General features: G+C 36.3%; 5 protein-coding genes and 3 long non-coding RNA genes across 9 annotated transcripts; 6 read left to right on the forward strand and 2 right to left on the reverse strand.

Annotated features, from left to right (window-relative positions):
• Positions 1–3,498: 3,498 nt before the first annotated feature.
• On the forward strand, positions 3,499–4,072 carry LOC129751735 (uncharacterized). The gene is made up of 3 exons (XR_008738786.1): positions 3,499–3,604; positions 3,667–3,831; positions 3,946–4,072. It is a non-coding gene; the product is annotated as an uncharacterized LOC129751735 (long non-coding RNA).
• Positions 4,073–9,286: 5,214 nt separating this feature from the next.
• Positions 9,287–439,413, forward strand: LOC129750886 (neuropeptide SIFamide receptor-like). The gene is made up of 8 exons (XM_055746036.1): positions 9,287–9,823; positions 41,695–41,971; positions 194,876–194,975; positions 435,877–436,159; positions 436,228–436,562; positions 436,631–436,911; positions 437,263–437,586; positions 437,947–439,413. Exons 1-8 carry the CDS (start codon positions 9,629–9,631, stop codon positions 438,186–438,188), a joined length of 2,037 nt encoding a protein of 678 aa, XP_055602011.1. The 5' UTR covers positions 9,287–9,628; the 3' UTR covers positions 438,189–439,413.
• On the reverse strand, positions 78,063–78,834 carry LOC129750890 (uncharacterized). Its single transcript, XR_008738521.1, has 4 exons — positions 78,693–78,834; positions 78,556–78,626; positions 78,430–78,499; positions 78,063–78,373 (listed from the first exon to the last, which is right to left on the reverse strand). It is a non-coding gene; the product is annotated as an uncharacterized LOC129750890 (long non-coding RNA).
• LOC129750889 (uncharacterized protein DDB_G0272718-like) lies at positions 338,830–370,826 on the reverse strand. Its single transcript, XM_055746039.1, has 3 exons — positions 370,722–370,826; positions 339,144–339,220; positions 338,830–339,047 (listed from the first exon to the last, which is right to left on the reverse strand). Exons 1-3 carry the CDS (start codon positions 370,731–370,733, stop codon positions 338,876–338,878), a joined length of 261 nt encoding a protein of 86 aa, XP_055602014.1. The 5' UTR covers positions 370,734–370,826; the 3' UTR covers positions 338,830–338,875.
• Positions 398,696–399,795, forward strand: LOC129750888 (larval cuticle protein F1-like). Its single transcript, XM_055746038.1, has 3 exons — positions 398,696–398,839; positions 399,018–399,148; positions 399,221–399,795. The coding sequence occupies exons 1-3, from the start codon at positions 398,828–398,830 to the stop codon at positions 399,486–399,488; spliced, it is 411 nt and encodes a 136-aa protein (XP_055602013.1). The 5' UTR covers positions 398,696–398,827; the 3' UTR covers positions 399,489–399,795.
• On the forward strand, positions 403,668–404,919 carry LOC129750887 (uncharacterized). The gene is made up of 2 exons (XM_055746037.1): positions 403,668–403,785; positions 403,849–404,919. The coding sequence occupies exons 1-2, from the start codon at positions 403,724–403,726 to the stop codon at positions 404,738–404,740; spliced, it is 954 nt and encodes a 317-aa protein (XP_055602012.1). The 5' UTR covers positions 403,668–403,723; the 3' UTR covers positions 404,741–404,919.
• On the forward strand, positions 416,100–416,830 carry LOC129750891 (uncharacterized). Its single transcript, XR_008738522.1, has 3 exons — positions 416,100–416,180; positions 416,330–416,436; positions 416,500–416,830. It is a non-coding gene; the product is annotated as an uncharacterized LOC129750891 (long non-coding RNA).
• Positions 439,414–485,913: 46,500 nt separating the features above from the next.
• Positions 485,914–498,972, forward strand: LOC129757305 (tetratricopeptide repeat protein 1). 2 transcript variants are annotated; one of them, XM_055754484.1, is made up of 2 exons: positions 485,914–486,708; positions 498,487–498,972. In XM_055754484.1, the coding sequence occupies exons 1-2, from the start codon at positions 486,053–486,055 to the stop codon at positions 498,791–498,793; spliced, it is 963 nt and encodes a 320-aa protein (XP_055610459.1). In that variant the 5' UTR covers positions 485,914–486,052; the 3' UTR covers positions 498,794–498,972. The 2 variants fall into 2 exon arrangements, with proteins under 2 accessions (XP_055610459.1, XP_055610460.1); XM_055754485.1 differs by having other exon boundaries at positions 498,508–498,972.
• Positions 498,973–513,424: the final 14,452 nt, after the last annotated feature.

Genomic DNA, 513,424 nt, shown 5'->3' on the forward strand with positions numbered 1-513,424 from the left:
CGACACTGTAATTAAAAAATTGTAACAAACACTAACATATAAATGTAAACGAAAATCAAAACAAAATGTTCCGAATCAAACTAGTATAGACGAAGGCCAGTAGTTTGTATGATTTTAAATATTGTAATTTTAGATAAAAAATCATTGTTTAAAATATAATTTTAGTGTCCACTGAAGAGGAGCGAAAGCCATAGTAGCTCGAAACGTCTGGACAACTGGTAATAACGTTTTTGATTCTAAAATCCGTCGAAAAACGTCGATGATTTAAATCAAATTATTTAGTATTCGCCACACCTAGTGCTAGTTTTAAAAGACTCTTTTCCGGTAATTGGTGGCGTTGATAGGATCTAAATATAATTGTAACAATAATCAACTTGCTCCTGGCAATATACTTCTCATCAATACTCACAAATTGTCACAAGCGGTTTCAATATATGATTTGCAGATAACTTCCTATCTTAACGACAACTTTTAATACCGATGTTACTTTCAGGTCTAGAATAATGTTTTGCTCGTACTTACAAATTTGTCGATTTTCTCGTTAATTTTCTATTAACCTTGTAGGTAGCCGATAAGTTTAACGAGCCCTTCTACGTAGAGTATATCTAACCTATAAAACGTTTGATTACTTAAAGTGTTTTCTTTTTCTACATTGTAAAGTTACATACCAATGTAAATTTCCGTAAATATTTGTAGGTTTGAATTTTACTCTTTCACGAAACTTTGACTATCTTTTTAGAACAAAGTAACACTATAAATTAGTTAAATTTAAAAGCTCAGAATTTTTAGTAACATGTGTGTCGTCCACGTTAACTGAAAATCTGCCTATCTTCTCATTTTTGCCTGATCATCAATTTTTGACATTCCCGTGATTTGTTAGAACTACAATAATGTATGTCCCTGAATGACGAAACCTAAGGCATGTCAACACCGGCCTTACGCAATAAAACTAAACTGTCACAATTTTTCTCAATGTAATTGAGACCTTTGACTCTGATCCTTATATGGCGACCGTCAAACATAGGTCCAAGAGTTCCAACGGTTCCAACGAAGTCAATCGTTTGGCAGACTGCGATTGAAGTTGCATTAAAGCACAGACAAATATATGACAATATATGATTATTTATACAACGAAACACATCTTACCTGTCGGCAACTTATGGGATTCGAACCCAAAAGTTTTTTTTTCTTGCCGATACCGGGAATCGGGTTGTGTAAAATCTACACAAATTTACATAAATTTATAAAAGATATGCTTCGAGAATCCTGTACGCTTTGCACAGGGTAACAAACTTTGAACTATGCTCCATGCAGGACACAGGGGGGCACTTCTAGGAAGCTGGGACACTTCTAGGAAACTTCACGATGTATGTTGTGTTCCGAATAATTTGCCGTGTCAACCTCCGATAGTCGTACTCCAAGAATCAACTTGGGTATGTTGGATTCACAGGCTGGATTCATATCTTCTGAAAGAATTTTGCATCTGATCAGACTCTCAGGTTTAAATTACTACTAAGATATTACCTGCCTTTTTGCCTAGAAAACTACTGTTTCTTTCCATCAGCTTCTGCAATCCATGATCGATCTTAGCTTTCCGCCATGTAGAATCACTATCCAGGCACCATCAAAAGTTCCAATAGCCGGATATTGCCATTGTGAAAAACTTGTATTTAGCACTGCAGGGAATCTATGGTTACCATATAAACGTACGCTAGATCACTTGTTAAGTAACTGCCGGAAACGCTCGCTACTGACGCTGGCTACTGACCGTTGGAACTGGCTGACGAAGACTGCTGACGACTGGCGAGGCGCAACCGAGGGGTACGACGGTATGCGTGAGCAAGTGGTATAAAACTGTCCGAAACTTACAACGATTGAACGAGGGCTGATCGGATGTGATTGTGGAAGGATCAATGAAATATATCATATCCATTAATCACAGCCATTTAAGTTACAAAAGAGTTTAGAATTCCTATCCACTTTTTTTGCAGTTCACTAGGTTTCGGGTGGTCAAAGTAAACAAACAAAACCGCAAGCCCCTTTTTCATCATGGTAGCCCTACCATGATGAAAAATTATGATTTCTCTTTAATTGAAGCAGCGCTACCTGGTGGCGCATTGCCTAGCTCAGAAGTTGTTTTGCGAAGAATGAAAATAGAGTGTCCTGCCTGTTTGTCTGTGATTAAAGGTTCCTACCTACCTACCTAAGGGTCCAGCGCCGATTGATCGGCGCATAGGGCTGAGATAAAAGATCTCCACTGCTGGCGATCCGGAGCCAGCGTCTTCACTTGCTGCCAGCCAAGGTTCTCGTCAACTGTGCGGATTTCAGCGGCTAGACTACGCCACCACGAGCTTTTGGGCCTGCCTCTTCTTCGATGCCCTTCTGGATTCCAGTCTAGCGCCTCTCTGCAAATCTCGTTTTCATCTCTTCGCAGCGTGTGCCCAATCCATCTCCACTTACGTTCCCGAATCTCGATTTCTAGCGCCTTTTGATGACACCGGCGATGTAGTTCCTCATTCGAGGTCCAGTTGCCAGGCCACCAAGTGCGGATGATGTTCCGCAGGCAGCGATTCACAAAAACTTGCAGTTTTCGCGCCATCACCGCATATGTGCACCAAGTTTCACACCTGTACAGCAATACGGGTTTAACGTTTGAGTTTAAGATTCGGATCTTAGTTCGTAGAGAGATCTGGCGTGAGCGCCAGATGTTTCGGAGACTCGCAAACGCAAATCGGGCTTTTCTGATCCGGGTTTCGATGTCCTTCTTTCTTGGTACCACCATCAGGCGTAATCTGGCTACCAAGATACTGGAAGCACTCCACTGTCTCAACCTGTTGTCCAGCTACCACGAAATTGGAACGATTTTCTGTATTGATTTCCATCGAATTCGTCTTTCCGACATTGATTTTGAGACCTACTGCCTTGGAGCTTTCGGTGAGGTCGTCGAGTTTGCTCTGCATGTCTTGTTGTGTTTTGGCGAGCAAAACAATATCGTCTGCCAGGTCAAGGTCGTTCAGTTGCTCCATTGTTGAAGGATTCCACGGCAATCCTCCCCAGCCAACATAAAATCGTAAAAGAAATCATCGTCAAACTCTTATATGGGTGTAACTCAAATCGGAGTCGTAAATGTTTTCACTTAACATTCGACCATATCGCATATTCATCGTAGAAGATGTTAAAACCAAATGAAATGCGATTTAGTAACGATATGTTGAATGAAGTCGTATTTAATACGACCGATGTCAGTTGAAATCTTACAATAATCGTGTAAGATTTCTAAGTTACATTTTATTCGTTCATAAATTCCTTTGGTATCGAAACCGTGCTTGATTACAGATATAATCGTAAAGAATCTCACATAAGCTTCGTTTATCATCACTTTTGTGTATTGCAAACGATCATCACATAAAGGGACAAATCAATGTCGTTAAGTGTCACATAATGAGTAGTAGCATTTGAGCGTGCAATCATCATCGCACAAAGTGATTTGTTTATATTCGACTTTTTCTGTCGGTTGTTCAGGTTCGGGGAAGGATGATTTGCACCGATTTGCAAATCATTTCCATCCGAAAGATACCATCAAGCTTTGTAGGACTGCTGACAGGTAATTTGGTAGAAGATTTAAGGGCATTTAATAAAAAGTAAATAACAGGATTTTCATTCCAGCACTTGTTATAAGCAAGCAAGATTTTACACCGGCATCCGATCAACCGATCAGCTCTTAACTATTGCTATCTGCTTCCATCCGACAGCTGCTTGGTTTATCGGTGGTCCGGTTGCACGAAAATAAATGCGTCAGATGATATTGTCGGGAAGCATCCGGAATTGAAGGTAACAAAAAGAAACTTATATTGAAAACTATTGTGGATGTGGTGTGCTGTCAAATTTGAATTAAGTATTATACATATTTTCATCGTTTCTTCCATTCCTTTATTTACAAAACAGATCTCGATTTCGTTGCTGTGGAAGTTTTCGACCAAAGTATATGAGTGCGTTCGCGAATACCGCTACCCGAATCCATCAGTTCATGGCCAACCGGCCGCAATACAGCTACCAGATGTGCCGCCCGGGAATCGCCTCGGTCCGCAAGAAGAAAATCCGTGATAGATTGGGCGACTCAATGAAATAAAAATGAATAAATAATTTGATTCATTTGCATTTATTGTTTTTTAATTAAAAATCGAAAAAATACAGTCATTTGAAATATTGGTGAGCATCGTATTTTAATCACAATACTACACATAACATGCTACATACAGAGGTTCGCAAAATCGTTTTAGGCTCCACATCGCACAAGATTAAATCACACCTCGTATAAACTGTCTCTTAAACAATCAATCAAATGTCAAATTAGTTCATATCGTACAAGAGTACAGAACACTTCCTATAGAGTGTAACTTAAGTTGTCAATCGATGCTCAAATCTCTGAACATCGTACACACTAAGATTGCATTTATTCCGCTCGGGACCATGATTCTCCGAATCACAGGAAAAGTGCTCAAATGTCGCGAAATTCGAACGAAAACTCTCCCGAATCTCGTGACATTCCTTATTTCCAGAAATCCAGGATGAAGTGTTACCGAGGTCACAGATATTCGAACAATCGTCCTGAACTTAGGACAGTTTTCGTCTGTATCACGGTAGGTTCATCTGGTTTCGCGCCTTTTGAAAATGTGTGCGAGTAAACAAACTGTTTTGTATCCCTTTCTATCGTGTGACAACCGCAATGGTGATTTTATTTAAGGTTAGTTTCAATATTTATGAGAGTGTTGTATTCGAAAGAAGGCGTCCAGTCCAACTCAACTAGTTTACTTTAAACCATTAGCACAGCAAATCAATCAAAGCAAACAGCTACAGCAGGCTTCGGGGAAGTGGAATAAATTCAGTGCCGGGTTACAAGTTTGCTTAAACCGTTTAAAAAAAAATATTTTCTTCAAAAAGTTCAATATTATAAACGGTGCGAGGCTTAATTGTAGCACTCAATACTGCAGCAAAGTATCAACGGGAGGCGCAAACTGAACAAAGGTAAATATTCGAAAATAAAAATTGTAACATGTTGTAACAACAACTGTTGTGCTCTCCAGCAGGAAATTTTGGATATTTAAATCACCATATCACAAATTATTATAATCAAGCCGGCCAATCTGGTAAAGAAGGTAGATCACCCAAACAACAAAGAGTAATGAAAGTTGATTTATTGTTTTGCTCAGACAGCCATAAATGTTGGAACTTTGTGTCTCCCCGGATGCCCCAAAGTAAGAAGCCTCCCTAGGTTGACAACCTACTTCAAGAAGATCATTACCCAGGAATATTCATTCATCAGCAGCAAGAAGGAAGTCGATAAGGATGCCGGTCAAAAGTTTCGAGTAAGTTTTTACAGGAATAATGCCGAATTGTTATTTTATGTATTTAATTTTACTTAGGCTAAATTTTCGGCGTTCGTCAGAAGATGTCAACTGCAAGAAATTGAAGACGAGTGAAATATTTTTGAGATGGAAACCGAAAGAACAGAAGGATGGAGCAGCATGCAGGGGACAGAAGGTTACATTTAGAATTCCAATCAATAAAATAAACAGCTTCACAAGGAACAGGTTCCGCTAAGCTAAGCACCACCTCCTGGCCAAATAGAACAGGAACGAAGCATAAATCATGATTCCAACCCGGATATTCATCAGCTGGCTCAACTCAAACAATGTAAGTGATTCCGTGTATCAGTACACGTACAATGCGTTCTTTGAAAACAAATATTAGAAAATAAATAGTTTATTTTCGAAAAAGAAATTTTTTATTCCAAACAATACAACAATAAAATTTTGAATAGATTTTTAAAAGGGGTACCAAGAAATCAATTTCAGAATTTCCTACAAATTTCGGAAAAACCCTGTCTTGAAAGCTCAGAAGTATTTCAAAACAACCTGTAAATCTCGGGAGAAAACTGTTTCGATACTACAGGTGAGATTGACAGTTGTTTTCCTGAGCTATTTTTCTGTCCTGAAATCGTCCTGTAATTTCAGCTGTTGAAAATACAGGACGAAATTGTCCCGGTCACAGGAGAAAAGATTAAGTGTGTATAAGACTGTAAAACACTTCTCTTAAAGGGTGACTTAAATCGTCAATTTATCATCAGATCGCTTCAAGTCGTCAAAGGGTAAAACACACATCGCATAAAGTGTGATTGGAACTGCCAATCGTCCCATCATCGTAAATGTGAATGAATCGATTCCGATAATGTAACGTACAACATGCCGCCAGTGCGACATAAAGTACCAAAGTATTTCTGACATCGTAGTAACATCATACATGATGTTGTCGAAGTCGTAAATCTGAAAATAACGAAAGCATGTATGTATATCGCCTCCACTTTTGGTAGGTATATGCTTTTTTCTAACGTAATATACGATGATTATTGTCGACATAGATGTACGTATATCTTTTGATATACCTACCAAATTGTTGGCTGGGTCGGTTTGGTCTACAGTCAATCGATCCAGTCAAGATCTAATCCATTACGATGAGAAAAAGCAGCGGTGACAAAATACATCCTTGTCTCACTCCAGCAGTTACCGGGATTGGTTCGGACAAGACACCGTCGTGCAAGACCTTGCACGAAAATGCCTCGTACTGTGCTTCGATGAGATGGACTAGTTTCTCTGGGACCCCTAGTCGTCTAAGAGCAGCCCAGATGTTTTCGTGGTTCAGTCGGTCAAATGATTTTTCGAAATCAACGAACACCAGCAGAAGAGAGTCCTGGAATTCGTTGATTTGTTCCAGTATTATTCGTAGCGTTGTGATGTGGTCCACACATGATCGTCCGGATCGGAATCCAGCTTGTTGCCATCGGAGTGTAGCGTCGATTTTCTCCTGGATCCTGTTCAGGATCACTTTGCAGAGTACTTTAAGGGTTGTACAGATCAAAGTTATGCCACGCCAGTTACCGCACTCTGTTAGGTCTCCTTTCTTTGGGACCTTTACGAGGATACCCTGCATTCAGTCGGCCGGGAATGTTGCAGTATCCCAAATGTCAGCGAAAAGAACATTTGTGCAACATTTGTGCTGACAAGGCAGGGTCGGCTTTGAGCATTTCAGCAGGAATGCAATCGATTCCAGGCGCTTTGTTGGATTTCATGTCCTTGATTGCCGCTTCTATTTCAGCCAGCGAGGGCGCTTCCGAGTTGACGACTGCGGGCTTAACAGGAAACCAACTCCTCGTTCCCGAGTAGCATGTTCTCCTCGTATGCCAGAGTAAAGCAGTACTTGCCCGGACTGCGTCTTGTGTTCTCCAGTGTTAGGCCAACGGACTTCGCTCAGTCCCAATATCTCTAGCTTGAGGCGGCTAGCTTCTCTAGCAAGTTGAGCCAGCTTTCCTGGCTGGGCAAGGGTCAAAACATTCCAAGTTCCAATTCTAGTCCGTGTTTTCATGCTAAAAGTCGTTGCCAAAGTTCCAATTCGGTTATTTCTTCTCTCAGTTTCTGTAACAATACAAGGTATCAGGAGCAGTAGGTTGTTAGCCTAAAGTCCCTATCCCGCGATGGGGCTGCCATCTTGGACTTAGCTGGCGGGAGCCGCATTTCATAAATTCAGCCGCTTGCTGCAAGACAGACGCTGTTTGAGCCGCCCCTGACCTGGAGAACAGACGCTCGGTTGTTGTTGCACGCCGCCCCTGACCTGGGGAACAGACGGGTACGGCTACTCGCACCCCAGTCGGCACCACGGGGAGGTAGAGATAGGAGTTGTGAATAAGAGTTGATATGACCACTATGGGGTCTCGTGTTGCACATTATCCACCGTTTACCAGCCAAAGGTTTTAAAGGTTCGGCTGAAAAAAAACCGACAGCAGACCGACAGCAACCGAATGCAAGACAGCCCAAGAAGCAAGTTTTTTCTTCGCGAGGAGCAGCAGCGGCAATTTAAATTTCCATCACCCGCCCGTATCGTCTTCGTCTTCGTGTTGAGAAAGTGAGATCGAAACGGAGAGTCGTCTCGTCTTGCCTATCCCGTTTAGTGGAAAATGCATGACGACTCGGCGGGCCGTGCCGTGCATCGTTTAGATGGAGGCTTTTCCCGAAACCATTCGGCTGACGGATGACGATGATTTTGATGATCGGATTCTTCGGGGTTTTTCGGTCGAGCGGTCGTGCTTTTCGAAGAAGGAAGCAGGAAGTCCTGTCGTCAGTCGTTTGGTTTGGTCGGTCGTTCGGTGGTAAGAGAGAAAGTGAGTGTGAGCGTGAGTTTTCCGCCAGCAGCTTGCATTTTCGAATTGGGTTTTCGGGAAGAGTGGGTGGGAGGGAGTTGTGCCGATTCAAAACTCGGGAGAGCGGGAAAAAATGGTTCTGGTGTCCAGACGGTTTAATTTCGCTTGCAGAATCTGGTTTTATTTTAGTTTGGCAACGTTATCGGAATGATGAACAACACAGCTGGACGCAACGGGATAGTGGTCCTGCTGATCTACTACTTCCTGGTGGCATAAGCAGGGAAGTGCTGCCGTTGGTTTTGCTGAACTGCCTGGACCAAATAGGAAGGAAAAATAAAAACCGTGGCCCCCGAAGTTGGAAGCCACGGAAGTTTTGCTGAAGGCGTCGATATTGTTGAATTTTTCACACTGTTGTTGATTTTTGACCAAAGGAATACTGTTAGGAAGTGGCAAGTGGAAACCGTTCCAGGATTTTTTCGGTTTTTGGTGGTGGAAATGCTCAGCACAAATTGTAGTTTTAAGCTTGGTCCGCGAGGATAAGAAATCCTTTTTAGCAAATATAGTGAAATAAAAGTGTAGTTTCAACGGAAAAATTCGGTGCATTTCGTGCAGTTAGAAGCAAATATTAATAGAAAATTTGAAGCGCAAAGTTAGTCTTAGGGAAAATTGGTAGTTTTTAAGGAACCAATTTGGAATAAATTTGTGGGAAGCTCGAAATGGGTCAACCGAGGCCCGATGCAATGCTCGACTAAAAGGTGTCTGTTGGAAATTTTTTGTACCGTCTAAGTGATAAACTGCAGATTTTACCAGTTCGCATCGATTTGGGAGAAGTCATTAAAATAAATTAGTAATAACAAACATTCATCATTAAATAAGTTTTAAATGAACTGTTGTTGTGAATACTTCGAAAAAGAAGAAAACCGAGGGCCATTTGCTCGTATCGGCTAAGCTGTGGCAGTTTCGTCTCAGACCAAACCGAATAAATAGGTCATTGCAATTGCCAGAGTGCTGCATTCTCTCCGTGTCGTCGAAGAGCGAAAACAACAACAATACCTAGAAGAAGCGTAAGAAGAAGAATTTGTGGCAGAAGCCTTTCCCATAGGCAGGTGGGCATAAAGGGGACCCACGAGTGTGCGTTTTACCCTCACATCTCCCCCCATAATTCAAGAATGTGTACTTGTATGCTGCATATGCATATTAAAAAGTGTACGTGTGTCTTTAGTGCGATCCTCATGTGAAAAGTTGTGCATTTATAATAGTTACAGAGAGAAGAAAAAAAAAATAATCGAAATTGGGTTTCATACCTGTTCTGAATACCTGCTCTTTTTTCTGCCCACCTTCAACCCACCACCCACAACAAAAAGAACCACCTTTGGTGGTTAAGTGTGTAATTTAGTAACGAGTTCAATCCTAAAAATACGAAAAAATAAAGCAGCAATGATGGATTTGGGCAGTGAAGTGTTTACGATGGGGCTGGCGCTCAAGCTGCAAAAGATGCCCCCGGGAGGGACTCAGATTGGCAGTGGAGTTGGTGTGCCGGAATTTGGTGAGCTGCTGTTCCGTCGGGATGGAAACGGGAATAATCATTCCAATACGGCCGCTGCCTACACCAGTGATTGGGACAATTATCAGGTAAGAAAAAAGTGAGCGGGGTAAGACAGGAAACTAATTGATCTGATAGGGGGGGTTGAATAGAAACATCATCATCATTGATCGAACCCAACAATGTTGGTTCGGAATTTATTGATTTTGGATGCATCTACTACTTGTTCCTGGGAAGTGGGTTTGTGTGTGATTTCAGCCCGGAGGAAATGATAAACGACATAGTTTTATTGATTGATAGAGGAAGGAAAACATCTTGATTAGTTATGCTTTTCAAGGTTTACAGTAGGTACCTTGTAAGGAAATTAGCTTGAAATTATCATGTGAAACCAAACTCACAACAAAAGTGAGAGTACTCTTCGTTTAACTCAGAAAAACTGTTTTGTTCATTTTCTAGTTATTTCATAGACAAAGTGTATGTACATAGATTTAAAAAGAGTATTTTTAACACAATGCAAATCAATCCTCATATTTTACCCCTCTACAATATGATTTTTTTAAAACTAAGACACAAAAGTTTATTAAAAGATTTCACAGACATCACAGAATTTTGATAAATTTTATGTGAAGTAATGAATTGAATGTTTGTCATATACGGTTCTGTAGATCCGGATTTTTGTTTTGGTTATTAAATCAAAACTTGAGTTTGGATGTTTATGGTCTTCAGAAAACGACTTTAAGCCAAAAAATGTTCAAAAAATTGTTGGTTTGCATCAAGGATGGCTCATTTTTTTTTAAGTCGCGTTGAAAAACTCTTGATTGATATGTATTCAAATAGATTGAGAGCTCGTTTTGAAATCTTTAAAGTGCTTGATTACACAGCTGGTTATTTGAAAAGTTCATAAATTTGTTTTCATATATTTTACAACTAAATTTTCATGAGGATCAAGAGATGTTGATAGGAAAATTGCCGGTCTGTTCAATTTCATTGAATACCAATCGATAGTGATGAACTAATGATAAACTAACTAATAGGGTGACCAATTCTAGTATTAAATCTTAGAATTTCAACATATTGAGCACCAAATCTGAGGTATACCGACTTTTAATTTAGCTTCTTGGGACTCTGAGTAAAACAAGTCCAAAATATAATGCCTTATTACATAAGACGAGTCGAGTAACTCGACTTATGGTTAAAACATCCCAAAAAAGAAATTTAGTTAGTTTCCATTGGTTTAGATATATCTGTATGTATGTATGTTAAACCCACCAGTGGCTGATAGGTCTTTCGACCCGAGTCGGTACGGGAAGTCTCGATCGCACATTCAAATATAGTTCATGCTTAACTCATCAACAATAATTGCAGCACAACCAAGGAGTCCGTTACCACTGGCTTGGGACAGGTTTGACTCATCTCACTCCCTTCCAACTGTTCGAAACAAATTAAAATCCTGAATAGGTACCTGAGTAATCTACTCAAGATTTCAAATTTACCGAGATACTCCGGCTGGCTTGAATCCACAATCCATTGTATATCAGTTTTCCGCTCGTTTGATGCCCTGTCCTACCCCCCATTAATCCCCAATAGAGTTAAGCTATTTTACTTTATAATCAATCATAAATACAAAATGTCTACATATGTTTTACATATTGTTACCACCTGCAATTCACCACCTGTTATCAAAGAAATATTGAAAATCTTTCCATTGCCACCTTATTTTTAAGTCTAAACAAGTATGATTATCTCTATACGAGAAAAAATTAAAACATAATGAAAAAAATTTAAGCACAGAAATCAAGAATGTCTTACTACATGTGTTGATCGCAATTCTTTTAAAATTAAATTGAATGTAAAAAATGAAGAAGCATTCTAACCCTTTTACGGGAGGATTAAACAACCACACTGCACATAATTTAAAAAGTAGTTAAGGTCGCAGCAAGCGTAGCACTACCAGACTGCAGTTTGACCAAAGCATGGAAAAGAAAAAAAACCACCCAATACCGGCGATCGCAGTTATTTACCTGTTTCCAATTTAAAATTTCTATCATATCTTTTATCACTTTGATACAAAATGTTATATTATTCAGTTCATAATCTCCTCTTAACACAGATTCATTTGATAATAGAATTGCAAATGGTAACTAAGAATAATGCAAGGAACGAGCTCACCAAATTCTAAGCAGCAAAATCCGCATCAGCTAGCAAACACTCCCAGAAGGTATCTTCCCACGATTTGAAAGAGATCAGATAAAGATCTTACAGAGGAACTTTCACCAAACATCCTGTGCTCATCTTCCTTGAATCTTCCCAATAAATGTTCTAAGCACTGAAGTTTTTCTTCATTTTGGAATTACCGCATGCATCGCACTTTTCCATTCCGTTCATTATTAAATTGTTGAAATTAATGAATGATTCTTGAATAGCAGCACTTTAATCATATTCAACTTTGGAACAAACGATTTCACTACCTTATCAACATAAATTTAATCGAATTGGATAAATCCATGAAATTTCTGTAAATTTTTGGAAAATATTTAAAGCCGAAAAAAAACGCGTGCTCAGTTTCCATTGGTTTAGATATATCTGTATATTAAATAATTTATCGGTCCCGTTTTATAAATAAAAGCTTAATTTTCAGAAAATACACTGTTTTTTCAAGAAGAAAATGTATGGTTTTTCATTAATGATTATACCTATACAGCATTTCATGTTCAATGATTTAAGGTGGATATGAGTAGACAACCAAGCTAAGCTAAGCTAAGAAAATGTATGATTTTTCATTTTTTCTTATATTTCCATTCATAACATCCCTAGCTACCAAAAGTCCCATAAAACAGGTACAAAAAAGCTTACTCAGCCCCATCATTGATATGAAGTACATTCAAGCAGCTCAAAATTTAAGTTCTTATTGAAACTTTCAAGTTCCAAAACAAGTCTTAATGATCTTCTATTCAGCTTCCACTGGCCTTTTAATTCAGCTTTCAAAAAATCGTAAAATGGGCAAAAAATTCTCTCTCTATCTCAATTCCACCCTTGGTATCAGTTCATATCACTTTCTTCTGATTATTTGCTATGTTCAGTATTTGGTGCCGCCATGATGCCACGCGCCGGACTCCAAACTTGAAATATTGTTCAATTGCTACTTTCCTACATTTTCTACATATATCGCATTAGAATGGTCACTCAAGTAGCAAATAACTTATAGAAAAAAAACTTGTCCGGCTTGGGGATCGAATCCCGACCTTCGTGGTGAGAATCGAACACGTTACCACATGACCACGCCTTGATTTAGTTTTTTTTTTAGTCGTTCTTTATTTGAAACGGCTCATACAATTAAGTTTAAAGGAGCCAAACTCGCTTTTTTGTTTTTACAACCGTATTCTTAGCTTAGCACTTTTTTTTTAAGAAAAAAGAAGATAGAAAGGGAAATAAAATAGAATTATAGACTAAGGCTGATGTCATGCTGAAGCAACTAGCAACGCGACCTACAACGCAACGTTCACACGACTAACCAGCTCTCATTTGATCTCCATGGAAATCGCGCAGACCTGTCATACTGGTCGCTTGGTGTAGCGCGACCAATCTGATGCCAATGTGTTTAGTAGCGCGACTAGTAGGAAATCCAATAGGAATATTGTTTTTTCTCGATTTGAAGCATTGATTCCGGGTTTTAAGCACAATAGTACGAAGATCTGTCCGAACTTGTGATAATAAACTAAAAAATATCTTAATCGGCGAGAAAATTTTCATGAATTCTTAGTTCCGGCAAAAAGAAAACAAGGAATTTTGTCGGTTCAAATTTTGGCATTCTTGCAATCCGGGTCGTGATTTGATGAGTTTTTGATGGCTCCCGAAAGAAAGGAGACGATTCAAAGCATTATCAGATGTAGAGAAGTGATGATTTGTAGGGAATTTCAAAGTCACAGGTCGCGCCAGCATGACATACCAATGCATTACAACGCAATCTTATTGGACCGTTGCGTTGCGTTGCGTTGCTAATTGCTTCAGCATGACATCAGCCTAAGATCGATAGCTTTTAGTAAAAGGTAGATTTCAAACATGTAGTCCAAATCTAGTACATCTCTCATTGAAACGTCAAGTGGTGTTCCTCGGGCCCGAAAGGAGTCTATTAAATTCGTTCTGGCGATTGATTTAGTTCTAACTGAAACTAAATACCGAAGTGGTGATATGATTATAAAGGTACCTCAATGCGCTTTTTTGGACTTAGTAAATCTCGTTTTGAGCACTTTTATGCTTTTTATGTGACTTAAGTCCCTTACAACGTACACATTAATCACTTTTGCTACTTTCAAGTTCAATAATGAGTACATATAGTTCACTAATGATATTGGACAAAGTAAATCACATACAACGTACATATTAATCACTTTTTCAACTTTCCAGTTCATTAATAAGTACATTAAGTTTACTCAAGGGAATCGGGCAGTTAATTCTTTTTGTCAGGCAAACAGTGCTGCAAATTTTATGAAAGCACGAATGATATTGACTGTGATTTTCTATCAGTGTAAAAAGCTCAAACTGAAATGAATGGAATAGAAAAGTCAACAAATATAAAAGCGGATCGGTCATCCTCGTGCTTTGGCAGGCTGTGTGTCTATAAGTCAGAAGAAAGCTTACTCGTAAACCCGTACTAACTTGTTTCACTCGACTGCTACGAAAGCGTCTTTCGCTTAGGACACATTCCACCGTGACGTGAAATCACTTTTCCGGACTTTTCTGCACTGTTATCATTCTAGAAGTCAACCAATTTACTTGAAAATGAAAAAAAATGTAGCAAACGGACGCAAATTGAATTTCCTTCAAAATGAATAAAACTTGGTCATTTTAAAATTTAAGTTGTTTTTGTTGTGATCGAATACTTTTGTGACGTGAATTCACGCTAGAATTAACCATTTCGGACTTTAGTACATACATTTTTGATTTCCTGTTCTCTCTGTGGAGATAGAATATTGGTGTCTTCAAATGAGTTGTAAAGAAAACAATTACCCACAATTTGATGTACGGTTGTAGTTGTGACGTGAATTCACTCAGTTCAAACAGAACAGAGTAGTTGACTGAATTCACGTCACGAAATATAAAGTTATACTGTGGTTATACTGAACCATTCTTTGGAGCCTTCAAATTTTATGTACACTTTCAAAAACGATATTTTGTTGTTCTGACTTTTATAATCATAAATTTTCAGTATCTGCACCTAACTTTTTCCTTATTTTGATTGGCACTTGAATAGCAACATATTGAGGGATCATATGTTAAAATTACTACTGTCTTCATTTAAAGATTCACCAAAAAAAATATTTTTTTTTTCAATCTTTTTGTATTTTATTTCAAAATAATGAACTTATTAAAAAAATCAACTAAATTATGCTCGATTTGTAAAAATCCGACCATCTGGAAGGTCAAAACAGCTTTCAGAGCACATTTTTCATATAAATTTTAATAAAAAATCAAATTTTGTGACGTGAATTCACTCATTCGCGCTGTTGTAACTCAGCTAGATTCCAACCGATTTTTATAAATTTGTACGGTTTTGTATGTGTTTCGAAATTCAAATTTAGATAAAAATAATAACAATACCAAAAATAATAAAAAATTGAAAAGGAAAGGGTTTTCTTACAACGTTTGTCACTCATGTTCAACACACAAACTTAAAAAAATGACTGATAAACAAAATTTTGGAAACATGTTACAATGAATGTTTCAAATTTTCGATATGTCAAGAAAGTAATAAATAAATTAGTTTCAGAAGAATTTCTTAGCAAATGTGAAATAAAAATAAATAAATAAAATGTGAATTACCGATTACTGAATAAGAAATGAATTTTGAACAGAATTTATTCAATGTTCAATGGTTTAATTTAACTTGATAAAAAAGAAGAATATATTAACAATTATTTTAAAAGTGCCAGTTATATAAGCCAGACATAAAACTTTTAATAAAGTAAAATTCTCCAGTTATCAAAATTTCATTTTTGAAGCTTAAATAATAACTTCATGTTCAACTACACTGACAAAGAAATGTTAGAAAATGAGTAATTACTTGAATGATAAAAACTGATGAAAAATTAAAAATAATGAGTTCAAAACTTTTGTTATTAATATTGAAAGCACAAATCAAATACAAAGTTAGTTAACACTGCGTATTAAAATTAGAGATGTACCGAATTTTCGGTCGGCCGAATATTCGGCGCCGAATGTCGCCAAAAAACCGTTAAGCCGAATGTTCGGCTCACCGAATAGGCCGAATATCTACTACAGACTTGTAAATTTTTCAAATAATTTTGAATAATTTATAAAATTTATAAAATATCCAAAAGTTATATTGTAAAAGCTACACAATCATTAAAAACTTATGGTTTCAGCAGAACATCTAAGGTGTATCCCCGTATATTTCACTGTAGATCGTACAGGAGAATGCTGAACGGTATCGCTTTATACTTTGATTATAGTTTATTCCAGATTTTCTGAATATATTCTGGCTTGCCCAGAGATCCAGTAAAGAATCCATTTTATTTTAATTTTAACAAAAATCGCTCTGGTTGCTTGACCGTCTGGATACGTGTGGTTGAAAGTATAGTATGCTTAAGGTTAAAAATAGTCTATCTCTTTAGCAACTATTTTAAAAATATTTTGCTCAAATCTGACCTTCATCTAATTCAATATCAGAGAAGCAATTTCAAATAGCTTGACACCTGTTTCGACATTTTCTATCCCAGATTTTACAGGAACGTAACTTTGGTGATAAACGTCCTCGAAGCGACTAGTCATCTGATGTCTTTTCAGTTATTGTTTACATTTAAAAATCAGAAAAAACAGCTACTTAAAAAATATCTTGTAATACATCATCCGATCATATCATCTGCTTGAAAATAATCGACTTAAAACATGAGGGGCATTAATATGGAAGAAATTGAAAGCATTAAATTAATCGCTTAAGGATTATTCATTGACAATTCAATAGAATATTCGATCGAATATTCGGCCGAATATTCGTTTGGCCGAATAATTGAAAAGGTCAATATTCGGTATTCGGCCGTTCGCCGAATACCACTATTCGGTACATCTCTAATTAAAATTAATTTTTAAAGTTGCTACTTAGAACAATTTTTTAAACCTTTCAGATTAATTTAAAAATCATGATCGATCCAAAAAACATGATTTCATATAAAAAATATTAATAAAAAGTTTTTAAATTTTCAATCGCAGGTTTTTAAGCTTTGAATTACAAGCTCTGAGTATTTCGTCTCTTTTGATTAAAGTATTGGGTCCTGAAAGAGTAGAAGGTTGAAATTATGTTTTATTATTAAAAAGTTGGAGTTAAAGGCTTATGGTTGAAGAACACGAAAATTCAGAATTTAAAAACATGGAAACAATTGATAAAAATATGTCTTAAAAATTTAAAAAGTTTGATTGAAGAAAATCCGGCAAGTTGATTAGAAAATTGAAAAAAAACTATACAGTAAAATTCGGTAAATTTATTTGAAAATTGAAAAAACAATATGGAAATAATATATTAGTTTTTAAAAACATTTCAGGAAGAGTTTTTTCAATAAACATGTTTCACCATAACCATTTTGGTGCTTATTTTTTTAAATTAATGATTTGGTAAATAGTGTCCTCAACAAGAAATTTCGTCAAATTCGGCCGAACACATTTAGTTTTGGTGATAAAGAGTTTATTACTAGTAAAATTGATAGATAACTGATTATGGAAAAATGTCATTACAAGTATTTTTGACATCACAACAGAAAGTGTAAAAAACTTGATTCTATTTAAAGTTCATTAATTCATATTAAACTTTTATTTCTAAATAATATGTTTTTGATTTGAGTTTTTGTAAAAAAAAGTGCAGAAACTTCCCTAAAGATTTTTTATTATTTTCAAAGTCATTTCAATAACAAAAGCTGATAGAAATATTGCATACATATTTAGATTCGGGAAACCCAAATAAGTTGAAATTACCGTTTAAATTCATTGCACCTAAGAAAAATGTAAATTTTGTGGCCTTGTGCAAATTTTTAAAACCCTTTTTTTAAGTATTTAGAAGAACAAAAAACACGAAATAAAATTGAGTACGAATTTGTTTTTTTTAAGAATATTTCATATCAACATAACATTTGTTATGACATAAAAGATTTTTTAATATAAAAATGGTTCGTTTCAATCTCAATCTTAGTTACACTTCTTAATAAAAACCCATTCTAAAGGCGAGATAGGGTTTTTGTATATCAAGTTTTGAGTTCCAATATAAAAGGTTGATTGAACTAAAAATAAAAATCTACAATCAAAGTTAGTTTCAATTCATGAACGTCAAATAATGTCGTAGATCGAAATGTCTCAAGCCCAGGGTGATTCTTGCCGAAATTCCGCCGGAGGCGAAAAAAAATTTCTGACTGACTGATCAAGTAATTTACCGTTACTACCGTCAATATTAACACGCGCAATTCAAATTACTCTTTCATTGGTTTATTATCGGTGAAAAAAGTGACTTCTAGTGATAAAAGTGACCATTTTTCGGAAAATAGTGATTTTAGTGACCAAATGATGAAAAAAGTGACTTTTTAGTGACTGACCCAAAAAAAGTGACCAAGTCACTAAAAAGTGACTCGCTACCAGCCCTGCCATTGCCAAAATTGAGAATTGGGTTTCAAAAAGAAAACACGATTTGAAACCGCTTAGACTTTACGATTATTCAGAGGGGGCGGGAAGAGAGATGAATACAAACTTATGGATGACGACATGACGAATATCTGACCAATATGACTTTTTTTTTCTTTTTTTTTTTTTATTTGGTTGGATTTTAACTTCTTGAAGTCATTCATCCCTCACACAAATAGGACAAAAAATTGACAATTGTGGTCAGAAAGTGACAAAACTTGATCAAATGTAATAAATCTGGTGAATTCATGACAAAATTATTACAATATTTAGTATGACCCAAATCTGACAGATATGAAAAAAAAAATGTTGAAGGTGCCCTGGCCGAACCCTGCGGACTGTGTAGGGAGAGGAAAGGGTATATTAGTCGCTTTAACCCTTCGTTTCATAAAGTAACAAATTTGCAACAATTAATGTATGGAAAAATGAAAAAATCGTATTTTATTTTAATTTTTTTTTTCGATGTACTCATCATTTTCAACTGTTTAAAATTATTTTTAAGGAAAAATAAAAAATCATGAAACGAAGGGTTAAGTGACTCACGTTTACTTAACGGTAGATGCAGAGATCTCTACGATCCACCTATAAACGTGGGGAAGTTTAAGAAAGATAAAGTTGGGGAAGTCGAACCCTGGGAGATGCTTGGCCAGCATTACGGGTGATGAATTTGTCCTACACCTCCTATGCTCTTAAAGTTTCCTACTGAAACTCCTAGCTCTAATGAAAAATATTGAAAAATATAAATGGTCAAACTTTAAAAAACATAGATATATAAAAAAATGAAGACTTTTGAAAACAAAATTAAAATAGGACTCATTTTTTATTGATCCTCCTATACTTCCTGACAGTTACGCAGTGAGTTGACTGACAGTGAGGCTTATGGACAACAATCTCGAGATTTGAATATAAATTAGAGTTAAATTTTGTGAAACGCATAACTATTTTAATTGATATGAAGTAAGGAAACATTGATGAAACCTTCGAGAAAAAAAACCAAAAAGCTACCTGTATCGATTTTTTTCATTTGCTTACTGTTCTTTGATATTTATAAATTTTCGAACTAAGTATTATGTTTTACTTCAATGAAACATTTTGATACATATTTATTACAAATCAGATTCTTTAAAATGTGCTTAAACAAAATTGTAACAAATATGATCTTTGAAATTCCTACTTGTTTTCAAAATTTATAGTAGCATTTCTAACTAGCCTCAATTATATTATTTATTCTTACCCATAAATAAAAAATAACATATTTTACTATCTCAAAATAAAAATAAGACAAAAAGATTAATAAAATGAGTTTTTATCAAAATCTTTGATGTTCCAATAATAATTTTACTGTTTTGAAAAGAATATTTGATAAAGAAGAGAAATTGCAACAAATGTCGAGGCAAATTTCCAATCAATGAACCTTTTCATTTTGCAGAAACTAACATTAAAAAATAAGTTGAATTCTAACTAAGAAAAAAATTCACGTCCTATCAACAAAGAAATTCTTTTAAATAGTTAAGATGTGAAAGTAGATTTTGAATACTTAGCACATCGGTTGATCCATTTCAATCCCATTATCGGAATAATAACGATGAAAAACACTTTCTTTCTATCAGTTTTTGTTTTTTATCAAATTCACTGAAGAAAATTTGGACCAGCAAAAAACACGTCATTTTCCTGTCGTTGACTACTTAGATCTCAATTAACAATTAAATGGCAGCAATCTATAAAATATGACAAAAAATAACCTAAAAACGACAAAAAAAAAATTACCTATAAAATGACAAAACATAACAAAAATCTGACATATGAGACAAAAGTTTGACAAATGTGCTAAAAATATGAAAAATATTTCAAAAATATAGCAAAATTTTGATGAGACAATAACAAAACATGACAAAAATCTGACAAATATGTCTAAATTAAGACAAAATTATGAAATTGATTTAACGATAGAATGACAAAAATTCGATCAACCTTAAGAAAAAATATGACAAAAAATGTTAAAAATAAGACAAAATTATGATATAAATCTGATAAATACGACAAAATTATAACAAAAAAAAAACAATAAAATGAAAAAAAAAACATGGCCAACTTATGACGAAGGGCTGAAAAATTACAACAATCTGAAAGATATGACATTTGTAACGTTTTTATCACTTTGTCATAATTTTACTTTTTGTCATAACTTTGTTATATTTTTGTCGTTATTTTGTCATAGTTTTGTCCCCCACGCTCTCTCGTCTTTATTTTTTTTCGAAAACCCGATCACTTATTTATCAACCTTCCTTCCTGGCTTTCGGGTATTGAGCTTTTTGTTCATTATCGGATGAATTCAGACGGAAATGAACTGAGCGTAGGGGAGAGGCAGGCTATATGCGCATATTAAGGAAAGCACTCATTTTCTACCATATTTCAATAGATAGGAGTCTGAAAACTATATACACATGAGCGGACATCTGTTTTATATACGCTTGAGCAATTTTTCTGTTAAAATCTTTTACAGTTTTTGTGAAAATAATTTTATAATAAAAGAAGTCAAAATAGCCGATTTCCGAAACTGGCGGGCTAAATGCGCATATTTATGTTTTTAGCTATATTTCATTAACACTTGCAATATTTTGATATTATTTTATTGAAAATGGTAGAAACGGATGTTAAGCATACGTCAAGGCTGAAATTTTGGTGAAATTTTTTACATCACTAGTTTTTTTTGCATGAAACATAGTCAGGTATGCCATATGGCCATATTTCATGGTAAAATTTTGTTCATATCGTATTTTTATCGGATCAGTATTAAGTTCTTCTTTTTTCGCTGTAAGATCGTGATTTGAGCGTAGATTTAATGTTTAAATTATAAAAAGTAAAAAAATTATAAGACTAATCTATTTTTCTTGATATAGGCATTTAACCTGCCTTCATATGGGCATTCAGAACCTATCTCTTATTCCAATATCTTATCATTTACAACTTTGCCAAAAGCTTCAATTTGTTGAATTTCCGGTTTCCAGATGAATAAGAAAGAAAAATCATTAAAAAATTTTTTCACAGAATCTGTACGCACGATAATTAAAGTTCAATATATTACAACATAACTGACAAAAATCTTGTTTGAATTTTTAAATTTTTTTGGCTTTATATAACCATCAAATTTCTTCATGCCAAGTTTCAATAGCGTATTACCCTCAAACTACACTGATTAGATACGTTGAATCTCCAGCCATATCGTCAATCGGCTGTATGCGCATATTACCCAACATGCGCATTTAGGAACACTTCCCCCCACCCTGCAATAAATTCAATTGAATATTGCAAGCTGTCACTGATTATTTGCAGCACTGCAGGCAATATGTAACTTTCAAAGCCTTCATTCAAGTAAATATGTGACTTTTGATTGCATGACATCAAAAACCAAAAACTATTTTTTGCTTTTAATGAATTTTAAATCAGCCAAAGTTCGGCAGACATAGTGAAATTTCATTATTTCAACCGAGGTCACAGTCTTTGTTCAAAAATAGCCATCTTTTTTGACCATTTTGTCTTTTGGCTCAATTTTCAGACTCCAACAAAATTAGGTATACATTTTTTTCTTCATAGATAGATAGTGAACATGCAGACCATAGGTGGCCAACATTTTCAACAGGCTGGTCAAATTTCCGAAAAAATATTTGCCTAGGTAACATCAAGTATAAATTCATCTTAATAAATCATTTATGTTACTTGCATCTTTTTACAAATTTTGTTCCATTTGAAAAGTAGTAGAAATGTAACGTAATACCAAACGAATTATCCCTCCCAACAATACATAAATACAACGTCAATCTTTTCAAAGGATTTAAAACCTCCTTGGTTTATCCATCCTGGATATGTCAAATCGTGTGACTACAAGTTAACAAGAAAAAAGTTAACTGTTGAAAAAAGTAGCATTCACAAGCTTTTGACATTTATTGAGAAGACTATTCAACGAAATTTAGTTATAGGTATCAAACATAATATTGATTTTTCAAATTACGAACTTCAAACTCATCTCAATCCAGCTTTTTTCAATTTTTTCAGTATCTCGATTTGACAAGTGTATTGGGAAAGCCTTCTTGAAATTTGATTCTTTTTAATCAACCTTTTTTATGCAAAAATTTTGTAAAAAAATCGTTCAAGCCTTAAGGCAGAAACACAATACAGCGTCGGTCGTCGCGTCACGTCAGCGGTCAACGCTGTCGATAAGTACTAAAACGCGGACGCGACGCACCCGACGATTTTTGCATCACAATTCAGCGTCAAGAGACGTCTAAGGTGAAAAACAAACAAAAAAAAAACAAACAATTGGAATAGAATTGGAAACTTCTATGGGGAAAATTTTAAATGTTGCCGCATATTTGCCTTTTCAATGCAGCGGTGAACAGAAATTTTTTTTGAAGGGAGATTTACAAAAACTCAGCAGAAATAAATCTAAATTTTGTTTTATTATTGGTGACTTTACCGATCTTGGAATAATATTTCATAAAATTCTAATGGGAATATTTTATTTAATGACTGCTCTGCAGGTTATTATACTGTTGAATATCCTAATAGGCATACTTGTTTTTCTTCAATTAGAAATCCTTCCACAATTGATTTGGTTCTAACGGATTTAGGCGAGCATTGTAGTCAATTAGTTACTCATGCGGATCTCGATTCAGACCACCTTCCAGTAACATTTTCTTTATCCCAAAGTCCCATTGAAAACCCTTTAAAATCAACTTTTTACTTTCAAAAAGCCGACTGGGCGCGATATAGGAATTTTATTGAACGTAATTTAGACGTTCCACTGAATTCAATTGAAGATGTTGATTTGGCTGTAGAAAATTTGAAAACTTCAATAGTCAATGCTTAAGCCGCTTTAATACCTAAAGTGAAAAATAAATTTAATCAACTTTTGATCGATGATGATCTTCAGTTTTTGATACGACTGAAAAACATTCGTCGACGCCAATATCAACGAACTAGGAATCCTTATTTGAAATTTATTTATTGCGACCTTCAAAAAGAGATCAAACGTCGTTTAAATTTCATCCGTAATGAAAATTTTGCATAAGCAGTAGAGGACATAAAACCCTACTCAAAGCCATTTTGGAAATTAACAAAAAATCTGAAAAACCCCCAGAAGCGAATTCCTACTTTGAAAGATGGATAAACTTTTTTTTAACTAACGCAGAAAAAGCTCAGAAATTAGCTCAATAGTTTGAGTCTGCTCATGATTTTAATTTAAACGTTGTTAGGCCAATTGATGCTCGAATTTCCCAAGAATATGATGATATCAACAAAATGTGTTTGAAAGTTCTTGTGATACAAATATTGATGAACTTAAATTGATTTTCGAAAAATTTAAAAATATGAAAGCTCCGGGGGAAGATGGGATTTTCTATATTCTTATCAAAAAGTTGCCTGAAAGCACTTCAAATTATCTAGTTAAAATCTTCAATAAATGTTTTTGCTTGGCTTACTTTCCAAATAAATGAAAAAATGCCAAAGTAACTCCAATTTTGAAACCTGGAAAAAGCGCTTCAGAGTTTTCAAGTTATCGACCAATTAGTTTGCTTCCTTCTTTAAGTAAACTATTTGAGAGAGTTATTTTGAATAGAATGATGATTCACATTAATCAGAATTCTATTTTTCCTGATGAAAAATTTGGTTTTCGTCATGGACATTCTACTACACATCAACTTTTGAGTGTAACTAATATGATTAACGCTAGCAAATCTGAAGGTTATTCAACAGATATGACATAAAAGAATAACCGTAGAACAAAACAAAAACACAAAACACAGATAATTTCATGTAGTTGAATAGAGACATTTAGCTCCTTGTACCTACATAGTTTAGTAAACCTACACGCATAACAGTCCCATATGAATTTTCGTCATTTTTAAATCTAACCTGGAAGTTCGTCATTTTGAACATTGGACTTCAATATAAAACAATAAAAAAAGATACTTTGTTCTAGAAATGACGAAAAAATATCTACTAGTGACTGTCTCATATGAAATATACCTACCCGCATAACAATCCCATATGTGAAATTCCATGTTAACATATCTTTCAGAAAAATGTGTTTTTAAATGGTGTCGCTGTAAATGTTTTTTGTTCGTGTTCTATCCACTTCGGTAGAAAATGCATAAAAATAACGAATTTAGTAAAAATCTCATGCGAGTGTTCACTTTCAGTCAATAAATCTTACATCAAACCCCGTACATACCAGTTGCATGTCGCAAAGTGCATTTCCTAATTACAGCTAGCACACTCGTAAAATTTACGATCAAGGTCAAGCCGGGAAAGAGCGTGAATCTCGTGAAGTCGTATTCTTCATTGCCATCGCCATTGTGTTCGTTTCGTCATATTCCTTCTAAGACCCGTTTCGGTTAACTCCTCCGACTTTCGTCCACCAGCACGCCCTCACATCCCAGTATAGAGCTCAGCGTTTAAGGATGTTCCATCTTTGCTATTTATTCGACATCAAAAACGGAAACCCGTCCATCTAGGGGGCAGGAGATCAGTACGGAGCACCGGACCCCGGATCGCGTGGATGGAATGGAACGGAATGAAGAACCGGAAAGGCATCTTCAAATTTTATACCACGACCGAGACGCTGGTCCTTAGTCTTTCATGTCTTCCGGAAGCAGCTCCGTGTTGCCATCTCGTCCTAACAATGAACAATCGAGGGGGAAGAACTCGCTGCTAGCTTTAGCTAGAACCCATATATCTAGTGTCTTCAAAAAAAAGGGGGAATATTCTCTGTTCCCGGTTAGTGTCTGTTGGGTTGTGTTGTATTTATTCTTTGATGGAGCAACCTTTTCCAGGAAGCAGACGATCCGCTAATGGGAAAAAGGGGCAGGAAGAAAAGAACTCCAGGATTCGTTCGTTTCGTTCTTTTCGTTAGCCTAGGTATAGGAAACGAAGAAAAGTTGTGCTCCGGAGAGCTTGGAAAAATAGTTCTTTAAAACGAATGCACACACTTTTGATCGTTTTAAGGCGAGACCCGCGCGCTACGGTCTCATCCTTTGCCCGTGAAAGGTCAGAGGTGCCCAGGAAATGGTTCTGGAGTTATGCGGAAATGAAAATCTCTAAATACACTGGTTTATCCTGTTTCATATAATCATATCAGTATTAATGGAAAACTTACAGTAATCAAATGTTTTACATTTATGAACTGCTTGAAACTTTATCTTAAAATTACCCAAAACAAGTGCTATGTAACAGAATCAAGACATGATTTAGAAAATGCAATACGATACCCAGATAACCAGAAATCGTAAAGTAGTGTTCATTATAGATTGTAAAAGCATCCAATTTAGATTGGAATTGTAGCATGTTATAGCTAAACCAAGTTATATTTTATCGTTTATGGTTTGTAAAGTTCATTATATACGATAATATTTTGTTAATCGTATAGAAAGATCAATAAAGTTGTTTTGAATCGTAGTAGAATTGTGTAAAGCTCAATATTTAATCCCACTGTACAATTAAGCAATCTTTCATGCGTGCGATCTATGATGACATATTATTTCCATGAAAGGTCGTACAGAAATTGTGAGAACATCGTAGAATGGAATTAAAAAAATCTATTTGTACTTGTCATTCAAAGTCGCTTATTGAGATAAACTTAATCGGTAAGTAATTGTTAATAAGGTAATTGCTGTGCTAAGTAATATCGTAATCGTTTAACAGTGCAGTAAATAGCTATCTAAGATCGCACAGCGCTGAATACTATTATTGATTGTAATAGAATCGTCTTTAAGATAGGTTAAAGTTGTATATAAAAAACGGCATCTATAAATAGATTTCAAGTCCTCCGAAATGATGCAGTCAGTGGTATTCTATACGAGCAACTGATTTTTAAACGGAACTCTCAACTGTACATGAACAAATTTGCTTGTTTGGTTAAACATGTTCAAAAATAAATAATAAATTGTTTCTCGAAATATCTTTAACAAAATAGCGATAACAAAATATTGTTTATTTATTGACTGTACATTTGAAAAAATAACGGTCCTCTTCTTTTGCTGTTCAATCTTAAATGCTCGATATGTGTAGGATCATTTTACATGTTGAAATTGCGAGTCTACATACGCGCACTTTGCCATGTCGGTTCTATTTCGTTAAGCTCAAACTGAAATGATGCTATCGGTAAATTTAACTCGTAAAGCATCAGTAAGTGAGCTTCGGATAAACTCGGTCGAGTTTACTGCAATCAAAGGAAACATCAGCAAAACGAACACACAATTCTGCGAATTTAGCTTAGCTTATCTTAGCTTTATTGACTACTCATATCCACCTTAAATCATTGAACTCGAAATGCTTAATTTTTGGGGTTTTTTTTTCTATTAAAATAGATTCTAGAAGAACTTCGTTTTTTTTTCCTACTCCGTGATTAATCGAGGCCATCAATTTTGCATAAAGTCCAAAAGAATGGTGCTTGGGATCATTCTCATTGTACTGATGCTCTCCCTCTTTTATATGATTAATAACGGCGCCGGCCACGTCCTAGTAATCTATGGGGAAAAGGGAAGAATTGTTAGTAAGATACTCTTTAAGTTCAACTAGCAACCTCTCGTTCTTGCATAATCAAAAAAAAATTTTTTTTTAATTGTCAGAACCAAAGACAAGCTAGTCTATACGTCTGAGAATCCATATTCAAGTATCCTAGGAAGGAATTGTGTTAGTTTGTGAAAAGTCCATTTTGGTAAATGGTGCGATCATGATTTTCCTACACCTCCTATGCTCCTGGACATTTCCTAAGGAAACTCCTATACCTATGAGGCATTCGTTAAATGTCCAATGAAAATGGATCGAGTTAAATATTGAAGGCTATTCAATACCATTCAAATTTCTCACTTGATAAACTAGCTCTTTTTCCTAACCGTGATCCCTGTTGAAGCAAAAGTTTGCAAAAGGGCTTAAATGGTTGAAGACGGAATGTTATTCAAAATAAAAATGAAATATAACATAATATTTAAACACAATTTTTTCCAAATAGCTTTTCTATGATTATTGCTTTTTTGAAAACTCTTTGATTCTTTGCTCTTCTTTGCCTCACATTTATAAAATCTTTAGAGTTTCATTGCTCAATGAGCACTAAGTAATGTGTTGAATAATCAATACTTTTCAATACATTTTCGATTTTTCCGCCAATTCGAGTAATATATTCAGCTTTTTAATTTATTTAAAAAATTGAACAGTCAAACTCAAAGTTATTAGAATTTGTTCTGCTTTACCTACAGCTTTGAAAATAATAAATTTTAGAATTTTCAGATAGTTATATAGAAATAAATAAATAAAAAAGTTAGTTGAAAACTGCAAAACGATTAGACTTATGGCTTAAGAAACATCGAAGATTTAATTGGGTCAAAATTTCTTAAAAATTTAATTGCAAAATTGAAAAAAATAAACAATAAAAAAAACTTCTTTTTTTTCTTTCAGAAATCAAAATTACTCGCGACCTTGGGGAAGTTGATCCTTGGATTAAAACCTTTAATTTCCGAATCTTTGACATCTTCTACAGTTTTACGAAAAAACTGCACTAGTTGATTAAATGAATTTTTCCCCATTTTCCAAAGTTATTTTGGAATAGCTGCTTCAAAACAACTGATTGCAAATTAGTCTCTATTCAGTTCTTGAGTTCTTTGCACCTCGGAAAAATGTAAAATTTGTTGCCTTGTGTTGTCGATTTTCTCACATCATATGAAGTACCTAAGTAAATCATCATATGAAGTAAGTTAAAGCTAAAAACACCCGCTTGGAATATTTTGCAATTTCAAAGTTTTATTCCCTATCAACGATAACTAGTTATTTTAATAACTAATAGGTTAAGTTTTTTACGATTTTTATCAATATAACATGGCCGTTTAAGAGCTGTGAACTGTATTTTATGAATTTTTAGACTAAAAATTAAAATGAGGACTGTAATGAGGATTCATCTATGATAGCTTTTTGTTTCTCTGAATTGTTTTTTAAAAAGGCAATTCTGAAAAAGGGGTTTCCAAAATGGGAAATAAATTTGCACTCCAAATTGCAACAATATACCGAAAAAAATGCGATGAAAAGTTAACCTTTATTAATATGCAATTTTATAAGGATGTTGAAACTGTTAACCTAATGTTATGAGGTTGACAACTGTTAAAATCTGGCAGAATATTGATTAAGTTTGATCTTTGATATGTCAAAATATGTTGATTTCATCTCCATTATGATTTACTACAAATTTCAAGCTGACTCATCATTGTATCGAACACCATATAACTGTTCGATTAAAGTTATAAATGGACAGTTTCTTTTAATTTCCTGTTCAAATTGATATATTAATAGATAAAAGAGAATACTTAGCTTGGATATTTTCCACTGTGGAATCAAGGATCCTCTACTGGAATCAGCAATCAGACCAAATTTTTCTTTGAGTTGAAAGAATCCGGACCCTTTTCTGCATTATTGATCATTCACTTGATACACATTACTTGATTTTCCAATACTTCATTTCCCACAAACTCGAAAGCGCTAATATATTTGATTGTTTTTCAATACTCTTGAAAACTTTTGAAAAAATATAGAAAATATTCGAAAAATTTTAGAAGCTTGAAAATTTTACGTCAGTTGTTCGCGCCGACTACTTTGATCCGAACACACAATTCTGCGAATTTAAAATTCAAACTCATGTTCCTTCCAGCAGCCGAACACATTCAATAGGACAACGCAGCGGGGCGTGGCCAAAAGTGGTAGGGACAATGGAACGGAAAATGAGCGAGAGGGTGGTGCAAGCAAGGTACTGTTCGCTCGATCGGTAACGAACGTTCATGTCGTGCGCATTTTGTGATCGGTTAACCAAGGTGTGTATATATTGAGGAGGTGTTACCGAATATCGAATTCCCGATTCAGCCATTTTGGCTATGTAGGCTTTGCAACTATACGGAACTCATGAAGTTTGTTTACCAACAAACCACCGAAAAGCTGAGCAAAAAATAAACAAACTCATTGAGAGCCCCGCTCACTCCTCGCCTACTTACTGTGAAAGTCGGAGAACCTAGTGTATCAAAAGACCTTGCGGTTAACCATCCTATCTACAGGGTGACAAAACAGTCCGGTCACACAGAAAAATCTCAATATTTCAAAGAATAAGAAGAAAATCAGAATCTGACTTTCATAGCTTTATTCAGTAACTCATAAAGATACTTTACAGACGATATCTCCGAATAACTCCACCTTTCTTTGGTCGAACCAGCTTCAGACGTCTCGGAAAGTCGTCGCAAGCGGCGCGCACGTCCGGTCTCGTATAATCTTTTTCAGCCTTGGAGTTCTCACAGACCTTGGTCGTCCAGATTGTGCCTTGTCCTCGGTGCCTCCGGTCTCTAGGTTATTCGATTTATGGTCTGGTACACGAATTTCCGGTTGATTCCGAGCGGTTTTAGGTGTTTGAATATGTTGAATATGTGTTTGGGTTTTTACCCTCTCACATATTCAGCGATAACTGCTGCTCTCAACTCTGCCATGACTCACAATTTAATGTACACAAACTGCACAGAAACGAAACTCTGCCACTTTGGGCAACAAAGTTAGCCCTTTCATTCGACATATAGATGGCACCAGAGAGATGCAACGTATAGGCTACAGGCGACCCCAAAAAAGTGTGACCGGACTTTTTTGTCACCCTGTTATGTACACATCTACAATACAAGAAGAGCCCAAGATTTCAGACTTCCAAATGCGGGAAGCATTTTCTTTCAAGTATTTTTGAAAAATCTGGAAGGTCTCTCGAAAATCAGGACAAATCTTAAAAAATCAGGACAGCTGGCACCTTTGCTTCAGGTGCTGGTACACGTTTTTTGCGTCATCTCACGAAAAAATTACATATGCTCAGTTTTCTCTTAACTCACAATTAAAAAACTACCAAACGTTGTGATCATCAAGATCTTGGCGAGAGCTTTCCAAAAAATATCACTTTTTAGAAATTGGTCTTGCCGTTTTTGAGATGCACCTGCACTAATAGTTCCGTCGTCACGTAACGTTTTCAAAAAACCACTCCCAAAATAATCTGCACTTAGCGGCTTCATAATTTCTATCCAATAAATTTTCACGTAGATGCTACGAAATAAAGGGTGATACGCTCAAAATTTACGCTCAAAATCAAGTTTAATTAGTATAAAATTCAGGAAAATGTTCAGTTAGGCTTCCGCTTTTCCAAATCCGAATTGCCGGGCCTTACGCTTAACCCCTGCCATCAGATTTTGTACAGCCACCTTGTCCACCTTCTTCGCCACAGAAAGCCAGTTTGCCTTGAACTGCTGCTCGTCCTTAGCAGTTCTTCTGGTCTTCTTTAGGTTCCGCTTGACAACCGCCCACTATTTCTCAGTTGGGTGGAGCTCTGGCGTGTTGGGAGGGTTCTTGTCCTTGGGAACCACCTGCACGTTGTTGGCTGCGTACCACTCCATGCCTTTTTACCGCCATGCCAAATCCGGCCAAAACAGTACGGAATAACCGTGTTTCTTCAGGAAAGGCAGCAGACGTTTCTTCAAACACTCTTTCACGTAAATTTCTGGGTTGACAGTCCCGGAAGCTATGAAAATGCTGCTTTTCAAGCCACAGGTACAGATGGCTTGCCAAACCAGATATTTCTTCGCGAACTTTGACAGTTTCATGTGCTTGAAAATATCTGCTACCTTTCCCCTTCCTTTTGCCGTATAAAACTCCTGTCCCGGAAGCTGCTTGTCGTCGGCTTTGACGTAGGTTTCGTCGTCCATTACCACGCAGTCAAACTTCGTCAGCATCGTCGTGTACAGCCTCCGGGATCGCGCTTTGGCCGTCGTATTTTGTTTATCATCGCGATTTGGAGTCACTACTTTCTTGTAAGTCGATAGTCCGGCTCGTTTTTTGGCTCGATGCACGGTTGTAGACGATACACCCAGCTTATTTGCGACATCTCGGAGAGAGAGGTTAGGCTTTCCCTTGAAACTACCGGCAACTCTCTTTGTCGTCTCAGCGGCTTCCGGTTTTCGGTTTCCCCCCGATCTAGACTTCCTGGCTGTCGGCAAATGTTCCTCAAACACTTTAATTACATTTGTAACGGTTGATTTGACAACTTTTAGCGATTTTGCCAGCTTTGCGTGCGAGCAGCTTGGATTTTCGCGATGCGCGAGCAAAATTTTGATACGCTGCTCTTCTTCCTTGGACGGCATTTCGACAACTGAAAAGTGAATTCCAAAATCAAAATAGTAGCAACATTCTACATACACATACCTTCAAAATGAGGGGTGTTCAGGTTTTTTAAATGCAAAATTGAAAAAAAAACGTCAAGTTGAAATTGACCAAATTTTGACCGTATCACCCTTTAAATATGTAAACGCGCCCCTATAAGAATCGATACAGAATGAACATCAACTAAAATTTACGTGATTTATAGTGAATTCGACATGATGTTATGATGAAAGATTCGTGAAATTCGTTTAGTTTTGAAATTTAATTTAGATGAATTTGCTCTTTGTTTTTTTTTAAGTTTTGATTAAAGAACCAAATTTCTTATTAAAGAAAGTTTATTTAAAACTTTGTTTTGCGCAACACAAACAGAACTTCAACACTTTGTCACAAAAAAAGTCTGCAACAATCCGCCTGTTTTTATTGGGCCACCTGTGGAAATATAAAAAAAGTTGAATTAATAAAAATGAATTTTCTGATAGTAAAAAAGTTAACTTTCTCGGATCATTCTCGTTTCCTTTGAATCTCTGGAAGACACTCGGATTTACTAGAATCGTCAGGATGTCCGGAAACCTAACACTGTGGCCTGAAAAAAATAAAATATTTTTTTGGTCAGAAATTTGGTTCTGTCTAAATCAACGTCGAAACCCAAATACTGTGACTACTCACCTTCCAAATATTCCTGAGGCAACTGACAGAAATCGCAGTTTTTGGTGTAGTCCTAGCGGAATCTAAACACAACTTTCTCAAATTTTCCTCATAAGAATTCTCGAAACCGACTTAGACCATCCACTTAGATTTTTCGTGAAATTCATGTGGCAATTATGTGAAGGTAAAGTAAATAGTTACTTTTTGGGCGCACTGTAGTTACTACAAGATTCGCGTATAATCGATATGATGCAACAAAATTTCAGTTTACGTTTAAAATCCCATAAAAACAATTTCGATATTATTTTGCGTGTAGTTGTATATACAATGCACACTGGTACAAAACATCAATCTAGCGAAACTAAATTAATCGCGCCCACTGATAAGCCTTTAGTTGTGCTGATTTCCGACCAAATGAAACAAGTAAACTTTAGGTCTTCAGTTTCTTCTACAAAGTTGTTTATTTCAACAAAATACATGTTAAAATTCAACAATTTCATCCTAAGAAGATACGGCAGGATAAAAAAAATGTCCTTGAAAAACTGTTTTCTCAATCTGAAACGTTGCTGGCAAGACAAAACGATTAGCAATCTTCAAGACAAAGTTGAAACGAACCAAGATCTTAAATTGTCTAGTAAATAATTATGTGTTTTAAAATTGCTGGAGTGCTTTAGAAAGCATTAAGTGTATCGATCATGGTATCAATTTGTATCGATATTTTCATCCATTAATTTTATTTTTACTTTATGTTGTTTTCTTTAAATAATATCTGTCCATACGGAAAAATTTAAAAAAAAGTTGATGATGATATCAACTTTAGGCATGCAGTCTACGATGGGCTCTCCCGGATAACGACTGCCTTGCAAAGGAGTTGCCAAACTATTTTAAGAACCACTGTCCTGCCTTTGACAGCCGGTACTTTCCCAACCCTTTCACAGCCATTTTAATTCCTAAATTGTGTTACGCTGGGAAAACTTTGTTGCAACGCTCAGTCAGACCCACAGACGACGATATCCACTTTATATTCTACCAACTCAAGTGTCTTGTTTATAGGGTACCTATTCTTTATATCTAACTATTTATACCCTGGCGGAACGATAAACTGGCTGTTTCCAGGAGAAAATTCTGACGGCAAAAGCGCCACCGATGGTTGACAAGGGAAAGGAAACAAAAGTGCATTATTCCGCAGGACTAAGCTGTCAATTGTATGCACTTTGCTGCGCCCGATATAGGTATTGCAACGGAAATATTAGACCCAAAAATAAACACAATTTTGTCCCGGGCAGATGGATCATGCAAATGGTTCAAACTTCACCGGAAGAGAATTCCAAGAGTGGATTCAGGAATGTAGTTGTATAGCAGAGAAGATTAATTGACACATATTCATGGGGATGTCTAGGATTGAGACATCAGAATTTTAAATTCGCCATATTGAAGTTAAGTCCCTGATTTTCAGTTCTATAAACCATCGATAGAAATGGACTTCAGAAACTAAATTTTATTTTATCCCATCCAGTGAACTAAATGAAATGCAGTCACAACAATTGCTCACAAAGCATCCAATTTAACTTTTTCAAACCGATTATGGTGGAAAACCAAATAACTTATAGTTCAGCTCAGCAGTGGATGAAATCGACTGTTGCTTTCGAGAGCTCCACCAATGGTAAATTGAATTTTTCCCTAGCGCCGAGTTCGAGTTCCACCGGGCATGAAGTGGACACAGTCTGTGGACAAGTTGGTCCGGAAAATCTGTTCAGATAGAATCAATCCAACTGCAGCAGCTCGGCCACCAACCAACATATAACTACTGGGCTGCAGAGATGGAAATTGAAGTTAAATCAGGTTAATGGAAATGGCAGATCGCAGAAAATATCCGCCTTCCTTCAGACGGGAACTCCGTATTCCGGAACTAATCATGGCGTGGCAGCTGAGTACTCGGCCATCGAATGGACATGGCCGTCGTCGTCTGGTCACCAAATGGTCTGGTCCAGTCCTTCTCTTAGCTATCAAAACGGAAGCCATTCCATTTCGCGTAGATTGTTTGTCGGGTTGGGTGGTGTTCGTTTATCAAATTAACGGTTATGGCGATTCAATTGAAACACTCAATTAAATGGTGAAATTTTCTAATCGGTTTTCCCTTTTGGCGGAGCTGGTTTGACAATGGACACAAACAAAATCGTTTGTTTTAATGTGACGTGATTTAGATTTCGATTATTTTGAGGTTAACAGATAGGAAACAATGACGAATAAAGTTTTATGGTATATGTAACGACAGATATAGACCCCCCTTTCTAAGGAATTAGGTACTTTAAAATAAATTTTCACGAGGAACAATTTTTTAGTTCCTGTAGTATTAATATTTCAGCAAAAAGACTTTACAGAAATATTAAAAAAAAAAACCAACTAGGTTCTCAAGTGACGAAAATATTATAATTTTCGAGCACCGGAAGATAAGCTCTTATGATCGTTAATAGAATAGAATAGATGTAGAAATTTCTGCTCAGTTTTCACCATCATTAAATTTTTGATTTTTTACTATACTCAATTTTAATACGCGTTTTAACTTTAACTTGTTGACTCGGGGCAAACAGAGCACCATTGATCAGGGCACGATGAGTATTTTCTGCCGTAGAATCGAGCAGCGAATTCAACTCGATGAAGTCAACTCAATTATAGAGCTACAGCTTGACTAGTTACATCTGACGATTTAGCCTAGGGGTTAGGTGTCGAAGAGGTAATCAGAAGATTCTAATTCGATTCCTGGTTGGGATTTTTTTTTTCATTTATCATTCATGACCGATTATTTTGATCGTTGCATTATACGGCTAGTAGCATCATTCGCCAAATAAAGCACCAGAAACATAATGTATGAGTATGTGTGAATTGTTTGTATTCTACAAACTGTTTGATGGATCTTTGACTCACCGTTAAATGCAAAATGCATCGATCATGAATGGTTAGTAAAAAAAATGCCCCAACCAGGAGTCGAACTCGAGTGCTCTGATTATCTCTTTGAGACCTTACCAATATACCAAATCGTCAGATGAAACAAGTCAAGCTGTAGCTTTATAATTCAGTTGACTTCATCGAGTTCAATTCGCTGCTAGATTCTACAGCAGAAAACGCCCATCGTGCCCCAACTAATGGTGCTTGTACTGCCCAATGGGGGTTCTCATTATGCCACTACAGTGACTGATTTTCAGATTTCGGCAAACTTTTAAAATGCATATTTTTATGTTTTTATTTACTCTGTCAAGTTTCAGCCAATAGACTTTCTTGGTGTCTGAACAGTGATATAACTCATATATTATAGCTGTTTTCTATGGTTAAATAAGCGTCCTCCTTAAGGTGGCCATTATGCCCTTATCTATCCTACCAAACAAGATAAAAACAGATCAATCTGTTTTAAGATAGGAAGAATACTTTTTAATCATCTTACAAGAGCAGATAAAAAAATTTCAAAATTAAACAAATTTCTGTAGTTTTTTGTTTTTTTTCACAGATTGCGCAAGGAAAAGCAAGAATTGACAATATGTTTGTTTGCTAACACAATTTATCCTAAAGTTGACGGCCCAATGACGCCTGAAGTTAATTTGCTTTTCAAAAAATGGTTAACTATTAAAAAAGGATTACAAACCGGACCAATTGGTAGGCTGGCATTTTTGATAATAATCTGCTAATCAATGTTAAACTCGTTAACATTTTTTTAATGATACATCGAAGCAATCATGAAAACGTAAAGTTTTCGAGGCAATCCATGACTTTGTCATCAAGCACATGGAGTGAAAATTTAATCAGTTCAATGTAAGTTTTCATAAAAATCAGTTGAATAAAAGTAACTTTCAGACGTTACATCAACGAAAAAGTCAACGTACTGGAAACATGAAATATTTTTACCTCGGTTAACTGTCAATTTAGGAAAAACTTTCTCTTTAATAGTTAACAGAGATTATTTGAATTGTGTAAGTTGAGAAGGTAGAAAATGATAAAAATTATTTACAACCAGGGACGTTTGAAGAACCGGGCATGGAGGGGGAGGAGGGGGGTTTGGTGACATTTTGTTTCTATATTTTTTGGCTTGAACAATGCCTGGATAAAGAATAATAAAAAAATGTAGGTTCTATATAATTATTCAGGTTTGAGTTACTTTTCATTTATTGTTAGTGTTTTTATATTTTGAGTCCTAACTTTCTAGAATAAACCAATTTTTATATGGAATTTTAAAAATAAAGGATCTTGAAGGTATCATTTTAAAGAAAACTTTTTGTATAATTGAATAAGCAAGTAATAAGTTAATTCTTTCTAAACAATAAGATGACCATTTTAAGCATTTATCCAATATTTACGAATAAAAGTGATAGATTAAGTTCGTGGTTCAAATAAGATTTATTTTCTACTCTTATAAACTCGGAACTCTTTCTACTCTTGTAAACTGGAAACTTTGTATTTAAAGAATTTGCAATATAAATGATGTTAAACAAGAAACAAATAAAATATATTTTCAGTTCAATTTCCACTTGAAGTTTAAGTACAAGTTCTGTGACCAACAAAAATTTAACACTTATAATTGAATTCATAATTAGTATCCTGTAATTTTTTTTTAAATTTAAATCTATATTTTTCTAAAAGCAAAATCTTTAAATTAATCCAATTTTTGTGATTTATTCTGGTTTGTGTTTTCAAACTGACTCTGATTGAATATTATAAACTACGATCTCCTGCGATTTGAATCCTTTGTGAAAATCTTACATTGCTTTTTTTATCTTGATTGAAAAACTCGACATCGAGCTGAACCTGAATGGAATTTTTTAATTTTAATTCCTAATCTGGATCCCGTCTAAGGTCGGGCTTCAGGTTAAAATTTGAATTCCGAATTTGAAAACTGATTTTCAAATCTTAGTTCCAGCTAAGAATTCCTATTGATATGAACCAAAATGCGAAATTTGTATCAGAACCCAGAAATTTCTTATTTGATTTATGTATTTGTGGCTTTCAATATGAATTCGTTATTCAGTTATTAATTCAAAACTCGACTTGTGAAGCTAAATGAAAATTTTTATGAAACTTTCTAAATTTCAGATTCTGCATAAGAATTGAAAGTAAAAATTTCAAATTAATATCTTAAAAATGGTTTGATATTTGAAATATTCACTATTAATATCCCGAAATTATGAGTTTCGAATATTAAATATGCAATAAGTTTAAGTTTGAAAAGCAAAACAAAAATCGGAATTGGGGTTCTGTGCAAATGATGATCCAAACTGATATTCAAGAACCATAAATTGAATACAGAATCCGAAATCTGATCACAAACATTGAATTTCAATGTTTAAGTAATTTGGAACAACAAAATCCGGAATGATTCTGACCTAAACTTTCCAAATTTTTTCATCATCATCCTTAATATCCGCCAATATTCAAATTATTCGATTAAAATTTCTAGAAAGACAATTGAAATATTGTTTTTTTTTATCGAAACAGATCAGTCAACCATATTTCAAACTCCCAAAAAAACGTCCATTTTAATATTGATAAAATTCTCACAACAAATTGAGCGTAAAATATATGATTCCAAAGCTCAATTGTTTTTAAAAATTTTGATTGGCATTTCAGTCAAAAGATACCAAATTTAAAATTTATAATTTATCCGAATTTTAGGCCTTTGGTCTTGGCCTTCATCAAGGCGTGTCTGAATATTTTTAAAATAAGGTTGCAAATTTTTGTATGATTTTGCAAAAAGTTGATAAAATCGGGCAAAATCTGGGCAATCTGAGAAGCTAATTCTAATGACTGTTATTGAAATTTTATATTCGGGACTAAATTTCAATAAGGGAAAAAATAAAAAATAAACTGTAGTAGAATTGTGAACCTCGGATAATATTTTGAGATTTTGGCTTTAGTTCTAAGTCAAGATTGTCACTCTAGAACAGTGGTTTTCAAACTCTTTTCCCTCATCGCCCCCTTTTGCTAAATTTTCGAACTCCACGCCCCCCTGAGCTAATTTAAAAAATAAAATCTTTTTTTTAAAGGCTATCGAGAACGCTGAAACCCCGTAAGTTCTTGACATTGTATTGCTTCAATCCTCGAGAAAGAAATTGAGAAAATATAAAACTTACAGGACAAATTCTGAAATTTGAAAAATGGGGAGAAGGGTGATTAACCTCAAAACCCTACTATATGCACTTTTTACTGAACTGACTTTGATAGACCGTTTTAAACTTTTTCTAATCCATTTTATTCAAAACAATTATTATTATAATATGCAATAGTTTAACATTTAAGTGTGTAAACATGGAGTTCGGAATCCTTGGAGTCTATTATGCTGAGTTTTCAAACAAAATTAAGCTACGAAAAGTTTGGTTCAAATTTGTGTTTTCGAAATATCAAAAGTAAGGTTGGGAACATGTTCATGTGAATTCGGATGACTTCTTATAAATTTCAAAACCTAACCAAATAAAACCTTATAAGATGTGAAGAATTTGACATTTTCTGAATTTCTAAACGCCTGAGGTGAGTTTTGGTCAAAATTAACGAATAAGTTTTTGCAGAATATAAAGATACTTGGGTAATGATTGCAATTTTTGTGGGAAGAAAATACAATTTTTTCGTAGGAAGTCATTTTTTCAGTACAAATTCATAGAAGAGCTTAAAATGTCTAGAAAATCGAGCAAAGTTAACTTTTATCACTTTCTACGCTCGATTTTTTCAAATATTACCTAACTGAATCAATGGCAAGTTGCAACGATCGTTTTTACTTATTTTCCATCATGATATTGAGAATTTTTTGTGACTTACGCACTTTCGAGTACTGACAGTGTATTAAGGCTTTTTTACATGGGTTGGTTTTGCTCGGTTTTCCTAACACGTCTTTTCTAAATATTTTTGCAATTTCAAAAAAAATGTTTTATTTTTTCGGCAGAAATTGCTGAGTAAGGTTAATAAACTTATATCCTAAATGTTGTTCTCTTAACGGAATCATACTCAATAAATAAGACAGTTATTATTAATCATAGTTGAAATATATTTTTTTGAATGTTAATTTATTTCGTTGCAGTTCTTTAATTCCTGAAAAATGTTGTTCATTAGAAGCTGGAAGGTGTTCGATATTAATTGAGTCTACATGTTATAGTAAAATCTAATTTAATAAAATTTAATGAATCTGTAGAAACAACAGCGAATTTCGAAAACAACTTTTGGTTTGCATTTTTTCTGCATATCTTCTTAATTTTCTCTTCTACAAGTGAAGAAAAACTGAAACACAAATACCATGGGTCAGTTTTCTAGACAAAAAAAATGATTCTTAACTGAATTATTTATCAAAAAACACAAGAAAAATCGTTTTCCTAGCTGAGTTTTTACCCTCATTTAAATTAAGTTTTGTAATTTTTGGACATTTAGATCTACTCATCGGGTTCGGGAATTCCCAGGATTTTTAAATTGTTTCTCGAAATGTTTTGTTTCGCGGGTATTCCCGACTAAGAATGGACACTAGGGTGGCGAATTTTAAAAATCATTTCGAAGATAAGCATTTTCAAGTCATTTGGCATCAAAATAAAATTTCGATTTTTCCGATTTCCTTTAGTGCCCCCTCAGGTAAAAAAATGGAAACTTGGAGCGCTTTTACTTCCCCCTTATCCGATTGAGCTGAAATTTTGTCAGGTCTGATTTTAAGGCAAGAATTCCCGGGAAACAAAACATTTCGGGAAACGTTTTAAAAATCTTTGAGAATCTATCTTTTTCCTGAAAAAGTTTACACTTCTTGTCATTCGCAACAAGGAATTAATATTTTATAATTTAATATTTTGTAGTTTTTTAAAGAAATTCTTTTCTATAATTTTTAGTTAATACTAATCCCGAAAATAGACAAAAAGTTTGTTTTGGTGAACGGTATACCGTTTCCATTGATTTTTTTTTTCTTTTTACTTGATTGGATTATTTGGACTATTTATTACAACTGAGATTAGAACAGGTTTAAAAATAAGAAACTAGCATTTGCTTTGCTAAAAAACACTAAAGTAATAAAATAATGGTATAATTTGAAAGCATTTCACGGTGTTTTTTGGTCTATTAAGAAGGAAAATTCGGCATCTCTGAAAATTTTCCACACTATAGAGTAGATTCTCTCCTATCCTACTTTTTTTTGAAAACTTGCGATCAAAAAACACGAGCAAATTGTTAAAATTTTTACTGATAATTATTTCTAAGATCAATTTATAACTTCAAAAATTTTGATAAAAAAGATTTTCAACCAAAAATTTTGACATAAAGTAAAAATTTCCAAGAAAATTTTAAAATTGTAAACAAATACTTCCTAGAATTAGCTGTAAAAATAACTGACAACACTGTTTGAAATTTACAAAAATACTGGTAGAAAGGTGTAATTTTCATGATCATTTCTATTGAAGATAAAATGCCGTTTTAAGTTGTTTGATTATTCTCACCTCCTTTTTTCTGGTCCGAATTGTGCATACTGACAGATTTCTAAAAATTGTTTTGGCCCTGAAATACATAAAGTGCGCTTAAAATTCGAAAATCGTATAGAAAATAGAATACAAAGGAATGTTTGAAGGTTTTTAAATGTTTATCACATACGATGTGACAACTTTCGATAATTTATATTAATAAATAGTATGCTTGGAACATTATTTATTAATAATGGAAATTTACTATTATCTTGGCGATATACTCCTGAAAAGTGGCTTAAGAATCTTATTCGCTTTGCTAAGGTGTATCAAACTGGCAAACGAGCAATCACATGTTAGCGATACTAAATCATGACCAACGTTGTAAGCATGTTAAAGTTTTGATGTAAATGCTTAATATGAAATTTTGAAATGTTATATTTAGAGCAATATTTTTTATTTTGTAGCACTGGGAAACAGTACCTAATCAATAGTCTAATTTTTTTTATCAATTTTATAAGACAGAGACATCGAAGTAAGAAAACTGTTTTGCAACGGAGACTCTAACATTGCGATCCGAGAATGTTTAAATAAGTAATAGGTACATATGTAGTTAATTGAAATCTCTGGAACATTTTGCGCATGCATCCGCTTTACAGTTTCCAAAAAAAATTGTTAGTAAACTTCAATCCTTGCTGGCACATAAGTTTTATTTATTCTGCAGTTCAAAATGATTAATGTTTTTGAAAATTTTCACTTTGAATGGTCTTGGAATGTCGCCGTAGAACTATGCGAATCAGCTTAAGCTTTTTCTGTATTGTTTTGTCATTGATTGCATCAAGATTGAAGGTGAAAGGTTGGTTTCAAGAAAGTTGGAAAATAATGGTCACACTAGTTGACAGGCCCAAAAAAAAATTCATTACAAACTAATGTTTTTCAATTATTTTCTACAATTGCTGTACTGTAATCTAAATTAATAAAAGGTACTTAAAAATTTCTAATTTTTTTTTCTTTCATCCCAGACGTCCCACGTGGAGCCGCCACTGAACGACACCGGACCGTACGAGGAATACGAGCTGTTCTACCGGCATTCGTCCACCATGACGGCCGTCTATTGCGTGGCCTACTTCGTTGTCTTCATCGTTGGTCTGATCGGCAACAGTTTTGTCATCGCGGTGGTCTTTCGGGCACCCCGAATGCGAACCGTAACAAATTTCTTCATCGTCAATCTGGCCGTGGCCGATGTCCTGGTGATTGTCTTTTGCCTGCCGGCGACGCTCATGAGCAACATCTTCGTGCGTAAGTACATCCACCTTGATACATAGACATAGGAATATGGCATCATTAATGCTGCAGGACCCATAGAAAAGTCCTCGCTAGCAGCGTAACTGCTGGTGCTGGTCTTCCGGCAAGCCATTCTACTTCCTGGTAGCGCTTTCGTTCGTTTCGCTCCCCGGATGGAAAGCGGGAGCTGACGAAGAAGCAGCAAGACTAATTGATCTTATTACGGGATGCGGTAGTACATAAGCTGTTTTCCAAACATTTGCACTTTATCAAGATGAAGAATATAATGAACATGGCGAGAAAGATGGAAAACTTTAAAATAACCGTGAAACTTTTTTATTGGGAAGGTGCTTCCTTTCCCTCTGTAGCAAGTATGTATCAGGTTGTGTTGGTGTTTTTAACCATGAAAAGTTAATTTTAATTTTAAAACTCCGACCCAGAGATGGGTATTGACTCCAAAATTCAGTCAGCGAAACTTTTTTTGTAGGGAAATGAATCCAACTGTGTTAGATGAAATTTCAGGGACTATATAGATAAGATGAAAATCGATGTCGAAAAACATGCGAAAAAAAATCGCCTTGTCTCCCGGTAGGACTTGAACCCACATCCTACGCCTTTCCGGGGCCCATGTATTAACATTCTACTACAGGAGACAACCCGGCGTATGAATATTATACTGGTTGAGTGTCGATGTCTATCGGAATAGAGGGAATTGTTCTCCCATGTGATCATCATCATTTTTGGTAGTCTATTTCTATTCCCATTATTTCATCTTACGATAGTTTGACTCATGTTTTGAACATAATTACGGATTTTTTTTGAGGGAGCACTTCCGGTGGTCACAGGAAGTTGCCTGGTACTACAGATTGTGTATTTTGTGATTCCCCAGGGAGGTTTTTAATTAATTTCTTATTTTATGTTTTTTTACAGTTTAAACAAGAAATTTTTCCGTTAAATACACGGGACAATATAAAAACTCAACATGATAACCTTTTGATACAATCCGCGTGCTCGAGCTGAGCTGGGCCAGTATTTCGGTATTCTGTCTCGAGCAGCGATGACGAAAAGTCGGGTCGGAAAAGTCACATGGCAAATCAATCCCGGGATCCTGTCTGACAACAACCACTAGAAAAGCGGACGGAAAAAAGAATGTTAAATCACAGACGAAAGATAGCACCCGGACGACATGAATCCCAACAAAAAGCTTGAACTCCTACAGGGAAAGAAAAATAAAAAGACCGGAAAGCTTTCGCAGACGTGATACACTTTGTGGATGAATCCATCGTTCCACAATGCTCGCCCGGATTCGATTCGGGGAACAGCAAGCAGCATCACGATGGTTGTTGTCGTTGCTGTAACGGATCGGATTCGTGAGCGAGCAGTTGTTGTTGTTGTTGTCGTTGTTGCTGGAAAGCGTCCCGGTCCTCCGTCCGGGTTGATGTCGTTGTCGTCTGTTCGCTCTACGTGATGAATTGCGCTAGGTTTCCATTTCGCTGGCTCTCGCTCCATTCCGGAAAGATGCCCACTCCATCGGAAACAATTTAAATTTTGTGTATACACATTTATCTGCAGCAACAGTACCCCGGGAAAGAAGGAAAATTGAATTATTATTCCTGGGGACTGGTAGATCAAAAGGTAACTCGAGGAGCATCTTAGGAATAATCAATGCACCTAGTGAAGTTCATTATTGAGCCTTAAATAAACAGTTGGTATTGTTGTATTTTTAATATTGAGTACAAGGTAAAACGTAAATTTGGCAAATATTCATTTAGAACCAAATAAATCAAAACAAAACGAAGGATACTTACTTACAACACTTTTCGTCAACTCGTTCTAGACTGTTCATGCATGAATTAATTTTTTAAATGACTGGGGGAGATAAGGGCATAACGAGCACCCGAGGCATTTCTACAAAAGTAAGCATTTTCTTAAATCATTTTTCATGATGATTAGTTTCGTACATCTTAAATATTATTTTTTCAGCAAAATAAAAAGATCTTCTTATCATCTCAACAGAAATTTTCAATAAAAACCAACTAGGTTCTGACAAAAATATAATAATTTTCGAGCACCGGAAAATAAACTCTTATGATCGTTAAATCATCTTGACCCATGGCCGTAGGAACAAGGGGGGGGGGGGTTGCAAACCCCCCTTGCATGAGGCGGTGCTTCCTACGACCTTCGCGTTTTTCTGAACAAAATGTCCTAAAATCTCATTCTAACTTTAGGCTCGTTGAGCGACCCCTTTTCGTGATCCGATCTGGCCCAAATTTGAGATGAAACCTTGTACTAGGCCTTGGACTAATTTGAGCCTGCAGCGCATAACTTTTTCAAATGTCGATTCATTTGGGGCACTCTAATGCAGATGTAACCTCGGTCCTAATGCACAAAATAGATCTTTTATCCCTATCTCTTTTTTCCAATCTATACATTGACCATTAGGACGTGGCCGGCGCCTTTATTGACGTTCAAAGAGAGCATCAGTTGTTTGTTTTATAATGTTTTGAAACAATTTGACCACTAAAATATTAAAAAATGAAATTTTCCTCGACGGAGTGAAAATAATATCTACGCGTTCGTTGCCAACGAATCATGGCCTTCTCTTCTTACTTAGAGTATTTTAGGGTCTATATGGCCCGAACTGTACTTTCTCGACGCGATACAACAGTTAAAGCTAGATACATGAAATTTTCTGACTTTTCCTAAAATGAGAAGCTCTAAAATTTAGCTCTCTCAGCAAAAAAAGTACAATTAGCCGGTAAGGGTCTTATAGACCCGGTTTTTTGTTTTGGTTACAAAATCAAAACTACAGAACCGATTTTCATAAACTATACCATTTTGAAATTGCCTAAATATCTGCTATCAGATAGCTCTTAAAATTTGAGTTTTGATTTTTATACTTTTCAAAAAACGACAATCAAGCCAAAGAGTCCATAAAATGGGTATTTTGCATCAAAGATAAGTCATTTTGTTGAAGTCGTATTGAAAAACTTTATATTAGAGCAAGGTGGGGTAAAAGTACGAGTCGGGTAAAAGTACGTTTTGAGATTATCACAAACCGAGAACAGTCAAATTCAAAACTCTGGTGTGGATTGGTAGACTGCCTACATCCAGACATAATTTTTATTTGGAACAATTGAAAATACTGCGAAAGATTATGTTCGTTCGTACTTTTAGGATTAAAAACTCCGCTGTCAGGATGAATGCTAACTTTCCCGTAAACAAATTTTCTCATTTCATCCGCAAGAACCTTCAAGGGCAAGCGAAGGAAAAACTAATAAACCATTTATCTGATCAGCGGTAAATCGATTTTCACTCACATCCGGGGCAGGACCGCAAATAAACTCGTTATCTGAATGTGAATGTTTCCGCTCGGTTTGGTTTCTGCAGCTCGAAGAAGCTCGTCGTCCATCTTTCGTCAAGCAAACAGCTGGGAAACTGGGAAAATTTTGCTTCCTCACGTTCGTGTTTCTTAAATATTCCGCTGCTCGTCGAAAGTATCGAAGGGTTTCGTCGTCGAAACAAAAATTGAATACCGGCGCAGCAAGCAGCAATACAAATGAATGCGAATCATTCCCAGTTATTCTCTCAACCGTTGAAAGGATCATATGTTTACACAATTGACAAACATATTGCATTCTGTCACGTCTTCGTCGTACCATCGCATCATACCCATATATTTTGACGAATGTCTCCATGCAGCATCCATGGCAAATAAACGATCACACCAAACGAAACGAAACGTTTCACCCGCCCCCTTTAGGATTGCGATTGGATGCGATGAAATCCTGACATGGCGCATCGGATCCTGACTGGAGTTTGATTCCGCTCACCTCGCCCTTTCGGTCGCTTTGTTATTCATATTGGAACCCAATCGAACTCTTTCGGATTAGCATATGTCTCGTGTAGGTACCGCTCTAGATGCGTCGTCTTATCCATGTGCTTTCTGCTTTTGCTTGTCGCTACAACATGCAGAAACTATGTGAAATTGAAAAATAGTACCGGATGCATTTAAAGTTGTCGGAACACCACGACGTAAACCAAAGTGAATTTAAAAGAGTTGTATAACAGGATGCTAAAAGATATGTAGGTATAAATATTGGAGATTATATCTGTTCAATGTATTACAATTAGTCGGAAACAAATATCAATTTCTTCTTTTGTCTCCCCCCTCGCCTCCTTCGATTTTTCCGAAAATCCTGAAGGGGAAAAAATAATCCTTAACAACACTGAAATTTAATACCTTTAATATTACCTACATGACGTCGAACGCGATTTATTAATGTAAATTTACAGGATAAAAAAATGTTGAATTCTTAAAAGCAATCAATTCTAATGACACAAATATAACGTAACGCGATTATTTTTTTGTAAATGTACATCACATATGATGTAAATGAAATGAAGCGTCCCATAAAGGGTGGTGATTCGTTCAAAATTTGGTCAAGGGAAAACGCGTGTAAATCGGTGAAATCGTTTATTTAAAAAATCAAATTAAATTTCTTTTTCAGGTTTAATTAGTATAAAATTCAGGAACAATATTCAGCTAGGCTTCCGCTTTCCAAATCCGAATTGCTGGGTTTTACGGTAAACCCCTGCCATCAGATTTTTTACAGCCACCTTGCCACTGTGGTCCGAAAGGGCCAAAACTGGAACTTTGTAACCAGTAGGTTACAAAATTTAAATTTATTTTTTTGAATCGGCACATTGATTATCGACCATTCACTTCTTCACAATTAAAACCGCAGTTTTGAACACACCTGGGCTACTGGGTGCACTCTGCGAACACGTACCGCGTACCAAGCAGCATGGCTGCTCACGTGGGAGCAACTACGCATGGAAGGAGCAGGACGCATGAGCGGGGAAAAGCGGGAAAATTTGAATAGGGCTGGATTCTTAAAGATAAGCCCAACAATCGATCAGTGGTGCGCCATCGATCATTAGTTGTTTGAACAGGCAAGTGTGTGCATCTTTGTGGAGTGTGAAGTGTACCCACCGTTAGGGACACTTCAAATAATTGAAAATTTTCTTGTCGTCGGTTACGATCGTTCGACCGCACACGCCCGGCCTAGGTGGCCCCAGGAATTCACCTACGTCTGACCGTAAAAGACCAGCGTTTTGTCCTCTGGGGTGCGCCCCATAACCATCAAGGAGGACGTCTCGGGTCATAGATTGACTCTAAATATAAAGGAGACCTTACCCTTCTCGGGCTGGCAACTACCGGTACCGTCCGGAGGCAACCGATATCACCAACGAAGGAAGTGCCTGTAATCTTCACTCCACGCAGCTCGGAATCGCCTTTTTCCGAGCTGTTAAGCCAAGAAACCCAGGACTTACCCCGCCATTTTGTTCTGCTGCGTCCAGCCGAGGTCCGCTCACCAGACGAGCTCTGCCTTCATCTTGGCCAATCCTGGTGGCCTGGTGAAGGTCGTCATCACCGGAAAACATCACCGAGAAAACCATCGATAGTATGTACCCAGAATAGCCCAAATAAAACGTACACACTACACACCCACACCCAATTAATTGTAACATTAAAACCCATCAGAACAAATCAAGTCTTTTTACTGACAGATAGGAAAGTGTCTTGGTAAAGTGAAAGGTTGGTCCGCCCTTTTCCCGCGAAGCCCCTCCAGTTTGCCCAGTAGCGCGCCGACTCTGAGACCCAGGTCAAAGAGTCTCGTGTTACTGAGTTTTGTCGGATAAACTCGTAAGTTTCAATTGGCTCCCAGCCACAAATCGCGAAAGGTAAACGGAGGATTCGATTAGAATAAAAACTATTTAAATTTTTGAACCACTTGGGAGGAGAGTACACAATCCTAGATTGTGTAAGATCCGGTTCATTATCGGACCAGTGACCGTTTTGTTTGATATCGTAAAGTGCAGAAACTTGCACATAAAACGATTGAAAATTGATTACATCGATATTGAAAATTCAACGAGAATCGGGTCATTTTGATATATGCAACATAGAAATAGAGTTTCATCACCTTGAATTTGAAACGGTTTCGAATAAGTTAGAAAATATTTGCGATCCGTTGGAAAATGGAAAGGTCAAGAAGTCTGAGTTACCACCATTCAAGTCTTGATTGATTCACTTGTTTTCCGCTTGGTTAGATTACGAGATTCAATGAAGTTCAATACTCGTGGACTAGAAAAAACGGTTGAACAACTTTTGGCCGATTACTTCTCAGAAGGGGCACCAGAAGCTGTAGAAGCAAAAGTTCCAGATGAGGAAAATTTAGGTAGCGATGACGAAAAGTCACCGAATGAAAGCGAATCTGAAAGAAATCACATAGTAGGGAAAGCAAAAGGATCGGCGGTAGCGATATCCAAACTCGGGTTGAAAAAGAAATGGCCAAGCGTGAAAACTGATAGAATGTTCAAACAAATTCTCGCGTTAGTAGACCAGTGCGTTGAAAAACGTATGAGCGCTTTAAATTTAAACCAGAAGGTTCCAGACAGTAAAGTCAACAAGCCAGGTGCAAGCAATCCAACACCGGTAGAACATTCAGGGCCTAATGCACCACAAGTAAACCAACGAAAGAGGAAGCAATCCAGGCTCGTGGAGTCGTCAGAGTCTGAGGATCAAGAGTTAAATAGCCAGGAATGGTCAATTAGTTCATCCGAAGAGGAATACCACCTCAATAGGAATGAGGATCGTAACAGGGTAGGTCGGGTTAGAACAGTTTCACCACGCAGACCACGCAGACCACGCCCGGTTGCAGACTGGAAAATCAAATATGATGGCAAGGACGAAGGGAAACGTTTGAACAAATTCTTAACTGAAGTAGTGTTTCTCGCGGAAGCTGAAAACATCAGCAAACGAACCCTGTTCAATGAAGCAATTCATCTCTTTTCGGGCGACGTTAGGACATGGTACATGGAAGGCAAAAGAAACGGAGACTTCGGGAAATGGAAACAATTGGTCAAGGAGCTGAAACAGGAGTATCAGCCTCCAGATTTTGATTTCCATTACGAACAACTAGCCGCGCAGAGAAGACAAAAACGGTCGGAAAAGTTCACTGATTATTATAACGCGATCAAGGAAATTTTCAGCTACATGTCGAATCCACCCTCAGAGAAACGAAAGTTTGAAATTGTTTTCCGTAACTTACGATCCGATTACAAAAACTCACTAGTTGTTAGGGACGTTAAAACGTTGCGTTCTCTCCAAATTTGGGGTCGGAAATTGGATTCAGCTAACTGGTACTTGTATCGGAACAGAGATAACGAAGGGAACAATAGATCGAGTTATCAAGCCAACGAAGTAACGGAAAACAGTTCATACAAAAGTTCTAGGTCTCAAAATAGGGATAGACAACCGCGAAAACATAATTCCGAGGTCAGGAAGTAACAGGATTTAAAGCCCAAGAGTTTGGAAAAAAGTCAGCCGAAACACCAGCGTTACAATGACACGCCGCAGGAAGGCAACAGCAGGAACTTGTTAGAGAAAAGGGTGGCGGAATATCGTGTCCCAGACAAGTCGATTTGTTTCAATTGAGCTGGTAAATACCATCATTTTAATGATTGTCGTAAGGAAAGGGAAAGGTTTTGTTAAAATTGCGGTTTTCACGACTTCACGGTTGATAACTGTCCATATTGTGCAAAAAACGGACGCAAGTCGGCGTAGGAGGACGTCGATGTCGACCACAAAAACCTCCAACAGTATTCGTCCCCAGCCAGTCCAACGTAGAGGAGCTCATTCTTCAAATAGAACATGATAATTGTCCGTTCGTAGGTGTCGAAGTCATGGGTGTAAAGATTGTAGGTTTGCTTGATAGCGGGGCACAGGTGTCGATTCTTGGTTTAGGTAGCAGAGCATTGTTGAAGAAACTCAGGTTGCAAGTCCTCAAATCGGAGACTAGGTTGTCTACTGCAGGGGGAGCTAAGTTAGAAGTTGAAGAATACGTTCACCTGCCCGTCACGTTCAATGGAATGACTCGTCTTTTGGTCACACTCATCGCTCCGACACTACAACGGAAGTTGCTGTTAGGAATGACCTTTTGGAATACATTTGGCATCGAACCCCAGATCCTCGAGACAGAAAATTTCACCGTCGGAGAAGTCGAAGCGAATCCTGAAGAGTTTGTACTAAGCACCGAGCAGCGAAGGCAGTTGGAGGAAGTAAAGAAGGAGTTCAAAGTCTTCGAAGAAGGTACTTTCCTCGAAACATCCCACTTGCTTTTACACAAAATAGAGCTGGAGGATGAATTTCGGTCAGCGCCACCAGTTAGGTTGAACCCATACCCCTGGTCACCAGAAGTCCAGAAGCACGTGAATGAAGAGTTAGACAAATGGATTGAAGCTGGAGTCGTCGAACGTTCTACAAGTGATTGGGCCATGCTGATCGTTCCCGTTTTGAAGAAGGCAACTGATGAAGATGGCATAGAAAGAGTGAAGCTGAGAATGTGTTTAGACGCACGAAAGCTAAACGAACGGACCAGAAGGGACGCGTATCCGCTTCCGCATCAGGACCGAATCTTAGGTCGCTTAGGCTCCGCTAGGTTCCTCTCAACAATCGATTTGTCAAAGGCCTTTTGGCAGATCGGATTAGCTCCTGAATCCAGAAAGTACACCGCGTTTCGAGTATTTGGTCGTGGTCTGTTTCAATTCACGCGTTTGGCTTCTGGATTGGTAAACTCGAGTGCAGTCCTGGCGAATTTGATGGATCAGATTCTAGGGTATGGTGAGTTAGAACCGGGAGTATTTGTGTACTTGGATGATATTAACATCGCAAGTAACACATTTGAAGAGCATCTGGCAAGTCTGAATGAAGTGGCTCGTAGACTGCGTGAGGCTAATCTATCCATCAACATGGGGAAGTCGAAGTTTTGTGTTCCGGAGCTACCCTGCCTTGGTTACATATTGTCGAGCGAAGGAATTCGTCCTAACCCAGAGAAAGTAGAAGTGATTGTGAACTTCGAACGCCCTTCATCCGTTAGATCCCTCAGAAGATTTCTAGGGATGGTAAATTATTACAGGAGGTTTATTGAGGGCTTCAGTGAAGTTACTGCACCGTTGACTGATCTATTGAAAGGGAAGCCGAAGTTGGTCAGATTAAACGATCTGGCAGAAGCAGCATTTATTTCCTTAAAGGAACGGATGATTTCAGCTCCGATCCTAGTCAATCCTAACTTTGAGCTTCCTTTCACAGTGCAGACCAACGCTAGCGACAGTGCGATAGCAGGAATCCTTACTCAGGAACATGATGGGAGAGAACACGTGATAGCTTATTTTTCGAAGAAATTAACCACGCCTCAAAGATCTTGGCATGCTGCAGAGAAGGAGGGGTTGGCGGCATTGGAAGCAATCGAGAAAAGAGAACGGAGAACTTTTAAAATAAAACCTTTATAACTCTGCTCTGAAAAGAGATAGAGTTTTAATGTTTTCAACAAAGTTTCATAATTTCACATACTCAACAACTTTGTAGTATAACGTGAAGCTCTATCTATTGAAATAAAAAAGTTAAAATTTTCAATTTTTTTTATAGTGGATTTTGACTTATTATTGATACTTTAAAGTTATGGAGCATGTTTGAAGAAACAAATGTTCTGAAGACATTTAAGAGATTAGATGAAAGACAGAGGCGCTAGGAAAAAAGTTCCACTTTTAGGCCTTTCGGACCACTGTGCCTTGTCCACCTTCTTCGCCGCAGAATGCCAATTTGCCTTGAACTGCTGCTCGTCCTTAGCAGTTTTTTGGTCTTCTTTAGGTTCCGCTTGACAATAGCCCAGTATTTCTCAATTGGGAGGGTTCTTGTCCTTGGGAACCACCTGCACGTTGTTGGCAGCGTACCACACCATGGCCTTTTTATCGTAATGGCAATATGCCAAATCCGGCCAAAACAGTACGGAACAACCGTGTTTCTTCAGAAAAGGCAGCAGACGTTTATTCAAACACTCTTTCACGTAAATTTCTTGGTTGACAGTCCCGGAAGCTATGAAAATGCTGCTTTTCAAGCCACGGGTACATATGGCTTGCCAAACCAGATATTTCTTCACGAACTTTTACAGTTTCATGTGCTTGAAAATATCTGCTACCTTTCCCCTTCCTTTTGCCGTATAAAACTCCTGTCCCGGAAGCTGCTTGTAGGCGGCTTTGATGTAGGTTTCGTCGTCCATTACCACGCAGTCAAACTTCGTCAGCATCGTCGTATACAGCCTCCGGGATCGCGCTTTGGCCGTCGTATTTTGTTTATCATCGCGATTTGGAGTCACTACCTTCTTGTAAGTCGATAGTCCGGCTCGTTTTTTGGCTCGATGCACGGTTGTAGACGATACACCCAGCTTATTTGCGGCATCTCGGAGAGAAAGGTTAGGGTTTCGCTTGAAACTACCGGAAACTCTCATTGTCGTCTCAGCAGCTTTCGGTTTTCGATTTCCCTCCGATCCACACTTTAATAACATTTGTAACGGTTGATTTGGCAACTTTTAGTGATTTTGCCAGCTTTGCGTGCGAGTAGCTCGGATTTTCGCGATGCGCGAGAAAAATTTTGATACGCTGCTCTTCCTCCATGGGCGGCATTTTAACAACTGAAGAGTGAATTCCAAAATCAAAATAGGAGCAACATTCTACACACACACCTTCAAAATGAGGAGTGTTTAGGTTTTTTAAATGCAAAATTGAAAGAAATACGTCAAGTTGATATTGACCAAATTTTGACCGTATCACCCTTTATAACCTTGAAATAGCTACATATGATATAAACTTAACAGACAAGACAAACGGCACTCGAAATCTCTTGTTGTGTATAAGTTGCTTAGAGAATTTATTGTGTGTTATTTTTTGTGGTTTTCGTTTCCAGTCCAGCAGCAGTCCACTCTATTTTTAGAATAAGTTTCTGGAGCCATCAAGCAGCGTGATTTATGTTTATTAATTTTGCTTTTATGTAACTAGGATAGCAATACCAAGCTGCAGTTTATTGATGTTGATTTCAAAACATCGGCCTTTTGTTCTGTCATTTATGTCAACTTATCTTACACAAATTTTGTTAAGCTGAAGAAAAATAGAGATCAAGTTAGTACGTAGCACTGAAAATTTTAATATACTCAATCTTCCACCCAATAAGAAGTAGTAATTCATCTTCAACTTCCACTTCCTACCGTTTGTTTGGTGATGATGATGATGATGATGTTGATGGCTTGACGCTTTTTCTGCAGCAGTTATGAAGTGCACGACGAAGACGAGTTAAGGGCTCATTCAATTATAAACTCATTCAATCGAAATATCATTATGTCCGCTTGGTGCAATTCGCCTGCATCAATACCGAATGTAAGAAGAAGGCAGGTAGTATGTTCAATAATATTCCATCGCATCTCTCCCTCGCTCGTAACGCAAAGGCTTCAGGCTCTGTTCTGGGCTGAGCTGGGTTGGCAGACTCCCAGAATGTTCAAAACATCCTACTGTACATCTCATATATGAGGGAATGGAACGTTTTTGCAGCCGGCTCAGCTTGGATTGAAATGGATGCTCCATAACTATCGTCTCATCGCGCTTCATCGTAGAAGTTGGTACGGATATTGGGCAGCACAATACTTTGAGCAATTCCCTGGCGAGGATGTCGATTCAAGTACTGTATGCTTCAATTCCCCGAGTGCAGATACTCTCACTTATATCGGATTCGAGGACCTGTGTCTCTTTTCCGGTTTTCTGCATCCAGGCAGCATTACCACCAGCAAGGAAAGACCGGTCGTCAATCTGCCGGAAAATGGTACAAAATCATTCGAGTGATAAATTTTGCCATTTTTTAGTATTTTTTGCCTTCTTTCATTTTCGTCAGTTGATGACCGGAACAATTCGGACGTCCGTCTGGGCAGCTTCCATCGGGCTCTCAGGAGAGGTGAATGTTCGTCCATGAAGAGTTATTACCAAGGCAACAAAGCTTTGGACCAGAAACTGATGCAACGTCCCGTAAGGATTCAATAGAAACCTCACAAAGCCATTGATTGGTTAATGAAACCTGAAACTTTTCTTCCATGTATGCTTCTATCATTGAAAGGTTGCATTTGGACATCTTATCCTTCCATGATCGTAAGTGAAAAGTTTCATCTTTCTTAGATTCGACAAAAAAAACTAGGCAACCATACAAAAAAAGAAATATTTTCTAAAACAGTTTAAATCTTTTCAATTTGAGTTCAAGTGAATGTTTTGTGCCAACTTCAACTGACAATCAGTTACAATTCGAGCCAGTCAAGGGGTCACGTGAATATCGCGAGCTACAAAACAGCATCACATACAAACATATAAACAGAAAGCATGGAAAAGAGAAAATTTTATTTCAACTTGTTGTGTGTCAACCGACCGTGTTTGATTGAACTTTTCATTCTGCTGTAACGAAAATGATGGTAGCAGGAAAGCGCAGCAAAAATGATTGCCACTCGCCATGGTATGGTTGAGCAGGTTTGATCTAGGTGAAAAGCAATTTTGCAGGAAAGGAGCAGGGAGCAGTTATTCATGAGTGGAGTTTTATTATTGTTACGGCAGTAAGGTTTAACATTTCTGGAGATTTCCGGTGAACAATCGAATGCATCACTCAGAGATGAGTTGTTCCATGTCACCAGTGAAAATTTTGAATTCATATTTTGAGCTAAGGCAACCAGGTCACATGCTAAGTAGGAATATTAAAATAAAAAATTTATAACTGAAGTGAATTTAAAAAAATATGACTCTTATGGGGTAAAATCAAACGAAAGCAATGGATTAGTACCCCAACTTGGATGAGCTACGGAATGGATATGGAACTATTTTAACCAATATTTACGGTCGCCATGGAACGAGGAAATTTATTGAAACGAACTCGAACCTAGCTAATAATATCCTTTTTTAAACCGGTTTGTTCAAACTTTTATTTTACTTATCAGCAGTGTGTTTTGTAGAAGGACTTAAAGAATATAAATACAATATCACTAATTTTTGCATGGGCAGAAAGTAGAGCTCTGCCAAGTCTCTTAGTTTTATTTTCAATATATTTATATTGAACTGGTTACTCAATAATCTCATCAAAAAAAAAATCAAAATAAGTTTTTTAAATTTATTTAAATAACGTTTGTTTAAAACTAATATTCGGGTTTACAATAATTTACATTTTGCATAAACTGGGTTTCGGTCACCGTTCCTTTTATCTTCTCGATTTTCGGTTGATTTTTCTCGGTGATTTTAAAAATAACTTCCATTTAGTTTACGTTTCGGTTTACTTTATTTAAAATTTTCAACCATCTTCAGAACTGTTTAAATAACGGAAAAAAAAAATAAAAAATTAACTTATCAATTAAAAATTTAAAAAATATCTTCTTACACTAAAGCTATTATACGCCTGCTGGGGCAATCAAATTTTAATTTTCGCAGTCACTGTTGTTGCTGCTGCTGCCGCTAACTGTCGACGCTACTACTGTTTTCCGCCTGACTTCCGCGTCGTCTTTTTCTCGTAGCTTTTTCCACAGACCGTTGTAGACACTTGAGATACCTTTGGTATCCTGTTGGATGTTTACCGCTCGATTCTCTCGCATTTTGATGTGTAATTTTTCGGCTATCCGTCGGTGGGTCGTGTTGGTAATTCTCTCCAATATTCTCGTTTTAGAGAAACCAAAAACATGGCCAGGACCGTTGTCTAAAGCGTGTTGCGCCAACCCCGTGGATTTTTGTTTTAGGCGTACGTTATTCTCGTGCTGCTTGATGCGTTTGAACAATGTTTGAGAAGTTTGTCCAATGTACTCGTTACCGCAAGAGCATGAGATGGCGTACACGACATTCGTTTGCTGCATTAACGGTATTGGGTCCTTGAGCTTCGTGAAGATGTTCGACTTAATTTTATCACACGGCTTGGGAGCAGCAACCAGATTGTATCTCCGCAAGATTTTGGCAACTTTTTCAGTCAAACGTGGTATGTACGGGAGCGATACGAAGCGACTGCCGTCCGGTTTATGTTCTTTGTTTTCCAAAGTGTTGAACATCAGATGTACTCTTTTTTGTATTATGTTGTCGACCATATTTTGCGGATAGTTGTTTTTCATGAGAATTGACTTTACTGTTACTATGCTGTTTTTTCTGTTTTTAGCATCGGACAGTTTTAACGCACGATCAATAAGCGCAAATGCTGTATTGGATTTGTGCGTATATGGGCTTTCAGAAAAGAAATCTAAATAGCGCCCATCCGGTTGCTTAGGGAACCAAGACTTTTCAATCTTCTCCCCTGTTCTGTGCAAAGTCATATCAAGAAAGCGAATTTTCGCATCATTCTCCCTCTCGATGGTGAATTTCAGGCTCGTGTGTGCGGAGTTAAATGTGCGAAAATTCGCTTTCTTGATATGACTTTGCACAGAACAGGGGAGAAGATTGAAAAGTCTTGGTTCCCTAAGCAACCGGATGGGCGCTATTTAGATTTCTTTTCTGAAAGCCCATATACGCACAAATCCAATACAGCATTTGCGCTTATTGATCGTGCGTTAAAACTGTCCGATGCTAAAAACAGAAAAAACAGCATAGTAACAGTAAAGTCAATTCTCATGAAAAACAACTATCCGCAAAATATGGTCGACAACATAATACAAAAAAGAGTACATCTGATGTTCAACACTTTGGAAAACAAAGAACATAAACCGGACGGCAGTCGCTTCGTATCGCTCCCGTACATACCACGTTTGACTGAAAAAGTTGCCAAAATCTTGCGGAGATACAATCTGGTTGCTGCTCCCAAGCCGTGTGATAAAATTAAGTCGAACATCTTCACGAAGCTCAAGGACCCAATACCGTTAATGCAGCAAACGAATGTCGTGTACGCCATCTCATGCTCTTGCGGTAACGAGTACATTGGACAAACTTCTCAAACATTGTTCAAACGCATCAAGCAGCACGAGAATAACGTACGCCTAAAACAAAAATCCACGGGGTTGGCGCAACACGCTTTAGACAACGGTCCTGGCCATGTTTTTGGTTTCTCTAAAACGAGAATATTGGAGAGAATTACCAACACGACCCACCGACGGATAGCCGAAAAATTACACATCAAAATGCGAGAGAATCGAGCGGTAAACATCCAACAGGATACCAAAGGTATCTCAAGTGTCTACAACGGTCTGTGGAAAAAGCTACGAGAAAAAGACGACGCGGAAGTCAGGCGGAAAACAGTAGTAGCGTCGACAGTTAGCGGCAGCAGCAGCAACAACAGTGACTGCGAAAATTAAAATTTGATTGCCCCAGCAGGCGTATAATAGCTTTAGTGTAAGAAGATATTTTTTAAATTTTTAATTGATAAGTTAATTTTTTATTTTTTTTTTCCGTTATTTAAACAGTTCTGAAGATGGTTGAAAATTTTAAATAAAGTAAACCGAAACGTAAACTAAATGGAAGTTATTTTTAAAATCACCGAGAAAAATCAACCGAAAATCGAGAAGAAAAATAATTTACATTTTGTGTCTTGTTATGTTTCTTCTTACAGCATTTACAACACAAGTCATAAAGGATTTTTTCAACAAATATTCAACTCATTAACGAATTCTCTACTAAACTATTTCACTTTGTTCCATCTCATTTCTTTAATTTCTTTTTTTTTTAAATATACAAATCAGGTTCTTTTACCCTCAAATTGAAAGATATCGCTTTGGTCACTAACCATAATGAAGCCATAGATTTTTTTGGCTTCCTTGAAATTGGCCTAATCAAAATCTCTTCAATATCATGACATCTTATTTTGTAACGTTCTTTTAATTATTGAAGTACACAAATTCCAGATCATTTTCGACTTTGGACAAACTTTAATTTTATGCTGATTTGTATCTACTATATTACATTTTTCACAACAGTACTTGATAAATTACTGATATTATATTGTTTCAATTTATTTTTGTTTGGAATCAAATTATTTACAAACGTAAAAATTATTGCACGGTCTTTTAAGAGAAATTATTTTATCATTTATGTTTTCCCATAATATATTCCAAAAAAACTTGTATTCTGTTTTCTATCTCGGGCTTAAAACTTTGCTCTTTTATGAAGTAATCATACATAGATTTAGTGGTTGTCAAACAGAAATCATTATCAAAAAATTTACCAATATTTATCCATTCTCTTGCATTTCGTGTTAGTCTTTGATTCGAATTATAGTCTATTAAATACTTATCTTTCGCGAATGTACCGTCATCATTTAAATTATAAAAAATGTTTTTCAAAAGCAAAACCTTAGCTTTGGATTCTGGATCTATCAAACGTAAACCACCTTTTGACAGTCATCAAAAAAATTTCAAAATTAGTTCAAACTTGTTACAGAGCCTACAAAGAAAATTGCCTTCAAAATATCTTCTAAACCTAAATTTAAAAATCGGCTTGCAAATCCTGTCAGCAGTCTGAGAAGGTTAAATTATCTGAAATTATTAGAATTATTTGGAATGATATGAATTCAAATTTTTATACTTCTCCTGAGTAAAATGTCTTAAAATCCCATCCGCACTTCAGATTCGATGCAAATCGCTACAGCAGTTCAATCTATCTTAAATTTTGCATTTTACTTTGCTTTGATACAATGATCACTATACAGTACCGTTTATAATTGTATAGAAAGTGGAAGCACGCGCACTGTCACTTCGATTTTGAACTTCCAGAACTTTTTACTCTGATGATATTTTTTGATCAAATTTTCTGTGTTAGATAGATGAACCAAAGATACAGTAATGCTACGAAAATCGGACTTTTTGGACTTTTCTCATTCAAACTGCAATATCTCAGAAACTACGCTACATTTTTTGTTGAAATTTTGCAGAGTGATTGTTGAAATGTAAAGCTATCATGTCTGAAGTTTTTGAAAAGTTTTATCGATGGGATCAAAAGTTACGCGAGGTACAATATTTCAGGCATGAACCTAGAAATGCGATTTCTATAGAATTATGGACGAATGTTTTCATAGGAAAGTCCTATTTTATGTTTGAAAGCCAGTAAATCTATTTCAACCAAAAAAATCAAAACAATATCGCGAGATTCTGATTTTATAAGACAAAGAGATCTTTAATTCCATTTTTTCTTTTCTTCATTGCTTTTGCCAGAACTTTTTTGACTGATTTGTGGATGAAAACGATTTTGTTCTCATGAATCGTCCATAATTCTATAGAAATCGCATTTCTAGGTTCATGCCTGAAATATTGTACCTCGCATAACTTTTGATCCCATCTATAAAACTTTTCAAAAACTTCAGACATGATAGCTTTACATTTCAACAATCTCTCTGCATAATTTCATCAAAAAATGTAGTGTAGTTTCTGAGATATTGGAGTTTGAATGAGAAAAGACCAAAAAGTCCGATTTTCGTAGAATTACTGAATCTCAGGCCACACAAACTCCAGAAAGCTCAAATTTTTTGATATACTAGTGTGATTGTTGATCTATCTAACGCAGAAAATTTGATCGAAAAATATCGTCAGAGTAAAAAGTCATGGAAGTATAAAGTAGAAGTGACAGTGCGCGTGCTTCCAATTTCTATACAATTATGAACGGTACTGTAAGTCTGAAGTTTCATTAAACGTTTTATTTTTAATATTTTCTTACCCAATTTAAGTAACCCTGCTGTACACTGTGGTTCTTCCATTTTTATTGAAAGAGCTAGCAATACAGTTGATAAGGCTATGATCATTTAGTATCCGGGCACTTTATTTCGGTGATAGCTACGTTAATAGAGCTCGGACATGCAAAACTTTAGTAGCGTTGTGTTGGTTATGAATTGGACTATCTTGCCTATTTTTGATAGATTTTAAAGTGTGTTTGAGATATTTACGATGCAAAAAGACATGGTAAAAATAATTTTGCACAAATTTGCTCCTTTTACGCATTTTGCGCCTCGAAAATTCTTCATTGTTGACTTGAAAGCTCATGAACTGTTGATTTTTCTGATTTTTTATCGAACCAAATGGTTAAAAAGTATAAGGAGCCACTCAAGGATCCACAAGAAGTTCAAACCAACCATCGGAGTGCAATCCTTGATCTTAAATATGGTAAAAAGTCTATGGTTATTGAGGATAACTGAATGCAGACTCCTCAAATAATGCAAAAAATCCATTTCCGGCAGGCAAAAAGTGTAGCTTGACTAGTAGACACCAAGTAAATAACTAATAATGATCAGTTCCAAAGATCGCAATCTGTGCATCCGGTTTTTACGCAATATGCCAGATGTGTTCTGATGGACAAAAAAATTTGTGTTAAAACAGGATTTAAGATATCAAATTCTTCGAGATGCCTACTCATGAAAAGGTTCCAACCAGATTCCATTTGCTTTTTCTAGATGAGTTTGTGTAAAATATCATGATTTTGCAAAGGTTTTGCTTCTGTGGTAAAAAAAAAAACAATACATGACTGAAAAAAGTGTGCAAAGATAAAAAAAGAGATTTCATGAAAAAGTTAGAGTACATATTTCTTAATATCATTAATAATTTTTTTTATATATTTTTACATTAAATGTCATATTAACACCTTAATTTTCTCCATAGAAAGTTTTTCGATCAAATGAATAGTTTTTAAAATACACACGTTTGTAACTGCCCGGATACTAAATGATCATAGCCTTAAACAAAATTTAGTTCCATGTTTAGTTTACGATCAATATTGTCCATATAAATGAAATTTTTAGAAACGTCGCTGGTGAACTGGCAGCAAAACACAGGCCTCCGACAATTTAGTAATTCACTTTTCATTGTTGGAAGTAAGTTCGGAAGTCGGAAGTCAGACTTCCGGAGTGAAATTTGGTACTGGCGCGATAATATTTTGTCTTATGGTAACCAATCCACTTCCTGAGTAGGAAATAAACAAAATGCTCGATTTGATGCTGATTATTCGTGTTTATGTTAATATTGTAACGCTCCATGATTTAGCTTAGCTAGATTAGAGTTCCACATCCCTAATGGTTGCTCCTCCGTGATTGACCGAGGCCATCAAATTTGTTGAGAGGTGAAATGAGTGGTGCCTAGGATCAAGGATGCCGAAGTCGCAGATAAACCTATAATTTCACAGAATTTTAAGCAAATTTTCATATCAGATTCTGTGTCACAGAACACAATATTTCATAAATATTCACAGATTTCACGGATTTCTTTTAATTTGTTCGTGTTTTGATAATCATAACTTTTCTATCATAATAAATTTTGAATTTTTAAATTTGTTATGAAAAATATGATAAGATTGGTAATATTTATTGATTTTTCTTAAGTAAAATTTAAAAATGACTCATTTTCATCACAGAAATCCAACACAGTATTTTTGGGATAAATCATAAATAGTCAGATTTTTTTTCTAAAGAACACAAAATTTTTCGGCAACCTCGCACTGCATTAAATTTATAATCTCTCTTTAAACGCCAAAAACGGCGCTGGCCACGTCCTAATAGGCAAAGGATAGTTCGGAAGAAATAGAAAGAGATGAGAGATCTATTTTGTGCTTTAGGGCCGAGGTTACCATCTAGCAAAATAATTTTGGTTGGGAAAGGGGTAAAAAAATTGGGAAACACTTTTGACACTGATCACACTTTTAACTAGTGTTAAGTGAATCATTAACATTATTTTCCTAACTCCTTTTAGTTCCTATTGAAGCTTTCCATTCATAAGCAGGCACGAGTAGGTCAAGTTTAGAGGCGCAAAACATAAGTACTATCGACAATTTCCTCTTAACATTCCTAGTATCCTATCCCAACATAAATTTGTTAAAATTAATTCTTTCATACAGTCGAATAATCCAGTGGCTTATCAAGTTGACGATTAACCCATTTTTTATTTGAGCGCTCTATATGAAAAACCTATCTTGAATTGCAATTAGCGATGATAAATAAACATTGGTAACAAATCGAAAAACCGTTTAATGCGATGATATTGGCAAAACATCCCACACCAAAAGTTTCTCAGTTCTAAATGATTATCTTTAAACGATAATGATAAAAATTATGTACCTATTCAAAGTTAATCTTATAGTCACTAGGTGACACATTTTTAAATACAAGTTTTTTTTTTGGTCTTTTTTAATACATCGAATTTCATATTCTTTTATCTCAATTGCCAATTTTATTCGATATTGTGAAAAGAAAAAGTGGAAAAACATTCATTTTTAAAACGATTTAAAACACCTAAATGCTATCTTTTTTTTCAAATCCCAGTAACTTTTTTCACATACGAAATATCAACTCGAAGTATTCTATTAAATTGTAGTATTTTGAATAAACTAACGAATGGTGAAAAAATTAAAAAAAAAAAACTGCATATGCTTAAATGTGAATAAGCAAAATTTCAGTCGAAGTCTATTTTCTCAACAAAAAATGTACGCACTCTTGATAACTTCAACAGATAGTTATTTCCCTGCTTAGAAAATTGTTCCGCATTCTTATAAGTCAAACAGAATTCATTTCCCTGTTAAATCAGCCGAAATTTAGAGTTTTATTTTTTGTGAAAATGGTGAAAAAACAAGTTCTCGTAGAAAATCCTAAACTTCAAACTAGAAACCGTTCGGTAGGTTTTTTTCAAAGAAAAATTCCTTGAAAATACGTTTCATATTAACCAGCCACACGAATTATAATCAAAGGTTTTGAAACCGTAACGAGTTAACACCAAAAAGAAAACAAGCGAAAGTCTACAATCAGAAATAACCGTTAAACTTCTCAAGAAGTGGATTAACATCCTTTTGCTACTCCAAGTATTTGTTCTAATTCTTTTTAAAAATGCTGATGTAAGAATTGGCTGTTATTAATAAATAATTCTTTTTAAGATTATAGATGTCCGGAAGAAGCAAAGCACCACTGCTCTTTGTGTGCTTGAACGTATTTTGGTTCTTATTTGCCCGAACGTTTCTCCCCAGAAGTCGCCCGAACTCGTGCTCGATTTTTGAGGTCTAGAGTTAAGAGTTTTATGAATCATATCTATAGCAAACTTCAGGTGTTTGAGACGTCTGATTTAAATATCAGCCGAAATTGTATGCTGAATGCCAAGTAATCAAATCTTTCCACATATCAAACCAATGCAATGGTCTTCGTTGTTATGGAATCGTCCAGATGGTAAAGGCATAGGCGCTAAGACTCAGATTTTTCCAAGTCAATACAGAAAGATACAGATATAGATTTTTATACAGATTTTCATACCCTCATACAGATTTTTAGAGATTTTTCAAAAATAAAGTTCAGCCTGGTTAAGTTAGAACTGGATAAGCGAAAAACCACATAAGTAGGAGGAATCAGCATATCCCAAGCTATTTACAGCATAAAACCTCGAGAATCCTTTTCCTGGCTAGACTAAGCAAATTAGAGGAAATCCCATTACTGTACTGAAGTTTTGGTAGCAAAATGACATTGCACCAAAAAGAAACCTCGCGTAAGCTTTCATTACGTCGTATGAAACATCTTAAGAGTTCACAGAAAACTGCTGTAAAAGTTATCAAAACAGCTTTAAAATTTGTATTTCACATACAGAATATGTTTTCCATCATCAGAGTAATTGATTTCCGAAGAATATCCTTTGTTCCATAACGAAAGTAAATCGAGAAAACTTCGGATTGTTGTATCTTTCTAACAAATCAGTGGATTTTAATCAAATACACACGCTTTTCTGTATCACATTAATGAATTTATGAATTTCTGACTTTCTCTAAAAGAGAACTTGGATAAGTGATGTAGTGACTCCGTGTGGTGGAACATCTTTAAGCGAGAAAAAAAAGTTCAGGACTCTCGTTTATCCAGATCTGACTGAAATCTTTAAAAGCGCATTTCAACAATTAAAATAATTTGAAATAAGGTTTTTGACTAAATTTATAAAGAGCTCATATTCTAATACGGCCCAAAAGACAATCATTTTAAACAAGAAATGATAACCACCCTTCGCAAAATTAGCAAAATACCGCATAAACCTCGATAAGCCAAATAATATGAAATCTCTTTTATTGAAACTTTTCATCTAGGCCAGGATGTTCTTTAAATTGTTCACTGATAGAAATTTTATGATGAAAACAGCTAGAAAATCAGATCAAAAACTCAAATTAAAAATTTTTGAAACATTTTTTTCAAAATAAATTAAATTTCCGTCGTCAAACTATCAGTACAAAATTTTGCATATTTTTTTACCATACAAAATTATAACTAAAAGTAGATTTCAAATTGTCTTATAAAGTGAAACGAAGATAAAAGTTTTAAAATTTTGAAATGAGTTCAACAAGTTCATACTTATGAAAAAATATTAAAAAAAACTTGAAATATCTAACCTTAATATCATTCAGATAGAAAAAAAGATTTTTCTTCACAGTTCAAGGTGGCTCAGGTTCTAATTTGAAATTAGTTCGTAAAGGAAATTTCATCGGTATAACCTGATATTCGACATGTTATATCTTGGCAACAACTGTACCAAATTTTGAAAATATTATTTTTGATTTATAAATGTGTTATGGTTGATTTTAAGAATATTCTTTTATTGTTAAAGATTAGAAATTTAAAGGTTTTATTCGAATTCAAATTCCAAGTTAGTCTCGATTCTCGATAATCAATTTATATGGAGATCATGGTTTATCCAAAATGAAAATTTTACATGAGCGAATTAGAATCATATTTCGTAATTATGATAAAATATTAAGATAATATATAATTTTGTATTTAAAATTAGATTTAGAACTTTAAATCAGATGCTAAACTAATTAAAAAAATTCTCAACTTAATCTTATATCTTTAGAGTCCATAAACGAGATATTAGATATTTCTCTTTCCACTTTCGATACTTAGAAAAAAAAATTGAAAGTTTAAATTTCAGAATGTCTTAACGTTCTACAAAATGACAATGCTAAACAATAACAAACTTGTGAAATTTGGTCTAAAGTTGTCGAAACATAAACGTTCAATTTAAAATTTTCTTCGATTGAATTCCCAGGATGTGTGACTGATAATTTTGAAATCTGGCCCATTTGAAACACATTAAAATTGTGAATGCAAGAATGACTTGCCGATTATGATTCCAAATAAATATAAACTTAAGCATTTTATCAATAAACAATTCTGCCTAGAAAATCTAATTTTTATTGGTATTTCGCAAACTAAGAAAAAACCTTCAATATGTAAAATTTCTTTTTTATATGAAATTGCAAAATACAAGCTTAACAATGACTATAATTTTTCGAAAGCTTGATACACATTTTCAGATAAAAAAAAGCTTATTTTCTCTTAAAACTAACATAAAATTAATAAATGTATCAATCTAGATTCGATCTATTCATTAATTCATTCAGCTTAGCTTAGCTTAGCTTAGCTTAGTTGAATCGATCTATTCATTAATTCATTCATCAATTTAAATGAGTTTTTTTTGGAAATTTGAAAATATAAAGTGGAAAACCATAAAAAAAAATTCAAAAATTTTGAATAACGTCTATCCTAGGTTACTCTGCCACTGGTATGTCATTTTTTTTTGTTTCGATTATAGTCGTTTTACCATCTCTATGGCATTCGCAACTTTATCAACTATGCAGTTGGCGAAAAACTTATCCGGTAAAACTGTGATCGATGTTTACTCTTGGTCTCGAACTCATGGACATCGGCTTAGGAAGCAACTAACTTGCCAACTGAGCTATATCACAAGCTCTGAAACTGATAATAAGTTCAAGTTTTGTTAACAATATTGAAAGCACAATCATTTTTAGAACTTTTCATAGATTAATTAAAAATTATGATGGGTTCCAATTATATTATTTAAAAAAATAAAAATAAGTGAAACTTTTATAAAATTTCAAGCGCACTAATTGTTTGAAATGTCAAGCTCTGAATATTATGTCTTATTAAAAAATTTCATTTATTTTCTTCCAAGAAGATTATATTTGCAGACCACAAAAATTTGAAGCTGAAAAACAAAGACAAACTTTTGAAAGATATTTCCTCGATAATTTTTAAGTTCGACTACAAAATTCGTTTGATTTATTTGAAAATTTAAAAAAAAATAGTAAATGTGTTTAATTTATCAGCCTTATTGGTTAAAGTAATGCTCTTTTTGTAAGAATATTTCAAGATTATGAAAATGGTTCTTTTTTCATTAAGAACCCCGAGCAGACTTTTATGGCAAAATTATACCTAATTTTGCTATCATGCCTTGAAAGTAAATTCAGGTATCATTTTGCCCGAATAAAGGTGGTACAATGCCAAAATTTGGGTCTCACTTTCCATATATGGATACCTCAATCATGTCAAGTGTAGGTTTCACTGAAACCTTAATGATACCTTGTTTAGCCAACGGTTCAAAACGAGTTTTGAAGGCATAATGATGCCACTTTTAGGTATAATCTACAGCCAAAATTTGGCATCGTTGTGATATCAAATCCTTTTTAAAAACGCTGCCAAACGAGGAATCATTAAGCTTCAAATATTTAAAACATAAATTTGGCATCATTGTGCTATCCGCATATGCAAATTAGACCCAAATTTTGGCACTGCAGCATTTTTTTTTCATTCAAAAACTATGTACCAAATTTAAGCAAGGCATGATAGCATAAATTCTTTTCTATAATGTTGTCTTTAAATCTACACGTGAATGTTAATTATATTCATGAAGGATAGTGAATATCGTCTTCACGTATGCAATGATGCTTTGCGGTGTTCGTAATATCACTTTTACTTACCCGAGCACATATTAGAATTGGAACCATTCCATCCAGATAAACGCCTGAATTTATATGCCAATGCCAAATACCAAAATGGGAGAAAAATATTTTTCCATATCATGTAATATCTGTGAAAAGTCTCTCCAAAATGTTAAATGCACCAACCCACATAATAGACTTTGAAGAATTTAATTTGTTTAATTTAATTTAACATGAAAACAAATTTTTCCTTTAGTACATGTGTATCCGGATCATCTGTATCTATATTGGAATATTAAAGTTTTGCCAAGGGATCCAATTTAGATAATGAAGTCTTATTACTAATTAATTGACTGTTGAAATATTAATTGAATTGAAAGCTGCATCTTAAGTTATTGTCAAGATCCATTCTAAATGAGACCCTCAGGGTCGAAGAAATCTAATTGCATGAAAACTAGGCTTCAAGTTTTAGTGTTGGGGTATTCTTCATATATTTTTTAAAGTTAATTTTATTGTTTAGAATGAATTAAGAGTAATAATTTATAAAACTGTACAAATTAAATATTTCATCAGATTTATAATTAAGTATGAGAATTGTTTAGGCCTACTTAACTCGGAATTGAGTTTGTATCTTTTTTGACAAATGTTTCAAATGTTCAGATATTCCATTGGTAATGTTCAAATAATAATTTGACAATCAAAAAATATCATCGTAAATTTTTTTTTATGTTCATAAGTTCTTCTCGAGTTTAACTATCGATACAAAAAAAATCTATTTAGAATCAAATAACGTTAACGCTTTAAATGTTATTGTTATTTTCTGCTTTGCCTTTGTGCACGCAACGCATTCGATTGAGATGTTGCAAGAAAAAAAATGTTATAAACGAAAATGCGTATTCAGTCTACACAAAGGCGTTTAATTTGTGTAACTGAACAAATTCTGTTCTTGGGATGCATTAATATTCACGAGTCCATCAAATTCCGAAAAAAAAATTATTTACACCATATACTGAATGAAATTAAGTTTTTTTTAACATTCAAAATTCGTGAATTCGCTTTGGGCTTTCCCACTGAAATGAATATCGAATCAATAATTATTAAAATGAATACAAAAAAATCCGAATGGTACATTGAAAATATCAGTTCTGACATATTCAATTTAATCTATGAATTGTAAATTAATTAACGATACCCTGGTTTGTCTTTTCAAACGCCTTTTACGTATGTGTAAAAAAAAATGCAATAATGCACAAAAAAAAGTTCAATTCAGAGATGTAGCCAATTGGATTTGTTCTGGATTAGAAAATTAGGAATTCTTCTTATGTCGAGTAAATTGTATTACATGAAATTGTTCAAAATAAGATTATTTGAAAAGAGAATCCAGTGTATATAAATGCATTCCTTGCATTTTCAAGAGCAGAATTTGTCTAATGAAAGTGCATAATTAAAACGCCTTTGTGTAGGCAATTAATACTTTTTTTTTCATATGTACCTAACACCTTTTGTTTTCCAAGAAACTTTAGACTAAGCATTGTTGCAGGAATTTCATTAAATTTATCAAGGTAGTTTTCATTCAATAGAAAAAAGAGTTACAAATTTGAAATTTGGAAATCATATCGGCATTGTAGTTAAAAATTAGATATAAATCAAAATTGTACCCTTTTTCACATTAGTTGAATATTTTAGCTTAAAATTAAAAAAAATAGTATAACTACTGAATGAATAGAAAGCATTAAAGCTACCTTAGATAGGAAAAGAATTTCAACTATTTTTCTCGATAGTATTGGTCTGAATAAAAATGAGAACAAGCAATCGATAATTGTAAAAAAATTTAATTGTTGTTTACATAACTGCAACAAACTACTGGGAATATTAACTGATAAAACCAGAATGATCAGAAGAAGAAACTGGTAATGAAGTTATCCTTAGATTAACCAAACTAAAGCTAATTACTATCGGAAAACAACACCTGTTCTTTTAGACATCTATTCGAAGGTTGTGCTATATTGGCTGCTGCAATAAGTCGCAGCTTTTACAAGTTGCTTAGGAAGCTTAGAACATGTCTAGTCTTTAGAGCAAAGTGGGAGGTATGCTACTAGCTGCAGCAACCAAACAAAAGAAACACTTTTCTAGTGTGAGCTAGGTTTGAGCGACAAAAGTTTGAATAATTGCTATGTTGGTCATACCTTTTAGATTTGTTAACCGGTCTGCTGCTGCTGGCCTATGGACTTTCAGCGGCATTTGCCCTCGTTTTTCACGGTGGACTGTTCGAATGTGAAACAGTAGTTGATCCGTCCGTATCCATACAGCGTAGCCGAGCAGGTTTCCGGAAGGCCTTCTCTCCGATGAAAGTTTTTGCACAGCTTTTCTCTTGGGGCCTCAACAAAATAATTTTCGTAGTGGATTTCCTTCAGCGTACGGAACTGGCATATCCAAAGTTTCGGGACGGAGGATGCTTCTTAACCCTCCTGCTTCGATCCTAACTTGATTTTCGAAACGATTTGATACTGCTAATGTCGGATAAGCATTAAAATTCATCACACTGAACAGGTAAATACGCGACAAACCGGCAAACCGTGGTAAACATAAACAAAACAAATGGATCGGTAGCAAAGAGCATATACCCATTGCTAAAAACGTACATCTTTAAATAATGTTATTAAATTATATTATTTAATTGATATTCGCATTTATATTTATTAACGAGCAAAACATTATGCCTTAAATATTTTAAAAATTTATAGACTAAAATTACAGGAGGACAAAAAAGAAATTGGTAATGAAAAATAATTTTTTTCCCTTTTTAACAAAACCAGCCAAAATCAATCCATTATCAACTTTTTTAAACTAAATGTCCTATGCTGGTTTTTTCACCAACACCTTCAATTTTGATAAAATCAACTTCAAAAACGACCATGTTTGTTGATCGGCTGTCCGTTTTTTGAACCGATAGTTTTTTATGTTAATTGTCCCGATTCATATGTATACGCTCAGCAAGTGTGCGTGAGAAATGTCAAAAACAACTTTAAAACCCAGCTTTTTTTTTTCAATTATCTTTCTCAATCTTGTTTGCCATAGCAAATTTAACTTTGAAGAAGCATTTATCCATCTGCACTTCTGAGATGACGCTATTTTGACCAAAATCAGTATTTTGAAAATATCACCTAGTTTACTTGCGTGATGTTTCTGGGTATTGTGGGACATGTGAGTGATTTCAAAGTTTTATATGATTGAAAACAAATTTAATTACCATCTACATTTTGAATGGCTTCCATCATATTACATTTTGTAGGCCTTGGACTTGAAGTTGTTATTTAAAATGCCAGAATCGTGACAAAAATATTATAACAGTAAGTAAGACTTTTATGAACTGGTATAAGTTGTCATAGTCATACAAAAAAGTTTACAATTTGAAGCAGTTATTTCTACTTATTATGAATGAGTCATTTGAATGCATGATTATTATCGCATGATTTGTTTGGTTTTGGCAGAAAGCCCTCTTCCTCAGCACTTCAACAGCGTTCGTATGAAAGTAATAAGGTATGTTTTTTTACTGGTTATTCAAAATTGAATAATTTTTATTCCTTTTGTTTTTGAGTCATGTGTCAAAATATATAAGAAAATTTAAAACGTTTTAATTCATTTATTGCAAAGCTCCTCTTGATAAATTTTAAGACCTTTGATCGAAAATTTTACAAAAATGCACACAATGAGTGCTAAAAGTGCTGAAATGTACGTTTCTCAATACTAAGTAAGTATATTTGCCAAACTCGATTTTATAATCACTCGTAATTATCATACTCGCAAGCAGAATAAATCTACGACTCGTGCTGAAAAAATAATGACACCTTAATGATGCCTATAGTTGTACTAAACAAAGAAATCAACACAAAATAATGCCCACATTATGCTAGTAACGACTCAATTCATTGAATTTCGTTATGCGCCGTATGGAATTCCGTAACAGATTTCAGATTTCAATACCATTTTCTCAAAATAATGATACCTTAATGATGCCTATTTTTGCAATCAATGAAACATCACCACTTAATATGTGCGCACTATGCCCATAACGAAAACATTTGCTGTTTGTGTCCAGTTCGATTTAATTTCGAACACTTAAATAAATCTGATTTTTCATCACAAAAAATGGAATACCAAATCATGCTATCATATGATCTTACTTTTCTGCTCTATCGTAATAAATGATACCTTAATTTTGCCTCGTTTTGTTATCATGGAAAAACCAAAACCAAATAGAGCTATCATTTTGGTCTCAATGCCTTATTCAGGTATTGATTCGGTATCACATTACGACATAGTAATGCTTCAATGAAACCAAATTTTGCTATCGGGAAAAATGCGATACTAAATAATGCTATCATTTTGGCATTGATAGCTCATTTTGGTTACTGTTTGCTATCGATTCAGGCATCAAAGTCTGCTCGGGACTAATTGAGAACATGTGATTAAAATGCTTCTAATAAAATTTTACTCGCTCAATTTCAATATCTATTTTCTTCTTCTAACTTTGAATCCGCCTATTATGTCATAATTTTGAAATGTTCCAAGAACGTAACGTGCACAGGTCGGGTCGATGAATTAAATTAAAAAACAAAATCACTGTGATTCAACTCTTCATAAATTTATATATAATATGAAGATTGAAAAGATAAATTTTTAACATCTATGATTTTCTTAAAAATAACGTTTGACCATTTCAAAAACTTATTTAAAGAATTTAATTGATAACTCAAGAGACTGCATTTTTATGCCTATGTTTTAATGATTGATTTAGTAGATATTGGTGTCCTGACCTCCAACCTTTTGTAATATTTTGTCTATCACCTTGGAGTTTAAAAGTTTAAAATAGAATCAGTTTTGAGTAAAATCAATCATTGATAGCTGATGAGCTGACAAATCCACATGAAAGATAAAAACTGATTCTGAATTTGTTTATTATACTTTATTTAATAAAGGAATTATTAAGGAAAAATATTTAGATGGTGATGTTCATAAATATTGATTTCGAAAATTGATTCTATAGTTTTTTTTTAAATTAAGAAAGACAACTTTTTCTAACACGACTCAAGAAATTATCTAAAAACAAAAGTTTAACTTCATTCAACAGATTTCTTGAAATATGCTAAACGATTTGATTTTTTTTTCCAAAATTTCTGAAATATAATGTAGTTAATACTTCTTTGAAAATCCGTCAAAAATCTATTATTTTACAAAATTGGGAAAATTAAACAAATATAAAACTTCTATAACTTTTTCCGCAGTCAAAATTACGTGCGGTCTTCGAGAAAGTTGATTAGAACCTTTATTTCAAATATTTTTCCAAAAATTTTATCAGGATGAATGCAGAATTTTCTTAAATAATTTTCAACGTATTTAAAAAAAATTTCAGAGCACAAAAATAATTCAAAATTAACACTTGAATTCATTTCACCTCAAAAAACTTTAAATTTTGTGACCTTGTGTAATTTATCAAAAATCCTTTTGAATTTGGAGTTTAGGATTTAGAAAAACAAGAAACACGAAATAAAATTGAGGCTGAAATTGTTTTCGTGAAGAATATTTCATATCAGCATTAACTATTTGTAATGAAATAAACGATTTTTTTTTCTAAGAAATCGGTGATAAATTTATGAATGAACTTGCTTAGATACATTTCTAAATAAACGCCAATTTTTAAGACGAGGTAGGTTTAATGAAACACAGATTTGAGTATTCATACAAAAGGTTTATTAAAATGCAAATTGAAATTGAGAATTAAAAATTCGTTTCAATTCGTGACTTCATAGACTATCTTTGAATGAATATCTCAGGTCTGGAGTATTATAGTACTAAATGCCGCTGGAGGTGGAATAATTTTTCGACATGTCTGCTTACAATAATTTTGAAACACCTTTTCATTTCTTGGAAAAATCCTCCATGGGAGGGGGCTTAAACACCTAACCCCCCTCCCATTGCAATGCCTCATTTCCGTTTACAAAAAAATCTCAACGGATTATTCGTCCATGAAGTTGAGGGTTAATAACGTGTTTTATTAGTTTGGATTTAGGATGTTCATAAAAAAATACAATTATCTTATTTATAAAAAATCAAGAAACAATACAGACCTCGTCCGTTTTTGGCAACACGCCCGTTTCTTTTATGTTGCCAAAATCTAATGTTGCCAACATCGAACGGGTTTTTATGTCACTTTTTTTATTTTTATTTCAAATTAATCAAAATTGATGTAAAACATAATATTAGCTTAATTTTGTTTTGTATTTGGCTTATTTATACATATTAGTTTTAAGCAGTAAAACATGGAAAAAATCATGTTTCCACTGTTTAAAACTTATATAATTAGGCCAAATTTAAAAAAAAAATCATGCTAATATTACGTTCTACATTAATTTAGATTAATTTAAAATGAAAATTAAAAATAAGAAAAAAATCTTCTTTTTGGATGTTGCCAAAATCGAATGTCGCCCAAATCGAACGGAGTCTGGAAAACCATAAAAATATTTTTTCTCAAATTTTGAATAACGTATACCCTAAGTTGTTCTGCCACGAGTATCTCATTCAAGGAACCATTTTCAAAAACTTTAAAATCGAATTTTGGATGACTTCCAACGGCTAAAGTAACACCTGGAAATGTGTTTGCGAACTCTCATCCACCTCCATCTCGCTTTCAATGCCACGTGTCGTTGCCGCGCCAATGCCGGTAAAAGTTGGTTGTTCCGTTCCGATGTGCCTATATTTTTCCGGTCCCAGGATGCAATCGGGATCAAAATAGCATTGCAGGAGTCGGCAGGAGCAAAAATAATGTTATGGTGTCACAACATGTCGTTTCGAATTTCGGCTGCCGGGCTGAAGTATTCCTAGACGGGATATTTGCCGGGAGATTTCCCGAAACATTTCACTGGAGCACTCTATCGCCCATAAAAAATATATATGAAAAAAATAAAATGAAAACCTGGAGGCTGTTCCAATGCATCAGAGGGCAACTTTTTCCGGCGCAAGTTTGCACCTGGAAGGTAATTGGAATTCGAGTTTCCCTGTAATGTGGAAAGGCTTTCGGGGCGGAAAAGAATGATCGAAAAAGTTAAAGAACAGCTTGGCAATTTCACTAGCTTTGTATTACGTTTTGAGAGTTTTGAAATCATATATTTTCTGACTGTTGACTGTTTTTTTTAAACACTCTTACATTCTTAGACTTTTTTCAGAAGACTTTTATTCGACAGTGATAAAAGCCGTTGCTCAAATCTATCAAATTGATCTTCAGACACGCTGTCGCCGAATGCGCTTCCAAATACCTTCTTCTTCCCACAAACTGCAAAACGAAAACCCGGAAGAATTAGTACCTTCTCGGTAGCTACTTTTCTACCCTCGTGTTTTAGAGCAACATAACCTTCAAATGATTACTACCTTGCTATAATTTGTGCAGCAGTGCAGCCATCCATCCTTCGAAATGAACAGAACGATGACGACGGCAAGGAAAGCGATTTATCGATCCATCGTTCCGTTTTATACGACTGCCGGCGGTTTTTCACTTCTAAACTACTAGAGAACTTTCAGGACTAGCAATGGAGGTGGTGGTGTGGGTCTTAAATAAATTCCCTTTAAAGAATCAAAATGGCCGAAAATCGTAAATCATGTCGTTGCTTTGCGATAGCACTTAGTTTAACATCTGATATGGATCACAACTTGTAGTAAGAAGAATATTGTAAAATTGGTCAAACATGATAAAATTTATATAGATTAATCTTGAAATTTGTCGAAAACACTTGGGGACAGCATTTTTGGTATCTATGTTTGAATAACTGATAGATTTTGACGTCCTGAATCAATTCAAATCATTCATTAGATTTTGTCTATCACATCTCTGATGGAAATTTTTGAGATGTGCTTTGAGTGAAAACGATATTTGATAACTGATAATCTTAGATCCGAAGTTATAACTAAAAACTGATTTTGAATCTATTAATATCTCCATTCAATCGAGGACTCAAAACAAAGGTGGCCGATTTTTTTTTTGTTTTTTTTAGAGAAAAAAGAATTGTGATTTCTGTGATTTTACCCAAAAATTCTGTTATGGATTTCTGTGATGCTATTTCTTTGAATTTCATTGAAAATTCATGATAAATTAGGTTTTTTTTTACATTTTAGTTTGGAAAAATCAATCAACATAACCAATCTTATCATACTTTTCTAAATCAAAGTAAAAAATCAAAACCTTATATTGGCTAAAAATATAATAATTTTGGAAATCCTTTCAAAATTCAAAAAATCTGTGAAATCTGCCAAAATTTCAAAATTCTGTGTTCTGTGACACAGATTCTATGTAGAAAATTTGCTCAAAATTTTGTGAAGTTTCAAATTTTTTCTGTGATTTCGGCAACCTTGCTCAAAACTTGCCTAAATATTTTAGTTTCAGAAATACAACGCTCTAGAAAATTTAAATTTTACAATTTATAGAAATTTGGATATATAAGATTGCAACTTTTCCTGACATCATAATAGAATGTGTATGAGTTTTCGAAATTGAAAATTTAAATCAATCATCAATTTTGTTTAAAACTGCAAAACGATTTGACTTGTGGATTTTAAAATATCGAAGATCATTTGGTTTAAGTCTTCCTTAAATTTCCGTCAAAATTCTCATACCTTTCAGAAATAAATTTTTTTTATTGTTCTGCAGTTTTGCCAAAAAAGTGCACAAATTTATTAAACAAATTTTTAACTATTTTCATAGTGCACTATTTTCAGTTGAACTTTGCTTCATAAGTTAGCTGGAGCTGATAGATTAAAATTAAATGCATAATTCGAAACTGCGTCCTCAAATTATTCAAAACAAACGAATCAATTCTTTGCACCTCAGAAAAATATTATTTTTGTTGCCTTGGGTAATGGTGGAGGACCTCTTAAAATGGAATATTTTGGGCGATCTTTTTTTATTTGAATTATTTTAGATACATCAATGATTTGAAATACATTTTGCCTGTTAGCAGAGTTAAGAGTTTATAAAAATTTGTTATTGATTTTATTTTATGCGCTAGTAACCAAAAGGCAAAAAAGAAGCTAAACAGTAGAATTCAAAGTTAACATTTATCTGAAAAAAAAGGGTACTCGAGAGAACTGAAAACCTCCTCTTTGAACTTATTCCGAGCTCTATAAAACCATTTGTTTTGAACCACTAGTTTTGAAATTTAAAAGTTCGAAACAAGTGGGTCAGGAACGTTTGTGCGTTTTATGAGTCTTTATCAAACTGGAGGTTGATGTACATTTCAAAGAACCGTTATTCAACTTCCAAGTTCCATACGGATTCATTTTGGAACTTCTATGCACCTTTGGTGATATGATTTCTTATGAAGTGTTTACAATCTTTAAGACTCCTGTTTTGAAACATCTACGCGAATTGAGTTTGTTCAAAAACTATTCATAATTTTTTTCACATTCTTTTCCGAACTTTTCCAAGGATGGTCATATTTTTTTATCAGTATTTGTTTGATGGAAGGTGCATTTACTAAAAATAGTAGATGGGTTCATTTTACTAGTGTCCTCGGCAATAAGGAAAAAGACTTGGGAAAGGAAATGTTCAATTAAAACATGCAGTTGAATTTGAATATAATTTAAATTGTCTGCTTTGCTCTGTTTCTTGAAAGTTCCAGTTTCCAGGCTCCTTACCAGAGTTTTTTCAGATCCTATGAAATAAGAGTATCAAAGCTTTGAGCAAAAAAAGACGATTTATCTGATTTCAAATAAATCAATTATTCCAATTAAAATCAACAGCTGGAATAAAGCTGAAAATTGTGTATGAACATTTTATTAACAATTAATTAATTATTAACAGGCTGAAAACCATGCCTTTTATTGATAAGTTGGTACCGATTCTTAAGGTTCGTTTCCTTTATTTTCTTTTCGGAGAGCTAGCTCTCAAAGCATCAGTAACAGCAAAACCACGCATTTAGAAGCTAGTGTAACAATCGATCCATGAATTTTGATCTATCTCTATCTCTAGTTTTCTTTCAAAACAACCATGATCTAAATAGAAATAGCTTATAATTGTGTTAAGTGAACACTTTTTGAAAAGAGTTGCAATCGTATAGGAAAAAACTCGTGCCGGAACCAAAAAAATTAACTAAACTTTAATTTTAAGGAAAAGGCATGCTCAGTTTGGTGCTTTCTTAAAGACTTAAAAATAAGTTTCTATAATGATCCTTCTAAGGAAATAAATTTTGATACCTGCTCACTGCTCGGTGATTTAATCAGACCAATTTGACATTTAAGCGTTTTTAAATTATTTTTTTTTATTTCCAGCTCGAGGGCTAAACAAACAAAACATCTTTTCTTGAGAGCAGATGTGCAGATTTTTCAGGCTGTTGCTGCTGATTTTTAGTTTTGATTTTACATTCCGATGGAAAATGAAGGATTGGTTCAGGAAGCGCAGATTTTTTAAGCTGCTGCTTTTGATTATTTGTTATGATTTTACCTTCCGGTGGAAAAAGACGGATTGGCTTAGTAAGCGCAGGTTTTTAAGGCAGCCTGTACTGTTTTTTTTTATTTGGCCTTTCGGTTGAAAAATACGGCATTGGCTTAGGAAGCACAGACTTTTAAAGCTGATGCAGCTGATTGTTTGTTCTGATTTGGCTGGTGAAAAAAAAAACGGATTGGCACAGGGAGCGCAGATTTTTAAGGCTGTTGCTACGCGAAAAAAAAATGTTCCTGATTGGCACCACCCACCCCCCTGTCCCCTGAAAAAAAAAATGATTGGCTGAGGAAGTACGGTTTGTTAAGGCTGTTGCTGCTGATTGTTTGTTTTGATTTGGCCTTTCGGGGGAAAAAAAATGGATTGGCTTAGAAAGCGCAGATTTTGAAGACTGATGCAGCTGATTGATTGTCTTGATTTGGCCTTGCGATGAAAAAAACGGATTGGCTTAGGAAGCACAGATTTGTAAGGTTGCTGCTACGAAAAAAAAAGTTTCTGATTCTGCCTCCAGTAGAAACACGAACTGGCACAGGGAACTCAGATTTTTAAAGCTGCTGCTACAATAAAAATGTTTCTGATTCGGTCCCCATGAAAAAGACTGATTGGCTTAGGAAGCGCAGATTTTTAGGCTGTGGCTGCTGCTTGTTTGTTTTAGTTTGGCCTTTCGGTTGAAAATGAAGGAATAGCTCAGGGAGCGTAGATTTTTAAAGCTTGATGATTTGCTATGATTTGCCTTCCGGTGGAAAAATACGCATTGGCTTAAAAAGCGCAGATTTTTTTGGCAGCTTCCGTTGTTTTTTTTATTAGTCCTTCTAGTCGAAAAATAATGCATTGGCCTAGGAAGCGCAGATTTTTAAAACTGCTGCTGCTGAGTGCTATGATTTGGCCTTCTGGTGGAAAATGACGGATTGTCTTTGGAAGCCCAGATTATGAAGCACAGATAATTAAAATGGTTTTTGATTCTGCTTCGGTAGAAAGACAGATTGGCACAAGGAGCGTCATTTTTTAAGTCTGCTGCTACAGAAAAATTGTTTCTGTAGCAGCAGACTTAAAAAATGACGCCTTCTGAAATAGACTGATTGGCTTAGGAAGCACAGATTTTTAAGGCTGCTGCTGCGATATAAATTGTTTCTGATTCTGCCTTCTGTAGAAACACGGATTGGCACAGGGAACGCAGATTTTTAAAGGCTGTTAATGCAGATTGTATGTTTTGATTTGGCTTTCCGGTGGAAAATGAAAGGTTGACTCAATGAGCGCAGATTTTTAGGCTGCTGCTGTTGATTGTTAGTTATGATTTGGCCTTCCGGTGAAAATATACGGTGTTCGGAAAGGAATGAGTGGTTCTTTGTAGCAGTGCTGATGTGTGCAGCTCAAAGCTGAAAAATTGTATTATTATAATTTTTTGTTTTTTATAACCATTTGATACACTTACATTTTGTATCCGCCTCAACCAATCAAACAATCTACTTTCCACTTCCTGCTCAAATCTACTTATCTGAAAACTAATAATTGTTTTAAGTTTCTATGTGATTCTCATAGGTCTAACCTATAATAATACCTTGCAAGATCCAGCTCTATGTTGTTAATCTGAAACGCAATAGCAACACAGACGGCTGATCTCCGAACGAACTGTTTAGTGAAAGATTGAAATTAGAAATCACGACAATATAATATAGAAATCAAGGAAAAACTCACTTCTTTTGGTGGGTTATCACTAAACTAACTAGCAGTTTTAATAAACACGTTTTACTCCTCGCCAAGACTTTTCTAATTTCCTCCTTTTTACTGTTCACTTCCTATCTCGTCATAAACATCTGTCAACTACTTTTCTTTTACCTCTCCTTTCTGCATTTGCGGCCGGCAGGGCTCAGTGATGCCAGAACATACGGAATGGCTCAGGTCGCAGATTTTTGTGGCAGCATCTGCTGATTGTTTTTTTTATTTAGCCTTCGAGTGCAAAAAGACGGCATTGGCTTGGGAAGCGCAGATTTATAAGGCTTCTGCTACAAAAAAAATTGTTTCTGACTCTGCCTCCGATAGAAAAACGGATTGGCAAGGAAGCGCAGGTGTTAAAAGCTGCTGCTACGAGAAAAATGTGTCTGTTTCAGCTCCTTGATTGGCTGAGACTGATTGGCTCATGAAGCACAGTTTTTGAGAGCTTTTGCAGCTGATTGTTTGTTTTGATTTGGCTTTCCAGTGAAAAAAGGTGGAATTGGCTCAGGAAGCGCAGATTTTCAAGAATGTTGCAGCCAATTGTTTGTTTTGATTTGCCCTTTCGGTGGAAAAAAGCCGGATCTGCTTTGGAAGCGCAGATTTTGAAGACTTTTTCAGCTGATTATTTGTTTTGATTAGGCCTCCCGGTAGAAAATGACGAATTGGCTTAGGATGCCCAGACTTTTAAGACTTTTGCAGCTGATTGTTTGTATTGGTTTGGCCTTCCGGTGGAAAAAGACGGAAATGGGTTAGGAAGCACGGATTTTAAAGACTGTTGCTACTGATTGTTTGTTTTGATTTGGCCTTCCAGTGGAAAAAGACGGAAATGATTTATGAAGCACAGATTTTTAAGACTGATGCAGCTGATTGTTTGTCATGATTAGACCTTCTGATGGAAAAAGATGGATTGGCTTAGTAAGCACAGATTTTTAAGATTGTTGCAGCTGATTGCTTGTTTTGATTTGGCAATCCGGTGGAAACAAACGGATTGGCTTAGGAAGCACATATGTTTAAGACTGTTGCTGCTGATGGTTTGTTTTGATTTTGCCTTCACATGGAAAAAAAGATGAATTGGCTTAGTAAGCGCCAATTTTAAGACTGTTGCTGCTGATTGTTTGTTTTGATTCGGCCTTCCGGTGGAAAAGACGGAAATGATTTAGGAGCACAGATTTTGGCCCTTTTCCTTCCGGTGGAAAAGACGGATTGGCTCTGGAAGCGCAGATTTTTAAGACTGCTGCTGCTAATAGTTTATTAATAAAATTTTATAGACTTGAAAATTCGGTGCTAGGAATGGGATGTAGAAATAAGATGAAGGTTATTGGTAAAATATAATTTTGGTTTAGAGAAAACAAGAGGCGGTAAATAAAAGTTTCAATTGAGAATAGAGGTGAGAAGAAATGTAAAGATGAGATAAAGTATATCAGAACATCAATCAAATTTAAAAAAAAAATAAAATTATAGAATATATGTATTCGGCAACACTGGAGATAAATAAAATAAAATTGATTTCTATAGCAACGTTTGTTATTTTGGCAGCACTAGAATAAAAAACAAAGCAAAGTCAGTTATTGATCAATTCTTTAGAGCGACGGACGAATCTGAGTGAATCCCTGAATTGAGATTCGTAAGAATAGTAAAATCGCGACACTCTGATCAGAAACTGTTCTCCACAATCTTGATTATTGATTTTTGTCGGAAAAAATTATCAGCTAATATAGAATTCTTTCTTGATTTACTGAAAAAAGTTAGGGATTTTTTTTAATTAACAACAGATCCAAACAATGTTTTAATCATGATCAATTTCTATTGCCGCCAGGTTAGGAGTGAAACTTTTTTATGCACCATTTTAGGAATTGCAAATACCATAAAACGGAGTAACTTTGATCCTGGGGGTAACTTTGACCATCAATAAATTTTTACACATTATCATCAATAACTTAGTCTATAGCTTGAATTTTTGAAAACTATTTTCTACGTTTTAAAGCCTATTAATTGAGTATCAAATAGATGAAATTTGGTTTGTATTTAAATTGTTTCTGTTAGTAAAAGTGTAATTTCTAGATATTAAAATATCTATTTTTTCCAAAGCTTGCAAAGAAACAGCTCTCCTGATGATTCCAAAAAACATTTAGAAGCAAACGGGTTGTTGAATGTGAAAGAATAACTTTTTTCCTTTGTATATGTACAATTATAGCACTGACCATACTGACTGGACACTCGATTTCGTTCTCTGGATAATTTTTCCAACAGTACGCAATGTCGATTCCAGAGTGCGCATCGATCGATTTGAAGAAATGCTATCCCAGTTAGGAAATGCCACCCAACTTTAAAAATAAAACGCGCAATTTCTGCGAAAAAATCGGGCTCAATAGGACCGTTCTTCCTACAGGGCATTTTTTGTCAAATTTTTCAGGTTCTCCACCTGCCGTCGGTATTGCGAACCTGCAAAATCTTACAACAAAAAAATATACAGATAATGGTTGAATTTTTGTTCTAAGTGTCATGTCAGTGTGGTCAGTGGTTTTAGTGCTATTTTCAAGTCATTTAATGATTATTTTTTGATATTTGAAAAGTAAGGACATTTTCCGAGAGTAAGCCCATTTTGAACAAATGGATTGGAATCCTATCAAATGAATAACTTTGGAGAAAAAATAAAAATGGAAATTGTGGGAGGGCCTAGGGAAATTTGTGAAGGTAAAATTTCAGTTGTATTTTGAAACTAAATCTATTAAGCAATTATTATAATTTTTGCCCCTAGATGTATGCAGTATCATTGTTTTTTTTTTCGATTATAAATGTTTTTAAAAGAAAACGTTAAAAAGCTAGGTAAAATGGACCAATGGAGCTTGTAAGCAAGGATGAAGGTGTTTGTATCCTTTATGATCAAGAAAACTCGTTAAAACCGTCAATATAGAGACTGATTAATTTTACCCCAAGTCATCAAATTCTTAACAGCGACGAAATCGATTTTTAAATCAAATTTAAAGTTGTCAAATAAATTTCTGCAACCATGTTTTACGTTCATAAGAGTCCAGTACTGGTTTTAAAAATATGAAACATGCCACATTCCCCTTAACAGGAAAAATATTCGAAAAATATTGAAAAAAGTGATCAATATTACCCCGGATTACGGTATTTACAATTTGTTTTATTCTGCCTACTAAAAGGATAATCCTAAATTTTAATTTTAGTTGATGTTTTGAATCTTACACACCAAGCGTTGACTATGGTTCAAAGGTTACATGTTCAGCTCTCATCTAAAAAGTTCGGGTTCATATTTAGAATACAAATTTTTAAGGGAAGTATAAAATTCGTTAAATGTTATTTAGCTATATACCTACACATCGCCGTAGGAACGGGGAAGAAGGGGGGGGGGGGGGGGGGGGGTTTGGGGGTTAAACCCCCCCATGAGGATCCAAAACAGCAAGCGAGAAATTTTAAATTTAGAACGAACCAAATTATGATAATACAGTAAGGTTAATCAACAGTAACAATCTAGACTAAAAACTGCCAAAACCTCAAAACCCTAACCCAAGTCCAAAATTCTGCTACACTTTTTCATAATTTTTCACTTTTTCATCGAAATTCAGGTCTGAATATCGAATTTCGATTCAAATCAAACCCATTTCAGAGGTTCTGATTTCATAATTCTCATAACATAACCAAAAGTGCATTTATTATAAAGTTTTTCGAATTTTGGATTCTGTATAGTCCTATTTGCCGCTGATAGTGTTGGTGATATTATGCTGGTTGTTTCACCAGCACTTTTTAGTTTAGGGACAATCAACCTCAAAAACGACCATGTTTGTCGACCGGCTGTCCGTTTTTTGTACCGAGAGTTTTGGAGGTTAATTGTCCCGTCTCATCTGTACACGCTCAGCAAGTGTGCGTAAGAAATGTCAAAAACAACTCTATACAGTTCAGTATTGTTGATTTTCAATGGATCGATGGATGAAACTATTTTACAGAGAGATGTCGCCACCAGCGTGTAGAGCTGTCAAACATCATGTCAATAGTCCTATTTGCCGCTAGTAGTATTCGTGTCGCAATTCAGGGCGTTTCACTAACACTTTTTCATTTTGGGAACATTAACCTCAAAAACGACCGTGTTCGTCGGTCGGCTGCTCGATTTTTGCACTGGAATTTTTTGGAGGTTAATTGTCCCGTTCTCGTCCGTACACGCCAGTGAGACGCCAGTTAATGTGCGTGAGAAATGTCAAAAACAACTCTATGAAAACGACTTGCGTAACATTTCATATGGGCGAAACCAGCAGTTGGCTCTAATCGAGAAAAAAGTATTTGAGATTTCCGAACATTTTAGAAATACCTATTAAAAAATCAAGCACTATTTCTTTAAAAACTTATACTAATTACTCGATTATTGTTCGTTGAATATCAAAAATAGTGCAATTTTTCAGTATGTTTTTGATATTTGAATGTTTTGCCCAATCTTGTTTTTTTTTTCAGTTGTATCTGGAGGATTTCCTCATATGATCGCACGCTTTTTATCGATTTTGCAAATGCATACTTCATTTGTTCCTACTCGAAAAACTAATAATATGCCATTTTACCGTGAGGTGATGTAGGGTAAAAAAGATAGCTCATCTTATGTGTTTATGTTTTAAATTATTAATTTGGAATAATAGAATCTTAGTGCTTATAATCTAATTAACTAAGCCTTTGACCATAATCTCTAAAAATTTCATTTCAAGATTCTTATATTTTGTTAACTATATACTACATAATTCCAATACGACCAACCCAAAAATATGACTTTTTTATTGTACTGCCATCTGTTGGCAGCAATCAGTTTGTTTGAAAATGGGACAGATGGCATTGCTTTTTCCTCTATCGGTAGAATAATTCAGAAGGCCCTTAAATCAATCCATTCGAATAATCATAAGAAATTAGAAACGAAAAGCTGCTTCGAAATCTTGGTTCAAATTCGGTTTACATTTCATATCAAATTTGAACTATGTTTTTCGAGGTGATACGCATTTTCAATATTTTGATAATAGTTTTCCGAATATGAAAAAAAGAGTAAAATTTATTTTATATTCAAATTAGAAATTTTTTAACATAATTTTTCATAAAATTAAAAATTTAATGCTTTCAAATGGCAATCCAAAATATGAAAGTAAGGTTCAGATCTTTGTGAATTCATATTTTAACTCTGATTTACAACGCAGATTCAAAATAAATAATTTGAATAGTGAATTTAGATCAAACCTGAACTAGAGAATTTAATTAATAGATTATGGAATTGATTCTTTATGAAACCTATTTACTGTTAAAGGAAAATCTTCACCTAAAAATCTGCAAAAAAAATCTATATTTTTCCAGTGTATTGTTCAACATTATTAACACATATATGACACCAAATTTTGTCATTTTTTGTTTCAGAAACCAATGAACAAAATACTGTGTTTTGTTTTATTTTGTAGAACGAGGTTTCGTTAGTACCCAAGTAACAATTTTAGCTTTATTATGGTCAGCAAAATATCGTTTGGACTATCGCATTAATCTTCATAAAAAGCTAAAGCGCATTCTAAAACATCAGATGGACTCTAATAAAGCCAAAATCAGGCTATTTGGCCCTACCCTAGAAACGTCATCAAGACATATAATTGTTGGTCATCAATGTTGGTCACCAAAGCTTTTAAAAAGCTGTTATTAAACATGTTAGAAATTTTTGTTTTTTCGGTTCTGTCAGTTCTCGGAGTTTTTTTTTTATTTTTTCCAGTAACCACCCAAGCAACCAAAAGTCGCGTTTTTACTTAACTCCGAACTCCGAAGTTCACATTTGGCTGAAAAAATGTATTACGGGAACTTCAGGTGACTCTTGTCGCGTAAAAGTTACTCAGGAACTTCCATCGCCCTTTGAAAGGTTAAACTATCGATAACGGAACTTCTAAGCGCTTTTAATGGAACTTCTTTCAAGAAGGTCCATAACGTTCGCGTAACATTCCAAAACGCACCATTAAGATACTTGAAGGTGTTTAAAAGAACCTATATGGGAAATCTAAGCGACATGTCAAAAACGTTTTTCAAGAAGGTCGATAACGTTCGCGTAACATTCTAAAGCGCACCATTAAGATACTTGAAGGTGTTTTAAAGAACCTATATGGGAATTCTAAGCGACATGTCAAAAATGTCTGTCAATTTCTTGTCATGGTATTTGTTTTGTTTATATCTGTACTGATATTTACAAATGGAATTCAAGATTTTTTCGAATTTTTCTTATAAATGTTAAATAAGATATTCGAATAAATTTTTGATGATGCGAATTTTTGCTATGATTCATATTGTGTACTGAAAGTCCTTTGAACGAAATAAGGTACCTTCTATTGACCAACCCACTCAATCATCTCAAATGACATTAAGTTTAAATACTAATCATTACAGTGGCAATTAGCTATTGCTGGATTGGTCGAGAGGCTGGTGAGTTTCATTGCAACCTAGAGAGCAGCGGTTCAATTCTCTAGGCGTGTAAGCAACTTTTGTAATCAAAACAATATAATTAAAATCAATGAGATAGACCATGATAGACCGGCAACCTAGCAATCTGACATGTGGTTGTCAAAGCAATCTGTCAATTGGATTTTTTTTTTCGGCGCGTAGAAGTTTCTTGACATTCTCTTAGAAGCTGAATAGCGTTCTCTACAGCCACCTAAACGAACTTGAAAGTAGCTTTAAGAACTTAAATTTTGGGCTGATTAGCATTCTCTTCAGACACAAACGAGAGCTGATTAAGCTTCTATGGAACCTTTTTAAGGGAATTCTGGTTGCTTGGGCATAATGGTTGATGAATGATGATTGCATTATTCAGATATGATCTGGTAAAATTAATAGCTAAAAAAACCAATGTTTTAACCATATATTGAGCGTCTTTTCTACTGCCAGTCAAGATTTTAGGTAAAATGTATATGAAATAGTATCTTAAAATTAATGCGCCTCGTCAAATCTGATGGTCAATCATGATGGAATTGATGGAAAAAGGCCTGAAAAAATATTTTCCAATGCTAATCTATAGATTCATAACATTTGAATTATGTTAGCATACTAGCAGCAAGCCAAAAATCGAGTTATTTCGTATTTGGTCCGCCGTATATGTATTGCAGTTTTTTTGAAGCCAAATTTCATATTAAAATAATTGAATTGGTTCAAGTTTGTATCAAGAAAATTTGATCCGAAAAACTGATGATTATTTTCGCTTACTTTTTTTTTGAAAATTTGATTTATTTTCATCAGAAGTAAAAATCTTTGAATTTGGAAAATAGTTTGGAAGATTGGGCTTGTTTGATTTGAGAATAGAATAAGTTTTTTTCAGAAATGAAAGACTCTCCTAAAAAAGCATATTTTATGCCGAAATCAACTAAGTTTGATCTACCAGACTTTAATCAAATTCAATGATTTTGATCATCAATGAAAGCGAATTTAGCTCACCTTTGAGGTTTAGGGCCGATTTTCTAAAGTTACAATAATAACGAAAACTTTAAGTACTTAAAAATGAATACCCATATAGTTAAAAACATATATATTTTTTAATTTTTTTTTTGTTCACGTGCTTTGTTGGGAAAAAAATCATAGATAAAATTCTGTGACCGAACCCCCCCCATGAGTCGGTTGTTCCTACGGCCCTGTACCTACATTAAAATATACAAGATGAACGGGTCTAGGAAAGAGAAATTTAACATTTCAATTCCATGTTTTTCAGAATATTTTTTCGTTCAAAGTCACATAAAAATCGATAAAAACTTGAATATTAGACTGAATAGAGGGCTAACCATGCAGAAAGCAGGGTTGAGTGAGCTTTTAAGTACCGTAGACTGGGGGAACTTTGATCACTTTTTTCATTCATTTTTTGAATATTTTAAAAGGGGTTGCTTTTCGTAATACCTAACAGCTTTAAAACCCTTACTGAGGTGAGGAGTATTAAACATGATCAATGATTGCAGTAAATTCAAACGACATTGGTGGTTATAATTAAATGTTTGTTACAAAACCAGATTTCGAGTTTCGGGGACTTTGATCACAATGGGTTTAACGTATCTCAACATCTTCAAATTTATTGTTTTTATGTCATTTAGCACAGAAGGCTCAAAACATCGATAACAGTAATTTTTTGTTTGGACTCAATTGAATTTTACAACGTTTTCTTCCAAAAACAAATATACTCGAAAGAAGGACAAGGTTGCTGCATACATTTAGGGGCAAAAATTATAAACATTTCTCAATATTTTTTGGCCTCAAAAACAAATAAAATTTTAACTTCATGCAATTCCCTAAGTCCACGTACCGGCTCCATGTTCTTTTTTTCTTCAAACTTAACCATTTGATAGGGATTTTAGCCATTGTTTTCGGTACGGGCTTTTTCAAGAAAATGACTGTTTTTTTTTGCAATATCCAGAAATTATCACCAAATGACCATAAAAATAACACTTAAACTTATCCTTAACAAAGAAAAAAGTTGATCTTTCTTATTAAACAACCATTTGCTCTTAAATGCTTAAATTTGATCAGGAGAGATGTTTGTTTGGGAGCCTTCAAAAAACCAGATATTTTAAGATTTTAAAATTATATTTTAAGTAATATAAAAAATCTCCCAATAAAAACCAAATTTAACTTATTTGTTAAATTTCAGTTTTCAGATATTTTAATTTCATACTTAGTTAATGATGATTATCTGCCAAAATTTCATGTTGATCAAAGTTACCCCGCTGACCAAAGTTCCCCCAGTTTACGGTACTCGTTTAATGGAACTTTTGATAACTTGCGAAAGACACCAATAATTTCTCTGACATCGTCAGTGTGATGTCCGACCAACCTTAAAACTTTTATGCATAAGGTCTCCGATTATCTATTAACATTTTGTTTTTAGGAGCAATTGAATTTGAAAAATGTTATTTGTTATTCAAATTTCTAATTCAAATTCAACCGCCAACTGAATTTGAATATCTTGAAAAAATTCAAGAATTTGTCACGAATTCAGATCCCGTATTATCTCCCCTTAAATGCAAACGGCAAAAACCAGCCCAAAACTAACGGAAAACCAAAGTTCATATCGCCCTTGTCCGGCTGACTCTAGCGTCAGCCAGCATGGTGTTCTAATTGCAATTTAGCGCTGCGTTCTTTCGTTCTGCAGCTGTTGTTTGGAGAGCGTTTGTAGGAGTAGGAGTACGAATTGCAATGCTCGACTCACCATATCACGTACAGGACGTTTTTCTTCCGAAGGTGCCAAACTCACATGGTCTGGTCTCGGTCAGCACGTCCGATTTTGTATGTTTGCCATAGTTGTCCTAGCAGCAACGTTTGCTGTCCTGCTACTTCTTGCAACTTAACTGTACTCTAAAACTACTACCTACCTAGTTTTGTTTTTTTTCCTACACTTGCTAAACCACTGCTTCGACACTGACTGGTTTATGGTTTCCCACAAATCAACCCCTTCAGTTGAAGTGGGAGTGCGTGGGGGTTTTGGAAAAAGAAAAACAATCGAATGGAGTGGGTGCAGGGAGTTGACAACTCAGCCTTGGAGTTTCCCGTATGAAGAAGTCCCACCACAAGTCTCTTCGAGCGGACGGATGGCCCTGACCAGACCAGGTAGTATATAGTTTATTGACCGATCGACCTAGTTTAAAGTTCTACAGCCTCGGGTCGATGGGTCGTCGTCGTCCTCATGGAAGACTTCTCTCTACGTTTTCTCCCAGAGCAGCTCCCCGTGAGTGGCTTGGCAAATGTCCTCTTCTCACAGGACTTCTCGAAACGCCACCGCACCACACTCACAACCAGTCAGTCGATTCAAGTGAGTGAGTGTATATGTATGTCCGGGTGTGAGAAGAACGGAGGAAAAACAGCAGTCTTCCGGTTTTTGTTAACTTCCTACACACGATGATGGTGGCCGATGGGATGAGATGCGTCGTCGTGCAAGTTCCGGGTTAGCCGGCTGCATTCTGCTTTCTTGTTTTCCGGTTCACACACGTACCTACATACCAAGCCAATTCGTCGTATCGTGCTGTTAACATTCGGTCGGTGGTAAACGATCTGACGCGATTCGATGCACATGGGACGGTTACTGATGTGGAAAAAAAACTATCACACTAGGAATCTGACTGTCAGAGAAAATAAATAACATTTGCGTTAAACTAAACTGCATAAATTTTGATTCACCCAAACAAATCACTTGCTAAAATATTTTTTTTTATATAACCACAAGAACAGGATGACAATAAAGTTCCCGGATTTTTTTTTATAAATATATAGTTCAACAGCCGGTATATAGAATGTACCGAAGTCAGCTACGAAAAAATCATCTTGCAAAGTTGCAAAATGATTCTTTCTCCCCAGCGAACTGAATGTCGAACGTGTTCGCAAGTAAAAGTCAGTCGTGCGATAAAATCCTGCATGTTCAGAAAAATTCAAACGATTCACCGTAGTTAGGATCATTTGCAAGCAGAGTTGCGAATTTTGTCTGATTTTTCAGGATTTGCCTGTTTCTAAAGGTCCATCCTGATAACCTGATAAGCCTCTGTTTTTTCCTGATTTTTGGAAATATTTCTCATTTGATTTGATTTGAAATTCGTTTATATGGAAGGGTGCCGTGCTGTCTAATTTGAAGAAGATATGTTTCAATAAGTAGAGTTAAATCCTTACGTCAACAAACTGAGTAGATTTAAGGTCAATTTTGTCAATTTCGCCAGTTTTATTTATTTATTTATTTATTTATTATTAAATCAACAGATCATATATTGATCCAAATGATATTTTAAAATTAAAAACTAACAACAAATACAAATCTACACTGAACTTAGAACACTAAGAATTCTTCTTCGGAATAAAACCTTCGAAACGTCAAAATCAAAATGTTCTGAGAAGCGGTTAAAAGTCTTGATGATGCCAATTATTGCAGAGTTGGCCCCGTAATTGTTTAGTCTAACAGGAACGAAGAGCTGAAGATCCCGATTCCTCAAACCACGAGGTCGGACGCTAAGTGGAAGAACTTCCAAAAGTGCAGGAGAGTCGATTCTTGATGAAAGCAGATCAGCGACGAAAGAAGCACGAGTGGCGGTCCTGCGGGCTTGCAGCGTGTCGATGTCGATCAGGCGGCAGCGGCTTTCGTAGCTGGGAAGTCGAAAAGGGTCTTGCCAGTTTAAGTGTCGAAGGGCATACCTCAAAAAACGTCGTTGGATGGCTTCGATGCGATCAGAGCCGTTTTGATAATATGGGCACCAAACCGCAGAAGCATATTCGATATATAAAGACTCTTCAGGCAGTAGATGTCCTTAAAGTCCTTCGCCATGCGGAAAAGAAGACCCAGGCTTCTGGAGGCTTTGTCAACGATATAGTTGGTGTGATTCTTAAAATCCAGCCGCGCGTCGAGGATCACACCAAGATCTTTCACGTGTTGAGCTCGAGAGATTGCATCGTTTCCAAGGAAATAAACGGCTGAGAGCGGGCATCGTTTGCGGGAAAATGATATTACTACACATTTATCACGGTTTAAAGGTAGGCGATTGGCATCACACCAGGAGGCAAAGAGGTTAAACTGGTTCTGCAGGAAGTTCACATCCTCGGAGCCATTGATAGAGTAGTACAGTTTCAAGTCGTTAGCATACGCCAATTTTGGTCCATCGAGGAGTTGCAGCACGTCATTGAAGTAAATTAGGAATACTAACGGCCCTAAGTGACTTCCCTGAGGCACGCCTGATGAAGCTGAGAACTGCCTGGAAAAACAGTTACCCGTACGAACTGTCAATTTACGTCCCGTAAGGTAACTGCGGAACCAGCCAATGAGAGATCCACAAAATCCTAAACGCGCGAGCTTTCCGATGGCAATATCATGGTTCACCTTGTCGAATGCGGCAGACAGATCGGTATAGATGGCATCAGTTTGGGATTTCTTTGCAAAACTTTCATGCACATACGAGGTAAAGGTTAGTAAGTTAGTTGTAGTTGAGTGTTGAGGCATAAATCCATGCTGGTCGTTGGAGAGGTTGTGCTTGCAGAACATGAAAATGGGATCTAAAACCATTAATTCGAAAAGTTTGGCAATAGCACACAGAGCTGAAATTCCTCGGTAATTATTAACATCTTTCCTATCTCCCTTTTTATGAACCGGGAACATGTAAGCTTCTTTCCACAGTGAGGGGAAGGTGGCCTGGTCGAGCGAAGCTTCGGAAGATAAGCCTGATAGGAGTCAGCAAAGAAGGCATAAAACGCTTCAGGAAGGTAGCTGGTATCCCATCCGGCCCGTAGAGAAGGAGTTAGTTTTGATTTTGTCATGTATGTCTTTTGTCAATTTCGTAAGTTTAGTTTATTTAGTCTGTTTTGTCAATCTTTTTCCAAATTATAACTTTTTGATAAATTTTTTTTTCAATTTTTTTTTTACAATTTTGTAATTTTTGCCTTTTTTTCATTTTTGGCAATTATGTAAATTTTATCATTTTTTTTCAATTTTTTTTTACAATTTTGTAATTTTTGCCTTTTTTTCATTTTTAGCAATTATGTAAATTTTATCATTTTTTTTTCTTCATTTTTGTCAGATTTGTCGTTTCCATCATAAATTGTGAATGTAGCCTATTTTATGGTAATTTTGTCGATTTTGGCAACTTTCTCAATTTCTTTAATTTGACAATCAATCTGGCCAATTTTGTAAAATTAGTCAATTTTTTTTTTCTAAAAGTCTATTTTGCGAATTATGTCAACTCTTCTGACAATTTTATCAATTTTTACATTGTTGAAATTTTGTAATTTTTTCCACTTTTGATGTTTTGTCATTGTTATCATTTTCGCAATTTTGTCAATTTCTCGTTTAATATTTGTCATTCATTTCATTCTTGTCATTCATTTAATTTTTTTCAATTTCGTAAATTTTGTTAATATTGTCAATTTTGTTAATTTCATCAATTTTGTCAATTAAGTCAACTATGTCAATTTTGTCAATTTTGTCAATTTCTTTAAAGTTTTGTCAGTTTTGTCAATATTGTCAAATTTGTCAATTTTGTCAATTTTGTCAATTTTGTCAATTTTGTCAACTATGTCAATTTTGTCAATTTTGTCAATTTCTTTAAAGTTTTGTCAGTTTTGTCAATTTTGTCAATTTTGTCAATTTTGTCAATTTTGTCAATTTTGTCAATTTTGTCAATTTTGTCAATTTTGTCAATTTTGTCAATTTTGTCAATTTTGTCAATTTTGTCAATTTTGTCAATTTTGTCAATTTTGTCAATTTTATCAATTTAGTCAATTTTATTTATTTTGTCAGTTTTGTCATTTTTTAAATTTATGTCACTTTTGCCATTTTATTCAAATGTGTCAATTGTGTAATTTTTGTCATTTGTTTTCAAGTTAGTGATTTTGATCATGTGTAAATTTCAGCATTTTTGTTAATTTTGTAATTTTTGTCATTTTCGTCATTCATGTCAGTTATGCAATCCATATCATTGTTTTTAGTTTATTCATCCAAATTAACAAATTGACATAAGGAAAATAATTGACAAAACTGACAAAATTGACCTACATGACAAAATTGATAACTTTGACATAATTGAATATATTCTCAAAACTTTCAAAACTGACATGATAGCAGGATTCACTAAGTGAACTAAATTGACAAAACTGATAAAATTAAGAAGTTTGAAAAAAATCGATAATTATTTTTTTTAAATTAACAAATTTGTCGTTTCTGTAATTTTTGTAATTTTAACTCTTTGTCAATTTTATGATCTTGTTAATAAAAACAATTGTTTTAGTTTTGTTAGTTTGACAAATTTGACTTTTTTAATTAATTTGATTTTTAAATGTATGCAAAATTGGTGGCCTCGGTCAATCACGGAGTAGCAACCATTGGCGATGTGGAACTTGTTCTACTGAGCCACGCCTGCGATCATGGAATTGGAAATGCATTTGTTTCAAAACACTAACAAACATATAATCATTTGTTTTAAACTTCTATGCCTCAAAAAATAATGATAAAAATTGTTAAAACATTATCTTTAATTTGAAAACTGTTGATAAAGCATTTCGGGTTCAATGATTGAGGTGGATGTGAGTAGTCAATCAAGCTAAGCTAAGCTAATTTGATTTTTAAATGTATGCCTTTTTTTGTAATTTTGCTCATAGTTTTCATTTTAAAAATATTTAAATTTGTCATTTTTGACATTTGTGATCATTTTTAATCATTTCCATCATATTTTTTTATTCTATTCACTATTGACACTTCCACAGCCATGTCTGATCTCGCAGAATAATAAAAGAATGTTATTATTTTTCTTGTCTTTGTTCATGTTTTCCATTAAGCTAACATATAAACATTAACCTAATAGAAAACATAATAAACATAATAGAAACAACCGGCTGGAGCGGAGAACGCAGAGACGTCCGGATCAAAGGGAAAGAAGAAGCGTGGAACACCAGTTCCATACGTTCCGAGGGCTAATTCGTTGGAAGCACAGCAAAAAAGGCTTCTTGTCGTTAGTGGAAGTATTACCCATTAGACCGCTGCAAGCTTTGTATGGATATTTAACATTCTTAAATTCTTACACCTCCCATAACTTTTTTTTTGTTGTTTTGCTGCCAGAAATAGCAATAAAAATTTTGGAAGCGATCCATTCATTCCTGAATTAGCGCAACGAGTTTTAAATTTGTATGGAAATTTGTATGGGAAAACAAAATTTTTGATTCAAAAATCGACAGAGATGTACTGAGAGTTCCAAAAAATTTAACTTTGGATGAAAAATATTCCTTGATTCTTGCAGCACTATTCATGTCAAAAAAGCAAAAACCCAACTTATACCCCAGAAAAGTTATTCGATGTTATAAAAAAAATATTTTTCAAAATATTTTTTTTTATTTTATGCGTATTTTTCTGCTTATTTGCAAGCTGTGTAACCGTAGGATGGAAATAAACAATCTCAAAAAACTGCTTTGCATTGCCAGAGAATTTATTGATTTATATAATCTTTGCAAAAACATTTCATGCTATCATTACCAGCTCTAGCAAGCAAAATCCGCTTTTTTAAATACTTTTCAATAGATTCAGATTTTTTATTTTGAAATGGTTTTAACATTTTTCGTGAAATTCTTAGCTGCTTGTCATGTTAGTAAAAAAAAAATGAAGTTTAAGAATAATCAAAACCAAAAATCAAAGACCGACTTCATTTCAAGCTAATTTGAATTTTCTGGTTGATTTAATGTGCAAAAATTTCTTCTTCCATACAAATTTCCATACAAAATTGAAACGCGTTGCTCTAACTCAGGAATCAACCAAATTATCTCAAATTTTACACTGATGCTTGGTGACCCAAAAGACATCGAAAAAACATATGGGAGCCAAAAGTCATTCTTTGCAGCGGTCTAATGGCCCATCCATCCGGGGCTGGAAATGAATTATTTTGTACGCAGAAATCACAAATCTTTATGATCAGAACTTTTTGTATTGTTCTGGATGTTTGTATAAGAACAAATATGAAAGTTAGTAGAACACGAAACGTTTCAAGATCTGTTAAGAACTTGAAAGGTTTTTACAACATTTGATTAATACCCTGGGATGAATAAAGTGTGAACTAGTGACATAATATGAAGAATTTAAAAAAAAAACATGAAATATTTTAAAAAAATCGTTAAACTATAGAAATATTGTAAAAATACTTATCATTGAGTCATCATGAGGCTTCAGCAATCTCTTAGCGTACCACGAATGGAGCTGAAACAAACTTATCCGATCGTAGCATGCCAAGACCCTTACGGCATTTGCCCGAATCGGGAAACCTTTTTTCTACACACTAGCATGAAACGTCATTTCCCGAAAATCACAATTCAAACATTGATTTGAACATTTATGGTTGAAATTTATTTGTGCTTGTTCTTCATTGAAATGGATTCCTCAATTCGATGCTCGCAATTAGATCGATACACATTTATCATCAGATGTATGTATGTTAAACCCACCAAAGGCTGATAGGTCTTTCGACCCGAGTCGGTACGGGAAGTCTCGATCGCACATTCAAACATTGTTCATGCTTAACTCATCAACAATAATTGCATCACAACCAAGGGGTCCGTTACCACTGGCTTGGGACAGGTTTGACTCATCTCACTCCCTTCCAACTGTTCGAAACAAATTAAAATCCTGAATAGGTACCTGAGTAATCTACTCAAGATTCCAAATTTGCTGAGATACTCCGGCTGGCTTGAATCCACAATCCATTGTATATCAGTTTTCCGCTCGTTTGATGCCCTGTCCTACCCCCCACTAATCCCCAATAGAGTTAAGCTATTTTACTTTATAATCAATCATAAATACAAAATGTCTACATGTTACCACCTGTAATTCACCACCTGTTATCAAAGAAATATTGAGAATCTTTCCATTGCCACCTTATTTTTACGTCTAAACAAGTATGATTATCTCTATACGAGAAAACATTTAATGAAAAAAAATTGAACACAGAAATCAAGAATGTCTTATTACATGTGTTAATCGCAATTCTTTTAAAATTAAATTGAATGTAAAAAATGAAGCATTCTAACCCTTTTACAGGAGGATTGAACAACCACACTGCACAGAATTTAAAAAGTAGTTAAGGTCGCAGCAAGCGTAGCACTACCAGACTGCAGTTTGACAAAAGCAAGAAAAAAAACCTCCCAATACCGGCGATCGCAGTTATTTACCTGTTTCCAATTTATAATTTCTATCATATCTATTATGACTACATGACTACATACCCAAGTAACACAGATTAAGCCAATTGGCTTTTTTGAGTTTTAATATTGTTTTATGAAGACTTTTCCATATCATCAAATTTTTAAAACGGTTCTATTGTAACATAGGAAATGCTTCATTTATCGTGTGTTTTAAAAGAGCCCTGAAAGTTTTGCTAAAACTTGAATAAAACACTATCCTAAGAGTGCTGTAAAAACGTTGCAAAAGTATTGCTTAAGCATCAATAAAAAAACATACTTTCCTGTTTTTATTAGAGCTTAGGTACCAGTTTTAAAAATGCGCTCAATGCGCTTTTAAAACTAGCCTTCAAGCCAAGTTGAAAAACTGTTTTATTGGAACAGTCAATGTAGGCATGATAAAACTAAGTGACAGATAATTTGACAATCGAGAAGAACGTATACACGCTTAAACTTTTTTACCTCTTTTTGAGATAGCATAATCTGTTTTGAAAGAGTTATCACTCAAAATTGAGAAAAACTGGCTTTCAAAATGATATAAATTAACACAGTCAAATTCATCTGAAAAATTATAACAACTTTGTTGCATCCGCATTCAAATTTCAAAACAACCGCAAATCAGTCCACATCATTAATCGCTCAATTTTTATGGATTGAATAAAAGCACACTGTGAATACACGTTTTTTGTAATTCGATAAGAATAAATGTATAAGACAATTAATTTACAAGTACGCCGAATAAAGTACTTGTTCTATTTATCCATCTCTGTCTCTCAATGCTAAGTTAATCTATATTTACGTCATCCAATCTAGAGTTGACAAAATTCTTTCCGGATAAAACGCCCTTGGAAATTTCTAGAAGACAGCAGCCACCGGCTTCTCCTCAGAAAAGACGGAGAAATTGAGCTTCATCACTAGCGTTATTGTTCATTCTAAGCTTTCATCAGCCTCAACAAGTTTCAGATGATATATTCAGAATGAAGACCACAAGCATTGGTCGATCAATGAAAATTACGATTTATTTAAAGCGTAACGCAGTTCTGGTTATCGTAAGCAAAATATCCGACCGAGGCACGTTTTATAGAATCGTTTTATCGCTTCCAATTGCAACATAACCTTTTAAGTTTGATATGTTGCATATTATAATTAATAGCATTTCCTAAACCGTTAGCATAGTGTTTGCAGAAAAGTTTTCCCATACAACTGTTTTAATAGTTTTTAAACAGTTACATAACCTAACTAAAGATTTAAAATTCAATCTTTTCGGAATTCACGATTCAGGCAATGTATTTTACAATTTCTATAATCGTTTGCTAAACGTTTTTTACGTTTCATAAATTGTCGTTTGACGATTTTAGAAATAGTTTGGTTATAATCCTCATTTATGCGGATTATTATTTAGCTATGAGGCCAGGCTTTGATGACAGTAAATTATCTATTCCATAACAGTCTGAGATTATTTGATAACAATACCTACTTGGTATTTAAAGATAATTGACCACCCTTTAATCATAGCCAAAAAAAAACAAAACAAAAAGTTGCATGAATGCCTTTTGCCAAGCAAATGTTCTCATTTTTTGCAAAAAACTTGTCTTCCTCAAAAATGGATGAATCCATCATGAGCGTGTATTCCATTTAGGGAAACGTCAAACGAAGCTGTGATTCAAGGTCTCTTAAAACCATTTTAAAACTTTTAATTGAAATTGTTTTATTACAACATTTTTCTAACCGGCATTAAACCATTTTAACACTGTTTTACAACTGCCTTAAGATTTTCAATATTAATTTACTGATCGCCATATTGATTGTGAAATTGAATCGAAATTACTGACGCCATCTTGATGGAAATTATACATCAATACTATAAACTAGACATTTTTAACAAATTTGACAATGTTGGTGGTACTATTTGTTGTATAGGTCATAAATTTCAATGCAAAATAAAAATTGCATCATTTAAGCAAATTTATATTTTCCTTAAATTATTTTTTTCAATTAAAAAAATGTTCGAAATGTAGTCAATCTTGATTTTCTTTAAGGCGCGCTTATGTTTTGATGCTATTTCGTATATATTTCACCAGAAATCTGAGGTTGCAGGAAGTTTCATGCTAAGATTGAAAATGAAAATGAGAATATTTTTTGAATATTTCAAATGGAATCTTTACCAATCACCAAATGCTTGAAGGAGTAAGTGATACGACAAAAAAAAAAACGGAACAGAAATCTCCCACAGTAAAATTTCTATCAGATTCCACAGCTCCCACAGTAAAATTCCTATCAGATTCCTTGACGTAGTTTTAAAGGAGCTGTGGATAGTCTTAAAAGAGCTCTGAAAGGTTTCTTAAGGCTATGTCTATAAGGTCGAATAAAACTATTCTGTTGGATGTTTTATTAAAGCGTATAGAATTAGCTTTAAAAACGTTAACAAAATGGTCCCTTTTGGCCATAAGTTAGCTTTAAAGTAGTTGTGCTAATAGCGTAGAATGCGCTTTGGCTTATAAAGTAGCTTTAGGAAATAGTCTTAAGTGGACTGTTAAGGTTAGAATAAAACTTAAATTGTTACTTGGGATAATCTCCTCTTAACACAGATTCATTTGATAACAGAATTGCAGATGGTAACTAAGAACGAGCTCACCAAATTCTAAGCAGCAAAATCCACATCAGCTAGCAAACACTCCCAGAAGGTATCTTCCCACGATTTGAAAGAGATCAGATAAAGATCTTACAGAGGAACTTTCACCAAATATCCTGTGCTCATCTTCCTTGAATCTTCCCAATAAATGTTTTAATCACTCCCGAGCAGACTTTGATACCAAAATCGACAGTAAACTGAGACCAAGATTAGGCTTCAACAGCAAAATGACAGCATCATTTGCTAAAGGGTTTTCTATAACAGCAAAACTAGGCATCATTAAGGTATCCGAAATTTGAGTTCAATAGCAAGCTTATACCAGAATAAGGTACCAACAGCAAAATGATAACATCATTTGGTGTTGATTCTTCCAAGAGAGCAAAACTGAGCATCATCATGATCTCATTAATTTTTTTATAAAAAAAAAAACAAATAAAACGATAAAATGAAGAATAAATGAGGTTTTTTTCGATGTTCCCACATAGCAAAGTTCCGCCAAAATGAAATCATAATTGTATCTTAAACACATGCTGTAACAAATATCTTCTACAAAATTGAATTATTGACGATGATCACAGAAGCGATTTTTGGCTCTATTCGACGTGATCCATAGGCGAAAAAAATCTCTCCCGGTGTAGCCGAGTTTTTGGATTGAAATACTTGCAATTTAACATGAATGACAAATTAGTTAAATGGTCTTTGATAAATAATAATATCTGCAAAATTTATCAAGCAAAACAATAGTTAAAGACTCAAAACTAACTAACGTATGAGTTCATCAGTATTACTCTTAGTTTCAATTCAAGTGATATTTAACCCTTTGTTTCATAAAGTAACAAATTTGCAACAATTAATGTATGAAAAAAGTGAAAAATCGTATTTTATGTTAATTTTTTTTCTTAATGTACACATCATTTCTGACTGTTTGAAATGATTTTTAAAGAAATATAAAAAAATCATGAAATGAAGGGTTAAGCCCTGATATCAAACTCAAAACTAAGTAGTTTTGGTATAGAACAGCATTTCAGTGGCAGCCCTCAACTTTGCGTTCGACTAAACTAAACAGGTATACTCAAAACTAAGTTCGACAGTCGGACTTAAATTTGAACCTTTTTAATGGCTTTACTCGTAGCTTCTTACAACGGAGTTCGGCGGCCGATCACAAATTTATACTTTCTATTCGAGAATGTAAAATATATTTTGATCCACAGCCGAACTTAAACTTGAGTTTAAAATCGGAAGCGTGAATAGTTTTCAAAAACAACAGTGTGATTTGCACCAGTGTCTTCGGCAACTTTGTTTACATCATGTTGAAACAAAACAAAAATTTGATCTGCTTGAGTTGGTGACTTTTTTCGTGTTCTTGGGTCTCGAGAGATTATTTCTTTTAAAAGCAACTAATGCAGGTAACCATAACGTTTTATGTTTACGGATATGAATAAAATTGTTTTCCATAGGTTCCGTTTCAAGATGCATTTTTGTGTTCCCGGAAAAAGGCTTAGAGCCAGGATGTCGATCGCAGATGCTCCGGGTGAATTAAAGGCACTTTGCTGGCAAAATGGGCTGTCACGGTTGTCACCACCAGGGTGACAGAACCAAACAAAAAAGTCACAACAACAAAGGAAACAAAATATGGTAAAACTATCCGAAAATGTACATGTTAGCTGCTCTGTTCAACATAGTGGGAAGAGTTGTTCAACTGCTAAACATCAGGTGAGTAGCTGACAGATTAATAGACTGCTAAAAACGTGACTGTTCTTGTTCCCCTTAGTCTACGACCAACTATTGCAGCTTTTCAATCAATACAGTGTTTCCATGGCACCTCGAATTCTACCAATCCACCTCAAACACTTCCGAAATAGCCAGGGCGGTCGAGGGAAGTTTCGCAACAATTCAGTGGAAGTTCGAGCTCCTACCGAAACCATCGAAGTGAACAGCTGATTTGATCGGAAGTGATTACAATCCCAATACGGTTTAGACAGCCTTTCTCAACACAACGCCTTTTCCTGCCTGCCAGTGCAACTTCCGGAAGAGATTTTAACTACTCGCAGGTGGATATGGCCGAATTTAGCTACAAAGGATCAGGATTTTGGGGGGCAATGTATCAGATCAGGTCAGTTAAAGCGCCGTTTCAGGTAAGTAAAACTAACATTTATCTCCTAGTAGATGGTAAAGCTGAAGTAGATCTCTGTTCCATGTCGAATGTCATGAAATGCATTCTATAGATCTTCTGAAGCAAGAATCTTTCCATTTAACACTTCAATTTAACATGCCGCTATAAACCCCTTTTTCTTTTTTCCTCGGGATTTTTATCCCTGTTTTCTAAGAATAAGGCTCGTTAATACATTTGTCTTTAGTCTAAATTAGAATGGTTTAAACCACCACCCAGATTTTTGACTCTTCAAGCACAACAGATTTTGTATTAACTGAGGTTGTAAATTTTAAAACGCTAAACAATAAAAATAATTAGAAATGTATCCATGCGATGCAATTGATGATTTAAATTTTTAGTTGGCACGCTTAACGGCTGGTTAATGCATGTTTCAAAGTAAAAAAAAACTTATCTCGTTATAAGCTTAGGAGCTAATTTTAAACGCCGTTAAGTAGACAACGCACTTTTGAATGAAACAAATTGTAATCCTATGTGACTACATGAGTCTTTATTAAGGCGCTTATATTTATCCAATTCTGATCTACCGCTATTCGCTAGAGTGTCATGTATGCATTTATCACATTTTCTTGCCAATTGTGCTTATTTCGTAAGCTCTCCAATATATGTACACTAGAAATCATGAGTTTATTCGTTGCATGTATGTTAAAATGCTCACATGTTTATTTTTTCAAAAAATAACATCCGTAACTAATGTTTATTTTGCAAATATTTATAAAATGTATAGCATTTAACATAATTTAAATGAAATTTATTGAATATTCCTAGTTTGTGGCAAAATACATACAAAAAATACCAAATTGTCTGATTTAACCAAGATGAACGTGCATCAAATTTTTTAAGGCCTTTTTTGTAGGATTCGAAACCTTAAGGTTTATTCATTCCCTTTTCAAGTAGCTTTTCTCGATTAAATGTTTTCTAACAAAGACAGTCTGCACATTGCGGCAGTGATCTTTATTTGAACTTTTAGTTATCATCACATAAACTAAGGTGAAATTTAGTAGCGAATCGAATATGCCAATTCGAAATTGATAAGTGCATCCACAAATTGCATTAACACATAGGAGGAGGGATGGTTGGCACGTTTTTTTTTTACATGGTGGATCTACAAAAACGTTATGTAAGAAACCGTAAGAAACAATAGTTCGAAATTTCTATTAAAGATTCAAATTTTGTTTTAAAACTCTAGTTGTAAGAGCAACTGTAGCCCTGGTCAAAATAACCGGTTTACGTTAATACTCAAATATTTTAAGCAGCGCACGGTAACCGGGGAAATTTTTCAAAATGTTGAACGTCGAAAATTTATCGAAAAAGCTCCGGTTATTGAGCGTGTTAGATTGCCAAGAGCCAATTAATATATTTAAAACCGCTTATCGAAAAAAACACAAAAATAATTGAGGCTTCAGGTTTCCACATTCTCACAATTTTGTATATTATTTACACCATAGGAGATTCAATCAATCCAAATTCTTTAATGCAGCAGGTAATATAAAACATCGCAATGTACTATGAATACTTCATAATTTATTCATAAAGATTTGGATACAATGTTTTTGCATAAATATTGCTTTTAATAAAAATAAACTTATTTCTGATGAGTTCTGAAAAAAATATTTCCTACTAGTTAAATTAACATTGAGTTCTTACCACCAGAATTGTTATATCAGTTGCATAAATTGAGGCGTTTGGTATTGGGTCATCCCGTAATACAAGAGAGATGAATCATCCGCACAGGATGAAAATACCAGAAAAGAAAAGACAAAATTATAGCAAATTTTGCTATCATGCCTCGATTGTCGAATTTGCTCGCATTTTGCTTGTCGTATACAGCAAAAACGAAATTTGAAATTTTTATACATAAATAGCAACGTACTGCCAAATTTTGCTTGTTCTGATGCCTAAACGACACCTCTTTTTCAAAAATTTTGAGAGCCTATTTATGCCAAATTTTGCTGTAAAGGTAATTAATTTGATGCCTTATAATGGCATGATTTTGCTCTCCAAGCTCTCAAAAAATGAGGTGTAGTTAAGGTCTCAGTTTTAGCAAAATAAGGCATCACTTTGCTAACCATGTATGAAAATTTTTGCTCTCATTTTTGCTGTGTACCACCTTATGTCAAGCAAAATGAGAGCAAATTCAACTCTCAGGGCGTGATAGCAAAATTTGCTATAATTTTGCCATAAAAGTCTGCTCGGGCTGAAGTTTTTCTTCATTCTTGAATTACCGTATGCATCGCACTTTTCCATTGCGTTCATTATTAAATTGTTGAAATTAATGAATGATTCTTGAATAGCAGCACTTTAATCATATTCAACTTTGGAACAAACGATTTCACTACCTTATCAACATAAATTTAATCGAATTTGATAAAAAATGCGTGAAATTTCTGTAAATTTTTGGAAAATATTTGAAGCCGAAAAAAAAACGCGTGCTGCCGATTTGGCAAACGCCTACTCCTCCAGATCAATACACATTTATCATCAGGTATGAAAAAACTGCAGTCACAAAACATTTTTGAAACAACAACTGCAGATTTTTAAAGCGGTGAAAATGGATTTTTCGGCAGATTTGTGAGTTCCGTTAGAAGTTTTTACATTTTCAGAGTACAATAAATAACTTCACCTCCGGATGCCATAGACCAATTGTCAGAAAAAAAACGATTGAAATCACCTGCATAGAGCACATTTTTGCACACCAATAACCCAGTTTAAAAGATATCCACAAACTAGCCCACAAGCGATTAGTATTTCTATGGACTTCCGGATACTAGTTTTATATATTTACGAACAATTTATCGCAAAAATTAAACTACAAACAAACCGTTTTTTAAAACTTTCATGGAACCGAAAACAAAACACGTGCGATGCCATCAGGTCAACGCCTACTACTCCATTTGTATCATTTTCATCAAAGGTATTTAGCATTTATTCATTTTGTAATTTTTGGCATTTCTGTCAATTTTGTCAATTAGCTAAATTTTTTCAATTTTGTCAAATGTGTGAATTTTCTCGTTTTTGTCAAAATAGAAAATTTTCTAACAATTGATTACAATTTAATTTATTTTGTAATTTTTGTCAATATGGTAATATGATTAGACATTTACATAGCTTAAAAAAAATTACTACTATCATAAAGGTTTTATGGATTGAGTGTCTGTCATCAATTTGAAATAAAGATATTGATGTAACAAAAAATATTGATAGATTAAGATTTTTTTTACATTTTGCAATTGAGAGAGAGAGAGAGTAATGCTTGAACATAATCAACGGCTCCCGTGATTTTTTTTCAGATTGTAGTGTCTATAAGAAGAAAAAAACAACAACAACAACCGAATAATCGTACTGCACACGTTTTTCTGCGATCGAAAGCTATGCAACATAAGGTTATGTAGAAGTGAAGAGAAAGGAAACGAAAAAACGAACATGAGAGCTTAAAGCTCGACAAGATGAGTAGCATTTGTCTAATTTATTTTCATTTGCTTCCACGAACGAAATTCTCTCCTGTTATTCGTGCTCAAGAAATGGCTTCCAGAAGAAGAAACGGCATCATGTGAGGAGATGAGATGAGACGGTCGTTTAGCCTCATGGCTAGCGTATTATACATATATTGTAATCAGAAGATCGGGGATCGAATCCCATTGCCTCAGAATAAAGCTTGCTCTTTACTGTCTTTGGAAAATTGATAGCGAGCTCGCCTGTCGCCTACCGTGTCTATGACGTCATGAAAAATATGACGTCATATTTTTTGATAAGTGATTGCTGGATTGCTAGACGATATGAAAATTTTTATGGAAATATGTACACCATCGGATATTTAAGTGTTTCAGAGTGGATTAAATTGGTTTTACACCTGGTGCTCAAAATGTTTAGCAACTAATGAGACTAAAATCAATAAAATTAGGTCAAAATATAGATGAAAGATGTAGTCAAGACTTAGGAAACTTATTGAACTCTTAACTAACTTTTGTTGTCCATTTTAATAATATTATCTACAAGGCAAGTAATATGCTTGGTTTTATCAAAAGATTTAGTCTGCAATTTAAGGATCCTTACGCAAAATCCTTAGCTCCTTAGCTCCTTAGCTCCTTAGCTCAAAAAGTGAATGCTCCTGAAATTTTAGAAAATCTCAACATGTATGCTCCCACTAGATCTTTAAGAAACAGAAATTTATTTTAAATCAATAGTCACAGAACAAATCATGCCAAAAATGTACCTATTAACAGAATGGTGACATGCTTTATATGTATTATGAAATTCTAGATGTGACAATAAACAGAATTAAACTAAAAAAAACAGTTCTTCCGGATTTATTAGACATAAGATACAACTAGTTTTAAACGTATTTGTAAATGAAATGGTCTACAATTGATTGGCGACAATATATAAATAAATAAATAAGCAAAACAAATGGATACGGTTTTTTGGAGTGATTATTTTTTTGATATTTACCATGAATTTTCTTTTTTCCCGTTATTTGATTTGATTGTAGGGGGAAAAATTGTATTTTTAAGATAAAAATAATTTTAATTGTGCTGCCCAGTTTCGCAAAAAGATCGAGAACAACGGGTACAAAAATTCACACCAATACACAGATGTGGTCAGAACTCGTCGAGCTGATTCGATAGGTAATTATAAAAGTATATCTAAAAGCCATAAATAATGATCTCCCAAATCGACCGAGAATCATACATACCTCTCTATAAGACAGGCAAAAAGAATGTTCATATTTTTATTAGGGTATTTCAATTAAAGTTTTTCGAGTTTTGGATCGAATTCTATTTTATACACGTGATGTGACGCACTGCAAATTTTTATGTTCAACTCCGTGAATAGCTACAACAGGTTAAGAAATTTTATTTTTGAAAGACAATAAATATGTTTTCGTCTGAAACGTTTTTTAAACATTTTTTTTTCAAGCTTCATCAGCACCAAAAGTCGAAATAATTCAAATCAATGACTCTGGCTGCAAAATGGATGGTTCCCGAATCTTGTCTCCAAATTTAACCTTGGCTTGGCGGGTTCGATTGATGAACAAAGAACGAACCGAAGGCAACAAATGGAATCCGTCTCACCGAAATACTGGAGAGATTAATGATTTCAAATTTTGGCAAATGACTGACTCCTACCTACGATTGTGGTGTAAATGCACTCTTTCGGGTTATCTGTCGTCTAAGGGTCTAAGGGATGGACTGGAATGATAAATGAGCTCTCAATGATGGATCTGCAACAATGTTTCGAAAATCTTTGCCACACTTGCACTGATTCGTGTTGCATTTGTCAATTTGCAGAAGGGTGGTTTAAGAAGGAAAAATCAATCGTTTGAATGAGTTTGGGAAGTCAATGTTGTGGTCTAGGAAATTTGTGAACATGAAATTAATGAAGAATAGACTCTATATTCAATGTTAAAAAGGACAAACTACTTTGTGTTGTACTGTACTGCCCACAATTTGATTAATATTTTTACCCCGTAAATAGGCGTAATCCTTCCTCAACGTCAGCTTTGGTGCGGCGCGCTCATGCGATCGGTAAAACTGGCATAGGCATCGTCCTATTTCTGGAACCCGGGGCTTCCAAGCAGCGGGGAAAAAGAGACGGAAAATCAAATTCTAATTAATAGCGACAACCAACTGGCAGGCAGGCAGACTAACGGAAAACGGAACCTGGAAAACTAGGAAAAAAATAGATAGCAACAATAGAAATTAGTGCATGCCATCGTCATCGTCATCGTTGTTGTTATCGTAGGCATCGTTCGATGGACGCCCACCGGGATTTACTAGGAAAGGGCTTCGGGAATCCTCCACATGGATAAGCAGCATCTCTTCTGATAGTAGATGCTCTCAACATGGATGGCGGAGATGAGATGAAGTAATAAACGAGCATAATAAACGGGATATCAAAGGAAGCATTATGGGCTTAATCAACTAATATTCATTGGGATAAACCTAAAGAGGACACTCGAAGGCTGCTGGCTCATCCGCTTGTTGTTGTCCATTGTATTTTTCTGTGTTGTTCTTATAGTTAAGTACTTTGCTCACTCGGGTGTGGGAAAGAGATCTTAATTTCGGTTCCTGGAGCCTTCCTTCTGACCTAATTATGCGGAAGGGCTGGGCATTGTGTGTCTGTCCCAGGCCTTTGATAGAAGTCAATATTATTGTTTGGCTAACTCGGGAGCTCGTAAACGGATTGACCTTGGCCCTTTTCCGGGATAAGACAATAATCGGGAACTTAACGTGTACTACTTTTTCTGAGAGGAACTGTCAGCCCTTATTAGGTTTCAATAAATTTTACTCTTGCTCCTTATTTTATCCACTATGAGAATCCATCTTTCAAAATATTTATCATAAACAATCATAAACGAAATATTTATTCTTCATCCACCGAATCAAATCGCACAATGATTATTGAGCCATAAATTCCAGCACAAAACCGAAATGTGAATTGAGATGCAGCAGCCAAATTCGGGTTGATATGGTGGATGGGTTGGTATTTTCGATCCAATCCAGCGTTCCTTGGCTGCCAGATGGAAACTATTATAAGTGAATCATCATTCAAAATTTAACAACTCGAAAACAACTCACTGTTCTAGACGATATACATATAGGGATGCCGAATAGCATAACAACAATCAGCAGCGCAGCGAAATTTTTGGGAACGGCAGCCAGTAGTGCTTCGCTTCTAATGGCTTTTTGCTTCTTCAGAACCTAGCTAAGTATACCTACATACCAATCTACCTCCGTTTTAGCAAAAATAATATATTCCAAGATACCTAGCTCTTTAAATATTTCATATAAACGCCAACGGACAATCTTTTAACAAACCTTAACACCATCTACTGACAGAAAAGGTCAACATTTCTCGATAATTGAATTTTTCACTTGTACCCCTCGTTCCGGGGGGTTCAAATGCACTCTAATATGCTTTTGTTCAAATTTGGAAAACATTTGCAAAATGTACTCTGACATACTTTCGCCAATTTTTGGAGAAATGCTATGCTACTGACTTAATTTAATTGAGAACCTGACTCGTTTTTGCGCATTTAGATTCCTCAATTAAAAATAATAATCATCAATTTAAACAGATAACTTATTTGTATTGCATATCTGGTTGAGCCTGATCATTGATTCAAAATTCCACGGAACAGTGCTGAGGATATTGCGATTAAGGGTTTTGATGCCTTGGCCAAGTATTTATTTTGATTGGGATCCTGATTTATGTTAAAACATGATATAATACAGATTGTTTTACCAAGGTCTTAATTTAATTTAGTTTAATTCATTCAGATGAAGATAAATTTTATCTAGTTTTATTAAGATGTTTAATTCAAAATCTTAAAATTGCTAAGCTGAGTTTAAACATCTAGTAGCCACTTGAAAGCAAGTGATAAATAACATAATTAAGAAATTTTAAATTTTAAAATTATTTCATATCAGGAAATGCTATTTCGCTTTTTTTTTCAAAACCAGCCATTTCTATAACAAAAAAGCAGAAAGTAGTGTTTTCTAACTGTCAAATGAGATTTAGAAAAAAAAAAAATCAAACCTGTCCACGTGGACATCCGAGGACGGGTTTAGGGTTTGCCAAACGTCCAGGCTTGTCCACGCAGAGGAAGGAGGGGGTCTAAAATCGCATTTTTCTATCCACGTGGTATCTGAACGGCCCCCAAGTAAAAAAAAGCTTTGAATAGCGAATGACGACTCTGATACCGGAAAACCGTGCTAATTTTGGAGAGCCAAGACCACGTAGAGAAAGATCTCAGTGTGTTTGTTGTGCAAATGAACCTTCAAAATGCTAGTTATTTCCGACCGTGTAATATAAATTGTTTTTTTTTCTTAGCGTGTTTTACTGAATAGTTGCATTTCTGCCGCAGCATTTGATGGTGGCGCTTTTGGATTTTGTCCGTCGATTTCTGCAAGAGTTCCGAATCTTGTAATGGATAATTTTTGGTTTTAGTTTGAAGTTTGTTTCGGTCTGGAGTGGTGGAATTGCAATAGGGTGGGGATACCGGTAGTTATTCAAATTATCAGTTCGATTTTATCTTTCTTTTTTAGAAGCTGTTTGTTTGTTTGTTTGTTTCTGAAGCTATTAACAAAACTGTAACAAACGTGAACTACAAAGTTGTAGGGATGTATAGCAAAAATTGATTGTCTTCTCCCATGTCACCCATCAACAATACGTTTAACGAGTCGTTTATACCAAGTTATCTTTTTTATTATTTAAAAAAATCGACCTTTATAAAAATTGACTCGTAGAAAAGACTTTTCCCTTCCCTATTATGCGTTCAAGATAGAGTGTCTAATTATGTCTTAACACGATTTAAAATAAACAGTATAAACGCAATTTAGGAGCGAAACCATTTCTTTTATAATTTTATGATCTCCATAGTCTTCTTTTACAGTGAATCAATACAAAATAAGATTCCTGTCAATCGAAGGCCAGTGATCGAATTTTGGATAAAATACTACTCATAAGCTTCAGCACAGACTGATTTGCAAAATTTTCGATACAATCTGCAGGCTTCACATATTTTCGCAAATACGATTTGGTGTGGGTAACAAAATTTTCAATTGGTCTCGCTTAAGGACAATTTGGCTTATTCATCGATTCGGTACGATCTGGACTGTGTTGGATTGTTACAAAGAAATCGTGTTCTTTGAGTAGTGATGGCAAATTCGATCAAAACAGTACAGGATAATCGATCATCGATCATGGCAGCAGGCGATGGTTCAAGTACTCTCGGACGTAAACATCTATATTCATTAGTTCAGTGTTCAAAAACGGCTCAGAACGCATGCCACACTCACATAGATATGGCTTGACAAACCATTGCATTCGTCAATACTTCGGCCTTCCCGAGTAGTGTAATACTGGTCACCTGGGAGCGTTGCAGTAGGATTCGTCGTCGACGAGAACGCACGCCGATTTTCCATACAGCAGTTGATCATATAACCAGGGTTGTCAACTGTTTTTCGAAAAAGTCTGGAAGATTGTCAAAAAATGTCTGGATTTTTAAAGAAATGTCTCGATGGCTTACTTTTCAAAATGGTGACCTTGTTTTTGGTCGCCAGATCTCAATGTAACATACATCTTGGAGCGTTTGCCATTATGAATAGCTTTCAAACGCTTCTGAATTTATAATTCCTAATTTCTTATCATTTTCTGTCATATTATACCATGAACATTCTGAATTTTCGTAGTTTCTTAGAACAATTTATGTCCTGACCTAAAAGTCTGGAATTGTCTGGAAGATGCAGTTTTCTTACTGTCGTAATTATTTGCGCATGACTTTCCGGTCCAAAATTTTGTCCACCGGACTTGGTTTTCGCCCAGATTATTTCATACTTCCGAATCGAATTTCGGACCGCTCCACTTCTTCTTCTTTTTCGACTCGCTTCTTCTTTTTCGACTCAGCGAAATGTATGGGAAAGTACACCATTTGTGCACGATAATTTTGCGCTTTTCACAAAATTCACGAAAATCATGAAAAGTGCAGTTTACATTGAGTTTTAGTTGAAGTGTAAACAACGACATCCAGAAGAAATCAGCTGTTTAAATATTATTTTGAGTGAGCAGGTTTGTATCAAAATCGTGCAAAAATATTCCTGTAGATAATCCACCATGGGTGCACGGATTCACCGCAGTTTTGCCAACGTATGCGCTGAATAACATTCTTTAAATCACGAGTTCGGCTAATCTTCAATGCAAATCTTCACATACCCGACACCATAGCTTCGTGTGTATTATCATGTAATGAATGTGTTTTGTGTATGTGTGAATCTTATTTGGAGAACGAGACAATCAGTTTCGCAACCATCTAAAATTCATCATATTTTCAGTGTTATGAATCTACGATAGGTATTCCGCATTCGTGTATATACCTGGCCAGCCGGCAACTGATTGACTATTCTTATTATACAGTCCAGTAATATGAAGAAACACATCTTACCTGTCGGCCACTTAAGGGATTCGACCCCAAAGGTTTTTCATGCCGATACCGAAAATCGTGCCAAAATATACCTATATTTAAAAAAGTTTGGTGATTTTCCGAAAACTATTTTTACACCAACAATGTTGGTATGAATAATAAAAGTAGTTCTAGGTGATAGCATTAAGCCAATCCAGCATACTGGGCAAAGTTTTTTACAGCATCCATAAATTTTGAAATTTGTATATCTATTGCTCGATTTTTTTAAATTTTCTATGAGAATCAAAAACTTCAAAAAACTGTCTCATGATGTGAGAAACTATGTCATCATCATTTTGTAATCATTGAATGATAAATTGATTACATTTTATGGAAATAAAAATTGAATAAATGTGGTGGTATACAAATGTTGCATCTAACTCTGCTTTTGCATGAGGCCCCGTTTGACGGTACATTAAAAAATTCGAAATAAAATTTATCTTTTCTACCTGTAACAAGAACTTCAGTTGATTGTTAATTACTTTATTTAATCGAAAATCTAAATCAATAAATTATTAATCGTAAACCAATGATTTTTTATGTCGACATGATGTTATGTGTTACAAATTAAACATATAAATAAAATGATAAACAAGACACAACAACATAAATCGATATGGAATAAGATAAAATCACATTTAAATAAGACAAAACAAGGTAAAAAATGTAAATAAAGTGTAACAAATATAAATGATCAAAAAAGACAGAAAAAAACAGAATAGAATAAACCAAGGAAAAAAACAAGGAAAAAAAACATTATTCTATGAATTTTATAAAAAGTATAGACTGTTATGATACACCCATAGAAGAGGTTGCAGAAATCCAATGCCTATTTAGCACATCTCTGTGCCGATAATGCGCTGAAATGTGCACTGTGCCGAAGATGATATGTTTGAAAAACCGTAACTGGCATAAAGACTCGGCTCCCAACTAAAATGATGCATGACCACTACATTCAAGCAAAACAAGAAAAACATTTTATGGGATTTCGTTCCTATTGGATAATTCATCCCAGAAACAAGAAAATAAAAATATAAACCACAGCGCCCGTAGTGAGAATCGAACTCACATCACTAACCAACTAGTCTTGCCAGACCGACATCTTAACCAGTGTACTATTTGAGCTTCATGCAGGAAGAGGGATATTTGTCATAGGCATTCTGCCACCGATCAATCACAAAAGAAACGCACGGCAGTGGCTTCCCGGCGTTTGGCCTCCTTTCAAGGTATTCATTTGTCTTGCGATGGAAACGGGAAAGGGAACGGGAGTGGAGGAAACGGGAAACCCATTGAATGAGAACTGTGCTTTGCTTACTGCCTGCCATTACATACACACGCTACATATACACAGCTGCTAAAGCCGGGCAGCTTGGCCGGTGCTTGTTTGCCGGTGAATTGAAGGAATATATTCTTGATGCTTTTGCTACATACACACGCACAGCTTAGCCGTGGTTGTTTGCCGGCGAATTGAATTGAAGGAATGTTTTTTTTGTTGTTGCTTTTACTGCATACACACGCACAGCTCGGCCGTGGTTGTTTGCCGGTGGATTGAAGGGATTGAATTAGAAGGATGTTTTTGTCGTTGCTTTTGCTACATTCACACGCACAGTGCTCGGTTCGCTGGCTGCCTGGTGTTGGCCGGTATTTATTTCCATCCTTCTTCGTCTTGTGATGCGATAGGGAGGGACGTGAAAGCGTTTTTATTTTGTTTCTTTCAGACATACGCAATTCGGTTAACTTGGGAGATTAATGCCGGTGGGAGCAAATCGAATCAGCACCGATCGCGTTATCTTCTTGTACCAATGATGCTATGTAATTGACTACACGCCATTGGCACAGAGGCTGAATTTTGGGTGTAGTTATAAATATACTATAACATCACCGTCATTTCAACAATCGTGTAGTATTTAATCAAATGTTGGTTGCGTACTGTTGTTCACTTTCATGTGAATAGGGTAAATGTACCCAATCTTGGCCCCTAAGGCATGGTTGACTAGATTTCCCGTGATTGTAGTCTTCCTGTAATGTGTACCTTCAAAAGTCCTTCGACAAATATGATTGCTTACTAGCCTGAAATGCAGCAAAAATATGTCTTTGCTTGAAAGCGGTTGATAATTTGAGATAAACCTGATCAAACTTTTGATTGAAATGCTCCTTCACGGAGAAAAAAGTATAGTATTTTTAACAATAACCCACTTTTATTCAATCATATTTCTGATTAATTCTCGGCTAACTATAAATATCAAACTTTCAATTATATATACAATTGATTTTCGGATTGTTTTTTTGTGTCCAACAATGCATATAATAGATTCAATTATACCGATATGATTGATTTTTCGCACTCAACTATAAATATCATAGATTCTACTACATATGTATGATTGAATTTCTTCATTCTACCATTAATATGATAGATTCAACTTTGATTGTATGATTGATTCAATTATATATATATAGTAAATTTAATTATACAAAAATAGTTGATTCAATTATATTTGTAGTCGATTCAATTATTGTGTATTATAGAATTAAAAGTTTATTTTATTTGATTTATTTCATGTATACAATTAAAAAAAAGTTAGATTTCGGAAGTTTTATAGGTTTTTACTAGGCTCAGAACCTTTAATTTTGGTTCCGAAATAAAAGCTACCAAAAGAGTAGGAACATTGTATTTCTTAAAATTAATTTATCATTTTAATCTGTAAACAAACTTAAACCTCCATCACCTCCATAAAATAACCATCATAACCATGATTATTCGAGAACCGTGGCTGGTGATTCTGGAAATGATGATGATGGTGATGGTAGTTAAAATCACCGAAGCGCGAGCTGCACCAAAACCTTCTTCTTCAGTTGGATTATTTTGGATCCACTAGCTGGCAATCGACGAAGATGCCGAAATAGGATAGATTTCAGCACCGGCATTCCCGGAGCGCCGATCACTGCTAGGGTTGCTGGAAAGCATACGAGTGAATGGAACGCGTCCATTAAAGGAGCTACGGAAACCGGATCCCCCGTTGCCACTGTATGGCATGTTGCCTTCGGTAGAACTACCGGAAACTTGCCTTCCAATAATGTTCGTATCCTATTCGAGTGCTAGCGGTGGCTTTGGGTTCGGCGAGTAGTCTGTGGTTGTTCCGATGATGGCCGGAGCTGACGATTCAGAAGTCGATGAAGAGGAATTTTGTTCCGGAGAAATCATTCTTGAAACTCTAGCTGCTCCAGTATTTCTTCCGTCTGCTTCCCGCATGCTACCTGAAATTACAACAATTCGGATGAACTTTGACAAAAACATTTTAACGTTTAATATTAATTACCACCCGCAAGGCTCATTTCTGGTACGGCAAAAAAAATTTGTCACCTCCCGCCGCGAATGTAAATAACTGAAATGGCGGCAAGAGAAAAATCTAAACATTGATGCCAGTTAAACCAAATATATTTATTGTAAATTCTAGATTCTAGAATCTATCATAACAATCAAGTTTCATTTACTATATTTATGTTTCAATACCTAGAATCAATCATACATATGTAGTTCAATCTATCATATTTACAATTGAATCAATTATACCACTACAGTTGAATCTATCATATTTACAGTTGAATCAATTATACGACCACAGTTGAATCTATTATATTTATAGTTGAATGCCTAAAATCAATGATACAATTGTAGTTGAATCTATCATATTTACAATTGAATCAATTATACCACTACAGTTGAATCTATCATATTTACAGTTGAATCAATTATACCACTACAGTTGAATCTATTATATTTATAGTTGAATGCCTATAGTCAATCATACAATCGTAGTTGAATTTATCATATCTACAGTTGAATCAGTTATACCATTACAATTGAATCAATTATACCATTACAATTGAATCTATTATATTCATAGTTGATTGCATAAGGTCAATCAGCAGTTTGTAGTTGAATCTATTGTATGTATAGTTGAATGCATAAAATAAATCATACAGTTGAATGCATTATATTGATAGTTGATTGCGTAAGAACAATTAGAAGTTTGTAGTTGAATCTATTATAAAAGTAGTTGAATGCGAAAAAATCAACTGCATTTCGATTATTGGTATAAAAAGCTGAAATAATTGGAACAACTGCCGTCTTTTTTCTCCGTGTTATTGTAGCCCCCGCGCCGAATTTTGGCCCTTTATGAGTTCCTTAAATTGGCCGTCTCTAGAATAAACTTGCCTCACTAATACAACAACAGCCCCCACGAATTCATTGAAACTATCCCGGAAGGAATGTTCTGTATTGTTTTCAAAAAGTCGGAAGTACGAAATGTCAATCAACTTTGAGAATTGATATTTGCATGTAGAATGATAATCTTAGGTAAAAAAGTTTTACTTGTTTATTTCAGTTTTTGTGTATTTAAAATTTCTATTATAAGAATGATAATCTAAAACAAACAGGTTCCAAACTATTGCACTGGTTAACATAAATATGTTTATTAATGAAGCAAACAAATCATTCGCTCAATTTTTAACATGCAATCATGAAAGATCTGTTTTTATTGAAGTTAACAGGTTAACATAAGATAGTAAATGTTCATATTTTTTTATTCCACTCCCGAGGAGGACCGACATTTTAAAAACCATTATGACCAAGGCAAGAAGCAAACTAAAGCTTAAGCTAAAGTAAGCGAACAATTCTTTGAATCATAAATGTTTAAAATGTCGCCCTTAGGAATTTTCTAGCAATCGTATGCGTACACTCGGATAGCAAAACAAGAGCCAGCCTGATAGGAATATATTGCATCTCACTCGTTCGTTTGGGAACTATAGGCAATGGAAGCGAATAGCAAATTCAAAAGCTGGATGAAATAAAGGCTGCATCCCTCTCGCACTCATGCAAAATCATTACCCGAACTAGGCAGCGCTTCCTTCGCATATTCCTTCCCTACAGAGAACAACGTCATCACCTCCTGCTGATGCACAGTTATGTATAATAAAAAACAATCTTGGTCAAAATATTATTTTTGATTTCACATGAAATTGAAAACAATATAAATTCAAGCTCGTTACAACATAGTATTTCAACATTGCATTGCAGTTATTTTTAATATTAATATGTCATAATTTGAACTTTAAAACAATTCCTTTCAAAGAGACACATATGCAGCAAATGTTCATCTTCAATACAAATTAAATGAAATCAAAATACGTTAAACCGTATTTCCAAATGTCGATTTTTTTAGGTATGGACATAGTAACAACATTGAGATCCAAGATATCAATTCGGATCCGGAACCGGTAAATTAATTTATTGAGAGGTAAATTTTATTGAGAATAAAAGTTCTCGAAATTTACCATGAAAGAGCAGCTCAAATTGTAGTATTATAATTCTAACTAAGATGCCAAATACGCTTGAGTCGGCTTGAGAGATAAATAAATTGATTATAGTCCAAAATACATTCATAATATTTTTAAATTATTTCAATCATTCATTTTACTTTTGACCGGCTTTTTAATTTCCAGACCACTGTGCACCGTCGGCCAACGAACGGCCGCCGGCTGCCGGCTGCCTGTTATGTCGTTTTCACACATACATACATACTTCTATTTGTGGAATTGCATGCCAAGATTAGGCAAAAAAAAAAGTTTATATTTTCTTCAATTCTACATAGAAAATGTAAGTTGTTTGGAGTAAGTTATAATTTTATATTTTTTGCCATGTTTTGCTGTAACCAGTGGTTATTTTTAGTGATTTTTCCATAAGGAAGTGTATTTTTTAAATCAATACGAAGACGGCAGATGCACTAGCAAGGTAGGTTCATTTAAGATTTTTTTCCGAAGATCATAATTTCATTTGCAGTTTGCCATGCGAAAAAAAAATTATTACGCAGTCATTTGGATTTAATAGTGGACAAATGCTATGCAGAATGTTGCCACATGCGATTTTCTTTTATGTTTGATTTTTATTCCATTTTCAGGCGTATGTTTGACATGAAAATCACCAAAATGCATTTTGGCATGCCAAGATAAGGAGCATGCCAAGTTAAGGCTCACTTACACCCCTAAGCGTTGTTAATTTTTGTCGTTTTTCTTGAAGAAATTTGAAAATGCGTGGCCTAACTCCCGAACAAAAAAAAACGAATTGTACACAAATGGGGCAAGTTTGAGAAATTACATGACACTAGTGTTGAAAAAATATAAATAAAGATTGTCTTAGAGTGGTAATAATGTTTGGAGCCAGCCCTGGGCAGAAGCTGATAAGTAGTTTTATATTGAATCGTTGCTTAAATTGATGATTATTTTAACACAATCTTGCATGTTTCTTAGGCACCATTTTAATTGAGATACAACATAACTAAATTATAAAACTAACATGTGGATTCTGCCATCGGTTATTAAAACTCAATTGGTACTTATCCCTAATGTTTTCTCGTTCATAAAACACCTAATAATCCTGATAAACTGCCTTAAGCTATTGCCCATACGTCAACTTTCGACTAATCCACCCTCAGGTAGAGAAACTGCATTTCTTCCCCATAACTCTTCCTCACCCAAGGCTTAAACCACCACGATAATGCACAGGAATGCCGCTTTTCCGGGATTCTGGATGGATGAATGGATGGGGTAAATAGCTTTCCACAAGAAACTCGCTGAATTGTACAAACAACAGCCTGAACATGTACCTTAACTTAGAGCGGCTCGGGAAAATTCTTCCACAAACCTGAATATGGCTTCTTCAGTCAGCTGGAGCGATGGAAAATCCTTCCCGAAAATCCTTCTCAGGAGTAATCAAAATGTACAGAGTAGCCAAAAATAGGTTTGGCCTTGGCGTGTGAATAATAAATGCCTGCCGAGTGGAAGTTTCGGTGGGAGCTTTTAGCCCGGAATTTTTGGTAGCCCAGTCAGGAGGTAGTTAGTGCCAAAGGATCAAACGATGACGCTGACGATGGACGATCCCGGGGAATGTGGAAAGAGCTGACTTCGAGAGTCCAAGCTGATAACACCAGGAGGTACCACATCACCACCTGAATGGATATTCGGGCATGACCTTCCCGAACGATTCCAGAATTGGCTGCCAGGGGCCCATTTCGTTTCACTTTCCCAGCCAGACCGCCCATTGCATCAAATTTCCTTACTTTTTTTCGAGTTTTTCTCCATTTCTTTCCTGTTTCTTCAACCCCAAGGGGCCGACCCCCAATCCACAAACCCCTATCAACCGCCATCAACGCGTGCATAACATAAGGGCCACGACGGGAATGGCATGGGAAGGTCCCGCCTGAAGGCCACTTGTTCATCCCGAAAGGACACAGTTCCTACCTACCAAGCTGCTTCGGAAAAGAATTCTTAATGCTTATATAAACACATTCATGTATAACGAACGGGGAAGGGTGGAATTGTGAATGCTCCGCACAAGGTATGACTGTTATGAAGATTTTCTTTTAAATTGGGTAATCAAACTGAAAAACCACTTTTTAGCATTTAACAAGCTTAATGACAACCGGTAAGCACTTTTGTGCCATATCGCAGGGCTAAGGAAACGGCAAAAATGTTAAAATGTGGTTCAGTAAACGATGAATAGTTTTTTGATTTTTATAGAAAACCTTTAAAACTTATTTTTTTCAAATTATTTTTCCCTATAATAATTTCCATTCTGAAATTTTCGGATTTTTTAACATTTTCACCTGAAATACCTAATATCCGTTTTGTTATTTATAAATTACTAGCTGACCCGGTAAACTTCGTTTTACTTTTAAATAAATAAATTGTAATAAATGTTTGATTTTTTCTACACGTTCCTAACTTCATCGTGCTCGCAAATAAACTTTTATGAAAATCGTAACACAATTTTACGTCTTGTGTCCCATTTACAGGTGATTTTGTATGGGGACCCCACTTCCATAAAAAGCGAGATTCTTGAAACTATTATCTCTGACCCGAAAAACCATCGGAAACTAAATTTCACTTCATTCCGACCGACCGTTTATACGTGATGGTGTTACAAAGAAAACGCCTGCATTTTTATATTTAAGACTAGCTGACCCGGTGTGCTTTGCTACACCTTCCAAAAATTATGGAAATTTGTGATACCAAGTTATTATACTTTTAATTTATTTACACAAAATTCGAAACTTGATTTCTAAATGTTTTAATCCTTTTTATGACTCTCAGAAAAACACTTCTTGTTTACCAATACGATCCCATGTAATATATGGCTTCATTTTCGATAGGTCCTCGAGTTATTCAAAAATGGGTGATTCTCTCCCCACTTTATATCTCCCCTCTGGTAAGAGAATGGGGCTCAAACCATCGAAGAATCATTGCCCGTACACAAATGTGCTTCCATTCATATCCATTCCAATTTCTCAAAAGTTATCGAAATATTTAAAAAATTGCATGAGTGACCCTCTACCCACTTAATATCGTTCCACTGAATGGAGGGAAGGGTACTAAACCACAGGAAAAACATTTCTTGTGCTCAAATTGCCTCTCATACCAAATTTGGTTTCGTTTGCATTAGTAGTTGTCGAGTTATGCTATAAAATTTTTATCAGAGCTGCTCTTTCAACCTTTTCCCTACCTGGAAGGAGAGGATCTAGATAAAACATTACGTGTATTCAAATAAACTCCCATGCCAAATTCTGTTCCATTTGCTCGATTTTATGATTGTTGCTATGTCATATTTGGTTCCATTTGTTAGATTAGTTCTTGGTTTATGCAAATAAATCGTATGTGAGCTCCCACCTTCTCTAATTGTATCCCCAATTAAATGAAGGAGAAAGAAGTCTAAAATAAGCAAGTAACCATTTTACACGTCCAAATGCTTTCCCATGCCAAAGTTGTTTCCATTTGTTCGAGTAGTTCACGAGATAAGCGAACAATTGTAAAGGATCCCCCTCCCTCCTTCCTATTTGCAACTGAAAAGAGTCAGTATTTAGTACCAAATATACACAAAATCATTCCTTGTGCTCAACTCTCCTCCCAAGCTAAATTTCGTTCCAATTGCTGGGTAATTTCTCGAGTGATTGAAAAAAATCATGGAAGCCCCTCCTCCCTTAAGATTTTCCGTCTTGAAAAACGGAGGGTTCTCAAAATATCATAGAGAAATTTCTCGTTATCAAATACCTTCCCACGCCAAATTTGGTTCCATTATTTAGCTTGATTATTTTTTTCAGTAATGGTGAATATTGTAAAGAAGCTCCCTCTCCACTTTTTATCTTCTAACTGGAAGGAGGGAGGGGTACCAAATATTCATAGAACTATTTATCGAACCCAAATACCTTTCTAAGCCGAATTTGGTTTCATTTGCTCGAATAGTTTTCAAATTATGCAATAACAAAGGGGTTAAAGCCCTCCCTTTTTCCTGTATTTCCACTGGAAGGAGGGAGGGGTCTGAAATAATCATAGAACCATTTCTCGTATTCCACCACCCTCCCATGCCAAATTTGGTTCCATTAGCTTAATTAGTTCTCCGGTCATGTAAAAACTTATAAGGTAGAACCCCCCCTTCTTCATATCTCCCCACTGGAAGAAGGAAGGGGTACCAACTTTCCATAGAAACAGACCTCGTACCCAAGAACCCACCCATGCCAAGTTTGGTATGATTTGCTTGATCAGTTCTCGAGTTAGGAATACTTATTACAAGAGATGTACCGAATATTCGGTCGGCCGAATACCGCCAAAAAACCGTTAAGCTGAATATTCGGCCCACCGGATAGTTGAGCCAAGTATTCGGCCGAATAGGCCGAATACTTATTTTTCAAATTTTATACACTAACAGACTTGTCAAATTTTTTAACTGGTGTTGGATAAATTATAAAACATCCAAAAGTAATGTTGAAAAAGCTACAAATTCATCGAAAAATTATGGTTTCAGTATAAGATTCTAGGAATATCCGTGTACATTTCCTAATAAATAGCTTTATACGTTGATCCTCGTTTATTTCAGGTTTTTCATACATTTCTTTTTCCTCTTGTATGTCCTGTATATCTCAACAGAATCTAGGCATTATTCTTGATTCTGTCGAGATATTTTCTTTTTCTACAAATTTTTCAAAAAATAGTCTAGATCCGGCCGTGTGGATTCGTTTGGTCAAAAATATTCTTAACGTTGATGATCATCGATTTTTCTGGCATTTTTTTTGTAGACATCTAGCTAAAATTCGACATTCATCTAATTCAATTTAAAATAAACAATTTTAAATTGCTCGGCACCTGTTTTGACATGTTTTGTCCCAGATTTCTTTGGAACCCAATCTCTTTGGTAATAAACGTCCTAGAAGCGACAATTCATCTGATGTCCTTCAAGCTATTGGTGACATTTTGAAAATTAAAGAGACCTCTAATTAAAGAAGATCTGATGATTTTTACATCAGGTTGAAAATAATCAATTCAAAAAAATAAGAAGTATTAATATGGAAGAAGTAGGAGAAAAATGAAATTTTCGCTTTTTAATTTCTATTAAAAATTCAACAGAATATTCAACCGAATATTCGGCCGAATATTCGTTTGGCCGAATAGGTGAAAAGGTCAATATTCGGTATTCGGCCGTTCGCCGAATACCACTATTCGGTATATCTCTACTTATTACTTTTATATGATAGACCCCCTCCTCCCTTTCAGAAAGAGGTAGGGGTCCCGAACTATTATAGGAACCTTCCCCGGCCTCCAATACCCTCATATGCCAAGTTTCTCGCAAATCGCTTCAGTAGTTGTCGAGTCTATAGGGAACAGACAGACAAACAGAAATTCATTTTTATGTATATAGATCAAATTTCAACTTGTTTATAACGATTTAATACCCCTGATCATCTTGCTAAAAGCAAACTTATATCATTTTTTTTGCTTGCTTGGAAATGGAGAAAATATGACCCATATGATAAGATCTCTGTTTAAGGAAAAAAGTCATTCAAAGTTTCAGAAAGTATAATCAATTCCTAATTCTGCTGCAGCTAATCATGTTCTTAACAACATTCCCAAACTACTTGAAAATAATTATTTTATTTCACAATTGGTGAGTTCAAGTTTTCCGAGATGTTTACGTAGAAAAATGAATAATAATGATTTGACGCCCTTTTCCTTTCTTTTTTGGTCTATTCGCCAGAACGCAAGTTTTTTTTAACTCTCTACTGCATAAACTATGAACTCGTTGATAAAATGTTAATGGAAATAACTACCCAAAAAAATTATCACAATTTATCACCTCTACCTAAAAAATTAATCACAAAAATTAGGTTTAAGAAAATTGTTTGTTCAATAGTTTCAATGCACAAGACTGAGCTCTCCCTTTGAACATAAATAACGGCGCCGGTCACGTCCTAGTAGTCAATATATAGTTAGAAAAAAAGGATGAAAGAAATGATTCAGGACCGAGGTTACCTCTGCATCCTATCGTATAATTTTGTTTGGGAGGGTAGGTAAAAAGGTAAGCTTGGGAAACACGTTTGACAAGTGTTTGTTAAAAGTCTGAGATTTGAATAAAATGCATAATTTTTTCTGTTGTTCTGTACTTCGAAAAGGCTTCAAAGATAAAAACTTTTCATCCGAAAACTTGATGATACATATTTTGTAAAATATTCTTTTTCGCATGTTTTGACTTCAATAAATGACATTATTATTCTATGAACTATCAAATAAATCAAAATTTGGGTTTGAGAACATCACTGTTACTTAATTAATTTTGTCTGCTAAGCTTAAATGTTTCTGATAAAAAAAAATATTTTTTTTAAATTGCTTTCTTATCATCAAACTAATGAAAAAGGATTTTTCCCTTTTAGTTTGAATCAACACTTTCAGGGTCAATTCAGGAAGGCATATTAATACTTGATGGGTTGCTGATGGAATTATCTTGAATGAGCTAGCATGTTGACTTTCAAACAATACCTCTAAACAACAGAGCTGTTACTAGACTGAATAATCTCTTAAATGTACAAAGGACACGAGTTTAAACAATGTTAATTTCGTCTGAATCGTTTTAAATTTCTAATTTTACAAATTACAAATTAAACCCACATACAGTTAGATTTAAAATAAATTGTCTAGAAAGGTCTAGAAGAGGTCAAGAAAGCTTCGTTTTGGTTCAAATCTCATCCATGATTTTTTACAGAACTTTTTAGTAACGTTTACATGAGTAAATTTCAACTATTAGGTTTGAACGGGAAAATTTTATATAGTTTGTCTCCACTGTGGAACCGAGCCTGTTACTGGTTTTTTTTGCCAATTTATGCCATTTTTATAAATTCCCCAAAGAAAACTTACCGCAGAACAACTTTCTCCAAGACTTTAACTTTGCATCTTATTAGTCAAAAAAGTTATAAGGTATTTCCCGACTTGTCAACCGAACAGCTGATTTCTCATGTTTACATATTTTCGGCACCTGGTGGTAGGGTAAAAATAACAACAACACTACGCATGTTCAATAGCCGGATAGTAACGAAACCAAATTGGCGGTGCAATAGTAATGGTAATGGATAATTCTTAACGTTTTAAACTACCTAAAATTAAATAATTCTAGACATGAAACACTTTGAAGGTAATGTTTATGTTATGTAATGTAAATTTGAAAAAATAATTTCTTTTGAAGAAATAATTGAACAGTGCTAATCTCCCAAGTTCAAAATGGCGACCAGTACGTGTTTACATTTTTCAAAACAAAAACAAAAAGCTACCCTACCACCATCTGTCTCAGGAAATGCTCTATTAGCTGTTTAACAGAGTTTTGGCATTGATAAACAATAAATTCAATTGACATCACTGCTGGGTGCCTAACGAGGTATTGCATGACTACTTTTCATGCATTGCTTTGCGAGGCACAAGCAGTGATGTCAATTGAATTTATTCTTTTTCAATGCCAAAAGACATATGTACTTCTCCGGGGAGCAAATAGAACCCCTCGGAAATGAATGCAAACAAATGAAATTTCATCATTTTTTGCAATGATGATTGCACGTTCAAGCGCTGCTTCTCATTATGTTACATTAAGTGGCATTGAATTGCCCCTTTATGCGATGATTATTATATTATTTAATTATTAATATATTACTTAATATATGATTGTCACAAGATTTCATTTGACATCGGTCGTACTAAATACAACTTCATCCAACATATCGTAACTAAATCGTATTTGTTTTGGTTTTTAACATCTTCTACGATGAATATACGATATTGTCCAATGTAAAGTGTACATATTTACGATTCCGATTTGTGTTGCATTCATATACGAGTTTCGCGATGATTTCTTTCACGATTTCATGTTGGTTGGGCTTTGTTCAAAACAGCACCAAGAAAAGTGGCAAAACAGAAGTTTTTCGTTTTTTTATCAGTAGAAGTTTAACATTGGATGCTAAATACATTTTTTATCGCTAGAAATAAGTATTAATTTTAAAATTTTCCATTCTCTTGAGTATTTATAAGTTAGGTATTGGCTTTTCGGTCTTATCTGGTCAATTATAACACTTTTTATATTACTCCATCCAACGTTTCGAATGAGAATAATTCTTTATCATGGAACTAAAATTAAACACAGGAGCATAAAACATATTTTCTCATGATTAATATTCGCATTAATTTCCAACTCGGAAATTCGTGATATTGTCCAAAGCAGATGCACTCCTCGGGATTCTGGTTATAAATTTCGAATTTGATTTCTCATTTCATGTCGGAAATGAGGAGGGAAGCTTACGTATGACTTACGTGCCCGATATTCTGGTATCGGCCGGGGCATCGGCGCTTCATCACTCCACTTACTGTTTGTTATTATTGTTTGTGTTTTCATATCGTTTTCTTTTCAGCCAGAACCCGGCGTCCATGAGTGCTTGCGAGTGTTTGCGAGAGAATGGAAAATTCCGCCGTACGAGATTGCACTTCCATCTGTGTCGTTATGGATATTGACGGTATCCTCTTTAACATTCCATTTAGCTGAAAGGAATTCAGGCATTAAGACTAACAATTTTTTTTAAAATAAATTCAAGATCAATCGTCCTTATTTTTTTCAGTAACTGTTAAAACCGGTTTCACTTTTTAACTCAGTAAAAGTTTCAAAATATTTACCAATTTAAATTGGTATCTAAATTCGCTTTCAGTAGATCTACCCAAGCAACCAAAAGTCACATATTTAATTGAATGAAGGCTTTGAAAGTTACATTTATACTCATTAATGAGCTTGAAATCTGCAAAAGTGATTAATATGTACGTTTTATGTAACTTATTTTGCCCAATTCCCATAAGTGAACTTTATGTACACATTATGAACTTGAAAGCTGCAAAAGTGGTTTAAATGTACTTTGTATGGGACTTAGGTCACATAAAGGGCACAAAATTACTCAAAACGAGATTTACTAAGTCACATAAAGGGCACAAAAGTGCTCAAAATGGGATTTACTAAGTCACAAAAAGTGCTTTGAGGTGCTTTCAAAATCAAATCCCTTGTTGGGCAATTCCAATTCGTGTCCGTGTTTTCATGCTAAAAGTCGTCGCCAAAGTTCCAGGTCGGTCATTTCTTTCGGATTCCGTAACAATTTCAAATCGGGAGCAGTAGGTTGTTAGCCTAAAGTCCCTATCCCGCGATGGGGCTGCCATCTTGGACTTAGCTGGCGGGAGCCGCATTTCATAAATTTAGCCGCTTGCTGCAAGACAGACGCTGTTTGAGCCGCTCCTGACCTGGAGAACAGACGCTCGGTTGTTGTTGCACGCCGCCCCTGACCTGGGGAACAGACGCGTGCGGCCACCTTCTCAGTCTGCATGCGACCAAAGCATCCACCGGGGTTGGGTACCCGATCTCCGCTTAGGTTACTCGCACGCGCACCCCAGCCGGCACCGCGGGGAGGTAGAGATAGGAGTTGTGAATAAGAGGTGATATGACCACTATGGGGTCTCGTGTTGCACATTATCCACCGTTTACCAGCCAGTTTTCAGTTAGTATTTTACTATTTAAGTGAAATTTATCAGTAAAGTTCGAATTAAATTGCTGGTTTACAAAAAAAAAAAAACAATAGAAACTGACTATATAGAAAGATAAATATAAACAATTGAAAAAAAAACACAGACGAATGAAAAATCTATAGGAATGTTTTACTATCTCGAAACGAAAAGTTAGTAAAATTTGTCAAAATATTTTATTGATAAACGCTAAACTGAGCTTTGGTGGCAACATCGTGGGGAAAATAGTACGAGAGTAAAAAAATTCCAATGATATTTATAAGCCAGTACAGCTAGTTCCAATATTTTATTTTGAGGAATCAGATTGAAATTTGAAATAAAAAAATGGAATCTTTCATTTTCATACTCTATATAGGGGAGAATGGGGATACTTGGTTCCTTTTTCTTATTTTCATCATATCTTTTTGGAAAAAAAATTAGCAGATCGCCGTCTTTTGCATTTTCTGACAGCGTGTAATCTCAAAATTATATGTTGAAAATATTTGATCGATTTATGAGCCCGTAGATGAACAAAAAGCGTTTTCGTGGGACTAAAAAAAAATGTGATTTTTTGAAAGTTAAAGGAGATTTGATCCTTTAATCAGGTTGCCCTTTAAGCTTCTGCAAAAACATGCAACATCTAAAGATTACTTTCAATTGACTTTTTTGGCCATATTAATTTTCATTTCACAGTTTATATTTAAGTGTCAGACAAAAATAACTCTAGGAGTTTATCAACTGCCCTATGTTCATTGCATACTTAAAGGCGCATTTTTCTAATTTTTAGGTATTAGCACTTTTTAGTCCTTTTTATCAGGAAATTATTAGATAAATATTAGTAATTGGATAAAAAATAATAATTTCGTGCTCAGCAATGATCAACAACCATTCAGAAGAACAACATACCCTTTTGGACTCGAGGGATCAAGTGAACCCATAAAATACATTTTGGAAAACTTTTTTTCAAAAAAAAATGAGAGTTCAATGTTGGTTTGAAAATATGGCATTAATTTATTCATTATTTTAACGATTGACATATTGGAATAAATATTTGTATTATAATTTTTTTCGAGTGGGAAACATTATCAGAAGATCTTCAAGTCACATTTTGTTAGATTTTTCAAACAAAGTGCAATTACTAAAAAAAATGTTTAATTTGTTTTAGATAACAGGTTTGTTGTTTTGTTTTATTTGGCAAATCATTCTAGAACATTTGATCTATGTAAGACATCCCAGTTTCAAGATAGAGCTGAGGAATTAAGTACCCACAGGGATCAAGTATACTCATTTTTTCCTACATAAAGATGTGTTATGAATAGCCTAATTGAAAATTGTTAGCAAAACTTTGAAAGCTAGAAAATTGCCTACTTAAAAAGTGTAGTAAAACAAAGGAACTGAATTAAAGGAGTTCATAATTTTAAATCTTAATCAACATCGCCAAAGGTAAAGAAAAAAGTTTGAAAAATTTCTATCGCAAATATCAAAAGTGTCAATTTTTTAGGTTGTCTGGAGTCAACTTGCATATTAGTATCGATACTAATATGATCATATTTAATAATAATAATATGATCATATATATTTTGAACCGATTGTCTGAATGAAGATTTTCAATTCCTGAATCTTGGATTCAAAGGTCAGCATAATTCGCGTTTAGGATCAAAAGTCATGGAGGCAAAAAATCTAAATAAATGCACTCTCATATTTTTTTCGAATAAAAATCTCAATTCGCTTTCATCTTTTTAGTAAAAGTACGAATCCACTTTGACATAAGTCATTTCTTTCAATATGCTTGTGCACTTTCAATCAGCTACACCAACAAGCTTTGTTATCCCCAATCAACAGAAATATTACCCCACTTTAACATTTTTAATCAGGAGAGAACCATCTGCTTTGTATTTTTAAATCGGGAGTAGTCTCAATGCTTTTTGACATTTTGAATAAGCAACAATTTTTATCAGATTTCACATTTTCACCACAAGAGGTCTCAATCGGCAATATCCATTAACAGAAAATCTCAATGTGCTTTGATTTTTTTTTCCTAGCAAAATTCTTATACACCGAACGTCTAAATCCGTTTGATGATTGCATTCAGCATTATTTTTCAACCCACTTTCATGTTTTCAGTCAGATAAGACTCTAGTTTTATACGTGGCCTAGTTAAACCCGTACTAATCTTAATCAATCTCCCACTTTTCATAAGCGACTTTACAATAACAGTTTCAATCAGTAGAAGACTAAATCTTGCAGATACGCTCAAAAAGCATGGGCATATATTTTTTCAAATAGATTCTAGTGAACATGAGTTATTAAAATCATGTTTCTGCATGCGATAAGTACCAAATTTTTCAGGAATCAAATGTTGTTCCTATAAAATGGCCTACACGGCCCGTTTGATGATACATGTATTGTAGAGTCCCTGGAGTGTAGGCCATAAAGGCCATCACCATATTTCGTGAAATGTGTATGTAGGCCTCCGCAAAAGGGGTAAATGGGCACTAGACTGAGGGAGGACGGGGACAAAAAATTGGCCCTTGATGTCCCTTTTTCCGTACCAACCATCCTGCCTGGATCTGTGCAGCGGATCCAGGACCCGGAATTGTCGCGGACGACGATATGACGATGTCGATGGGCCCTGTCAGCCGTTGTAATGTCCTACACCCGGGCAGCCTAGAGGGCACATCGTCGTCGAAAAGGGAAAAAAAGTGGAGCACACTCGGCGTGGGTTACTGAAGGGCTCTCGAGGATTCTCGGAAAGAGAAAAACTGATGTACAAATTCCCACTTTGTTATTGCGGCCTACATGTCATCCATCGCCAAGCAGCAGCAGCACGTGGCCTAGTCCCGGGGACATCTGCCACATACCATATCAGGATTTTAATCTCCTATCGTTAAAAATGGTAGCCTATATGGGTGAGCTCAATTCCCGATAACTTTAGTTAGATTTTTCGAAAATTTCTTAGAAATATTTTGTCATTGGACTAACGTCCTTTTTCTTTCACAGCTTTCAGTTAGCTCAGCAATTGTACGTCCTGGGAACACAAAACGATATGTTAATTTATTCTTCAAAAATAAATCTACCAGAAAAAATATATTCATCTCATTCACGAGAACTTCAAAGTCATGTTTTGCTTTTTCACGCTGCTAAAATTCATTCAGTTTCTGTGCGAGAAGAACATCAAAGCCTTCGGAAATCTGCATGTAGATTAAAACATCCACCCCGTAGCACAGAAGCCGTAAAGGTCTTGGGCCAACATTTGATTCTGTCTGTCCGTCACTCATGGTAAAACTAACGTCATTCACAAACTGAATTCTAGCGTTCACCAGATCATATGTATATTACTATATCTACATAAATTTCAAGTGTTGAGATACGAATGCCACAAGGATGGTAAAGTGTCGCTAATAAAGCTTAAATTTTTTTTCAAGACCCCGAATTCGGCTATAAAAGAAGTCGTCATGTTACATGAAAACTGACGTTCTGAATTCGATTTTCGAAGAATCGAAATCATTTCGCATTTCATGCAGATAATGATTACGAGGAAAGGACTTAATGAGGGGAAATGCGAATTATTCGATATTATTATACGCTGCTGAACTATCGCTGAATCTCAGAATGGTAAGCTTTGTTTTCACCGAATTTTGCATCGTTTTAACAATTTCCGTACCTAGGACATTCTCAACCCTGAGAGAAATATGGAATTGCGATTAAAGTCTAGAGCAGTGCTGCAAATTTTCTTAAAGCACAAATGATACTGACTGTGATTTTCTATCAGTGTAAAAAGCTTCAACTGAAATGAACGGAATAGAAAAGTCAACAAATATAAAAGCTTCTGATCGGTTCGGTCATCCTCGTGCCTACAGAAAGCTGTGTGAGTGTGTCTATCAGTCAGTAGAAAGCTCACTCGTAAACCCGAACTAACTTGTTTCACTCGAAAGCTACGAAAGCGTCTTTCGCTTAGGCATTTCTGTCACTTACTGTTTTTGATCAGTGACTGCAGCTTAAGCATTCAATCAGTGTCAGCCAAAGTTGCTGATAATTTCAGTATGCATTTGTTTTTGCCATTTTTGCAAATTATGAATTGGGGTTCAAAAAGAAAACGCGAATTGAAAATCGCTGAGACCATACGATTATTTGAAGGGGGACAAGAGGATGGATGAGTATAAAATTCATGAGAATTGAATTTATGGTAATTAATAATGACAAAATGTGGTCAAAAAATGACAAAATTATTACACAATGTGATAAACATGTTAAAAACATGATAAAATTTTCACAAAAGTATGAGAAAAATCTGACAAATATGACTAAAATTTGACAATAAAATGACATCAATCGAACAACTATGTCATCAATATGACAAAAAAATGACAATAAAATGACAAAACATAATAAAAATAAGACAAATATCCGACAAATGAGACGAAACTTTGACAAATGTGATAAAAATATGAAAAAATAACACAAAAATGAAGCAAATTATTTACAATACAATGACAAAACATGACAACAAAATTACAAAATTATGACAAAGTCTTACAAATACGACATAAATTTAACAATAAGATGATTAAACTTCGAGAAACCTTTGTCAAAAACATGTCTTATGTGATGAAAATAAGAAAACAATATGACATAAATCTTATTATTAAAACAAAATTATCACAAAAAATTGACAATAAAATTACATATGTGGCTAGAAAATGACAACAAACTGGAAGATACCACATTTGTAATATTTAATCATTTTGTCAAATTTTTACATAGTTTTTACATAGCGACATATTCGTATTTTTGGTCTTTTGATATCAAATTTTCAAATATATAAATTTGTCGGCTTTTATAAACATTTCATGTCATGATTTTGTCAATTTATTGTCATATTTTTACCACGCTTGTCATAATTTTGTTATATTTGTCATATTTTTGTCAATTGTTTACGATATTTGTCATTTTTTTGCCATGATGTTGTCTTTTTTGTCATATTTTTGTTAAAATATTGTCATATTTTAATCAGATTTGTCATATTTTCGACAGAGTTGTGTAAGTAAATATTTTTCCATTGTATTGTAAACTTTAGTCCAATTTGTCAGATTTTTTTGTCATAATTTTGTCATACTTTTACCACATTTGTCATGTTTTGTCATTGCCAACTTTTTGTCATAATTTTGTCCCCCACATTCGTCTACACGCTCCCTCGCCAGCTTTCGTCTCGCAAACCCGAACACTCATTTCTAAACCTTCCCACCTCTTCACACCATTTGAAAAAAAAGTATTTTTTATCAGAATCCTTCAAAAATAGCGATCTCAGCAGTAATTCTGAAATTTGCGCATGTCTAGCGGGTCGAATAATCTTTGTCACCATTCAACTAAATTTAATGATAACCGAAGGAAGCTTTTTTCACTTTCAGCAATGTTCGCTTGAAACTGAAAATGAAGATTGGATAACCTCATGAACCTGCAAAGAGCCTGAATGTATACTAAGCACCGATGTTGCCGATTGGTGAATGAGTGTGCAGAGAGCTTTCAGGACTGAGCTTTCTATTCATTCTCGTATGAATCTAGTTGGAATTGAACTGACCGATACACTGCAATAAAGTCAGCTGATAATTTCTCACTGACACTGAAAATTTGCAGCACTGGTCTAGAGTAGATTCTAGAGTAAAGTCTAGAGTAGATTTTGGGCGATTTGTAGTTGTATGGGTTGGGGTTTAACTGCCTATGATCCATCTGGTGTCTTATCTGGTGGTTTATCTGGTGTCTGCGAATGGAGTTTAATGCTGATACATACACAAAAGGAAATCCTCGAAAACCGTCAAAAACAACATAAAACCGACTGCTAAAAACTTTCGCATTTTAATTTTTTGAGATTCATACTGTATATGTTCAAAATTATGTCATAATGCAGACTGTACACGTTCCTTTTTTTTTAAACTCAAAATTAAGTAGTTTTGGTTCCAAACAGCACTTTAGCCAGCAGATCGTGGCCTAGAGGATAGCATCCTTGTCTTCTAAGCCAACGATCATGAGATCGAATCCCGGTCGTGACATACCCTGGCACACATAGTATGATGAAGGCGGTTTTAGCATAAGTGAAATGCTAGCCGGGTATACCTTGGAATTGCACGCCTCAATGATGCAGCACATGCATGTGGATGGATCTTTTCAAGGGAACTTAGATTGCACTTGGAGATCCTACCTAGATATGTGTGTGCTCGAGGTGCTACCGGTAAACAACTGCAACTCCAACCAATAGTGCAGGGGTGTCAAGTAGCATAGCAAAGTAAAAATAATAACGCGGGGTAAACCACAATAGATCAACTTAATGGTAGCAGTGGACTCTTCCCCCAACAGGAAAAAAAATACAGCATTTTAGCTGCAGCCCTCAACTTTGAATTCGACAGGCCAATCGCAAAAACTAAGTTCTGACTGGCACACTCAAGCCCAAGTTCGCCAATCTGCCGTAATCTGGCAAACTGACGCATGCGCCAACATTACTGATTTGTGTTTTTTGCAGTTGAACGATAGAAGATACCAAACTTGAGCTAATTACATAAAAATATGTTAAGAAATGTTAAAAAATACCAACATAACATTATGGAAACAAAATGACGTATGCGCCATTTCTACTCGAGTGACGTAAGTTTAATAAAAAATATGGTTGCAATGCTTTGATTACGTCTCAAAGTAACAGTGAGTGTGAGGACCATAATAAAAGACTGTCTTTGTCTAATTCTTTAATTCTACGAATTGAAATTACTAGTAAGTTACTAGTGGCAGCTTCAGGACTTATAGAAATGTGGGACAAAACCTTTATACCATTATACTTTTAAAATGATTATTAATTTCAAAAGGTGTCAATGGCTTTGCCTATTCACGAGGAGGTTGGGAAGGGCGGGAGGAGGTGGGTTTAGGTCTTTATTAAGTCCTTGTGTTTCATTTTTTTTATGCAAAATGAATGACGCGTTTTAGTTCCGACTTTCTTTTTGCCAGAAACAAACACAATAGAACTTCATCTATCTAACCTGATGATATGATAATATTTGAATATATTGACAAGCTGGTTGGATTATTAATTTTTTTATTTAAATTCATAAGGTATATGTTAATTATAGAGGAAGAATAAAATAATCGATTTATTTCTAATTTATTTCAAAATTATTGACTAGAATGATATTAACAAAATTCAGAATTCATCAATGTTATCGTTGACTTCTTGATCTTCCCAATACTATCGTTTGTCTTCCGGGATCAAAGAACAGAGTTTCTTAATAATATGTTCCTTTCTTGACTTTTCGATACCTCTATCCAAGCTATTTAATAGGAGAGTGGGTTGAAGACTGAATGTTGGCTGTTGTACTTCCTTCAACTGCGATTGAGTAAATAGTTTAACTTTCCAAAATTCTCCTCCAAAACGTGTCTTGTAACTGAAATCGGAACATCCTCGCGTGAATCGGACATGTTTCACGTCGCACAGTTTAGGGCGAGGTTTCAGTTTGCTCAGAACAGATTGTAACTGGTTTCTTTCCATAGAACAGCGTGGACTAATCAATTCTTTCCCCCTCCAAGAGGCGCGAAAGTCTCATTAAGAGCAACGATTCGCTTGGAAAATATTACGTCCTTGAAACGTTCCATTCGCGGAAGTTGGATAACCTATTGAAGAATACGCTTCGTTAGTCCAGGCACCTGTTCCATTACCGCACCCAAAATTCAGCCTCTGTGCCAATGGCGTGTAGTCAATTACATAGCATCATTGGTACAAGAAGATAACGCGATGGGTGCTGATTCGATTTGCTCCCACCGGCATTAATCTCCCAAGTTAACCGAATTGCGTATGTCTGAAAGAAACAAAATAAAAACGCTTTCACGTCCCTCCCTATCGCATCACAAGACGAAGAAGGATGGAAATAAATACCGGCCAACACCAGGCAGCCAGCGAACCGAGCACTGTGCGTGTGAATGTAGCAAAAGCAACAACAAAAACATCCTTCTAATTCAATCCCTTCAATCCACCGGCAAACAACCACGGCCGAGCTGCGCGTGTGTATGCAGTAAAAGCAACAACAAAAAAAACATTCCTTCAATTCAATTCGCCGGCAAACAACCACGGCTAAGCTGTGCGTGTGTATGTAGCAAAAGCAACAAGAATATATTCCTTCAATTCACCGGCAAACAAGCACCGGCGAAGCTGCCCGGCTTTAGCAGCTGTGTATATGTAGCGTGTGTATGTAATAGCAGGCAGTAAGCAAAGCACAGTTCTCATTCAATGGGTTTCCCGTTTCCTCCACTCCCGTTCCCTTTCCCGTTTCCATCGCAAGACAAATGAATACCTTGAAAGGAGGCCAAACGCCGGGAAGCCACTATCGTGCGTTTCTTTTGTGATTGATCGGTGGCAGAATGCCTATGACAAATATCCCTCTTCCTACATGAAGCTCATATAGTAGGGGAGAATGAGGATACTTGATCCCTGGGGATACTTGATTCCTTAGCTATATCTCGAAACTGGAATGTCTTACAAAGATCAAATGTTCTAGAAAAATGTGCCAAAATGAGCAAAATAACAATGCTTGTAGTTTAAATTTTTTTTAACAAAATAATTGTTTGAGTAATTGAACTTTGTTTGAAAAATTTCACAAAATGTAACTTGAAGATCTTTTTTTATCACTTTAAAATGTTCCTTACATGGCAAAATTATGAAAAAAATATTTGTTCCAATGTATCAATCGTTCGAGAGTAAAATGAACTTCATGATGCCATATTTTCAAAGCAATGAAAAACTCACAACTTTTTTCAGAAAAAGTTTTCTAAAATGTTGATTATGGGTAAAATTGATCCCCTAGAGTTGGGTACAATTGATCCCCCTTTCAAACGGCATATTCTTCTTCTGAATTGATCGTTATGATTGCTGATTACGAAATTACTAATATTTATCCAAAAACTAATATTTATCAAACAATTGTCTGAAGAAAAGAGAAAAAATATAAAAAATTATAAAAAATAGCGCCTTTAAGTATGCAATGTTATTGGCGTTGAGACAAAGTTAAAAAAATTTCTTCTTATGTCTGCTATAAATTGTGAAATGAGAACAAACATGACCAAAATAGTCAATTAACATTCTATCTTGGGGTTTTGTTTGATTTTTATACAAGGATTAGAGCTTCCTGAATAAAAGATCAAGTCTTCTTTAATAGGGGATCAAATCTCCCCTAACTTCAGAAAAATTGCAATTTTTTTACTCCCACGAAAATGCTTCTAGTTCATCTACGAGTTCAAGTATCGTTCTAATTTTAGGAGCATAGAAACTTGAAGTTACAAGCTGTCAGAAAATGTCAAAGACGGCGAGTTGCGAAATTTTTCCAAAAAGATATGGTGAAAATAAGAAAAAGGGATCAAGTATCCCCACTCTCCCCTACACTGGTTAAGATGTCGGTCTGGCAAGACCATTTGGTTAGTGATTTGAGTTCGATTCTCCCTACGGGCGCTGTGGTTTATATTTTTTAATTTCTTGTTTCTGGGATGAATTATCCAATAGGAACGAAATCCCATAAAATGTTTTTCTTGTTTTGCTTGAATGTAGTGGTCATGCATCATTTTAGTTGGGAGCCGAGTCTTTATGCCAGTTACGGTTTTTCAAACATATCATCTTCGGCACAGTGCACATTTCAGCGCATTATCGGCACAGAGATGTGCTAAGTAGGCATTGGATTTTTGCAACCTCTTCTATGGGTGCGGATTATCCTCAGGCTCACTCTCGCTCATGCTACCGTACTCAGCTATAAACTCCATTTATTTTGGTTCAGATACAGCTCCACGAGCCGCGAATATATGACTGATTGTGAAAGAAAATAACTGGAAATGGTTTGTCGCATGCTACGATGGATGTACGTCATTTGGTCTTAGAAACAGTGAAAAATAATAGCTGTTTCCACAACAAAATGACGTTGGTAACATAACTTCAGTTATTAAACCTTTTTCCACAAATTATGTATTTGGCCATGTTTTGTCATCGTTTAAACTCATAGTGTACAGATTTGATTATTGAAATTTGCTCGGAGGTTCAATAAAAAAACGTTATTGCAAAAAGCTCCGTACTGAAAATTTTACTCGCTGGCGCATACGTATAATTGTCAGATTACGGCAGCAATGTGATCTTTCTTCGTGCCTTTATTCTATTCAAAATGCAGTTCGGGAGGAAAAATGGAACTCAACTTTAGTTCATACAATCGATCTATGATTTGACCACGGTCAAAACAGCACTTCCATGGCAGTCCTCAACTTTGAGTTTGACTGGGTAATCGCAAAACAAAGTTCTGACATGCATACTCAAAACTAAGTTCGACAACCGAATTCCAATTTCAACTTTTTTTAGGCTTTTATTCGTAGCTACCCGAAATGCGGTTCGTCAAAAATGACACGAATGGGATTAGCTTTGAGTTCGCAGTTCGAAGTCCGTTTTGAACTATCGCATAGAGGAAAAAGGGTACTAACATTAAGTTCATAGAATCGAACTATCTTTGGAACCTCGGTCATACTTAATGTTAAGTTTAAAAGAAGGAGCGTTTGGATCTCAAATACAGTTTTTAAAAAAATGTTTCACATTTAAGCTAAGTTTAAGTCTATAAATTTAGGCTTTTTGACATAATACGACTGTAATCCTTCACGCATACAGATTCGAAAGACTGTATTAACACGAAGAAAAAAGGATGATATTTCCAACAATAATCCATTTATAATCAATCATACCGTGAAAGCACCAATGGCAGCGCATTTAAGCTATGATGCATGTTCTTTGTGCCGTACAAAAATTAAGTTTTGTGCGATTCTGGAAAGGAAAGCACTGACATGTAGTAAAACTTACGTACTTTAAGGGAAAAATTTAAAAGCGAGAAATTTTTCATTGCAACGCCACAAAAAACCGGATTTTGTAATAAGTGTTGGTGTACCAATAGCCGCGCACACATATGTTGCGTGTTCCAATCGCCGCTCACAAGTGTACCAATGGCCGCGCACGTCTTAATTAAGGTTTCTACAGTAAATAAGGTATCCAAACAGTTTAAAATGATTTTTACATGGCTCTCAGGCTCATTGTGAATATGCTCAGGTAAGGCTTTTTCTGATTCACACATCAAACACCGACTTGTCACCATTGTTTGTGAAACTAGTCTGGTCCTAAATTAGTATACGAGACGCCATTTTTACAGAGCATTATTTTGCCGGAAGATGTTTTGGAACATTGTTTTCGGTCCCGATTTCGATAAATCATCACGCATTCGGCGAGCTGTCTGAAAATCCACGGGGTAATTGAACAACAAAAACTAAACACATCCGAATTGCTATCTAACCTCAAATTTCCAACACTTTGTAGCCATTTTCATTAGATAATCGTTTCTTCTGATATTGTTTCTAAAAAATGTGTTATTTCAGCCGGTTATATGATGGAAAACATTGATTGGAAAACTTGCCTGTGAATCTTATGCAACATTTGTGAACTTTCGAAAAACTTCTCTACGTTTAACTGCTGGTAAATACAGAAACACTTTCCGTGCGCGGCAATAGAAACATTCAAAAATCAAGTGTACCGATGGCCGTGCACTACAAAATTGTCATTTTTTCCGCAACAGAACCTTCAAACTGTTCACTTTTTTCACAAATGATTCATTATACAGCCACAAATAACTTACGTTCGAAATTTTTTGCCAAGGTTCTCTTAATCAACACAAAAAAACTGAATTACAAAAAGGGACCCGCATAGCTCACTTGCTAAGGACAACAGACAAAATGGCATCCGGCAAAAACGATGTTTGTTTTTATTTTTTCCTGACTTCAAAAAGCAGAATAAATTTATTTCTAGTATGGCAAGTGAAAGATACTCAGCGTAGGTATCAGAAAATGCGAAATAGAAATTTTCGTTGTCGAATTTCGGAGATAATAATGATTAAAGTTGAAAGTGCGCGGCCATTGGTGCTTTCATGGTATATCTGATTGCTTCTCGACCAACAATACATTCAACTATGGTTGTATAATTGATTTTGTGCATTCAACTATAAATATAATAGAAACAACTATAATGTACGATTGATATCACACATTCAACAATGATTATAGTAGGTTCAGCTATAATAATATGATTGATTGTATTGTTTACTAGCTGATTTTAGCTGGCCTTGCTTGGGTTCACATAAAATATAAATCAAAATTAATTTTGGTTTTTTTCCAAATTTTAAAACCTTTGTATTTATCATTAAAATAAATTTGGCTCATGTTTAACCATGTAAAGTTTGTAAGTTTTGTTAGACTTTTAAAAGCTTTGAATAGGATTATTAACTATGTTTATCGTTTTCATAATATTAATAACATTCATAAAACTTTAAGTTTTGAGTTTTGTATTTATAGATATTTGAAATTTTTTTTGTATGCTTTTTTTTCATCCTATCACGAAAAATAATTTATACCCACAACTTTTTTAGGTAAATAGAATAAATTTGGGCTTGTTTTTTTATTTTTGAAGATAAATTTTTTTTTATCGTTCATCCACCCTTATCTATACATCTTGCTGTAAAAAAATGTGTTTATTCAAATTTGTTAATAATCTCTTGAAAACTCTTGAAATGTGTAGTGTTTTATATCGTTTTTTAACCATAAAACTTATTTGAAAAACCGCTATAAGTTTTTTTTAACATAATTAATCAATTTGCTTTGCCATATTTTCATAAACTTATTCAAACTCTTTTGATTTTTGTCGTTTCCCGAGTTTAATAAAATAAACTGGGTTATTCATGACAATAAATTAACTAGTCATGCCATAACCATAACTAAACCAAATTTAATTGAAAATCACTTAAAAATTCTTTAAAATGTGTCATTTCCAGTTTAGCTTGTGAAATAGAAGCACTCATTCTCCGCTCTTTTTTTTTAAGTCTTTAAATGTTATTAACAATCTTCAAAAAAGGTATTGAATTTGTTTTTGTGTTTCAAAACATGAAATCGATATGTTTCAAATTGGTTATGATTATTATTTTAGTAGTGTCCCAGAAAATTGATCGATTTGTGTCGTTTCGTTAAGTACAAATTGTTTGAATTTCAAATTCGATAGAAATGATTTTATGTGAGACTCCCTATACCTTAAAAATGCCTTAGCTGTGCGAATTTTATGAAAACTTCATGATAACCCTCGCGCACTCCATTTATGAAAAGGGTGGGATATTCAGTAACCTTGGGTAGCAAAGTCTTGATAGTGTGGCATTTAAAAAAAACAGTACAAAATTTTTCGAGGTAGGTATCTGGTTTAATAAGCAGAGCCCCCTTGCTTCAAGTAGGAGGGACTTTAAAATACTTTACGACCCATCCACTACTATACCACAAACATCCGGATACCAAAACTCACGTCATTCTAATTATCCGTTTTCAACTTTAACCTTAAATTTTATATTTGAGAGTGCTTCAATACAATTAGTCGTCCAATTGGGCCAAAACTTGTTTGTATTTCAAATTTCTTTGTAAATCAAATTCTATGAAAATATTTTAGAAACAATTCGAATTGCATTGAGTTTTATGTTGATTTAGTATGAGAGCCTTCTATTTTGAAAATTGTAAAAGGCACTTTACTTTAAATCTGTTTTGCATGTCAGAACTTGCCTGCATATCAAATAATATCATGTAAATTGCAATTTTTTTTTCAAAATTATTTTTGTATGGAGTTCCCGTTTTAAAGAGGGAAGGGTAATTCTGAAAAAGAAATCTAGTTTTCTTGTTAAATTATGCTAAGAACCAATTTTAAGGATCTCGAAAATTTTCGAAATTGATCATGTTTTATGCTGATTTTGTATTGAGTACACTTCTCTCCAAAATGGGAAGGTTTTCAAATTATTACTCAAATCACGACATTCTGACCTCCGGTTTATACTTGATGGTTTCACAAAAAAATTGTTTTCATATCCATAGAAAAGAATTTGTACGCCCACCTCTACAAACGTGGGAGAAAATTGTATAAGTCCTGTCGTTTTTTTAAATTTTTGTATGGAGGCCCCACGTTTAAAGAGCGATAGGGGTCATTCTGCATAATAAAGCAAATTCTTTCGTGAAATCATGCTCAGAGTCCATTCTTATTAACATCACTTATACATTGTTCGAAATTTGACGTATTTATACTTTATTTTGTATGGGAGCATCTCTTCTATAAGGCGGCGTAAACTATTTTAGCAAACCACCTATAGCCCAAAAAACCCCTCAGATGCATAATTTTACTTCATTCTGACCATTCATTTATTCGTGATGGTGTGTGAGAAAACGCCTCAATTTTTATATATAAGGGGCCGTTCAGATACCACGTGGACAGAAAAATGAGATTTTTTACCACCTCCCCCCCCCCCCCCCTCCCTCCGTGGACAGGCGTGGACATTTGGCAAACCCCTACCCCCCTCCCCGGATGTCCACTAGGATTGGTCGATCTTGGATCGATCCTTGGAAGATCGATCTTTTCAACCCCGATTTTCGATTTTTTGGATCGATTCTTCGGCCTGGAAAAAATCGATTAGATCGCTTTATTTTCGATTCGATCTTTCGATCTTTCTCTCTTATTTAGGGAAAAAAGAGCATAATGGCCACCTTAAAGAGGAAGCTTATTTAACCATAGAAAAACAGCTATAATATGTGATTTACATAATTGTTTCGTGTTCAGACACACAAAACTCAATTTTTAAACTGAATGGAACTTGAAAAAGAAGATATAAACGTTAAAATATGCATTTTAAATTTTTGTGTCGAAATCTAGAAATCAGTCACTTTAGGGGCAGTATAAGCACCATCAATCGGGGCACGATGAGCGTTTTCTAACAGCAAATTTAATTTGATGAAGTCAACTGAATTATAGAGCTGCCGCTTGGTTAGTTTACATCTGACGATTTACTTATTGGTAAGGTGTCGGAGAGATAGTAAAAAAAATTGAGTTCGATTCCTTGTCGTGCCGATTTTTTTTTATAAGCATTCATGATCAGTTGAAAAATAATTATAAAAAGTTTTAATTTATTGCAATACAATTCTACAAATTATTTTCAAACCTTGTGAATTGGGTGCAGGAAGGTATTTGTGATTTTTTAAGGTTATAAAATTTGCTAGAATTCGCTTATCTAAAAAAAACAGCGATTTTCTAAAAATAACATTTTCCAAAAAAATTAATAATTTGATTTTTGATATTTTTTTATGCACATTTTGTTCAATATCTCTCATATACATTAAAAAATCATAATAAAAAAAAACCCTTGAATTAATTTTTTTTAAACTCTAAAATAGTTTTTGTCAATTCATTACTTAAAAATATCAAATATCCGAAATATTTGGATTTTGATAAGTGTTCTCCGGTTCACCATTCACAAAAGCGCTTGAAATTTTATTTGTAGAAATTGTTTTGTAGAAAAGTTATACAAATTTGAAATTTTGTGTCTTTTTTGCATATTTTTAATAAAAAGCAGTTCCCTCAAACAAATGGAAAAGATCGATTAATCGGAGATCGATCTTCAAGTTCCGATTTTTTAGATGGATCGATCCTAGAATCGTTCATCTGGATCGATCTTGGAGATCGATCTTTTCCCGAAGATCGAACAATCCTAATGTCCACGTGGACATATCTGAATTTTTTTTTCTAAATCTAATTTGTCAGTTAGAAAACAATATTTATTCACTTTTTGCCTTTTTGTTACTGAAATGGCGATTTTGAAAAAAAAAAAAACAAATAAGCATTTTCTGATATAAAATAATTTAAAAAAAAATAAATTTCTAAATTATCATAAAAACGAACGCATACAAACAAACGAGCTAAACTAGTAGAAGCTGAATTTAGTTGTCCGACGCCATCTTGAATTCCAAAATGGTGGCAATCCAATATCCATATTTTGGGGGTTGCATGCGATTTTTTAGTCATTTACAGTATTTTAAGTTCAGTGGAAGCCGCCATCTTGGATTTCATGATGGCGTCAGATTGTGAAATTCGAATTCTTCAAGTTTTGGTCTTTTCAGGTCCAGTATTTTTTCGGGCTGAATTAGAATCAATTCCATTAGGTTTTCGATGACATTATGTCATGTTTTACAATTTTATTTATTGTGACGAATGTTGGTTAATCGCCGCGATGATGTATTGTTGTTTAATTTTTTCGACGTTTTTCGACGAGTTTTACAAATAAAAAACTTTTTTTTACCAGTTGTCCAGACGATTCGAGCTACTGTGGCATTCGCTCTTCTTCAGTGGACACTAAAATATATTTTAAATTACACATAATTACTAAAATTACAATTTTTGTAATCAAACTTACAAATTACTGGCTTTCGTCTATACCAATTTGTTCTGGCTCAGTTTGTTTTGTTTTGCGTTTACATTTGTGTGTCAGTGCCTGTGTTAATTTGGAAATGACGGGGTCGTAGGCTGTTTTAAAATAAGATGAAGCTTAGAAACTGGTCATAATTTCGATTTTTAAAACACCGAAATTTCAGAAAGAGTAGCAGGATACAACGCAAGAATAACTACAGAAACTACTTTTTACATAAAACTAAGAGGAGACAATAATGTTGTAAACAAACAACGCGATTCATGTAATTTTAAAACAGCATACGACACCGTCATTTCCAAATTAACACAGACACTGACACACAAATGTAAACGCAAAACAAAACAAACTGAGCCAGCATAAATTGGTATAGACGAAAGCTAGTAACTTGTAAGCTTGAAAACAAAAATTGTAATTTTAGTAATTATGTGTAACTTAAAAAATATTTTAGTTTCCACTAAAGAGGAGCGAATGCCACAGTAGCTTGAAACGTCTGGACAACTGGTAAAAAAAACGTTTTTAATTTGTAAAACTCGCCGAAAAACGTCGATGAAATTCAACAACAATTTTATTTATTAAAATAGGTTTTTCGCAAAATATTTTTAATTTTTTTCCCCATTCAAATAAATGCTAGAATAAAATAAAATAAATGTTTTATTAATATTTGCTTTTTTAAGAGATTTAACGAAGCGCATTTATATACAAAATCTGTACACAAAATCGTGAATAACAGTAAAAAAATGTTCATAATATGATTAAAACTTTTCTTTTTTGTTATTAATTATACCAAATCATATCTCAATCATGCAATCATCATTCATGGAAAATGGAAAAAACAAAAAAATACTCAAAGAGCTCACTGAATCGAAAAAAATAAAAATTCCTAACATGTTTTATAAAAGCTTTGGTGATTACAATTTTACAGCACAATGATTTTATCGAAGACCAAAAATTGGTCGTTTCTAGAACAGGGCGGAATAGCCAGATTGTACCTTTATTAGAGTTCTGGTGAAGTATAGCATGCGCTTTGACTTTTCATGAAGATTAATGCTATAGCTCTAACAAAGGTGTGCTGACCATTATAAAGCTAAAATTGTTACTTGGGTAGGCAACATAGGCGTTATGCTTTGAAAATCGAAGAACGAATTACAGCCGCGGTTTACGAGGAAAGTAAATCACTTAAAAAATATTATAGATTTAAACTCCAGTGTTCAAACAGTAAAAAATCACTACGTGATATATTTAAGGAGGCGACTACACTGCCGGCCAAAAGTTTGGGATCACCCGCCTAAAAACATGCAAATTTTGATCGTTCATATCTCAGCCGTCTTAGGACATATGGCAAATCTTCTGATCTCATTTGAAAGATAATGAGCAATAGCTATTTCGGAGGTATTTTGCCCATAAATAATGTTTTAGTTTTGCTCCTAAAACTTAACCTAAAGTTAGAGCATTTTCGAAAAAACGCATTCAATATTCAAAGCCGATCATCTCGCGATAGGGTGGACAAAATTTCAAAATTTGAGTTGCATTAGAATCCTTATTCTATACTTCTCGAAACACAATCAAAAAAATTTGTGCAAAAATTTAAGAATGTACTTTTAATTAATAAAATAGACACTTAAGTTATCGTTCAAAAGTTTGGGATCACCCCTCAGTATGGTGTATTGGCCAAAAACATGCAAATTTATCTCATTCATATCTTTCTCATCTAACATCGTATTGCAGATCTGAAGGGTGCATTTGAAAGCTTAGGAATTGTTGTTTTTCCATAAATTCATACAAAAATTATATTTTAAAGTGATAACCATAAACAATTTACTTGAAATTAATTGTTTTTTGAAAATTCACACTTATGATTAAGAATTTTTTATGGTTATGGATTTGAAATATAATTTTTTAATGAATTTATGAAAAAACAACAATTCCTAAGCTTTCAAATGCACCCTTCAGATCTGCAATACGATGTTAGATGAGAAAGATATGAATGAGATAAATTTGCATGTTTTTGAAAAAATGATCCCAAACTTTTGGTCGATACACCATACTAGGGGTGATCCCAAACTTTTGGACGATAACTTAAGTGTCTATTTTATTAATTAAAAGTACATTCTTAAATTTTTGCACAAAATTTTTTGATTGTGTTTTGAAAAGTATAGAATAAGGATTCTAATGCAACTCAAATTTTGAAATTTGGTCCACCCTATCGCGAGATGATCGGCTTTGAATATTGAGTGCGTTTTTTCGAAAATGCTCTAACTTTAGATTAAGTTTTAGGTGCAAAACTAAAACATTATTTCTGGGAAAAATAACTCCGAAATAGCTATTGCTCATTATCTTTCAAATGAGTTCAGAAGATTTGCAATATGTCCTAAGACGGCTGAGATATGAACGATCAAAATTTGCATGTTTTTTAGCGGGTGATCCCAAACTTTTGGCCGGCAGTGTATATGTAAGATAATTTATTAGTCATTTGGGATGAAGGGCTTTGTCCATATTTTCATCAATAAATCAATTACGCACCGTTGATCTTTATTCATACTCAGTAAGTTGATAAGTTAGCTGAATTCACGAAATAATCTTTTCATAAGTTACAGAGATTTATTTGTTCGTTTTTTGAAGGGGTGGTTCTAATTTTTTTCTTACAATTTTCCAAACCACGCATGACTTTGACCTCCAAAAGGCGAGCTGCATTTCGAATGGCTACAACTTACTGTTCCAAAGATTGCGTGTTAAAAAACTTTCAAGTAGAGAAAAAGGCACATATCTACCTACTAAAAAAAGTCTACAGAACACATGTTTTCGGTCAGTAAAGTTCCCGGCAGGAAGTAATCAGCCCAAAGTTGGGACCTTTCGTTAGACGGCAGGCGGAGACAATCTAGAAAAGTGGTCATGGAAAAGAAATAAAACCGAAAACCAGTGAGAGACGCCATGAGAAGAGGAAAGGGAGGAGAAGGTCATTCCAGGGTGGAAAAACAAGTCCTCTCGTGTGGCAGGAACCATTTTCGGCTGCACGTTTTTCTTGTTTTCCTGCGAAACTTTTTCCCACCCAAAAATTCCAGAATGGGATTCTTCTCCCGCTTCCTTGCTTCATTCCATTCCGCCTCGCTCACTCCCCCTGGGTCGTGTGTATGTGTCTCTCTGGGGAGTTTTCCACCTTGCTCCTTCTCGGGCCGGAATCGGAAAACAGCCTTATGTACGGCTGGAGCGTGACCTATTTATTTCATTTCCCGTGCGCCCCCGGAATTGATTTTTCTTTCCCGTCGACGACGAAGAAGACTACGGCGAGTGGAGGACAACGTTGTCGTCATCGTATTATTTTTCGCTGTGCTTCCCTTCTGGGAAATCCGGGCGTTTTTTTCGGGTGCGTATCCCGTGGTTGTGCGTGTATGCGTAGGAGGACTCCTACGCGGGATGATAGAAAATACGGGAAGACAACGACCATGATAACAACAGTTGAATGACTGTTGAGTGTGGAAGATGGGAAAATCAAAAGGATGCAAACCCAGGCCACAACACAGGGAACAGAGAGAACGAATAAAGGAGCAATCAGATGGATGTATAAATTGGGCCAGGCCCAGGATATGGCAAAATGATGGAGGCATAAAATCGAAATCACAGCGGAAAATAGGGCCCCAGATGATTGCCACACCACCGCGCGTCTTGAGGGGATGGCCAGAGGTGGGCAGAGGGACAGAGGGATGTGGATCATTCATGAATATACTGGTCTCGTCGATTACGGTAAGATTGGAAGATAAAGCACAAAAACGGCTTGAGAGGCGAGGGGTTTTGATCGGGTTAGATTAAATCATGGATTATGAAACAGTCTTTAAGAAATATTGAGACTTGAATTCCTTACTTTTGTATAAGTGTTTCTCTAATGTTTTTTTTTCGTTTAATTGATTTTTGTAACTTCAACTATACTGTGAGAAACAAGTCTGTGTATTGTTTGTTAAATTATAAATGATTGGTGTAGAGATGAGATGAAAAATATGCAGAAAATATATCAAATTTAAAAAAAAATAAAAGAAAATTAAAAAAAAAACAGTTGTATTCGGAAACACTTAAGATATAAAAAAGAAATAAATTTCTATGGCAACGTATGTTATTTTGGCAATATTAGGAAAAACAAACAAGACAAAGTCAGTCATTGATATATTCTTGTGAGCGTGTCTGAGTGAATCTCTGAATTAAGATTCGTAAGAATCGTAAAGCGACGACAATGGCGTGGTTGGTAGAATAAAGTCAGAGAGCGTAGATTTATGTTTTTGATTCGGCCTCCGGTAGAAAGACGGATTGGAACAGGGAGCACAGATTTAGAAGGATGCTGCTACGAACGAACTTTCTTATTCGGCCCTGGAAAAAGATGGGATTGGCTTAGGGAGCGCAGATATTAAAGTCTGCTGCTAATTGTTTGTTTTGATTTGGCCTTCCGCCAGATAAAGACGGAACTTGCTAAGGAAGCGCAGATTGTTAAGGCTGCTGCTCATTATTTGTTTTGGACTTCCGGTGGAAAATTGCGGAATGGCTAAAGAAGTGCAGATTTTAAGATTGCTGTAGCTCAATGTTTGTTTTAATATGACCTCCCGGTGGAAAAACACGGAATTGGCTTAGAAATTTTTAAGGGCTAGCTGCTGATTGTTCGTTTTGATTTGGCCTTTCTGTGGATGGAATAGGCTACGACAGTGCAGATTTTAGGCCAGCTTCTGCTGATTGTTGGTATTGTAGAATTGTAGAATTGAGATAGAGGATATTTTTTCAAGAGAATAACATAAGTCTGTAAATAAAAGTATCTATTGAGAACAGAGATGAGATGGAATGTACAGATGAGATGAAGGATATGCAAAAAATAAATAAAGTTTTATAAATTTAAAAAGCCTTTGCTAAGGATGGATTGTAGAATTAAAATGAAGGATATTTGGAAAAATAAACTACAGCTTTTGCTTAGAACGGAACGTAGAATAAAGATGATAGATATTTGGTTAATAAAATAAAATAAAATAAAATAAAAACAATTTGTATAAATTGATCAAAAAATATCTCCAGCAAAAATTTTCAATGTTTTAAATCAAATGTAGAAAATCCTTATATGACACTCAAACATTGTCAATAATTGAAGTAGTTCATAAAGCAAATATGCTTTGACCATGGTATCTTCGATAGGCGTACCAATCAGCTCTATCAGATCGTATCTTACCGACACCTTATATGGTTGCATTTTAAAATCTATCTTCTTATATTTTTATTGAAGTCTTTATATCGATTAGTTTTAGCTTATTAGGTAAATCAGTTTAGAAATGTATTAAAAATGAGCAATATCGTACTTTTGTCCTGGAAAAATTATCAGAAGTACCGTCAACTGGGGCAACATGCAACATTTCTCAACTTCAATGGTTTCTAAAATCTTAATGCTTACAGATAATCATACCTCTGGTTCATCAAAAGCTTAAAGGTTGATGGGACACCAAACTGACTTAGTCAGAAAAATTATTGGTTTTACCAGTTATTTTTAAAATAACAAAAACCTGAGATTTTCACCGTACTAAGAAAAAGGGGTAAGTTGCAAAAACTCTGTTATTCATGAAAAATCAAATGAAAATGTTTGAAAATTTATAGTGTTTGATACATTTGTTATGTCATAACGAATAAAGAACCAATGACAGTAATTTTTGGTTTTGTTCGAATTAAATTTTACATTATTTTTGTCAAAAAAATTTTTTAAGAAAAAACTGTTTATCTGCTGCATATATTTAGGGATAAAAAATAATACAAAATATTCTTTTAACTTAAATCATGAAAATCTTAGGATGAATGAAATTTTAATGTCAACAAACGCATAATGCAAGCATTCATATCCCAGCATATGGAAACGCGATTTATGAGATTTTTGTTGCATTTTGCCCCAGACAGCTTACTGAAGTATAAAGATATTTATTTTAAAAAATTTGGTGATTGACCAAAAAAATATTTATACACCAACAGTGATGGTACAGAATTATGAAAGCAATATTAAGTTTGTATGTGATATCATTAAGCCAATCCGTCATACTAGGTAAAGTTTTTTATGGCATCGAAAAATGTACATCTATTGCTCGATTTTTTAATTTTTTTATGACAATCAAAAACTTTAAAAAAATCTTTCACGATGTTAAAAACTATGTCATCATCAATCTGTTATCATTCAATGATAAATTTATTGCAGTATATTGAAATAAAAGTTGATTGAGTTTTGTGGTATACTTGTTTGACGATATAGTTTGAAACCAATAACAAACTTTTATATTTAGATATTCAAGACTGTTTTCTCTGATTCGAACGCATTTGAAATTGATGATTAAAATTTTGAACTGGAAACTATCGGAAATGAAAAACTGAAGAGTTTAGGAGAATAGGATACAAGCGGCTACATCACTTACCAAGATGATTTCCATGCTACATTACCTTCTCCCCAAGTAATCACCGTGAGATTTGTGAAGGGATGGCGTACAGCCGCTCTCCGCAAAGCAAATCATCACATGTGTTGCATTTCCTTTCCCAGAAGAAAAAAACGCTTGATACCATCATATTGCAACTTATCTAGAATTTTCAAAATTGGAATTAACCGGATTGAAGCTTTCCTGAAGCACCACTCAAAGGTTATCCACAATACTTTATTCCTAGCAAAACATTGTTTTAAAATAAAAATGATTACCGGTTACTGATATTAGGGAATAATATGACAAATATACGAGTTTGAATCACAGATGATCACTATTCAGTAATTCATCCAAACTACAAAACATTTCTAGTATTTAAGTCTCCTTACAGTTGGCTCAGAGGATAACCTACCATTTGTTGGAAAACCCTTAGATTAAAAACAGTATTTTTGATAATTAATTTTCGTCTTTGTTTTTGTTTCCGGTGACTAAGTAATGTGCTACAATTTTTATTGACCGAGTGTTTAAATAAAAAACCAAAAATTTATAAAAACAGTCTGCGTTTACTGTCTTGCAGCTTTTAATTGCTGTTTTTTTTTTTTTCATTTAACTTAAATGTGACTGACAAAAACATACTTCAATGTTGGTACGCAAAAAAAAAATTTAAACTAATATTTAAGAGTATCACTAAATGAGGTTCTCAGAGCCTAAGGGGTATAAGTGAAAAAATGGTCGATTTTGAATTAATGATGCCAAACGATTCTTCATATTTCAAACTGTATTTTCTGATTTTTTTTAGATTTCTGATTTTTTTCAGATTTTTTTAGAATTGTCAAACACAACAACTTAAAAGCCTGTTTTCTCGAAATAAACTCCTATGCACTTAAACCCCTTTGCCTCCAAGGGCCTCAAATGTATTAAAAAGCGCTGTTGTGTGGTTTCATATCACTGTCCTAACTAGAGATGTATCGAATATTCGATCGACCGAATATCTCCGAAAAACCGTTAAGCCGAATATTCGTCTCACCGAATAGTTGAGCTAAGTATTCGGCCAAATAGGCCGAATAGGCCGAATATCTACTACAGACATGTAAAATTTTCAAATTATTTTGGATGATTTATAAAATATCCAAAAGTAATGTTGTAAACGCTACACAATCATTAAAAACATATGGTTTCAGCAAAACATCTAAGGTGTATCCGCCATTTTTCATTGAAGATAGTACAGGAGAATGCTGAACGGTATCGCTTTATACTTTGATTATAGTTTATTCCAGATTTTCTTGATATATTCAGGCTTGCCGGAAAATCCAGTAAAAAATCCAAATAAGTCAAATCTGGCCGAAATGTCCAGATATTGTTTAATACTTCCAGAGTTTTGCTCGTGTTTATTCTGATTATTTGCTTAATCAAATAAAAATCTGAAATTCCTCTCCAAATTTTTTTAGATTTTGTGTTAAATTTTTCAAAAATTTACATAAATTTTGCCCTTTTTTGATTTTTTTTTCATAAATCGTTCTGAATGCTCTAGAAGCAACTAGTCATCTGATGTCTTTTCAGTTATTGGTGACAAAAAATCTGAAAGACCCCTACTTAAAAATAACTTGTACATAATACATCATTCGATAATACCATTGGGATGAAAATAATCGACTTAAAAACATGAGGGGCATTAATATTGGAACGATCGCTAAAGGTTTTTTCATTGAAAACTCAATAGAATATTCGACCGAATATTCGGCCGAATATTCGTTCAGCCGAATAGTTGAAAAGGTCAATATTCGGTATTCGGCCGTTCGCCGAATACCCCTATTCGGTACATCTCTACCTAACAAAATGTATGTAAGTTTCGTATATAAGTAACGATGTTCCGCAGGGCAACAATATAGGGCCTCTCCTTTTCTTACTGTACATAAATGATGTTAATCGACTTCCCCTGCATGGCATACCCGGTCTTTTGCTGATTACACAGCCCTTTTTTTATCCCGGCGCACAATGAGGATAAAAAGTATAAACCCCGAATAAAATTAAATATCTTTCCTCCTACAAGGAACATATCTATGAAAAAGTACTTTCCTTTAGTGAAATTTTCCATAGAATCGATTGTAGTCGTAGTTTCAGAGGCCGCACGAGTTTACGAACGGAGGTATAATGCCTTTTTAACCCCGTATTCCCCTATATTTTGTAAACAATCCAGAAAAAAACTTATTTAGACTTGAACACTTTGAACAAAAATAGACCTATCTTGTGCAATTTTTCTGAGAAACCGAATGAAGGCTGTTCGAGCAACCGCACGCTTCGAAAAATGGAGTTATGGCTGTTTCTACCCTCAATTCCCCTATATTTTTCAATTTATTAAGAAAAAAGCATCTTCGGCCTTCAAAATCTTGAATCAAATGAGACGTGTCTAATGTGATTTTTTCCGAGAAATTCAGTTAAAGCTGTTTGAGCCACCGCAAGCTTCGGAAAATAGAGCTATGACCGTTTTTACGTTTTTTCGAGGAATGCAACGAAGGCTGTTTAAGTCACTGCACGGATTGGAAACTGGAGTTATGGCTGTTTTAACCCTCAATTTCCCAACATTTTTTTGAATAGTTCAGAAAAAGTAAGCTCAGACTTTAATACTCTCGGATATTGCAATCGAAAGGGAAATCATTTTTATATATTTGAGAATGTTTCTTCATGAAACTTTTTTATGAAGCAATCACATTCATCATTTGCAAAAAAAAATCTTATAGCGGAATCCTATGGAGGGTCAAAGCATTCGTTCAACGTAATGTCTTGTTTAACCTTGAGCTCGATTTTTCGAAAAACTACTCAGAATGTCGTTTTTTTTACATTTTTTTTAGATAATACCAGATTTCGTCATTTTATACGTTTTTTTAAGTCATTGTGCATCAAAATTCAAATTAAAATTTCGATTATCACGATTTCCTTTTGTCCCCCTTTTGGTGATTTTTGAGGGAAAAAAAACAACCGAAACTTTGATCGCTTTGAGGCACCCCTGAATCAAGTCCGATTGAGATGAAATTTTATATGGGTCAGTTTTTTGGCAATCTACAAAATGTATATTGAAATTTCTTCCAGCCCTATTAATTTGAAATCCTTATGTACTTACGAAATAAGTCGTAAACATTTCCAGATAAATTGAAGCTTTGAAAAAAATGAGAGATCTTGCTTTGGTGTATCAAATATTACGGAATAAAAGCAAAAGAACAAGTTTATGCGTTCAAATCAGATTTATTTTCAACTCTTGTAAACTCGATATATTCAGATTATAGATTAGATCGTTGGTTTTGTAGTATCAATATTATAAATAATTTTAAATAACGAGCCAATAAAATATATTTCCAGCGGAATTTACCCAAATCTGAAGATTAAGTACAAGTTATTAACTATAAAAAATTGCCATTATTAATTTATTGCATTATAAAAATCCTGTAAAAAAGATAAAAATTAAAATTAAACTTTTTCATAGAAAGTAATCTTGGAAATGGATTCAGATCTTGTTTTCTAAGAGTGGTTTTTACCTGTTTTGTGTTTTTTCTTGGGCAATTTTGAATTTTAATTCCTGAATTTTGTATTTTGTACCTGAAAAAAAAATTCTTACCTCCTACTTTGAAATCGTTTTTTAAATCCAAATTAATAAAAACAATTTCCCAGAACAGAATCCTTAACCAGAAATGTTATTTGAATTTTGAATCTCTGATTTTCTATAACCGTCCATGAATTATTCATAAACCATTTAACTTGTGAATTTGAATTAAAATTCCGAATTATGAAACTCTGATATTTCAATTCTGGATCACCAGAATGAATCTCGAAACATCGAAACACATCTGTCAGTTTATTTGGATAAATTTTGACAAAAAATTGTTTCGGACGCTGAATACATAGTTGTGATCACGCAATGCGAATTTTTCTTTGATTTGGCAAATAAAGTGAAAACATTAGGGCTTGAGATATAGCTCAGTTGGCAAGTCAGTTGCTTCCTGAGCAGATGTCCGTGAGTTCGAGCCCAAGAGTGGTACCGGATTAGTTTTTCAATCACTTTGCAACTAACCAACTGCAACTTTGATAAAGTCGCGAATGCCACAAAGATGGTAAAACGACTATAATTGAAACAAAAAAAAAGTGAAAACATTCAGGACAAATTTCCAGAATATATAAATTGGCAAAAAAACGAAAAGCTCAGTTCTACAGAAGAAAAAATGTGGATTTTTCAGAATAATATATTCAACTTTCCCTTATAAAGCTGAACACGTTCGTCGCCATGCTCATTTTGGTAGTTTTACTTGCTGAACCCAAAGAAATTTTCGTGCAGTATAGTGTAGGTATATGTACCATTAGAATGAGTCGATTTGGGGTCATTTTTTAATTTCTTAAACCTAAAAAGCTTCGTTTTGATCCAAAACTCATCCATGTTTTTTTGCAGAATTTTTAAGTAACGTTTACATGAGTAAATTTGAACTTTTAAGCTTGTATGGGAAAATTAAATATTTTGTACTGAAAAATCAAAATCATTTTTGTTTCTTCTGTGATACCGAGCCGGCTAATAGGCCCTGTGCCAATTTCTAAACTCTTGAAAGGAAATTTGCCACTGAATAATTTTGTTCAAAACCGTAACTTCGTATCTTATTAGACAAAAAAGTTATTAGCTGTTTTCCAGGAGTATGTCTTTTGTCATTGATAAACAATAAATTAAATTGACACCACTTCTTGTGCCCCGCGCAGTATTGCATAAAAAGAAGTCATGCAATACCTCGCTAGGCACCCAGCAGCGATGTCAATTAAATTTATTGTTTATCAATGACAAAAGACATACTACTGTAAAATAGCTTATAACTTTTTTGCTTAATAAGATACTAAGTTATGGTCTTCTGACAAAGTTGTTCAGCGGAAAATTCAAAAATTACCCCAAATCGACTCAGTCTAATTTGCCATAAATTCTGATTATTTATCAGTCCTGATATTCATGCATTCTAAAATACACTTTACACTTGTTTTAAATCTCTCGAATCGAAGACTTGTTGAAGAGTTGATGTCAATGGATTTGAACAAACATCAAAATTCACATATCATGCAATAGAAACGCTCATTCACAACTTCTCAATCTAAAAAAATCTACAATTCTCCTTAATTCAGATAGGACAACAATCACTACCTAGTTGGCTGTTGAAAAGTTGTTCCAATGATGGCAGAAAATAACCATTTCTCTAATCCGAATTCTCTTTCGAGCCATTTCGTTTTTATCCCTCGTGATAAGAAGAAAATACCTATAGTACCTACCTACAACAACAAAAATGGCCGATGCCGTTGAGGGGTTTGTCAAATTTGTTCTACCTTCACACCCGAACCTGTACTTCCTGGCTCTAAGAGGTGAGATTTCCTTTTTTTTCTCACATTTCTACCTACCTGGCTTAGTCCTCTGCCATGATGTAGCTCGTAAAATACGGGAAACTTTCCCAACAGCTTTTCGGTTCGGTCTCTCCCGTTTGCTGAATGAAAATCAAACGAAAAAAAACCAAGCGAAAATGTTAGATGATTCAACGAAAGAGCCAAACGAGGAAAACTCGCTGCGGGTGGTGGAGAGCGTTTTTCGGGGAGTTTATGTTGTGTCTGCGGGATTCTTCTCTCGGGTCGCTTATTTTCGTACCTCGCATCAGAATCCACTTACTCAGCCACTTGAGAAAGAAAGTTTCGATGCCATAAATTTTCACTTGTCTCGGGTTGGTCAGGTTGATTGGGAGTTCCTGTTTCTTTGGGTTTCGTGTCGTGGACGTGGACAGTTAGGAGAAAAAAACCAATGTCAACTACTTCGATGTCCTTTTCTAAATTGTATTCAAATGTATTTCCATTGATATATCGACCCGATAGTGATATCAAAATTTTTAAATAATTAATATACGGTGGAAATATTTGATGAAACATGAACTTCAATTTTGGTATTCCAAATAGAAATCGATCGAACGGAGGGAATATTACTTCAAATTATGTTGGCACATTTCTGTTCCATTTCAATACGGAATTCCTTCCACAAAATAATGCAATGCACCTTATCTGCCTTCCTCAACTCAACATAGCACCAATAAAGCTATGCCAAATGATGGATTAAATGGGGGGAAAAGTCAAAGGTCAAGTCACGGCAGTCGGATTGTGTGTGTGTTGGTTTGTAGAAAAGTCGTACGTCGTCCATTCATCGACGAGCACTGGGGCAGGAAATCCTCTTTTCAATTTTGAAAACTCATGCCGTGTTCCGTGTTCTACTAGGACTCTGAGTTCTGAATGCAATCGTCCTAGCTGGGTAAAGGCACACCATTTGCCCTCGCACGTTTCCTTTCCATTAGTGATAGTTTTTTTGTTCTGTGCATGCTTTCTCCTAACAAACAACACCCTCACCCCACCCACATGCTTTGGCTGTGTTTGTGTTAATTATAAAAGCGACATTTCCCCATGCAAAAGGTAAACACTTTTAAAAGTTTCACTCAAGGTGTACTGTACTCAATATTTGCTTTCTAAAGTTAGCTGAAGGAAGAATGTGTAGTGGTCTCCACTTTTCAGCTCTACTTAACATTTCCCTTTAAAAAAAATCCCAACATTTTTTTCAGTGTGCACATTAAAATTTCTCTCTGGGAAAAACTTTCAAACCTGTTTAATAAATAATGGGCACCTGTGTGAATGTACACCAGATGCAGCAGCAGTAGCACATACAAACCTCCATAAGCCATGCAAATAACTATCATGATTGATGCACGTCCGTCGTTCTTTCTAGGATTCGAAATGGTTCTTGCTGGATTAGCCTAGAAAATTTCGACTCTTACCCAGTTATGTTTCAGTAATCTTTCGGAAAAATCATTCTATTTTTTAATTTGCGTCAAAATTTCAAATCGTTGTTTCCTTATTTAAAAAACCAAATTAATTCATGAAGATCAAGATAGGTTGACATTGTCCTGCAAAATGCATAATTATGTGGGTATATTTTCACGCAATTTGAAAATGCGTGTTAATCGATTACTTGTTAATTAAAAAAAATCAAAGTACATATCTTTCTATTTGAAGTTCAATCTGTTGTATAAAAGACGGAATAAATACTCAGTTAAGATTCCGGTCTACCTAGTCCAAATTGGCGAGATTTTCGTTTGACGCCTGCCATCAGAATTTGTACAGTCACCTTATCCACTTTCTTCGGCGCAGAACGCCAGTTTGTTTTGAACGGTTGTGCTTAACTATCGTCCAATATTTTTCGATTGGGAGAAGTTCTGGTCTGTTGAGAGGGTTCTTATCCATGGGTACGACCTGAATGTTGTTAGCGGCATACCACTCCATGGCCTTTTTTCATAATCCGGTCAAAACAGCACATACAAGTCATGTTTCTTCAGGAACGGCAGCAAACGCTTTTGAAGGCACTCTTTCACGTAAATTTCCTGTATGACGGTCCCGGCTGCAACGAAAATGTCGCTTTACACAGCAAAAAACTTCTAAAAGTATATGCAATCTAAAACACGAGCGATCTATTTTTTCGCAAGTGTAATTCAAAAAAGATGTAATTTTCAACTCCTTTTGATGTGATTTTAGTCTTTTTTCAAAAAGTGAATAGAAATAAATTGTTTGGTTTGAAATTACATTCCGTAATGCAAAGTTCAAACGATCGATGAAATTTATATCACAAATAGTGTAAATTTATATTTGTTGAATAAGATATTACAATTAAGATCTAAAATTACATCGAAAACTATGTGAAACATAACAGATGCCATGTTTTTTCGCGGCATACGTTTGTTTACTTTTGACTCGAGATGGTGGTTCTATTACGATTAGCCAAAGTCGCTCGGAAGTCTCAGTTGCATTCCGCCCAGGCGAAATTTTATCGAATATGTTTATTATGAAGTGGTAAGTGAAATGAAATAGAAACATTGTATTTTAATGAGAAATTATAAAAATTCTTTTTAAATTACAGAAATAGCCAATTATCGAGATTCGACCAGGAGATTGGTGTGATCAAGAGTTTCCTGTAATAAGCATAATAGTCCGGTATACAATGCTTGACCCGTAAAAATACTAAAAATTCATCAGATACAACTCTCCAGCCTAGCCCTGTGTTGTGACGAAGAATACAATAATTATTCTCGTGTTAGTGGGTGACCGTTTTTTGTTAAGTATTATTTAGTAAATATATAGAGTATGGTGGGGTAAAAGTACGACCTTAGTGCTATCCTATTTTTAGGAAATTTTGCAGTTGTTTTTTTTTTAAACGAAGATCAGCATTGGATTCCTTAGACTTTTTTCTCTCTTCTAAAAAATTACGAAGATAAACGATCAACGCATTTGATAGCAGTAGTGAAAATGCCAACCAGCTATCGAAACGTACTCTTATCCCACCTCTGGGGCAAAAGTTCGAATGATGTGGGGTAATAGTACGACCATTCAGAATTCCACAATTTTGCATGAAGTCAAGAGGGAAATTGTTTAATATAAATCTTTGCTTACTTCTGTGTTCCCTCCTGATACAAATCTTATACATGGGCGAACAACCTGTGCGGATTTGGAGTTCTTCGCTAATCGTCCATATTCAACAGGTTTACGAAATCCAGTTCTCATCGTATTTAAGCAATTTTTAGCGCGTTCAGATTTACTTCAGTAGAACCTGTATATCATTCGTACTTTTGCCCCATTTACAGTTCGTACCTTCGCCCCTTCAAGGTTTATTGTGATTCACAGTTTATTGTGCAAAACAGAGACAAATTAATTTAATTCTTTCGTCGGCATTTGCTAGTGGTTGGAAACAACTAAACAGACACATTAAGACTTTCATTGAAAGCCAGAATTTTGATTATTCAAACATGTTTGCCGTTATTTTAAATATTACATCATTTGGTCAAAAAAGCTGCTTTACCTCATTTTTTGGAGTATTTTCAATTTTTCCAAATAATAATTTTGTCTGGATGAAGGCAGTCCAAATCACTATCAATCCACGCCAGAGTTTTGAATTTTTCTGTTCTCGGTTTGTGATAATCTCAAAACTTACTTTCACCCGACTCGTACTTTTACCCCACCTTACTCTACCACATGAAAATTAGATCCCATAACTTTTTAATTAACCAGAATCGCAACACTGAAACCCTGATATTTTTAATGAATATGTTTTAATATTAACGATGGAAAAGCTTAAAATTTACATGCCTGTGTATTTTTACACGCAGCTTTCTTCGTCGGTTTTCGTGCATCGACTTCGATCTAAATTTACACACTCCCAAAATCACATCATTGAAAAAAATACACAGTGGTAGAATTTTAGATCAAAATCGATGTTCTGTTTTCGTGCATCGTTTTCAATCTAAAATTACACGAATTTTTCTTGCTGTGTACAAGCCTCAGGTACAGATAGCTTTTCAAACGAGATATTTTTTCTGGAAAACTTTGATAGTTTATTATGTTTGAAAATATCTGCCACCTTTCCCCACCCGGATGCTGTATAAAACTTTTGTCCCGGAAGCTGTCTGAAATCTGCCTTGGCGTGGGTTTCGTTGTCCATTACCACGCAATCAAACTTTTTCAACAATGTCGTATACAGCTTCCGAGATCTTGTTTTTGCCGTAAGGTTTTGCTTTACATTGCGATTAGCAGTCACAACCTTCTTAAAAGTCGATAGTCCGGATAGTTAAAAGCTTCAAGCACGGTTGTAGACGATATTTCCAACTTATTGGCGACATCTCGAACGGAGAGATTGGAGCTTTGCTTGAAAGTAATAGCCACTCTTCTGTTCGTCACTGCGTCTCTCGGATTTCGATTTCCCCCAGATCCTGGCTTCTTATTTGTCGACAAACGTTCCTCTTCAGTTGAGTGGATACATTCGAGAAGTACAGACGCATTATCGAGAAGCTCGCTTATTATAATTCGGTTCTCCACAAAACGCTAAAAGTCTATTGTCAAGCCTATTATTGTTTAAATTCCAAGGTCATACAAAACAAAAGCTTGGGTTTCTGAAGTTTTCGGAAACGTGCAGCCATCATGGCTACCGGTGCCTCGCCGGTGCCATCCTGGATGTATGATCACGTATTTCCTACGCTGTCTCGTGACCGGCCTCTATCTTCAGAACCTAGGTTTCTAAGGATGGAACCTACCGATGGATCTTCGCTGAAAGGCGTGTCGCCTTTTCTTCTTACTAGATCGATTGAATCATGTGCTGGAAAAATGTTGCAAGCATGGATGAATAACCGTGTTGGAGAATTTTGTGTTCAAGTACAAAATAGAACATGTGAGAACAAACTTTTGAAGCTTACACGGGTAGATACTGGATCATCCAGCATTCCAGTTCAAGTCAAATCGTATGATAACCTGAATCAATCCAAAATCGTAATTTCATGTCAACAACTGATCGACTCAGATGAAAAGGAAATTCTTCAAGAATTGAAGGATCAAGATGTGATTGCAGTTAATCGGATAAAGAGAAAGGAGAAGGAAAACCTTGTAAACACTCCTGCTTTAGTTTTAAGTTTTAACAGTAGACTCTAAATGTCCCCCAGAGTGTATAAAGCTGGGATGGATGAAATATAGAACGAGAAAATATTATCCCAGACCTACAAGATGTTTTACGTGTCTCCAATTTGGTCACATTTCTGCCGAATGTAAAGCCGACAAGATTTGCCAAAACTGTGCTGGACCGTTTCACGTAAAATGTAGTCGACCTAAATAACGTCCCATGTGGTGGAGTATCGCTTTTAGTTAAAGATAAAATCAACATAAGTATATTCAATTGAACACCAATTTACAAGTCATTGCTACTCGCGTATATATACCGTCAACTGGGGCAACATTTCACTAGTCCATCTCATCGAAGCACAGTACGAGGCATTTTCGTGCAAGGTCTTGCACGACGGTGTCTTGTCCGAACCAATCCCGGTAACTGCTGGAGTGAGACAAGGATGTATTTTATCACCGCTACTTTTTCTCATCGTAATGGATGAGATCTTGACTGGATCGATTGACTGTAGACCAAACCGAGGATTGCCGTAGAATCCTTCAACCATGGAGCAACTGAACGACCTTGACCTGGCAGACGATATTGTTTTGCTCGCCCAAACACAACAAGACATGCAGAGCAAACTCGATGACCTCACCGAAAGCTCCAAGGCAGCAGGTCTCAAAATCAATGTCGGAAAGACCAAGTCGATGGAAATCAATACAGGAAATCGTTCCAATTTCGTGGTAGCTGGACAACAGGTTGAGACAGTGGAGTGCTTCCAGTATCTTGGTAGCCAGATTACGCCTGATGGTGGTACCAAGAAGGACGTCGAAACCCGGATCAGAAAAGCCCGATTTGCGTTTGCGAGTCTCCGAAACATCTGGCGGTCACGCCAGATCTCTCTACGAACTAAGATCCGAATCTTCAACTCAAACGTCAAATCCGTATTGCTGTACGGGTGTGAGACTTGGTGCACATATGCGGTGACGACGCGAAAACTGCAAGTTTTTGTGAGTGCCTGCGGAACATCATCCGCGCTTTGTGGCCTGGCAACTGGATCTCAAACGTTGAACTTCATCGCCGGTGTCATCAAAAGGCGCTAGAAATCGAGATTCGAGAACGTAAGTGGAGATGGATTGGGCACACGCTGCGAAGAGATGAAAACGAGACTTGCAGAGAGGCGCTTGACTGGAATCCAGATGGGCATCGAAGAAGAGGCAGGCGGCGAAGTCTAGCCGCTGAAATCCGCACAGTTGACGAGAACCTTGGCTGGCAGCAAGTGAAGACGCTGGCTCTGGATCGCCAGCAGTGGAGATCTTTTATCTCAGCCCTATGCGCCGGTCAATCGGCGCTGGACCCTTAGGTAGGTAGGTAGGGGCAACATGCAACACTTTTCAACTTCAATGGCTTCTAGTATCATGATGCTTACAGATAATCATATCTCTTATACATCAAAAGTTTTAAGGTTGATTGGACACCAAAATGACGTAGTCAGAAAAAAATATTGGTTCTACCAGTTATTTTTAAATTTACATAAACATGCGGTTTTCACCCTAACTACTAAGAAAAAGGGGTAAGTGGGTAAGTTGCAACAAACTCTGTAGGGGAGCACCCAGGGCAAAATGAGCACTCCTTTTTTCTACAGAAGTACGTATTTTCTTAAACAAATTTTCATAAGGATTTGTTGCGTACTATCCATAGATTTAATTTTTCACTAAAAAAGAAATATCCTTCTCATCTTTACAGAAATATTAAATAATAACCAGCTAGGTTCTCAAGTGACGAAAATATTGTAATTTTTGAGCACCACCAAATAAGCTTTTATGACCTTTAAATCATCTTGATCTGAAATGTACGCACTGCAACATGATCTACACATTGTTTCTGAATTTTCAACATCATTAAATTTTTGATTTTTCACTTTAATCAATTTTAAAACGCTTTTTTACATTAATTTGTTCACTAGAGGCGAACAGAGCACTTTCAATAAAGGCATAATCAGCATTTTATGCCGGGGAATTTAGCAGCGAATTCAACTCGATGAAGTCAACTGAATAATAGAGCTACAGCTTGGCTAGTTTTGTCTGTCGATTTAGCCTATTGGTAAAGTGTCGAAGAGGTAATCAGTAGACTCGAGTTCGATTCCTGTTCGAGGGGATTTTTTTTTGCACATACCATTCATGATTGATTTTTTTTATTGTTTCATTATACGGCTAATAGCATCAAAGCATCATCCGTCAAACAAAACACCAGAAACATAATGTCTGAGCATGTATTAATTCTTTGAATTCTACAAACAGACCTAGATTATTTTGTTATTGCTTTGTTTGATGAATCTACGCCTCACCGTTTAGTGCAATCATGATCATGAATGATAAATGAAAAAAAAATCACCTCGACCAGGAATCGAACTCGAGCCTACTGATTACCTCTCCGACATCTTAGCAATAGGACAAATCGTCAGACGATACTATTACTCAGTTGACATCATCGAGTCGAATTTGCTGCTAGAATTCCCGGCAGAAAACGCTCATTATGACTTCATTAATGGTGCTCATACTGCCTCAGGGGGTTTCTCATTATGCCTCTACAGTGACTGGTTTTCAGCTTTCGGCCAAAATTTTTAAAATGCATTTTTAAACGTTTTTATCTACTTTTTTAAGTTTCATCCAATTAGGCAATATATTACAGCTGTTCTCTATGGTTAAATAATCGTTTTCCTTAAGGTGGCCATTATGCCTCCATCTCCCCTAATTAATGAAAAATCAAATGAAAACGTTTGAAAATTTAAAGTTTTTGATACATTTGTGATGTCATAACGCATAAAGCACCAATTGCAGTATTTTTTGGTTTTGTTCGAATTGAATTTTACATTTTTTCTTTGTCAAAAATGTTTTTAAGAAAAAAGTGTTAATCTGCTGCATACATTTAGGGGTAAAATACTACAAAATATTCAATTATCTTAAATCATGTAAATAAATCTTAGGATGGATGAAATTTTAATGTTAAAAAAAGCATAATGCAAAACAATCATGTCCCAGCATATGGAAACGCGATTTATGAGATTTAGTTCTGATTTGCATTTTGTTGCATTTTGCCCCAGTTAGCTAACTGAATTATAAAAATATTTATATGAAGAAATTTGGTGATTGTCTGAACAATATTTATACACTAACAGCGTTGGTATTGAATAACGAAAGCAATATAAAGTTTGTAGGTGATACCATTAAGCCAATCCGTCATACGAGGTAAAGTTTTTAACGGCATCGAAAAATGTAAAAATTTGAACATCTATTGTTCGATTTTTTAAATTTTTTATAAGCATCAAAAATTTTGAAAAACTCTTTCACGATGTTAAAAACTATGTCATCATCAATTTGTTATCATTCAATGATAACTTTATTACAGTATCCGCCTTCGCCTTCGGTGTACTGCGGGATACGATTCAAGATCATCTTTTCCAGAACCTTTCCAACCATATTGACCTGTTTGCCGATGGGTTCCCCAATGGTTTTCCTGGTTTGGGAAGCAGAACTAGCTTCTGCCGTTTCCAAACATCTGGAAACATCCTTACCTCAATACAAATTTGCAGTGACGTTCGGAATGTTCCGGAAAATTCTATAATTGCGGCCTTAACTGTAATGTTCGGGATACCATCTGGTCCCGGAGCCTTTTTCAGCTGAAGGGACATTTCAGTTGGTGTGCTACACACTTAGAAAAATCCATGTAACATTACATGCAATAGCATGGGTAGAAGGGAATCGGGTATTTACAAGCAACAGTACTGCTCGTTTCATGTAAACTTCCCATCGCATTCAACTGCTTTGTTTACTGTAGGTTTACATTTCTAAAGTCACTCTTAGATGTGGCTGTTTATCCAATAAGAAAAAGATTCGGTTTCTCGTTTATAATACATTTATTTTCTAACACAAAAACTGCATCTAATGATAAAAAGCTAACACTTTAATCAAATTGAATATTACACACTGAAATATTCACTGTCACAAAACGCCGATTGGTGTTTTCCGATTCCCTCAGCGACGGAAACGACGACAGGTGCGGGAGGACATCGAAATCAACAGTCGAATTTCTGCAAAATAACAAGTTAATCAACATTGTAACTACTTCTCAAAACGGTATTTCAATATATTTTCACTTACCTTACTAAATAATTCCGTGCCCTCCACCTCCGGGAGGAGACTCCAACTCGATCAGAAGCAAACAGCACACGAACAGGTACAACAAAACACGGACGAAGGTTGAGACACTGAGATTTACATGAAATTGCAAGGTAATTTCATCGCAAATGTCAAGATGCTATACTCTTTTTCATATTTTCTGCGGCGATGAGACGAAAAAGTGTAATGTAAGATTACATTTTTCTTTCTGTGTACCGCTCTTGTTTTTTTTTGTCATGACTCTCCTGTAGGCATCACCCCTTGGTCGGTCATTGGCATCAAGACAAAGTTTTCTTAAACATGAGTCATTACTCTCTTTAATTGCTTATAGAGGTTTCTTTTCGCATTTTTTGAAAAGCGGCCTACGCTCGTCTCTTTCCGTTTAAGTTCGTGCTCTCTACATGTTTCGCCTAGCGCGAAGGCAGCTGGAACGAAAATTCGCGATTTCCTCAGTCCACCAATAAACTGGTGGATGTGGGAAAAATCAAACAGTTGTGCAGGACACCATAAATTCTCAGTAATTTCAACGTGACGGACGACAGCTTAATAAGAGAATTTGTAAAAATTGAAAAACACGGCGAAAGTGAACATCTTTCCCTCACAAACACAACTACAATTTGATTTTGATCATACTGATGTTAAAAAACGTTATAACAACAAATAAATTTATTAATTTGCTATGTTTCAAATCAAACGTAATACGCTAATGATCGGTTTCATGTATCACTCACTCACTGCCTGATCCATTCACTTCTGATCGAAGACCAACATGATTCGCCATATGCATTGCGCATTAGTGAGATTCCAATTTGATGATGGTGCTGCACTGTTTTGACAGCAAGCATCGTGCGAGGTGATCTGTATTTTAGCGATGAATTGAACGATCGATGATCAGGTAGGTCCAGTCGCAATCAATAACGAAACCCGACCGCTGTACGTTCAGGTGCGAAGTGCAATCAGAAACATTCATTGAAAATGAGTGATTTTCGGACCACTGACTCATACAATAAACTAACAATTTGACTATCATATTTAAAAAAATCGCGATGAATAATATATGCGAATAAATAAAAATCAATAAAAATATGGCAACATAATAAAAAAAAAGCAGTGATGGATCCCTAATTGCTTCCAGATTTCCCCAGTAACAGCAACGAAAAAAAAATCATCACATGGCACCACTGCCCCACTGTTATCAGTACCGTCTGCCACTGCTACGCTACGATGCGATGACCCAGAGAGGATGAGGCAACACATGGAAACAGAGTTCATAAATTGCATGCATCACGATGACGACGACGACGATGATAGCACCGGCTGGCTGGAGTTTGCTCTAAGAAAAAAAAAACAAGAGAATGAGCGAGTCTCGACTCGACTCGACTGGCAAAAAGTGAGCCCGAGTTCGGTCGCAGGAACATTGCACTAGGTCATCCGGAAGTGAAACGTGCATTTTCCTATACTTGTGGGTGTGAGAAGGTTGAGTTCGGGGTGGTTTTTTAGAAAAGTGCATCTACGAAAGGATCTCATTCTCACGTTTGCTCAGGTAGTGAGAAAAGGAGAATTTTCCTGACTCTCACCCGATCATGTTCGAAAATGCATTCAGTTCGGGTTCTCATTTATTCTATGAGTAGAATGAGGTGATGGCAACAGTGCCAGTGAGAGCCGGAAAAATCGTCTCGGGATTCGGGCTGTGGTGGTGCGAGGATTATGATCACCGGCATTTGCATTCGGCATTTTCTTCTCGGTTTTCGGTCGGCCTCTCTCTCGCCTTTTCATGGGGGAGAAGGTTACTGTACTGCACTCGGATGATGATGGCCAGGAACGGGGTGTTTGACCTGATTAAAAAGCCTGTGCCGTTACTTGGCAGCACTGACTGACTGAACGACTGACTGTGAATTTGTGGTGGAAAAACAGTCGTTCTCGAAAAGGAAAATGCGACGACTGTGTGGTTGTTTTCCCATGGATAGGTACCTACCACTTTTCCTCTCCCTACTCTTTTGCTGGTGGCAAAAACTCAGGTGGAAAAACTATCGACTCGACTCCATCCGTATGGTGCTAGAATCAGTGGCCCGAGGGTCATTCCGTCTGCCTGGTATATAATTTCCGGGTGACCTGGCAGTCGAAGTCGTTCCTTTTTTATTCTCGCCTAATTCCGGGCAACGAACGAATGGTCGGTCTCTGCCTAACGCGAGCAAACGAGTGCAGGTTGCATATGTGTAGGCGCTGCAAAATAATAGGTCGTTAGTCACGCCGCCACTTTCTCACCTGTCCTCGTTTGGCTTCTCCTGGTCTCTATAACCCGAAAAGCGATCCATCTAGCCGTCCATTCGCCTGGGGATGCACAACGACGATTTGTGTCATGGTTAAACTTGGCCTCGGCCGTTCATATATGGGAGCTAGTAGAAGGAGTGGCTGGATCGAAAGGCGGAAGAGCCTTGACCCAATTTGGGAACTTGGAATTTTTCGGCCTCAACCACAGCTGACTGACTGACTGTTTCGACTGAAATTTTAATGGCGGAAACTTTCAAGGTTATAGGCTAGCTAGAAGAAATCGATTATGAATTTCGATTCTCGAGAACTCGATGTGGGCTCCTACGATCTAAATTTTTGACAGAGATCGGACTTGCAATAATTCCTATAAATTCAAAGCTTCATTTTGTCACAATTTTGTTTCGCTCTGTTTAACTTTCATGAACTGGAACCAACACCAGTATTATTTAGCGAAATATAAATGATCGGATTATGGTGCAGTAGAATTTATGACACTACTTTTCGCTGGGATCTCTCTGCAAGAAGAAAGGGTGAAAGAACAGAGAAACAATTTCCAGGACTGGTACCAACGGCAAAGATGGAGTAAAACGGAGAATTTTCGTGAAGAAAAATGATAAAGTGTTGGCACACGATTAAAGTGACTGTGAAAAGTTGCTGTAGCACCAAACCCTGAAAAACAAAAAAGAAAAGGGTTTATTGTCAAGTTTTTTAGCGCTCTCGTCGCCACAACTTACGTAAGAAGGCTTAGATACTTTACTGGAAGGAAAAAGTTTGTTACAGACATATGCGAGTTAATTTTATTATACATTTCTTTTGAATTTTTGGTCGAAAAACTGTATATGATAAAAATTGTAAATAAATAAAATCGATCGAAAGACCAGTTTTAAACTGTACGTTTCGTTTCAGTTAACAAATAAAGCTTTCTAGCATCAATTGATTAATTTTTTAGGTTTCACCTTGGAAATTTAGCCATGTTGCATCACACTTAGTCCATTTGCGGTTATTTCAGAAATTATCAGAATCTTATACCTAAAAGTTTCGTTTCGGTTCATCAATAAAATCACCCCGATCACCCCTCCCCCCAAGTGGGAAATAATCGTTAAAAAATACACGAAAATGCTCGAACTCCTATAAAAATTTAGAAGATTTCCTAGTCGGTGTACCTTTGAATATTCAAAATTTTCCACTTCGTGGGGATATTCATCAATGAAAACAGGATATTTTGATTGCCGTTACAGTAAGTAATTGAAATTGAAGTTACACTTTGTATAGGGATGATCAGTTTACCAGCAGTCGCTTCTGGAGCGTTATACTTCTATTGGCAGTCTAACTTTCTTATCTATCTTTTAGTTTTGTAACCATTGTTTAATGTCTATCTCTAGATTTTTTTTTGTTGAAATACTCTCATAAATTTTGTTTTGTACATACAACTTTAGTTCTACGAAAAAGAAAGTGTTGTTTAAGAAACCTTTTTTTCCTTTTCCTTTCGAAAATGTCATAACCACTTGGCAGGGCCGTATAAAGAACCGGTTCATGGGGGGGGGGGGGGGAGGGGGGGGTTTGATGACTATTTTTTTCCTAGAACATTTTTGCACGAACAATGCATGTATAAGTGAAAAAATGTTTACATATGAACTGAGTACAAATTATTCAAATTAAAAATATTTTACACTAAAAGTTATTTATTTTTGAAAATAAGTCCTAGAAGTTGCCATTTTTTTTCATGAAGCTTTAAACATATGTCAGTTGCTCCAGAAAAGTATTTCAATGACTGGTGTGCCAACTGTACTGTTGGTAAAAGTCGCGAGTTATACAATGATGTAGAACCGACTATAATTGAATCAAACAAAAAAGAGATTTTGAATGAAAACTTTTTTTTACTCATTTTTTTACTCAAATAGCAAGCAAATTCTTTCGAATCACGAACATAACGATTTTTAGCATGGGTTAAAATGAATCAAATATTCTGAAATAAAACAAAAAAAGGGTTAACTGTTCAAAATAAGTTTAATTTTCTACTCTTATAAACTCGATAAAAATTTAAGATTTTAGTTAGAACCTTTGATTTTAAAGATCTGGAATATATGTTAATAATGTTATACAAAATTTCCAGCTGATTTTTTTCCTGAGGATAAAAAACAAGTTCAAAATTTTAATTTATTATTTTATGTTTCATAATTAAAATCCTGCGATCAAAGTTTTAAAAAATAAAATCTAGATTTTTCAAAAAATAAATTCTTCGACATGAATCTAGATCTTATCTTTTATATGTGATTTTCACCAGGTTTGAATATTATTTGATTTTAAATTTAATGATTTCTTTCATTTTGAATCATTAATAAAATACTAACATTGATATTTTAATATTGATTGTAAAACTTAAATTCGAGCCAAATCGAATGCCAATCTTGAATTTTTGTTCCAAGTGTGAATTTTGCATTTTTAACCTATATTGAAAACCTGAATCTAAAATCCACATAAGAAATCCTTTAAATTTAAAACCAAACTTTTTTCAGTTATTAATTCATAATTGAACTCGTTAATAAAAATAAAATTATGAATTATGAAATTGTTTCACATTTCTAAATCTGGACTCATTAATTCTTCTTATAAATTGAGAATGGAGAATGGTTTGAATTTCAAATATTGAAACTGATCCAAAGTTTGAATCAAGAACAATAAACTGGAACTTTTATTTTTTCGCAAGTTTCCGGGCTGCGCAAATCTAGGCAATTTTATCTTAAAACCTGGCGAAATAAGGGCTAAAGTTTCAAAAATTTCCCAAAATCCAGCCAACATGTAGGCAAATTTGTGAATTATTCCATTAAAATCAAGATGAAAAATAAGTGGAAAACTATTTTATTTTATCGAAACACATCAGCCGATTCAGAAACGTATTAAGGCTTCCAAAAAACTGTTTATGTTCATTTTGACTAAATTTGCTAACATAAAATTATTTGGACGCTATATATCTACATAATTCTAAAGACTCAACTGAAATTTGCGTTTGATTTTGCAAATAGAGTGAGAAAATCTGGTCAAAATCCGGACAATCTGGTAAGCTTGTTCTAACTTTGTTGGGATTCAATATTCTATCAATTCAATCAATTCAATCATTTAATGACTATGAACAAGTGAGAATTTTTTTTAAAAAACTGTTGTAGAGTTGTGATCCTGGAATGAGATTTCGAGGTTATGGAGTCGAGATTGTTACACTATTGTTACTTTCGAATCATTTTAGTTGTTCATCTAAATTAGATTAGAAATGTCAAATTTTATGCTTAGCAAAAACATTCACTTGAAATTTTTAGACCTTCATGGGGGGGGGGGTTAACCCCCAAAACCCCCTCCGTTCCTACGGCCATGCCACTTGGGATAAGGGACCTACTTTCAGTACTTTTTTGGTTACTCATATTGAACATACAGTATACAGTGAATCCCCGATATTGTACCGCACCGTTTATGTCTGCCCCCGATTTTGTTTACTCCTGAATTTTTCACCTTTTTATACCGATTTCATCACTAAATTCGATGTAATGTAAAAAAAAAACTCAGATTCAAACCTTGCCCATTTGGGATTTTTATTAAGTGATATCGCGTCAATTGACGACTTTTTTTTATTCAACATAATAACATCGATAGCGGTAGTGAAGATGACTTTATGAATGACACCTAGAAAAGATGTCCGATTTTATACAAGTGCATAGAAGTATTAACAAGTATTAACATTTGAACAATAATAAAGTTGGTAAATACCATCAAAATAACAAATACTATTCTATTTCTATTTATTCAAAGAGGATTTTAACCTTCGTGGTCATTCACCCTCTGTAATAACGAATACAACGAATCAACAACAAATCAACAAACTTGTTGTGCGTAAATAAAGGCTTTTTTTGGAAAATTTCGAGAAAATACACCTCCAAGTGGTTGTGTTATTCCAAATTCCATGTATTTTTCAAAAATTTGTATTTTTCTTTCTTGCCCAAAATAATGTGAATATATTTGTAAAAATCTGAAAAATCACCAAACAAAGTTTGAAAAATGAACAATCGGTTGGCATAATAAACTTGAAATCGATTATTTTTGCTCTAATACCTCTTTGGCTTTGAGGGCCTCAAGAAGAGATAGAAGATACAAAGATATCAACAAAATTTTAAGATATATCGATGGAAAGCAGAATTATCTAGTTAATTATCAACTAATAGCACACACACCCTACTCTGTTTAAATGACGCAGTAATAATGTTTTCTGATTAATTTTAACACAATTATTTATAAACAGTGCCTTTTAAAAATTACCCGATTTTGTCAATGTTTCACTGTATTTGTCGATTTGTTGTCGTTGAATCCTATTTTCAATTGAAATATTTTAACAAAACATTGATTAAAAAAATAAAAAGCGAGTATATGAATTTGAAAAAAGAATATAATTTTTATTTCAAAATTATAACACAAATTTTGAATTCATATCAGCCATCATTGAAAAACTTGGTGAAACAAGTTTTAGAGCTATGTTCTCTAATTTGAAGGCGTTGATTCCAAATATGCAAAAAGTTTTTTTTTTCTATCAGCTTATTTTGTAAATAGATGACTTCTGTAAAGAGGTAAAAATTCACTTTAAAAATTTGTGTTCCAGAGTTTTTGAAGTTCTAAAAATGAAGATTTAATGCAATGATCAATTTTCCCGAAGATCGCCAGTCATTTTGACTTGTGAGAAAAAAATTAAAGTTTTTATTTCGTTTTTTCCCAATTCTGCAAAATACGGGAAAATTGTATAAGACCTTTGAGCCAAAGGGTAAAAGTGCACAAATGATCGATATTTAGCTAATGATGCCAAACAATCTTTCATGTTTCAAACTATATCATGTAGTTTTTTTCAGATTTTGAGAATTGTATTAACATAGTTTTACTTTCGAAAGAAAAATACAAATTTTTGAAAAATATACGAAAAACGGACAAACACTACAACTTAAAAGCGTGTCTTTTCGAAATTAGTTTCTATAGAAACTAATTTCGAAAAGACACGCTACGATTGAATCGCGCCGAACATTGTTTTTTTTTCATGAGATTATCATTTTAGATGTAACGCTTGCTATTCAATTGCATATCTCTCGGGCGTTTAAGTTGGGGCAGTTATTTAAAGAGTGCCCAGATTCCAGTTTACGATTCCTCTCGCTTTATGTTTCGACTTTTCGATTCAATTCTTTCTTTAAAATCCTCTTTCAACTTGCCACTTGTTGAGAGAAGATTCTGCTGATTGAAATGTTAAATTAATTATTTAAAATTATTTCTTTTAGTTTTTGGGATGAAGTTGCTTTAAAAATTAAAAGCGTTTTCCTCTAATGTGATGTAAACATAACAAAGTTATTTGTTTTTTTTGTGAGTTATTATCAACATTGTTTGGTAGTTTTGGAATATGGGTTTTTCAAATAACTATTTTCTTGATATTGAACTAGCTACCCAGTGTAATTTGCAATACCTTCTAAATATTTTTTTTAAAGTTTGCTCCCTTGTTAAAAAGTTATTCCCAACGCTTGGAGATGATTTTGAGGATTGGTAAAGCGAATGTTTGTTTATAATTTTTTTGTTTTATGTTCAAAATCTGGATTTTTGATCACATTTAAATTTTTAACTTAAGAGACTTTTTTTTCTTTTAAATACAATATTTTTGCATTTTTACAAAAAAAAGATTAGCTGAATAATTACCTTCTTGCAGCTCAGCTTTTTATTACTACTATTAAAATTTAGAATTTTAAAACTTTCCCGATTTGAAAGTACACAAATAGTATCATTTATCAGGATTTTTCATAAAAAAAAACATTTAAAAAAAATTAACGTAAAAGTGCGGGAAGATTTAAAATTGATTGAAAAGAAAGGACACATGTCACGGAAAAAAAATTAATTATAGGTTGAAGTTCTGATGAAACATTTGTTTATTTTTCCTGCCCTCCTATATTGGACTCAAGTCTGGTCTAGGAAATATAAATTTTAATCAAAAGTCAGATCTTAATTTTAATTCCAGAATTCGAATTTCAATTTTAGTTTCTCATGATTCGGTTTCATATTATTCTTCCTTAACATTTCAAAATTTGGTTTCGATTTTAGTTCCTAAAACAGTCAGAACGGTGGATTTGGCATATATATTTAGCTGAATTCAGAGTCTGAATTTTCAATCCGAACTCGAAAATGTATATCTCAATCGGAACTTTAAATTTCATATCTAAATCCAAATTTTGAAAAAATTAATCATTTTCAAGTTTTGATTTTTTTTTGTTGTACATACATTTTCAATGCAGATGAATCCAAAATATTCAAAAGTGATTTCGTCACTCATCCATTAATGATCTGTAATTATATTTTTATTTAATCTGAAGTAATAATAATAACTCACCACAGTGAAAAATATACCGCATAGCTACAGGTTTGTTCAATGACAGTTAGAAATTGCTTTCGACCGGATTCGATTGGTAAATGACAGATCATTCAATCAATGTTTGGACGAAACAAGTCGAATCGGTTCTCAAATTTGAATTCAAATTTCTTAAAAAAATACTCAAAAAGATAAAAATAATTATTGTTCCCTTTCCCAAAAAAAATGAGTTTGGTGTTTCGAAAGAATTCATTATCTCAATACCTTCAAACTTTTTTCAACCCTCTTGAGAATGGTAGGCGTTTAAAAAAACATTGAGTTGAGTCATTTCATTAGCAAATCTCATTTAATAATACCATACTTAATGAAAATTATTTAGAAATTTGTTCTTGTTATTTTTATGTTACAATCTAGCAATTATTTACTATGAGAACCTTTCTTATAAAAAGAAGGATTTTTATATCAGTAAAAATAAGTAATTAAATTCAATCAAAATTTGTCAAAATAAAAACATATCAAAACAAAAAAAAATGTTTTTCTTTGTATATGATCCCCCTTTTAAAAAATCGATTAATATTTCAAAACACTCAAATAATCTCATGACACCAAAAACTTGAATATATATGTCAAGATTGATCGAAATCGTTTGAAATTGGTTCGGTTTTGTGATGAATTTCTAAGGGGAAAACCTTACAAATTCATCCTTTTTGCATCAAAAGAATTTTAAAATACAATCATTCATTCAAATTTAATGAAACCTGCCAACCAACATGAAAAATCATTAAACTATGTCAAAAAATGGTTTCGTATAAAGTTTGATAAAAATCACTTGAAAATTACTCAGGTTTAGGTACATAATTTGCTTTTTTTTGTATTGGAGACCCAGTCTCTGGGAAAAGGAAATTTCAGCAATTGAAAAGAAAAATTAAAAGAACCAAGAAACAGACAACAAACATAAATAAGAAAGAGTTACTGATTTCATATTTGGTTTGTGAGCACCTTAAGTTATTGCGTTAATAGTGAAATTTGTGGAATTTAAATACCTGAATAGAATTTTTCAATAAAAAGTTCTTGAATTTCATACTTTGGCAAATGTGGCTTATAAACGCTTCAAAATGTTAAGAAATTTAAAAATAAAAAAATCATAGAAACAAAATTGTCAACATATGAGTGAATCATACACAACACAATTACACAAAACATTCCTTAACAGACTAAGCTTGGGATGAATCAGAACATATTTATTTTAAGTGATCAGTAGTTCCACAAAACGATAGTTTGAAAATTGATAAAATAAATCTGTTCCATTTTTACAATGTTGTTTGTATTAAGAAAAACACTATAATGAAAATCAAGGGCCCTTAGAGCAATACTGATACAATCATTTCATAAATAATAAGTAGGTAATGTTTTTTCAATATAAATATTATGTGTATGTGTTTAGATAAATAAATAAAATGTTAACCGGTAATTTTAGCGACCTTGATAGGCAACTATTTCCCAGTAAAAAATGCTTCTTAAGCATCTAACTTAACGTGAAAGTTTCGTGTCACCTAAACAAGGGAGATTTTGTTGTCCCAACACGCTACGGTGACATGAAATCCGGAAATAAGGCTTCATAGGTATAGTTGATGAGTATTGACCGCTCCTCTCGGTTTGGTTTCTTCCCCAATAGCCGGTCGCATTTATGCTCCAGCATCACAAGATGATGCATGAAGATTATAATATGCCAACCCACGGTTTGACCTTGGCTCTGTAATGAATGGATAATTGAAGACTTATGCTCACGTGTCTCAGAACACTCTGCCCTATGTATAAGAGGTCTACATAGTTATGTAGTTATGTTTGTAGCCTCTTCCTGCATGCGAACTATTTAGCTATGGCGAGATGATGTGTGATGGCTTTTATTTCGAGAAGGAGTGAGAACCCAGGCATGCCTATTGGATTATGCATTGAGTGAGGCTAGGTCGTGGGGCCGGCTTCAAAATGCAGCTCAGATGAAGCTTTTCAACCGGGAGCCTATGGATTATGTACGATAGATTCAGGTATATCTACATGTTACTAAAGAGTGGTTCAATGAATCAAGTTACGATAAGAACAGGAAGAGCTGCAAATTCTGGATCTTAACAGTTACTTTCGATTCAAAACTATTTTTCTGAAGCTAGGATTAATTTCAAACCAGAGTTTTTATTCATACTAATTTTATAATGTTTTTAAACTTTATATGGAGCACTCTAGCGTTGCTCTCTTCGATTGCACAGGAACATGTCTTTATCCATGTACATACATCCACATCCATGTCTAGTACCGGCAACTGGGAAGCAATAGCTATTTCGTTCCGATATGATGTGTGAAATTTCATAACCTATCAAAATACGATACGATAATTCAATTTGCATTTAACGATGCATTTATTCTCGAGTGCAGCAGAGCTACCGCGTTACGTGCTGCAATAAACGTTTTGTTCGGTTTGAGTTTGGTTTTTTGCTGTTGTTCAAATAACTGTCCGGAAGGGGGAACTAAAAATAAATCGAATATCTATAGGCAAGTGGAAATTAGGAGAACTATATAGTGCTTTAGGACCCGGTGAGCACATTGATTGAAATAGGTTTTCTTTCAGCTTAAACTTTTCAAGCATAGCTTTGGGTGACTACACACATCTTGCATTGGCTGATACACTAGGTACAACTCATAATTAAAATCAACACAGGATGCCAAAATGAGTATTTGGATGCAACTCTTATTTCAAGTGTAGATGTCAAAGATAAATGTGGTAACCTTATGCACATCGCCACAAGTCAATGTAATCATAATGTAGGGGAGAGGCGAGCTATATGCGCATATTAAGGAAAGCACTCATTTTCTCCCATATTCCAATAGATAGGAGTCTGAAAACTATATACACATGAGCGGACATCTGTTTTATATACGTTAGAGCAATTTTTCTGTTAAAATCTCTAACAGTTTTTGTGAAAATAATTTTATAATAATAGAAGTCAAAATAGCCGATTTCCGAAACTGGCGGGCTAAATGCGCATATTTATGTTTTAAGTTATATTTCATTAATACTTGCAATATTTTGATATTATTTAATTGAAAGCTGTAGAAACGCATGTAGAGCATACGTCAAGGCTGAAATTTTGGTGAAATTTTTTACATCACTAATTCTTTTGCATGAACCATAGTTAGGTATGCCATATGGCCATATTTCATGGTAATATTTTGTTCATATCGTATTTATATCGGATCAGTATGAAGTTCTTCTTTTTTCGCTGTAAGATCGTGATTTGAGCGTAGATTTAATGTTTCAATGATAAAAAGTAAAAAATTTATAGGACTAATCTATTTTTCTTGATATAGGCATTTAACCTGCCTTGTTATGGGCATTCAGAACCTGTCTCTTATTCCAATATCTTATCATTTACAACTTTGCAAAAAGCTTCAATTCAATGTTGAATTTCCGATTTTCAAATGAATAAGGAAGAAAACCCATTAAAATTTTTGTTCACAGAATCTGTACGCACGAAAATTGAAGTTCAATATATTATAAGAAAACTGACAAAAATCTTGTTTGAATTTTTAAATTTTTCGACTTTATATAACAATTTAATTTCTTCATGCCATGTTTTAAAAGCATATTACCCTCAAACTGCACTGATTAGATATTATGAATCTCCAGCCATATCGTCAATCGGCTGTATGCGCATATTACCCAATATGCGCATTTAGGAACACTTCCCCCAAATCATTAAACCATAATGAAACTAATTAGCCATTTTTCTGACCATAGAAAAGCTATTAAGCATTGAATTGACTAACGCCATGTTGGTTGCAAAATCGAAGGGCACAAAATGACGCCATGTTGATAGATTCACAATGCAAGCATTTGAAAATATTTTTTCGGGCCTACTATTTCAAACACAGTTAACCTAAAATCTTTTTTTTTTTTTATAATTCTTTATTTGAAACGGCTCATACGTTTAAGTTTTAAGGAGCCACACTCGTTTTTTGTTTTTCACAATCATTTTCTTAGTCTAGCACTTTTTTTTAAAGAAAAAAGAAGATAGAAAGGGAAATATGAAAATAAAATAGGGTTATAGACGGAGATCGATAGCTTTTAGATAGAAGTAGATTTCGAACATGTAGTCCAAATCTAGCACAGCTAGCACGTCTCTCACTGGAACGTTAGGTGGTTTTCCTCGGGCCCGAAGGGAATCTATGAAAGTCGTTCTGGCGACAAGATGGACCTCACACGACCAAACAATATGCTCGATGTCGTGATAACCTTGGCCGCAACTGCACAAATTGCTGCCAGCAATACCCAAACGAAAGAGTACCGCGTCTAAGGGATAATGATTGGACATGAGACGGGAAAATATACGAATAAAATCCCGACTCAGGTCCAGCCTATTAAACCAGGGTTTGAGGCTTACCTTTGGGATAATCGAGTGAAGCCACCGACCCAACTCATCCTCGTCCCATTTGCGCTGCCAGTTGACAAGAGAGTTTCTTCGAACCAAAAAGTAAAATTCGTTGAAGACGATTTCACGCTGAAACGTGTCGCCTTCCATTGCCCCCACCTTTGCATGCGAGTCTGCTCTCTCATTGCCCACTATCGAACAATGTGAGGGGACCCAAACAAAGGTGACGACAAAGCATCGACTTGATAAAGCACTCAAAACATCCCGTATCTTCCCGAGGAAATACGGTGAGTGCTTTCCTGGTCTTATCGAACGGATAGCTTCAACAGAGCTGAGACTGTCAGTTACAATATAGTAATGTTCAACGGGTCGTGAGGCTACATTTTCTAGTGCCCAATAAATCGCTGCTAACTCCGCAATGTATACTGAGCATGGAGATTGAAGACAGTACGAAGCACTAGTAATCTGGTTGAACACTCCAAATCCCGTTGATTCTTCGATAAGGGACCCGTCGGTAAAGTACATTTTGTCAGCATCGACGTGTCTATATTTAGCATCGAAAATTCTTGGAATCATAAGTGGACGATGCGAATCAGGGATTCCACGAATTTCTTGCTGCATAGACAAATCAAACTGGACAGAAGAGTTGTCGTAGTTTGGGATGTAAACACGAGTTGGAGAATACAAAGAAGGATTTACCTGCATGGACATGAAGACATGGTATATAGACATAAATCTGGTTTGAAGATTTTGCTCAAGTAGCCTTTCAAAATTAGCGATCACCAATGGATTCATGACCTCACATCTGGTGAGGAACCGGAGTGATAATAAGCTGAATCGATCTTTTAATGGGAGTATGCCTGCCAAAACTTCAAGGCTCATGTTATGCGTTGAGGGCATGCAACCCAAAGCAATGCGGAGGCAACGATATTGAATACGTTCGAGTTTTATCAGGTGTGTTTTGGCAGCCGATTGGAAACAAAAACTGCCATACTCCATCACTGAGAGAACAGTGGTTCTATATAACCTTATTAAATCTTCCGGATGAGCTCCCCACCAGGTGCCGGTAATTGAACGTAGAAAATTGATTCTTTGCTGGCATTTTCCTTTCAGATACTCAATGTGAGCTCGCCAAGTGCCTTTGGAATCAAACCAAACTCCAAGATACTTGAAACATCTCGATTGAGTGATCGTTCTGCCTAGGAGTTGAAGCTTAGGTTGAGCAGGTCGGCGTTTCTTGGAGAAAACAACCATCTCCGTTTTCTGTGGGGAAAACTCAATCCCAAGTCCCAACGCCCAGGAAGATAATCTGTCTAAAGTATCTTGTAAAGGTCTGTGCAGATGCGACTCAGTAGATCCTGTGACAGACACCACGCTGTCATCTGCAAGTTGTCTTAGAGTGCAGCCTTCAGAGAGACAACAATCGATGTCACTTACGTAAAAGTTGTACAAAAGTGGGCTCAAACATGAACCCTGCGGGAGGCCCATGTAAGAGGTTCTTCTGATTGCAATATCTCCGTGAGCAAAGTTCAGATGTTTCTCACAAAGCAAGCTGTATAAGATGTTGTTCAAAAGAGGAGGCAGACCCCGGGAGTGCAACTTGTCTGCCAAAACCTCTATTGAAACTGCATCAAAAGCTCCCTTTATGTCTAGAAACACTGAAGCCATTTGCTCACGTTTCGCGTACGCCATTTGTATCTCTGAAGACAGCAAAGCCAGGCAATCGTTTGTCCCTTTGCCCCTGCGAAACCCAAATTGAGTATCTGAAAGGAGACCATTTGTTTCCACCCACTTATCCAAACGGAACAAAATCATTTTCTCCATCAATTTCCGAATGCAAGACAACATCGCTATTGGTCGGTACGAATTAAAATCGGACGCAGGTTTCCCAGGCTTTTGAATAGCAATAACTCTCACTTGTCTCCAATCTTCGGGAACAATGTTAAGCTCCAAGAATTGATTAAATAAATTCAACAAGCGAAATTTGGCAGCATCCGGAAGGTTTTTCAACAAGTTGAATTTTATTTTATCAACTCCCGGAGCTGAATTGTTACAAGAAAGGAGAGCAAGTGAGAATTCCACCATTGAAAAGCTAGAATCCAGATCGCATCTATTCGGAGGCACACTTCGGACAATTTTTTGCACAGGTGTGGAATCTGGACAGATTTTCCGTGCGAAATTGAAAATCCATTTATGCGAATGTTCTTCACTTTCGTTCGTGGAAGAACGATTACGCATGCTCCGTGCCACATTCCACAAAGTGCCTAAGGACGTTTCCCGCGACAAACCTTCAACAAAATTTCGCCAATGCGCACGTTTTTTCCCCTTGATTAGGTTTTTGAATTGCTGCTCAAGAGAAAAATACGTGTTGAAATTATCAAGGGTACCGTGTTTCCGAAATATTTTGAAAGCATTCGATTTGTCCACGTATAGTTTAGTACATTGACTATCCCACCATGGATTGGGAGGCCTTCGACGAACAGATGGATCTGGGATGGGTTTCGTTTGAGATTGAACTGCACTTTCATAAATCAAGCGAGCAAGAAAGGTATATTCCTCCATCGGAGGTAAAATATCAACGGAATGGATGGCTGAGACAATTGTGTCTGAGTACTTTTTCCAGTCGATGTGTCTAGTGAGGTCATATGCTATATTTGTTGAGTTTGAAGAGTTGACTCCATTGGTGATTGTAATTTTGATAGGCAAGTGGTCACTACCATTGGGATCAGGAATTACCTTCCACTGGCAATCCAATGATAGTGAGTTTGAGCAGAGTGAGAGGTCAATTGCACTTGGTCTTGCAGGAGGTTTGGGTACTCGTGTTTTTTCACCCGTGTTCAAAATTGTTAAATTGAAACTGTCACAAATGTCATAGATAAGAGAAGAACGACTATCGTCAATTTGTTCTCCCCAGACAGTTCCATGAGAATTGAAGTCACCCAGGATCAACCTTGGCTCAGGGAGCACTGAGCACAGGTCCTCTAGGTGACTTCGATCCACTGCAACTCTCTGAGGCCAGTACAAACTGACAATGCTTAAGTCCTTACCTCTTATAGTTGTATGACAAGCAACAGCTTCAATTCCGCCTGATAATGGAAGGTGAATTCTATAAAAGGAGTGGCGCTTATTGATCCCCAAAAGCACCCCTCCGTAAGAATCGTCACGATCCAGACGGATGATATTAAAATCGTGGAAAGAGATGATAGAATGAGAAGCAAGCCAAGTTTCGGATAACGCAAAAATATCGCAATTTGTTTCATGAAGAAGAAATTTGAACGGATCCAATTTAGGGATTATACTACGACAATTCCACTGTAGAACAGTGATATCTCCGACCTCTCGGCTTAAATTAGCCATCGAGAGAGATAAACACTGAAAGAAGGGGCCAAGTTTGCATCAATTGCTTTAAAAATGTCTTTACTACAGGAAGCAACGCGGAAACGATGCCTCTTATCGATTCAGATACGTTGAAGAACGATAATATTCCATTTAAGATGTCGCTCAACTTAAAAATTCCCGATTGAGTTGATGGCTCAGCCGAAACTGTGTTAGATTTTGGGGGTTCCGAAGTCTCCGCTGGTTTTGGTTTATTTCGGGTAACAAAATTAATGGGAAATCCTGGCGGAATTGATTTTTCTTTTCCCGAAGTAGATGGTTTTTGTCCATCATCGATTGAAGAGCTAAATGTAGGAATTTTTTTTGGAATTTGCCGGTTCTTCGGAGCTGGTTTAGAACGTTTTCGAGAGTTCGCAACAAAAACAATAGGATGTTCTTCATCAGTCGTGTCAGTATCTCCATTGTCAACTGGCAGCACTGAGAAAATGTTACTTATCGGAGGCTGAATCGGGGGAGAAGCGCTCTTTAAAATAGCGGCGTAAGAGCGATTGGATCGTTCTTTCAAAGAGCGCCTCTCCTTATCCCAGCGACTCTTAAATGCCTCGCACACAGAGATATCATGAGGAGAGCCCCCGCAATAGATACATTTCTGCTCTATTGCTGAGCACGCTCCTTCCTCATGATCCTCTCCGCAACGAGAGCACCGTGCTTTATTGCAACAATGGGACTCGGTATGGCCCAATTTGATGCACCTTTTGCAACTCATTGGGCGAGGCACAAAGAGTCGCACAGGAAGCCTCAACATTCCGTCAATCAAGACGTAGTGAGGGAGGGCGGTTCCCGCGAAGGTAACACGAAATGAGGCTGAAGGCGAATACCCTTTAACTCCATTTATGACGTTGGCAGTTTTAAGTTGACGACAATCCAAGATTTCGACCGAAGCCGAATCAAGGCCTTTAAACTTACCAACGCCCTTGGATTTAATGTAGTCTTCCTCCAGACTCATTTCCGTTATCACGCCCTCGATCTCTACGTTTCGAGACGGAATGAAAATGTTGTACTCTAGCCTAAAGAAATTGCTGACAACAATTTCATTGGCAGCTTTCCGGTCAGCCACAACAACGCGCAACTTGTCTGGTCGCACCTTAGTTATGCTGGTCACGGAGGTCCATCTCGCCAGATCTTTAGTTATCTGAATCAAATTAAGTCGTTTTCCACCGGTTTTGGGCCGGATGAAAACCACCCAAGGCCCATTGAAAGTTGAACCATCTGTGTAGGTTCGGAGCCGGGTGGGTCTACTATTAACTGTGGGTGATATAAGATTATCCTCCATCAGAGCATGGGAAGCATTTGATGGACCAGCAACAGCCGATTCCTCCAAATACTCCTCATCCTCGTAGGTGACACTTTCGTCATCCACAGTTAACGGGTAAAGCCCCCCGCCTTCGCTCATATTTTCCAACGGGGACACGAATGCCTTCCGTGTGGAAAATATAAGCAAAGCTTACAACTGTTGAAATCAACTAAAGGGAAAAAGATAGAGGAGAAAAAGATAAAAAAGAATAAAAAGAACTCACAGTTATTTTTTTTAGACTTAAGCGAGTGTTTTTCTTCAGTTTCGGCACCGGCTCTACCACGTTGTCGTCCTTCGTTGGTTGAAGGTGGCGACGATCAATCAATTGCTGGGTCCTCCCTGTATCCCGATTACGGCAATCAGAACCAGAATCCTCGGTACGCCCTCCTCGGTATGCAAACCCGTATGTTCAGAGCGAACAAAGAGCACCCTTTTGATGATGATGATGATGGCCTTGGCGATGTTGGTGACAATGGCGAAAAACAATCCGCAGCTTCCGACCAAATTGGCGACTGCACCCTCGCACCGGTTGTTTGTTGGCGGTGTACGGCAATTGACAACCGTACCAGCAGGAAAAACTCTGTGGCAAACTGCAGGAAAACCACCGTTCGTGGCAAATTCAGCCAAATTTCGATTTTGCGATAGAAAAAATTCACTTCGAGACGGTCGTGAAAAAATGACATCCGCACTAGTCGAGCTACTTGGATGGAATGAACCTAAAATCTTGACTGGCAGTAGAAAAGATGCTCATAATATGGTTACACAGCAAAAAAAATGTAACGATAGCCGATGTTATTTCTGTGATCGACGTATTATTCACGATTTTCGCTAGAATATTACATCAAAATGATGTTCATAACGAGAACAGGTCATGAAGTGTAATATCAAAAACTTCTATGTAATATTGCATCAAGTAGCCAATGTTATTTTCAATTGACGTTCAAAATTTTATCAATATCAAAAATTGTAAAACGAATTGCGGGGCTCAGGAGGATTTGTTCTGCTGGTAAGTACAATAAAAATTCTTTAAAATTGTTAGCAAAACCACATCTCCGAACTAAATCTCATATTTTTTTGTTTTTAGGCTATTGGCCCAAATCGCTAGTCCCAAACAGATTCGAAGCTTTTAAACATCCGGATATGAAGATAAGTATTTTGTTTTGTTCATCCTACTAGTAATTTAAAAAAAAATCCTTACAGAAATTATCAGTTTGGTTTGCAAACACACGAAATCAGTCATCCAAAGGATACGAATGAGAATGAAGCTTCAAGAGTATACATTTTCTGATGGATAAAACGCTGACCAAAACATAATTGAGTGTCTAATCATTCTTCCATTGTCGCGCATGAGACTGAAATTCGAGATTTGTTTTAAAAAAGATGCCGATCATCTAGAAAATTCTAAGAACTTAGAAAGTTTCAAAGCAGACGAAGAGAATTCGTGTTCTGAACGTATATTCCTTTTCAGAAGGTTAATTGACCTTTTCAAGAAAGCCCTTTCTTCCGGACAGCTCAAGAAGAAAACTTCTCTTTTAAGATTAAGATAATATTGTCCAGAGAATGTAGATGATAGTTTTACTTATGTATATTGATAGGCTCGAGGATTCTCAAGAGAAAAATAATGTATGCAAGTATTTAACTTTAACCATCAATATGATAATAATAAATGACAAATCATCAATTAAAAGTTGATTGATCAGTGTAAATAATTATGATTTACTTTTCATATCTCTGTGCGCATAGATACAAACCTAAATCTGAACTTTGAGGCTTAAATTTGAATCCTGTTTCGAATCAAACACGAATCAATAACAAATTATACGAAAAAGTCATGGAAGATCTAAATAATAACCACTTGCATCGAAAGCCGCATATTTTTTGTATGCCCGAATCCGTCTAAAACGTTACATTTATTTCGTATAGTTTCTGTGAATCTAATGTGGGCAAAAGCTTGTACATCAAAATGATGTTATATTAGGTACCACGAGTTTCCAGGTATTCGAATCCCCGCAGCCACTACTGCGTGAGGATTCTCACCCCCCCCCCCGTTCGTAGTTTCATTTACTTCAAACACTTTTGAGGATGTTGACGACGCAAGTGACGTTCGGTACGATTTTAGAAACTGCGACTTTAACGAACTCGACTTTATCATACAGCAAGAAAATTGGATCTCCATCCTTGATCCCAGCACGCTTGATGTTGATTCGGCAACTGAGGTTTTTTACTCACGTATTAACGATATTCTGAGTAGAAACGTATCAGCGCGTGCCCGTCATAACCCCAAAAAATTTGAATGGTGGAATCGTGAGCTATCGAATTTAAAAAACCGCCTGAGGAAAGCTATAAAAATTTATAGAGGCAACCCCACCGACATCGCTAAGCAAAACCTTAGGGCAACTGAGATGGATTATATGAAACAAAAAGATAGCAGCTACCGTAGTTACTTAGCCGATTTACAACGGAAATTTAAAACCGATCCCTCTTCGTTCTGGAGCTATGTAAAAAACAAAAGAGGTAATTCAGGACTTCCGTTGAATCTTTCGTATCTCAATCGTCAATCAACGAACACGATAGAAGCAGTTCAACTGTGCACGGATTTTTTTTTTTTTTTAAACTACTTTCGTAAAGCACAAGGATACCAGAAGTACTCAACACTTGGCGACAGTGAACTCGTTCAACATCAGCATTCCCGAAATAAGAGTCACTCCTAATGATGTTAGGAAGGCGCTAGTAGAAATCAACGAGCGTAAGGGAGCAGGCCCAGATGGTCTGCCCCCGATTTTCATCAAGCGATGTTGTGACTCTCTGGCACTTCCGGTAAGCATGATATTTAACAAGTCCCTGGAGACATCTACCTTCCCTAAACTCTGGAAAACTGCTGCAATCACTCCTATTCACAAATCTGGGAACATACATCTCGCAGAGAATTACAGGGGTATCTCTATATTGAATTGCTTGGCAAAGGTTTTCGAACTCTTGGTATTCAACGTAATGAGCACTGTTTCTTCACACATTATCGCAGAATGTCAGCACGGTTTTCGCAAAAAGAGGTCAACCTTATCAAATTTGATGGTGTATGTTCCCTTCGTCAGCACCTGTCTTGCAAATAAAAAGCAAGTGGATGCAATATACATAGATTTTGCTAAGGCGTTCGATCGGCTTCCCCACAACCTCTTAATCGACAAACTTGATAGAATGGGTTTCCCAACTTGGTTGGTTAAATGGCTCGAGTCATATCTTCGAGGCAGAATTGCTTTCGTCAGACAAGGCCACATCAAATCCCAACATTTTACTGTCCCTTCTGGGGTCCCCCAAGGTAGCCATCTAGGTCCTCTCCTGTTTAACCTAATCATGAACGACCTTTGTCAATTAATTGGCTCTGAATTAGTGTTTTATGCAGACGATCTGAAAATGTACCGCTCAATTACGCATTACTCAGACTGTTTGCTTCTTCAGCGAGATCTCGATAATCTAATGCTCTGGTGCCAAATGAATGCGATGGAAGTCAACCTAAAAAAATGTAAGATTCTTACGTTCACCAGAAGCAGGGTTGAGATTACCCATCTGTACACAGCCGTTAGCGTCTCTCTTGAAAAAGTTGAGTCTATTAGGGATCTTGGTGTGATTATGGATAAATCTCTGACATTCAAGGAGCATTTAGCTGTAACCGTGGCCAAAGCAAAAACTGTGCTGGGATTTCTGGTAAGGAACACCAAAGGATTCAGTGACATTACCACTCTCAAAGCATTATACTGCTCACTAGTTCGTAGCGGTTTGGAGTACAATATCCAAATATGGGCACCTAACTCAATTGGAGGGCTTAAACTACTTGAGTCAGTTCAGAAGCGGTTCCTGCGATACGCGCTTCCAAATTTACCATGGAATGAACCCCAGCGACTTCCCTCATACCATGACCGATGTGGAATCTTGAATATCGAACCAATCGGCTCACGTGCTGTGCTACTTCGTCGTTTGTTTATTTTTGACGTCATATCCGGGAACATAGATAGTGCCAGTCTCACCGAAATGATACCATATCATGTCCCATCTCGTTCCCTAAGAAACTTCGAGCTGCTAAGATTGAACAATTATGGAAGAAATGAATTTTATAACCCATTTGACATCTCTTGTAGATTGTTTAACCAAGTGTATGTGTATTTTGATTTTAATATAAGTAAGGATAGTTTTAAGCGTAGTTTAAGTAACCAGTCTGTATGATATTGAGTTATCGAAGACCGTGAACAATAAATAAATAAATAAAAATTTGCGACTCAAGTTATGTGCACGTTTTTGATTTAATATCACAATTCTATTTTTGCTGTGTGAAACATTGGTGTTTTGGCTATTAATTTTACCAGATCATATCTCAATAATGCAATTATCATTCGTAAACCATTATGGATGCTGGAAAAAAATAAAAAAAAAAACTCCAAGAACTCACAGAATCGAAAAAAAAACCAATTGGTAACATGTTTAATAAAAGCTTTTTAAAAGCTTTGGTGATCAACATTGATGACCAACAATGATTGGTCATGATGACGTTTCCAGGATAGGGCTTTTTTAGAGTTCAGGTGATGTTATAGAATACGCTTTAGCTTTTTAGTGCTATAGTCCAAACGAAATTTTGCTGACCATAATAAAGCTAAAATTGTTGCTTGGGTATTGTCAGTTGCCATTTAATGTATATTCTACTCTTATTCAATCGGAGGTTGAACTGCCTTTAAAACCTATTCTTGTTGATATAAAATGTGATAGAATTAGTTATAACACAATAATTAACTTGACTAAACAAACACTTTTTTGCAAACAAAGTCATTCTAAATGTTGTTTGCTTTTCTATCTGCGAGTGTTTTAATCATTTCCAAGAAAAATTATAAGTATGAATTTTGAATCATGATATAAATATTCAGGAAACATTTAAAATCAATTGTAAAAAAAATATTTGGTTCCCTTCAAACCGAACAACGAGCAGCACTTGATACATAATTTATCAAAACATATTAAATCATTGCAAATTTAGCGCTGAAATTCGTTCTTCACCACATGATCATAGATAATTCACATATTAATTTCAGTACGCACCAAACCCTTTTGACCACCACCCGTGTGTTGTCATTAATTAATCAATTAGTACAAGAGGACGATAAATCAAGTATAATTGCAATTACGATTATCGCCCAGCTCCTAGCTAGTAGCAAGCAGGCAGCAGCAGCAATATGAGCATTATCAAAGCCCATCTCTCTTATAGAGATGCTGCTCAGTTCAAGCCCCTTTAGCTTCGATTCGAGACGAGAGGCGAAGAAAGTCATCTTGGTGTGGACTTCTTGTTTGTCCACCCCCACGTGTACACTTACAATCACACATACACATACGGTCCCTCATTCATGCATTTATGGCGACAAATTATATCGTTTCGTCCTGCTGGCTGACAGAAATCGCTCGACAGAGTCCTGTCGCCGTCATCTGTGTCGGTTTCCTAGAGTGTTTCAACATCTTCGAGACCTATGGCGTAGGCCCGATTCTCTTTTAGTCCAAATGAAGTATCCTAACCTAGAAACCGGATGTTGAATGAAAAGGTATGACGACGGGAAGTACCATTTTACGGTCTGGTCTCACATGCATGGCGCTGCTGATGTTGATGCTGATGATGATGATGACTATAATGACGACCACATCCTATCACGGCTCAAGTTGTCATGTTGCAAATCACAAACGGATTCCATTTATGTGTTTTAGTACCTATAGGTATCCATAGTATAACTCGTAAAGACATGGGAAAAGGCATGTAAAATCAGTTCCATCCTGTTTCTCGGATTGTCTGCGTGTCTCCGGGAAAAGGAAACGATTAGCATTCGAAGGTGTCGTTGAAGGAAATGTTTAGCAGCAGCAACAACAACAGCTCATTTCCCGGAGACGAAAATCAAGAGACTTGTGGTCGTGTCAATGAAATATTGATAAAAAAAAACGGGTAGAACTCAACGATGTGTACCAATTGATTCCGGTTTATTTTTATTTTATTTAACGACCATTTAACAGCTTAGGTCATTCTGGTGATAATTTTTGCTTCTGGTTTAAGATTTTTGCTTTCGTACTAATGCATGAAAAACAGAGCGGTAGGGGGAAGTGTCCCTAAATGCGCATGTTGGGTAATATGCGTATACAGCCGATTGACGATGGCTGGAGATTCAACGTATCTAATCAGTGCAGTTTGAGGGTAATACGCTTTTGACACATGGCATAAAAAATTTAATGGTTATATAGAGCAAAAAAAATTTTAATATTCAAACAAGATTTTTGTCGGTTTTGTTAAAATATATTGAACTTTAACTATCGTGCGTATAGATTCCGTGAACAAAAATGTTAATGGGTTTTCTTTCTTATTCATCTGGAAATCGGAAATTCAACAAATTGAAGCTTTTGGCAAAGTTGTAAATGATAAGATATTGGGATAAGAGACAGGTTCTGCATGCCCATGTCGGTCAGGTTAAATGCCAATATCAAGAAAAAATAGATTAGTCTTATACATTTTTTACTTTTTATCAATGAAATATTAAATATACGCTCAAATCACGATCTTATAGCGAAAAAAGAAGATCTTCAAACTGATCCGATAAAAATACGATATGAACAAAATATTAACATGAAATATGGTCATATGGCATACCTAACTATGTTTCATGCAAAAAAACTAGTGATTTCAAAAATTTCACCAAAATTGACGTATGCCTAACATCCGTTTCCACCATTTTCAATTAAATGATATCAAAATACGGTAAGTGCAAATTAAATATAACTAAACACATAAATTTGCGCATTTAGCCCCCCGGAAATCGGCTATTTTGACTACTTTTATTATAAAATTGTTTTCACAAAAACTGTAAGAGATTTTAAACATAAAAATGCTCAGAAAATGAGTGCTTTCCTTTTTCCTTATTATGCGCATTTAGCCCGCCTCTCCCCTAATGGAATATTTAGCTTAGTTTAGCTTAGCTTGATTGATCGATCATATCCACCTTAAAACATTGAAATCGAAATGCTCATCAACAGATTTCATAATGTCCTTCCATTCTGTGATTAATCGAGGCCATCAATTTAGCACAAAGTCCAAAAGAATGGTGCTTGGGATAAGCAGCCATTCTCATTGTACAAAACTGATTGTCCCCATTTTTTTTTAATTATTTATAACGGCGCCGGCCACGTCCAAGTAGTCAATGGGGGACAATGAAGGAATGTTAGTATGATACTCTTTAGATTCAACTAGCAACCTCTTGCTTCTGCATACTCCAAAATAATTTTGAAATAGTCAGAAGAAGAGATGAGTTAGTATCACCAACTTTGAATCAGGATTTATTTTGGTAAATAGTGCGATCATGTGTTTCCTACACATCCTATGCTCCTAGACGTTTTCTAGAAAAGTCCTACAGGCATTCGATAAACGTCTTATAAAAATGGACCGAGTCAAGTATTGAAGGCAAATTATTACCATCTATATTCCTTTCTACTCTTTCCTAGCCGTGATCTATTTAAGCCATTATATTTTAATACTTTTCATGATTATTGCCATTTTGAAAATTCTTTGTTCTCTCTTGCTCCATAAATTTTAAAACCTAGCATTTGGAGCTTTATTGCTTAAAAAGCACAAACTATTGTTTTAAATAATTGAAAGGTATTTTTAAATAGATGTCACATTCGATTTTTTTTTCTCCGTTTTTGACCAATTCAAGTGTAACTATCAGCTTTTTCAATATTTTTTATTTACATGCATTGTATTTCAATAAACATTTTCAAACCAATTATATTCTTTTTTGTTTGTTACATTGCTATATATGCTCTCCAAATGAACATACATACATATGTATCTACACATGAAAAATTATCGTATATTCGTTTACATTTCCATTTAGATGTTTGAGTCACTAGCTCTTTACATAAGATGAATTGATATTATAATCGTTTTTTTTTTCATTTCTTAAGACTTCACGATCCCGACTTCATGCTGGTTTCCCGGTTTGGATTGAATGTATAAGCAAATATCATAACACGCATTGGATCAACGATTGAACTTTTTTAATTAAAATGAAAAAATATGTTTCTATGAGTGAACAAACAATTTGCACGCGACATCACGAAGAACAAGCATATGAAAATTTAAATATTTATATTAACATCAATTTTCATCTTACACAGTTGGATTCAACAAAATATATATCGAAAAAGTTTCTGTTATGCTCTTGTGCAATACCTATTTAATTTTCTGGTAAGTATACTTAAATATAGCAATTGAATTCCTAACTACAACCTCCTCACAATTGCAACCATCACCTATAAGTGAATATGAGAGAGTTAACGAACAGTTTCGTTAAAAAAAATCATCTTTCTGATTACTCTGATTACTCTTCTGATCTCTCATTTTTTAAAAATTTTAACTCCAGCAAATGTTCCAACCAAATGGAAAAGAGGTAACTATTCGGCTTATAACAGTATTCTCTAATAGTATTCTAATACCTTGGTAATATTTTTATGAGCCGTTTAGCTTACGGCTAATAAAAATATCTGCTGATCAAATTCCTAGATTCTAAAATTTAAAATAGGGACTAAAGCCTCCAAAAAAGTTAAACTCCATTACCAAAATTGGAAATGTTCAATCCTCACGTAAATGTTCAGAAGAAAATACAGTCGCCTCAACGACTCTAGATTTATAGCACGCACCGGTTGTTATCCACCTCTATGAAAATTCTTGTGCTATACTCCTTTTTAATCAACTAGGCAGAGCCAGTTTCTTCCATAATGCACACTGTAATCTTAAGTTTCACTTATTGTACAGCAATGTTTATTTTGAAACTTCATATTTATACGACAGTCGAATCACTGACCGACCATACTGACTGGAGTCTCGATTTCGTTTGTTGGATAATTTTTCCAACAGTACGCAATATCGATTCCAGAGTGCGCATCGATTGATTTGAAGAAATGCTATCCCAGTTAGAAAGTGCCACCCAACTTTCGAAAAAAAACAGGCAATTCAGACGATAAAATCGTGCTAAACAGGTACCGTAAACTGGGGGAACTTTGATCACTTTTTACATTCATTTTTGAATATTTTGGAAGGGGTTGCTTTTTCGTAATACCTAAAAGCTTTAAAACCCTTACTGAGGTGAGGAGTATCAAACATGATCATTGATTGCAGTGAATTCAAACGACATTTGTGGTCATAATTAAATGTTTGTTACAAAACCAGATTTCGAGTTTCGGGGTAACTTTGATCACTTTGGTTTAAACGTATCTCAACATCTTCAAATTTATTGTTTTGATGCCATTTAGCACAGAAGGCTCAAAATATAAATAACAGTATTTTTTGTTTGGACTCGATTGAATTTTTCAACGTTTTCTTTCAAAGACAAATACTCAAAAGATGGACAATGTTGCTGCATACATTTAGGGGCAAAAATTATAAACATTTCTTTATATTTTTTGGCCTCAAAAACAAATGAAATTTTATCTTCATGCGATTCCCTGAGTCCTCGCACTGTTCCTATGTTCTTTTTTTTCTTCAAACTTAATAATTTGATAGGGTTTTTAGCCATTTTTTCTATACGAGCCTTTTCATGGAAAATGACCGATTTTTTTTTTCAATATCCAAAAATTATCATCAAATGACCATAAAAAATAACACTTTAACTAAACCCAAACCAAGAAAAAAGTGGAACTTTCACATTTGACAACCCATTTGCTTCTAAATGCTTAAATTTGATCAGGAGAGATGTTTGTTTGTGAGCCTTCAAAAACCAAGATATTTTAAGATTTTTAAATTACAATTGAAGTAATGTAAATAATCTTCTAATAAAAACCCAATTTAGCTTATTTGTAACTTAATTTATAGGCTTTCAAACGTAGTAAACAGTTTTCTGATATTTTAACTTTAAACTTAGTTAATGATGATTATCTGCAAAAATTTCATGTTGATCAAAGTTACCCCGCTGATCAAAGTTCCCCCAGTTTACGGTACATTTTTCCTACAGGGCATTTGTATCGAAAAAATGGTAGGTTCTTTTTTAATCGATACTGTAGCAATCATTGAAAGTTGTTTTTTTAGAATTATTCTCAATATCACCGAACAGCAAACATAAATTAGAAGACTTTAAGAATAGGGGAGAGTGGGGATACTTGATCCCTTTTGCTTATTTTCACCATATCATTTTGGAAAAATTTAGCAACTCGCCGTCTTTGACATTTTCTGACAGCTTGTAACTTCAAGTTTCTATGCTCCAAAAATTGGAATGATACTTGAACCCGTTGATGAACTAGAAGCATTTTCGTGGGAGTAAAAAAATTGCGATTTTTCTGAAATTAGAGGAGACATGATCCCCTAATGAAGGAGACTTGATCTTTTATTCAGGAAGCCCTAATCCTTGTAAAGCTTAGTTCTTTTAGAAATGGGACAGTTACGAATGCCTGTATCTAAAAAACCATTCGGTTGAACGAAATACTTTCTATGAAGAAAAATAAGGTAATGTTATGATCTTTCATGAAAAAATTTGAAAAAAAATATTTACCGTTTTTTGTTAAAGAAATTTCTACTTTATTCTTGCTTTCTCCCATTGGCCGGCGCACACTTTTTTCAGTCATGGTATTGATCAGTTTCTCCAACTTACACTTCGAAAAATCTATATTTTAGGTGGCTTCACCCTCCTTCTTCAATTTCTGATACTTTTTGGTCCAATACTTCTCTGGAAACTGGAAACTGGAAGCATTTTAGTAAATACAGTTGTTTCGAAATGAACAAATTTGATTATTTTTGACCACATTTTTGAACGTTTTTTTTTCGGTACCGGTTTTACAGCTTAAGAGCTTTGGAACTATCAAAAAATGGTTGTTTGAGGCTGGATTTCAATGAGTCATCACTAGGCAACACTTTCAGCTTATCGGAGAAAATTGTTTTGGACATTTCAGCGATCTACCCTTAATTTTTCGTTTATTGAAAATTAAAAATGCTGGTATGAGACTTGACTTCCTTTATGATCCTTAACCGTTGTTGCCGATCATGTGCTTCTCTCCAATGCTTGATTTGAACTTTGTGGACATTATTGACAGTGTTTGCATACTTATCCACCACAAGAACTCAGTAATTCTTTGAATAATCAACGGTTTTGTCAGCTATCAATTTGATAATGACGTATTTTCAAGGAAACTGTGCAAAATTATTTTTTTCTTTTTCTCTTGCATCGTACATATCTCAAAAACGCGTAAATTTTAAATTTTGAAAAAAATAGGTCGGATAGTACTTTTTACAGGCAACAAAATGCTGTCAAAATTTTCAATATCAAATAACTAGTTAACGAGCTATTAGCAAATGAAAGTGTCCCATTTCTAAAAGAACTAAGCTTTATAAAAATCAAACAAAACCCCAATATAGAATGTTAATTGACTATTTTGGTCATGTTTGTTCTCATTTCACAACTTATAGCAGACATGAGAAGAAAATTCTATAACTTTGTCTCAACGCTAATAATATTGCATACTTAAAGGCGCTATTTTTTATAATTAGGAGAAAATTAATTATTTTTGCACTTTTCTTCAGACAATTGTTTGATAAATATTAGTTTTTGGATAAGTATTAGTAATTTCGTAATCAGCTATCATTACGATCAATTCAGAAGAAGAATATCCGTTTGGAAGCCAATTGTACCCAACTCTAGGGGATCAATTGTACCCATAATCAACATTTTAGAAAACTTTTTCTGAAAAAAGTTGAGAGTTTTCCATTGCTTTGAAAATATGGCATTATGAAGTTCATTTTACGCTCGAACGATTGATACATTGGAACATATATTTTTTTCATAATTTTCCCATGTAAGGAACATTTTAAAGTGATGAAAAAAGATCTTCAAGTTACATTTTGTGAAATTTTTCACACAAAGTTCAATAACTCAGACAATTAGACAGACAGTTTCGAGATATAGCTAAGGAATCAAGTATCCCCAGGGATCAAGTATCCTCATTCTCCCCTACTTAGCTGAAAGATCCTTAGCGCCTTAGCTGCTATAGAAAGCTACAGTTGTAAGTTCCGCTTCCCATAATTGGTCACTTTTTCCTAACGTGTTAATGGAATATTTAATACAAAAACTTTTCTTAATCAAAACTGTAATTTTTTGTTTACACAATGGCGGTATTGATCAGTTTTTCCAACTTATATTTCGTCTAATTTGCTTGGCTGAATCCTCCTTCTTCAATTTTGTTACTTTTCGATCTTACTTCCTATCTTTTAAAAGAAACTGAGGGAAATTTAGTGGATACAGCTGTTTCAAAATTAACAAAACTTGATTGTTTTGAAGCCAGTTAAAAGCGTTTATAATGGAATTTCTGCTGGGCAAGTTGAACCTTTTTGGTCTTGTCCGTCTTAGGATAACCATAAATAAAATAAAAAAAAATCTGCTGACAAAATCTGACAGTAACGAAATATAACCATCATGAAATTGAACTTAAAGTATAGATCGTAGGTTGGAAAGGGTACATTCAAAATTAATGTTTTAAAAGGCTTTTAAGTAAAGCAACGAAAACCAAAGTTAGTTTTTTGTTTATTAAAACTTAAAAAATTTGGTATGAGCCTTGACTTCCCTGATAACCCTCGACATTCGTTGCCGATTATGTGCTTCATTCCAATGCTTGATTTGAACTTTGTGGACATTTTTTTGAATAATCAATGGGGTTTTCAGATATCAATTTGATAATGATGGATTTTTGAAGAATCTGTGTTAAATTATGTTTGTCTTTTTTTTTTTCTTGCATTGTAAATATCTAAAAAACACGTACATATATTTTGACTTTTGAAAAAAAAAAGTTCGGATAGTTCTTTTAAGGGGGGGAGGGAGGGGGGGGGGGGGTAGGGTCTAACGGGTAAAAATCACCATTTTCACGATTTTTTTCTAGAGCTATCGTTCAAACAATTGTATTCAAATTTTTTGCATTATACAAAGCATTGTTAAAAGAACATTTAGGTACTAATTTTTTCGTAGAAAAGTATTTAAAAATGAGCCGGTGACGGAGCACTTTCGAGGATGCCTTTTAGAAAACAGGATTTGCGGTGGACACTATATCTCAGCACAGAATCATCTGAAGTCAAAAAATCAGAGCAAAATATTTTTAATAGATGTTTTTCTGAACCCCAACGTTTTTATTTGACTTAAAAATTTGTTTATGAAATTTTTGTGGCTGTTTGAAGTAAAAACTACGATTTTTCACGAAAAAATCCGCCATTTTTTATCTGTAAAATCTCCCCAAAGTAAAAAAAAAAGAAAAACGTTGGGGTCTGGTAATTTATATGTAGAAAATATGTTCCAAATTTGAAAAGAATCGGATAAGTAGTTTTCAAATGACGATGTCCACGGACTTTAAAAATGTGCTTTCGAGAAAAACGCGTTTGAAGTTTCTGCTCTTGCTTTCTTGCAGTATTAGCACTGACCATACTGACTGGACACTCGATTTTGTTTTCTGGATAATTTTTCCAACAGTACGCAATGTCGATTCCAGAGTGCGCATCGATCGATTTGAAGAAATGCTGTCCCAGTAAGGTAATGCCACCCAACTTTAAAAATAAAACAGGCAATTTCTAGGATAAAATCGGGCTAAACAGGACCATTTTTCCTACAGGGCATTTTTGGTCAAATTTTTCAGGTTCGCCACCTGCCGTCGGTATTGCGAACCTGCAAAATCTGACAACAAAAAATTAGACAGAAAATCGTTGAATTTTTGTTCTAAGTGTCATGTCAGTGTGGTCAGTGGTATTAGAAAGGAGGAGATAAAGGCCTATAATTTCTACAGTTTTGCTTCAATTGACTTGAAAATTTGACACAGTATTCTTGAAATGTTTTACAATAAGAAAAAAAAATTAAAAAAATCGATTTTTTGAAAGTGTTAGACCCTACCCTCCCCTTAACTGGCAGCAAAATGCTGTCAAATTTTGAATGTCCGATAACTAGTAAATGAGCAATCAGCGAAGAAAGTGTCCCATTTCTAAAAGAACTAAGCTTTGCTCACTGTAATGATGAGCTAACGAATGTTTCTTTAAAATGCAGCATTTGAACCAATTAGAATTGATTGTCCTTCCTCATTGTCAAAATCATGCTTGAAATATCCTATATCTAACTTGGCACATAGTATGGACGTGGCATAAAATTTAATGAATTTTTAATTTACAGATTTCTATTTAAAAAAAAGGTAATCTGCATTTACCCAATGAAGCTCATTCCTTACATAAAGAAGTTTGTTGCTTAATCCCTAAAAAAAATTGTTTTGTCTTAATTATCATTATGTCATATCCTTTAATCAAATTAAACAACTCGTATGGTGATTTTCTCAAAGAAATCATGAAACAGTTATGACTTAAGTTATGAAATAGTGTTACCCGTTTGAAAAAAAAAATGATCTATAGATAATTCTGAATCAAATCAAACACCTCCTCATTTCCGGAAACGGTTGTTACTCAACCAACACATTCCACCGTTCCGTTCGCCAATCGAAAAGATAGGACTCGACTTGACGAGTAAAAAATCGAATCCATTCGACGAAACTCCATCAATCTGATAATGTTGTTGATTTCACTCTGTTTTCCCCGTCTCTCTAACCGATTTTTCACCATGGATTTTTTTTTCTCTTCTCTCCTTCCATGCTATCTGCTGCCATCCTGTAATTTCCGGCCCGGCCTGGCAGCGTGGATGCTCGGATGGCTGATGTGCAAAACGGTTCCCTACATCCAGGGCGTTTCGGTGGCCGCTTCCGTCTACAGTCTGATTGCGGTTTCCCTCGATCGGTAAGTAGAATCGAACCTGACTCGTGGTGTTCGCAAAAAAAAAATCGAAAACTGATGCAGCACAACAAACAAATACCCTTCCTCGCTGAAAAAGAAAACGAATCGAATGCGATGGTCATCGCAACTGCTGGAAAGTTGCTTTCTTTCACACTTTACCCATAAGTACTATCTTCGCGCAACTGCTGCTGCACAAATGATTGTTAGCAATTTATAAAGTGGTTCTATTTACTCGATAACAAAGAATCGCGATTCATTATTCAACTTGCCAATGTATCTTGATCCGTTGAACAAGGAGCTGTTTTTTCATTTGAGGCCCTCAGACCCAAGGGGTATAAGTGACAAAATGGTCGATTTTGAGTTATTGATGCCAAACGATTCTTCATTTTTCAAACAATATTCGATAACTTTTTCATATTTTTAGAATTTTATTTAAATACTTTTACGTTTGAAAGAAAAATACCAATTTACGAAAAATTTAGGTCAGTTATTTAGGTGCTACATTTAAGTCTTCTGAGTTAATTGCTGAAGATTCAAAAGTAAACATCGAAATCGAATACACCAGCTAGATTATCCAATTTCAGTCTGTCAACTTTGTCGTAAATATAAACTTTGAACTATACAAAAATGTTGTTCGGTCCATGGGAACTACCCAAAATCTAAATCTGTTATTTGAGCTATTTTTAAGAACAACCATTGATCAAACAATTTTTATTTATCAGCTTCAAAAACTTCAACGAAATTTGAGCAACTTAATATGCCTGAACATGCAAGAATTTGCCAGAGTGAAACAAAACCTAATTAAATAATTGTTTAATGCAAAACAAGTGCTTTTCAGCATCAAATAAGTTTAATTGAAAATCTTTAAATAAGAAAGTAAAATTTTGAACCTTCGCACTGGTCGGTAGATTGATGAGAGAAATTTGACGTTTGAAAGATTTTTTTCTTTTTTTATTCAGTCTTCCTCCCCAGGGATGCCAGGTGTTGAGGATAAAAAATCTGGGCAATTTTGAAAAAAAGTCTGTGTGTGTCTGTGCACAAGGAAGATCACCAATTTGGTACTAAACAAGAATTTTTTCGACGTGTGAGAGGGGGGGGGGGATGGGCTGTAGCGGGAGAGGGAGGGTGTTGTACTCGGGTTATTTTCGAGTTTAATGTTTATTGTTAGGAGTACGTTAAGAACTACATAACAAACACTGTTTCCTACCACGTACCATGCCGAAAAAAAAGATTTTGAATGATTGGTCCAATACCCATGAATCCAAGAGAGATTTACAGTCTAATCTGGCACTTACGGATCAAATCCGATACATGAACATTGATTTCATCACTCAATTCCAAAAGTCTGTAAAATCTGGGCACTCTGAGCAAAAATCTGGGCAAAATCTGTGTCTGACCAATATCTGGAAGAAGGGTCAAAAGTCTTGGTTTTACAGACAAATCTGGGCACCTGGCAACCCAGTTCCTCCCCCAGGAGCCAACACAATGGTTCGTCGCGTCAGTGACAGCGTTGTACTAAAACGTAGAACTTGTTCTAAACAATAGCGTTCTCCAGCGTCGACGTTGTGCTTTTGAAAACATTCGAAATTGTATCGCGTCTTGCTTCGACTTTTTCATGTTTTCAACCTACTTTTCAATTGAGAAAAATGGTATTATTGTAAAAATTTAAATACCAAACACGACAAGTATCACTGGAATTGAAAATTACATGAAATATCTTAAAAACTGAAATCTGAAATTGAAAATGACAACAAATATCTTTAAAATTTCTATTCTGATATTGAATCTGAACCTATACTTGGAATCTGAAACGTAAACGAAAATCCAAATTTATCATCATCATTATATGGCCGGCCTTCGACCAGACCGAACTGAGCACCATTAGAAAATTTAAAAACAACAGAAACTTAATCTCGAGTTATTCAAATCCTAGATCGCAAAACCGAATACGAATGATTAGAATGAATTCCTTGAATTATAAACTATTGATTCTGGGCCTTATTCTGCGAGGCGAATGAAGTGACTCGGAGTCACATTAGTCGTAGTCACGTGACTATAGTCGGGGTATTCTGAGAGGCGACTCACTCCAGGTGACTAGTTCATCGCCTCGGAGGCTTGATGTTCATTTTGATGTTCCAGAAGAATGAACCAGTTTCATCGGGTTCACCATGCGAACTGTCAAACATGTAAGTAACATTCAAAGAAGGTGGTGTGATATTCAATTTCTTGGATGACGTCACATTCATGAAGAATTTTAAAATAACGCTTTTGTTTTTTAATAACCAAACCAAATCTTGGACTCAAATAAATTAAACGATTCGAATGTGCTGTAAATCCCTGAGCAAAATTCAAATTGTATTTTGTTCTAGTTCATGTTGTGAATTGGAATTTGCATTTTCTACGTAATAAAATTACTGATTAAGATTAAAAATTTATTATCAAAAAGTTTTTTTTTGTCTTTATTTGAGAGGTTTTCAGCCGCAGGCTGGTTTGCCGCTAAATCAAAAAGATCAAAGATCGAGAATTCCAAATTTAAAGTTCAAATTCAGATTTTAAACTGCAATTTAAAATTTGTCAGATAAATTCAAATTTTTCGATAATGCTTCACATTAATTCTACATTAAGAACCTTATGAAAAACATATTTCAGATTAAATGTTAAAATTTAAAAAATCAAATTTTTTTTAAAGATTCGTTATTCAGATATAAAGATTTCAAAAAACATTTCAATCTAGGGTTTCAGATTAAACTTAACATATATTTCATATTTAGGTTTCAAAGTTCATATTCTTTAGTATTCGGAATCAAAATCTTAGATTAATATTTTTTTAGATATTTAGATTAGATTAGATTATACCAAAAAAATTTGCTATTTTTTCAAATTTGGAATTAAGTTTACATCAAATAAGGATGACTCGTTTGGCATATTAACACAAATTTAGTTTGAAATTATATTTCAAACTATTTTTTCAAATTTAATTTCATATATTTCTGTTTCAGGTTTCATAAGTTCATTTAAAATTAAGTTAAAAAAAATTCAAATCAAGATTTTTCATTTTGAAAAGACATGATAAAATAAAAGATTCAGAATAATGCGAAAATTAGTAGTTTTAATAAAAAAATTAGTTTGGGAAAGGACTAGTTTTTAAGTTAAGATTATTTAACTCCTCTTTTAATATTTCATTATTCAAACTTAGCATACTTTAGCATTACTTTAATAATTATTATTAATATGTGTTCTAAAAACTAAAAAAAAAGAAATCGTTACATTGATCGATAGCATTTATTTGTGAAGTTTTATTAAATTTTTTATAAATGTTGCTCTTTTACGTAATGAATTGAATTCATTAAATTTAGTCTTTAATAGTGTTATTTCTATACCTAGAAGAAATTTCTATATCTAGAAGAAATGATCATATAAATAAGTATGTAAATATCAGATTTTATTAAAAGTGACTATTTTTCCAAACTACTAATACATATGCGGACACAAAAATTTGGTACCTGAAAATCTAGTTATTTTCATGGATTGACATTTCGTTGAAGTTCATCCGAAATTATTTTTTCCCAACGTACGTACATACGCAGGTGATGCAAATCAAATCTTTTTCATGCACAATTTTTCACACGGGTTTCAAAATTTTAAGTGTAAACACACTTTGATTTGTTAGCTAAGTATTTTATTTTGTGTTTGCATCTATCTAAAGCACTCTAATCAACATAAACAAGCAATTTTCTGTCTGTTTAGGTACCAGCTAAATCTACAAAAAAATTATGCTTCACCTTTCATCATATTTCAATGGTTATTCATTCGTTGGCTACACGACGCGTTCATCTTGCAGCTTGCGAATGAATTCAGTGGCAAACATTTATGTGAAAAAAAAGTACGGCTGTGAAAGAGGTAATTTTTATTGAATTTAATTCAAATTTATAATATTAACATGGTAATTTTTATTTCAGAACACGTTTCTTCACACCTGGGTCTTAACGACGAAAACGACCACCACCCACAAAGATGTGGGAAGCGAAGCTAAGTGCAACAGCTGGATTGGGAGATGGCGGCAGCGAACCATTACTCTGGACGTCAAAACTATGGCCACGGTGCAGAACCCCAATCGATTGGCCCTTTCGACGACCAGGAAGGTGATCTGCAGTAAAAGCTACATGGATTTTGTAAGGTAGCGAAGCCCATAAAGTGTCTTGTGAATTGTTAAGTTTTGTGATTGGCCAATAAAATGTAAAAAAAAAAAATCCTAAAATCTAAATCCGAAATTTCTTTTCTTTCTGATTTAATTTTCAGAATGAAAATACTTTTAAGCTGAAAATTCTGATGTTATCCTGAATTAAAAAATTATAAATTTGGATTCTGGACCAATGCAGTCTTATTCTGAGACTGAAATACAAAAAACAAGACAATTGGATAATTATCGGTTATGATACCAATATATTTTTTTATACATATTTGATGAGCAATTGTTCAGTGTTTCAAGGTCAAAATTTAACAAATGATTTGTAATTCAGGTCTTCAAATTTATTTTCAACTCGAATCGAATATCAGGAACTGAGAAGTTCTGTGCACGTTTTTTTATTTACTTTTAAGACACAAACTTTCATTATAATTGAATATTTTTCATCTAAAAACATTTACTTTAAAGTTTCTGTAACAATTTCATTAAAATTTTGTCATATTGAAAATTTTAGTTTTTATTTCTTCCAAGTCACCTGCGGAATAGGTTACGACTTCAAAAGTCACTTGGCACCGACTTGAGTCACGCCATTCGCCTCTGAGAATACGGTGACAGTAAAAAAAGTTCATTCAAATCACCTAAAGTTCATTCAAGTCACGGCATTCGCCTGCTAGAATACGGTGACTCTAAAAAACCAAGTCACTTCACGTCACTCGCCTCGCAGAATAAGCCCCTCTAGCTCATAAACGGCCTAGTTGAAAATATTTGCACATGAAGTTCAAGTGTCTCGAAAAAATGGTGACGGATGGCGTTCAGTTCGGTCTGGTCGAATCCCGACCATATACGATCTCAAAAGTTTAATAAATATATTTCTTTTCAAGTATGCAGAATAAGAGAATCAACCTTCACTTGATTCGATAGATCCTTGCTGGTTCTGCATTCTGGACAAACGTCCGACTGGAACATCGGCAAAGCAGCGTCCAAGATGAGATTAAAATCGGTACAGCTGTTAACTTTCCCGGTTGCATCTCCCGCTCAAACAACAGTACTCTGCCGCTGCATCTCGGCTCATACATTCGTTCACGGCCGTTTCCTCCTGTAGGATCCCTTGAAGTTCATCGTGTTTCATCTACGGTCAGATGCCGATGCCACTCAAAATCGGAAGCCTGCGGATGATAAAAATTTGAAACCTTTGATTTGAGTTTTTTGTTTGAACGTCCTAACCTTCGCCTCCGGTTCCCTGTTCCGGTAAAGATTTGTGTAGCACCAAAGTCTGACGCTACCGGCGCTGGTTGACCGGCGTGTTGGGATGAGTTAAATTCTCCATCGATTAACACGCTTTCTGTAAGAACTTTCAACAAATCAAATTAAAACAAATTTGGAAGAAACGTCCCTTGACGTTGTTTTGTGATAAACCAACCAATCAAAACAAACTTTTGGTTGCTATGATTCTTGACGCTGCATTGTGTTGCAAAAACCGTCGGGTGCGTCGCGTCAGCGTTTTAGTACACAACGACGGCGTTGACAGCTGACGCGACGCGACGTCTGACGCGTTATTGTGTGGCTACTTTTATGCTTCTCAGTATAGCGCACACGCGTCAAAAGAAAAAAAACGAGATATCTCGTAGTTGGTCCGCAATGTGTTAAGACAGTTTTTATGAAATTTGAATTCAACTTCTACAAAAAAAAACGATGACACACCTTTTGAACTATTTAAAAGACAATTTTGATGAAAATTAACAGTATTCATTGCAATTCATTGCAGTTTAAATCGCAATTAACATGACTTTTCCAATTTTGAGCTTGAGCTTGCTATCAACTACGGTCCACCTGCGGCCCCACGGCCAATGGCATAATGGTTGCACTCCGTGATTGGTTCGAGATAATCAACATTGCACAATGAACCAATTGAAAGATTGCTGGGAACAAGCAATGCAATCTCACTGTACAATTTTGAGGATCTCCTACTTTCAAATGAACCAATAACGACGCCGGCCAAGTCCGTGTAGTCGATAGGAGGAAGGGAAGTGCAGCACATGTGATGATTTGTTTTGCGGAGACCGGCTGTACGCCATCCCTCCACAAATCTCACGCTGAATGTTTGGGGGTAAAGGTATCATGGCATGGAAATCACTATGGTAAGTGATGTGGCCATTTGAATCCTCAGCTCCTCATCCTCCTGAGTTCTATGTTTCCTATTGAAACTCCTAACAACTCCTATAGAGGCCATATACATATAGAATTTAAAAAAAAAGATAAATAAAGTATGAGCGTAAAAGTGAGATACACTGTAGTACAGTTACGATGATTAACATGAGTCACTCTTTAAAATGAGAAAAAAAAATCTTTAGTAACTAACTAGCATAAAAGCACAATTATTCATCTTGTTTTTATTTTTCATATTAAGATTGAAACCTATTTCCGAACAATTATGTTTCCCTATCTGAACTTGGCCTCAATTATTGATAGCTGTGAGAAAATTTGTTGTTTGACCACAGTCCTCACCGATATAGAAACTTTTATTCGATTTGTGTAGTATTGGAAAGACTTAACTATTCCATGTAAAATATAAGAATCTTCACTTTTGATTGTATGTATTTAAAAAAAAATTCTGCCTGACATATGAAGCTATTCAATACAGATCACGCAAGTTCTAATTCGCGAAGAGTTGAATCATCTTTAACAAAGAAATTAAAATTTCTGTGATGCAAAAAATAAGCAAATCAGTTATGCAAAATTTGCTATAATGATTTTCCACCTTGACATTAGCATTATTGACCATCTTTAATTGACCCAGGGCAAGTAAAGTAAATCTTGAATAAAGTTCTATTACCATCCCCTCACACGCTTGTAAATACTGTATGGAATAAAGAAAATACATTTCATCTACAATATTCAACGCGCACGATCTAGAGGCCTGCAACTCGTTACTCACCGATAGTCTCAATAGGAAGAAAGAAAGCACTCGAAACATAGACCTCCTTGTAAAAAAGAGGTGCATTCAGCGATAAGGATTAAAGGATTAAACTCTTCCCAACCATACGTTAGATAAATTCCTACACTTCTGTTTTCTCCCTTGCGCTCGTAGAAAAGGGTGAAATAAATAAATTAAAATGTCAAAGGAAAAACAAAGGGGACAGCGATAGAATATAATTGGAATTCCCTCACCAAGTCTAAGTAGGCTGCGTCACACTCCAACTGCAATCGAACTCGTTCAATCAAGCTTAGAACACGATTTGAATGGCCTTCATAATTCAATTCGAAGGAATTCGATATTCAAGAATATCACAACTCACACTAAAAACAAACTAAATTATGGGCTTCTCACTTCGACTATAAAAAAAAAGTAGCCAGACAAACAGACCATAAATTTTATGTTCTCGCGCACAGCTGGTTGCCAACCGCTGAAAAACTTCACACACATTCCGCGTCAAAAACTTGAAAATAAAACAACATCACTTTAAATAAATAGTTTTTCAATTGATACAACTAGCCAACAGAAGAGCGGTGTGACCCAGAACATTCACTCCTTGGCCACCAACGTTACACAACTTGAAAAAAGAAAAAACGCGGTCAGCACAAATAAAATTTTCACACACGAGAAAGGGGTAAACACGTCCGCACTCGACCGAGGACTACTTCGTTCTCTTAACATGACTTTTCCAATTTTGACGAAAAACTCAAAAACGATTTTGATAAAAACTAAGTCGAAAATTTTATCAAAATGAATTGAAGTCCATTGTTAATGATTAATGATTATGATTCGTAAATTTTACGAAAATTAATAAGACTTGTTTGTTGACATTGTTGACCAAATCTGCACAATTTCAATCACAAGATTAACTAAATTTTGATCCATACGAGAGAAAAAACGAAGTTAAGCATACTAAACTTCTTGAACCATTTGGTTTAATTTCTAAATTTGGATATGTTTTAGATACTGGAAGTATGGTGATAAATGTAATAGAACATTAGTTCATTGTTTAATTTTGAATTTTTCAGTAATTCCACTTTAGAACATTCCAGCAGAAGGCGATAGACCAAAATAATTGTCGACGATTTGGGTTTGGTACACAATGTGTAAGTTGCATCAACGAAAGTCTCATTTTTTTTTATTTTAGCATCATTGTTTTTTTTTTTAATTTTTGCCTCATTTTGTCTCATTATAGTCTAATTTATCTCACTTTGTCTTATTTCTGTCTCAATATTGTCCCCATTATATCAACATGTTTGCTTATTTTTTGTCTCATAATGTCTAAGAATTAATTAATTTTCGTCACATTTTTTTTATTTTTCTTTGTTTTAATCCAATATTTGTTTAATCTAACTATTATTGACTTTTGTTGGTCAAACTTCGTTTTATTAATTTTTGTCTCTTTTTTATCCCGTACAAGTCTGATTTTTGACTTATTTTCACCTCATTTGATGTAATTTTTGTCTCGTTCTTGTCGTATATTCAATGTTAATCTTTTTCGGTCTAAATTTTGTCTAAGTTGATTTTCATTTTTGTTTGAATTTTATCTAATTGTTTTTCATTTTAAATTTTATCTTATGCATTTATCTGTGCATTTGATTACTTTTTCAATTTATAACAATTTTTTTTAAAGATTAAAATTTTTCTTATATTTTTTCATTTATATTTTGTTTGTTTTCCATTTTTTTTGTTTTTTTTTTTCATAACTAACACAAACACACAAAAGATCTCAATGAAACTTGATGTTTCCTCGAAGAGAGTTCTTTTTACTTAACTCTAAGCGTACAACTTTCGAGGATATGATGGCTAGCACCTTTCAAATGCTAATACCACCAACCCACAGAACGTGTACTTTGTATGTATGCCATGACCAGGATTCGATCTCATGCCCGTTAACTTACAAAACTTGAAGGCTATTCTCTACGCCACGGGCTGTGGCTGTTTCATTTTGTTTTAACATTGTTGACTGATTTTTCAAATATTTGTCTTATTTTTGTCAAATTTTTGTTCTTGTTATTACATTTTGTCCCATTTTCTTTTTAAAATTGTGTTAATTAAATTTTATAGTTGTCAAATTTGTTTCATTGTTTCTGCTGTTTTCAATCTTATTTTTCTTAATTTTGTTTTTTTTAACTTTTTTTTTTAATTTTTGATTTTTTTATGCTCAGCTTCTGTCTTGCTTGACGATCATTTTACGTTAAATATTTAACGTCATTTTTCAGGCCAATGACGATCGTTTTAATGACTATGTTGATAATTATTTTTTAACGCGAATATTGGCATTACCGATAGAAACATTTTTTAGGATGAATTTGACAACACATTTTGAATTCAGTTGAATATGTTGTTGAATTCATAGAAGAAAAGAAGGGAATCTTTTAGATTGTCGTGAGCTTGAAAAAAATTTGTTCGAATTTAAAAAACTGAATGTGTCGAAAATTTTGCAAACAAAAACAAAAATAGAAACGAAAACTCTGGCACAGATTTTCACAGATTTTTTTTTGCAAATGGATCGAATAGTTTAATGAACGTTTTTTGACCAATCAGGGCGTAGTTGCGTATAAAGATGTAGTTTTCGAAAAGAATTTCAACAAAAATTTGAGCGACTAATTCAGCGACAAGATTGATAGACATTTTGACGAAAGTTTTTGTAAATTTTATCGAATTTGTAAAATTTGTCAATTTTGTCAATTTTGTCAATTTTGTCAATTTTGTCAATTTTGTCAATTTTGTCAATTTTGTCAATTTTGTCAATTTTTTCACAATTTGTACAATAGAAATGGATAAATTTCGCTGTAGCTGTACTGTTTTGTAAAGATGCATCGCGACGCTGAAGATTTCGACCAAAACATAATTAATGAGATTTTTATCCAGTTCGATTAATTCTGCGAGCTTTCCATGTTTCGTGCATCTATTTTGTAAATTTAAATCGAATTTCCCCTTTCAATCTCTCTCGTGCAATTCTGAATCAACCCGGAAGCGCATCTACCAAAATGTCAACCACATTAACCCGAATGAAAGCTATGCAGAGAATGTGGAAGCAGAAGTTCATCTTCAATTATTTCCATCAATCTTCCGGTCGGATAAAGCACGATTCTCCTACCTCGGTTGACATTGAATTTATCAACTCGACGACGACGGGGCTTATGCAAAGTTTCGAAGAGACTTCGAAATGTTGTATATTGTTGTTATAGGTTTCAGAAGTCGAGGAAAGGAAGGAAAAAATTCGCGAAACTCTAGTATTAATATATACATCCTTGCGGTCGGCTTGCGGACAATCTTGCTTGATCCCAAAAATAATTCAAAATCAATTGGAAACACGATAAGCAAAGCACCGCGTGACGACATCTTGTGCCATGTGCCATTATCCATATGACCTTGACACTTTGTGCCGTGGCAAAGTGTTCTGTCCATCTATCCATTCATTCAGCCATCCATCCATCTCATTCATCCCATCCTTTCCGGTTGGTTTTCAAATTCCATCACTTTATCACACTTCCCAATGAAAGTTTCCTAACGTCGTCGTTCTTAGGAAAGCAAAAGAGTTTCACCATTGTAAAAAAAAGTAGATATAACAAAGATGATTATGCACAAAATTCACAGTCACGAAGCCAGCCCAGTCAGGCAGGCACAAAGTACAATTTATGATGGTAAAATGCACCGGAAAAAGTGGCTTGTGTTCGGGAATGGAACAGGAACACTCGTCTGGAAAAGTTGATTGCTGCAGCGTCATGGCTGAGTGGCTGCATTCCGTCACACGCAAAAGTTACAGAAAAATGAACCGATTTTTCTGCATGAAAACTCACCTTCTAATAAGATATTTGAATTTTAATTTAAAAAATTAATCTACATAGATCCAAATCAACAAATTAAAAATCATTCATAAATTGAAAACGATATTTGAACACCATCCTGCTTTCACTTAATCTTTGTTTCATAAAATAACAAATTTATTTATTTCTTTAATTTAAACATTGTAGACTACAATACTTAAATCTTCTTAAAACTAATGTTAGCTTTTATTCTGTTGTTGTATAAAACTGTTTAAAATGCCTTTTAATTTGTTTTTTGTCCATTATCACGTATATTATTTCACTTTGGGCATTATTTTTGTACATCATTCAATAAATGGTTTGATGTTTTGCGTAGTCCTTTGTTGCCTTTGTGCATAATCCTTAGTAATGTATAAAAAAGGTGAAAAATCGTATTTCAATATAATTTTGTTTTCTTGATATACACACAATTTCCCACTGATAAAATGATTTTTTTTACAATTAATTTATTTGAAATGGCTCATACCTTTAGGTTAAGGTTGCCAGAATTTTTTCCACTCCCATCCGGGCCTAGCATTTCCGGGCATTTTTCCAAAAAAACCTGGCAAAATCCGGGCATGGATTTCAATTTTTCAAATCCAAAAACCGGGCAAAAACCGGGCAAAATTTAGATGTAATTATACATAAAAGCAAAGAAAAAATGCAAAAAAAATGAAATTAATATTTTATTAATGTAATTGCAGACTTCCAAAAACTTGTTGGAACACTTAAATATTTAAAGGTTTATAAAAGTAAAACAGCGAAATTATTTGAAACAACCGTTGAAAATTTCCATACCGTTAATCGATTTTGCCGAAACATACTCAAAAACTTTGATTTTTTTTTTGTTTCTTTGTGAAAATTGTGAAAAAATCCGGGCAATATCCGGACTTTTTTCACGATATCCGGGCAACCGGGCCGGACCGGACTTTATCGAAATTTTGCATCAAATATCCGGGCAAACCCGGATAAAACCGGGCAATCTGGCAAGCTTACTTTAGGTTTTATGGAGCCAAACTCGTTTTTCCTTACAATTGGAAACTTAAGTGTATCACTTTTTTAAAGAAGAAAAGAAAACAGAAAGGGAAAAATGAAAATAAAAAGAATTATAGACGGAGATCAATAGCTTTTAGGAAAAGGTAGATTTCAAAAATATAGTCCAAGTCAAATACAGCGAGCACATCTCTTACCGGAACGTTGGGCCGCAGCTACACAAATTGCTGCCAGCAATATCAAAACGATAGAGTATCGCGTCTAAGGAATAATGACTGGACATGAGACGGGGAAATATACGAATAAAATCCCGACTCAGGTCCAATCTATTAAACCAGGGTTTAAGGCTTACCTTTGGGATAATTAAGAGGAGCTGTTAAAACTATTTTTAACAAAAAAAAAAGAAAATCATGGATTCATTTAATTTACATAGTTTTCTGTTTCACGACATAACTCGTTGAACATGATTCCTAAAATTAGAGATGTACCGAATATTCGGTCAGCCGAATATTCGGCGCCGAATACCGCCAAAAAACCGTTAAGCCGAATATTCGGCTCACCGAATAGTTGAGCTAGGTATTCGGCCGAATAGGCCGAATAGGCCGAATAGGCCGAATATTTATTTTTAAGGATTTAAACAAAAGCAGACTTGTAAAATTATTCAACTGATGTTGGATACTTTATAAAATATCCAAAAGTAATGTTGAAGAAGCTTTAAAATAACCAAAAACTTATGGTTTCAGTAAAACATTTTAAGTGTACCCGTGTATATTTCACTTTAAATAGACTTGTCCATAAACCAAATAAAGAATTCGAGAAAAGTTAAATCTAACCGGGATGGACACATATTTTTTTAAACTTTCCGGATTTTACCTGGGTTTATTTAGATCTATTGCTAAATAAAAAAAACTGCATTGACATTAACGAATAAACTTGCTCTAAACTTTAGAGTATATTTATTCGTTAGATACGATTCGAACACTGCTGTTGTGATTCGATGAAAACTTTAAATTTCAAGTAGTTTTATTTCTTTTCTTTTTTTATGTCTGAGAATGATGCCTAGTTTCTGTTCAGATTTTCCTATTTTAATACAAGTTTTTCAAAGAATCGTTCAGAACCCATCCGTATGGATACGTGTCGTAGAAAGTATTGTATGCTTAAGGTTAAAGATCATCGTCCCTTTTGGCAACTATTTTTAAGACATCTAGCAAAAATAAGACATTCATCTAATTCGATATAGAAAAAAGCAAATAGCTTGACACCTGTTTTGAAATGTTTTGCCCCGATTTCACTGGAACCTAATCTCTTTTGTGATAAACGTCCCAGAAGCGACAAGTTATCTGATGTCAAGCTAATGGTGACATTTTGAAAATTTAAGAGATCTCTAATCTCTACTTAAAAAAGATCTGATGAATTATACATCTGGTTGGAAATAATCGACTAAAAAACATGAGGGGCATTAAGATGGCAGAAATAGAAGAAAAATGAATTTATTGTTTTGTTTTGTATTGAAAATTCAACTGAATATTCGACCGAATATTCGGCCGAATATTCGTTTGGCCGAATAGTTGGAAATGTCACTATTCGGTATTCGGCCGTTCGCCGAATACCACTATTCGGTACATCTCTACCTAAAATTCAAATGAAATGGGGGTTAATTGAACAAGCACTAAACGACTAAACAAATGAGTTGTTCCATGTCAAGTGTGCCCGCCAATAAAGTAATCTTTTCTGAAATTCGCCGAACTTGACCAATAGACTCGCTGAGGTCATCTATTATAGATATGAAATGAAGAAATGTTTTCATTTGCTTGAAGAGTAATTCTCGCGTGAGCCTTAATTACGTCGTATGAAACTTCTCAAGAATTCACAGAAAACTGCTACAAAAGTTTTCAAAAAAAAACAAACTTTCAAATTTGCATTTCACATGTAGAATATGTTTCCCAAACTACAAATTAAAAAATTGCAACTAGTTTATGTCAGTTTTTGTTTTTTTTTTCGTTATAAAACTGTTTCTTTAAATTTTGTTTCATTTGACGTAATGCAGGTTCACTCGAGAATTGTAAGACATGATTTGACAAAACTAAGTTTTCAAGAAAAATCTCATCAAAAATCTAAGTCTCAACAAATTTCAAAGAAAAAATGACTCATAAATCATTAAGAATAGTTATCTTCGAGCATTTCGTCTTTTTAAGCCGTTCCAAATGAAAGCAAAAACTTTTCTCTCAGTTTTGTTATATTTTAAAGGTGGTACGGGCAAAATTTGGTCAAGGGAAAACGCGTGTAAATCGGTGAAATCGTTTATTCAAAAAATCGAATTCAATTTCTCTTTCAAGTTTAATTAGTATAAAATTCAGGAAAAATATTCAGTTAGGTTTCCGCTTTTCCAAATCCGAATTGCCGGGCCTTACGCTTAACCCCTGCCATCAGATTTTGTACAGCCACCTTGTCCACCTTCTTCGCCGCAGAAAGCCAGTTTGCCTTGAACTGCTGCTCGTCCTTAGCAGTTTTTTTGCCCAAACTGGCCAATTGCCCAGTGTTTCTCAAATGGGCGGAGCTCTGGCGTGTTGGGAGGGTTCTTGTCCTTGGGAACCACCTGCACGTTGTTGGCGGCGTACCACTCCATGGCCTTTTTACCGTAATGGCAAGATGCCAAATCCGGCCAAAACAGTACGGAACAACCGTGTTTCTTCAGGAAAGGCAGCAGATGTTTATTCAAACACTCTTTCACGTAAATTTCTTGGTTCACAGTCCCGGAAGCTATTAAAATGCTGCTTTTCAAGCCACAGGTAAAGATGGCTTGCCAAACCAGATATTTCTTCGCGAACTTTGACAGTTTCATGTGCTTGAAAATATCTGCTACCTTTCCCCTTCCTTTTGCCGTATAAAACTCCTGTCCCGGAAGCTGCTTGTAGTCGGCTTTGACGTAGGTTTCGTCGTCCATTACCACGCAGTCAAACTTCGTCAGCATCGTCGTGTACAGCCTCCGGGATCGCGCTTTGGGAGTCGTATTTTGTTATTCATCGCGATTTGGAGTCACTACCTTCTTGTAAGTCGATAGTCCGGCTCGTTTTTTGGCTCGATGCACGGTTGTAGACGATACACCCAGCTTATTTGCGGCATCTCGGAGAGACGATTTTTTAAAATAAATTGGTAGTTATTTTGTGTAACAGAACACACCTTAAATTCCTGCGCTTGAAATGGTCACCGCCGCGTACAAAACGCTCTGATAAATGCAAAAAGTATGACTTGCCCTACTATCGCAGATTTACTTCCAATCGCACCTATCTGCAAAGTTTTCACGCACACGTGGCTGTAGGATACAGATGAGCAAGCTAAACAGTGTAGAAAATGGTATTCATTGCTTACTCATTTCTAAGCGTGCAATAAACTGAGAGTCACATGAGTGCGATGAGTGCTGAATGAAAGAGAAGGACACGCGAGAAGGACGACTAACGGAAAAACAAAAACGAGCATCTACCAACATAAATGGTCAGTCAATTGACGAATTCTCGAGACTACAGATGCTATCGGTTGTGCTTCAGAATTTGAGTATCTGTGAATCCGACAGTGGCCTTCATAGAAGTGATTATAATGATATAAATAAAAAAAAATTACCAGCTACCAGAACTTCAAACCAGCGATGTCATATTTTTGACTGCATCATCATTGTATCTCTTTTTTTTCATTGGGACTCTCATGGACAAGAATAGGACACACATGTGATACAGATTTTTGTGGTATCGCTGCTTAAAACAGAGATCTACAATGCACTCAAATGTCATACAATGTTTCACTAATTTAATGTTTAAAAAAACAACTAAAAAAACCAATCCAACATACCAAGATTTGGAAAGCCATCAGATGCATAAGTAAATTCAATAATGAGCAATCGTTTTTCAGTAATCGATTTTCGAAAATCGAAGATACTCGAATTTACCCAAAATCAGAAATTCCTACCTATAATACTGTCTATCAATATGAAATTAAATTTTAAGTAAAATTTATGCAATGAATTTGGTTTGTTTCTTTACGTGCTAATAAACGTCAATTATTATTACTCGTACTTATTGTGTGATTCAGAATTTTCATTTGTAAGTCTTCATATACTTTTCTAAAATGCATTTTGATACACAGACCTCGCTCGGGTTTTGCACGGTTCGTTTTCTGCACGGTTCGGTTTTAACATATGATCTGTATTTTAAACAATAAATACTATTGCATTTTAAAGACCAATCCTATTTATGAAAACATCATGAATATGTTTCAACGTTTTTTAATGTTGATATAATATAACAATAACTAAAAGAAGCTTTCATAAAAACTCAAAAATGACAAAATGAATGATGAAACATATGAAACAAGTAAAGCTGTAGCTCTATAACTCAGTTGACTTCAGCGAGTTGAATTCGCTGCTTGATTCTACGGCAGGAAATGCTCATCGTTCCCAGGTTATTGGTGCTTATAGTACCCCAGTTAGGGGTTCTCATTATGCCCCTACAGTGACTATTTTTCAGCTTTTTGGCAAAAAAATTTAAAATGCATTTTTAAACGTTTTTATCTACTACTAGCTAACCCAGTGTGCTTTGCTAAACCTTTCAAAATTAAATACTATTTTCATAAATTATTCAAATTTTTATTGTTTTATTGGCATTATTTTAAATCAAACTATAACATAATTCATAAGCAACTGCTATTAAATGAGAGCTGCAGCTGGAGTTTCGAATTGCAACACAAAGATAACTTAAACTAATATTCTGAATCTTGCTCTATTAATTTGTGTTAAAGGTCTTATAATTTTAAATTGTCTGGAGGGTCTCAAATAAATCGTACGCAAACAATCTAACTTAAAATCTATGGTTGTTTTCGCTTGATATATTCTGGATTTTTGCTAATAAACTGATAAGAGAGCCCCCTCCCCTGTCCTTCCCTTCACCCTCTGCTGAATGGAGGTCGTGATTTTTAATAATCATACCCTTTTTTTCGTTCTCAAAAGTCCTCTCATATCAAATATAGTTCCATTGGTTGATAAGTTTTTAAGCTTTATAACAAAATGTGTATGGAGCCTCCTCCTTTCTTCCCCTCTATACACTGTAAAGCGTAAGAGTCTATAACAATTGTAGAAACATATCTCGTAACCAAATACCATTCCATGCCATATTTGTTTCCATTTGTTGGCTTCGTTAGCATAAATTGAGAACTTATGCTAACAAAATTGTATTGGGCTCACCTCCCTCCTCTTATGTACCTATTCACTGAAAGGAGGATGGTGTGTCAGATTATCATAGAATCATACCAAAATGATTTTCCATGTTAAGTTTTGTCCATTTCTCGGATTTTGTAAAAAAAAAGTTAAATGTAAGCCTCCTCTTCCCTTCCTATATTCCCAACTCTATCATCCTATTGCAAGAAAGGAATTATTTCACATAGAAAAAGTATTTTTCTTAATCAAATACTTTTTTATGCCAAATTTGGTTTCATTTGCTCGATTAATTCTCGAGTTATGCAAAAAACTGTATGGAAGCTGCATTTTCCCCCTTTATATCTTTCCGCTGAAAAAAAGGTGGGGCTTCAATTTATAATAGAAACATTTCTCGTATCAAAATAGCCTCACATGGTTCAATTTGCTTGATCAACTCTCCAGTTATACTGAAAATTATAAGAGGAACCTCTTCTCTCCCTTTCCATCCACCTCTTTGAAGGAGTGAGGGATACCAAACATCCATAGAAGCATTTCTCGTACCCAAATATCATTCCATGCCAATTTAGGTTACGTTTGCTGTTGTAGTTCTTGAGTTATGCAGTAAAAATTGTATGAAACTCCCCTACCTCTTTCCTTTCTTCCCGCTGGAGGAAGGAAGGGGTCTCAAGCAATCATTAGAACATGTCAGGTTCCCAAATACCCACCCATGCCAAATTTGGTTCCATTTGCTTAATTAGTTTTTGAGTTATGTGCAAAATTATTAAAGAAGCCCCCTCCCCCCTTTATATCTCCCTACTGGAAAGAGGGAAGGGTCTGAAATAATCCATGAAATATTTTTCGTATCCAAATACTCTCTCATGCTAAACTTGGTTCCTTTTGCTTTATTAGTTTTCGAATCATGTTAAAAGAAATTTGAAAGAGGCCCCTACTCCTTTGTACTGGAAAGAGGCAGGGATCTCTATTAATCATTGACATATTTTACTTATCCAAATATCGTGCCAAATTTTATTCCAATATCTTGATTAGGTTCCGAGTAATATGAAAAATTGTAAGGTAGTCCCCATCCCCTCTTCCTATCACCCCACTGAGAGTAGGAAGGGGTACCAAATATTCATAGAAATATTCCTCGTATCCAAATACCACCCCATGCCAAATTTGATACCATTTGCTTGATGGGTTCTCAAGTTATGCAAGAAAATGTTTTTTTTGTTTGGGAGGCCCCTCCCCCCCCCCTCAAGAGAGGGAGGGGTCTCAAACCACAATAGGAACCTTCCCCTGCCTCCAATACCCCCACCTGCCAAGTTTCACGCAAATCGGTTCAGTCGTTTTCGAGTCTATAGGGAACAGACAGACAGACAGACAGACAGAAATCCATTTTCATATATATAGATTTCAAGTTTTAGCCCGTTAAGAAATAAGCTTTTCTTGGTTAAATTAGCGTCCTTCTTAAGGTGGCCATTATGCCCTTATCTCATGTAGATTTTAATAAATTCTTCTCAAAGAGTATTATTTCAATTTTATATGACATCGTTGTACGGAGATATTGTATTTCAAAAATCATTATATTGTAATTATAAATTAATCCAAATTTCAAACCTATTTAGTTACACTCTAAACATTTAAAAAGGTGATTTTAAAGCTTACGAAATTTACCATATTCTGGAAAGTCCAGATTTATAAAATACGAAACCTTAAATTTTTGACGACTATTCAAAGGTAGCTGTTTTCCCAACTTTTTTCCAATCTGCATTTTTTTAGATTATTCTAACACCTTAGTTCAATTTTGCACTGTTTAAATATGAGTCCTAAATTTGACAATTCTTTTTCTGAATTAAAATTTTCCAAGCAAACAAACACCCAATTACCAAACTGGTGAAGAGGAGGAGAAAAGTGTTTAAAGGTTACTCATCCCACCCCATGGCCACAGAATGATGCCGATGATGGCGTACTCATCGCCACCATCATGATTATCGTGGCTACACGTCGGACAAACAAAATCGGTCCTGATGAGGCGTTATTTGGTTTAGCGCTTCAGCGAGTTTAATGAATTTGTTAAAAGATTATTCGGCTGATTAAACTCCCACTGCGCCTGGTGCCTCGAATCGACGAACGACGGTTGCGTTAGATAATCGGTGTCATTTCGACGCCCTGTCACAGCACAGCACAGCCGCCCGGTTTGTGGTTCCAAAATCTGTGTAAAAATCAAAAACCGAACCTCTGGGAGCCCACCAGGAAGTGGCCATGTGGTTGACAGGGCACCACCCCATATTGTCGATAATTATGTTCGCACTTTCCCCGCCTTTTTTCAATACCACGCGTGGTTTTTGGTTTGAGTTCCGGTAATCTCGCTTGGGACTATGATAGCTACCTAATTGGAAGCTACTTTAATCGATTATTTTAACATTGTTTCCGTTTTAGATGGCTAGAGTTAGCTAATTGGACCGCCGTTTACAGTTAGAATGCATTTCGAGGCAAATTTTTACTTGTTTTATTCCATTTTCAACTTCCAACGAAATGTGTGAATTCTAGTTCTCTCGATTAGGTCAGTGGTACTCACTTCACATTTCGATGCACAAGATTGACTCACCTTCACGTGATTCCCTTCAAGTGTCATGTTACGAATTGGGTAAATCCCTTGGATGGCACCTTGAAGATACAACTTTGACAGATCCGTTGACTTCAACTATTAATCTTGTACCTTTCAAGTAGTTTTTTTTTTTCTGCTTTCGGTTAGCTCAAAGACAGGTTCAGGTTTCGTTCATCTGAGAGTTGCGTTACTGAAGAGCCGAAACGGTGGAGGGTGAGGAGGAATTTAGATACAAGAAAAAACATCTCAAGGGCCAAACCTTTTAAGATACGTTTGCCAAGAAGTGAAGAATGAAGGGCACATTGTAGCGATACAACAAGAAAGGAACAGGCCCATTGGACTAGATACCGCAAATGGCTCTCGAAAAAACTGAAGTAGTGAGCTCCAGCAAGAGGGCTTGCCGCACTTGATTGCCGTTCTATGCATAAACCTTCTGATTGATGTTTCCACGATGATATGAGATCGAATAGCGGTTACTTTGCATTGAACTTGGATCGATTGAAGAAACATGTTCCAATTTCGATAATCCAAATTTGTTCAAATTTAAAGAAATTTTATACGAAGCTATTTGTCCTGGATTCAAAATTACATTTAGAGTGATTGAACAATTCCACAACTTTTGAAAATCGGTTTCTCCATCCGTTGCTTAATTAATAAAGGTATTTTGCGCAAAAAAAAACCATAAGAGTCAGTTTATAAAGAGCAAGTTCACTGGTGTTGGGAAAACGTGGTAGAGATTTTGTCACTTTTAGCACAGCTGTGGCCTTCAAGTTTTTCAACAACACGTGTTGTAGTTTCGCATGCTGTGATGCAAAATTAGCAATATTTCTATCACATTCGGCCGAAATAGAAGCAGTGCTGTAAAAGAATACAATTTGCAAAGGTATTGAAAACATTTTTACATGGTAAAATTTTCAAAATGTAAAAATTTCAACTTTTTTCCAACACCAGTGAACTTGATCTAATTAAATATCAAATCTCAAGCAAAATTCGAAAAAAATATATTCAGGATAGGCTGTGATCGTCGATGAAGGAAGTGTTTTTTCAGCGGAAAATTTTCAAGCTCTTCAAAACCCTAGTTTTAAAAGTTTATTTGTGCATATTCATCATGAAATCCAAGAACAGCCTTCAAAAGAGATCAACAATCAAGAAATTTTAGGACGTTCGCGACGGGTTCTGAGATTGGGTTGATCCAGAATCGGTATCAAACCATTTAAACCTAATTCATTTCCTGTATTTCTGGAATGCTGTCGGCCATACATACAAAGCGGGGATTAAACCTTCGAAGTTAACGATTCGTGTTCTTTAGTCTCCGAAAAACATTAAAGCTAAGTATTGCCGTGATTTTTCTATAACCAGTAAATCAAAAGGAAATTCAGTTGGAATGCCAACTAGCATTAGAAAGTTTAATTATGGTTTAATTATGGCATTTTTTGTGCAGCTCGTTTTATGACGGTTTTATTATGGTCATGCAAAATGCTTATATTTTTTCTCGACCATATGTTTTGAGATGGTTTTGAAAACGCTAATTAAACTTTTATTAAACATACTGTTTTAGTTATTTTGTATGAGTTATGGAAGCTCTTTTTTAACTATAATAAAACACAAACTTAGAAGTTGTCTCCAAGCTTTCTTTTGCATGTTCTATAATAGCACTCAGTGCATGATTATTAAACCGCCATAAAACTTAGTGACAGTTCTCGATCAAGATGTCAAAACAGGACACGCTAAGGTTAGATAGCACATATTTGAATTGGAACTCCAATTTTTACACATTTTTGATAAGTTATGCGTGTTGGTTTTGAGTTAAAATTAAAAAAAATAAATAATAATCTTTGAAAACTTGAAATCACCGAAAGTGGAATGAATATCTTTACAACATGAGTATTGAGTGAAAGGGCCCAAATAGTTGGAAAAAAATTGTTGCTTGACGCCATCATTAATTCAAGATGGCGGCTTCCGCTTTTATTTTCAAAGCTGTAAATTACTTGAAAATATCGTGAAACCTTCACAATATGGTTATTAGGTGAAAGTGATAAACGAGTAGAAGTCAAATTTTGTTGCCCATCGCCATCTTAAATCCAAGATGGCGGCTACCACTCAACTTGAAAATACTGTAAATGACTGAAAATCGCATAAAACTCATATTAGAGGGGTATAAGATGAAAGAGATCAACCGGTAGAAGATGAATTTTGCTATCTGACGCCATCTTGAAATCCAAGATGGCGGCTTTCGCTAAACTTTAAAATGTAGTAAATGACTTAAAATGACATGAAACCCAAATTGGTATTGGGTGAAAGGGCTAAACGAGTAGAAGTCGAATATTGCTATCTTACGCCATCTTGAAATCCAAGATGGCAGCTTTCTATAAACTATAAAAATGCTCTAAATCATTGAATATCGCATGAAACCTCCAAAATATGGATATTTATCAATTGAGATAAGCTATAAAAAGTTTATTTTTGCATTCTGACGCTATCTTGAAATCCATGATGGTGGCTTCAGCTGAACTTAAAAGTACTGTAAATGAATGAAAATATCATGAAACTCCCAAAAATATTGTATTGGGTGCTAAGGCTAAACGATAGAAGTCAAATATCTCTTTTCGCGTTTCTCTAAAATGCTGTAAGTAAGTGAAAATCCCACAAAAACCACCACAATACAGACCCCGTTCGTTTTTGGCAACATTCGATTTTGGCAACATCGAATTTGGCACATGTGCCTAAATCAGACGGTTAACAGAAACAACTTAACCTTATAGTTTTCGCTAGAATAAGACCAATACAATTTAGACATAATAGCATGATAGGAATAAAAGAATGACATAAATGGCAAAATAATCAAAAACTATAAACAAAACAACAAAAGTTCTAAATGCATTAGAAACATAATGAAAAAATAATAAAAGTGATTTAAAATGATCGAAATTGTCTAAAAATAGTAGTTTTAATGTAGTATTAAGTGAAAAAAAAGTTGAGAAAAAAATCGTTCGATTTTGGCAACACAAAAAGTTCGGTGTGTTGCCAAAAACAAACAGGGTCTGGTTCTTCTTGTTAAGCCCTTTCACTCAATATCATTATTGTAAAGCTTTCGAGCGATTTTTAGTCATTTACAGTTCAACGGAAGCCGCCATCTTGAATTTCAAGATAAAGTAAAAAAGAGAAATTTAACATCTACTGGTTTCGCTCTTGAACCCAAAAAAATATTGTTGGCGTTTCATGCGATTTTTAGCGATTAACAGTATTTAACAGCTAAGCGGAAGCCGCCATATTGTATTTCAAGATGAAGTTTGGTAGCGAAATTTGTCTTCTCTTTGTTCCACCCCTTTACCTAATACCAATATTGTGGAGATATTTAAGAGTAACGATCTAGACTGAAAACTAATGACAAAATCACAAACAAAAATCCGGGCTGTTTTATATACAAACCTGGCAAAGTCTGGGTATTTGATTCTAAAATTGGCGACCAAAATCCAGGCAATACCGAGCATTTTTGTTCTAAAGCTAGGATTTGTTCTTCAGAAATTAAAAAAAAAAACTTGAAAAAACCTTTCATGATTTTTTTTAACCTGCTCCAAAAATGTTGGACGCATTAACGAACATAATTACATCACAATTTATTTTTTAAGTTTGTTTTAAAATCAGAATTAGAACAAATCCCGCAAAATATGGGCTTTTTCAATGAATTCCGGGCAACTGGGTCAGATCGGATATCTCAAAAATTTATATTAAATATCCGGGCATATTTTTATTATTTATAGGGCAATCTGGTAACATTTTTATAGAAATTCAGGTCTGAATATTAAATTTTAAATTAAACCTATATTGGAGGTTTAATATTCCCATAACGAAAATTGTATTTCTACATATATTCGTATTTCTGATTCTGTATCAAGTTTAGGATTCTTGATTTTCAGTTCGAATAATCATAAGAAATAAGAAGTAAAAAGCTGCTTTGAAATCCTGGTTCATATTAGCTTTTGCATTTCATATCAAATTTGAATCATGTTTTTTCGAACATCATTTGCATTTTCAATATTTTAATATTACATAGTGTTGGGGTCAAATCCCGAAAGCTGCTGGTACGAATAGGCCGCGAAATTCCCAGACGTATGTAGTTCAAATCGCTATTAAAAACACGGCACAGTCTTTCTTCAACTCATGAGCGGTACAGACGCAGATAGACGAACTTCTCTAGTGTCCGAAAGAAGAGATTATTTGACTGCATTGTTTGAGTGACCGAATTGTTTTTTGAAACAATAGTTGTTTTTTATCGTTGGTTCTGAGTGAGGGGTTGGGAAACATGGCGGCCGACTCCGGCGGCTCAATTCCGGTTTTCGGGTCTCGATTTGCCTTATTGGATGGCAATGAAGCAAACTGTAAATCGAAATTCAGTGTAATGGGGAAAAATAAAAAAAGGCATGCTCAACGTGAGGTTGTTGGGGAAATTAACTTTACAAAGCAACAACGTCTTGATGGAGGTGACAACGGTTCTCGTTTCCTCATTCTGAGTCGAACGGACAAAGACAAAACAATGGAGGACGTAAATCCATTTTTGATAAAACGGGCCATCGATGCTATATCTGCGAACATCAAGATCGAAAGGTACAAAAACGGTACACTGCTCTTGAAAACCGTGAACAGGCATCAAGCGGAAAAAATCATCAAGCAAACAAAACTAACCGACGGAATCAACATTGCGGTTATCGACCATCCCTCGATGAATAAATCCAAAGGCACGATATATTGCCCGGATTTGAAAATGTTGAAAGACGAAGAAATTCTGAAAGAACTTTCTCCTAGCCATGTGTCTGAAGTGAAACGTATTACGCGAAAAGACAAAAGTGGAAAAATCGTGGAAACAGGTGCTTTTATCCTCACTTTCGACCTTGGGGCCTTGCCAAGTTCAATAGATGCAGCCTTTTACCAGTGCAAAGTTCGTCCCTACGTCCCCTTCCCCCTACGGTGTATGACATGTCTTAGATATGGACATAAAAAAGACCAGTGCAAAGGAAACGGTATCTGTGCAATGTGCGCTAATCTATTCCACGACAAGAAACCATGTGCTTCGACACTTAGGGGAAAGGTTTCCTAAATGGGCCTATCGGGTTAAATGACCCTACGGCTGTTTGATGAAATGGCTGACTAGACAGCTTATCTAACCAATGCATTTTGAGGCTGATACGCTTAGAACATAAGGCAAGAAAGAATTTTATGAATTTACAAACTCAAAAAAATTTAAAAAATCATACAAGGTTTTGATACATTTTGATGTAATATTTCGGCTTTTAAAAATTATACGTAAAGAAGCTTAAAACAAAAACTAGGATGGTTTTTGTTTCTTACTCAAATGAACTTAAGAAATTAAACATATTTCAGCTTTTGTGGAGGTTTAATAATGATTATATAGTGGAATAATAGAGTGTTTTTGTATGCCCCCATCATGTTTGTAAAATGCCTCCAACCTAAAATAACAGGTTATATAGAATAAATTAATGATTTTTATCATTGAACCTTCAAATCTAAGCTCTGAATAACATCTAAAGAGAGAATTGAAGATGTAAAAAAAGATTTGATAAAGTTTTTCTTATGGATGAACTGCCTCCATAGTATGGCAACCCTAACTTTTGTTTTATTCCATAAAATTATAATATAGATAGATTTTTATGAAACTTCAGCTTTGTCGTACGGAAATTATTACTTTCTAGCAGTTTCAATGAAATTCACCGGAAATATTGCCCAAAAAACAGAAATTTTGTTCAAAACATAAATAGGCGCATTTAGCCCGCACGGTTTGAGGTTCGGCATTTTAGACAACACTTATAATAAAATCATTTTCTTGGATACAGAAGAAAATTTTAACATAAAAATTACTTCAATGTATAGAAAACAGATGCCTGCACACGTGTATATAGTTTTTGTACACATATTCAATGTGATATTTGATTAAATCAGTGTTCTACTTAATAGGCGCATATAGCCCGCTCCTCCCCTACTTGCGTAAATTGTCGAGGTAGCCACTCAGCACTGTCGCGTGAGTGCCCGGTTTTCATCGACGAGTTTGAGATCCAGCGTATCCGAGTTGAAGAGAGAGTTTCTCTAAAAGACGCCAGACGAATTCGACGCCTACGTGTACCGAACGTTATCACCGTGAGACCAAATCTGAGAGAGAGTTACGCCGCAGCTCTCAGAAACGAAAGAAGAGAGGAACATCAACAGCCCACTTCCGGGAACTCAACAACAAGCAAACCAACAACAACTGAAACTACCAACGAAAACATCGAACCAACTGAATCATCGCCAAGCCACACCAACCAAGATAAACCATCCACCACCACTCAATCTCCATCATGGGCCGATATGATGGAGACGCCTGATACATCATCATCGAAGACAACAGACCAAAAGGAAACAAACGACAAACAATCATCGCTCGAAGAAACAGGTTCACATTTATATCAACAGACAAATGATGAGCCTTTACCACAACAATTGAGTCACGCAAGTAGTAACATAACATACACAAGTAATTCAAACAACGTATCCATTCCTAACACAGTAGAAAACATAGTAACTAATGAGGAAACTTTCAATTTAATTTCACAAACACTTAAAACATCTATTCTATTTGGTACAGATAGGTTAAACGATAACACATAACTGTTGAAACTGATTATTTTTTGTATGATTCTTACATTTTGCTTTTCAGCATACCGAGCGTAATGAAGGCTGTTTTCTTGCCGCCTTACATTTCATTCGTTATGTTGACACAATTTACGATCACGTAATGGCTAATAATATTATCATGCAATGGAATTGCAATGGTTTTTATAGCCACATTGAAGAAATCAAACTTTTAATTAGCAAGTTCAACCCATCTGTAATAAGTGTTCAAGAATCACATTTTAATTTAACTAGAACCCCTTCTTTGAAAAACTTTAAGATTTTTTTTACAAATGATAACATTCACACACGCGCCTCTGGCGGAGTGGCATTGTGTGTGAGAAATGATATACATGCAATTGAAATCGATTTAGATACTTCTTTACAAGCTGTAGCAGTTTTAGTGCATTTTCCCATAAAATATTCGATTTGTAGTTTATATTTACCCCCAAATGAAGTTTTCTCAAGACAAGATTTAGAAGCGTTAATTAACAAACTACCTGAACCATTCTTAATAACAACAGACTGTAATGCACATAATACTATATGGGGCAGTCATCATGACTGCACTAGGGGAAAACTGATAGAGTCAGTCATAGAGGGATGTGATTTAAATATTTTCAATGACGGATCGCAAACACATTTTTCTTTAGCCCATCGTAGTTTTTCAGCAATCGATTTAACTTTCGGGTCTCCTATTCTTTCAACCCACTTCGACTGGAAAGTCCACGACGATCTCTGTTCTAGCGATCACTACCCCATAATCCTTTCTCCCCTAGTTCGCGATTCGAATGTCTACCGTCGACCAAAGTTTATTACACAAGCAGCAGACTGGATATTGTACCAAAATTTGGTCTCCATTAATCTAGATAATCTCCAAGAAGAAGACGGTTTGAGTATGATTGATCTGTTTAATAAATCTATTGTATCAGCTGCTACCGAGTCTATTCCTAAAACTCCAAGTAGTGTAAAGAGACCAAAACCCCCTTGGTGGACCTCTGAGGTTTCAGAGGCCATTCAAGGGAGGAAGAGAGCGTTGAGGATTTTCAAGTCTCATACATCTAATGAAACAGAAATTGAATATAAAAAAGCAAAAGCTAGAGCAAGGAGAGTTACTCGTAACGCGCGAACTAAAAGTTGGCAGAACTTCGTTCCCACTATAAATCTTTCAACATCTACTAAAGAAGTCTGGAATAAAATTCAAAATATTCAGGGAAAGTCGAAATCACAATCCATTACTGCAATTGAACAAAATGGTTCTTTGATAACTGATCCTCGTCTCATTGTAGAAGCAATAGGAAAGTCTTTTGAGTCTGTATCTAGCTCTAATAAATATCCTCAAAATTTTCTACTTCATAAACAATCTTTAGAAAACCTTCCCCTCGATAAAGATGAGATACATTTTAACGTGATTAACGAGCCTTTTACAATGATTGAATTAAAAATGGCTTTGGCAACATGCAAAGGATCGTCCGCCGGACCAGATCTGATTCACTATGACATGATTAAAAATTTACCAAATGACGGATTCTTTTACCTTTTAAAGACATTTAATAAACTCTGGATAGAACGATCGTTCCCTGATAACTGGAAAGAATCCATCACCATACCAATATTAAAACCCAATAAAAGTCCATTAAATACAAATAATTATAGACCTATACAATTGACATGTTGCCCATGTAAACTCTTTGAAAAGATGGTAAACAAACGTCTTTGGTGGTTTTTGGAATTAAATAATATAATTGATCCTCATCAATCAGGTTTTAGAAAGGGTCGTAATACTTTAGACAACTTAGTAGCTTTAGAATCTTCAATCCAAGACAGTTTTACAGAAAGTGAACATTTAGTTTCTATCTTTTTTGATTTGGTAAAGGCTTATGACACAGCTTGGAGGCGAGGTATTTTGAATGCATTAGCTTCGTATGGAATCAAAGGAAATATGTTATATTTTTTAGAAAATTTTTTACAACATCAATCGTTCAAAGTTAGTGTTGGTAATACATTTTCCGACAGTTTTATTCAAGAAAACGGTATTCCCCAGGGATCTGTTATTAGCACAACTCTGTTTTTAATAGCTATGAATAGTATTTCATCACATTTAACTCATGGAGTTAAACGAGTAGGCTTTGCAGATGATTTGGCTATTTTTATAGAGCCAAAACCATGGATGTTATCGAGGAAAAACTTCAAAATTGTCTTTCCAGAATGGAACAGTGGTCTAATGTAACTGGGTTTAAATTTTCTGTTGAGAAAACTAAAATTATTCATTTTTGTAGAAAACGAAACTGTCGTGTTGAGCCTAATTTGATATTATATGGAGAGAAAATAGAGGTTGTAAATAAACATAAATTTTTAGGAATTATTTTCGACAAACGACTGCAATGGGATCATCATTTGAAACAATTGAAAATAAAAACACAATCGTCTCTTAAACTGATCAGGACACTCTCCCACACTAGTTGGGGCTCAGATAGGAAAAGTTTACTTCATATTTATAAAACCATGACTTTATCTGGGTTAGATTATGGATCTATTATTTATGCAACAGGTACTAAAACAAAACTTAAACTTTTGGATTCTGTTCATAACTCCGGAATAAGACAATCTTTAGGCGCTTTCCGAACGAGTCCCGTTCAAAGCCTTCTTTGTGAATCAGGAATAATGCCCTTGAAATATCGTCGTGAAATACAACTCATGAATTATTTTATCAAGATAATTTCAAACCAAAAACATCCCTTAAATATTCAAATAAGAAACTCTCAAAAGTTAAAATCATCAAAGTCCTCTATTTCGAGATGTTTTGAATGTTTCAAAAAATATAACATAAATTATAATGCCATAGGCTCTTATCAATTTTACGACACTCCACCGTGGAAACACAAATTTTTTAAAATCGATCTTGATTTGACAAAATTTAAAAAATCAGTTACCTCAGAAATAATTTATAAAAACGAATTTATAAAAAAAATAAACAAATATAAAAATTTTAAAATTTTGTATACTGACGGATCAAAAATTGGCGACGTAGTTGGAAGTGCAGCCTTTGGATTAGGACAAGAGATAGTTGTTAGGTTACCCTCTTTTACTTCTGTTTTTACTTCAGAACTTGTAGCTATAAAAAATGCTCTTAAAATGATAGAAACACAAGATATTCTTGGTAAATTTTTGATTGCTTGCGACTCTCTCAGTGCTCTACAAGCAATTAAGGACGTGTATAGCCCAAATTCAATTATTAATGACATTCATGACATAATCAATAAAGTTCACCACGAAATTGCTTTTATATGGATACCTAGTCACATAGGTATAAGAGGGAATGAAAGAGTTGACGCTTTAGCGAAATCCGCAAAAAATCTAAATATTCAAATCATGAATCCAACTACTTTAGATTTTATAAAAGAAATTAAATCAGTCGTAAATTGTGAGTGGCAAAAAGAGTGGGATAGTCTTACAACAAATAAACTTAAAAACATTAAAGAAACAGTTACTCAAACAGACCACCCTACACACATTAGTCGTAAAGAAAGTATCATTTTAACAAGATTGAGAATAGGTCACACCAGATATACACACACTTATTACATGAAACGTGAAAATCCACCCCAATGCGATTTTTGTAACACTGATATAACAGTCAAACACATTTTAGAAGAATGTAAGAAACATGAAAATATTAGAAGGAAATATTCCATAAATGTTAATAGTATTGTAAAACCAACAAATATTGAACTGAAAAATCTTTTTAAATTTTTAAAAGAAATTGATATTTATAAAGAATTGTAATTAGCTTGTAATTTTATGTAAATATTTATAATGTAACACTGATTTATATATTTAGTTTTAAGATATGCATATAGCCGTAAACTATGAGCTGAGCATTAATAAATAAAAAAAAAAAAAAAAAAAACACGGCACTTTGAATGTGATACGATCACAGAAAAATATTTATTTTTACACAGAATATTAAAACGCTTAACATCAAGCTATCAGTGGACTGTATTTTCTATGCCTTCTCAAAATGCTACTGACCCACACGGGTGACTAACTGACTCTTTTTCTATCTACATACCAGCTGCTATCAGCAGCACGTAATTACCGATCGAGTACGATCGGTTATCGGTCATTCCGTTTTCCACTCTGCCACACGCATTGTTCGTCCTGACCACTGGGGAGATGCGTGTGGCAGAGGTGAAACAATTGTTGCTGCTTGTGGCTGACGCGGATATCAATGATCGATCATCTTTAGGCTCGCGCCAAAAGATTTATGATTTTCACCAGAACAATCTGTAAAAAATTCGATATTTTGTCGGATATTGTTTAAAATTATTCATTTTGCAGTTTTTAAGCTTAATTTCAAACAAAAATCATAAATTTAGTTCAAGTTTATATCAAGCCAATTCGATCTGATTTTTTTTCCTTTACTTTTTTTTTGGAAATTTTATTTATTTTCTTCAAAGGTTAGAAAGGTTAGAAATTTGCAAAAAAGTTTGGAAGATTTGATTAGAGCAACGAAAAAGTTTTGTTCTTTGAGAAATTGAAGGCTAGCCTAAAAAAGAACTTATGCTCAAATCAAATTACTTTAATGTACCAGACTCTTAAACAATTACAAAAATTTTAACCATCGATGAAAGCACCCTCCAGCAGGCTTCCGAGAAGTACTGGCGAACGACAGTATTCTTGCGAATGTCGCACATGCACCTCGATGAAAGCTTCCCGAATATTTCTTCCCCGAAAGTTTTAAAAGGAGCGGTCGTGCGATGTACAGCGATGGCTTGTTTTTCCTCATGCGAGAGTTTGTTCGTGGGTATGAAATTTTTTTAAGCTTCGTGACAGTTTTGGGAAAACCTTCGTGACAGTTTGCAATGCGTTGAATTTCGCATGACAGTACAACTTACTTCGTCCGACTGTAGCCGAGATTCGCTCGGGCTGAGTTGATTTCGAACGAACGTATATTCCTTTTGCTCGAAGCTACTGAGGGTGGTGATCACCCCAATCACCCTCCCCTCCCCTCCCTTCCCCTTTTCACCTAACCTGCACCGGCACCACATATCGAGTTACGCGCCGATCGTATGCTGCTGCTCGGTGCGAATAGATGGCTCGTTCGATCTATTCGAAACCGAGCAGCAGCGCATACGATCAGGCATGGGTACGGTATGGGCACTAGGGTGTCCCAAAATTGCATTACTTCTGGGAATCTGGGAGCTCAACCTCCAAATGGTAGATTAGGATGTGCAGAACAAACTTTTGTATGGGGCCGACTAAAAAAAATCATGTTTAGAGGTTCCGCAAGCGCGATCTTTGAAAAAAGTCCACTTTCAAAAGATTTGATTTTAAATAAATTCTGGGTTCAAAAATTTTCATAAAATTTATATATTTTATATTTTTTAAATTTTGTTTGAGTTAAATGCTACACGTAAAAAATGAAAAATGAACCAAATTTGTATCAAAACGTAAAACAAGCAGGGTTATTTCCAAGAAAAAAATTTTTTTGGTCCAAAAATTTTGGATTCAACTGAGCAAAATGTGTACCAAGCGTAAAATATTTTTGATACCAATGCCATCAAAAGATGCGGATTTTTGTGCACTTATACTTTGCCCCATATAAAAGTTTGTTCTGCACATCCTAATCTATCATTTGGAGGGTGAGCCCCCAGAAGTTATGCAATTTTGGGACACCCTAATGGGCACGACAGTCACCCGTGACAGTCCTGCCCAAACTGTCACGCCCTACAGCCGACAGTTAGGATGACATTATTTTCGAAACAGGAGGCATGAAGGGATGAAAACCAAACTGTCGGTTGGGTTCGCTACAGCATAAAGCACAACACTTTCGGCAACGCATGCTTTGAACAGATTGTTCAGATACAGCCTGGGTTCTCGCACGTGTGCGATGTAGCCGAAGCATTACGATTCGTTACCGACGGTACAGCAGCGAACCGAGTGGTAAGGAAAACCTAGACAGTTTGTTTGGCAAGAAAAAAGCAGTCATAGCAAAGCTGTACTTTTCGGAAGCCTGCCCTCCAGACCCTTAGAGCCCAACAATGAAGAAATAATTTATACATTTTTTTTGTAAATGTTGAACGTTTGCACTTACTCTAGTGTACCGTCTTAACTGAAAATTCTCTCGGAAAATTCATATCCTCACTTTTTGTTAGGAAAAAGTGGTTAATTTTATGGATAATATTTATTAATGAACGCCTAAAATCAAAAAATTCTTTGCATTCGGCATCAATTAAATATAAACCATTTTAAAGAACAGGCTTTTGATCAGTTCATGTGTCTGTTCATTTTCATCAGATTTTGTTGTTCTCAAAATTTAAAGACGTCTGACACATCTTCAGTCAGGTACATGTTTAACAAATGTTTTTGATCTGTTTCTGTCGGAAACATCTTATTATTTATTCTATTATCGATATACACCAAAACTCACCTTCTAGGAGTATGGGATCCTAAAATTGTATGTAAATATTCCCACTTTCTTTTTTAAAACGTCCGCAAAGAGTCGTCCTTTTTTTTCTGGGTTTTTCATCCTGTTGGATAAATTATCCCTACCTCGAAGAGTCGTACCATTATATCATATGCATTAGTAGTAAATTCATTTTTTTTACAACAATTTCTGCTTTAATTAACACGAAATCAAATTAGTTAAAAATTTAAAAATCATTTATATGGTTTTGATTCAATCGGCGCAATATCAACCTGGGTTACATCTAGGCGTCATTCATTAATACTAGAGATGTACCGAATAGTGGTATTCGGCGAACGGCCGAAATTTCCCAAATTTTCATAATTCAGTCAATATAAAGGAACGTTAATATCTGGTGAAAAAACAATCATTTGAGTGAGCGAAAGGAGATGGAGGGGTTGGGGGGGGGGGGGGGTTTGATTTTGTGATGGTGTGATGGAAAATTGTGGTTTGTTTTATTTCAATTTCTTAATATATTGTAAAATTAGAACTTATGTAAATATAAATTATGTAGAAAATACGATTATCAAAATCAGTTTCTGAAGAATGAAGCTTCTGGAACCAAATTTTTTTTTATTGTCTCATGAATTTAAAGTTATCATACAAAATTTTCAATTTTAATCATTCTAAAACGAATCAAATATATAAAAGTGATTAATTCTTTTTAATTCTTCATGTAGGTACTTACACATAATTCAAAATTTTTTAAATGATTTTGAATTATAACAAAAAAAATATGAAATGAAGGGTTAGTTCTGAATGTTAATACTATTCTTAAGGGAACAGTCCTAATCATTTGCAATTGAAATAGCCAAGCTTTCAGATTCAGAATATCAAACCTTAAGCTAAATTTTAACTTAAAATTTCTAGTAGTGTTAGTTAAAAATCACTTAAAAAATCTTCCGACTGTTTAATATGATAGATTGCCTTGTTGCCGAATAAATAGTCGACTGATAACGGGATAGTGTTAATTCACAAGATAAAAAATTTAAACAGAGGCAAACTGATTTTGAAAAAAAATTGCGTCCCAAATCTATTTTTTTGACAGATTTTTTCTCTCACTTCTTATTTTCTGACGTTTAGTTATTTTAAAACTTAGCAGTTTAGAATGAAATCGATCAATGTTAATTGATAAAGTAACTAACCTACATGGACTACAAAAATGTGTTAAATCTTTTCATTATTCTTTATTCATTCAATGATACAGATTATAGGGAAGAATGCCACAAAGTGGTCAATTCCCGGAAAAAAACAATACAGATTTTGTTTTGATATTCTTGTTCCGAAGATACAAAAATAAATTTACCATTTTTCTTTTGCTAACTTTTGCTAACATCACAAAAAGAAGATTAGTTTTATTAATTATTTGATACTGGAAATTTTAATCTTTTTCACAACTTTGTTGAACGTTGAAAAGCGTTTTCACTTGTGCATTATCATAAAAATATCCAAGATTGATTTTGGTATTTAAATGTTTTTAAAATTCCCGTATTTTACAAAATTGGGGAAAATACTTACTTCTATAATTTTTTTTCTCCCAGAAGTCATGGTAAATTATTCACAGTCTTCAAGGAAATTGATCATTAATTGATCATTTAGCTGAAAAGTACACAATTTTTTTCAATGAATTTTCACCTTGTATTTTCAAAATTGAACACCAATTCCTTCATATTGAAACAGCTATTATAAATACTTTTCTGTTCCTTTTTGGCTCTAAAAACCCATAGGGAACGCAAAAGTTATAGCACGTTATCTCTTCTTGCGATTTATTGTTGCTGGAGTCTCATGTTTTTCAACGCATTAGCTAATCTTGAGAAGATTTTTTGAAATTTAAAATACAGTCGATTTCTGTTTAACAGTACTTGCATTTTTTCACGGTTATCCGTAACATGAATGTTTGATGATTTCAAACAAAATTTGATAAAATCGAATCCTAAATTTAAATTTTTGTTTTGGAATTTCGTAACACAGGTTATCAATTTTAAGTTTATAATTAATATTAGAATGATGGAAAATTGAGGGCGAAAAAAACTCGTGAAAGACAATCTTTGCTGTGATTCAGAATCTGAATTTTTATTTGCAATAAGTCATAAATTCCTGATATGACTTAATAAACCAACTGATATAACTCAATAAACCAGCTGTAAACAAAAAAACAGAGTTTCAAAAATTTTTTTTTTTGAAAATTCAAATTTATATTTTAATTTTAGATACGTGTAAGCTTTTTTATCTTTGAGTAAAATTTGATGAGAATGAATTGTCCTGATTCTGAATTGATAATTTTCCATCGATTTAGAAAAATTTTTTAAATACAAAAAACCTAATGGGGAACTTTTCGCTGCTCAAAACTTTATCAGAAATGAATTTCACTCGGCATCAACACTTGTTATTGATTACGATTGAATTTGTTTAGTGAAATATTGGTGAAAGACGAAAAGATAGATTAGAAAGTTAGAATTGAAGTCATACGTTTCTTAAGTGCCTACTGGAAAATGGTGCTAGCGATGGAGAATTTGACTACAATTTAAATTCCTTACGTTAAAGGCAAGTTATCACTTGAAACATGGTAGAATATGGTAAAAATTTCTAAAAATTAAAGAAAATTGAAAGTTATAGGAATCCGTACGTTTATAGTTAATGATTTATTTATTGTTTTCTGCTTAAATTGAGCAAATAAAAAAAAATGCATATTGAAGTTTATAAATTTTTCACGACAGCAGAAAAAATATTTATAGTATTTCAGTCTTTCAACCTTATTCACCCCCTTATATGACTTTTTCATATTTTCATTTTATTAAAATTCAAACAAAACTGAGAATTAGGAAGCACTGAATTTAAAGCAAATACAAAGTTTTTTACGATTTGCTCGTGTTGATTTAGGCATATGAGTGAAATTAGTGACAATAAAAAAAAATGTTGACCCTACATTTCTTTAACAGCAAATTCAAATTAACACTCTAAGTAACTAAACAAAAGTTGTTTGGTCTAATTCAGTTCAGGGAATTGCAAGTTATAGCTGCTTGAGTTTGGTGAACTGACTTTTTCCAATATTTATTAATATTTTAAGTGATAAATAAACTTTTTTGTTGAATAAACACCCCACGGAGTGAAAATTTTTGAAAATTTAAAAGCTCATCTACTAAGAAATTTAAGCATTTGCGGGTACATTGTAACGGTTTTTTGCCGCTTGGGGGGGGGGGGTGATCACCCCGATCACCCCCCCCCCATAGGACCGCGCCTGGCTATGCCATGGTTACTATCCTCTCGCGACGCCTCAAGTATGGAGACGAAAAACAAACCCTCCAAAGGAATGTAAATCTCGAAAAAATGGAAGTCATGACTATAGTTTCTTTCAAATAATAACAAACTTCATTATTACGGACAATTTATGCGACTTTGTTTTTTTTTATTCGATAGAAACCGATTCGCATGGTTACAGAATATTCATAAAATAATTTCATTTGAATCGTTTGGGTTATTTCGGAGGATTAGAGCTGTGCTACTAACACCATTACAAGAGAATTATATATAATAACTAGCAGACCCGGTAAACTTCGTCTTACCATGTTAAACTTGGCGTCAATTTAATTTTTTTTTCGCTGTTTGACTTAAAAACAACATCAAGTCTTGAGTTGTTAATCGTATCGCTTTCTTGAACATGTCCTAGTTTTTTAACATATCCATCTTTTCCGTTTGCTCGAATTGTCCCGCTCAATTATATCGGAATCAAATCTAGGAATTTTAACTCAATTCCACGGGTCTTTTCATAAATTATTAAAAAATTCTCTCCTATCAATTTTACATGCATATTACATGAATCCTTTTCGTTTACTTTTCTTTGATTCGGATGCTTTGAATATTGGCGAATGAAATCAGGTAACAGCTTCCCGTTGCAAATTCGATTTTTTCAGCACTCAACGCGTTGCAACGTTACCATCAAACTTGGCAAGCCTCTTGTTTAAAAAAAATCTACTCTTTATAACTTGTTCCATAAATAACATATGTGATTATATCTATGTTTTAATTATTGTATACCATTTAGTTGATTTTCTCCGCCTTGCTCGAGTTCACTTTAAGGTTTAAATCGAAATCAAAAGTTGCTCATTTATTGGAATTCATTGCATATGAAACTTTATGGAAGAAGAATTTTTAATATCGGGACAATTTATGGAGTTTTGCCCAATATTCTGCCTAGCGCAGCACTTTTAGCTCCCGAGTAGCTTTTGATGGTATATTTTTTTAGAACTGAAGAAATAAAAACATTAGATAAGTTTTCTTACAAACCATTTTCAAGCAGCTTCGCTTTCCTCGCCTTTGGAAGCAGTGGTTTTTTATTTCCATATTTTCATCAAAATCATGTTCAAAAAAAAAAGTTCGCCCTTTTTTTTATTTGTTCGAGCAAAAAATGTAAATTAAATCAAGAAGACTTCATTTATTGGGTTAATGTTCAAAGGAATTTAATTTGGTTTTGAAAGGAGAAAATTTATGTTTAATTTTTTTGTTATTCAACCGTATTAAAGCATTTTTATTTTCATTTTCTTAAAGATATACCTACCTAGATATACCTGCCAATTTAAACCATTGTTGTCTGATTTAAAATTTTCCTAAACAGTGTTGAAGGTGATTTGCGATTCTATTTAAGATTATGTGATATTTTCAAGATTCAATAACATTTAATTGGAATGCAGGTTTTGAAAATTTAAATACATAAAAAGAACTAATCTTTTAAGGCTACGATAATTTCATTCTTTTTTCTGGAAATTTTCATGTACATTTACCTCGAAATTTACCTCGACATTTAAAAATTTTAAATATTCACTTCAAATTTAACACTCGGGATACCCTATCTGACTATTTTAGAGAAAAATTGGTATATGTTTCATGGCTTAAAGGCGTGTTGCCACTTGTTTCACCGTGTGAAATGACAGGAGTTAATATTATTTTCAACACTTTTAGGTGATAATAAAAACTTATCAAAAAAAAAATTCTGCTTCTGCTATCAAAAAAATTATGCTTCTGAAAAATCAATCACAAAAAAAAATTACAACAAACAATCGGATCTAAAGTCTCTTCTATGTAGTCAAAATTTGCTAAACAAAAACACACATTTATGTTAAGTACGTACTTAAATTCTGTGTAAACAAACAGGGAACCTGTAAACAGTTTTTTGGTGAACGATTTAAAAAAACAGTTAAGTTTATTTAGTCAGATTGTGTATTTGGGCCCAACCATTTATAAATTAAGAAACCATGCATACATTTTTTTGTAAATGTTGAACGTTTGCAATTCTTTGCATTCGGCCTTTAAATGAACATCAATCCTATACAGTAAGGTTTTTTTTTACACTGATATACGTACCGCGTAAAAAAAAACCGTGTAAAAAAAAACCGTGTTAATTCCCGAAAACCGTGTAAAAAAAAACCGTGTTAATTCCCGAAAACCGTGTAAAAAAGACCATTCGAATTCTGCAGCTTTGAAGTTCTGACACTTAAGACCTGAGACCTGAGACTTGAGACATAAGACCTGGACTTGAAAATGTAGACTAGAGACATGAGACCTGAGACTTTAGACATGACACCTGAGACCTAAGTCCAGAGACCTGAGATCTGAGACATGAAACCTGAGACTTGAAGAATGAGACCAAAGACATGGGACATTAGACCTGAGACCTGAGACTAGAAACCTAAGACATAAAACACGAGACCTGATACCTGAGACATGGGACATGGGACCTGAGACATGAGACTTGAGACTTAAGACATGACACCTGAGACCTGAGATATGAGACAAGAGGCATGAGACATGAGATATGAGACCTGAGACCTGAGACATGAGACATGAGACATAAGACATGAGACCTGAGGTATGAGACAAGAGCCATGAAAGATTAGACCTGAGACATGAGACTTTAGACCTGAGACAAGCTACTAGTGTTATTACCGCGAAAAATTATATAAGCTTCGATTACAACTTGCGACCCCTCTAGTGAAAGGGTTTGACTTGTAGGTGACGAAAAACAGTGTCGCGACTTCGCTAGTCCAAGCTACTAGTGTTAGTACCGCGAAATATTAGTTTAGCTCCGATTTCAACTTTCGACCGGTCAAGTGAAAGGGTTTGACTTGTAGGTAACGAAAAATAGTGTCGCGACTTCGCTAGTACAAGCTACTAGTGTTAGTACCGCGAGAAATTAGTTAAGCTCCGATTTAGACTTGCGACCCCTCTAGTTAAAGGGTTTGACTTGTAGGTGACAAAAAATAGAGTTGCGATTTCGCTTGTACAAGCTACTAGTGTTAGTATCGCGAGAAATTAGTTAAGCTCCGATTTCAACTTTCGACCCGTCAAGTGAAAGGGATTGACTTCTTGGTGATATTGGTTACAGGGGGTAATCTTGAGAATCCGGAGAATTGAATAGCTTAGCTTAGCTTAGCTTGTTTGACTACTCATATCCACCTTAAATCATTGAACCCGAAATGCTTCTCTAACTTTTTTTTGCAAACATTATAATATTTTAATTACTAAAAAACATATTGAATACATTTCGAGCTCCATGATTGCTGGCGTGGCTTAGTAGAACGAGTTCCACATCGCCAATGGTTGCTACTCCGTGATTGATCGAGGCCATCAATTTTGTGCAAAGGCCAAAAGAATGCAGCTTGGGATTAGCAATTCATTCTCAATGCACAAAACTCATGGTCTCCCTTTAACAAATGATCAATAACGACGCCGGCCACGTCCTAGTAGTCAATGAGGGATGAAGGAAGGATTGTTAGTAAGATACTTTTTAGGATCAACCATAAGTCTGTTCTTCCAGTTTTCTTCAAAAACTTGTTTTGAAAAACTCTGAAACAATGATAAGTCAGTATCACCAGCTATAGAAACCGTCTATACGTCTGCGAATCTATAGGTATTCAAGTATCTCAGGAAGGGTTGTGTTAGTAAGGGAGAGGTTTGGATCAGGAGCCATTTTTGGAAAATGGTGCGATCTAGGTAGAACGAAGCCACTAGACATTTTCTGAGGAAATTCTACGAGATTTTATTAATTTGAATATCCAAAACAATTATTAACACTCAAATAGATAGAAAGCGACCATCCAAATTTCCTATAAGATATTTAGCTGTTTCCCTCACTATAATATCTAACACATCATATATATTTAAAACGACTTTTGAAATGAAATAGCTTGAGCTTGCTATCAACTTTGGTCGACCTGCGGCCGAATTGAAGAAAAAATATTGATAATATTTTTTAACAAATCATCAGCTCATCCGTTTATAATTATCTATTTAAAATACCTTTTACAAGAACAACCTTTATTTATCGACCCGAAATAAAATTCAAACTATTTTTCCGAAACACAATTGTAAATGGCGTGATTTTGAATTTCGAAAGATATCATGTAAGTTTTTTCAGCAATGAATACATGAACGTCAAAATTGATTTTAAATAATGTTTATTTAAGGTTCTCATAAGTTCAATAAAACTGCTAATCACCAATCTAAATAAAAAATTTTAAACTATCACTATCTAGTCTATTGATTTCCTCAGATGTATTTCCAGAAAATTGTTAACTCATTAGTAACAGTTGTTTTAACCAAAATATTGTTCACTACTTGTAGAAAATTGAAAAAAATAATGTGTCTGTGTACATGACTTTTTCCAGTAGTTTTACAAAACTCAAAAAGACGAATCGAAAGATATGTTGAATGTGTCATTCCGCTGTTAAATCTACAATCAATGTTTAGAGTTGGTTTACTTTACGCTTCCCTAACATGTTAAAAAAACCGTTCAAAACTAAAATTCCGAAAATAAAATGTAATGGTTTAATATTTAATTAAAATATTTCTGAATAATTGAGAGATGCAATCCAAAAACTAGTTGAAATAACAAAGTTCTTCAAGATAAAGAAAAATGTAAAGTTTTGTTTAACTATATCAGTTAAAAGTTAAATTTTTCTGGTTAAAATATTACTCAAATGGGACTTAACTTGCTTCTGATGGATCTCTTTCCTTAATACACGATTTACAAATGTGTAACAGCTTTTAGTATGATCTAGAGAAGGAAAACCCCCAAAAAATTAAAAAAGGAACGGGCTCACCAATGTATTACCAAACGTCCGTCTCTGATGTTCAAAGGATCTAGAACTGCATCGTTGATCTTCGGCAGGCCACCGGGAAACACAGCTCCTCTTATTTTAGGGGGAAGTTAACCATGGTGTTGGTCTATTCCTAACAACAATCACTTTATCACTAATTATTAAACTATCTTCAGCACTTCATAAAATTTCAAGAATGATTCCCATTTTTGAGATATTAGATTTTTTCGCTGACAGAAGAAAACGCGTCCCTTGAGAATCCGGAGAATTGAATAGTATTTAAAGTGTATGTTTTATATTTTGTATCACGTTTTGTTTTAATAACTGGCAAAATAAATCAAAACGCGCAAGCAGAAGCTGCAGCACCCAGCTGAAAATTGAGTAAAATCATCATTCTAGAGAGCTCTGAGAGCTGTGAGCCCGTGCGTTTTTTGATTGTTTGAAAATTTGAACAAGATGCTACAAATTATCGAAAATTTTTATCAAACATCGCATTCTTTGAAAAATTAGCGGTTAATGAAAATATAACTTCAAAATTTTTATCCATCCAATCATGAATTTTTATGATTTCAGCTAGTAGAATTTGGTACAGTGTTTTTCACCCCTAACTGTTTGTTGAACCCTCATGCTTTTTTCCATAAAAACATTTATGGTTAAAAAAATATAAAATTTAATTCGAACAAAGCCAAAAACTACTGCAATTGGTGCTTCATGCATTACGACATTACAAATACATCACAACTTGTGGAACCAATAATTTTTCTGACTACCTCAATTTTATGTGCAATCAACTTTAAAATTTTTTTGTACAAACGGTATGATTATCTGCGGAAATAATGTTTTTAAAGGCCATTGAAGTTGAAAACTGTTGCATGATGCACCAGATGCACCAGACGGTATCTCTGTTTAAAAGACATACGTTGTCTATGCCGATTTAGGCTTTGTAGACTGAATTAATTACGTTGAAAATTTAAGATTAACATTTAACTCCAATACCGATATAGGAATCGAACCCATGCCATCAGTGGACCAGCGATTACCGTCTTACCACGCTAACCACTCGACCAGCGAGACGTATCTCACAACTAACCTTGAGTTCTGTTTGCTTCAAACACTTTAACTTAATAGGTCGCAGATTGAAATCGGAAATGAAACTTCTTTCTACCGGTAATAACACTAGTAGCTTGTAATAGCGAACTCGCGACACTATTTTTCATCACCTAAAAGTCAAACCCTTTCATTTGACCGGTCGAAAGTTGAAATCGGAGCTAGACTTATTTCTCGTGGTACTAACACTAGTAGCTTGTACTAGCGAAGTCGCGACACTATTTTTCGTCATCTGCAAGTCAAACCCTTTTACTAGAGGGGTCGCAGGTTGAAATCGGAGCTAAACTAATTTCTCGCGGTACTAATCCTAGTAGCTTGTACTAGCGAAGTCATGACACTATTTTTCGTCAACTACAAGTAAAACCCTTTCATTTGACCGGTCGAAAGTTGAAATCGGAGCTAAACTAATTTCTCGTGGTACTAACACTAGTAGCTTGTACTAGCGAAGTCGCGATACTATTTTTCGTCATCTACAAGTCAAACCCTTTTACTAGAGGGGTCGCAGGTTGAAATCGGAGCTTAACTAATTTCTCGCGGTACTAATCCTAGTAGCTTGTACTAGCGAAGTCGCGACATTGTTTTTCGTCATCTGCAAGTCAAACCCTTTCATTAGAGGGGTCGCAAGTATAAATCGGAGTTTAACTAGTTTTCGCGGTACTAACACTAGTAGCTTGTACTAGCGAAGTCGCGACACTATTTTTCGTCATCTACAAGTCAAACCCTTTCACTAGAGGGGTCGAAAGTTGAAATCGGAGCTAAACTAATTTTTCGCGGTACTAATCCTAGTAGCTTGTACTAGCGAAGTCGCGACACTAGTTTTCATCACCTACAAGTCAAACCCTTTTATAACAGGGGTCGCAAGTTGAAATCGGAGCTTAACTAATTTCTCGCGGTACTAACACTAGTAGCTTGTAGTAGCGAAGTCGCGACACTGTTTTTCGTCATCTGAAAGTCAAACCCTTTCATTAGAGGGGTCGCAAGTATAAATCGGAGTTTAACCAGTTTCTCGCGGTACTAACACTAGTAGCTTGTACTAGCGAAGTCGCGACACTATTTTTCGTCATCTACAAGTCAAAACCTTTCATTAGAGGGGTCGCATGTAGAAATCGGAGCTAAACTTGTTTCTCGCGGTACTAATTCTAGTAGCTTGTCTCCGGTCTCAGGTCCAAAGTCTCATGTCTCAGGTCTCAGGTCTCATGTTTCATGGCTCTTGTCTCTTGCCTCAGGTCTCATGTCTTATGTCTCATGCCTCATGTCTCATGTCCCATGTCTCAGGTCTAAAGTCTCATGTTTCACGGCTCTTGTCTCATGCCTCAGGTCTCAGGTCTCAGGTCTCATGTCTCAAGTCTCATGTCTCAAGTCTAATATCCCTTGTCTCAGCTTCCAGGTCTCAGGTCTCATGTCTAATTTCTAATGTTTCATGTCTCATGTCTCATGTCACATGTCTCATGTCTCATGTCTCATGTCTCATGTCTCATGTCTCATGTCTCAGGTCTCAGGTCTCAGGTCTCAGGTCTCAAGTCTCAGGTCTCAGGTCTCAGGTCCCAGGTCTTAGGTCTCATGTATCATGTTCTTAGTCTAAGAGCAAGGATGGTGATTGGCGAATAAATCGACGAACATAAAATGATTCCCTCACTCTCTGAGGTAACCCATTCCCCGAACGCATTCGAAAAAATTACACACGATGGCACTCAGTGAGCGAACCAATCGGACTTTCCGGCTAACCTCTTTAGTTCGTTCAGGAGACGAATGGGTTGCCTGTCTGCCATCCTATGATCCAATCATCAAGCGATTGCTTTGGAAGATGATTCTGCACAGAAGAATCGCAGACGAATATCATCAGCGAGCGATTGATGATTGCAATTCTTTCGACCGCATCCGATCATTCGTTCTGCTCGCAAAGTTGGTTTTGCTACAGTTTGGTTGCCTGCGTTCGGGCGCTTCTGAAAGTAGCTCGAGCGTCAGCATTAGGTGATCCTTTTTTATGATGAGTAGTATCATTAATCATTTTGATTTGTTGTTTGGATTATGAAATTGATAATTCAGAAACTACTTTTATCAAAAACCGTTTTTAAAGCAAAATATTACCCATTTTCGATTTTAAGAAATGTGTATACATCAGCTTAAGAGATGATGGGTATAAATATAATGAAAAAAGAAATGTACAGGTCGGACTCGATTATCCGGAGTATCAATTTTTTTTCACTCCGGATAATCGAATCAAAAAAAAAATTTTTTTTTTCAGTCTGAGGACGTTAAATTGTAATTTTTTTGTGCATTATTTTTGTAAAATGCAGTGGCGTAGCCAGAAATCATTTTTATAGGAAAATGGGGTAAAGTCGTGATAAGAAAAAACAAATATGTCATATTAAACAATTACTGGTTTCACCTTACCTTGACCTGACACATCTCGGAAGTGATTAAAAATCAGAAGTGTTGAGTACAAAACCACGACCGCAGGGTTGACGTTGAACTAAAACTGTTTATTACATGTTTCTCAGATCTGATTGGTCAAGTTTTGTGTTTCAACAAGGCTTGACATTTGATATTATAACGTAAGTAAGCAGAACATGGGCCGACCTGTATCCATTTTCATTATCGGTGAAAAGAGATTATAAAACTTGTTCATCTTATTATTAAAATAATATCTCCAATTATTAACTTTAAATACTTTGTAACTTTTTGTGTATTCTTCCGTTTTTCGACTGTTTTTGTTAACATGTATTGAAAAATCCATGAATAATTATTATAAAAAATGTTTCAATTCTTTAAGCAAGGTCAAAGCTCCATCAAGAATTATTTAAGACAAGAAACAATTGATTATTCAAGCCCAAGGTTTCCAAAAAAAATAAATGTGTTTTTGATAAAAAAAAATCTCGAATTCTGTGATTTGAACCAAAACTTCTGTGATGGTTTTCTGTTGCGCTATTTCTATGAAATTCATTGAAAAAATCAAGTGAAGCATCTACAAATTGGAAACTACTCATAGTTTTAATAGAATTTTCAATATTTTTGTTATTTTTTTTTTTTTTTGTAAATTTTTTGTCTAAACTTTGCGATGGTTTAATCATAAGTTTATAATTTTTTCATCATAAATCATTCATATATTTACCACATTTGCCAATTTTTTTCATAGTATTGTTATTTTTCAATCAAAATTGAGATGAAAAAAAAACTCATGATTATCAAATTTGAACAAATTTTAATCCAAACTAATCTTCATTTTTATTTCAAAAATATCACAGGGAAACAGCATTTTTGGTACCTTTGTTTCAAAAACGGATTATGGAAAAAAAATTGCGTCTTAAAATTCAAAACATTTGCCAAATTTTGTCTCTCACCTCTAGTTTTGGTAAAATGGCGTGTGTAAATTTTAAAATTGGTCAGTTTTGGATAAAATTGATTTTTGATATCTGATAAACAAACAAGCACACATGGAAACACATGGAAAGATTTTTTTGAATCAATTAATTATATCTCATTGCATGTTCTTGTTTCAGATATACAACACTTAAAAAAAATTGAATTATGCAAAAGACCCAAAAGATTAGATAACAACTATTCCTCACATCACTCAAGGAAGTCATTAAATATTTGACGATGAATATTTGAGCTCATTCAAAAACTTTCAATGCCCGGTTTTGCAAATTTGGACAAAATTTTCAAGAAGAAAACTTCAATAACTTTTCTCTCAAAAGTCAAAATTACTAGCGGTCTTTGGGAATGTTGATTATTGACTTAAAACCTTAATTTTCAAAAAAAATTTTGATAGTGTTCTCTACCAAAAAAGTACCCAAATTTGATTAATGTGTTTAAACATGCTTCAAATTTTTCTCGAAATTAAGAGCTGATAAACTAAGTTATGTACTATTTTGAATCAGTCCTCCAAAATAAGTCAAAATTAGCTCTCATATTTTTCGCACCTAGGAATACTGTGAATTTTGTAGCCTTGTGTTATGAATTACTTGACTCAAAATAGCATCGAAATAATAGCCAAACTAGACTGGACTTATATTTTTGTGATTACATCAAAGTTTTAACTAATTTTTCACATCCCTTGGCAATAAAATCAGTTTTTTCTTTGAAAATATGAAAGATCATAAAAAAATATGAACATGTTGCGAAGAAATCAAACGTCTACCGTGTACCGTTTTGCCGCAATGATTTTTTTTGTTAAATACTGTGTGCGGCGATTGAAAGATATCTGAACGAACGGCGGGCCAATCATTTGCCGATCCGATTCCTTTTTTCAGTTGAACCAGTTGAATCGGATCAGCGAACGAATATCTGGAGCCAGGAAAGTCGATGATTGCATCATTGCATGATTCAAACCTGCCCGTACGCAAGCGCCCAACGTTCAAAACCAGCAGCACTCACAAACAGATTCGATCAACGTTACTTTTTTTCCCCTAGCGTTCGGTTCAGACAAAGATTCGCGAGATCCGAAAGAGCGCTTGAGTGAATCGTTGAAGAGTGTATCGCGATTGAGTGAACGAGTGGATTTAGACCATCCTTGTCTAAGAGATAAGATTTTCCCAACTTCAAAAAGATTCTAAGTGTTTTCCGTTGAAAAGGACTTAGAATATTTTCTCTCAAAAACCGTGTTAATTCGCGAAAACCGTGTAAAAAAAAACCGTGTTAATTCCCGAAAACCGTGTAAAAAAGCCGTGTAAAAAAAAACCGCGTAAAAAAAACCGTGTAAAAAAAAACCTAGGTGTATAATCTATTTTAAAGGACAGGTTCTTGTTCAGTTCATGTGTCTGTTCATTTGCAACGGATTTTGTGGTTGTTCTATAAAATTAAAGGCGCTTAATACAACTTCTGTGAAGCACATTTGTACATGTTCGAAAAATATTTCTAGCGAATTGGATTATGAACCAAATCTTTCCATTTTCCTTTTTTCAAATGTCCGCAAAGAGTCATACCATTATTTCATACGCATCAGTACTAAATTCATATTCATATTCATTATTCATATTCATTATTCAGACAACAATTCCTTCTTTAAATAACACGAATTAAAGTTTTAATTTTTCATATCATTTAAATGGTTTTGATTTGATCAGCAAAATATCAATCTGGATCAAATGTAAGCGTCATTCCTTACTGTGTGCTGTACAAATGATCTAGGAATCAAGAAGAAAAAACACATCTAGGCTTCATATGGCCACCACATGCATTGAAATCATACTTGGTTGAGAAAAACGCGCCCAAATATTCTCACTAAACAGTATGCTATGCCATAGTTACTAACCTCCTACGACGCTTGCTCGCGACGCCTCGACCATGGAGACGAAAAACAAACCGCCCGGCGCCGAAAAGAAAGAAAATCTCGATAAAATTGAAGGCCATGACTTTAATTTGATTCAATTTATTACAAATTTAATGATTACGGACAATTGATGCGACTTTTTGTTGTTTTTGTTCGATATAAACCGATTCGCATGCCCACAGAATATTCTAAAAATAATTTCATTTGAATCGGTTGGATAATTTCGGAGGAGTAGTACTGCAAACACCGTTACAAGAGAATTTTATATAATAGATTTTTAATTTACAAAAGCGCACAAACACAAACTTCATTGAGTAGGTAATTTTTCAATCATAAATTCATTGAAACACGAGATGGGAAAAATCGAAAAGTGGTTATTTAAAAAAAAAGTAATGTCTAATTTGTTTCTAGATTTTATATATATTTTTTTATTTGTAATTAATTGAGTTTCATTCTTTTTTCATTAAATAATTTTTAATTTTCCTGAATGTTATGTAGTATCTCTCATATTGTCAAAATGGAGGAAATGGAGTATAAAAATCAAACATATTCATAGGTGATTTACAAAATTATGCAAAAAAAAACATATAATCTATGTAAAGGCACCACCCTCGGATTATCGTTTACAAACAGTCACCCAACACCATTAAGCGTTTCCACAATGTCATCATTTCCGAGCCAATTTTTCCATACGTTGAATGTATCAGATAAAATTGAATGGCCAGGAAATCGGAAGAAAGTGTAGATGGCGCACGGAAGTGAGGTACCTACCGAAAGAGTTTTTCAGTTTCCACCTGACAGACAAGCCAATTGCCAAGGTGCAAATAGGACCAGCTGGCTGTTTGGTTGCAAGAGATGAAGGTGGGTGAGTGAGTAGGTGAAGAACAATTAGCCGGTTGACCTGATTGACTGCAATTTCGGCATTGGCTGGGTGAGTGAGTTTTGGGTGGATTATGGGTGGGAAAAACGATAATTAGAAAATAAATTGATGTAAAATTTTAATAGCTTGCGCTAGCTTGACTTAACAGCGATTGAAGAAATGGGTTTTACGCTATCGGCCCTACTCTGTCAACAACATATTCATTTGTGGTTTTGTAGAATAAAGTGCGTCCAAATAGAATATCCAGTTATAAGGGGAGGCGACCTTCAATTTCACACTATATTTAATGACAGCGGTAAATAAGTGCAAGCTCAAGAATGCTTTTGCGTGGGGGTCCAACAACCAGTTCAAGAACTGACCAATAAATCATTTCCTCTCAGCGCCGTCAGGTACCTTCGTACATTTCACCACATGCTCTTGCTCACTTGGCGACCAATTTCGGGTTGATATCAATTAAAAGTTAACACGACTTCCCTCAGCCGGTGCGGTTTACGATTTATTATCGTGTGTCACACAGTCGTAATTATTGGAACTCCCCACTTCATCACTTCTCCTTGCAGGGTGAGTGTACATTTGGAAACAATCGTGTTTCAATTTTGATTTTTAATTTTTTTTTGTTTGGTGGTTCAGTTGGTGCGCTGATTTTCTCCTGTCAATCAGATTTTTTTATTAACCTTTTGGGTGAGGACATCCAGCTGACAGAAAGAATATTAAAAAAGCCAACCCGATCAAAAATGAACTAGGCACGGGGCAGTAGACTGAGTCAATTTGTGATCAAGGGTCTAAAAAGTCTAAAAGGTTTTTGTTCAAACATCTATGATTTTGGACAGAATTTTTGTAACGTTTACATGCGTAAAATTTGGTAAAAATCGGTACATTAGCAAGACAGTTATAGCGATTTTAAGCGAGGAGTATCAGTATCATGAACTCATAGAAACCGAAATGTCCCTTAAGATTTCTAGTTGAAAACTTTCTAAATTTTCTCGTATGCCCTGTGATTGATTTATGAATTTGGTTTAATTTTGGTTTAAAGTCAATACATTTCGAATATCGAGATCGCAAGTGTGGCTCAGAAGAACAAGTTCCATATCCACAAGATTCATGTTTCGACTTTCCGCATTTGATCCGAAACATTTAGATTTAACTTGTGCCCTGTTTATGATTCAATCATGAATGAATATCGATTACTTTAAAGTTTTGAACATTAGAATTAGGGAAATCGAAGAAGGATTAATTCCACTATTCCACACACAAATGTTAAGGGGGGGGGGGGTAGGGTCTAACACTTTCAAAAAATCGATTTTTTTATTTTTTTATTTTCATATTGTAAAACATTTCAAAAATGTTGTGTCAAATTTTCAAGTCAATTGAAGAAAAACTGTAGAAATTATAGGCCTTTATCTCCTCCTATCTTATACTGCAAGAAAGCAGGAGCAGAAACTTCAAATGCGTTTTTCTCGAAAGCACATTTTTAAAGTCCGTGGACATCGTCATTTGAAAACTACTTATCCGATTCTTTTCAAAATTGGAACATATTTTCTACATATAAAATACAAGACCCCAACGTTTTTCGTTTTTTGTTTTTTTACTTTGGGGAGATTTTACAGATAAAAAATGGCGGATTTTTTTCGTGAAAAATCGTAGTTTTTACTTCAAACAGCCACAAAAATTTCATGAAAAATTTTTTTAAGTTAAATAAAAACGTTGGGGTCCAGAAAAACATCTATTAAAAATATTTTGCTCAGATTTTTTGATTTCAGATGATTCTGTGCTGAGATACAGTGTCCACCGCAAATCCTGTTTTCTAAAAGGCATCCTCGAAAGTGCTCCGTCACCGGCTCATTTTTCAATATTTTTCTACGAAAAAATTACTAAATGTTCTTTTAACAATGCTTTGAATAATGCAAAAAATTTGAATTCATTTGTTTGAACGATAGCTCTAGAAAAAAATCGTGAAAATGGTGTTTTTTTTTACCCGTTAGACCCTACCCCCCCCTTAATACAAATTATAATACAAAAATTCAGTTTAATGTTTATGTTTCTGCAAAATAAGGAGTGTATTGGAAAAAATAAAAACTTTGTTTTGTTAATAACTTTGGAATGCATTGATGTAAATGGATGAAATTTTGAGTGAAGCTATCTAGTTATGAAACGTTTACATGTGTTAACGTGTTTTAGAGTGGCATTCATTATGTCAATAGTTATGTAACACTGAATGACTTGCAGCCTTCACAGATCGTCAGCCACCTCAAGTGCAAGACATCTACATTGACATTGACAAGGCGAGACTTATCAATAAAAAGTGTTGCGTTGGAAACCTGCCAGGTGACCGCAAAAGATTTCATTCTGCTTTTCCTTCATATAATTTTTCAAAATATCTCCTCGATAGCGGTTCCAGTATTTTGCGCACGATTTTACCACCGTATTTTGTTCATTATTACGACGGGCAGCTTTTCTTTGCAAAACTGAAGTCAGACGTGTTTACTAATCAGATAGATAAACTTGTAGAAAAAAATGTCACTTCCCCAATCAAATTTTTGATTTGCGCTTGATAAAAACCTCTTATATTCCCTACCTTCGAGGAATTCATCATCTTCACTTAATGAATAGTAAAAATAAGAATAAAATTCACTAGTATCACTAGTATCTTAATAATTTTATTCTTATACATGTCTAAACGGGTCTAAAAGATTCTTTTTAAATTATCAAAGATTTTGTTTACGCTCGCTCTACATGTTGATCTCGTTTTGTAAGAGTATTTTGAGTTATATTCAAAAAGATTAATTTTAGATGGCAAAGCATGATAATCTTTAAAATGTATTGTCCCAAAAAATATGCTTAGCAGAAAAAACCTTCGAAAAAAACTGCGTTAAAAGGCGTCATCTGTGATTTAGTGATAGATTTTTTTTTCGGAAAGAAAATACGAAAGATTTTCTTAGGTAAGAGAACTTTTATTTTAGATGCATATTTGTTCATCTTTATTATAAACCATTCAAAAATCAATAGTGCCATATGCCACCGATAGACTTTTAATCTATTTTCTAATCCCTAGCGTTGTCGGAATTCAGTTATTAGAATCTTATTTAAACTTTAAGGTCCGTGAATGCTGCATAACTTTGAACAGGACTCAAAATCAGATATCAAGAAATAATACTAGTTTTTACGTTATTTTACCGGCTTGTCAGTTAGTATTCAATATTCCAAATTAATGATGAACATAGAATTTTGATTAGGGTAAATGATCTTGAGCGGAACTAGTCGAAATCTGATCTTGAGCGGAACCATTTATTTTTCCTAAGATATAGGCAATGATTGTTTATGAATCTTATCAAAATGTTGAAAAAACACTTTTTCAAAACCTTTTCATACAAGCATTAACATTTTTGCTAAAGTCTATTAACTGAAATAATGTTATTAGAAGATTTAAAAACATACGCATTTTTGCTGCAATTTTCATCAATCTACGCTGACTTTGAACGTCAATTTATGTAACCCTTGGCCGTTATAAACTGATTCTTAATGACTAAAATGGTAGAAAATTTCTTAAAGAAGCATTATTCGGGTTTTTATAACAAGTTTTCCATCAAAATATCAATAAATCGCGTAGTTTTTAAAAGTAAAATATGATCTTGAGTGGAACCATCTTTGATCTTGAGCGGAACTACTAGCTTCCGAAAGATACCGCTAGGTGCGCTGTCTTATGCCTAATGTCTCACACGCGTTTTTTTTTACCCCTGAATATATGCAGCACCTTTTATTTCCTTAGTATATCAGCTTTACGGAAAGAAAAGATGTAAAATTAAATTCGAATAGAACAAAAATTAATTAATTGGTGTCATAGCGTACCAAACTAGGCACACAAAAAGCTTAATTTTTGGGGGTACAAGAAATGTGTTTTTGATTCTTTCTTTCAGAGGGACGACGGGAAGGAGGAGGAAGGCTTTCATACATATTTTTGGCATAATTCGAGAACTAATGAAGCCAATCAAGTTAAGTCATTATTTCAGAATAAGAATCAATCTTCATTGCCGTTACTATTCGTACTTTAAGAAGTAGCTTTCATTTAAAGAGGTGGTTTTATATGTTCAAATTCCAATTGAAAACGATAAACTACCTAATAAACAAAAATTTAAATTGTTTTTAACACACATTCCTTCAGTTTTACAAAGTGTAGCAAAGCACACCGGGTTAGCGATTCAATTGGTGGCCCGGTTTTGAAACTCTATCCAATTCCCTTGTGTTTGATTTTACACTTGAGCTCGAACTGGAAGTCGGTTTGAGAAATGATTGTTTTATCAATTAAGCTAAATAATTAATGTTTCCATAAATTTTAAATATAAATAAATTAAATCTTGATTCATAAGAAACTGGAATTTACAAGAGCAAGATTGCCAAAATCACAGAAAAATCTGCTTTTCACAAAATTTCGAGGAAACTTTCATCACAGATTTCACACAATTTTTGAACTTTGATCGGATTTCCATAATTATATTTTTTTGGTCAATATTTAATTTAGGTTTCTTACTTTGAATTAGAAAAGTATGAAAAGATTTTCAACGTAAACTGATTTTTCCCAACTTAAATTTAAAAATGATCCATTTTCCATTATCATGAGTTTCCAATGAAATTAAAGGAATTAAGGGAATGAGTAATGACAAAAAATCAATTTTTTTTTCTCAAAAACGTTGATTAAGAGCAATGTACATTTTTTTTTGCAAAATCTGTAATTTAAGGCATCTTCTTATGTATTTCTGACTCTGTCGTTACTTTCACAAGTCGTTCGGGTCAATATGACCCGAAGCGCATAATTACAATATACTGAGGAACTGAAATTTTTGAGAGACCAAATATATTCTTTGAAAATGTTAATCAAATTAACGAGAAAGAACTAAAATTGAAGTTTGAAATATCAATTCATTAAGAAATGAGATACAGCGATGCAAAGACAAAATTGGATGTCTTTGTTTTGAGTTAGATTTTTTTCTACCGGGAAATCCAGAATAGCGGTCAAAAAATTCATTGGACCCCCACATATTCATACATCATTAGATAGATGTATTCTTAACAATTCCAGAAATTAAAAACGCACCCAAATACTGCAAAGTTGTCAGAAATTATAAGAAATTTAAAAATAAAATTGTTTTTTGGAACTTTTTTCATTCGGAGCCAACTACAGACAACCTAGTAGAACATATTCACTTCTTTTCAAAATATTTAGAAACTAGAAAAAATAACCTACACAATGAATCCAATATCATAAAAATCGGTCAACATTTGCGGCTACGGGAATAACAATAAATTACAAGTCAAATTTCCCCGAAACGCAGATTTTGCGAACAGCTTTGGCATTAAATTTGAACGGATATTTCGAGAACAACTTTGGAACGCTAAGTTTCTTTTTTTACGTAAAAACATTAATTTTCAACTTTAAAATCTTCAAAGATGAAATTTAATTGAAGTTTCACAGTTACACAAGTATTGGGAATGTGAGCTATTAAAGATGTTGAAAGAAGAAAATGGTTCCGCTCAAGATCAGCGTGGTTCCGCTCAAGATCAGAATTCTTACTCCAGTAAAACAGCTGTAGAGTTATTAGGATTTACTCTAAAATATTCTAAAAATCATCATTAGAAAGCAGAAACCAAGATCTATCCGCTGAACTAAAATTTTTTTTGCTCGGTTATAACCCACAGCCATACCGCTTGATCAACTGTTTCGAGTTGCGTCGAATTGAGCCATTTAGTTCCGCTCAAGATCATTTACCCTACCAAAATTTAGGATATGTGATTTGATATGAAAAAGTTTAAATAATTGTCCAGAAAACTATACGTAGAATAAAGTGTTTACTGGAGGTTTAAAGCAGTATGCCCTTGGAGCCAGAAGGGCATAAATTAAGGTTGCCAGATTGCCCGGATATTTCACCCGGAAAGTCCAGTCCGGACCGGATTTCGTTAAGATTATTAGGATTAGATTAGATTCGTTAGGATTGATAAGATTTTTCATTTTTACGTCCAATAAGAAGTTATTTATGGCATTATCCAAATAATCATGACTTGTGTTTTGGAAGCATGAAATACGATTTAAAATTTTCCTATGTGATTTGATGAGTAAAAATATTTCAAGTGTATTGTTCTTGATTTTTACTAAATTATTCCGTGATTTTCACCAAATTTGCCCGAATATTAGCCAGATTTTGGGTTATACATTTTAAAATCAAATGCTTGGATTTGTCCGGTCCGATTACGTCCGAAAAAAAATTCTTCGCTTTTAAGTTGTTATAATTGGTCATTTTCCATTTCGAAAATTTGCATTTTTCTTCCGAACGAAATACAGTGAGCGAAATAAGAATAGCACCACCATGTTTTTTGCTTGTTAAAATATGAATGATTGAAAATTACGAAAAATTTCTTCCACAGTTTCTTCTGAATTGCTTAACGGATAAAACAAGCATAAGTTTACTTTTTTGGACGTATCAATTGGCGTTGAGGACCAAAAATGTGGAAAAAGGGTACGAAATAAGAATAGCACCACTTGAGTTTTTCAACAAAAACAAGAATATTTAAAAATTTACTGTGCAAAACTGAATAATAATGCTTCTATAAATTATTTGAATAGATAACTGCATTTTAAGGAGTTTTCCAGAATTCCAAAGGTTTTCAAAGGTATTAAAAGAGGGTTTTAAGAGATGCTCCTCTAGCGTTAAGGAATTTGATATTTGAGCTATAAAACTTTATCAAACTGCTTCATTTCTTCATTAACATTCATAAGTATGATGCAAAATGATGAACAATAGATTTGAGGCTGAATCCAAAAAGCAGGTTTGAATTCAAAAATACTAATGTTTTTTAATAGTCAAACACAATTTCTCTACTTTTAAGTCATAGATGGCAGCACTGTCTTGCCATTCAACCAAATTCATGCCCATTTTCGAATATTCGGAATTAATTGGGGAGTGCTGGATGATTTTGGTCAAGAAATAAATACATATACCGTGTGAAAGCTTTGGAAATTCTAAGATAACTAAGTTCAAAAAAAAATTAGAATTGCATCAAGGTCACTAAAAGTAGAAGAATTTTAAGTACTGATTATCAGAATAAAGTTATACTTTGCGATAGAGCTTAATGGACCAGACGGCTAGCAGTAGATATTGCTGATCCACTCTTTTTTTCTATTTCTGCGATAGCTGATTTGGGCTCCCGTAGGGTACCACTGTAAAAAAAATTACAGTATTCAAGAAAAAAATGAGCATTGTTCTACATAAGGATTATTTATCGACTGAAATTAAATCGGATGAACAAGCGGAAAACATTTAAAGATGATTTAATAAAAAGTTGTCAAACAAACATGTATACCAAATATTATTATCGGATTATCTATTGTTTATAAAACAAAAAATTGTGTTTGCCTTGAGCTTGGTCAATCAGCGGTCGAAATCACGTAAAAATGAATAATAAAAAAAAACTGTTTGCGATGGGGTCAATCAGCGGACAAATTCACGAAAAAAAAGAAAACGCTGTAGTTGTTTAAATAAGTTTAGAGTTCGACGACACGGTAGCGATCATTCATTGAATGTTGGATTTCGTGCTATGTTTTGCAGTCGGAGTTATCCGTATAAAGTTTAACTGAAAAGCGGTTAGCGTGTAGAAAACCGACAGATTTTATACTAATTTGACAGATCGCACAAGTTTCGCAATTATGAGTGCGCAGTCCAATTTTTTGCGATGCGAATGGTATTATTTCCTATAATAGATCATTATCCGTACACAACTCCTTTTTTTAACTTCTCATATACGATTTGTTACATTTTAACGACAACATAATTGAATTCGACCAGCATATAAAGTATCAAAGACGCATTTATCGCATCAAAAATCTTCGTCATGCCAAATTCGTTAATTCTCAGGCTATGGAAAAATGTGTTTTCAATAGTGTTCAATATTTTTTGTTTTGTCTGGGATTTTAACGCTCGTAATTAATTCAATCTCAATGAATACTAAGAATAATAATATTTCATTCCGATGACTTCATGTTTTGTCCTCTCTTGCAAAATAATGATTTGAAGATTGATTCAAGAATTTACTTCTTAACTTTTCAATGAAATTAGTGAGTAAGAGTGAATTTTTTAACTGTGTTTACTGCTCCGGCTAGCCTACCGCACGGAAGGCTACCGTCGCTCGATTAGAAATTTTCCCAGTAACCGCAATATTATTGGTATGATTTGCAATTGAATCGGAAGTTGGGATGAGCAGGAATTTTGCCGGTTGTACAGTTTTGTGATGGTGATTCTTTTGTAAATCCGGAAAAGCTTACTGCAGCGTGAACTTCCACAAAACTGTGATGGGAAAATACCTCAAAATGATGAATTTGGGCCTAAATAAACCTGGAAAATCAATATTGAGACTAAATTTGGTTTTAACTGCAAGATAGTGCTTCCATCTACGACTTGAAACTGAAAAAAGTTTGGTTTACTGAACAAAATCAAAGTTTTTGATTTACAACCTATTTTTTTCTGGTTCAAAATTAATCCCGTATATTTGTTTCATCATTTCACGTCATTTTAATTAAGAAAGAAAGTAGTTTGGTAAAGAGTTACAGCGCAAATATCAAATTTCTTAAAGCTAGATGATAATCTCTTAAAACCCGCTGAAAACTCCTTTAAATGCAGTTATCTATTCAAATAATTCGTAGAAGCATTATTATTCAGTTTTGCACAATAATTTTTTTTAAATATTCTTGTTTTTGTTGAAAAACTCAAGTGGTGCTATTCTTATTTTGCGCCCTTTTTTCACATTTTTGATCCTCAAAGCCAATTGCTATCTGCCAATTAAGCAATTCAGAAGAAACTGTGGAAGAAAATTTTCGTAATTTTCAATCATTCATTCTTTAACAAGCAAAACACATAGTGGTGCTATTCTCATTTCGCTCACTGTAATATGTATCTAGGATTAGTTGCCCTACTTTGAACCCTTTAAGCCGTAGATTTTAAATAACCATGTTTTTCTCATAAATGCACGAGAAATTGATATCCTTTAGGTGATTCATTTATAACGCATGATCTTATGATAAGATTCTTATCTGCAAGTTTCAATAAAAAAAATTCAACATAGGTTTTGCCGATATTGAGAGATTTGCAACGATATGGATGATCAAAATTTCCAACTTAGAACCTACTGTTCCTATTGTGGTACTGAACCGGTTCTTTTCATTGGACCTAGAACTCCTAGAATTCCTATAAAAAGCATGATTTTCGAAATGAAATAAAGAAATTCATTGAAAATGTAATCTTCAATCAATTATTATCATAAAAAAGTATTACAGCTTTTTAACGTTTAAAAAAAACAAAAATTTCTGTTAAGAATATTTCACTTTCATTCCCCGTCAGCTCTATCAGCATAAAAAAAGCTGAAACTTATTTGTTTTTACTTCCATGTTTATTGCGCAAAACTGGCAAAAAAAAGTTAAAAATATTCAATATTGATTGTGAGTTATGCTCCAATCAGATATTTCGTACCTTTGTTGAATTGTTGGTATTGATACAAAGTTTTGATGATGTCAGGTCTAAACATGAATCATCCAAGCCAAAAGTTTCGTATATTTGGACCCTCTGCAATTTTTTTCAGTTTTCCATTGATTCTCATGAATTTTAGGAAAAATTGGTACCTTGTTCATATTCTTCGCAGTGAAAGTAATTTTCTTTTAAACTTTGGCTTGGATAGTTGAAAATCATGACTTTTCCTTAAGCACTCTAATTTCTTAATACAAGCCCCACTAATTGAGCTGTCTGGTTAATCACTGATTAGGAAGTACATTTTTGAAATTGTTGAAAATTTTATAAGAAAGACTTTTGATGGCATAACCGGTTTGGTGGGATTCAGGAAGAATAACAGTTCATTGTGAGCATAGGAATATATCTATGCCAGCAAAATGAATTATTCACAATTTGAGGCATTTTAGGACTAAAGTAGGCTCTAGGTCCAAAGTAGGAGCACTCACCCTAAATAAAATTTAAAAAAAATCTGAAAATTCACGAAATATAGTTTGAAATATGAAAAAAAAAACAAACAAATTAAAGTAAACAATTTCTACACTTATGATACCCCCTACACCTTTGGCTCTGGGTGGCCTTATAAATTTGAATAAATTTGGAGTTAATTCTTACAACAACATTAAGCTAAAAGCTAATGGTTTTTTCGACGATCCAGATTATCTTTTTTTCAAGATTTTCTTAAAAATTTCCCAAGGGTCGTTGAGCTCTTAAATTTTGCAAAAGGGGACGGTGAGTGAAAAAAATTTGAAAACCAGTGATCTAAATGCTCAACTCCACATTCAAAAGGGGTTTAAAAATTACACAAGGCAACAAAATTCGCGTAAAGCGTTAATTTTGATTAATGATGATGTCCTGGAACTTTTGAAAATAAATAAAAAGAATTTAAGAAAATTCTGCGCTTTTCTGACAAAACTTTAAAAAAAAAGACAAAAAAAAAGGTTTCTATAGATCAACTTTCTTCAAGACACGATAAATACTTCTGCGAAAAAAAAACATGTGGGTAATTTTTTTTCAATTCTATAAAAAAAATAAAATCATGAAGAAATTTTCAGTAAGTATTCACTAGGTATATTTAATTAAAGATATTTTAATAATCAAAATCGATCATGATTTTTCAATTCGTGTATGAAAAGTTTGAAACTACGATTCTAAATAAAAATCAAATACTAGCAAAATAAACATTAATTAAATTAATATTAAAGGGTGATACGGTCAAAATATGGTCAAGGGAAAACGCGTGTAAATCGGTGAAATCGTTTATTTAAAAAACCAAATTAAATTTTGTTTTTCAAGTTTAATTAGTATAAAATTCAAGGAAAATATTCAGTTAGGCTTCCGCTTTTCCAAATCCGAATTGCCGAGCCTTACGCTTAACCCCTACCATCAGATTTTGTACAGCCACCTTGTCCACCTTCTTTGCCGCAGAAAGCCAGTTTGCCTTGAACTGCTGCTCGTCCTTAGCAGTTTTTTCGGTCTTCTTTAGGTTCCGCTTGACAATAGCCCAGTATTTCTCAATTGTGCGGAGATCTGGCATGTTGGGAGGGTTCTTGTCCTTGGGAACCTGCACGTTGTTGGCGGCGTACCACTCCATGGCCTTTTTACCGTAATGGCAAGATGCCGAATCCGGCCAAAACAGTACGGAACAATCGTGTTTCTTCAGGAAAGGCAGCAGACGTTTATTCAAACACTCTTTCACATAAATTTCTTGGTTGACAGTCCCGGAAGCTATGAAAATGCTGCTTTTCAAGCCACAGGTACAGATGGCTTGCCAAACCAGATATTTCTTCGCGAACTTTGACAGTTTCATTTGCTTGAAAATATCTGATACCTTTCCCCTTCCTTTTGCCGTATTAAACTCCTGTCCCGGAAGCTGCTTGTAGTCGGCTTTGAAGTAGGTTTCGTCGTCCATTACCACGCAGTCAAACTTCGTCAGCATCGTCGTGTACAGCCTCCGGGATCGCGCTTTGGCCGTCGTATTTTGTTTATCATCTTGATATGGAGTCACTACCTTCTTGTAAGTCGATAGTCCGGCTCATTTTTTGGCTCAATGCACGGTTGTAGACGATAAACCCAGCTTATTTGCGGCATCTCGGAGAGAGAGATTTGGGTTTCGCTTGAAACTACCGGCAACTCTCTTTGTCGTCTCAGCGGCTTTCGGCTTTCGATTTCCCCCCGATCTAGACTTCCTGGCTGTCGACAAACGTTCCCCAAACACTTTAATTACATTTGTAACGTTTGATTTGGCAACTTTTAGCGATTTTGCCAGCTTTGCGTGCGAGTAGCTCGAATTTTCGCGATGCGCGAACGAAATTTTGATATGTTGCTCCCCTTCCTTGGGCGCCATTTTGACAACTGAAGAGTGAATTCCTAAATCAAAATAGGAGCAACATTCTACACACCCACCTTCAAAATGAGGGGTGTTCAGGTTTTTTTAAATGCAAAATTGAAAGAAATACGTCAAGTTGATATTGACCAAATTTTGACCGTATCATCCTTTGAGTTTCAAATTTTAGATTTGTATGGGACAAATTAAATATTTTTTTTTTTAAATCATCATCATTTTTGTTTCTTATGTGGAACCGAGCCTGCCAATGGTTTTTATGCAAATTTAGAAATTACACACACAACTTTGTTGAAAATTTTAACTTTGTATCTTCTTAGGCAACAAAGTTATTATGATTAGGGGTTTGACTTTTTTATTAAAAAAAAAAAAAAAAACAATTCAACTGACATCACTGCTGGTGCCTAGAAAAGTTTTTCTTGAAAGGTTTTAATGAAATACTTCGCTAGGAACCAGGTCAGTTGATGTGATTGTTTTTCAATGCCAAAAGACATACCCTTATTGAACAGCTAATACATTTTTGCCATATAAAATACGAAGTTATGATCTTGGACAAAATTGTTCAGCGGAAAATTTCCTTCAGCATGCTGGGTTCAGTTGATTTTTCAGAACAAAACATTGAATTTTCCCACATGAACCTAAACTAAGGTTGCCAGAATGCCCGGTTTTATCCGGGTTTGCCCGGATATTTGATACAAAATTTTAGAACAGTCCGGCCCGGCCCGGTTTTCCGGATTTCATTGAAAAATGCCCGTTTTTGCCTGGATTTTTTCACTTTATTTGGCAAACAAAACAAAAAAAAATTGTGTTGTAATTTTTTTTATTTAGCCACCAAAACAATTCATTTTGAGCAGATTTTGCAAGAATAATCAGGAAAGGATTTTTCGAAGATTAAAGTACGATTTAAAATTTGTTTTTGAATTATGGTGACAAAAAATTTTTTTTTCAATTCCTTTATCTTGATTTTTGTTGAGTAATTTCTGGATTTTGATAAAATTTGCCCGGATATTGCCCGGATTTTTTATCTCGATTAAGAAATGAAATGCCCGGATTTTGCCATGTTTTTTATAGAAAATTGCCCGGATTGTCTGGCCCGGATACCTGCTGAAAAAATTCTGGCAACCTTAACCTAAACGTCAAAATTTACTTATGTAAACGTTACTCTGCAACACATAATGGATAAGTTTTTAAGAGGAGAAATCACTGTGAATTTGTTTTATGAAATGAATTTGCGGCTTTATCGGTGAGGGTTAAAGAGTTGAAATGAAAGACGGATAGAAGAACAGAAGAAAATTCTAAGGTGGTTCAAATGCTCTTCGCTCTTTTCACCACCTTAGAATTTTCTTCTGTTCTTCTATCCGTCTTTCATTTCAACTCTTTAACCCTCACCGATAAAGCCGCAAATTCATTTCATAAAATAATGGATAAGTTTTGAACAAAAACGAATTTTTCTTACCTCAGAGTTTGAGAAATTCAAAAATGCACAGACTAATACTTGAAGTTTTAAAATTTGAAGTTTAAAAATGAATATCGTAATAGAATAGGCATAAAATTAGAGTTGAACATTGTTTCTTTTGATTGCTAAAAATCTGAGGCAACCTCTTGCCAACTGCAGCTGCCAAAATATTCATCCAGTGGTTGACCGCAGTCTTAACTCAATAAAATACTTCCACACCATGCAAGTGATAGACTAGGAAAGTCCATATTAGTTAGTCTGGACGTCTGCTGGAAGTGTGAGAAAGAAACAGGAACATAAAGTTTGTCCATGTGCGGTTGTGATATGATGCTGTACGTAGATATGTACTTGCATTCTTGAAAAGTTCCGGTTTTCCGCAACCATGCGCTTCCGATCAGAGAACAGTCGCAATTGGACTGCATGGACTAGTTGACGAACCGTATTCAACCGAGCACAGGAAGCGACATATTAGCCGGAACCAAGATGACCGGTTTCGCCTCCCACTTGGCCATTCGGAAATCATGACCGATGTAAGTTTCCTGCTGGGACAGGGCCATTCCGAAAATGTTCTCCATATGACTCTGTCAGGGGGGTCCCGAAGAAAAACAGAGGAAGGGTTCATCACAATCCAATGGTCGTTGATGGAATTTATACCTCAATGAATACCTTTGGACTGCATTTTTGAATGGGGAAGGTCTTGTGAGAAGCTAACGTTCGGGATCAGAACGTAGTTTATTGCTGCCCCTGCCTAATCCTATTTAGCTGGGTGAATATAATGATGATGGTGGAATTTCAACACACACATTTGGCCTTCATCCATTTGTTTTCAGTCCGGAGCTGCTGCCCCAGGATATATGTACATATTGGTGCGGTTTGGTTTACCTCGGGATCCTGTAAACAAGGCTCGACACCATTCAGCCATCATCGCATCGGCTTGGAACAATTTGAGTAGACGTGTATTTTCACCACCACGCACCGGTTGATGAATGGATATAGAACCACAATTTGAACAAGCTGCATTTAAACGTTCGATTCTGTATTTCTTGCCATCTGTGCAAATTGGTCGGAAAACCAAAAAATGGGACTAAATCTGAGCAACAAAGTTTTAAATTAAATATCTGATTCTTGATTAAGGCTGAAAGCTGTGAAAATTTAAAAAAACTATAAGAAAAATAAACAGCTTAAAAAAAGTCCTTTACTACACAGGAATAAGTAACTGCTAACTCTAAAGTCCAGCCAACGTGCGTAAACCATTTCAAACTACACTCGTAATATTTAATGAACGCACCTAGAAGCTAACTCACATTTAATTACAGCACACCTGATTTCAATCATGGGCGAAGGACACATTTTAATTTGCTTTAACTGAAAATATAATCAACGGTACACCCGATACCGTTGATTAGTTTCAATCATCAATTAACTGTAGTATCTGGGTGTAGTAAATAAACGGTAAAAATACTACCCCCTACGATCAGTAGAATTTTTAACCAGCTGCGTTTAGAATGTGATGTAATTTTTCTGAAACCCACATCATCATTTGATGTAGATCAAGCATTCAGTCGAAACGAATGTAGGTGGAACATAAATTGAAAATGTAATTTGAATATGTTCGGATCAAGGCAGTAAATAAGCAACACTTATTTTGATAGCAAGTTGCTTCAAAGCTAAAACATAGATTTTTATTTAATTTTAGGAGATATTTTTTGCAAAATTCTTTTAAACTTACATTTAAGTGCCTTTCTAAACACGGGAAATTCCAGCGGTTATCGTTATTGGTTATGTTACTTATTTTCGAATAGGTTGATAAGTGTCAATCAGCGATTCCTAGGATTTTAATACGAACATTTAGCTATTTCAAACTAACTAAAGTATCTAAAGGATACATAGAGTCTGTGAAAATCTTACCAAAACCTTTTAATGACAATATTTCACTTCTTCGCGTGTTTCAGAAATCGTTCTGCCGAAATGACCAACTATAATGATAAGGCTAAGTTCAAAATCTGTTTTCGTTGCAATATTGTTGATTACTCACGCTTCTATTCAGAAAATGTATCCAAATATAACCAATTTAACTGAATTATTCTAACGTAATTATCAAATTTATCCGAAAATCTCACAAATATCCTTTCGAGAACACGTTTTCCCAAGTTGATAAGTTTTTCCGAATGACATTGCGCTTTTTTTCAATTTTCTTATTTCTATATTCTAAACAACTATTCACGAGCCTGGAACTCACATCTCATTTTCAACCAGCTTACGAGGGGCTTCGCCAACATTCCCCCCTTCGTGATGTTCCGGGATAGTCGATACCTTGTCTTCCCTGGAATCCTTGATATCCAAACGCGCCAACCTGACAGCTGAATATAAACCTACGCCATTAGGCGTCCTGACATACGCCCGACGAACTTCTCCGTCAGATGCTGGTATTACTTCCAGAACGCGCCCTCGAATCCACCCGTTCCGCTTTTTTTCGTCCACGATAATCACCACATCGCCTGGCTGCAAGGGCTCCGTTGCTTCGAACCATTTCGAACGTCTCGTTAGTGTAGGTAGATATTCTTTAATCCACCTTGTCCAAAAAATATCTACTAGTCGTCGAGTCAACTCCCAACTATCCCGTAGTACGCTACCGCTCAGTAAGGTTTCGCTCATTGGTTGTGTTACTGCCTGATCCCCAATCACCAAAAAATGATTTGGCGTTAGCGCTTCCGTTTCCACCGAGTCAAGTGGCACGTATGTAAGTGGGCGGGAATTCACGATCGCTTCAGCTTCCAACACTACCGTTTCGAGAACTTCGTCGCATGGATTTTGTGCATGATTTGCCACTGCTTCCATCGCAATTTTGATTGAGCGCACCATGCGCTCCCAAGCGCCTCCCATGTGGGGGGTTGCGGGTGGATTTAGGTACCACTGTGTAGATGCATTAGTAAAGGTAATGGCACACTTCTCGTGGATCGGTTGTAACTGCTCCAACAATATATTTCTCGCGCCTTTGAAATTTGTCCCTTGATCCGAGTAAATCGTAATTGGTGGCCCTCTTCGAGCGATAAACCTACGGATTGCTAGAATGCAGGAATTAGTAGTCAGAGAGTGGACTACCTCTACATGAACTGCCCTAATAGTCAGGCAGGTGAATAAGGCCACCCAGCGTTTCACCAAACTGCGCCTCTGCTTGACCTGCAACGGGCCGAAGTAGTCGATGCAAGTATGTGTAAATGGTTTGATATTCGGTGTTAGACGCACAACTGGCAGGACGGCCATTTTCGGGGGATGTGGAACTGCTTTCCGCAATTTACAAAGGGGACATTCTTTAGCAACTTTCTTAATCACAACTCTCAGATTTGGAATATGGAATTTCTGGCGCATTTCGTTGCAAACTGTTTCATTATTCGCATGGACAAAACGTTTGTGATACTTCTCAACAAGGAGATTTGTCAGCGGGTGATTTCTAGGCAAAATAATAGGGAACTTTGAATGGAAGGGTACACTTGGTGCCGATCTGATTCTACTGTCAATACGCATCACGTTCGCTTCATCAAGAAAAGGGGATAGTTGGTATAATGGACTGGACTTGCCTATTGTGGTTTTTGATTCCGACACGTTGTTTTTCTGTAGAATTCCCATCTCTTCAGGATAAACTTCTGTCTGTACTTGGTGGAAAATTAAACTCTCGGCAGCCTGAAATTCCTCAGCCGTGATTGGTCCGCAAACCTTCTGCTTCCGGAACGCCTTGGTAGCTCTTAATACACAGACCATAGACCGCAATAGCCGATCTAATGTCGAAAAACGAGAAATATCTATTGTTGTATCTACTACTTGCCCGTGATAACAGAATACTGCTCGGAGATCTGTGTCAGTTTGTTGTGCCTCCTTGGGATCAATCGGCCAATCAACCTCTGATTGACGTAGAAATTCCGGACCGGTGTACCATCTGGAATCTGGGGTGAAAATTGGACCATTTCCCCACTTTGTCGCTTCATCTGCCACATTCAATTTGGTTGGAATGTGCCGCCATTCATCAATAGAAGTAGTAGTCAGTATTTCGCCAACTCTATAGCCCACAAATTGATGATACCTCCTGCTGTCCGAACGCAGCCAAGCCAACACGGTCTGGGAATCTGTCCAAAGGTACCGTCTTTTTATTGGAAGATCGATTGCTGCAATAATACCACTGAGAAGCCTTGTTCCAATTAACGCCGCTTGTAGTTCGAGACGGGGGATTGAAAGTGGTCGCAAAGGAGCAACTTTGGTTTTAGCCGCGACAAATGCACTGAGGGGAACATCATTCACTACTGCTCTTAGATAGGCGACGCTAGCATACGCTGCCTCGCTTGCGTCCACGAAAATATGGATTTGTATGTTTTTCAATTCACTACTCAAAACGCCTTTAAAATAGCATCGAGGAACTTCGACCCGGTCTACTTGTTCCAGCATACTACTCCAACGAATCCAGTGATCAAACAACTCTTCGGGAATCAAATCGTCCCAGCCAGAACCGTACTTCCACACCTCCTGCATTAGTATCTTGCCATGTATTATAAAATGTGCCAATAGCCCCAAAGGATCAAAAAGACTCATTATGGTTTTGAGGACTTGTCGCTTTGTTGGCCTTTTTCGTTCCTTTAGTAACTCCGCAACATTTTGATGAAGGCTCGTATCGAAGGTAAAAACATCCTGACCAGGACGCCACGTCATGCCTAAAACTCTCTCAGGTTTCTCGGGTTCGGCCAGTCCTGGCTCTAAGCGCAGGGGTTTCAACTCCGGACAGCTTGTCACTCCTAACTCTCTCATCACTTCTGAGGAGTTGGATATGAAATTACGTAACTCGAATCCAGCCATTGCATGAACCGTTTTGACGTCGTTTGCTAATTTCACGGCCTCCGCCACCGAATCCACGCTTTTCATGTAATCGTCCATGTAGTGGTCATTAACGATTGCATGAGCAGCCTCGGGAAATTGTTTCGAGTGTTCCATTGCGTTATAATTCTTAATAAACTGTGCTATGCACGGTGAACACGAAGCACCAAAAACTGCCACGTCCATGACGTAAATTTGAATAGGATCCTCAATAGCTTTTCGGTAAATAAATCTCTGCGCCTGGCGATCTTCTGCCCTTATCCTTATCTGGTGGAACATCTCTTTGATGTCTCCACACACAGCGACATTCCTCTGCCGAAAACGAAGCAATATTGCCGGAAGAGAAACTAACAAGTCGGGTCCCGGAAGCAATAAATCATTGAGAGAAGTACCATCTACTCGAGCAGCCGCATCCCAAACTAATCTAGTTTTGCCCGGCTTTTTCGGGTTACACACAACTCCCAAAGGCAAATATCACACTCGATTATTGTCCGACGATGCTAGCTCCTTTTTTGTGATCAGGTGAGCGTACCCTTTTTCAAGGTAATTTTCGATTTGCTCCTCCACAGCTGCTTTCAAAGAATCATTCTTGCAAAGACGCTTTTCGAAAGATCGATTTCTTTGAATCGCCATTGGGTAGCTGTTGGGTAGATTTGGTTTTGAAAATCTCCACAGCAATCCTGTTTCGAAGTGCCCATCTACTCGTCGTGTGGTTCGGGCAAGGATGTCTAGTGCTTGCTTATTCTCTTTCGATTCTGGCTTGATGCTCACGAACGCCTCCTCTACTCCGAAGAACTTTCCCAAAAGAGTATGAAACTCTTTATTCTCATTCTCTATATCGCTGTGTACGTGAAGTTGTTGATAACGTTTTATTAGCGAACCTTGTTTACCAAATATGCACCACCCAAGCCGCGTCTTAGCGGCAACGAGATCATGCTGTCCGCCTTCTCTCACTTTTAGCTGGGTCAACAAGCTGACATGTTCGAGTCCCACTATGATACCTGGTGTTGCTGCAGCATAGCTCGTCACAGGTAATCCCTCCAAGTGCGGGTAACGTTTTTGCAAATCCTCGTAATCGATGGTTTGACTGGTTAGTTTCAGCTGACTCACTGTTCGGACGTTTCCAATTTCGTATCGTGTTTTACACCCTTTACCACGAATTGAAACCGAGACTCGCTGCGAACCCTTCTCTTCGCGTGACACATTACCTGTCCAGCTAAGCCATAGGGTCTCCTTGGTTCCCTCAATACCAAGTTCCTTCGCGATGTTGGCCTCCAAAAGCGTGGAGGACGAACCGTCGTCAAGGAAGGCAAAAGTTTCGATGGATTTGTTTCCGCCTTCAATGACAACCGGTAAGTATCGAAAAAGAGCAGATGATATAGAAGATGATGATGGTTTTGTTGAGCGAGAGCGCTATCACTAGTGGAGATGTTGCTATTGTTGGTACTGTTTCGATCGGCGTGCAGTAAAACATTATGTCGTAACCTACATCCTCCAATGCCACATTCCTTACCGGATCTACAAGGCCATCTTTTGTGTGGAACTAAACAGAGGTAACAAAGATGTTTCTGCTTAACGAAGAACCATTTCCTGTCCAGATCCAGAGATATAAATTCTTGACATTTTGCGATTTCGTGTGATGGATTCTGGCAATAGACGCATGTTTTCTCAATTTGAGCTTTAGGGTTGGTAGTTTTAACTGTGTGCATTCCTCTCAAGACCTGGCTGGAGCTTTGGTCACTGTTGATGGTACTATTCTCAGAGTGCACATACAATTTCGATTTCTCCGAAAAGCTCTTAGCATGTTTTTCTTTAGAGACTGAGATGGGAATACTAATATCGGAAGACACGGTTACCAGCTCAGACATGAACTTGTTGAAAACGGCCAGGTTAACGAAGTTATGCTGCCTTTTGAAACGACCTCACTCGATTGCTAAGGGAGTTGGTAATTTTACTACCAATTCATACAACAGCATCGGATCAAAAAGATGGTCAGTCAGATCTGCAGTTACCATATGATCCACAGCATTTTGAACTGCTAACCCGAACGTTATAATCGACTGGAGATTTTCGTATTTCGGCCCGGGGGTTTCTCTGAGCTTTTTCAGGACAGTAAAGAGAATAATCTCAGGCTGTCCGAACAACATCTTGAGGGTATTCATCACTTGAGGAACTGAGTCAGGGATTAATAGTTTACTTCGCACTGCCTCAAGAGCGCGACCTTTTAAACATTTTTGCAGTCGATCCAGATTTTCGGCATCTGAAAGTCCACATGCGGCTGTGCTGTTGCAGAACGACTTATAAAACAACGGCCAGTCATGTGGGTCACCGGAGAAGTGTGGTAAGTCTCTAGACATCACATGCCGCGCTGCTAGCTGAGTTTTCGTAGGTGCTGCGAAGTGGATGGAACTGTGCGTGTGTGTTCCCAATTCGGCCATACTCGGAGATGGCAATTGGGCATTTGGGCTGCTGAGATTGTTAGTAGTAATTTGCGGTGCTAGTGGAATCTGATTAGGGTTAGGTGAGAAATATCTACTAGCATGTTGTGTTGAATTGCCGGGTAGTCCCATATCAAATTTTCCTTGATGACTACTAGTCCACTGCTGATGGGAGCTCATCTCTTGGGAGGATCTGGGAGCAAACGCTGGTACTATATTTGCTCTATTCACTTCGGGAAAAACAGCATAGGCTTGAGGAGTGGCTAATCCAAAATTGGATTTTTGCGCAAGTGCGTTTGTGGTGCTTATCATCATATCAGCTGTGGAACGTACAGTCGTGTTTGGTGGTCCTATAGAAATATTTCTCAAACCAGACGATAAAATTGATTCCATACCTTCTAAACTGGAATGTGGTACTGCGTTATTACGTGTCACAGTGGGCTGACTTCGCGGAAATGTTAGAAGAGGGTTTGTTGTTGGTGTATTCCGGCCAAAAGTGTCGACTATGGATAGTTTCGGACGGTGTATTTTTCCGATGGCAGCTGTTGATGGTGTGTGGAATCTAGTGGTTTTCGGAATGGCCCCTGTGTACTTTGGTTTAGTGCCGACAGCTGTTCCAGAAATCAAGGTAGCCATAATCGGCTCGCGGTTAGTCTGGATAAGTCTCATCTCCTCAACTGCACCGGAGAATTGTGTTGTTGGCTGGTATTCAGTGAAGGGACAAAATTGCTGTCCAGCTTCAATGTTGGAATATGGGTTTAGTTCAATTTTGGGTGTTCTTATTGGAAGGGGAACTTGAATATCCGGAAACTTTCTTGCTTGTGGAGTAGATGCAGAAACGGGAGTTATACGGCTGTTAATAATATGGCTCTCCGACTGATGCTCAGCTGATACTACTTGGGCTTCATTGAAGGTAACTACTGGTGCTACATTTCGTTGTCCAATTTCATCTGCTGTCGAATATGATTTGGCTCGGCCAAGCTGAGGTTGACGTGGTAACTCCCATTCAGTTAGTCCTACTTTTGGATCTACCGTTGGTAACCAATCAACAACCTTTTTGCTGCTTGCTCGGGTACTCGTTCGACTCCTTCTGCTGTCGCCATCTTCCGCAAAGTCATTCAGACTGCCGTACTTCTTCCGAATGAATTCGTCCTCAATACGAACCCTCTTTTTCCTCAACTCTTCTTCCTTTTTCGAACTTTCCTTAATAGCTGCTTCTTCCTCAGCAAGGGCTTTAAGTTGAAGTTCTTTTTGCTCCTGGAGCATTTGCAGATTTAGCTCGGATCTCGTCGAACGTTTACTACTCCTGGAATGAATTGAAGAAGCTGCCTGACTTTGCTGAGACTTATTTTTTTTCCCGGCTGGCTCGACAAGATTCGTATTTCCACGAACGATTCGGATCTGCAATAGAATCCGTCACTCCTGCGCACTGGTAATGAGCCCATGCTTCACAAGTGTCACAACCGACGAGATTGCCTGCAGAGTCAGGAAGGCTACACATTTTGCAGTTGTACTGCTTTTCCGATACTTTCGGTTGACCGCTGGTTGCATCCATGTTGCTCATGATCATTAAATCTTTGAAGATTTGTTCGGATCAAGGCAGTAAATAAGCAACACTTATTTTGATAGCAAGTTGCTTCAAAGCTAAAACATAATTTTTATTTAATTTTAGGAGATATTTTTTGCAAAATTCTTTTAAACTTACATTTAAGTGCCTTTCTAAACACGGGAAATTCCAGCGGTTATCGTTATTGGTTATGTTACTTATTTTCGAATAGGTTGATAAGTGTCAATCAGCGATTCCTAGGATTTTAATACGAACATTTAGCTATTTCAAACTAACTAAAGTATCTAAAGGATACATAGAGTCTGTGAAAATCTTACCAAAACCTTTTAATGACAATATTTCACTTCTTCGCGTGTTTCAGAAATCGTTCTGCCGAAATGACCAACTATAATGATAAGGCTAAGTTCAAAATCTGTTTTCGTTGCAATATTGTTGATTACTCACGCTTCTATTCAGAAAATGTATCCAAATATAACCAATTTAACTGAATTATTCTAACGTAATTATCAAATTTATCCGAAAATCTCACAAATATCCTTTCGAGAACACGTTTTCCCAAGTTGATAAGTTTTTCCGAATGACATTGCGCTTTTTTTCAATTTTCTTATTTCTATATTCTAAACAACTATTCACGAGCCTGGAACTCACATCTCATTTTCAACCAGCTTACGAGGGGCTTCGCCAACAGAATATATGACCAATCCTGACAAGGATCATACGATGAAATTGATGGAATCTGACGAACAGTCAGATATTCAATTGTACGGTGATGGACATATGCGGGAGTCAGACGAAAAAGTCGTACAGTCGTAAATTATCCTAAGGATAAAATGTCCCTCCCACTTCTAAAGAAGCGTCTGGGGTGGAGGAAAGACCCAGATATCACCAAAGTAAGTACCTCTGCATTCGTTCTACTTATTAACAGTTCGGCCTACCTCTAATGCAGAATTTTCCATACCCGGCACCCTGGCTTCGTGTTATCCGTTGAGGATGGTTGTACTTCGTGTCCATATTGATGTTTATTTAAGATGATTTTTTCAATCACCTCCACAACTATTCCAAATCAAATATCAAATTCCTTAACGCTAGAGGAGCACCTCTTAAACCCCCCTTTTAAAACCTTTGGTAACCTTCGCAATTCTAGAAAACTCCTAAAAATACAGTTATCTAGTCAAATAAATCGTAAAAGCATTATTATTCACTTTTACACAGTAAATTTTTAAAAATAATCATGTTTTTGCTGAAAAACTCAAGTGGTACTTTTCTTATTTCGCACTCTTTTTTAACATTTTTGGTCCTCAACACCGATTGCTACGTCCAAAAAAGAAAACTTATGCTTGATTTATCCGTTAAACAAATCAGAACAAACTGTAGAAGAAAATTTTAACAAGCAAAACGCATAGTAGTACTATTCTTATTTCGCTCACTGTATGTTTAAGGTACACCGGGGCAAGTGCAAACGGATTTCACCATAGTTCAAATTTCACATGTCCTAGAAAAATAATGTTGGTAAAAAGCAACGGTACTTTTGTGAAAAAAATGTCTAAGTTTTTATATGTGTTCGTTTAAAACAAAGTTAACATTTGCCCCGTTTATGGATCGCGCACTGAAGTGCTGTTGAATCGCTCCGTTTCCACCCCATTTCGGAGTTGTATTTACAAATTCACTATTTTAACAATACCGATCTCGAACAGCATTTCGTCTCGGGGAAATTCGATTTTTAGTTTGTTTGGCCGTAAATTTTTGTTTCCAATTTCTCAAAGTTTTCATAATTAAGTCGATATATTTAACAAAATAACACTCGTTACACAAGGTTTACTCGTAACACTCCTTGTAGTGTCAAATTGACACTCATGGCTAGAATCAATGTATCCCCCCTGTTTCCCAACCGATTTTTATAAAACTTATAGTTTTTGAAACCTCGTAGTGTAACTCAAATATGTTTCTCATACAGTATTCAGCTACAATCCTTCAATTTTCCGTTATTCAAAGTCTAATAGCAAAAATCCAAAAAAGACATGCTTCGGAAGAAAAGCTATAAAATGCTCAAAGTGTCCGAAAAATATGAAGTTAGAATGTAAAATGTAAAAAAATTGGTGTAAGACCGTACTGTTCGTAAAAATTAAGTAATTACATAAGCTTTCGCCTCGGAAGTGAATCAATTCGTTCACGAGTTGATTCGGCGTGAAACAAATCAACCTTACTGAGAATGATCCAGAATTAATGCCCAGACTCAGACCCACAGCTATTAGGAAGAACTTCCCGGGGTAGAAACAAAGACTAAGACCCATATTTTCATTTAACTCCTAATTTTGGCATAGATTTGGCATTTGGGCGCCTCTAACGTGTCAAATATTAAACCGTTTTGCTTCATGAAGCATTCGTGGCGAAGCATGATCGTTAGCCAATCGAGAAAACGTCGAACGATTCGACGCCGTCTACACGCAGAGTCTTCATTGAGAGCGAATGATGATTGTTTAATGGTTACCGATGGAAAATAACTGATAACTAAAGCATGGATCACGCAAAATCTGGACGCATTAAAAAGGGTCTATCTCGGAGCTATGTAAACGAAATAAAAATGTTTTGTGCTCAAATTGTAGGGTTTTTACTGCACTTTTAAGGAAAAATAATAAAAAAATTATTCCGATGTTGTTTTGATGAAATTTCGTACTTTTCGTCGAGAACCACTCATCTAAGTTTGAACACATTATTCAATGACCTCAGCGGCCATTTTGTTCCACAATCTCTTCATCTCTGTTGCATCCCGAGTCGTCCTACCATTCTTCTTCATCTTCTGATTAACAATTGTCCAAAATTTTTCGATAGGGCGGAATCGAGGGCTGTTGGGTGTGTTGATGTCCTTTTCGACAAAATCCACCCGTTGGCCCAATACCACTGTAGTACCTCCTAGCTGTAGTGGCAGCATGCCAAATCTGGCGGAAACTTTACTGGTCTTTTGTGAGATCTATTGTACGAAAAAAAAAACGTTTTTTAAGGCACTCCTCCTTGAACATTTCGGAGTCCATGGTCTTGTTTTTCACAAAAACCGGGGTTTTTCGTTTTTGGTTTCTCCCTCTTCGGCTAGAGAGTTTGTCCAGGCTCTCTTGTCTCGTCTACAAGCTCGTTTAACTGCCTTTTCCAGCTCCGCATATCGTAAGCGGGCGGCTGCTTTGGCTGACCCGGTACATGTCTGCTCAATTCCGACTTTCGCCTTTCTCCGATCATCGACCATCCTCCAAGTTTCATCCGACATCCATTCACTCCTTCTTCCACAAACTTTACCGAGAGTACCATGGCTCGTCGTGATAAAGGCATTCTTGATTCCACACCACTGTTCTTCGACTGTTCCGTCTGTCGGCAGCTCCGAGGCTCGGGATTCTAGCTGTTAAACGTAAGCCCTTTTCACCTCTGGATTCTCCAACCGGCGGACGTCGTATCGACACCCGACTTTCTCCTCGCGCCGTTGGACACGCGCAACTCTCAGTCGTATCTCGCCAAGGACGAGGTGATGGTCAGATGCAATGTCTGCGCTTCGTTTGTTGCGGACATCAAGAAGGCTCCTTCTCCATTTTCGGCTGATGCAGATGTGGTCAATTTGATTTTCTGTTCGGCCATCTCGGGATACCCAAGTGACCTTATGTGCTGGTCGATGGGGGAAGAGCGATCCACCGATCACCATGTTGTTGTTGCCACAAAATTCTACAAACAGCTCTCCGTTTTCGCTCATCTGTCCTAGGCCATGGCGCCCCATGATGCGTTCAAGGTCCTGATTGTCGGAGCCAATCTTTGCGTTGAAGTCGCCCAAATGGATTTGAATGTCACCCTTCGGAATTCTCTCAACCACGCTGTTCAGTTGACTGTAAAACTGCTCTTTCTCCTGCAAGTCGGCAACGTCAGTTGGCGCATAACACTGGATCATTGTAAGGTTTCTAACCCGTGTTCTAAATCTGGCTACGATTATTCTTTCGTTTATAGGTTCCCATCTAATGAGGGCCGCGTAGGCCTGCGGGCTTAACAGGAAACCAACTCCTCGTTCCCGAGTAGCATGTTCTCCTCGTATGCCAGAGTAAAGCAAGACTTGCCCGGATTGTGTCTTGTGTTCTCCAGTATTAGGCCAACGGACTTCGCTCAGTCCCAGAATTTCAAGCTTGAGGCGGCTAGCCTCTCTAGCAAGTTGTTCCAGTTTGCCTTGTTGGGCAAGGGTTAAAGTTCCAATTCGTGTCCGTGTTTTCATGCTAAAAGTCGTCGCCAAAGTTCCAGGTCGGTCATTTCTTTCGGATTCCGTAACAATTTCAAATCGGGAGCAGTAGGTTGTTAGCCTAAAGTCCCTATCCCGCGATGGGGCTGCCATCTTGGACTTAGCTGGCGGGAGCCGCATTTCAAAAATTCAGCCGCTCGCTGCCGCCCCTGACCTGGAGAACAGACGCTCGGTTGTTGTTGCACGCCGCCCCTGACCTGGGGAACAGACGCGTGCGGCCACCTTCTCAGTCTGCATGCGACCAAAGCATCCACCGGGGTTGGGTACCCGATCTCCGCTTAGGTTACTCGCACCCCAGCCGGCACCGCGGGGAGGTAGAGATAGGAGTTGTGAATAAGAGGTGATATGACCACTATGGGGTCTCGTGTTGCACATTATCCACCGTTTACCAGCCAAAAACGCAGCTGCAATTACCTTGCCAGATCAAACACTTTCTTGCCAACTTATCGGCAAAAACGAATTTGAACTTGGCGGGGACATAACCTCGACCAGTGGCTTTGTAAAATTTTTGACCAGGAAGCCGCCCAAAATCAGATTTCACGATTTTTGAACCAGACCACGTGGGTCCAAAATTAATTTTCGCCTCGTGGCTTCTATTACGTTATTGGAACAAAACGAATCGTTATGAAATTTTCAGCACTGATAGAGGAAACATTTCCGAACAAAGTACTGTCAAAAAATTCCAGATCCGACCACTAGGAGCGCTATAGTATAATAAACAGTGCGTCCAGATTTTGGATGATCCATGCTTCAAAGAGGGGAAGAAAAACAAACTAGGTATGCGCTGTTCGACGCTGAAAAGCGGCGTTTGTAACAAAATCGATGGTGATTAGGATCGGGAATGAAAACCCATTCTGAACGAAGATCAGCTACCTTGGGTCCTTGGGATTCATGTAGTAGTTTAGTTGTTGTATCGTTACATTTCCACTTTTAAATAATTTTTTAGGTTCTCAGCATGATTAAATCTTGATCGCGATTTGTTATATTTCCCCTTTTGCTGCCAGACGTGCTGGAAACAGTTAGCGTCCATTACCAGGAAGCTCTAATGAGCTTCTTGGTGTGGGGGAGTGTGGTGGGCCGCTAAGAAATCAAAAAAAAGAGGCGCCATCCGATCCCTTTAAGAATAATGAGCTTGCAACCCTGCTGTAGGGCTGCCTGCAAGACTGCTTGGTTTTGCTCGTTTGGAATGACACTGACAGTAAATCGAAAATTCCAACCGTGACATTTCGTTTCTTTGTTTATTTATTTGATTTACATAGTATTCCGTCTCACGACATAAATAACTTGACGAACATAATTCCTAAAATTCACTCGGTCCATGGCAACCGTTCTCCAATTCCTGGGGCACCCCACGTTCGCCAGATCACGCTCCACTTGGTCTAACCACCTCGCTCGTTGCGCCCCCGCTCATCTTGTTCCTACCGGATTCGTAGCGAACACCTGTTTTGCAGGACAGTCGTCCGGCGTTCTCGCAACATGTCCCGCCCAACGTATCCGGCCAGCCTTCACCACCTTCTGGATACTGGGTTCGCCGTAGAGTCGCGCGAGCTCGTGGTTCATCCTTCGCCTCCACACTCCGTTCTCCTGTACGCCGCCAAAGATGGTTCTTAACACTCGTCGCTCGAATATTCCGAGTGTACGCAGGTCCTCCTAGAGCAATATCCATGTCTCGTGCCCGTAGAGAACAATCGGTCTAATGAGCGTCATATACAGGTTACACTTCGTGCGAGGGCTAAGTCTTCTCGACTGCAGTTGCTTGTGGAGTTCATAGTAGGCACGACTTCCGCTGATAATTCGCCTCCGGATCTCATGGCTGGTGTCATTGTCTGCGGTCACCAGTGAGCCGCGATAGACAAAGTCTTCGACTATCTCCAGCTCGTAGCCGTCGATCGTGAGCCTTGTTATTACTGGACAAGCGGGTTCGGTCGGCCTCGGATCCGCACGCCAGCATGTACTTCGTCTTGGACGTATTAATCATCAACCCAATCCTTCCTGCTTCGCGTTTCAGTTTGCGGTAGATCTCCTTCACCGCCGCAGATGATCTGCCGACTATATCAATGTCATCGGCAAAGCAGATAAGTTTATTGGATCTGTTGAAAATCGGGCCCCGCATTTCGCCCACCGCTCGTCGAATAACACCTTCTAGCGCCACGTTGAACATCATGCAGGATAGACTATCACCATCATCATTTCTTTGTTTACTATTACTAATTACTATTTACGTTAACCACGCGGATCATGTTACTATTCGTTCGCACGCTTAACAAGGTTCATCAACTGGTTCATCAAATACATCCCCAGCTGTTATCAATATTGCCAAAATTTTAACAGAATGCGAAGCACAATTCTTAAAATTTTAGAAGTAAGTAATTATAAACAAGCTGGGATGATAGTATAAAAAGCGGAACAATTTTTGGATCGTGTTATGATGTCTACAGAGATGACCGAAATTTCAATTTGTCTGGCAAGAAATCAGGCGGAGGCGTTGTAATAGCAATAAGCTCTGCTTTTGATTCTGAGCTTATTGGAATAACTAAGCACAAAGAATTTGAGCAGGTGTGGGCAAAAGCTCAAATCTTCAAGGAAATACAAATTTTTCGATCGATCTACTTTTCTAATTTCTCCATTGCTTTTAAAAAATCTTGTAAATCAACTTAGTATGCCATTGTTTCTTCTGTTTAACTCATCATTGAAATCCGGTGTTTTGCCTCAAGTATGGAAAGAATTTTATCATGTAGATACCCATTTTCAAGTCGGGGAAAAAGACTGACAGTAAAAACTACCGGGGTATAGCAATCTTATCGTGCATACCGAAACTATTTGAAGCAATAGTGAATGAAAAAAATATATAATCAATTAAAAACATTCATTAATGAAAAGCAACATGGATTGTTAAAGGACGATCTACAACGACTAATCTACCTAAAAACAATTTGTTCCATTTGCTTTACGAAGTCTAGGATGGTCTCAGAGTCAATTACCAAGCTACGAATCACGCTGTTTTCTAATAAATATAGAACCATTAAATGTAAGAAGAGAATTGGCTGCAATCTTTTTTGTAAACGACATAATTAATCAACGTGTAATCAGTTAGACTTTTATTGTCAGTGTCGCCAGTTGAGATATCTAGAGCAGCAGCAACAGCAGCTAAAAAGTGCTTTTTACGGCAACAGGCAATGAAGAACCTAACATTGTAGTATGTAAGTTAATATTAAGATAGTAATTCCTAGGTTTAAGACCAAATATGTAGCCTAACGATGTTGGGCGAAATAAATAAATGAACAAATATTAGGATATACTGACAGTTCTTTACGAATACTACCTTACCGAAAGGCCTCAAGCATGAAAAAATTATTTTTTTTTTTTCAAAAGGACGTACCCAAACGCCGTTTTCGCCCCTTCGACAAACCGGTTTAGTTTTCAATGTTTTGATTTTGAATGCAACCTAGTAGAGCCAGATCAAATAATTTTATTCGCACTGATTTTTACTTAAATCTTATCTGCAAATCATAAGTTGAAGCAAGCTTATAAATGTTTTGATTTGTCTGATTCTTTTTCTTAATGGGGACCACAGATAGGGTCCTGAGCTAGTTTGTCCGAGGCTTGAATGTTTTGCATTAATAGATGTGTAGGGAAACATGATCGCACCATTTACCGAAATGAATCCTGACGCCAGCGATCGTGGGGTTCGAAATGCATGATCTGAGATGCAAGTTATAAAAATCTATTAGGCCGGAACAAATTTTAAATCCTTCTTTTGTCACTCGGAGTTGAAACATTGCGAGGGGGGACAGTAAAAAAATTATGCAAAAACTGATAAAATGGGATAAATTGCACGAAATCTCGTATACAACAAAATCGCATACAATATCCTTGCACAAATCCTATGAATCAAGTAATTTTTTATCAAAAAATTCAATAAAATCACGAATACAAGTGGTGATTGAACTCCCATCTTCCACAATTTTTTTTTTGCTCTTGTAATCTTTCGGATATTTGACATTTTTTTTCGAAATTTCTATAAAATACTTAAAAATTTAATTTATTTCCCCCTTCGAAATTTTTAGAAATTTTGAAGGGAAGGGGGGGGGGGGGGAGGCTGGTGACAAAAGAAGAAATTGATATTTGTTCCGGCCTTATTATCGAAATAAAAAAAGTTTTATAGCCCTTCGGGCTTATCGGTTGAACACCGAGGAAGAATGACCTTCATGGGTTAAGTTCCTATAAAAAAGGAAAAAAAATCGGTTTAACACGTTCGTCGCCACGCTCATTTTGATAGTTTTACTAGCAAGGCCCAAAGAAATTCTCGGAGCGAGAAAGTAAACTAGGAGAGCTCCCGGCTTTGCAACGTGTAGCTAAACTGAGCGACTAACATGAGTAAGAGTAAATAAAATGATTAAAGACTCACAATATCTCAATATTTCCTTAAAAACTGCTAATATCCAGAAAAAATCTGAAATTGAACATCGCTGTGTTTTTAAAACGACAATAAACTGTTCTCTTTTCGTGTATCGTTTTAAAATTATACGAATGTTTCTTGCTGTGTAGTTATCATCAATTTACATTTAAAAAGAATTTATACGAATCAATGAGTTCATAAGACTATTTCTCTATATAGTTTTATTTCAAACCTCAGATTATCGCTTTAAGTCGGACAACATCGAATGTCCTTGAAAAACTTCTTCTGCTCCAATCCGTTTTCTTCATCCCGCTATTTTTTGTAGGTACATGTCCTGGCAATAGATCACGACAAATCGCTTCCAACGCCCTAACTAAATCACTTTAGCATTCCGATCCGTTGCACAATTTCTGCAACCGGATCCATTTGGAATTTACCCCACAACATAAATGCGGCAGAAAATGGCAACCGGCATCTCGGAACAATTACTCGGTTCATCATTTTTCCGATCAGCTGGAAAAAGTTGAAATTGATCCAAACGGCTTTCTTTTTCTGTGCATTGTTCATTTTCCCGGAGGCTTCCTCTCATTCCATTTGGACAGCAATCCTCGAACCCTGACCACAACAACCGGCAAATCGGAAAACCTAGACCTTGAGCGCTGGCCAAAGTGTTGAACTTGAAATACATATTTCAAATCACGGCACAAACAATTTGCTTCGATATCTATGAAATTCAATAATGGTAAGCGCTTCGTGGGTGAGAGAATCTTGGCCTGGGATGCCTCGTGGCTGCATTGTGGCCGCTGTTGTTCTGTTTTATTTTTGCCGGAAGCATGCTCACGGTGAAGGACGACGTGATTCTGCCATTTCCGGATGCCATAAATAAACCACCGCTCACGGTTCAGTTCTGAAAATTAGGATGAGGATATCGCGAATCAGACTGGCTAAGAAGATTTATTTATGGTTTGATGTTTGGAACCATTTGCTTTTTCCAAGATATCACTAAAATTTGTACAAAAATTTCTCCAATTATTCTTCCTAACATTAATTTTTAAACTTAGTTTTGGATGGCTAAAAAATGTGAATGAAAAAAAATGCATCCAGAAGTTTCAAAGAATTTTACAGGAACTTATGTGGAACATTGTAACACAACCACCACATTTCTTTATGTTTGACATCTAATATATTTTTCATCACAAGCTTAGCCGGAGTGATAGGATTCCGATAAAGACCGACAAGTACCTGGAGGTTGTTTTTCAGGCAACAGCAAAGTGTAAACATCTTTCACCGAACTTGAAAGCGGAAGAAAGTACACAGAGCAAAGCAAAAAATCGCTTCCCCTGGGCACTAATTTAGTTTTATACGTTACCATTTTGTCGTTCCGGCGCTGCTGTGACATGAAACTTCAAAAAGATTCTCCACTTTTTTTCTACCTCTTCTTCTACTTTCTTGGTACTCGCTGCCGGTAGTGAGCAAAAGTGTAATTGCGGAAAATGAGAACATCCTTTGGAAAGCAATGAACTGATTGAGTGGTCCGGGAAAAAAGTTGCTCGGAAAACGGGAAAAATCTGTAGCAACTTGGAACTACAGAACCTGGTGGGCATGACTTTGCTGTTGCTGATGCTGCTTGCAGTAGTGGTTTGAAAGTTTCAATTTTGTTTTTACAAAGTTCACCTGCTGTTGCGATACCTATTGGATGGGGGGGAATTTATTATGTTGAGTCAAACCACGTTCTTACAAAACAACATGGTCGATTCGGTTTTTAGCTTATTTTATCAAATCATTCAATATTATGTTTAACTTTTTTCCAATTTATGTTTTCAATTTGAAATGAGACATCAGAAAAAATATTTAAAAAAAAACATCTTTAGACAAAAAAAATCGGTAGAAAAAGTTCAAACAGGACTTGGCAAGTCCATGGGTTTCTTATACGTCTCTTCTACCCAACTGATTCATTTTTTACTTTTTATTTTTATTTTTTATCAGATTGATTACAGTTGTCTAACTTTGTTGTTGAACAGCATTTTCCAAATTTGGAAGAACAACACGATTTAAGTTAACAGCCTTATAGAAACCTAAATAAAATACATCAGAAACATCGAACATTCCGTTACCGAGTAGATTAGATCTTTTTTTCATAAGACAAGGGCATTCACATAGCAGGTGCTCCGATGATTCCTTCTCAGCCTGACAAAAACGACAAATGTCAGATTGACTTCTTCCCATTAGTTTTAGATCATATCGACCTTCGCAGTGTCCTGAAACCAATCCTGTAAAAGTTTTTAATTCTATTTTGCTATAGTTTGAATTTTTTTTTATCTGTAAATATTTGGAACAATCATTCGCTTCGAGTGTCTTGCTCCTTCAATGTTTTTCCATTTTCTTTCAATCATACTTTTTTCTAAATGTCTTATTTCCATTTTTAAAAAGTAACGGGACATGCTGCAAAAAGGTTCAGGACCTAAGAACGGAATTGAAGAGCCTTGTCTAGCTAGCATGTCAGCTTTTTCGTTGCCTTCAATGCCGCAGTGCCAATCCAATATAGAGTAACTGAATTGTACTGTAATTCGTGTGTTGTCGATTACCTGCTTGCTACATCGTGCTCCAGCTATGACATCATCGCCTTCACTGAAACATGGCTGAACGACCGCAAGCTTTCCAGTCAGATTATCAGTCAGGACTATGCATTCTTCCGATGCGACCGTAGTTCATTAAACAGCAGAAAGTCAACCGGAGGTGGAGTGTTACTTGCTGTGTAAACTGAACTTCCATCTATGATAATCGAAGACAATTCCTGGGAAGATTTGGAACTTTTATGGGACCGCATCGATCTCGGTGACCGAAAACTTTACTTGTGCGTAGTGTCCTTGCCTCTCGATCCTTCCGGAGACCAGGTGTTAGCTGAATTTTTCTCACGCTGCCTCACCAAAGTTAGCTCCATGTGCTCTGCTAAAGATGACATACTCGTTATTGGTGATTTAATCTTGCCCGGTCTGAAACGGTGTTTTTCGCGAAGTGGCTTTCTGTTTCCGTACCCCGTACGTTCTTCGTTTTCGGCATCCTCCAACATCTTCTTAGATAGCTTAAGTACAGCGACTTTGCGTCAAATCAACAATATCGAAAATGAAAACGGTCGCTTGCTGGACCTCTGCTTTGTCAACGAAGGGTTTAGAAATCTAACAATCGATTTAGCTCCTGCTCCCCTTGTTAAGCCTGTCCCACATCACCCCGCCTTAGTGATCTCACTCGATGTTGCCATGATATTTGCTCCCGCAGAGAAAACAAGATCCTTCTATCATGATTTCAAGAATGCCGACTATGTAGCTATCTTCCTTGTTCTGGATTATATTAATTGGGCAGATGAACTAGATTTCTCTGATCCTAACGCAGCTGCCGAAAAATTTTCAAATATCCTTAGCTACACTATCGATCGCCATGTGCCTAAACGCAGCGTCGATGGTGATCTACGAACTCCCTGGGTTACTAAAGAACTGCGGCGACAGAAAACTGCTAAAAAGTGCGCTCTCCGAAACTACCATAAGCACAAGTGCCTCATCACGAAAAGGGAAGTTACCGCAAACTGAACTCTGCTTATAAGAAAGCCAGCAAACGTTGCTACCTAACTTATCTGAACCGGTTACAGCGAAATTTCAAAAGCAGACCGAAGTCGTTCTGGAAGTATGTCAAAAACCAGCGAAAAGAATCCGGACTCCCGTCCCACATGTACCTGGACGGCAATATTGCTAGCAATGACCCTGGAATCTGTTCGCTGAGAAATTTTCGAGCATTTTCACAAGCGGGTCCATCTCTGCAGAACAACTGACCAGGGCTGTGAGTAATGTCTCACCTCTAGGCTCTTCTCTAAATGGTATTCTCGTCGACAATGCAGCTATTTAAAAAGCAACCGCCAAACTCAAAAACTCTACTTCTAAGGACCCGGATGGACCCGGATACCAGCTACTTTTTTGAAACGGTTTATGCCGCTTCTGCTAACACCTATCAGGCATATATTTCAAGCATCGCTGGACTGCGCAATCTTCCCCGCTTTGTGGAAAGAAGCATATATGTTTCCTGTTTACAAAATGGGAGATAAGCTGGATATTTACAATTACCGTGGTATCTCAGCTCTGTGTGATATTGCAAAACCGTTTGAGCTGCACGGTTTCATGCCTAAACGATCAACTACCACAAATTTACTGACGTTCACATCTTTTGTACAAGAAAGCTATGCCAGGAAGACCCAAACCGATGCTATTTATACAGATCTGTCTGCTGCATTTGATAAAGTAAACCACGAGATTGCTCTCGCAAAGCTAGGTCGCTTGGGCTTCTGTGAACCATTACTGGAGTGGTTTCGGAGTTACTTAACGGGACGAAAGTTGTCCGTTCATACTGGAGAATCCTTCTCGAATATCATGATTTTGTAAAGGTTTTGCTTCTGTGGTAGAAAAAATAAATCAATACATGACTGAAAAAACTGTGCAAAGATAAAAAAGAGATTATATGAAAAAGTTAGAGTATTTCTTGAAATCATTGATAAATAATTTTTTATATTTTTACATTAAATGTCATATTAACGTCTTCATTTCCTCCATAGAAAGTTTTTCAATCAAATAAATAGTTTTTAAAATACACACGTTTGTAACTGCCTGGATTCTAAATGAACATAGCCTTATATTCGACTTGCTTCGTACATAAAATCGCATTAAAAATGATAAATCAAGTCATTAAAAACGTGACTGCGAATCGTAATTCCAACTAACGCAAGTAAGAGGACCTAAAAATCGTTATTCGAAGTCAGATTCAATGGCTTAAATCGGATATGATAAGAAGTCAATGGCTATGTTTGCAGATTATGAAAACGATTTCGTTCCTTTTTTTCTCCCGCGTGGATCAAGTGAGAGCTTTGTTGTTCCTCTGCGACCAGCACTGCAACCAGATTGCAAAAAATCAGATGATGTATTTGCAAGAATTGCCCAATGACAGGAGAAAGCCAGTTTGCCTTGAACTGCTGCTCGTCCTTCGCAGTTTTTTTTGGTCTTCTTTCGGTTCCGCTTGACAATAGCCCAGTATTTCTCAATTGGGCGGAGCTCTGGCGTGTTGGGAGGGTTCTTGTCCTTGGGAACCACCTGCACGTTGTTGGCAGCGTACCACTCCATGGCAATTTTAACGTAATGGGAAGATGCCAAATGCGGCCAAAACAGTACGGAACAACCGTGTTTCTTCAGGAAAGGCAGCAGACGTTTATTCAAACATTTTTTTACGTATATTTCTTGGTTAACAGTCCCGGAAGCTATGAAAATGCTGCTTTTCAAGCCACATGTACAGATGGCTTGCCAAACCAGATATTTCTTCGCGAACTTTGACAGTTTCATGTGCTTGAAAATATCTGCTACTTTTCCCCTTCCTTTTGCCGTATAAAACTCCTGTCCCGAAAGCTGCTTGTAGTCGGCTTTGAAGTAGGTTTCGTCCTCCATTACCACGCAGTCAAATTTCGTCAGCATCGTCGTGTACAGCCTCCGGGATCGCGCTTTGGCCGTCGTATTTTGTTTAGCATCGCGATTTGGAGTCACTACCTTCTTGTAAGTCGATAGTCCGGCTCGTTTTTTGGCTCGATGCACGGTTGTAGACGATACACCTAGCTTATTTGCGGCATCTCGGAGAGAGAGAGGTTAGGGTTTCGCTTGAAACTACCGGCAACTCTCTTTGTCGTCTCAGCGGCTTCCGGTTTTCGATTTCCCCCCGATCCAGACTTCCTGGTTGTCGACAAACGTTCCTTAAATAATTTAATTACATTTGTAACGGTTGATTTGGCAACTTTTAGCGATTTTGCCAGCTTTGCGTGCGAGTAGCTCGGATTTTTGCGATGCGCGAGCAAAATTTTGATACGCTGCTCTTCTTCCTTGGACGGCATTTTGACAACTAAAGAATGAATTCCAAAATCAAAATAGGAGCAACATTCTACACACATACACACCTTTAAAATGAGGGGTGTTAAGGTTTTTTAAATGCACAATTGAAAGAAATACGTCAAGTTGGTATTGACCAAATTTTGACCGTATTTTACGGGATCACTTTATCACTTGCACACTTTATCGCTTGCCTGCGATGCACGCGTCGCTCCGTGCGCTGCTCAAGAAGGGCGGATTTGTTACTGGCTGTCCAATGTGTGTGACGGCTGGATGCCAACGAGGGATAAACCGTTGGTCAATCGGCTATCTGATGGCAACCTTGTAATAATGGGCAATAATTCAATAATAACGATAATCCAAAGCTATGAAATATCACCGCTCCACAACCTTATTTTTCGTTAGTATTTAAACCCTCATAACTATCTAAGAACTACGAAATCAGTGAAAACAGTGATAAAAGAAGCTTCCCTGCACTGCAACAGTGATCTTCACCGAAGAAAAAGAAAGCTTACGAGTAAGGAAGCCGGGTTTATTATCTTACAATTATCTGTCATCGGAACAAATTCGCACTTGAAAGTCGCCCCAGGGAGCTTCCATCGTCGTCGTCGAAAGGGACATGGTTATAATCCGGCGTGGAAAACAATTTTCCACAATCCACAACTGATAGTTTTCTCCATCCTGGAGAACAGGAACCGGAAACCGCCATACCGATGCTGAGCTTTTGTCGTAGGTACGATTGTACGTATGTCACCACAGGATTTCGCTTCTCAATAAGAGTGGTGAAAAAAAAACAGCGGGTAGAGTAAGGAAAAAGAAAATCCACGACAAACGCTCGCTATATGTTCCGACATTTTTCACGCCCATCACGTGCGCTCTAATCTTTTGTTACAATTGAAAACACTTGAGCTTATCTGTCGCCCGCAGCGCTCCCTGCCAGTTGCAACAAACGGAACCAACTGCCATGGTGGTGCATCCCGTTCTCTCCTTGTTGCAATCAGCAGCATCCATTGCACAGTGGTCCAGAACAAACATTTATCGTGACAAAATTAATTACGCAAAATGTATACGTTTTAGACACATCATGTCTTCTGCAAAGTTGTTCATAATTATAAGGGCCGTATTTTGAAAGAATATTTTATTAGGGCGTGTCATCCTCCTGGGAATTCGTGATGTTAACTTCTTTCAAAAGATAGATAGAGCAAAAATATGTTCTACAATGTTGTAGATTTTAACTTTTCAACGAACTTTGCTGAATACATGAAAGTTGTACGATGAAACGTTTTCGTTTTATAATTTTTTTAAGATTTACATATTAGAGCGTGTCGAAAAAAACTGTTTTTTGACCATAACTTTTTCTAGTGAAGTTGTACAGTGTTGATATATTCTAAATAATTGTTCAGCATAATAATGCGCACGTTTTCTTTAAGATTATAGTAAGCTATTGTTTCATCTGCAAAAGTTAGGAGCACAAATGTGTTCAAATTTGACCATTTTTGAGCTGCAATATCTCTGATTTGTGCAATCCAAAAAATCTGAAATCTATTGCAAAATGTAGCTTGAAATATGAATATTATATGCTGAAAAAATTGGAGATAGGTTTTCCTTTTAATTTGAGATTTTAAATTTTGAAATCGTAATTTTTCATGATTTTTTTATAGAATTTTATTTTATTTTTATCCTTTTTTTTCAGAAACACAACCAATACCAATACACAAGCCACCCATTACTCGTGATATTATTTTGAATTCATCAGCTTTTTAATTAACAATGATCTGAAATATTTTATGGTTTCAATAAATATTTTTTTTAAAATTAACAAAGTTTAATTGTTCTAAGAAAATTTAACTTTCTTCAACAAAATATCCGCAGTTTCGGGCATTGGCGGAATTTCTTTGACTCTCGGGATGCGATTGGTCAATGAAATGAGCGGATCAGAAGTAATCTTGAATATCCTAAAGATTAGGATTGGATAATCCTTCTTGGCGTGTTGGTAAGATAAAAGTAACAAAAATTTATGACTGTTATAATAATGATCTTTTTTGCAGTAAGGCATGACCGAGATTTAAAGGAAAGAGAATCTATTATCAAAACAAATCTTCGGAATGAATTGGGCCTAAGAATTAGTGAGCCGCGTCCGGAAGGAGGAAATAGTAACGATGGGAACACGGCTCGTAAATTTTTTGAGAATTTCGAAATAGTTTCCCGGATAACTGGAATCAACCAAAATCTGTTACAAAGAATTCGCACTCTTTTATTAGTTTTGAACAGTAAGCCTGAAATCGATTTTGAAGCGTATCAAGCATACGCCGAAGAAACGCGGAAGCAATACGTTGAGCTGTATGGTTGGTATCCTATATCGCCTACAGTTCACAAGCTTTTGACTCATGGAGCAGCAATGATAAAATATGCTATACTGCCCATAGGAATGTGTAGTGAGCGAGGAAGCTCAGGAAACAAGGAACAAATCGATAAGACGTTTCAGAGAACATCATACACGCAAAATCAGTAGGGTTGCAAGCACCGAAGATGTATTCAAAAGGCTGCTGATTATTTCTGATCCGCTCATTTCATTGACCAATCGCATCCCGAGAGTCAAAGAAATTCCGCCAATGCCCGAAACTGCGGATAATTTGTTGAAGAAAGTTAAATTTTCTTAGAACAATTAAACTTTGTTAATTTTAAAAAAAATATTTATTGAAACCATAAAATGTTTCAGATCATTGTTAAATAAGAAAGAAATTGAATTCAAAATAATATCACGAGTAATGGGTGGCTTGTGTATTGGTATTGGTTGTGTTTCTGAAAAAAAAAAAAGGATTAAAATAAAATAAAATTCAATAAAAAAAATCATGAAAAATTACGATTTCAAAATTTAAAATCTCAAATTAAAAGGAAAACCTATCTCCAATTTTTTCAGCATATAATATTCATATTTCAAGCTGTATTTTGCAATAGATTTCAGATTTTTTGGATTGCACAAATCAGAGATATTGCAGCTCAAAAATGGTCAAATTTGAACACATTTGTGCTCCTAACTTTTGCAGATGAAACAATAGCTTACTATAATCTTAAAGAAAAACGTGCGCATTATTATGCTGAACAATTGTTTAGAATATATCAACACTGTACAACTTCACTAGAAAAAGTTATGGTCAAAAAACAGTTTTTTTTCGACACGCTCTAATATGTAAATCTTAAAAAAATTATAAAATGAAAACGTTTCATCGTACAACTTTCATGTATTCAGCAAAGTTCGTTGAAAAGTTAAAATCTACAACATTGTAGAACATATTTTTGCTCTATCTAGCTTTTGAAAGAAGTTAGCATCACGAATTCTCAGGAGGATGACACGCCCTAATAAAATATTCTTTCAAAATACGGCCCTTATAATTATGAACAACTTTGCAGAAGACATGATATGTCTAAAACGTATACATTTTGCATAATTAATTTTGTCACGATAAATGTTTGTTCTGGACCACTGTGCATTGGCTGGTCCTGGGAAAGAGTTATCCAGGGAAGCTTTTTAAAGTTGTTTCGTTATTGTATTTTTTTAAATCAACGGTTTGATTTGTTTTATTTAGTACCTACATTTTTTTCAAAACTCGTATGTTCTTTCTTGAGATGTTTTCTACTGATCATTTGAAGATTCTTTTGCTTGAATAAAAACATCCCTAAAGAGGTAAATTGTAAATCCAGATTGTGGCTAAAAAAATAAGATGCACCTGCTGATTACCGCAAAAGAATTTCAAAAAATGAGAAATGGTGTACATCTTTTGCAAATGCCCCAGGAAATCTGTTTGTTAACAACTCCAAAGAATTCTAAGTAACTTAAATATAACACCACGAACACGTTTAGAAAATGTACTTTCAGTGAAATAAAACAATACCTATTTATATTGGTGATGTAACAAAGCGCCCGTGGTAACGAACGAACTCTATCTCTTATATAGGTAGGGGAGAACTGTACAAGACGCACCAGCGAGGTAAAATGGCCCATGCCATTCTTTCTCAAAAATACACTAACCTCTGGCTCCGAATAGTGTTTTTCTACATTTTTATTGTAACGAACGAGCTTTTTCATCATTTTTTAGATGAAGACTTCTCACAAACGACTTTAATTCTTAGAAACAGAAGGATTAATGGATTTTGCCTAAAACTTGTTATTTTCTCGGTTAACATTTAAGGTTTTATGGTAAACCAGTCAGCACTAACTAATCAAACTGCAGCTTTTCGTTATGGCACTCGTATGCACTTTCGAATGACTTTTATTATTTAATTATATTTCACTAACTTCCCGCAAATTTTAACTAAAATTAATCATTTTAAAATTGGGGCAGAATGCCCGCAAAACCACGTGTTTTGAGCTCAAATTTGGAATGCTGTTAACTTTTGAGAAAAACAAAATGTCAAAACAAAATGTCTTTCTTTTTATTTGCTGACTCCCAAATTACGATAAGAATGCATAATTATAACAAATTTCGTCCTTGTTTGAGTTAAAAAGGTGCACCAATATTTGACTCGAAAAAATTATCCGCCGCCATGTTTGCCGCGATATCAGTCAAGAAATTGAAGTTCGTTGCCTACCTGAAGGCGTTTTACCTATAAGGATATAAAAAAGTGAATTTTAAAAAGCAAAATTTCCGTTAAATTAAGCAATAGTAAATGATTTTTTGCAAAGTATGGTTAGTTTGCAAAAATACGATGAACATGTAATCAAAAATTTGATGTTTCAATTACTATATTCCGTATAATCATTGTTCCATTTCTCACCACCCATTCAGAATGGTGCGTTCTGTCCACTAGTTTTGGCGTTCTACCCCGCGGCTTGTTTTTTGGCTGTTTAAGATTTTCACAAAAATATAACCAAAATCGTGTTTTTAACATATTATTTCTTTTTGTTAAGATGTAAATGTGATCCCTGAATCGTCGTGAACTTTCAATTTGGTTCATAGATGATGGGTATCGCTGTAAATAGCGATTATGCTTAAGTGGTGCGTCTTGTACAGTTTTCCCCTACATGAGAAAGTTTGCGAAGGGAACATATTTTTCATCCAACCGTTATGAGCTGCATATGGAAGTCAGCCCCCACACCGGTTGTTGAGGGAAAACAACGTTTATTACTACAGATTTCCTGCAAACTTTAGCTGCGGTTAGTAGGCATGCACTTGATGTACTGAACATATCAGTTTTTATGGATACATCGGTAGGATTTAGCTTAGCTTAGCTTGATCGACTACTCACATCCACCTTAAGTCATTGAACCCGAAATGCCACTTCAAACTATTACTAAAACTGATTTGATACTTTTGTGTTCGACTTTATTCCGTCATCATTAATTCTTAAACATTTCGGATTCCATAACCGCAGGCGTGGCTAAGTAGAACGAGTTCTACCTCGCCAATGGTTGCTACTCCGTGATTGACCGAGGCCATCAATTTTGTCCAGAGGTCAAAAGAATCGTGTCTGGGATTGACAGCATATTCTCAATGAACAAAACTGATGCTCTCTCTTTATACATCAAATTATGGATACATCGGTAGGATTTGTTGGAAAAGTGTTTTCTTCGCAAGTGTGTATACTGAAATTGTCGTTAGCTCTAAGGAGTTTAAAAATGTTTGTAGCTTCCACTTCCTTAAACACCCTATTATCCATTTATTAAAATAAAAAAATGTACAACATTTCACTCAAATTTAGCAAATCTCTGTGCTGAAAAGTACACTATGCCAAAGATGATATGTTTGAAAAAGCACTACTGGCATGAAGCCTTGGAAGCATGTTGGGCATGTTTTCTTCGGAACTGCCGAAAGACGGAACAGTCGAAGAATGGTGATATGGAATCAAGTAAGAATGCTTTTATCACGACGAGCCATGGTACTCTCGGTAAAGTCTATCGGTGGAGAATGGTCGATGATCGGAAAAAGGCCAAAGTCGGTCAGCCAAAGCGTCGATATGCAGAGCTGGAAAAGGCAGCTAAACGAGCTTGTAGACGAGACAAGAGAGCCTGGACAAACTCGCTTAGCCGAAGAGGGAGAAAGAGTCGCCGCCAATGGAGAAATCCGATTACTCTATGACATTTCCCGCCATCTTAGTGGTGCAAGGACTAATGTTAAAATGCCACTAAAAGATCGAGCAGGCCAGTTATTGATCGATCGAACAGTTCAGCTCGAACGATGGACAGAGCACTTCGAACAACTCTCTCGAGTCACGAATAGCGATGGAAAAGAGAACCAGCAGCTCGAAGCATCAACAGTAAGTCGCATTAACGGCGTCAACTCGGAAGCGCCCTCGCTGGCTGAAATAGAAGCGGCAATCAAAGCCATGAAATCCAACAAAGCACCTGCCCAGTCAATTATTATTCTACCTGACTTTTTTTAAACGTGTATTTATGGCAGTTAACAGACAGTTCAACCGTCGAAATTCTTAGTAATTGTGAATTCCATTGAATTCTGTCACACATACATCAACACTGAATGTTGTTCATGCGTATGCTATACAAACAAGATGAACCATCCTTCTGATTGTTCATCTTGTTCATGTTTTTTCCTGCTTGTATGAGTGCAGCATGGCTGTCGGCCATACTGCAAAGCTCAAGATCAAGCATGGCTGCGGCAGTGATTCCAGTATCATATTTTTGACGAATTTAAGTAACTTTCATTTCGGTTAAACCATGTCGCAGTAAAATGGATGACTTCAATCTATTGCTATAATCGTGAATTTTAGCCAAAAAAATGTCGCCTTAATTTTTTGAAAGGCAGTCTAAATAACTAATAGCTGTGTTATAACTTTTCGCTCTATTTGCTCGGTCATTACAGTCAGAGGATCCAAATGCTTAATTCAGTCGAAAAGAAACATTCTTGACTATCAGTCTCACTCAGCAGTAACAATTCTAGGGGACTTTCACGAATCACTTTGCCTTCATATTGAAAACAAATTCAGTACTTCGAGCAAGTTCGAAGGATATAATTTACTTATAATTTACTTGAGTTAAGATATATTATTTTCATTATGCAACATGACAAATGTGTTACGAAAGTTAAACTCTTGAAGCATGCCCCGTATCTTGGCATTTGATCAAAAATGACTAAACTTTGTTGTGTTTTGTTGTTCTTGTTGTTTCAACTGCAATTGACATTTCTCATTGTTGTTCTTAGAGATACCTGGAGCCTCAGCCATTGTGTAGTTATAAAAGTCAAAATCAATATTTAATCTGATATATCATCAACAAAAAAAGATTAGAAAAAAGTTTTAAAAAACAAACTGAGAGATCTATAAAATTTTTCGAAAACTGCATACCTGGCAACACTAGTATAAAACGAAAAAGACCGCTATTTTCGCGTCACTTGAATTCAGTCATTCTTTTGTTTGGACAGCCATCATGTACGTTCACCGGACCCGGGCGGAAAGTGAAAATAATAGGCGGAAATTTTTAGAGAGCTTTTTCACTCTTGGTAAGAAGTTTTCATCATTCAAATTCCGGAAAAAAAAAACTAATAAACATTTCCCTTTCAGATTTCTCAAAGGGATCGGAAAACGTCTCTTTTCGGACAAACAAGATGGGCAAAAATAACTGGAGATGCAGCAGAGAAAAAGGAAAATTACGGCGAAAAAACATCAAGAAGATATACGACGATAATTTCTTCAAAACATGCATTATCGAGTACCGGAACGGTGTGGGTTGATAGGTGCTAAATACAGCGTGCATAAATAAAAAAAAGCCCCATAAAGGGTTTTTACCAGCAACAAGCAGGTAAGCCAGACAATCAAAATTTTGTTCTTTTAATTATCCTAAAATGTATTTTTGTATTCCAGTACTCGTCGGACAGATAATTGAAGCGCTCCAACAATTGTTTTATGCCGCAGGTCATTCAGAGGGCCGTCTAGTTCCGGTCGGTTTAAGTGATGAAAGCAGATTTTCGTCGAATATTTTTTTAAAGTGTGCTAGCATAACTTAGGGAACGCAAAGTACCAGTCTTGTACGGTTGAATTTGTAAGAAAAATAAACTAAAAAATTTTATATATTTTTTTATTTCCATGAAATTTTCCGAAAATTCCAAAAACAATTTTCAATTGACACGGCACGCACACATGTGCATTACTTTTTCTTAGCACACACACATGTGCATGTTCCAATCCTCTCACTAATACAATTAAACCATGACAGATGAGGTCGAAAACTGTCATTATTGACCGGGAAATTCATTCCAAGTAGAAACGGTTGGGCCATTTTCTACTTGGCTGCCTGTAGAAATTCTACTAGAATTCTACTAGAACGTCTACTAGAATTCTAGTAGCCCTAGTAGAATTTTTATTAAGCGGGAGCACAAACGTTTAACCGTCTTTTGAAAGCATTTGAAAGAACTTTGATGAGTTAATGCTGCGAGGCGTGATGGTGACTTTTGTCTACGCAGATAAAATATATACCACCTATAAATATTTGAGAGTTCCCAGCTTGTCGAGATGCTTCAGATGCTTGAGTTCTTCGTGGAACAAAAATCTGAATAAATTTCATGAGTGTTTCGCGTGATGCAGACTTCCGCCTAAAATGAGAGAATCATTGTTTAACGTGTTTAATCTGACGCGATGGTCTGGTCATTAAACTAATATTCAGGCATATTTCCAGTCAGGCGCGATGCATACTTCCACCTATATTAATTGAATTAATTTTCTTTAAAAAAAAAACTGACGCGATGCAGACTTCCGTCAGAAAAGAAAGATTCAAGAATGTTCTCAGTTTTGGCGCAATGCAGACTCCCGCCAAGTTTGATTTAAAATGTTTAAATCTGTATGTATCTGATGTAGACTTCCGTCAGGCAAATAAGTTCCAAGAGTGTTTCCAGTTTGGCGCGATGAAGACTTCCGCCTGGTGCGATTCAAAATTTGTCTAGCTTAATCTGGTGCGATGCTGACTTCCGCCAGTATAATGATTTCCAAGTGTGTTGTTTTGGCGCGATCAAGATTTCCGCCTGGTTTGATTCGATTTGTTCAATTTAGCGCAATACTGCCGCCTAACTTGATTGAATTAGCAAAAATCTGGCGCGATGCGGATTCGTCAGTAAGAGTTTTAAATGTGTTCTCAGTTTCGACGCGATGCAGACTCCCACCAAGAATGGATTTGAAAATTTAACTCGTTAAAATCTGACGCGATGTAGACTTCCATCAGATATAAGTTCTAAGGGTGTTTTCAATTTTGGCGCGATGAAGACTTCCACCTGGTGCGATTCCAAATTTGTCTAGCTTAAATCTGGCGCAATGCAGACTTCCGTCAGTAAAATGATTTTCAAGAGTGTTTCTAGTGTGGCGATGAAGACTTCCGCCTGGTTTTATTAGAAATTGGTCTTCCTTGAATCTGACGCGATGAAGACTTTCGTCAGCAAAATGATTTTCATAAATGTTTCCAGTTTTGCGCGATAAAGACTTCCGCCTGATTTGATTCAAGATTTTCTAGGTGTTAAAGAGTTACATTCTCTGGCCATCAACATAAAACAAAGAAGAAGAAGATTTTTCTAATTTGGTGCGATGCAGACTTCCGCCTAGGTTAATTGAATTATTGTCTAACAAAAATCTGGCGCGATGCAGACTTCCGTCAGTAAAAGATTTTAATGAGTGTTTTCACCTTTGGCGCGATGCAGAATTCTTCCTAGTGTGGTTCAAAATTTGACTTGTTAAAATCTGACGCGATGCAGTCTTCTATCAGCAAATGTGGTTTCTAATTTGACATGATGAAGATTTTCGCCTGGTTTGATTAAAGGTTATTCTAGTTTCGCGCGATAAAGACTCCGCCTATTTTAATTCAATTAATGTTTAATAAAAATCTGGCACGAGGCAGACTTCGATCAATAAAAACAAGTGCTTAAACTTGATTAACTGGTTAATCGCCGCGATGAATTGTTTGATGTTATCATCGACATTTTTCGCCGAAAATAAAAACGAAATTACTTGCCAGTTGGTCCAAACGTTTCGAGCTACTTTTGGCGTTTCGCTCCTCCTCAGTGGAGGAGGACCAACTGGCAAGTAATTTCGTTTTTATTTTCGCCGAAAAAAGTCGATGATAACATCAAACAACGTGCTTAAACTTGGCGCGATGAAGACTTTCACCTGGATCGGTTGTATGCAATTGTAGGTAAGTTATTTGACGATGCAGATTTACGTCAGTAAAGTTAAATGAGTAAATAACCTTAGTATAGCACGATGTAGACTAACGCCCACCTCCTCTTTTAGGTTAATTATAACTTTGATATGTCATTCGTAATGACATGGCGACGTCGAGTTCCCGACTTTCGCCACATCCCGAACAGAAGCCGATGGTTTCTGTTTGTAGTCATCCCTGACCTTTTTGTCGTTAGCAGGACCTACAGGACCAGATTTTCGACCACTCCTCGGTTCATCTTCAAATTTACAATGTTCACCATATTTTTTAATAACTGTCCGTACCGCTTCGACGCTCACATTCTCTTCTTTGGCCAATTTTCTCAATGGCATTCCACTCACAATACACCACTTGTGTACGATACTTTTTCTCCTCTCCGGAGTAAGACCACGCATTTTGAAATGTAATCACAAACTAAATGTTTCTTTTCTCTATTATCATGTACAGAAATATGTAAACAAAAGGACGCAGCGAGTAGAATTCTGTGGCTTGTGATATGGGCGATGGGCGCACTCGCAAGCCCGGTATACGATTCCTCGTGTGTAAAACAGAGAAAGCGATAACCTTCACTCCAATTTCACTCCGATTAGCTGTCATTCTTATGGAAATCAGTGTAAGAGTAAAGAGCAAGCTTTATTCTTTTTAGCAGGCCCAATCCCAATAGCTCAGTTGGCAAGCCTGTTGTCTCCTGAGCAGATGTCCGCGAGTTCGAGCCCAAGAGTAAACATCGAACACAGTTGTACCGGATAAGTTTTTCAATAATAGTTTTTCAATTTTCGATTCAAAATGACCGTTAAAATTAGGTGTGCTTATAATTGCTGGAACAGTCTATATGGACAGACATTGAACACTTATTAGTTTCAACTTTCTAAACATCGCGAAAAGTTCCTCTCATTTCTTCGATATTGCAAACTGCTTTTTTTAATTATCCTCGTCAAAGCTGCTGCAATTGAGCTCCAAAATTTCAACTCCGTGCTTCAACAATCGGTCAACCGGAGGACAACAAAACCGCTTGCAAACATAAATCAACCAACGAAAGTTACACAATGTCATTGCCGGAAAAACCATCCAGCCGTGCAGCAGTTCCAAGCAAGTTCCGGTGAATGGATTCGCCCTCCTACCCAGCAGTTTTCCAATAAACGGAGATTTAAAGTTTTCCAATATTTTTCAATCACCGACGACAATGAAGAGAAATTGCTTTGCCCGATTCGATTACAAAGCGCATCTTCCTGGGATGGTTTATTTTTTCATTTTCGATGCTCTGCTAAATTTTTTGCTTATTTGTAGCACTGCAAATTTCGCTTTCCCCGGTTTCCATCAGTCACAGCACAGACCCAAGATCGATGGATGACATGAGGAAAGTAGCAAATAGCACCTCAATTCAGCTTGAGAGGACTACATCGCCAACCTCACTCTATACAACAGTAGCATCCCAACCAATGTTTGCATTACATATTTGCTTCCGGTTGCTATCTTATCACATTGTGCTTCAGGACCACATTGCATTGGTTCCCTCCGCTGGGGTCGGAAGAAATGTCGACGGATTTGGTGGGTTCTATTTTTGGAATTATCGTTCTCAACGACGACGAACGACGGATATTCCCAAAGAAACATAAAAAGTCCGGTAAATGTTGGTTAAATGTTGTTGTGTTGTGTCAAAATTGCCGAATGCCCATGGCAAAACCTGTCATCCGAAGCTCTATGATTTCCGCTCGATTGCTCCCGGGAAAAGTATTTTTAAAGTCATTGTAACGGGAACGAACTCAGAAACTTAGAACAAACAACTGACACATTCCAAAATATAACTTTGAACATATGAAGGACATTATATCAAAATGGTTGGATATTCTTTCGAATACATACATTCATGTATGTGTGTATGTATTTAAAGGATCCACCATGGGTGCACGGATTCACCGCAGTGTTGCCAACGTATGCCCTGAATTGCATAATTTAGATTACTAGTTCGGCAAATATTCAATCCACATCACCACAAAGCCAACCCCATGGCTTCGTGTGAACTGTTATGAAATGAATGTGATAAGCGTTCATGAATGTATGATATGACTGAACGAACCAATCAATAACGTTACTGTTTCAAAATTAATATAATTTTCTATGATAAAGGGTGATACGGTCAAAATTTGGTCAATATCAACTTGACGTATTTCTTTTAATTTTGCATTTAAAAAACCTGAACACCCCTCATTTTGAAGGTGTGTGTGTGTGTGTGTGTAGAATGTTGTTCCTATTTTGATTTAGGAATTCACTCTTCAGTTGTCAAAATGCCGTCCAAGGAAGAAGAGCAGCGTATCAAAATTTTGCTCGCGCATCACGAAAATGCGAGCTACTCGCACGCAAAGCTGGCAAAATTGCTAGAAGTTGTAATTAAAGTGTTTGGGGAACGTTTGTCGACAGCCAAGAAGTCTGGATTGGGGGGAAATCGAAAACCGGAAGCCCCTGAGACGACAAAGAGAGTTGCCGGTAGTTTCAAGCGAAACCCTAACCTCTCTCTCCGAGATGCCGCAAATAAGCTGGGTGTATTGTCTACAATCGTGCATCGAGCCAAAAAACGAGCCGGACTATCGACTTACAAGAAGGTAGTGACTCCAAATCGCGATGATAAACAAAATACGACGGCCGAAGCGCGATCCCGGAGGCTGTAGGGGAAAAGTTCATATAACGCCCCATATGGCTAATACGCGCCACTCTTGTTTTAAAGAATCTGAACCATTTTAAGCCTGCAAAATATTACCAATTCGTTTTAAATGCTGTGATTGGTTATGGCAAGTATGAATTTTTCCTTAAAATGCCCCTATGTCGTGATAATTTCACAACTTAGGTTTTTCTTCATTTCGATCTAAATTTTAAAACACTTAATAAGGTGTCACCAAGCAGAGAAAAACGAATAAGACAATATTTTCTGACACATCGATAGAGGAGAATCTAAATTATGATTTTATGCTAAAAAATCATACTGAACTCGCTATGGTATGCTTTTCATGGGTGTGTTTTATCACGGCCCATGCGCTCGTTATAACGCGCCAATCGTAGTAGGCTGAAAATAGCATTAATTTTTCAAAAAGGCCAATTTTCATTGAAAATGAGCAAAAAGTCTAAAACCATATTTTGAGCGTTAATTCAACCCAAAAAAATCTATTTTTCATTTTTTGTTAAATTTCTATTAGTCCATTTTGATTTTCTTTTCAGTCAAAGTGTTTGTAAGTATTGGTGTGTTTTCGCTCTTCGGCTGCTCCCGGGTGTGTTCGGCTGCTTGGCGCGTATTGAATACACAGCGGCGCGTATTTGCAACACAGTTTTGTTTTGTGGCTTTGAATATGGTTTTTAAAAATCAAGTTTTTGAAGAAACAATAGCAATTTGAGTAATGAAAAATCATAGGCATTTGTAGAAAACACTTTTCTTCAACGATTACACCCATTTTTAACTCAATTTGTTTGTGGAATAAATAGAAAATCAGCGGTTCGCTTAGGTGGCGCATAAGAGGACATGTTCCCCTACACGACGATGCTGACGAAGTTTGACTGCGTGGTAATGGACGACGAAACCTACACTGCCGGCCAAAAGTTTGGGATCACCCTCTAAAAAACATGCAAATTTTGATCGTTCATATTTCAGCCGTGTTAGGACATATTGCAAATCTTCTGATCTCATTTGAAAGATAATGAGCAATAGCTATTTTGGAGGTATTTTGCTCATAAATAATGTTTTAGTTTTGCACCTAAAACTTAACTTAAAGTTAGAACATTTTCAAAAAATCGCACTCAATATTCAAAGCCAATCATCTTGGGATAGGGTGGACCAAATTTCAAAATTTGAGTTGCATTAGAATCCTTATTGTATACTTCTCTAAACACAATCAAAAAATTGTGTGCAAAAATTGAAGAATGTACTATTAATTAATAAAATAGACACTTAAGTTATCGTCCAAAAGTTTGGGATCACCCCTAGTATGGTGTATCGGCCAAAAGTTTGGGATCATTCTTTTAAAAATTCTTTTTGCATGTTTTTGGCCGATACACCATACTGAGGGGTGATCCCAAACTTTTGGACGATAACTTAAGTGTCTTTTTCATCAATTAAAAGTACATTCTTCAATTAATGCACAAAATTTTTATTGTGTTTTGTGAAGTAAAGAATAAGGATTCTAATGCAACTCAAATTTTGAAATTTGGTTCACCCTATCGCGAGATGGTTGGCTTTGAATATTGAATGCGATTTTTTGAAAATGTTCTAACTTTAGGTTAAGTTTTAGGTGCAAAACTAAAACATTATTTATGAGAAAAAAACCTCCGAAATAGCTATTGCTCATCATCTTTCAAATGAGATCAGAAGATTTGCAATATGTCCTAAGACGGCTGAGATATGAACGATCAAAATTTGCATGTTTTTTAGCGGGTGATCCCAAACTTTTGGCCGGCAGTGTACATCAAAGCCGACTACAAGCAGCTTCCGGGATAGGAGTTTTATACGGCAAAAGGAAGAGGAAAGGTAGCAGATATTTTCAAGCACATGAAACTGTCAAAGTCCGCGAAGGAATATCTGGTTTGGCAAGCCATCTGTACCTGTGGCTTGAAAAGCAGCATTTTCATAGCTTCCGGGACTGTCAACCATGAAATTTACGTGAAAGAGTGTTTGAATAAACGTCTGCTGCCTTTCCTGAAGAAACACGGTTGTTCCGTACTGTTTTGGCCGGATTTGGAATCTTGCCATTACGGTAAAAAGGCCATGGAGTGGTACGCCGCCAACAACGTGCAGGTGGTTCCCAAGGACAAGAACCCTCCCAACACGCCAGAGCTCCGCCGAATCGAGAAGTACTGGGCTATTGTCAAGCGGAACCTAAAGAAGACCAAAAAAACTGCTAAGGACGAGCAGCAGTTCAAGGCAAACTGGCTTTCTGCGGCGAAGAAGGTGGACAAGGAGGCTGTACAAAATCTGATGGCAGGGGTTAAGCGTAAGGCCCGGCAATTCGGATTTGGAAAAGCGGAAGCCTAACTGAATATTTTTCCTAAATTTTATACTAATTAAACTTGAAAAAGAAATTAAATTTGATTTTTGAAATAAACGATTTCACCGATTTACACACGTTTTCCCTTGACCAAATTTTGACCGTATCACCCTTTACAAACATGATTCTTACTATCATCACGCCATTCTAAAAAATCTGAAGCATATGAAATGAATTACTTCCGAAAGATAGTATAAATTCCACCCTGACCGTGAAAACCTTTGAACTTTCACATTTTCCGCATTTTTTTTTTTTCTCATTCACTGGGTTGATAATGAAAATGTTCCTGGTCCATCTGTGGACACCTCCGTCTTCATGAATGGGAAGCGAAAAAATGCAATCTCTTTCTAGCCGGCAGCTGCTGGCCTAGACACTTGAATAGGGAAACTCTTCAAAGTTGAAGAGGAATTGCTTGTTGGCTCGAGGCGTCAGAAGTGTAATAGTGCCGGCAAAAAAAAAACTATCTCCAAGAAGCGTGCGATTCCGGGGGAAGGGTAAAAAACACTTCCTTAACCTTCTGTTGGTCAAATTTAAGTTTTGAGCGAAAGAATATGAAAATGCAAATTGCATTCAAATAGCGAGTGGCTTGTTTGGCGAAACAATGCAAAAATTGAAAAATAAAACTTGTTGATCAGCGTAGATTTCAAAAGTTCACAGTTTGCAACTGAATTCGCTCTCTGTTTCAAGCTCAAGGGTTTCGATGAAACCTGATTGGTAGAATAAACATAAAATCTATTCAGTGTCTAATTACCGTTTGCTAATTATACAGTGCGTGAAAAACTTGAATTAAATTAAACCGGTATGATCCACACTTCCTTGTGTTGGTTGTCTGAGACAACTTGTCTCACTTTATGTCACGTCTAGTTTGATCCTAATGAATTGGAATGTTTATACCATCTATCGCTGATGTTAACTAAATAACATTTGGATGTGTCATCGATTGATAATTGTAAATAACGCGAATGTCAAGAATTACATTCCTACGACAACTGAATAAACTTTCCCAACAACACTGTAGAGTTATTAGGTTTGTTCAATTGATAGGTATAATGTTTGAGGTGTGGGCGTGCAATTTATGTAAAAAGAGATTTTTGAAAATCAAAAGAATCGAAATAATAAAGCATGTGTTTTAATTATTATTTTTTATATTTTTTATTTGAAACGGCTTAAACCTTGAGGCTTTAAAGATCCAAACTTGTTTTGTATGATTACAATTGTTTGCTTGAATCTAGAGCTTCACTTTTTGAAGAGAACTAGAAATAGATATAGAGAAATATGAAAATAATAAAAATTAGAGACGGCGATTAAAAGCTTTAAGGTAATATATATTTCGAATATGTCGTCCGAGTCCATCACAGCTAACGCATCCCTCACTGGATCGTTGGGGTTCTTTCTCCGGGCCCGAAGGGAATTTATGAAGCTCTGGTGACAATGTTATCTGCACACGACCAAACAATATGCTCGATGTCATGGTTACCTAGGCCGAAATCGCATAAATTGCTGTCAGCAATGTTCCCGCCACATGTTTCAGTTTATTATAACAATTCATTTCTCGTTTGAGACATCTCGATTTGGAATAATCTTCCTACCCAAATAAAGTCCGTAAAAACGAAATCAGAATTCACGAAAGCTTCACTGATAAGATTTGCATAAATAATGCAACAAAACAACCGGATATCTGTACCATGGCCAATGCTAAGGTTTCTGTTATTTATTGTTATCTTTGTATTATTTATTGTTATCTTTGTAAAATAACTTTCGCCTTTTCAAAGAAGGCAAAGCTAAAAAATGGAAACATTTGTTTTTATCAAATGATGCATCAACTCTTTTCAAAACAGACCCAGAGAAATCTAAATTAAAGGTGAGTGAAATTAGTTAGGTATTGATTTTTAAACCTTACCTTTTTTCAAATTTTAGGTTGGGAAAAAAGAGCGCTTATCAGGATTTAATATTCTAAACATTCCGACAGTGAAAATTTGGTGAGCTGTTTTTCTATTACAAAGGGAATGATAAATTCTAGATTTGGTAGGCTGTGGCCGTCGATGACGGTTGTGTTTTCTCGCAAAGTAAAAAGACGTCCGTTAATATTGAACGTTAACAGTGGAATGAAAATTTTATTCGTAACTATGTACTAAAGTAACTATGACTCAACATCAGACTGCTGTGATCGCGGATTATTTCGCCAACACTCCTCCCTAATCCTCGATCCCTAGCATCTGCTTCATCTTGTCGATTCCAGCTTTAACCAAGGGCTTGGTGAATCCGTCTGCGACTTGCTCCTTCGTGTTGACGTAGTCCACCGCTACCTTACCGTCATCGATCGTTTCGTGGACAAAATGATAGCGAATGTCCACATGCTTCGTCCTCGGGTTGTAGCATCCGTTCTTGGCTATGCAGATGGCAGATTGATTGTCGCACAGGATTGGTACAACAATTTCTCCGGAAATTTGCTTCAATAAATTCCGCCACCACAACGCCTCCTGGATCGTCCTCGACATCGCCATGTATTCAGCCTCGCAACTTGATAAAGCTACCATTGACTGGCGTTTCACGTTCCAAGAGATAGCACCACCTTGAAACATGAACACGTATCCCGTCGTCGATCTCGCTATGTCCTTGTCTCCTCCCCAATCTGCATCGGTGTAGCCAACAAGCTCTTCGTCGCCTTGTTTGCTGTACCGCAGCCGATTGCTCGCCGTTCCCTTCAGGTATCGTAGAATTCTTTTCACTGCGTCCCAGTGCTTTGGTCCCGGATTGCTGTTGAACTCGCTGACTGCATTCACCGCGTAGCTGATATCCGGACGTGTTGCTTGCGCAATATACTGGAGACATCCTACAGCTTCCTTGTAGGGAACCTTCTTCATTCGTTCGTTCTCTTCTGGTTTCTGTGGTGACATCGATTTGTCCAATCGCTCGCTGACCTCAAACGGTGTACTCACAGGATGACAACTTCCCATGTGAAATCTGTCCAAAACTTCGTCGATGTAGTTCTGTTGGTCAAGAGTCAATTCACCACGTTCTCGATTCCTGCTGATCCTCAGTCCCAGGCACAACTTCGCTTCGCCCAGATCTTTCATCTGGAACCGTGTGCTCAAAAATTTCTTCAGCCGCATCTTCAGTTCTGCGTTGTTGGTGAAAATCAGAAAGTCGTCCACATAAATAGTGACGAACAACATTCTGTTCTCATCGATGGAGAAGTACAGACATGGATCAACTTTCGATTTCTCCAGTCCGAACTCCCGTAACGCCTCGTCTAGCTGCTGATTCCAGACACGACTGGATTGCTTTAATCCGTAAAGCGCTTTTCTAAGCCGACACACCTTCGTCCTGTCTTGCTGAAAACCTTCGGGCTGCTCCATATGGATTACCTGGTCGTTGAGTCTGCCTTGCAGAAAAGCTGTGACCGCATCCATTTGGTCCACGTCGAGATCAAACTTTGTCGCCAACGCCATCAGGTACCTTATGGTTGAGTACCGGACCACCGGTGAATAAACTTCGTCGTAGTCTATGCCCGGTCGCTGTGCGCACCCTTTCACGACCAAGCGCGCCTTGTACCGCTCGATCTGGCCATCGGGTCCACGCTTCGTTTTGAAGACCCACTTATTTTTGATCGCTTTTCCGCCCTTCGGTAATTCTTCCAACGTCCACGTTTGGTTGGCCTCCAACGCGCTGATTTCCTCTCGCATTGCCGCTATCCACAGCTCTCGGTCTGGTCTACGCAACGCCTCTTTGAACGTAGTCGGATCTTCCATCGTCTTGACATCCGGAACTGCGGCACCTCGTGCACCGCCCCGAGCAATTGTCGACTGTTGGGAAAGGTTTTGGCCAATGAACGTGCTATAAGTGACAAAATCATTGTACTTGCCTGCCGACACATGCTCTATTTCAGCTGGTCTTTTTGATTGCGGCGGGAGCGCGATGTCGCCATCTGCATCCTCGAATTCACTTTCGGAACTGCTGCTGTTGTTCGCCATTCGTTCGACAGTTGAATGCTCAGCAGCCTCATCCTGCTCCGGCTCGGGTTGTACCGGAATGGACGAACTCGCCCCTTCCACGGATGAATTAATTCTCGCTGGCAAATCACCTCTCGCTTCGGTGACCTCTCGTCCGAAAATTCAATTTCCAAAAACTCAATTTTGCTTCTTTCAGATGCTGACGCCTCGTTTCGGCCCTCGTTCAGAATCTTCACATCACGGCTGATAATGATGTCGTTGCTCTCCGGATCGTAAAGTCGATACCCTTTTATGTCCTCGGCATAACCGACAAACACACACTTCGTCTAGCTTCTTCCGCTTCTGCTTCGGCACATGCATCATCGCTGCTGATCCAAAAATTTTCAAGTGGCCAACAAAAGGTTTCCGTCCGGTCCACGCCTCTTCTGGCGTCTTCCCGTCCAAGGTACGAGTTGGGCTCCTGTTGATCATATAGACCGCTGTGTTCACCGCTTCGGCCCAGAACTTTTTCGGCATTTTTTTTTTTTTTTTAGTTGGTAACCACAGGTGGTAAATCCCGGTTTACGGATTGTATTCCAAGGCACGGCGAGCCACCGCGTCCCCCCAGTTTGCTACTCTGGGTCCATGGGTACAATGGGCAGACTCATGATATACTCCGTGTATACCCCCTACTCCCTAAACTCCACCTGGGGCCGCAGACCTGGTTCCCACCTCGAACTGTTTAGTACACTATGCTTCAATAGTGGGAGGTCTATTCGCGCTAATGCGCTCAAAGGCAATACTCATTAACGAGACCACTTTCAGCAAAACCTCTCATCCTTACGACTCGACGCCTGAACTCTCCTCTGACGACTTGAGAACCGACATCTCCTCGCAATGACTCGAGATTCCCACACAAACCTCTCCTCTTCGCGACTTGAGGCCTGATCTCTCCTCTGACGACTTGAGATCCGACCCCTCCTCGCATCGACTCGAGGTTTACCTCTCCTCTGCACGATTCAAGGCCCGATCTCTCCTCTAACGACTTGAAATCTGACCTCTCCTCGTAATGACTCGAGGTGACCACTTGTACCCCTCCTCTTGTTGGTAAGGGGCCTGATCCCTCCTCTTACGACTCGGGACCCGACCTCCTATCATAAAGACTCGGGGTTGACCACACAAACCTCTCCGCCTGAAGGTTTGAGGCCTGACCTCTCCTCTAACGACTCGAAGCCCGACCTCTTATCTTCAGGGTTCGAAGTTTGCCACCTTGCCCGTCGTGTGCCAGATCGAGAGCAGCTTATCCTGGACTCGCGCCTGTCACGGCACACGCGCGGGACTTAACGCAACTACTCGGATGATTCCCGACGAAGACGTCATCCTACACCGACTCGAATGGCTCGCCCGGCGTCGAGAGCCACTCTACCCGTGGGTATTCCCCGAACGTGGAATAACCCTTTCCCAACGATTTCCACTGCGAAGAAGGTCAAGTCTTATCCCCGCAGCTTCTGTCGTTGAGAACCGCTCTACTCGGATACTCCCCGAAGGTGGAGCATCCTACACACGAACGCGGCGCACCCACGGCATCCGCTACGCAGAAGGTATTGTCTTATCTTTGTAACTTCAAACCGTGGGGTCGGACGCACTCTACTCGACAGCCCCCCGTCGATGGGGTCAGTCTACTCCGACCGTTGTCCGGTCTTCTTTATCCCCCTTGGTTGGCAACCCTAGGATTTTTGGCCCGCGGATTTTCCTGCCCGTTGTGTGCCAAATCGAGAGCAGCTTATCCTAGACTCGCGCCTGTCACGGCACACATTCGGGACTTGGAACGCTACGACTCGGATGTTTCCCGACGGTGACGACATCCTACACCGACTCGAGAGGCTCGCCCGGCGTCGAGAGCCTCTCTACCCGTGGGTATCCCCCGACAGTGGTTAACCCTCTTCCCTCGAGATCCGCTACGAGGAAGGTAAAGTCTTATCCCCGCAGTTTCCCTCTTAGGAAGCGGAACTACTCGGATACCCCCCGACATTGGGGTATCCTACACACGTTCGCGGCGCACCCCTGACCTCCGCTACGCAGAAGATGTTGCCTTATCTTTGTAGCTTCGATCAAAGGATCGGACGCACACTACTCAGATGCTCCCCGCCGATGGAGTCATCCTACACCGTTCGCGGACTGCCGTTGGTTCCAGCTCCTCTGCAGGGCAGTCATGATCCGGGTGAACCCATCGCTGACCGCGTGCCAAGTGTTGGAATCCGCACACATCCTCTGTACAACGTTATCTGCTGTCGTGTCAGGCCCACAGGCGGCAAATATGGAAGTACGTACCGCCGCAAACCTCGGACAGACAAACACCACATGTTCGGGTGTTTCCTCTACGTCACCACAATCTGGGCAGTATGGCGAAGCCACATGTCCAAACCGGTAGTGGTACTTCATGAAGCATCCATGACCAGTCAGGAATTGCGTCATATAGAAGTCCACTTCACCGTGCCTTCTTCCGATCCAGCTCCCGATGTGCGGGATCAGACGATGGGTCCACCTTCCTCTCGTTGAGCTGTCCCACAGCTGCTGCCAGTTGGACATCGAGTCCTCATTGGCGAGATCTCGAACGTTGGGCGTGTCTCTGTTGTCGTAGCAACTTTTTCGGCATGTTAGCGTCGTTCAGCATACATCTCACCTTCTCCAGAATCGTCCGGTTCATTCGTTCCGCAACGCCATTTCGCTCCGGCGTATACGGACACGACTTCTGATTCCGAACACCATCCTTCTTCATGCTCGTCTTGAACCGATCGTTGATATACTCTCGGCCGTTGTCGCTGCGCAAAACTTTTAATTTGCAGCCAGTCTGCCGCTCCGCCATCGCCTTGAAGTTTTCATACGCCTCGTACGCCTGGTCCTTCGTCACCAACGTGTAAATAAACACCTTTCGTGTAGCATCGTCGATAAAGCTCACGAAATATCGACTTCCTGCTAGTGACGTCACTTCAAATGGTCCGCATAAATCGGTATGAACCAACTCCAAACGCTGCTTGGCTCTCGAGTCGCTGTTCGGGAATACATCACGAGCATGCTTACCCTGCAGGCAAGCCACACAATCCAACGTATCAGCCTTTTTCATCGAAAATCCGTTTGCCATCCGCTCCAACTGCTTCAAACTTTGCAGGTTCAAGTGGCCTAGTCGCCTGTGCCACACTTCGAGCTCCCCGCACACGTATGCCTTCTGCACCTGTCGGTTGAGTCGATACAATCCTCGTTCCGCAGTACCAGACGCAAAAACTTCTCCAGTTTCGGTAAGCACCTTGCAATCATCCGCCGTGAACGCCATCGTAAAGCCTTTTCTGCAGATTTTGTTAACCGACAACAAGTTCGCTGCTAGCTCTGGTACTTCCAACACGTCCTGTACGTCCACCGGCCCTTCGATGCAATCCAAATTGACCACGCCTCTTGCTTTGGCTGTCATGCTGGTTTTATTCGCTGTGTCGATCTGAAACGACACCTCCTGCTGCGCTTGAAAATTCGGTCCAGCTCTAGCCATGTGGGTTGTGGCTCCAGAGTCAAAATACCACTCATCTTGATTCACGTCGCTCACCGCCAAAACTGCACACATCGCTCGACCTTTTCGTCCTTTCGTCATCGTTGCTCCGGTCTTCTCCGGACAACATGCTGCGTAATGCCCCGGTTTGTGGCAATTGAAACAAGTTACATCTCGCCTGCTCGAACCGCCGCCACCGCGACGTCGCTGCTGCTGCTGCTGTTGGTGGTGCCCACCTCCGCTGTAGAAAGCCGTCACTGCTGCTTCGTGGTCCATTTTTGACTCTAACATCTAGCAGGATTTTGGATTTCACTGCATCCGCATTTAACGCCTGTCCCGACGCCTCCAAGCCCATCACCATCGGCGCATAGTACTTCGGCAATCCCATCAAAAGTAGCGAAGCGAGCCACTCATCAGCAACAGGGAAATTTATTTCAGCCAGCTTGTGGCTCGTTGAAACCATGGCATCCACGTACGCTTCTGTGCTCGAAAAATTTTCCAGTCTGATCGAAGTAAGCTGCTGCAACAAAACAATGCGACGATAAATTCCGTCATCTTGAAACGCATTTTTCAGCTTTCCCCAGGCCTCTCTCGCGTTCTTCGCGTCCATAACCAGGCTGTAATTCGTCTTCTCCAGGGATAGGCAGATTGTGGACAGCGCCTTCATGTCAATCTCCTCCTCGACGACTTCGCCTTCCTTCGGTTCGACCGCGCACCAGGAACCCTCCCGGATGAGCGTCATTTTCATTGCGAACGCCCACGAAACGAAATTTTCTCGGCCCTTCAGCTTCTCGATCGTCAGAGCCACACTGCTTCCGCCGGTCGCACGAACCGCTCTCGCCGCAACGCTTCCAGTGTCTCCCGACAAGCTGCTTCCGCTGAAAGAATACATTTTCGTTTCTTGAAGAACTTCTTGATGTTACTGCTTGAGGAATTTCTATCTCGAGAAATTTCTAATTTTCGACTATTCCACTACTTCCGGTTATGTCCATTTGCCTGGGCCCATAACCTCTCGCAAAGTAAAAAGACGTCCGTTAATATTGAACGTTAACAGTGGAATGAAAATTTTATTCGTAACTATGTACTAAGGTAACTATGACTAAACATCAGACTGCTGTGATCGCGGATTATTTCGCCAACATGTTTTTAGCTGGAAAATTTTATAAATAAAAAAATTTAATTTGTGCTTAACAGTTTTGAAATATGAAGATGAAGAGGATTTGAAAACCCGATGAGCCCATCACAAACAACACGCTGCTGGGGATAATAAGTGTGTGAAGTCACTGCCGGCTGACTTGTTGCGGTGTGCAATATGGTAGGGTAAATGCGCCTAATTTCGCTATATTATGTCAGAGGTTTTTAGCTTTGATATTAGTAGGCCGAATCTTTAATTATTATATTTGAAATTTTTTGGTAACTAAGTTCCAAATTTTTTTCTGAGCTCTGTTATGGTTTGAAATAATCATTTAAAGCTTTAATTCACGAGAAATATCATGTTTTATAAAGTGTGTCGATGTTCCTAATTTGGCAATAATTGTTCCTAATGTTAATATATGGGTGTTCCTAATGTTAACATATGAGGAAAAATGTATCCGCGTACCCAATATTACACTATTTGTTTCTGATTTTGCATAGGGGTTTGTTTTTTTAATACTTTAATGATAAAAATCTCAAAACTCACCTTTTTTATAAATTTTACAACGTTTTTGGAATTTGATTAGATAAATAAGGACTATTTAAATCCTACACAATATTCCTTCACGCTAGTTTTGTAGAAAGTAGTAGATGTTTAGTTTATTAAAATTCAAACTTTATCTTTTCCAATGGATACATTTATTATATTTCAAAAAGTAGAAAATTCATTGTATTGGATACAAATAAGATACAGTCAAACAGAGCATCATGCAATAGCATGGTTAGATGCAACATTTTTATACCACAACACTTATTTAACTTTTGTTTTAGTATAATAAAATTAACATTTTATGATAACAAAACGATGATGTCATAGTTTCTCACATCGTGAGAAAGATTTTTGAAGTTTTTCATTCTCATACAGAATTTGAAAAATCGAATTTTTTACATTTTTTGATGCCGTACAATACTTTACACAGTATGACGGATTGGCTTAATGATATCACCTACAAACTTTATATTGATTTTATTACCCTATATCAACACTGTTGATGTATAAATATTTCTCGGACAATCATTTAATTTTTTTTAAATAAATATTTTCAAAATTCGGTTACCAGTCTGCGCTAAAATGCATCGACATGCAAATCAATGATTCAAAGTTAAAATCTTGTTTCCATATGCTGGAATATGGTTTTAATTTTTTTTGTAGTAGTTTTTATCCCTTACTGTATACAGCACCTTTATGCTTTCTGTTTTTTAATCTTTGACCGAAAAAATAAGTATCAAATTTAATTCGAACAAAATCAAAAATAACTGCAGATCGTGCTTTATGCGTAAAGAAATTACAAATAAATCAAAACTATAACTTTTCACACTTTTTCATTTGATTTTTCATTAAAAACAAAGGTTTTTGCAACTTACCCCTTTTTCTTAGTAGGGTGAAAATCGTTTGTTTTGCACATTGAAAATAATTGGGGAAAACAATTATTTTTCTGACTACGTTAATAAAATGTCCCTTTAACCTTAAAACTTTTGATGTACAAACGGTTTGATTATCTGTGGACATTAGGTTTAAATAAGTCATTGAAGTTGAAAAGTGTTGCATAAAATATATATATATGTATATATTTTTTTTAATTTTTCTTTCCGATTCTGTGCTTGTTGAGAAACTCTCTGTAACTTGATGATTGCGTTTTTTACAACCTGGCGAAAATATTTTTTCAACATTTTTAGCTTTGAGATACACTGAAGTAAAAAAATATCATGTTTTACTAACTCAAAACAGTTTATTTTATCAGATCGTTGAAAATTAAGTTGAAATACAATTCAATCAATCAAATTTATTTCAAATACATTCTATGACTTTGATATAGTTTGTAAAACTTTGAGTATGTCCATAATTAGGAACACATTGAAAATAGTGTTCCTAATTGTGGACATAAGCTTTTTTTAGTTTTTACAAGAAAAAATCATAGTTCCAACACACTAATTACTAAAATCATGATAAAAAACAATCCGACAAAAAATTTCAAAAAATTCGGTTGACAAATTCAGCTTTTATCTTCCATTTCTGAATAGCTGTTTTTTAAGAAATTTGCTAACAACTCCATTCAATTTGGACACACTTTGAAACAATCCGAATTTTACTATAAATCCCGTGAGTTAGAAAACTATTTTTCCTGTAAAATGAAAGTTCAAATGATCCGTTACATTATCATATTTTTTATAATTTTGATAAGTGGAAAATAACGCCACAAACAGTCAAAATCAAACGGTATGTTAACATTAGGTACACATGCCATATTAGAAACACTTACCCTACCACACAGATTTTCAAAAGTAACACTGGAAATAAGATCTAAATCCAGGTACTTCTTTTGCCATTTTATGTTGGTTATGATTATCAGTTGTACCTCTTGACTGAGCCAATGCAAGATGTGTGTAGTCACCCCATGCTATGCTATGCAAAGGAAATGATAAATTCTTGGGCGAGCTGGAAAAGGAGCAAAATTAAGGTTTTTTTTTAAATTATTTTCATTTGTATCACTTAATATAAATTTTGAAATTTTTAGATTCTTGTAAACCATAAATCGCAGTACCTCAATATGAGTCTGGGAATCATTAGAAATGCTGCCTTATTTTTTGAAAAATCTCACATATAATTTTTAGCTGAGTCGATATTGAAGAATTAATTGTTTCTGGTTGCGGAAGCTTCCCGGATTTCATTGAAAAATGCACGGATTTATTCACTTTATTTGCCAATTCAAAATAAGAATACAAATTGTGTTGTTAATTTTTTTTTTATTTATGCGCTCGAAACGAAATTTTTTGAGCAAGTTTTATAAGAATAATCATGCAAGGTTTTTAAAGCCTAACATACGATTTAAAAACTACTGAAGAAAAAAAATCGAGTTTTTTCTTGATTTGTGTTGTGTTCCTGGGTTTTGACCAAATTTGCCCGGATATTCCAGGATTTTTGGTCGACGCTTTGGAATCAAATACCCGGATTTTGTCAGTTTTTTAGATAAAATAGCCCGGATTTGTCCGGGTACGTGCTGAATAAAATCTGGCCTCCTTAGTCTAGATCAGGGATGAGCAAGCCACGTCCCGCGGGCCGCATTTGGACCTCGAGACCTTCCTGTGCAGCCCACGAATCTTTCGAGATATTCGCTGCCATAGCCAGCATCTGGATTAATCTTACTGGATTCCGCATCACCAAATCTTGAAATAATTAGTTTTGAGACTCGAAGTCTTCACACACTTTCCATTGATATATAAATTTAACATTAGTTTAGGATAGATTTTCTACAAACCAGCAATCAAAAATGAGCTTTGTCCTATAAAAACAGGAAAACTTGAGGGTTTTTTTCTTTGAATTTTAAGTGTTTCTAGAGGAAAAAGCGCTTTATTGATTGATAAGGCTATGATCATTTAGTATCCGGGCACTTTATTTCGGTGACAGCTACGTTAATAGAGCTTGGATATGCAAAACTTTAGTAGCGTTGTGTTGGTTATGAAAAGGACTATCTTGCCTATTTTTGATAGAATTTTTAGTTAACGTGTGTTTGAGATATTTACGATGCAAAAAGACATGGTAAAAATAATTTTGCACAAATTTGCTCCTTTTACGCATTTTGCGCCTCGAAAATTCTTCATTGTTGACTTGAAAGCTCATGAACTGTTGAATTTTTCTGATTTTTTTTTTCGGACCAAATGGTTAAGAAGTATAAGGAGCCACTCTTGGATCCACACGAAGTTCAAACCAACCCTCGGAGTACAACCCTTGATCTTCAATATGGTAAGAAGTTTATGGTTATTGGGGATAACTGAATGCAGACACTTTAAATAATGCAAAAAATCCATTTCCAGCAGGCTAAAAAGTGTTGCCTGACTAATGAACACCAAGTAAATAACTACCACCAAGTAAATAATAATAATGATCAGTTCCAAAGATCGCAATCTGTGCATCCGGTTTTTACGCAATATGACGCAATGTGTTCTGATGGATAAAAAAATAATGTTAAAACAGGATTTAAGAGATCAAATTCTTTGAGATGCCTACACATGAAAAGGCTCAAACCAGATTCCAATTGCTTTTTCCAGGTGAGTTTGTGTAAAATATCATGATTTTGCAAAGGTATTACTTCTGTGGTAAAAATTAAAGATCAATACATGACTCACATAAGTGTGCAAAGATAAAAAAGAGATTTTATGAAAAAGTAAGATTATTTCTTGAAATTATTGATAAATAATTTTCTCTATATTTTTACATTAAATGTCATATTAACACCTTCATTTCCTCCATAGAAAATTTTTCGATCAAACGAATATTTTTTGAAATACACACGTTTGTAACTGCCCGGATACTAAAGCCTTAGTTTGCAGAAAATCTATCCAAAACTAATGTTAAATTTATATATCAATGGAAAGCCAATAATTTGACCAACAAAACCCACTCAAAAAATTATACGAACTCGCCCGAACTCTTAAGGTTATAATTTACTGAAAAAAGACATTATTTAGGATATTTTGTAGTATATCTTCTATCTTAGTTGAAATGTGTATTTGAAATGTTGCACAAAATTGTATGTTTGAACAATTTGAATAACTTTTTCAAATATACCAAGTTTGTAAATCGTGTACTTAAAAAGATATTAAATAAAAACTCCCAATCACTTGTTAAAATGCTCGTTATTTTTAAAATGCTCGTAACTTTTATGATTTTCATGCAATCTTAATGGTGTCTTCAACAAAGTTGCTTTAAATTATAAGATCTACAACTTTTGTGAAAACATCAAGTCTCTAAACTAATTATTTCAAGAAATAATTTTTTATCTCTCTTCCACTTTTTTCTTTCAAGAATCTGATAGATCATCAAAAAATATAAAAATGTTGCGCAGACTTCAAATGTCTACCGTTTACCGTTTGTCCGCAAATAATTTTAATCGCTTATTAGGTGCATTTACCCGTGTGTGCGCCGTTAGCCTTCAGAGAGAGAACTTTCGATATCACTTACCTACGTAAAAGTTGTAAAAATGTGGACTCAAACATGAACCCTGCTGGAGGCCCTTGTTCTCTTAATTTAAATATCTCCGTGAGCAATATTCAACTGTTTCTTACAAAGCAAGCTGTATAAGATGTCGTTCAATAGAGGTGTCAGGCTCAGGGAGTGCAACTTGTCAGACAAAACCTCTATTGAGACAGCATCAAAAGCTCCCTTTATATCCAGAAACACTTAAACCAGTGGCTCACGTTTTGCGTACGCCATTTGTATCTCTGAAGACAACAAAGCAAGACAATCGTTTGTCCCTTTGCCTCTTCTAAACCCAAATTGAGTATCTGAAAGGAGAGTATTTGTTTCAACCCATTTGTCAAAACGAAACATCAGTCTTTCCTAAAATACTACCTTTTCGAGGTGAAACTCACCTCGTTGCGAGGTAAAGTTTACCTGAATTGAGCTGGTAAAAAGATACAATTCACCTAGAAAAAATGTACCTTCTACCTCTTCGAGGTAAAGCTTACCTCGCAGCGAGGTAAAGTGTACCTGGATTAAGCCATAGTGATGCGGAAAGACACGAAGAAGGCCGCTTTGGAGAAACACTCAAGGAAAGGAAAGTGAAGTTAACCGAGCCAGATTGTCGATAATAGGAACATTATTTCCAAAAAAGAGTCCAAAGGGAAAAAAATGCATCAGTTACTAACTCTACCTTTTTTTATATTCCGTGTCTATTTCTGTGAACTGTCACCAAAAACAGGAATTACGTCACATGAATCAACATATTTTGTAAGGATTGCACATTGAAATTGAATGTGCCTGAAAAAAAAATTTACGTCGTTTTCAATTCACTTCTTAAAGGGTCATTAATAAATATTATTATTGTTATTATTATTTTAATTCACTGATTGTAAACCTCCAAATTCAATATTGAAAGATATTTTGATTCACGATAAGTAACCGAGGAAACTCATCTGAATAATCCTCAACGTAAAGAAAATTCGATTTTGTTATTCTTCAGATGAAAAGTGATGCTGTTTTCCCATCAGACAGAGTCCAGGTTGTGCGTTTAATGAGAAAAAGCAGAAACCAGCAATTAATCATTCGTGATTAATCTCGATTGACCTCAGACCGAACTGAAATATTGTTCCGATCTGCGCGAGATGAACGCAACTCACCTTTTACCTTTTTATTGATAAGCATCGATTATAAATTAAGACAGGTGAAGCGGAAGGTGAAGGAGCGAGCAAGCGACAGAGAAAAAAACCATAAAAGCTGCAATCAACTTCTCCCGCGTGACTGATTTATAATTCGCGCCCGGAGAACATCGATCGTCCCGCCGATTATACGCACCGCACCACCATTCGGTCTAGCTCGCCGAAACATTGCAGCAGAAGCCAAGCCACGGCCACTGCCAACTGCCAGAAGCCATATTTTGCGTATCCAAATAGGATTGCAGCCTCCTCTTGCCTCAATGTCCCTGTCAATGAATCTCAGTCAATGATACCGGGACCAGCTAAAGTGGCACTTGATTAATTTCCGCAGCTAGCGCCACCGCACATCTCGATGACCACAACACAACACAACACAGACAGCGATGCCCTCGGGCCAGTCCGGAGGCAACAATGACGATGGTTCATCCGTTCGGGTCAAGATTTTTTTTGCTGGATTTTGTTTTTTTTTTTCCCCAGCCAAGATATTCTTCCCTTGGCACACCTCTCCCCTTCACTTCGTCATAATTTTGTCCAGCTACCTGTTTTCAAGTTTATGGTGCAATGACAAGAGCATCGACGACGGAACGATGTCAACAATAATAATAACAATAACACAGCAACAGAAACAACAACAATGGTACCTATACTAAGCTTGTCTCATAAACATTGATTGGCCATTTCTGGAATGTTTTTTGCTCCACTTAGGCACTTGTGCGCTCTGTCGAGAGGCGTACCTATATATTTGGTTAGCTTCCGAAGCTGCTGTTGCTGAAGTGGACCACTTCTCGGTTTATGACAGTTTTGAGTTGTTGTGGATTGGAAGTGGCCTGTTGGGTTTGTTTTGTTCATTGAAGTTCAATCGAATTTTTAAGGTCTTAGTTTTATTCATTCAATGTTTAAAGCGAACAAATTAAAATTACCAACACAACTTCCCCATGATGGGTACCCAAGTAACAAGTTTAGCTTTATTATGGTCAGCAAAATTTCGTTAGGACTATAGCATTAATATTCATAAAAAAGCTAAAGCGCATTCTATAACATCATCAGAACTCTGAAAACGCTAAAATCTAGCTATTTGGCCCTATCCTAGACTAGAAACGTCATCATGACCAATTTTTTAAACCTCTCTAAATTCATTATGTTTTTGGAGTGTTGGTCACCAAAGCTTTTAAAAAATCTATTATTAATCATGTTAGAAATTTTTGTTGTTTTTATTCTGTGAGTTCTCGTTATTATTTTTTCTTTTTTCCAGCAACCATGATAGTTGATAAATGATAATTGCATTATTGAGAAATGATCTGGTAAAATTAATAGCCAAAACACCAATGTTTTAACCATATTAGGCATCTTTTCTACTGCCCGTCAAGATTTTATGTAAAATGTGTATGAAATAGATGATGGTCAATCATGATGGAATTGATGGAAAGTAGGCCAGAGAAAATATTTTCAAATACTTGCATTGTGAATCCATCGACATGGCGTCATTTTGTGCCCTTCGATTTTGCAACCAAAAGCCTAAATAGCCTTTTTTTGGTCAGGTAAATGACTTTATTTTTATAATGGTTTTTTTATATGAGCTATATGAAAATCTAAAATTTGACGTTTCTCTCTCAAGTCAACAAATTACACGCTTAGGATGGGTTCCTCACTTCTGAGTTGTTAATCATTAGTACAGTAAATGTGGACAGACTTTTTAAAAGGAAAGGGATTGGTTGTGAATGACCCGTGGAATAAACCATGAGTTTTCGTTGTCTGACGCCATCTTAAAATCCAAGTGTAATTCTGCATTCGATTTGGAAGCTGAAACGGTCTCAAACTGCTACGTCGTTCATTTGGAGAAATTTGTGATACTAAATATGGCGAAAAGTACTTTCCACTGGTCAAGTCCTTTAAAAACAGCGCATCTGTTAATTTCCTCCCCAGACAACCATTTGGTAGGTATTTCGAATTTGCAACGCAAATATACGTGCAAATATACGTGTAAACATATCGTATATAATGTAGCAAAACCAGTATATACGTATCATTTTGGAGGCCATATAGGTACATTAGCAAACATGTTCTTGATTTGGATTGTATTAAATTACGATTTGCACGACTTGTCATGCGCATTATTTACGACTACCCTGATTCTTTTTGGAATATACTATGACAATTGACATCATCATATAGATGATTGAGGTTGTAATATACGACATTTTTCGTAACAATATGGAAAGTTTGACGACTTATTTGGTCGTCTTTTGCGACTTGAGTACAGGGCTCTCATTTTCCGTCAGTTGAAAATTTTTTTTTTTAATTTTAAACCAATTGGTTTATTCATCCCCAAAAAATAAGAAAAATAAGATTGTTTCAAAGAAATGTGTTTTTTTTTGCTGTCAAATTCAAGTTTATATCGTACACATTTATTATTTGCCTTATTGCTGATTTTTTTTCCACGTTCATGAATTTATTGATAGCGCCTGGACTTGATCCCCTGACGATTCGATCAGCAGCTCATGATGGTTCCTCGACGCTATCTGGAATATATAAATTCAAGGGAATTTGCTTCAAAGGCATTAAACCAAAAGCAAATCGTATATTTCTATAATTTAAATCTTTTAAATCTAGAACACGTCATCGATGATCTAAAAATAGACCAACATTTTGAAGCCTCCTTTAATACGATTCCAATCATCGATGTCCCATTATCATAAACGATTTTATTGAACTTTTTTGTATTCCTTTACGATTGCCAGCAAATACGTTTTACGAAAATCAGACATGCGAATTAATTTGCAAAGGTATACGATTGCATGCACATTATTACGAATCAATGCAGTTATATACGTTTTTTAATTCGAATTATTTTATGCATAGCACGACAATATCTCTCAATCACGGCTGATCACCGTATATCGGTCGTTTCACGGATTTTTTGCGAATTTTCGTACACAAAGGTCGAGTTCATATGTACATAAATACTTCTTGTCGTAATAAAATCATGCAATGCTTTTAAATACGATAAGGAATATGCATGGACCGCACATTGTAGGTGCAGATATACGAAAATGAGTATAAATAACATTCTATACGATGTAATTTGTAAAAGAAAATACGACTTCTGGTTGTCTGGGTCCGAGTTTCGAGTGACTCCAGTCCTACTAACATACACAAGGATCTGTATTCCGGCATTTTTTCTTGCCACCCAAGATTCCTTAAGGCGTATTTCAGAAATCTTTTTTGAACCAATCCTGTTTTTATGAACGTTATAATACGGCTGCCACACTATACTGGCGTATTCAATAGTGTTTCGGATAAGCCCAACATAAATAGAGACAATAATGTAAGGATTGTCTAGCTCGTTACAAATCCTGCTTACCATTCCGTACATAGAGTTTTTTTTTATACCTTTAAGTTGCCCGCCACACTCCCCCACACCAAAAAAACTCATTTGAGTTCCCTGGAAATGGACGCTTCTGTTCCCAGCATGTCGACAGCACAAAAACAATAACAAAGGCGAACAAAACTCTACTCACGCTGGGAACCAATGATTTTTTTTAAACTAGTTGCGAGAGAATGGACGAGAATAAATACTATAATAACGTTACATGTGAATCTCAGTGGATAAAATATCCTTTTAAGAGATCCACAACAAAAAAAATATTAACTACATTAAAAAAGTTAAAAAAGGTTATACTAAATTAAACTAAGGCTGTCTTAAAAATAGATAAAGGTAAAAACAAAAAAAAATTAAAAATAACAAAAACTAATGTGATGGTTGATGGTTATCAAACTTGAGTTTCTTTGAGCTAGAGTATTAATTTGGATTTGAAGGCAAATCGATTGTTTATAATTTTTATATGGTTTGGCAATGTATTGTATTTAGTAGGTCCAATAAACGATATTCTACATTGACCTAGAGCTGTTGTTGAAATACTGCGTTGAAGGTGACGTGATTGACGAGTGTTATGTAATCGTTCTCCGATGGTAAAGCTAATATTTCTATTCGTTTCTGAATTAAAACTATCAAAAACAAATAATAGGGTTTGCAGATCACACATTTTATTTAGTGGTAGAATATTATGAGATAAACTAGAATAAAGCTGGTTTGTTGAAAATAGTAAAGGAAGACCAAAAATGATTTTCAAGCAACGATTTTGCAATGTTTGAAGGCGTGCAAGTAGAGGAATCGATGCTCGTCCCCATAAAGAAATAAGATAATTAAATATAGAATATGACTCGGTACAAATTGTTTGATTCTCCAGAGGATTCCGCAAAGTGATGAGACCTTACTTTCTAAATACGTAATATGGTTTTTCCAAGATATGGTTTCATCTATCAAAAGTCCAAGGTATTTGAAATTTGAGACTTTTTCGATTACATATCTATCGACTACTGGATCATCGTGAAAAGGTACGATTTTACGAGAGGAATGTAAAATCATATAGGTATTTAGTCTTTGAAAAGTTTAAGGTGAGGAGATTCGCATTGAAATACTTCAAAAGGACCCTAAGATCGTCTTCGAATTGTTTGACAATGTTTCTGGGACATTTTCCTGGATAAAAAAGTGCTGTATCATCAGCAAAAAGCCTCGGAACGCCATGTAGAGGAAGTTTTTGGATGTCGTTTACATAAAGTAGAAACAGCAATGGTCCAATATTACTCCCTTGGGGAACTCCCGTATCTATGTTTTGTAACGAACTATATGTTTTATCAATGGAAACATATTGTTTCCTACCTGTTAGGTAGCTGCGAATTACATCATTCGCGATTCCGCGTACCCCATAGGAGTCTAGTTTGCGGATGTCGTGATTTAGTGTATCAAACGCTTTCTTTAGATCTAAAAACAAAGCTCCTACCAAAATTTTAGAGTCGATGTTCCCAATAATTGTATCCACTAGTTCACACGTAGCTATTGATGTGCTGGAGCCTTCTCTGAATCCATATTGTAGATTGCATATAATGTCATTTTCGTTTAAAAATTTGTTTATTCCGTTGATCAGCATTTTCTCGAAAACCTTATTAAACACACTTAATGTGGAAATTGGGCGATAGTTATTAACATCGAAGCTGTCTCCTGATTTGAAAATAGGTACTACTCTGGCTACTTTTAAGGTATCAGGATACCGTCCTGTATCTATTATTTTGTTAAAACATTGGCAAAGGATCCTAGCAAAATCATCACAATTATCTTTAAGAAGAGAAGCTGAAATATTATCATGACCACTGCATTTTTTGTTTTTGAGTGAGTTAATTATTTACTTGTTACTTGTTTACTTTGGCTACGACTTGTTCAACATGTTTTGAGAAACTGAGTTCTTCATCCAACTCGACTCCCAGATCTTTCACGGAGAATTTTCTAGCCATGGCACAGATGTTCTCGAAACAATATTCGTGCACAATGGCTGATATGAATAAAGCTCTAATAATTGCTTTTGCTATTTTCGAGCAGTTTTGTGAGTCAAATACTTATAATGGCATGCTTATTTTTAATCCGGAGCTAGTTGAAAGTAAATGTTCTACTCTGCTTTTTCATAACTAGTTGAGCAAATGCTTTCAAATTTTGCCATTCTTAAGTTCGAGCTAACTAAAAGCTATCGAAGCAATTGCTATTTTCTTATTCATACCACCTTATATTACTCACTTTCCGGGAAAAGGTTATCACATTACACTTTGAGGCATTGATTTTTAATCCGAAACTACTGCAACACTCTGAAAATATATGAAGCGCATTTTGTAGGGTCAAACAATCCTTTGGGTGTCGCACAGGGAGGAACAGTTTTAGATCATCTGCGTATATCAACACAAACACGTCATGTAGCACTCCGGAAAACTCGTTTATAACAGTGACGAAAAGAAGGGGTCCCAAGTGACTCCCTTGTGGTACGCCGCTGTTGACCGAAAATACCCTGGATCTCGCATTCCCTATCTTCACAAATTGGACTTTTTCTTTTAATATGTGAATTTGTATTGAAAATTAACCAACTTTATTAAATCATTTGGCAAGGAACCCACGAGAATCCACCGACATTTTTTACATGCAGTTAGATCATAATCACAACAGTCATTTCTCAAAAAAATTGAGGTGCGCCAAACTGCTCACAACCAAGTTATTGCAATTTGAAAAAATTGTAATTTTAACATATTTTTGCGATTTTGACAGAAAAAAAATCTGCGAAACGAAAAAGTTTTCCACTAGAATATCTCATTTGAGTCTATTCCAATCGAATACTGTGGAAATTTGAGGTATTGTACAGCTAAAAACAAAAATAGGTGAATAAAACCATTTTTGCAAGGTTTTCTTAAATTATCATTTTTGTAAGGTAAGTTCGCAACATAGAGCTTAACAATGTTCTACAAAGTTTATGTTAAAGGTATAATAAACAACTTTGTAGATGAAACCATGCATGTATCTTGCTTCTGTAAAAAGTTAGATTGTGGCACCACCTTGAGGAAAAAAAAAGAACTAATTCAAATCCATCAATAGATAGCGCAAATATAGTCGAGTAACTTTGTCGAAAACACCGATGAGCTATAACGAAGCCTCTGTCCTGCAGTCAATTTTGACCGCAAAAGTGTGATTCCTGGCCCACTGTGCGTCCTTGGTCCTTGACATCCCTCCTCTTTTCCAAACTACTCATTGGGGGTGCAGTTTTCTGCAGAATTTTTTACAGGAATAGTCACTTACACACTTAATATTTTCTCCTGTAGTCGGGACGAATTCGACCTGTATTTTCAACAGCTGAAATTACAGGACGATCTCGGGACAGAAAAACAGCTCAGGAAAACCATCTGTCAAATTGTCCTGTAAGCTCGAAACGGTTTCCTCGCGAGATTTGCAGGGAGCTGTGTTTTTTTCTGTAGCTACGGAACGCTATATTTTTGTTTTTTTTTATTTGTTTTTGCTCCCATTGAAATGTTTGATTAGATTGAATAAAAATAAAATGCGAGACACAGAGATATAATCGAATAATTTTATTTTTCCTAAACATAATAAATATATTTACAAAAAAATACTTACAAACTCACCTCACTATCACAACCGAATAAGTATGAAATTTTAAAATTCCGCACACGTCTTTACCATAAGCCGCAGAGGCATTTTCCCCGGGTGATGATGTCCTGCGAGGGGAAGACCGGCTGTTCCCATCTAATGATGTTTGGTGGTTTCCCGGGTGACAACATTGACCAGTCGACGTCGCGCGCAGGATGATCCACTTTAAGACAGCTCCTTTTTTATAAAAAGTAAAAGACGACGACAATCGGCGCATCTAATGATTCAATTAGAAAGGGGTCCAGCACTACACTTCCGCAAGCTTAATTTCCATGGAGAACTTGTTCATCACTACTCAAGTCCAGTTTCTGCTTCCAGAAATGCCAGAACATTCAAAGTAAACGTGACAGTTATCACACGATAGAAAAGGATAGAAACAAAGGACATGACAATAAAAGCGCGATAGCTGATGAGCTCCACGTAATACAGGTCATAACTGTTTCGAATTCAGGACGGTTGTTCGAGTAACTGTGAACTTGTAGTAATTTCATCCTGAATTACAGGAGTAATGAAGTGACGCGATTTTCGGGGAAGTTTCCATTCGAATTTCGTTAAAATTAAGCTATTCCCCTGTGACTCAGAGAGCCAGTATCCCGAGAGGGAAAATTGCAATCTTAGTGTGTACACACTTAATCTTTTCTCCTGTGGTCGGATCGATTTCGTCCTGTATTTTCAACAGCTGAAATTACAGGACGATTTCAGGACAGCAAAACAGCTCAGGAAAAGAACTGTCAAATTGTCCTGTAGGTTCGAAACGATTATCTCCTGTGAGCTCAAAACGGTTTTCACCCGTTTGTCGTGAATTCTGCTACCCTCTCCCTTAGTTCTAAATTGTTTTATTTTTTTAATTGCTTTCAATGCACTGTTTAGGAAAAAAATACAACAAGAAGAATATATTTCAAGCATTTTATTATATTTCACCTTATTTCACTAGTTTTGCACATCTCAACGCTTTTCACTTTCAGAACACCACAGACGAGACAGTCCTCTGTAAAAAAAAAACAAAAAAAGATTTTCATTACTTTCGTAACCAAAACGCTGGATGGCAATCAAACTTACCTACGCGCCGGGTGAACTATGGAATTTAAAGCCTTGCGCTCCGGGTCCATGTCAGCTAGCTGAGTTAATTGGCCAACCGAAGCTTCCAAAACGGGGGAAAGAATCCTGACCAATGGTAGAGTTTGTCCACACAGCCGTGCTGTTCTCTAATGCAATGCGTTCTTCGCAGCCTCAACTTAAATTTCAATTAACACTATTCTATAATCATCAATCAATTAAAATCTGCGCGAGTACCGGCCACCAAAAAATTAACAATTAAAACGACAGTAGGTAACCGCATAAAACGACAAGCAGAAATAATTAGCGGTTATAATTTTTTTTTGCACTGGTGAAAAAGAGAGAAAAAACCCTTTTTTAAACAAGGGAGCAAGAGAAAAAAATTACAAGAAATGTGTCTCCCGTGATTCTGGAGGACACTGTCCTGAACTTACGGGAATAGTTCAAGTTTCTGTGCACTCGTAGAAGTATCATCCTAAATTTCAGGAGAAATGAAATATCACGAGATACGGATGAGTATTGGTTTGAATTTCGTGATAATTGAGCTATTCCCTGTGATTCGAAAAATCGTTATCCCGAGCGGAATAAATGCAATCTAAGTGTGTAGAGACTGTGGAAGACCCCGAACAACCGTAGAGAAAGCCAATTTTCGAAACAAATCTTAACATTCCCGCTTTCACAAAGACCTCTTCAAAATACTCTACTAGGCTGTAAATGATCTGAACTAAAAAGTCTGAACTAACCTTTTTACTGAAATTGAACAATATTTTTTCGCATGGGTTTCACAAATTTTTTGAAAGGGCATATTTAAACGTACACAAAAATCGTCAAAATAAATCCAGTCCACAATAGTTAAAATTATTAAAGAACAATTCATTTATGATGCATGTGTCTAAAAAGCTCATAAGATCATTATCAAGAAATGAGTAGTAAGCAGCTTAACAAAAGAAGCGATTTTGCAGTTACTCCGAATTATTAAACAGTTACTCCGGTATTAAAAATAATACTTGATGTATCTTGATATTCTGTCATATTCTTTTTTCTATTTGGAATTCTATAATTCTACTAGAAGCGCTCTTAATAGAATAAGTAAATTTATCGGACATAAGCTGGAATGAATCATATCCTACTTTTTAGTGCAACGATCCTGTTTTCTACCTAAGAAATTTCCTACTGGGAATTTCAAACACCACCCCGGATCGAAAAATCGGCCCAAAATCGGTAGGATTTCGGACCGTTCAACCCGTGAATCGGTTAGAATTCTGACGAGAAATCCAACCGATTTCCGACGAATTCAGTGCCCTGGTGAAACAACTTTCCTGACGACGATAAATTTTTGCGAGTGAGCTGTCAAAACAACCGGGTCGTTTCAAGACGGAAATCGGTTAGATTTCCTACCAAAATCAGATGGTTTTCCCATCAAAATTTGACGGTTTTCCGATCGAAATCGGACAAAAAATCCGAACGCTTTACCCTGTTGTTTTTGTTGTTTTTCTGCCCTGATGTTTATTTTTATTCGGATTCCAAATTTTTGGAAATAAAACAAAAAAAATATTCTATGGATATTTTTAATAAATTTTGGATGGCAATAAATAATTATATAATTTAAAAAAAATCACTTTTTTTGTTGGAAATTTTGATTTGGATTTGCCCAATGGGGCAGATGATCGGCTGCTTCGAACACCAAAAATTCCCTATCCTGTGTTTTGAGAGCCGGTGCACCAACTGACTCCGGTTCGTGCCTGGAAAAGCTCTTTCTAGCGTGGCAATCCCGGGTGGTTTGGCATCTGCTGCTGGGCCTTGGGCTGGGGAGTTGAGTAGGCCTACAAAAAAAAATTGCTAAAAACAACGAAACACAAAAATAAATCATAAACCTACCTCCAAGGGTCGATCCAGCAGAATCCCCCGGTTGCTGGAAATTGATGAGCCGCAGTTCTTTGCTCAGGTCAAACCCAAGCAGATAGTGTGCCAGATTGGGGGTGCTTCGCTGCGGCATACACTCCTGCAGCAGCTCGATGATGGCTTGCTTGCACTGCAGCCACTCTGCAGCTCCAAACAATTGGAGCCTGTTTCATGCCTGAGCCTGTAGTGCCTTTCGAGGTTAGTAGCGGATCGTTCTTCAGTGCTGTCGACAATTTCCTCCGGTTCCAGAGAGGATTTCAGTTAAGGATTTCCGGGCTTTGTTGACATCGACGTCCTGGTGCTGTTGCCGCCGGAACTCGGTCAGACGGCTCCTTAGCACCTGGATTTCATTCGCCGCGCACGCACGCACCTGCCAGAGGTGCCAGGTGTCCTGATTTATCAGGATTTGTCCTGATTTTCGAGAGACCGTCCTGATTTTTCAAAAACTGTCCTGATTTTTGAAAATTTGTCCCTAAAATGTCCTGATTTGTCCTGATTTTCATAAAACCTCCTTAAATATGGTCGAACTTGTAGTTATACTATGAGAAAATTGAATAAATAGATTATAAAATAGCTAAACCCATTTAACAGATCTTCGGTTAAGATGATATTTAAATAATGTTTTTTGATATGGACTACATGCCAGCAAACAAGCTGCGTACTGTTGTTGCATAAATCAAGGCGTTTACAGCACCTGTATTGCGCCTTTATTTATGCAATCTAAGCAGAAATTTTTATTATTTTCATGAATCAAGCGGTGTCCTGAAAAATCCTGATTTTTAACTTCGCGTTGTCCTGATTTTTGACGAAACCACCTGGCACCCCTGGCACCTGCCGACCGAACCGATGAGAAAAAAAACATAAACGTTTCGAATCGTTTTCGATTGACAGTCCCGCCAGTGATGTCAACCTTTCAGATTTTGTCTGGATCTTTCAGACTTTTTGAACTTTCATCAGTTGGCAGTTGGCATCTCTGGTCCCGCCAAGTAAAACTGACAGAATTCGAATCGAAACCGAACCGATTCGAACTGATCGATTTTAATTTCTGTCATTGTATGGCAGCGGAGAAATGGTCGGAAAATCCAATAGAATTCCGAGAAAAATCGAACGGATTTGAACTGACAACTAAAATTTTGACAGTTATTGGTCCGGCTGCGAATTCGTTCCGATCCGGGACGCTAGTCGAGATAATATTTGAAAAATATTTGTGAGCCAGCGCAAACAAAAACGACTTTCATTCTCTTGAAAAAAAATTCTTTAAAATGCATAAAAAATCATTAAAATTTCTTTTTCAAAATGAAATAAAAAAGTTGATCCGTTAGGATAGAAGCTACAAACCGCCGCTTTCATTTGAAAGGGAAAATTTTGATATTTCTTTATAACATTTTATTTGGTTGATAACTGCTTTTCACAAGTGGTCGATTCCAGCCGGTTCAAGGCGTGTAAAGCTTCAGGTATGTTCTTATACCAATGCACGGAATCGTCCATCTTGTGACAGGCAATCGTAATCGTAGGCATGGTAGGCGAACAATTCGCTGTCAAAAAGCGCTCCGTCTCCACCCCCCACCAATGAAAAACTTTTGGTACCCCTTGCCTACTTTTCCTCAATATGCATCCACCCGTAGCTGGAGGCACTCTGAGCCGGTTGCATAAGCTGGGATGCCATACGTTTTAAATGGAATGGTTTTTTTCGTTGGATTCAAACTTTTTTTTATTTTCAAATGCAATAAATCTGTTTCCTAACTTAACAATTTGTTTGGAAGATTAAGAAACTATTTTCTTCATTTATATGAAAATTCTACACAGCTACCTAAGAATTTCAACTTCGTTATTTAGGTTGCCGCTGCAAGTGGAAGCATGGCTTGAATGCTATAAATAAAATCATGAAACTTTTTCTTACAAAATGGACAAAACAATTTCGGTAATCCAAAGATACTTAATTTGTAGAATTAGGCCCAGTGGATCCCGAAAATTTTCATGCTGTATTTTCGGTGTTCCCCAGCTTAATTGTCTTTGCGGTGCTAAATGTGTTAATGTTTATAATAATCAAATATGTAGCTATTCAGATTTTGATAGTTTTATCACTGATAAGGTTTTATTTCTAGTTTCTTGTAATGTCCAGGAGATTTCAGATGTTTTTTTCTGACAAGAACATTAAGTCATTGGTGTTTTTTTTGAAGAATTTTGAGCTTGGGCATTTCAATGTTTGCGTTTTTTGTCCATGATGAAATTGCAAAAACTTTGCATCAACGTTTTTAACAGATTTAAAAGTACATTTCTGTGGGAAATATAATTTCAATACTTGCATCTCTTTAATTGTCCGAATACGAGCGAGACTTATCACATCAGAATAACATATTTCAGTGCTAAGTGTGGTCATAAAAACCTTTTGCTCATCCTGTAAAACTTTCATATTATATTCACAGAAATATGATAATCAAATTATTTCAAGTCATGATGATACATTCTTTATAAAGATATTTTAAAATTTTTGTTCACAATCAACCTTTAAATTGTTTAACTGGTATTATTGAAAAGGTTGTGGTAGGTTTAGCTTCTTTTGAACTGAAAAACTTGTTTTAGCTTTGACTATTATTTTCAGGAAATTGCGAATGTTATCTCTTAGTCGTCCATCAGAAACATACGTCCTTTATCGGAAATATCTGGCATCTCTGCCTTCAAAAAAGTTGTTTTTCTGCTTGTGACTCTCAGGCTGAGAAAACGTCAACATTCAAGGCAGTTATTTTTGTTATGTTTACCATGAGATTAATGAACATCACACTGAGATTCAGAAAGGAAAAATCTCACTCGATAAAATCTCAATCTCATGAGATTTCGTAACCTTGGTGATGACACTCACGAAATACGCCGGAATACACGTTGAACGTACAATAATTCAAATGAATACTGGATTCACCTGTTATATTATGTTATGTTATGTTATGTTATGTTATGTTATGTTATGTTATGTTATGTTTTGTTATGTTATGTTATGTTATGTTATGTTATGTTATGTTATGTTATGTTATGTTATGTTATGTTATGTTATGTTATGTTATGTTATGTTATGTTATGTTATGTTATGTTATGTTATGTTATGTTATGTTATGTTATGTTATGTTATGTTATGTTATGTTATGTTATGTTATGTTATGTTATGTTATGTTATGTTATGTTATGTTTTGTTAGCTTACTCACTAATTACAATAAGATTAAAACAACAATTCAAACACACTATGACCCTACTATCGACTCTGTCCGTGGCAAGGATCGTCATGCAATCTTCCTTGATGCGAGAGAGCAACATGTTGGTCGTCGTGGGTCGTTCCGATGCTATCATTATATTTCGCGCACTCTTCATCTCGGTTAGAATAAACAACGCGGTTTGACTGCAAACAGGTCACTGGACAACCCTGTACCTATAGACGTAGAAACCATGAACTGGTCCGGTCCAGATTGGGTAGGTCAATTGGCTATTTTCTGGTTCGTACAAGTTCACCTGTGATGCACATAAATATACAGAATACAATATTCCTCACATCGTATATGCCGGAGGAGGCGACCAGCTCGCGTTTCCAGTATGTGCAGGTATAATCCATTAGTTATGATCCCATTAATTGAACGTGTCACTCAAAAAAGGCAATCCTCAAAATTGCGCTCGTGAAGTTTCGAGAAAATAAAATCAATGCATGAGCAAGGAAAAGAGCTTTTGATTGAAATTTATGATGTTCAGACAACGTATTCTAAGTAAAATTTATGTCGAGAGCGAGCTATACATTTACTGATCAGTAAGCTATTTGTATAAGATTTCAAGGATTGAAGACGAAACAATTCTTTCGTGTTGAGGACTAAAATGACTTATAATTTGTCAGAATGATATTGTACCTTGAGAAATATTTATTTCAAAGAATCGCAAAAAAAATGTTCAAAAATGTTGAAAAAGTTGTTTGAATTTTTTATGATACCTGAATTATTAACTTCTGAATAGAATATCCAACTAATTTTAACTTTCATTCTCTTTTCCAGGTATGTACTTCAATTAAATCGTAAGTAATCCATTGAATGTTGAACAAAACATTCAATTATTCCAACAAATACCAATAATCCATAAATAAAATAAGCATTATTCCGAGAAAGTCTTTGCATGAAAACCTGATTTTGAATTCTAAAAATATTCAAAACAGAATTTTGCAGTGCTAGAATCAGTCAAAAACTTTGAAACTGGGTAAATGATGATGGTCAAAATTATAGAAAACTTTGAAAACTGCAAATAATGTCCAAAATTTTAAAACAGCAAAACCAGTAAAAACTGTTTTCATATTTTTAACAGTTTTTACAGTTTATACAGTTTTTACAGTTTTCACAGTTTTCACATTTTAACAATTTTAACAGTTTTTACAGTTCTTACAGTTTTCACAGTTTTTACAGTTTTGACAGTTCTGACAGTTTTTACAGTTTTTACAGCTTTTACAGTTTTTACAGTTTTTACAGTTTTTACAGTTTTTACAGTTTTTACAGTTTTTACTGTTTTTGCAGATTTCACAGTTTTACATTTTTTAAAGTTTTTACAGTTTTTACAGTTTTTACAGTTTGTGCAGTTTTTACAGTTTTTACAGATTTTACAGATTTTACAGTTTTTACAGTTTTTTTTTAGTTTTTACAGTTTTTACAGATTTTACAGTTTTTACTGTTTTTGCAGATTTTACAGTTTTGAAAGTTTTTACAGTTTAACACTATTTTACAGTTTTAAAGCTTTTTACTGTAAAACAGAAAATACTGTAAAAACTGTGAAAACTGTAAAAACTGTAAAAAACGTAAAAACTGTAAAAACTGTAAAAACTGTAAAAACTGTAAAAACTGTAAAAACTGTGAAAACTGTAAAATATGTAAAAACTGTAAAAATTGTAAAAACTATTAAAACTGTAAACACTGTAAAAACTATAAAAACTATAAATCTGTAAAAATTATAAAAACTGTAAAAACTATAAAAACTTTAAAAACTGTGAAAACTGTAAAAACTGTAAAACTGTAAGAACTGTAAAAACTGTAAAAACTGTAAAAACTGTTGAAACTGTAAAAACTGTAAAAACTGTTAAAACAGAAAAAACTGAAAACTGTTAAAGCTGTAAAAACTGTGAAACCAAAACAACTGTAATAACTGTAAAAACTGTAAAAACTGTAAAAACTGTAAAAACCGTTAAAACTGTAAAAACTGTAAAAACTGTAAAAACTGTAAAAACTGTAAAAACTGTAAAAACTGTAAAAACTGTAAAAACTGTAAAACTTTCAAAACTGTAAAAACTGTCAAAACTGTCAAAACTGTAAAAACTGTAAAAACTGTAAAAACTGTAAAAACTGTAAAAACTGTAAAAACTGTAAAAACTGTAAAAACTGTAAAAACTGTAAAAACTGTAAAAACTGTAAAAACTGTAAAAACTGTAAAAACTGTAAAAACTGTAAAAACTGTTAAAACTGTAAAAACTGTAGAAACTGTAGAAACTGTAAAAACTGTTAAAACTGTAAAAACTGTAAAAACTGTAGAAACTGTAGAAACTGTAAAAACTGTTAAAACTGTAAAAACTGTAAAAACTGTAAAAGCTGTAAAAACTGTAAAAACTGTTAAAACTGTAAAAACTGATAAAAACTGATAAAAACTGCAAAAACTGTTAAAACTGTAAAAACTTTAAAAACTGTAAAAACTGTAAAAACTGTAAAAACTGTAAAATCTGCCTAGACAAATTTGACAATTTTGACAATTTTGACAATTTTGACAATTTTGACAATTTTGACAATTTTGACAATTTGACAATTTTGACAATTTTGACAATTTTGACAATTTTGACAATTTTGACAATTTTGACAATTTTGAAAATTTTGAATATTTTTGGAGAGTTCGTTCTCCTCTATGAGTTTAACAAAGAAACTCAAACTGTCATATCAATGTGAGTATATCGAAATATGTACTCCAATTGATACACGTCAAAATGTAGATCACAATATTGCAATCGCAAATGGAAGCATCAGGAAAAAGAAAACGATTATCTTGTTATACAATCCTCGGCATTGGGGGACTCGGAATTCCTTCGAGAGGGAGCATCGTCTGGTCCGAACTGGTCGTTCCCTTTTAGGACCAAGAGACGTCGATAAAACAAGCTTTCCGATTTCTAGAAGGAGATTCATCCTACAACGACGACGATCGGCAACATACCGGTTTTTTGAGTCACGAGAGTAATCTCCATAGATAGCCGGCTAATGGGTAAGTAAGGCGGAATGACCGGATGCCTTCGGAATGGAGGAAGGAAAACGGCAAGGTGGCCACTTGGGGTTACGTATGGTCCACTCAAGGTCCTGTTAGTCTTCGATTTCAAGTTCACTTTTGTTCGTGCAATGTTGTGCACTTGCAGTTCTGTTTTGATGTAGTCCTCGTTCCTTTTTTTTTTTGCTTGCTCTCTGTCTCATTAACGGATTTAACTAGTTTCAACTAACCGAACCTGATTGTAATAAAGTAATTCTCCTGAGCTTCTTGTCCGGATGCAGCCAGACTCGGACTCGGATCGTTGTCGTTCGATATCGTCGTTGGAACTGAATGGGCCAGAGGGACATGTCGATGCTGATTGATGATGTCATTATAATAATGAGGAATCATTTGTGGATGGGTTTCATGTTTTAAAACTGCTGCTTGCTGCTGCACTCTGTTTGAGGATTATGTCAATGCCGGTCGTATCGTGTCAGGTGAATGGATGGCCGCTGGAAGGGTTGGAAAAGCTGGGATGATACATGGCAATAGTTTGCAGCATTGTTTTAAACTTATCTTGATAAACATCAACTTATTTGAATTAAATTCATCTAATTAATTATTCCTTTTACTAGTTGAAATGTTCATGCCCGGTAGAACTCTTAAATTTTCAACAAAGGACTAGACAAAAATCATATTTAAATTTGACTTTCGATATAACTTCAAATCCATAGTGCCAATCTTATATATAAAAATGGAGGCGTTTTCTTTGTGATAACATCACGTATGAATGGTCGGTCGGAATGAAGTGAAATTTGGTATCCGAGAGTTTTTCGGGTCAGAGATGGGTTGTATAATAGTTTCAAGAATCTCACTTTTTATGAAAGGGGGGTCCCCATACAAAGTTATCTCTTCACATCTTATATATAAAAATGGAGGCATTTTCTTTGTAACAACATCACGTATGAATGGTCGGTCGGAATGAAGTGAAATTTGGTATCCGAGGGTTTTTCGGGTCAGAGATGGTTTGAATAATAGTTTCAAGGATCTCACTTTTTATGGAAGGTGGTCCCAATACAAATTTAACTTTATTTGCTACAAATTCCATAAGAATCTATTCGCGAGCACGATGCAGTTAAGGACGTGTAGATGAAATTAAACATTTATTACGATTTATACTTTAGAAGGTAAAACGAAGTTTACCGGGTCAGCTAGTATGTGTATTAAAAATGATCATTAGTACACTAGGTAATACTATACTAATTTCTTTTTACAAACATCAGCACCGTCTCCTGACGGAAAAGGTCAAAATTTCTCACAAATTGTGTTTAATGATCGTAGCGTGTATGAAAAATGACGTTTAACTCAGGATTCACTCGGATGTTTATTGTTTTATAAATCAATTTAAATATAAAACTATGCAAAATGCCCTACCTACCTACCTACCTACCTAAGGGTCCAGCGCCGATTGACCGGCGCATAGGGCTGAGATAAAAGATCTCCACTGCTGGCGATCCGGAGCCAGCGTCTTCACTTGCTGCCAGCCAAGGTTCTCGTCAACTGTGCGGATTTCAGCGGCTAGACTTCGCCGCCACGAGCTTTTGGGCCTGCCTCTTCTTCGATGCCCATCTGGATTCCAGTCAAGCGCCTCTCTGCAAATCTCGTTTTCATCTCTTCGCAGCGTGTGCCCAATCCATCTCCACTTACGTTCCCGAATCTCGATTTCTAGCGCCTTTTGATGACACCGGCGATGAAGTTCAACGTTTGAGATCCAGTTGCCAGGCCACCAAGCGCGGATGATGTTCCGCAGGCAGCGATTCACAAAAACTTGCAGTTGTCGCGTCGTCACCGCATATGTGCACCAAGTTTCACACCCGTACAGCAATACGGATTTGACGTTTGAGTTGAAGATTCGGATCTTAGTTCGTAGAGAGATCTGGCGTGACCGCCAGATGTTTCGGAGACTCGCAAACGCAAATCGGACTTTTCTGATCCGGGTTTCGATGTCTTTCCTGGTACCACCATCAGGCGTTATCTGGCTACCAAGATACTGGAAGCACTCCACTTGCTCAACTTGTTGCCCAGCTACCATGAAACTGGAGGGATTTCCTGTGTTGATCTCCATCGACTTGGTCTTTCCGACATTGACTTTGAGACCTGCTGCCTTGGAGCTTTCGGTGAGGTCGTCGAGTTTGCTCTGCATGTCTTGTTGTGTTTGGGCGAGCAAAACAATATCGTCTGCCAGGTCAAGGTCGTTCAGTTGCTCCATGGTTGAAGGATTCCACGGCAATCCTCGCTTTGGTCTACAGTCAATCGATCCAGTCAAGATCTCATCCATTACGATGAGAAAAAGCAGCGGTGACAAAATACATCCTTGTCTCACTCCAGCAGTTACCGGGATTGGTTCGGACAAGACACCGTCGTGCAAGACCTTGCACGAAAATGCCTCGTACTGTGCTTCGATGAGATGGACTAGTTTCTCTGGGACCCCTCGTCGTCTAAGAGCAGCCCAGATGTTTTCGTGGTTCAGTCGGTCAAATGCTTTTTCGAAATCAACGAACACCAGCAGAAGAGAGTCCTGGAATTCGTTGATTTGTTCCAGTATTATTCGTAGCGTTGTAATGTGGTCCACACATGATCGTCCGGATCGGAATCCAGCTTGTTGCCGTCGGAGTGTAGCGTCGATTTTCTCCTGGATCCTGTTCAGGATCACTTTGCAGAGTACTTTAAGGGTTGTACAGATCAAAGTTATGCCACGCCAGTTACCGCACTCTGTTAGGTCTCCTTTCTTTGGGACCTTTACGAGGATACCCTGCATCCAGTCGGCCGGGAATGTTGCAGTATCCCAAATGTCAGCGAAAAGACTGTGCAACATTTGTGCTGACAAGGCAGGGTCGGCTTTGAGCATTTCAGCAGGAATGCAATCGATTCCAGGCGCTTTGTTGGATTTCATGTCCTTGATTGCCGCTTCTATTTCAGCCAGCGTGGGCGCTTCCGAGTTGACGCCATTAATGCGACTTACTGTGGGCGCCTCGAGCTGCGGGTTCTGTTGGCCATTGCTATTTGTAACTCGGAAAAGTTGATCAAAATGCTCAGTCCAACGCTTGAGCTGATCTGTTCGATCTGTCAGCAGCTGACCTGCTCGGTTTTTCAGCGGCATTCTTGCATTAGTCCTTGCACCACTAAGGCGGCGAGAAATATCATATAATAATCGGATATCTCCAATGGCGGCGGCTCTTTCTCCCTCTTCGGCTAGGGAGTTTGTCCTCTTGTCTCGTCTACAAGCTCGTTTAACTGCCTTTTCCAGCTCCGCATATCGTAAGCGGGCGGCTGCTTTGGCTGACCCGGTACATGCCTGCTCAATTCCGACTTTCGCCTTTCTCCGATCATCGATCATCCTCCAGGTTCCATCCGACATCCATTCACTTCGTCTTCCACAAACTTTACCGAGAGTACCATGGCTCGTCGTGATAAAGGCATTCTTGATTCCACACCACTGTTCTTCGACTGTTCCGTCTGTCGGCAGTTCCGAGGCTCGGGATTCTAGCTGTTCAACGTATGCCCTTTTCACCTCTGGATTCTCCAACCGGCGGACGTCGTATCGACACCCGACTTTCTCCTCGCGCCGTTGGACACGCGCAACCCTCAGTCGTATCTCGCCAAGGACGAGGTGATGGTCGGATGCAATGTCTGCGCTTCGTTTGTTGCGGACATCAAGAAGGCTCCTTCTCCATTTTCGACTGATGCAGATGTGGTCAATTTGATTTTCTGTTCGGCCATCTCGGGATACCCAAGTGACCTTATGTGCTGGTCGATGGGGGAAGAGCGATCCACCGATCATCATGTTGTTGTTGCCACAAAATTCTACAAACAGCTCTCCGTTTTCGCTCATCTGTCCTAGACCATGGCGCCCCATGATGCGCTCAAGGTCCTGATTGTCGGAGCCAATCTTTGCGTTGAAGTCGTCTAAGTGGATTTGAATGTCACCCTTCGGAATTTTCTCTACCACGCTGTTCAATTGACTGTAAAACTGCTCTTTCTCCTGCAAGTCGGCAACGTCAGTTGGCGCATAACACTGGACCATTGTAAGGTTTCTAACCCGTGTTCTGAATCTGGCTACGATTATTCTTTCGTTTATCGGTTCCCATCTTATGAGAGCCGCATGGGCCTGCGGGCTTAACAGGAAACCAACTTCTCGTTCCCGAGTAGCATGTTCTCCTCGTACGCCAGAGAAAAGCAGTACTTGCCCGGACTGTGTCTTGTGTTCTCCAGTGTTAGGCCAACGGACTTCGCTCAGTCCCAATATCTCTAGCTTGAGGCGGCTAGCTTCTCTAGCAAGTTGAGCCAGCTTTCCTGGCTGGGCAAGGGTCAAAACATTCCAAGTTCCAATTCTAGTCCGTGTTTTCATGCTAAAAGTCGTTGCCAAAGTTCCAATTCGGTTATTTCTTCTCTCAGTTTCTGTAACAATACAAGGTATCAGGAGCAGTAGGTTGTTAGCCTAAAGTCCCTATCCCGCGATGGGGCTGCCATCTTGGACTTAGCTGGCGGGAGCCGCATTTCATAAATTCAGCCGCTTGCTGCAAGACAGACGCTGTTTGAGCCGCCCCTGACCTGGAGAACAGACGCTCGGTTGTTGTTGCACGCCGCCCCTGACCTGGGGAACAGACGCGTGCGGCCACCTTCTCAGTCTGCATGCGACCAAAGCATCCACCGGGGTTGGGTACCCGATCTCCGCTTAGGTTACTCGCACCCCAGCCGGCACCGCGGGAAGGTAGAGATAGGAGTTGTGAATAAGAGGTTATATGACCACTATGGGGTCTCCACTATGCAAAATGCACTTTGAAATAATTTGATTCAATTTTGAAGAAAAATCTGCAACTGTCTCATAAAGTTAAGTAACTAACAATAAATCAATAAGAGAAAATCTGAAACTCAAAGCGCGATATGATAGAAACTAATGGACAAAAACTACAAATTTGGTATTCTAGGTTACTTTAAGTGCCGTTTTAATTATGAAGAAGATTATTTCATTGTTTATTTGATAAATTGTTGCATTTAAATTTATTATTATTTCATTAGTCTCGAAATTGATACGATTAAAGCGATTGGCAACATAACTCATCCAAAAACGCAACCCCAAGTTGAGCAGCGTTAGCGTGTATAAAGAATAAACGCAAAAATAAAGGAAGAATACTGAGCGTGCAGAAAATGAGTAAACGATACTGAGCGTGCAGGAAAAAATGAGTTAACCATACTGAGCGTGAAAACCCGCCAAAACGTAGCTCTCGGTTCCGGCGTGGAAAATTTCGCTCGTTAAGTGGTGACAGTAGTGCGTGCCCCGAAGAAAATCCGGTTCTACCAGCCGAAGAAGCCGGAGGATCCTGAGTCCAGCACCAGCACCAGCAGGAGGTATATAGCCCCGGAATTAGTTGGCGCAAAGGCATTGCAACAATGCAATTTCATTCACAGCTGCTACGCGGCAAAATCTCGGCCACGCCACATGCATTCTTGGCAAGGAATATAGCCAGTCGAATCAAATGTAAAAACCCCTGCCACAAAGCCTCTAAGGTAGCCCTTTTTGGGGAAAAATCGATTCCCGGGTCAGTATCTCCAGAAGGAGAAAACAAACTCCAGTAAAGGGTCGCGAAGGTAATTTGCCGATTAATCTGAAAAAATGGTCTGGCGACTAATACGGGCTCTCATAAAGGCGGCCCTTTTCCCCTTATTTCTTTTCTTAGCGAGTTCCTCGCTGGATTCCATGGCTGTTTTAGAGCACTGCTCAAAGGTGGTCCGTGCCCGAAGGCAGCGGAACTGATCAGAATCAGGCGCCAATCCCAATGGACGGTGGTTCAAGTGGCGTCGGGAAATTCTATTCCGACTGCGGCTGCAATTCCAGTGTGGTTTGCGCACGAGAAGCAGCAAAACCCTTCAACATCTGCGTAAGTGCGGCGCATCGGTAACCAGTTCCTCTATTTCTTCGGCAGCTCCTGCCGCGTCGGGTTTCCTGCTCCGACGGTGGCGTTAACATCTGCCGTTGAATTGACATCGGCATCATCAGGGGCAAAAGCGGCCGCTTGGAGGCAGGCATTCACGGTCGGCTTTTTCAGGCCGCGCCGTTAAGTAACCGTGCAAACTCCAGGGAGAAAGAGGTCTTCGTTCGACGTAGGCATACTGCGGATTGTGAAAGGCGAGTCGTAAGTACACGACAATGAAAGGGGAATATGGGTGTTGCCACTTAAAAATGTGTTTTTCGTAAGTCTAAGAATTTTAATTAACGTCTGAAAGGAGATCAAAGCAAGCCTTTGTGGAGTGCGGTCGTGTTTTTTTCGTTCGTTTCAATTTTCTTTGCTTTAAAGTAAAATTAATCCGAAAAATAAATTTTAAATTGTGAATTTATGATTACGGTGAATTAAAGTTGCGGAAGAGCTAATAGTGGTCTGTCTACGCCTTCCGGATCAACCCGGGACAAAGTTCGTCATGAAGGGAGAACACCAGATGAAATTAAGAAATTGCTTCAAAGCCGGACCCCGAATAACACAAGGATTGACATAGAGAAAAACCCCTATCTACTTACCGGAAAATCCTGAAAGCAGCTCGGACCGCTGTCCAGGAATTTCAAACGAGTTTTGCCTCGTTGTTTCGAGATCTGAAGTGGCAATAGGTTCCTTTATCCCCATGGTTGTCAGCATCATCACAAACATTGGTGAGCTCTTTCCATTTTATTTGTTTATTTGTGAACATTAAATTTCTTTATTTATCATTCTTTTTAACGATAACCGTTGATTATTATTATATGCTAGTTTAATGGCATTGCGGTGAACTTTTAACGACGAAAATTCTTGATAGAAGAATTAAAGATTGAAATTAAATGACGGATAGATAAAGCAGATGCTTAGTAGGAGAAAATGTATAGAAGTTGAAAATGAGCCAAGAGCATATTTTATGGAAAGCTTCAAAGGTGCGTTCTAGGACCCTTTGTCCCGCATCAATTGAATTGCTGGGAGAAGTAATAGCGAGAGGCACAATTTCGTTCACCCACACATCCAACCCGATGGATTGGAAAGCACGTACTGTTTCTATTTATACAAAATTTCATATTTGGAGCATAACTCAAAAACTATTCTACTGAGATTGGTTTGAATTTCATTTTCGGTCTCACGAGTTCACGATTTTTTTTAAAATTTTGTAAACTAGTGTTCAATACTGATGTTATGAAATCGTTTGGTACATCTTTGTACCTGAAAATAATCACATTTTCGTAGATGACGGAAAAAATTAAAGAAACATAAGCTATCAAAGAACGAAAGAACATAAGCCGTAAATATCATGAATTTTTCGAAAAAGATACAACGGCTCACCGACAGGACTTGAACCTGCAATCTCCGCTTCAGTACAACGGCGCGTTAGCCAATTCCACCACGGTGAACGTTCAGTGAAGGTTCAAGTCCTGTCGGTGAGCCGTTGTATCTTTTTCGAAAAATTCATGATATTTACGGCTTATGTTCTTTCGTTCTTTGATAGCTTATGTTTCTTTAATTTTTTCCGTCATCTACGAAAATGTGATTATTTTCAGGTACAAGGATGTACCAAACGATTTCATAACATCAGTATTGATTTCAACAGAGCAACACCTCCCTGTGTAACTGGTCTGCTCGGAACCTTGAGCAGCACTGATTTCCTTCTACATCTGACCGTAAGTTGCGGCAAACCCGAAGCAATCGACCATGTGCTCGCTCGGCTTAAATCCCGAGTCGATGGGTGGGGTTAGAGAAACAAGAGATATCAATAGCGGGAAAGATCACATGCGGGATATACATTGTGTTTTCGATAGAAGGTCCAGCCAGCGATGCCACATATACCGATTTTCCGGTATTTATACCGATTTTTGAGCAAAATTTTAACCAAGAATCGGTATATACCGATTACCGATTTTTGGCAAAACATACCGATTTTATACCGATTTTTAAGATTTTAACTCAAAACTCATTCCACTTCAACATTTCCACTTCATTCGAGCTATCCTCGTAAAGATCCCGTAGAAAGAAGACAAAGTTCGGTAGCTGGCGTGGCGTAACTTTGATCTGTACAACTTTTAAAGTATTCTGTAAAGATCTCCACGGCTCACTCTCATAATTCGTTCAGTTGTTGGCGCTGTTTTGTTTCTTTCTTCTGTCAAATGATGCACTATTATGGTACTCAACCTCAAAGCCAATGGACTAAGCTCAAGACTGATATTTGACCTTCTGCGACTGCCAATAGAAGTTCCTTAAAGTCAATCTCAATTGACGATCGCATTAAAGCTCTTGTCTCGTGAGATGCAAACTTTTCAAGGAAATACATACACCGTTTGAATATAATCGTAATCCTTGTTCAACTCGTCGCCAGATGGGGTATGTCGAGATTTGAAGTGCAATCAGATACACGGTATGTAATATCATCGGTATAATCTTCAATCCTTCTGTATCTTGTTAGCCAAATAAATTATATCATAAGTTCCTAAACTGCAGAGATCGCAGAATTAAAGACCACGCCAGGCAAAATGGGTTTCAGTTATTGTAAAACTATGTGTTTTTTAATCTTTTTCGAAAGAACACCTTCTTTTAGAGCACATCTCTCATTTATTTTCGCATAAAATTCTTGGATTTTCATATGACTAATGCGTGATTTTCCATAAACTAAAATTAATTTTTTATTGGCTATAAAAAAAATTGAAGCAACAACTCTCTCTACTTTCTGCAATCATTTCTTTTTCTAATCGCTAGAACTCATATCTAATACTAAAAGCTGAATTGGCCAGATTGGCGAAAATCCATAAATGAAACGAAGACCATCAACTTGGGCCCATATTTTCCTCGAACGTCAAAAAGCCATTGGATTTGTAAGCGCTTACTAAATTAAAATTTCCTTTATGTTGACCTGGTTCTATTTTTGCCTTATCGAATTAATCAAATTTACATCCCACTTAAGCCAAACATCAACGTCTCAAGTTTTTATTTAATTTCTATGCCTAACCAAAGTGTAACCTGAAGGTGACGCCATGCCCCTATTTTTATCAAACGGTAACTTTTAAAATAAATTTCCATTCAGTTATGAGTACTGACTGAAAAAAGACTTATTTCGGATTTTCTGCTGAATTTTCATTTGTGATTTTTGCTTTCGTCAGCAAAAGCAGATAGTTTCAAAATTTAAAAAAAATTACAAGTCATAACAAACATAAAGTTCTATTAAAATTTCAAAACCGTCATTTTGTGTAAACTAGTGTTACCTAGAACCAAGTTACGGAGAAAATGCAATAAAAAATGCTAAAACACATTTAGTCAGCTAGTTTTGAACTAAAAATGGACATTCACAAGAGTTCTTAGACTTGCTGTTTATTGCAAGCTTCTATTTAAAGAAAAATACGTTAGAAAGTTGAAAATGTAAGCATTTTTGAATACCCACCTCAAATACCGATTTTCATACCGATTTTTAGGATTTACATACCGATAAAAGATTTTTTTGGGTTTTAAAATACCGATAGAAATGTGGCATCACTGGGTCCAGCAGTTGATCGGCAGAGCTCGATTGCTCGGGTTCGCCGGTTTCATCACGTTCACCGTGGTGGAATTGGCTAACGCGCCGTTGTACTGAAGCGGAGATTGCAGGTTCAAGTCCTGTCGGTGAGCCGTTGTATCTTTTTCGAAAAAATCATGATATTTACGGCTTATGTTCTTTCGTTCTTTGATAGCTTATGTTTCTTTAATTCTTTCCGTCATCTACGAAAATGAAACTAGTGTTATTTTTGCCTATAGGTATACAGTAAGCGAAATAAGAAAAGTACCACTATGTATTTTGCTTGTTAAAATATGAATGATTTCTTCTAAAATTTGTTTGTAACGGATAAATCAAGCATAAGTTTACTTTTTTTGGACGTAGCAATTGGCGTTGAGGACCACAAATATGAAGAAAGGGGTGAGAAATAAGAATAGTACACCTTGTGTTTTTCAACAAAAACAAGACTATTTCTAAATATTTACTGTTTACATGTGAATAATAATGCTTCTACATGTTCTAGAATTTCAAAGGTTTTCAAAGGTATTAGAAAGGGGGTTTAAAGAGATGCTCTTCTTCAACTAAGAAATTCAATATTTGAGCTGTAATTCTTTACCAAACTACTTGGTTTCATAATTGGAATGACGTGAAATGATGAAACATACATTCTGGGTTTATTTTGAATTAGAAAAAAACAGGTTGGAATTCAAAAACTTAGATTTTTGTCATTAAACCGCACTTTTTTCAGATTCAAGTCGTAGGTGGTAGTACTATCTTGCAGTTTATACCAAATTAAGTCTTAATATTGGCTTTATCAAGGTCCATATTTATCATTTCGAGGTAGTAATTCCCAACACAGTTTTGTCAAAGTTCACGCTGCAGAAAGCTTTTTCCGGATTTGCAAAAAATCACAAACAACACGAATGTAAAATCGCCAAAATTCCTGCTCATCTCAACTTCCTATTCAATTGCAAATCATACCAATAATACTGCTAGCCATCTGGTCCATCAAGCTCCATCGGAAAGTAAAACATTCTGATTATCAGTCTAAGAAATCCAGAAATTTTAGTGACCTTGATGCAATTCAAATTTTTTGATTTAGTGATCTTAGAATTTCCAAGGCTTCACACGCACCAAGTACTCATTTCTTGACCAAAATCATCCAGCACACCTGAATCGATCCAGAATATTCGATAATGGGCATCAATTCGGTTTAATTGCAAGATAGTGCTGCCATCTATGACTTAAAACTAGAGAAATAATATTTGCCTATTTAAAAACATAAATATTTTTGAATTTGAAGCCTGTTTTTTTGGTTCAAACTAAGCCTCAAATCTATGTTTCATCATTTTGCATCATACTAATGAATTTTAATAAAGAAATCAAGCAGTTTGATAAAGTATTATTACTCAAATATTAAATTCTTTAGCGCTAGAGAAGCATCTCTTAAAACTCGCTTTTTAAACCTTTGAAAACCTTTGGAATTCTAGAAATCTCCATAAAATGCAGTTATCTATTGAGATAACTCGTAGAAGCATTATTATTCACATTTACACAGTATTTTATTAGAAATAATCTTGTTTTTGTTAAAAATAACACTAGTGGTACTATTCTTATTTCGCACCCCTTTTTTCATATTTTTGGTCCTCAACGCCAATTGCTACGTCCAAAAAAAGTAAACTTATGCTTGATTTACCCGTTAAAAAATTCAAAACAAATTGCAGAAGAAAATTTTGATGATTTACAACCATTCATATTTTAACAAGCAAAACACATAGTGGTACTATTCTTATTTCGCTCACTGTACCAATACGAGTGTTCTATCTAGTTGATGAAAAGATTCTTCAAACATACCTGGCTATCTGGAAAAGAAATATACTTCGAACTTAATCAGAAATATACTCTAAATAAATCACTTATGTACACAATGCAATGTTGGCTTCTTTCGCAGGTCTTATAATTTACATTACCGTCTGAAAGTAAATCTAATGTAAATTTTAAAAAAAGAACTTCATGAAACATCCATCACTCAGACACTTTACCTACATCTTTGGTATTCAGATATGTACAGAAATATTCAGTGACATGTCACAAGCTCATATACTAAGATTTAGGTTTTTACTTCAAAATTCGAATCTTAAATCATTTGACAGGCTGAAGACCCACTTACTTACTGTTTTGGCTGAAGACCCAAACCCTCATTAATTACGATATGCTTCTTCCTTCGTCGGAAGTTCCCGTCAATGCCGAAATGTTTGGATAGGTCATGGTGCATGTATGAATGTGCATAAAGTGATATCGCACTTCCATAGACCTCAATAAAAATATGAAGGTACACAATAACAGAACCAAATACAAATAACAAACGCGCACCTTTAATTGCCCCATTAGCTTTCGGGGTTTGGTTGGTTAATGACCAACGAATTCAACGCTCTTTAGACGGCTGCGGAGTTCAATTTGAAGGTGTTGTTTTTGTTGGCAATTCTCCGGCCATGGCAGCCCAAACTCAAGCCCAACTTGATTGCCGCGATAGCTGTAGTAAAGTTGAATCTACTCTCTGGGGAGTTTCGAGTAGTTTGAGTAGGGTTCGGTTGTTGAACACATGATGCTTGAACTTGAACATCTCATGTCATAGGAGCTGGTTATATGACTTCGAGGTAGCAGCATTAATACTTACGACGCGGACGGCTTTCGGGGGGACGGGTTTTCAATTTTGATTTGATTGAGGAAACAAACTTGCGAATTGTTGACCCGTGATCCTATCGGTGTTCATTCGTTCGTTCGTTCGGAGGTTTAGGGAGGTCATAAAAACATAAAAACATAAAAGTAGTACCTATTAACAGCATGTGTGGAGCGCACTCAGCAGGTGAAGATTGGGAAATAAGGAACCATTATAATTGTCAGCTTAATTATGAGAACGGATAGACGTTGTTTTAAGATTCTTATGATATTGGCAAATAATTAGTAGTACGGTATCTTAGGGGACTAGAAACGGATTTGAACTGTTGGGATATGTGATTATTGTAATAATTTCGAAGAGGAATTTTTTCTGAACACAATCTTTACTTTCGTTTTAAGGCTAGGTAGATTTTGGCAGTGTATTTTCCATCTAACATAACTTGTAAAAAATTTCAATGATGATGATGATGGGCGTGATGATGTCCAGAATAAATAATCGGGCTGGCTACGTAGGACTTCACAACGGGAACCGAGTGGACCACCGGGATAGATTTGTAAACTGGATAAGATTTCACCACCGGGACGTAGGATTTGACGATCGGACTGTGGTAGGACACATGATGGCTGTTTGATAAGTAGGAAAATAAAAATCAAATTTTTGAAACAAACCATTTGATAGCATATCTTTGTAAAAAGATGCTTTTTGATAACATATCTTACCCATAACTGATGGGCGAGGCAATGATTCCTGGAGCTGGAGAAGCTGTGGCGATGACAATCAAGCTTGCTAGAACAATCTGAAAGCATAAAACACAAATAAATTATTATTTTTTCTGTAGTTTTTCTAATTTTTGGAAGGAGTATAATTTCCTTTTTCCATTCTTTTCAATTAGTTTCAAAATTAATTACCAGAACATAAATATTGTTTATTTAATTCATCAAGTTTTCCAACCAGCGTCTAGGATAATACATGTGTTGCTCAAATAATTGAAAAACGACTTTCAAAATCACTAGTAAAAAAGTCCAAAACTGCTCCCTGGTGGGTGTAGTTTTCTGAATGAATGGACTTTCTTTTAAACATCTAAGGGATTTTAGTAGTGATTCCAATTAAAACAACATCTAGCATCATGTTTCCCACTTGTATTATAATTCAATTTTTCCGGCTTTCCCTATTTATCCTAACGCCTGGAAACTCGATGTTTGTAGTGATAAAAAGTCAATGCTTTAGACGTGAACACAGACATCGAAAATCAGACTTCATTTCTCTCTTCAACCAACAACTACTAATTAGTTTTTCGCACTCAAACTTTATTTGAAATCAATTTACCTGCAACAATTTTTTTTGTCTAATTTATCGTTTAGCATAGTATATGTAAAATTAAAGGGTTGTAACTGAAACGTCAATTTTGTACGCCCTTACCTCCAGCCAGGATTTAAACTCGACTGCATGGAAAATGTTTTCACACTTTTGACTTTGGGCAACTGTTCCGATAAATCCTCGTTAGACCGGGTATCGGTAACAGTTCCCACAATTCGAGAACCTTGTCAAATGTTTCCACACTTTGGGCATCTGTTCCGATAATTTCCCGTTTGACCAGGCCTCGGCAACAGTTCCCACATTTCGAGAAACTGGAGGATTTTCCGGCACCTTCAACCAGGACTAATAACTCGACTGCGTGGTTACATTCAAAGTTACCACACTTTGGGCAGCTAATCCGAAAATACCCCGGTCTCTTGGGCCTTGCTACCAAAATTCGGGAATCTGTGTTGATTTGCCTATCCTTACTGCACCTCTATCTAGCCAGGATTTATCGCTCGACTGCATGGTATTAAAATACCCATACTTTGGGCAACTGTTCTGTGAATTCTCCAGTTCCCGGGTCTCGACAATGATTCCACAATTCGAGGACCCGTACCGTGTCTGTGGCCGTAGCTTTACTGTTATATTTTACAAACTATGTTTGTGCGGCCCGCGAAGCTTTTCTCAAATTGAATTTATATTACTTTTTTTAGGATAGATTGTAAACCACCATTAAATACTTGTCCATATTGCAGCCCAAAAGCCATTCAGATTGTTAACTTTATCTATAATTCGGAACATGTATTGTGTACTAGAAAAGGCATAGATGCAAAACATAAAATTGAAGTTTTTTTTTTGTCCAGATTTCATTTTTCCTAATTTTTGGGGATTGAAACGGCTTCGTCAGTCAATTATGGGAATAAAACGAATAATTTGACAATAATTAAAATCGCTCGTTTTTATTCCCTCAATTGACTGACGAAGCCGTTTCAATTCCCAAAAATTGAAAACAATCCAGTCGAAAAACTGTTGAAAACGCAGGTTTCAGTGGTGGAATAGAGTTACCTTTATTCATGTTTCGTCAGTCTAGTCATTACATAACTACACAATTCATTAGCGATTGCTATTGTCGCACTCTACTTCTCATATTCCCTAAACGGGAAAGTACTCATTTCTCAACGAGTACTTTGATACTTCTACTCATTACTGCCTGCCAACACTGCAGTGTAACTGCTAACCATAGTTTGAGTTATATTGGCAGTGTGATGATGTAAATATCTGTACCGTGTATATTATCGCCAGCTGTCATCAGCTGTTTGTTTTTTGTTTTGTCTAGGATTTTAACGCTCTCGCGTTATTCATCCCCTTTCCTCCGTGTCCAGTGTTCCCAGATATATTTGGCTGGTTAGATTTGTGCTAGTAGCTTACTTTTTTGCAGGAGTTCAAAAAGTTTCTTTTCTTCAGCAGGGCAGAACTTGTCGAAGACTGTCGACAAGAAAGAACTTGTCGAAGACTGTTTCCAAGGTTGGCTTCCTTCCGAGCTTGTTGGTAGATTGGGCAGAACAGTAAAGTCTGCTTCATTTAATATTGGAACACAAACAATTGCGTGTAGTTCAGTCATTTATTAACGAATTCATAATTTGTTTTTCATACAAATGTAGCTGTTGTGGCCATGAAAAGCCATTGGTGGACTGTGGGTGCGGCGCTTGGCAAAACGACCACTGGTGGGACTCATTCCCCTCGTGGGAGTGAGCCTCTCCTAGACAACCCCTGGTGGCTGTCTCACTAGTGGAGGCAAGTCCTCGGACTGTACCTGGAGGCCAAGGCCGCGTCAACGTGAGCGCTTGGGAAAACAACCACTGATGGTCCGCTCCCCTCGTGGGATTGGACCTTAAGAGACAACCACGCATGGTTGTCCCATCAGTGGAGGCAGGTCCTCTTGACGCTGCCTGGCGGCCAAGGCGCGGAGGGATCTCGTTCGCCTGGTTGACCGAGATCCAAAACTCTTTCAGAAGGAGGGGCTCTGAAAAGAGCCGATTGTGGCAGCTGGACTCGGGAGCAAGGCGTCGGAATGAAGCAGCGAAGAAAGAAGGCACTATTTCTCAACTTATATACTATTTATTTTCTCTTCACTTCTATTTACAATTTCTATTTACACTTTTCACTTCCGCCGTTCTTGACGGTTTGGCGGTTTAATAACGAATGACGACATAATCGCGGCAGCGCGCGTTTTTATACCTTCGGTTTGTCGGCTGCTGCTCGCTGATTGGCCCACGACTGTGTTCTCTCTTCTCTCGCGCTCTCTTTCCAACTTTCAGTCGACTCGTCGGACTGAACAGTAGCATTTTCTTTACTCTTTCATAAAAAAAAATTAAAAAAAATATTCATTGCTGTTTCGAAGAAATTCTCGTACTTTTCCCGTAATACGGCGCATTAGGCGGCGCACACCCTTTTCGTCCACCGTTTTGGCGATTTGATTCCACCAGTTCTTCATTTGAGTCATGTTCCTAACAAGTTTTCCCTTTGCCTTAAGCCTCCGCTTCGTGATTGCCCAGTATTTCTCTATCGGCCGGAACTGGGGGCAGTTTGGGGGGTTAAAGTCCTTCGGTATTACGCTGACCCCGTTCGTTGCGTACCATTCCATAACCGTTTTGCTGTAATGGCAGCTTGCGAGGTCCGGCCAAAACATTACTGGACGGTCGTGGGCACGAATAAACGGCAGAATCCGTTTCTGTAGGCACTCTTTTTTGTAGACTTCTGATGTCATTGTCTTGTCAGTGAGAAAGACTTTGGTTTTCTGTCCACAACTGCATATCCCCTGCCAAATCATGTACTTGCGGGCGAATTTATCCGCAAACACGAACTTAAATTTTGCAGGTACATCCCCCCGAGCCGTCGCCAAATAAATTTTTTGACCTGGGATTTGCCCAAAGTCCGCCTTCACGTAGGTCTCATCGTCCATCAGAATACATCCGTCGAACTTGGTCAGCACTTGGTCGTACAGCTTTCGAGCACGGATTCTGGCCACATTGTTCTGCTTCAGCGTCCGATTTGGCTGTTTGCTGGCTCGGAATGACCTTATTCCTTCCCGGAGACGAATTCGTCGCACCGTACTGTGAGCGGCCTGGAACTTATTGGCCAAATCGCGGTCTGAAAGATTGGGATTCCTCTTGACGGCCTTGATGACTTTCCCACGCAGTTTCCGGTCGACAGTTCCACTCCGACGCTTCGAATGCGGCTTCCGAGCCGTCGTCAATGTTTCCTTGTACTGCTTGATAACACGCCATACGGTATTTCTGGGCATTTTAAGCTGTTTAGCTAGCTTCGATGCCGACAACAATGGATTTTCAAGAAAACTGTGCACAATTTGATCTCTCCGTTCGGTTTCCATGGCGGTTGTTTACAAAATGCTATCGTTTGGTGTTATGACATAAATACATGGTGAAAGGTAATGAATTTCCCGACACGTGGGTGAAAAAAGTTTCCAAATCCGTCCACTAGGAGCGCCACAATGAGCAAAAGAATTTGTTCCAATATTAAATGAAGCAGACTGTATGACGTGTTTGATGCTTATGGGTACTTGGCAAGCAATGCACACGGGCGCATCTTCCTGCCCATCAAGTATCCGTGGGTCAATCTAGTGTGACCTATGCAAAGGCGGGTCAGTAAACGTCTTTCATGAAATAATGAACGGTCGTTCCATATTTCGGTAGAGTTCTTGATTTCTCTGAGCTTGTTGTTTGGGATATTGTCCCATTCCTGGGACCAAATTAGTGTGATGTGTTATTTTAGCCATTGCATGGCATCGCTATGTGGTACTGCCTGATTTGGGGGATCCATACGCCACCTGGTGCGGCGAGTTGATCTGCTTGTTCGTTACCTGGAATATTCCAGTGCCCAGAGATCCAGCACAGTGTGATGTTCTTCTGAGCGGTGATTTCTGAGAGTTTAGCGATCCAAGGATGTTTTATATTTCTGCCCGCAGTCGCTTTCAACAAGCTGGCTGAGTCAGAGAAAATGACCGAACCAGGTGGACAAACGTTTTGGGCGGCTGACAATATTACGAACGCTTCCGAGCTGAAGACCGAGCAGATAGCAGGGAGAGAGAGAGAGATATGCTGTTATTTTCGCTGTAGTCGATTTGGGGTCATTTTTGAATTCGTCAAACTCTGGGGTCTTAAAAGCTTCGTCTTGGTCCAAAACTCATCCATGATTTTTTGCAGAATTTTTAAGTAACGTTTTCATGAGTAAATTTGAACTTTTACGTTTGTATGGGAAAATTGGATATTTTGTACTGAAAAATCAACATCATTTTTGTTTCTTCTGTGGAGCCGAGCCAGATGATTGTTTTTGTGCCAATTTATAAATTTCCTAAAGGAAATTTTCCACTGAACAACTTTCTTGAAGACCGTAACTTTGTATTTTATTAGATAAAAAAGTTATTAGCTGTTAAACAGGAGTATGTCTTTTCGCATTGATAAAAAATAAACTCAATTGACATCACTGCTGGGTGCCTAGCGAGGTATTGCAAGACTACTTTTCATGCAATACTTTGTGAGGCTCCAACAGTGATGTCAATTGAATTTATTGTTTATCGATGCGAAAAGACATACCCCTGTAAAACAGCTAATAACTTTTTTACACAATAAGATACGCAGTTACGGTCTTCAAAAAAGTTGTTCAGTGGAAAATTTTCTTGAGGAAATTTATAAATTGGCACAAAAACCATCATCTGGCTCAGCTCCACAGAAGAAACAAAAATAATGTTGATTTTTCAGTACAAAATATCCAATTTTCCCATACAAACCTAAAAGTTCAAATTTACTCATGTAAACGTTACTTGAAAATTCTTCAAAAAATCATGGATGAGTTTTGGGCCAAGACGAAGCTTTTAAGACCCCAGGGTTTGAGGAATTCAAAAATGATCCCAAATCGACTCAGTCTAATACCACAGCCCACCCGGCCGTATAGAGTTTTTGATCCATCGGTGTAGCATTTGGGAATAGATTTGTACTTTTCATTCACTAAATGGTGGAATTAAAGAGAGGTTGATGTTGGGGGTTCGGGCATTCCATTTGAGAGCTGTCATCAGCAATCATCAATGATCAATCGCTATTGTTCTCAATAGACGAATTGACCAAAACAAACAGAGAACCAAAACAAACTGTTTTGGTTCGTCGACGTTGCAGCAGAATCTTCTGCTGCCGGAATACTTCTCCCGAAAACCGTAAGTTCAACGAAAACAATATCCAATTTTTCCCAAAATATTTAACTACCACTTTCAAATTCAAATCCATGAAAACGGATCTGGAGCGTTATCAAAAAATCGCTGGCTACAGGCATCACAGGCAATTCTGAGTCGTTTTTTTTTTCATTTCAATCAAAGATTAAGTTTTATGATGAATATGCTCATCAGGTTTTTTTTCGAAATTGAATTATTTCATTAAATTCGGAAAAATGGCTTTTTCTGCACTCAAATATCAGAAAAAAAAACATAGACAAGTGATTTTTAAATTTTTTTTTGTAAAATAAATACTGGGTGAACGATTTCAGATTTCTTATCTACATGATTTAGCATCAAAGTCTCTCTAAATTCTCGAACAAAACAATATTTGTTATTCTGGGATTCGGCCCAAAAATTTTGTGACGGTTTTCTGTGATGCTATTTCCAGAAATTTCATAGAAAAATCATGCCGGACATTGAAAAATTGAGTCTTTTTTCTTGAAAATAGGCAATTGACATTACAATAGTCATAGGATTTTCATGAATCAGCTGTTAAAAGCCTATCTCAGTGGCATCTAAATTTAATTCATGAAAATCCATAAAATCTATAATAAAATCTAGAATCAAGAATGTAAATTGTAACTTTAACGAAGTTTGTTTAATAATCTGTGAAATTAAGAATTTTTTGTTACTGTTATAACATCGTTTGTGGAAAAAGTCTAGTGATCGAGGACAAAATTTGAATTGTGAACATTTTTTTTTCGAAAATAAGCACCAATGAAGGATTTTAAGTCTACAATTTTAATAACAATTCACCGTCAAACGCTGGGAAGACAATGATTAACTAAAAATATATTTTCCTCACTAAAAGTTTCCGCTTTGATTTAGCTCCATACTACAAGATAAAACTGAAGTGAGAAAAAAAGAGTTTTTTCTAGAAGGGTTCAAACCTTTTTCGAACCATAAAACGTTGAATGTCTTTCTATGGTTCGAAAAGGTTATAATTTCCGTTTCTAAGAAAAAAGGAAAACAAGCGATGTTTTTCTTTGTAGTAAAGATCGATAAAAAAAAATTCAAATCGACTGAAAAATTATAATTATTAAAAAATGATAAAGATGCAGTTATGCAGGTACTTCTTGTTCATTTTTGGCTGATATTATTTCACCTTGTATTAAAAAAGATCTGTTTTCTTTAAAAACATAGATTCGTTTTATTTTCCCTTTTTATCGTCAAAAATTGGTCGTTATATTAAATGACGTAAAGATCTGCTAACTATTAATGATTATTACTTTGAGTGCGGCCTGCCGAAAAAATCCCAAATTCAATTTGGCCCCTTGCTGCAAAAGGTTGCTCAACCCTGGTCTAACCAGTGTGTAAAAGCTAATGGTTTTTTTTTTTTTTGTTTTTTTTTTCGGAAAATTGTTTAATTCTTTCGCAAAGCTTCTATTTTTGCTTTCGTGTTACGACTGACCACTTTTGCAAAGCTGAAGTAGCTTCCGTTTGAGGTGAATTGTACAGGTGGGGAAAAGAGCACCCTTGCACGAGTGTGGAAATCAGTTTTTTTTAATGTTTTGATTGCTGCGTCATAAAACGTTCATGAGCGTCTCCACGTTGAAGTCGCCATTCACGGCATGCAATGTTTCCGTAATTTTAAAAATCACAGTCAAAGCACCCCCATGAATATCCCACCTATAGATAAACCACATAGATTTAGAGGTCCATGAAATTTCATGCTTTATCAAGTTCAGCTAATACTCAAAACTTCATCTCATTTTTTCATCATCAAGTAGCTATCAAAGGGTTGCAAGTCTTTTTGTACAGCTCATTAGTTCGTTAATAACCTCTGTAACTCTTTTGTAAACTTAATAGTTTATAATAAGTTCCAATTCCAATGGGCGTTAAAAATCAAAATAATACTTTGAAGTAGATTTAATGACACGTTTCCAACTTCAACCCGTGTTTGCATAAACAAACACATCGTTATTTGAGAAACGACAAAGTGAAGCCTACACATTAAGTTCCGGAAGAACTTTTTAACAAATTTAAAGTGGGAATAAAGTAAAAATTAATAACCGGAAAGTCTCCACTTCTGGCGATCCGGAGCCAGCGTCTACACTTGCTACCACCCAAAGTTTTCGACAGCTATGCGGATTTCAGCGGCTAGACTACGCCGCCACGAGCTTCTAGGTCTGCCTCTTCTTCGATGCCCATCTGGATTCCGGTCAAGCGGCTCTCTGCAAATCTCGTTTTCATCTCTTCGCAGCTTGTGCCCAATCCATCTCCACTTACGTTCCCGAATCTCGATTTCTAGCGCCTTTTGATGACACCGGCGATGTAGTTCCATCAATCGCGGATAATATTCCGCAGGCAGAGATTCAAAAATAATTACAGTTTTCCCGTCGTTACCATCCACCAATTTACAAGTACAACTATGCGAATTTGAGGTTTGAGTTGAAGATTCGGATTTTCGTTCGTAGAGAGATCTGGCGTTAGCGGGGCTTTTCTGGTCCGGGTTTCGATGTCTTTCTTGGTACCACCATTAGGCGTTATCTGGCTCGAAGCATTCCACTTTCTCAACCTGTTGCCCAGCTACTACGAAATTGGAACGATTTTCTGTGTTGATTTCCATCGACTCGGTCTTTCTGACATTGACTTTGAGACCAGCTGCCTAGGAGCTTTCGGTGAGGTCATCGAGTTTGCTCTGCATGTCCTGTTGTCTTTGTGCGAGCAAAACAATATCGTCTGCCAGGTCAAGGTCGTTTAGTTACTCCATTGTCGTGGATCCTGTTTAGGATCACTTTGCAGAGTGCTTTGAGAGTTGTACGCACAGCTCAAAGTTAAGCAACCGCACTCGGTAGGTCTCCTTTCTTCGGGACCTTTACGAGGATGCCCTGTATTCAGTCTGCCGGGAATGTTGCAGTACCCCAGATGTCAGTGAAAAGACCGCGCAACATTTGTGCTGACAAGACAGGGTCGGCTTTGAGCATCTGTTGGCGCTTCAAGCCGCGTGTTCTATTGGCCATCGCTATTTCTGACTCGGGATAATTGTTCAATATGCTCATTCCAACGTGAGCTGATCTGTTGGTCAAAATATCGGCTGTTGTCTAAATTATGTTTAAACCAGTTTTTTAAACTACCCTTCTCAACTACAGTGCAGAGACCGTTAAATTATATGTGAATACCGTGAAGATAACATCTTACTGCTGCCATTGACTCTGAGATAGTTAACTTTTTCAACGGAGACAAACAACAAAGTTCACTCGTCAACGAAGTCTCATTGATTAATATTGAAGGGAATCCACTCGATTAAATTACAATCGAAAGGATCCAGCAACTAAGTAGAACTGGAAAACCTATATCAAAAACCGAACCAACCGAGTTGTGATAATTGATTCTCTCAATTTGAGCGGACTGACTTCAGTGAAAGATTATGAATTAAGGTAATAACCAGCAGCACCTTTAAAGTGATCCACTAATTCATCTGTACACTAAATCAATACTCATTAAAATCAACACCAGTTTTGCGTGCCCGTGAACTGCACGACTTCGCAAGCTGAAACAGCCTCGTAAATTTAAGACACGCTTCGCAATAATTTTGCTTCTCTCCAATGATGGAGCTCGTTTCTAAAAAAAATCAAAAAATTGTTCGATTTATCAGTAACATATGAGGTCAATTCATGCGGTTTTTTTTTATTTAGAAGAAACACATTTTTTTCACAGTGTCTTTCGTAAACAACAACATGCGTCACCAGAAAGATGCTGTACTTGAAAAGCACTTCCACGCATATGTTTTATAGCGCAAAATAGACAATCAAAGTAGACTGACTGAAATAGAGCAGCACAAAAAAAAACCTAAAACGTTAAAACTTTAAAACAAGTTCTAATGTGCGGAGTCTAGACATACACACCGTAAAGTGACAATCAGAGTAACCGGATCGGTCAAATGACCGAGACGACGAAACGTCCGCGTTTCGACGAACCGAATCTGCGGTGAGTCCACAAAGTCGAACTACCTTTTTGTAAGTGCCTACAACAGCAAGCGGAATGGGGTAGTTGTGAGGTGCCGAAAAGGGGCTTGGTTCAAGCCATTCCGATCGACACCTACCGCACACTTGGCGATCGCAATTTGTTTTTTTTCTCATTTCCATTCCGCCGCGACGAACGGCACCTCCAATTAAGCCTTTACAAATGAGCCTCAGCCAGCCGGGTGAGCTGACTTGGGTTTTGCAGTTTTATTTTCGTTTTCGGATTCTGTACCGACTACCGTGATAAAGTTTGCTGAATTTCTGCTACGCAGTGGACACGCAATCGTTTAGCCATTGACAACCGTGAAGTTATACGAGCGAGATTCTAGAAGACTTGCCATTGGCGTACTTTAAGAAAGAATTCAACTGCTCAATTTTAACAGCAAAATATTCCTTGTTTTGGTATCCAAGCAACAATCAAGTTTAGTTCTCTATTCGATTTGTTTTTCCTATTTACTAGTCCAATAAAGAAGATATGTTTGTGTTTTTATAAAAAGGCTTACCATTAGTTTTTGTTCGTTTTTTATATAAATACTAGCTGACCCGGTGTGCTTTGCTACACCTTTCAGAATCAAATGATATTTTCAGAAATCATTCAAATTTTTATTGTTTTTGGTATTATTTTAAATCAAATACCTAATGACGAAATTAATAAGCAACCACTATAAAATGAGAGCTTCAGCTGGAGTTTCAAATTGCAACACAAACCGTAACTTATATTCTGAATCTTGATCTATAAATTGGTTTTACAGATCTGATAATTTTCATCTGTTTCCTTAAGTTTCGCCCTAAAAAAGAAGGGTCCCAAATTAATCGTTCGCAAAGAATCTAACTTATAAAGTATGGTTGTTTTTGCTTGATATGTTCCGGATTTATGCTAAAAAACTGATTAGAAAGCCCCCTCCCCCTATCCCCTTCCTTTCTTCCCCTCTCTACACTGTAAATCGTAAGAGTCTATAACAATCGTAGAAACATATCTCGAAACCAAGTACCTTTCCATGCCATATTTGTTTCCATTTGTTGGCTTCGTAAGCATAAATTGAGAACATATGCTAAAAAAATTGTATTGGGCTCACCTCCCTCCTCCCATGTACCTTCTCACTGAAAGGAGGATGATGTGTCAAATAATCATAGAGTCATACCAATTGATTTTCCATGTTGAGTATTGTCCATTTCTCGGATTTTGTAAAATAAAAGTTAAATGTAAGGTAATTATTTTTCGGCATAACAGTCTTTATTGTCTTAAAACGATGTTTTGATTAGTCCAACGTTTCGATGCTTGTTGGCATCTTCCTCAGGGAATTCTATGAATTTTATTACTATTAGAATTTATAAATTATATGTGTTAATCTACTCTTCTACTTACAATCTATCGTTCCGTGTGAAATTATTGTGCTTATGTGAAGCTTATTGTCCACTTTACTCTTCTCTAATCGTCTCAATGTTTTTTAAAAAACTTACTGTGGAGAATATATATAAATTAAATTAATTGGTTTTAAGCTACACTATTTGATAAGATACACACTTTTGGATTTTTGTATGGTTTTTCGTGATCGAACTTTAAAGCGGTATAAATTTGAAAATGGCTACCAATATGGTTACCAGCCTACTTGGGTAATGATGTTCTCTTTTGGGCTATGTGTTTTGTGATGATTTTTTGACGTTTTTCTTTGAAATCTGTTTTTCTCCGTACTTTTGGTTTTTGAGAGAGTTTAAGATGGATGAGTAGGTTGCGCTAAGATTGGTGATGTCAGTTCTATAATTGATTGTGTTAGGTGTGTTATATATATGACACATTTCTAAAAATTTTAGACTGTGGAGTGTACCTTCAACTCTAGTATGTCTACATTATCAAGATCAAAATAGTGTCCAGAGTTGATACAATGGTCTATTAAAGCTGTTGTGTTTTGTTTTGGTTTATCTTCTTTAGGTCACGCTTCCGAAAATCAATCATTTTCACTGAGCCATGCTTGACTACATTCAGAGCCAAAAAATCAAAGCAGTCAAATTTTCCTTCTTCAACCAAATCATACAAACAATCATGCATGACAACGACGCTTCTGTATTTGAAACACTTTTGCGATACATGATGAGGTAAAAAAGGACGCAGACTATCAGCAACGAACGTCTCGATGCTGATTTCCTTCCCCTAACGACTTTCAACCTTTAGGTTCATAACTGATATGTATCAGTTCTGAGCGATCTATGTAGGCTATCAGATGATTTTTTATTTTTCGTTTTGCCTAGAAGGACAAAATCATGACTAGGTATCAGGTATCAGAAAAGGGGTAGGCTTGATAGCGGCACGTTATCCAAACAAACGGGAAAATTGTGCCTAGCCTTTTTTTTACAGATTTCATCATATACCTGAGAAACCTAAAAACCATAAAAGGATTAGAAAATAAATAAATATTTAGGGCATAAAGCCGATCCACGTAGGAATTTTGAAGCATTGAAGCTTATAACCACATTGGGTGAAAAATGACAGATTGTTATTTTAGTTTAAATTCTTAGAATGAGATACACTTATATCAGGATAGGCGGGAGTACGTAAAAGCTTTCTAGCAATCGAAAAACAGGCATATATGAGCTAAAAGAATCATACAATATTGATTCACAACTACAAAATTCAGGAGATTTGAGTTTACAATGATCAGAAAATGTTCTAACCAGGATGCTACAATGAGGGCAAATAAACGTTGTTATAATTGGCATTTAGCCTGTCCACATAGGGATTTTTAAGCAATGAAGCTTTTTTCAATCAAAGTATTGGAAATAAGGACTTTTTTTTAACATCCTTTGTTAAATTCTGACATACATTAAAAAAAAATGAAGTCGGGCAAAAGAGGGACATGTACACACTAAGTGGAAGGCAAATATAGGTACAATAGTACCTCTGAATCATAGCTTAACCATACAGGAGATTCAGAACACAAAGTCTTGATTTTATATATTTTTATTTAACTGACCAGTTAGCGCTCTGGTTAGACGACTACAATGAGCTTCTGTGACGCCAAATTTAAAACAAGCGATATTAACACTGCACGAAGCTGTAGCAGTGGATTCCAGAACCAGGATTGACGTATGATACGAAATATCAGAGTACGATATTAAAGGAGCTTTGACTCTTCTTTACACTATAACCATTCTAAAGCTAAGGGAACATGTGTCAATACGAGAGAAGTGACATATATTAGGTGAAACAGATATGACTGTCGACATGCGATACAAGTTTTGATCAAAAACTTGATTTAATAGGGAATATTGAGGCCTTTTGGCAACCTAAAAGAAATTTTCTTTTGAAATTTTTTTTCCACGGAATCGATATTTGTACGGCTTCAATGATTGAATAACCATGACGCAATTTTAAAAATTAAATATCTTTATATGAACGGACATTTACCTCCACACAATTCGGTTACCAATCCAAAGATAGAAGGGACTGAATACTTGTCCATTATAAGGAAAATACACTAATTTTGCGCTTGACGTAACAGATATAACTGATGTAATTTAGAACATATTCTTCTATGATTTCAGAAGCAATGGGACCGTAAGCGATGCGTTTGCGATTCACATTTGAACACTTGTGAAGAGATTTTATTGAACGGAGTTATTCGGAGAGCAAAGAGATTTGTTAAATGAAAAATCATATTCCAAATTGGTAAAACGAGAAAATATGGAAGAATACATTTTATTTTTCGTTTTGCCTAGAAGGACAAAATCATGACTAGGTAACTGCAATGAACTGTCCAGCATGTGCTACAGCTTTTTTGAACATGTGGTCCTGGTATTTATTCAGATTTTTCCTTTTGAAACATTAATGATCGTCTATCAATAACGAGCATTATCAACAATGAAGCGAGGATAGACGTTCGGGAATGATTGAGGGAGCGACGTTTAAAATGTATCACCAAGTATGTCGATCACCGTCGATTAGCCACGTGACGAATAGCAACGGTAGCCTCCGGTGGGGCATGGTATATCTTCTTGTATCAAGTTAGTGTTGATTTTCGACATATATTCAATGGGTACTTTTACCACGTGCGTATCACAGCACTCGGAGGTAGCATCATTCTACTTAGAAACCATTCCTGATTGCTTTTCTTGAGCGATTTTCCGACCACTGCTTTAGGTGTACTTTCGTTAGATGTCTAAAAATCACGTTAAATGTAAGCTTCACTCTTCCCTTCCTATATTCCATGCCATGCCAAATTTAGTTTTATTTACGTAGTAAATTTTTAGTTATGTATAAACTTGAAAGGGAGTACCATCCCCCTTTCCGTTCTCTTCTTTCAATAGAGGGGTGATAACTTAATATTCATAAAAGTATTTTTCTAATTTAATGATTAATGGCATTTCGGTGAATTATACATTCTAATAGGAAGAATCTCAAATGAAAGTAATGAAAATTATAGACGGATAGATTAGATTAGGAAGCATGAAAGGTGTTGAAAATGAGCCAAGAGCGTGATTTGAGAAAACTTCTTGCCGCACAAGACCATTTGTCCCACATCGTATTATTGTCTAGAAGAAGCAAAGTCGATAGGCTGACTTTGCATTGATCTATACAATGATACATGGATGGATCGAAGCACGTGTTTTTCGTACCCCGATCGGACAAAAGGAAATGTACGGCCGGCTCAGATGAAGTTTTCTATTGCGAGAGCTGGTTCGATCGATGTGTAAGCTGTTTTCGGGTGTTCGTTGTTTGCACGGCGACGCTACTACTTTATTGTTTCGCGCACTTTGAGTAACCGTCAACGTCCCTACTTCTTAAGCCATGCACATCAATTCGTGAACTGCATTTTTATTTCCCCATATTTCCCCCCTTTTCTTTGCCAATTGATTTTGTGTTAACAGTTTATCACCGCTGGTTTATGATTTTAATTTAATGATTAATGGCATTTCGGTGAATTATACATTCTAATAGGAAAAATCTCAAATGAAAGTAATGAAAATTATAGACGGATAGATTAGATTAGGAAGCATGAAAGGTGTTGAAAATGAGCCAAGAGCGTGATTTGAGAAAACTTCTTGCCGCACAAGACCATTTGTCCCACATCGTATTATTGTCTAGAAATCGTCATCGGGGTACGAAAAACACGTGCTTCGATCCATCCATGTATCATTGTATAGATCAATGCAAAGTCAGCCTATCGACTTTGCTTCTTCTAGACAATAATACGATGTGGGACAAATGGTCTTGTGCGGCAAGAAGTTTTCTCAAATCACGCTCTTGGCTCATTTTCAACACCTTTCATGCTTCCTAATCTAATCTATCCGTCTATAATTTTCATTACTTTCATTTGAGATTCTTCCTATTAAGAATGTATAATTCACCGAAATGCCATTAATCATTAAATTAAAATCATAAACCAGCGGTGATAAACTGTTAACACAAAATCAATTGGCAAAGAAAAGGGGGGAAATATGGGGAAATAAAAATGCAGTTCACGAATTGATGTGCATGGCTTAAGAAGTAGGGACGTTGACGGTTACTCAAAGTGCGCGAAACAATAAAGTAGTAGCGTCGCCGTGCAAACAACGAACACCCGAAAACAGCTTACACATCGATCGAACCAGCTCTCGCAATAGAAAACTTCATCTGAGCCGGCCGTACATTTCCTTTTGTCCGATCGGGGTACGAAAAACACGTGCTTCGATCCATCCATGTATCATTGTATAGATCAATGCAAAGTCAGCCTATCGACTTTGCTTCTTCTAGACAATAATACGATGTGGGACAAATGGTCTTGTGCGGCAAGAAGTTTTCTCAAATCACGCTCTTGGCTCATTTTCAACACCTTTCATGCTTCCTAATCTAATCTATCCGTCTATAATTTTCATTACTTTCATTTGAGATTCTTCCTATTAGAATGTATAATTCACCGAAATGCCATTAATCATTAAATTAAAATCATAAACCAGCGGTGATAAACTGTTAACACAAAAGTATTTTTCGTACTCAAATACTTTTTGATGCCAAATTTGGTTTCATTTGCTCGATTAATTCTCGAGTTATGCAAAAAAAATGGAAACCCCCCCTTCTTCCTTTATATCTTACCGCTTAAAAGGTACGGCTTCAATTTATAATAGAAACATTTCTCGTATCCTTATACACTCACATGTCAAATATGATTCAATTTGCTTGATCAGCTCTCCAGTTATACTGAAAATTGTAAGGAAGACCTCGCCTCCCTCTTTTCATCCACCTCTTCGAAAGAGTGAGGGATACCAAATATTCATAGAAGCATTTCTTGTACTCAAATATCGTTCCATGCCAAATTTGGTTCCATTTGCTGTTTTAGTTCTTGAGTTATGCAAAAAATTGTATGAAACTCCCCTCACTCTTTCCTTCCTCCCCGCTGTAAGAAGGAAGGAGTCTCAAACAATCATTAGAACATGTCACCTTCCCAAATACCCGCCCATGCCAAGTTTGGTTCCATTTGCTTAATTACTTTCTTAGTTATGTTAAAAACTATAAAAGAGGCCCCTCCCCCTTTATATCTAGCTACTGTAAAGAGGAAGGGGTCTCAAATAATCATAGAAAAATTTTTCGTATCCAAAAACCCTCCCATGCCAAATTTGGTTCCATTTGCTTTATTAGTTTTTGAACTATGTAAAAAAATATGAAAGAGGCCCCTCCCCCTTTCAACTGGAAAGAGGGAGGGGTCTCAAATAATCATTGAAATAATTTTCGTATCCAAATACCTTCCCATACCAAATTGGGATCCAATATCTTGATCAATTCTCGAGTTATATGAAAAATTGTAAGGTAGCCCCCTTCCCCCCTTCCTATCAAGCCACTGAAAGGAAGGGGGGGTACCTAATATTCATAGAAATATTCCTCGTTCCCAAATACCATCCCATGCCAAATATGATACCATTTGCTATATGGGTTCTCGAGTTATGCAAAAAATTGTCTATTGTTTGGGAGGCCCCTCCCCCCCTTCATGAGAGAGGGAGGGGTCTCAAACCACAATAGGAACCTTCTCCTGCCTCCAATACCCCCACCTGCCAAGTTTCACGCAAATCGGTTCAGTAGTTTTCGAGTCTATAGGGAACAAACAGACAGACAGACAGACAGACAGAAATTCATTTATATATATATATAGATATACAAGCAGACCCGATAAACTTCGTCTTACCATGTTAAATTTTTCGTCTATTTTCCATTTTTTCTTTGCTGTTTGACTTTAAAAAAGCATCAAATCTTGAGTTGTTAATCGTCTCGCTTTCTTGAACATGTTCTAGTTTTTTTACATATCCATATTTTCCGTTTGCTCGAATTGTTACGCCTAATTATCTCGGAATCAAATCTAGAAACTTCAACTCAATTCTACGGGTCTTTTCATAAATTATCAAAAAATTTGCTCCAATCAATCTTACATGCATTTTACATGAATACTTTTCATTTACATTTCTTTGATTCGGATGCTTTGAATATTGCCGAATGGTATCAGGTATCAGCTTCCCGTTGCAAATTCGATTTTTTCAGCACTCAACGTAACCATCAAACTTGGGAAGCCTCATGCTAAAAAAAAATCCACTCTTTGAAACTTGTTCCATAAATAAACATATGGGTCATTCCATGTCAAGTGTGCACAGCGAAAAAAAAAATCTTATCGAAAATTCGCGAAACTTGGCCGAAAGACTTTCTGAGGCCTACAAAATAAATCCTCAATTTTTGAGAATGATCCGCCCACCCCTCGTTCCAGGACCCTCCCTTCTTTTTTTCACGATTTTGAAAAATTCATCATTTTTAAAATACTATATCTCCGGACTTAAAAATCATACCAAAATGACAAAATATGCGTTGTGTAGATTTTATTAAAATCTATCAATTGATGTTATTTATTTTTTGAAATAGTGACGTTTTAAACGTCAAAACATAGCTTTAAAAATAAAACGTTATTTTTCGCAAGGAGAGTATATTTTTTTCTTGAATTTTATGATTTCATTGGTTTTTTGAGAAAATTTTACGTAAGAACCAATTAAAATCCCAATATAATATTTCTTGTTTCCGAGATATGAAAGATTTAAGTTGAATTGTCTAACAATTATTTACTCGCAGCACTCAGTGATTTCACTAAAGTGCACCATTCGTCGAAATTATTAGTCACATCTTCCTTGCTTGAACAGATTTTTTGTTTTCATGATTTATTTTATAACTAAAGAAAATTTGAAATAACATTTTGAATGAACGGAAAACAATATTTTCGGTTTATGAAATATTTTTATTCGAAATATAACTATTTTGTTTCTACTTTTTTTTTTCGTTCCAACTCTGCAAGTTAAATCATCTTTATATAGTCTTTTTTTTTTGCATACATTGAATATTTCAAATTCCGTGGAGCTTGAAAATGGTTTCATTCCAATTTTTCCAGCATCTAAAGGGATTGCGGCGTGAAACGAACGAATTCCTTTGATTGCCACAGATGCTTCCAACCTTCCAGTCAATGTTATTCTGATTTGATAGCATTCAACATAAGCAACATTTTGCGAAACAGGATACAATTTACCAAACTTGTTAGAATGGTTTTTGCAGACAGACTTTAGATTATGCACTTCTGATCGCAATTTGAACAAATTCTACTCCCTTGAGGTAAAACGTCGTGTGTTCTTGAAAAATGTATCCACTGAGCATCGCTTATGAAGTTCTTTTCCAATTGAACACGTTCCTTTTGCCATGCTCGGAAAACTGTTCCCGACTATTTAGAAGCTTAACAAAAAAAGTCACTAAGACAACTCCGTTCTAATGCAGTAACAGAAGGCAACTGGATATTTCAACCGCAATCTTCGATTTTAGAAGTTGTATCCATAACTACCAGCAAGTAGCAGTAAGCGAGCAGTTGCGGCAACAATTCGTTCACAATGATCAGTGAATCAGTTAAAAAAACTGCTATTCTTCAGTGCCACTCGGTGTCAACAAAAAAAATCTGCTGTGCTTACTTTGCATGAATAAATGCTGTGCGTCAATAGTCAGTATTGTTAGACCAGTATCGCCATAATTCATGTAAGTAAGGTAATCAACATACGAGCAGATTCTCGACATTTACACATTTTCTGTGAATAAGTTTAACAGTTTTATGGAAAAATGAACCGAATCCTCACATTACTTCATTCGCAGCATTCGCTAAGGAAGCTCTTGCTTAATGATTTTATACAGTGTGATAATGAATAAAATTATTATTCAATAGCAAAACGAATTGAAACAAAAAGTGTTATTTTATGTTTTAAGCATCTTATCTTTACAAAAATTTGCTGCTCAATAGAAGGTAACATCATTTGTATGTTGATTTTAATTTTAAATCGTGCAGAAAATCGTGAATGGGTTACCAAAAGTTTAAGGGGATACTGTAAGAAAAAATTTGATGGACAGTAAAATTTCAATCTTTCATATCTCGAAAACAAGAAATATTATATTGGGATTTTAATTGGTTCTTACGTAAAATTTTCTCAAAAAACCAATGAAATCATAAAATTCAAGAAAAAAATATACTCTCCTTGCGAAAAATAACGTTTTATTTTTAGAGCTATGTTTTGATGTTTAAAACGTCACTATTTCAAAAAATAAATAACATCAATTGATAGATTTTAATAAAATCTACACAACGCATATTTTGTCATTTTGGTGTGATTTTTTAGTCCGGAGATATAGTATTTTAAAAATGATGAATTTTTCAAAATCGTGAAAAAAAGAAGGGAGGGTCCTGGAACGAGGGGTGGGCGGATCATTCTCAAAAATTGAGGATTTATTTTGTAGGCCTCAGAAAGTCTTTCGGCCAAGTTTCGCGAATTTTCGATAAGATTTTTTTTTCGCTATGCACACTTGACATGGAATGACCCATATGTTGATTATATCTATGTTTCATTTGTTGTATACCATTTAGTTGATTTACTCCGCTTTGCTCGAGTTCACTTTAAGGGTTGAAATCTAAATCAAAAGTTTCTCATTTATTGAAATTTATTGCATATGAAACTTTAGGGAAGAAGTGAAGCGCTGATGTGGTCTAGTGGATAGGCTGGCGCGAGTCTGGTAACCCAGGCGTGCTGGGTTCGATTCCCGGTATCGGCAGGAAAAACTTTTGGGTTCGAATCCCATAAGTTGCCGACAGGTAAGATGTGTTTCATTGTATAAATTATATATTTCAGAGGGAATGTATCTGGGGTTAATCTGAAGAGACTATTGTAAGCGGAGTGGAATGCCAACCATTGTAGGTCTCTGAAGGTTGGATGACTTCCCTCGACGAACCATCGGCCGTGGAAGCCTGAGAAGCAATTCGAAGGCCATGCCACACAGACATAGGCTGGACCTTGCTACCGATGGGGGAACCATACATACATACAACATACATATGAAACTTTAGGGAAGAAGAATTTTGAATATCGCACAATTTTTGGAGTATTTTTCCAACATTCTTCCTAGCGCAGCACTTTTAGCTTCCGAATATTTAGCTTTGGATGGTATATTTTGAAGAACTGGAGAAATAATAAACATTTGAGAAAATTTTTTAGAAACCATTTTCAAGCAGATTTTTGTTCCCTATCCTCACCCTTGGAAGCAGTGGTTATTAATATCCATATTTTCATCAAAATCATGCCCAAAAATAATAGTTTGCCCTTTTTTATTTGTTCGAGCAAAGAATGCAAATTAAATTCCTTTGAACATTAACCCAATAAATCAATTAAACGATTGGTTTTGAAATGAGGTTTCCTGAACAGTGTTGAATATGATCTGCGAATTCATTTAAGGATAAATAAGACAGGAGTTAATATTATTTTCAACACTTTCAGGTCGTAATAAAAACTTATAAAAAAATTCTGCTTCTGTTACCAAAACAATTATGCTTCTGGAATATTAATAACAAAATAAAAATCAACAAAAAAGCGGATCTAAAGTCTCTTCTATGTAGCCAAAATATGTTATACAAAAACACACGTTAATGTTAAGTCCGTACTTGAATTCTGTGTAAACAAACAGGAAACCTGTAAACAGATTTTCAGTGAACGATTTAAAAAAAGATAAGTTTATTTAGTCAGGTTGTTTATTTCGGCCCTACCTTTTATAAATTAAGAAATAATGTATACATTTTTGTCAATGTTAAACGTTTGCACTTCTTTCATAAACATCAATCCTGTATAATCCATTTTAAAGGACAGGCTCTTGTACAGTTCATGTGTCTGTTAATTTTCAACGGATTTTGTGGTTGTTCTGTAAACTTAAAGACGTTTGATACACCTTCAGTAAAGCACATTTGTGCATGATTGAAACATGTTTCTATGCGTATTGGATTATAAACCAAATCTTTCAACTTTTCTTTTTTTTTCAAATGTCCGTAAATAACTATTTTTATTATAATTTACGTTATTTTAAGGCAATTTCCGACCATTTTTAGAATTTTTATAGTTTTTTTCTCATGTTTTTGTTGCATTTCTTTGTTTTCCTTTGTCATTTTGGCTGTTTTTGTCGTACTTAACCATTTTTCAGTTGACTTTGTCATTTTTAGTCTTTTTATCGTATTTGATTTTGATTTTTTTTTACTTTTCAACTTTTTGTAATTTTTGAATACTTTGTAACTTTCTAAAAAATCTTTTGTTTTTGTTGTTGTATTCTATCACCATTTCTGAACGTAAAAACGTATGTTTGGTGTTTGTCTAAATTATATTGGTCCTGTTATAGAGAAAACTAAAAGGTAATGTCGCTTCTAAAAACCGTTCGGATGTTGCCAAAATCGAATGTTGCCAGAAACAAACGGGGTCTGTATTTCACATGCATTAGTACTAAATTCATATTTTTCAGACAACAATTCCTTCTTTAAATAACACGAATTAAAGTTTAATTTTTTCAAATAGTTTAAATGGTTTTGATTTGATCGGCAAAATATCAATCAGGGTCACATCTAGGCGTAATTCATTACTCTGTGCTTTACAAATGATCTAGAAATCAAGAAAAAAAAACATATCCAGGCTTCATATGGCCACCACATGCATTGAAATTATGCTTGGTTGAAAAATGCGCGCCCAAATATTTCCAATCACAATCAGTATGCTATGCCATGGTTACTAACCTCTTGCGACGTTGGCTCGCGACGTCTCGACCATGGAGACGAAAAACAAACCGCCCGGCGGCGCCCAAAAGAAAGAAAATGTCGAAAAAATTGAAGGCCATGACTTTAATTTGATTCAATTTATTACAAATTTAATGATTACGGACAATTAATGCGACTTTTTGTTGTTTTTATTCGATATAAACCGATTCGCATGCCTACAGAATATTCTAAAAATAATTTCATTTGAATCGGTTGGGTTATTTCGGAGGAGTAGTACTACAAACACCGTTACAAGAGAATTTTATATAATAGATTTTTTCAACACTTATTCAACTTTTTTAGAACAATGATCATAGGAACTATTCTTGTTATTTTTGTATTATTTTTGGCGCTGAAATCTTTTAGAATGGAAAAATTCTACAGGTTTCGGTGCTGTATTAATAATTTCTCTGCTCTTTCAAATCTTTCCAAAAGCGAGCAATGGCGCTATAACCATGGTCGATGACCTGAGATGAAGGTACAGGGATCCAAAATTAAACAGTGTACGATGGTTAAAGAAGAATTTCTTTAATTATTGTACATATTGTTAAATTTTGGACTTTATGTAGAAAAACCTCATTTCGATCCCCTGAAGGAAGAATCGCAAGGCCCAACACCAAGGAGCATAGAAATATCTTAGCATCTATGCTCCCAACGAATTAATATCAAATAAACATGGGAACGTATGGTACTGTTGTCCACGATTCTTCCTCCCCTGGTTCCAGCCGTCTCTGCGTCCAATACTGCACAGTGGGCCCGGCCTTGATAGGATGAATAGTGAATGTATTTTCACTATTCACCGGGATGCTGACAAGATCTGGCTGTGTACGTATCATAAGCATAAGCATAAGTATAAGCCAAACAACAATCAAGTTTTGTAAAATTTGAGGCATAACAATGTGAGACCTAAGTATATTTTGAAAGACCCTAGATTTGTTGGATCTTTTTGAAGATATTGATCGTCCTGCAAATGCCGAAGGCACAGGCAGGGGAGAAGCAGGCTATATGCGCATATTAAGCAGAATACTGATCACATCAAATATTACATCGAATATGTGTACTAAAACATACACATGAGCAGGAATCTGTTTGCTATACATTGGAGTAATTTTTATGTTGAAATCTCCTTCAGCTCTCGAGAAAACGATTTTATTATAACTGTTGTCAAAATTGCCGAACCTCAAACCGTGCGGGCTTAATGCGCCTTTTTATGTTTTAGGAAAAATTTCAGTTTCTCCGGCAAAACTTTCGTAAAATTTCATTTAATACGCTAGAAACTGATAACTTTCATACGAAAAAGCTGTGATTTTTCAAAAATCTATGTTATTTATGGAGTAAAACAAAAGTTTGGGTTGTCATATTGACTTCATAATATTCATCCATCAGAAAAACTTTATCAAATCTGTTTTGAGATCTTCAGTTCTCTATTAAGATGTTGATTAGATCTCAGATTTGAAGTTTGAATGATAAAGTTTATAAATTTATTCTATTCTACCTGTTTTTTTTGGGTTGGAGGCATTTTACAAAAACACTCTCTTATTTCACTTTCTAATCATTATTAAACCTTCATAAAAGTCACATTTGTTTTACTTTTCAAATTCATTTGGAAAAGAAAGGAAAACCACCCAAGTTTTTGTTTTGGTCTACTTTACGTATAATCTTTTAAAGTCAAAATATTAAATCAAAAGTATCAAAACCTTGAATGAATTTTTAAATTTAACACTTCAGCTTGTGTGAAAGTTTCGTTAAAAAAAATATCAACTGTGAGAGAAATGGCAGCCTGTCAAAGTTGGAGGTTTGTCTGCTGTCCTGAGCGATTTCATTCTTTTTTGAACGCAACTGTAAGTGTGCCTATTTGAATCAAAGATATGATTCAGAAGCCTATGTTATGAGATATAATTATTTACATTTTAAAGAAAACAAAAGATTCAATAATATAATCGATCTTTAAAATCTTTGAACTACTGCATTTGACTGAGTTGACTTGGGATCATTTTGAAATTTCTCAACCCTGGGTTCTAAAAAGCTTCGTTTTGGTTCAAAACTCATCTATGATTTTTTTTTTAAATTAATTTGTAACGTTTTTATGAGTAATGTTTCCCTTTTTGGTGTGGGCAAAATTAAATATTTGTTCTGAACATCATTTTTGTTCCTTCTGTAGTACCGAGCATGAAAATGGTTTATGTGCCTATTTATAAATTTTTCAAAGCAAGTTTTCCGCTGAACAACTTCGTCAGAGGATCGTCATATCGTATCTCACTGAGCAAACAAGTTATAAGCTGTGTAATAGGGGTATACCATTTAACAATTTTAGCTTTATTATGATCAGCACAACTTCGTTAGAGCTATAGCGTTCACCAGAACTCTAATACAGCTAAAATCCCTTTGCCCTGTTTTAGAAACGTCATCATGACTTATTTTTTAATCTTTAATCAATCTTTAATCACCAAAGATTTCATAAAGCTTTTATAAAATATCCGTGAGTTCTCCGAGTTTTTTAATTTTTTCAGCAACCATGATGTTCGATGAACGATGATTGCATAACTGAGATATGATCTGGTGAAATTAATAACAAAATAGCAATGTTATAACCGTATTATGAGCATCTTTTCTACTGCAAGTCAAGATTTTAGGTAAAATATGTATGAATTATTATCTAAAAACTAACGCGTCTTGTTATATCTTTTGTATAAGGAAACTTTAAACTAAATATGTATTTTAATGGGAAAATAAAATAAAATATATTTATGAAAAACATTTTTCAAAAATAAAATGTAGAATATGACATAAGGACATCGCAAAGATAATGAAATTGGTTGAAAATAGGCCTGACGAAATATTTCCAAATACTTGACATTGTGAATCCTTCAACATGGCGTCTTTTTGTTCCCTTCGATATTGCAATAAACATGGCGATTGTCAATTCAATGCTCAATAGCTTAATTATGGTCAGATAAATAGCTTATTAGTTTTATATCGGTTTTTGATAGCCATATACTGCCGTTCTAAGCAAGAATGTCCCATGTGACTTTTGGGTCATTTTCACTTTTGTGCCGGAAACGGTCTCTTTTAGTGTTAACTTTTGAATAAAAACACAAACAAGTATACTTTGTTCTGAACTTATACGAAATTTTCATCAAGGTGGTTGTCTCTATGTTGATAGTTCTACGCAAGAATGTCACACTAGAGAAAGTTCTATGAAAAATGCAAATTTTATCAAAAAATTGTCTTGAGATGAGTTCAAACTGTTGAATTTAATGTTATTCACTGAAAAGAACACTAAAATAGAGGGCAGAGGAGGAGCGAGAAGCCTTGAGTGATTATTCCGATAAATTTTCACTAAACACTTTTCGGTAGGCACTACTTACAGGATCCATACTCAACTATACATTTTTGTAAACAAAGAGGAACGTATTTCTCAAATTACGGTTTAGCATGAGTTTTTGGGAAAAAAATAAACTACGCAAGCTTTTAAAATGATAGAAAAATTGTAGCTGTGTGACAGTTTTTCGTAGAACTAGCATCGTCATGCGTTCTGATTCTACGCAAAAGTGTCACACGGAGCATTTTTGGCTCTAATTTGCTGTTTTTTTATTGGAAATGTAATTTTTTTGGCAGAAAACATTGTAAAATTATCAACTTGAACTGTTTACTACGAAAAAACTGTCGGTGAATTTCTAGTTTGAGAGAAAAATTGGAAATAAAGCTGATATTTCAATCGCGTTTTTCTTGTTTGTACGTTTTTCCACATGGGATAATCTTGCTTAGAACGGCAGTATAAATAGCTTAAGTTTGACGTTTCTCTCGCACGCCAACCAATTGCACGCTTAGGGTGAGTTCCTCATTTCTGGGTTGTTAATCATTAGTACAGTAAATGAGGAGAGTTTTTGGGGGATTGGTTGTGAATGATGTTGTCTGACGCCATTTTAAAAATCCAAGATGGCGGCTTCCGCTGAAATTTAAAATGCTGTTAATAACTGAAAATAGCATAAAAGCTGAGCAACATGATTTTTGGGTAAAAGGGCTAAACTAGAAGAAGACAAATTTCGCTACCTGATGCCATTTTGAAATCCCAGATGGCAGCTTCCACTGAACTTTAAAATGTTGTAAATGACTGGAAATCACATGAAACTCTTACAATATTGGCTGAAGATGAAAGGGCTAAACTAGACGAAGTTGAATTTCGCTATCTGACTCCATTTTCAAATCTAAGATGACGGCTTCCGCCTGAGTTTAAATGACTTTTTATTACTGAAAATCACATTAACCTCCCACATGGATATTGAGTTAAAGGGCTAAACGAGAAAATGTCAAGTTTCACTACCTGAGGCTATCTTGAAATCTTATAAAATGGAAAATTATACAATAAACAAATTTAATTTTATGGTCCACTGGGGAGGAGCGAAACGCCATAAGTAGCTCGAAATGTTTGGACCAACTGGCAAGCATTTTCGTTTTGATTTTCGCCGAAAAAAGTCGATGAAAACAACAAACAATTCATCGCGGCGATTAACCAGTGAATTAACGAAATCCAAGATGGTAAAAGACTTAAAATCGTATGAAGGCACCACAATATTGGTACTGGGTGAAAGGGGTAAACGAGTAGAAGTTACCCAGCAAACATGAAATCGCATTAAAAATGATAACTCAAGTCATTAAAAACGTTACTGCGAATCGTAATTCCAACTAACGCAAGTAAAATGTCGTAAAAATCGTTACTCGAAGTCGTATTAAATGGTTTAAATCGGATATGATAAAAAGTCCGCAATGTTTGCAGATTTTGAAGACGATTTCGTTCCTTTTTTTCTCCCGCGTGGGTCAAAAGAGAAAACAGCTTTGTTGTTCTCTTTGCGACCAGCAGTGCAACCAGATTGCTAAAAATCAGATGGTGTATTTGCAAGAATTGCCCAATGACAGAGGCAGCAAATATTGTCGCTGGCAACAGTTTGCATGCATTGTGAGAAAAAACTTGTGCTCTCTTGCATTCTTTCAGTATGTATGAATATGATGTCGAGATCGTATACTCTTATCGCTTTAACCAGAAGTTGAAAATTTGTATGTATATTGCCTCCACTTTGGTAGGTAAATGCTGTTTTTTCGAGTTTCATACGATCATTCTATAATGTATATGAAACGTATAACAAAGTTGTTGAGAAATATACCTACCAAAATGTTTGCTGGGTAAATTTAGCTACATGACGCCACCCAAGATGGTGACTTCTGCTGATCTTTGAAATGCTGTAAATGGTCAAAAATCTTTATAAATTTCATGGAATTTTCAGTTATTAAAGCATTTTCAAGCTAAGCGGATGTCGCCATCTTTGATTTAATAAAAGGTGGCAGAAAGCAAAATTCGGCTTCTATTCGTTTTGCCCTTCCACTAAATACCCATTTTGTGAATGTTTCATGAGATGTTAGTTATTTAAAGCTTTGAAATGAAAAGCGGAAGCCGCCATCTTGATGGCGTCAAGCAACAAATTTTCTCTCCTACTGTTAAGTTGGACCCTTTCACTCAATACTCATATTGAAGAGATATCCATCCACTTTCGGTGATTTGAAGTAATTTAAAAAATTTATATTTTTTTTTTATTTTATTCAAAAATAAAACACATGACTTATCAAAAATGTGTAAAAATGGGAATTCCAATTCAAATATGTGCAAACTAGCCTGAGCGTGTCCTGTTTTGACATCTTGAGAGCTGACACGTAATTTCATTACTGTTTTAAAATCATGCAAAACATGCAAATAAATAGTTTGAAACAAACTTCTTAGTTTATGTTTTATTGGCGTTTTAATAGAGCATTCAGAACTCTTCTAAACAACTTTAACAGTATATTAAATAAAATCTTTACTAGCGTTTCCAAAACTACCTGAACACAAATGATTGAATCAAGAATCTAAGGGACCATTCAAAGATTACGTAACACTTTTAGGGGAGGGGGGGGGAATATTATTTTTTACGCTTTGTGGATTTTTCTTAGAAATTTTGAGACGAATGTGTTCCGTAGGGGGGAGGGGGTTAAAATGCTCGAAAATTGTGTTACGTAATATTTGAACGGCCCCTAAGCATTTTTCATAATCATAATAAATCAGTTTTAAAACTATTGCTTACTATATTTTATAATAAAACTTTCAAATGTTAGTCGGCTTCATCTGTGTTACTTGGGCTGTCTTTTGGCGTTGAAAAGGAATCAATTCAATTGGCTTCACTACTGATACCTAGTAAAGTTTTGCTTGAAAAGTAGCCTTGCAATACCATGCTATGTACCAGCAGTGATGTCAGTTGAATGAATTGTTTTCCAATGCCAAAAAACAATGCCCCTATGCAACATCTAATAACTTTTTTCTAATTAGATTCAAAGCTACGGTATTCGACAAAGTTGTTTAAGATACATTTGCCAATTCGACAAAGTTGTTCAGCGTGAATTTTCCTTTAAAAAATTTGTAAATTGGCACAAAAACCATTAGCAAGCTCGGTTTCACAGAAGAAGAAAAAAATATGTTGATTTTTCAGAGCAAAATGTTCAATTTTTTCCATATAAAGCTATGATCAGCTAGTATCCGGACAATTTATTTAGGTGATAGCTACGTTACTAGAGCTCGGATATGCAAAACTTTAGCAGCGTTGTGTTGGTTATGAAAAAGACTATCAGATTTTCAAATTTACGTGTGTTTTGGATGGATGGTGTTGGACGATGCAAAAATACATGATAAAAATAATTTTGCACAATCGCCTTGGAAATTCTTCATTGTCGATTTGAAAACTCATGAACTGTTGTTTTTTTCTGATTTTTTTTTAGGCCCAAATGGTTAAGAAGCATAAGAAGCCACTCTAGGATGCTCACGAAGTCAAATCAAGCATCGTAGTTGAACCCTTGATCTCAGCTATGGTAAAATGTCTAAGGTTATTGGGGATAATTTATTGTAAATCCGTTTTCGGCTGGCAATAAATAGACACCCTGCAAATAACTGAAAATGAGCAGTTCCATGGATCGCAAACTGTGCAACCGATTTTTACGCAATTCGACAGCTGTGTTATGATGGACAAAGAAATGTATGTTAAAACGGAATTTTAAAGGTCAAATTATTCGAGATGCCTACTCATGAGAAGGTTCCAAACAGATTCCAATTGATTTTTACAGATGAATTTGTGTAAAATATCATGATTTTGCAAAGGTTTTGCTTCTGTGGAAAAAATAATAGACCAATACATGACTGAAAAAAGTGTGCAAATATACAAAAAAGATTTTGTGATAGAGTAATAGTATTTCTTGAAATCAACAGTAAATAATAATTTTTTTTTTAATTTTTACATTAAATATCATTTTAACACCTTAATTTCCTCCATAGAAAGTTTTTCAATTAAATGAATAATTTTTAAAATACACACGTTTGTAACTGCCCGGATTCTAAATTATCATAACCTTAAATGTAAAAGAGCTTTTTATACCCCAGGAAATTCCAAAATGACCCCAAATCGACTCAGTCTACTTCTTTCCATTATTTTTTTTTCACCCCCCATGTGAGATGAATAGGGGCAGTTGCTTATTTATTGAGAAACTCGTGTGCTTGGAAAATGTTCAACAATTAAAATTCATTCGTTTTAGCTTCCATCATGCATAGTTTTTGGCTTTGCAGATATTTATTTCTTAATCCCCATTAATCACCTTTTTATCACCCTAACCCACCTTAACACTGCCTAACTCATGGGGCAAAACATTTTAAAAATAAAATTAAAATGATTATTTCTAGACTTTCTGCGAAAGCTGAAAAACCAATTCTTCAAGAATCTAACAAGGATAACAACATTTTTTTTTAAATTTATTCAAGCAATATAAAGTAAATTGAATTTTTAATTTTCTTTTATGCAATAAAATAAGAAACATTTTATTTAGTCCTGGAAGGAGAAAACAATAATGCTTGATATTTTGATTACAACAATTTTTCCTATTTGTGTCCTGAGTCACCTCCCTGTCCCTATTCACCCCATTCTACGGTGAAATGATAAATAATAACGAAAACATTCCAAGCTGTTTCTGATTGATTACTGATATTTTCAATACCATCCACAATCGATTATTTGAGAAGAAAATCCAAAATAATGAGAGCAGCAGTTATTATATCTACCTATTTTTCGAGTTTTAGTGATATTGATTTGGACTTGCACCAAGTACTTTTAATTAAAAATATTTCCTTTCTTGTAAATATACATTTATTCGTATTTATGCTATTAGATAGCGACGTTTCACATTAATTATAACTGAATTTTCAAGCCGTACACACAAGACAGCAAAGTTCACGTTTTTCTGAGCTGCAAAGATTTAAGAACTTATTTTTTCTATTAGCTCTATCAGGTAAAATTAAGAAAAAAAGGTAGAAATAAATTTGAAAAAGGTGTGCACATTTTTGGTCAACTTGTAAAATATTGAAAAGAAATTGAAAATTTGCCGAAGTTTTCTTTTTGTTTAATTTTTCCCGCTTTGTAAAAACACGGGAGTTTTTAAGAATTTTTCTAAAAATTTAAAACCAAAAAGAATAGAGTCTAAAGTACAAATTAAAATTTCAAAAAAGTTGTAAAATAGATTTAAATCTTCAATATTAAAAACCTTTAAACGTTTTTAGTTTTGAAATTACCGAAATAGTTATGATTTTTTCTATTGAATTTTCCAAAAATTGTAGGATTTCATTTTTTATAAAGCACTATCTGAAACTAAACTATTTATTAGAAATCTGCATCGTTGTTTGAATAAAAAATAATAAATAAATTCAGAATCATTATTTAGTTTTCGTATAACCAACGAATTCACGTTCGAATTCTGGATACGGGAAATTTGCCAACATTACTGTTTCGAGAAAAACGCATTCAAAGTTTGACAGCTCCATAAGGTCCCAGCCAAGGGGGGTACATAGAAGGTGATACGATCTCTCAATTTTCAGAATCAGCCATGTTGATTGCTTCGTTGCGTTTGTTTACATTTAATCCATACAACAGTTGAGACCTAAGCTTGCCTTCTCTTTTTAGCTCACTGCTAATTTGTAAACAAAGATAACGAGCATCACCTCACTTCACCGCGCTCTCCACGCCTACTTACTGTAAAAGTCAGAGAACCTAGTAATTGAATGACCTTGGTCCCAGCAACATTTTTATTTTGTTTTCTATATTTCTCGTAAATCATTTGGCGCATTCGCCCTATTCAAACCCACTAGAGGGTTCCAATTCAGGTTGTCAAAATCTTTGAAAATTAGACTCTATGTAATTGTTCACTTTTAGTAGCTTTAAGCATTTTGCCGCACGAACAATGTTGATAGAGTTAGAAATCACTTGAATTACTTTTGCCTCGGGCTGCTTATGAAATAATGTTTTTGTTGCATTCCAAAAACATCCAAAATTATCACAAATGATCTTATCTAAAATTAATCTTTAAGAAATACGGGTGTAGTTGTCATTATTTTTTTTTTTAATTTTTGGCAAATCTAACGTATTTCTTCCAGTAGAAGAAATACCCATTCGAAAATATCACTCGGCGCCCATGTAAGGTTTCCATCAGTTCCACGCGTTTAAGTCTTTCGTTCTAAGCCTAATAGGATTTCGCACACCATATATTTTTTTCCAATTCCTCCTAAGGGTATGTAAATTCAATTTGCAAACGCACCAGTTTGAACATGATGAACAACTTGTCGGTGGATTCAATCGATGTTTTGATTGATGAGAAAAACTTTGTACAACTTGTACGTAACTACACTTTACAGCAACGTTAACACTTTGATGAGCGCCAATCCTTTCGGACGAGTATTTATATGAGAATAATTAGATTTTCCTCCCCCAAAGAAGTCTGTTTACATTTGTGCGGTTGGGTGTGGGAAAATTTTAATCCAGGTCATACTGATCCAATTACCATCGATAGTTCACCGCAAAGATCATCCCCGGGAGGCGGAAAACCAAGCGCGTAAAAATCTATTTCACGCTCCAAATCCCAACCGACCCAAGATGATGATTCGCCAGGATGATATTCAATATCTCAATATTAACAACGCACGCACGGTCGATCATATCAAGTTTGCTCAAAAACTCAAGCAAAAGCCAATGAACGTACAACACCTTGAGACCGGGGATCTGATTTATGAGGGGCGATCTTCAGTTCGGCAGCATCAGAATCCGCACTATGATACCTACTGTGTGTAGTGTGTTTGATTGTTAACCGAAAATTCAACACCTTTTCAACCACACAGTTCTGAAGTTTCGGTGTTAGAAGACTAACATTTTACTCACTCATCGCGCCGGTGTGTATCGGTGTTCTGAAATTGGCCTGATTGACTTCAGTGTTATTATGTTTCAAAGGTTCTGGCATTTGGCCATTGTAGCGATGAAAACATAATTAGAATCTATTCGAGCTAAGCTTCAGCGAGACAACTCTATCATTTTGGCTTATTAAAAGCCGACACTAAGACATTTGAGCTTGAGAATTCAGTGCATAAAAGCGTTCAAAATTAATTAATCTTTCCGTCCAGGCTAAAGCTCAATCATATCGATTAATACTTCCCAAGCCTTTTATGGTAAACTAACTTTAACTACCCACTTTAGTTCTGTTTCGATTTACAAACCTAAATTATCTTTTTTTGAAAACAGAAAGCAAGCTTTTTTTTAAATTATGTAAAACGAGTTTTTTTTTATATGTATTTTGTTTAGCATCGATTGAGTATTTTCTGATAATATTCACCGATATTCATCAATCCTCAAAAAATAATCAAAATACACAAGTTATAAACATAACAGTTATCAGTTCTACTCTTTTAGATCTTACTTAAACCGTTTTCGTTTTTTTTTTTGACTGGCACGGGGGAAAACTTTTTCTGAGTAAACAAACAATATCGTCATCCAGGACGGTGTAAATGTATGGTTGCCGCAACACATGACATCTTCTATGAGTCGCAACCGCCTGTTTGAGGTTCAAACCTCGGGTATAACTTGTGAATTTTTGAATTGATAAACGAACACAATGACAGCAGTTAGGGCAAAACTTGTGGATAGCTAGGTTGCCTCTGCTTTTGAACGAAAACGCTATTATGTAGGTTCGACTGCAAATTTTCACAGTACGCCAGTTTTTTTGTGTTAAAGTTTATTTTTTCAGAAAACAGCAATCTGTTTACTGTCGCGGAAAAAATAAATATTGCCATTTCAACTACATATTTTCCTAATTTTATCCGAATCGAACCGGTTTTTGTAAATTGGTTTGTAAAGTGTTAATTAAGTGTAAGTTTTTTTTATAAATTTAAGGACGAATCCCAAGTAACAATTTTAGCTTTATTATGGTCAGCAAAATTTCGTTTGGACTATAGCATTAATCTTCATAAAAAGCTAAAGCGCATTCTATAACATCACCTGGACTCTAATAAAGCCAAAATCAGGCTATTTGGCCCTACCCTAGAAACGGCATCAAGACATATCATTGTTGGTCATCAATGTTGGTCACCAAAGCTTTTAAAAAGCTATTATTAAACATGTTAGAAATTTTTGTTTTTCTTTCGATTCTGTGAGTTCTCGGAGTTTTTTTTTCCAGCAACCATAATGGTTGATGAATGGTGATCGCATTATTCATGATGGAATTGATGAAAAAAGGCCTGAAAAAATATTTTCCAATGCTTGCATTGTGAATCCATCAACATGGCGTCATTCTGTGCCCTTCGATTTTGAAACCAACATGGCGTGAGTCAATTCATAGTTTTATTATGGTTTAATGATGACCCCAAAAAAGCTACGATTTGACGTTTCTATCGCAAGCCCACCAATTACACGCTAAGGATGAATTCCTCATTTCTGAGTTGTTAATCATTAGTACAGTAAATGAGGACAGACTTTTTTAATTCAAAGGGATTGGTTGTGAATGACCTGTGGAATAAATCATTAGTTGAAGTCAAATTTCATTATCGTTAATTATCTTGATTCCAAGATCATCTTAATCATCTTGAAATCCAAGATGGCGGCTTCTGCTGAACTTTAAAATGTTGTAAATGACTTTAAATCGCATGAAACCCCAACAATATGGGTATTGGATGTAAGGGCTCAACGAGTAGAAGTCGAATTTCGCTTTCAGACGCCATGTTGAAATTCAAGATGACGGCATCCGCTCATCTTTTAATACTGTAAATGACAAAAAGTCGCATTAAACCGCCACTATACGGGTATTAGGTGAAAGGGCTAAACTAGAATAAGTCGCTCATTTTCAAGCGGATATGTGCCAACGTAAGAACTTAACTACACAATTAACACACGACGTATTACGTACGTAAGTCGATTTTTTTTCTTTCTGACGCCATCTTGAAATCCAAAATAACGAACTTTGAAATGCTGTTAATCACTGGAAATCGCATGAAAGGCCCACAATATTGGTATTTGGTGAAAGAGCTAAACTAGAAGTCGAATTTTGCTATCGGACGTCATCTTGAAATCCAAGATGACGGCTTCCACTGAACTTTAAAATGCTGTTAATCACTGAAAATCGCATGAAACTCCCACAATATGGGTATAAATTGAAAAGGATCAACGAGTGGAATACAAATTTCGATATCAGGAGTCATCTTGAAACCCAAGATGGCGGCTTCCACTGAACATTAAAATGATTGAAATCACTGAAAGTCACTTGAAATTCCCACAATAAGGTCATTGGGTAAAATGGCTTAACCAGTTTAACAGGAATTTCTCTATCAGACGCCATCTTGAAATCCAAGATGGCGACTTTCGCTGAACCTTAAAATGCTGTGAATAACTAAAAATCGCATGAAACCCCCACAATATGGGTATTGGCTAAAGGGCTTAACTAGAAAAGTAAAATTTCGCTATCAGGTGCATCTCGAAATCCAAGATGGCGACTTCCTCTGAATTTGAAAATGTTGTTAATCACTAAAAAAAAGCATGGAGCTCTCACAATATGGGTATTGGGTTAAAGGACCAAACGTGGATTTCGCTATTCTTTTTAAAGCTATAAATAACTGAAAATCTCATGATACATCCACAATACGGGGTGTTGGGTGAAAGGGTAACACTTACAACATTTCAGAGAAACGCGAAAAGAAATATTCGACTTCTAACGGTTAGACTTATTACCCATTACAATATATTTTGGGGGTTCCATACTATTTTCATTCATTTACAGTATTTTTAAGTTCTGCTGAAGCCACCATCTTGGATTTCAAGATAGGTCCAGAAAGCAAAAATCAACTTTTCATAGCTTATCCCAATTAAGAAATACCCATGTTTTGGAGGTTTCATACGTTATTCAATGATTTATAGCATTTTAAAAGTTTATCGTAAGCCGCCATCTTGGATTTCAAGATGGCGTCAGATAGCGAAATTCGACTTCTACTCGTATAGCCCTCTTACCCAATACCAATATTGTTTGGGTTTCATATCATTTTTAGTCGTTTACTACATTTCAGAGTGCAGCGGAAGCCGCCATCTTGGATTTTAAGATGGCGTCAGACAACGAAATTCGACTTCTACCGGTTGATCTCTTTCAACTTATACACATATTGTAAGGGTTTTATGCAATTTCCAGTGATGTACAGTATTTTCAAGTTGAGTGGTAGCCGCCATCTTGGAATTTAAGATGGCGACGGACAACGAAAATCGATTTCTACCTTTTATCATTTTTCTCCTAATTACCATATTGTGAAGGTTTCATGATATTTTCAGTAATTTACAAATTTTCAAAGATTTTTATATATATTTTAATTTCAACTCAAAACCAACACACATTACTTATCCAAAATGTGTAAAAATGGGAGTTCCAATTCAAATATGTGCTATCTAGCCTGAGCGTGTCCTGTTTTGACATCTTGATCGAGAACTGTCACAAGGTTTTATGGCGGTTTAATAATCATGCACTGAGTGCTATTATAGAACATGCAAAAGGAAGCTTGGAGCAAACTTCAAAGTTTGTGTTTTTTTATAGTTTAATCAGAGCATTTATAACTCTTTCAAAATAACTTAAACATTATGTTTGAAAAAAGTTTTATTAGCGTTTTCAAAACTATCTGAAAACATATGGTCGAAACAAAAGTATAAGCATTTTTCATGACCATAATTAAACCATCATAAAACGAGCTGCACGAAAAATTGTCATAATTGAACCATAATAAAACTTCCTAATGCTAGTTGACTTGGGATGCCTTCTGAGAAGCTAGAATTCCTTTTGAAAATCTATTTTATAAACAATAGTAGAAAGTATCAAATAAAACCTTTTTATATGTTTTTAAGTGAAGTTGCAAGACCATGATTATATAAACTTTTTTTTTTGTTTCGATTATAGTTATTTTACCATCTTTGTGGCATTCGCGACTTTATCAACGTTCCAGTTGGCGGACAAATATTGAAAAACTTATCCGGTACAACTGTGTACGATATCTTGGACTCGAACTCGCGGACATCGGCTCAAGAAGCAACAGACTTGCCAACATATACATAGCTCAAGCCATATAAACTTATGAAATAACAATAAACTAAATAAACACAGATATTATTCTGTTTTAGCACTTGGAGCATCCCAAAGCCGGCCGAATATTCGGCGGCGAATACCGCCCAAAAACCGTTAAGCTGAATATTTGGCTCACCGAATAGATGATCTAAGTTTCGGCCGAATAGGCCGAATATTTATTTTTCAAATTTATCTATATGAAAATTAATGTCTATCTGTCTGTCTATTTCCTATAGACTCGAAAACTGAACCGATCAATGTGAAATGTGGTATGTAAGGGTTTTGGGGTCGGGGATGGTCCCTAAAAGTGCTCTGACTTGAAGGAGTGGGGCTCTCATACAAAATTAATAGAAATATGACACAGTTCGAACAACTTCCGGAAACTACTGAGCCGATCAACGTGAAATTTGGCGTGTAGCCGGTTTTCAACACCGGAAATAGCTTCAATAATACTTTCAAACCCCTCCGAATCCAAAAAGAAGGGGCTCTCTTATAAAATTACCAAAACTTTTACAAAATGTTAACAATCCCCGATGGATTTTTGTAAAAAAAAAAACCATGTCTTAGTGTTTTCATAAAGTTAGGCACACTTTTTGATTATGTACGAATTTGCTGTATTTTAATACTCTTCCCACTTTAAAACACGGCCCTATGCACCGGAGGATCGGCGCGGGAACAGTAAGCCCCACTTAAAAAAAGGGTAATTTTTTATATTTAAAGGGCTTATTTTATATTTATTGTATTGAAGACCCTTGCTTTATTTCTCTAAAGGGTGGCTCCCTCAACTTTCAAACCTTCAAGTTACGTGGAGATTCAAGACAAACCTAGAAGCTCAGATGCCACGAAATATCACGGTGTGTTTATAAGAAAAAAAAACAGTAATTCCATTTTTTTTTTCAGAAACAGAAAATATAGACTTTTCTGAGTAATTCTCAGGCAAAATAAAAATATTTGGTTGGTGAGTTCTCATACATTTTGTTTTTTTTTTTTTTTTTGAAGATTTGTAGTCCATTTTCATTAATTTTCATCTGAAAAATAATTCCAATACAATGAAATAGCAATGTTTTCTTTAAAAAATACGTTTATTAAAGTTTTTATCATCCTAAAACATAAAAAAACGTTAGTGATTCTTAAAAAAAATATTTGTTAAATTTATTATTTGGAATATCCTCGTTATATTTAATTGGTGCATTGTTTTATGTTCATATGTGTATTTCTTTTAAAACTAGTTTTAAGATACATACATGAATTACAACAGTCCAACATCCTTTGATTGGTTTCTAACCAAGGAATATTTAAATAAGGTAGTGTCGAGAGCCATATTGGATTTTTTTTGTGACGTCACAAAAACGAATGTATCGAAAAATTATATGCGAATGGCAGAAGTTTCAAAGAAAAACATGTTTTAGAACGAAAATGAATTCCAATTTCATTTTGATTGTGTTGTAAGACCTCTATTTCACTATGTTAAGAAATTTTCTGGTCCTTTGAAGATTGCATTATGTTTTTTTCTCATTTTAATAATGAACGCAATGTCATCTTGAAGCTAAAACGTTCAAAAACAAAGATTTTTTTTTTTTTAAATATGTCTTTATTTGTATCAAATCATGATTACACTTATATTACATTATTGCATTAAACTAGGTGTTCAGCTCAATAATGAACTGTTCATAGCCCTATAAGTAACTAGATTATAAAAATTTATTTATAAGATTTAAATTTGCTGAGCGCAATCAAGTTTTTAATGTAGGAGAACATCCTGTAATAGCAAAAATATTTTATACTTAAAACTAAACACTATCTTAAAATTAAACTAAACATAAAGAGAACGAATCTCTGCGATGGAAGACTGCATCGATTTGCCTCTGAAGTTGGAGATGATGTTGTTGGCCATCTCTTCGATAGATTCAATGCCTGCAATCCGATGAAGATCTTCGGTGCTGTGCCAAGGTGGAAGCCGCAAAATCATTTTCAGAACTTTGTTCTGAATCCTCTGGATGGCTTTCTTCCTCGTCGCGCAGCAGCTAGACCAAATCGGAACTGCATACATGATCGCTGGTCGGAAAACTTGTTTGTAGATGAGCATCTTATTTCGCAGACACAACCGGGATTTCCTGTTGATGAGAGAATAAAGAGATTTAGTGTATTTATTACATTTAGATTGAATATCTTCAATGTGATTTTTAAAAGTAAGATTCCGATCAAGTGTAAGTCCCAAGTACTTCACGTGATCAGACCATTCTAATGAAACCCCATTAAAAGTTATGGAATGATTTTCATTAGGTTTTAAAAATTGAGCTCTTGGCTTATGGGGAAATAAAATAAGTTGAGTTTTGGAAGCGTTAGGAGAAATTTTCCACATTTTCAAGTAATTCAAAAAGGAATTTAAATTTTGTTGCAATCTACTGCGTACCACCCGTAAATTTCGACCTTTTGCTGAAAGCAAAGTATCATCAGCAAATAATCTTCTACCTTTTCCTTCTGGTACATCAGGAAGATCAGAAGTAAAAATATTGTATAAAATTGGCCCAAGTATACTGCCCTGAGGGACACCAGCTCTAATGGGTGTCCTTTCAGAGCATGAATTTTGGTAGCTTACTTGTAAGGTTCGGCTAGTCAAATAATTTTGAATAATTTTGGTGAGATATACAGGAAAATCAAATCGAGCTAATTTAGCTACTAAACCTTTGTGCCAAACACTGTCAAAAGCTTTTTCAATATCAAGAAGAGCAACACCAGTTGAATAACCTTCAGATTTGCTAGCGTTAATCATATTAGTTACACTCAAAAGTTGATGTGTAGTAGAATGTCCATGACGAAAACCAAATTGTTCATCAGGGAAAATAGAATTCTGATTAATGTGAATCATCATTCTATTCAAAATAACTCTCTCAAATAGTTTACTTAAAGATGGAAGCAAACTAATTGGTCGATAACTTGAAGGCTCTGAAGCACTTTTTCCAGGTTTCAAAATTGGAGTTACTTTGGCATTTTTCCATTTATTGGGAAAATAGGCCAAGTGAAAACATTTGTTGAAAATTTTAACTAAAAAATTTAAAGTGCTTTCAGGCAACTTTTTAAGAAGAATATAGAAAATCCCATCTTCCCCTGGAGCTTTCATATTTTTAATTTTTTTGAAAATCAATTTAAGCTCATCAATATTTGTCTCACAAGAACTTTCAAACACATTTTGCTTAGAAAGAATATCATCAAATTCTAGGGAAATTTGAGCATCAATTGGACTTACAACGTTTAAATTAAAATCATGCGCAGACTCAAATTGTTGGGCTAATTTTTGAGCCTTTTCTGAATTAGTTAAAAGAAGTTTATCCCCATCTTTCAAAGTAGGAATTGGCTTCTGGGGCTTTTTCAAAATTTTAGTTAATTTCCAAAATGGCTTTGAGTAGGGTTTTATGTCCTCTACTGCTTTAGCAAAATTTTCATTACGAATGAAATTTAAACGACGTTTGATCTCTTTTTGAAGGTCGCAATAAATTAATTTCAAATAAGGATCTCTAGTACGTTGATATTGGCGTCGACGAATGTTTTTCAGTCGTATCAAAAACTGAAGATCATCATCGATCAAAGGTTGATTAAATTTATGTTTAACTTTAGGTATTGAAGCGGCTTTAGCATTGACTATTGCAGTTGTCAAATTTTCTACAGCCAAATCAATATCTTCTATTGAATTCAGTGGAACGTTTACATCTAAATTACGTTCAATAAAATTCATATATCGCTCCCAGTTAGCCTTTTGAAAGTTAAAAGTTGATTTTAAAGGGTTTTCAATGGGACTTTGGGATAAAGAAAATGTTACTGGAAGGTGGTCTGAATCGAGGTCCGCATGAGTAACTAATTGACTACAATGCTCGCCTAAATCCGTTAGAACCAAATCAATTGTGGAGGGATTTCTAATTGAAGAAAAACAAGTATGCCCATTAGGATATTCAACAGTGTAATAACCTGCAGAGCAGTCATTAAATAAAATATTCCCATTTGAATTTGATGAAATATTATTCCAAGATCGGTGTTTTGCATTAAAGTCACCAATAACAAAAAATTTAGATTTATTTCTGGTGAGTTTTTATAAATCTCCCTTCAAAAAATTTTTCTGTTCACCGCTGCATTGATAAGGCAAATATGCGGCAATAATTAAAATTTTCCCCATAGAAGTTTCTAATTCAATTCCAATTGTTTCTAAGACTTTTGTATTGAAAGAAGGAAGAAGTCTAAATTTGAGACGACTATTGATGACAATAGCTACACCCCCACCTTGCCGATCAAGTCGATCATTTCGCAAAATTTTAAAGAAAGCATTGCTTTTCAAGTTATTGTCTGGCTTTAAAAAAGTTTCAGTGATGGCAGCAATATGTATGTTTTGAGTTTTCAAAAAAAAAAAAATTCATCTTGGTTAGCCAGCAAAGATCTAGCGTTCCAATTCATAATATTTAAACATCTATTTGGATCCATGAGGGAATCGTAAAGTCATAATAATTTTGTTAGCATAATTAAAAGAAGTTTGGAAAGCTTCAAACATTGAATTTGCTTTCAACATAAGTTGCATCATTTCCATTAAATTTTGATGCAAAAATTTTAATTTTTCCTCAGTAATCTCACCCAAATCAACAAAATTGTTAGGATCAGAAAATGAAGGAGAAGAAAAAGTATTTGAATTTCGGGGATTTTCCCAAGCCTTCGCGTGAACGTTGAGACTTGGTTTTTTCCCATTTTTATTAGTTAAACTTGAAGAGAGCAACCCATTTTCAACCACCTCTGAGAACGATAAACAACGAGTTTGTGGCGCAGAATCAGCCCAGGTAACATTAAAATCACTTCGGGTATTACCCAGCCGTGATTCCAATGTAGGCCGAGGCTGACCGCGAACAGGCAGGTTGTTTGCCGGTCTGACGTGTGAAGACGAAAAAGAGGAAGGAGGAGAAGAAACTTTTCTGGAAACTTTGGGATTTTTCCTAGAAGCAACAATTTTTGCCCTAACGGGACATTCTAGAGAATTCGAGGAATGATTACCTGCGCAATTCGCACACTTAAAAAATTCTGTTTTTGGCTTATCACCACCAAAAAGGCATTTAGATTTTTCATGATCGAATGAGCCGCAAAACATGCATCTGGCATTCATTCTACAATTTTTAGTGCCATGACAAAAAGCTTGACAACGACGACATTGCGTAATATTTTGTAAAAAATTTGTATGGGATTTACGAAAAGGTTCAAATTTTACTCGACAATGAAACATAAGACGAGCCTTTTCCAAAATTTGCAAATTATTGACCTGATCCTTTTTAAAATGGATCAAATAAAGTTCAGGAGCAAAACCAACACTACTGGTATTATTCGTGTTGGTTCTTTTCCTCATTTGAATTACTTGAATTGGAGAAAAACCTAACAAAGAATTTAATTCAGCTGTGATCTCATCCGGTGTCTGATCGCCGGTGAGACCACGAAGTACAACTTTAAATGGACGATCACTTCTAGTGTCGTACGTAAAAAATTGATGTTTTTTATTATTCAAATAATTTAAAATTTTTTGAAAATCATTAAAAGATTCCGCCAATATACGAGCAGTTCCCCTTCGACCAATCTGAAAAGAAATCTTCACATCCTTAACGGAAGTGACGATTTCTTTTCGAAAGGCATTGAAGTCAGGAATCGTGACCGTTATTGGTGGAATCTTTTCGTTTTTAAGAGTATAAGAAGAAGAAGGCTTCTTAGTACTCTTATCAGAATTAAATATGAATATTTCCTCATCACCGATGTTATGAAGGACATCGAATGAGTTGGAAATTTCAACTTTTTTGGGCGATGGACCTGAATTAGTTTCGGCAATACGCTTTCTACCAGCCCTTGAGCCAGCCGATGACTTCCCCATGCTGGAAAGAAAAGAGAAAATATGAATAAAAGAAAATGAAAATAATTTTAGCACTGAAAAGTGCTGATTGAAAAACAGGTAAGGAAAAAAAAATAAATAATGTAAAATGTTCCTGCAGGTACACAGCAACGATACGATGCTCCGGCGTACGTGTTGACGGCTCAACGGTACAGATGGAAGTAAAAAAAAAACAAAGATAAAATCTACATTTAAAAGGTCTAGCTGGTAGTTATTGAGTGTTAAACTGATTGTCATGATTTTTATCCAATCGGTTCACCATATTCAATTCTTATGTCGAACAATGAACATCCATTGATTATTGTCATCTCGATTCACTAAAATGCGAATAAATAATTGTGGTTTTATATAAAAGTTTGTATTTTGATAACTTTTTTGTAATAAGGATCTTAAACTGCACTGACTTGATCATTTTCATGGAAGACTTTGAACTAATTTTAAAGTTTTGCAAATTTGAGTAGGGAAAATCCACAATTTTTTCGAACTTCGGTGGTCTATTTCATACAAAAATTACAACTTTTTTCGAACCAATCTCGAAGAGCAAGAATCCTTCTAGAATAACATATATTAAAAGTGGAACATTTCCAGCAAATTCTTCAAATTATCAACGAAAAAGGCAAATTTCCTAGTAATTTAACAGATTTTTTCGTGATTGTGACGTTGCAGTGTGTACTAATACTAAAGCAGGGCTACCTCGACATTACCTTCTTTAAATATTCCTTGGTTTCTAACCTATTTTTTGTTATGCCACTCGTTTATGACATTTTTTGATTTTGTTTACCTTAGATTCGAACAAATCTAGCGTAACATTTCATAAGGGCGAAACTAGCAGTTAGCTCGAAACGAGAAAAACGCGTTTGAAATTTCGGAACATCTAATCAAATCCTATTTAAAAAATCGACCACTTTTTGTTCAACAAAATCAAAAAATGTGCATTAGATTCACTCATTGTTCGTTGGTTATCAATAACTTCAACTTTTTTCACTTATTTTCAGAGATTTTCGAGTTACGCCTTTTTTTGTTTTCGATTACAGTTACGTCTGCGAGTTTCGCCCAATTGATCGGCCGTTTTTGTTTTGGTTTTGAAGTTTCGCCTTTTAGTCCTACACGCAAAAACTAATTAGGCCGTTTGTCACACACGGTCAACTCAGTTACGCCTTTTGGCCCTACACGAATAGAAAAATTAACCCCATTTTGAATAGGCGTAACTTCATGTTCCAATAAAATGCATCAAAAGGAAGTTTCGCCCAATTGAATTTTATCAATTTTTTGAAAGTTTTAAGTGATTTTGAGATGGAACCGCGTTTATTAGGTAAAGTGCAACCGCGTACATCCGGAATGGCCATTAACTCGATTTGTTTACATTTGGTAGTTTCGCCCTTTTGAAATGTTACGCTAGAAATCTAAGCAGAATAGTTTTTCAACAAAATCTATAGGGGAGAATGAGGATACTTGATCCCTAGGGATACTTGATTCCTTAGCTATATCTCGAAACTGGAATGTCTTGCAAAGATCAAATGTTCTAGAAAAATGTGCCAAAATGAGCAAAATAACAATGCTTGTAGTTAAAAAAATTTTCACAAAATAATTGTTTGAGTTATTGAACTTTGCTTGAAAAATTTCACAAAATGTAACTTGATGATCTTTTTTCATCACTTTAAAATGTTCCTTACATGGGAAAATTATGAAAATAATATTTGTCCCAATGTATCAATCGTTCGAGCGTAAAATGAACTTCATAATGCCATATTTTCAAAGTAATGGAAAACTCTCAACTTTTTTAAGAAAAAGTTTTCTTAAATGTTGATTATGGGTACAATTGATCCCCTAGAGTTGGGTACAATTGATCTTCCTTCCAAATGGCATATTCTTCTTCTGAATTGATCTTTACGATTGCTGATTACGAAATTACTAATATTTATCCAAAAACTAATATTTATCAAACAATTGTCTGAAGAAATGAGCAAAAATAATTAATTTTCTCTTAATTATAAAAAATAGCGCCTTTAAGTATGCAATGTTATTAGCGTTGAGACAAAATTATAGAATTGTCTTCTTATGTCTGCTATAAATTATGAAATGAGAACAAACATGACCAAAATAGTCAATTAACATTCAATCTTGGGGTTTTGTTTGATTTTTATACAAGGATTAGGGCTTCCTGAATAAAAGATCAAGTCTCCTTCAATAGGGGATCAAGTCTCCCCTAACTTCAGAAAAATCGCAATTTTTTACTCCCACGAAAATGCTTCTAGTTCATCAACGGGTTCAAGTATCGTTCTAATTTTTGGAGCATAGAAACTTGAAGTTACAAGCTGTCAGAAAATGTCAAAGACGGTGAGTTGGTAAATTTTTCCAAAAAGATATGGTAAAAATAAGAAAAGGGGATCAAGTATCCCCACTCTCCCCTATCTATAAAAATGAATTTCTGTCTGTCTGTTCCCTATAGACTTGAAAACTACCGAACCGATTTGCGTGAAACTTGGTAGATGGGAGTATTGGTGGTCAGGGAAGGTTCCTATAATAGTTTGGGATCCCTCCCTCTTTCTGGAAGGGGGGAGGGGGTCATTTAAATAAAAGTGGTAAGTCTTCATAACTCGAGAACTGATCATGCAAATGAAACCAAATTTGGCATGAGAGTGTATTTCGGTACGAGGAACGTTTCTATGATGGTTTGGTACCCCTCCCTCCTTCCAGTGGGGAAATAAGAAGGAGGGAGGGGGCCTACTTTATAATTTTTTACATAACTGTAGAACTAATAAAGCAAATGGAAACAAATTTGGCATGGGAGGGTAGTGGAATACGAGAAATGGTTCTATGATTATTTCAGACCCCTCACTTCTTCCAGTGGAGATTCAGGAAGGAGGGGAGGGCCCTTTAACCCCTTTTTATTACATAACTTGAAAACTATTCAAGCAAATGAAACCAAATTTGGTTTGGAAGGGTATTTGGGTACGATACCTACATAGTTCTAGAATATATGGTAACCCTCCCTCCGTCCAGTGAGGAAATAGAAAGTGGGGAGAGTGCTGCTTTACAGTTTTCAGCATGACTGGAAAAATAATCAAACAAATGGAACCGAACTTGGCGTGGAAAGATATATGATTACGAGAAATGTTTCTATGATATTTTAAAAAGCCTCCGTTCTTCAAGTTGGAAAATCTTAAGGGAGGAGGGTGCTCCCATTCAATTTTTCACATCACTCGGGAACTTACCCGGCAAATGGAACGAAGTTTGACTTGGGAGGGTATTTGAGCACGAGAAATGTTTCTGTGAATATTTGATACTACTTCCAGTTGTGTCATTGGAAGGGGAGAGGGGGTCTCCTTTACAATTTTTCGCATAATCCGAGAACTAATCGAGCAAATGGAAACAACTTTGGCATGGGAAAGCATTTGGATACGTTAAATGGTAATTTGCTTATTTTAGACTTCTTTCTCCTTCAATTGGGGATACAGTTAGAGAAGACGGGAGCTCACAGACGATTGATTTGCATAAACCAAGAACTAATCTAACAAATGGAACTAAATATGACATGGGAACTATCATATAATCGAGCAAATGGAATAGAATTTGGCATGGAAGTGTATTTGAATACACGGAATGTTGATTTTTATCCATTTCTTCCAGGAAGGGGATAGATATAGGAAGAGGGGGTTCGATACTAAATTTAGAGCATAACTCGACAACTAATAAAAGCAAACGAAACTACATTTTTGCGTTAGATCAACAGTATAGTTGATAATAGTGAATTTATGATAGGAATTACCAAAACTCGTTAAACCACTAGGTTTGTTTATTTTCTAACTCAAATTTTCATTTCACAAATTAAAAAAAAACATAACAGAATAAATTTTATTCATGGAAACTTCATTCAATGTTTGTTATTCTGAATTAAACTGAAACTATTTTCTTTTTAATTCTGGGATCATAGAACTATACACAAGAAGTACCTAAACAATTCTAAGTGTCATCATTATCATGACAAGTTGAAACCCCGAGACCTCGGCCATTGATATGTTTAGAGTTCATCGCTTAGCGCTTTGACCCGTCCTTGCATATCCGTAGGTAGATCTCGATATTCATTCGTTCGAATCGGTCGAATCATCTCCGGAGGGGCAAGACTGAGACTCTCTGAAGCTGTACCCAGACTTTGCGCCAGTTCTCTGAACCTGCTGAGATGTTGCCCGGCCGAGGGACTTGAAGTGTGCTTATGGGTTCAAGTTCGAGCAACCCAGCATCAAAACACGCTTACCGGGAGACCCAGAATGTGGGCATGCCCACAACCACCTGAACGTCTGAACCTCGCGAATTGCGTTTTACTTATTTTCTGATTCGTTCTGGAGAGCACTTCAGCTTTAGCTTTTGCCTTTGCTGGAGCTGTCAATTCGCGCAGCATCAGTTTCACCTCCAGCTGTACCGAGACTCTATTATATGTTTATTGCTGGGGCAAGAATTAACATATCTCGAGCTCTCGGATTCAGAACGCTCACACTTCAGATCCGCTGTTTGCGAAGGAAGTTCCTACATATTTACGTGTGCCTAATCTGAAATACTTGGACAAAACTCTCAACATTGATCGATCGTATTGAATAAATTTAGCAAATTCTGTCGACGAAGACAGGCTTTCTGTGTCAGTAGTTTCGATGATATTTGACAACCCAACTTAGAACGTTCCGTTGACGTGAAAATGTGTGTAAATATTCTGTTCGTTTTCCTATCATCAGAAGTGACCTTATACAGAAAAATAGTAATTCTTTTTCGTAAAACTTGAAAAATATTTGAGTACTGAATTTTGCCTTCCAAACTTTGGAACTCTAAAAACAATTTTTTCTGATGTATTAAATTTCAGATTAACACAACTTTTTCAAATTTTTAGAACATTTGGTGTGCTGAATTTATCATCTATTCAATCGCAAAACAATATTCTTAAATTTATAAAGTTCAAAGATTTAAAAAAAAATCTATAACGTTTTTCATGTTAAAATTTATCATAGTACTTCCAGAATATCTAAATTTTCATGACAATTTTTGGTATTATAATTTTTGTGAAATACCTCTCATCATTTTTTTTTGTATTCAAACTCATCAATAGTTTTATTCGAAATTGATTATTTTGATTGGAAACGGCTTCCTAAACTATTAAAACCCTGTTTGGTATAGGGCTGTTCGCTCCAATAACTATATCGGTAGCCAGATAGTTAAACAGAACCATCTTGAAATATGGTGATGATGATGATGATGATGATGATAATTACAATTAACTTAACCCTACAACCCCACAAATGATAGGTGCAACTTGACTCAACTTGATTCATCAGAGCGCGCGTGCTTTTCCGCACATGCCACATATGAACGAAAACAAGTTAACCGGGCATTACGTTTCCTCGATGCCTGATCATAATATTCATTACCATCTACACAGCAAAAAATTTCTAAAAGTACACGGAATCTAAAACACTAGTGATCTATTTTTTCTTGAGTGTAATTACAAAAAGATGTAATTTTAAACTTCTTTCGATGTAATATTAGTCTGTTTTCCAAAATTGAATAGAAATAAACTGTTTTGATTTAATTTTACACTGCATCATGCAAAAATCAACCGGTCAACGAAATTTATATCACAAACAGTGTAAAATTATATCTGTTTGATTTAAAATTGAATGCAAATATTTAAATTGTGCCTTTTAATATTTCAAGTTAGTTTGCGCGTCGGACACAAAGTAAACAAGTCGGAAAATTATTCAGAAACGAGTCATTCAAAGGCGTAGCTACAGGAGCACTTTAAGAGTCTTTAAAGTAGTAAGTTTATGAGACGTGAAATAAAGAATATGGTTGAAACTGATAAGTTTTCTCTCCATTACAGCAAGGTCAGATTTTTCGCAGTGGCTGATATCCGGCCAGTGATTATTCGGAGAAACAATTCGAGTGTGCAGGATGCTGACCGAAAAATTATGATTTCCGGAACCATTCGAGGATGCTGATCATGCTGATTCGAAAAACATCCCCGTGCTGGGAATCATCGGATGCAACAACAATATCAGCCTGACGCTTTTCGAATGGTTTTTATGTTCAGTTTTGTAAATAAATGTGAATTAAAAATGATACATGCGGCGTATTTATTCAAGACAAAAGCAAAAAACTTAATATTTAGAAAAAATATCAATAATTACGATAATAAATTTTAAAATTTACATCCCTGTGTATTTTTACACGACGGCTTTTGTGATCCAATCTCGTGCATTGATTTCGATCTAAATTTACACGCCTCAAAAATTACATCCTCGAAAAAAAATACACCGTGATAGAATTTTACATCAAAATCGATGTTCCGTTTTCGTGCATCGTTTTCGATCTAAATTTACACGAATTTTTCTTGCTGTGTACCTTACCATACCATACTCCGCGCCCACCGACCTCAGTTTAAACCTCTCAGGCAGGAGGCATGACCCCTGAGCTCCGAGCAGCGCGCATCAAAAAGTTGTAAGAAAAAAACTAAAAAAAATATAAACAAGCTTCGTCTAAGTCAGAGTCAAGTTCTTGACAACGACAACAACAACATTGGCAGCGATCGCGCGGGTCGCACGCGGAAACCTGATCTCGAAGAAATTTACGGTTTCGTTCGTTCGTTCGTTCATTCTCGGAGCCTTACAGGAGTAGCATACTTTATTGTGGTGGAATGGTTCAAAAATGTTTTTTTGTTCTTTAAAGAATCTGCTAGGAGAATCTCTTTAACTCCTTTATAGTGGTCTTTTATTAACCTACCTACCTAAGGGTCCGGCGCCGATTAACCGACGCATGGGGCTGAGATAAAAGATCTCCACTGCTGGCGATCCGGAGCCAGCGTCTTCACTTGCTGCCAGCCAAGGTTCTCGTCAACTGTGCGGCTTTCAGCGGCTAGACTATGCCGCCACGAGCTTCTGGGCCTGCCTCTTCTTCGATGCCCATCTGGATTCCAGTCAAGCGCCTCTCTGCAAATCTCGTTTTCATCTCTTTGCAGCGTGTGCCCAATCCATCTCCACTTACGTTCCCGAATCTCGGTTTCTAGCGCCTTTTGATGACACCGGCGATGAAGTTCCACGTTTGAGATCCAATTGCCAGGCCACCAAGCACGGATGATGTTCCGCAGGCAGCGATTCACAAACACTTGCAGTTTTCGCGTCGTCACCGCATATGTGCACCAAGTTTCACACCCGTACAATAATACGGATTTGACGTTTGAGTTGAAGCTTCGGATCTTAGTTCGTAGAGAGATCTGGCGTGAGCGCCAGACGTTTCGGAAACTCGCAAAAGCAGATCGGGCCTTTCTGATCCGGGTTTCGATGTCCTTCTTGGTACCACCATCAGGCGTTATCTGGCTACAAAGATACTGAAGCACTCCACTTTCTCAACCTGTTGTCCAGCTACCACGAATTTTGAACGATTTTCTGTGTTGATTTCCATCGACTTGGTCTTTCCGACCTTGATTTTGAGACCTACTGCCTTGGAGCTTTCGTTGAGGTCATCGATTTTGCTCTGCATGTCTTGTTGTGTTTGAGCGAGCAAAACAATATCGTCTGCCAGGTCAAGGTCGTTTAGTTGCTCCATTGATGGATTCCACGGCAATCCTCGATTTGGTCTACAGTCGATCGATCCAGTCAAGATCTCATCCATTACGATGAGAAAAAGCAGCGGCGACAAAATACATCCTTGTCTCACTCCAGCAGTTACCGGGATTGGTTCGGACAAGGCACCGTCGTGCAAGACCTTGCACGAAAATGCCTCGTATTGTGCTTCGATGAGATGGACTAGTTTCTCTGGGACCCCACGTCGCCTTAGAGCCGCCCAGATGTTTTCATGGTTAAGTCGGTCGAATGCTTTTTCGAAATCAACGAACACCAGCAGAAGAGAGTCCTGGAATTCGTTGATTTGTTCCAGTATTATTCGTAGCGTTGTGATGTGGTCCACACATGATTGTCCGGATCGGAATCCAGGTCTTTTATTAAGCAAGCAATATATTTGGCACATCGCATCATTAAGCATTACTTAACTATAAAGTGCTACGATAAAAAAAAGCTCAGCAAACTTTCATTCAGAGACTTGTAGACTAAGAAGAAATTATAAGCACACCTTATGTTAACGGTCATTTTGAATCAAATATTTTTTTTTCAAATTCTACTGGCTGCGTCCTTTTGTTTACACGTTTTTGAACGTGATAACTCCAAAAAAACGTTTATATTGTGATTTCGTTTCAAAATGCGTGGTCTTACTCCGGAGAAGAGAAAAAGTATCGTGCACAAGTGGTAAACTATGAGGGGAGTCTCATTGAGAAAATTGGCCAAAGAAGAGGATGCGTCGGAGCGGTACGGAAAGCTATTTAAAATATATTGATCATTGTACATTTGCAGATGAACCGAGGAGTGGTCGAAAACCTGGTCCTGTAAGTCCTGCTATCGACTAAAATTCACTAAAAGGTCAGGGATGCCTACAAACAGAAGCCATCGGCTTCCGTTCGGGATGTAGCGAAAGTCGGGAAATCGACGTCTAACGTGATGCGTGCTAAAGAGCGACACTTGGGCTCAAGACTTATCGGAAGCAGAAAAAACCTAAAGGGGTATGATTCAATATTTTGCAAAAGTTCTGGGTGCATTGTCATGGATGATGAAACGTATTAAAAATTAGACTTTAAAACTCTTCTTGGGCCATAATACTTCACTGTACACAAGGGCAAGGATATCCCCGAAACGGAGAAGGCCATTTTCACTGAAAAACTCGGCAGAAGGTAATGGTGTGGCTGGCAATTTGCGAGTGCGGACAAATATCAAGCTCGTACGTCACATCGGAAACAATTAACACCCGTAACAATATCAAGGAATGCCTCCAGAAGCGTTTATTGCCGATGTTCAAGCAGCATGATAGACCCGTCATATTTTGGCCCGATACTTCAACAGTAATTATTTCCTTGCCCACGAAACAGTATTAAGCGACCCCTCGTCGCTTCGTTTACATTAAGTCTTAGCTATCATTGGATGTGAGTGTTACTTTTGTAATAAGGTGTTATCCGGAAAAATGGATCTCGAACAGAAACGTAGCGCTGTGATTGCCTTGTTCCTAGCTGGCAAACGGCAGAAGGACATTGTTCGTGAGCTGTCCGATATAAGTGTGTGCAGAAGTTTTATATTCCGTACAGTTAAGAAACCGGAAGCGCCAAAAACGGTATGGTGGGAGACGCCGACCTACTGTGGTGACTGCTGCCATGGCGAAGATCGTCAAGAAGCGCCTTAAGAGAAATCCTCGTCGTAGTGCCACTAAATTGGCAGAGGATCTCAACATATCGGATCGAAGTCTCCGTCGGATCCTGAAAGATAAACTTCAGACCAAGCCCTACAAGATCCAAAAGGTTCTAGACCTTACGGTGCACAGTGGTTCAAATCCTCAAAAGCCGGAAAAAAGCCCATTTTTCAAGTCAGCAACAACAAAATTTTTTGTATTGGAATCGAATCTCCAATATTCTAGGAACGTTATGATGCATTCAGATATTTTTTAGGACCTTTTATACACCTTCTATGAAACAAACATGAACGACAACTTTAACACAAGAATAAAAAATTGGATTTTTTATTCTCAGCCCAAAACAACTTAAAAAAGCATATCAATTTTTAAAAATTTATAAATGTTTATACCGAAGTGATGTATTATAATCTTATTCACAGTTTGAAGATAAAAAAGTTCCTTAATATCAAGAACTAATAAAGTTTCGCTTGATTGAAAGCCCAAAATTAGATGATAAAAATTTTTCGATTTACCCTATTTATTTTTCGGAAGCAAAAATAAAGCTTGCGCTGCCGATCGCCGTGGTAAATTATACACCGTTGGATAGGTGGAAGTCTCATCAAAAACATATCTTAAAACCAGCTGCTAGTTTTTGCTATATTTTGGATACGATATCATTGAGTGAAACGCTGTTTGGTTTAAACATGCAAATTTTAATGTATTTAGACAGAGTAAACCAAGCATTGTTTGCTTCGATACATATGCAAATTCACCTTAAAACATCAGTTTTAATATTTGTCCAACCAACCTACAGGAATTTAGGAGCCCATACTTAATTTTAACAAAAATATTCATAGTTAATTGAAAAATATTCAATTTTCCAGTATAAAGCTCAAACCCCGTTTTAGCAATTATTGAAAAAATAACAAATTTTGGAAAAAAAATCTAATTTATTATTTTTTCCAACTTTTCGCCTATAAACTTTAACAAAATAGCTTTTTAATAATTTTTTCCCACTTTTTTTTATTTTGAACCACTGTGCGGTGAAGCAGAAATAAGAACGGGTAAAAAGAGCGTAGGCGCTGCTGAAGAGGGCCGCGGAAAGAAGGTTGAAGAATATCGTGTTTATCACGAGAAACTCTTCACCGTACAGCAGTTCGTGAATAAGCAGAACGACAGAGTTTGGTTGCCAGACAGATCACGAAGCCATGCCGACTTTCTGACGGCCTCCCGGCATGGTTTGGGCCGGAATCACCCGTTATGGCCGGACTCCGCTGGTTTTTGTCCCTGAAGGAGTGAAGATCAACCAAAATACATATCGGGAACTAGTTCTACAGAATGTTGTCGAACCGTGGGCACGTCGACATTTTGGTTCCAGGTATTGGGTTTTTCAACAGGACTCGGCGCCGGCTCACAAAGCGAAGAAAAACCAACTTTGGATTGCGCAACATTTTCCAGGGTCCATTTCGAGCTCCGAGTGGCCGGCGAGTTCGCCTGACCTGAACCCTATGAACTTCGCTGTTTGGAGTATGTTGGAGGCCGAAGTCTGCTCTAAGAATCATGAAGGTGTGGAGGTCCTGAAGCGACATCTCGTGGCAGCCTGGGATAAAATACCACAAGAACACTTGTGGGCCTCATACGATGCGTTCTTCGACCGTCTGCTGCGAGTGCTTAAACTCAAGGGCGAACAAGTCAAACTTTACCAGTGAATTTCGAAAAAGTAAATTTGTTTTCAAGGGAAATTGACTAAACTTGAAATAAAAAGTTCAAAATGTTCCCAGCTTTCATTTATATAAGTACAGCAGAAACTTTTATTTCACCTAAGATTATTGGATTCAGAAAACAGTAGAGGATAGTGGGGATACTTGATCACCTTTTCTTATTTTCACCATATCTTTTTGGAAAAAATTAGCAACTCGCACCCTTTTGCATTTTCCGACAGCATTTAACTTCAAGTTTCTACGCTCCAAAAAAAGAACGATACTTGAATCCGTAGATGAATTAGAAGCATTTTCGTGGGAGTAAAAAAATTGCAATATTTTTTAAGTTAAGGGAGACTTGATCCTTTTTTGAAGGAGACTTGATCTCTTATTCAGTAAGCTCTAATCCTTGGGAAAAAAATCAAACAAAGTTCTAAGATAGAACGTCAATAGACTATTTTGGTAATGCTTGTAATCATTCCTCAATTTATAACAGTCAGAAGAAGAAAATTCTATAACGTTATCTCAACCCTTTTGGCATTGCATACTTAAAGGCGCTTTTTTCTATAATTATTTATTTACATAGTATTCCGTCTCACGACATAACTTGACGAACATAATTCCTAAAATTCACTCGGTCCATGGCAACCGTTCTCCAATTCCTCGGGCTTCCCACGTTCGCCAGATCACGCTCCACTTGGTCTAACCACCTCGCTCGTTGCGCCCCCGCTCGTCTTGTTCCTACCGGATTCGTAGCGAACACCTGTTTTGCAGGACAGTCATCCGGCATTCTCGCAACATGTCCCACCCAGCGTATCCGGCCAGCTTTCACCACCTTCTGGACTACCTTCATCCTTCGCCTCCACACTCCGTTCTCCTGTACGCCGCCAAAGATGGTTCTTTACACTAGTCGCTCGAATACTCCGAGTGTATGCAGGTCCTCCTCGAGCAATATCCATGTCTCGTGCCCGTAGAGAACAACCGGTCTAATGAGCGTCATATATAGGTTACACTTCGTGCGAGGGCTAAGTCTTCTCGACCGCAGTTGCTTGTGGAGTCCATAGTAGGCACGACTTCCGCTGATAATTCGCCTCCGGATCTCACGGCTGGTGTCATTGTCTGCGGTCACCAGTGAGCCGAGATAGACAAAGTCTTCGACTATCTCCAGCTCGTCGCCGTCGATCGTGACCTTGTTATTACTGGACAAGCGGGTTCGGTCGGTCTCGGATCCGCAGGCCAGCATGTACTTCGTCTTGGACGTATTAATCATCAACCCAATCCTTCCTGCTTTGCGTTTCAGTTTGCGGTAGATCTCCTCCACCGCCGCAGATGATCTGCCGACTATATCAATGTCATCGGCAAAGCAGATAAGTTGACTGGATCTGTTGAAAATCGTGCCCCGCATTTCGCCCACCGCTCGTCGAATGACACCTTCTAGCGCCACGTTGAACATCATGCAGGATAGACCATCACCTTGTCGAAGCCCCCTGCGCGATTCGAATGAACTCGACAATTCACCCGAGATTCGCACACAGCACTGCGTTCCATCCATCATCGCCTTGATCAGTCTGATCAGCTTCCCGGAAAAGCCGTTCTCGTTCATGATTTTCCATAGCTCGTTACGACGATCGTGTCGTATGCGGCTTTGAAGTCGATGAATAGATGGTGCGTAGGGACTTGAATATCTGGTCCGTCGTTGACCGTCCCTCCATGAAGCCGGCCTGGTGACTTCCCACGAATCTGTTTGCTTGTGGCTTTAGACGGCGGAGTAGGATTCGGGACAACACTTTATAGGCGGCATTGAGGACAGTGATCGCTCGGTAGTTCTCACAGTCCAATTTATCGCCCTTCCTGTAGATGGGGCATATTACCCCCTCCTTCCACTCCTCCGGTAGCTGTTCTCTGTCCCAGATCCGGACTATCAACCGGTGTAGGCAATCGGCCAACCTGTCCGGGCCCATTTACCATCCTTCCCAGCCGACTTGTTTCTGTTCAGCTCGCGAATGGCTTCCTTAACTTCACTCATCGTTGGGAGTGGCTCCTCTACGTCGTTGGCTACGCCGGCGATTTACCTTACCCCACCGTCTTGATCTCCTGCATGTGCGCCGTTCAGGTGTTCATCGAAGTGCTTCTTCCACCTTTTGATCACCTCACGATTGTCCGTCAGGATACCCCCGTCCTTATCCCGGCACATTTCGGCTTGCGACACGAAGCCTTTGCGGGATGCGTTGAGTTTCTGATAGAACTTTCGTGTTTCTTGGGAACGATGCAGCTGCTCCAGCTCCTCGAGCTCCTCCTCCTCCAGACGGTGCTTTTTCTCCTGGAAAATTCGGACTCGCTGCCTCATCCGCTGTCGGTGATTTTCCACATTTCGACGGGTGCCTCTTTGCACTACTGCAGCCCGCGCGGCATTCTCTGCGTCCATCACCCTCCTACACTCCTCGTCGAACCAGTCGTTCCGTCGAGTTCGCTCCACATAACCGGTGAAGTTCTCCGCAGCACTGTTGATGGCTGTCTTGATGGTATCCCAACAGTCCTCGAGAGGGGCTTCGTCAAGCTCGCCCTCTGCCGGCAGCGCTGCTTCGACCGATTGCGCGTAGTCTGCCGCGACCTCAGGTTGCTTCAGTCGCGCGATATTTAACCGAGGCGGGCGCCGGTTGCGTTCACTACGGAGAATTTTGGGCGCATCTTCACCATCACCAGATAGTGGTCTGACTCGATGTTGGCGCCTCGACAGGATCTGACGTCGATGATGTCCGAGAAGTGCCGGCTGTCAATCAAAACGTGGTCGATCTGTGATTTCGTTTGGTACGGTGATCTCCAGGTGTACTTGTGTGGGAGGCGGTGCTGGAAAATGGTACTACGTACGGCCATTCGTTTGGAGGCGGCGAAATCGATAAGTCTGAGGCCGTTTTCGTTGGTCAGCTGGTGCGCGCTGAACCTTCCAATTGTCGGTTTGAATTCTTCCTCCTGGCCGACCTGAGCATTGAAATCCCCGATGACGATCTTGATATCATGTTTTGGGCAACGGTCGTATTCACGCTCCAGCTGCGCGTAAAATTCGTCTTTATCGTCACTGGTACTTCCGAGGTGAGGGCTGTGCACGTTGATAATGCTGATGTTGAAGAACCGGCCCTTGATTCTCAATCGGCACATTCGTGAGTTGATCGGCCACCACCCGATCACGCGCTTTTGCATTTTTCCCATCACTATAAAAGCTGTTCCAAGCTCGTGTGTGTTGCCGCAGCTCTGGTAGATGGCACGACCATCTGGGTACGTTCGTACCGTGGAACCCTTCCAGCATACCTCCTGCAGCGCTACGATGTCGAATTTGCGGCTCTTCAATTCGTTGGAGAGCACGTGGGCCCACAAAATTTAGAGATCGGCAGTTCCATGTTCCAAGTTTCCAATCGCTAGTCCCTTTTCGTCGCGTGGGTCTTTGCCGATTTCCATCCACGGGCTCGCAAGGCCCGCAGCTAACCCCACTATCTCGCAGGAGGACCGTCGTGATGTTGCTGTTTTGGGTCCCGAACACCACCAGGACGTTGTTGAACTCCTCACGCCGCCCCTGACATGGAGAACAGACGCGTACGAAGCCCCCTGACTCAGTCTGCATGCGACCAAAGCATCCACCGGGGTTGGGTACCCGATCTCCGCTAAGGTTGCTCGCACCCCAGCTAGCACCACGGGGAGGTAGAGAATCGGAGTTGCAGACAAGAGGTGATATGACCACTACCCGAAGGTTGGGTGTATGGGGTCTCGAGTTGCACATTGTCTACCGTTCGCTAGCCAAATTCTATCACAAAGAATGTTGTAATTAGATAAAAACTTCATTCCTGCTTTGTTTCGGAAAAGGAATTGTTCCAACAGAGCTGTAATGAAAAAAACTGTGAAATTCGGTAATTGAATTTAAAAATCAAAACAAAATATGAATATTGAAAAGATGAGTTTCTTTCCATAAAAGAAGGATTTTTTTTTCAATAAACTCGTCTAACCATTATAAAAACTTATTAAAGAAATTTAATTGATATTTCAAGAGAGAGGCATTTTTGTGCTTATGATTTAATGGTAGATTTTAGCGTCCTGAACTCGAATCTTTTGTCAAATTTGGACAGTCACATTTAGTTTCACATCATAAGATACATTTATTTTTGACATTACAGCAAAAAGTTAAAAAAAACTTGATTTCGTTTTACAAATTGGTTGAAATCTGCCAAAAAATTAGATTTATTCTTTAAAAATATCTGAAATTCAATTTAGTTTAATCTTCTTTAAAATTTCGTTAACCTTCCAAAGCCGTTCGCTAAATATCCGTTTCCTGGAAATATGCGTTGTAATTTGATTTCGTTCTCCTGGCTGTAAATGTTAACCGATTTTGATGATATTATATTCATTGTGTAGGTAATTTATTCTAATTACTCAACATTTCAAAATAAAGTCGATATGTATTACCAGGATTTCAGAAACTGGTTCAGAAAGTTAAAAGTCCGAAAAATCAATTTTATTTTTAAAATACTCATAACTTCTGACAGCTTTTCTGTATTTAATTATTTCATTGTTATTTGAAATTGTCAAGAATTCATCTATCCGACAATGTATAAATATGTTGGGGTCCAATGAAAGTTTTTACCGCTATGACAGATCTTCCGGTAGAAAAAAGTCTTGCTTTAAAAAAACGACATCCAGTTTTTGCTTTGCTTAGCTGTATTTCATTTCTCAATGAACCGATTTTGAAAACTCAAATTTTAGTTTTTTGGCGTTAATTTGATCATTATTTTCATAGAACATACTTGGTCTGTCAAAACTACCAGTTCATCAGTATATTGGAATGATGATTAAGATGTTTGAAATGTGCGCTTCGGGTCATATTGACCCGAACGGCTTTGGAGGGTTAAATGAGGAAAAGAGAACAAATAGAAAACTTCTATTACTTTTTTCGCAGAACCCAAAATTACTTGATGTCTTGAGGAAAGTTGACAAGTTTATTTTAAAATGTTATGTTTTTGTTTTAAAGTTCTGGTAAAAAAGTATAGAATTTTATTAAATATTTTTAACCTATTTAATCTTTTTTTTTTCAATATCAAAAGCTGATAGTAAAATTGCATAATTTAGTTCAGGGCACCACAGTTAGCCAAAATAACGTTTAAAATTCATTGCACCTCGATGAAATGTAAATTTTGTGGCCTTATATAATTTATAAAAACCTTTTAAAATGTGATGTTGGGCATTGTGAAGATAAAAAAAAATCATTGAACTTGAAATTGGTTTCTATTTCATGTTATTTTAACATGTGTAATGAGATAAACGATTTATTTTAAATAAAAATTTTATTAATATACTAGAGGATATTAGATTTTTTATTTGTTTTGCTAATCGTGAGCGTTAAACGCTTGTTACAAGGTGCCCAACTTGTCGATGTTTAAAATTAGCTTTCGAAGAATTTGAAGTTAAAATGGTTATTTTCAAACTCTGTTCTTGTTAAGTTACACTTCTTAATAAAACTCATTCTACAGACGAGGTATGGTTTTTGAATTTTGAAGATCAAATTCCATTATAACCTGAAGACTACGATCGATGGAAACAAGATCAGTAACGCCTGGAGGCGATCCATAAAAAAAATTATTACCGGAACCGTTACCAATCAGCAGAACTTATTCAATCGCATTAAACGACTACCGAGGCGTCAAAATCTAATTTGTTCAGAATTTAGTTTTCGATCAATGACCCACAATAGGTTAAAATTTTGTTTACAACCTCGTTGAAATCTTACCATATCCATTACCATTCGCATATTTATGGTTCCGTAATTGATAACAACAAAAAAAAAACACTCCAAGCATTGGAACAGTCTAGCACCTATCTGTTTCACCTTCCGTTTATCCGCGCTGCTTATATGTCACTCTCGTTTGCAGCAGCAGCCCCAGTGAGACCTCATCTCATAAGAGCATAAGCCCAAACGAGGCACCCGGCTTTGATTGGAGGTTTTTTTTTGTGCTGTTAATGCTACCATTGACGCGTCGCGCCTCTCAGCGTATGTTCTAGGAGTAGGTACCTACCTGATTCTACTAGTTAGCTCTCTGTGTATAGAGTTTGATTTGTTGCTTCTCGAGGACCTCCTCAAAGTTCGTTCACGGTGTGCGCGCGGAGGTTCCAAGGTGGCCCCACTCGGCTAGGCGTACTACGTAAACTTAGCGGAGGCTGCGCGAGAGAACGCGAGCCACTAGGCGAGAGAGATAGCGAGAGTTACGAAGATTTAATTCCTTTCGTGCGGCGATCACGATGGGCACGGTTTTAGACCGATTTTTCACTATAAAAGCTAGCTAGATCGGGTTCAAATCGTCAGTCAATTGTTGTACACAGCAAGTGTTAAGTAAACCCTTCTCTAAGTCAAACCATCAAAGGTTAAAACCTCCCCAACAACAACCGCCAAAATGTACAAGCTGGTGCGTATCTTCCTGGTTTCATCCTGATTAACTTAATATCCGGAGTCTGAGAGTGCTTTGAATAAGTGTTGTTCTAGAATTCCGGAAGTGCTCTGAAGGACTTTATCTAGTGTGCCATGTCTAGTGAAGTTGATGCGATAACTGATTGTTTGTTTGTGTTCTGAAAAATTTGTTACAGTTCGTTTTCTCGTGCCTGATTGCCGCCGCCGTCGCTGCCCCAGCCCCAGGCGTTGCCCTCGTGCACTCTGCCCCAGTCATTGCTGCTCCAGTTGTGCACCACGCCCCAGTGGCCGTTAGCCATTCCTCTTCGTAAGTATCACAGTGCAATATCAGCCCTCTGGAACATTCTTATCGAACGTTGGAAATTTCTCCCGCCTACAGCCACGTTGTGCACCATGCCCCAGTCGTCAAGCACGCCGTTGTTGCCCACCATGCCCCAGTTGTCGTTGCCCACCACGCCCCAGTCGTGAAGGCCGTCCCAGTTGTCCACCATACCCCAGTGGTTCACCACGCCCCAATTGTCCACCACGCTCCAGTTGTCCACCACACCCCAGTCCTGGCTAAGACCGTCGTCGCTGCCCCAGTCGTCGTCAAGTCCCACGCCGTCGTTGCCCACCATGCCCCAGCCGCCGTCCTGGTCCACCATTAAATTCCTTAACACAAAACTCCCTTAAAACAAAAAAAAACCAGTCCCCCACACTCACTCAGAACAAAAGAACAACTGTAAAGACTAAAAACAACTCTCATCCATAAAAGCAACAACAAAACAAAACAAAGAACACAAATATGTTTGTACATAATATACTCTCTAAGTAGCTATGTGATGTGCACAACCCAAACGACTTTCCTTTTTGTGATTAATTTGCAAAAAAGAACATAGTTTGAGTCAGTTAATAGTGAAAAAAAACAACATCAAAGATATGAATGAAAAAAAAACACAAGAGCAATAATATAAATACAACTTTTTTATAAAAAGTAACTACTGCTTGTTTGATTGCTTATCATCAATGAGAAAAATCATCCCCTCCAAATTTTGAAAAAAAAATAAACATTGAAGTAGTTTAATGACCTTTACAGTATCGCATAGTCTGTTTTTAAATAACCAAATTATATATGGAAAATTTATTAAAATATTTTCATTTTTACTACGAGAAATTTGAACTGAAAATTAAATCGTCAAATTTTTATTTATTTATTTATTTTTTCAATCATTAGTAGACACATACATTTTTGGTTTTGCTTAAAACTATATAAAAATATAATAATAGTTAGGTGTTTGAGTTCAGTGACTTAAAATATTCTTTCAGTTTATGCCGAAACGTTGTAATGTCAATGGCTTCACAGTGTTGATTATAAATAATAGTTCATCATGCTGTTGATTGGCCCAGTTTTTGCGATTTCTGTGAAATGATGATTGAAAGCAAATATACTTCGATTTCTAAGTCGTCTTGTTGGCGCGTAAAAATTTAATTTGGAAAGTAGTTTTGCTGAATCAACTCTATGCGAAACAATATCGTTTACAAAAGAAATCATTGCATACTCTCGGCGTTTTCTTAGTGATTGGATGTTGATTAACATGCAGCGAGCCTCATATGATGGAAGACGGTGTGATGCCCAACCTAGCTTTCAAAGAGGATATCACAGAGACTGTTTTTGTACTGATTCTATTCTTTCTTCATGTCCTCACATAGGCGACATATAAAGTTTTGATTTTATCGTGTACACTTTTCTAACACCAGATGTAGAATATGTCTATTCCATTCTGGAACAAATTCATATCTTCTTGATTTTATATTTCCAAACATAGCTTCATGTCGTCGGCAAATATAAGTTTTATAAAATTTTTAAGGATGAAGGTAATGTCGTTTACATACAAGGAACACTTGAAGTGACTTGAGTGGGACTTTCCTTAAATTCTATTATTTGTTGTCTAAATATGATCCAAGCCATTCCAGAAGTCCCAAATCAACTCCAATTTTTTGTAGCTTATAAAGAAACATCGGTATAAAGGTTGATACGGTCAAAATTTGGTCAAAGGAAAACGCGTGAAAATCGGTGAAATCGTTTATTTAAAAAATCAAATTAAATTTCTTTTTCAAGTTTAATTAGTATAAAATTCAGGAAAAATATTCAGTTAGGCTTCCGCTTTTCCAAATCCGAATTACCGGGCCTTACGCTTAACCCCTGCCATCAGATTTTGTACAGCCACCATGTCCACCTTATTCGCCGCAGAAAGCCAGCTCGTCCTTGAACTGCTGCTCGTCCTTAGCAGTTTTTTTGGTCTTCTTTAGGTTCCGCTTGACAATAGCCCAGTATTTCTCAATTGGGCGGAGCTCTGGCGTGTTGGGATGGTTCTTGTCCTTGGGAACCACCTGCACGTTGTTGGCGGCGTACCACTCCATGGCCTTTTTACCGTAATGGCAAGATGCCAAATCCGGCCAAAACAGTACGGAACAACCGTGTTTCTTCAGGAAAGGCAGCAGAAGTTTATTCAAATACTCTTTCACGTAAATTTCTTGGTTGACAGTCATGGAAGCTATGAAAATGCTGAAAATATCTGCTACATTTCCCCTTCCTTTTGCCGTATAAAACTCCTGTCCCGGAAGCTGCTTGTAGTCGGCTTTGACGTAGGTTTCGTCGTCCATTACCACGCAGTCAAACTTCGTCAGCATCGTCGTGTACAGCCTCCGGGATCGCGCTTTGGCCGTCGTATTTTGTTTATCATAGAGATTTGGAGTCACTACCTTCTTGTAAGTCGATAGTCCGACTCGTTTTTTGGCTCGATGCACGGTTGTAGACGATACACCCAGCTTATTTGCGGCATCTCGGAGAGAGAGGTTAGGGTTTCACTTGAAACTACCGGCAACTCTCTTTGTCGTCTCAGCGGCTTCCGGTCTTCGATTTCCCCCCGATCCAGACTTTCTGGATGTCGACAAACGTTCCCCAAACACTTTAATTACATTTGTAACGGTTGATTTGGCAACTTTTAGCGATTGCCAGCTTTGCGTGCGAGTAGCTCGGATTTTCGCGATGCGCGAGCAAAATATTGATACGCTGCTCTTCTTCCTTGGACGGCATTCTGACAACTGAAGAGTGAATTCCAAAATCAAAGTAAGAGCAACATTCTACACACACACCTTCAAAATAAGGGGTGTTCAGGTTTTTTAAATGCTAAATTGAAAGAAATACGTCAAGTTGATATTGACCAAATTTTGACCGTATCACCCTTTATTAAACTATATTTTTGATTGATTCTCAACCAACTATTAATCTGAAGATTTTAACTATGAATATATCTTAAAGATTTTCTGAATAACATTTTGCGCTCAACAATAGATATAATAGGTACAACTATAGCTGTATGATTGTCTTTATGTATTCAACTATAAATATAAAACAATACTCAACTATGCTCATATGATTGGATCAAGTATAGATCTTGTAGGTTCAACTATACCAATGTTATTGATTCAACTATAGATATTGTAGATTACTATTACTATTTTAAGGAATGGGCATTAAATTTAATTTTCATATTTTGTATCATCCGAACAATACCAAAACTTCATGATTCAATCCTGCAACATAAGAACAGTTTTGGTTCTGCCTGGGTGAAAAATTTTACCGGTGATGTTACCCAACCAATTTTAGCGTCCTTCTCAAATGCCTCGGGGAACGCGTCGTTGCTGGCCAAGAATAGAAAACCGTTTTTAATGAAGGGTTGACAAACGAAAGTTTGGAATTTTACCCATCGTTTCCGGTTTTTGTCGATCGGAAAATTGATTTTTTCTTCGCTGCTACGGAAATGGATTTGCATACAACTGATGAGCGCTTGTGCCTGCCTAACGGACTCTGGAACTGCTGGTCGAGCACGTGCAACATAAATACGATCGCAATATATTGAACACGAACTTGAATAACATCACCTATGGAAGTGGTTTTACCGGTTTTAATGAAAATGGCCCGTGATTTTCGCAGGTGTCACGGTGATGTGTTTTTCACAAATTTGCCGAATCTTTTTTTTTTGGTGTGCTGATATTCAAATTTCACACAACCGATCATAACAACACAGTAGAATTTTATTATATTTATAATTCAATATCTGAAATCAATCAAACAATTGTAGTTAAATGAGTCATATTTGCAGTTGGAACAATAAGAAATTTATAGTTGAATCTATCATATTTATAAATCAATTAGAGAAGTTAATCAGAAATGTATGGTTGAATTAGTTATATTTATAGTTGAATGCCTGAAATCAATCATACGATTGTACTTGAATCAATCATATTTACAATTGAATCAATTATTTCATTACAGTTAAATCTACTATATTCCTAGTTGATTGCGTAGGGACAGTCAGCAGATTGTTGTTTAATCTTTTATTTTTATAGTGTAATGTGAAAAAAATGCGCGAAATGCGCTTCAATATTCAATTTATTACTGAAGAATAATAAATGTTGAATGTAAACTTAATAGCAAGAATCTTGGAGGAACAGCTATTCTCATGCTTTCATTTTGAAGACTAGGTACAAAGTGATTGTGATAAATGTTCATAGTCAGATAACCTAGTATTTCAAGAGCAAGTTCACTGGTGTTGAAAAAAAGTGGTAGAAATGATGACAATTTGAAAATTTTACCATGCAAAAATGTTTTCAAGAACTTAAGGCTTGTATTTTTTTTACAGCACTGTTTCTATTTCTGCCGAATGTGATAGAAATATTGCTATTTTTGCATCACAGCATGTGAAACTACAACACGTTTTGTTATAAAACTTGAAGGCCACAGATCTTGAAAATGTTTGTCATCGAAAAAAATCTGAGTGACCCATGACTTTAGTTTATTTTAAAAATTCCCTTCAATTTCGGCTCAAAGTTTGGGATCATGCTCCTGTGCTCAAATTGTCAGAAACAAATTCCGGTCGATGTTGAATCGCTCAATCCAGAGTAGTCGAGTGAAGTTTCATAATTCCAAATAGTAGTATTCATAGATATTTGTTATTTTTTCAGAAATGAAATCAGCGAACGTGACGTTTCATTCTTTCTGTTGAGGCTAACGCAGGAAATCGTTCTGTCCAGAAACTACTCCGAGGACAACATAAACCGCCTGTGTCAGAAGCATTATGAAAATTGCGTGTACCCGGACAAAACACGATTACTGGATCTCATTGATAATCTGAAAGACAAGTTGTTGGTACAGAAAACCGAACTCTTGAACATCTCTGAAGAAGATCGATGCGTCTGTCCCGTACCTAAGCCTAATAAAAAAGGTAAAATGAATGGAGTAAAACGCTCTTCAACTGACAGTTCGTTGCGTAAGAAATCCTTGCCACTAAGTACATCGGGAAAAGGAGCTACCGTTCGAAGGCCGATAGTGAATCGGCTGCCCGATATGAAGGTGAATGTCGGTGTCCAACCGAAAAATTCTAAACCGCTCCCCAAGCTCACGAGTAAAAAGAACTCCGCTGACTCTTCGTACGATACAATCAGCACTATCACCACGTACGATTTTTCCTCATCTTCGGGTCCAAGATCATCGATTAAGCAGATAATGGCCGCAGAAAATGGCATGGAATTGACAGAAGGGTGCTGCGGGTGCGGAGGAAAGGACGATGATCAATCTACCGACATGATGCTGCGAATGGCTGCCTCGGGTCGGGTTTTCGATCCGAAAAAGGTGGAACCGAAATGTCCCCTTGAGCGGTGTGAGCATTTTCCGAATGTGTCCGCGGCAGGAGGATGCGGAGCAGGCTGTCCGAGTGATCATCCCTTGCCGAGCTTCGGCAAGCCGGATGGCGAGGATTCAGTGACAGGTGGCGGATGCTGTGGCGGTAAGCGGAAGAAAAAGAAGAAGGATGAGAAAGCCAAGAATTCTAAGAACTCTAGTAAAAAAGGGAAATGAGAAAACCCTGAATGGAGCGGTACATCATCGATACACTAGTGAAAGACATAAGGATAACTTTCTGTTATGAAATTTGACCAAGGTTACATGGGAAATTTAAAGGAAAAATTTCATACTAAGATATGTTTCTGGAGTAAAAAAAAGAAAAGTGAGAGAAACTCCCAGGTATCAAATTGAACGATTCTGAATTAAATGAAAATTTATATAAAAATATTTATGTCTTTTTTTAATCATAGGGACTCGTAAACTACTATAATGAGGAGATTCTGGGCTAGAGAGAACTTTGATTTGAAACACGTCTCCTTCACCGGAAGTGGAAGGGAGACTTACATACAAATGATACACATTATTGTGTGCAAAACTCAAAAACTTATTAAACTGAACTAAATATCATGGGTCACAAAAGTTTCCGTCATAGAACGAGGCCCCATCCCTCTTTCAGTGGGAAGACCTAAATCCCTAAATGAAGATCGAAGTTTTATTGGTTTTATTACAGAGGAGTTTTATTCAGCAGATAGAATCAACTGTGTGGATTGTTACTAGAACTTTCTGTATTTTTCAACTAAACTTAAATTTTTAAGGTTTTTAACCAGTTATCAATTTTCATCAAAACGGCAAGTACTTTCAACTTCTGCGATAAAAAAAAATAGATACAGAAGATTTCTATTTGTTTTCTGTACCCCATTTTTTATAATATGACTAGCTGATCCAATACGAACTCCGTTTCGCTTTAAACTTGGAATATGTCACGAGCAATTTGCATGAAGTCAATTGAAAAGCATTGCACTTGCAGATGCACTTTTGAATTCATTGTTATGTAATAATTGCAAAAATATTGGACGATCACTTTGTCTGTCGTCAGCTACTAAATTGGAAATCAGGAATCAATTGACCGAGCCAAAAAATCCCGTGTATAAATATCGACTCAATCGTTGCATAACAACGCAATCATTGCCAAAAAGTAAAACCGCTTTCGGTGGCCTCTTTGATATTTGAAATCGATTGCCCTTCCCTCAAAACTCCCGTGTGCCAATTTTCAAAGCAATCCGTTGTATAATAACGTCAATATTGCTGAAACGGTGAAAAATCAATCTATATGGACGACCCCTTTCGTCGACCCCTGGCAAAACATTTGACATCTGAAACCGATTGCCCGTCCCTGAAATCTACCGTGTGCAAAGTTTCATCCCAATCCGATGTATTACTTCGACGATATAGCAAAAATATTGAAAGGTTTATATGGACGACCCCCTTTGCCGGCTCCGTACACTGAATTTAATACCTGAAATCCATTGCCCGTCTCTCAAAACTCTCGTGTACCAATTTTCGTCTGAATCCGATGTATAGTAACGACAATATCGCATCAACAGTGAATAGTTAATATGGACGACCCCTTTGGCCGACCCCAGATTTTGGTTTGAATAAGTGAAATCAGTTGTTCGTCCCTAATAACCCCTATGTGCAAATTTTGATCCTAATCCGATGTATAAAAACGCCAATATCACTAAGATACTGAAAATTTAATATGGACGACCCCTTTTGCCGGCCCCTTACACTGAATTTGATACCTCAAATCGATTGCCCGTCACTCAAAACTATCGTGTACCAATTTTCATCTGAATACGATGTATAATAACGTCAATATCGTAAAAACAGCGAACAGTTAATATGGACGACCCCTTTGGCCGATCCCTTACACAAAATTTGTCACCTGAAATCGATTTCTCGTCTTTCAAACCACTCATCTGCAAATTTTCAACACGATCCGACGAAAAGTAACGTCAATATCGCGAAAACAATATTTGCCTTCTATGGACGACCCCCTTCAGAAGGGGTCATCCGAAAATCTAAAAACATTTTTCATCATTCCTGGTCCTAATGAGTATCCATGCCAAATTTCAGACCTCTAGCTCTTAAGACGGCTGAGTCTATAGGGGACAAACAAACAAACAAACATACAGAAATTGCTTTATATATACAGACTAGCTGATCCCATACGAACTCCGTTTCGCTTTCAACTTGGAATATGTTATGAACAATTTGCATGAAAGTCAATTAAAAAGCATTTTGCAGATGCACTTTTTAATTCATTGTTTAGTAATAATTGCAAAAATATTGGACGATCACTTTGTCTGTCGTCAGCTACTAAATTTGAAATCAGGATTCAATTGACCGTGCCAAAATAACCCGTGAATAATTATCGACTCAATAGTTGCATAACAACGCAATCATTGCCAAAAAGAAATCGATTGTCTTTCCCTAAAAACTCCCGTGTGCCAATTTTCAAAGCAATCTGTTGTATAATAACGTCAATAGTGCTAAAACAGTGAAAAATTAATTAATATGGACGACCCATTTCGTCGACCCCTGGCAAAATGTTTGACATCTGAAACCGATGGCCCGTCCCTGAAATCAATCGTGTGCAAAGCTTCATCCCAATCCGTTGTATAATTTCGACGATATAGCAAAAATATTGAATGGTTAATATGGACGACCCCCTTTGCCGGCCCCGTACACTGAATTTCATACCCGGAATTCATTGCCCGTCTTTCAAAACTCGTGTACAAATTTTCGTCTGAATCCGATGTATAATAATGACAATATCGCATCAACAGTGAATAATTAATATGGACGACCCCTTTGGCCGACCCCTGATTTTGATTTGGATAAGTGAAATCAGTTGTTCGTCCCTAATAACTGCTATGTGCAAATTTTCATCCCAATAAGATGTATAAAAACGTCAATATCACTAATATACTGAAAATTTAATATGGACGACCCCTTTTGCCGGCCCCTTACAATGAATTTGTTACCTCAAATCGATTGCCCGTCACTCAAAACCCTCGTGTACCAATTTTCATCTGAATACGATGTATAATAACGTCAATATCGCACAAACATCGAACAATTAATATGGACGACCCCTTTGGCCGATCCCTTGCACAAAATTTGTCACCTGAAATCGATTTCTCGTCTTTCAAAACACCCATCTGCAAATTTTCAACACGATCCGACGAAAAGTAACGTCAATATCGCGAAAACAATATTTGCCATCTGTGGACGACCCCCTTCAGAAGGGGTCATCCGAAAATCTGAAAACATTTTTCATCCTTCCTGGTCTCAATGAGCATGCATGCCAAATTTCAGATCTCTAGCTCTTAAGACGGCTGAGTCTATAGAGGACAAACAAACAAACAAACAAACAAACAAACAAACAAACAAACAAACAAACAAACAAACATACAGAAATTGCTTTTTATATATATATAGATAATAATTTTAATGGCATGTGCGGCGGAATGAAAACTAGAGAGAATTTATTTTATAGACATTTGAAAGAAAGGTGGATAGACAGGCATTAGTGCGCCAATAGGAGAAAGCTTTTTATTTTCTTATTTTGTTTTAATCTTCAAATAAATTAACCGAATTTTACAGAATCGTTTTCCAGTTTTATTAAAAAATATTCGAAAATTTGACTAAAGAAAAAACTTTGCATGTTTTGTAATATTTTTATAAGTTTGTCTTCGATTTTCATTCATGAATTTTTCTGTTTTGAAAAAATAATCTTCTTGGAAGCCTAGTTATCTTAATTTTTGATAAGAAAAATATAGTTTGTGTACATTTTGTCCTTTCCAGGAACCAATATTCCAATAGACGGTAACAAAGAATTGAGAGCTTAAAATTTTTAATAACAAAACCTTCGCTCGAAAATTAAAAATGTTTAACAATTTTTTTTATGTTCGATCACCTTGAATCAATCATGATTTTTTTAATTAATCTATGAAAAATTCAAAAAATGTTTTTAAAGCTGTAGAGCTTAATTTCAATGGGCAATGTTAACAGAATAAGTATGTATATCCTTCGTGCTATCAATATCAACAACATAATTGGGAAATCCTTATTTCTTTTTTATCAGTTCCTTATTGATCATTCAAAAAACCACCAATTATCCAACCTGTACCCTGTCAGTATGAGCTTTCAATGTTGAATTGAACATGTTGTTTTATAAACCGTTCAATTGAAAATGTAGAAATGGAATTTGAACTAAGATTATCAATAATAAATAATTTTCATAATTTTACTGATCAATTTTTAATCATGAGTAGTTTCTAACCTGGTTTTATAAGTATTCTATTTCTGTGCACTGATTCTTATCTCCAAAGCTATAAATTCTAGTTTTATTCAAAATTTCAATTCGCATTCTTTTCTGGTGTTTCTATAATTTTGATTTCAAATTTGTAAACTAAACTGCTTTAAATGTTAAACTTTCAGAATAAGCATAATCATTTTCAATCATTTATTTTTGACTTACCGGAAATCGCATCAATTTAAAACATTGATTCTGATCCACCTACGCCTTTAATTATTTTAGCTTAGAAATGGACTTAAACGTTTCTCTAAAAATTTATCACCTCTGTTCCAGTTCGATACTATCGCACTATTACAAATTCAAAAACGCGCTCTTGTGTGGTATTGTAGACTAAATTTAAGTAGTTAAACGTTAGAATATCACTTCACATACTAAGCGTGAAGCATACCTACCTGTGCTAGACTTCCTGAGCAGATTCTCAATTTGCACCTTCTGTGCCTTGAATTAGTTGCAGATGCCTAGTTTTAAGTAATTTTAAGTTAGATTTAACTACAAGATTGGATATTCCAAGTATAGGGCAACCTTAGCACGTAAGTTTAGCACAAGTTAACAATTTCACAATAACCACTAAGAAGAACGCTTTAGTTTTGTATCATCAACCACAATAATTACAGTCGAACAGTAATGTTTTCTTACTGATCTGTTTTTCGTACAAAGTTTCCCGCCTAACGCGCCTAAGTACTTTTCTCACTTTTCACCACATTCGAATCATCTCCGAAACCCTCGAACTGTCATTCGAGATCAGGTGTGTTCAATGCTTATTTCGGTTTCGTGGGTCAGTTCAATGAAAAACTGATTTTGATAAGGGTGGATATTTCATTACAACAAATCTAGAGTTTGTTTTGATTAGGTCGTATGAGCCACCTGATGTGTTTCGAGAAATTCGCTGATGAAGTTTTGAAACACATTTTTAATTCTAGTATTTTCAATTTCATCAAAGATTGTTTGAAATTTTCAAAGTCGAAGCAGAAATGTATTAAGAATATGCGAGTGTATTCGATAAAGTCATCAGTTTACTTATTTCCACTGAAAGTGTTCTTAAGACCTTTTGCATCTTCCACTTGGCACTAACGTCGTTTTGCAACCGCATAAATTTTATCATTAAATAAGATTGTATTCACCTGAAACTTCGTTACTCCCTTTGGAATTGCTTGTAATACTTAAGTAAAAAGGAATCGGAAGCAGGGGTAATATGTAGAGGAACCCATTCAATGATGCTTGGAATCGGTGCTGCGGCGGACTATAGATTGGTAATGTTTTGAGTAGACTGGGCATTGCTGGCTACTTGAAGTTACTCCGATGACCATATGCCAACTGAAGAAACGTATTCAAAGCTATTAGTTGTTTTGAATGTCTCTGTAGAGGAAAAGAAATGAACATAATATTTTTCCCAGTCTAAAGTAAAGTTTTTTAACTTACCTAGCGAAATATTGAAGCCCTCTATTGTATTGAGACAGCTAGAACATCTATTGTTGACGATTCCTTTTGAACTTCTAGAGTTTTATCGCTTTTACCGAAGCATTTTCTAAGAAAATGCATCAGGTCGCAACAACCAACACGCCGAACAGTTATTTTACGACCTTTGTTTTGCACGCCAATTCAGAGCAGTGCAAAACGTCGCAAAAACCAAATTGCACTCAAAAATAAGAAAGTCATCATACGTCCTAAATTCAAATCATTTTGTAAAATTTATTCATTGATGTAATGAAACCAAGTTTATTCCTAACATACAATACATGTTTATAAATAGTTTGCAGCCAATAACTCAATTTTGTTTATATTGGTTCATACGACGTAATCAAAACAAACTCTAGAAATGATTCTAAGATGGCTTGAGACCTAAGTAGAAAATTTTGACAATACCTTCTCAAGAATTAATCAAGTAAATATAACCAAAATTAACATTAGAAGATGATTTCACCTATCAATTGTTTCAATAAGATTTTTCAGTTGATATTATTGAATATATAATTTTTTGAAATAAAAAAAACCTAATCCAAGACGTTTTTCGCCATAGAAATTAGTAAAAATCAATTTCTTCGATAAAAAGTGGCTGTATTGTGTACCAATCAATAAACAAGAAATAACATGACAAACCAACAAAAAAATTGTTAGCAGCCAAACCATAATGGCTCAGATATTAGGCATCAACTTTGTCCGGCTGAGAAACGTTTATTGTAGAGGTTAGGTCCCTTTGTCGCTGGAAGAGTGTCAAACTAAATCCTGCTCTCGAGCCAGCTTTCAATCCCAGCCCAAAGCCCGCTCGAAGAATCGGCAATAGTGTCACAGAAAAAAAATGTTAAAAAGTTCACTATAACGCAAAGCAATTTGCTTTGGCATTTGAAGAATGTTCCCATGTGAGGAGATCTGCTGGGAGAAAAAGCATCCAACAATTCCTGAAATGTTTCTACCTATGTATGTTCGAACATACCTACCCATACGTTTTTATATCGTCGACGGATATGTTGAGATAACGGATTATTCGCTCCTAGGTCGATGCAGTCCTCATTCCGAGCCGGCCGGCTGGCCGGCTGGCCGCAGGATGAGAGAATTTTTCTTTTGTCGTCCCATCACCAATGCCAATGTCAATGTCACACAAACACCGCCAATACAAACACGGGAAGATAAGTACAAGATGGAGTTGGGAAATCTTTAAAAGCAATTCACCCAGTGGCATTGAGAATTTACGATCGCTGCTTGCGGAATATCATCCGCGCTTGGTGGTCTCGCAAGTGGATCTCAAACGAAGGACTATATCGCCCGGTGTCATGTATATTTTTTATTTATACCACTGCGCTCCTAGTGGTCGGATCTGGAATGTTTTGACAGTTCTTTGTTTTGGAATGCTTCCTCTATCAGTTTTGAAAATTTCATTACGATTCGTTTTGTATAAAAAAAAAAGTTACAGACGATGGAAGCGAAAGTTGAAATCGGAGCTCAACTAATTTCTCACGGTACTAACATTAGTATAATAAATGATCATAGCCTTATTGTCCCAATCGTTTACTAGCATTTTCAAAGCTGGAAAATGTGATTCCATGCTTGGGATTTTTCATTTGAAAATGGCATTCTGTGAATAATTGTTTTTAAATAATTTTTAAGATATAAGATACCTTTTTGAATTTTATTTCAGATAGATCTATAAAAGTTGTTCTTGGAGTAGAAATGTTAGAATTGAGAATGATAGACAGAAGAAAAAATTTATTCGTACTAAAAAGTTATTTTAATATTTTTCATCTAACCCATTTATGCCATTATTGATGTTTGGAATTGGAAAAGCACAGAAGTTTGAAAATTCCTTAAGGCATCATACTAACATCAATTAAAAACATTGTTATTTTGCTCATAACATATTACAACCTTTGATTTAAAATAGAAACCATTGACTAAACTTCCTGATATATAAAGCCCAAAAATAAACTTTATTTATAGTTGAAAATGAATATTCATGATTCGAAAAAGGAAAATACTAACGGCAATTTATTTACCCATATTCCTCCCTTTTTTTCCAATTGACTTTGTGTTAACAGATTATCACCGCTGATTTATGATTTTAATTTTTCCATCTAAGTATAATTGTATAGATCAATGCAAAGTCAGCCTATCGACTTTGCTTCTTCTAGACAATGATACGATGCGGGACAAATGATCTTGTACGGCAATAACCCGCTCTTGGCTCATCTTCAACACCTTTCATGCTTCCTAATCTAATCTATCCATCTATAATTTTCATTACTTTCATTTGATATTCTATTTATCAGAATGTGTATGTGTTAGATAGAACCTGGAATTGGAAAATTATAGATAAAATTAGATAAAAATAAGATGTGTACCTTGCTTTCAACCAACCGAACATTCTTCAACAGCAAATGGATGTGTTTTGTTTTGATCAAAATATTCGCAGACGTCAAGACAGACAATTCTAGTAAAAAAAATCTATTCCAGTTCATCCTGATAAAACTGCTCGAATAAAGTGGGACTGAAATAAAGCGTAGTTTGCTTTTTAGTTTAGATCGTCTGTAGTGGTGTGTTAAGAAAATAAAACACGCATACCTTTCGGCGAAAATAAGAAACACGGATTTTTCAGTCTATCGACGAGTTTAGGCGTATAAATTCCCGGAAAAAGATTTTTAATTTTAATTTATAATGGCTACGACAGTGTACTTCACCGAAATGCCATTAATCACTTGATTAAAATCATAAAACAGCGGTGATAATCTGTTAAAACATTTTTTTTTTCCTTTACCTCTAAATTTTCGCGTATATTCTTAATTTTTATAATAGGTTGGATAGTATTAACTTTTTACAGGCAACAAAATGCTGTCAAAACTGTTAATGTCTGATAACTGAGCTATCAGTAAAAGAAAGTATCTCATTTCTAAAAGAACTTTGCTTAAAGCATTGGCCATTGTAGACATGTAGCGTGTTCAGGAGGAGAAGGCTATCCACTTCTCCTTAGCTTCAACTGTGGACTTTGGAAATATCGATAAGAACTTAAATTTTAAGCTGAGAAGAATGCTAATCATTCGTTAAGCAAAACTGAATAAGCTTTAAGGAGCCTGTATTATGGAACTTTGATTACTTAGGGATTCTGTAATTATGATTGTGGTAGGGGCTCAACATATATGAAAATTACACCAGAGCAAGTGCAATCAAAGCTCTTTTTCTCCCACCTAAAAAAATTTCGAGATAGAACTTATAATGATAAAAAGAACCTACACACCCACACACAATACCACCATATATCTTGTAACGGTTCTCGAATTTTGCTGATCGAGAGATTGATTAACTGCCTTCACTTTGCGCCCAACGAGCACGAGACAATCGTACTCGTATGTGAAGCAGCAATTTCCGTTGATGCCCGGCTAGACTCCTCAAGGCGAGTCCTTCAAAAATAATCAACCCGACCAATCGCTATGCAAGTCCCATTTACGCCCGAGTTAACCGAAATAATGTTCCAACGGGGATACAAACAAAAACGCGGTTCAAAACAAGCAATAAAAATTCTTTCCCTCTTAGAGCAACAAACAGCCAAAAACCTGAGTTGACAATATTTATTTCCTGTTCCTAGGCCTACAAACTGAACATGTTCTTTGGGATCCCACCTATTAATTTTAGTCTGCTTTACCGGCGCATCGGGTGTTCTATTTAAAATTAGCCAAATTTACCAAAAATATCCAATGCGTGGTGCTGCGTTATCGACAGTAGCTATTTATAACTTCAACAAAGATAGATCTGACCTTATTTGTTCCGCAAAATATCTCCGGCCGCCTGCTTGACTGGATGCTGTCAGTTCCCTCTGACGATAGATGTGTGTCTTGGCTAACTGCGATGTAAGGTTGGCTCCGCCAACGGTTGCACCACGGAATTCGGGCTCCTGAAGACCACGAGGCAATCGACGACTTCCGGTGATCTTAAGTGGACAGACGTTTCCACCTGGGCCCGTGAATGCGCGGGAGGTTGGTCACTGACCCTAGGGTGACGGGACCAATCCCCGGAAAGCGACACTCTGACTGACTGCCACTCCCTGCACCCACCAGTAGCACCTTCACTTGAAGGATATTCCTTCAAGGAAAAAACATCTGGACGAAATAGCGAAATACAAATCCGATATTAACAATGTATCAATCAAGATGATTTTCTAATTAGTTTAAGACTAAAGTTTACCTTATCGAACGACGCTTTTAATCTCTACCCTGCCAGATGGTATGGGTTCGATCCTGGTACCTGGTACTAATTTTTTTTTAAATTATAATCGGTACAGCAATTAGTTTCAAAAGGACTTACAGTTATCGTTGATTCGTAAATTATCGTCCTCAGGTTATTAAACGGGATACACGGATTCGGTTCCTGCCACTTAAAGGACCACTTAATATCTTCCCTTGAATCAACGACTTGTATTACTCACGTGGCGAGTAGTAGCAGTTCTGTTGAACCGAACAATAGTGACTTGTTGCTAATCACTTTTCCTAAACTTTCTCTAAACTTTATCTGAAACTAGAACTGTACGTCCGATTAATTCCTTGCACTCAAATTTTCATTACATTCAGTTTCGAGCTCACTTCACGAATTTTTACTAATTGGCGCATATCGGGGTTCAAATATTCGCAAATGACTTTGGCTAGTTTTCACTTGGCTAACGTGTTGACTGTTTGCCGAACGAATCGAGAAAGAATTCTTATTGGCAAACAGGGGACGTTGACCCCCGGAAACTCTAATTCCGAATCGAATCGCACTCATACAATCAATGTCTGATCCGATCATCGGAGCTGGCCATAATTTCTGTTAACCCGGTGAAATGGGGGATTGCACGGCGATCGATTACCAAATTGTGGTACCAAATCTCATCACTAGGGGCGTAAATTTAAGTTAAAACGGAACCGAAATTGCTACTTGTATATTGAGCAACCAACCATGCCTCGACTAGAATAACGAAAGGAGGCAGTTTGCCAATCAATCGTAGAGAAAGATTTAATGTTTTCCGCAATAAATTACAACAAACCTTAAATCTTTCAATCATTTTGTAACAATGTTACAATATCGCTAACGAATGCTGGAGAAAATTGCAATTCGAATAAATAAAAAAGAACATCTCTAACCCAGCTGGGGCGTAGTGCCAATTTATAATTTCTTCAAAGAAAATTTTTCGCCATACATTCTTGTCCAAGACCGTTACTTCGTATCTTTTAAAGCAAAAAAGGTATAAGCTGTTGAATAGTAGTAAGTCTTTTGGCAAACGAAAAACAATCAATTCAACTGACCTCACTGGAAAATACTCCCGGCACATAAATTCTTATAAGTGAAATGCCTTATTAAAACCATTTGTAAATTAAAAAAACTGACGTCACTGTTGGTGTGAAGTATAGGTCGATTCACGAACGTCCTGGCCTCACTGTTTTTGACATTTCGCGATTCCTGTGTTGATTCCTTATTTTCCAATTCTACACACTAAGATTGCAATTATTCTGCTCGGGATACTGACTTTCCGAACCACAGGGAAATTGCTCAATTTAGACGAAGTTCGAAAGGGAACTCATCCGAATCTCGGGACACTTCATCTCTCCTGAAATCCGAGACAAACTTGCTACGAGAGCACAGGAATTCGAAAGAATCCACTAAAGTCGGGACAGTGGTCTCCTGAGTCACGTTAGTTACACGGCTTGTAAAATTTGTTGTCTCTTGCTATCATACATAAAAAAACAACAAGATGTTTTTCTCTTTTTCACCATACGTTTTGCGCTCAGTCAGCTACCGTTTGTTGTCTTCGTTTTTGTTCGATTATTACGCGAGGTAAAAATTTTCGGTTAGTTATAATCGTTTTCTGTAATGTAGTACATTCCTTTTGCAAAATCATAGAAAGTGGAATTGTAGTTGAGCTCTGCAGCGAAAAAATCCAAATACGTACAACTCTAACCTAGTTCTTTCATATGAATTTATAGGTATAGCAGCAGCTATGGAAAATATTAGGCAGAACCTCGTAAAGAAACTTCTTCCGGAAATTAAATCGATGCGAGTGGAAGAAGTTGTTCAAGTATCGTCCTTTTCGGTAAGATTGAATTAATTGATGGTTTCCTGAAACAGTTCTCATGTTGATTTTTTTTTCTTCCAGTTTCTTCATACTTCGATTCGGATACAAAATACCTTCGTGACAGGTTTCGGAGCTTTTTTGTCTGTCCGGCTGATTAAATTTGACTCGGTTTTCTGGCATGAACCTGGTGCACAAGGATCTAAATTTCAGTTGGAATTTGCGGCACCAAAATTGGTAATTGTTAGGGACCAGTTTGAACAACCGATAGGTCAAAAATCAGTGAGTATCATGCACCGCCATCTGGCGTTTTCAGTCAGTTCTACCATTTATTTAGACCCATATCTAAAGTCAGTGATCGCGGAAATGTGATAAATATGTAAAAAATAATGGAAATAGTACCAAAAACGCAGCAATGACAAGCTAAATAAAAATTACTACCATTAATTTGTTTTTCACTCATAGATTTTTACGGTAAGAAAATGTAAAAAATTTTTTTCTGCAAGAATATTTGCAAACCCAATGAATTGAGCATATAGTTCCTCTTTTTCATTAAATTTGCTAGTATTCTTAAAGAAAATAAATTTTTACATTTTCTTAAATTTGAGAAATTTTTTTTATGGATTTCCTAGCACGGAAGCCGTCCCGAAGCTACAGGACTGTGCTCAAACTCCCTGCAATTTACAGGAGAACACTGCTGCGAATGTACAGGAAAATTTGACAGTTGTTTTCCTGAGCTCTTTTTCTGTCCTGAAATCGTCCTGTAATTTCAGCTGTTGAAAATACAGGACGAAATCGTCCCGACCACAGGAGAAAAGATTAAGTGTGTACACGCTGAGGAAGCAGAGGAAACATTTGGGTCTCCATTTAATTTTCATTCACACGGTTTAGCAATAGTTCTCAGCTCAATTTGGGATTTAAAAAAAAATAAAAAGGAAATAAGTTGTTAAGAAATAAGATATCTTATGTAGATACATATGTATCAAATGTCGAAAAATCAATCATTTTATTTGTTAATCCAGTTGAAACAGAAATGTTGGAATAAAAGGATTTTAAACTTATATAACATTTTAGAAAACTTTTTCAGGAAAAAGTGGGGAGTTTTCCATCCCTTTGAAAATATTGTATTTTGAAGTTCATTTTACACTCGAAAGATTGATGTATTTGAATAAATATTTTTGTTATAATATTTCCATGTTAGGAACATTTTAAAATGATGAAAAAAGATCTTCAAGTCACATTTTGTGAAATTTTTCAAAAAAAGTTCAATAACCCAAAAACTTATTTTGTTAAAATTTTAAGAGCTTTAACCATTGCTGTTTTGTTCCATTTGGCACATTTTTCTAGAATATTTGATCTTTGTACGACATTCCAGTTTGGAGATATAGCTAAGGAATCAAGTATCCCCAGGGATCAAGTATCCTCATTCTCCCCTACTGAAAGATAAGGCTGAACTATTCTAAATTTTTGACAATGTGATATTTTTGGGGAATAAAAATTACTTTCAAGTTTAACTTTCAAGTTTAAATCTATTTATACCAATATTTCTGTTTTCAGCTTGATTAACAAACAAAATGATTGGTTTTTCGTTATTTGATACAACAACAACTGATTTCCTTTTCGAATTTTTGTCTATTCCAAAATTGAGATGAGAACTATTACTAAAAACGTATGAATGAGAATTGAATAAGGGTCCAGATGTTTACTTTGCTTCATGAGCGTGTAGAATTAGAAAATAAAGAATCAAAACAGGAATCGCGAAGTGTCAAAACCAGTGAGGCCAGGCAGTGCGTGAATCGACCTATTGATTGTTTTTCAATGCCAAAAGGCGTACCCGTTATTTTCCCTGTTAAGCCCACTTAAAGTCAGTGCGATTCCCCGCAATAATTCCTGCTAGCCTGCACCGAACCTCACAAATAGCTACCTAATAACTGGGGGAGGAAGACTGAAATTCGCTGTATCGTTTTCTGTATCGTTTTTTTACTGTTCGCCAAATAACCAGCAGTTGTTGAAAAGATTTGTAATCGTTCAAATGTAGCGAGTCATGTAACTCAGTTGTTTAGGTGCTCCATTTTAGTCTTCTGAGTTAATTGCTGCAGATTGAAAAGTAAACATCGAAATCAAATACACCAGCTAGATTATCCAATATCAGTCTGTCAACTCCGTCGTAAATATAAACTTTGAACCAGAGCTGCAAATTATCAGTGTCAGACGGCCAATGTCAGCCGACTTTGATACTGCTTTGCATGTCTATGTCATGTGATACTGTTTTTTTGGTCAGAAACATATGATTACAAAGTCATGACCAAGCTGAATGAACGACATCATGCTTGCTACGACTTTTTTCTTCTTACGGCCAACAACTACATTTTTCCCAAAACAGCCTGAAAATGAAATGGAAAGATGATCGTATGTGTGATGCGAGTGGAATAAAAAAATGTCATTCAATATTGACATTCCTGCCTGACCGACATTGTATCTTGGTCATTCAACTCGTAGATGACTTTGATATTCTTTCGATAACATTGACTACTAGACGTTGGTCGGGTCGAACGAAATTGTCTGAAATTTACCAGCCTTGCTTTGAACTATATAAAAATGATGTTCGGTCCATGGAAACTACCTAAAATCTAATTCTGTTATTTTATTTATTTTTAAGAAGAACCATTGATCAAACAATTTTTATTTATCATGCTTCAAAAAATGCAACGAAATTTGAGCGACTTAATACGCCTGAAATAATAATGCAAAAATTTGCCACAGTGAAAAAACCTAATTAAATACATAATTGTTTAATGTAAAACAAGTGCTTTTCAGCATCAAAAAAGTGTTATTGAAAATCTCTGAATAAGAAAGTAAAATTAAGGTTGATGAGAGGAATTTTAAGTTTAAAAGATTTTTTTCATTTTTCATTCAGTCTTCCTCTCCCACACTCAGAAATAAATCAAATACAAAAACAATTTTTATTTATCTATTCAGTGATTTCTAGATGATTAATTACTCCAGTCATTAAAAAGTAACTGCCGCGATAATTATTTTTTATGCACTGGAAACATTTCACATTGAGAAATCATCCGGTGCATAAATTTTATCACCGAAACATTTCAGCTGTCAATTTGTTCTTCTTTTTGGCAGGTGTCTTCTTTTGTTTACTTTTGAGTTAGGAATTATTGTATCGGTTTTCACTCGAGAATTTTTAAACTTTTATCGGAACCAGCGGCATAAGGAAACAATCAAGGCGCCTAAACTGGACTGTCGCCGTTGGAAGACCTGTGTGGCAGTGTTGTGTCGATGTACGAGGCGAGCATTGGCCGTCCAAATTTAAAAAAAATGTGGATTTTTTCGACAAATGTTAGTTGAAAATTCCAACCAAAAGCCGAATTATGTTTAGGTGAACAGGATGGTGAAAAAAATGAGAAATCGATGTCTAGCATGGATTCTGTTTAAAGTTTTTTTTTTGTGTTTTTTTGTGTGTAAATTTTGTTTTGTTTTTATTTAAAGTTTAAAATAAAGAACATTTTAAAACTCTCATTTCATTTTTATTTGTTCCGAAACTTTCTTTATTGTGCAAAAAATATTTTTTATGTCCACCACCAGATGTCACTGCTGCTCATTTCTCAATGCATAAATTTTAATCGCAGAAATATTTCTCAGTGAGAAATAACCCAGTAATTACACCATGAGAAATATTCTTGTGCGTAAAGAGGGAGAAACGTGAAAATACCTAAAAAACAATTGTTTGATATTTTATTTATTTCTGAGTGCAGCCTTATAACTTTTTTGCCTGACAAGAAAAAGTTACGGTCTTCGAAAAAGTTGGACAGCGGAAAATTTCATTTGAAGAATTTATAAATTGGCAAAGAACCCATCATTATGCTCGGTTCCAGAGAAGAAGCAAAAAATTATGTTGATTTTTTAGAACAAAAAATATTCAATTTATCGCATTCACGCAAATGTGGGGTAATGTATAACATCCTTAAAATACTCCTACGAATTTGAAAATTTTGAAAATCGTAGGATACAACGGCTAGGAGAATTTATAATTTTGTGATAGAAGTTCGACCGTTTTCGGATATTTTGTAACGATTTTTGCTTAGAAGCGTAGGAGTGTGGGGATCCACTTTGAGATGGCTTAATATAACGCCTCTTTTGCGAATGGATATCTGACCGACCAGTTACTTTAGCGATTGATGCCGCTCTGGTGAGCTGGGCACTCATTATGAGCGTCCGTGTCTCTAGAGGTGTCGTATATTGTCGCTGAATCCCCAAACCGGAGTTATCGTCAATGAGCGCTGGCGACATTTACTGGCGACACTCACTGGCGACAAGTTATTATCAGGACGTGTACAACTTCGGGTGTGTTCTTATACCAAAGATTTTTTATTTCAAAGGAAAGTGCTGCAAAAACAAACGATTTTTTCCTTTGGTTTTGGTATAAATAAAAAATCCTTTGGTTCAAATGCATTTTCCTCTGTTTCAGAGATTTTTTCTTTTGAAAAATCTTAGATTGAAAATATTAATGCTTTGATACAAAAACCAGTTTCATTTGATTTAAAGTTATTATATTTGCTCAAAGGTAATTTAGATATAGATTTAAAAGCATTTATTCATTGAACCATTTTCCATTTATTCCAATTGGAAGATTTTTACCTTGTTGTTTCGAAGTTCCTATTAGGAGTTTGAATAATAAAAAGATACAATTTTAGTTCTTAAATTCTTTTTTATTCACAAACACATAAAACACTGGTTCACTATAACCGAGTAGGGTCCTTGATATCGTTGACAAAGTTTCGCATTCTCCGTGGGCCGGTCAATAAACTTCCGAAAGCCACTCCAGCTACTGGCTGGTCCGACTGGTGATTGCCGTTGAAGATTGGGCCGAAAAAATACGACCGCGGGATTTGGGGAGGTGTTACTTTGCGCAGCTTTCTCCATGTTCGAGAGACTTGGAAATCTATCCGTCGGCCGTGGTCCTGTAACTATACAAGCGTTTTAGAAAATCTTGAATTCACTTAAATATTCAGTATTTATTAACTTACACTAACCATTTTGCATCCTGAATCCTCTTTGTTTATAGCTTACTCCGATTCACTGGTTTGATTTTAAAAACGAGCGGCCGAACTTTATTCGATTTTTGGGTTTTCTGTTCTTCTTGCAAGTCAATGCAAAATATCTTCTAAGTTTGAAGTTTTTGTTTCAAAAAATTATTCTTTTCAGTTTAAAACATTTTTCTTCGATTAAAAGAAAATTTACTTTGTTTCTAAGAAAATATGCAATTGAACAAATTTCTTTTGAATCAAAGAATTTGTTTGAAATCAAAGTCCAAAGTAATTCAATTCAAAAAATGTATTCTTTCTTTCAAAAATTATTCTTTTCAATCAAAACTATAATTCATTGATTCAAAGAAAACAAGAGCTGGATTAAAAAAAATGAATGTTTTGAATCAAAGTCAGATTTAATTCGTTCCAAAATTCAAGTTTACTCTGCATGAATACACGGAATCGTCCATCTTGTGACAGGCAATCGTAATCATAGGCATGGTAGGCGAACAATTCGCTGTCAAAAAGCGCTCCGTCTCCACCCCCCACCAATGAAAAACTTTTGGTACTCCTTGCCTACTGTTGCTCAATATGCAACCACCCGTAGCTGTATAGGCACGCTGGTTATTACTTTACAAAAGCGTTGCCAGTAATGATATTTCACAACGTCGCTAGTTGGCAAGGTTGCCGATCACCAGCGCGAAAACTTCGGATTTCAACTTCAATGACAATAATACGACTCGTATTAAGTCTACACTGCAATGCTAAGAATGGCTCATCACCACCATCACCAACTGCGCCGTATTGTCGTAAATAGATGATTTCTCTGGATTCAATTTCGTAAACGCACTTGAACTTGTCCAATATCAGTTTTTCTTTACATTTGTATTTCGGCTTATGGTTCATTCTCTCCATGTTAAACAACTAATAAATTCAATAGGTTTAGATTTTAAAGTGATTTCCATACCCGTTTTATTATTTCATGAAGATTTTTATATTTTTTAAATAAGATCGGGGTTCATTTGCTGAACAATCACACAAGCACACTGTATCGCAACATTGTTGGTGGAACCAAATGGGAAAGCATGTTTCTCTGCCAGTTCTCACTTCAGATTTCGGATGCATTTCTGTCTGGTCCATTACATCGGGTGTGTGTAGGGTGCACTTGTTTTCCCTCCACCTTTCCGCAAATGTGGTCACCTTTCTTCCTTCCGGATGTCAACATGTGTGTGTGGTCAGAAATTGGCACGTTCCCGCCCCAAGAGGAAGACGGCCACGGCCACTTCATCATGCTCCAAGGAGCCAGCTATCAATCCCTCGGAAAATACTAACGTTTGTTGTCATCGTGCTGGCGGCATTAGTTGGGAACCTAGGACTTCGATTGTTGGAGGGATTCTTACGATTATGGCCAAGGAAAAATAAGCAAGACAGCTCCGCAAGACTCAGCTTGCATTCGGAGGAGAAATGTGTTGTCGCATCATTGAGCAAATACCTACCCTTCTAAGAAACATAAGATGTGCACAGTTTTCTCAGGGTTCATGTGCCGATTGGATTTTACTGTCAGCACTGGACACCACATCGGAGCATTCATTGTGTGGACATCGCATGGGGGGAGCATAATTGCATTTCGTTTTAGGGCGATTGATACGTATTGTAAGGATAGTTTTGAAGTGAAATTGATTGTTAGATTTCAACAAAAATAGAAAACAAAACCAAGAGAATTTCAAAAATTTTGAATTTAATTTCACAATATATCCTAAACAGAAAGAATTTGCGGTTTAAATCCGCACAATACAAAAAAGCCCCTTCAAAACGATAATTACCGAAGATTTGAAAACTGTATCCGGAGTAAAATTCATATACTCAACCTCGCCATGAGGAGAACAACTTTTCTTCACGGCTCCTGAGCATTCGACTGGTTTAAACCGTCTCTTCAAAAAGCCACATGTGAAGCTTCACAGCCATCGGTCTAAACTTCCGGGTTCCTAATCCTGGAAACAACTAGAGTGTCTAGTGCCGGTTCAAATCAATTTGAAAATCTCCAGACCGAGAGCTCTCTTGTTGGTCTCCCCCATATGCCGGTATCTACCAACTGTAGTTGTGGAAAAGTGTTGTGTTGAACTTTTGGGAAAATTGCAATTGCCGGGCCAAGTTTGAGGTTAATTCTGGCTGACGCATATCCGCAACGGACCACAACAGAGACTGACTGATACATGGGATGGGATCCCGGGCAGCAGAAAAAAAACTAATGGAACCGCAAATTACCATGTCCAGCTGACCGAAAAATGGGCTGTTGAAAGTTTCACTTCTTTTGCTGCAGAAGATTTTTTTTTTCGGGAAGATAAATGGGTTTGTTGTTTTGGAATGTCAATTAGAATGCTGTCATGTTCCGAACAATAAAATTCAAACCAATTTTTTGGCTTATCAATGTTCATTGAAAATAATAATTTAATTCTTGAGTTCTTGAATTCTTGAATTCTTGAATTCTTGAATTCTTGAATTCTTGAATTCTTGAATTCTTGAATTCTTGAATTCTTGAATTCTTGAATTCTTGAATTCTTGAATTCTTGAATTCTTGAATTCTTGAATTCTTGAATTCTTGAATTCTTGAATTCTTGAATTCTTGAACTCTTGAATTCTTGAATTCTTGAATTCTTGAATTCTTGTATTCTTGAATTCTTGAATTTTTAAATTCTTGATATCTTGAATTCTTGAATTCTTGAATTCTTGAATTCTTGAATTCTTGAATTCTTGAATTCTTGAATTCTTGAATTCTTGAATTCTTGAATTCTTGAATTCTTGAATTCTTGAATTCTTGAATTCTTGAATTCTTGAATTCTTGAATTCTTGAATTCTTGAATTCTTGAATTCTTGAATTCTTGAATTCTTGAATTCTTGAATTCTTGAATTCTTGAATTATTGAATTATTGAATTCATGAATTCTTGAATTCTTGAATTCTTGAATTCTTGAATTCTTGAATGCTTGAATTCTTGAATGCTTGAATTCTTGAATTCTTGAATTCTTGAATTCTTGAATTTTTGAATTCTTGAATTCTTGAATTCTTGAATTCTTGAATTCTTGAATTCTTGAATTCTTGAATTCTTGAATTCTTGAACTCTTGAATTCTTGAATTCTTGAATTCTTGAATTCTTGAATTCTTGAATTCTTGAATTCTTGAATTCTTGAATTCTTGAATTCTTGAATTCTTGAATTCTTGAATTCTTGAATTCTTAAATTCTTGAATTCTTGAATTCTTGAATTCTTGAATTCTTGAATTCTTGAATTCTTGAATTCTTGAATTCTTGAATTCTTGAATTCTTGAATTCTTGAATTCTTGAATTCTTGAATTCTTGAATTCTTGAATTCTTGAATTCTTGAATTCTTGAATTCTTGAATTCTTGAATTCTTGAATTCTTGAATTCTTGAATTCTTGAATTCTTGAATTCTTGAATTCTTGAATTCTTGAATTCTTGAATTCTTGAATTCTTGAATTCTTGAATTCTTGAATTCTTGAATTCTTGAATTCTTGAATTCTTGAATTCTTGAATTCTTGAATTCTTGAATTCTTGAATTCTTGAATTCTTGAATTCTTAAATTCTTGAAATCTTGAATTCTTGAATTCTTGAATTCTTGAATTCTTGAATTCTTGAATTCTTGAATTCTTGAATTCTTGAATTCTTGAATTCTTGAATTCTTGAATTCTTGAATTCTTGAATTCTTGAATTCTTGAATTCTTGAATTCTTGAATTCTTGAATTCTTGAATTCTTGAATTCTTGAATTCTTGAATTCTTGAATTCTTGAATTCTTGAATTCTTGAATTCTTGAATTCTTGAATTCTTGAATTCTTGAATTCTTGAATTCTTGAATTCTTGAATTCTTGAATTCTTGAATTCTTGAATTCTTGAATTCTTGAATTCTTGAATTCTTGAATTCTTGAATTCTTGAATTCTTGAATTCTTGAATTCTTGAATTCTTGAATTCTTGAATTCTTGAATTCTTGAATTCTTGAATTCTTGAATTCTTGAATTCTTGAATTCTTGAATTCTTGAATTCTTGAATTCTTGAATTCTTGAATTCTTGAATTCTTGAATTCTTGAATTATTGAATTATTGAATTATTGAATTATTGAATTATTGAATTATTGAATTATTGAATTCTTGAATTCTTGAATTCTTGAATTCTTGAATTCTTGAATTCTTGAATTCTTGAATTCTTGAATTCTTGAATTCTTGAATTCTTGAATTCTTGAATTCTTGAATTCTTGAATTCTTGAATTCTTGAATTCTTGAATTCTTGAATTCTTGAATTCTTGAATTCTTGAATTCTTGAATTCTTGAATTCTTGAATTCTTGAATTCTTGAATTCTTGAATTCTTGAATTCTTGAATTCTTGAATTCTTGAATTCTTGAATTCTTGAATTCTTGAATTCTTGAATTCTTAAATTCTTGAATTCTTGAATTCTTGAATTCTTGAATTCTTGAATTCTTGAATTCTTGAATTCTTGAGTTCTTGAATTCTTGAATTCTTGAATTCTTGAATTCTTGAATTCTTGAATTCTTGAATTCTTGAATTCTTGAATTCTTGAATTCTTGAATTCTTGAATTCTTGAATTCTTGAATTCTTGAATTCTTGAATTCTTGAATTCTTGAATTCTTGAATTCTTGAGTTCTTGAATTCTTGAATTCTTGAATTCTTGAATTCTTGAATTCTTGAATTCTTGAATTCTTGAATTCTTGAATTCTTGAATTCTTGAATTCTTGAATTCTTGAATTCTTGAATTCTTGAATTCTTGAATTCTTGAATTCTTGAATTCTTGAATTCTTGAATTCTTGAATTCTTGAATTCTTGAATTCTTGAATTCTTGAATTCTTGAATTCTTGAATTCTTGAATTCTTGAATTCTTGAATTCTTGAATTCTTGAATTCTTGAATTCTTGAATTCTTGAATTCTTGAATTCTTGAATTCTTGAATTCTTGAATTCTTGAATTCTTGTATTCTTGAATTCTTGATTTCTTGAATTCTTGGATAATTGAATCTAGTAAGGCAATTTTTTGTACTGGGATAATTTAGCACTTGGGAGTTGGGAGGGCCAAGCTTCTAAAATGGGACATTTTAAATTCTCAAAAGATGCATTGGAGGAGCCAGCAGTTTCAACCAACTGATAATGACATAGACATCCGGAAGGCCCCTAGGGTGAATTTCTTGCTACAAATAGTAGCCCAGCATCTAGTTCGCACACTGTATTTAAATTCTGCATCTTTTTCACACTTCTTTGATCCCAATATGCTCAGACTAACGAAAGAAGCTATATATTCTCGTCTCGTTGCATTGAACAGAGGCGTATCAGGGGTTTTGTAATTTGGGAATGAATAATTGTTAGATCCATATCTCAAGCAGTCAAAATTGTTCGATATGATTGAAGTGGCTTAGGTATCCATGACAAATTTGAAAGAAATATCGATCAATTAACATCCCCTTGGAGCTAAAGTCTCCTTCTATTTATGTCTGGAAAGCATAGGAGCAATAAACAGGAAAACCAGATTGCGAACTGACAAAGTGTACGGTTTTAGCCGCTGGATCCGAGTAGAAAAAAAAACTTTTCCAGTCTCGGATGTCCCAAGTTGAACATTCAAAATGTTTTCTGCACAGAACCCCCTAATGTTTGTTTAGGAACAAGTTGCACCGTACTAAACGGTATGTTTTATCATATTGGGGGTTAAGCAATTTGAACCTTTCTCCGTGTGTTGATAAAACGCAAAAAATAGCCCACCGGTTCATCTATTTGTGTTGGTCCACGCACACCCGGCAAAACGGTTCGCCTTCATTAGTCTGGGAAATATTGCACCGGAGACAGATTGTTTGGGTAATGGATTGGGCCATACCTATCTGTTTTCCTAGGATCTTACGTGCGTGTTCGGCTGGTGAAGATTGTGAAATATTTGTCGGACCAAGGCGAGCCTGAAGACAGCTAGGAAAAGGTGCATATTCATTTGAATAAGAAACTGAGTGAAAAATATGCATTTCAAATTGCATTCAATCAAGCTTGCCTTTAAAAAAAAATATCATGAACATTCAAATGCAGACTCGTTGGCAGAGACGATAAACTTACATTTAGAGCTGAACTGAATGTTCGGTCGGCAGAACATTTGACAACCAAATTTAAAATTAGCTGAATATTTGACTCAAAGAATAGTGGAATTACCTAATAATTAAGTTTAGAACAGTTCCATCGAAATTGTCAAGATTCCTATAACATTTTAAGGGTCTCAAAAATGAGAGGGAACCTCTAAAATAAACAAAAAACATGTCTTCATAATTCAAGAACTGATTAAGCAAACGAGAACATTGTTTGGCATGGGAGGGTATTTAGAAGAAGAAGGTCCCTCATAAATTGTTTGCATAGTTCGAGAACTAATCAAGGAAATGAGACAAATTTTACTTACGCGAGTTTTTGGTTTTAAGAAATGCTATGCTCTCAATAATTTGGTAGTCATTCATTTTCCATTGCAGGAATAAGAACGGAGGAGGGCCAACCATACATTTTTTCATGACTCGAGAACTTATCAAGCAAACGGAATTGTGATATGACGATAATTAGTAACGAAAATTGTTTCTATCATAGCCCGAAAGCGGTGATTCCATATAAAAAAAATAAATTTAGGCATACTCAATAAACTTATGGAGCAAACAAGAACAGATTCTAAATTTTATATTAAAAACAATAATTTAAAAAATTATTAAATCATATGTCGAAAATAGAAAAAAAAAATTACAAAAACATGAATGATTTTTTTTAATGCAATTCGATAACCAAGCTCCCACTGACCATACGACTGGACACTTGAATTCATTTTCTGGATAATATTTCCAACAGTACGCAATGTCGATTCCAGAGTGCGCATCGATCGATTTGAAGAAATGCTATCCTAGTAAGGAAACGCCACCCAACTTTAAAAAAAAACAGACAATGTCTACGATAAAATTGGTCTAAACAGGTAAATTTTTCCTACAGGGCATTTTTTGTAAAATTTTCAGGTTCGCCACCTGCTGTCGGTATTGCGAACCTGCAAAATCTGACAACAAAAAATTAGACAGGAAATGGTTGAATTTTTGTTCTAAGTATCATGTCAGTGTGATCAGAGGTATAATGTTGATAATAAATTCAAAATTTCAAAAAATTTAATTGATATTTTTCATACATTCTTTTTTTTTTATCTGTAGCAAACTATAGGGGAGAGTGGGGAAACTTGATCCCCTTTTCTTATTTTCATCATATTTTTTTGGAAAAATGCAGCAACTTGCCGTCTTTTGCATTTTCTGACAACGTTTAATTTCAAGTTAATATGCACAAAAAGTGAGAAGCATTTTCGTGATTATGCCCTGCCTGACCCTAGGCAAAAATCTAGTAAAATCCAAAGATAAAAGGTTCGTTGACTTTTTTTGCCATATTAGTTCTTATTTCACAGTGTGTAAGTATTAGACAGAGAGCATTCTAAAAATTTGTCTGCTACCAAGAAACATTGCATTCTTTAAGGCGCAATTTTCTAGTTTTAAGATAAATTCAGTAGTTTTAGTCTTTTTCATCAGATAATTACTGGACAAACATTAATTATTGGACAGATATTAGTTATTTCATGATAACTAATGATCACGATCCATTCAGAAGAAAATACATCTTTTTGGAGATGATAAAAAAAATCTTGAATTCATATTTTGTCAAATTTTCCAAACAAAGTTCAATACAGGGTGGCCACAGAACCGGGAAAACCGGGAAAAATTAACACAAGGAAACCGAAATTCAGTTTTGGTTCTAAGATGAGGGATTCAACCCAACATTCTAAATTCAATTTCCAAGTCAGAATTCAACAGTTCAAAAATGTGTTAGAAGAATGTCATAAGTTTGGAAATGTTTAAACTACTCTCTGATTTCTCTTCAACTACCTCTAAATAAAAAAAACTCACTAATTTTACCGAAACCTAGTGTTCAAAACTGCCTCAAAGAATTAGATGAGAAATTTAAAAAGTCTCTTAAAACTTGTTCAAGTATCGCACATCGTGACAATTATTTGAAAAAAAAAAACTATCAATCATATAGAACCAAGCAAATTAATGTTAAATTTCGTATGGAAATGTAAAAAGATGCTAATATTATAATTTTCCAGTGATAATGTTCAATTTAAGAGTTAAACACAAGACATTAATTTTTATGTACAACACGATATTTTTTTGTTGTTTAATTATAATAAATTTGACATCGCTGAAAATTTGCTTAGTTAAAAAGGAAACCATCTCCTATCAAACACACTGTTTGGAAAATTACCTTTTGTCAATCACTGGTCTTAATTTACCCAGAAAATTCCAAATTATACTTTTTAAAGCTTGAATATGTTAAGATTCCTTTGAAAATTTGCGAAAATTTCGAATGAACTGATTATTAACCTAATCCGTGAAAAAATTACAATAAAATTTAGAAAAATCCAGTTAAAGTTTTTCTTTTTTCATAAGGGTCTTTTTATGTCGGTAGAAGACACTATTTAAATTCTTCAAAAATTTTAAAATGATTCAACATTGCATGGTACTTAAAAAAAGACCCATGTCAAAATAACAGAATTATTGCAATGATACTGATTTTACACTAATTTACAGCATTTTTGAACTTAGTAAACTGAAAGTCATTTTAAATTTGAAATCGAGCGCTAAATCCGATAAGAGATAAAATCTCAGTAGAACAGTTTTTGAGGTATGCTTCAAATATGAAATTTTGGAATAATAAAAAAATACTTGTGCTAGATAAATTTTCGTTAGAGAAATTTTTGTTTCAGCGAAAGTTTCAGACTCGATGGTAACATTTAAAAAATCTGATTTTCTATAGGATTCTATTCTATTTAAAAGAAAGATTTCAAGTGGTTATTTATCAAAATCGGTTGAAAATTGAAGAATTTCCGGTTGCTTTTCCATAACAGTAATTTTTGCAACTTTTATTAATTCAACGTACTGCAGTATACTAATAATAGTATAGGAAGAATTAAACATGGTAAATCTCATTCACTCGAAGTCAAAATTTTTTATTATCTTACCAGAAGGTCACATGCCAAATTTCAAAGTCTCAAACGTGGATAGGCATTATGCTCGGAGGGAACATAAAGTACTGGTTTTTAATTATTAAGTATTCTCTGCACTAGCCGATTGTTTTTTATGATTTATTATTTAAGTTGAGACAAATATTTCCCTTGAAGACTGTAACACGATTGGACTTGAAATGAAAAAGTTATTGCGTTATCATCATGATGTATTTTACACAAAAGTAATTTTAATATTATAAATACCCAATATCACCAGAACTAAATTTGACAGAATCTGACAAATGATTCGAATTCAGGACGGCACAAAAAAATTGTGAAACAAAGGCTTTACAGATTTGAAAACATGTACATATCATATTTTTATTGTAATCTGCGTTTTATAACCTAGCTCATAGTTTCTGAAAATTGTATGTACCCTGTTGTTTCTTTTCAATTTTTAAAACCTTATCTGTTCACTTTTTAACTTGTTGGTTTTAGCTTAACATGTTTTTGAAGAAATTTATAAGATTTGTTTTCCTGATATGGGGGTTGTTTCCAAGCAAACATTACAAAATATGTTTTAATTCTATTTTTAACCGGAATAGGTACCTAATTTTCATAATTTTACCCCGAGAAATTGACATAAAATAAAAATATATGTTGATCACTTAACTGTTACTTTTTTAACTGGAATCAAAACCACATTATTCTGCATAACAAAGCTAATCCTCTACTGAATGAAATGTGATAATGTTGAAAATTTCTTTTGATGGAAATATTTTTATTGCCAAAAAATACTAGATCTGTTTTTCAATAATTTTTATTGTTAATGTACAAAACCAGTTTATTTTAATTATAAATTTGGTTTGAAATGTTTGACAGAACATAATAATGCTAAAATATTATAAAAAAAAAGTTCAAATCCAAATAGGCAGTCGTATGCAATAGAGGATTTTAAAATGTTTTTTATTTTTGACATTTTATGGCTACTACAAAAAATCATAGTATTCCTTTTTAAATTTCTTTCAAAATTAGCAATTTCAATATATCAAAGTGTTATCTTGAACTCATAATAAGTTCAAAATATTTAAAAAGTACAGGTAGTTTAATTCGAGTATGAATCAATTCAAACTGCAACATTCAATTTTACTACGCCTTGAAAAACAAAAATAAATGTTTCTTATTTTTATTGATTTACGATAGGGGAGATGAGGGCATAACGAGCACCCAGTGCATAATGAGCACTCTTTTTTTTCTACATGAGTACGTATTTTCTTAAACAAATTTTCATAAGGATTTGTTGCGTACTATCCATACTTTTAATTTTTCACCAAATAAGAAATATCCTTCTCATCTTTACAGAAATATTAAATAATAACCAGCTCCAGTGACGAAAATATTGTAATTTGTGAGCACCACCAAATAAGCTTTAATGACCTTTAAATCATCTTGATCTGAAATGTACGCACTGCAACATGATCTACACATTGTTTCTCAATTTTCAACATCATACAATTTTTCAATTTTCACTTCAATCAATTTTAAAACGCTTTTTTACTTTAATTTGTTCACTAGAGGCGAACAGAGCACTATCAATGGAGGCATAATGAGCATTTTATGCCGGGGAATCTAGCAGCGAATTCAAATCGATGAAGTCAACTGTATAATAGAGCTACAGCTTGGCTTGTTTCGTCTGTCGATTTGGCCTATTAGTAAGGTGTCGGAGAGGTTATCAGTAGACTCGTGTTCGATTCCTGTTCGGGGGTATTGTTTTTTGCACATACCATTGATTGATTTTTTTTATTGTTACATTATACGACTAATAGGATCAAAGCATCATCCGTCAAACAAAACACCAGAAACATAATGTATGAGCATGTGTTAATTCTTTGAACTCTACAAACAGACCTAGATTATTTTGTTATTGCTTTGTTTGATGAATCTACGCCTCACCGTTTAGTGCAATCATGATCATGAATGATAAATGAAAAAAAAATCACCTCGACCAGGAATCGAACTCGAGCCTACTGATTACCTCTCCGACATCTTACCAATAGGCCAAATCGTCAGACGCTACAAGTCAAGCTGTAGCTCTATTACTCAGTTGACTTCATCGAGTCGAATTTGCTGCTAGAATTCCCTTCAGAGAACGCTCATTATGCCTTCATTAATGGTGCTCATACTGCCTCGGGGGGTTCATTATGCCTCTACAGTGACTGGTTTTCAGCTTTCGGCAAAAAATTTAAAATGCATTTTTAAACGTTTTTATCTTCTTTTTCAAGTTTCATCCAATTAGGCAATAGACTATTTGAGTTTCTGAACACGAAACAATGATGTAACTCACATATTACAGCTATTCTCTATGGTTAAATAAGCGTTTTCCTTAAGGTGGCCATTATGCCCCCCATCTCCCCTACTTTATTGATTTTATTATAATAAATTGAAGTATCATAATTTTGAATTCCTTTTGCATTTTTTTATTCATCCTGAAACTGAAATACCTTCGTTTAAATTAAAAAATAATCAATGAGTTCAATGTTTTAAATTTTGTCTATGTCTCAAAATTTGATATGCTGCTGAATAATCCTCAAAACTGTTTAATAATGACTTAATAACTTGTTGGCCATATTTTTCAATATTCACGAGGCAAAAACCATGTTTCATGAATGGTTTCTAAGTAGTTATTCATTGCAACAAGTTTTTATAGCACGAGTCGTAAATTGTCGCAACAGAGTGGTCTTTAAAAATTTGGCGTCCTGAACTCGAATTTTTTGTCATATTTTGTCTATCGCATCCAGTTTTACTGATAAGGCGTTTAAGAAAATCAGTTTAATGATAAATCAATCATTGATAACGTTTTATTATTTTTTACTTCTTTGTTGAAGACTGCAAAGCGTTTTAACTTATACTTTAAAAAATTTCTATGATTCTTTTTGGTTTGAAATTTCATCGGAATTTCGTATCAACACGAAGAAAATAAATAAAATTTCTTTAACTTCTAAGTCAAAATAACTTGAAGTCTTCGGAAAGTTTATTTAGCTAAAAACTTAAATTTTTAAAATCATGTTTTATTCTACAGTTGCTATTTATCTATTGCGAAACTCCTAATAAAAAGCTGGGCTTTTCACGGTTAAACATATCTCATTTTAGCCCAGCAATCAGCCAATAGCAACGCAATAAATGATTGGTTTTTTTTTTCAAAGTTAGCAACTTAGGCAAATGTACTTTTTATTAAAACTAATTGACTAGAGGATTAACATGAACGAAAATTTCTATTAAAATAGGAATTTTATATATATTTCAATCTTTTCTGTTAAGGGGAATGTGGCATGTTTTACATTTTTAAAACCAGTACTGAACTTCTATGAACGTAAAACATAGATGCAGAAATTTATTAGACCACTTTAAATTTGATTTCAAAATCGTTTTCGTCTCTGATCAGAATTTGATGCTTTGGGGTGACATTGATCAGTCTCTATTCTGCCCTAGGACCTCCCACTATTTCCATTTTAATTTTTTCTTCAAACTTAACGATTTGAAAGGGTTCCTATCCATTTGTTCAATACGGGCTTACTCTTGGAAAATGTCCTTAGTTTTTAAATATCAAAAATTTATCATTCATGACTATAAAAATAGCACTATAACTGTTCATATAAAAAGTTGTTCTTTCACATTAAACAACCCGTTTGATTCTAAATGCTTTTTGGAATCATCAGGAGAGCTTTTCGTTTGCGAGTCTTGAAAAAATATTTTTTTTTAAGATTTTGAAATTAGATTTTTTACACACAGAAAAAAATTTCAAATACAAACCAAATATTGCCTATTTGATACTCAATTAATAGGCTTTCGAACGTAAAAAAAACAGTTTTCCAGATTCCAAACTATTGACTGAGTTATTGATCATAATGTGGCAAAATTTATTGTTAGTCAAATTTACCCCGGTGATCAAAGTTACCCCGTTTTACGGTATCTTTCTTTTTGAACTTCAATCTGCATAAAAGACGGAAAAAATACTCAGTTAAATTCCGATAGACCCAGTCCAAATTGGCGAGACTTATGTTTGAAGCCTGCCATCAGATTTTGTACAATCACCTTACCAATTTCTTCGGCGCAGGCAGAATGCCAGTCTGCTTTGAACTGCTTCTCGCTGCTTACAGTTTTTTGGGTCGTCTTACGGTTGTCCTTAACTATCGTCCAATATTTCTCGATAGGGAAAAGTTCTGGTGTGTAGGAAGGGTTTTTATCCATGGGCACAACCTGAATGTTGTTAGAGACATACCATTCCATAACCTTTTTCATAATGACAGGATGCCAAATCCGGCCAAAACAGCACAGACACGTCATGTTTCTTCAGGAAATGCAGCAAACGCTTTTGAAGAGACATTTACGTAAATTTCCTAGTTGACTGCTGCAACGAAAATGTCGCTTTACAAGCCTCAGGTAAAGATTGCTTCCCAAACGAAATATTTCTTGGAAAATTTGATAGTTTTATATGCTTGAAAATGTCTGCCACCTTTCCCCATCCGGATGTTGTATAAAACTTTTGTCCCGGAAGCTGACTGAAATCTGCCTTGGCGTAGCTTTCGTCGTCCATTACCACGCAACCAAACTTTGTCAACAATGCCGTCTAAAGCTTTTGAGATCTTGTTTTTGCCGTAAGGTTTTGCTTTCCATTGCGATTAGCAGTCACTACCTTCTTAAAAGTCGATAGTTCGGATCGTTTTTAAGCTTCATGCACGGTTGAAGACGATATTTCCAACTTATTGGCGACATCTCGAACGGAGATTGGAGAGATTGGAGAGATTGAAGTTCGCTTGAAAGTGCTAGCTACTCTCCTGTTCGTCACTGCGTCTCCCGGATTTCAATTTCCCCAAGATCCTGGCTTCCTAGTTGTCGAAAAACGTTCCCCGAACACTTTTATTACTTTGGTGACAGTGGTGGTGAAAAACCTGCAACGGTTTTGCTACTTCTGCGTGCGTGTAATTTGGATTTTCACGACGCATGTTCAAAATTTTGATTCATAGTTCCTCTCTCTTGGACGCTATCTTGAAAACTAAAGGCCTAATGTCGAAAGCTAAATGGAAGCATCAATCTACACAATGTACACATACACCTACAAATTAGGGGTGTTCAGGATTTTTATATGAATGATGAGAAAAAATACGGCGAATTTAAGTTAACTACTTTTTGATCCGAACACCCTTTAGAGATTAAATGAGATGAGATACAAGAACAACTTCGTCAAAAACGATTTTACCCTAAAATTTGCAAATGGAATTTATTCAACCATAGCCTTAACTGTTGTTTTAGTAGTATGAACTGTGAAGCTAAATTATGTTCTCTCTTTTTTCCTTCCAGATTCCTCGCCATCTGGTGGCCGCTGAAGCTACAGATAACGAAACGCCGGGCCCGGTTCATGATCGTGTGCATATGGATCATCGCACTGGCCTCGACCATCCCGTGGGCGCTGTTCTTCGAGCTGGTGCCCATCTTCCCGGACGCCCCGGAAATTAAGCTGTGCGTCGAGGTGTGGCCCCCGGGAACCGATGGGGCACTGTACTTTCTGCTCGCCAACTTGGTGGCCTGTTATCTGCTGCCGATGACCCTGATCACGATTTGTTATATACTGATTTGGATTAAGGTGTGTGGAAGTAGTGTATTGGGAAATGTTTTCTTGGGAAGTAACTTGTTGGAAAAATGCTCTTACAGGTTTGGAGGCGATCGATACCGGGTGACTCAAAGGACGCTCAAATGGATCGGATGCAGCAGAAGTCGAAGATCAAAGTTGTTAAGATGCTTGTTGTAGTTGTTATTTTGTTTGTACTATCATGGTTGCCGCTGTACGTGATCTTTGCCCGGATCAAGTTGGGTGGTGCCCTGGAAAGTAGCGAAGAGGAGCTGTTGCAGATTGCTACACCGATCGCGCAATGGTTGGGGGCGTCGAACTCCTGTATCAATCCCATTCTGTACGCCTTCTTCAACAAGAAGTATCGGAAAGGATTTGCCGCAATCATACGATCGAGAAAGTGCTGCGGTCGGTTGAGGTAAGTTCTTTTAGAGCTTCTGTTAAAACTTCAAAGTGGTAATCTGTGGTTCCTATTGTTTTCAACAGATACTACGAAACAGTTGCGATCGCGTCGTCTTCGACGAGCACCCGTAAGTCGTCGCACTACCACAACAGCACCAAGCAGCGGCCTCCCATGCAGTACAGCCCCTCGATGAAGTCGGCCGATGCGGTGTCGTACATCTCGTACGAAGAGAAGGCCGGCGGCAGACGACATCACGCCATCAGCAAGCAAGACAGCAATCTTTCGCGGCACATGTTGCTGAAACAGGACAGCAGCATATCGAGACAGACACTGTTGAAACAGGACAGCATCGCCTCACGATCGGGTACCGTAAAGTTTCAGCATAAGTTTTAATTTCCTCTCGGTTTATCTATTGTTTTTAGATTTATTTTTCGTATATATTTGGAAGCATCTCATTACTAGAATTGTAAATCGTAATATTGATCTGTTTAGGATATTTACTGAAAAACAAAAGAACTGAAGTGATACATACGTATAAGAAATATCTAGCTGGATTTAAAGCGTAATCGCACTGAGTTATACTGAACTGTCTTTCTTGTTCTCTTCCTTTCTGTATCTGTCGCTGTCTGGCTCGTCATCATCATGCATCGTACACCAACCACCACTAACCATAAATCAACCCATACCTCAATACATGCTCATCCACTATCAATAGCAGTGCTCTATCGTCAAGATAGCGACAATTCGCGACAGATGCTTCTGAAGCAGGATAGTAATGGGTCACGAGATATGCTTTCGAAGCAAAGTTCGGCCTCGGACTCGATCTCCCGTCAGGACAGTCAAATCTCTTACATTGAACCACGCAAGGGTATACTGTGCAAGCAGGATACCCAGATCTCGTACATTGAACATTCAAGTGCCAGCAAGAAGTACTCTGCATCGCTCTCGAGCCAGGACAGCGTCCTGTCAATCATTGAACACAAAAGACACAAACTCGTTAAGCAAGATTCTATTTTCTCGATCAATGAGCCCAAATCAGGTAAGCCGAAATCTTTTCTTACTTTTCGGTGTCCAAGCACGACCCCTGCACGTACTAGCACGACATTCCCTAACGCACAACCACCAAAACCACTAGAATCAACTCTAGCATGTCTAGAACTTGAATCGACCAATCCCACCACTAGATGGCCACTTTACAAGGCACGTAGTCGATGTCCATCAGTTCGTCATATCCAAAACCACAATCATCACCATGACCACCACTCAGAATGTAACCAACACCACCAAAACCACCTTCACCACTATCATCAGTACGGTGGACGCCGCACGTCGTCTGCGCTGTCGCCTCTCCCGATCAACACTAATCGACGGCACCCTCTATTGTTCTTGCTCGTTGTAGTTTATGAAAGCGCAGCAGGACCTCCAGCGAACAAGCGCCACCAGTTGGTAAAGCAGCACTCGGTAATCTCGTTTGCTGACCAAAAACCGGGGGGCAGCCTTACCAAGCAAGACTCCGTAACAACGATACACCGGGCCAGCAACGGCGATGGTCCGTACATATCATCTATCCTGAAGAAGACAGACTCACAGTGTAGTTCCGCATCGCCCATCAGAAAGAACATTGGCTTTTTCAATGGATAAGGTTTACAGGTCTTGCACGAAGATGTACCATGCCATCGCTCTCGATGGTGAGAGCATGTAGCACTACCTGCCTAAGCCCGTAGTGATCACTTCCAGTCCAGTCCATGATACGTATACCAAACGAATTTTATTCCTACAAACCTTATTAAGGACCGTTTACAAAGATGCTGCCCAGTCTGAGGTTGTTCAGCATCCCGGGGCTCAGCTCACGTTACATTGATTCGCGCCGCGAATACGGTAAACTAACTGCCCTTTTCCCTCGAGGCACTTTCCATCCAGGGACACGTCAATCTATTCCGAAACCTATGAGAAATTACCCACCGCACCCACCGTTGTAGTGAAGCTCTATCGCACCGATCACCCTGCATATCTTCACGTTGAGCTGGAAACTTTCTGACCAATCAATCATTTTTGAACACAATCAAAGGCTATTCCTGGACGTTCTTCATCCCTCTTTTCCGACAACATCCAGGCCATCTAACAAAGCACAAATACAAAACATCCCCCTAAGCAGGAAATGGCAATCAATTTCGTACAAATGCTTAAGACGCTCTCAATCTTGAACGCATACTAGAGACTACAACCTCATCTCTCACCTCTTTCTTCAACTGAACCAAACGACAACACCATTGCATTGCCTCAGTTTCATCCAGCACACAGTCATCCAATAACCGCCTACTGTAGTAGCTAAGATATCACAACAACACGCATGCATCAAAACAGAGCAACCCATCATCGAGATGCGCAAAGTTTACTTCTGGTACATCCTTCGACGCGACGCTCATTGAGCAACTCGAATGAGCGAAACAAAAACGAAATAGTAGTTCTACCGTTTGTTTGCAATTCGATCAAGTTTGTGAGCAAACACTAGAATAATTAAATTTGAAGAAATCCTGGCTTGTTCCCGAACTGTAAACGGAAAGCAAGAAGGGCGGCGCCTAGCGAAATTAATCAATGGTAAATGTAATAGAACAAAATAAAACTAATAACAAATGTCTGTGTTGATTCAGTTTGTGTTTGTATGTGTAATGTTTTTGTATCGAAAACAAAAATGCTGCTAAACAAATAAACAATAGTACTTATACGAACAAAGGAAAAGTAAACAAATGAACTAGTGAAATTTGTTGGTTGCAACAGTGCGCTCGAAGCAAAGCAACAGGAAATCAATGCTAAAGTCGGCGCATTTCGTTAGTGTAGCAATCTCATAGTATAAAGCAAAAAATACAGAACCCAAAAAAAAACTAACCGTCTACCGACAAAATAGTAGGTAGATATGCGCATTTTAGCCAGAACAAACCAACAACAACAAATCTGTCTACATTACCTACCATTTGCATACATACAAACATACATACTACTACACATATGCTAACTTACGAACGAGAGAATGAGCTTTTCTAACGCTAAGGTAACATAAGCTTTACAACAAACAAAAGAAAATCCAACAAAGAAAGAGAAAAGAGAAGAAACAATGAATCGAAGAGTACAATTCGAATCGCGCTGGTGCGACGTTGGCATCGCATATAAGGTATCGAATAATGATTGAAACTTTTTACCTTTTATTTTACAGAAAACATTTTGAATGTTGATCCTTCAGTTGCGTGAATCGATTGTAATTTCATTTGAATGTTTTTCGATGTTTGGTAACATTGTTTGTTGTAAATTTTTTCTAAAAGAATCCTGTAAATGTTGAACAGACGGTGATGATAAAACTTGATTTTTTATTTTCCGACACTGGCATTTTGATGAACCTGAATAATATTGAGATCAAATTTTGATAACTGATCTGATCAAGATCTACCTATGCTTTCTTCAATTAGAACAGAGACGAATGTTATGCTTGTTCGTGATTCATAAATGACTCCTCCCTAAAACTTTTATGTCGGCTACCAAGACGACAAGAAACGAAATTTTGCGTTATTTTTTTGTTTAATCTTTTAGGTATAGTTACTGATCTTACACAGAAACTGCGTTTTCTTTGATGTTCCAGAACTGATGAAGTTTATTGCAACTTCCTCAGTAAGACCTCGCGTATGATATCCAAGGTGATCATGCTAGCAACAGTGGCCTTACATTTGTTCAGCATCCACAGGAGGGGTTTAATTTGGGAAACAGGATGTGGTCCTTCGAGCCGGATCCAGTTAGATACAGCTGCCTACGATTGCCGATTATTCCAACACCTGCCCTGAATCGGTCAAACCCAGGAGAAGCCGCAGTTTGCAGAAACGTCCAGATTGCAGAGCTTTGGTGAACGCATCCGCATGTTGGTTTGCTGTTCCTATTGCTACGATCTGCAGCCTTCCTTTCATGCCGAATTTCTTCAACACACGACCCACAGCGACTTGTTGACTCAGAGATATCGAACCAGCAGTCCGATCTTGTTTCCGAGAAGGTGGTTAATTTCCCCAAGGTCCGTCATCTGAAGATTTTTGGAAAGTTATAGCTTGATCTGCTTCATCAGCTCCAGACGATCGCAAACGATGAGCAGGTAGTTAAAATGGATGACTGATATATCATTTTGCTGTGGTGTATACGCTGCAGTTGGTTCAACCTAGATCCCTTTGGACTCGTCAAACTCCTGGTCTTTGGAGCAATACTCTCAGCCGTGATCCACAGTCAGCTTCGAAATCGAATATCCTAGAGCGACCGTTGCCTTCGCTTGGTACTCTCGGAACCGTTGGAATTCCTCTGACTTCTTGAGGGGATAAACTACCGCGAATTGCGTGAAATCGTCAATAAACGATACAAAGTACCGAGAAACATTCCAAGCTGGCGGTGTGATAGGACCAAACACGACGGAGTGATTCTCTCTTAAGGTCTTGAACCACGAACTCTAGTACCCGAGAATGGTTCTCAGCACTGCTTTCCTAGAAGACATACCTACATCACAAAATCCCAATTTACCTAGTTCCTCGATAAATGTTACCATGTCGTACTTTTCTTGCTTCTTCCCAGAGAGAGGATTTTCGCGAAGATCAGGAACAAACAACACATCTTTCAGAACCAATTAGACGCCTTCCTTATTGATGCCCGTAATTGTACTTCGATGCAGGGATATCAGCGACTGATCGTCTTTCGCCACATTGGTGATAACCGGTGTCTTCAGCTTCGTAATGTCAGCGAAACAGTGTTTCACGTTCACGAGGTGGTCCGTGGCCCCAGAATCCAATTTGAAGGACACGACACCCGCCTAACGTTCGGAAAAACTCCTTCCGGTCATGAAGGATATCGCTTTACCTCCACTTGCAGCATTAGCTTCAGCTTGTCCGTGCGACGTAAGCTTGACACGACAATCTTTGGCCTAATGTCCCTTCTTTTGGCAGTGTCTGCACTTTTCCGTGAACTTAACGAACGTCGTCCTCTGTTTCGATCATGAAAAGCAGTAGGTTATTCCTGGTTGGAATCTGCAACTTGGTCCGTTTTCTTTAATTCCTCTGCAAGGAGGCGCTCTCGAACAACGTCCAGTTTCAGATTTTCCTCTCCAAGATTCTACAAAACGGTTACTAAGGTATCAAACGATTAGGGAAGAGCTGAGCGATAACGTCGTTTTCTTCGAGCTTCGCTCCGGTCAACTTCAGCTGACGAATAAGCTCTTCGAAGATCTTCAAATGGTCCTTCACTGACGATCCTTTAACCATTTTCAGCTTCGCAAGTCGCTTTCGGATGAAGGTCTACGAGGAAACGGATTTCTTGTCATGAACGTTCTCTTTTATTTTTTTTATACAAGATGGAAATTTAACTTCAAACCATAACAGCCTGGTGTTTGCTGGCATGAGTGGGTTCGTCCCACTAAAATCACCTTGGGCTTCGTATGTCAGATGTGCCCTTTGGTTTCACCCTATGATACATAAAAAAAAGACCCCGAGACGTATGCCGGTTAGGTAATGCTTTCAAAGTAACTCGCGCCCGTCACAGCATCCACTCCAGCAACCACCAAGGCATGGCCGGTTGAGAAACCACCAAGCTAGAATCCCGTCACGACCACCCCGAATGGTAGCTCCGCTTCCCTTTGCTGCAGGAAAGATCGTAGATGAAACCTTTTAAGTCCCACCACACGTATGAGTCCAGATTAGGGTTATACCGCGCCCTAAGATCGCGTTGCTTTTGAATTGTGGTCTTATACGAGGCCCAAGACCTTCCATTAGCGTGTCAATATTTATGAGATAGCGCATGATTTGCGAGATTTCGTCGACTATAGCACGCCACGACTATTCGTCACGACACATTTCACTCACAACATTTTCGGCGTAAAAATGTTTAAGTTGTTGACGCCTTGAAATGAAGCCGGGGCAGACGAAGATAGCCGATTCCTCCGAATCTACACATTCCGGGCAATAAGGCGAGCTGATAAGCTATTGCTTAAAGCCCCCATAACCCAGAAGAAACTGGGTCAGGTAGAAGTTGACCTCTCCATACTTCCGATTTACTCAGTCTGAATCATTGGCGATGCTCGTAACACTCCATATCTTCCGCCAGAGTTATGTCGATGGGGATCATGCACGCGATTACAAAAGCTGATTCTGCTTATATGGTCCTGTATGCACAGGAATCTCGCATGGCTATCAGCCGATGTGCTCCGTAATTTGGATCTGTCGTGCTCTACCTCTGTAGCGGAGCTTCAGAGGCCGCTCCTCCGTATCGTAGTTTCGACAGTGCTACGCTCGCAAGGAGACGTCTCATGCTACTCTTTGGACCATGGCAGTTTGGCATAGTCCAGGCCAAGGGGGGTATATAGTAGGTGTACTGATCTATAATATTTCCAGATCAGCCATGTTCGTTTTTCAAATTGGCTACCAAGGCTACGTTGCGTTTGTTTACCAACAAAGCATTCAGTGTTTTTCGAGTTTCATCATACGTGTGATTCGATTCGAGCCGAAGTGCAGTAAAAAGCATATCCCGACGGCTTTGCTCGTTTTATGAACGTGAAAAACTCCCGAGGACCTTAACGCAGAGGACACCTACAAGTGTCGAGAAGTTCTACTCCGTGGATTCACTCCCTTCTCTAGGGATCGTGCTCGGTATGATTGCTCTGTTGCGGGTTGAATGTTGGACATTCTGCGTTAAATTCTGGATATTTGTTTGGAGCTGTTCTCTAAAACGCGGGACGTGCAGGTAGATATGATAAAAATGATCGAAAACGCAAAAAAGTACACAGGTTTACAATTTCCAATTACAGATTTCTTTTCGATGAAATAACCGGGATACGATTTGGTTCGAAAAAAAAAGTCTGCTGAAAAGGGAAAAACCAAAACCGGCTGGGATCACAATTACGATGTTGGATCACCCAGTCCCGTGAGTAGTGTTCTATTTGAAGAATCCGGAACCGAAAATCAGGTAGCTGGAACCGCTCCAACAATTGGAAATATGTCTGTCAAATAGCTTCACGAAACGAAATGATACGCGACTATGAAGAATCAGTGCCGGCTGGCTCACCACACTTATTGTAGTTGCGACAGATTGTTATGTTTAGTGAACTAGACCCGGCCATCAGTGAAGAATTGCTACAATCTGCCTGTTCCCAATCATAAGCACAAATAAAACAGCGTTTTGTAATTATAAGTACAGCAGATCATGTAACAATGATTATTGATTTTGTAAAATAGTAAATAATGAGTAGTTAGTATAATATTTTCATACTCTCCTGCTGATACATATATGCACATATAACTAGGTTTAAAAGCTTTCCTAAGAATTGCTAATTGTGGCAAGATCGTTCTAAACGTCATAGAATGGTCAATAAATTTTCATTTTGAAAATAAAAAATAAGTTTGTTCTTGCTGGACAGTGTTTTCAATAAACATGCTCGCTGAGGAATGTTTCCGTTATCAAGCCCTTCGACTCCGGGAGGCCCTTGAATGTACCATTTTGAGAAAGAATATTCGATGAATCTTGTCAAACCTGATGTACCTGGGCTATAGGTGAGGTTTGCTTATCGATTGTTCCACCTCACCTTTCAGCTGTTCATCGGTCAATAACTTACATTCAATCGTGTCAACGTTGGCTGAACGCCTTCGGAACATCTTTTCTAAATCCAGGCAGGAAATGGCTCTCAATCTGCGATCCGGGATCTAATCAATCATAGTAATATTTGAATCATTTAATAAATGTAACAAAATTTCGTTACATACGGTACACACGGGAGAGCAATTAAATCTCTTCGAGTTTGTAAGATTCACCCTGGAAGAGAGGGCACTTCTTTACAAATGGAACACAAATTTCTGTATTATTCGAGAACTGAAAAATTCAAAAATGAAATTATCTGCGAATGGATTTTTTTTTAATGTTTACTAACAAACGCAACGAGCTTACCACTTCCTACCACTCATCACCGCACACTCATCGCCTACTTACTGTAAAAGTCAGATAACCTAGTATTTGAAGAACCTTGGTCCAGGCCAATGATTCTATGACTTTAGATTCACAACAGTATTTGACATGCGCGATTGCCGACCATTACTCCAAGGTATTTCAGCTGCTGTTTTAAAGATGTCGTGTGTCCTCCAACAGTAATCTCCATGTGTGGCACAACTCTTCTATTGGTCACGAACAGAACTTCGGTTTTTTGGTGAGCTGTCTGAAGCTTAACTCCCTCCATCCAGATGCCAACCCTTTTTACGGAAACCGTTGCAAGGTCTTCTATCTCCTCGATTGTTTCGCCGGTGATCATGAGCATGACTATCTGTACGCCTACTGGTAGTTTCAGCGTTGAACCCTGTGGAACACCCGCTGTTAGGGCAGTAGATCGTAACCCAGTTTCGGTTTCATACGTCAGGGCTCGATTTTCGAAGAAGCTTCCTATTATCCTGCAGAGGGTATTTGGAACACGCATCCTGTGAAGCGCTTTGCCAATAGCTTCCCAGCTGGCATTGTTGAAGGCATTCTTAACGACGATCGTCACAATGACGCAGTGACGAACGGCTGTCCGCTTCTTTTTATATGCGCGCTTCGCGTACTCTGTCACCATATGGATGGTGTCCACCGTAGATCTCGCTTTCCGAAAAAAGAACTGTCTGTCCGACAGTCCACTTTCGCCTTCCGTGTAGATAATAAGTCTGTTGAATATTATCCTCTCCAGTAGCTTACCAAGGGTGTCCAGCAGACAAATGGGTCTGTACGATGATGGATATCCTGGGGGTTTCCTAGGTTTCGGTAGTAACACCAACTTCGGCATGAACGTTTTCCAGGCTTGTCCAAATGTCCTTCAACTTCTTTTTGTCCCGTACGAGGTCCAGCAGGTCATCGTGAATGAACGAAATCAGCAAATACGTCGCCTTTCTGGGGGATCGTTCTTGACCACGTCCAAAATATTCACCGATTTCAAATAAGCTTCCACCAGCTGAAGCGCCAATTGTCAAAGCCGGTGTCCGAGAACTGCGGGATCACGTGGACCGGAACTTTACGTGAGTCGCCCATAACCTCTTAATAATTGATTAATAATATCTCGAACAGGATTTACACTGGAACAGATTAATTAGCAGCTTGGTGGAGAGTTTAATGTAGACTAAGAAAACTTTCACGGTTGTTTATAAAAGAAAACTTTTGTTTCCATAGAGGCGAGCAGTTACCAGCATTCTTCGATTGCCGATTATTCCAACAGAAAATCCAATGCAAAATAAAGTTTCCGATGAGCCTGCAGAATCAATCTTTAATATGAAGCCCTTTCCAAAAAAAATCGAATACCTATTGACAGAGAAATAGATAATTTCGATTGGCATGGTATATAAAACTGACATGTGTTCTATTTTCGCATGCTGTGATGCAAAAAAGCTCGTTTTCTATCACGTACGACTGAAATACAAACAGTGTTGTAAAAAAAATCAACGCCTAAAGATCTTGAAAACATTTTTGCATGGTAAGAATTTCAAAATGTGCTACAAGTGTCAAAATTTCTACCACTTGCTCTTAGAGCAAGTTCACTCGTGTTGGGGAAAAGTGGTAAAAATTTTGACACTTGACACATTTTAAACATTTTACCACGCAAAAATATTTTCATGATCCCTGGGCGTTGTATTTTTTCTACAGCACTGTTACTATTTCAGCCGTATGTGATAGAAATATTGCTATTTTTGCATCACAGCATGCGAAAATACAACACGTGTTGTAAAAAAAACTTGAAGGCGACGGATCTTGAAAATGTTTTTACATGGCAACATTTTCAAAATGTTCTAAAAGTGTCCAAAATTTCTACCATTTTTTCCCAACACCAGTGAGCTTGCTCTTATGATTGCCTTTTTATCGCACTGGCGATGTTGTTACAAGTTTGAGATGCAGTTGCCATGTTACCAAGATTGAATAACATATTTCTTTTTATGGCACAGGCCTACTAGGACAGGAATCCAAAAAACCAAAATAAAAGATTCTGCCAAGACTTAATGATTTTTTTCTATCACATGAGTATAAGTTTTTATACTCAATGAGCTGTCAGATCAAAATCTGAATGCCAGTGTTGTGTTTCGTTAAGTATTTTTATCCAGTTGACTTTTATTTTGTATAAAAATACAGAGGTTTCAATAAATACAGTGCATCTGTTTTTAAATTGAGTTCTGAGCATTCCTCGGCATCCCAAGTCTCTGGAGCCACCTTTTAACTGTTTGTCGATAAATTTTTAACATATTCTCAAAAGTACTAGGTACAAAGCAATGAATCAGTGCGTTTAAAGAAAAAATACAAACTTTAAATTTTCTTCGACAATATCATTGTCAACTTTTCAATTTTTTTTCATCACTTAATTATTTAAATGAGCAGAACGTTGAATGTTGTGAATGTTTGTGAGTTTAACTTGATGTTATTGAAAGTTCAATCATTAATAGTTTTTATCAAATAAAAATTATACCGTAGAATATTGATTTTGTTATAAATTGTTGTCAAGAGATTTTCATTGTTGTTTTACTATTTGTTAAGATATTATTTCAATATGATGCAAATCGGATAGAAACGAATCTCTTTAGCTGTTTACCTTTATAAATCTGTATGTACCGTATCGAGATCAGCTCTTTGATGAATTTCGCTTAATGAGATTTTTTAATCAACGGCGTGTGTATCGATGGAATTTATAGAAACGGTTTAAGATTGCGAGAGTCCCCGAGTTCGCAATTTTTTTTTATCTCGATCCAAAATAGTTCGAAAGGGTTAAGGGATAAAACTTCTATAGTTTTTAAGACGTGTTGGTAACTTTCAAAAAAAGTTAGAAGACAGAAAAAAAAGTTATTCCAGGAACATGCATAAGTGTTCTTTTTAAATCGAAAACAAGGTAAAACATAATCGAGATATCGGTGTTTCTTTCGAGCCGCACTTATGGACCATTGTTAGTTAAACTATTTTATAATGGATAGTGAAAGATAAAATAATAAAAATAAATAAAAAGTATTAACTATGAACCTATCGAAAATGCTACAGATAAACCAACCAAGGAAATGTGTTAGACCAATCAACGCGAGCGCAAAGATAAACAACTATAATAAATTGATGGATGTGACGAGCTAGAAAAAAAAACAAAAGCTCCGTATCGAAATCAAATCAAACGAAAACGAAAGTAATATGTAAGGAACGCACACTATGCACAAAACAAAATCCCTTTCAAGCATGAGAGAGCGGAATGAAATTCGAAAACAATATCTTTATAAAAGAGAATCCAAAATAAGAACAAAAAAACGTAGTTGAAACAAAGTAAGTAACAAGAGAAGAGTAAACAAAAACAAAGAACGTATATTTTTATATAAACTAGTGAACAAAAAATAAAAAATACTATGTACTAGCAACTTAAGTGCAAGATGAATAAACTTAATTTTAAAGTAACGTTATGAATAATAATTTCAATGAATACATTGAAAACAATGAAACGAGCAACTCATAATTGTGATAAGAATAGGCCATTATAAGAATAAAAAAGAAATATTTTATCAAAAATATATTCTTGACAAATGTGAACTATAAATACAAAAAAAATAAAAAATACACAAAATACACTGTTAGCGAATCATGAGCATACTGAATTGTAACAAAAAAAAAGAATTTTAAAAAGAAAGATACATAATCGGACAGATTACTTAAATTTTAGCAACACAAAAAATAACATAAATTATATACCTAACTGAGATCATTTAAACGTGAAAAACTAATATCAGTAAAATATTTTATACCAGGTAACATTGTCAAAATAAGAAAAAAAAAGTACACACACATTATTGATTCAACATAAAATAATCCACATCTGGTAAACAACAGTAACAGTACTATTTATTTGTAGCAACCGAAAAAAGAATAACAAAAATATAAAACTTTATCCACTCACCACAAGAGAGAAAAGATGATACTCATCCAATCGATTTGTATTTGTAACATCTCACGGAAGCAAATTTCTGAAAAGCAAATACCTAAACACATATAAATAATTTTTTTGTCAAACAAAATCGCTGCCAGCATGATAATAGAACAACAACCAAAAAAAAAAACAAACCGAAAAGATCTACAACAGCAAACGACAGCAAAAAAACTCACTTGTTAGACGGAGGTAAACAGTGAAAATATAACACTCCAAAATTATCACCACACCACACAAATCCATCCACACAATGTTGGCACAAAAAGAAAACCAAACGTCAAAAAAAAGCTTGGCTCGATAAGATCTAACGGAAGTTTCAATCATGAAAAGGACAATGCAGTGAATATTTCTTTGGTTGTATTTTTAGAGATTTAATGTTTTTTTACTTCAAATTTATAATTTCACAAATAAATTCATCAACTCTTTATTGAATCTAATTTTGCAGCAAGAAAATCGGAATTTTGGATGAAAAATATGAACTTTAAAGAATTACGTGATCACAATTGTGGAAATAGTAAACAATAATCAGTTTAATAATAACAAAGCTTTTTTTAAAATTGTGTTTTATATATAATAGCGCATGTTTTTGTTAAATGAGAGAAATAGGAATAAAAGTTAAAAATAACTCTAGAAACAACTTGACAAGAAATGCACAAAAATTACTTCTACCATTTGTGCTAATGAATAATACCCACAATGACAACAATAGGAACTTTTCTCCAGTTTTTTAAAGGTTGACTCTATTCACTTCATTTGACAGTAAAATTTTCCAATTATTATAGAATCACAGAATCAAGTTATCAAGAAAGCTGAAGTTCGAAACTAAACGTTCCACATAAGGATTTTTGTTAAATTTTTCATGATCATAACCACAAAAAATGTAAAAAAGTGGTGTAAAACCCGTACTTTTCAATCAATGAACCGTCAACATTGTTTAAGTCACACCAGATAAATTTCAAAACGATGATTGAAAAGTTGACGTAATTTGGCACGTTTTTGCATTTTTAGATAGTAAAAAATAATCGAAATATCGATGTTTCGAACCGCACTTATAGACCATGGACAGTGCATTGTAAGTTAAACTATTTTATGATGAATAGTGAAAGATAAAAAATAAAAATAAATAAAAAGTATTAACTATGAACCTATTGAAAATGCTATAGATAAACCAAACAAGGGAATGTGTTAAACGAGCGCAGTGGTCGGCAACCTTTTGAGTTGGAAGAGCCAAAATTTTAAAATTTTCAAAATTTCAGAGTTTGAAAGAGCCACCTTAAAGAGTATTGTTTGTTTTGGTTTTACGAAAATAACATTAGAACCATTAGAGTTAATTTTCTCTCTCGGATTCTTCTTTTAAATCTGTGTCTGTTTACCATTAAGTAAATGGATTCTCTTCTGGACCGTCAACTCTTCTAACATGGTTTTTTTTATCAATTTTAATGCGATGGCAAATATCAAGTCGAGAACATTTATAACCCGTATCACGCTTTAAATAATACTTTGCATGATGTTAAAATGAAAGATTTGAACAAATCGGCATAGGGAAAATATTTATAATTTCTTCGGCAAAGAATTTCTTATAAAATAACAAACAAATTTTCTTAAAATTGTCGATAGGTATTTCTTATGATATTCTCCCGATTTAGCTAATCCTTTCTAAAAATTTAAAAGTATAAGGGTAAATTGAACTGAAATTTACGTAGCCAAAAATTTTAATCTTTATAAATTATTCTCCTGAAAACTGGTAGAATTTTCAAAATTCTGGAATTAAATACATTGTAGATTAATCATCAATGCTCGCAAAAGCTTAGATTACTGGAAAAAATCTGTGGTTTGTCCAGTACAAATCTGTGAAAATGTGATTTTGGCCTCCATTGAAAATTCGTGACCAATAATAAAGAAACAGAACATTTTAACCCGGCAAAATAAGTTTGAGGATACTTTCAATGTTTCGGAACAAAAAATAATAAAAATGAAATAACGGTAATTAATTCTAAATAGGAAATGAAAAATATTACGTTCGTTACTGAACTGCATTCAAAATTTGCGTGCGTTTGGTAAATATTAGCTGCAGGCATCAAATCGCCCTAAAAAGCTCAAATATGATGTTTGTTCGAATATATAGTTACAGAAAAAAGTTTATATAACGACAAATTTCGAAGTTTTATAAAAATTTGTTACTGAATTTTGATGTTCCTCCGAGGTATTGTAAACTGGGGGAACTTTGAACAGCGGGGTAACTTTCATCAACATGAAATTTTTGCAGATAATCATCATTAAGTAAGTATAAAGTTGAAAACTGTTTACTACGTTTAAAAGCCTATACATTGAGTTACAAATAAGCTAAATTTGGTTTTTAGGAGATTTTTTAATTTCTTTTAAATGAAATTTTAAAATCTTAGAATATCTGGTTTTTTGAAGGTTCACAAACAAACATCACTCCTAATAAAATTTAAGCATTTAGGAGCAAATGGGATGTTTAATGTGAAAGTACAATTTCTTTCTTGATTTAGGTTTAGCAAGTGTTATTTTAATGATCATTTGATTATAATTTTTGTATATTGAAAATAAACGGTCATTTTCCACGAAAAAGCTCGTATAGAAAAAATGGCTAAAAACCCTATCAAATGGTTAAGTTTGAAGAAAAAAAGAACATGGGAGCAGTGCGAGAACTAAGGGAATTGCATGATGATAAAATTTCATTTGTTTTTGAGGCCAAAAAATATTGAGAAATGTTTATAATTTTTGCCCCTGAATGTATGCAGCAACATTGTCCATCTTTTGAGTATATTTGTTTTTGAAAGAAAACGATAAAACATTCTGGGCTTGTGATATACCTCAGCTGGCATGTCAGTTGCTTTCCGAGCCGATGTCTGTTCAGCGGAAAAAAAATACATAGTTATATAACTCTGAAACTATTGAGGTACGTTCAATTCTGAGAGAAGGTACGCATATGTATCTTTTTGGTATAAATATGCCGAAAAACTTAATTTCAGGTCGAAATTCGAAAATAAATTCTGTCCAAATTTAATTTGTAATTCTCAAATCTTAATTTTGGAATTTTGAATTTGAATTTCATGAACCTTTTCACTTTTTGATCCGTTGTTTATTGACTAAGCTTTCCAGACTATTTTCTGAACGTATCATCCAGGCCGTACTGCAATGGGAAAAGCTGAGAAATAACTCACGAAAAATTATTTTTACCAAAGCATTTTACTGCCCCTACTCGCATAACAGTCCCATATGAATTTTTGTCATTTTTCATCTAACCTGACAGTTCGTCATTTTGAACATTTTACTTCTATATAAAAAAATAAAAAAAAAAAGAGACTTTGTTCTAGAAATTACGAAAAAAAATATCAACTAGTGACTGTCCCATATGAAATATACCCGCATAACAGTCCCATATGTGAAATACCACGGAGGTATTTACCTTACAATGTTTCTTTTGGTGAAATGATGTTTGATTTATTGCTTTAAGTCATTTAAACAAGATGCATCTGATGTCGAATTATGCACACTACACAGTAAATTTAACTACAGTTTTTGAAAGGCAGGCTAAGATAAAGTAAGGATGGCCTTCCTGTGAGAAAAACTATCAGAAACAACTAAAAACCATTATAAGATTCAACTTACAATGTGGAATTCACGAACTACATTAACAAGTTAAGAAATGATCAAATATAAGTCTTAGAATGTAGCTTGGTGAGCAAACCATATTTTGCATGGGACTATTATGCGAGTAGATTTGAAAAAGGTCTCGAATATGCTCGCATAACAGTCCCATAACAAACAAAAATGGCGCTCCAGACCTTACCAGTTGCCAGTTTTCGAAAAATTCAGGTCCTACGATTTATTATGACAACCTAGAACATATTCCAATTAACGATTTTTGTTTATGCTGAAAACTGTGGTCACAATTTAAAATTGTATTCCAAAACAGAAAAAGCTGATTTTCTCGCTTGCTTGTTTTTGCATATGGGACTGTTATGAAAGTAGGGGCAGTTTAGCGGCGTTCAAATCTTACCTCAGTGTTCTAAAAAATGCAATCGGATTTATTTTACTAAAACAAGTTAAAAAATTGAAATTTGTTATAATTGTGAATAACACCGGGAAAATGGGCCTTACCCTCGATATCCGGGCAACCAAAACGAACATTTCTCGTTTTTTTTCTTTGAAAATCCGAGGAGGCCCGGTTAAAACCGGAAAATCTGGAATGCTTATGAGGTATCTATATTTAGAAACTTAAATATGATCTAATAGTTAGGGTATGATTGAGGTGGTTTTTCCAATAATTTTATGTTGTTGCTCTGTCATAGTAGTAAATATTTTTCGAAATGGTTAATTAATAATAATACGATTTTGGAAATTACAACTGATCAATTTTCACAGAGGGCAAAAAAGTCATTTGCCCATATTCTACGCCGCGCGTGAGGTGACGACAGTCGAGTTACCGCAACCCCCCCCTTATCATGCAGCATGAAAATCAGAAAAGATGCAATTCACTTACCTTAAAATGCTTTCAATCTTGGCGCAAATGTTTCAAAGTTAGCTGGGCCAGCAGCCGTTGTTTTAGTTTGGCGTTCTTCCCCAATCCGGTCCAACATATGTGGACAATGTTATCCAACATCTGCAATGCTCCTTATCTCCAAAACCAATTCCATCAGCTTGCTTACGTCTGACAACCCGACTGGAACCATTCTCAAAGCGCAATTTCCACTTGTTGATTTAAAACTGAATGATTAATTTTAAAAGCACGAACAAAATAAAAACAAAACGAGCCATTTTGACATATGAGTTCACTCAGTCACTCAGCTGGGAATGAACCTCTGTCACTTCACCACATCGACTCCGAGAACAGGCGCGGATCTAGAGATTGCCTTTAGGGGGGGTGATTTAGTAAATTTTCAAAAAAACATGGCCAAATTTTTCTGAGTGTTTGGGAAAAACAAATACTGTAACAGGAAAAATGAAGAGAATTCAGCAACATGTAAATTATGTTGAAGACAATTCAAAACAAAGTTTCTTCAAAGAATTTTGCACATATGTTTGTAACTGGCTTAGTCTAAGGCCGATGACATAGTGAGTGCGATGCGATGCGAATTGGCGGAAAATTTACGGACGCAGCCTATGCGAACTCGAGCGGCGGAACAAATTGACATCTGCTTCGCCGCGTTGAGTATGTCAGGTTTAAGCGATTCACATACATTTTCATCAAATGTGGTTCACCGCATTGAATCGCATTCACCGCATCGCATCGCATCGTATTCACTATGTCATCGGCCTAAGGCAAAACGCAGACAAATGTTTTTTCCCTGGTATGAAGTTGAATGGTTTGAAGTTGGGGATATGGAGTGACCATTTATTTATTTTTATCAGATTAAAAATCCATGAGCAATTTAATTTTGAAAATCGTACATTTTTTATATAAAGTCAAAAATAAATCTGTGGATATGATTTCAATTTACTCAAATGAGCATCTCAGGTTTTATGGTTAAAACTACGTTTTATTAATTTTGAAACTATTACAATATTCGGGTAAAAAACCATTTATATAAATTTTAATTATATTTAAACGAAATATTTCCTCTTTTTTCCGTTGCTTCATTACTTATCGAAACCCGTCAATGTATTTCTTCAATAATTTTACATATTTTTCACTTGAAGTTCCATTAGAATAATAATTTAAAGACACGAATCTAAAAACAATCTAAAAAAATAAAAATTTAACACCCAAAAAGGAAATATCGAGACAAATAAGATATAGATTGCTAATCATTATAATTTATTTTATTAAAAAGGTTTGCTGAATAGATTCGCCTCTTTATATCTTATTGACTACTTACTGCGTTTTTTTTGCTGTGAGTTTTTAAAAACAAGTCAGTGGCTTGGCAACAAGATTTAACAATTGAACAGTTTTATTACTCCACCAGTGAGATTGACGGAACAGAGCGGACATACCTAACAAAAAAACCTTGCTCTGTTTTGGAAAAAAACAAGCCAACTTTTGAATGTTTCCAAGTGGTTTGTACTTGCGTATCGTTTATCTTTTTTAGCACTTCGACTTTTCAAATGCTCGGAGTATGGAAACGGAAATTGTGGTGGAGGTACCCAGTGCCTAGTTAAAATGTTAAGCTTTGTGATATCATTCATAGTTGAATATGGTTAAGGATGAGTCTTTAAAACAGCACCTATATCTTTTTCATAGACTAATGGGTCTGAAGCTTTTTATGACAAACGAGTTTTATTCGATACCCAGAATAAGGCATAGAATAAAATTCGTTTGTCATTTAAAGCTTGGACTGATTTGCCGTAAAAAAACAAACATTAAAAAGTAATTTATGAAAATATTCCCTACTATGAAACGATTAGTTTCATTTGTACATTGAAAGCATTAGTAACAATGATAAAACTTATTTTTAGAAATGGTTAAAATATTTGAATTTTTTCTAGAACCTGGTAGATTTTGAGCATCGAATAAGTTTGTTTTAAGAAAATCTTTAATTTCTTACAAATGAACTAACATCGCTAAAATTTAATTAAACTTTCAAAAATAAAAAAAGATATTAAAATTTTGTTGCTAGCATGATCCAAATCTAAAATTATAATTTGAAATTTGGCTTTTGAAAAGACTGTGATAAATAGTATACAAGACATAAGGAAATATAAAATTACCTGTAGATTTTTTACTTTAAAATTACAAGTCTAAAAGTGACTATTTTATTAATAAAAAAAACAACTCCATAAGTAAAATCATATGGATAATTTGATGTTGCATTATTCGAAAACTGTAACATAAACTCGAACATAATCTCGAATCTTAATTTATCTCACTAATTCAATTATTTATTTTGAATCCGATTAGCGAATCTGAATTGGAAAACAAATTTTGAATTATGAACCTAATTCTGATTTTCTAATCCTGGATTGAAATCTCGAAGCTTTGTTATATTTGAATTCTTCATACAAATTAAGTTATTTTATTTTATTTACATAGTATTCCGTCTCACGACATAACTTGACGAACATAATTCCTAAAATTCACTCGGTTCATAGCAACCGTTCTCCAATTTCTCGGGCACCCCACGTTCGCCAGATCACGCTCCACTTGGTCTAACCACCTCGCTCGTTGCGCCCCCGCTCGTCTTGTTCCTACCGGATTCGTAGCGAACACCTGTTTTGCAGGACAGTCGTCCGGCATTCTCGCAACATGTCCAGCCCAGCGTATCCGGCCAGCTTTCACCACCTTCTGGATACTGGGTTCGCCGTAGAGTCGCGCGAGCTCGTGGTTCATCCTTCGCCTCCACACTCCGTTCTCCTGTACGCCGCCAAAGATGGTTCTTAACACTCGTCGCTCGAATACTCCGAGTGTACGCAGGTCCTCCTCGAGCAATATCCATGTCTCGTGCCCGTAGAGAACAACCGGTCTAATAAGCGTCGTATACAGGTTACACTTCGTACGAGGGCAAAGTCTTCTCGACCGCAGTTGCTTGTGGAGTCCATAGTAGGCACGACTTCCGCTGATAATTCGCCTCCGGATCTCACGGCTGGTGTCATTGTCTGCGGTCACCAGTGAGCCGAGATAGACAAAGTCTTCGACCATCTCCAGCTCGTCGCCGTCGATCATGACCTTGTTATTACTGGACAAGCGGGTTCGGTCGGTCTCGGATCCGCAGGCCAGCATGTACTTCGTCTTGGACGTATTAATCATCAACCCAATCCTTCCTGCTTCGCGTTTCAGTTTGCGGTAGATCTCCTCCACCGCCGCAGATGATCTGCCGACTATATCAATGTCATCGGCAAAGCAGATAAGTTGACTGGATCTGTTGAAAATCGTGCCCCGCATTTCGCCCACCGCTCGTCGAATAACACCTTCTAGCGCCACGTTGAACATCATGCAGGATAGACCATCACCTTGTCGAAGCCCCCTGCGCGATTCGAATGAACTCGACAATTCACCCGAAATCCGCACACAGCACTGCGTTCCATCCATCGTCGCCTTGATCAGTCTGATCAGCTTCCCGAAAAAGCCGTTCTCGTCCATGATTTTCCATAGCTCGTTACGGTCGATCGTGTCGTATGCGGCTTTGAAGTCGATGAATAGATGATGCGTAGGGACTTGGTGTTCACGGCATTTTTGGAGGATTTGCCGTAATGTGAATATCTGGTCCGTCGTAGACCGTCCCTCCATGAAGCCGGCCTGATGACTTCCCACGAATCTGTTTGCTTGTGGCGTGAGGCGGCGGAGTAGGATTCGGGACAACACTTTGTAGGCGGCATTGGGGACAGTGATCGCTCGGTAGTTCTCACAGTCCAATTTGTCGCCCTTCTTGTAGATGGGGCATATTACCCCCTCCTTCCACTCCTCCGGTAGCTGTTCTATGTCCCAGATCCGGACTATCAACCGGTGTAGGCAGTCGGCCAACCTGTCCGGGCCCATTTTGATGAGTTCAGCTGCGATGCCATCCTTCCCAGCCGACTTGTTTCTATTCAGCTGGCGAATGGCTTCCTTAACTTCACTCATCGTTGGGAGTGGCTCCTCTTCGTCGTTGGCTACGCCGGCGATGTACCTTCCCCCACCGTCTTGATCTCCTGCATGTGCGCCGTTCAGGTGTTCATCGAAGTGCTGCTTCCACCTTTTGATCACCTCACGATTGTCCGTCAGGATACCCCCGTCCTTATCCCGGCACATTTCGGCTTGCGGCACGAAACCTTTGCGGGATGCGTTGAGTTTCTGATAGAACTTTCGTGTTTCTTGGGAACGATGCAGCTGCTCCAGCTCCTCGAGCTCCTCCTCCTCCAGGCGGCGCTTTTTCTCCTGGAAAAGTCGGACTCGCTGCCTCTTCCGCTGTCGGTGATTTTCCACATTTCGACGGGTGCCTCTTTGCACTACTGCCGCCCGCGCGGCATTCTCTTCGTCCATCACCCTCCTACACTCCTCGTCGAACCAGTCGTTCCGTCGAGATCGCTCCACATAACCGATGACGTTCTCCGCAGCACTGTTGATGGCTGTTTTGATGGTATCCCAACAGTCCTCGAGAGGGGCTTCGTCAAGCTCGCCCTCTGCCGGCAGCGCTGCTTCGACCGATTGCGCGTAGTCTGCCGCGACCTCAGGTTGCTTCAGTCGCGCGATATTTAACCGAGGCGGGCGCCGGTTTCGCGTGTTGTTCACTACGGAGAGTTTTGGGCGCATCTTCACCATCACCAGATAATGATCCGACTCGATGTTGGCGCCCCGACAGGATCTGACGTCGATGATGTCCGAAAAGTGCCGGCTGTCGATCAAAACGTGGTCGATCTGTGATTGAGTTTGGTACGGTGATCTCCAGGTGTACTTGTGTGGGAGGCGGTGCTGAAAAAAGGTACTACGTACGGCCATTCGTTTGGAGGCGGCGAAATCAATGAGTCTGAGGCCGTTTTCGTTGGTCAGCTGGTGCGCGCTGAACCTTCCAATTGTCGGTTTAAATTCCTCCTCCTGGCCGACCTGAGCATTGAAATCCCCGATGACGATCTTGATATCATGTTTTGGGCAACGGTCGTATTCACGCTCCAGCTGCGCGTAGAATTCGTCTTTGTCGTCACCGGTACTTCCGAGGTGAGGGCTGTGCACGTTGATGATGCTGATGTTGAAGAACCGGCCCTTGATTCTCAACCGGCACATTCGTGAGTTGATCGGCCACCACCCGATCACGCGCTTTTGCATCTTTCCCATCACTATAAAAGCTGTTCCAAGCTCGTGTGTGTTGCCGCAGCTCTGGTAGATGGCACGACCATCTGGATACGTTCGTACCGTGGAGCCCTTCCAGCATACCTCCTGCAGCGCTACGATGTCGAATTTGCGGCTCTTCAATTCGTTGGAGAGCACGTGGGTACTGCCCACAAAATTTAGAGATCGGCAGTTCCATGTTCCAAGTTTCCAATCGCTAGTCCCTTTTCGTCGCGTGGGTCTTTGCCGATTTCCATCCGAAATTTGTTGTTCGTTATTCGTTGCTTATGTTTTTTAGTAGTCACAGGCTCGCAAGGCCCGCAGCTAACCCCACTATCTCGCAGGAGGACCGTCGTGATGTTGCTGTTTTGGGTCCCGAACACCACCAGGACGTTGTTGCACTCCGCACGCCGCCCCTAACATGGAGAACAGACGCGTACGAAGCCCCCTAACTCATTCTGCATGCGACCAAAGCATCCACCGGGGTTGGGTACCCGATCTCCGCTAAGGTTGCTCGCACCCCAGCTAGTACCACGGGGAGGTAGAGAATCGGAGTTGCAGACAAGAGGTGATATGACCACTACCCGAAGGTTGGGTGTATGGGGTCTCGAGTTGCACATTGTCTACTTCACTAGCCACAAATTAAGTTAAAGAACTTTGAATCAAAATATGAAACAAAAACTCAGGATGATTCCTAGTTTTCGTTTATTCATATTCGAAATTATTATTTCAAAAAATTGAAAATGCACATGAGTTTTTGAAATCATGACTCAAATTTTGAATAAAATGCCAAATCAAATTTGAATCAGGATTTCAAAACACTTTTTCATAACTATTTTCTAATGATGATTCTCACTGAAAAATCAAGAATCAAGAAATAGGGTGATTTGCCAATCGTTGCACAGCTAAGCACATGATTTTGGTGTTTATGCTGTATTTTAGTAATTTTAACCAAATTCACTCGATTTTTTTTTGTCGATGCACTCATACAGTATTGATCAACAAGATCCAAAAGTTCAAGTGTTTGAAAAAAGTGACATAAAAATTAAAAAAATCATTTCAAACAGCTTGTCTGTGCCCAATAGTTGCACAGGCAAATTTTGTATCGTGCATAATGTTGTCCGATTTTTTCCAATGGTTGCACATTTTTAAAATCAGTCACCATGAGGTCGAATAGGCAGATATTTGTTACGGAAGCTTATTTTGAGAACTTTTAGTTCAAATGCAATCTAATTTTTAGACAGCCCCTTATGAGAGGGGAAGGGGGGGGGGGTGTTTTCCATATAAACCGTCCAATGCACTTTCTAATTTCAATTCAGCCTCAAAAAATCACAAAGCCGCCGGTTTGGGTTTCTGGAATAGCATTTATCACACGTGAAGTTTTCTTAGAAACTCAAATCCACCTCTTCGAAGCCATTTGAGTGGAGTGTTATTTAACCTAATTTGCCCAGTGTTGAGCCTTTTTTATATGTCCTACCAACATAAAATTTTATGTCTTTAAAATCCCATAGAATGAAATGAAAGGTATTTAATGCTTAGTTTCCAAGTGGCTTTTAACAGGTGAAAAGATTAGAGAACGTGATCTGTTTTGCCCCCTTTTACCCCTATGAAGAAGATGCGATTTTATAAAACAAATGTTTTAGGATTCACTTGGAATGAATCTCAATTTAAAACTTGAAAATGGATAAAACCACGCCCAAAGTTGCAGATCGTTTGACTGATTTATGCTCATGATATACAATTTTGTATAAGAATTTTTTTTTCGAAAAGTTAATTGATTTAAATATCTTTTCATACAAGTGGGTTTATTTGTAATTAAGGAAACCTCTGTTGCATTTCATCAATCTTCAGGAAACAATCACATCACATAGAAATGCTTTCCAAGAGTTTTCTGGCTGAAAAACTGTTTTAGATCAAATAAAGTTTCACAAAGCTATGACTGTTTATGTTTCTGGATGATAAGGGCCAAATAAAGCTTCACATAGATGTCTCCAATGACGGCAACTCGACGGCAGATTCGAATTCCTGAGAAAATTGCACGTCAGAAAAGTTATATTTCAGGTCTTCCAACCTTCGACTTCTAGTTTTTGGGATTAAGTGTCGTAGTTTTCCTCATGTACAATATTCTGACAATATTAATAACAATATCAAGAGGATCGCTGTTGACATGGAATGAAATTCTTTTAGATTTGTCGTCACGAAATAAGCGAAACAGATTTTTTCAGAACAGCTTTTAGATTCTTTGCATAAAATGTTAAGTAAATGGTCGGGAAAAAGGATTTCAAAATAAATCTGATAAAAAAGTAGTCTCTCAAAGCCAATGCAGTTGAGTTGACTTTGACACTTTTCAGACAATGCAAATTGCCCGACTTTCATACATACATAAGTTTTTTTTAACAAATTTTATAATTTCAAAATTTCATTTTCAAGCTTTTACGGTAGAAAAAATAAACTTATGGATATATAAAGTGTCTTTGAATTATTGAATTAATTTCCAAAAATCAACATTAAGAGCAAAAAATGTAAAAGTTCTGAGTGGAAAATAATTAACTAAAGCACAAAATTTACTAAAATTACTTGTTAAACGGAAATATCCACTTATTCAAAAAAAAAAAAAAAACAACATGTCATATCAATAGACAATTCGAGTTGTTATAGTTGCATGTAGTCAATGAACGTGTTCAATTTTGTATGACAATTTGTATGCAAGAAGAAATTTTCGCATATCCAAGAAATTCAAATAAGTTTGAAATGAATTTTGTTTTAAATTATTGATTTTGCCCATTCTTAAGATTTATTGTTTGCCAGCATGAGAAGAAGCAAAGTATTTCATGAAAAAAATTATTACCATTTCGAAATAAAAAATCGTAATCCATTGAAAAGTATTGTAAAATTGCAGGATTTGCTTTCTGAAGCTTTCAATAATCTCATGACATGTTTTTGCGAAAGTTTTAAATCATCACACTTATTGGCTTTGCAAAGCAGTATCATGCAATTCGTATTTTCATCCGGTTAACCAGCTTTCAAATTAGCTGTCAAAACTCTAAAATTAAAAAGTATTTACCTATTTTGAATTTTTTGTATGACAACGAATATCATTTCTGGGGTACAAGTTAGGTTTAGTTTTTGTTCACATGCAATGTATTGCAAGAACCAAGAAATATTTTAAAAATACAAAATTATGTTTTTTGAACTTTCAGTACATCTCTGATGGTTTTTGAATGAAAATTTGGATTTTTCCGTACAAGCCTCCTTACTAATTCAAAACACGTTGTTCTAATTCAGGACTTAATTAATCGCTTCCAAAATTTTTATTGCTATTTTTGGCTGTAAAAACAACCAAACAAAGTTATTGGAGGTATACGAATTTAAAAATTTGAAAATTTCAAACAAATTTTGCAGCGGAATTATGTACAACAATGGGGCAGGGGGAGATTGAGCGGACCAATTGTTGCACGATCCAACATATTTTGTGGTTAAGTATGGATCATAATTTTTTTTTCAAAATCATGGTGTTAAAATTGTCCTACAAACGTTTCGTATAGAAAACTGATACGAAAAATGTTTTGTTCTGGCGTAAAACCTTATTTACCGTAGAAGGAATGTTAAGGTTTTTGTTAACAATTAGCACAAAAACCACGAGAAAAAAACAAGAAAAATTAAAACTGTCGTAAGATACACATTTACCAGCAGAAAATATCACAAAAGCCTCATTTCATCAGAAAACATTCCGAATTACATGATTCAGTATTATTTTTGAGGAAAAGTTGAAAAACAGCTTAAATATTGACAATTTAAGTCATGCTGTGCAACAATGGGCTAGGGGACAACGATTGGCAAATCACCCTATAAAAAAGAGACAATTTTGATTTTGGTAATATGAAACCATAACCTCGATTTTTTTACTTTTTTTTTTTTATTTAATTTTTGGCATTTCGGCGAGTTGTTAAAATTCAAGGTAGAATATTTAGAAAGAACATGAAAGTATTATAGGTGGAAAGATCAAAGCTAGAGCGCTTTGGGTAGAAGAAATTGAATAGTTGGTGAAAATGTGAGCAGGGCTTTTGTTTTGTGAACAGCTTTTGAACTACTTGCGTGATTCTTTGCCGCGCGCCGTTTCAATGTTGATAGGAAGCGATGAAGAAACCCATCGCATTCCTACCCACATTGAAACACGGACGGGTCGAACACATGAGATTGTGTCCGACCGGGCAAAAAATCACCCAAGCAGCGCTCACATGTGCTGTTCTATTGCTAAGCCAATTCTATCGATGCGTGCTACTGAAACACTTATACTTATACCCCTTTGGCTCCAAGGGCCTCATATAAAATTTAGTGAGGGTCACGTTGTTTGATAAACATGGGATGAATAAACCCAAGAAGCTTAAAATCCCAAATAAAACAACAAAATAAGTTGTTTGATAACAAAACAACTAGTCACCGTACCACTAGCAGCTGCTGGGCGGTAAAAACGACCAAATCATAAGGTGGTTCGTACCAGTTGAGTATTTTGGCGTTGAACATTGCCTATCCTTCATTCTAACTGCGCCAAAAACGCATACCTAATTTTTCTAATTTCGATTTCGATGGATTGTGAACGATTGTGAAAACTGGAAGAATTTGAATATGAAAAAAAAATAGTTTAATCTGCGACTTTGATCACTGGCACTCTTGAAATAAAATAAATATTTCCTTTTTTATCAAATTAAACTCAATAATCAAAACTCAAATCCGCTGTTTGAAATAAAATCTTTTAAGTTCAAAATAAATATTTTGTCCTTCAAAAACTCACATTTCAAATCGTGATTTAATAAAATTTCATTTTTTTTTTTTCAAAATCTGGTGTTTTCTTTTATGCATTATATTTCTGATTCTTACACCCAAAACTTTAAATTCTGGTTTATTCGAAATTTTAATTTGCATTCGCTTTCTCTTGTTTCGAAAAATATTGACTTGAAATTTCTTGATCAGAATAAGGATCGCCATTTTGAATAATTTATTGTTAACTTACCGGAAATAACATGATTTGAAACTTTGATTCTGATATAGTTTGAATCCTATCAGTGAAATTTCTTACTTTTTTCGAGTTTGTGTGAAAGCAATAAATAAGGAAATGGTTTTAGAAATCAATTGTTGATAAACTATACAAAGCCACAAAACTCACATTTTTCCGAGAAGCAAACAAGTTAAGAATTGATTAAGACTAATTTGGGAGCGCTGATTCCATACATTAAATAAAACTACTTTTTTCTAGCAACAGCTTGTTTTCGAAATAACTTTGAAAAACTGGGTAAAAAATCATTTAACCTATTCGGGAACTTTTTGGGCTAAACAGTAGAACATTACAAAGATTAAATTTCAAGTTTAATGCTTAATGGCGTTTCGGTGAAGTATAAAGTCTAATGGTAAGAATATCAAATGATAGCAATGATAATCATAGACGGATAGATTGGTTAAGGAAGAATGAAATGTGTTGAGAGCGCAAAACGCGTGTTTTAATCTATCCGTCTATAATTTTCATTACTTTCATTTGATATTCATAAAGAAAGAATATCAAATGAATGATATTCTTACTTTTCACCAAAATGCCATTAATCATTGAACTAAAATCATGAATCAGTGGTTATGATCTGTCAACACATCACAATTCACTATTCAGAGTACGGAAATCTGTTTTTAATACATAATTCAGAGGTTAAGATTCAAATTTGTTGTTTTTTTTTTCTTCAATCGGCGAGTTTCAAAATTATAAATCTGGAATTGATATTTACTTATTCTGCATCACCCTTTATTCTTTGTTATGTTTTGTTAAGTTTATCTTAATATTTCACACTATTTTTCATGATTTCATAAAAAATATCAGTAAATGAAGATTCAAAAGAACTAGATAACGAGCCAAGCATTGATAGTTAAAAGCAATACAAAAACAAAACAAAAGATCTAGCATCAAACAGAAACTATCGAATGAAAATTGAAACGCCCAAAGTAACATCGACCATTCAATTGGAAGTAGATTTAACAGTATTTCTGTTCATGTTAGTTAAACAAAATTTAAATAAACAAAATACACATAAATAGGCTGTAAGCTAACTTATTTTGAAAAAAATATCAGATTATTTAATGAACGAAAAGATTTTTATTTAATAGAATATTGAAATTTGAAGGATTTTAAACAATCGATGGCAACAAAAAAGGAAGATAAGTATTTTAAAACGTGTCTATATTTATTTAAATTTTAAATAGAAAAAAAAAACATACTTTTTACTGCTGGACAGATCAAAAAGACAATGATGAACTTGGAGATGTTTGTTATGTTAGGAATGATTTCGATGACGCGAAATAAAACTGCTGTTGAAACGTTTGTGTTTTAGTAAAATTAAACAAATTGAGATTTAAAGTAAAAACACAAAAACATATTTAAAAAAAAAACAAGTAACAAATACAAAATAGCCGGTGTAACACACAGCGCAAAACTGAATTAGATTGTAGGTTGCCACTGAGTACGCGCACAGTGCAGAAAACTGGACACAGCTGTAACAGAAAACCCTTTTCGTAAGCATGGAAACAGAGAAAAAAAAGAAAATAAAACAAAAAATATTAAATACGATTAACAGCCCTATCGACCGTACACAATGTGATGCAAGAGGAACAATAGTATCTACCAAATTCATTAATGGTTTCATTGGAAAATCTACTACCTACTGTTATCGTATAGTTTTGTTTTGTTGGGTCAGACGAAAAAAGATTTAACAACAAAAAAATCGCAGCGAATAAACATTATTTTCTCTTTGTATGTCCAATGCATTGACGACAAATTTTACATTTGTTGTTGATGACTTATTTGTTTCCGAGAAGCCATTTACTTCGGTTAACAAAAAGTCGTTCATAGCTATTGCTAGTATAGAGTATGATTCCAACAGAAAATGTTTCATTTCATTCATAAAATTTCTTCTCCGCTATGCGATTTAACTTTTCTCTTTGCGGATCGTCTCTAACACGCACATCCTTTTGTTGGTACTACGCACAAGGGCGCAGCTCCAGTGAGACCAGTGTACCGATTGGTTGAGGCTCGGAATGTTTATATATAACCCTGTAAATCGCCCTACTTAAAAATAATTCAATCATTCTTTTTTCAACATATTTGCCAAAATTAGTTGCATGTGATTTGATTCAATATGTCAGCCTTCTAGTCTTTAACGGCGCAGAACAGTGTTTCATCTTTGAATTGATTTTCCTTTCCTCTGAAAAATTAAATTTTATATTCTTCTAATGCACCACCGTATTGGAGTACTCAGGACCAAATCTATCCTTGGAATTGCAGACTTATTATCATATTGTGTGCCAGGATATTGATTACATAATTTTGGAACAGTCCGGCCCGGCCTGGTTGCCTGGATATCATTGAAAAATGCCCGGATTTTGCCCGAATTTATCCACTTTTTTTAGCAAATTAAACAAAAGTCTCAGCAACCGAAAATGCAATTCATGAATTTGAATCTACCTTCAGAATCCCTAAACAATGACAAATTAGCTGATGAAAAACCTTAAAAGTCTAGTTTCTTCTATACAACAAACACTCCTCTAACTTCTAAGTCGAACGAAACATTAAAAATTACAATTGGTTAAACTAGGTCAGTTGCAGTAATGCTGTATTACGCGCAAATTTCAAGATGAAGTCAGAAAAAAACGAACAAATACAAAGGGGGTTTCAGTAAAACTTCACGTTTCCTTGAAAAGATATATTGTTCATTTAATTGAAATTATTTGAAAAATCGCTGGTGAACTGGAAACACAGACTTCTGACAATCTAGTACTTCACTTTTCTTTGTTGGAAATAAATTCTACTTCGGAAGATTCAAACTTACTTTCGACAAAGAAAAGTGATGTACACTAAGTTTTTTTTTTGCGGATTTTCGAATTAACACGGTTTTTGAGAAAAAATATTCTAAGACTTTTTCAAAAGAAAACACTTAGAATCTTTTTGTAGTTGGGAAAATCTTAGCTCTGAGACGAAGAACGTGATACATGAGACCTGAGACCTGAGACCTGAGACATGAGACCTGAGGCTGGAGACCTGAAATATGAGAACTGAAACATGAGACACGAGACATGAGACCTGAGACATGAGACTTGAGACCTGAAATATGAGACTCGAGATCTGAGACATGAAACATGAGTCATGAGACATGAGACTTGAGACCTGAGACCTGAGACATGAGACCTAAGATCTGAGACTCGAGACATGAGACCTGAGACTTGATACCTGAAATATGAGACTCGAGATCTGAGACACGAGAAATAAGACATGAGAGCTGAGACCTGAGACCTGAGACCTGAGACATTAGACATGAGATCTGAGACTTGAGACCTGTGACCTAAGACCTGAGATATGAGACATGAGACCTGAGACATGAGACCTGAGACTTGAGACCTGAAATATGAGACTCGAGACATGAGATCTAAGACTTGAGACCTGAGACATGAGACATGAGACATGGGACATGAGACTTGAGACATGAGACGATCTGAATTCCACACAGTCAAATACGCCTTACTACAATCTACTATTCTAATTATCTAATTGATTTTATTTTTTATCTTAAAAATAAACGATCATTGTACGCAATTTTTTAAATAGTCAGTGCGAATTTTTTTATTAAAATGGATTTAACAGAGATTTTCATATTACGGGTTTTTTTACGCGGATTTTCGAATAAAAGCGGTTTTTTTACGCGGATTTTCGAATTACCACCTTTTTTTTACGCGGTACGAAACCCCCGCGTTAAAAAAAACCTAAGTGTACTATATTGTCGGAATGCTATGTTTTGCTGACAGTACACCAGCAACGTTTCTAAAAATTTTATTCAAATGGAAAATTTCAGTTTTTTTTATTTTGAGCAGTTATAAACGTTTCTTGAATAATCAAGAAAAAAAAATACGATTTTTTATTTATTTATTTTTTTCATACAAAAGCGTCACCCACTACTAAATACATCTAACTTTGAAAAGTCAAAACAATAATACGGAGTTGACTTTCTAATTAAAAATCATCTCAGATTATTACGAAATTCTTCACTGCTCTTTAGCCTAAACTTGAAGCCAAAACGATTGCTCCAGTTAAAGTTTTGGCATTTCGAAGTGGGGCTTAGTTTGTAGAGGTTGTGCCATTTAAGATTTGTACTGGACGACGGGTGTCTCCAGGCTCCAGCCGCTGCTCTTTTTTACTTTTATTTTTAGAGATTTTTATCCATCGCACAATGGGGAAAAAAGTGTAAAAACCGCGAAGAAATTCAATATCTTTCGTGCTACATGACCAAAATCTATGGAAATATACTTTCCTTTTGTGAAAATTCCCGGAGAATCGATTGGATATAGTTTAAAACGCCGCACATGCTTACGAACGGAGAAATAGTGCCTTTTTAACCCCTAATTTCCCTATATTTTGTAAACATTCCAGAAAAACACTGATTCGAACCAGAGAATTTTGAACGAAAACAGACCTATCGTGTGTAATTTTTTCTGAGGAATCAAATAAAGGCTGTTCTGGCCACCGCACGCTTTAGAAAATGGAGTTATGGCTGTTTTTACCCTCAATTCCCCTATATTTTTCAATTATTTCAGAAAAAAGCAGATTCGAGCTTGAAAATTTAAAACCAAATGGGTTGTATCTTGTGTGATTTTTTGCGAGAAATCGAATGAATGCTGTTTGAGCCCCCGCACGCTTTGGAAAATGGAGTTATGGCTGTTTTACCCTAAATTCCCCTCAATTTTTCAAATTGTTAAGAAAATGCATGTTCGGACTTGAAAATTTGTAATCTTTTGGGACGTATCTTGTGTAACTTTTTCCGAGAAATCCAATAAAGGCTGTTTGAGCCACCGCGCGCTTTGGAAAATGAAGTTATGGCTGTTTTTACCCTCAATTCCCCTACATTTTTAAATAATTTAAGAAAACAGCATGTTCGGACTTGAAAAATTTGAACCAAATGGAATGAATCCTATGTGATTTTTTCCGAGGAATTCAACAAAGCCTATTTGAGCCACCGCACGGATAAGGAACAGGAGTTATGGCTGTTTTACCCTCAATTGCCCAACATTTTTGAAATAGCTCAAAAAAAGCATGTTGAGACCAGATAATTATGAACCAAAAGTAAAGTATTTTGTGGAGTTTTTTCCAAGGAATCGAATGAAGGCTGTTTGAGCCGCCGCACGCTTCGGAAAATGAAGTTATGGCTGTTTTACCTTCAATTCCCCTACATTTTTCAAATTGTTAAGAAAACGCAGGTTCGGACTTGAAAATTTTGAATCTTTTGGGACGTATCTTGTGTGATTTTTTCCGAGGAATCCAATGGAGCCTGTTTGAGCCACCGCACGCTCTGGAAAATGGAGTTATGGCTGTTTTTACCCTCAATTCCCCTACAGTTTTCAATGGTTTAAGAAAAAATCATGTTCGGACTTGAAAATTTTGAACCAAATGGGTTGTATCTTATGTAATTTTTTCCAAGGAATCCAACGAAGCCTATTTGAGCCACCGCACGGATTGGAAACAGAAGTTAGGGCTGTTTTACCCTCAATTTACCTACATTTTTCAAATAGCTAAAAAAAAGCATGTTCGGACTCGAAAATTTTGAACCAAATGGAACGTATCATGTGTGATTTTTTTCGGGGAATGCAACGAAGCCTATTTGACACACCGCACACATCGGAAACAGGAGTTATGGCTGTTTTACCCTCAATTCCCTTTCATTTTTTCAAAAAGTTCGGAAAAAACCTTGATCGGACTTGAAAATTTTGAACTAAACGAGACTTATCTTATGCAATTTTTTCCGAGGAATCCAATGAAGCCTGTTTGAGCCACTGCACGCTTTGAAATAGTGAGTTATGGCTGTTTTTACCCTCGATTCCCCTACATTTTTCAATGATTCCAGAAAAATGTAGGGGAATTGAGGGTAAAAACAGCCATAGCTCACTATTTCAAAGCGTGCGGTGGCTCAAACAGGCTCCATTGGATTCCTTGGAAAAAATTGCATAAGATAAGTCTCATTTACAGTTGCGTTCAAAAAAGAATGAAATCGCATAAAGCTGCGCACCCACTTCCAACTTTGACAAGCTGCCATTTCTCTCTCGGTTTGTATTTTTCCATGAAAATTTCACACAATCTAGCTCAACTATTCAACTAACACTCCACAAAATTTGAAGTCTTTTCAATGACGGGAAACAAAGATCCAGCTTTTCCCGTAAAAAAGGGAAATTTGGAATTGCTTCACAAAATTTGCTGTATCTTTGACAATTTTCATCAAAAAATCTTGAAATTTGGCCTAAAGATGTAAAAATGTTTGATCTAATATCAGGCCAAGTTTCGTCAAAATCGATGAACGTGATCAAAAATGGTGTCGGATTGAAAATGAGGTTCATTATCGCCCAACAGACGATTTCATTCTTTTTTGGACGGATGTTTGTATGGAAAACATTGTAATCCATGTATTCTTGGTTTTTTCTTTCATAAAACCAAAAGTTATCACAAAGAATATTGTAAATTGATAAAAACTTCATTCGTACTTTGTTTTAAAAGAGAAAATGTTTCAACAGGGTTCAAAATAAGAAAACAGAGTTTCAGAAATGGCCTGCTAATTATACCGATATAAAAATTTGATCCACAATTAATGCGAATATTCTATTCGCTCCTTTGTTTCAATACCAGCTCTGTTGGAACAATTTCTATTTCTAAACAAAGCAAGGATGAAGTTCCTATCAATTTACAACATTCTATGTAATAAATGTTGGTTTTGTGGAAAAAAAACCAAGAATATATAGATTACAATGTTTTCCGTACAAACATCCGTCCAAAAAAGAATGAAATCGTCTACTAGACGAAAATGAACCTCATCTTCAACCCGGCACCATTTTTGATCACCTTCATCGATTTTGACGAAACTTGGCCTGATATTAGATCAAACATTTTTACATCTTTGGGTCAAATTTCAAGATTTTTCAATGAAAATTGTCAAAGATACAGCAAATTTAGTGAAGCAATTCCAAATTTCCCCTTTTTACGAGAAAAGCTGTATCTTTGTTACCCGTCATTGAAAAGACTTCAAATTTTGTGGAATGTTAGTTGAATAGTTGAGCTAGATTGTGTGAAATTTTCATGATAAAATATAAACCGAGAGAGAAATGGCAGCTTGTCAAAGTTGGAAGTGGATGCGCAGCTTCATGCGATTTCATTCTTTTTTGAACGCAACTGTAGCTCAAAATTTTCAAGTCCGATCATGATTTTTCTGAACTTTTTGAAAAAATGAAAGGGAATTGAGGGTAAAACAGCCATAACTCCTGTTTCCGATGTGTGTGGTGTGTCAAATAGGCTTCGTTGCATTCCCCGAAAAAAAATCACACATGATACGTTCCATTTGGTTCAAAATTTTCAAGTCCGAACGTGCTTTTTCTGAGCTATTTGAAAAATGTAGGGAAATTGAGGGTAAAACAGCCATAACTTCTGTTTCCAATCCGTGCGGTGGCTCAAATAGGCTTCGTTGGATTCCTTGGAAAAAATTACATAAGATACAACCCATTTGGTTCAAAATTTTCAAGTCCGAACATGATTTTTTCTTAAACCATTGAAAACTGTAGGGGAATTGAGGGTAAAAATAGCCATAACTCCATTTTCCAAAGCGTGCGGTGGCTCAAACAGGCTCCATTGGATTTCTCGGAAAAAATCACACAAGATACGTCCCAAAAGATTCAAAATTTTCAAGTCCGAACATGCGTTTTCTTAACAATTTGAAAAATGTAGGGGAATTGAAGGTAAAACAGCCATAACTTCATTTTCCGAAGCGTGCAGCGGCTCAAACAGCCTTCATTCGATTCCTCGGAAAAAACTCCACAAAATACTTTACTTCTGGTTCATGATTATCTGGTCTCAACATGCTTTTTTTGAGCTATTTCAAAAATGTTGGGCAATTGAGGGTAAAACAGCCATAACTCCTGTTCCTTATCCGTGCGGTGGCTCAAGTAGGCTTCGTTGGATTCCTCGGAAAAAATCACATAGGATTCATTTCATTTGGTTCAAATTTTTCAAGTCCAAACATGCTTTTTTCTAAAATTATTGAAAAATGTAGGGGAATTGAGGGTAAAAACAGCCATAACTTCATTTTCCAAAGCGCGCGGGGGCTCAAACAGCATTCATTCGATTTCTCGCAAAAAATCACACAAGATACAACCCATTTGGTTTTAAATTTTCAAGTTCGAATTCGCTTTTTTCTGGAAATAATTGAAAAATATAGGGGAATTGAGGGTAAAAACAGCCATAACTCCATTTTCTGAAGCGTGCGGTGGCCAGAACAGCCTTCATTCGATTCCTCAGAAAAAATTACACACGATAGGTCTGTTTTCGTTCAAAATTCTCTGGTTCGAATCAGTGTTTTTCTGGAATGTTTACAAAATATAGGGGAATTAGGGGTTAAAAAGGCACTATTTCTCCGTTCGTAAGCATGTGCGGCGTTTGAAACTATATCCAATCGATTCTCCGGAAATTTTCACAAAAGGAAAGTATATTTCCATAGATTTGGGTCATGTAGCACGAAAGATATTGAATTTCTTCGCGGTTTTTACACTTTTTTCCCCATTGTGCATCGATTTTCGGCTACATTCACTATTTATAGTCTCCCTGTACTCTTAGCAGTTTACCTTGTTCATAAGGATATTGTGAATTTTCATAAAATTTTAAGAATCGTCGCTGGTGAACTGGCAACCAAACACAGACTTCCGACAATCTAGTACGTCACTTTTCTTTGTCGGAAGTCTTTCGGAAGTCGGAAGTCCGGACAAAGAAAAGTGAAGTACTTGATTGTCGGAAGTCTTTATTTTGATGCCAGTTTTATAGCGACGTTTCTAAATTTTTATTAAAATTCACAATATATCACAGTGGTGATGCTTGGCGACGAACTTGTTGATTTAACACGTAGCGACATCTTGCGGTGACTCGTATCTTACATATGCAAAAATCACCAACCAAATGATCGGGATTCGATCTCATGATCATTGGTATAGAAGACTTTAACTCTATCAACATGTAATATTTACGATAAATATTAAAGCTTATGGAAAACATGATTACGTGACATTTAATTTTTAGTGTACAACTTTTTTACAGGGCATTTGCTGTTATAATAAATGAATCTTCGTTAACTTTCAAGGAAAACTATTTAAAATTACAGTTTTTGTTAATTACAGGTGATTTATTTTAAAGGTTGCAGTTTTCAGTGACACGTAATAGTCTAATTTTTTTTCTGTGTAGATTTAATGAGTAAGTTTTGTTCCATTTGATAAATAGTAGAAATATTACTCAATACGCAACGAATTATCCCTTCGAACTTATATATGTTCGTCAATCTTTTCAAGGGATTTAAAAGCTTCTCGGTTTATTCATTCCAGATATGTCAAATCGCGTGACTACAAAGGACATTAAGTCAATTTTATGGTCTCCAAATATAAATAAAATGACCGCCCGTTTTTCAAAGTATTCAAGATCATCGATCTCCATAGAAAAATTTGATAAACAACCAACCGGTTCTAGTTGAATTCTACTACTCAACTGTTAATTCTGTATAATTTTTCATTATCGATGTACATAAATACAAAGCACGCTGCCAATCAAAAGATGTTCGGATTTGGTATAATTTTCATTAATATACCCTTTTCTGTTGAAGCTCAGCACAAACAAATTGGAAAAAAATCCAGAGCAAACTTTTGCTATTTTACATAGTTTGCAAAAGTTATTATATTTTGATGGATAAACGAAATTCTTGAAAAAGAATTCAAGTTACGAATGGTTGATATTGTTGTAAAAGTATAATTTCAATTATGATGTTAACACTAGAAAGACCGCACCAGTCAAAATGACTGGTTGGACACTTTGTTTGTTGAATATCTTTTAAACAATTCGCTTTAAAAATCGCAAAAAATACGACTTTTCATGAATTTTGAATCTCTGCAAAACTGTGTATTTTTCATTTCACTAGCTCTTTTAATAAGCGAGAAAAATTTCGCCATGGACACTCGGACCGTGACCAGTCAAAATGACTGGTAAAATTCACAACCCTATAACTCAAACAAGGTAAAAAATTTTCGCTGGCTTTTGGTTTCATTTGCAATCTTCTTTCAAGACAATGAGCCCTAGTTGATTTATGGTGGGCAGAAGTGTGTCATTTGTTATGAAATTATTGATTTTCGATGCAAAGACATGAAGAAAAAGTTCTCGGATTGGCCGCTGGGTGGCGCTTCAAGCACTTAACTCTCAATTTTTTGGTCTGTTTTGTTGCTCAACTATAATCAAACTTTCTGTCAAAATTTGGCGAAATTTCATCAAGATTTGTAAAAGTTATGTTAGATTTAATACATGTTCATTCCATAATCGAGTAATTTTAGGTGATAAATATGTTTTATACTAAACTAGTTTGAGTAAAATAAGCATGATTTGTGTACTCATTTATTCAAATTATAAGACATCAGCTATGAAACTGAATAATTTAAATGATATTTCAACATGGGTGCACGAAATATTCTTTTATATGTTGGTTACCACCATGGGTGCGCGGATTCACCCTAGTTTCTGCCCAAGTATGTGTTAACATGTAGGTATTCTTAGATTATTACACAAATTATTATTACGACAAATTTCCAATACAAGTTCACTAACAGGTATTCCGGCACCCGTATATATATGTACCTGGCCAGCTGGCAACTGATTGAACATTCTTATTGAACATTCTTTACACGGACAAACAATTGAAATTATTTGAACAATTTTACCAGTTATTATTTTAATATTTATTGCATTTCCTTCATGGGTGCACGGAATGGCAGCAAATTCACTGTTGTAAATTATATAGAAAGAAATAGTTTTCAACTTGCTTCAGAACACAAAATATTTTTGAGTCAGATATAAGGTATTTGAAATGCAATATTGGTCAATCGAAAAACTTTTAAGAAGAAACAAATCAACGAGTATATTTAACAATGTTGATTAATTTTTTTCTGTTTTCCGTTTGATGACATAACTTGATGCACATAATTCCTAAAATTCACTCGGTTCATGGTAATCGTTTTCCAATTTTTGGATGTCGATCAGATCTTATCAGATAAATATACGATTTCAAAAACCTGTTTTTTAATAATAAATAAATAAATTTATTATGTCAAGATATAATTGGAATTTTTTTTCAAGGAATGAAAAAACGGAACTTAAAATAAAAATCGTTATTTAAATCGTTATGTCTCAACATGTACATGGTTTCGACATTGGTTAAGTTAGGATTTGTCAAAATGTGTTTTAAAAATTTGCATTAAGTCCAATATTTGATTAATCCATTCGAGATGGAGGCCTTTAACGACATCCGAACTCATAGTACTTTACTCTTAGATAACTTTTATGTCGTTTTATTTTCATCAAAACCACTTCCCAATACATTTTGCCTAACATTTGCGGATTCCATTGGTATAAGAATATTATTTTTCCGAGTAATAGTAAACTCACAATGAAAGATTGTTCTGACAAAGGCACAAAAATTCCATTGCACACACGGTGTGCAATCGGTCTCGAATGGGTTAAAACGCGGTGAATCCGTGCACCCATAGTGAAAAACCATGTATATAACACAAATTTTCTTTTGAATCTATAAAAGTCTTTATTGTTTACCTTTGGCATGCAAAAAAGTTGATTTTGGTTGAATGGCGGTGAATCCGTGCACCCATGGTTAATTGCTCTACTTATAGAAAAATTATGCTTCAAAACCTACAATATCAGGTTTTATTTTCTAGACAACGTGTTGAAAAATATCAGAGCGATGGGTGCTAGAAAATATTTCCTAAAACAAAACTGAAGTAAAACCGTGCACCCATGGTCAGAACCGATAACAATTTAACATAACTTTCTAATAGGATTGGTAATGTGTTTTAATTTTTTGATATTTATTTGAAATACTCAATTTATGACATACACACAATCGTCAACTGTGCCAAAATGAGGTGATTCCGTGCACCCATGGTGAAATTTTTTTCCATTTTATAATAAAAATATTATAGAACAAGTTACAAAATAATATCAAAAGAAAAAAGTTCATAATAATATGTAATAAAAAATCCCTTTTACCAGTCATTTTGACTGGTCACGGTCCGAATAGGTATATTCAATTTGCCGGTCCTTCTAGTGTTAATACGATTCGATATTTTTTACGATTTTTAAACGATTTTGAAACGATCTTACCATTTTTCTGAGGCTATCCGAACTCCTCAATATCAAAACTAGAGTCCGCTTGAATGCTCTTCAAAACAATGATTGCACTAAAAAAAGCATAGTAAAATAACTAAATCCGTGGTTTGAAAGAACAACGCGCAACCATATTTTTGAGTCAATAATGTTTTGTTCTTAAAAATACTACGCAAATAGTAATTGTACTATGTGCCGATTTTGGCTATTCATAGTCATTTCGACTATGTTTAAGTAAAGTCATCAATGACAGTATTTTTGTTTTACTTCTTGTATAGTAAAATTTATATGTTTCATGATAAAACTAAAATGTATTTATTATGATAGAGATTAGTATGCATGAGAAGTTTGATTTGAATATTATAATTCCTACACCATATAATATTTTACAATCTTCTAGACAGGCTTTTATTTCATGCTTGTTTCATCGGTCAGTTTGACTTTTTTTCTCGAGATTAGTTTGACGATGCCTTCCCGATGTTCTGAAAAGAATTTGAAAAAAAAATTATGGAATGTAGACTAAAATTTATTTTATTGTTTATTTATGGTTTTGATAAACGAAGTTTCAAGCCCTCTAAATTAACTTTTACAACTTCAACCTGCAATATAAAACAACACTATACTTTATAATATATTCAATTAGTATTAAAGTAATTGTAATTGTTTTTTATTTATTGACGGTAACCTTTTTTTTCAAATTGTATGAGACCCTCAGAGCTAAAGAAGTATAAAGGCAAATATGATTGAAATTTAAGTAAATAATTCCAAACGATTCTCCATGTTTCAAATTATATTTGGTGATTTTTTCATTATGTTAAATTATGTTCGAATACTTTTGAGTTCGGAAGTAAATAACAAATGTTCGAAAAATATATGGAAAATGGCCAAACACAACAATTTAAAACCGTGTTTTTTCGAAGTTAGTTTTTAAGAGATCTTCAATTTTTTGTTTGCAATTTAATTAGTGTCGGTTCAGATATATTTATCCAGATGATGTATGCAGACCAAGAAAAACGTTCAATTTGTAGATCATGGGTTGGCCATAGTTTGTCCACCCATGATCTACGGCCTCAATAAAGGGGGGCAATAAAGTTTCCGTACCATTTGAAAAAGCATTCGTAAGCATTCCACAATATTTCTTGCACGGGCGGGGCCAATTCGACATTTTTAACCTGGTAAAGTCGAACATTTCATTTTCAATGCAATAATCAGCGTTTGAGAGCAGCATTCAAATCATATAAAATTTTTTAATTATTTTTTTAATGTTTAGTGTGATGTACATTGCTTGAGATGTAAATAAACTTACCATAACAAAATTTGAGCTTTCTTGTCATATTTTGCAAATAATGTTAAAAAATTCCGGTTAAACAACCCCCCCCCCCCCCCCCCACCCCCTCATGAGGGTCAAAAATGCCAAGCGAAATGCTTTTTTCAAAACTCAAAATTTAACAAGTAACAATTTCGACTCCGAAGTAAAGCAAAAACCTTGAAATCTTTTCCCAGGTCATCAATCCTACTACAGTTTTTATAAAGTTTGCTCACTTGTTGCAGCAATCATTCGAATTATGTATTTTGTTTTCAAATGTTTTGAGCTAATTTTATCAAAACCAGTTATTCCAGATTTTGTTGTTTCAGAGCTGCTTATTGAAATGAAAATTCAATGTCTGTGATCAGACTTCGGATTCTGTATCCATTTTTTAATCTTGAATTTTAGCTTGTCATCAATGACCCAAAATCCTGATTCGAATCTTAGTTGTAAATTTAAAACTTAAACTAGCTGCATTTTCCATATTCGAGACTCATTATATTTCGGAATATGAAGGAAAATACTTGATATGTATTACATTTAAACTATTTAAAAGAATTGGATTTGAAATTTTTATTTTTAACTCTTATACAGAATCGGAACTTAGGATTCACAATTTTCATTTAAATTCACACTTAGAATTTAAAATAAATAAGTGAAGAAGAAATTCAGATTCAAACCTATAGAAATTCAGAATTCAAATAAGAGATTTCCCCTTAAGACCAAGCCCACCGGGCGTTGCCATTTCGATCGGTATTTTAGATGGTTTGATGGGTTGCGTTTTTATCCACTTACTGATTTTCGCACCCATTGTTGCCATCCAGATTGGTATTAGTATTTGTTTATTTTCTGATAGCGACGACCGGCTGCGTTGCTACCGGGTTGCTACATAAACGCATCCTGTAACAACCTACTGCTCGAATGCTATTTCTCGAATCAAGTTAGCGACTGCTGGTGCGATGATCGGTTGATAGATATGTTGCTGAATGTGCTCGATTCGTGGTTTAGCAACCATTGGGTGGGCTTGGTCTAAGGGTTCTGATACAAATGACGCTTTTTGGATGATAATAAATTAATTGAAATTACTATCTGGACTCTAGATTCAAAATCGTTTTCAAATTCGCCAAAACTACACCGCACCGCACGAATTTTTGGACACAATAACAAACAAAATCGAATAGAAGATTCCGAGTTCAAATCCTTGTAAAATTTTACAAAATTTCATAATTGTGGCTACTAAATTGTAAACCAGTTGATATTTCTTCTAGACTGTAGCATGTTTTCCAATGTCCCATAAATGAAACTGGAAAGTACTCTTCAGTTAATGACCCTCAAGTTAAAAACTGCATCACAACTTTCGGTTTTAATTTTTTAAAAGAACAAAAGTGGAGAAAACCAAAACCCTTAAAGGGCCCTAAAATTACAAAACCCTGAAGTTTGTGGAACTGATCTCGAGACACACATTAATCTTATTGGGATTAGCTAAAACAACAAAACAACAGATTAACCACGCCGAGCGCATGTTTATGTTTAGATGTACCGCCTATTCACCCCACCTCCACCCAAGAAAAAACAAAAAAACAAACCAATCCAAAACTATACTACTCGAAATAGTAAAATGAAAAAAAAAAAAAAGCAAAACAGTAAATTTAATTATCAAAAACAACATAACGAGAAACCAAAACCAAAGCATAAAATAAAATAGTATTCGAATTCAGTGGACGACGACGAACGACAAAAGAAGGGTAAAAAAAGGTTATAAATCAGAAAATTGGCGCCATTTTACAGATGTTGTATTTCCATTTATATGAATCAATAACACACGAAAAAAAAAACATTCTATTCGGAAAGGTTTCGCCTTCGGCGGAATTCTAACGACGAGAGATGGCTGGCTGGCTGAGAGCTGCTCATAAGGTCTCTGCATGGGAAAAGCCGAAGACGGACGAAGACTACGAGAAGTAGTGAGTGACCTTGATCGGGTCATGACCAGTTTGTTGAGACCGGGACGACCGACGATCGGGTCCTAGCCTATTGGTAGTTCGGTTTGGGTTCGGTTTATACGCAGTACGGTCTATACAGCTCTATGGGATGACAATGGTTTATGATTATGTACGATTATGATACGATACGATGTTGATGACGATGATGATGGATGTGAGGAGATCTTCTGAGGAGGAGAGTGACTGAAGTGGAGAGCTTACAATTAGGTACTATGTTTTGACACAAGATGAAGTAAAAAAAAAGTAATTTAGCAACATATAGAACCTATCGAAATGGAAACAAACTGTCTGTCTGTCTGTCTGTCTGTCTGTCTGTCTGTCTGTCAAAAGAACAGGTTTTTATGTTTATTAGTTCAACCTCAGATAGAAAAAAAAACAGAACAATTTGCCTAATAAATCAGGTTAGTTCGTTCTATGTTTTGGAGGCTGGGTACCAGTTTTCAGTGAAGATCGACCGGTATCTATTTCTTTCTCTCTTTTTCTCTTTTTGTGATTGATAAAAATCAATCAAAACGTCACAAACGAGGTTTGACATGAAACAATCATAATCCAGATTTCCGAATTGAGAAGACAGGAATTCAGATTGTCGATTTGAAATTGGGAATTCGGCATCAGAATGCAGATTCAAAATTAAAATACTGAGTTCTGGATTTTGAATGCGATTTCTTAGATCTGGATTTTTAATTCTGAGTTATGAATCCGCAACTCTGAGTACAGTATCTGAATTTTTAATTCTGATGAATTTCTAACACGCTTAATCCACCTTAATCTTTTCTCCTGTGATCAGGACGATTTCATGCTGTATTTTGAACAACTGAAATTACAGGACGATTACAGGACAGCCAAACAGCTCAGGAAAACAACTGGCAGCGGTCGAGTTCGTTTGACTTGGAAAAAAACGAACAACCAAATGTTGTTATTGTTATCCTCAGATTATTCGAGCTCCTCTGAGCACTCGAAGAAGAATTCTTTCGAATATCAGGAGAAATTGAGTGCTACAAGAGTGGGTTAGCTATCTCCCAGTGCCACAGGAAAACCTCTTGTTTTTGACAGTTCAAATGTCATTTTGAGCTGTTTTCCTGTAATTCAAAGGATTATGGTCTCGATAGGGATAATTTCAATCTTAGTGTTTAAAAAATTCTTAGTTCTGACTTCTGAATTATAAATTTTATATTCCGCACTCCAAATTCAAAGTTTAAATCTCAGACTTCCAAATTCAGACCTCAGAGTACTAAATTCCAAATTCTGAACTCTAAATTGTGAAACGGAAATCAAAACTTTGAGTTTTCAAATCTGAATAATGAATTCTGAAGTGTGAAGTCTATATTCTGAATCAGCGCTCTAAATGAGAATTCTGAATCTGAATTCTGAAAATTTATGATAACGAATTTTCATTCTAGCTTCCAAATTCTGAATTTTGCAGCCCGTATTGAAAATTTACAATTTTGAACTCGGAATTCAGAATTCCTGATTCTGAATCTGAATTCTGAATTCCGAATTCTTATCAAAGTTCTGAATTCCGAATACCGGAATTTTGAAATTTGATTTTTGAATTCTGAATTCGGAAGTTTGAATTCTGAACTCCGAATTCTGAAATTTGGCTTCAGATTTTTGAATTTCAGAACTCGAAATTAAGAATTCAAACTTCAGAATTCTGAATTCTGAATTCTGAAGTCTGAATTGTGAATTCTGAATTCTGAATTCTGAACTCTGAATTTTAAATTCTGAATTCTGAATTCAGTAATCTGAATTCAGAATACAGAATTCTGAATTCAGAAATCTTAATTCAGAATTCATAACTCAGAATTCAAAATGATGAATTTTGAACAATTTTGATCTCAGAATTCTGAATTCCGAAATCTTAATCTGAATTCTGAATTCCAAATCAGCATTCTGAATTCTGAATTCTGAAGCCTGCATCTTAAATTCTGAATTCTAAATTCTAAATTCTAATTTCTGGATTCTGAAATCTGAATTCTAAATTCTGAATTTTGAATCTTGAATTCTGAATTCTGAATTCAGATTTCAGAATTCAGAATTCAGAATTCAGAATTCAGAATTCAGAATTCAGAATTCAGAATTCAGAATTCAGAATTAAGAATTCAGAATTCAGAATTCAGAATTCAGAATTCAGAATGCAGAATTCTGAATTTCGTATCCTGGATTTTGTATTCTGAATTCTGAATTTTGAATTCCAAATTCTGGCTTTTGAATTAAGAAATAAGAATTCAGAATTCAGAATTTAGAATTCAAAATTCTGAATTCAGAGTTCAGAATTCAGAATTTTAATTTCAGAATTCAGAATTCAGAATTCAGAATACAGAATTCAGAATTCAGAATTCAGAAATCAGAATTCAGAATTCAGAATTCCGAATTCAGAATTCTGAATTCAGAATCCAGAATTCAGAATTCTGAATTCTGAATTCTGAATTCTGAATTTTATTTCTGAATACTGAATTCTTAAAATTGATTTTTTAACTCCAAATTCTGAATTCTTAATAGAGAGTTCTAAATTCTTAACTATGAATTCTCAATACTGAAAATTCTGAAATCTGAATTCAGAAATCAGAATTCAAGATTCAAAATTCAGAATTTGGAATTCAGATTTCAGAATTCAGAATTAAGAATTTAGAATTCAGAATTCAGGCTTCAGAATACAGAATTCAGAATGCTGATTTGGAATTCAGAACTCAGATTAAGATTTCGGAATTCACAATTCTGAATTCTGAATTCAAATTCAGAATTAAGAATTCAGAATTCTGAATTCAGAATTCAGAATTCAGAATTCAGAATTCAGAATTCAGAATTTTCAGCATTGAGAATTCATAATAAAGAATTTAGAATTCTCAATTAAGAATTCAGAATTTGGAATTAAAAATCAATTTTAAGAATTCTGAATTCTGAATTCAGAATTCTGAATTCAGAATTCAGAATTCAGAATTCTGAATTCTGAATTCTGAATTCTGAATTCTGAATTCTGAATTCTGAATTCTGAATTCTGAATTCTGAATTCTGAATTCTGAATTCTGAATTCTGAATTCTGAATTCTGAATTCTGAATTCTGAATTCTGAATTCTGAATTCTGAATTCTGAATTCTGAATTCTGAATTCTGAGTTCTGAATCCTTAATTTTGAATTGTGAATTCTGAATTCTGAATCCTGAATTCTGAATTCTGGATTCTGAATTCTGGATTCTGAATACTGGATTCTGAATTCAGAATTCAGAATTCAGAATTCAGAATTCAGAATTCAGAATTCAGAATTCAGAAATCAGAATTCAGAATTCAGAATTCAGAATTCAGAATTCAGAATTCAGAATTCAGAATTCAGAATTCAGAATTCAGAATTCAGAATTCAGAATTCAGAATTCAGAATTCAGAATTCAGAATTCAGAATTCAGCATTCTTAAGATAAGTTAACCACCGTTAATTAATTTTGTAAATTTATTTTTCGGCATATCGGTGAAAAGTAGTTATGAAATTGATAAAGATGGATAGAGAAGTGAGAAGAAAATTAACAGATGTTGAAGAGAGCGAAAGAGCATTTTTGCGAGGAAACTTATTAACGTACACCATACTTTACCCTGCAACATTTCATTATTTAGGAGAAGTAGTACCGGGATAGAGGTGGCACTACCTTAACCTATACAATGAAATCTGGTTGGTCCGAAGTCTACATGTGGTGAACACGTATACTGAATTCTGAATTCTGAATTCTGAATTCTGTATTCTGAATTCTGAATTCTTAATTCTGAATTCTGAATTCTGAATTCTGAATTCTGAATTCTGAATTCTGAATTCTGAATTCTGAATTCTGAATTCTGAATTCTAAATTCTGAATTCTGAATTCTGAATTCTGAATTCTGAATTCTGAATTCTGAATTCTGAATTCTGAATTCTGAATTCTGAATTCTGAATTCTAAATTCTCAATTTTGAATTTTGAATTCTGAATTCTGAACTCTGAATTCTGATCTAAATTCTGAATTCAGATTTCAGAATTAAGAATTCAGAATTCCAAATTCTGAATCCTGATTTCTTATTTCTGAATTCTTATTTATGAATTCTTATTTCTGAATTCAAAAGTCGGAATTCGGAATTTAAAATTCAGAATTCAGAATACAAAATCCAGGATACAGAATTCAGAATTCAGAATACTGAACTCTAGGGGAGATGGGGGCATAATGGCCACCTTAAGGAAAACGGTTATTTAACCATAGAAAATAGCTATAATATGGAGGTTACATTATTGTTTCGTGTTGAGACACTTGAAAAGCCTATTCCCTAACGGGCTGAAACGTGAAAAACTAGATGTAAACGTTAAAAAATGCATTTTAAAAAATGTTGCCAAAAGCTGAAAACCAGCCACTGTGGAGGCATAATGAGAACCCCCCCTGAGGCAGTATGAGCACCATTAATCAGAGCAAGATGTGCGTTTTTGCCGGGGAATCTAGCAGCGAATTCAATTCGATTAAGTCAGGTGAGTCGTAGATTCATCAAACAAAGCAATAACAAAATAATCTAGGTCTGTTTGTAGAATACAAACAATTCACGCACGCTCATACATTAAGTGCTTTGTTCGGAGGATGATGCTACTAGCCTATGGTTGCCAGAATTTTTTCCACTCCCATCCGGGCCTAGCAATTCCGGGCATTTTTTCAAAAAAAACCTGGCAAAATCCGGGCATGGATTTCAATTTTTCAAATCTAAAAACCGGGCAAAACCCGGGCAAAATTTAGGTGTTATTATATATAAATGCAAAGAAAAAATGCAAAAAAATGCAATTAATATTTTATTAATGTAATTGCTGACTTCCAAAAACTTTTTGGAACACTTAACTATTTAAAGGTTTACAAAAGTAAATCAGCGAAATTATTTGAAAAAACCGTTGAAAATTTCCATACCGTTAATCGATTTTGCTGAAACTTACTCAAAAACTTTGATTTTTTTTGGTTACTTTGTAAAAATTGTGAAAAAATCCGGGCAATATCCGGACTTTTTTCACGATATCCGGGCAACCGGGCCGGACCGGACTTTCTCGGAATTTTGCATCAAATATCCGGGCAAACCCGGATAAAACCGGGCAACTAGCCGTATAATGTAACAATAAAAAATCGATCATGAATTGTGAATGGAAAAAATCACCTCGAACAGAAATCGAACTCTAGTCTTTTGATTACCTCTCCGACACCTTACCAATAGGCTAAATCGTCGGATGAAAACTAGTCAAGGTGTGGCGCTATAAATCAATTTTAATTCGCTGCTAGATTCAACGGCAGAAAATGCTCATTATGCCTCGATAATATGGTGCTCTATATGCCCCTAGTCAACAAATTTAAGTAAAAACGTGTTTTAAAATTGATAAAAGTGAAAAATCAAAAATTTTATGATGGTAAAAATTGAGAAACAATGTGTACATCATGTTGCAGTGCGTACATTATAGATCAAGGTTATTTTAAGATCATAAGAGCTTATTTCGTGGTGCTCAAAAATTATAATATTTTCGTAACTTGAGAACCAAGCTAGTTTTTTTTAAATATCTCTGTAAAGATGATAAGGAGATTCCTTTTTTTGTGAAAAATTAATACTATAGGAAGTACGAAACAAATCCTCATGAAAATTTATTTAAGAAAATACGTACTTTCGTAGAAAAGCGTAGTGCTCATTATGCCCTGGGTGCTCGTTATGCCCTCATCTCCCCTATGTTATGAATTCAGAGCTCATCTGAATAATTTTTGAATATTAAATCCTGAATATTGAATTCTGAATTAGGAATTTGGTTTTTAATTTATTTCGAAAACTGATTCTCAGAAATCTGATTCCTGAATGCAGAACTCTGTTAAAATATGATTGAAAGTTCAGAATTTATTAATTAACGAATAAAAAACCTGGAATAAATACAAGCAGGTGTCATTTGTTTCCAAGAAATAAATCGTTGAACGACTAACCTGTTTTAGGCCCTGTTTTAAATTTTTAGATGGTATTGATCTTAAGATTCAACAAAATTAAATATCATCAACAGGAATAATAAAGCAAATTTTAATTCAATCTCGAACGGTAACCTGAACACAAAAATATCAAATTTAGACGATGAAGAGAATGTTCAGAATATAAATTCAGTCGATTTGTGTGAAACGTATCAAGACAAACAAAAAAGTAAACAAACATATAAAACAAGGGATTCTTTAAAAAAAGGAATGAGATTTTTGTAGACTGACGAGGAAAAGTAGCTAAACTATTGAAAACAAAAAAAAAAGAAGGAAGAGCTACAACAAATAGTTGGATATGTGTGAGCAAGCTAAGTAATATGTCGAATAATCCACACACAAAATAAAATAGAAGAATCGCGTGCATCTAAAGGCAGCATACACACATTCACACTCACACAGAAACAAACGAAGATTGGAATAAACCAAACGGGAAAAAGCAGCAACAACAACCAACACACACACACACAAACCTACATATGTAGCTCTAAAACTAATAGAAAAAAAACTGTTGAAACATAATCCGGAGAGAAAGAGAATGAAAAAATGGGAATGAGCGAGCTAAGTGAACCGGCAAGAACAATGGTGGTTGGACCGAGCGAGAAAACGTTGTTTTAAATGTAAACAAATAAAGTGAACAATAAATCATGAAATGTGATGCATGTGTTTTATTCAACGGTTTTTTTTTATCACAAATCACTTTTTTTTTCAACTCCAACGATTTTCGGTTTACCAAACTGAAACTACGAAATGTGTACTGTTTTTTTTGTGCAGTGTGTAGTGTTGCGTGCAATAAATATTGGATAGTTTGTTTCATGCAAGCTCACGTTATACTGCAACCAACATTGCAAACAACATCCATTCGGCGCCCCTCTACTGTAACACTGAAATAAATTACACATCAGTTCCAGAAGTTTATTTCCACATTTCATATTTGAATCAAATTTTAAAAAAATATTATAGTTTGTTAATTTTCTATACTCAACCATTCAATTTATTTACTTAAAATTACTTTCAAAATATTACAATTCAATTTTATTTATAAAAATTTATAATAGTTTAAACTTGTTCTGCCTATCCTAGCAGTTCGTGTTCGTGTAGGCAAAAAAAACGTGTTAAGAACCACTCATAAATGGTTCCATCGTCAAAAGCGTGCATCAAACAAAAAAGTCCAAAACAGCTGTCCGTTTTCTTTTGTGTGCTCGGTGGAAATTTGCATAATTTGTGGAAATTTTAATTCTAAATAGTTTACGATAAGATTTAACTGTTGAGTTAACAGCGGTCGTGATGGATTCAACCGAGGAACGGGAACCGAAAAGTTTGTCGCCGCCCCAGATCCACACCGACACTTCGGCCAGCGATGAGGAAAAGTTCGAGGACGCCTCCAGCAAGGATTTCAACGAGAAGGCCGTGGACGAATTGATCCGGGAGGTCACAGGCCTACATCCGGCTGGAGATAGTGGCACTTTGCAGAAGAACAACACCTCGTCGTCGTCGGACCATACGGACAAATTCGTGGACTGCCGGAGCGATCCGGACGGAAGCGACGAAGATATCACCGAGGAAGTGGCGCAACCGGAAGAGGCCGAGCCGGGAAGCGTAACCGAGCGAAAAGCCTGCGAAGATGAGGACTACGTGGATGATAAGATGCAAGCTGAATGGGAGGAATCACTTCCGGAACAGGAAAAATTGGACAACAAGGAACGAGCCGACGAACTGAAGGCCAAGGGAAACGAGCTGTTCAAGGAGGGCGACTACGAGAAGTCTGCCAAAATGTACACGGCAGCGCTGCGTTTGTGCCCGGTGAGGTACGCGGCCGAACGCTCCATCCTGTACGCCAATCGAGCCGCGGCCAAGACCAAACTCAACTTCAAACCTTCGGCCATTGCCGACTGCACCAAAGCTATTCAGCACAATCCAAAGTACCTGAAGGCGCTTTTGAGGTAAGTTCTCGGCACTTGGTGCCTTTTGCTTGATGTTATCCCCATTTTGCGCTTTCTAGTTTCTAATATCATCCCTTCAAAAAGTGTGACATTGAGATTGGGTTCCGGTTTGGTTGTCGTCGAAATTAAATGTGGCTCTGGGTTACATTTCCTCATGAATTTTTCTAAAAGGGATGGCTGAGGTTTAAATGTCCGCTGTCAAAAACTATGCATGTTTAAGTACGCTTTCTAGTTTTGTGATAATCATTGGAAAGGTTAGTTTTGATTCTGGTTCCTTCGGTTAACAAGAACTTAAATCACAAACTAATGTTAACTCATATAAATGGATAATTTTATCATTCAAAAAATGTTTTTACACTGCTTTTGGATAAAAAAAATATTCTCAAAACGCTCAATCTTTATATTTTACTGTACAAATTTTGTCTAAACCTAACCAATTGTTTTTGGGTTAGTGTTTATTTCGTTTGATTTTGATTTATTCACTAAAATTACGGTAGCTTCAAAATTCCACAACATCTGGCTAAGATTCCAGATCAATGTTCTATCGGTCTTCTACATATTAGAAATCGAAACTCGACAGTTGAAAGTTAAAAAAAAAGAATTCTAGCATAGTTGGTTTCAAGTGTTAAATATAACTTTATAAAACATTTCTCAACTAAAACTAATTTCACGCAATTTCTATCTTAAAAAAACAGCAAATACTACAGTACTGTTACTAGGTACAGTAACCATACTATTTTAAAAATAAAACAGTATTTTTACAAGATTTACCTAAATGAGAACCGCTTACTAGTCGTTGAAAAATTGTTTCAAACACATGGCAATGATCTATCTTTCAATTTAAAAATTACGACACATATTTTACTTATTAAGTTAAATATTTTAATTTTAGTTAAGGCTTAAAGCTAAATCTACTTAGCATTTCCCCCGTAACGCCTACAAATGTATTTTTGCGTAAACTAAACGTTTGAAGGGATACAATGATATATAATAAATTTAAATCGGTATTCTAAAACTTGTATAGGTCAATTGCCTCAAAGTATAAAAAAACACAAGCAAAAGATTTTTTAAATAAGTTTATCACCCAGGTGGTAGATCCTTTTTACGGATTGCATTATAAGACAGCGAGCCACCGCATCTTCCCGGTTTGCTACTCTGGGTCCATCGGTCCAATTGGTCGATTCTAGATACTATTTACCCGCCATAAACTCCATCTGGGGCCTCTGGCCATAATTTTCATCCAGACCTGCAACGAAGGCTGTACCCGTGATGGGAGACCATGTCCGCGCTTCTGCGCTCATCGGCTTACTCGGTTTCAAATCAAAACTCCAGCATAATACCCTGTCTCTTGTTACGATTCAAGGCAAAGGACCTCTCCTCTGACGACTTGAGGCCCAACCTTTTCTCGTAACTCGAGGCTCGCTTGGTTTCCAAGACTATCGTGCCCTCCGTCTCTTTTCGAGACCACTGCTAGAGACCAATGACCTCTCCTCTAAAACTTCAGGTCGTGCCTCCGCTTTGTTTGGTTCGAGGCGCTCTCCTCTTTGCCCGTCCGTGTGCCCGTCGAGATAGCTTATTCCGGTCACGGGCCAGTCACAGCACACGTCCGGGGCTTTACGAAACTACTCGCATGATTCCCGGTGAAGATGTCACCCTACACAGACTCGTGAATCACCTGCCGACGACGTGAAGTCGCTCTATCCGAGATTATTCCGCGACGTGAATACTCTTTCCCCTTCGAGTTCGATTGCGTAGAAGATCAAGTCTTATTCCCGAAGCTAACGTTGTAGGGAGCGCGTTCTACTCAGATACTCCGTGGCGGTGGAGTTATCTTACACAGCGTTCGCGACGTCCCTAGCAGCTCGGCATACACAGAAGATAAAGTCTTCTTTGTATGCTTTACTGCTAGGATCAGAGGCACACTACTCGAAGGGTCTCCGCCGAAAGGACATTCTACTCCGACCGGCCAACCCGGTATACGCGGAAAGTAAAGTCTTATCTTCGTACACTTTACTGTTAGGTTAGGACGCACTCTACCCTGAGGGACACCAGCTCTAATGGGTGTCCTTTCAGAGCATGAATTTTGATAGCTTTCTTGTAAGGTTCGGCTTGTCAAATAATTTTGAATAATTTTGGTGAGATATACAGGAAAATCAAATCGAGCTAATTTAGTTACTAAACCTTTGTGCCAAACACTGTCAAAAGCTTTTTCAATATCAAGAAGACCAACACCAGTTGAATTACCTTCAGATTTGCTAGCGTTAATATGCTTCCCGGCGAAGGAGTCACCCTACATCGGTCGTGGACTGGTGCTGGTTATAACTTATCTGCAGGGCAGTCATGATCAGGGTGAACCCATCGCTGGCCACGTGCCAAGTATTGGCATCCTCACACATCCTACGCACGATGTTGTCGGCTGTCGTGTCTGGTCCGTAGGCGGCAAGCATGTTAGTGCGTACCCCTTTGAACCTCGGACAGTTGAACACTACGTGCTCTGGTGTCTCAACTATGTCACCGCAGGTTGGGCAGAATGGCGAGGCCACATGTCCAAACCGATATGGTGGTACTGCATGGAGTATCCGTGACCAGTCAAGAACTGCGTCATGCAGAAATCCACCTCTCGATGTTTCCGACCCATCCATAATCCGACGTTAGGGATCAAGCGATGGGTCCACCGGGCGCGTTCCGAGCTGTCCCACTGGTGCGTCTAGGTGGACATCAAGGCCTCTCTGGCATGTTTCCGAACATCTTCCTCTAACAAGACCGCATGATGGGCATGACCCCCGCCACAACATCAGTTGCTACCGAGGACACTGTTCGGCTTGCGCTGATAACCCGCGGACTCATCAGCCGATGGACGCTGCAGAGCTTCTGCAGATTACAATGCCTGCTCAAGGTTGCCGCTCCGTACCGCAAAATGGACTAGATCACGCACGCCAGGACCCTCCTTCTGCTGCAGCGGATCGCTGAGTTGCTCGACATGGCCCGCGAGAGGTCTGCTGTCGCCATTGCCGCTCTTTTGCAGGCGTAATCGATATAGCCCGTGAAACTCAGCCGAAGTACTTGATCGCATGCTCGGATTCGATAGCGCCAGCTGCAATCGTCCCTGTTTGTGCCGATATCAGTATTCTTATCAGCACTTTCTCAGCCTTGTGATGAGCCAGACGCAATCTCTTGGAGCACATCCAACTTTCCACTTGCTCGATCGCTACTGTGGCGAGTAGCTGGACTGTCCTCTGGGCCCGATGCCAGGAGAACCACGTCGTCGGCGAATCCCACAAAGTTCACTCCCGTGGGGAGATGCAGTCTCAGCAGTTCGTCGTAGACGATGTTCCACAATACCGGGCCAAGTATCGATCTTTGTGGGACCCCTGCCAAGACACACACTCACTTCACCATCCTACAGATATATGTTGAAATCTTCATACGAATAACCAGCGACGACGGAATCTCTGCCCAACTGACGCTGTTGAAGGCGTTCCTTACGTCAAGGGAGACCGCTGCGCAAAACTGGTCTCCTCTCCTCTTTTTCGATGACCTGACTAGTCGAATGACATCCACCATGCTGTGGTCTTTCCGAAAACCAAACTGTTTATCGGAAAGGCCGTTCTCGCCCTCGGTGTAGAACTGCCATCTTCTCCAGCACCTTGCTAGCCGTGTTCGGGAGATATGTCGGGCGATATGCTGATGGGTCACCTGGTAGCTTGCCCGGTTTTGGTAGGAGCACCAATCGCTGCCGCTTCCACAAGTCAGGGAAGTCCCTCTCATCCACATACTGTTGCAGTGATGACCGAAACATTTATGGGTACTCCATGAGCGCGGCCTACGTGCGGGATGCAAACCGGACCCGGAGCTTTGTTCAACTGGACAAAGTCCCGCAAACACAGTCTCGTTTGTACCTTGGTACGTTGCACATCGCTTTGTGTGAGCTTGCAGAAAACTCTTCTCTTCACACGCTATTGTTGAGCCGTGCAATGAATCCCATTGATACTTCAAGGTCACCGAGGAATGATGTACGAGTTCGGAAGTACCACGATAATTACGTCGGACCATATTTAGTCATGGCTGAATCTGTTGCTGGAAATCTCTCCATAACTAAAATCGCGAAGAGTCTTATGAAGAAATTCGCGCAATGCCGGTTTCGAAGACGAAAATGAAGATTCTGATGCGATCAAAGGATGCTGCTAACAAGTTAGCTAGCATCAACACAAGCAAGGAGGTTAAGTTTTTTATACCCTAGCGTTTAGTGGAGTGCCTTGTAAATAAATAGAGTACTATATTACGTGAAACAATATGTTTACCCTGTGAGGCAGTGTGGAAACTGCTGGCGCTTAGGGCATCATAAAAAAGGTTGTAAAAGTGTCAAAAGATGCAACCAATGCTTGGAGCAAACGATTAACGAGGACCACGTATGTGAGGGTACTGAACCGCGATGTGTGAATTGCCTTGGACCCCACCGGTCCAATGATCACAAATTGTGTCCAAAATAATTCTAAAAAAGAAATCAGATAAGGAACGTCAGAATACATTCTCGCAAGGCCGTGTAGATTGGTTTTGCGAACCAAACTCAGTTGCTACTAGCATTAACTCATGCGATCAACAACCGAAATCTGCAGCAGTGGAAGTAGCATGTCAAACAACAATTGCCGAAGTAGCTGGTCCGTCTCAAAAACGTCGTCTCGAGGATGACTCGGAAGATGACCTGCCCAACCTCGAGGTAAATATTTCGAATAGGGTTTGTGAATCTATCCGGTCAACAGTCGAGTCAAATGAAGTTATTGACATTGTTGCCGATGCATTGGAAGTCGCCGATGATGATTTCGAGTCTAGATTGAAAATACAACAGATGGATTTAGCGAAAATTACCGATGCGGTTAATCTGAAAGTTAGAAGCTGTTTGGATAACCTTCGTTTATGAAAATAGACACACCGGTCAATCAAACAGACGCTAATTCTCTGCTATGTCTGCAATGGAATTGCAAAGGTTTACTCACCAAACGCACTTCTTTGATTCCACTTATAAATCCATACAAAATCAACATCTCTCTTCTATGTGAAACCCACCTAGATAAAGATTTATGCTTCAGGCTGCCGCAACACCTGATATTTCGCAAGGATCATAGGCGAAATTCAATGGAAGTAGCGATCGCAATCCGTACTGATCTTAACCCAATAGCCTTTCCTTTATTATATTCTGGTGAAATTCATCACATTGCTTGTCAAATCCAAAGTAACTTTGGCACACTCACTATCGTATCAGTGTACGTACATCCTCAGGCTAACGTGTCTCGAGAGAATTTTGAAGAATTTTTATCGTCTATTCCGAAACCGTGCATTATCGAAGGAGATTTTAATGCGAAGCACTGTTTGTGGGACAACGAATCTGAAAATGCCCGTGGACAATGTCTTCATCAGGCGATGGAAGAATCACATCTTGTAGTTCTCAACGACGTGTAGCGGTCGCACCTTTGGTTAAGCAAAAATTCTTCATTTAGCTGAACATTGTTTCGGGTCGCCTTTTAGTATGCAAGCAGCTTTGGTCGATTCGATGCCTTTGTCGATTTCGATCGAAGAATGAATCCCATGCTTACTTTCTTTTAGCGACATGATGTGGAAAGGGAAAGCAAAACCCGAATCACAGTCAATAGAACGTGCGACGAACTGAGATCGTCAAAACCCCGAAGAGTTTCTAAAGACTGTTCGGGATTAACGTATTTCCGCTTGGGGTCAACGCCCGATATCGCTTTCCCTGAACTGAGGGTGCACACTTCCAATTACTTGGATCCGATTAGTGATCGCGTGTGGAAGTGCCTTTGATTCGCGATTCGTTTTTTTACACCTTTCTTAAAGAAAAGGTACTTAAGTATAGTGATGTAGTTTGGAAATAGTGAATTTCATAACTTTATTTTTTGTGTAGCCCCGTCTTTGGGCTACACATCGCGTCCTAGACAGAAAACAGTGCGTGTAGAAAAGGTTTTTATTTAGCCAGGTAAAGACGTGCGAATTTTTGTGCCCGTGCAAGTGCTAATTTCGATGCCGTACAGGCGCACCTGTTTCACCCACAGCAATAACCGTCAGCATACTCCAGCCACGAACCGGATTCAAACTCGACCACTCGGTTGGATGGACTCCATCGCCACGAGGTAGGCCTACACAACCGCACCGCAAATTCTATTGCGACGGGCCGCCCATCGTGTGTCCGATTCCACGAGTGCACCGGGAGCGAAGCATTGGCAAGAGCATCATCATTAGAAAACCACCATCCATTCGTTTGGGAAACCACCACCAAATTCCCATCTAGCTTGCCAGCGGATCAGGAGCGCAGCATCAGCAGGAGCTCCAACGGTGTTCGACGTCACCAGAGACACCGTCAGCCCAGCTCTCAGCAGGAGATCGGAGCAAGCTACATCGCGGCCACAGGTTTGAACCTCATACTTATTCGGTGAGTCATTTTGTATCATTCGCTCTTGGCTTCTTCCAAACAGAGGCCGTACCACGGCAGCCGTAACTCCGGCACATGATTTGCTGGTTTTAGCCACAATATGCAAATGTGGCATTAAAATGAAATTATGAGCTCTTTAAAACATCAAACATAAAACGTAGGCCTACGTCACTTCATATATTGATGACCCCTGCGAGCCAACATAAATTCTCGAGGTACAGCCATTGATGGATTTTGCAAACCGACCATCATCGAAGCACTGCACGGTAGATAGGGAGAGTAGAGTAAAACATCGCACGCACTGGTAGGAGAGAATAGAAAAGCATATGTACATATAGATTAAGCAAAGAAATGAAAACTGAATTACAAAATTAAAATTATGCAAACTTACCTTTTTACAATAAGATGAACTTGAACCCGTTTTGTAAATACACCATTACCTTCAACACAACTGGAATTTCATCGCAAGCATAATACATGTATGAATTAAATCTCCCGTAGAGTTTTGATCTTTATGATTTCTGAATTCCATCACTCCGCGTGGCGTGTCCGATTTGAATTTTTCTATGATTCTAGCTTTGTGCACTTCCACTAACGTTCGCTCGTTGGTGATGGGTTATTGGTAGTCCTATGATGATTATCTCAGGAATGAGTGATATCGTACCGGATGTCGTTAGAAATATCTTCTAGGATTTGATAATTTTTGGGAGTGTGACCGAGAATCTCTCGAGTTTTATTGGCTTGCTGATACGGAAGTTAACCTTGATCGGTCCGTTATCTGATCGGATAAATTACCTGGACTCGCCTTGAAGTGGGTCTCAGCCGGGCAACTCAATCTTGGTGTGCTGTCCCTTTTAGGGTGGCGCATAAGCAGCACGCTTACTACGAATCGATCGAGGCTGACTACAGACGGTCAACCAACTAGATTCGATGCAAACCGGACGTGGGGCGCACTTGATATCACGCTGGTTTCTTCGAATCTCAGTTTGTGTTTCGACTGGCAAGTATTGGACTCCCCCAACGGAAGCGATCATTTCCCAATAGTTTTTCATTCGAGTCTTACACGCACGATGAAACTCTATCCTGGAATAAATGTTCGTAAAACCGATTGGAAACTTTTTTCGGAACACCTGGAGGATTCCTTCGCTGGAAGGGAACAAACGGACAATTTTGAGACCTTCTTCGAGACCATCTGGCAGGCTTTGAAGAACTCGACACCATCCAGAAATACAGTGGTAAACGACAACCGAATCCCTCAACCATACTAGGATGAAGAACTCACGGAGGCAAAAAACGCTACAAGGCGAGCTTTTCGCATATGGAAACGGGAACTGTGTGCTGAAGCCTACGAATCTTATGGTACTACTGAATGTCGCTTCAGAACACTAGTACGGGAAAAGAAAAAGGAAAGCTGGTAAAATTTCTGTGACGGTTGTGACAGCTCCACTTCGCTCGGAACTTTATGGAGAATGGCCAGAAGATTCAAAGGTCGAGATGAACCATCTGCTGCTCGAAAGATTCCGGATACTGTTGTCTAGGAGTTGATGTGCTAACTCCTAGACAAATTGGCTCAGAAATCAGTTAAAAATCCATCACCAGAATTTGAAAACTGTGCTTGTTGCGAACAAGCTGAGAATACATTTTCAATGGTCGATATTCTCGCAGTTCTAAAAACAGGAAAAGATTCAGCCCCGGGCATCGACGGCGTTCCATATTCGGTTATCAGCATTCTTCCAACGAGCGCTTTCATAAATCTACAGGGAATTTTCGGTAAAATATTTAAATCGGATAAAATACCACGGAGCTGAAAAAAAAACATTTAAAATTGTTCCTATTCCAAAAGCGGGACAGGAACCGAACTCTGTCGATTCTATTCGCAATCGGGCGCACTTGCATCATGTTTCCGCCAAGTGTACGAAATGTTAATTAAGGATCGATTAGAACATTACATCGAAAGCAATCACATTTTCCCGGAGGCCATCAACGGTTTCAGGGAAGGTCGTGGGACGATGGACGCCTTATTTCCATTAATAAATAAAGCCTCTTTTGCAGTTAAACGAAATGAACACGTTATGCTGTGTAGTCTGGACATTAAAGCAGCATACGACAATGTTGAAATTAACATTCTAGTTCGTGAACTCCGACCCTTGGTTGTTCCTGAGTGTCTGATTAAAAGCATCTTTCATTTGTTCGAAGAGAGAATTCTGTGTTTTCAAACGGCCAACGATCTACAGAACGAACCACCTGGAGAGGGCTCCCTCAAGGATCTCCACTTAGCCCTTTATGTTTCAACATAGCGATTGCTGGATTAATTAATAGTATTCCGCAAGATGTTATCACGATTAACTACGCTGATGATACGACGATAGCCATTAGAGGGAAAATTATTCAACGCAGTTCCGAAAGGCTTCAAAATGCACTAGACATTGTAGACCGGAAAATCTCTGATCTTGAGTTGGAGTTGTCCCCGGTCAAATGTAGATGTCTCCTGATCTCTAGAAAACAACACGATTCACTCCCTAGATTGGAAATTGATGGTTACGAACTAGAATACGTGCAATCCTTGAAATTATTAGGTTTGCATATCACCCGGAATTTATCGTGGTCAAATCATATCAACTATATAAAAAAACGAACTATTCCGCTCCTCAATTTCCTGCGTAGTATTTCTGGTCAATCCTGGGGAGTACATCCGATAGCCATGCTGGGTATTTACAAGTCATGTGTACGATCAATAATCGATTACGGATCTATATTATTAACAGACCTACCGCAGAAGGATTCCATAGTACTAGACAGGATCCAATGGGCATGCATCAGGATCTGTCTGGGCTCCACCAAAACTACACATGGAAAAATAGTGTTCTGATTTGTGTTTTTCATTTCTGTCGCTGTAAGTTTGTTGTAAGTTCATGAACGATTTGAACTGCTCTTTCATTTCTAAAATTTCTGTTTCTCATATTTATTGTACAAAAAATTGACGAAAAGCTAAATTTATCGCGATATCTCAATAAAATCCAAAATAAGTTTTGGAAAAAATAAAAGAAAATTAGGATGAATTTCAAAACAACTGATTGATAACAGAACAAATCAAAAGCACATAGTAGGCAAAATGCAAATTAAAAAAAAGTTTTGTTCTGATGAAAATATAGCCAAAAATAAATCACAAAAAGGAGAAAAAAACATACCTTGCTAAAATATGTTCTACCGGCGTTCATACTACAAAAAACACATCAGGCATATGCTGGTAAACAAAAATAACACCTCCGGAAAATTTTCACAATACAGCAAACTTTTCTGTCGCAATCTATCCGTATAACATAAGCAGCCCATCTCTAGCCAGACACAACCGATGCCAAACCCTGGTCCAGCAATAGCAGCACATCCTCGGAATGATTCACAAAATCCACTTAAAAGTTTAACCTTTTCGAAAAAAATCTAGGTGGCATCCATCGTGCTTCTGTTTTTCTACACCCAAAATAATCCGCACGTCGTGGCTACGTGAAAAACTACATAATTTGTATCCAATTGATTTTCACGTGAATTGTACAAAAAAAAGTATCTAAACGCTCCCCTAATAGGAATTTTTGCTTGGTGAATATCGCGTTCAACTAACGTGAATTTCAAGTGAGTTCAACGCGATGTGATGATGGAAGCTACTTTAAATGATGTTTGAATCTTTTCTATAAATATATTTTCGTCTCTACTTTCAGTAATAAAAAATAAAAATAAATTTAATTTTATCGAAAACATAATTTATTTAAACTACCGTCACTGTTCATACACGTACACTGTCGCTTCAGTAAATTGTCATAAGAAAACTCAATTCCGGGACCTCTTGCTATGTGGAATCCTGTGGAAACGAAAGTCAGCAAAACTCACATGAAACGTTTATTAAAAGTAGCAGGTTTTCCATCAGGACCAGTAGAAAAAGAATTTTTGAGCTTAGCTACTGCTTTGGGGATGACTGCATCCTCAACCACAATGTTGTTTATAGAGAACCCAAGTGGCACAATATTCCTGACTGCACTATCCAAATGTTTAGGGGATGTCAACGCTGTATCATAGATAGACGAGAATTTTTCGGCAAAGAGATCACAGACTCCACAATCAGAGTTCGCCGTATTTTCATCCAGAAACATTTTAGTTGGCAGACCAGGTTCATTCCGCTGACTTTTAACATGTTTCCATTCCAAAACTAGTTTAGTCTGGACCTGAGATCACGCTGAACTCAAGCTAGATAGTTCTGGTGACAACGTTTTTTTACCTTTTTTTTCTAAACAGCATTTAGTCTACGAATGTCCTTAGTGTGTAGGAGGATCTAGATTTGTTATAATTTGTAAGGGCCAATCTCTTTGCAGTCTTTAGTCGTCGCAGTATACAAGCAGAAGTTAGGGACTAAGCAAGTTTCATGCTCTCTATTTGAATCTGGAGTTATTATTTAGCAAGAGAAACTGCAAACAGTATTGTAATGAAAAGCAAGAGTATGGATACTAACATCCTTTCATAGGTAACAGGTGTTTCGTGTTGTGATGGTATTTTCTGTTCCTACGTCTGACGTGATCTTGAATGTACAAACGTGACTTGGTGCCACTGAAGAATTAACTTTCCTCAAAAGGTGCAGCATACTTGTGCACTTCTGCCAAGCTTCCGGTGCCTCAATGTGTTCATTTTCTTCTTTCAGGAGCACTTTGGCCCAAAACATGCCTGGGCCGAGTTCTAGAAATTGACGACTGCAATAGATCACCGAGAATTACTTATACCCAATTTGGTATAATGACACAGGAACCGACTCTTAATTTGATTGTATAAATGGAGCATCTTTCCCATATTGCATATTTATTGCTTAATCCATTCGTAAAATTTTATTAATTTATTATCTTATTTAATTCAGTGGCAGTTCTAATACAATCAAACTAGGATAGGTTTTGCATTGAGTATTTCGAATAAAAATGATCTCGCTTAGCAGCAAAGTATAAAGGGTGTGGTTCAATGAAAGCCGGATATGAGAAGTATTGAGAAAACTCGTATTTTATTGGGATTTGAATTTTAACCATTCAATTTTAAGGTTTGGGTATTATTATTGATCGAAGTTCTCAAATACTATATTCACTAGTTCAAGATAAATTTAGAGAATTTAACAGCACTTTACAAAGTATTTCTTATTGTCTTCTATGAAATCGTTACCCAAACTCAATGTCACACACCGTTCAGGCTTCGGATCTGCATGGTATTGCCATTATCATCCCACCATATCACGTGCTCTCATCCAAACAAAAAAAATCACATGCAACATCAACCCCGTGCGGTGTTGTTCTGTTCGTCGTCTCTTCAAGGCTTATCGAATCCACTTCCAGACGTGCGACCTTGTACGAGGAGGCGGACAAGCTGGACGAGAGCCTGGAAGATTTCAAGCAGATCCTGGAGCTGGATCCCTCGAATGCCGAGGCTAGGGCGGCCCAGCAACGGCTGCCCCCCAAGATTCAGGAACGGAACGAAGCCCTCAAGGAGGAAATGGTCGGCAAGCTGAAGGATCTCGGCAACATGATCCTGCGCCCGTTCGGCCTTTCGACCCAGAACTTCGAGCTGAAGCAAGATCCCTCGACCGGATCCTACTCTGTTAACTTTAAAAGCGGCAAGTAGTTAAACTCCATATATCAACCTCTATATTATCGAATTCGAAGCGTGTGATTGAGTGAGTGATGGAATAAGCGAAAGTGAGCGTTTGAGTTTTTTTTTCTCTTTTGTTTTCGTGGTTCGGAATGCAATATACACTTGGTAGAGCTAGTGTTAATAAATAATATCTTCTAATTACAATGTAAGCTATGTGTTGAACTTTTTCCGTAGCCGGGGTATCACATTCCTTGCTTGAATAATTAATCGTAACAGATGTCAATAAATAATTTCAAAAACCTGGCTCGCGAATGTTTCGGCATAATTCCTTATACAGGATTTATGTTCGTCTCTGTCGCATCGATAGAAATTGGCAGAATATTTTTCATAAGTCTTCATTTGGCATGAGAAAACTTTACAGATATGATTAATGAATTTTAAGTTATTTACATACTCAGTTGATAACTACGAGCGTAACGGCGCGTGTTTCAATCGGGATTTTCAATCAAGTTTTTCTTAGCGATAACGGTTTTTCGGCACGGTGATTTTCATTTTGAGAGACAGCCAGTAGTTTGAAGCAACATAGCGTGGTGAAGTTTTTTCGCTTCCGGTTCGAGCAAAAACGATATTAACGATAACACTATCTCACCAAAACACCAAATTGGATAGTGTTGTTATTGTTTTGGTTTTCGGTAGTGGCAGTGGATTACCATAACCAGCTCATCCCGCTGCCATAATCTAACCTGGAGCGTAGCAACGAAGAGCCTAACTTCAGGCGTTTAACTGCTCGAAAAGCTGTGATCTCTTCGGCTCCTTTTACATAAAAAGGTTGACTGGCTCACTTAAGCATCACGTGTTGAAAATATTTGCATTGAGTAGAGCATAGAACAACGAAACGTGGTACCTTCGCCCTTCGCGTTTCCGTTATTCGCCTAGGGTAAAGGGCTCTACTACTCCTCTAGAGAGTGGGTCTGTTTGTTTTCCGTAGTAGTGGTACCTTAGCCTCTTGCTACTACGTGAGGCGCCAGGTTAAAAAGCTTCAACGGCTTGTACCTTCGTGCGCCTTGGGTCGTTGAAATTGGACAAGGGTAAAGCGCATCGTATCTGCTCATCGAACGAATACGTTACTAAATCTTCAACTCTACCTGAACACAGTTACCATATACTGTGTGACGCCAGCAACATTCGCTATCGAACGAAATAACCAGCTAGCCTTATGGCTAGCTCGGAAAGCCCCCCGGGGGGAGGCTCCCCGCCGGGCATAACGTACAGCCGAACACTGCCTGAGTGGTTCGGTTCACACGAAGATACCGTTATATTGCAGATGAACCCAGCCGATGGGCACAACCTTCCGAAGAATCCTTTCACTATCAGCAAGTCAGTCCAACTTGACGGTGGCAAAATTGAATACGCCAAAACCGAGGCCAAAGGAACCAAGTACATCATCAAGGTTCGTGGTCGAAAGATGGCTGAAAGACTATTGAAATTAGAAGCTCTAATCCATGGGTGGCCAACATTTTCAACAGGCGGGCCAAATTTCAGAAATGAGATTGGCTGACGGGCCACAAAAACAAATTGTTCTGGAGTATTAAAAAAATTAAAACAGATTTTAGAAAAAGCTATGAAAAAAACATTTGCCTAGGTCACATTGAGTATAAATTCATCTTAATAAGTCATTCATGTTACTTGCATATTTTTAATAAATTTCGCTCCACTTGAAAATTAGTAGAAATATTATGCATTACGAAATGAATTATCCCTTCCAAATTATGTATGTTTTCAAGGAATTCATAGCCTCTTCGGTTTAATCATCTCAAAAATGTCAAATCGCGAGACTACAATGGACATCAAGTCAATTTTATGGTCTCCAAAATAAAAAAAAGACCGCCCATTTCCAAAGTTTTCAAGTTCACCGTTCTCCTTAGAAATATTTGATAGACAAATTTAGAATAACTGCAGAGTGGAATTGTTGAAAAAAAAGTAACGGTCACAAGTTTTAGACGTTTAAAAGAATAACTATTTCAAAAATATTTATTTTACCTTAACATCAACTCAATCCAACTATTTTCAAATTTTCCAGTATCTCGATTTGAAAAGTGTATTAGGAATGACTTCTTCAAACGAGATGAATACGAGTTTGATTGTTTTATAATAATTCTTGAAGAATATTTTTAGGTCGTTCTTTTGAGAGATTTGTCAGTACCAAACCGGTTCTAGTTTCATTCTACTACCCAACTGCGAAATCTGTCTAGTTTTTCATTATTGATGTACACTAATACAAAGCACGTTGCCAATTAAAATATAATTAGATTTGGTTTATTTTCAAAAAATACACCCTTCTCTGGAAAGCTGAGCAAAAAATTAAAAATTGAAAAAAATTACAGAGCAAGCTTTCGATATGTTACATAATTTGTAAAAGTTATTAAATTTTTATGGATGAACGAAGGTTTTGAAATAGAATTCAAGTTACGAATGGTTGAAGTTGTTGTGAAAATATTATTGTTAAGTAAACTGTTAAGTCTAAACATAACACGAGAATTTTCACACAAAGGGTTGTCATCCAAGTGAATGACACGGGTTCCAACTTTGAACTGATTTTATTCGGTTTGTTTCAAACATCACTCGAGGCTCGTTCCCGAGCGAGCCGTGCCGCCAATTCTTCCATTTTCTGCAGACGGCGCACATTTCGTCGCCATCGCCAAACGATGATTATGATGATGATGATGACCACGAACAACGCGTCGATCGAGTACCCGATCGCGTTGTGTGTGGAGATGTTGTTCTCCACGTTTACTTCTGGTTCCGATGAGAATGGCCACATTCTGGTGTTTGGTTGCACTTTGATTGATGATTGCAACTTTGTTGTGGCCGGGTTTTAAAGGCTGGGGCGTTCGCTCGGGAAGGGTCAATATAATCGAGTTCGATATAACTGATGACGATGCGATGAACCTGGTATGGGATCAAAGTCCAATCGCAATCGCACCACTTTGTGCCGTAACAGAAACAAATTATTATTTTTTAATTTTCCTTTAACTGAATTTCTTATTACAAATTAATTCTTTTCGCTTGCTTTTAACAATTTTCATTAACAATAATTTCAATTATGATTCGGTGATTTTATTTTAATTTTTTAACGATATTTATAGGGCCTTACTATCTTTTTGAAGCTATCTGAACTCCTCATTATAAAACTAGAGTCCGCTTGAACGTGCTAAATTCTAATGATATGTAGTCACCAAAACCCAATCGGAAAACATTCAAAAATGTGTGATGGAATTTGCAGATAATGTGTTAAATGCCGTACAATTCTGATATTTTAAAAATTGTAATTGTAATCGTTTTTTTTTCAGTGACGGTAACCTTTTTCGTAAAGTTACCCAAGCAACCAAAAGTCGCGTTTTTACTTAACTCCGAACTCCGAAGTTCACATTTGGCTGAAAAAATGTATTACGGGAACTTCAGGTGACTATTGTCGCGTAAAAGTTACTCAGGAACTTCCATCGCCCTTTGAAAGGTTAAACTGTCGATAACGGAACTTCAAAGCGCTTTTAATGGAACTTCTTTCAAGAAGGTCGATAACGTTCTCGTAACATTCCAAAACGCACCATTAAGATACTTGAAGGTGTTTTAAAGAACCTATATGGGAAATCTAAGCGACATGTCAAAAATGTTGTGGTTGTCAGAGCAATCTGTCAATCGGATTTTATTTTCGGCGCGTAGAAGTTTCTTGACATTCTCTTAGAAGCTGAATAGCGTTCTCTACAGCCACCTAAACGAACTTGAAAGTAGCTTTAAGAACTTAAATTTTGCGCTGATTAGCATTCTCTTCAGACACAAACGAGAGCTGATTAAGCTTCTATGGAACCTTTTTAAGGGAATTCTGGTTGCTTGGGTATATGAGGCCCTTATATCCAAAGGGGTATAAGTGCAAAAATAACCGATTTTGAGTAAATAATGCCAATTAGCTCTTCATGTTTAAATTTATATTTTGTGATTTTTTTTTCACAACCAATTTTCATTTTATATTCGGATACTTTTACATTCGACAGAAAGTTGAAATATTCGAAAAATGTATCAAAAATTGCCAAACACCACAATTTAAAAGCGTGTTTTCTCGAAATAAGTCTTTACACACTTTTATTCCTTTGCCTTATATCATTTCCTAGCAATTTTCAGATCTTTGTTTTGAGATAAGCTGGAGTTGATTCAGATACATATATTAAATATATCTGAAAAGCTTATCCAACTGATATAATGAATAAGAAAAAACGTTCAGTTCTTGAAACATGGCTTTTTCAAAATGAGCTTCGCGGGCCACAAAAAGTTGGTCGCGGGCCACATGTGGCCCGCGGGCCATGGTTTGGCCACCCATGCTCTAATCGATGGAACACCAATCCAAATGATACCGCACCCCCAACTCAACTTCTCGCGTTGCGTTGTTTCCTGTCGTGATGCCATTGACATAGACGAATCCGAGATACTGAACGAATTAAAAAGCCAAAACGTTACAAACGTCCGACGAATCAAAAGGAAAGTTTAGCAGAAAACAGTAAATACTGCCACACTCGTTCTAACGGTAGCGGGCATCAAAAAAACCAGAATACATCAATTTTGGTCTCCTCCGTATTCCAACCCGTGCCTACTACCCAACACCGATGCTTTGTTTTAAGTGCTACAGCCAATGAAAGATGCCAAAACTGCTCTCAGGAGCACCCAGGAAAATGTGAATATCACACATTCTGTCATCACTGTCAAAGTGGTCATTCAGCACTTAATCGCCAATGTCCAAAATATGTTATGGAAGACAAAATATGCAAGATGCAGGTAGATCTTAAAATGTCTTTCCCTGAAGCCCGACGTTTATATGAAACGAATAATAAACAGCAGTCATACGCCGAAATCACTTCACCAAAATCACCGCTACAAGAAGAAATTGACAAAAAGGACCAGGCCATCCAACAGCTGCAGAAAAAAATCACAGAGCTCGAAAGTATCAACAAAAATTTGCAGTCTAATTTTCTTAAGGCGAAAACATGGATCCAAAGATCACAAAGCCTAGAAAGGAATCGCGCCGGAAGTCAAGACAGAAAGCAACTCTTGCCAACAAATGCCATACAAATTGTAGTCGAACCGCCGAGAAATGAAAACTCAACCAACGCTTCAAGAGCACAATCACAGCAGTCCAACCGCCCAAGTCGCTCATTGTCACCAGCTCAATCCCAAGCAAACCGTTCAACAACACCGATCAAAAGAAACCAAAGCGACTCTCTCAAACAAACGCAACCACCACTGAAAAAGCAAGCAACCACCCAACCACCTCCCGAATCCGAAGGCTCCGACGATCTAGGATCCGAAACCGAAGTACCAATGGACAGTTGCAGCCAGGATATCCCAACAAACATTTTGGCTGATTAAAAACGCCAACTCACTGAACAAAAGCTGAGGTAAAGCGTGATTGCTGTTTCAGCTTGCTGGCTGAATAAAGCCCTTTTTCAGCAAAAAATGTTTGTTGGGATGTTCTCCCAAAATTAAAATAGCAAAATGACCACCTCTCAAAATTCTTCAACACAAAACCCGTCCCCACAAGACTCGGAACATCAACAAGGATCGCCCCAACACAACCGCAATCAGGTACAACCCGTGACTCTAGAATCACCCATGCTCAACACCTCAACCACAACAAACCATCGCACAAATCGTAACTACAGTAGAAACCGCCCTCAAATAAGAGAAGAAACACTAGTCCTGCAGTGGAACGTTTGTGGTGCCCACCCACGCAGAGCAGAACTCCAGCATCTTATTACCCGATACGACCCAGTTGCAGTTGCCATTCAAGAGCTTCGTACATCTAATCTACAACGGTATGTTAACAACTTTACCTGGTTTTCATCTCCTAGCATATACCCTCACACATCAAGCGCCGGGATCGGAATTAGAAATGGTATTCCGTTCTTCCAAGTAGGGGAGGAGCGGGCTATATGCGCCTATTAAGCAGAACACTGATTTAATCAAATACCACATCGAATATGTGTACAAAAACTAGATACACGTGTGCAGGCATCTGTTTTCTATACAATGGAGTAATTTTTATGTTAAAATTTTCTTCTGTTTCCGAGAAAACGATTTAATTGTAAGTATTGTCTAAAATGCCGAACCTCAAACCGTGCGGGCTAAATGCGCCTATTTATGTTTTGAACAAAATTTCTGTTTTTTGGGAAACATTTCCTTATAATTTCATTGAAACTGCTAGAAAGCAATAATTTCCGTACGACAAAGTTGAAGTTTTATGAAAATCTATGTATATTATAATTTTATGGAAGAAAATAAAAGTTAGGGTTGCCATACTATGGAGGCAGTTCATCCATGAGAAAAACTTTATCAAATCTGTTTTTAGATCTTCAATTCTCTCTAAAGATGTTATTCAGAGCTTAGATTTGAAGGTTCAATGATAAAAATCATTTATTTATTCTATTTAACCTGTTATTTAAGGATGGAGGCATTTTACAAACATGATGGGGGCATACAAAAACACTCTATTATTTCACTATATAATCATTATTAAACCTCCACAAAAGCTGAAATATGTTTAATTTCTTAAGTTCATTTGAGTAAGAAGCAAATACCATCCTAGTTTTTGTTTTAAACTCCTTTACGTATCATTTTTAAAAGTCGAAATATTACATCAAAATGTATCAAAACCTTGTATGATTTTTTAAATTTTTTTGAGTTTGTGAATGCATAAAATTCTTTCTTGCCTTATGTTCTAAGCGTATCACCCTCAAAATGCAGTGGTCAGGTAAGCTGTCTAGTCAGCCATTTCATCAAACAGCCGTAGGGTCATTTAACCCGATAGGCCCATTTAGGAAACCTTTCCCCTAAGCCTAAACACAAACCTTCCTGTGTGCGCAGTTACCATCGAAGTACCCATCAAAGTCACCATCTTATCGACCTACATCCCGAATAGAGAAACCCTCACAACATTTGAAACGGAGTTCGAAAACATAATCCATTCTCTTCCACACCCTCTTCTAATCGTTGGCGATTTCAACGCCCATAGTACATCCTGGGGTGGAAACGCACTGATCGTCGCGGCTGTCTTATTGAAAAACTTAGCGCTGAAAATGCACTCATAATTCTAAATTCTCTTGACCACACCTACTTCCACCTATCCAACGGCACAACTAGTGCAATCGATCTTTCTTTGGCATCGCTATCCATCTGCAACCGTCTCTCATGGCAAGTCGAAAACGACCTATGCGGTAGCGATCATTTTCCGATTAGAATCACCTTAAATACACAATCGAAAGTGCAGAAGCATCGTCCCCGCTGGCTAGAAAATCAGGCTAACTGGCAGCTTTTCGAGGAAACCTTACAAGAAACAATAGACCCTAACGCTACACCCACACTAAACGAATTAACAGAAGCAATTATCAAGGCAGCCGAGGCCAGCATCCCCCGCACTAGCGGATACTGCCAGCGCAAGGCCGTTCCTTGGTGGAACGAGAGAGTTAAGGAATTGATCAAAGATCGTAGAAAAAAATTAAGAACCCTGAGGAGTCTTGCTCCGGACAATCTCAGTTTTGCTGACGCTTTGAAAACCTTTCAAATAGCACGCAACGCCTCACGCCGCGGTATAGCGGATGCAAAAAAAGCTTGTTGGGAAAACTTCGTTGCGTCTTTCTCCTCGGCAACTCCCACATCGGTAATGTGGCAAAACTTCAATCGCTTTTCTGGAAAGCGCAAACCACCAAGAATGGTGCTTAAAACACCCAACGGATTAATAGATGATAGTCAGCAAATCGCAAACTTTCTCGGTGATCACTTCCAATCCATGTCCGACCAACCACTACTTCCTTTCCCTCCTGCACCAAGAAGCACCCGTCATAACCGAAAAGCCATATCGGATTTAGAAAAGAAATTTTCTATCAACGAATTTTTCACTGCGTCAAAATAAAAAAAAAGGCCATTCTGTTGGACCGGACAACATAAGTAACGAAATGTTGCGTCGACTCCCTATTGCAAATAAAACACAACTTCTGGATCGTTTGAATGAGTTATGGGAAAATGGAACTTTTCCCTCTTCATGAAAGGAAGCAATAATAATACCCATTGCGAAGGCTGGCAAAGATCCCAAAATAGCAAGCAACCAGAGACCTATATCGCTTACTAGCTGCCTTGGAAAAACTATGGAGCGTATGGTTAATCGTAGGCTCGTTCAGTGGATCGAAGATCGACAATTGTGGAGCTCAAATCAATACGCCTTCAGAAAGGGGAGAGGAGTTGATCAATACCTCACGGAATTGGAGGCGGCGCTAGATGGTCCGTTTGAAAAAAAGCAACACTCCGAGTTAGCCTTACTTGACCTTAGTAAAGCGTACGATACCGCACTAAAAGCACCGATACTTGCAACCCTTGCAAAATGGGGCATCAGTGGAAAACCATATATGTTTCTGCAAGATTTTCTCACGAACAGAAAATTCAAAGTGTCGGTCGGTGGAGCTTTTTCCGAATTAAAATCCCAGAAAAATGGAGTCCCCCAAGGATCAGTCTTGGCCGTAACACTGTTCCTTATCGCAATGGAGCCGCTGTTCGAAAGAATTCCTCGTGGGATCCAAACCTTTGTGTATGCCGACGACATTGTTCTGCTTGTATCAGGTGTACAAGTCAAAAGTCTAAGGAAAAAACTGCAAAAGGCAGTTACTTCCGCTGTAGAATGGGCTGCTGAAATTAAGTTTACTATCTCATCAGAAAAGTCAAACATCCTTCACATCTGCCGTAGGAGGAAACACAAAGCAGCTCCCCAAATAACGATCCTCGGAGAAAGTGTTCCTGAAGCGAAAAAAGCTCGCATACTTGGAGTGACTTTTACTAAAACCCTCAATTTCGCGTCTCAGATATTTGAAACTAAGACAGCACTGCAATCTCGGTTAAATCTGCTACGTGCCATAGGCGGCCGACCATATGGTGGTCAGAGGAACTGTATCCTGAATCTGTTCAAAAGCATAGGTGAGTCAAAAATGTTTTACGGCATAAACACGATAGCGAGAAAAGGCACCAACTCACTAAAAGCGCTCATGCCCACATACAACTCCGGAATACGCATCGCAGCAGGAGCTATGCGCAGCAGCCCAGTTCTGTCAATGCATGCTGAGAGTGGAACACTTCCGTGGAACTTTCGTCTCACTGAACGCCTCACAATTAATTCGATACGCATGCTTGAAAAACCACATGGTCTAATAACTCCCGCCTCGAAGAGGTCACTGGAGGCTTTCGAAACGCTTACGGGAAAAACGATTCCCACAATAGCTCGTTCTATCACAGTCAGCACTCGACCCTGGAACGCGGAAAATCCAAACGTAGATTGGTGGATCAAAGAACAATTCAAAGTTGGAGAAAACAATCAGAAAGCAGTCCAGCTGTTCAAACACCACTCAGAACAACGCTACACAAACTTTCTGAAGATATTCACAGACGGCTCAGTAGCGAATAACCAAGTGGGCTTCGGTGTTTCGTGTGAAAATAGACAGTCATTCTACCAACTCCCCGAACTATGTTCCATTTTTTCCGCTGAAGCAATGGCAATACTTTACGCCCTGAAAAATATAGCGGCCAAATCTAGATATCGTTCAGTAATTTTCTCGGACTCGGCCAGTGTTTTGGCAGCAGTGGACGCCGGTAATTCCCTGCATCCATGGGTGCAAGCGATAGAGGAAGAGCAGAAAAAACTAAGTGCCACATTATGCTGGATTCCTGGGCATGTTGGCATCGAAGGAAACAGAAAAGCGGATGAGTTGGCGGCAAAAGAAAGAAACGGACCAAGGAAGTCAACTGAAATCCCAGCTCACGACGTTATCACCTGGGTGAGATCAGAGTTGAGAATTAAATGGGAAGAAGAATGGCAAAGTAACCGGCAGCTGTTTCTAAGAAGAATAAAAAACAATACTCTACGATGGATGGATAGAGAGGACCCCTTGAAACGACGTGCCCTTACCAGATTGAGAATTGGACATACCCTACTTACACACCTGGAATTTTTCACTAAGGGCAGAAACACAGTGCACGCGAGCGAGCGAGCGAGCGATTTTTGAATGAACCTGAAATGAATTTCGCGCGAACATTGTTCAGGATCGTTCACAGTGCACGCGACGAACGGGATGCGATTTACACTGAGAAAAAACTTTATGGATAGGAAAGAAAAAAATATTTATGTAAATCAATTTATAGGGAATTGAAAGAATAAATTTTAAGAGGCTATTTTTGTTTAAATCATTATGAAATAATTCGTATGTGACATTCAATTAAATTTTTTAACAGCGTCTTATTTCAATTATTTTTATTGCCGAATCCACAAACCGGAGTTTTCATCGCTATTAGCGCCGGCGACTTTCACTGACGTCAAATCATGTTGACCCGACAAATCCACGTCACGTGACTCGCAGAATAAGCACCAAAGATTTTATTTCAAAAGCTTTTTATAATTAATGTAAGATAAATTTGTTCTAGAGTCATATTTATCATTTAATCCTTGCTCATGTTACAGATTGAACAAGTAAAATTTACCTTTTTCTGGATATAAATGTTCTGTGCTCAGCAGTTGAGTGTTTTCTTTGGTTACAGCACGGATAAAAAACTTTATAGGTTGTTATCAAAATTCGTATGGTTGGCTCGATAACTACGAACAAACTAGCGTTTATGTAAAGATGATTTGGCTGTAGAGAATTTCTCAACCGCTTATCGATAAAATAATTCAACAGCTAATAGTTTTGACTATATTTTTTCTAGTATGCATTACAATCTGATAGTTATAGTTCTCAAATATCACTGATGCTTGACTAGACCTCGGATTTCGTATGAACAAGCAAGTTAATTATCTGATTTAGAGGAAAAAAAGCCAGTAGTTATTTCTTATGGAAGGGGTCGACCAACACGAAGCGGAAAGGTAAATATGATTTATTTTTTTCAGTTGTTTTCTTTACAAAAACAATATTTTAATGTTTTCAGATACATATAGAGAGGGTTTACTTTGACTCCCGAAGGCCAATCCGGAAGATCGAACAAAAAACAGTGATAAATAAGATCATATCACGTAAGTTACATAGTATTCTTAAGTTATTGAAATTTTTTATCACAATCATATTTTCACAAGAGCTATTATTTTCTTGCAGGGCGCCGGCTGTTCTACTTCTACCTAAAAAAATTAACAGCATTTTTTTAAGGTCATGGTGCCGGCTCCCTCCGCAGAAGAAAAAAACAAACAATGCAGAGGTTAACATAAAAAATCATGTCACTGATCGTATATATAATTAAATAAAAAATTAATAAAAATGCGTTTCATTAAAAAAAACAATGCATTTTATCTGCTCAAATTAATTTAATTAATATTTTGAATCTACGATGCCCCACGTTCACGGGGAGAAGCATTTACAGTAGAAACAGCCATACGAATGATTGAATGAAAATTCCTGTTGAATTCTTAGCATCGATGCGATCGCTAAATCAGCCATTTATCCTTTCGTGGCAAAGTATCATCTGATTGTTTATGTAGACATATTTATGTTCATGTAGACGCGTAAAATAACTGAAAAATCTATATACTTTTCTCCGTGAGATGTTAGGATGCTATAAATTTTTCTAGGAGTTTTCATTGTGAGTCCAATCAACTGATTTTGATCTGGTAGCAGCGTTTTTTTTTCAGTCGACATATTTTGAACTGTATAATCATGATTATAGTAATTTAAGATGAAGGGAAATGATAAATAACCATTTTTGCAGCTAGTACTTTAAAAATTTTTCAGCTAATCTACTCTTGTTTCAAATATTTAAAACAATATCCATATATCAATTTCTCTAGGAGAAGTTATTTTATTTGTTCTTAAAGAAAAGGAGTATTTGTTTTTCTTAAATTATTCAAGCAATTAAAAATGGAATGAAAAAATTTTGGATCCTGCGATACCTGATGACCACGCAATTTGTCACCAGAATCTCCAAAGGTTTCAAATAATTAGAGAAAAAACGCACGCCGGTATATGGAAAATGCATCTTATGCAGCTTGGCGAAAAAAATAAATTCACAATGTTTAAATTTTCCCCCGAAGTAATGTGTTTTTTACAGCACAAAGAGCACAAATTCAACGTGCCGCAAAATAATAGGAATTTCTCTTCAGAATTTCTGGTCACCATTTCGTCCATATATTGGACAAACGACAGGTATATGCTGGAAAAACTCATTGTCATAATTGAAATTGACCTCTGCTTCGAATTTATTTAAAAAGTTTGTCGTGGAAAATCGTTTTTTTATTATTATTTAAAAATAACGCGATATATTTTCAAATAAAACTGCCGAAAAATAATCTCAGTGCAGGTTCATATGAAGTTTGGGTGAACCAAAACAAAGTATTCACGCGACTGCTGCGACGGATAATTTTCCGAATGGTATTTCGCGCGATAGTGCGAATCGCGTCGCTTGCACTGTGAACGGTCTCACAGTTTTCAACGTGTTCAAATGAGGTGCGATTCTTCGCGCGAATCGCTCGCTCGCTCGCTCGCGTGCACTGTGTTTCTGCCCTAAGGGTATCCAAATGTGCGTTTCCTGCAATGAGCCGCTGACAGTGGCCCACGTTATTGGAGCATGTAGATTGTACGCGAAGGAAAGGCGAGACAGTGGTATCGACCACGATATCTTATCAGCATTGAACACAGTTAACGAAGATAATCTCATACAGTTTCTTAAAAGTGCTAATTTACTTCACAAAATTTAAGTTCTTGTAAATATTGTAAACCTTTTATCAAGAGGAAGAATGACCATGACGGTTAAAATCCTCTCTAAATAAACAAATTAGAATTAGAATTAGTTATTTACATGTATAAAAATACCAAAATATGATTCATGATTCACCACAAATAGGATCTCAGTAAAACTTCATGTTTCTTTGAAAAAATGTTTCTTTGGGAAAATGTTAGGAATCATTAAATAATCAATTTAGCAATCTGAATATCTTTAAGTCTTTCAAATTATTAATTCTCTAAGTCGATATTTAATGTCTTCTTGCACACATTTCGACAAATTATCAAATCAAACTATTAAATCGCCTTCCAATTGTCATTTATTTCCGGAGGAGGTGATTCTAAACTGCTTTCAGTCCCTACATGAAACTGAGGATCAGCTGAGGATGAGTCTCAGGCAATTATGGGTGTTATAAAAGAATGGAATCTGGAGGAAGGATAGTTGCTCTGAGCTGCGACACAACATCAGTTAACACTGGTTGCAAAAATGGAGTTGTAACCAGACTTTCAAAATTGCTCCAAAAACAACTTTTATTATCACCATGCCGTCACCATATTGCAGAAATAATCTTGAAAAAAGTTTTCGAAATAAAGTCTTCACCAACGAAATCATCCAATATTGATGAGTTCAACACTTTCCGGGACGATTTCAACAATTTTTTAGTTGAAGGAGATTTTCGATTCGTGAAAAATGTAGCACGATTGCAACAACTGACCGCACCGTTGAAAAAGGATGTTTTGAATTTCTGTTTGAGCCAATTAAATCACGGTCAACCACGCGGAGATTACGAGGAATTATTACAACTTATCATAATATTCCTCGGTGGAGTCCCTCCCAAAGGTTGCCGCTTCAAATAAGCGGGTTCGGCAGATGTAATGGACCATTATGAAAAACTATGCGTTTTTGTCTCTCAATGCTATGCAAAACTTTTGTTTAGTGCAAGTAATCCCGCGACCGCTCCAAGATCGGATATAAGTTTTTTCAAGGCGACCACGGAGTTTTACCAGCCAATTTATACTACCGCTGCACAAACAGCTCAACGCAGGCATCTCAGTTATTTGTCAACACCGAAAGAAAAATTGAAAATGGTGAAGTGTTTTGCCAGAAAGAAACCATTCAAACCAGTTTTAACGGCATAATCCGAACCAGCGGACTTCGTATCATACGAAACTCTTTTTTTTTTAAATTCTGGACATTGAAACATCGTTTTTCAGCACAAAAAAAGGTTGAAAAACGAGGATTTTAAGCACGGCCTAATGAAGGTTGCTACGTTATCCGTGGTGAACGATGTACCAGAAAGGGGCGTTAAGCTGGCTACTAATTTCAATCACAAAGCAACGAATAAAAGGTAAATAATGAATAAATAAAAAGTCGACCAAATAATTCAATAATTTTTCAATATTTTCAGGCGTTCCTGAAGACTCTTATTAACACACACACTCACACATCTTTGTTGTGTTACAAATAAGCATCATAGTTCACAATATTTGTAGAGACTAATTCGAGGAATAATATTCAGCCTTTTTTCCGAAGTTTCAGTAAATCTGTAACGATTTTTGAATGAACAAAAAGATTTTTCATATAATTCTCCATACAAAATCAAAACTCGTCGCGCTAAATCAGGACTCAATGTATCGCATCCAAACTTTACGGAGATTTTTGTGTGTGAAAATACCATCATAAAACGGTATGGGAGTCGTAATAACTTGTAAATTTCAGATTTTCCATACAACGCCTGCAGCGGTCTAATGAGCTTATTTTTGTTATGGACTTTAGATTTCCAGCCAATAAAATTTGCGGGTGCTTGTTCAATTATGTAAGTATATTTTTTGAGCTAGTATTATAGAAAAGAAGCAAATCATTCAGTCATTTTGATCT

This window comes from Uranotaenia lowii, chromosome 3 (genome assembly GCF_029784155.1).
Source record: "Uranotaenia lowii strain MFRU-FL chromosome 3, ASM2978415v1, whole genome shotgun sequence".
NCBI lineage: Eukaryota > Metazoa > Arthropoda > Insecta > Diptera > Culicidae > Uranotaenia > Uranotaenia lowii.

What these genes read in the sequence shown, in the direction of transcription:
- LOC129750886 (XM_055746036.1), top strand. Translation starts at nt 9,629, where the DNA reads ATGATGGATTTGGGCAGTGAAGTGTTTACGATGGGGCTGGCGCTCAAG. An exon ending in AAGTGCTGCGGTCGGTTGAG is followed by an intron (nt 436,563 to 436,630) that starts GTAAGTTCTTTT and finishes TGTTTTCAACAG; the next exon opens with ATACTACGAAACAGTTGCGA. An exon ending in GATCAATGAGCCCAAATCAG is followed by an intron (nt 437,587 to 437,946) that starts GTAAGCCGAAAT and finishes TGCTCGTTGTAG; the next exon opens with TTTATGAAAGCGCAGCAGGA.
- LOC129750889 (XM_055746039.1), bottom strand. An exon ending in GCCTCGCCCATCAGTTATGG is followed by an intron (nt 339,048 to 339,143) that starts GTAAGATATGTT and finishes CTTATCAAACAG; the next exon opens with CCATCATGTGTCCTACCACA.
- LOC129750888 (XM_055746038.1), top strand. An exon ending in GCCGTTAGCCATTCCTCTTC is followed by an intron (nt 399,149 to 399,220) that starts GTAAGTATCACA and finishes TCCCGCCTACAG; the next exon opens with CCACGTTGTGCACCATGCCC.
- LOC129750887 (XM_055746037.1), top strand. Translation starts at nt 403,724, where the DNA reads ATGCTCCTGTGCTCAAATTGTCAGAAACAAATTCCGGTCGATGTTGAA. An exon ending in GTTGAATCGCTCAATCCAGA is followed by an intron (nt 403,786 to 403,848) that starts GTAGTCGAGTGA and finishes TTATTTTTTCAG; the next exon opens with AAATGAAATCAGCGAACGTG.
- LOC129757305 (XM_055754484.1), top strand. Translation starts at nt 486,053, where the DNA reads ATGGATTCAACCGAGGAACGGGAACCGAAAAGTTTGTCGCCGCCCCAG. An exon ending in TACCTGAAGGCGCTTTTGAG is followed by an intron (nt 486,709 to 498,486) that starts GTAAGTTCTCGG and finishes CGTCTCTTCAAG; the next exon opens with GCTTATCGAATCCACTTCCA.